This window comes from Chaetomium fimeti, assembly GCF_033439085.1.
Source record: "Chaetomium fimeti strain CBS 168.71 chromosome Unknown B0H64scaffold_8, whole genome shotgun sequence".
Classification (NCBI taxonomy): domain Eukaryota; kingdom Fungi; phylum Ascomycota; class Sordariomycetes; order Sordariales; family Chaetomiaceae; genus Chaetomium; species Chaetomium fimeti.
In genome coordinates this window covers 405,206-885,419 of record NW_026944336.1, presented here as the reverse complement: position 1 = coordinate 885,419, position 480,214 = coordinate 405,206, and the positions used below count along the sequence as shown (strand labels likewise).

General features: G+C 54.3%; 164 protein-coding genes and 4 non-coding genes across 168 annotated transcripts; 82 read left to right on the top strand and 86 right to left on the bottom strand.

The window, feature by feature from the left end:
- Positions 1-25,716: 25,716 nt before the first annotated feature.
- On the top strand, positions 25,717-25,908 carry B0H64DRAFT_329407 (uncharacterized protein; the record flags this gene model as incomplete). The annotated part of the gene is made up of 1 exon (XM_062800879.1): positions 25,717-25,908. A coding segment is annotated over one exon (192 nt), but the record flags the coding sequence as incomplete, so codon positions are not given.
- Positions 25,909-27,411: 1,503 nt separating this feature from the next.
- Positions 27,412-29,986, top strand: B0H64DRAFT_377535 (uncharacterized protein; the record flags this gene model as incomplete). Its single annotated transcript, XM_062802530.1, has 7 exons — positions 27,412-27,780; positions 27,883-28,183; positions 28,241-28,519; positions 28,644-28,826; positions 28,906-28,981; positions 29,079-29,580; positions 29,927-29,986. 7 exons carry the CDS (start codon positions 27,412-27,414, stop codon positions 29,984-29,986), a joined length of 1,770 nt encoding a protein of 589 aa, XP_062655490.1.
- A 609-nt stretch (positions 29,987-30,595) lies between these two features.
- Positions 30,596-32,044, bottom strand: B0H64DRAFT_377534 (uncharacterized protein; the record flags this gene model as incomplete). The annotated part of the gene is made up of 2 exons (XM_062802529.1): positions 30,596-31,795; positions 31,838-32,044. The coding sequence occupies 2 exons, from the start codon at positions 32,042-32,044 to the stop codon at positions 30,596-30,598; spliced, it is 1,407 nt and encodes a 468-aa protein (XP_062655489.1).
- A 1,345-nt stretch (positions 32,045-33,389) lies between these two features.
- Positions 33,390-35,503, top strand: B0H64DRAFT_408550 (uncharacterized protein). Its single transcript, XM_062804661.1, has one exon. The coding sequence runs from the start codon at positions 33,805-33,807 to the stop codon at positions 35,272-35,274; it is 1,470 nt and encodes a 489-aa protein (XP_062655488.1). The 5' UTR covers positions 33,390-33,804; the 3' UTR covers positions 35,275-35,503.
- B0H64DRAFT_408549 (uncharacterized protein) lies at positions 35,504-35,956 on the bottom strand. Its single transcript, XM_062804660.1, has one exon. It carries the CDS (start codon positions 35,734-35,736, stop codon positions 35,563-35,565), a length of 174 nt encoding a protein of 57 aa, XP_062655487.1. The 5' UTR covers positions 35,737-35,956; the 3' UTR covers positions 35,504-35,562.
- On the bottom strand, positions 35,504-38,656 carry B0H64DRAFT_366451 (uncharacterized protein). Its single transcript, XM_062801906.1, has 2 exons — positions 38,008-38,656; positions 35,504-37,952 (listed from the first exon to the last, which is right to left on the bottom strand). Exons 1-2 carry the CDS (start codon positions 38,428-38,430, stop codon positions 35,883-35,885), a joined length of 2,493 nt encoding a protein of 830 aa, XP_062655486.1. The 5' UTR covers positions 38,431-38,656; the 3' UTR covers positions 35,504-35,882.
- Positions 38,657-40,159: 1,503 nt separating this feature from the next.
- On the bottom strand, positions 40,160-41,705 carry B0H64DRAFT_329490 (uncharacterized protein; the record flags this gene model as incomplete). Its single annotated transcript, XM_062800884.1, has 3 exons — positions 40,160-41,014; positions 41,069-41,185; positions 41,295-41,705. 3 exons carry the CDS (start codon positions 41,703-41,705, stop codon positions 40,160-40,162), a joined length of 1,383 nt encoding a protein of 460 aa, XP_062655485.1.
- Positions 41,706-42,766: 1,061 nt separating this feature from the next.
- On the bottom strand, positions 42,767-48,289 carry B0H64DRAFT_468830 (uncharacterized protein; the record flags this gene model as incomplete). The annotated part of the gene is made up of 12 exons (XM_062807772.1): positions 42,767-43,543; positions 43,677-44,302; positions 44,375-44,432; positions 44,522-44,892; positions 44,956-45,072; positions 45,124-45,784; positions 45,844-46,243; positions 46,325-46,613; positions 46,702-47,338; positions 47,440-48,022; positions 48,159-48,241; positions 48,280-48,289. 12 exons carry the CDS (start codon positions 48,287-48,289, stop codon positions 43,020-43,022), a joined length of 4,359 nt encoding a protein of 1,452 aa, XP_062655484.1. The 3' UTR covers positions 42,767-43,019.
- A 1,282-nt stretch (positions 48,290-49,571) lies between these two features.
- Positions 49,572-51,207, bottom strand: B0H64DRAFT_478111 (glycoside hydrolase superfamily). Its single transcript, XM_062808236.1, has 4 exons — positions 50,968-51,207; positions 50,504-50,904; positions 49,936-50,396; positions 49,572-49,865 (listed from the first exon to the last, which is right to left on the bottom strand). The coding sequence occupies exons 1-4, from the start codon at positions 51,048-51,050 to the stop codon at positions 49,722-49,724; spliced, it is 1,089 nt and encodes a 362-aa protein (XP_062655483.1). The 5' UTR covers positions 51,051-51,207; the 3' UTR covers positions 49,572-49,721.
- A 2,517-nt stretch (positions 51,208-53,724) lies between these two features.
- B0H64DRAFT_243447 (SWIB/MDM2 domain-containing protein) lies at positions 53,725-54,958 on the bottom strand. Its single transcript, XM_062799882.1, has 4 exons — positions 54,800-54,958; positions 54,597-54,733; positions 54,030-54,524; positions 53,725-53,954 (listed from the first exon to the last, which is right to left on the bottom strand). Exons 1-4 carry the CDS (start codon positions 54,810-54,812, stop codon positions 53,769-53,771), a joined length of 831 nt encoding a protein of 276 aa, XP_062655482.1. The 5' UTR covers positions 54,813-54,958; the 3' UTR covers positions 53,725-53,768.
- Positions 54,959-56,345: 1,387 nt separating this feature from the next.
- Positions 56,346-57,809, top strand: B0H64DRAFT_408532 (uncharacterized protein). Its single transcript, XM_062804659.1, has one exon. The coding sequence runs from the start codon at positions 56,623-56,625 to the stop codon at positions 57,577-57,579; it is 957 nt and encodes a 318-aa protein (XP_062655481.1). The 5' UTR covers positions 56,346-56,622; the 3' UTR covers positions 57,580-57,809.
- On the bottom strand, positions 57,777-58,730 carry B0H64DRAFT_243442 (uncharacterized protein). Its single transcript, XM_062799881.1, has 2 exons — positions 58,387-58,730; positions 57,777-58,309 (listed from the first exon to the last, which is right to left on the bottom strand). The coding sequence occupies exons 1-2, from the start codon at positions 58,541-58,543 to the stop codon at positions 57,975-57,977; spliced, it is 492 nt and encodes a 163-aa protein (XP_062655480.1). The 5' UTR covers positions 58,544-58,730; the 3' UTR covers positions 57,777-57,974.
- A 257-nt stretch (positions 58,731-58,987) lies between these two features.
- On the top strand, positions 58,988-64,018 carry B0H64DRAFT_468823 (uncharacterized protein). The gene is made up of 3 exons (XM_062807771.1): positions 58,988-59,247; positions 59,309-59,514; positions 59,579-64,018. Exons 1-3 carry the CDS (start codon positions 59,090-59,092, stop codon positions 63,868-63,870), a joined length of 4,656 nt encoding a protein of 1,551 aa, XP_062655479.1. The 5' UTR covers positions 58,988-59,089; the 3' UTR covers positions 63,871-64,018.
- Positions 64,019-64,997: 979 nt separating this feature from the next.
- On the top strand, positions 64,998-66,194 carry B0H64DRAFT_329633 (kinase-like domain-containing protein; the record flags this gene model as incomplete). The annotated part of the gene is made up of 4 exons (XM_062800888.1): positions 64,998-65,155; positions 65,248-65,516; positions 65,570-65,793; positions 65,847-66,194. The coding sequence occupies 4 exons, from the start codon at positions 64,998-65,000 to the stop codon at positions 66,192-66,194; spliced, it is 999 nt and encodes a 332-aa protein (XP_062655478.1).
- Positions 66,180-67,604, bottom strand: B0H64DRAFT_243419 (glycosyl hydrolase). Its single transcript, XM_062799880.1, has one exon. It carries the CDS (start codon positions 67,393-67,395, stop codon positions 66,436-66,438), a length of 960 nt encoding a protein of 319 aa, XP_062655477.1. The 5' UTR covers positions 67,396-67,604; the 3' UTR covers positions 66,180-66,435.
- A 109-nt stretch (positions 67,605-67,713) lies between these two features.
- On the bottom strand, positions 67,714-69,265 carry B0H64DRAFT_435682 (BTB/POZ protein; the record flags this gene model as incomplete). Its single annotated transcript, XM_062806151.1, has 2 exons — positions 67,714-68,933; positions 69,257-69,265. 2 exons carry the CDS (start codon positions 69,263-69,265, stop codon positions 68,187-68,189), a joined length of 756 nt encoding a protein of 251 aa, XP_062655476.1. The 3' UTR covers positions 67,714-68,186.
- Positions 69,266-69,531: 266 nt separating this feature from the next.
- B0H64DRAFT_468800 (uncharacterized protein) lies at positions 69,532-71,414 on the bottom strand. The gene is made up of 2 exons (XM_062807770.1): positions 71,239-71,414; positions 69,532-71,163 (listed from the first exon to the last, which is right to left on the bottom strand). The coding sequence occupies exons 1-2, from the start codon at positions 71,380-71,382 to the stop codon at positions 69,763-69,765; spliced, it is 1,545 nt and encodes a 514-aa protein (XP_062655475.1). The 5' UTR covers positions 71,383-71,414; the 3' UTR covers positions 69,532-69,762.
- Positions 71,415-72,149: 735 nt separating this feature from the next.
- B0H64DRAFT_408521 (uncharacterized protein) lies at positions 72,150-73,239 on the bottom strand. The gene is made up of 3 exons (XM_062804658.1): positions 73,202-73,239; positions 72,678-73,126; positions 72,150-72,586 (listed from the first exon to the last, which is right to left on the bottom strand). The coding sequence occupies exons 2-3, from the start codon at positions 72,763-72,765 to the stop codon at positions 72,246-72,248; spliced, it is 429 nt and encodes a 142-aa protein (XP_062655474.1). The 5' UTR covers positions 72,766-73,126; positions 73,202-73,239; the 3' UTR covers positions 72,150-72,245.
- On the bottom strand, positions 73,170-74,288 carry B0H64DRAFT_408519 (uncharacterized protein). Its single transcript, XM_062804657.1, has 2 exons — positions 73,911-74,288; positions 73,170-73,815 (listed from the first exon to the last, which is right to left on the bottom strand). Exons 1-2 carry the CDS (start codon positions 74,170-74,172, stop codon positions 73,544-73,546), a joined length of 534 nt encoding a protein of 177 aa, XP_062655473.1. The 5' UTR covers positions 74,173-74,288; the 3' UTR covers positions 73,170-73,543.
- A 241-nt stretch (positions 74,289-74,529) lies between these two features.
- B0H64DRAFT_468792 (uncharacterized protein) lies at positions 74,530-75,316 on the bottom strand (the record flags this gene model as incomplete). The annotated part of the gene is made up of 2 exons (XM_062807769.1): positions 74,530-75,104; positions 75,232-75,316. 2 exons carry the CDS (start codon positions 75,314-75,316, stop codon positions 74,671-74,673), a joined length of 519 nt encoding a protein of 172 aa, XP_062655472.1. The 3' UTR covers positions 74,530-74,670.
- Positions 75,317-77,220: 1,904 nt separating this feature from the next.
- B0H64DRAFT_243377 (uncharacterized protein) lies at positions 77,221-77,930 on the bottom strand. The gene is made up of 2 exons (XM_062799879.1): positions 77,793-77,930; positions 77,221-77,694 (listed from the first exon to the last, which is right to left on the bottom strand). Exons 1-2 carry the CDS (start codon positions 77,878-77,880, stop codon positions 77,321-77,323), a joined length of 462 nt encoding a protein of 153 aa, XP_062655471.1. The 5' UTR covers positions 77,881-77,930; the 3' UTR covers positions 77,221-77,320.
- Positions 77,931-78,204: 274 nt separating this feature from the next.
- On the bottom strand, positions 78,205-79,834 carry B0H64DRAFT_445962 (uncharacterized protein; the record flags this gene model as incomplete). The annotated part of the gene is made up of 2 exons (XM_062806884.1): positions 78,205-78,548; positions 79,747-79,834. 2 exons carry the CDS (start codon positions 79,832-79,834, stop codon positions 78,205-78,207), a joined length of 432 nt encoding a protein of 143 aa, XP_062655470.1.
- A 1,481-nt stretch (positions 79,835-81,315) lies between these two features.
- B0H64DRAFT_243371 (uncharacterized protein) lies at positions 81,316-82,159 on the bottom strand. Its single transcript, XM_062799878.1, has 2 exons — positions 81,855-82,159; positions 81,316-81,750 (listed from the first exon to the last, which is right to left on the bottom strand). Exons 1-2 carry the CDS (start codon positions 81,934-81,936, stop codon positions 81,452-81,454), a joined length of 381 nt encoding a protein of 126 aa, XP_062655469.1. The 5' UTR covers positions 81,937-82,159; the 3' UTR covers positions 81,316-81,451.
- Positions 82,160-83,644: 1,485 nt separating this feature from the next.
- On the bottom strand, positions 83,645-84,765 carry B0H64DRAFT_445960 (uncharacterized protein; the record flags this gene model as incomplete). The annotated part of the gene is made up of 5 exons (XM_062806883.1): positions 83,645-83,821; positions 83,929-83,968; positions 84,054-84,197; positions 84,381-84,638; positions 84,710-84,765. The coding sequence occupies 5 exons, from the start codon at positions 84,763-84,765 to the stop codon at positions 83,645-83,647; spliced, it is 675 nt and encodes a 224-aa protein (XP_062655468.1).
- A 1,357-nt stretch (positions 84,766-86,122) lies between these two features.
- On the bottom strand, positions 86,123-86,677 carry B0H64DRAFT_329904 (glycoside hydrolase; the record flags this gene model as incomplete). The annotated part of the gene is made up of 1 exon (XM_062800901.1): positions 86,123-86,677. A coding segment is annotated over one exon (555 nt), but the record flags the coding sequence as incomplete, so codon positions are not given.
- A 1,582-nt stretch (positions 86,678-88,259) lies between these two features.
- B0H64DRAFT_408515 (chaperonin Cpn60/TCP-1 family) lies at positions 88,260-90,296 on the bottom strand. Its single transcript, XM_062804656.1, has 4 exons — positions 90,193-90,296; positions 89,971-90,125; positions 88,529-89,903; positions 88,260-88,465 (listed from the first exon to the last, which is right to left on the bottom strand). The coding sequence occupies exons 1-4, from the start codon at positions 90,193-90,195 to the stop codon at positions 88,409-88,411; spliced, it is 1,590 nt and encodes a 529-aa protein (XP_062655466.1). The 5' UTR covers positions 90,196-90,296; the 3' UTR covers positions 88,260-88,408.
- A 47-nt stretch (positions 90,297-90,343) lies between these two features.
- On the top strand, positions 90,344-93,481 carry B0H64DRAFT_408513 (eukaryotic translation initiation factor 3 subunit B). Its single transcript, XM_062804655.1, has 3 exons — positions 90,344-91,056; positions 91,126-92,665; positions 92,725-93,481. The coding sequence occupies exons 1-3, from the start codon at positions 90,785-90,787 to the stop codon at positions 93,163-93,165; spliced, it is 2,253 nt and encodes a 750-aa protein (XP_062655465.1). The 5' UTR covers positions 90,344-90,784; the 3' UTR covers positions 93,166-93,481.
- Positions 93,482-94,680: 1,199 nt separating this feature from the next.
- On the top strand, positions 94,681-96,793 carry B0H64DRAFT_366422 (uncharacterized protein; the record flags this gene model as incomplete). Its single annotated transcript, XM_062801905.1, has 3 exons — positions 94,681-94,950; positions 95,001-96,101; positions 96,158-96,793. The coding sequence occupies 3 exons, from the start codon at positions 94,681-94,683 to the stop codon at positions 96,791-96,793; spliced, it is 2,007 nt and encodes a 668-aa protein (XP_062655464.1).
- Positions 96,794-98,537: 1,744 nt separating this feature from the next.
- On the top strand, positions 98,538-100,324 carry B0H64DRAFT_243299 (delta-12 acyl-CoA desaturase). Its single transcript, XM_062799877.1, has 2 exons — positions 98,538-99,679; positions 99,744-100,324. Exons 1-2 carry the CDS (start codon positions 98,644-98,646, stop codon positions 100,154-100,156), a joined length of 1,449 nt encoding a protein of 482 aa, XP_062655463.1. The 5' UTR covers positions 98,538-98,643; the 3' UTR covers positions 100,157-100,324.
- Positions 100,325-100,900: 576 nt separating this feature from the next.
- B0H64DRAFT_243059 (uncharacterized protein) lies at positions 100,901-101,663 on the top strand. The gene is made up of 2 exons (XM_062799874.1): positions 100,901-101,383; positions 101,473-101,663. Exon 1 carries the CDS (start codon positions 100,939-100,941, stop codon positions 101,329-101,331), a length of 393 nt encoding a protein of 130 aa, XP_062655462.1. The 5' UTR covers positions 100,901-100,938; the 3' UTR covers positions 101,332-101,383; positions 101,473-101,663.
- B0H64DRAFT_243237 (CVNH domain-containing protein) lies at positions 101,477-102,442 on the bottom strand. Its single transcript, XM_062799876.1, has 3 exons — positions 102,257-102,442; positions 101,899-102,194; positions 101,477-101,836 (listed from the first exon to the last, which is right to left on the bottom strand). Exons 2-3 carry the CDS (start codon positions 102,135-102,137, stop codon positions 101,623-101,625), a joined length of 453 nt encoding a protein of 150 aa, XP_062655461.1. The 5' UTR covers positions 102,138-102,194; positions 102,257-102,442; the 3' UTR covers positions 101,477-101,622.
- A 449-nt stretch (positions 102,443-102,891) lies between these two features.
- On the top strand, positions 102,892-104,408 carry B0H64DRAFT_408502 (uncharacterized protein). The gene has a single exon (XM_062804654.1). It carries the CDS (start codon positions 103,333-103,335, stop codon positions 104,047-104,049), a length of 717 nt encoding a protein of 238 aa, XP_062655460.1. The 5' UTR covers positions 102,892-103,332; the 3' UTR covers positions 104,050-104,408.
- An 826-nt stretch (positions 104,409-105,234) lies between these two features.
- B0H64DRAFT_329531 (uncharacterized protein) lies at positions 105,235-107,531 on the top strand (the record flags this gene model as incomplete). Its single annotated transcript, XM_062800885.1, has 2 exons — positions 105,235-106,959; positions 107,016-107,531. 2 exons carry the CDS (start codon positions 105,235-105,237, stop codon positions 107,529-107,531), a joined length of 2,241 nt encoding a protein of 746 aa, XP_062655459.1.
- Positions 107,532-107,765: 234 nt separating this feature from the next.
- B0H64DRAFT_243043 (uncharacterized protein) lies at positions 107,766-108,717 on the top strand. The gene is made up of 2 exons (XM_062799873.1): positions 107,766-108,602; positions 108,662-108,717. The coding sequence occupies exon 1, from the start codon at positions 108,028-108,030 to the stop codon at positions 108,493-108,495; it is 468 nt and encodes a 155-aa protein (XP_062655458.1). The 5' UTR covers positions 107,766-108,027; the 3' UTR covers positions 108,496-108,602; positions 108,662-108,717.
- A 553-nt stretch (positions 108,718-109,270) lies between these two features.
- Positions 109,271-111,490, bottom strand: B0H64DRAFT_243065 (glycosyltransferase family 31 protein). Its single transcript, XM_062799875.1, has one exon. The coding sequence runs from the start codon at positions 111,298-111,300 to the stop codon at positions 109,723-109,725; it is 1,578 nt and encodes a 525-aa protein (XP_062655457.1). The 5' UTR covers positions 111,301-111,490; the 3' UTR covers positions 109,271-109,722.
- A 1,483-nt stretch (positions 111,491-112,973) lies between these two features.
- Positions 112,974-115,231, bottom strand: B0H64DRAFT_420152 (uncharacterized protein; the record flags this gene model as incomplete). Its single annotated transcript, XM_062805438.1, has 3 exons — positions 112,974-113,532; positions 113,580-114,098; positions 114,171-115,231. 3 exons carry the CDS (start codon positions 115,229-115,231, stop codon positions 112,974-112,976), a joined length of 2,139 nt encoding a protein of 712 aa, XP_062655456.1.
- A 721-nt stretch (positions 115,232-115,952) lies between these two features.
- On the bottom strand, positions 115,953-117,399 carry B0H64DRAFT_420151 (uncharacterized protein; the record flags this gene model as incomplete). Its single annotated transcript, XM_062805437.1, has 3 exons — positions 115,953-116,178; positions 116,731-116,905; positions 116,958-117,399. 3 exons carry the CDS (start codon positions 117,397-117,399, stop codon positions 115,953-115,955), a joined length of 843 nt encoding a protein of 280 aa, XP_062655455.1.
- A 1,293-nt stretch (positions 117,400-118,692) lies between these two features.
- B0H64DRAFT_435671 (glycosyl hydrolase family 76-domain-containing protein) lies at positions 118,693-121,068 on the top strand. Its single transcript, XM_062806150.1, has 3 exons — positions 118,693-119,201; positions 119,293-120,014; positions 120,134-121,068. The coding sequence occupies exons 1-3, from the start codon at positions 119,084-119,086 to the stop codon at positions 120,719-120,721; spliced, it is 1,428 nt and encodes a 475-aa protein (XP_062655454.1). The 5' UTR covers positions 118,693-119,083; the 3' UTR covers positions 120,722-121,068.
- An 851-nt stretch (positions 121,069-121,919) lies between these two features.
- On the bottom strand, positions 121,920-123,176 carry B0H64DRAFT_478093 (uncharacterized protein; the record flags this gene model as incomplete). Its single annotated transcript, XM_062808235.1, has 2 exons — positions 123,141-123,176; positions 121,920-123,036 (listed from the first exon to the last, which is right to left on the bottom strand). Exon 2 carries the CDS (start codon positions 122,973-122,975, stop codon positions 121,920-121,922), a length of 1,056 nt encoding a protein of 351 aa, XP_062655453.1. The 5' UTR covers positions 122,976-123,036; positions 123,141-123,176.
- A 992-nt stretch (positions 123,177-124,168) lies between these two features.
- Positions 124,169-125,187, top strand: B0H64DRAFT_408492 (uncharacterized protein). Its single transcript, XM_062804653.1, has 4 exons — positions 124,169-124,288; positions 124,376-124,483; positions 124,550-124,577; positions 124,643-125,187. The coding sequence occupies exons 1-4, from the start codon at positions 124,227-124,229 to the stop codon at positions 124,688-124,690; spliced, it is 246 nt and encodes an 81-aa protein (XP_062655452.1). The 5' UTR covers positions 124,169-124,226; the 3' UTR covers positions 124,691-125,187.
- Positions 125,188-129,227, top strand: B0H64DRAFT_348346 (N-acetyltransferase B complex non catalytic subunit-domain-containing protein). The gene is made up of 9 exons (XM_062801385.1): positions 125,188-125,601; positions 125,673-125,954; positions 126,016-126,102; positions 126,162-126,251; positions 126,309-126,649; positions 126,701-127,007; positions 127,059-127,905; positions 127,951-128,069; positions 128,118-129,227. Exons 1-9 carry the CDS (start codon positions 125,458-125,460, stop codon positions 129,024-129,026), a joined length of 3,126 nt encoding a protein of 1,041 aa, XP_062655451.1. The 5' UTR covers positions 125,188-125,457; the 3' UTR covers positions 129,027-129,227.
- A 266-nt stretch (positions 129,228-129,493) lies between these two features.
- On the bottom strand, positions 129,494-130,689 carry B0H64DRAFT_348344 (increased loss of mitochondrial DNA protein 1). Its single transcript, XM_062801384.1, has 3 exons — positions 130,171-130,689; positions 129,956-130,094; positions 129,494-129,884 (listed from the first exon to the last, which is right to left on the bottom strand). Exons 1-3 carry the CDS (start codon positions 130,306-130,308, stop codon positions 129,526-129,528), a joined length of 636 nt encoding a protein of 211 aa, XP_062655450.1. The 5' UTR covers positions 130,309-130,689; the 3' UTR covers positions 129,494-129,525.
- A 475-nt stretch (positions 130,690-131,164) lies between these two features.
- On the top strand, positions 131,165-132,756 carry B0H64DRAFT_468749 (terpenoid cyclases/protein prenyltransferase alpha-alpha toroid; the record flags this gene model as incomplete). The annotated part of the gene is made up of 3 exons (XM_062807768.1): positions 131,165-131,914; positions 131,975-132,020; positions 132,071-132,756. The coding sequence occupies 3 exons, from the start codon at positions 131,165-131,167 to the stop codon at positions 132,754-132,756; spliced, it is 1,482 nt and encodes a 493-aa protein (XP_062655449.1).
- Positions 132,757-132,830: 74 nt separating this feature from the next.
- B0H64DRAFT_445944 (uncharacterized protein) lies at positions 132,831-134,280 on the bottom strand (the record flags this gene model as incomplete). Its single annotated transcript, XM_062806882.1, has 2 exons — positions 132,831-133,021; positions 133,119-134,280. The coding sequence occupies 2 exons, from the start codon at positions 134,278-134,280 to the stop codon at positions 132,831-132,833; spliced, it is 1,353 nt and encodes a 450-aa protein (XP_062655448.1).
- Positions 134,281-134,516: 236 nt separating this feature from the next.
- Positions 134,517-136,434, bottom strand: B0H64DRAFT_408479 (Methylthioribose-1-phosphate isomerase). The gene is made up of 3 exons (XM_062804652.1): positions 136,105-136,434; positions 135,983-136,048; positions 134,517-135,895 (listed from the first exon to the last, which is right to left on the bottom strand). Exons 1-3 carry the CDS (start codon positions 136,244-136,246, stop codon positions 134,934-134,936), a joined length of 1,170 nt encoding a protein of 389 aa, XP_062655447.1. The 5' UTR covers positions 136,247-136,434; the 3' UTR covers positions 134,517-134,933.
- Positions 136,435-136,562: 128 nt separating this feature from the next.
- B0H64DRAFT_348331 (uncharacterized protein) lies at positions 136,563-141,788 on the top strand. Its single transcript, XM_062801383.1, has 2 exons — positions 136,563-136,707; positions 136,770-141,788. Exons 1-2 carry the CDS (start codon positions 136,674-136,676, stop codon positions 141,602-141,604), a joined length of 4,869 nt encoding a protein of 1,622 aa, XP_062655446.1. The 5' UTR covers positions 136,563-136,673; the 3' UTR covers positions 141,605-141,788.
- Positions 141,789-144,046: 2,258 nt separating this feature from the next.
- On the top strand, positions 144,047-146,213 carry B0H64DRAFT_330029 (uncharacterized protein; the record flags this gene model as incomplete). Its single annotated transcript, XM_062800910.1, has 3 exons — positions 144,047-144,969; positions 145,025-145,456; positions 145,556-146,213. The coding sequence occupies 3 exons, from the start codon at positions 144,047-144,049 to the stop codon at positions 146,211-146,213; spliced, it is 2,013 nt and encodes a 670-aa protein (XP_062655445.1).
- A 1,356-nt stretch (positions 146,214-147,569) lies between these two features.
- Positions 147,570-150,728, top strand: B0H64DRAFT_420141 (kinase-like domain-containing protein; the record flags this gene model as incomplete). Its single annotated transcript, XM_062805436.1, has 7 exons — positions 147,570-147,617; positions 147,682-147,710; positions 147,771-147,888; positions 147,945-148,092; positions 148,137-149,409; positions 149,495-150,467; positions 150,573-150,728. 7 exons carry the CDS (start codon positions 147,570-147,572, stop codon positions 150,726-150,728), a joined length of 2,745 nt encoding a protein of 914 aa, XP_062655444.1.
- A 1,203-nt stretch (positions 150,729-151,931) lies between these two features.
- B0H64DRAFT_242893 (uncharacterized protein) lies at positions 151,932-153,430 on the top strand. The gene is made up of 3 exons (XM_062799872.1): positions 151,932-152,084; positions 152,162-153,002; positions 153,056-153,430. Exons 1-3 carry the CDS (start codon positions 151,997-151,999, stop codon positions 153,249-153,251), a joined length of 1,125 nt encoding a protein of 374 aa, XP_062655443.1. The 5' UTR covers positions 151,932-151,996; the 3' UTR covers positions 153,252-153,430.
- A 179-nt stretch (positions 153,431-153,609) lies between these two features.
- B0H64DRAFT_468725 (CHAT domain-containing protein) lies at positions 153,610-157,318 on the bottom strand (the record flags this gene model as incomplete). The annotated part of the gene is made up of 2 exons (XM_062807767.1): positions 156,384-157,318; positions 153,610-156,325 (listed from the first exon to the last, which is right to left on the bottom strand). Exons 1-2 carry the CDS (start codon positions 157,250-157,252, stop codon positions 153,610-153,612), a joined length of 3,585 nt encoding a protein of 1,194 aa, XP_062655442.1. The 5' UTR covers positions 157,253-157,318.
- An 858-nt stretch (positions 157,319-158,176) lies between these two features.
- On the top strand, positions 158,177-159,167 carry B0H64DRAFT_408454 (uncharacterized protein). The gene is made up of 2 exons (XM_062804651.1): positions 158,177-158,498; positions 158,643-159,167. The coding sequence occupies exons 1-2, from the start codon at positions 158,384-158,386 to the stop codon at positions 158,930-158,932; spliced, it is 405 nt and encodes a 134-aa protein (XP_062655441.1). The 5' UTR covers positions 158,177-158,383; the 3' UTR covers positions 158,933-159,167.
- Positions 159,168-159,975: 808 nt separating this feature from the next.
- B0H64DRAFT_420138 (ERV/ALR sulfhydryl oxidase domain-containing protein) lies at positions 159,976-160,745 on the top strand (the record flags this gene model as incomplete). The annotated part of the gene is made up of 2 exons (XM_062805435.1): positions 159,976-160,229; positions 160,301-160,745. The coding sequence occupies 2 exons, from the start codon at positions 159,976-159,978 to the stop codon at positions 160,743-160,745; spliced, it is 699 nt and encodes a 232-aa protein (XP_062655440.1).
- A 305-nt stretch (positions 160,746-161,050) lies between these two features.
- Positions 161,051-162,335, top strand: B0H64DRAFT_242758 (nucleophile aminohydrolase). Its single transcript, XM_062799870.1, has 5 exons — positions 161,051-161,310; positions 161,388-161,433; positions 161,496-161,510; positions 161,576-161,851; positions 161,978-162,335. Exons 1-5 carry the CDS (start codon positions 161,277-161,279, stop codon positions 162,294-162,296), a joined length of 690 nt encoding a protein of 229 aa, XP_062655439.1. The 5' UTR covers positions 161,051-161,276; the 3' UTR covers positions 162,297-162,335.
- Positions 162,336-163,342: 1,007 nt separating this feature from the next.
- On the bottom strand, positions 163,343-164,448 carry B0H64DRAFT_242829 (uncharacterized protein). Its single transcript, XM_062799871.1, has one exon. It carries the CDS (start codon positions 164,332-164,334, stop codon positions 163,663-163,665), a length of 672 nt encoding a protein of 223 aa, XP_062655438.1. The 5' UTR covers positions 164,335-164,448; the 3' UTR covers positions 163,343-163,662.
- Positions 164,449-165,151: 703 nt separating this feature from the next.
- Positions 165,152-165,918, top strand: B0H64DRAFT_242749 (uncharacterized protein). Its single transcript, XM_062799869.1, has one exon. It carries the CDS (start codon positions 165,386-165,388, stop codon positions 165,791-165,793), a length of 408 nt encoding a protein of 135 aa, XP_062655437.1. The 5' UTR covers positions 165,152-165,385; the 3' UTR covers positions 165,794-165,918.
- Positions 165,919-166,042: 124 nt separating this feature from the next.
- On the top strand, positions 166,043-167,717 carry B0H64DRAFT_329723 (cyclin-domain-containing protein; the record flags this gene model as incomplete). Its single annotated transcript, XM_062800892.1, has 2 exons — positions 166,043-167,467; positions 167,547-167,717. The coding sequence occupies 2 exons, from the start codon at positions 166,043-166,045 to the stop codon at positions 167,715-167,717; spliced, it is 1,596 nt and encodes a 531-aa protein (XP_062655436.1).
- Positions 167,718-169,123: 1,406 nt separating this feature from the next.
- On the top strand, positions 169,124-171,778 carry B0H64DRAFT_366375 (P-loop containing nucleoside triphosphate hydrolase protein; the record flags this gene model as incomplete). Its single annotated transcript, XM_062801904.1, has 5 exons — positions 169,124-170,064; positions 170,124-170,456; positions 170,510-170,989; positions 171,151-171,309; positions 171,493-171,778. 5 exons carry the CDS (start codon positions 169,124-169,126, stop codon positions 171,776-171,778), a joined length of 2,199 nt encoding a protein of 732 aa, XP_062655435.1.
- A 919-nt stretch (positions 171,779-172,697) lies between these two features.
- On the top strand, positions 172,698-174,178 carry B0H64DRAFT_329754 (uncharacterized protein; the record flags this gene model as incomplete). Its single annotated transcript, XM_062800894.1, has 4 exons — positions 172,698-173,375; positions 173,435-173,460; positions 173,531-173,619; positions 173,754-174,178. 4 exons carry the CDS (start codon positions 172,698-172,700, stop codon positions 174,176-174,178), a joined length of 1,218 nt encoding a protein of 405 aa, XP_062655434.1.
- A 3,616-nt stretch (positions 174,179-177,794) lies between these two features.
- B0H64DRAFT_330003 (uncharacterized protein) lies at positions 177,795-179,994 on the top strand (the record flags this gene model as incomplete). Its single annotated transcript, XM_062800907.1, has 5 exons — positions 177,795-177,844; positions 177,906-177,992; positions 178,056-178,702; positions 178,762-178,854; positions 178,934-179,994. The coding sequence occupies 5 exons, from the start codon at positions 177,795-177,797 to the stop codon at positions 179,992-179,994; spliced, it is 1,938 nt and encodes a 645-aa protein (XP_062655433.1).
- Positions 179,995-180,176: 182 nt separating this feature from the next.
- On the top strand, positions 180,177-180,704 carry B0H64DRAFT_408435 (uncharacterized protein). Its single transcript, XM_062804650.1, has one exon. The coding sequence runs from the start codon at positions 180,207-180,209 to the stop codon at positions 180,663-180,665; it is 459 nt and encodes a 152-aa protein (XP_062655432.1). The 5' UTR covers positions 180,177-180,206; the 3' UTR covers positions 180,666-180,704.
- A 5,282-nt stretch (positions 180,705-185,986) lies between these two features.
- On the bottom strand, positions 185,987-190,955 carry B0H64DRAFT_366369 (ABC transporter CDR4). The gene is made up of 6 exons (XM_062801903.1): positions 189,880-190,955; positions 188,274-189,821; positions 187,260-188,201; positions 186,956-187,189; positions 186,642-186,871; positions 185,987-186,568 (listed from the first exon to the last, which is right to left on the bottom strand). Exons 1-6 carry the CDS (start codon positions 190,924-190,926, stop codon positions 186,148-186,150), a joined length of 4,422 nt encoding a protein of 1,473 aa, XP_062655431.1. The 5' UTR covers positions 190,927-190,955; the 3' UTR covers positions 185,987-186,147.
- A 402-nt stretch (positions 190,956-191,357) lies between these two features.
- On the top strand, positions 191,358-194,281 carry B0H64DRAFT_408427 (uncharacterized protein). Its single transcript, XM_062804649.1, has 7 exons — positions 191,358-191,582; positions 191,718-191,741; positions 191,789-191,901; positions 191,971-192,335; positions 192,407-192,717; positions 192,777-193,232; positions 193,302-194,281. The coding sequence occupies exons 1-7, from the start codon at positions 191,550-191,552 to the stop codon at positions 193,785-193,787; spliced, it is 1,788 nt and encodes a 595-aa protein (XP_062655430.1). The 5' UTR covers positions 191,358-191,549; the 3' UTR covers positions 193,788-194,281.
- A 9,155-nt stretch (positions 194,282-203,436) lies between these two features.
- Positions 203,437-205,260, bottom strand: B0H64DRAFT_242639 (uncharacterized protein). Its single transcript, XM_062799868.1, has 3 exons — positions 205,007-205,260; positions 204,820-204,947; positions 203,437-204,764 (listed from the first exon to the last, which is right to left on the bottom strand). The coding sequence occupies exons 1-3, from the start codon at positions 205,107-205,109 to the stop codon at positions 203,499-203,501; spliced, it is 1,497 nt and encodes a 498-aa protein (XP_062655429.1). The 5' UTR covers positions 205,110-205,260; the 3' UTR covers positions 203,437-203,498.
- A 635-nt stretch (positions 205,261-205,895) lies between these two features.
- B0H64DRAFT_445927 (uncharacterized protein) lies at positions 205,896-206,338 on the top strand (the record flags this gene model as incomplete). Its single annotated transcript, XM_062806881.1, has 2 exons — positions 205,896-205,911; positions 206,013-206,338. The coding sequence occupies 2 exons, from the start codon at positions 205,896-205,898 to the stop codon at positions 206,336-206,338; spliced, it is 342 nt and encodes a 113-aa protein (XP_062655428.1).
- A 640-nt stretch (positions 206,339-206,978) lies between these two features.
- On the bottom strand, positions 206,979-207,909 carry B0H64DRAFT_435649 (uncharacterized protein; the record flags this gene model as incomplete). Its single annotated transcript, XM_062806149.1, has 3 exons — positions 207,530-207,909; positions 207,053-207,472; positions 206,979-206,999 (listed from the first exon to the last, which is right to left on the bottom strand). Exons 1-3 carry the CDS (start codon positions 207,704-207,706, stop codon positions 206,979-206,981), a joined length of 618 nt encoding a protein of 205 aa, XP_062655427.1. The 5' UTR covers positions 207,707-207,909.
- A 1,543-nt stretch (positions 207,910-209,452) lies between these two features.
- B0H64DRAFT_377484 (uncharacterized protein) lies at positions 209,453-209,945 on the top strand (the record flags this gene model as incomplete). The annotated part of the gene is made up of 2 exons (XM_062802528.1): positions 209,453-209,540; positions 209,644-209,945. 2 exons carry the CDS (start codon positions 209,453-209,455, stop codon positions 209,943-209,945), a joined length of 390 nt encoding a protein of 129 aa, XP_062655426.1.
- Positions 209,946-212,776: 2,831 nt separating this feature from the next.
- B0H64DRAFT_445924 (family 61 endoglucanase) lies at positions 212,777-213,802 on the top strand (the record flags this gene model as incomplete). Its single annotated transcript, XM_062806880.1, has 5 exons — positions 212,777-212,914; positions 212,996-213,131; positions 213,186-213,384; positions 213,472-213,628; positions 213,713-213,802. 5 exons carry the CDS (start codon positions 212,777-212,779, stop codon positions 213,800-213,802), a joined length of 720 nt encoding a protein of 239 aa, XP_062655425.1.
- Positions 213,803-215,171: 1,369 nt separating this feature from the next.
- On the top strand, positions 215,172-216,002 carry B0H64DRAFT_445923 (BTB/POZ protein; the record flags this gene model as incomplete). The annotated part of the gene is made up of 3 exons (XM_062806879.1): positions 215,172-215,224; positions 215,285-215,411; positions 215,472-216,002. 3 exons carry the CDS (start codon positions 215,172-215,174, stop codon positions 216,000-216,002), a joined length of 711 nt encoding a protein of 236 aa, XP_062655424.1.
- Positions 216,003-217,236: 1,234 nt separating this feature from the next.
- B0H64DRAFT_408384 (uncharacterized protein) lies at positions 217,237-217,773 on the bottom strand. The gene has a single exon (XM_062804648.1). The coding sequence runs from the start codon at positions 217,629-217,631 to the stop codon at positions 217,293-217,295; it is 339 nt and encodes a 112-aa protein (XP_062655423.1). The 5' UTR covers positions 217,632-217,773; the 3' UTR covers positions 217,237-217,292.
- Positions 217,774-218,063: 290 nt separating this feature from the next.
- Positions 218,064-220,821, top strand: B0H64DRAFT_408383 (heterokaryon incompatibility protein-domain-containing protein). The gene is made up of 2 exons (XM_062804647.1): positions 218,064-220,588; positions 220,648-220,821. The coding sequence occupies exon 1, from the start codon at positions 218,179-218,181 to the stop codon at positions 220,402-220,404; it is 2,226 nt and encodes a 741-aa protein (XP_062655422.1). The 5' UTR covers positions 218,064-218,178; the 3' UTR covers positions 220,405-220,588; positions 220,648-220,821.
- Positions 220,822-221,587: 766 nt separating this feature from the next.
- Positions 221,588-223,200, bottom strand: B0H64DRAFT_366362 (uncharacterized protein; the record flags this gene model as incomplete). Its single annotated transcript, XM_062801902.1, has 6 exons — positions 221,588-221,669; positions 221,729-221,802; positions 221,872-222,780; positions 222,920-222,967; positions 223,031-223,075; positions 223,147-223,200. 6 exons carry the CDS (start codon positions 223,198-223,200, stop codon positions 221,588-221,590), a joined length of 1,212 nt encoding a protein of 403 aa, XP_062655421.1.
- A 715-nt stretch (positions 223,201-223,915) lies between these two features.
- B0H64DRAFT_408379 (uncharacterized protein) lies at positions 223,916-225,554 on the bottom strand. Its single transcript, XM_062804646.1, has 3 exons — positions 225,162-225,554; positions 224,523-225,100; positions 223,916-224,431 (listed from the first exon to the last, which is right to left on the bottom strand). Exons 1-3 carry the CDS (start codon positions 225,424-225,426, stop codon positions 224,093-224,095), a joined length of 1,182 nt encoding a protein of 393 aa, XP_062655420.1. The 5' UTR covers positions 225,427-225,554; the 3' UTR covers positions 223,916-224,092.
- A 107-nt stretch (positions 225,555-225,661) lies between these two features.
- B0H64DRAFT_426916 (uncharacterized protein) lies at positions 225,662-227,185 on the top strand (the record flags this gene model as incomplete). Its single annotated transcript, XM_062805752.1, has 2 exons — positions 225,662-226,448; positions 227,125-227,185. Exons 1-2 carry the CDS (start codon positions 225,919-225,921, stop codon positions 227,183-227,185), a joined length of 591 nt encoding a protein of 196 aa, XP_062655419.1. The 5' UTR covers positions 225,662-225,918.
- Positions 227,186-228,507: 1,322 nt separating this feature from the next.
- B0H64DRAFT_408377 (heterokaryon incompatibility protein-domain-containing protein) lies at positions 228,508-230,676 on the top strand. Its single transcript, XM_062804645.1, has one exon. It carries the CDS (start codon positions 228,702-228,704, stop codon positions 230,349-230,351), a length of 1,650 nt encoding a protein of 549 aa, XP_062655418.1. The 5' UTR covers positions 228,508-228,701; the 3' UTR covers positions 230,352-230,676.
- Positions 230,677-231,421: 745 nt separating this feature from the next.
- On the bottom strand, positions 231,422-233,197 carry B0H64DRAFT_408374 (uncharacterized protein). The gene is made up of 2 exons (XM_062804644.1): positions 232,753-233,197; positions 231,422-232,676 (listed from the first exon to the last, which is right to left on the bottom strand). The coding sequence occupies exons 1-2, from the start codon at positions 233,043-233,045 to the stop codon at positions 231,542-231,544; spliced, it is 1,428 nt and encodes a 475-aa protein (XP_062655417.1). The 5' UTR covers positions 233,046-233,197; the 3' UTR covers positions 231,422-231,541.
- Positions 233,198-234,263: 1,066 nt separating this feature from the next.
- On the top strand, positions 234,264-237,322 carry B0H64DRAFT_435642 (acyl transferase/acyl hydrolase/lysophospholipase; the record flags this gene model as incomplete). Its single annotated transcript, XM_062806148.1, has 2 exons — positions 234,264-234,960; positions 235,022-237,322. Exons 1-2 carry the CDS (start codon positions 234,721-234,723, stop codon positions 237,320-237,322), a joined length of 2,541 nt encoding a protein of 846 aa, XP_062655416.1. The 5' UTR covers positions 234,264-234,720.
- Positions 237,323-238,173: 851 nt separating this feature from the next.
- B0H64DRAFT_242521 (uncharacterized protein) lies at positions 238,174-241,313 on the bottom strand. The gene is made up of 9 exons (XM_062799867.1): positions 241,016-241,313; positions 240,481-240,966; positions 240,200-240,421; positions 239,485-240,122; positions 239,183-239,424; positions 239,091-239,108; positions 238,988-239,032; positions 238,854-238,895; positions 238,174-238,757 (listed from the first exon to the last, which is right to left on the bottom strand). Exons 1-9 carry the CDS (start codon positions 241,032-241,034, stop codon positions 238,568-238,570), a joined length of 1,902 nt encoding a protein of 633 aa, XP_062655415.1. The 5' UTR covers positions 241,035-241,313; the 3' UTR covers positions 238,174-238,567.
- A 40-nt stretch (positions 241,314-241,353) lies between these two features.
- Positions 241,354-243,055, top strand: B0H64DRAFT_408364 (uncharacterized protein). The gene is made up of 4 exons (XM_062804643.1): positions 241,354-241,607; positions 241,687-241,720; positions 241,830-242,035; positions 242,100-243,055. Exons 1-4 carry the CDS (start codon positions 241,543-241,545, stop codon positions 242,620-242,622), a joined length of 828 nt encoding a protein of 275 aa, XP_062655414.1. The 5' UTR covers positions 241,354-241,542; the 3' UTR covers positions 242,623-243,055.
- Positions 243,056-243,695: 640 nt separating this feature from the next.
- On the top strand, positions 243,696-245,435 carry B0H64DRAFT_468684 (uncharacterized protein; the record flags this gene model as incomplete). The annotated part of the gene is made up of 5 exons (XM_062807766.1): positions 243,696-243,822; positions 243,990-244,183; positions 244,389-244,454; positions 244,506-244,806; positions 244,894-245,435. 5 exons carry the CDS (start codon positions 243,696-243,698, stop codon positions 245,217-245,219), a joined length of 1,014 nt encoding a protein of 337 aa, XP_062655413.1. The 3' UTR covers positions 245,220-245,435.
- A 1,042-nt stretch (positions 245,436-246,477) lies between these two features.
- B0H64DRAFT_420129 (uncharacterized protein) lies at positions 246,478-248,307 on the top strand (the record flags this gene model as incomplete). The annotated part of the gene is made up of 5 exons (XM_062805434.1): positions 246,478-246,697; positions 246,749-247,093; positions 247,143-247,500; positions 247,562-247,869; positions 248,162-248,307. The coding sequence occupies 5 exons, from the start codon at positions 246,478-246,480 to the stop codon at positions 248,305-248,307; spliced, it is 1,377 nt and encodes a 458-aa protein (XP_062655412.1).
- A 2,873-nt stretch (positions 248,308-251,180) lies between these two features.
- B0H64DRAFT_468673 (uncharacterized protein) lies at positions 251,181-253,038 on the top strand (the record flags this gene model as incomplete). Its single annotated transcript, XM_062807765.1, has 3 exons — positions 251,181-251,583; positions 251,639-251,915; positions 251,976-253,038. 3 exons carry the CDS (start codon positions 251,181-251,183, stop codon positions 253,036-253,038), a joined length of 1,743 nt encoding a protein of 580 aa, XP_062655411.1.
- Positions 253,039-253,322: 284 nt separating this feature from the next.
- On the bottom strand, positions 253,323-254,545 carry B0H64DRAFT_408354 (kinetochore Sim4 complex subunit FTA2-domain-containing protein). The gene is made up of 2 exons (XM_062804642.1): positions 254,153-254,545; positions 253,323-254,076 (listed from the first exon to the last, which is right to left on the bottom strand). Exons 1-2 carry the CDS (start codon positions 254,369-254,371, stop codon positions 253,435-253,437), a joined length of 861 nt encoding a protein of 286 aa, XP_062655410.1. The 5' UTR covers positions 254,372-254,545; the 3' UTR covers positions 253,323-253,434.
- A 128-nt stretch (positions 254,546-254,673) lies between these two features.
- Positions 254,674-256,561, top strand: B0H64DRAFT_408351 (uncharacterized protein). Its single transcript, XM_062804641.1, has 2 exons — positions 254,674-255,648; positions 255,705-256,561. The coding sequence occupies exons 1-2, from the start codon at positions 254,937-254,939 to the stop codon at positions 256,151-256,153; spliced, it is 1,161 nt and encodes a 386-aa protein (XP_062655409.1). The 5' UTR covers positions 254,674-254,936; the 3' UTR covers positions 256,154-256,561.
- A 241-nt stretch (positions 256,562-256,802) lies between these two features.
- On the top strand, positions 256,803-256,902 carry B0H64DRAFT_t148. The gene has a single exon. It is a non-coding gene; the product is annotated as a tRNA-Val (tRNA).
- A 156-nt stretch (positions 256,903-257,058) lies between these two features.
- Positions 257,059-258,879, bottom strand: B0H64DRAFT_329690 (alkaline-phosphatase-like protein; the record flags this gene model as incomplete). Its single annotated transcript, XM_062800890.1, has 3 exons — positions 257,059-257,412; positions 257,484-258,655; positions 258,711-258,879. 3 exons carry the CDS (start codon positions 258,877-258,879, stop codon positions 257,059-257,061), a joined length of 1,695 nt encoding a protein of 564 aa, XP_062655408.1.
- Positions 258,880-259,858: 979 nt separating this feature from the next.
- Positions 259,859-262,368, top strand: B0H64DRAFT_445909 (major facilitator superfamily domain-containing protein; the record flags this gene model as incomplete). The annotated part of the gene is made up of 12 exons (XM_062806878.1): positions 259,859-260,120; positions 260,178-260,314; positions 260,368-260,441; positions 260,495-260,503; positions 260,559-260,656; positions 260,705-260,825; positions 260,877-261,270; positions 261,325-261,455; positions 261,545-261,667; positions 261,790-262,015; positions 262,127-262,232; positions 262,286-262,368. 12 exons carry the CDS (start codon positions 259,859-259,861, stop codon positions 262,366-262,368), a joined length of 1,764 nt encoding a protein of 587 aa, XP_062655407.1.
- A 1,172-nt stretch (positions 262,369-263,540) lies between these two features.
- On the top strand, positions 263,541-265,979 carry B0H64DRAFT_435636 (uncharacterized protein; the record flags this gene model as incomplete). Its single annotated transcript, XM_062806147.1, has 12 exons — positions 263,541-263,586; positions 263,764-263,907; positions 263,967-263,986; positions 264,151-264,227; positions 264,319-264,466; positions 264,522-264,543; positions 264,605-264,709; positions 264,769-264,897; positions 264,963-265,208; positions 265,295-265,370; positions 265,475-265,779; positions 265,933-265,979. 12 exons carry the CDS (start codon positions 263,541-263,543, stop codon positions 265,977-265,979), a joined length of 1,365 nt encoding a protein of 454 aa, XP_062655406.1.
- Positions 265,980-266,260: 281 nt separating this feature from the next.
- B0H64DRAFT_478059 (uncharacterized protein) lies at positions 266,261-267,645 on the bottom strand. The gene is made up of 3 exons (XM_062808234.1): positions 267,219-267,645; positions 266,863-267,152; positions 266,261-266,790 (listed from the first exon to the last, which is right to left on the bottom strand). Exons 1-3 carry the CDS (start codon positions 267,381-267,383, stop codon positions 266,277-266,279), a joined length of 969 nt encoding a protein of 322 aa, XP_062655405.1. The 5' UTR covers positions 267,384-267,645; the 3' UTR covers positions 266,261-266,276.
- A 259-nt stretch (positions 267,646-267,904) lies between these two features.
- B0H64DRAFT_242351 (sucrose-6-phosphate hydrolase) lies at positions 267,905-270,195 on the bottom strand. The gene has a single exon (XM_062799866.1). It carries the CDS (start codon positions 269,982-269,984, stop codon positions 267,939-267,941), a length of 2,046 nt encoding a protein of 681 aa, XP_062655404.1. The 5' UTR covers positions 269,985-270,195; the 3' UTR covers positions 267,905-267,938.
- A 1,420-nt stretch (positions 270,196-271,615) lies between these two features.
- Positions 271,616-273,793, top strand: B0H64DRAFT_468646 (high-affinity glucose transporter RGT2; the record flags this gene model as incomplete). Its single annotated transcript, XM_062807764.1, has 4 exons — positions 271,616-271,725; positions 271,803-272,128; positions 272,183-272,629; positions 272,766-273,793. 4 exons carry the CDS (start codon positions 271,616-271,618, stop codon positions 273,500-273,502), a joined length of 1,620 nt encoding a protein of 539 aa, XP_062655403.1. The 3' UTR covers positions 273,503-273,793.
- A 146-nt stretch (positions 273,794-273,939) lies between these two features.
- On the top strand, positions 273,940-274,271 carry B0H64DRAFT_408341 (uncharacterized protein). Its single transcript, XM_062804640.1, has one exon. The coding sequence runs from the start codon at positions 274,079-274,081 to the stop codon at positions 274,262-274,264; it is 186 nt and encodes a 61-aa protein (XP_062655402.1). The 5' UTR covers positions 273,940-274,078; the 3' UTR covers positions 274,265-274,271.
- An 83-nt stretch (positions 274,272-274,354) lies between these two features.
- B0H64DRAFT_408340 (uncharacterized protein) lies at positions 274,355-276,480 on the bottom strand. Its single transcript, XM_062804639.1, has one exon. The coding sequence runs from the start codon at positions 276,343-276,345 to the stop codon at positions 274,510-274,512; it is 1,836 nt and encodes a 611-aa protein (XP_062655401.1). The 5' UTR covers positions 276,346-276,480; the 3' UTR covers positions 274,355-274,509.
- A 98-nt stretch (positions 276,481-276,578) lies between these two features.
- Positions 276,579-280,632, top strand: B0H64DRAFT_408339 (uncharacterized protein). The gene is made up of 4 exons (XM_062804638.1): positions 276,579-277,591; positions 277,657-280,111; positions 280,190-280,215; positions 280,272-280,632. Exons 1-4 carry the CDS (start codon positions 276,696-276,698, stop codon positions 280,372-280,374), a joined length of 3,480 nt encoding a protein of 1,159 aa, XP_062655400.1. The 5' UTR covers positions 276,579-276,695; the 3' UTR covers positions 280,375-280,632.
- Positions 280,633-280,898: 266 nt separating this feature from the next.
- On the bottom strand, positions 280,899-285,166 carry B0H64DRAFT_435630 (uncharacterized protein). Its single transcript, XM_062806146.1, has 3 exons — positions 284,857-285,166; positions 281,552-284,500; positions 280,899-281,284 (listed from the first exon to the last, which is right to left on the bottom strand). The coding sequence occupies exons 1-3, from the start codon at positions 284,903-284,905 to the stop codon at positions 281,259-281,261; spliced, it is 3,024 nt and encodes a 1,007-aa protein (XP_062655399.1). The 5' UTR covers positions 284,906-285,166; the 3' UTR covers positions 280,899-281,258.
- A 949-nt stretch (positions 285,167-286,115) lies between these two features.
- B0H64DRAFT_242282 (thioredoxin-like protein) lies at positions 286,116-287,217 on the bottom strand. The gene is made up of 3 exons (XM_062799865.1): positions 287,065-287,217; positions 286,639-286,962; positions 286,116-286,576 (listed from the first exon to the last, which is right to left on the bottom strand). Exons 1-3 carry the CDS (start codon positions 287,088-287,090, stop codon positions 286,249-286,251), a joined length of 678 nt encoding a protein of 225 aa, XP_062655398.1. The 5' UTR covers positions 287,091-287,217; the 3' UTR covers positions 286,116-286,248.
- A 980-nt stretch (positions 287,218-288,197) lies between these two features.
- On the bottom strand, positions 288,198-290,447 carry B0H64DRAFT_242278 (uncharacterized protein). The gene is made up of 2 exons (XM_062799864.1): positions 289,543-290,447; positions 288,198-289,483 (listed from the first exon to the last, which is right to left on the bottom strand). Exons 1-2 carry the CDS (start codon positions 290,308-290,310, stop codon positions 288,332-288,334), a joined length of 1,920 nt encoding a protein of 639 aa, XP_062655397.1. The 5' UTR covers positions 290,311-290,447; the 3' UTR covers positions 288,198-288,331.
- Positions 290,448-291,951: 1,504 nt separating this feature from the next.
- On the top strand, positions 291,952-294,211 carry B0H64DRAFT_408325 (phosphatidylinositol-glycan biosynthesis class S protein). The gene is made up of 2 exons (XM_062804637.1): positions 291,952-292,385; positions 292,456-294,211. Exons 1-2 carry the CDS (start codon positions 292,113-292,115, stop codon positions 293,848-293,850), a joined length of 1,668 nt encoding a protein of 555 aa, XP_062655396.1. The 5' UTR covers positions 291,952-292,112; the 3' UTR covers positions 293,851-294,211.
- B0H64DRAFT_t149 lies at positions 294,073-294,165 on the top strand. The gene has a single exon. It is a non-coding gene; the product is annotated as a tRNA-Phe (tRNA).
- Positions 294,212-294,289: 78 nt separating the features above from the next.
- B0H64DRAFT_408324 (cytochrome P450) lies at positions 294,290-296,555 on the bottom strand. The gene is made up of 2 exons (XM_062804636.1): positions 296,098-296,555; positions 294,290-296,045 (listed from the first exon to the last, which is right to left on the bottom strand). Exons 1-2 carry the CDS (start codon positions 296,331-296,333, stop codon positions 294,524-294,526), a joined length of 1,758 nt encoding a protein of 585 aa, XP_062655395.1. The 5' UTR covers positions 296,334-296,555; the 3' UTR covers positions 294,290-294,523.
- A 15-nt stretch (positions 296,556-296,570) lies between these two features.
- On the bottom strand, positions 296,571-297,797 carry B0H64DRAFT_242242 (uncharacterized protein). Its single transcript, XM_062799863.1, has 3 exons — positions 297,510-297,797; positions 297,321-297,429; positions 296,571-297,117 (listed from the first exon to the last, which is right to left on the bottom strand). Exons 1-3 carry the CDS (start codon positions 297,613-297,615, stop codon positions 296,808-296,810), a joined length of 525 nt encoding a protein of 174 aa, XP_062655394.1. The 5' UTR covers positions 297,616-297,797; the 3' UTR covers positions 296,571-296,807.
- A 672-nt stretch (positions 297,798-298,469) lies between these two features.
- Positions 298,470-299,672, top strand: B0H64DRAFT_242228 (uncharacterized protein). The gene is made up of 2 exons (XM_062799862.1): positions 298,470-298,792; positions 298,878-299,672. Exons 1-2 carry the CDS (start codon positions 298,671-298,673, stop codon positions 299,521-299,523), a joined length of 768 nt encoding a protein of 255 aa, XP_062655393.1. The 5' UTR covers positions 298,470-298,670; the 3' UTR covers positions 299,524-299,672.
- B0H64DRAFT_408319 (uncharacterized protein) lies at positions 299,673-301,288 on the bottom strand. Its single transcript, XM_062804635.1, has 3 exons — positions 300,668-301,288; positions 300,231-300,618; positions 299,673-300,176 (listed from the first exon to the last, which is right to left on the bottom strand). Exons 1-3 carry the CDS (start codon positions 301,192-301,194, stop codon positions 299,892-299,894), a joined length of 1,200 nt encoding a protein of 399 aa, XP_062655392.1. The 5' UTR covers positions 301,195-301,288; the 3' UTR covers positions 299,673-299,891.
- Positions 301,289-301,802: 514 nt separating this feature from the next.
- Positions 301,803-303,230, top strand: B0H64DRAFT_468637 (uncharacterized protein; the record flags this gene model as incomplete). The annotated part of the gene is made up of 2 exons (XM_062807763.1): positions 301,803-302,906; positions 302,972-303,230. The coding sequence occupies exons 1-2, from the start codon at positions 301,957-301,959 to the stop codon at positions 303,228-303,230; spliced, it is 1,209 nt and encodes a 402-aa protein (XP_062655391.1). The 5' UTR covers positions 301,803-301,956.
- Positions 303,231-304,432: 1,202 nt separating this feature from the next.
- On the bottom strand, positions 304,433-305,633 carry B0H64DRAFT_242156 (uncharacterized protein). The gene is made up of 3 exons (XM_062799858.1): positions 305,406-305,633; positions 304,984-305,331; positions 304,433-304,914 (listed from the first exon to the last, which is right to left on the bottom strand). The coding sequence occupies exons 1-3, from the start codon at positions 305,495-305,497 to the stop codon at positions 304,641-304,643; spliced, it is 714 nt and encodes a 237-aa protein (XP_062655390.1). The 5' UTR covers positions 305,498-305,633; the 3' UTR covers positions 304,433-304,640.
- Positions 305,634-306,165: 532 nt separating this feature from the next.
- On the bottom strand, positions 306,166-307,416 carry B0H64DRAFT_242189 (uncharacterized protein). The gene is made up of 4 exons (XM_062799861.1): positions 307,407-307,416; positions 306,576-307,306; positions 306,459-306,522; positions 306,166-306,396 (listed from the first exon to the last, which is right to left on the bottom strand). The coding sequence occupies exons 2-4, from the start codon at positions 307,145-307,147 to the stop codon at positions 306,271-306,273; spliced, it is 762 nt and encodes a 253-aa protein (XP_062655389.1). The 5' UTR covers positions 307,148-307,306; positions 307,407-307,416; the 3' UTR covers positions 306,166-306,270.
- B0H64DRAFT_242167 (uncharacterized protein) lies at positions 307,260-308,234 on the bottom strand. The gene is made up of 2 exons (XM_062799859.1): positions 307,686-308,234; positions 307,260-307,604 (listed from the first exon to the last, which is right to left on the bottom strand). The coding sequence occupies exons 1-2, from the start codon at positions 308,152-308,154 to the stop codon at positions 307,372-307,374; spliced, it is 702 nt and encodes a 233-aa protein (XP_062655388.1). The 5' UTR covers positions 308,155-308,234; the 3' UTR covers positions 307,260-307,371.
- Positions 308,235-308,265: 31 nt separating this feature from the next.
- Positions 308,266-309,674, bottom strand: B0H64DRAFT_348236 (histidine phosphatase superfamily). Its single transcript, XM_062801382.1, has 3 exons — positions 309,522-309,674; positions 309,226-309,447; positions 308,266-309,100 (listed from the first exon to the last, which is right to left on the bottom strand). Exons 1-3 carry the CDS (start codon positions 309,618-309,620, stop codon positions 308,471-308,473), a joined length of 951 nt encoding a protein of 316 aa, XP_062655387.1. The 5' UTR covers positions 309,621-309,674; the 3' UTR covers positions 308,266-308,470.
- Positions 309,675-309,934: 260 nt separating this feature from the next.
- On the bottom strand, positions 309,935-311,249 carry B0H64DRAFT_408310 (kinase-like domain-containing protein). Its single transcript, XM_062804634.1, has 2 exons — positions 310,900-311,249; positions 309,935-310,829 (listed from the first exon to the last, which is right to left on the bottom strand). The coding sequence occupies exons 1-2, from the start codon at positions 311,129-311,131 to the stop codon at positions 310,189-310,191; spliced, it is 873 nt and encodes a 290-aa protein (XP_062655386.1). The 5' UTR covers positions 311,132-311,249; the 3' UTR covers positions 309,935-310,188.
- Positions 311,250-311,816: 567 nt separating this feature from the next.
- On the bottom strand, positions 311,817-313,192 carry B0H64DRAFT_242135 (uncharacterized protein). Its single transcript, XM_062799857.1, has 5 exons — positions 313,123-313,192; positions 312,895-312,976; positions 312,715-312,724; positions 312,342-312,660; positions 311,817-312,286 (listed from the first exon to the last, which is right to left on the bottom strand). Exons 2-5 carry the CDS (start codon positions 312,949-312,951, stop codon positions 312,010-312,012), a joined length of 663 nt encoding a protein of 220 aa, XP_062655385.1. The 5' UTR covers positions 312,952-312,976; positions 313,123-313,192; the 3' UTR covers positions 311,817-312,009.
- A 416-nt stretch (positions 313,193-313,608) lies between these two features.
- Positions 313,609-315,668, bottom strand: B0H64DRAFT_420096 (uncharacterized protein; the record flags this gene model as incomplete). The annotated part of the gene is made up of 7 exons (XM_062805433.1): positions 313,609-313,755; positions 313,805-314,011; positions 314,088-314,597; positions 314,663-314,715; positions 314,792-315,275; positions 315,434-315,551; positions 315,607-315,668. 7 exons carry the CDS (start codon positions 315,666-315,668, stop codon positions 313,609-313,611), a joined length of 1,581 nt encoding a protein of 526 aa, XP_062655384.1.
- A 653-nt stretch (positions 315,669-316,321) lies between these two features.
- Positions 316,322-317,569, top strand: B0H64DRAFT_408304 (uncharacterized protein). The gene is made up of 3 exons (XM_062804633.1): positions 316,322-316,673; positions 316,736-317,357; positions 317,454-317,569. The coding sequence occupies exons 1-2, from the start codon at positions 316,584-316,586 to the stop codon at positions 317,069-317,071; spliced, it is 426 nt and encodes a 141-aa protein (XP_062655383.1). The 5' UTR covers positions 316,322-316,583; the 3' UTR covers positions 317,072-317,357; positions 317,454-317,569.
- On the bottom strand, positions 317,268-317,750 carry B0H64DRAFT_445888 (ribosomal protein L36-domain-containing protein; the record flags this gene model as incomplete). The annotated part of the gene is made up of 2 exons (XM_062806877.1): positions 317,268-317,357; positions 317,454-317,750. The coding sequence occupies 2 exons, from the start codon at positions 317,748-317,750 to the stop codon at positions 317,268-317,270; spliced, it is 387 nt and encodes a 128-aa protein (XP_062655382.1).
- Positions 317,751-318,000: 250 nt separating this feature from the next.
- Positions 318,001-319,431, top strand: B0H64DRAFT_366299 (uncharacterized protein). Its single transcript, XM_062801901.1, has 2 exons — positions 318,001-318,489; positions 318,571-319,431. Exons 1-2 carry the CDS (start codon positions 318,216-318,218, stop codon positions 319,302-319,304), a joined length of 1,008 nt encoding a protein of 335 aa, XP_062655381.1. The 5' UTR covers positions 318,001-318,215; the 3' UTR covers positions 319,305-319,431.
- A 379-nt stretch (positions 319,432-319,810) lies between these two features.
- On the bottom strand, positions 319,811-319,884 carry B0H64DRAFT_t147. Its single transcript has one exon. It is a non-coding gene; the product is annotated as a tRNA-Asn (tRNA).
- Positions 319,885-320,287: 403 nt separating this feature from the next.
- Positions 320,288-322,379, bottom strand: B0H64DRAFT_242093 (uncharacterized protein). Its single transcript, XM_062799855.1, has 2 exons — positions 322,070-322,379; positions 320,288-322,019 (listed from the first exon to the last, which is right to left on the bottom strand). Exons 1-2 carry the CDS (start codon positions 322,292-322,294, stop codon positions 320,418-320,420), a joined length of 1,827 nt encoding a protein of 608 aa, XP_062655380.1. The 5' UTR covers positions 322,295-322,379; the 3' UTR covers positions 320,288-320,417.
- A 2,393-nt stretch (positions 322,380-324,772) lies between these two features.
- On the top strand, positions 324,773-326,391 carry B0H64DRAFT_242098 (uncharacterized protein). The gene is made up of 3 exons (XM_062799856.1): positions 324,773-325,070; positions 325,128-325,566; positions 325,619-326,391. The coding sequence occupies exons 1-3, from the start codon at positions 324,866-324,868 to the stop codon at positions 326,103-326,105; spliced, it is 1,131 nt and encodes a 376-aa protein (XP_062655379.1). The 5' UTR covers positions 324,773-324,865; the 3' UTR covers positions 326,106-326,391.
- Positions 326,392-328,137: 1,746 nt separating this feature from the next.
- On the bottom strand, positions 328,138-330,945 carry B0H64DRAFT_242059 (amidase signature domain-containing protein). Its single transcript, XM_062799854.1, has 10 exons — positions 330,362-330,945; positions 330,178-330,276; positions 330,073-330,117; positions 329,985-329,998; positions 329,825-329,927; positions 329,382-329,765; positions 329,194-329,320; positions 329,001-329,120; positions 328,733-328,924; positions 328,138-328,675 (listed from the first exon to the last, which is right to left on the bottom strand). The coding sequence occupies exons 1-10, from the start codon at positions 330,665-330,667 to the stop codon at positions 328,512-328,514; spliced, it is 1,554 nt and encodes a 517-aa protein (XP_062655378.1). The 5' UTR covers positions 330,668-330,945; the 3' UTR covers positions 328,138-328,511.
- Positions 330,946-330,959: 14 nt separating this feature from the next.
- Positions 330,960-332,932, bottom strand: B0H64DRAFT_408290 (uncharacterized protein). Its single transcript, XM_062804632.1, has one exon. The coding sequence runs from the start codon at positions 332,472-332,474 to the stop codon at positions 331,254-331,256; it is 1,221 nt and encodes a 406-aa protein (XP_062655377.1). The 5' UTR covers positions 332,475-332,932; the 3' UTR covers positions 330,960-331,253.
- Positions 332,933-333,032: 100 nt separating this feature from the next.
- B0H64DRAFT_468606 (WD40-repeat-containing domain protein) lies at positions 333,033-335,491 on the top strand (the record flags this gene model as incomplete). The annotated part of the gene is made up of 3 exons (XM_062807762.1): positions 333,033-334,186; positions 334,243-334,846; positions 334,908-335,491. Exons 1-3 carry the CDS (start codon positions 333,404-333,406, stop codon positions 335,489-335,491), a joined length of 1,971 nt encoding a protein of 656 aa, XP_062655376.1. The 5' UTR covers positions 333,033-333,403.
- A 541-nt stretch (positions 335,492-336,032) lies between these two features.
- B0H64DRAFT_241962 (uncharacterized protein) lies at positions 336,033-337,722 on the bottom strand. The gene is made up of 4 exons (XM_062799853.1): positions 337,455-337,722; positions 337,360-337,399; positions 336,763-337,142; positions 336,033-336,682 (listed from the first exon to the last, which is right to left on the bottom strand). The coding sequence occupies exons 1-4, from the start codon at positions 337,492-337,494 to the stop codon at positions 336,453-336,455; spliced, it is 690 nt and encodes a 229-aa protein (XP_062655375.1). The 5' UTR covers positions 337,495-337,722; the 3' UTR covers positions 336,033-336,452.
- On the bottom strand, positions 337,635-339,021 carry B0H64DRAFT_408284 (Translin family-domain-containing protein). Its single transcript, XM_062804631.1, has 3 exons — positions 338,764-339,021; positions 338,690-338,707; positions 337,635-338,623 (listed from the first exon to the last, which is right to left on the bottom strand). The coding sequence occupies exons 1-3, from the start codon at positions 338,955-338,957 to the stop codon at positions 337,909-337,911; spliced, it is 927 nt and encodes a 308-aa protein (XP_062655374.1). The 5' UTR covers positions 338,958-339,021; the 3' UTR covers positions 337,635-337,908.
- A 13-nt stretch (positions 339,022-339,034) lies between these two features.
- On the top strand, positions 339,035-341,000 carry B0H64DRAFT_366274 (PIG-M-domain-containing protein). The gene is made up of 3 exons (XM_062801900.1): positions 339,035-340,221; positions 340,293-340,587; positions 340,711-341,000. The coding sequence occupies exons 1-3, from the start codon at positions 339,416-339,418 to the stop codon at positions 340,981-340,983; spliced, it is 1,374 nt and encodes a 457-aa protein (XP_062655373.1). The 5' UTR covers positions 339,035-339,415; the 3' UTR covers positions 340,984-341,000.
- A 493-nt stretch (positions 341,001-341,493) lies between these two features.
- B0H64DRAFT_241900 (uncharacterized protein) lies at positions 341,494-343,557 on the bottom strand. Its single transcript, XM_062799852.1, has 2 exons — positions 341,896-343,557; positions 341,494-341,834 (listed from the first exon to the last, which is right to left on the bottom strand). The coding sequence occupies exons 1-2, from the start codon at positions 343,421-343,423 to the stop codon at positions 341,575-341,577; spliced, it is 1,788 nt and encodes a 595-aa protein (XP_062655372.1). The 5' UTR covers positions 343,424-343,557; the 3' UTR covers positions 341,494-341,574.
- Positions 343,558-344,079: 522 nt separating this feature from the next.
- Positions 344,080-345,501, bottom strand: B0H64DRAFT_241891 (uncharacterized protein). Its single transcript, XM_062799851.1, has 2 exons — positions 344,870-345,501; positions 344,080-344,809 (listed from the first exon to the last, which is right to left on the bottom strand). Exons 1-2 carry the CDS (start codon positions 345,229-345,231, stop codon positions 344,173-344,175), a joined length of 999 nt encoding a protein of 332 aa, XP_062655371.1. The 5' UTR covers positions 345,232-345,501; the 3' UTR covers positions 344,080-344,172.
- Positions 345,502-348,592: 3,091 nt separating this feature from the next.
- Positions 348,593-350,162, top strand: B0H64DRAFT_241883 (peptidase S8/S53 domain-containing protein). Its single transcript, XM_062799850.1, has 3 exons — positions 348,593-349,268; positions 349,340-349,493; positions 349,544-350,162. The coding sequence occupies exons 1-3, from the start codon at positions 348,684-348,686 to the stop codon at positions 350,062-350,064; spliced, it is 1,260 nt and encodes a 419-aa protein (XP_062655370.1). The 5' UTR covers positions 348,593-348,683; the 3' UTR covers positions 350,065-350,162.
- Positions 350,163-350,894: 732 nt separating this feature from the next.
- Positions 350,895-351,878, bottom strand: B0H64DRAFT_408271 (uncharacterized protein). The gene has a single exon (XM_062804630.1). It carries the CDS (start codon positions 351,528-351,530, stop codon positions 351,057-351,059), a length of 474 nt encoding a protein of 157 aa, XP_062655369.1. The 5' UTR covers positions 351,531-351,878; the 3' UTR covers positions 350,895-351,056.
- On the bottom strand, positions 351,483-353,398 carry B0H64DRAFT_241808 (isoprenoid synthase domain-containing protein). The gene is made up of 4 exons (XM_062799848.1): positions 353,185-353,398; positions 352,069-353,128; positions 351,858-352,010; positions 351,483-351,765 (listed from the first exon to the last, which is right to left on the bottom strand). Exons 1-4 carry the CDS (start codon positions 353,250-353,252, stop codon positions 351,643-351,645), a joined length of 1,404 nt encoding a protein of 467 aa, XP_062655368.1. The 5' UTR covers positions 353,253-353,398; the 3' UTR covers positions 351,483-351,642.
- Positions 353,399-354,489: 1,091 nt separating this feature from the next.
- Positions 354,490-355,891, top strand: B0H64DRAFT_241813 (uncharacterized protein). The gene is made up of 2 exons (XM_062799849.1): positions 354,490-355,088; positions 355,155-355,891. The coding sequence occupies exons 1-2, from the start codon at positions 354,633-354,635 to the stop codon at positions 355,602-355,604; spliced, it is 906 nt and encodes a 301-aa protein (XP_062655367.1). The 5' UTR covers positions 354,490-354,632; the 3' UTR covers positions 355,605-355,891.
- On the top strand, positions 355,817-358,076 carry B0H64DRAFT_408266 (X-domain of DnaJ-containing-domain-containing protein). The gene is made up of 3 exons (XM_062804629.1): positions 355,817-356,283; positions 356,372-357,663; positions 357,792-358,076. The coding sequence occupies exons 1-3, from the start codon at positions 356,178-356,180 to the stop codon at positions 358,023-358,025; spliced, it is 1,632 nt and encodes a 543-aa protein (XP_062655366.1). The 5' UTR covers positions 355,817-356,177; the 3' UTR covers positions 358,026-358,076.
- Positions 358,077-358,775: 699 nt separating this feature from the next.
- On the bottom strand, positions 358,776-361,598 carry B0H64DRAFT_408264 (uncharacterized protein). Its single transcript, XM_062804628.1, has one exon. The coding sequence runs from the start codon at positions 361,392-361,394 to the stop codon at positions 358,983-358,985; it is 2,412 nt and encodes an 803-aa protein (XP_062655365.1). The 5' UTR covers positions 361,395-361,598; the 3' UTR covers positions 358,776-358,982.
- A 621-nt stretch (positions 361,599-362,219) lies between these two features.
- B0H64DRAFT_308992 (uncharacterized protein) lies at positions 362,220-363,128 on the top strand (the record flags this gene model as incomplete). The annotated part of the gene is made up of 1 exon (XM_062800138.1): positions 362,220-363,128. A coding segment is annotated over one exon (909 nt), but the record flags the coding sequence as incomplete, so codon positions are not given.
- Positions 363,129-363,424: 296 nt separating this feature from the next.
- B0H64DRAFT_408260 (uncharacterized protein) lies at positions 363,425-366,418 on the bottom strand. Its single transcript, XM_062804627.1, has 5 exons — positions 366,242-366,418; positions 366,125-366,184; positions 365,975-366,057; positions 365,762-365,913; positions 363,425-365,709 (listed from the first exon to the last, which is right to left on the bottom strand). The coding sequence occupies exons 1-5, from the start codon at positions 366,270-366,272 to the stop codon at positions 363,492-363,494; spliced, it is 2,544 nt and encodes an 847-aa protein (XP_062655363.1). The 5' UTR covers positions 366,273-366,418; the 3' UTR covers positions 363,425-363,491.
- Positions 366,419-366,566: 148 nt separating this feature from the next.
- B0H64DRAFT_241725 (uncharacterized protein) lies at positions 366,567-369,229 on the bottom strand. The gene has a single exon (XM_062799847.1). It carries the CDS (start codon positions 368,791-368,793, stop codon positions 366,757-366,759), a length of 2,037 nt encoding a protein of 678 aa, XP_062655362.1. The 5' UTR covers positions 368,794-369,229; the 3' UTR covers positions 366,567-366,756.
- Positions 369,230-369,748: 519 nt separating this feature from the next.
- Positions 369,749-370,935, top strand: B0H64DRAFT_408255 (membrane-associating domain-containing protein). The gene is made up of 2 exons (XM_062804626.1): positions 369,749-370,256; positions 370,311-370,935. Exons 1-2 carry the CDS (start codon positions 370,181-370,183, stop codon positions 370,688-370,690), a joined length of 456 nt encoding a protein of 151 aa, XP_062655361.1. The 5' UTR covers positions 369,749-370,180; the 3' UTR covers positions 370,691-370,935.
- A 106-nt stretch (positions 370,936-371,041) lies between these two features.
- Positions 371,042-371,756, top strand: B0H64DRAFT_408251 (ribosomal protein S30). The gene is made up of 4 exons (XM_062804625.1): positions 371,042-371,298; positions 371,393-371,418; positions 371,514-371,621; positions 371,682-371,756. The coding sequence occupies exons 1-4, from the start codon at positions 371,265-371,267 to the stop codon at positions 371,703-371,705; spliced, it is 192 nt and encodes a 63-aa protein (XP_062655360.1). The 5' UTR covers positions 371,042-371,264; the 3' UTR covers positions 371,706-371,756.
- Positions 371,757-372,325: 569 nt separating this feature from the next.
- Positions 372,326-373,560, top strand: B0H64DRAFT_408247 (ribosomal protein S5, N-terminal domain-containing protein). The gene is made up of 3 exons (XM_062804624.1): positions 372,326-372,746; positions 372,821-373,078; positions 373,140-373,560. Exons 1-3 carry the CDS (start codon positions 372,453-372,455, stop codon positions 373,401-373,403), a joined length of 816 nt encoding a protein of 271 aa, XP_062655359.1. The 5' UTR covers positions 372,326-372,452; the 3' UTR covers positions 373,404-373,560.
- A 3,628-nt stretch (positions 373,561-377,188) lies between these two features.
- B0H64DRAFT_408236 (uncharacterized protein) lies at positions 377,189-378,457 on the top strand. The gene has a single exon (XM_062804623.1). The coding sequence runs from the start codon at positions 377,506-377,508 to the stop codon at positions 378,193-378,195; it is 690 nt and encodes a 229-aa protein (XP_062655358.1). The 5' UTR covers positions 377,189-377,505; the 3' UTR covers positions 378,196-378,457.
- Positions 378,458-378,786: 329 nt separating this feature from the next.
- B0H64DRAFT_408235 (uncharacterized protein) lies at positions 378,787-379,910 on the bottom strand. The gene has a single exon (XM_062804622.1). The coding sequence runs from the start codon at positions 379,500-379,502 to the stop codon at positions 379,014-379,016; it is 489 nt and encodes a 162-aa protein (XP_062655357.1). The 5' UTR covers positions 379,503-379,910; the 3' UTR covers positions 378,787-379,013.
- B0H64DRAFT_408233 (GPR1/FUN34/yaaH family-domain-containing protein) lies at positions 379,911-381,531 on the top strand. The gene is made up of 3 exons (XM_062804621.1): positions 379,911-380,399; positions 380,475-380,897; positions 381,138-381,531. The coding sequence occupies exons 1-3, from the start codon at positions 380,035-380,037 to the stop codon at positions 381,232-381,234; spliced, it is 885 nt and encodes a 294-aa protein (XP_062655356.1). The 5' UTR covers positions 379,911-380,034; the 3' UTR covers positions 381,235-381,531.
- Positions 381,532-382,616: 1,085 nt separating this feature from the next.
- On the bottom strand, positions 382,617-382,727 carry B0H64DRAFT_t146. Its single transcript has one exon. It is a non-coding gene; the product is annotated as a tRNA-Leu (tRNA).
- Positions 382,728-382,792: 65 nt separating this feature from the next.
- Positions 382,793-385,875, bottom strand: B0H64DRAFT_408230 (uncharacterized protein). Its single transcript, XM_062804620.1, has one exon. It carries the CDS (start codon positions 385,402-385,404, stop codon positions 383,011-383,013), a length of 2,394 nt encoding a protein of 797 aa, XP_062655355.1. The 5' UTR covers positions 385,405-385,875; the 3' UTR covers positions 382,793-383,010.
- Positions 385,876-386,239: 364 nt separating this feature from the next.
- Positions 386,240-389,476, top strand: B0H64DRAFT_241576 (type I 3-dehydroquinase-domain-containing protein). Its single transcript, XM_062799845.1, has 2 exons — positions 386,240-386,560; positions 386,669-389,476. Exons 1-2 carry the CDS (start codon positions 386,368-386,370, stop codon positions 389,203-389,205), a joined length of 2,730 nt encoding a protein of 909 aa, XP_062655354.1. The 5' UTR covers positions 386,240-386,367; the 3' UTR covers positions 389,206-389,476.
- Position 389,477: 1 nt separating this feature from the next.
- On the top strand, positions 389,478-391,742 carry B0H64DRAFT_241577 (general substrate transporter). Its single transcript, XM_062799846.1, has 2 exons — positions 389,478-390,763; positions 390,820-391,742. Exons 1-2 carry the CDS (start codon positions 389,869-389,871, stop codon positions 391,548-391,550), a joined length of 1,626 nt encoding a protein of 541 aa, XP_062655353.1. The 5' UTR covers positions 389,478-389,868; the 3' UTR covers positions 391,551-391,742.
- A 525-nt stretch (positions 391,743-392,267) lies between these two features.
- On the bottom strand, positions 392,268-393,396 carry B0H64DRAFT_420070 (uncharacterized protein; the record flags this gene model as incomplete). Its single annotated transcript, XM_062805432.1, has 3 exons — positions 392,268-392,363; positions 392,430-393,070; positions 393,150-393,396. The coding sequence occupies 3 exons, from the start codon at positions 393,394-393,396 to the stop codon at positions 392,268-392,270; spliced, it is 984 nt and encodes a 327-aa protein (XP_062655352.1).
- Positions 393,397-394,936: 1,540 nt separating this feature from the next.
- Positions 394,937-396,448, top strand: B0H64DRAFT_408224 (xylose isomerase-like protein). The gene has a single exon (XM_062804619.1). The coding sequence runs from the start codon at positions 395,142-395,144 to the stop codon at positions 396,216-396,218; it is 1,077 nt and encodes a 358-aa protein (XP_062655351.1). The 5' UTR covers positions 394,937-395,141; the 3' UTR covers positions 396,219-396,448.
- Positions 396,449-396,579: 131 nt separating this feature from the next.
- On the bottom strand, positions 396,580-397,098 carry B0H64DRAFT_366224 (Dehydroquinase; the record flags this gene model as incomplete). Its single annotated transcript, XM_062801898.1, has 1 exon — positions 396,580-397,098. One exon carries the CDS (start codon positions 397,096-397,098, stop codon positions 396,580-396,582), a length of 519 nt encoding a protein of 172 aa, XP_062655350.1.
- Positions 397,099-398,083: 985 nt separating this feature from the next.
- B0H64DRAFT_366222 (inositol monophosphatase) lies at positions 398,084-399,582 on the top strand (the record flags this gene model as incomplete). Its single annotated transcript, XM_062801897.1, has 6 exons — positions 398,084-398,264; positions 398,321-398,372; positions 398,451-398,906; positions 398,965-399,036; positions 399,097-399,228; positions 399,292-399,582. 6 exons carry the CDS (start codon positions 398,084-398,086, stop codon positions 399,398-399,400), a joined length of 1,002 nt encoding a protein of 333 aa, XP_062655349.1. The 3' UTR covers positions 399,401-399,582.
- B0H64DRAFT_348149 (WD repeat-containing protein JIP5) lies at positions 399,583-401,500 on the bottom strand. Its single transcript, XM_062801381.1, has 2 exons — positions 401,108-401,500; positions 399,583-401,039 (listed from the first exon to the last, which is right to left on the bottom strand). Exons 1-2 carry the CDS (start codon positions 401,346-401,348, stop codon positions 400,054-400,056), a joined length of 1,227 nt encoding a protein of 408 aa, XP_062655348.1. The 5' UTR covers positions 401,349-401,500; the 3' UTR covers positions 399,583-400,053.
- A 628-nt stretch (positions 401,501-402,128) lies between these two features.
- On the top strand, positions 402,129-403,445 carry B0H64DRAFT_420065 (glycoside hydrolase family 18 protein; the record flags this gene model as incomplete). Its single annotated transcript, XM_062805431.1, has 3 exons — positions 402,129-402,238; positions 402,311-402,622; positions 402,689-403,445. The coding sequence occupies 3 exons, from the start codon at positions 402,129-402,131 to the stop codon at positions 403,443-403,445; spliced, it is 1,179 nt and encodes a 392-aa protein (XP_062655347.1).
- A 775-nt stretch (positions 403,446-404,220) lies between these two features.
- B0H64DRAFT_408215 (uncharacterized protein) lies at positions 404,221-406,892 on the top strand. Its single transcript, XM_062804618.1, has 8 exons — positions 404,221-404,526; positions 404,596-404,797; positions 404,864-404,948; positions 405,022-405,148; positions 405,201-405,272; positions 405,342-405,731; positions 405,793-406,565; positions 406,631-406,892. Exons 1-8 carry the CDS (start codon positions 404,325-404,327, stop codon positions 406,676-406,678), a joined length of 1,899 nt encoding a protein of 632 aa, XP_062655346.1. The 5' UTR covers positions 404,221-404,324; the 3' UTR covers positions 406,679-406,892.
- Positions 406,893-407,285: 393 nt separating this feature from the next.
- On the top strand, positions 407,286-408,672 carry B0H64DRAFT_241468 (Alpha/Beta hydrolase protein). The gene has a single exon (XM_062799844.1). It carries the CDS (start codon positions 407,475-407,477, stop codon positions 408,348-408,350), a length of 876 nt encoding a protein of 291 aa, XP_062655345.1. The 5' UTR covers positions 407,286-407,474; the 3' UTR covers positions 408,351-408,672.
- On the bottom strand, positions 408,449-409,875 carry B0H64DRAFT_468586 (Rhodanese-like domain-containing protein; the record flags this gene model as incomplete). The annotated part of the gene is made up of 2 exons (XM_062807761.1): positions 408,449-408,843; positions 408,908-409,875. The coding sequence occupies 2 exons, from the start codon at positions 409,873-409,875 to the stop codon at positions 408,789-408,791; spliced, it is 1,023 nt and encodes a 340-aa protein (XP_062655344.1). The 3' UTR covers positions 408,449-408,788.
- Positions 409,876-410,318: 443 nt separating this feature from the next.
- B0H64DRAFT_408212 (anaphase-promoting complex subunit 11) lies at positions 410,319-411,300 on the top strand. Its single transcript, XM_062804617.1, has 4 exons — positions 410,319-410,570; positions 410,622-410,653; positions 410,711-410,774; positions 410,830-411,300. Exons 1-4 carry the CDS (start codon positions 410,429-410,431, stop codon positions 410,895-410,897), a joined length of 306 nt encoding a protein of 101 aa, XP_062655343.1. The 5' UTR covers positions 410,319-410,428; the 3' UTR covers positions 410,898-411,300.
- B0H64DRAFT_435584 (uncharacterized protein) lies at positions 411,288-412,936 on the top strand. Its single transcript, XM_062806145.1, has one exon. The coding sequence runs from the start codon at positions 411,612-411,614 to the stop codon at positions 412,605-412,607; it is 996 nt and encodes a 331-aa protein (XP_062655342.1). The 5' UTR covers positions 411,288-411,611; the 3' UTR covers positions 412,608-412,936.
- On the bottom strand, positions 412,933-415,119 carry B0H64DRAFT_241366 (t-SNARE). Its single transcript, XM_062799842.1, has 6 exons — positions 414,936-415,119; positions 414,816-414,859; positions 414,677-414,726; positions 414,542-414,610; positions 413,752-414,477; positions 412,933-413,691 (listed from the first exon to the last, which is right to left on the bottom strand). Exons 1-6 carry the CDS (start codon positions 414,939-414,941, stop codon positions 413,258-413,260), a joined length of 1,329 nt encoding a protein of 442 aa, XP_062655341.1. The 5' UTR covers positions 414,942-415,119; the 3' UTR covers positions 412,933-413,257.
- Positions 415,120-415,725: 606 nt separating this feature from the next.
- On the bottom strand, positions 415,726-417,468 carry B0H64DRAFT_408206 (MEMO1 family). The gene is made up of 2 exons (XM_062804616.1): positions 417,053-417,468; positions 415,726-416,990 (listed from the first exon to the last, which is right to left on the bottom strand). Exons 1-2 carry the CDS (start codon positions 417,205-417,207, stop codon positions 416,141-416,143), a joined length of 1,005 nt encoding a protein of 334 aa, XP_062655340.1. The 5' UTR covers positions 417,208-417,468; the 3' UTR covers positions 415,726-416,140.
- Positions 417,462-419,011, bottom strand: B0H64DRAFT_408203 (uncharacterized protein). Its single transcript, XM_062804615.1, has 2 exons — positions 418,341-419,011; positions 417,462-418,269 (listed from the first exon to the last, which is right to left on the bottom strand). Exons 1-2 carry the CDS (start codon positions 418,555-418,557, stop codon positions 417,785-417,787), a joined length of 702 nt encoding a protein of 233 aa, XP_062655339.1. The 5' UTR covers positions 418,558-419,011; the 3' UTR covers positions 417,462-417,784.
- On the top strand, positions 419,012-421,088 carry B0H64DRAFT_478004 (uncharacterized protein). Its single transcript, XM_062808233.1, has 2 exons — positions 419,012-419,262; positions 419,329-421,088. The coding sequence occupies exons 1-2, from the start codon at positions 419,107-419,109 to the stop codon at positions 421,048-421,050; spliced, it is 1,878 nt and encodes a 625-aa protein (XP_062655338.1). The 5' UTR covers positions 419,012-419,106; the 3' UTR covers positions 421,051-421,088.
- Positions 421,089-421,669: 581 nt separating this feature from the next.
- On the bottom strand, positions 421,670-422,295 carry B0H64DRAFT_241422 (uncharacterized protein). Its single transcript, XM_062799843.1, has one exon. The coding sequence runs from the start codon at positions 422,080-422,082 to the stop codon at positions 421,765-421,767; it is 318 nt and encodes a 105-aa protein (XP_062655337.1). The 5' UTR covers positions 422,083-422,295; the 3' UTR covers positions 421,670-421,764.
- Positions 422,296-422,849: 554 nt separating this feature from the next.
- On the bottom strand, positions 422,850-423,249 carry B0H64DRAFT_408199 (uncharacterized protein). The gene has a single exon (XM_062804614.1). The coding sequence runs from the start codon at positions 423,226-423,228 to the stop codon at positions 422,863-422,865; it is 366 nt and encodes a 121-aa protein (XP_062655336.1). The 5' UTR covers positions 423,229-423,249; the 3' UTR covers positions 422,850-422,862.
- Positions 423,250-423,838: 589 nt separating this feature from the next.
- Positions 423,839-425,114, bottom strand: B0H64DRAFT_241139 (uncharacterized protein). Its single transcript, XM_062799840.1, has 4 exons — positions 424,621-425,114; positions 424,462-424,519; positions 424,289-424,404; positions 423,839-424,211 (listed from the first exon to the last, which is right to left on the bottom strand). Exons 1-4 carry the CDS (start codon positions 424,802-424,804, stop codon positions 424,012-424,014), a joined length of 558 nt encoding a protein of 185 aa, XP_062655335.1. The 5' UTR covers positions 424,805-425,114; the 3' UTR covers positions 423,839-424,011.
- Positions 425,115-426,582: 1,468 nt separating this feature from the next.
- Positions 426,583-426,799, top strand: B0H64DRAFT_445847 (uncharacterized protein; the record flags this gene model as incomplete). The annotated part of the gene is made up of 2 exons (XM_062806876.1): positions 426,583-426,643; positions 426,705-426,799. The coding sequence occupies 2 exons, from the start codon at positions 426,583-426,585 to the stop codon at positions 426,797-426,799; spliced, it is 156 nt and encodes a 51-aa protein (XP_062655334.1).
- Positions 426,800-428,266: 1,467 nt separating this feature from the next.
- B0H64DRAFT_241294 (uncharacterized protein) lies at positions 428,267-429,253 on the top strand. The gene has a single exon (XM_062799841.1). It carries the CDS (start codon positions 428,484-428,486, stop codon positions 429,081-429,083), a length of 600 nt encoding a protein of 199 aa, XP_062655333.1. The 5' UTR covers positions 428,267-428,483; the 3' UTR covers positions 429,084-429,253.
- On the bottom strand, positions 429,095-430,240 carry B0H64DRAFT_329825 (nucleoside phosphorylase domain-containing protein; the record flags this gene model as incomplete). The annotated part of the gene is made up of 1 exon (XM_062800896.1): positions 429,095-430,240. The coding sequence occupies one exon, from the start codon at positions 430,238-430,240 to the stop codon at positions 429,095-429,097; it is 1,146 nt and encodes a 381-aa protein (XP_062655332.1).
- Positions 430,241-430,606: 366 nt separating this feature from the next.
- Positions 430,607-431,807, bottom strand: B0H64DRAFT_408192 (uncharacterized protein). The gene is made up of 3 exons (XM_062804613.1): positions 431,356-431,807; positions 431,197-431,252; positions 430,607-431,114 (listed from the first exon to the last, which is right to left on the bottom strand). The coding sequence occupies exons 1-3, from the start codon at positions 431,480-431,482 to the stop codon at positions 430,947-430,949; spliced, it is 351 nt and encodes a 116-aa protein (XP_062655331.1). The 5' UTR covers positions 431,483-431,807; the 3' UTR covers positions 430,607-430,946.
- A 245-nt stretch (positions 431,808-432,052) lies between these two features.
- On the top strand, positions 432,053-434,441 carry B0H64DRAFT_408188 (TLD-domain-containing protein). Its single transcript, XM_062804612.1, has 2 exons — positions 432,053-432,494; positions 432,576-434,441. Exons 1-2 carry the CDS (start codon positions 432,429-432,431, stop codon positions 434,385-434,387), a joined length of 1,878 nt encoding a protein of 625 aa, XP_062655330.1. The 5' UTR covers positions 432,053-432,428; the 3' UTR covers positions 434,388-434,441.
- A 72-nt stretch (positions 434,442-434,513) lies between these two features.
- B0H64DRAFT_468562 (altered inheritance of mitochondria protein 31, mitochondrial) lies at positions 434,514-435,414 on the bottom strand (the record flags this gene model as incomplete). The annotated part of the gene is made up of 2 exons (XM_062807760.1): positions 434,514-435,317; positions 435,359-435,414. The coding sequence occupies 2 exons, from the start codon at positions 435,412-435,414 to the stop codon at positions 434,660-434,662; spliced, it is 714 nt and encodes a 237-aa protein (XP_062655329.1). The 3' UTR covers positions 434,514-434,659.
- Positions 435,415-435,972: 558 nt separating this feature from the next.
- On the top strand, positions 435,973-437,923 carry B0H64DRAFT_330067 (threonine ammonia-lyase precursor; the record flags this gene model as incomplete). Its single annotated transcript, XM_062800912.1, has 2 exons — positions 435,973-436,242; positions 436,391-437,923. 2 exons carry the CDS (start codon positions 435,973-435,975, stop codon positions 437,921-437,923), a joined length of 1,803 nt encoding a protein of 600 aa, XP_062655328.1.
- Between the last annotated feature and the right edge of the window lie 42,291 nt (positions 437,924-480,214).

Sequence of the window (480,214 nt, the reverse complement as noted above, 5' to 3'; positions counted from 1 at the left end):
TCCTTCTATTAATACGAGTCCTCGTGGCATTTCTATTCAGCTGTGGGCATATAGGACGCTCGAGTGTGGCACAATCGCTTCTTCTTCCTTCGGTATTTCATAGATGAAATATCCCAGCAGCAAGCCGCAGGCTTACCTCGACGAGGCATGGCTTCACTTGGCTAGCTCGATGCTTTTACTTCACCTTACTTGATCTTATTCCGCCAAGGGGCACCTTAGTGTCACTCCCCAAAGCTGAGCTGAGTTTGGCTAGTGTGTCTCCTACTACAGCCATTCGGGTTTAGTACTTTGGACTGTTCAAGTTTAGGGCGTTAGACTACTATAGACGACAAATTTCACTCCAGGAACACCAAGTAGCCCTCGGATGGATGCCCCCCCAGATATACATTTCCCTATTTTTCTATTAGGGGTCACTGGGGGCTCAGGGGTAGGTATTATGGGCATATTAAGCAAGAATACTCCCTACCCTAAAAACCGGCAATCCCCTATATCTGTACAAATTCTACGTAGAGGCTGTCCTCCAATGAAAGTAAAAGCACCTAGGTAGAGGTCAAGTAGCCGTAGTGCCAGTTAGTCCTATCATTGGAGCTGGCCAAACCGTAGCCACGAGTCAACTCGGTCAGCCGACGGGCGCCCTATAGCGGCAGCTCAACTCGGCCTGCTTTTCTCAACAGTTGTTTTTTACAGCATCCCTCCAAAGGGAATAATTCAATCGCGCATACATACCTAGGTTTATCGCATCTTCCTAGGTAGCTAGGCTTTTGAACAGAAAAATTTCCTGGCTGCTCGGAAGAGTCGCAGAAGGTGCTGGCAGCTATGAAGATAAGAAACCGCAGCGTTGAACAAGCACGAAGACTAGAAACTACCTAGGTAGGTAGGTATCCCTGACAGCTGGTATCCTGTTGTGGAGATGGTGAAAAGTGAGGGCTTTCTCGAAAACGTCGTCTACCTACCTAGGTAATAATTGATGCGGCACACTTTGTACCCTTCTCGTTTCCTCCTCATTACCTACCGACTTACCTTACCTAATAATATGAGGCGGGCTCCTCGGACTGCCATACCGGTCCCGCGGGACTGTATCACATGACACCCCACCATATATAACCCCAACCCTGGCCGTTGCGCCTCTTTTTTTCCTTATCCAGATCCATCAATTTAATTGAATTCAATCCGCGCCGTTAAAATCTATCGCATTTGTATCGCGCAATTCCTTCAAAAACGCTGTTAAAATCTATTGTGACGAACCTGTCTCTGGACCCGTCCTGTTAGGGTTCAGTATCGGTCGAAGGTATTCTCTCAAGGGTGCTTAGGTTCGGTGCAGCCAAAGGGTGCACAACAAAGACTTGTCTCAACAGTAGGCTCTCGAGCTTGTAGCGAACTGTAGTTGTGATTGCTAACTGGAGAACTCCCAGAGCTCTCCAGAACGAGTGACTATATACTATCTAATTCCTAGGTACCTCTGTACCTGGATCTGCGTGATCCGTGGTGGGTCGTCAACAGATCCAGGAGGCCGAGCCCCTTGATCTGTTACCACTGCCGTGGTCTGTCCATAGATCATTGTAACCACCACAGATCTCCTTCTCATTGGTAGCTAGGCGTCCCGTCTTGATTGGCCCGGGACGCTGCCAGCGCGCCCCGCTGGCCGGCTGCATGTGACCATATCCGTGACATCTATTGTATTTACATCGCGTAATTCCTTCAAAAGCGCTGTTAAATTGCAGGCACGTATATACCTATAGTAAGTTGGGTAACCTATACCTACCTTCGTATACTTACAGTGTTATAGATGGCTTCCTTGTAAGTACCTGGTTATAATAATAATAATAATAACGATAAATACGAAGTGCCGCCGCTTTCGAACTCTCCTCTAGACTACCCGCTTCTTAACCACCAATATAACTCTCTCGATATGCTCGTCGGTGTGACGAACCTGTCTCTGGACCCGTCCTGTTAGGGTTCAGTATCGGTCGAAGGTATTCTCTCAAGGGTGCTTAGGTTCGGTGCAGCCAAAAGGTGCACAACAAAGACTTGTCTCAACAGTAGGCTCTCGATCTTGTAGCGAACTGTAGTTGTGATTGCTAACTGGAGAACTCCCAGAGCTCTCCAGAACGAGTGACTATATACTATCTAAGTCCATAGGTACCTTCGTACTTTTCCCTAGGAACATAGGGAACGGTAGCCGTTCCCTTCGTTCCTTATGGCACCTGAGGAACGGTAGTCGTTCCCTCCGTTCCTCTGCTGATTGGCCGGAGGCCCATTCTTAATGATTGGCTTGGGGCGCTTCCCGCGCAGCCCCCACATAGCCCTGCATGCGACCATGACCGTGACACGATGCCCCTCCTCCAGGTCTTGCGTCCCGAAAGACTTGCCAACCTCCCCATCCCTTAAGTAGCGCCAACAGCCCGAATCCCAGGTGGGTACTCTTCTTCCTTTACCCCCTTACCCTGCTGATCATCATGGGGAATCGCGTGGAGAAACCCACCAGGTCGTTGACCGCTGAAAAGAAAGCTGAACAACGCGACGCCCTTCTTGAAGCCATCCTCCGAAACGCCATCACCATGAAGCGTTCCTGTTCCTTCTGTGAATCTCGGGGTTACACGTGCAAGGCGTCTCCCTCCGACTCCGCGAGTTGTTATGAGTGCGTCTCTCACCATGAGCCTCACTGTGACGCTCAAGGCGTTACTCTGCAGCAACTGCGTCGTATCACTAGCCAGTACGATAAGTTGGACGCTGAAATGGAAGAAGCCGAGCGCCAACGGGCTGAACTGGACGCGAAGATAAATCGTCTTCGTCTCTCGAAGAAAAGGTGGTCTGAGAAGATGTCTCGTGCCTTATCCCGTGGTGTCACTACCATCGAGGATTTGGAAGAACTGGAGCGGCAGGAAACAGAAGAGTCGAAGCGACGAGAGGCTGAGAATGCTGCTGCTCAGTCAACAGTGGAGCCTGTTCCTGAGGAGGCTTTGTCCGACCCTTCCTGGGTTCCGAGGTTCGTGTTTGCCGTGTTGCGTGGCGTTGGTTCCTAACCGTTGCTTAGTGCTTCCTTCGCCGACTTCCCTGCCGACTTCGACTGGTCCTTGACGCCTCCTTTGGTCGATCCGGGTTCCTCTGGTGGAACTCCTGGAGTTTCTCGGGGCAGTTGAGATTCGTAGCTGGTTGCCATGAATTGTCTTCTGGACCAAAGTCCAGCCACTTGACCAAATACTCCAACTGTCCTTTCATGATGCGTGAGTCTAGGACTTCCTCAACGTCCCATTCCTCCTCTTCATCTTCTGCCTCGGCGTCCTTGTCGAGTCGTGCGCCCTTGGGCGCTGGTTCCAGAAGCGAGATGTGGAAAACGTTGGTCCGTAGTCGCATTGTCGAGGGTAACGCGAGTGCGTAATTGTTCTCCGAAATCTTTTTGTCGATTTTGAACGGCCCGATTTTGCGGAAGTCGAGCTTCCTGCTTGGTCGTTTTGTGCGAAGATTTCGAGAAATGAGGTAAACTTTGCCCCCCTCTTCTAGGCGAGGTCCCTCGAGCCTGTTTCTGTCGTAGAACTTCTTCATCCTGGTTCGTACGAACTCGAGTTCCTCCTTGAGCATCGCGTGCAGCGAGCTCATCTTGTCGGCTTTGACTGCCGCTCTGGGCACCGAAACCTCGGGCCCTTGTCGCAAATCTGCTTCGTAGCCGTAATTCGCGAAGAATGGCGTGACCTTCGTGGTCTCCGTGACGGTGGTGTTGTAGGCGAGTTGTGCCGTTGGCAACAGCTCGACCCAGTCATCCTGCTGGAAATTGACGTACAACCGTAGGTATTGCTCGACGACCTGGTTGAGTCGTTCCGTCTGTCCATCCGTCTGTGGGTGGTAAGCGGTTGAAAGCTTACTCTTCGTACCCAATCTTGTCATCAGAGCCTGCCAAAATTTTGATGCGAACTTGGTGTCCCTGTCTGTGATCCATTCCTCCGGCCATCCGTGGACCGAGGTGATGTTGCGGTAGATCACATCTGCGAGTTGTTCTGCCGACCATGTTTCCTTGTAAGGGAGGAAGTAGCTCCATTTGGTGAGTCTGTCCACCATTGTGAGGATGCTGTCGTATTCCACTCCCGTTACTGAGTCCTGGGAGACTGGTAGTTTGGTGACGAAGTCCATCGTCACCGAACTCCATGGTCGTTCTGCGACTGGCAATGGTTGCAACAGCCCATATGGTTTGTGTCGTCCTGGTTTGCTTCGTCCGCAGCGGTCGCACTCTGCTAGGACTGCTTCTGTCGCCTGTTTGATTCCTGGGAAGTCGTAGTTCTGCTTGACTTTCGCGATTGTCTTGCCGATTCCCATGTGTCCCCCGAGTCTTGACTCGTGGATCTTCTGAATGAGCTCCTTTTGGTCACCAAGCCTGACGTAGGCCTTGTCGTGGTACCAGAGCCTCGTCCCTTCAAGTCGCAACCCTGCGATCTTGGATTCTGGCTCTTCCTGCCATGCATCGCGCTTGTCGTCCGCGATGATTCCCTGGAAGTCTCGTTCCAGTCTTTGTTCTCTGAAGGTCGCACAGCATTCTACAAACGGTTGCAGAGGCCTGGCTTCGGGATCTTCCGACTGTTGCTGAAGTGCTGCGATCTCGTAGTCTTCAGTCGGTTGGGAAGCGTGCCGTAGCGATCCGTCTGTCTGTTGATGTAGCAATGGTGGTGAGACTTCGGATGTGTTGTCGTGGTGATCCGCTCTCCTACTCAAGGCGTCCGCTCGTGCGTTCTCTGAGCCTTTCTTGTAGTGGATCGTGAAGTTGAATTCGGACAGAAATTCTGCCCACCGAGTTTGTCGTCCGTTCAGCACCTTCGTGGTGGTGAAGTATCGTAAGTTCTTGTGGTCCGTGTACACCTGAACTTCGTGTGTCGTGCCGCTGAGGTATGGTCTCCATTCCTGGAATGCTTCAATGATTGCGAGAAGCTCCTTGTCGTGGATCGGGTAATTGAGCCTTGGTCCTTCGAGTTTCTTGGAGAAGAACGCAACTGGATGAAGCTTGCCGTCCTTGTCCCTCTGACCAAGTTGTCCTCCGATCGCGAAGTCCGAAGCATCAGCCTCGACTTCGAAAGGCGTGCTTGGATCGGGCAGCATGAGCACCGGGTCGGCGATGATGGCATCGCGGATCCGCTGGAAAGCCTGCTCGTGCTCCCGCTTCCACTGGAATGTGGCATCCTTCTTGGTAAGTTCGTGTAGAGGTCTCGCGATATCGCCAAAGTTCTTGATGAACATCCTGACAAAGTTGGCGAATCCGATAAACCCCCTAACCTCTGTGGCGTTTGTTGGTGTCGGCCACGTCCTGACAGCTTCCAGTTTCTCGGGTTCGATCTTGACCCATCCTGGAGAGATCTCGTAACCCAGAAACACTGTCTTCTTGACATGAAACTCGCTCTTGTCCTTGTTGACTGACAACTTGTGCTCGTGCAGTGCATTCAGCACCTGCTGCACATGTTTCTTGTGTTCTTCGAGTGTCTTGGAGTAGATGAGAATGTCATCCAAATAACAGACTGCAAATTTATCGAGGCAATGTCGAATTGCGTGGTCGATAGCGGCTTGAAACGTCGCTGGTGCGTTGGTCAACCCGAACGGCATGACGAGGTACTCGTAGTGCCCATAGGGTGTCCGAAAGGCCGTTTTCCATTCATCTCCTTCCTTGATGCGGATGTGGGCGTACGCTGTCGGAAGGTCGAGACGCGTGAAGTATTGTGCCCCTGACAGTTGATCTCGAAGCCTCGAGATCAGTGGCAGTGGGTAGCGGTTCTTCACCGTTTCGCCGTTCAACTGTCGGTAGTCCACACACATCCTGAGTTTCCCATCCTTCTTTGGAACGAAGAGGACTGGGTAGCCCGCTGGAGATGTCGATGGTCTGATGTGTCCTATCTCGAGGTTCTTTTCGAGATAGCTCCTCAACTCTGCATCTTGCTTCTCGTTGGTGTGGTACACCTTGAAAAATTTCAACTGGGCGCCTTCCTTGAGTTTGATCTCGTGATCCCAAGGTCCGTGGTCTGGTAGCCCTGCAAGATGTTTTGCCGTGAACGCCGGGTGTCCCTTGTAATCGTCTGGAATCTGTCCCGTTTTCGCGTTCTTCGCCGTACCTTCGTAGTACGCGAACTTGCTGTTTCCAGGCTCGATGCTTGCTGCTTCGAGTTCCCTGACTTCTTCTGCTGCCAGCTCGATGTTTGCCGCTTCGAGCTGATTGACCCATTGTTCGTGTTTGAGCATTCCGTGCTCGTCGACTGAGACGACGGCGATGGTTCGTTCCTCCCGTGTCTGCTTCTTTCGTCGTGTGCCGCTTCTTCCGGACTCCAGAGTGCGTGGTTCTGCACTGGCTGCTTCCTGCGGTGGGCCCGTAGAGGGGGTTTGTTCTGACCCGCTACTCTCCCGTGGCTCCTGTTCTGCGCGTTCTCCCATCGAGTTGGTCGGATGCTCCCGCTGTTCCCGCGGTCGCAGATGGCCATCTCCCTTCCAACTGATGTCTGGGTCGTAATCCTCATGCCATGGGCGTCCGAGAATCATGTCTTTCTTCGGTCCCATGTTCACGATGTCGAACACCACTTGGGTGGTTTTTCCTTCCACCTCAATGTCGAGTGGTTCTGTCTCTCGTCGTACCCATTGTGTGTCGAATGGTCCTTTGACGACGTGTGGTTGTTTCTTGATCCTCCATGGGATTCTGAGTTGATTCACAAATGTGGGCGCAATGAGGTCCATCTGCGCTCCTCCGTCCACTAACGCGAGGGCTTCGAATTTCCCCCATCGCGCTGTGATCCAGAGTCTGTTGTCTGGTTTGGTGCTTCGTACAGCAGCTACTTCGTGTTCGTCTGCTGGGAGGTCGTTGTAAGGCTTCTGCTTGCGCCAGTTCTTCCTGTACTGCGCAGCCTGTCTCCGTTGTTGTGGAGTTAGAGGTTTCCGGGCCCCTCGGAGGGCCCTGAGCCGTTTCCCAAGCTCTCGTGGTGTTTCAAGGCGTCCCTGTCCGCACCTTGGCTTGCGGCGTCAATCGTCTGGTGTTCTTGGAGCCATTGGGCCGCCCATGCCTCAACTGGGCGCCTCTCGTTCCTTCGGGACGCTCTCGTCCTCTGGTGTGGCTTCCTCTGGGATTGCTGTTCCATGTATCCCCAGATTTTCTCGTCGGCGTGTGGTAGGCAGTCTGCGCTTCGGCATTCGTTGACTCCTACGCCCGCCATACAGCGTCGGGGCCAGGCTGCCTTGGGTCTAACCCTCAGCCTGCCCTCGTGAGTGCGTTGGGTGTCCCACAACATGCCTGCGGGAGCGTCGCCGCTGTCGTATACCCATCTGATGGGTAGGGGTTGCATTCCTTTTTCTTCCCTCGTGGGCCAGAAACTGTTGCGAAATTTGTCCTGGAAGTGGTACCGACATTCGTGCGCGATGCACTGGAACCAGGGCAGGTAGATGTGACTTTCTTTTCGTGGGTTCACCCGCTCGTGGTCTTCTGGCAACAACTGGAATCCCTCCGTGTTGTTCTCGCCCCGGAAACCCCACCATTCAAGGTCGGAGGTTTGTCGCCCGGTGCGCACGATGTGCTGATGTCGAGTCCAGTATTCTTCCCAGTTCTGTTGTTTCCTTCCTTTCGCCGCATTCTGCTCCTGTGCGTAGTCGAAAAGTTGCTCGGGATATCGCACTCCGTTTTCGTATTCCTCCGCCTCTTCGGTGGGTCCATCCCACGGTGTGTGATGCGGAAGTGCCTGGCGGATGTCGTCCTGCAAGGCCTGTGCCTCTCTTAATGTCTTTTCGACGTGATCCCCGGCCCTGTTGTTGGCCTCGGTGATCTCTTGGACTCGTTCTCTGGCGAAATCGAGTTCCGCGCAAAGTTGTCCGTACTGGTCGTTTCTTTTTTGGAGAAGCTGCTCGAGCTCTTCTTTTTCTCTCGACAACTCCTCGATCTTTTGCCGCTGGCTTAGGATCCTTTGCTGCAGGAAAATGAGGTTCGGGCTGACTCCTCCTTCACCCTCGTGGGTTCGCCATTGCCCGTCCTCTTGCTGAACCAGGGTGATGCCCCAGTCCTCAGCGACTTGTCGGATGTGCCGCGGGGGAGCCAGTTCTCCCTCGTCGTCCGTTTCGATGAAAGCGTGATGGGCGGTGTCATTTCCCTCCTGGTGGTTGCTGCTCCTCAAGTCTTCTTGATCCGAGTCGGTGAGTTCATCGTCCTGCTCGATGACTCGGTCAATGTCGATTTCGAGGTCGTCCTGCGTGTAGCTGGCGGCTGCGACCTCCAGAAACCGGGTTCTTCTTCCGACCGTGTCTTGGTCGATGGTGGCAGCTTCCTTCCCTGGAACCGGTCTCCACTCTTTCTTGCTGCGGCAGTCACGTTTGAAGTGACCCTTCCTCCCGCAGTTGTAACAGGTGATGCCTGATTTGTCCTTGGCACCATCTCTCTTTCCTGCCCACTGTGCCTGGGCAGCGCTGACGTCCATGGGTCCCGAGTGCGTGCCGTATGACGTGCTCTGGTGCTGGCGTTTCTTTTTGTCGTTGGGCTTGTGGTAGCCTGGGGATCGCTGAATCTCGCTGCCCTTCTTCTGTTGTTTGCGGGCGAACTGTCGGTCGTCAATCTTGACAGCCATGGCGATGTACTCGTCGAGCGTGTCGGGTCGGCTCTCCTTGTAGAGCTCGTCCTTGACCTCCTCCTTCAGCCCTCCGTAGAACAGGTGCATCAGCCCCTCGTCGTCTATCTCTGCCTTCATGGAGTCTTGTCGGAAAATCGTGGCGTAGGCGGTGGCTGACCTAGTCTGCTTCAGCCGTCCTAGCCGTTCCTGGGCGTGCAACTTCTCGTCCTTGTCGCCGAACACCTTCTGAATCTCGTTCTCGAACTCGGAGTAGTTCTCGAAGACCTTTTTGGTGAAGGGTTTGTGGATTGCTCCGCCGAGGAAATCACTCAGTGTTCCCGTGAACCACTTGAGTGCCTTGTCCTTGAGTCGGGTGGCGGCGTATCTGGTCTTGGACTCCTCGGTGGCGAATTGGTGCGAGTTGTGGTCGAGGTAGTTCCGCATCGCCGTGATCCAACCTGGCAAGGCTTCCTGGTCGCCCCCGTACTTCTCGGGTTGCTCCAATTTGACCTTCGTCTTGGCCGGGTCCTTGGTGTGGACCTCGGTCGCCGCAAGTCGGGCTGCCAATGCCGCGTTGCTGGCCTTGGTCTTCGCAAGCTCTTCTTCAGTTTCGTCGAGTCGTTCGGTGACTCTCTGAAGCGCGGCCGTGATCTGGCCCGGCGTCGGTTGAGTTGCCATGTCGTTTTACCTTCGAGCCTGAACTGTAACAGATCAAAGGGAGTTAGCAACGTGTGACGAACCTGTCTCTGGACCCGTCCTGTTAGGGTTCAGTATCGGTCGAAGGTATTCTCTCAAGGGTGCTTAGGTTCGGTGCAGCCAAAAGGTGCACAACAAAGACTTGTCTCAACAGTAGGCTCTCGATCTTGTAGCGAACTGTAGTTGTGATTGCTAACTGGAGAACTCCCAGAGCTCTCCAGAACGAGTGACTATATACTATCTAAGTCCATAGGTACCTTCGTACTTTTCCCTAGGAACATAGGGAACGGTAGCCGTTCCCTTCGTTCCTTATGGCACCTGAGGAACGGTAGTCGTTCCCTCCGTTCCTCTGCTGATTGGCCGGAGGCCCATTCTTAATGATTGGCTTGGGGCGCTTCCCGCGCAGCCCCCACATAGCCCTGCATGCGACCATGACCGTGACAGTCGGCAACCTCTACGAATAGGGCGTGCAGGCCCGCTTTAACATCAGGAGGTTATATACCTATAATACTATTAAAGGCTTCGGCTATATAAGGGTAGACTTCTATTATATAAGGGACAAGATCTGGTATAGCGAATCTATTACCGGGTGTTCATCGTTAATAACTAAGACTAGCTGTCTATAGAAGGCTATAGCTAAGGCACTTACTTCTAATAGCCGGAAATAGACCTTAACGATTGGAGAGGATATCTATAACTATACCGTAGCCGAAGGTTGTAAAGATATCCCTTCCTTATACCGGTTTAAGCCAAAGTATATTGCCTTTATAGCTACCTATATTAACTACTCTACTATTATAAACCGATAGCTTGCTAAAGCTATTTACAATAAGTTCCCTAGTATTCTATTTACTAAGTAATAACTTAAGAACCTCCGATATTGCTAGTAACAGGCTATAGCTAATAGATATACCTTATTCTAGGGTACGATAAAGCTCCTCAACGAACAATATATTCTATATAAAGTACTCTGGTCAATAACAGATCCTAATAAGCCGGAAGGCTTAGTATAGATGGACGACTTCTGTAAGGAATAGTAGGTTCTAAATCTATAGGTTCAGATATACAACAATACTTACAAAATAAATAACAAAGGCTTCGCTCTATTTTAAGTTATCGGTATTAGAAGTTTAAATAAGATCTTCAGCTATACGTTTAGGCTTATCAACAACAAACAGTAAAAGGGTTTTAACTAGCTAATAGATCAAGTTAATGTATTATACTAGGAGATTATAGCTACTCCTTGTCACGGCGTGCACAAATGAACTTAGGACGAGCCTGAAGGTTGTACCCAATAACGAAAATACAACTAAAAGTAAAGAACTAAACTAAGTGCGGTTCCAGGGGAGAAACAGCGGCCTTTTATAGACGAGGGGACGGTCGGTTCCGGTCGGTCGCTGTTGCTGTTGCTTTCACAGGTTCCTGGATAGTTCCCAGATACAGAGCCCCTGTATCTAATCAACAAGGGACCTGTCTTGGTATTCAGTGAATGAAAGTGGATGCTTCAGAACCAAGCGTGCTGATTGGCGGATGTGTCGAGAGTGGATGCGCCAAAGGTGGATCCCCCGGTGCCGAGGGTGGGGCAGTGTATAAGTGGCTCATTACGTAACCAACCTTGTTGTGACTGCGCCGGGCCGTCACACTACCCCCCCCCAAAGAAAAGAGAGTCGTGTCCTCATGACTTGTACCTTCTTCGTGATCGTGTCGGTCCTTCCTTTGCCTGTGACTCCGGAAAGTCGTCTTCCGGGTGGTCTTCTTCATCTAGTTCCTCGAGGTGTGCCTTTTCCCATTGTGTTAGTCGTTTGGGAGGGCCTGCTGCCTCTGGGAACTCCTCGTGGAACTTCCGAACCACCGCTGGGGCGTTCTTAAAGTTTCTTGCTGGGTACCAGACCGGGTCGTCGTCAAAGGCGATCCATTTGGCCAGGTACTCCAGTTTCCCCCTTGTCAGTCGAGAGCCCATCAGTTTCTCTACTTGGTATTCCAGCTCCCCATCGATTTCCTCTGGTGGTAACGGGGTAGGGACTTGCCCCGGGAGCGGGTCGCTCGGAGCCTTCCTCAGTTTGTCGGGCGAGAAGACCGGGTGCATCTTCCAGGTGTCGGGCAGGTCTAGGAGATAGGAAGCTCCCTTCTTAGCTAAGATCTTAAACGGCCCTGAGACCGGAAAGTCCAGCTTGTCGCTCGGTCGATTCGTTTGCCAGTTTCCCTTCGTAACCATGACGTAGTCACCTGTCTTGAAGTCTTCCGGGCGTCTGTGCTTGTCAGCCTGTTTTTTCTGGGTGGCTTGGGTCTTTTCGAGGTGCTCTTTCGCTAGGAGGACGGCCTCCTGGATCCTGGAGGTCATCTTCACTGCGTCCTCTCTGCTGAGTGTTTCCGCTTCCGAAAGGGACTGTTGGGAACGGGCTTCCCAGTCGAATGACATTCGTGGTTGGTATCCGGTTTCCACTTCGAAGGGAGAAAGCCCTATAGACTCGTGCGGGAGGATGGCCTGGGCGAAGTCCATTGCAGGCAGGAGCTCGGCCCAGTTGTCCTGGTAGTGGTTGACAAAGGGCCTCAATCGCTGGTCGAGGTACTGGTTCATGATTTCGGTCTGTCCATCAGTCTGTGGGTGCTCGGAAGAGGAGAGCTTGATCTTGACTCCTAGCATTCGGCAGAACTCGTCCCAGAAGTGGGAGATGAATTGCGGGCCTCGGTCCGAGACCACCGAATCTGGAACCCCGTGGTTTCTCCAAACGTACTTGTAGTACATGCCTGCCATCTCTTTAGCGGTGGTTGTCTTGTAGCAGGGTAGGGAATAGGCTCTTTTGGTCAGTCGGTCTACTACCACAAAGACTTGGTCGTAGCCCTGCTTGTCTTCGGGCATGCTGTGAAAGTCCATCGTAACGTGCTGCCAGGGTCGGTTCGGGATGTCTAGGGGCTTCAGGAGCCCGGGTGTCTTGTCGCGCGGCTTGTGTGATCTCCTGCAGGTGAGGCAGTTGCGGACGAAAGTATCGATGTCCGAGAACATCTTTGGCCAGTAGTACCGTTGCCGAACGAGGGTCCGCATCTTGTTTCGGCCTGGGTGAGCAGTAGGGAGCTGCTCGTGGATCTCGGCCAACAGGTGGGTACGCAGGTTGTCCTCTCCTGCTACTACCAACCTTCCTCCCTTCAGGAGGAGTCCTTCTTGAATGGTCCAGTCAGTGTCATTGCCGGGCTTGCTTGCCATCTCTCGGAACGACTCGAGGCTCTCGGCTCCTCGATTCGCTTGCAGGATTTTGTCGATGAGGTCTACCCCCTGGGGACGTCCTTCAACGTCGTCGGTGTCGATGCTCCAGATCTTGCAGGCTTGGACGCTGATCGGAGGCTCCTGCGTGTTCAGGAGGTCTTGTTCTTGCTCGCTGATCTCCTGAAACTCTTTCAACACCTGTGGGTCTAACTTGTGAGCCGGCAAAAGGGTCTGTGTTCGGTAAGCGGCTTGGATCGCCTTCTGGGTGGTAAGGTCCTCCGTCTTCCTGGAAAGGCCGTCCGCTGCCGCGTTCATCTTGCCGGGCCGGTACTTGATCTCGAAGTTTAGGGGTGCTAGAAACTCCGACCAACCTGCTTGCCGGGCGTTTAGTAATCTTTTGGTCATAAAGTATTGGAGGGCGTGGTGGTCTGTCAAGACCTCGAACTTCTTCTGGATGCCCAGGAGCAGGGGATACCATTCCTCGCAGGCACGGACAATAGCGAGGAGTTCCTTGTCGTGGATGGGATAGTTGCCTTCCGGGCCGTTCATTGTCTTGGAGAAGTAGCAAACAGGTCTCCAAAGCTCGTCAACCTTCTGGGAGAGAACTCCCGCGATGACCCCGTCGGATGCGTCTGTCTCCAGGCGGGTCTCGCGCTCGATCTGGTAGTGGACAAGGAGTGGGGTCGTGGTCAGAGCCTTCTTCAGGTGGTCAAAGGCTTCCTGACAATCGTCGGTCCACTGGAAAGCTCGATCCTTCATTGTCAGCTTCTGTAGGGGTCTCGCAATGTTGCCGTATCGTTCCACAAAGCGGCGATAGAAGTTGCAGAACCCGAGGAAGGCCTGAACTCCTTTCACCGTCGCTGGGGTCTGCCAAGAGGTCACGGCTTCGATCTTCTGGGGGTCAACTCGGATGCCGTCGGTTCCCACGATGAATCCCAAAAACTTAGTCTCGGTGGTGTGAAATTCACACTTCTTGAGGTCTGCTTGTAGGCCAGCTCCTCGGAGCTTCTGGAGTACCTTTTTGACATGCTCCTGATGTTCTTCTTCGTTGTCCGAGTAGATGATGAGGTCGTCGATGTAAGCCGTCAGGAAATGGTCTAGAAACTCGAACACCTGTGAGTTGATAAAGCTCTGGAAGGTTGCCGGGCCGTTGCACAACCCAAACGGCATCACCTTATATTTGTACTGCCCGTAGCGGGTGCGGAAGGTGGTTAAGTCTTCGCTCTCTGGGTCCATTCGGATGCGGTGGAACGCCTGTCGGATGTCTAGCTTGGTGAAGATCTTGGCCTTTCCCAGCTGTCTCAGGGTATCGTCAATTAGCGGGAGGGGGTACCGATTCTTGGTTGTCAGCGCGTTCAGCTTCCGATAGTCCACACAAACCCTCCATGACCCGTCAGATTTCAATGCAAACAGTACCGGGGAGGCGAAGGGAGCCGAGGAGGGCTCGATGAATCCGCGCTCCAAGCAGTCTTTTAGATAGGCCTTCAGGGCTTCCAGCTGGGTCAGGGTGTGCCCGTACAGTGGACTGGTTGTCAAGCCCTGTTTGCTTTCCACCTCGATCTTGTGGTCCGCTTCTCGGTGTGGTGGTAGGTTGTCTGATTCCTTCTTCGAGAACACGTCGGCGTATTCTTCCAGGTAGGGATGCTTGCTTGCTGCCGCCTCCATCGCCCTCTGTGTATCTTCGTCTTCTCCCTCGAGGAGCCTTTTCTTGTGATCGATCACCTTCTGAATGGAGTTGATAGAGCTGATTCCCACTGATACGAAGCTGTGTTGGTGCCCCGGGTTCCTCTTCAGCATCGTAGACATGGCTACAGCGCTGATCATTACTGCGCGGGCAGCGGTCTCAAGGCCTTTCGTGTCTTCGTATTGGCTCCATTCCCACTGGAGCCCTTCTGCAACCGTTCGTTCCTTAGGGGGGTCAGCGCTGTAAGGTTCCCGCAGCGCCTTTGCCATCTTTTGTTCGTGCTTGTAATGGTGGTCCGTGCTTGTCGCTTTCTGCGCCCCCTTATGTCCTCCCCGACCAGGGTGCAGTGGGTCGCACGGGCCGGCGGGCTCGGTGCAGGGTAGCTGCTCGGTGCGGGGTAGGTCCAGGGTAGGCGGATCGGGTTTTTTCCTTTTCAAGAGGCTCAGGGTCCGCTGTTCCTGTTGTCGGCGGTCCTGTTTCTCGATCGCGCCGTCGCGCCGCTGCATATCCTGCTGGTGTGCCGGGTCGACAGGCTGCGCACGCAGTTTTTCGTAGGGAATCTCGATTACCCGGTGGTGGGTGTCACGTGACCTTTCGGGTGGCCAGACGAGTCGTCGGTGCCTTGCATCGGGAAGCACGCCGTGGATCGCCAGCCAAATTCGGCCCAGGATCATCTGCTGGCTTGGTCCGAGAGGGGTTTCGAGGATGGGCGCCGAGTATTCCATTCGGCCGTCAACCCAGAGGTTCGAGACCAGTGCTGAGGTGATCGGGGTGCCGGGGCGTCCGTGGTAGTCGGTTACGGGGATCGACCGCCCGAGGGGGACGCGGATGAGGTTTAGTTTCTTTATTATCTCGGTGGACACTGAGGGATCGATCGCGGTATAGAGGTCTGCTCCTGTATCAACCAACGCAGTTAAGGTAACTCCAATTCCATTGCTAGTTAGGGTGCAGGGGACGGTGAGGCTGTCCCCGCCTATCAGTTTCTGGAGGTCTACCTTGATTGTCGATAGTCGTACATCAAATCGCCCTGGTAGGGAGGCTTGTCCCAGGGCAGCTAGTTTTCCGCCTCTGGGGCCGGAGGAGTAGTCGGAGTAGGTGCTGCAGCGGGTGTCGGAGCTGTGGTGGGAGCTCCCGTACCGAGGCGCCGGATCTCTGCTGCCATTCGCTTCGTGCAGTCCCTGGACGAGTGGCCGACTTCCTTACAGTAGAAGCATTTGTTTTCGGCCATCAGCTGGTTCTTCTCCTCCTGGCTGAGGCGTGGAGTGGCGCCTCTGCCTCCAGCAGGGGCTGGGGTGCCTGAACCTTGTCGAGCCGGGGTGCCACCGCGAGCAGGAGCACCAGAGCCTGCTCTTGTGCCGCTAGTAGAAACCTTCTCCTTCTTCTTTGGGCGAGCGAAGTCTTGTTGCTCGTGTAGGAGGGCCATCTCCGCACCGAGATGCCGGAAGGCCTCGAAGTCGATCCCGGAGTTGATGTAATCCCGGGCGAGAGCGGTCTGCAGCTTGTAAGTTAGCCGCCGGTTAAACTCCTTCTTCCATTTTGACTTCGGCTCCTTGGCTTGAGTCGCGTAGAGGATGAACTTCGAAGCAAAGTCCTGGTACTTGTCGCTGCCAGACATCGTCAGTTGCTCCAGGCTCTGTTCGGCCTTCTGGATCTCCATTGTGTCCTTGAAGGTATCCTCCAGGTACTCAAAGACTTCTTGAACAGTGGTAAAACGGTCCTCGTTCGTCTCATCGATATAGGTCTGGAGGTGCTGGAGTGCTGTGCCCTTGACCAAGCCAGTGACGTAGGCGAATCGATGGTCTTCGGTAGGGAACCAGTCGGCGTTTCCGGAGAGCTTCCGGTTCATCTGGCCCCTCCAAACCCTAAGTGTCAGGTCGTCGTCCATCGTCAGAGGGTCCGGGTCCTTGATCTTTGCGCTCCGGTGCCGGGAGCCTTGAGTGTTGTGGTCGTCGTCTTCCACGCTGGCCTGGGGGTGATTCGGGTCGCTGCGTTGAGCTAGCTTCGACCGGAGCCCTCGGGCCTCCCTGCTAGCCGCAATTGCCTCCTCCTGGGCCTCGGCCAGCAGGGAGTTCAAGTGGTCGCGGGCCTCGATGAGGTCCAGGATCTGCTGTTCCTTTGCCGCGTCGGGGTTAGCCTCCAGCTCTCGAACCCGCTGTAAGGTCTGTCGGAACAGGAGCTGGTTATCGATCGATACCCGGTGGAGAGTCTGGGAAAGAGAGATCGCTGCATCCCGCTGTGCGAAGAGCCTATGGATTAGCAAGAGAGTACGGCCTAGGTCCAAGCGGACCCAGTGCTGGTTGATCTCGTCGAGTTCTCCGTCTGAATCGCAGAGCTGGAGAGGGGTCTGGTTAAGGAGGTTATCAGTCCTCTTAGCAAATTCCTTAACGATGTCCTCGCCTTCAAGGTCCTTCTGTGCGAGTCGGTTATAGAGGTCCGGGAGAGGGTAGCTGCCTATATGCCCGTCGACGTGGGCCATCGAATGCCTGCTGCTGAGAGTTAAACCAATCTGCCGGAAGAAAGCAATGGTGTCCGACTCATCGTCGGTTCGGTTATAGTTTCCCTCGAGGGGTTTAACCCGCTCCCGGACTACTGCCAGGGGGTTGCTGTCTGGATGCTCCTCGGAGCCGTTATCCTCAGGGTGCTTCCCCTTTGGATCCTTTGATGGGACTGCCATAGTCGAGTGTGCCTGAATAGGTCTTCTGTTGTGTTGCCCCGCGGGTCTTCTGTCGAGATCTTGATGGATGTTCTGTCGCCGTCGCCGGCCGGTGAAGTGACTTTTAGTTGTAGTGTCACGGCGTGCACAAATGAACTTAGGACGAGCCTGAAGGTTGTACCCAATAACGAAAATACAACTAAAAGTAAAGAACTAAACTAAGTGCGGTTCCAGGGGAGAAACAGCGGCCTTTTATAGACGAGGGGACGGTCGGTTCCGGTCGGTCGCTGTTGCTGTTGCTTTCACAGGTTCCTGGATAGTTCCCAGATACAGAGCCCCTGTATCTAATCAACAAGGGACCTGTCTTGGTATTCAGTGAATGAAAGTGGATGCTTCAGAACCAAGCGTGCTGATTGGCGGATGTGTCGAGAGTGGATGCGCCAAAGGTGGATCCCCCGGTGCCGAGGGTGGGGCAGTGTATAAGTGGCTCATTACGTAACCAACCTTGTTGTGACTGCGCCGGGCCGTCACACTCCTCTACTGGTTACTATTACCGACTTCGATACTGTAATAAGGTATACGATCGTATATATCTATCCAGATATAAAGCTATAGCTCTATATCTTCTACGTTAATAAGAATATTATCCTCTATATTAAGTATAAGTAGGATAAGCAGGCTGTAGCAATGGTTACTGTAGCTTAGCAATAACAATAAGAAGAAGAAGAAGAAGAAGAAGAAGAAGGCGCCTTATTGCAATAATAATCTACCAACAATGAGATCAACTTTGACGAGGATAACGATCGCGTTATCCAAAGGATCAACCGTATAGCGGTACAAGGCGAGGAGGTTAGCCCAATTCCAGAGACTATTGAATACTCGTATACTAGCTTATATAAGCTCTGGATCTATATACTATACACTAGTACAATCAACGATTTCAATATTATATAGGATGTGACGAACCTGTCTCTGGACCCGTCCTGTTAGGGTTCAGTATCGGTCGAAGGTATTCTCTCAAGGGTGCTTAGGTTCGGTGCAGCCAAAGGGTGCACAACAAAGATTTGTCTCAACAGTAGGCTCTCGAGCTTGTAGCGAACTGTAGTTGTGATTGCTAACTGGAGAACTCCCAGAGCTCTCCAGAACGAGTGACTATATACCTGTCTAATTCTTGAGTGCTCAGTGTGCTCAGTTCCTCTGAACACTGATCACACTGATCACTTAGAACGTCCTGTTCATCCTGATTGGTGATTGGGATCGCGGTGCTCACTGTGCTCAGTCTGCTTGGCGACTGAGCTCACTGATCACCCTGCTGCATCCCTGATTGGTTTGACTGGCCCGGGGCGTCCCGTGCCTTGGGCCCCACATGTTGGCATATCCGTGACACGATGCCCCTCCTCCAGGGCTGACGTCCCGTCGGCCGCATCCCCAGCCAACCTCCTGAAATAGCGCCAACAGTCCTCAATCCAATCTGGTTAGCAACTTCCTCCTTTTCCTTCCACACCATCCTTCATCATGACTGACGGCATAAGGAAACCGAAACGAAAACAAAAATCCAGCACTGAACGCCGTCGTACACGCGCGCGCATCTCCGAGCTCTTTGGTACCGAAATGGTGAAGTGTACTCGTTGCAAAGAAAAGAAACTTGCAACTTGTAAGGCGACCGACAATTCCGACGTCTGTGGTAATTGTCTGTCCGTTGGTAACCATTCGTGTGACGCATTCGGCTACCACGATTCCGCTGTCGAGCGTATGGTGATTGAGAAGCGCAATCTCGATCGTGAGGAGCAAGAGACTGCGGATGCGATCCGCACGCTGATGGCGAAAGCGGACCGCCTCCGTATCCAGCGTCGTGCTCTTGAGGACAGAGCGCTGGTGATGTTCAACCAGGAGGGGGAAGTGTTGGCGGAGCAAGAGCGCCGCGAGGTTTCTGGCGCGCAGCCGTCTTCGGGTGCTGCTGCTGTCCCCTCCTCCGGTCCCTTCTGGGATCAGGGGTGCGTCCTTCTTTCTTCCCCTTCTTTTTTTTTTTTTTTTTTTTGGTCCCCCGGTTGACCGTGTTTAGCTTTTCGGACGACCCCTTCCTCGCCGGGGTCGACTTATCTGCGGGGTTTCCTTTGGTCGATCCGGGTTCCTCTGGTGGAACTCCTGAAGTTTCTCGGGGCAGTTGAGATTTGTAGCTGGTTGCCATGAATTGTCTTCTGGGCCGAAGTCTAGCCACTTGACCAAATACTCCAACTGTCCTTTCGTGATGCGTGAATCTAGGACTTCCTCAACGTCCCACTCCTCCTCTTCGTCTTCTGCCTCAGCGTCCTTGTCGAGTCGTGCGTTCTTGGGTGCTGGTTCCAGAAGCGAGATGTGGAAAACGTTGGTCCGTAGTCGCATTGTCGAGGGTAACGCGAGTGCGTAATTGTTCTCCGAAATCTTTTTGTCGATCTTGAACGGTCCGATTTTGCGAAAATCGAGTTTCCTGCTTGGTCGCTTTGTGCGAAGATTTCGAGAAATGAGGTAAACTTTGCCCCCCTCTTCTAGGCGAGGTCCCTCGAGCCTGTTTCTGTCGTAGAACTTCTTCATCCTGGTTCGTACGAACTCGAGTTCCTCCTTGAGCATCGCGTGCAGCGAGCTCATTTTGTCGGCTTTGACTGCCGCTCTGGGCACCGAGACTTCGGGCCCTTGTCGCAAATCTGCTTCGTAGCCGTAATTCGCGAAGAATGGTGTGACCTTCGTGGTCTCCGTGACGGTGGTGTTGTAGGCGAGTTGTGCCGTTGGCAACAGCTCGACCCAATCATCCTGCTGGAAGTTGACGTACAACCGTAGGTATTGTTCAACGATCTGGTTGAGTCGTTCCGTCTGTCCGTCCGTTTGTGGGTGATAAGCAGTCGAAAGCTTACTCTTCGTACCCAGCTTCGTCATCAGAGCTTGCCAAAACTTTGATGCGAACTTCGTGTCTCTGTCTGTGATCCATTCTTCCGGCCATCCGTGGACCGAGGTGATGTTGCGATAGATCACGTCTGCGAGTTGTTCTGCTGACCATGTCTCCTTGTAAGGGAGGAAGTAACTCCATTTGGTGAGTCTGTCCACCATTGTGAGGATGCTGTCGTATTCCACTCCCGTTACTGAGTCCTTGGAGACTGGCAGTTTGGTGATGAAGTCCATCGTCACCGAGCTCCATGGTCGTTCTGCGACTGGCAATGGTTGCAACAGCCCATATGGTTTGTGTCGTCCTGGTTTGCTTCGTCCGCAGAGGTCGCACTCTGCTAGGACTGCTTCTGTCGCCTGCTTGATTCCTGGGAAGTCGTAATTCTGCTTGACTTTTGCAATTGTTTTGCTGATTCCCATGTGTCCTCCGAGTCTCGACTCGTGGATCTTTCGAATGAGCTCCTTTTGGTCACCAAGCCTGACGTAGGCCTTGTCGTGGTACCAGAGTCTCGTTCCATCAAGTCGCAATCCCGCGATCTTGGATTCTGGCTCTTCTTGCCATGCATCGCGCTCGCCGTCCGCGATGACTCCTTGGAAATCTTGTTCCAATCGTTGTTCCCTGAAGGCCGCACAGCATTCTACAAACGGTTGCAGAGGCCTAGCTTCGGGATCTTCCGACTGTCGCTGAAGTGCTGCGATCTCGTAGTCTTCAGTTGGTTGGGAAGCGTGCCGTAGCGATCCGTCTGTCTGTTGATGTAGCAATGGTGGTGAGGCTTCAGACGTGTTGTCGTGATGATCCGCTCGTCTACTCAAGGCGTCCGCTCGTGCGTTCTCTGAGCCTTTCTTGTAGTGGATCGTGAAATTGAATTCGGACAGAAATTCTGCCCACCGAGTTTGTCGTCCGTTCAGCACCTTCGTGGTGGTGAAGTATCGTAAGTTCTTGTGGTCCGTGTACACCTGGACTTCGTGTGTCGTGCCGCTGAGGTATGGTCTCCATTCCTGAAATGCTTCGATGATTGCGAGAAGCTCCTTGTCGTGGATCGGGTAGTTGAGCCTTGGTCCTTCGAGTTTCTTGGAGAAGAACGCAACTGGATGCAGCTTGCCGTCCTTGTCCCTCTGACCAAGTTGTCCTCCGATCGCGAAGTCCGAAGCATCAGCCTCGACTTCGAAAGGCGTGCTTGGATCGGGCAGCATGAGCACCGGGTCGGCGATGATCGCATCGCGGATCCGCTGGAAAGCCTGCTCGTGCTCCTGCTTCCACTGGAATGTGGCATCCTTCTTCGTGAGTTCGTGTAGAGGTCTCGCGATGTCGCCGAAGTTCTTGATGAACATCCGGACAAAGTTGGCGAATCCGATGAATCCTCTGACCTCTGTGGCGTTTGTTGGTGTCGGCCACGTCCTGACAGCTTCCAGTTTCTCGGGTTCGATCTTGACCCATCCTGGGGAGATTTCGTAACCCAGAAACACTGTCTTTTTGACATGAAACTCGCTCTTGTCCTTGTTGACTGACAACTTGTGCTCATGCAGTGCGTCCAGCACCTGCCGCACGTGTCTCTTGTGTTCTTCGAGTGTCTTGGAGTAGATGAGAATGTCATCCAAGTAACAGACTGCAAATTTATCGAGGCAATGTCGGATTGCGTGATCGATAGCGGCTTGAAACGTTGCTGGTGCGTTGGTCAACCCAAATGGCATAACGAGGTACTCATAGTGTCCGTAGGGTGTCCGAAAAGCCGTCTTCCATTCGTCTCCTTCCTTGATGCGGATGTGGGCGTACGCTGTCGGAAGATCGAGGCGCGTGAAGTATTGTGCCCCTGACAGTTGATCTCGGAGTCTCGAGATCAGTGGCAGTGGGTAGCGGTTCTTCACCGTCTCGTTGTTCAACTGTCGGTAGTCCACACACATCCTGAGCTTTCCATCCTTCTTTGGAACGAAGAGGACTGGGTAGCCCGCTGGAGATGTCGATGGTCTGATGTGTCCTATCTCGAGGTTCTTCTCGAGGTAGCTCCTCAACTCTGCATCTTGCTTCTCGTTGGTGTGATACACCTTGAAAAACTTCAACTGGGCGCCTTCCTTGAGTTTGATCTCGTGATCCCAAGGTCCGTGGTCTGGTAGCCCTGCAAGATGTTTTGCCGTGAACGCCGGGTGTCCTTTGTAATTGTCTGGGATCTGTCCCGTTTTCGCGTTCTTCGCCGTACCTTCGTAGTACGCGAACTTGTTGTTCCCAGGCTCGATGCTCGCTGCTTCGAGTTCCCTGACTTCTTCTGCTGCCAGCTCGATGCTTGTCGCTTCGAGCTGATTGACCCATTGTTCGTGTTTGAGCATTCCGTGCTCGTCGACTGAGACGACGGCGATGGTTCGTTCCTCCCGTGTCTGCTTCTTTCGTCGTGTGCCGCTTCTTCCGGATTCCAGAGTGCGTGGTTCTGCACTGGCTGCTTCCTGCGGTGGGCCCGTAGAGGGGGTCCGTCCTGACCCGCTGCTCTCCCGTGGCTCCTGTTCTGCGCGTTTTCCCATCGAGTCGGTCGGATGCTCCCGTTGTTCCCGCGGTCGCAGATGGCCATCTCCCTTCCAACTGATGTCTGGGTCGTAATCCTCATGCCATGGGCGTCCGAGAATCATGTCTTTCTTCGGCCCCATGTTCACGATGTCGAATACCACTTGGGTGGTTTTCCCTTCCACCTCGATGTCGAGTGGTTCTGTCTCTCGTCGTACCCATTGCGTGTCGAATGGTCCTTTGACGACGTGTGGTTGCTTCTTGATCCTCCATGGGATTCTGAGTTGATTCACAAATGTGGGCGAGATGAGATCCATCTGCGCTCCACCGTCCACTAACGCGAGGGCTTCGAATTTCCCCCATCGCGCTGTGATCCAGAGTCTATTGTCTGGTTTGGTGCTTCGTACAGCAGCTACTTCGTGTTCGTCTGCTGGGAGGTCGTTGTAAGGCTTCTGTCTGCGCCAGTTCTTCCTGTACTGCGCAGCCTGTCTCCGCTGTTGTGGAGTTAGAGATTTCCGGGCCCCTCGGAGGGCCCTGAGCCGTTTCCCAAGCTCTCGTGGTGTTTCAAGGCGTCCCTGTCCGCACCTTGGCTTGCGGCATCAATCGTCTGGTGTTCTTGGAGCCATTGGGCCACCCACGCCTCGGTTGGGCGCCTCTCGTTCCTTCGGGACGCTCTTGTCCTCTGGTGTGGCTTCCTCTGGGATTGCTGTTCCATATATCCCCAGATTTTCTCGTCGGCGTGTGATAGGCAGTCTGCGCTTCGGCATTCGTTGACTCCTACGCCCGTTAGACAGCGTCGGGGCCAGGCTGCCTTGGGTTTAACCCTCAGCCTGCCCTCGTGAGTGCGTTGTGTGTCCCACAACATGCTTGCGGGAGCGTCGCCGCTGTCGTATACCCATCTGATGGGTAGGGGTTGCATCCCCTTTTCTTCCCTCGTGGGCCAGAAACTGTTGCGAAATTTGTCCTGGAAATGGTACCGACATTCGTGCGCGATACACTGAAACCAGGGCAGGTAGATGTGGTTCTCTTTTCGTGGGTCCACCCGCTCGTGGTCTTCTGATAACAACTGGAATCCCTCCGTGTTGTTCTCGCCCCGGAAACCCCACCATTCGAGGTCGGAGGTTTGTCGCCCGGCGCGCACGATGTGCTGATGTCGCGTCCAGTATTCTTCCCAGCTCTGCTGTTTTCTTCCTTTCGCCGCATTCTGTTCCTGTGCGTAGTCGAAAAGTTGCTCGGGGTATCGTACTCCGTTTTCGTATCCTTCCGCCTCTTCGGTGGGTCCATCCCACGGTGTGTGGTGCGGAAGTGCCTGGCGGATGTCGTCCTGCAAGGCCTGTGCCTCTCTTAATGTCTTTTCGACGTGATCCCCGGCCCTGTTGTTGGCCTCGGTGATCTCTTGGACTCGTTCCCTGGCGAAATCGAGTTCCGCGCAAAGTCGTCCGTACTGGTCGTTCCTTCTCTGGAGAAGTTGCTCGAGTTCTTCTTTCTCTCTTGACAACTCCTCGATCCTTTGCCGTTGGCTTAGGACCTTCTGTTGCAGAAAAATGAGGTTCGGGCTGACTCCTCCTTCACCCTCGTGGGTTCGCCATTGCCCGTCCTCTTGCTGAACCAGGGCGATGCCCCAGTCCTCAGCGACTTGTCGGATGTGCCGCGGGGGAGCCAGTTCTCCCTCGTCATCCGTTTCGATGAAAGCATGGTGGGCGGTGTCGTTTCCCTCCTGATGGACGCTGCTCATCAGGTCTCCTTGATCCGAGTCGGTGAGTTCATCGTCCTGCTCGATGACTCGGTCAATGTCGATTTCGAGGTCGTCCTGCGTGTAGCTGGCGGCTGCGACCTCCAGAAACCGGGTTCTTCTTCCGACCGTGTCTTGGTCGATGGTGGCAGCTTCCTTCCCTGGAACCGGTCTCCACTCTTTCTTGCTGCGGCAGTCACGTTTGAAGTGACCCTTCCTCCCGCAGTTGTAACAGGTGATGCCTGATTTGTCCTTGGCACCATCTCTCTTTCCTGCCCACTGTGCCTGGGCAGCGCTGACGTCCATGGGTCCCGAGTGCGTGCCGTATGACGTGCTCTGGTGCTGGCGTTTCTTTTTGTCGTTGGGCTTGTGGTAGCCTGCGGATCGCTGAACCTCGCTGCCCTTCTTCTGTTGTTTGCGGGCGAACTGTCGGTCGTCAATCTTGACAGCCATGGCGATGTACTCGTCGAGCGTGTCAGGTCGGCTCTCCTTGTAGAGCTCGTCCTTGACCTCCTCCTTCAGTCCTCCGTAGAACAGGTGCATCAGCCCCTCGTCGTCTATCTCTGCCTTCATGGAGTCTTGTCGGAAAATCGTGGCGTAGGCGGTGGCTGACCTAGTCTGCTTCAGCCGTCCTAGCCGTTCCTGGGCGTGTAACTTCTCGTCCTTGTCACCGAACACCTTCTGAATCTCACTCTCGAACTCGGAGTAGTTCTCGAAGACCTTTTTGGTGAAGGGTTTGTGGATTGCTCCGCCGAGGAAATCACTCAGTGTTCCCGTGAACCACTTGAGGGCCTTGTCCTTGAGTCGGGTGGCGGCGTATCTGGTCTTGGATTCCTCAGTGGCGAACTGGTGCGAGTTGTGGTCGAGATAGTTCCGCATCTCCGTGATCCAACCTGGCAAGGCTTCCTGGTCGCCCCCGTATTTCTCGGGTTGCTCCAATTTGACCTTCGTCTTGGCCGGGTCCTTGGTGTGGACCTCGGTCGCCTCAAGTCGGGCTGCCAATGCCGCGTTGCTGGCCTTGGTCTTCGCAAGCTCTTCTTCAGTTTCATCGAGTCGTTCGGTGACTCTCTGAAGCGCGGCCGTGATCTGGCCCGGCGTCGGTTGAGTTGCCATGTCGTTTTACCTTCGAGCCTGAACTGTAACAGATCAAAGGGAGTTAGCAACGTGTGACGAACCTAAGCACCCTTGAGAGAACACCTTCGACCGATACTGAACCCTAACAGGACGGGTCCAGAGACAGGTTCGTCACATAGGAACAGCTTAAATCTTTCTTTGCTACCTAGCCTATAATTATCTAGTATCTAGAGGGGACTTATCTTTCTATTATTAAGGAGTAGGCAGCTTATTATACTAGCTATAATCTTAACTTCGGCTACTATACTATATCGCTAGTTAAGTCTATAAATCGGTATCTTAAAAGCTTCCTTATTAGAGGAAGTAGTACTGTTAAATAGGTTGTTAAATAGTTATTCGAGATAGTCCAGGCGATAGAGGAAGCTATTTACAAGGTACGTTAATACCAGAAAACCCACCTCCGACACAATTATCTTAGGAAACAGTAGCTCGGCGATACTCCTATTGTAATTTCGCGATATAGTATAGACTTAGTTAAAAGGGAGCACTCCTATATACTAGGAGCTTTACCGTTAATAACAGGGCACAATCCACCACCTCTCGTACCCTATACTAGCTGGTTTACTATGCAATTCGGTATCCTATATCGCTATAAGCTTCTTTAACGATATAAAGCTAAAGATCTTATACTTTAGAAGGCGGATTTCCATCTATATTAGTAGCTGGATAGATCTCTAGCTAACGAAGATTACTACTTACAGTATTACGAGTTTAACCGGGTTATACAGTTACATAGGAGACCACGCCACTCCCAGCCGTTTACCCCTGACCCACACGCGCCACAATCAACAGCCCCCATTTCAACGCAGGGTACGCAGGGCACGCAGGGCGCGCAGGGCACACAGGGCACGTAGGGCATACAGGGCATACAGGGCACTGCCCCAGCTATACCAGGTACCCAGCCTATACAGGTGACAGGATTGCAGCCATCTATATACTACAACCTATCCCAATAGGAGGGTATCGACCTTAAAGCGCTGGATGCCAATAAGGTTATTCCTAACAGCCAGCCAGCACCACAGGCCACATACGGGGGTAGGGGGGGCCGGGCAGGCCGGGCTACAATACGCAGCGCCGGGCGTGGGGGACAGGCAGCTACTACGCGCGGCGCCACCACGCGCGGTGCCGGCGGGCGCGGGGGGCGGGCTGGTCGGGGGGCCGGCGCAGGGCAGGGCGCGCAGGAGGCTTAGATAGAGTCACGTGTCTGAGAAAAAAACAAGATTCTGTAGATCTCAATTTTATTGCGTTTTTGAGCGATTCAGCGCCTCTCAGATTGATAGATTTGACTGCGTTGTTGATTGAATTCAATTGAATTGATGGATCTGATTGAAAAAAAGGGGGCGCGACGGCCAGGGTTGGGGTTATGTACGGGGTGTGGTCATGTGATATAGTCCCGCGGGACCGGTATGGCAGTCCGAGGAGCCCGCCTCAATAATATTCCGTTTCCCTGGTCTGTTTCCCGTATATTACAGTGTTACCCAACGTCGAGCGGTGAGTCGCCGCAAGGTGACTCCAACCAAGGCTTTGCTAATTTTATTCCCTTTTCTCTAACTACCTACCTAAACGCGTTACCAGTCCTCCACTGCACGTCTTGGCGAATCTTCAATTTCAAGGGCGCAGGGGGGCGGGAGTCGCCACAAGGCTGGGAATCTTTCTCACCCCTGACCCGCCAACAAACAACCTCGGTCCAAGCCAAGCGTTCCCTCTCGTGCGTCGTCGCGAAGATTCTCAGTCATCTTCGTTCGGGAGAGGAGATTTCTAAGCTAGACAAGGGACTTCCCTTCCACACAACAGTAAAAGGCGACTTGACTGTCGTTGCCTTTTACTTAGGTACCTCATTAACACTTTGGGGGATTCGGGGGCCAGGGGTCGGCCTGAACCGAACCAATTACCTATGGGAGTGGAGGTCGGGAGGTTCCTAATTAGCGTGAAACCGCGACGGCTCTCCCACGCCGTTGCGCCCAGTTGAGCGCGCGGACCGTGTACCGTGGTATTTGGCGTATGTACAGATTACCTCCCGCACGATTGCACCTTGCCTTGCATCGAAGCGAATGTGGTTAGACTCAAGCAGGCTGTGCGGCGCAGCGCGGCACATGAAGCCGAAATTCGACGGGGATGCAAATCGCGTCCCGGGTTGCCGAGGGAGGCACCCCTTTTTCACTTTCGTTATTCACCGACACCTGAGGTTAGGTACTTCGTAGGTAGGTACCTTACCTACCTAGGTACCTAACCATACTAGGTACCGACCACCGTACTATCAAAACTCACATGATCCTGCCTACCTAGGTAGGTAGTCCTGAAACCCGACGATATTCTCTCAGCACTCACCCGATGTGTCTCTTGCAAAATAATACGCTATGACTCTACCGCACCGCGACTACAGCTCAGTTGGGCAACTCGAAGCCAAAAGCATGGAGACGATTAACCTGAAGCGGCCCTGGACCTCTTCGCCCGCGCCCCGTCTCACAGGACCCGGCCGTCGCCTCTTCCGCCGCCAAATAGCCTGGCGTTTCCTGAACGTCGTCCTTTTCTGTGCCCTCCTGGTCGTCGTGCTCGACGTGTTCGGGCGGAAGGGTCCTCTTAGTCTGACGGAGAAGCGCGGCTTCAACACGCTGACCCTGCTATTCTCTGCCATCGTCAGTCTGTCGCTGGGCTCGTTGCTCAGCCTCCTGGGTTCTATGCTGCGCTGGCGCTTGTTGGCGTGGGAGAAGCACAGTCTGCGGGATGTAGGTTCACGTCGCTTTCTACCACGGCCCCGTTTTCACAGATGAGATGTCGTTGATACCTACCCGAGGTATGATTACCTACCTACTAACGCGTCTGGCAAGGTTGACCTAATTTTGGGAGCCACGAGTCCCACTGGGTCGCTCAAGCTGATTTGGCACCATGCCACGGATCGGAATGCGCGGTGGACGCGGACGACGTGGGCGGTGCTGCTCTATTTGCTCGTGAACGTGCTCGGCCGGTTCAGCATTGCCGCACTCGGTTTGGCGTACAATCTAAACGAGATACCCTACACCGAGTACCCAGTCATGGTTCCCGATTGGAGCTCTAAGCCGTGGTATCATGCGACGAATCGGACGGACCCGGACTATCCTTATGTTCCATTTAGACATCACCATACCATAAGTATACCGTCCCAATGGCACCGAAACCCCTTCATTCTTCAGCTAATAGCGTGAACAGGGAACTGGAACGCTTATGCAACGCTTGCGCTATCGGCCTTGCCTGCTGACTTTGACGTCGACGACCCGTCGTCATACAACACGAGGAATATCGGCGGAAAGGGTCTGGACAGGACGGTGAACGGAAGCCACGTCACCTACTCTTACGCGCTGAAGGAGTATCGTAACTCTGAGGAGCTGCCGCCCACGGATACAGTGCTGCGCAGCTCGGCGAGCTGTGTCGGGAGGTCCGTCATTGGAGATAACGTGTACGAACAGGGAAAGCGGATTGGGACATGGCGTAAGTACAAGCAGCAGTAATACCGCCACTCTCGACTGCCCCTTTCTGTCACTCCAGTAATGCCGTCAAGTTTGAATCCCGAATGTGGCTAACTAGCTCTTTCACCCGCATTGCCATCTTCCAGGGGTGAATGACAGGAATGTCCCTGATTCGAAAAACTCCATGTCCTTGGACGTAACTCGCGCTCTTTGTCTTGATCCTCTTAAGCCGTTGGACCTGTGGGGTGGCATCAACATGTGGACGGTATGGGAACCAGACGAGCGCTCCCCCGGCGCGAGCTACTCCCCCGGCGGCTGCTCTACATCATGTAAATGCCCCCTCACCCACCGTAGAATACGACATCTCTGGCACATCCGGAGCCTTGGACTGACTTTCTCCCCCCGCAGACTTCTTTCGAAAAGAAGAAAACCCGGGAAGCACCGAGTGCGACCCATCCAAGTCATGCTGCGCCACCTTCTACGAGTGCACGACCTGCGTGACGGACCAAACCGACCAACCCGTCCGCACCACCCCCCCTCTTCAACGGCCACCCACCCGGCGAATCCCTCGCCGGCGCCAGACTCCTCCTCTCCTTCGGCGGCCTGGACACGCTGCTCGCCCGCAGCGTCACCAACCAACCCGCCCCCCTCTTCTACAAACTCTACATCGAGTCCAACGGCGGCAAGGCCGCCGCCAAAACCGCCCGCACCCGCGTCGACTTCGTCGACTACCTCGCCTCCGCCCTCAACATAACCGGCTTCTACAACCCCACCACCCCGCTCCCCCTCCCCCTCGCCGACGAACTGCACGCCGCCCACCTCACCGCGCGCCTGCCCCTGCTAACCGTCATGGGCGCCGAGATGCAGCTCCCACGCGTCCCTAAACACGCCACCGCCCACCCCGCAGAGCGCCACCTCGTGCGCATAGCCCTGGATGTCAAATGGGCGGCCGTCGTGGCCGTCATGGGTGCGATCGTGCTCGGGCAGGCGGTGGTGGTGGGCGTGACGGTGGCGTGCTGTCGTGGCGTGATCTTGCATGAGCATGACAGTGTGCTGCCTGTGGCGCGGTTGTTGGGGGCGGTGGTGGGTTGGGGCGGGGGGGTGCGGAGTGTGGATACGGGGAGGGAGATGGCGGCGCGGGTTGGGGATGGGGTTGGAGGGGATAGGGATGGGGTTGGGGATGGGGTTGATGCTAAGGGGGGTGGGGTGATGAGGTATGGGACGAGGTGTTGTGGTGGGGGGGTGTATGAGGTGGCTTTGGGGGGTGATGGTGATGTGGAGGATGGGTTTCCGGAGGGGTGGTATCGATGATTACCACTGCCGACTTGAAATACATTTGGACTTTTGGGGGGGTGGTGGTTGAGGATGATCATAGACGCCTGTACCCGAATGATGGAGATAATGAACAAATCCCTGTCCAATTACCTAGGTAACCTCCTCTTTGTCGGTGAAGTTAGCACCACCGCTTTGCCTACGATTTATCTTATAAGGACCAGATACACAAGGTACCCACCGCTATGGGGTGGACTACTAGTAAGTGTCGCATGATAGATACATGGTGCGGTGTGAGACAGAGGAAACAGGATCCGGGTGCAAGAACAAATGGAATTACAAGCCTGACGTTAATTACATCCAACAAAGGCAACTTCAGTATCGGACGGCACGGCGCCGAGAGATTTCCAACGGTCTCAAAACCTATATAGCAAGGGTGTATAGGTATGTAGATAGGTACCAGCTAAGTTGGTACCTAGGTAACGGTGGGAGCTATCCCCTAAAAGAAGACCAGACATCCCAAGAACAATTGGTCACATCCTTGAATCGATTAAATCAGGCACACAAAATACCTAACAGATCATTGAGTAAGGTAGAATAGAACACGGAAGGTTGACAAAGGAATCAGGGAGCATTTACACACTTGGCTATTTATAATTTTCTAAAAGATAGGTAGTACCTTAGATGCCCTGCCTAGGTAGGTAGGTAGGTATCAAGGGAGGTACTTCCTCAAGTTGAGCTGCGACCCGGTTCTCTCCATAGTTGTGGGGTTCCAGGGCTAGGGGATATTGTGAGGTACCTAGGTGTAGACACTACCGGAAGCCAACTACCCCTGTTGGTTCTTCCTGGCCGGGCACTCTGTTGCGGTAGGTTCCGAGTGCCAACGGGCCGACGGGATACTAGTAGATCTCTCAAACATCAAACACTTGCAGGCAGTACGGGGATCATTGTGCCACCTGAGATGCTCCGCATCTAGACGAAGGTCACGAATCGCCAAGTCAGCGCATTCCGACATCTTTAAGATCGTGTATCCCTCATCATCCCAGCGGCCGACAAGCTCTAGATTAAGGGCGGAGTATCTAGTAGGGCATCTGTCATGGTCCTGGACCTCTTCCCCCTGCGTCCAGCGGTGGCGCCACTCTGCTTCAAAAGCCTCGAATTTCTTGTGGATGGCCTGGATGCACTCCGCAGGTCCCGGGACTGGCATCGACCCGGGGGGAGAGTGCACCCCAAGGGCATCGCCGATGGCGTGCAACAAGTCGCTGGCGCTGCTACGAACGTCCGTGGCCTTCTTCGGAATCACCACAGAGCTCTCGTCCACGCGGCGAGAGATATCCGTGGCCATTGTAACGTTGCAGGAGCCCCGATCAAGCGCGGCACCGCCGGAACGGGATCCGATTAGCTTTTCGATCAACCCCTTAACGTCAAACCTGGCCCGATTGGGGTGGTAGCCTCCCTCCGACTCGGAGCCGCTGTTAAGGTCCTCCAGCACCTGACGCAAAAAGTCCAGCGCGGACTGGATCGCCGCATGCCTGCTTTTTACCACCGTGCGGAGCAAGTTCCGAAGAGACAATGGCACTCCAATCCTGGGGCCGGCCTCGGCGACCGCGAGCAGGGCGTTCAGCTTCTGCTCCGAGATTTCCGAAATCAGCTTCCGGACGCTATACTCCAGCATTCCCAAGGCCGACAACTGACGGAGGATGTTCAGCCGCTGCAGCGTCCCGGCGTGGTCGTCCTCGCCGTCGTCGCTGGTATAATTGGGGAGCGGCCAGGACCGCCCCACCCAGATGGACGCAGTGGCAAAGAACAGATGCGGCACATCGTACTTCTCAGCCGTCGTCAGGATCCGCGAGCTGATTTCGGCCTGCCACAGATCCTCCGTATACCTCGGGATGAGCTCCTCTCGGCAGTGCATCACGGCGAACACGACCGCCATGGCGTGCGGGTGGTCGTCGGGCAGCGCCACCACCCACTTCTCGCCCTCGGCCGCGGGCTTCCGCTCCCGCCACGGCCCGGATATCAGGACCTCTTAGACGGGCGAGGTCTGCCGCATGGCTTCGGAAGAGACCCTGAAGCGGTAGACCCTCTTGTGGTTTGCCGGGTTGCCGTCGTCGTCGCTGCCGTCGTCGCCGCCGCCGACGTCGATCCAGAGGTCGCCCTCGTTATCGAGAACGAGAGGCTGACGAAAGACCACGTCCCAGTCGACATCGGGGTGGACCGTCGAGCCGACGGCATTGTAAGCCTCGAAGAGGTCGTGGAAGGTCGTCTCCTCCATATTGGGTGTAGGGGATATCGAAGGTAAGTTGGTGGTTTCTTGGCGATGGAGGTGAAGTCGGAGTTATTTGGAGTGCTGCAGTGATCGGTGTGATATGTCGAATGTATTTTGGTCTGCTGTACGACGGGAGTTCGAGGGCTTTTATACAAGGATTGTACGATGATTGTGGCAATTGTTTTGTCTTGTTGGGCAGGACATCCGGGCTGTGGCGGCCGGAACAATTGCGCTGTGCGGAGAATGGCACATGGTGTGGCATTGTTGTTGTTTGTTGTTCTTTGTGTAACTACCTAGCTACCTAAGTAAAGTATGACGCCCGGCCACTTTACCCAACAATGGATGATGAATGGCGGGGACCTACCTGAGATAATACACATTGCAGGGTTACTGGCATCGTGGCTGCGTCACAGGGTTGATGTCCCGTGCGTGTTTGGCGGTGACTGAATGGGGTGGATGGTAACCCTCGGGGCGCACTCGAACAACCGTTCGGCACGCTCCGTATAGAATTTACCGCTTTTTTTCTCGTTAAAGGCTCTGTGTCTGCTCAAAAAGGGCCAGAACTGGTAGCTCCGAGAACAAGAAACTCTATCTACCCTTTGAACAACAACGAAGGCTAGAAGCTGTCACGTTTGTAGGCAAGGCTCGCCGCAAGTCAAGTATACTTGAATAAATCAAGTCAAATTAAGTCAAATCGGCCACCCAGTCAAGTAAGTAAGACCCTCTACTTACTTGAGTTTACTTGAGTCAATTGAATTAGCCGCTATTCGCCACAGAAAGTGGCTGGCACCGCAATATGCCCCCAGCCTGTGCCCTGTGTAACCCCTATCCCTGACTTGTGCTACCTACAATCGAATTCGTTTATAGGGATATTCCTATCGCTACTTTCCCCAGCCTACTGAACCGAACCGACCGCGCTTCGGCAGATTGTAAGATCATTCGATTCAAATATATTTTTGAAAGAAGTTGGTAAATTTTAATAGCTATAAGTCAGAAAAGATTAGGGGTTAGGACTATATATAGGGGTAGAGACTTGACTTGATTCAACTTGAGTAAGTTCAAGTAAGTCAAATCCAGTCAAATATGAGCCAAGTTTGCCTTCATACTTGACTTACTTGACTTGTGGTAAGCCTTGTTTGTAGGGAGGTCGAAAACGCGAATCTTGACCTGCTCTCAATTCCTGACTCAGCGCAGCTTGGGTCACGTGTTGAGAACGTTTATGGAAGGAAAACGGTCTGGAATGGGTATCCGCTCAGTTTTATTGTTCCGTTTCCTAGCCTCGTTTCACATCTGATTCCGGCACTGCCTTGTGACTATCCTGACAAGTTACCCCAACGCGCTGCACATTATATTCCTCGCCAACCAAACGCGTTTCCGGCCCTACTCTATTCGTCTTGAGTGGCAAACTGGAAGGCGCAGCAGCTGAGTTGCCAACAGCACAACCCCACCTTTTCCATAGCGCAACCACCGGCATTAGTACATAAGGCCGAAGGACGAGGACACCCGGCTCGAGCATGACGGGGGCGCACGCCTGGTTGCGGCACGGCCTCTGATGACTGTCTGGTGCAAGTGCGCGATTTCCACATATTGCCAGATCCCGCTCCTATGTAACCCGGCGAGCGATTGAAACCCCACGTAGCGATTTCAAATTTGTCACCTCTTGTTAAGTTGTCACATCTTTCCGCCACACTGCGTCCCTTATATTGAGTGCGCTTGCAGATACCACCAGACCTTTTGTTGATTTTCTTCGTTTTACAAACATCACAATGTCCGGCGACATGGAGACGTGCATGATATTCGTCGACGACTCCAACGTCTGGATCGAGGCGCAAAAGTTCGCGGCGTCGGGCAACAGCCACATGCCCAAGTTGCAAGACAGCGACCGCGACCCGCGTCTCCGCATCGACATTGGAAAGTTGGTCGGGAGGCTCCTGCGCAACCGTACCCAGGGCGGATCGTTCCTCTACGGCTCCCGCCCACCACCCAATGACTCGGTGTGGAAGGCCTTCGAGAAGAAGAAGTTCGAGACCAGCATCTACGACCGCGCCTACAACGGCAAGGAAAAGGGGGTCGACAACGCCATGTCGGTCGAGATGACTGATAAAGCTACAGAGTTGCGGGTGGAGGCTAAGTACACGGCTCAGACGGCTGCTGAGAAGGACAAGACTACTTTTGTCGTCATTACGGGTGACCGCGACATGATGCCCGCCGTCGAGCGCGTGCTCAAGTGCAAGATCCGCGTCGAGCTGTGGGGCTGGAGGTCGGGCATTTCGCAGGCATACCTGGACCTGGCGGCCACTGACGGCCTACTATCGGTGTACCTGCTGGATTCAATATTCGAAGACATCTGCTTCACCGCGTACCGCTCCACGCGCAAGGTCCAGAGCGTTGTCGGTGGTAAGACGATGGTGCTCCGCAATGTCGACGAGAGCGGTGAGGAAGCTATCTGCGATCGGCTGCTCGAAACCAGGCAATTGTTCTGGAAGACGCGGTGGGACGGGGAGGCGGACCTGTGCATCGAGTTTCCCTACGTCGGCCAGATGGAAAGACTGATTCTCCGGGCCCGGCAGCTTCTACCTGACGTTACCATCCTGTCGTGGCCCGAGTATAGAGCCCGTTTCTACAACAAGGACCCCACGGAGGACGTGAAGACCGTCAATATGTATAAGCTATTGGATCCGGATTTTGTTGCGGAGGACGAGCAAGGTGGTGCTAAGATTGAAGAGCGGCTGCAGAATCCGACGTTCAAGAACGCGACTGAAAACGCCAGCGGCAACATAAGCGGCAACGCAAGCGGCAACACCAACAGCACTGGCAGCGGTTACAACAGTGGCAACGCCAGCGCCGACGCCAGTGGAAACATCAACAGTGCCAATGACCGAGACACCGGCGACGACAGCGACGGGGGCGGCTGGGAAACCGTGGTCAACAACACCGACGCGGGAAAGCGCCACCGCCGCGTTGTCGACCAGCAACAGGACTGCCCCTACGGCCTGCGGTGCAAGAAGCAGGACGACTGCGGCTACCGCCATAGCGCGCGGGAGCGGCACCTGTTCCAGCAGAACCCGAACCGGAACCTCGGCATGCGCAACACCCAGATGTGTCGGTACGCTGCAAACTGCTGGCGCGGGCGGGACTGCCTCTACGCACACAGCGAGGCCGAAGCGAGGTGTCTGGACTGTAAGCAGACGGGCCATTTCAGAGGCGACGCTGCCAAGTGTCTTTTGCAAACCTAAGCGTGCCGCCGGTGTGTATTAGGGGCCCGGTGTATGACGGTGCTTGACTTACCTTAGGCTTCAATCGTTTTGCCCATGTTGACCGACTTGGCCCTGTAACTTGGCGGAGGCACAGCAGAGCAACGGGATATTGCTACCTACATACAATTCTTGGATAGTCTTACCTATGAAATAAGTTCCATGTATTGTTTCACACCTTTCCTATAAGTGGACCCCAGTGTTAGCCGCGGCAGTACCGCCGGGATACCCCGACGATTGGAAGACGAATCGCCACTGACGCCGTGCACTTTAAGTGTAGGACAGACTTGTGGGATCTTTAGAGAGCGACCAATACCCAGAACGGGTGGTATAAACGCAGGAGGCCAGCGCAAACTGCTCGCTGACGGGGCCAGCTGGCGGCAACCCGATACTGCCAAAAGAATGAGACACCGTTTTGATTACATAAAAGTGTCTATCCCACATTTAATCCCCATATTTTCACCACCATGGGCCAAACTCGCTCATAATCTCATACTCATTCACATCCGACGCCACTAGCTTGATGCCCTCCCCACGCACCAACCTCATACCCCCTACGGTGACTTTCCCCAGGCTACCAAACCAGAGGCCTACCCCCACTGCACCAAAACCTGCTTCTTATTCTTCTTCTTCCCGCCACCCCCACCAGTACCAGCACCACCCCCTTGCGCCCCTTGCGCCCCATCACCCTCCTGTCCTCCCTCCGCATTCTGTCCATCACCACTCCCATTCCCTCCACCCCCCCCACCCCAACTAAACCCCGTCCCCTCCCCGGCCCTCGCAAACCCGAAATCCCGCCTCACCGCCCCGCGCCCATACCCAAACAGCGTCGTCTGCGGTTTCGGCGCCGCCGGCAGCGCAGGGAACGCGTCCTCCCCCGCCGTCCCCCTCCCACCACCACCGCCACCTCTCCTCCCCCCTCCATTACCACCACCACCACCTCCCCCCCCAGAAGAAAAAGAAACAGAAGAAACAGAAGGCGGCATCTGCCTTGGCAAAGCCGGCGCCGACCCCCCAATCCAACTCGGCTGCGGGCTGCTCGCCTGCCCCCCCTGCGCCCTCCCCGGCAAGGCAGGGAAAGCCGAAGCCGAAGCCAGCGACCGCGAGGGTGGGGAAATGACAGAGGAAGGGTTGGGCGTAGCCGGCGTAGAGGAAGAAGCTCCCGACGCGGCGGACATGACCGACCCGACGCTTCCGCGGCGGGTGCTATTCTTGAGCTTGAGCACGCGCGTGGAGTGGCGGAGGTGGGCTGCGGCGGCCTGGGCGGCGGCCTGGTTGTTGTTGTTGTTGTTGTTGTTACTGGGAGCGGTGTTGCGGCTGGCGGACGCGGCGGCGGCCCAGCCGGTGGTGGCGGTGGTCGCGCCGTGCATGCCGTCGAGGGAGGGCAGGGACGGGTAGTCCTCGTTGATGGCGCGCCAGTTGTGCCAGGCGCGGCGGAGGGCTTCGGCTTTCGTCTTGTCGTCGAAGAGGTCGGCGACCTCGCGGACGAGCGTGCCGAGCGCGGTGGAGGAGGTTTCCGAGAAGAGAGAGAAGAAGGCGGCGATGAGCTGCTCGGGCGTCATGGAGCCGCGGTTGTAGGTCGAGATGTGCGTGCGGAAGGTGGCCATCTTGGTGCTGTCGTTGCCGAGCAGGTTGGCGGCGCGCTCGATGACGGCGCCGTGCCGGGTGAGGCTGGCGCGCTGCTCCGGGGTGAGGGTGGAGAGGTCGGTGATGCTGAGGTTTTCCATGGCGTCGATGATGGGTTGGCCGGCCGGGATTCGGGATGGCGCCGCGTTGGGGGTTGCCCGCGAGGGGCCGGGTGCAGGTCGGGTTGGCCCCGTCTGGAGCGCCATCTGTCGCTGGAAAGCGAGTTCGTCTCGCCTCAGCGGCTGCGCCGAGCTGACAGGTAGAGGTTCCGCATTGGGATCTGGACCGCGCCGTCGCTGCTCCCTTACATTGCCACCTCCCCTCCTGTCCTGTTCGTACCTCTGCCTCAAGTCAAAGTTGGACAAGTCCACCGTCCTGGCGTCCCTTCCCTTGGCGAACGAGCCCCCATGCTCGCTAAGCTGGTGGGCCTTCAGGTCCATCTCGGACTCGAACACGACAAACTTCTTCTCGAGGCACTCGCGGTCCGCGCACATGAAGTGCTCCTTCTTGAAGTGGTCCTCGAGCGCCCTGTAGTCCTGGTAGTAGTGCGGCTGACGCGAGTCCCGGCGGTCACAAATAAAGCACCGCTCGTGTTTGTCCCGGCAGTGCTCGTACAACTTGTCGCTGTCGTAGAAGCGGGCGCCGCAGAAACCGCACAGCGGGTGTCCCCTAAAACCCGTCTGGTCGACGGCGCCGGGCTTGTCGTCGCCGTGGCGCATGTGCTCGGTGAGCTGCTTGTCGGCGAACATCTCGTGCTCGTGGGTGAACACCTGTTTGTTGCGGGTGCACAAGTCGCACATCTTCTTGTGGTGCTCGCTCTTGACGTGGCGGTGCAGGTCCTGCCAGCCGAGGCCGGCAAAGTCGCACTCGGCATCGGGGCAGTTGTAGCGGAGCAGCAGCACGGTATCGCCCACGATGTCCTCGCCGGCATACCGAATTCCGATGTTGTTGTCGGCGCTGGTGATCTCGGAGTCGGTGTACTCCTCGAAGCGCTTCTGTCCGTCATCGGTGAAGATAACAAACGGGGCGGGTGTCTAGGCAACCAGTCAGCGGTCTCCCCCTTCACACGGCTAGATATGAGTCGCTTACCCGACAATGAGGGCAGTCCTTGGTTTTATACAGCGCTCTCAGGCGCAGGGCGCACAAGTGGCACGTAATGTGGTTGCAGGGCGCGACCGAGTGGTGGATGATGGGATTGGCGCAGATGAAGCAGACCTCCACGTCCTCGTCGCCCCCCTCGTCCTGGGTGTCATTCTTAACCTTGAAGTTCGGGATCTTGCCTGCCTGTGGTGGCTTGGGCTCGTCGGCGTTGGGTTGTGATGGCGGTGGCGGGTTCTGTGTGTTGTGGTGTTGCCCCCCTCCTCCTCCCCCTCCTCGACCCCTCCCTCTGCCGCGTCCCTTCCCACGCCCGCGTCCTCTGCCTCGGTGGCCTTCACCTCGGGGCCCTGAAGGTGCGTGATCTGGGGCTCCGCCGCCGTCATGTGCTGGTTCAGCCGGTGCAGCCGAAGCCATGCTGGATCTGATGCTGTCGTTTGTAATTCTTTCGGAATAATGGGAGGGTTGTGAGGCTGTTCGTTTGCCTCTCGTTGGTCGCGGAATACTCGAATTCTTCGAGATCTTTGTACTCGAGGTCGTCGTACTCGAGGCCGTGGCTCGTTGGTAAGTCGACGAGGAGTGCGTGGGTGTTGGAAAGTGGAAAAGTTGTGAGATGGTGCCGTTTGCAGTTTGCAGCTCGAAGTTGTCGGGATGGTGGGGTATTTTTAATCAACGGGCGGCGGATTCGGCCACCACATGGGCTGCTATTTTTCCCGCGGTGATTGGCACCTCCAGCGCGTGAGTGGAGCCTGACCGCGGATCTAGCCGGGGCACGGCCGGGGTCTCGCCCAGGCCGCTCGCCGTGTGCGTCACACCTGGCATCCAGGCACCCCACATAATTGTTTCGGTGGAAGGAACTTGGAAGCAACAAATCGCAACAAATCCCGTTCAGCGACATGGTCTGAGTCAGCTTCAACTGCGCCCCCAACCCAGGCAGTGGTCATAGAGCGGCGTAAATATGGTGTCACTCTGAGTCGTGTTCACGAGTTTAACCAGGTTATATCGTTCCGTGCGAGACCATGGTGGCCGGATGGCTAAGCCATGGGGTGCGGTGAGGGGTCGCAACCTGTAAGGCGGCATTCATCATGCAATGGATTCTAGGATGGAAATCATATCTATCCATGCCAAGTTCCCGCCTTTCCTCCTGTTTCCTAACTCACTGAAAGAGGTGTGACGTCCTAGATAACTCTTGTCTCGTTTCTATTCTCGACCGTCTAAAACGTTAATCGAAAAAACCTTAGAAACCGAAAAGGGAATCATAGTGCTCTCCCTACGTACCTAGGTACGCTATGGCAATGTTTGATATAAAGTCTTACCCGCGTCAATGATGCCCAGTGTGAAACTTTCTATAAAGCTGCCGTAGGTCTCAAGTAATATCTGATAATAGCGTAGGTCTCGACATAGAGCACTCTTTAAGGTTCTCCTCTTCGGCTTCTAATCGCTAGGCCTTAGAGTAGAGATCGACCGTTTCCGTAGATTAGAAGACAATTTCTTCCGCGTAAGTAGACGGTGTATGGTAAAATCCGCCTCTCAGGTTCCGTCTCTTCCGGCCAGTCGTGCTTCTCTAACACGCGCCCTGCCAAAGCAACCGGGCCAGTAGGTTTGTTGGCGCCGCTGCTCGCCAAATGCGTTTTCGGTGGGACGGGGAGGGGCCTTCCGTTATCGCTTCGGGTCTGGGACTGGGTGTGGGCTGGCCTCAAGTGCCTGTTCCCTTGATTGCTTGGGCTTGCGACCTGTGCAAGTATCTACCACCAAACTGACAGAGCTCCTAGCCGACGTTAAATACGTGATTCCTGGTCTTCGTCTCCACGGCATTGTGCTAATAAAATAAGTAGGCAGACATATATGTCCTAATCACCAACCCGTCCTACTCCACTCCTCTTTGGGGTGATAGACATGCGGCGCAGACTGGCCCTCGAGGTCAGTGAGGGGCACGCTTGTCGACATCATCTGCTCTCCTTGGTGCTGGTAGGGCTCTGCCATCTGTGTCCACGACGTCGACATTTCCTTCGGGGGGCAAGGCCGGTCCACATTTCCGACGACTGGTTCTTCCATGACCTGGAATGGGTCCGGCCCGACAGTGCTGTATCGGTACGATGGCGGCATGTCCGAGTCTAGGCGCTGAAATCGGGACGGTGGGGGTGTGTCAGGACTCTCCCCCGTTCCCCCTGGCCATCGGCGTCAGTACGAGTCGAAACGACCTGGGAGGGAGGGCACTGCACTGCAGAGTTTGAAACTTACAAAGGAAGATGTAGCAAAACTCGGCCGCGACAGGGACCCAGGTGGCTAGGGCCAAGACCTGCCCAAAACTCCAGTCGTCCTGCGAGTCTGAGCTCCCGGCCCTGCTGAGGATCGTGTACCTCAGGCGAAGGAACTGGACGAGCATTGCCCACATCAGCCCGCAGAAAGCCCACGCAATGCCGAACCGCCAGACAGACTGCAACCTGCGGATCCAACGATTATCCGCCACTTTGGGAATGCCGAAACCCGTGGCGAAGAAGGCCGTGATCACCATCCACACGACTGGGAAAACGATGACACCTATCATGGCCCCCTCGGTGCCCTCCCAGTAGTCTGCGCCGCCACGTACGTCGCAGAGGAGGTCGTCCTGGACATCGTTATGAATGTTGTAGTCTGGATTTCCGCGCGGCGAGAGGAATGTCACGACGGTGCCAAGGATCCAAATCACAACTAAAAGAATCCGCCGCACCCACACCCAGTGCATGTCCCTTTCTGAGAGGCTCGCCTTCTCCGCGCCGGGGCTCTTCAAGGAGCAGAGCAACAGGATAGGCAGGACGGAGAAGACCGAGGCTCGGAACGAGAGAAGCATATCGTAGGTGGCGCTGCTGTGATAAGGTAAGTCGGACGTATCGGGGAGCGCCGCTTGGTTTCTCATGCCATGGGCGCAGAGGTAGAGGGAAGCGCAGAGCATGGCGAGGCTCATGAGAATGGCCGAAGATACGAAGGCGTCGAGTGAACCCCGGAAAGAGTCGAGCGCGCGCTGGGCAAGGGACAATCTTGCCAGTCGGGCGCGTATGCTGTTGGCGTTGCCTACACCGCCGGCATGCCCCTTGCCCTTCTCGGGCCGGAAATACCGCCGAATATGCCATGCCGTGAAGGCTGTCAAGTACATGGTTGATAGTGCGGCTTCGATGATGTACGAGGTGAAGACCTGGAGTCGGTAAAACCGTGTTAGACAATTGAAGGCTCTGTTGCGGCCCTCGCGGGTAGGTGCCCGTATGTATTATGAATGATGTCCGGTCGCTCCCGTCTCAACTTACGCCGATACCGGTCAAATCAGAATTTCCCTGGAAAGCCATACCCTGGCAGTACTCGTTGGTACAATAGTCGAGTGCCGGATGCTGCAACACATTTGTGAAGAACTCCCTGGTCAGGTTCCATGGGCCGTAGGCGATGGGGTTTATTTGATCGTAGCTGTTAAATATGTACCATTCCAAAATTTGGCTGTGGTACTCTTGAAGCGTCGTGTTTTCCGGGACGGTCGCGTTGGCTGGAAGTGCTGCGGTGAAGAGTTCGATGCTTGTTGTGAAGGCCGGGCCGATGGATTCATCTGGCTGCGCAGGGTTCGGCGTCAGGACTACCCCCAACCAGTTGCCCCAGATGTTGCAGTTGCTTGAAAAGTTCATCTGGTCCCATGGCGGGAATTGGACAAAGTTGACGCCGTCCGACATGACGGACGAGGGCTCTGGGTTCGCAGACACACTCCGGCCAGGACACGGATGTGAAGGGAGAAGACAAGGAAGAACCACCTATGGGCGCGGGACTTGGCAGCCTGAAAAGGAGTCGTTCAGACTGGACAAAGTTTTGAGCTTGCAGGGGAGGAGGAGGGTACCCGTACGTATGTATGTACGTACCTACACTTTGGCTGTTTGAAGAACTTGAGGCTGAAACTGAAACACTGGAACCTCTGTGCTATCACGCAATCACAGAGCTGAGCGGCTCCGCCGGAAGCAGTCAGACTTTAGCGCCATTTCCTCCCTCGGTACCTATGCTTGATTGGTGCTGATCCGAGGAGATCGAGGGTCTCGCACCTAATTATATATTTACACAACGGGAATGGCTCGGGCTGAAGAGGCACAGCCTGGTCAGTCTCTTCTCTTCCGCCGCTATTCCCGCCAAAATACACCACAAGAACGCCCTGGGTTCTGGGGACACGAAGCATGCAGCAGCTCCGTCGTCCGTACGTACTTCGTACATACAAGTAGGTACTGTACCTATCCTGCGGGGATACGCGGAGGCATGCCCAACGGTGATCATGGCTGCGAAGCAGCAAGCAAGCCTCTCGACCAGCTGGAACCCTCCTCATGAATCGGAAATATCAAGCTCTGGCGTTTCTCAGGGTTCATTATACCCGAGCAGGTGTGATCTTTTTATGGAGAAGAGTTGGTATGCGACACGGCGCTCGACTCGTTCTCACCGTGTGTGATGGTCTGGGATGCCACGAGAACCACGGGAAGCTTGTGGGAAGAGATTGTGTTGAAAAAGGGCAGTTAATAAAGCACAAGGTCAGAGACCCAAAAAGAAAGTGAATTACCAGGTCCAGATTCACGTTCTCGGCCTCCCCACGATAGTGACAACTTCTTGTCTTCGTTGTGGTTCTGAATGATTCAAAGGGGGCGGTTTCTTGTCATCATGGCTGCAGTGCCGGGTCTAGACCCTTTGAGCAGACAGCGGACTTTTATGGGCAACATAAACGCAATGCGGCATCACAATCCCAGTGTTAATCCTAGGACAGAATGTAGAAGGCCGCGTTTTCGAATGCTCGTTGTGTGACCATCTAGTAACATCCATGCATGTTTGTTAGTTGGACGTTTGGATGTGGTAGGAAACCTTCAATGTTGTTCTTCACTCTAAGACCCTACACCCCCTCTCACAGAAAGTATTCTTGCGCACCCAGGTCCCCTAGAATCACATCCCATATCCTCAGCAAATGTCCAAACGCTCATGACCCCCGAGCGTACAGTGTCGCACCCACCAAACTCTAATTACACCGGCGAGACCGGCGGGGAGCGGTCGAGGTCTCGGTACTCCAACTCGGGGTACCGCTCAAGCTCCGGGTATTCCCAGTCGATCGAGCTCTTGCTCTTGGGCAGAGAGAGGTCGCTTCTTCTGCGAGATGGCGTATTTGACACGGGCAAGGGGTGGATGGAGGCTCTCCGGCGACCGAGTTGGCTGGGCAACCGAGGAAATCCGCTGATGAGATGCCTTTCCTGCTTGGAACCGAACTCCAGGTAGATGCGCATCTGGGTCTGTTGTTTAACGTCAAAAGAGAGAACCTTTTCGAACCTTTGAGTCTCGGTGCTGATCATCCGCTCCAAATCTTTTGTTGTGATTTCTTCCGAGGACGCCGTCTCCTCCCCTTTGCCTGTCTCGGAGATACTGTCGAATTCGGTGACGAATGAAAGCGATTCTCCTTTCGACGACATCCTGAGCTCTTCCGTGACCTTTTTCAGGTGCATTCCCAGCTTTCCGATGTCTTCTGGGAACGTTATCTGAGAGAGAACCACCCCTAGCGAGCGGAAGAGTGTTTTGTTAGCTTCTATGCAGGCAGGCAGGGGAAGATTGGGAATTGGAACACTGTAATGAATCCCACGTCGGCTTTTGCGACCACAACCTGATGGCTTGAAAACGCCCACGCTTACCTTCGATGTGTACTTTCTCGTTAGCCAGATGGTTACCCGGTTTTGTGGTCTCAAAGTAAAATGATGCCGCAACCAACTGGCGGGCAACTCGCTCGATGTCACTGCGTGCCGTCTTCGCCGCCCAATCCTCCACATCCTCACGATAATCCTTCATTTTCTTCTTGTCATCGAGTTCTGGCAGCGGACCCGCGAGCCGAGGATTCAGTCGAACATACTTGAAACGGTCGTGTTCCTTGACGGAGCTTGCAAAAAAGTCGGTCCAGCTCTGTTCACAATTCAACGTCTTCTGCATATTTGCAGTGAGCAGGTCGAACCTCTGTTTCAAGTTGTTGAATGGCCTCATCGCCCAGGCAACATAAGCGCTTTTGGCGAGACTACTGGGGGCGCTCCCAATCCTCGGCTCCACGTCGTCCTTGTCCCTTCGCTCCAAGTCGTCTTCGTCGATTCCGGTGCCGAGCGAAAGGATAATGTCGGGCACCTCGGATTTGGGCCATAGCAGCCGCAGCTCTCGATCGGCAATCCTGATCGGATTGTTGTGGAAGATTGCACCATCAAGGTACACTTTTCGAGATGCTTCGTGGCGAAAGGGTTTGAAGTATCCAGGAGCCGCTGATGTCGCCCGCGCCCTGGAATAAGTTTGTTAGTGACCTAACCTGCTACAGTCTCGAGGATTACTCATGTCTAGAGTGCAGACTTACGCCTCCCAGACTTGGACTTCTTCCGAGATTCCTTCGGGTCGTTGGAAGTAGTAACCGGCTGAGTGGAACAGTTAGAGACCTTGGAGATAATAACGTGGACCCTGCTTTTAACCAGCAGAGCTACCTAATCCATGTGTTTGGACTTACCAAACTTGTTGGAATCGTTCAAGACTGGGGGATTATAATTCGATAATATGGTTGTGCCACTACGGTCTCCGTCTTCAGTGGCCGTCACGGCCACCTTTATGGGAGACCCGCAGCGACGACTCGGGGCGGCTTTCGTAGCGCTACCACCAAACAGGTAGAGGTCTTTGGGGAAGGCCTGCTGAAGTGCCGTTTTCAGCGGCTTCGTCTTATACCTAGATGACCGAATCATGTCGAAGACCGACAGGGGTCCACTGTGCCCGGTCAAGTGTGCCTTGGTGAAGGCCTCGTCGCAGAGCTGCTCGAACATTTTGATGCATTCATCGACAGTGTAGTCCATGCAGCTCAGCCCGAGCGCGATGAGGCCTCCCGTACTATTAACATCAGGGGTTAGTCGAGAATAGGGGGTGTTAAAGGTATCTGAGGCATCGACGAACCTAGTGCCGACAATGAGATCGAAGAAAGATCGGATAGGAATCTCGCCGCCGAGTGACTTTTGGATTTGCCGGAGGACCTCTAGTTCGGCTATCCCTCGAATGCCGCCCCTACGAGAACTGTTAGAAAACAAAGTCGACAGGCCCTCATTCCATTTCCAAGACACTTACCCGTCCAGGGACAGCACACGAGGCCCCGTGGAGGGCGGTTTCAGATAGAGCATGCAGCGATCCCAGCCGCCGGGGCATCCGACGGGGCATTTGGCGACTTCGACGGCCGTGTCTTCCCACCGGCCGGACTCTTCTAGGCAGTCCTTGCACAGGATATGGCCACAAGGAATCGGGTACTCGGCGGCCCCGGAAAGGCAATAGAGGCATGCCTTCTGGCTGCTGAAGATGCAGAGCCCTCCTTGCTGCATGTTCGAGGCCCCGATCTTGGTAAGGAAGTTGGGTATGATCCTCTTCTTGTGGATACGCGCCGCGATGCTCCGGTCCAGCGCGAGATGGCCTTGAGGATTTGCAATTGTGCCTTGACTGGTCCGGAAATGCGCAGTCGCCTCGTTATTTAGGAGCACGCGGAACTGTGATAGAAGCGCGCGCACACCCCTCTTGAAATCCTTCTTCAAGGCTTTCCCGTCAACGCTGGTCTCGTAGTCACCGAGACCCAGAACTCGACCGTCTTTCGACTGATGCCCCTTGGCATGTCCGAACCTAGTGTTCACACAGCGTCCTTTTGGCGACTCAAAATCGCAGGGCCAGTGCTTATCCAAGACCATCTGGACGGCCACATCAAGATACTTGGCGTAGCTTGCCAATAACTCGCCAGCATCACCTAAGAGCAATGAGAAAGGCTGTCAGCGAGGAAGATTAGACGAAGGCACTAGCACTCACCCTTGTGACGACTGCGAGCCGAGGCGAGCATGATGGATGAAGCCACCGTGTAGCTGATTTCGTATAATGCGGCTTCTGGAGTTTTGTCGCGCTCCGTACTCCTCTCCCTTTTAAAATTTAGAACATTAACGGCCAGCCTTTGAACGCTACCGCCGAAGCCAGCAGGGATTGGTGAGTTCCTAAAGGAAGCTTGGACGAAATCGAAAGGCGTAGAGAGATCGCTGGCGTAGTGAGAGAAGGCATCATGAAAATATGTCTGGAGCTCCTCAACGTCAAGTAGCATCCCAACCTGCCTTCTGGCTTGTCGAGCTTTCTCGCAGACGTTCAGAATAGAAGAGCGCAGCTGGGTGACTTGTGTCTGAGTGAGAATCGGTTTCGCATTTCCCGGCATTCGTATAATCTAGTGTAAATGGCACGTTGTAAGCTGAGACAACTCCGCAATAAGGCCATCCTTGGGCTGCCAAAGGAGAGGAAGCTATACCTGGACGGAGCTGTAGTAACAGAGAGCGAGGTCCTTGACAGTTTCGATACGCTTCTCCTCCCCACGCTGACGCCAGGCGTCGGCATATTTGGCAAGGGCCTTTCCGTCGAGCCGACCCAGCTCGCGAAAAACCTTTTCCGTGTTGGCGGAAACATCCCAGATCTGAGACTCAATATCCTCGGAGGAGTTGAGGACGAGGATGGCATGAGGCAGCAGGGTCTGGTTTGACGATGTGCAGATGGCCGCATCGGCCCATTCGATAAGGGCTTCGAGGGCTTTCTCGAAGGTTCTGATCAACTTAGTATGGTCCGATTAGGGGTGTGAGGGTGGGAAGAGAATAGCCTGGTTGCAGCTAGAAGAGATGATTAGTAACGTACCTGTGTGTCGAACCCCCGAGAACATAGACGATGGCATCAGAGAAGGGATACAAGAGCCTTGGGTAGAGCTCCTTGGCAATGAACTTGCGGCTCGAGTTCACTTCTTTGCCGTTGAACTCCATCTTGGGGCCGTCGGTCTCGCGCTTCTTTAGCCACATCAGTTGCCGTTCCGAGACAACTCGTGAGGAAGGCGTCTCGTCAGAGAACATGGTCTTGGCGGCTCTACCTCCCCACGTTCGCCATCGCTCGATCCTGGATTGGGTGGCTTGTGGCACGCCGCCCTCGAAGCCTTCGCAGTCGGCAAAAAGAATGGGCGTCTCGCTTTTGGCCATGTGTGTGTCCTCGTAAAGGTGGACGTCCTCGGACGTCGGCGTTACGCTGTCCATTTTGCCTGGTACGGGTGCCTCGACAGAGCGCGACTCGCCGCGGGCGATGCCGAAAATGATCAGAAACCTGATCAGCGTGCTCTTTCCAGCCCCTGTCTCGCCGACAAAAGATACCAGGCTCGGAGTTCTGTCGTCGCGCTTGCATGTGTATTCGTTGCAATCCTCTGGAGCGTTGAGCCTGATCAAGTCCCCAAGTCGGCCGTAGTCCAAAAGAGCAGGTACCTTTCCTGGGGTTAGGAACCGGTGAACGCCTAGTTTCCTGAATTAGCTAGTTCCCTATGCGGAATACTAAGTTATATGTATAGACCAAATAAATGCGTAGGTAACTTGGTAGTTAAATAATTATACCTACCAAACCATGACGATTTCTCGTCATCCCGGTGGAGCTCTCGTTGATCGCCGCTTGGCTCCAAGACGTCGCGAATCTTAGCCTCTAGTTCGGGGTCTACTTTGACGTGTTCGCTTGGGTTACGCTTCCTGAAATGGAGGGTTTGCTTCTCCCAACAATCGTCGCAATAGTAAGATTTGCATCCATGGCAATACCAAACGTCCACGTCATGACGCTGGCAATCCAGGCATTCCGGGGGGGGGCTAGCGTCACTGTCACTGTTCGGTTCCGCCTCGGACGGCCTAGCTGCAGACAAGTCGGAACCGGAGGCCACGTTGGTAGTTGGGTTGGAAATAGGGGTCACCTCGTGAGCATCGGACCAAAGTTCTATATCCGACCCAAGCCCCTCCTGAGCTAAGTCGGAGGTAGACCGCGATGCAGTCGATGCATTCTGCGGGGGAGGATCCGCCTTGCCGTCTTCCGATGCTATGACGGACACGTGGGGAGGCGAAGGGGCTCCCACGTCATGAAGCGGCTTAGAAGGTAAGCTATCGCATTCCTTCTGGAAGTCCGGACCCGGCGAAGTTGAAGTCGACTCTAGAGCTAGCTGCGAGTGCGATGAATGCTCAGTTGTAACAGGACTCATGGTTCTTGTAGCTGTCAGCCAAGTCGACTCGAGACTTACAGTCCCCCCAGCATAGGATGTAGGTTATTTGAGATGTTAAGAGGAAGGCCAAACGTACTTTGGTGGACCATCGTTCACGTCTTGATCTGACTTTCGGGATGAAGCCCCGGGGCTTCGCGGAGGACAGCTGGGAGAATCCCCCTTTTCCGAGCGACGCCCAAAGATTTTGCGAAGCTTACCGCTGCCCATGGTTGCGTTATTGAGAGTCAAGGGTGAGTATGGCGGTAACTACCGGCAACAAAGAAGTGCGGTTGTCCCTGGTTCAAGTTTGGACCGTGAAATGAAAGGCAAGACGATGGGGACCGGAGGAGGTGGGAACCAGGGCCTATTCAACAAGACCGGTGGGCCACAGGGAACTGAAGTACTGTACTCATACCGGGGAAGAAACCGTCGGCTTGTTCCCAATCATGCTTGCAACAGTATTCCTGAGTTGGGTACTGATCAAGTCGTTGCATTGGGCGCCAGACGGGTACCTTAGGTGCTGTTGCCCGCCACGAATTGTGTTGGGCTTATTTCGGATTCAAGTTCGGAACGAACATGAAAGGAGACCGCCATGCTGCAGCTCTCGACGGCCGAGAAAAGCAGGGTGATAGGCAAACGCGTGAATTGCTATGCCTCTGCCCCCCTGATGTCAGGGACCAAAGACCAAATTGGTAAAAACACACACAATGAAAAAAGAAAGAAAACATGAAGAGAAGGAGAGGAGAGAGTTCGTGCCACAGCCTCGTCAGGCCCCAGTCATACCCAGTTAGTCCACCCCCAGGGCGTAACTTCCCAAACAGTGGCCACCCCACCAGTCCTCCTTCCCATCACACCAGGCCGTGGACCATTTCTCATCCGATCCTGCAGAAAGTCTGGGTCAGGCAGTGGCTCCGTGTCCTTCAGGTAGCCATGCGTTTTTATCATTATATGGGACCAATCCTAGGCTTCGTTACTTGACCGAGGTTGATCCAATGTACCCTGCCGAGGATGATTGGTACCTAAGGTACCGAGGTGATTATTGAGCAAAGGTGAGAAAACCTGGCTAAATACTAAGCTGCGCCTGGGCCAAGGGGAGCAGTGTCGAATGAGCAACTTAGGCTGTACACGGGGGGTTGGGACGGGAGCTGAAGGGTTGCGGCTCAGAAAAAAAACAAGTTGGGAAATTTTGACGTAAGGGAAGGAACCATCAACACGCAACTTCTCTCGACAACGCTCATTTAATTGAAGCGCTCATTATCCGTTGAGAGCGATTGATCCTTTTCAAAATAAAGCCGTTCAGTCCGTAAGTCATAAACGCAAGGATTAAACGCCATTGAGTGGGCGACTTGGGACTTATATGGGACAAATTAACAAATTCCTCCCTCGGGCAGCGGGGAAAGTTTGACTCGCCCGATTTATGGATGATCTATCTTAGCGTAAGCCCCCCCTTGCCCGGATAAGAGGGGTACATACTTATATAAAGATAGAAATTACGCGTGCCTGGACAGGTCTCACAAAACTGGCCAAAGATTTACACCCTTCTTCACTTGGTACCCCCACTGCGCAACAGCGACCGTGCAAAATCGCAGCCTGAGCAAATTGACAACGACGGTACATATATACATGGTTTCTGACCTAGGTACTTTTAGGCAATTCCCCTCTACGCCTTCGAGCTGCCTCCGGCTGTAATTCCTTCCAAGAAAGAGGTGTAGGCCGCCTTCTTCTGGTAGTTGCTGTTCCAGAGCAGCGCGTCGCCCTCTCCCTGGAATGTGTTGGGAACCCACGAGTACCGGTCGGTGACGCCCTGGTGGGAGAGAAAGTTAGTGACAAGTCCCGAGTTTCCCAAGGGGTGTACTAATAAGATATGTACCTACCCAAATGGTCATGCCAACACAGCTCGGGACATTCAAGCAGGCCCGAGCAACGCGACCGTACGCATCAGCGAGCTGCTGCAGCTTCTGGGAGTTGGACGGGGTGCGCATGCGGATGTCGATCTCGGTCCAGGCGACGTCGACGCCCAGGTCGGCCGTGACCTTGAGCGCCGCCGTGAGGTCCTCCTCGGAGGGCGTGGGCGTCGACTGCGTGGGGGTGCTCTCCGTCGTCAGGTGGCCCTGGTACCCGACGCCGTCGATCCGCACGCCGTACTGCTGGCACAGCCGCACGATGCGCGCCGCGCCCTCGACCTTGGGGCCCAGGTACGCCAGGTTGTAGTCGTTGTAGTAGAGCTTGGCGGCCGGGTCGGCGGCGGCGGCGGCGCGGAAGGCGATCGGGATGTACGCCTCGCCGATCACGCGCAGGAAGACGTTGTCGCGGTAGGTGCCGTCCTCGTTGAGGGCTAGGAGGGTTAGCCAGGGTATGCGTCTCGAGAGAGAAAAAGGAAGGAAAGCAGAAAGAAGAAAGGAAGAGAAGGAGGGAAAAAGGGAAGGACCCTCTCCAACTCACCCTCGTTAACGACATCCCAGTGGTTGCACTGGCCGCGGTACCGCCCCATGACCTGGTTGATGTGGTTGGTCATGACCTGGATCAGCGTGGCGTTGTTGAAGCCGCTGTTGGAGACCCAGCCGGGCAGCTGCGAGTACCAGACGAGGGTGTGGCAGCGGACGTGCTTGCCGTTCTGCCGGGCCCAGTTCATGTGCTGGTCGGCGGCGCCAAAGTTGAACTGGCCGCGGTTGGGCTCGGTCGCGTCCCACTTCTGCGCGTTCTCGGGCGTGATGGACCCGAACTCGCTGCGGATGATGTTGGACTCCGACTGGTCGTTGCGCACCGTGAGCGAGGTTCCGATGTACTCGCGTCCCGCCGCCACCATGGCAGCGTTGAGCGTCTGAACCTGGCGGTGGAAGAGCCTGCGTAAGGACTAGGTGTCAGCTCTATAGTTGGTCCCGCCGCAGCGGGGGCTCGTTACTCACTCCTCTGCCTGGTGGTCAACGGGCACGGGGTTAGCGGCCGCGAAGCCGCCAAGGGCGAGGACGGCGGAAACAGAAAACTTCATTGTGGCTGCTGGAGACAATGCAATCTGACAACTGGGTGGGAGCACATCGTGGTTGTTTCGGGAGCACCACTCCCTGATACTTATACGGAATTGCCCTCGCCTCCCGATCCTCTCCCGGTCCTCCGGATTCTCACGAGCACTACAATGCGGGGAGACCATTCGGAGTCGCTTGAGATAGCACCGAGGAGTATCGTGAGACGGTGTTGCTATATTCGTGTACCAAGCGAGTGGGTGAATAATCTGGTTAAATCGGGTTCTGGAGCCCCCTGGCTTCACTGAGCCGCAGCCGCACCATACATAACCGGGCCCAAGCCCGCCCAAGCCGGGTAAACATGAATTCAGTGCCCTCAGGCCGACTGTGGGGAAGTATCTCGAAGTAATGTTCCGACCCTGTGGTTTATCCCGAGGTGCGATGGGGTGCTATGTGACCGGGAAGCCTTCTCCCGCTAGGGAAAATGAAATTAAGGCACATTTTCCCCGACCGATATGGGCTTGGCAGCTTATTGTTCGTCCTTCCGCTCCGTGGTCCGTTTTAAGCTGTTAACTAAAAGCCCCCAAAGAGTGGTTTTGTCACAAAGCGGTCGAGAGGGTAATATAGTTCCGGATTGCCGTTGGATCTCATGCCATGTAGGAACCAAATGGTTTCACGGTCGACAAGCAAAGGGAAAATATAGGAGATGCTCGACTGAACCGGCACGCGGTAGTCGGAGGAGGCCCATGCATTAATGGAGAGGGAATACGGACACCCACCGTCCTGAGCTTCGATTCAGCACTGCTACATGTCTACGTTTAGCTCCGATACTTGATGGTCCCCTCTCGGTCCGCTCTCCAGCCCTTTAAAGACATGAAGACGTTGTGCGAAGCCTTGTGCGAAGCCTGGATGTACACGGATGTGTTTACAACATTAAGGTGACGCTCAATTTAAGTGCGTATCCCTGCAAAGTGATCGCCCGGCTCGAGAGTGAATGGTGGTTGGCCCGGGTAGCCGGGATGGCCCGGGACCTGATCGCCGTCGTGGGGTCCTCTAACCCGGACTCAGAATAAACCGTTGCGGCAGACATGCATCACCACACCCACAATCCCGCCGATCCATTCTAGTCTGGTATCCCGATGCCGGCTTTCATCACCCCCTCCCTTTCCCTAAATAAGGTAGGGGCATATTGATAACCCCTTGACCAAACCCGCCCGCTCCCCTAGAACTGGTACACTCTGCTAGATCAACTGAGAGGTAAGACGGCGAGGCCGTTACAATATGAGAATTTCGGGGAGCTGTTGCAGGGCCATCGGTATGCAAGGCATCCGTGATCGGTTTTGCCGCCTGGCCATTTCCACCGGTACCGCCGGAGCCCCCAAGCCCATGCCGTCGTCCGCGGTCTTCAACACGCCATACCCATCATTCCCACACCTCATTGTGAACCGCCAGTCGGCAAGATTACGGGGGAGGCTAACACGGTTCGATCCGGCCACGGCCACAGACTGTCAAGGTCGTGGTGCGTGCGAGGCGAACATGTGAATGAGGTTTACCGGTTTCCGGAGCTGCGCGGGACAATAAAATGATCCTCATTCGCTAGCACAATGTAGCCGGACAAGATATTTGGAGACTAAGTTCCGGTGACATCGAGAGAAAAGAAGCCATCGGCCGACTGGTTCGGGCCCCCAGCCGTGAATAGGGGGGGATGGCGCGGCCCGGGTCAGCTATCTCAATGGGGGCGACGTGTGTTGAGAGATGATTCGTGTATGAATTCTAGTGTTTCACACGATCTCTAGCGGAGTTAGCGTGTGATGGAGTCACAGAGTCCGAGCCCTTAGGCGAAGATTGGAATTAGTATCGTACCAAGGGTATTTATTTTCTACGAGAACCTCAGCTTAACACATCTGAAACCGAATAGATAAACCACATCCGATGTAACCATTGTACCCAGACCTCCCTATCTCGGGGGGTATATGTGCACCGTCCCGGTACAAACGTGCCGAGCGACGAGCTTCCACCTCACAACACACCCACACCCACACCACCACCACCAACAATTGATATCTTCAAACTCTCTTTCACTTACGTACCTACCTCGCTCGGGCGTGAGTAAATACCTATGTACGCGCCTTCCCTGCCATCCGTCCGTCTGACCCTACTAATGCTTTTCCCCCATTTGCGCGCCGCGATCGCCCCCTCCCCATGAGTCGGAGCTCAAAAAAAGAAAAATGAAGAACCCAACCAACCCCTACACGATACAAAATAACCAGATGCTATGCCAAAAAAGGGGGCCCAATCAAATCAACCCACTTGTTCGCCCGCGCGCGGTGGTGTTCTAGCAGTTTTTGCTGTCCCTCCGCGTTTCTGCGTGTCCGTCCACCCGCGTTGGGCGCAAAAGAGCCGATTCCGCTGATGAGTTTATGCCGATGACCGAGATAAAAGGAAAGAAGGTGGGAAAAGTGCCGAGGTGCGTGTGGAACGTCGCCGGGGCATGTCCGCGCCGGTCTGTCCCCCCCCTCCCTACCGATGAGAGTCGGGTGGGGGCCGGTATCGCGGACTCAGAACAAGGCGGGGCAGTCGATCGCCCCAGGGGCCTAATGTGTGAGCAGAAGAGAAAGGAAAGGCATTACCGCGTCACCCCCTCTCCCCAAACCAAGTAGAGTAACCCCCCTAGACGCCGCGCACGCCGACCAAGTCTGCTCAAAAAACAGCAGCCGCAGCCGCAGCCGCAGCTCCCCCCTCACCCGTCAGTCCTCGACGGGGTAGAGCTGGTTCCCGAGCAGCTTGTTCATGGAGAACATGTTGATCTTATCCTGCTTGAAGACGGCGTGCAGCTTCTCGTCGCAGAGGATCTGGCGCTTGTCGCTGGGGTCTTGCAGCTCGTTGCCCTTGATGTAGTCCCAGAGCTTCTTGACTACTTGGGGGCGGGATAGCTAGATAGGGCACACAAACAGTGAGTTGGGTGGTGCGCCAAACAAAAAAACGATAACAAACGACGAAAAACATACCTGGCTCTCCCCGCAGACGTCGGCCAGCGGCTGGCTGAGGTTGAAGGGCTTCTGGAAGCCGCCGCCGGCCTTGCGCTTGGGTTTCCCGCTGGCGTCGGAGCCGTCGGCGTCGCTGTCGTCGTCGTCGGAGCGCACCCGCTTGGCGCTCTTCTTCTTGGCCGTCTTGGCCTTGGCCTTGACCTTGGGCTTGCCGGGCTTGGCCGTCCCGGCGCCGCGCGTCACCCGGCCGCGCGACAGCCTGTTCTCCTGCGCCTGGAGCTCGGCGGCCAGCCGGGCGTCGGCGTCCTCGCTCGAGCTCTCCCGCTTCTGCTTCTTGGTCGCTGGCGGCAGCGACACCTCGATCACGGCGTCGCCCGTCTCGTCGTCCGAGGGCGCGTGCCCGTTTGTGTCGTTAGTGTCGTTGGTCTCGTTGGTGCCGGACGTCGGGGTGGGCACCTGGGCGACGACGCCCGAGATGGCGTCGAAACGGGCCTCGATCAGCCGTTTGATGGCATCCTGTTGGGGGGGCGGGGGTGTCAATACGGTGGCTTGCCGGGGAGGGGGGGCATGACACGGCAAGGTACGAACCTTCTGGTCGCTGAGGTCCTTGTCGACAGCTTCCTCTAGACCCTGGCGGATCTTCTTGCGGGTCACCGTCTCGAGATCCGCCGAGGCAAGAACGCCATCGATGACGCGGGTGTAGGCTGCGCGCTCCTCGTCGGTCACTGTGGGGGGTTAGCGGGAGTCAAAAGAAAGATGCCGAGCCCATCGGACCACCCCGGGCCACATACAAGGGGCAGACATGTTTCCGGGGCGGTAGGGCGCATCAATTGCCGCCGGTTGGGTGCGTTTGTAGGAGCGCGACGAAGTGGCCTAGCGCGTTGTGGGAGTGCCAAGTGGTTCGATCGGATTCGCTGCGAGAGGGGGGAATTGAAACAAGCGATTGAAGGTTGGCGCCGGTGCAGCACTTGGTTAGGACCGGAGAGTTGTTCCAAAGTTGTGCAAACGGAGGTGGGCAGATGCGGGACAGAAGCGATTGACTGCCGCGAGCGTGTGTTCCCGGTTGCTTGGAGAGTACAAAGTGGAGCAATTGGGGTCAAGTCGTCAACTCGCTCGAACCCATCGGAGAAGACAGATTAAAATAGGGAGAAAAGAGGGCCGGGGAACAGGGCCTGATTTCGGGAGTCGTCGGTGAGGTGCGATTCCACAGGTCACGATTCGGCTTGCGGTTCTGCGGGAAAATTAAAGATTGAAGGAGTGACGTTTGGACCGGTGACCATAACCGTCGTGAAGTCACGTTGTGCAAGTTGGCGGCAACAGGCGGCTGCGGCTGCGGCTGCACACGATGAGGTGAGGTGAGGCGCGTGGCTGGAGGTGGGGAGCTTTTCGGCGATCCAGGTCCAATCAATTCCCCGAATCGACCGGCACTTCAAGCGGTGCCGCCTGGTGCCACAGCACGTGATTTCTACTTTTGGCTTGCGAACTCCGAACTGGATGCCCCACCATGGAGAACGTTCTCGGCAGGAGAGTTCCGAGTTCCGCTCTCCCGCAGCAGATCATGCCAGGCCACGCCACTCCCCGAACCCAAGTCTTGGTCCGCCCCCACGCCAAACGACATGCGGGAGCTCTGGAATTCGGTCGCTGATTTGCATTTAGCAATTGCAGGTGAAACCCGAACCTAGATTACACCTAAATTACAGATTACTTGATCGCTTGGACTTAACCTCTCTTTTTCGCAAACCACAATGTCATTGCGCTGTATTATTCAATCGCTGGCCCTTTGACAACCTGAGATGGCCAGAGCAACCAACATAGTCCACGCCCACAGCATGGACTTTTTTGAGGCTCGCTTTATTTCCGCAGGATCCAAGCGACGCGAGTTTTTGCATCCGAGCACCTGGCACACCGTCGCCCGGCAGGGCTTGAGTGGTTTTCCAAAGAAACCCCATGCGGGGTTCACACACCGGCACCAAGTTCCCCGCCCAATAGTGCAACCAGGATCTCCAACTGATGGTGTCTTTTCCCAGGGGCATGGATGCCTCGGCAGGGGTTTCGAGAAGGCGTATATAGTCCCGGCGCCATGTGCGAGGTTGGAAACTCGTCGAAAAGTCCGATCTAATTTACATGGCAGTTTAGACCTTGTGATCTTCATATCCGCCGAGCACTTTCACCCTTCCCATTAAGACCCCCATAACCCATTCCACCACCACCACCACCACAACTACCACCACCACCAACACCAACCGACACCACCAACAGCACCACCACCACCACCACCCCCACAATGCCAACCTCCCCCCCCACCTTCCCCCGCCTCCCCCCCTCCAACATCCACGTCCTGATAGTCGGCGCCGGCTTCGCGGGCCTCACCGCAGCCATAGAATGCGACCGCAAGGGCCACACGGTAACCCTCCTCGAAAAGTCCGCCGAGCTCCTCCCCCTCGGCGACATCATCAGCTTCGGCCAAAACTCGTCCCGCTTCTTTGCCCACTGGCCCGGCGTCAACGAGGCGCTGGACCCCCTCCTCCACAAGCACGACCAGTTCCGCTTCCACTCGTGGCGCGGCGAGCACGTCACCACGCAGTCGTTTGCGGAAGAGCATGCCGCGTGGGGGATGCGGGTGAATGGGCACCGCGGGGAGATCCATGGGGTGGTGCTGGCGCATGCGCGGGCAAGGGGGGTGGATGTGCGGTTGGGGGTGAATGTGGTAAGGTATTTTGAGGAGGAGGGGTTGGCGGGCGTGGAGACGGAGGATGGGCAGCGGTTGACGGCGGATGTGGTGCTGGCGGCGGAGGGGGTGCGGTCGAGAGGGAGGAAGCTGGTGTTGGGGTTTGAGGATCGGCCGCAGCCGAGCGGGTATGCCGTGTTTCGGACGTGGTTTGCGGCGGATGAGCTGTTGCGGAATGAGAAGACGAGGCATTTGGTGGAGAATGGGGATTCGCATACTGGGTGGATTGGGGAGGATGTGCATTTTTTGGCGGCAGCGATCAAGGGCGGGCGGGAGATGAGCTGGGTGTGCACGCACCGGGATGAGGGTAGTATTGAGGAGAGCTGGCAGTTCCCTGGCAAGATTGAGGATGTGTTGAAAGTGGTGAATGGGTGGGATCCCGTGGTGGTGGAGTTGGTCAAGCTGACGCCGCCCGAGCGGCTGTTCGACTACAAGCTCGTGTTCCGCGACCCGCTGCCGACCTTCATCTCGCCCAAGGCGAGGACCGCGCTAATCGGGGACGCCGCGCACCCGTTCCTGCCGACGTCAATCCAGGGGGCGAGCCAGGCGATGGAGGATGGTGTTGTGCTTGCCGCGTGTTTGGACAAGGCCGGCAAGGACAAGGTGCAGGAAGCCGTGCGGGTGTGGGAGCGCATCCGCTACGAGCGCGTGCACAAGATCCAGCAGACGGGTGTTGCCACGCGTGAGCAGTGGCACAAGGCCGATTGGGACGCTATCTGGAAGGACCCGGAGTCGATGCACCTCAAGAGGGAGGCGTGGATTTTGAACTTTGACGCCGAGGCTGACGCCTACGCTTCGTATGATGCTGTGAGGGATGAGCTGGAGAAGGGGCAAGCGAGTTGAGAGTTGGGGGGCATCATCTTGATTGCGGTGGTGTTATCTCGAGATACATCGGCATCGAAGGTATCATTTCCGGTAGCGTTAGAGACACAGGGGTGTAGGCACGGTGGAGACACCTACATGGGCCTGGCAGAAAGGCCATACAAATACCCAAGTTCGCGCAGAGAAGAGAAACTAGAAAGAATAACACGACTGCTGAACCTGTTGCCTCCAGGAGCTCCATGGTTCGAAGGCAGAACATTCATCTATTAGCAACAGCTATCGCGACAAGAGAAAACTACAAAGCCAGGTCCATATCCTTTAACATGCTTGTATTTTAACACCCACCATCCTACTTGGGGGTTGTGTGGACTGGCCGTTTGTCCATTTACCCCCTACTTCGTCAGGAGAATTCTGGCTCAAAGCCTGCTATTCCTGTGCATCTCAACATTCAAAGAGGTACAGGCCTTACTACCCCCCGTCCTCGACAGCTTCACTCCCCCCTCGACCTGGTGAGTCTTGCCCTGTGTAGTATTAAGGGTGGCCTCCGTCATGCTGTTGATTAGGGTTGTCCCTTGAGGCAGCTCGGGGGTTTTGAAGTTCTCCATCTCCTCGGACTGAAGTGAAACGGTCCTCGAGGGGGCTAGATGGACCGGCTCAGGCCTCTTAGGTGAAGGCCAGGACGCCTGGAATGTCAGGGTAGGCGCTGACAAAGTCCGAGTCATGCATGGCAGTGGGAAATCGCGTATTTGAACTAGGCACTTTATTAGCAAACCGTGGTAGAATAGCAGTTACGCAGAGGGGGCGGGGGGGGGGCTGAGAGTATTGTACCTTCGAGGTCGTGGACGTGGTTAGTTGAGCGTTCTCGAGACCGTCGGAGGCAATACCGGAAGGCAATGCATGTTGATGGGAGGGCGATTATGAGGCCTACAAGGGCAACTATCACTTCTTGTGAGAGAGACATTGGCATAATATAGTCGCTGCACATTACCACGTGGAGGTCCAAGGCTGAGTAAGTTTGGAAGAGGTGGACTACAGGTAATAATTATATCTGTCTTATATTTCTGCTGAATCTCGGCTTGCCTGACGCTGATATCGTGTTTCTACGGAGTAAACCGAGGCGAACAAGGACGCAACACAATCCCTCCCATTCCTGCCGCCTCGGTGGAGCGAGTACAAGTTTTGGTTCTGCAAGTAGCCAACCACTGCTCGCGAAGATGACCTTGCATCTTCAGGTTGTGGGAGTGGCCAATCGACGCGCGAACCACGCGGGTTGGCGGCTGTATGGTTGGCGCGTGCCGGAGCTGCTTGCCTGCGGGTGATGCAGGCCAAGGCCCAAACTTTCATATTGTGGTATTGTCCAATCAGCATCACATGGCTTTCTGAGGGTGTGTGAGGGCAGTCTCATAAACCCGTCCCGCCAGGCTGAATCTCCTCGCCCAACTTCAACCCTACCTAACCGTCTGGCGCACTTTGTTGAGGTTTCCCCATACATGCCTCTCGCCAGCGCGACCTACTAAACTAACTAATCGTCATGACCTCGCTGGAGCTCACTCCCCGACTTAAAAAGCGTCAGCTGAGGGACGGAGACTGGGAGCCCTTGAAAGACCTGGTGTATACCATGTACATCGTCAATGGCATGGAGCTTGACGAGGTACTTGTCGAGCTACAGCGTCAAGGTCTTGATGTAAAGTATGTTCTTCACCATTTGTCCGTACCTTAGTCTCCTGTTTGTCTAATGTCGCGACAATAGCAAAGGAAACCTCGAATCAAAGCTCAGGAACTGGGGCATCCGTAAGAAGCTTCAGCCCAACATCTGGCGCTACGTGGACCGTGTTATCCGCGACCGGAAGACTTCCTTCATGCGAAATACGGTTGTCATCCTCTCCGGCCGACGTATCCCCAAAGAGAAGATCAAAAGCGAGATCACCCGCCACAACCCTCCCACATGGAGCCGTTGTAAGTCCCTTGTAGATCTTGGTTACAGATTTCAGACTAAGACTAATGTCTAACCTTGCTGTAGTGATTCCCTCTCCTCCACCCGAAAACATCCCATTGTACCTCTGCACTCCGCGAGGCTCCTCGACGAGCTTGGTGACGAGCACGCCCGACGCAGTCCAGTACGGCTATCCCAAGGGTCTCCCTTGGTTTCAGTTCCTCGAGTGCGACTTCGGAGTTGTTCTAAGAGCCATGGAATTCCTGCCCAAGCTGCGGAAGACAGCTACTAGCCCCCTCCCCGAGCCCGAGGCTATTCGACAGTTGCTGCAGATCGTGCAACGGTCCGATGTCGTGGTTCTATCGAACACTGAAAAGTCAAGACTTCTTCCGCCAATCTTCGAACAAATCGTTCGGCGATGCCTAGGCATTACCATCAGATCTGAACATATGGCTATGCAGCTCCTCGCCCGGAAGAGCGTCGACCGGTTGGCCGCACAATTCGACATGGTTCTGCCGCAAGCATATCCCGACGAGAATCTCCGCAGAGCAACCACATTAGCAGGTGGCAGCGCAGCTGACATTCAGGTGGAATTGCTCAAGATCTTGCTGTTCCTCGTGTCGAACCGTCTGATCCTCAACAAGTACAATCAACTGGGAGGCCGCGACGAGCTCCCCGAGCTCGTCGAGCTCGACGACGCTCGACAACTTATCGCTCTCTGCCAATTTTCGGGCCTTTCGCGACTTCACACACTTCGAAAGCTAGTCAGCCGCTCTCATAGAAGCCTAACGATGACGGCCATTATCGACGCCTTGTTTAGGGCGGCTATCTTGACCGGAGCCGCCGGTTTTGTTCGCAACTTGCTGAAGGCAGATTGTCGACTTCGACCAGACAAAATGACCGACTTTCACGTGTTCTATGATAGGATTGGCAGGGACGGCTGTCCGCGGGATGGAACAGGACTCGAATTTGCCCTCGCAAAACACGACGAGAGTCTCGTCAAGGTTTTGGTTGATGCCGGAGCCGAACTCCCTTCTTCCGGGCCTCGCGGTTGGTCGCTGCTGGCTATGGTTATTTACGATGACTTCCCGAGCACCTTGATCCAGATGCTACGCCAAAGGGGTGCCGGTATTAACCAATTCCCTATTAACGAACACAGGCTTGAGCCTGTGCATGCCGCTTTCATGACAGGTAACCTCCATCTGATCGAAGGACTAGTGGCGGAGGGCGCGGATCTCAATCGCCGATATCGAGGCCTTTTGTTGACTTCGAACGGAGCTATTTTTGAGCATCCCTTTGCATCGAGCGATTACTTCCATGTCCTGGGACACGTCGACGACATGGGCTGTCTCGGTTTTGCCGCTTCGTTCCACAGCGCGACCATGACTACCGAATCCGAAAGACCAGGCCATCTGTGGGACAGTTTCGCCAAAGACCAAGACAAGGCATTGGAACTATGCAGGATGGTACACAGCAAATACCGTTTGCAGATGGACTTGTCGGACGACCGGATGACAGCCGACGCCATGATTTTTGCATCGGCGCGCGGATACATCAAAGTCATCGCGTTTCTTTACAACGAATTCTCCGCCAGCGTCAACGTCCCCAGCGGTTATTTGTCTCCTCTCTATGCGGCAGTAGGGTGGAAACAGGTCGAGGCTGCCCGACTTCTTCTCAGACTCGGAGCATATCCTTGTCCCCCCATGGCTTGCACTATTGCTACTCCCTACATTCACTATGACGGCACGGGTATGGCTGAGTGCCCAGCGCCGTCTCTTTTACAGCTCGCTACTGCACAGGGCTCTTGTGAACTCGTGGAACTCCTGATAGAACATGAAGGTGGCGCTGACGTTAACGAGGAACGAGAAATTGCGTTGAAAGGCAACAAGCTCCATTGGCCACCACGAGACAAGCCATCAAGACTGAACTACGCGGACATCAGACACAGTGGAGTCAGCGTCACCAGGGCCCGGCTGCAGCCCTTCCAGTTGGCAGTGCTTTCAAAGGAATGGGATGTTGGGCTTACGCTTTTACGTCACGGAGCAACCGCAACAGCCAACGATTTGTTTGATGTAGCGGTTGAAGGACAGTTGGTGTTGGTTGAACGGCTCCTGGACATGGGAATTGACCCGTCCAAGTCTGTCAAAAGTGGTATCACTGCCTACGAGGCCGCACTGTCCAACGGCCACGGAGTTGTTGCCGCGCGTCTTGCGACTGCGGGGGGCGGTGGTCCAATCGGAGATTTCGCATCACTATTCAGAATCCCGGACGTCGGATACATCAAGGCCCGTGTCCCACTGGGCCTTCTTAGAGAGCCGTGGAAGATCTGCCGGGATAGAGATCGGAGATCTTATCTTGAGAACGCAATTCTAAGCCGTGATAAGGAGGTCATCATGATGGCGCTCGGTCTGGACGCGGCGGTTTACGATTCGGCGGCTTTATGCGCCGAGGCGTTATCCCTGATGGAATCAGGCCAGGAGACTGCATCGCCACTTCTTATGGAGTTACTACGAAGACGCAACCTGGATCCCGACGGCATCCATGTGAACCCAGCCCTCGAGAATTACGCAGTGTCCATCGCTGCTTGGCACGCGTGTTCAAACATTCTTGTCGCTCTCCTAACGTTCCCGCCCCTAGGCCTCACACAGTCCCTGGCCACCTTGACACACCCGAGGGTTAAGCTCCGACAGAGCATGCTTAATTCGAAAACGTCCCCAACCGGATACGACCAGTGGTCGCACGAAGGCCCACGATTGAACAGCTCGAATAACTGGCATTTGTCACCGTTTCCAACGGTTTCACCGCTCCTGTTTGCAGTCGGAGGAAAGGCCAGCGAACAAGTGACGGAGATGTTACTCGAGGCAGGATACAAGCCGGACGGCTTCACTTTGCGTGCTGCTATCCTCCGAAACCTATCATTTCGTCTCATCGAGAGGATGCTCGAGAGTTGTGACGACGTTGACACGAAGTGTGCTATCGTGTCTTGGGATCTTCCTGAAGTACAAACACCGCTCTTCGCCGCCGTGCGCGTAGGACGAGCCGACATCGTCAAGGCCTTGCTTGCTCGCCATGCCGACATAAACGCTATACATGGAAAGGCTCGGTACACCGTCCTCCACTATGCCATCTGTGGTCAGAGGCTGCCCATCGTGGACTTGCTCCTCGATGCAGGCGCAGAGGTCAACGATCCGGCGCGGTCGAGGGCAAATGGCTTCGAAATCACCGCACTACAAGCGGCCGCTGGTAGAGGGCTCATCGGCTTGGTACAGCGCCTCATCACTTGTGGTGCCAACCTCAATGCCCGAAGACCCTACCCCAGCGGCTGTACAGCTCTCGAAGAAGCGGCGACACGGGGCCGCCTCGATACGGTTCACCTTCTCTTGGGAGCCGGGACCGACACGGAAGGTTACGGCCGCGTTCAGTTTGTGTGTGCCACCGCCCTTGCATCTAGCAGTGGATATAGCGCGGTCGTGGAGCTCCTCAAGTCGCATCGTGAATGGACCGAAGACGATTTCACAATTTGGAACCAGCTTTATCCGGGCACAAGGTGGATGATGGACCCCGATCGCTATCTGCGTTTTGTCCACCCGCTAGAGCTCTCCCCTGGAGAACTTGTGGTCGAGTTGGCGGAGACTCCGACTTACGCGACTTACCCGGCTGGTATTTGGGAAGTCAAGTGCTATGCTACGATGCCACGAGTATGTGACCAGATGGTAGCCCGTCTGGCCAAGGAGCGTGCCACGGAAGTCGCCCAGATGAGCCATGATACGACAATGGCCGTAACTGAAGAGGCCGCTCGGTTTGCAATGCAAGCTATTCGGAAGTGGTCGGAGCAATCAAGCATACCGCTACCGTGTTGGAGCCTATGGAACCTTGAACATGGCGCGGCGCAGCGCCCTGTGGAGGCCTGCAATGTCTGCGGACTAGAGGTTTGGTACTATTTTCCTTGCAGTCTACAGTCTCGCGCAGAGGAGGTCGCGGAGGTGGTAGCTCAAGCTCTGAGCCAGTGGTTGCCTTGTTCCAGTTGGCTTGACCAGACGAGCAACAATGGCGGCGACGTGTCGGAAGACCTCGGCATATCGCCCCCAATCGACACGGAAGCTTTTCAAGAGAGTCCAGAAGAGTACCCGACTTTTGGGTTCGATGAGTGGGACGACATGACCATCGACGATATTACCACCGACCACCACACCATCGACCACCACACCATCGACCACGGTCCCCCAGCCTCGTACGACAATACCCCAATGCCAAACAGCTGCGACGATGGCTTTCCCGGCGACGGTGGGGACGACTTCGAGGAAGAATGGAGGATTATACTCGCGGAAAATGGGATAAATCAGGAACCAGGTTCTGCTCCTATGGACTGCGGGCGGTAGCCATTTGTCGGGCTATATAGGTGACGATCAGGAAATTGAACTGAGAGTTTGCTTGTCAGGCCGTTCCTGCGAGACACAGGACGCCAGTTGCTGCTGCTTGCTCTCTATAATCATTTACGTAGTTGAACCATGATGCGGTCTTCGCACAAGGACCCGATAACTCGATCACTGAAGTGGCGGGTACGAAGACTGAGTTAGCCTTAGTATAGTTCGCAGGGAGAAATAGGGGTAGGTATTACAACACCCGACGGCAGCCCGAGGTAGCGACGGCAACTGTATTCTAATTAGCTCAAGAAGGTTTCCTTCGACTTTCACCAAAAAGTCAATTCCCGAGCTTAAAACAATAAAAGAAACAGGTATTATACTATTCCTTTAAACGTAGTCGATACCCTCTTCGAACAGGTATGGTCTTCGGACGCCACCAATCCCCGCCTAGCAGGATCAGGAGAAAGACCCATTGTAGGGCGCCACCGGCTTCTGTGAAAAAGGTATCCTAGGACTCGTTTTCCTTTCTACGTTAGTTTCTGTTTCTTCTCCTTTCTAGTTCGTTCCCTCCATTTTATTTCAATACTTCATTTTAGTTTCCTTTGTTTTCCTTTTTCTTCTTCTTTTTAGTGTCTTTTCCATTCTTTTGTTTCTTTTCCGTTTCCTTTTCCTTGTCCTTTTCTTTCCTTTTCTTGTCCTTTTCTTGTCTTTTTATTTTTATTTTTATTTTGTCCAGATATCAGTATTACAACAAGTAGAGTACCAGAGAGTCGACTATTTTTGGTGTACCAAGCGCACCTACAGCTCTCCCCCATCAACTGACATCACTCCCAACCTACCCCTCCCAAACCACCCTCGTAAAACCAACCATCCAAGGTATCTCGGCTGCCAGGGTGAGTAACTCTCGCTCCCTGCCCCGATCCAAATCCAATTGCAGCTCAATCTTCGCCATGACATCCCCATCGGTAGCACGGTCTGCGCATCTGCGATTACGTTCTTCCGTTGTTTATCGTCCCTATTCTCTCTCCTTTCTTTCGAGCAATCCTCGCTCTCAGTCACGTTGTTTTTCTGGCATCTCAGGGCAAGCTAGACAACCCCGTGTCTCTTCTACCGCTGCCAGGAATCAATCCTGCCTCTTCAGAATGAGGTCCACTGCGTCTCTACCCTCACCAGCGACAGCCCCGCAGCCTCTCACTAGAGGCACACAAGTCGCGTCCCCGTCTGGGAAATCCTACCTTATTGATGAGGCTATTTACGAACGACCAAAGGGAAACCAGCTCTATTGCGTGTACCACGCGAGGTAGGTTGAGGGGAGACGATTTTGATGCCTAGCCCTTAACCTCCATTCCCAACCCAGTATGATGGTTGGTGCTGATTGTTGCTTTACATCAGCCACGAGGGGAAGCAGTATATTCTCAAAGACATCCTGCCGGGTGACTTACAATACATCTTGGAACTACAGGAGCTCGTGAACGGCTCGGCCCACGTTCGAACGCTCGTCGACAGCATCCCCGACCGTCACATGTTTGCATACCCCTTTCTCGATCTGAACCTACAGCTGGTAGAAATGACAACCATCGCCCCTACCGTCAAGAAGCACATCCTAAAGGATGCTCTTACCGGCTTGGCTGATCTCCATGACAAGGGCATTTATCACACTGGTTGGTTGTCCACATGTTATGGTAGTGGCTTTTGGCCCCTGACATCCCGGCAGATATCAAACCACCCAACATCATGATGGACTTGTTCCAGCACAGCGATGGTGCCATAGCGTTCGGAAATGTGCAGATAATAGACTTGGAGGATGCTGTGGTACTGCCGCCCGGCTCCGCGGGCCTCGAAAAGCGCCTCTCTGGGAACCAGTTCTGGAGGAGCCCCGAAGCGTGGGCACGAGGAGTGCAACATACCCCAGCCGACATCTTCTCGTTCGGCATCACGGTACATTTTCGAGGCCTCCATTCGCTCCTAGGAAAGACTAACGAGTTGTGTAGGCTATATATATTTGGCTTAACCACATGGTCTTCTTCTCGGAAGAGGCAAACGCGGCCGAGGACGCGTCAACTATGATACTTCAACGCCATATGTCTCATTTTTCCTACGACGCCGATGACCTTGTTGGTTTCATCGAGTACTATGGAGGAGAGCAGGATGCTTTTATCGACCGTTGTACAGAACTCCTCGCCGTGTTCGACAACGAGGGCAACAAGAGGAAACCCTTTAGCATGTGGTATCCGATGGACCTCGAGTTCAAGGATCTCGTCGGCCGGATGACCTGCCTTGATCCCCGGCGGCGGATCACAGCCCGGGAGGCACTGCAGCACCCATGGTTCCGAGCCTGACTATGTGCCATATTCGGAGATTGGTACTACGTCCCGTAGCGTGCAGCCACCAAAGGATGTCTTGTTAGATAGAAATCTCCACTACCCGCAGCAATTTGGATCGACAAGCGAAGAAGTATATACGCGAGCTGACGTCTCCAAAGAAACAGTACAGTCTTGAAACCCCCTACCCCCATGTGCCAAAACCGCCCTCTGCCACCAGCTCACACACACTTGCCGACCCCCCCCTTAGAAACCCCTCTCAGTAGATAACCGGCCACCCATTCTCATACCTAATCAGATTAATCCCAATCTGCGCGGTCCCCGCATCATTATAATAATGATACACCAACACATCCCCATCCACATCCGTAAAAACAGCATTATGCCCCGGCCCATGCACCGCCCCATGGCTGGACATGACCTGCGACCCCCCGCCCTGCATCATCTGCCTCCCCTCCTTATCCACATACGGCCCGGTAACACTCGCCGACCGGCCCACCATAATCCGGTACGTGCTCGCCGCGCCCTGACAACACTTATCAAACGACACCCACAGATAATAGAAATCCCCATTCCGCGTAATAAACGGCGCCTCCACCGCGCCGCCCGCATCCGGCCTTGCCGCAATCGCCAACGGCACACCACTATCAGCCCGCTTCCCCGTCGCGGGGTCAATCGCCACCATCTTAATCCCCCCCCAAAACGACCCCAGCGACAGCCACCACCCGCCCTGCGCGTCAACGACCAGGTTGGGGTCGATGGCGTTCCACCCGGAGTCGGCAAACGACTCGATGACCAGCCCCTGGTCGGTCCAGGAGCCGGAGGCACCCGTGGGGCTGGTGGCGAGGAAGATGGCGGAGCGGCTGGAGCCGAACGACGAGGCGGAATAGTACAGGTAGTACTGGTTGTTGTGGAAGGAGAGGTCGGGCGCCCAGAGGTTGAGGGCGCCGCCGGTGTAGGGGGTCGTCCAGGGGGCGCCGTTGGGGAAGACGGGGCCGGCGTCTTGCCATTGCGTGCGGTCGGTCGAGGTCTTGAGTTGTACGTTGTCGCCCGTGTAGGCGGCGAGGTAGGTGCCGGCGGCGGTTTTGATTACGGTCGGGTCGTGGATGAAGGTGTCGCCGGAGACGGGGCCTGGGTTGATGTTTTGTCGCGGGCTGAGGACGCTGGCGGCGGTGGTGACGGCTAGTAGGCCGCCGAGGGCGATTTGTCGTAGGCCCATGTTGAGGTTTGGGTTAGGAGTTGGAAGTTGGATGTTCTCCGTTGCCTGGGGGAGGGGGTGGGGGAATGCTACAGCTGCGGTGACCTCAGTTTGGAGTGGTCATTGATCATCTGGGATTCTGACGTAGTCGTGGTGACGTCGTCTTATGTAGTGTACAGGTCATCTTCGCCCTTTGCTCAGCCTCGGTTGGCTGGCTGCCCAGCAATCTGAATCTCTCGCCCAACTGGAAGTATCCCCGTCTGGGCATTGGCATCTGCCCGGGCTATTATTGGGCGACGGCGCGGAACAGCCCGGTTTGCCCCTCAATCTCGCGGTCCACAAACACGAGACGGGGTGGGATTCGCAGCTTTACTTGATACATTCCAAGCTCGTGTGGTCGTGTGTGTTTGGGAGCTGTGAGAAAAGCTACCGAGAGTTGAAACAACCCTAGCCCCACGGACATGGCTTTCGGCTGCTTGCCGGGTACCAAGTGAGACTCGTTGTGGGGAAGTCTGCAGGAGACGGGGCTGTTGGACGCCTCGTGAGAGGACGACGGTCAGTTCCACTAAATTACCGTGCATGGTCCATAAGCGCGCCTCGGGATAATTGCTCAGGGGTCCAGGGGCAAAGCGGAGGCTGCGGAGCGGCTTGTCCCGTAATGTAAGGTAGTAATTAGTCGGGGGCACACTTTTCTATTCTCAGCTGGCAGCTCTTCTCTCTCTCAGCTGTTGATCGAGAGCAAGGTGTTTGATGATGTGGACAGCCCGCTCGGGATAATTACAAGACGTGACTAAACCCCGCCGAAGACCATTCTACTCCTCAGCCGCCCTCGACACGCAGACGTCAGCGTTGAAAGCCACCTCCCGCTTAATAACCAGAATGTGCAGGCTCAGCTCCTCCTCAAACTGATCCCCGTCATCACCGCGAGCGGACTCGCACCGGCGCCCACAGCCCGTCCGGTTGTCCCTATGTTCAGGGATCCCCCGCGGGCACAGATAAACCTTTCTCGTCGCCCACTGCGGGTGGTACTCGACCGTCTTGCCCGCGGCCGTCGTGACGGTCCGCCAGCGGGGGTCGTCCTCGTCGTACTCCTCTGCCTTGTACGTGACCTGCGCGGCCATCATGTAGTGTTTGTTGCTGAGCCACGCTTCGAGCTGCGGGATCTGGAAGTACCGCGCTTCTTCCAGCAGGGCGAGGTAGCGGTGGTGGTCGTGGCCCTGGGCGCCGTCGAAGAGCGGGAAGACGCCGCGGCGCAGGTAGGCCAAGATGTGTTGAAAGAGGTTTGGGTCGGCGTCGATGAAGTAAGACCCATCTTGGAGCGCGTTCTCCCAACGCCCGGAGAGGAGGGCCGCGAAGAAGCCGCTCTCTTCGGTGAGTGTAGCGCGGGCGGTGGTGAAGCGGCGTTCGCCGACCTGGAGATGGATCGGGGCTTCGCGTGCGGCGAGACCGGGGATCTCGGGGGAGGATGGTGCTTCGCTGGTGACGGATCTATTTTCCATGATGAAGACGAATGGACGGATGGTGTTTCCAAAGGTAGAGAGTTTAGGGCAAGAGTCAAACTGTCAACTGCGTTGTCAAAATGAAGTGCTGAAGTTTCCCGCAGCCTAGACGAAAGATGGCTATTGCTGGCTCCGTTTGCAACGCGCGGGAGGCTGCATACTGGCCCGGAAAAACTTATAGATAACACTACCAATGATGCTGGCTCAACAGCTCTTGAACTGTTAGTGTTCTGGGCCTTTTTCTGTCAAACAGAACCGGAAGGCGGTCAGCTGATGTTTTGGTAGGCCTGTCCAAGGCACAGGAGACAGTATCCTGCTCTGCCATCGATTCCTCGTCCTCTTACTCAGGTCCCTCGGTGTTCACATATTATCTACCCACGTACCTTAGGCATTGTGCAACCGGTCATATTACAAGGTCTTTATCCTATAAACATAAACAAATATACCTCCGTCACAGATGCGGCATGCCGTGACCATGCACACTTTGTAAACCACGCAGTGACTCTTTGACTCTCGCCACCTTTCTGGCTGGGCCATGCTCTGGCGTCGGTGTGTGAGGAGTATTATAACAACCACTGTGCGCCTGAACCCCATTCTATATCACATAAGTACAATACATAACTCCAACGCACCGCTCGCAAGCAGGGTGAAATAGTTTCTCATGCTGATCAATTAATTATGCTAATCCAGAGTTGGGACTTTTAGTAGCGAACCCCGACGACCATAATGGATTATCCACGCGATCTTTACAGGTTACCTAACATTATTCAGATGGTACCGCCGGTCCGCCGCCGTCATTGTCCTACTCGGTAGGGACTAGTTAGTGACTACCTTAGTTAGTGACTAGTGAATACTTGGGGAGCAGTTACCCGTCCGTACCAAATCGACCTTACAACTCCGGTACGCCCGGCCCTCCTTGCTGAGATAGCATGAAGTTGATCTTATCCAGCGAGACGTCAAAGCCATCAAAGAAGCCACGATCGAACTTGTGATCCCCATCATCACTGTGCAACTCCGACGTCGAATCCCGCAGAAAGCTGAGACTGGTACATCCCAGCTCCACCTCCCTCTCCCACGGCGACGGCGCGTCCATCCAGTTCTGATACCCTTCACACACCGCCAACCGCTTCACCCCCAACCTCTCCCCGCGCCGCAGCAAATCCTCCTTAAAATAGTGGTCCCCCGCCCGCCGCGCCTCACGCAGCATCAACCGATCCGGCGTCACCCTGCCCCCAGGACCCCCCATCTCCATCACCTCATCATACACATCCTTATACCCCGCCGCGATACACGCCCGCACGATCTGCGGCCGCATCACGGGCCTCACCACCGCCAGCTCGCGCAGCAGGCCCGCGGGCGGGAGCGCGGGCCGCCAGATCCAGTACGGCAGCTCGGCGTCGGGCACCGCGCCCGAGAAGACCGCCGCGTCGCGCACCCCGTCCATGATGCGCCGCGCGCGGATCGCCCGCCACAGCATGACGCGCTCGCGCTCGTGCAGGCCCAGGCCGTTGAGGAAGGCGGGCGTGCTGGCCAGCCACGCCGCCATGCCGCTGCTGGCGTGGCAGCCGCGCGCCAGGCAGACGACCTCGAAGCGCACGCCGTGCACGCGCGTGGCGGCCGGTTGGAGGTCGCGCCGCCGCAGCTGGGCGTACCGGTCGATGTTGCCTGTGGCGGCCGCGTGCAGGGTGAGGAGGGTTTTGTTCATGGAGGGGAGGTCGGGTTTGAGGGGGCATAGGAAGAGGGCGATGTCGTCGGGGCCGAGCAGGGCGGGCGGCGGGAAGGCGTCGGTCTCGCCGATGTGGTGGTCCTCGGTGATGTTGAAGAAGTGGTTGTCGGGATGGAAGGATTCGCAGTACTGCCGCCTGACGTCTAGGGTTGCGCGCACGGCGGTATCGGCGTTGAGGACGGCCGGCACGGGGGGGATTTGGATTTGGATGCCGGGTATGCCGTCGTCCATGACGCGGTACCGCGTCGGTGCGGCCATGATCTGCTGGTAGATCCTCTGGGCGCCGGCGTTGTCGCGGTTCTCCCGCGCCTCTTCGGCGATGGACACGTCTGGGAGGATCTTGAGCTCGGAGTACAGCTCGTCGTAGCCGGCGACGGCGCAAGCGCGGCCGATCTGGTAGCGCATCTTGGGGTAGCGCTCGAAGAGCGCCCTGTAGGTAGCTTCGTCGGCCAGGTCCGGGTACCAGATGCAGTAGGGGTAGTGGGCCTCGTCAGGCATAATCTCGATGGGTGGAATCGAGTTGCTCATGATCCGCCGCGCGTTGCGTGCGCGGTTAAAGACTTCCTGCCCCGGGAGGGAGACTAGCTCGTTTACCTCGCTCGAACGGGCAAGGCCGACGTGATGTCGGATACCACTCACGAGGGCGGCGCGGGCCACATCGTTTCCAAGGTTTAGAGGGACTTGTTCCCCGCGCAGGGCAGCCCGGCATGCGGCACCATCGTAAGGGGTGATCAGCAGACGCTGCGAGACGCTGGGGGCGTCTGGGACATGCGAGTACCGCATTTTGTTGTCGGTTGCCGAGGTCTAAGTTGAACGGGTGAAGAAAGGGGATCTCGGCGTCCTGACAGTTAGATTGGTACTGATTGACAAGAAGTCTGAAGGTGTTTCCAGGACGGGAAGGTAATGGGCGGGTGCTAAGTCGGGAGTGTGCAGAGAAAAGCTCGCTGCGACCGGGGGGTTTTAAGTACTTCTCTTTCAAAGATCACAGAAGGAGTAGGAGAGGTAGGCGTCGCCATGAAAGAGAACTGAATTGGACATGCCAGCTGTTCAGCACTCTTTGGTCTCAACTCTTCATTGAGGTTTAGCATTCACCTAAGTACTCCCTAATTATTCTTAGCCTCTCTAGGCTACCTAGGTACCTATATAAGGATTCCTGTGACCAGGCCGTGTCCGACCGTAGCCCATACTGCAAGTACGTACTCTATCCCGCAAACACATCTCCAACGTCTGCTACCGGTTATTGTTTCCCAGTCTCGCCATGTTCACCGCAACTAGCAACTAGCACACATAGGTAACGATTCGTTCCGTCGCGAAGTGCTTGGGTCCTCTAAGCGATGTCCTGCTACTACTGACAACTCCCGCGAGGTCCAGGTTGTGAAAAGCGACGAAGGCCAGTCGAGACGCCGACCAGACCCCCACACTCTCACCACCCTAAGTAAACTACCTAGACACCTAGACCACCTCCAATCCAAATCATTACCGTCGACCTTCAGGAGACTCCTAATAACCGTAGTTCTCCTTCCAGCTAACATCACCCAAGTTGCATAGAGCCAAGCAAAAAGCCCCGGGTTATAAAGCCAGGGGGTACCAGTGTAAGTACCTATATACACAAACTACTCCCATCACCCCGGAATCTAAACCCCCTCCTAATCAGCCTTAATGGCCCCGCCTTTACGCAACCCATCAAGCTGTTCCTTCAACTCGTGCACGCTGGCCTGGTGCGAAAGTCTAGGCACCATCCTCACCACCGGGACGCCCTTGATCGGGCCATGCTCCATACCATACTTGATGGCGGCAGCCGGCTCGTCGTAGACGGCCGGGGTGAGTACGATGGCACGGGGGTTCTTGCGGTCCGCTTCCGCGGCCTCCGGGTTGGTCCCGACGCCAAAGCCGTCGCGGTAGTCATCCAGGTTGCCCTCCAGCTTGCTCATATGGCGGGTAAAAATCTGGAATATGGCATTATCGGGATCGGTGAGGACATAGACCACTAGTTTTTAGAGTTCCCGTCGTGTGAGATGCTGGCCACGCTTGTTGGGAAAGGGTGGGGGTAATGGGGTATCTGGCGAGAGAGGATATACCTTCGAAGTTAGGGAGGAGCTCCCGTTGGATCATTCTGGCTGAGTGCTCCTCCGGTTCGACGAGGGCAATGGGGATCGGGGTAGTCATCTTGAGTAGAAATACAACTGGGTCAGGAAAGGTGTGCTTTGTGAAAGTGTGTTGGTAAGGAGGTGGTGGGGAGGGAGTCGGGAAGAGGGGACAAGGTAGGCCTCTTCCTTAAGATGGATAGCGCCGGAAGAGGGGTTACGCCATAACCACACCTCCTCTCTTCACACCTACCGATCCCAGTGACCCCCAGCGTGAGTGGATATACCTCCATGCGTCCACAATTCGGCTTGGTGCCGTTGGCCGACGGAGCTGGGCAGCAACGGGCTCAGCTAGCCACAGAGCTTGGCGGAGCGTATGTATGTACCAATGCCCAACGTCTGAGATTCGGTTATGGACGTCTGTGACTCTGGAGGTCCCGGCACTGTACTACAATATTAGCGCATATTTGCATGTGGAACTCTGAATGAATTGCAATGTCCAGTTGATAGGTACTAACCCGGTCACTTCCCTTCTGAGCCAGCACATCGAGTCATCGACCTGCTCCCGCGCTTGCCTCGGGAGATCTGTGTAACGTAGGTACTTGTGTGGACCAACCCTCTCCTATAGCACTTCTTTTTCCGGCCTACGCTAAACCAGTGGCCGAAGTGACGTGTTACATTACCGAGCAGAGAGGCACCGGCCACAGGAAGGTAAACCGTTAATGAATCCGCACTACACCAAGCCCAGACCCGAGCCAGACAAAACAAACCACCCTCTAATCAGGTCGCTAGCTAGGTATATAAACCGGAGTAAGCAGACACTGACCCGCAACCTCGTCCTCCACCCCCCAAACCCCTCCTCACCCGCGGGCAATCACCCCATCACCAATAAGCGCATCCAGCTGCCGGCGAATACAGCCCGCGACCAATCCCGCATCCGGCGTCGGTTCCTCCAGGTCGACCAGCACCGCCGGGACCTGCGGAAACATACCCGTAATAATGCTCTGAATCCCGAGGTCGTACCCGCCGTCGGTGCTCGGACAGATGAATATGGAGCGCGGCGCGCGGCGCTCGTCCGACGGGTCGCCGAGTTCGGCCCCGACCGCGTCAGCGTCGGGGCAGATGTTGGTTACTGTTGTGAATGCGCACCCGCCGCGTGAGATTTTCTGGTGATGCCGCCTATAGGGCGGGGGGGGGGTGCGGAGAAGGGGTATCTGGTGGACGTACCTTCGAGGTCGGGGAGGAGGTATTGTTGGATGGCTTTGGCGAGGTCGATGTTAGGTTCGACTAGGGCGATAGGGGTTGTGGTAGCCATGTTAGGTAACCATTTAAGGGGTGCTGGGCTCGGTATGGGTGTACTGCCGCAATGTTGGCAACCGGGTGTTGATGATGGGTGCTCGGCTTCTTCGTTTGCTCTCGGGGTGTGAGGGGTTAAGAGCAAGGAGAGAGGGGTCTGCAGCTCGGAGTCTGCCTCTGAGTGGACATACATAATACTGCCCTGTATAGGTATATTTTACTTTTCAGCTCTGGGCAGAACCGCGTAGTCGTGACGAGTGACCCAGGTACGAGACCCAGGTATGTACGAATAGTCGAGGTCTATAACCTGAACGGATCCGGCGGCTCTTGCGGGTGCGACGCTGGAATTGAGTCTGATCAAGACTCGGAGGCGAAACCTGGTAAACTCGGCGACTCCCGGACTCTGCCTGCGCCTTGGTAATGCGGACCAGAGGCCCAAAGTAATTTATTTCTCTACCTGCGCCAATCGAGTGATCAAGTCACTCAACTTATCTTCAAGCAGGGTCCGGGAGGCACCAGATGCATACGGTACTCTCATTGAAATCCAGACCAGACAACGAACTGCCATGCTCGAGTTGGAACGTACCATAGGTAGGTACTCTCGCTACCTTACCAAGGCACCTAGCTAGGTGGTACTGAGACCACCCACAAACCATCACCAATCCGGGCCAAACTACCTACCCTACCCGCCTTAAAACAAGCGCAGCCGCGACCACCAGCCCAACCCAGCCGGACGTCTCGCGCCCGCAGGCTCCTCCCGAACCGGCCTGCCGTCGTGGGAGAGCTTCCCGGCCTCGACGTGCGCATCCAGCAGCTCCCGCACCGTTTCCACAGCCGGCTCCGCATCATCGGGGGTGGCACCATCACCGTCCCCGGCCGGCGGGGCGAGGCACAGGATCAAGAAGTTGGGGTGGTATTTACCGACCTCGGCCTTGAACTCGCCGACGTCGGCGGCGTCGGCGCGGGCGCTGACAATGACGGCGCGCGGCGTCTTGCGCTCCTCCTCCGGTTTGGTCCCGTTGGTGCCGATGCCGAACGAGCTTACGGGGAAGTCCGTCGCGCCGCGGCAGGAGAAGTTGATCATGAACGCCAGCTGCCAGTCGATGGCGCTGTTGCTCTGTACCACTGTGGTGTTTTGTGTTGTTATGTGAGCTTTCGTGGTGCGGGAAGCTGCCGAGGTACCTACATGTAGGCAGGGCTGCCTGGGTGTTTGGGTGTTTGGGTGTTTGGGTGTTTGGGGGGCTGAGCGTACCGTCGTACTCGGGGAGGAGCTGCTCCTGGAAGCGTTTGGCGTCCGCGTATTCGAACCCGGCGAGGGCGAGAGCGATCGACGGCATTGGGAGGGGAGGAGGCAGCTTGTACGCGGGGAGCAACGAGATATACGGAACTTTGTGTGGTTGTCTTGTGTTGGCGGCGACGAGGTGAGGTAAGATGGATGCTAATATTAGCCCGAGTCCCCTCTTTCATATCTGTCGACCCTGGTAACGTGACTCTTAGCGGGCGGACCATGTCTGTGGGAGCTGGAGCCCCCTGGCCTCGTGTACAGACATACCTTACGTACAGGGCAACCGCCGACATCCTCTCCCGGCTCTCCCACATTGTAGGGCTAATTACATGCAGCTCCCCACGTGGTAGTTTCCTCTCCTCCACGTACAACACTACACAAATCTTTATCTGGACCCCTGGAGTAGAGGCTTAGGGCTGTCATACTCCCTGGAAGTGTATGGTTGGTTAACAAGTTGGTTTGAGTGGATGGGTGCTAGCTCGCACTTCTACATGCGAGGGAGTAATATAGGGTAATTGTGTCGCTGTTTTCAATATAGAGGGCGTGAGCGGAGGGGACATGCCAACTCTTCTTTTCCTTCCTACGCCCATGTTTCACCTTTTCACTCACTCTTGGCAGGACTTGACCACGGGGCGTGCCGGGTGAGCCTAGGTGGTCGAGGTCTGTCATGGACCCGGAGGCTCCCGCGGGTGCGGCGCTCGAGATCCGATTAAGAAACCCGTAACCTGGGCGAGGTCTGGACTCTCCGCCACGGTGTGTGGTCGGACACATCAACTCTTTTCTTCTTCCGGACTACACTAATCAACCGTTCAAAACACCGATAGGTCGAGGCAGGTCGGTACCGGCTGAGTGTACCGTGATTGGGGTCTCCGACTCCGGACTCCCCGCTACCGCTACCGAGACAAAGCCCGACGGGCCCCCGGGCGAAACAGTCTACTCTCACTACCTAGCTATCCAAGCCACCCTGACACCGAGCCCCAGCACCCTCTCATGTTACATAGCTGCATGCCTCTCGGTTCGGCTTAGTGTCGCTGCTCGATAGCTCCCGTCCTTGCGATCGCGACTCTCGTTGGCTACCTAAAGTACACGCTGACCGCGCATTCCACCGCCCACACCCCCCTCGCCCCCTTTTACCGAGCCTCGAGCCCCCCCCTTCTTGGCCCCATCATCCAGCCGCTCCCCAAGTCCCCTGACGGAAGCCACCAGATCCAGCGGGTCGTCTCGGTTGATATCCGTCCGGACCCACAGGATCACGACGCCCTCGCACGTAGTGGCGACGTCGCGGTAGACGTCGAGGGCGGCCTCGTCGGGGCCTGCCGGGGGATACCTGCCCTTGCAGGTCGGTTGGAGGCATGTCATGGCGAGACTGGCGTCGGGGCAGTTCCGTACTACTGTTGTACGGGGCACCATCTTTGTGTGGGATGCTGGTGGTGCGGCACGTTGTTGAAGGATAAAGCCATGGGGGGGGCATACTATCATACTTGGGATAGAATTGACTTTGGGGGAGGGCACAGAACTCGTCGTCTGAAACGAGGACGACGGGGATTGATGGAGCCATTCGGAATACAAGGGAGGTCGTCCGAGGGCGAGGCAGTGAGCTGTTACTTTGTAAGGGAATAGGGTACTTGAGGAAGTAAGTCACTAGCAAGATATAGGTATGGAAGAGGGCGTTGGTGGTAGCGGTCGGGTTGAGAACTAGGAGAAAGAAAAGGATTTAGCTATCTTATATAGAGTATAACGCGACGAGATACCATCACGTCACTACCCTCTATGTTTCTGCTTTATCCTGTTTATACGTTTTCCATAGCTACGTCCACATAACCCTACACCCCGAGTGGTTAGAGTACCTACCTATCTACACACAGCGTAGTTAGGTAGGTAGGAGTGTTTTACTTTCAGCTCTTGGTAGGGTGTGCGGTATGCCGCGTGACAGGGTGACCGAACGACTAGGGACATGGGCAGTGGAAGCGGGTGGGAAGTTGTGCTGCCGTTGAAATCCGCTACTCAACCGAGTCCCCAGGCACGAGGCGGACGGACCGGGCCGCTCTCTCGCTAGCTACATAACCAAGGTACCTAGGCAGCGGCGCGCGGGTTTACTCGGCTCCGAGAAGGCCCCGTTAGCAACTTGCTCATCCAGCGCCTGCCTAATTCTCAGTATGCGAGCCATGTCGTCGTGGGCGCCCAGCTGCCTGGGAATCGCGACGACGGCACCCCCGGCCTTGGACTGGAAGACTTGGTTCTGCATGGCGTTGAGGAAATCCTCGGTGAGTTCGGGCCTGAAGATGATGGCGCGCGGCGCCTTGCGCTCGCCGGGCTCGCGCTCCGCGTTGCTCCCGCAGCCCCAGATGTCATGATTTCCTTCCAAATCGCCGCCATAGGCCAAATCAAACTCCATCATCACGTTTCTACGGTTGTGGCAGACCTGTACCACTATTGCGTTGTCCCCTTAGTACCTATGGGATGCTCGTACCGCCAAGGGATGACAGGGGGGAAGGGAAGGCGGGGGGTGTCTTTGGTGGAGGACGTACCATCATACTCGGGCAGGAGGTGTTGTACGACGAGTTTGGCGAAGTTCTCATCCTCCTCGAAAAGCGTGACGGTAATTTGGGCAGACATATTGGGTAGGGAAGGGAAGTTGTTGTGGTTGGTATAGGCTATGTATTAGGTTATGGCTTGGTGTGATGGGGGATGAAGGCAGCCGCCGTACGAACCCCGCACTTAAATTAAGGTTGGAGAGGAGGTACGAAGGTAAGATCGGGTAGGAGTTGGCCGGGTGGAAGTAAGAGAAAAGAAGGGAGTTTAAGTGATAGTTTAGAGGGAGATAGAGTTCAATGGACCACCCTCCCGCTAGCTATATCAACCAGAGCAGACACCAGACACTGAGCCCAGCCTCCTCTTTAGGGTCCTGCAAGCCTGCAGCCCCTCGCGGTGGATACCCTTTTAGGTGGCCCTGACTCGGAGCCTTCGGTGTTGGACTTCGTTATCCAAGCTCTCCCGAACTCTTTCCACGAGAACCGTATCATCGCTAGTCTCCGGGCCATCATAGTACGCTTTCACGATCAAAATATTCGGGGAGATCATTGCAATGGATCTCACGGCCTCGTAGAGGCGACCATCGCCCATCTTACCAGCTATAACGAGGGCGCCCGTCACCTTGCGCTGGTCGTCTTCCGCCTCCGAGTTGCTACCGCAGCCGTAGATAGTACGGGGTTCAGACGGCGAGCCGCTCAAGCCGCGCATAAAGGCCGGAACTAAACTCTCGAACCTCTGGCAGACCTGTACCACTATTGCGTTGAGCCCTTAGCATGAGAGGCCCAGAAAAGAATGGGCCGGAAGGGGTGTCTGCGGTGCCGGACGTACCATCATACTCGGGCAGAAGGATTCTCCGGATGAGTCTTGCAAGCTCCTCATTTTCTTCAACGATGGGATGGGGATTGGGGCAGATATGTTGGGTAGGGAAAGGGGGTTGTGGTGGTTGGTATGGATGGTGCGGATAACGAGCTGGTGATGAATGGATTGATGTTTGCTTGCTTGGTGGGAGTGGGAGTTGGAATGGGGGGGAGGAACACGGCTCTCTTATGTACGGGAGATGGCATGAGAAGGGGGGGGCGTAGCGTTACGCCTCCTCTTTCCATTTATCGATATCGATGCCTGATCATCCGACTCTCGAGCAGATGACGGTTCTCCGCGGCAGAGCTGTGCCCAGCTGGCTCTCCCCATTCCTCTTCGCAAGTACATAGTCGGAGCAAGTAATGTCGATCGCGGATCCCGTCGGCCAGGCACTTGCCGCACTTGCCCCATCACACGTAACTAACGTGCAAATCGGTGAGACCTTGCGCCAATGAGGTGGTCAAGTCACTGACACGCATGGAAGCCGACCGGGTGCAGGACGGAATAGTCTAGAGGTAAGAAGTATTCAAGCTACCCAACCTCCTATGATACTGAGCTACAGGCTCTAGCAGCACTCTTCTCAGGGTAGGAAGAAGGGAGCTGGGGGGGACTTCATGTTTCCCTCTCCTCGCATCCGTCAATCCTGATAATCCCGACTCTTAGGCCTCTACACTGTCTCAGCGTATCACATATCTCTGCTGAATACCTGTTCTGTTCGACTTCGTGTCTTTGCTCAATGTAGCTGGGCTCAGCCAGCTCTCCCTTCTTGGCATGTGTGTACATAGACATATCCATGCAGAAGAGCGAGCGGGCCGTGTTGATCGCGGCCCTCTGTTGGCCGGGCGCTTACCACGCTTTCTCTGTAAAATGCAACGCGGTACCCCATCACAACTGACAGACATAATTCCTGGGTTCCGGACTCGGGAGTGGCAGAATGTGCCGTAAACATGGTAAATGTAAAGCTTGTTTCTGTTGTGGGGGGGGGGGGGCTCCCTCGTGTGAGATACTGGTGGTCCAGGTATGGCGGGGGAACTGTGGGGGAGGAAAGGGGGAGCGGGAAGAAAAAGGGGGGGGCTATAGTAGCGGACGCACCATCATACTCGGGGCTTAGTTGATGTTGGACAATGCTAGCAAAGGTCTGGTCTTCTTCGACGAGGACAATGGGGATCGCAGGGGCCATTTTAAGTTGTTGGAAGAGAGATTGTATTTGGTGTGAGTGTGCTTGTGTACTGGTGACGGCGTGGTGATTTAGATGTTCCCTTCATTTATAGGTACTGCGAAGGGGGAGGCGGGACTGTGGGAGGTAAATAGGGGGGCAGAGAGAGGGAGGGAAGGAGAGAGAAAGACCACGGGCTTTTATATATGGGAAGCGAGGGGACCGTATTCTGCTCGAGCTATACCCCGTTTGATCCGCGCCCTCTCTCTTTACATATCTCGACCCTGGCCATCTGTCTCTGCATGCAACTGCTGTCCGGATCAGTGGTGTTGTTCGACGGAGCTGGGAGGGCTCAGCAACTGACTTGCCCCTGTGGTTGGTAAATACCTACATAGAGCGGGCAACGTCGATCGTCGTCCCATAGTCCTCCCTATTGGCTGGGCGCTTTTTGGAATGTGAAATCCGGCCAAATTTGAAATACTTCGTACGTAACTCAGCTGGTTCTGGACTCGCCGAGCATATTCGCAGAGAGACTCCTGAACGTATTGTCCTTTCCGGTTTATAATACCACCCAGGTCATTAGAATCAAGCATGGCCCTCCATATTGCAAACAGCGATCGAGGATGTACCGACACCGACGTCTACGCTACAACAAGCGGAAGGACTAACCAATTCTTGTAACCCTGTTAGGTACCGTAAACCAACCTGAAGGTATGCACTAAGCCCACCTCCAAGTTGCTAACCTAGCTCGCAGCCAACCTGGACGTTGTTAGGGAGGCAAGAAACTCGCTTGTTCTGTTGCCGCTGGGAGAGAGCGGCCTTCTTGACGGTGTGAGAGGGGGAAACGCCCAGGTCCCCTCCTTTTTGCGTTTGTCGATCTTAGCGATCCAACTGTCGGAGTGGACGATGCATGCCTGCGCGCAAAATCCAATTCGGTTTAGACCGCCCCGGAAATGGTTAGACGGGCCCAGCGAGCTTCTGGTCTTAGCAAGAAGTGGCCAATATTGATCGTGGCTCTCGTTGGCGAGGCGCTTGCCGCGCTTTGTCTACAATTGGATGCAGTATGTAGGCACATGTACCTAGGAGTCGGTGGCGCCGATTAGAGTCGACGTACGGAACGAGGGAACTCCACCGGTCCCAGACCTGACTATACCTAAACACTGTAGGGACATGTGCTGTTTATAATTACCTACCTAGGTACTCTGCAAGGGGTAAATAGGTAAGGTAGTTGTGGACTCACACCCCATAGGTAAGGTAGTTAGGTAGGCAGGTAGCTCGGAGGAGGAGCACCGGACGAATACATTGTCATTGGAACCCCGGCTAGACAAACCCGGCCAGGGGTCCCACGCTTGAGTTGGAACGGCCTACTCTCGCTATCCAAGCTACCTTGGTTGCGGGCTCTCGCACCCTTCTCAGTTCCCGCCCGGCCCCGGTAATCCCATCACCAACAAGCTTATTTACCTGCTCGCGAATGCGGCCTACGGCAAGTGTCAGGCCGTCGGTAGTTAGGAGACTCAAGATGATATTCTCATTAAAGTTCGCGCCAGACCAAGGCTAGACTCGAGACGGAACGGTCTACTTTCAATCGCTACCTAGTGTCTAAGCTACCTTGATCCCGACCTCCAGCGCCCTTCTCCGTTCTCACTCGGGCTGAATTGCCCCCTCGTCAATCAAACGACGCACCTCCCCGCGAATCAAGTCTGCGACCAATCCCGCGGCCGGAGGTCCTGGGCGTGTTCTCACCGTCGGGACTCCGGCGACGTTGCCAATTCGAAGTTCGAGCCCGACTGGCATTCTGGCGTCGACGAGAACGGCCCGGGGGGGCCTGCGCTGGTCCGGAGGGAGGTCCGCGTTACTTCCGACCGGGCACCGGTGGCTGCCGGCAAACCCTGGCTGGAGCTCGGTGAGGGCCGTGTCGACGTCGATGCATACATGTACGACTGTTTGGCTGATGTAAGCTTCCGACGCTGCTACCCGTAGGGGGGGGGGGGGATGGGGGGGAGGGATAGGGAAAGCGGTATTTGATGCTGCATTGCCGACGTACCTTCGATCTCGGGCCGGAGCATTTCTTGGACCTCTCTAATGAGGTACTCCTCGCCATCGACCAGGGCGATGGGGAGCGTCATCTTCAGACTGAGCGTGAGGGATATTATACTGGGTATGGGCGTTTTCCGGTGGGTGCTCGCTTGATGCTTGCTTGTTCTTCCGGGGGTGAAAGGGGGGAAGAAGGGAGAAGCGGCGCTCTCTTATAGACAGCTTGACTGGGAGACGAGGGGTCGGGAGAAGAGGGGACGCGTCCCCCGACTCGGTCCAGTTCCGGTCTAGTGTTATTGCTCAACAGAGCTGAGCTCAGCTGGCTCATGATCCAATCGCGGCTCCCGCGGGGAGACCGTTTTGGTAAAGGGATATCAGCACTCCCCGGCCTGTACATATGCCGACGCCGTTAGCGAGCACGAATGGCGGGTACCCCGCGCCGAGTGGCCACGGTTCCGCAGCACTCCACCATCCCTGATCTAGATACGCCGTGGCCGTCGCCAATTCTCCGCGGAGAACACCAAGGAGCGTTGACTCGCCTACTTTCTAGCGTGTCTCAGCTGGAACCCCATTCTTCTCTTCAAGCTCGAGTGACTGGCTCTAAAAGAACGGGTAGGGAGTAAACTGTCGGTGGGATGCAACCGCAGCCGAAAACAACAAGTTACACGACAGCACCCTGCATAGCACCGCCATAATAGACCGACTCGGCCCCTCTTCTTCACCAAAGCAAAGTGGCGTTCTGGAACAGAGCTGAGCTCGGCTGCTCGAGACCACATCCCCGCAGAGCCGACGACATAACTAGGTAGTCCACAGGCACCTTTAGGCCTCGGCACGTTGGTTACCTTTTTGTGTTTTAGACGCGGCTGTCGCGGGTTGGTCGCTTTAATTTGGAGACGCGCTGGCTGGCACTGCATGATTCCGAGATTCCCACCGCATGATCCCCACTGTTCCTGTTCAGTCGGGTGGTACGAATGGACTCCGTCTAGTACCATAGGTAGTAACATAGTTGCTTCTTCCTTTTCCGATGCTGTGACAATGCAGGCCGTGCCGGATTCAGTCTCCTGCAGAAGTACATGCATACGATCTGATTGCAGCCCGGGGCGGATCACGTAATTCTAAGTGGTCGAAAACCGGAGTTGGGCTTCGTGGCGTCGTCAAGGTCTCGGGACTCTCAGCTGGGGGACGCGCACTGCTGACTGTCCCAGCCATGGGAGACGGCACTCCTCCATGCGGGCGCTTGGTCTACTGCGAAGACCCAGTGGTAGGTAGGTACCTAGTTAGTATCCACAAACTCATGCCCCAATAAAACACCCGCATTCCATGTTTCCGCTGTCCAGCAAGTGACGACGTGACAGATCCTGTTCGTTATCTTTCGCGTCACCGGATGAGAAGCCCTAAAACACCTTGTCAAATCTCCATAGTTCCCGGGGAATACCTGGTTCTAGTCGACCGAGGGCAAATGTCAGTTAAATAAGCGAGGAGGCGGAGGTTGTGTGAAACTGAAGATCAAGTTGCATCAGCAGTCCCATTCCCACAGCCCGCTTTGCTCCCGTCCAAGCTCCCAAAAAGAATCAACGCCTACCTCCATACCTCACTCCTCAATCTCTGGCAAAAGCCACCCACCCACGCCCACCCCAGCCAGGACTGGCCGCCGACAAAGCGACCACTCCAGGCACGACGCCGGCCCAAGTGTAGTGTAGGCGATGCAGAAGTGCCAGAAAGAAAGAAACAAAGGAACCGCCGCCCACCAAGTCAGCCCCACAGCAACGAACCAGCCAGCGACGGACCATCCCCCGGCGCTCACGTCCACATCTGGACATCTCCGTCGGCGTCGAGAGGCCTGAGCCCTTCCAGCGGCCGGGGGAGGTCCTTATCTTCCCCGTCCTCCTTCTCCGACCTGGCATCACGAAGGTTGAGCCCCCCCATCTGCCGCGGGAGGTCCTCGCCCTTGCCCTTGCCCTTGCCCTCGTTATCATCCTTGTCATCGTTGTCGTCGTCCTTTCCCCCCCCCCCCCCCCCCCCTCCTCCTCCTCCTCCTCCCCCTGGTCTGACTCGTCAATCTCGTAGTCCGCCGCCTCCCCCACCAGATGAGGGTAGACGTAGAACTCGAGGGACATCCAGTCCCTGCGCCATTTGGGAAGGGGCGGTCGTGAGCGAGCGGCACACAGTGCGAAGATGGCTTGGGGAAATAGGTCAGGTAGGTACTTACCAGCGACTCCCGGCGGCGTCGAGCAGGTCGTCGATGGCAAAGGCGAGGGCCGTCAGCTGATCCCTGCCGGCGTCCTTCTGCGCCTGTGGGGTCTGGCGCTCGTACTTGTTGCGGGCCTCGGCGATCTGGAAGATGAGCTCGGCCCTGTTTGTGGGGGGGAGTGTTAGTTGGGGGTAGGGGGGACGGGGGTTAGGGTGTTGAACTGGTCTATGGCCGAAGCGGAAGTTCTATAGCAGAAGGTCCAACTCGAAGGGGGGGGGGGGGGGGGAGAGAGGGGACGGCTAGGGGAAAAGGAAAAGCCAAACCCGCAGGCGTATGAGCACTCACCAGACTTCGGTGCCAATGGCCCGGGACACGGGAGAGAAGTCGGCCGAGCGCTCGAGGTACCCGATGATGCCCTCGCTGGGGCGGATGCCGGCCTCAACGTCGTTTGTCTTTTCGACCACGAGAGCCACCGCACCGACTATCAGCCTCTGGGCGTCCCGCTTCCTCAGCCTGGCCCTGTTGACCTCCATGAGGGCGCGCTGGACGACCGCGTCACGGCGGTCCGAGCGAAGGATACGTGGCGAGCCCTGCCCACGCCGCCTGCATAACGTGAGTGATTTGTTTTATAAAGGGGACATCCATCAGGGGTCGAACTGCTGCCTTGGGCTCACCAGAGGAAACCAGCCCACGGGAAATAGTCTACGAGAAAGACACCCGGGCCCGGCATTTTGTATATTGTCTTTTCTTTTCCGCGAGAAAGGAAAACGAGGGAAACGCGAGGAGGAAGGGCGGGAATGACCCAAGGTTTGTAAATTGAGGGGGGGGGGGGGATGCGAAGGCGAAAGCAATGCCACGACAAGTTGAGACACTTCACTTTGGAGGTTGCGGGAGTGGATGGAGCTGGGTTGGGGAGGCAAAGTTTCAGTTTTATAAGTGCCCAAGTGGTCATCAGAACTTTCAAGCTCGGGCTCGGAAGGGAGCGATTCATCGAGCGGAAATTGCCAACTTGGGATGCGTAGAGCCTACTACTGCGCGCATATTCGCTAGGTACCTACCTAGTCTGAACAATAAACTAGTTCCTATATTCCCTCATACTATTCTAAACACCTTGGTACCTACCTATTGTTCTAACGTCAAGTACCTAGTACGTAAGGTACCTTCTTTATCTTCCCTAAACACGGGATGGAAGAGGGCCGCTGCCACCTGCCACCAGCTATCCACTCCGTGACAACAATACCTTCCTGCCTACCTAGGTACCTACCCTTATTACCATACTTGCCGTACCTATTCTAAAATAACAACACAAATAGAGCTTGCTGGTCAAGTGGTCTCGACTGCCAGTTCATGGCAAGAGACAGTGGGTTCAACTCCCGCATCTTGCGCTACCCAGCTTTCTGGGCTGCCAGGCTTGTCATAGTATTAGACCGCATGGGTCTGTAGTTACCAAGTCTTAGTAGTAGACGACGTAACTGCATAAATGATGCTACACTCTATGAGAGCCTCGAGGGTCGGGGGAGCGGGTTCTGGGGGAGAGTGTTCTGGGGGGACCAGCAGCTCTATACTCTTCTTTTTCCACTTCCTTTCCTCATCATTTGGCTATAACGTATTCATACCTAGGTAGTCTCTTTATCTTCTCAAGTTAGGTACCTTGAAACTTTCCTCGGAATCCTACCTTTTACTCTGTCCCTCCTTTCTCCCCGAGGACGCCGAGCAGCGCCGATTCCTCCCCCAACTCGAACCTTCTCTTCCTTGAGGCCGGCCTGACTTGCTAGCCATAGCCTCTACGCTCCTCATTCCCAATCCGACTGCCTGTTCCCCCACGAAAAGTGAACCCCGTGAGCGGGAAGGCCGCACGCCTAGCTAGGTCCCAGCGACCTTTTTAGCAACGTCGATAGACAGAAAAGGTTTCAGTACAACGACAACTTGATGCAAGCTATTGTCCAGATCCTTCCCAAACCGCCGGCCCCGGGATCACCCATTCCGTCCTACTCGATGTCGGTTCTTCGTAAATACTGAGATGGAGTTCGGGTTCTAAATCGTGGTGTCAGCAAAAATGCTTCTGCCCAACCCTACCGCACGAACAGTCACTCACCATCCTCCTCCCAAACCCCCGGGATGGACGCCAGATACTCCTCCCCTGGTACCCCATCCCCAGAGCTCAGCACATGCAAGTGCGCGCATTCGGGGTAAAACTCGGGCGAAAAAGGCACGTGCAGCGCGATCAGCTCGTGTCTCAGGAGGTACGCGCCGCCCCTGAGCGTCTCGGGGATGGTCGCGCCCCACGTGAAGTTGTTAGCCATCAGCTGCTTCTGCGCCCACAGGCCCTCGCGCATGCTGCCCGACAGCAGGCCGGCCTGGTCGATCTTGAACCAGTGCCGCCCCGTGCCGTTGAACGACGAGCACGCCGCCGGCTCGGCCCCGCAGTATGCCATCCACACCACCACCGCCCCGATGTCGTGCGGCCAGCCCGGGTAGTAGGCTTTGATCTCGGCGCCTGCGTCGACTGTTGCGTACTCCTCCGCGTAGCTGCCTGGGTTGTTGCAGACGAGCGCAGGGGAGGTGATGTCGACGATGGGGCTGAAGTCGACCCAGTGCCGCTGGATCGAGCTCTGGCCGTCGGCGGGATAGTACGGGAAGAAACTGGTAGGGAGCGGTCAGTTGAGGTTCTCGCTAACATCGCCAGCCTGGCAATGACTGTTAAAGATTATACCCAGGGCGCCAATCCCCTGCGATTGAGTAATTCCACACGCCGCCATGCCCAGCAACTGTCGAGGAGAGCAAAGCTATAACCGCGGAGCGTAGGAGAAGAGCCATTTTAGGGGGTTAACCGAGGCTGTCCTTAGTGGGTAGAGTAAACGGCTAGCACCTAGAGCTAAGTCCTCAAGAAGTGACAAAAGCACGAACATTCCAACATCATAAGGGGGTTTAAGTAGGTAGTAATCTACCTCCGCAGAAAGCTCCGCGTTCTAAATGGAAGAAAATAAACTATGCATCCACACGCGTCGATCCCCGATTCACTGCAACCCAACCCGGTAGGACTCGTTTGATGTTACCCGGTTTGGGGGAGATGCAATATATCCCGTCTTGGTACGAGTAGCATGCTGAACTGAACCCTATGCCACGGCACCCATCTCCATCAGCACCTCAGTGTAACCGCCCAAGGATGACTCTCACAGCACACCACCATGTCTTGCAGAGAGGCAGTATGAAGAACCAAATGCCCAAATCCCGTCTCCAGACAATCCCCGAACTGCACAAGCAAAACCGAGGTGACAACGAATAATACAACACACACCAAGACGAGGCGTTCCGTGGCCAGGCTATTTAGGATAAAGTACCACAGCCCAGCTTCCTACCTATCCACGTTCCGATTGCAACGGCCCAGCGCCGTGTTGGGCGTCCGGTGAGTTTGTCGGCCCGCGGTTTCCGGGGCTGTGGCGCTGACCGTTTTCTCTGTTGCGTCCGTAAGCCGGCCAGTCACTCCTCCGCTTCCCTCGGTCGTCTCATGCTCGCGTGACGGACGCGGGAGATTCCGCGGACCAGAGCCAATAGAACATGTCGGGGTTTTCAACGCCATCGGGTGGTCATGGTATTACCCTTTTCGGATTGTTGTGCCACGAGTTCAAGGTCGATGTGGAAGAATGTGCGAGAAAAGGGGCGTATCGAGGTAAGGATAGGTACCTTAGGTAGTCTTAACACCAACTGGACCCTTCCCCCAACCCCAAATTTGCCATACCACTTCTTTCTCCCTCCCCCCCCCTCTCTCCCCTTTGATACCGCCGCTACCACCAAACCATAAAACCAGAACGCCCCCTCCCCCCTTACATACTGCCACACCACACACCAGCCCCCCAACACCTACCGTCCCAGCACGCACGGAACCACACCATCCCCAGACCCCTAGAGTCACCACCAACAAAAGCACCGAGCGGGCCAGCGCTGATAAACAGGCCGCTACCCACAGGAGCGAGGGAAGAAAACACACCGATGTCATAAGGTGCCCCAGTCGGACTGACACGGTTCTGGGGCGCACGACGACCGGGCGGATACAAGTCGAGCTCGACCGCACTAGGGATGGGGGGGGTTGGGGGCCTCATAAAACGGTTGGGGGAGAGAAGGCGGCCTAACGCAAGGTTCGGTGGTATAACGGCCTGGGGTCAAACAGAGGGTGCCTAGGTGGCTATGTGTAGATGGTGAGTGTCTGTCTATGCCCGGTAAGGGATCCGGAATGCGAAAAATGGGTGACAGTCGCTACAATATCGACACCCCAAATCAGTCACCGGATATCCCAGTAAATGGCTTCAGCAATGTATTGGGCCCGTCTATGGTACTCTACAGTGCAACACCTCGTCGCGGCAGCCACTCCCCGCTCACCTCTCCCGCCGCCTGGGAGCCGCTCTTATTATGTCATCCACACGGAGGAGGAGCTGCAGCCGGGTTAGCACACGCACAGTTCAACTACCGACCCGTCCGAGAGGAGGGAAACTTACCTCTGCAGCCTCGCTGGCCGAGTTGACCACGGCGCGCTTGAGCTTGTAGCTCTCGATGACGCCGAGGTCGCGCATGTCGGCGATGCCGCCGCCGGGGGTCATCAGGTCGAGGCCGTAGGTGGACATGCCGTCGTAGATGGCCTTGCGCAGGCGGGCGACGAGGTCGCCCGAGTCGAGGCCCGCGTTGTCGGCCAGGATGGTGGGCAGCTGGCGCAGCGCGTTGGCGAAGGCGGCGACGGCCGTCTGCTTCTTGCCCTCGACGCGCGTGGCCGCGCCCTCGACGGCCTTGGCCATGAGCATCTCGGCGCAACCGCCGCCGAGCGTGGTGCGCGGCTCCACCACCGTCTGCGACAACACGGCCAGCGCGTCGTGCAGGCTGCGCTCGGCCTCGTCCAGCAGCTGGTTGGTCGCGCCGCGGAGCACAATGGTGCATGCCTGGCCAGCGGCCACACCAGAGAACTTGATCAGCGTGTCCTCGCCGATCATGACCTCCTCGATTACATCGCACTGGCCGAGCTTAACCTGCTCCGGGTGGTCGAAGGTGGAGGCGATCTCGCCGCCGGTAACGAGGGCGAGCCGCTCGATGCCGTCGAAGTCGGCGTGCTCGATCGACATGATGCCGGCGTCGGTGAAGAGCTGCTCGGGCCAGTTGTAGATCAGCTGCCGGTTGATGAAGCAGTTGATACCGTGCGCCTTGATCTTCTCCACCTTGGCCTTCATCTTCTCGCGCTCGGCCCGCTCGAGTTCCGCCAGCTTGTTAGTCGAGCTGACCTTGAGCTGAGCTCCAAAGATCTTGACCTTGTCCGTGTCCATAGACGTGTTGGCAACGAGGATCTTGGCCTTCTCGAGCCGCTTCGGCTGGTTGACGCCAATCTTCTTGTCTAGGATGAAACCCTCGTCGAGGTACGACTCGCTGAGCTTGCCGCCGGCCTTCTTGATAATCTGGATGTTGCTGAGGTCCGACGAGCCTTTCAATCGCAGGACGGCGTCGACGGCTAGCAGGGAGAAGTGGTCCCGGTCCTGGGCGAGCACCTTGGAGCTGAGCGTGGTCCGGGCAATGGCTTGAAGGTCCTTCTTGAACGCATCCGGATTCTTGCTGTAGTCCACCGCTGACCCTTCCAGGGCCTTCAGCGCTGCTTGGCTAGCTATCCGGTACCCTTCGATAATAGTCTGGGGGTGAATCTTCTTGGCAACGAGCTGCTCGGCCTCGCGCAGGAGTTCTGCCGCGAGGACCGCAACAGATGTGGTCCCATCGCCGACTTCGTCGTCCTGAACCTTGGAGATGTTGACCAGTACCTTTGCCGCCGCGTTATCGAGAGCGATAGCTTTGAGGATTGTCGCACCATCGTTGGTGACCATGATCTCGCCGGTCGACCTGCCGCCCCTTGTCAGCCCCACAAACACCACCAAAACCAAACACCAGCCGAACCCAGACAACGTACCCTGACTGCAAGATCTTGTCCATGCCCTTCGGCCCGAGTGTGCTCTTCACCAGATCACCAACGGCAATAGCGCCGACGAAGGCCGCGAGGCGGGCATTCTCTCCCTTTTCCTGTGTCGTGCCCTCCTCGAAGATCTGGGTGGGGTTAAACGAAGACTGCAGCGTTTGTTAGCAATGGCCCAAAACATAAAAAATAATACAAAGAGAGATGGGTAAAACGCACCATGACGAAGACAGTGTCGGGTATCTAGAAAAACCGAAAGTCTTTGGGATGAGGTCCGCTAAAGTAACGGTCCAAGAATGGCGGGGAGGAGGGGCAGCTCGGGACCAGGCAGGCGCTGCTACAGGGCAACCGAAGCTGCTGGACTTTTTGCCCAAGCAAATGGCAAAATTTCGAAGAGCTTCTCACCGCCTTTCTACAGTTGGCCGCCACCTGAAACGGAACATGTCAGGCTCGCACTTTACACCGGGCAAGACAAAGAAGTTAATTCTCAAATATTGTAAAAAATATCGAGAGCATTGCTGCCTGCTCTTCGTATTCGATCATCCTTGGAAGTGACTCTGCATCTCAAATAATTCCCGATAAATCGTGTTAAAAGGACAACCGGGCAAGTCGCTTAACCAAGTGTGGGGCAATTTTTCCAAACTCCCATCTGGCTGAACCCCACCACGTTCTGCGCAGCGCACAAAATCTCGTCAATTATCCCGACGACGAAGATCCCCAGTCCCCGCGGCAGCACAACCCAACCACATCGGCAACCCATCCGTTTTCGCAGCAGATCCACGATACGGACTAGCCCGATTTATTGCCCAGCATGGCGCCGTCGTTCGACCACTTGCGCGATGAGGACCTCGATGAGGAGGATTTCGACATGGACGAGGTCGACATCTCAGATCTCCGCGAGAAATACGAAGTCCAGCTAGAGCAGGGCTATGACACATTTGTCGTCGTCGACGGCTTGCCCGCGGTTACCGAGGAGCAAAAACCGAAGCTCATCAAATTTTTACTAAAGAAACTCAACACGGTCGGGAGGGTCAGTGAGGATTCAGTCTACATGCCCATGGGCGATGACGGCTTGTCGCTGAGGTATGCCGCTTCTCGGTGGAAACGCGGGGTTCTCCAATCGTAAAATGGTCGTTATGCTGACCCCCATAGGTTTGCCTTTGTTGAATACTCGTCGCCCGCCGAGGCCGCCGCGGCCGTGCGGCAGCTCGACTTCACCCCGCTCGACAAGAAGCACACCCTGCGCGTCAACAAGCTCACCGATGTTGACCGGTATGGGCGGGAGGGCCGCATCGACGAGGAGTACACGGCGCCCAAGATCGAAGAGTTCCAGGAGAAGGAGCACCTCCGATCTTTCATGTCGGACCCGAGCGAGCGTGGCAGAGACCAGTTTGTCATGTTCAGGGGGGAGACGGTGGGCGTGTTCTGGAACAACGAGAAGGACCAACCAGAGAATATTGTCGACCGGCAACAATGGACCGAAACCTTCGTTCAGTGGTCGCCTCAGGGGACATATCTCACATCCGTCCACGCTCAGGGCGTGCTACTCTGGGGTGGCGCCTCATGGGCGAGGCTCAGGCGGTTCCCGCACCCCTTCGTCAACCTGGTCGCCTTCTCACCTAACGAAAAGTATATGGTCACCTGGTCAAACCGGCCCATCTCGATCCCCGACAGCGGACACTCCGCCCTATCGCTCGACGACGACGGCAAGAACTATGTCATCTGGGACCTCGAGACATCCAAGCCCCTGCGGTCGTTTGCCCAGCAGGACACACCAGCAACCGGCGATGATCCGGCCAAGAAGCCGGCCAAGTTCCCCTGGCCCGCGTTCAAGTGGTCCGCAGACGACAAGTACGTGGCAAGGCTGAACCAAGGCACCTCGATCTCCGTGTACGAGCTTCCCAAAATGAATCTCATGGACAAGACGGCGATCAAGATCGAGGGCGTCATGGACTTTGAGTGGGCGCCCGCCACCCCGCGCCGGGACGGCGTCAAGACATACGAACAGCTCTTCTGCTTCTGGACACCCGAGATCGGCAGCAACCCCGCGAGGGTCGGCCTGATGAGCATCCCCTCCAAGCAAATCGTTCGGTCGCTCAACCTATTCAGCGTGTCCGACGTCAAGCTCCACTGGCAATCTGATTCCTCCTATATCTGCGTCAAGGTTGATCGGCACTCCAAGTCCAAGAAATCCCAGGCGACAACGCTCGAGATATTCCGCGTCAAGGAAAAGGGCGTGCCCGTCGAGGTGGTCGACACCATCAAGGACACAGTCATTAACTTTGCCTGGGAGCCTAAGGGTGATCGGTTCGTCATTATCACCAACCCCGAACCGGCCGGCGCCGTTGCTGTCGCGCCCAAGACCTCGGTCGCCTTTTTCTGTCCTGAGAAGGCCAAGGGCAACGCGGTCGGCAACTTCAAGCACCTGCGGACACTCGACAAGAAGAACAGCAACGCCATCTACTGGTCACCAAAGGGCCGCTTCGTCGTCGTCGCCGCCATCGCCAACACCCAGAGCTCCGACCTCGATTTCTTCGACGTCGACTTTGAGGGCGAGAAGCCAGAGGGCGAGAAGGACCTCACGGCGAACCTGCAGCTGATGAACACATCGGAGCACTATGGCATGACCGACATCGAGTGGGACCCCTCGGGCCGCTACGTCGCCACCTGGGCGTCATCGTGGAAGCACGCGGTAAGTATCAGACCTCCCCCGGAATAAAACAACCACCATCCCACTAACCCGGCCCGCAGATGGAAAACGGCTACCACCTCTACGACTTCCGCGGCGAGCCGCTGCGCGAGGAGGCGATCGAGAAGTTCAAGCAGTGGTCGTGGCGGCCGCGGCCGGCGACGCTGCTGACCAAGGAGGAGCAGAAGCAGATCCGCAAGAACCTGCGCGAGTACTCGCGCGTCTTCGAGCAGGAGGACGCCGAGCGCATCAGCAGCGCCGACGTCGCCGTCGTCGACGCCCGCCGCCGCATGCTGCTCGAGTGGGTCGCCTGGCGCGAGAGCATGGACGAGGAGCTCGCCGAGGACCGCGCCGCCCTCGGCCTGCCCGAGGACCCCGTCGCCGAGCTCCTCCAGAAGAAGACCGCGGCTGCTGCTGCCCCTGCGGGCGAGGAGGTCGAGGAGCAGGTCGTCGAGGAGATCATGGAGGAGGTCCTCGAGGAGACGGAGGAGATTGTCAATTAGACTGCTGCCGCCGCTCCTGCTGCTGGTGCTGCTGTGTAACGTTGAGTTTGTGCCTCAGGTTAGGGCGGGAGCGCGTGAAATTCTATCCGTTTGTCCCGTCTGGGCAAATTTCTTCCTTCCTCTCTCTGTCGCGCTACGCCGGGTGCTTGTCCTGGATTCTTGGTGGATGCACAGTCCTCTGGAGCTGGGAAACGGGTTCGAGTGGGATCGGGACGGGGGCCATGGTGGGGTGGTTTGAGTTTGGGGTTGGGGTTGGGTTTGGGTTCGGGCCCCGGAGAATGAAGATGGTAGTTAACTAGTGGTGAGGGCATCAAAAGCTGGGATTCCATTATCTGCGGATGTTTACGCGGTTGGGTTTGTGGGAAGGGGGGTTGCATGCTAAGTCAAGTATGTAGGTCTTGGTGGGGGCAGCATGTTAATCAATGTCTGTTGGTCTGATTTGAGTGTGGTGAGCGTCAGGTGCGAATGGTCGTGAGGATGGGGTGTGAGAGGCCGTGAGAAGTGGATGTCGGGGTGGGTTGCCCTTGGGGCTGTGGGGTTGCAAACAGCCATGGGATGTATGTGTTCGACCTTGCGTAGCCTCATCCTGGGGATGGAGAGAACCTCAAAACCAATCGACTCGCTTTCGACGGTTTTTGCGGTTATGTCGCCAATTGTCCAGCTCCCACCTAGACTTACCAGACGAGAGAGGCCCCGGGATCACGAAACCTAACCGTTGTCACGTCCTGCTTGCGTGTTTGTTGCGGCGCGCCACGGTGCCAGAGACGCAGGCACCCGTGCGGGTTCAGATGACAGACCCTGAGACGTGTTGCTACCCGTCTCGTCCACGCCCCAAACTGCCATCTCAGGAGTGGGATGGGGTAAACGGGCGGTGTTCCAGTTGGGAGTCCGAAAGGGACTATATGTGCAGCAGTGTGTGTCTGGCGAGTATGTGTCGGGCGATTATGTCGAGTAGAAGAATAGCTCTACTCGTGTAAGCAGAGGAGCACTTAATTCCGGCACAGTTGCTTGGGATAACCGGGGCTATCGGCAATGACTCTGTGGTAGTTTACCACATCGAGTACAGTCCCACGGTATTTGTTCCTAGACGTGGGTTCTCGAGCACACAAACGGAAACGTTGCCAGGCAAGACGGATGGATTTTGCTATGGGTGGTGTAACACGGCAACCCTGGTACGGCATCGTGGGCGAGGAACCCCTGGTCTGAAGTCATCTCGACTTAAAGGCACGCCGTCCTCCTGGACAAACGCTGCAGACCCGTTTCTAAGTGGTATCCCGTTGGGCAGTCGCGTCGCGTCCTAAAATGCCATTCGCATCTTTCTCGTTGACAGTGCGAGGAACGTCGAGGGCTAGTTTGCCGTTAGGGCTCACAAATTCTGTTAGTTTTCCTACCGGCAACGGGAAGCTTTCCTTGCCAGACCCTTTCAACCCGTCACACAAAGGTGACACCTTCCTAGTTCCTCCCGCTGGCCCCAACCCCCCTTGTCAATTTGGATATGCGCCAGAGCCAGTAGGGATGCATCCAAGACTTGAACAATGTTGGGAGTTGAAGACCGCGGGAAAGAATATGCGTGATCTCGAAGCCGAGTATCGCGCGGCTCAAGTACCTTCCGGGTTCTCCAAAACGGAGCCTAAACATGGAGACCAGAAGACCTCCTACCACCCAGCATCGAGCTCTCCCCGAAAGGCAAAACCGCCAACTGATCCCGAAGCACTCAGGCTCGCGATAGAAGCAAACAGAGCAGCTGAGGCTGCGATCCGCAACGCCCCGAGGCGGTTTGACCAGGTCTGGGGTGAAACAGATCGGAGGTAGATATCCAACTGACCTCAAGACAGGATCCGAGATATCCCACCAATCCCCCTTTCCGGATGGTCGCCAATCCTCGGCTGGGCCGCCCACCAAACGGGCAACAAGACTCAATCGCTCCTGGTAACCATCCGCCGACGGGGCCGCGTAACTACCGACCGGGGAGGTGGCAGTCGAAGCATCAACAATACAATCACCACCAGCCAAACCAGCACCAGTTGAAACACCAGCAATCAAAACCCCAGCACCCAATACAGCAACGACCAAGACGACAGATGCCGAAACGGGGCCAGGCCACCAACCAGACGTCGCGCAAGCAGCAACCGGGGAACCACCAGTCCAAAAATAACCAGCCAGCAACCCGCCAAAGCCACCATCAGCAAGGCCATTCATCGACCAGCCATCTGTCAGATAGCCACCCCGCGGCACAAGGCCCCAATACCCAGGGCCGCAATAAAAACAAGAACCGGCCCTCAGAGAGCCACACCACATCATCACCTCGGCAGCCCCCTCCCGAAAAAAATCCGAACAAGCAGAGGCTCGGAGAGAGGAGACGCAGAGCCCAGACCCCGGCGGACCAGAAGTTGTCGGACCGAGACGAAGGCGGGCAGCCGGATCCGAACGTCAGGCATCCGCCGCAACTGAAAGAGGAGGAGTCCGATTCTGAGCGGCTGCCGTACCTGCCGGCGCGGTTCCAGCCCATCACCACCCGGGTCAGCCCAGAGACGCCTGCTGAGATTCGCACCGCAGAGACGCCTCGCCAGCGCGAGGACCTCCCGACCTCGACTTCCTTTGAAGATGGGCAATTTCCGCGCTCGCCCTCTCTCAAAAGCTATGCACTCGCAATCTCGACTCCCGCCGGACAATCCAGCCCGGCTGACCATACCCCGCAGACTCCTACGTCCGCTCCCCAACTCGAAGTGGACAAAATGCACGCGGCCCAGGCACCCGAAGAGACAAGCGCACTAGCGCGAGCGGTAGCGCTGGAGGTGACAGACAAACTCGAGGCCATGCAGCTCAGTATGGCCGAGCAGCTCCGAAAACACAACGAGCGGCAAAAGAAGCGGGTGATCAAGCTCAAGAAGCAAACCAAGGTGCTCGCGGGGAAGGTAAAGAAGCAAACCAAGATGGTGAGTCCGGTTCCGTCCCCGGGGTTTGGGGAAGCAGACACTAACACCACTCACAGCTGGAGCAGCAGCAGGCCTGGGTGGAGGCGCGGGGGCGAGCGGCGAGGAGGATGGAGGAGAGACCGCAGCCGAGCCGGGCGACGGAGGAGTGGGAGTACATCCACGCGCCGATCGTTGGGCACAGCGACGACTCGACTGATGAGACCTACGTCCTGTCCAGGGCCAGCATCCTCCGCGAGAAGGAGGACGAAGAAGAGGACGAAGAAGACGATGACGACGATGATGATGACGGCATCGAGGCTGACGTCGAGGACGTGCTTCCGTCCATTGAGGCCCAGTCCGTTGAGCCGTCGACTCCCCGCCGATGGAAGCGGGCGCGTGAGGCGGCGCAGCAGGGTCCCAGCCCGAGCCCGTCCATTGAGGCCCGGTCCGTTGAGCCGTCGACTCCCCGCCGATGGAAGCGGGCGCGTGAGGCGGCGCAGCAGGGTCCCAGCCCGAGCCCGGCCAAGAGGCGGCGTTTTGGCAAGGGGGAGAACCAGGAGACGCCTGTGGTGAACCTGGTGAACCAGGAGACGCCTGTGGTGAACCCTTATCTGGGACGCATCGCCCGCGAACAAGCTCGATCTCGGGCTTTCATGGCAGTAGCAGGGCTGTCGCGAGTGGGAACATGTCGCTGTTTTGATTTCGACGGGTAGAACGAAGACAGATTACGAGTAATTCACACAAGAATCATCATGGCCTTGCATTTTCGATGGATGGTGATGTTGGAAGAGGATACAACACGAAGCGAAGAAGCCAAGACCGGGGGTTGCTTTGCCAAGTTCCGGAAGCCCCGGGCTGCGGGAGGAACCGCAACCGATGACCAGGGGGAGACTTCGAGAATCCCTCCGGGGACCTCTCCGGAGAGCCCTCGGTGGTGGTTCGGAGCTTGCGTTTTGATTTTGGAGGCGGTGGCGGCGAGGCGGGATGAATCCGCTCTGGGAGAAATGCACAAATCCAACCTGCATCCGAAATCGCAGGGACCGAGGAGTGAAGAGCACGGTTGATCTCAACAAAACTGGCCGAGATTCTTAGCGCCCCAACAAAAGTTAGGACTCCACCTTTTCACAAGCCTGACAGAGTCTGGGCGTGTTGCATCTCCCTGATTCCCGATTGGCTTCCTTTGACGGATTGGATCTCAGGAACCGGTTGCATCAGGATCTTGATGCACAGCTGGCAGCTGAAAGAGGTTTTATGCAGAGCGAGAGCCGATTGAGACTCGGGCGGTCCGTGATTCGAGTTCTCAGCGCACCACATCACGGCCATCCCATGCAACTTCGAGTTTGCCATCAAACAGAAAATTGGCCGCTTCTCCAGTCTGGAGGAACCCCGCCCCCGCGGTTTGAGCGTGCCTTGCAGGGATTTGCAGGGTCCACTGCCGCCCACCCCCGGCTCTGCCCAAACGAACAACTTGGGTTGCAAAAGCGAAACTTCCATTTCGCCGCGCCAGTTCTCAAACTCCGCCTCTTCGTGATCGTTCCAGAACCAACGGGGGATCCTGCGGGATCGAGGGCTCGGCGGCCTCATCACTTCCATGTGTCCGCCGCCCGGCCTCCTCGCTTGTCTCTTTGGGCCTCCGTGCCCGCTCCAAAGTGGCTGACTGGCTGCTGCCAGGAGAAAATGCACGCAGTGACGATCTTCGATATCCAGCCAGCCCCCGGCTAGCTCGATCAAATGCCGCCAATCGGGTCGGCCTCGGCAAGACATTTTGTCGAGCCATGCCAGCTCAGCTCAAGCACGCACATTCACATGCCAGTCGGCTGCGGGCTCAGAACACAACTTGGACCATTCGACTTCGCCGCCTCCTCGCTCACAGTCGAGGCGGTGAACCGATTCGGTCATTCTTGGCGGTCTGGGATTTCGTGTGCGCGTCTCCCCAAGACCCTGCAGTCTGGCCACCTCAGTTTGAAAATGCTGCCCGTCGGGAGGAGAGACGGCGCCTTGTGTGGGGCCCGCCCGTGGCCAAACCGAGAGCGAAGCCTCCATGATCGAGGAAAGTTGGGAAATTTCGAAACGAGGCGACAAAGGTAACAAAGGCAAGTAACTATGAGAAGGACGTATTTTCCTTCGTTTGCTTTAAAACAGCAAGATTCTGGCCCCCTTTCGTGGTGGTGTTCCCGTGTGCTACCCAAGCGTTACCCGTTGTTGTGCAGGGTCTGAATTGCCCTTTCCGACGGCCCATACTTTTTTGTAAGTGCCCGCCATCTGTACGGTACGGGCCCATCCCAACAAATCGCTGGGAGTCGACCCACGGAAGCAGCAGCACCCACTCGAATTTTTCCAGTCCCTGCATCGGCGGAAGGGGCGTCCGACGTTCTTTTCTTCGCACTGACCCCCACACTTCTTCTCTCTTTTCCTCTCCGTGGTTGATCGCGGTTCCTCCTGACGGTCCTTGGTGTGTAACCTTGCTTCGATTTCCATCTTCGGGAAACACCCAGAGTCCTCGTCTTCTTTACACCACACGACGTGCTCCTGCTGGGCCAATCGACCATCCAACGTAACCACCATGGCGCCCACGACCGCCTCGAGCCTCCCGGCGGCCAACAAGCCGTTCCTGAGGCGGAACATGGCCTCCAACACCGACTCGGACTCAAGTGCCGTTGTCTCGCCGATGGACTCGCCGTCCGACTCGCCCCGCCACTCGCCCTCCTCTACTTCGCTGTCGTCGCTGGCCTCCGACGACGCCTCGGCCCCGACCAAGTACGGCAAGCTTGTTGACACATACGGGAACGAGTTCCAGGTCCCCGACTTCACCATCAAGGAGATCCGCGATGCCATTCCCAAGCACTGCTACGAGCGCTCGGCCGTTCGCAGTCTCGGGTATGTGGCACGCGACATGGTCTACCTCGCCACGACCTTTTATCTCTGGAACACATACGTGACGCCAGAGTTTATCCCATCCCAGCCTCTGCGTGTCGTCCTCTGGGGCGTGTACACCTTCCTCCAGGGACTCTTCGGCACTGGCCTCTGGGTCCTTGCCCACGAGTGCGGCCACGGCGCCTTCTCTCCCTCGCAGAAGCTCAACAACATCGTCGGTTGGGTCTTGCACTCGGCCCTCCTGGTGCCCTACTTCAGCTGGCAGCTCAGCCACAGCAAGCACCACAAGGCGACCGGAAACATGGACCGCGACATGGTGTTCGTCCCCCGCACCCGGGAGCAGCAAGCCAGCCGTATCGGCCGCCTCGTCCACGAGATCTCGGAGCTGACCGAGGAGACGCCCATCTACACCATGATCCACCTGCTTGGCCAGCAGCTCATCGGCTGGTGGAACTACCTCCTCACCAACGTGACGGGCCACGACAACCACGAGAGGCAGAGGGAGGGCCGCGGCAAGGGCAAGAAGAACGGCTGGGGCGGCAACGTTAACCACTTCGACCCGCGCAGCCCGCTGTACGAGAACCGTGACGCTTCGTACATTCTGCTCAGCGACCTGGGTCTGGCCATCACCATCTCGGCGCTCGTCTACCTCGGCAAGACCTTCGGCTGGTCCAACATGTTTGTGTGGTACTTCCTGCCCTACGTCTGGGTCAACCACTGGCTCGGTGAGTAATCTGTCCCCCCCCGGACCACCATGAAACACGACGTACTAACAGGGAGTCCCCGTAGTTGCCATCACGTACCTTCAGCACACCGACCCTTCGTTGCCCCACTACACCGACTCCGAGTGGAACTTTGTGCGCGGCGCCGCGGCCACCATCGATCGCGAGTTCGGCTTCATCGGCCGCCACCTGCTGCACGGCATCATCGAGACCCACGTGCTGCACCACTACGTCAGCTCGATTCCCTTCTACAACGCCGACGAGGCCACCGAAGCCATCAAGCCCATCATGGGCCAGCACTACCGCGCCGACACCCGCGAGGGCCCCGCCGGTTTCATCAAGGCCATCTGGAAGAGCGCCCGCTGGTGCCAGTGGGTCGAGCCCACCGAGGGCGCTGAGGGTCGCGCCAAGGGCGTCCTCTTCTTCCGCAACCAGAACGGTCTCGGCACCTCGCCCGCCAAGATTCCCGCTGCCCAGTAGAGGGTTATCCGGTTATTTGTGCCATGGTTTTCCCCTGATGAAGTGAATCGGACCTGCAGCGGCGCCATCCACATCCGCCGTCGCGCCCGGCCCGGGCCTTGGCTCTGGAGCTAGCCCCGCCGGGGCGTTGACTGACGACGGGTGATGGGGGGCTGGACTGCGTGTCCCGGAATATTTGTAATGACCTCCATAAAAGTTTTTGACTCTCTTAACCATCGGGGTGCTTGATTCGCGATAGACAAGATTTGTCGGTATCATATCGGGACGAGGCGAGAGGGGTGGCGTCGCGGGGTTAGATGGTAGAGAAAGAGCCTGAGCCTATGCGCTAATGAGACCATGGTTTTTGAAGGAGATGATCTGGGTGCGTGTTGTGGTGATTATTACGTCGAGGCATCTTTAAAGTGGGTATTCTGTGTTGCTGCAATATACTCGGCATCCCCCGAGGCCCTGTTTATCGCCCAGAACTCGCTCATCATTGTCGAGTCGATTGAGCATCCAAATGAAAGAGGGCGAGATGATGATGGATGGATGGACGTCAGCCAGCAAAGTAAGAGGCGGGATTTGTCTGACTGTTTGTTCTGGACGGCTGCCTTGGTTCCTCATCCCTGGTTGTCCGTTTCGGGCAACTCCCTCGTGTGGTCGCGTGCGGGGTGGAGGTGGTGAGGGGTGGCGACCTGACCGGGCTGGTCGGACTGGTCGGACCCGGGTCTGATTCGGTTCCATTTGCGTTGCTTTGTTGGTGAGCGGATAGGACCGGATTGGGTCGGTTTTGGGTTTGGGTGATGGGTTTTGGTTTGGTTTGGTTGATCGCTTTTTGTTTTATGGTTTGTGATGCTTTTGGGGGTTGTTCATCTGTTGCTTGCACCTGGCTGGCCGGCTTGAGTGAGGTGACTTTTACACAAATACTGGCCTGCTCGTGTCGAATCCTACGCAGGAGGCGAGCAAGCTCGTTTTTGACAATGGCATGTCTGTTAGTGCTAGTGGAGTCGGGTTGGCAGCAGCTTGCATGGGACGAAGCAGTCACAATCTGGCCTTGGACCATATTTTGGGTTACGAGAAATATCTCTTTCGTTCTAGGGAACTGGCTTGGTTTCGGTATGAGGTTCTTCGCCTCAGCTGCAACTTCCAAGCGGTTGGCAGGTGATAGAACCGAAGACCAGAAGCTGACTTCATGAAACCTCTAGCAACAAGCTTCCAGTTACACAGCAGCAGCGGAAGAGTTGTGAGGTATCAATTGATCAGATTTTTCGTGGTCATATCTAGTTTCCCCTAGACACCCACCAGCGCCTAGAAGCTAAACAGACTGCATTACCTAGGGACTCGACCGTCTCGAGATACCGCGCTTCAAGCCAGTGAGGTGGTCGTTGATACCTCCCACCAGCCCTCCTTCCCAGCGGATCCCGGGACACCACGCCGCATACAGCCCGATCATCTCCCAGTGCCTCGAGCCTAATCGTCCCTCGAGCCTAATCATCCCTCGAGCCGCGCGGCAGCGACGCCATGCCGCCCTCGCACCGGAGCGTTCCCCACTCGTTGGCGATGCCGTCGTCCAGGTTGAGCGTCGATTGCACGTACTTCCGGCTGCCCACCAGCGGCCGGCAGGAACAGGTAAGCTGGTGCTCGGTGCCGTCCTCCGGCGTGTCCAGAGTGCAGTTGGTGCAGTAGTTGGAGAATTTGCCGCTGGAGAGGCGTGTGTTAGTGTCTTAGTTTCGGGGTAGGTAGTTATGAGATGGCAAACTTACTACACCTCCCACTTCAGCTGGTTACTGACCTGATCCAAGCCAATGCACAGGTTCAGATCAAGCTCGTTCTCCGAATGGACGTCGGAGCCATCCTCGCCGGGGTGGCAGCAGGTGGCGCCGAGGAAGAAGTCGGGGACGAGGTCGATGCCAGTGCAGCTGCGCGAGAAGTTGGCGTACGGGTCGGCGGCGGCAGTGGTAAGCAAAGATGCCGCCGAAGCGAGCAGAATGAGGAAGCGCATCTTGTAAGGCTGGCTGAGAAGTGGGTGTTGAGTTGTTGTGATGTGAGGCGAGTCGGACTTTGGTGGTTAGTTGGATCACGAAGAGGAGGGTGGGCGAAGTCTTCACTAGTGATAAGTACCCAATTCCCATTCCCGGGTAATGACCATTGTAGAGGTGTCACGCTGGGCCCAGATAGACTGTTCCTTCCCGCTACAATCAATAACCTCTAGATAAATGAAGTGCCGGCCGTAACTCGGACACCCTCGGTGAGGGGCAACACCTGGGACCGAACTTACTAACCCAACAAACAAGCCAGTAACATGACAATCCGAACACAACGCTCGCCCGGGACCTTCTCTTTCCTTCCCGGTATGTCCACCACCTTTCCGGGATCAAGACCTGGTGTACAATGCTAGGATTTCGCAGAATCTCAATATGCTAACGGCAAGCCGCACCGTCTCACCGCAAACCTCATGCCACATGGCGTACTTCTTCTGCCTCGGTGTATCGAGAGCGTCGAAACAGGGCATGACGCAATGTACTCCGACCGGGTTGCGCCCGGGGGAATGCTACTCCGGACATGCTTCCAAGTTATTGTGGTGAGCTATGTAAAGAAACAACCAAAGATGGACTGGACATGCTGTCGATCCTGCACGAGCCACGCTTGATTGCAACCTTCTTTCTGCTTTTGGTATCAGGGAGTGATTGATGAGTGGGGAAATGCTCAACAAGTCCATGATCTGTCTCTTCTTGGCCAACTTGGATATCTTCAGGAAAGAAAAAAAAAAAAAAAAAAACCAGGCTTGTTTATTGAACGATCTGAAGGACGGATTCAGGGTGGGAGATGTGAACAAGGGGAGTCCGCTTCGCTTTACCAACGGGAATAAATACGGCGAAAGAGGACGCAAAAGAATGAAATGAAAAAGCGCGAGTCGCCTCATGAATAACTCGCCCACTCAGGTTATATCATGTATCAAAAGTGTGCTAGCCTCAAAACTCTCTGAACCTCGCAAATTGACAGCATCGTTTGATAAGTTGATGTTGTGATGTCTTCCACTCGCGCTGACCCACATGAAGCCTGGGGCGGCTGGATTGCCCCGATAGGGCTCTGCACGGGCCACTGCAGAGTCCGAAAAGGAGAGAAAAACCTTGAGGGTCCCTGCGAATTTTTGCAGTCCGGCTTGTTCCGCCCTGCAGTCAGCTCTTGGAGCATGAATGCAAAACAAATCGGCCCCGCTCAACTTCTGCAATCGAGATTGCCGGTGGCCCCTCTTCATTTCCTGCCCCTGCCAAGCTTGTGGCTTGGGCACCGAGACCGCCACTTTTCTCGAACTTCAAGGCATCCAAGGAAGGCCCGGGAAGCGCGAGACTAGGGGAAGTCAACAAGCGGTTGGAATTGAGACTGGTATTCGGCGCCGGGCCGAGCGACTAAACATAGACGCGCGGCGGTATCATTTTGGACACGGCTTGAGACATCACAAACGCAGCAAAGCGAGACCATCACAGATAACTAAACCAGCACTTTGCGATCGGACGCCACAACCAACGGGGGGCTGCTGCAAGTGCAGCGGCGTTGTGTTGTCCATGCAGGCTGACGCGCACGACGGGAGCGGCACCACACACCCACCACCCACACCGTCCCATCTTGGCATCGAAAGCCACACTTACCAGGTTGTTTCCACTGTTTCAACCACCAACCCGCGCCCTGTGTTGTGCGCTGGCAGTTGGCCCGTCGCTTGGCCAGGCAAGGCCGGGCGCCCGCGCGAAGGGTTTGCTGACGAGATGCGATGTCGAGAAGGAGAGGGCCTCGAGGCTGGTCTGGTCGGCGGAAACGGTTTCGCAATTCGAGTTGCCTGGTCAGCAGATGAAACTCGTCTCGACCAAATCTGTTGTGATGGTTTTTGCGGCCGTCCTGGCCGGCGAGCCTGGTGATTGACATCCAGTCCCCCAAGGCTGCGTGGGATTGTGGTGTGGAAGAACAGAACCGTGCCGTTGGTGCGCACCGCTGCGTTATCGTTCGTCGGCCAGAAATATCCAAAATGGGCTTCTCCACCGTCACCATGGATGCGATGTGCTGCCGATCCCTGTGATCCATCGGGGATGTTGACGACTCGATCAAGACCACATGGATCTCGGCCGCCAATGTGAGCAGAACCTTGCCGTCGATGCCGACCACCCGAACAGGGAGACCGGGAGAGAGGCCTCAAAGTTTGGTTCTGCCTGTCGTCGCCTTCTTATTTTGGGGAAGGAAGCTGTGCTCTGATATCACCATTCTGTCAAGTCAATTCGTGCCTTGATTTTTGAGTGTTTTCTTCCAGGTTGGGCTTGTGCTGGGGAAAAGGCTTCGATAGGTCCAGACTTGCAGCCAACCTCCACTCTGAATTTCCGTCCCGCGCTCCCACCCCCGCCCAGCTGTCAGTGGGCGCCCACTAGCGTCTTTCCGCCATTTGCTCCCTCTCTCGACTCGGTTTTTTCTTGTCGATTCTCGCAATCTTGGTCGCCATTACGCCTTTTCGTTCCCTTTCCTTGCACATAAAAAATCATCACCCTGTCGGCCGTCGCTCGTTTGCCGTTTCTCTCGCCAACTTTTAGGTCGCAAAGACGCCTAACACTTGTACATTCGCTACACCCACCGCAACTCGCCAACCCTCGTTCATCGGCGCTTGCATAACCAACGTTAATACCCCCGAAACCTCTCCGACACCAACTCGATAGCTCACGATTCAATCGCTTCGCACAACTTACAGCTTATTAATATCACCCTTCCTACCGCTCCCGCTGGCCGTTTCGTTTCGCCATCAGCACCGCCCTTGTTTGTCCACTCGGCCGCCGAATCCCTCGACCCAGCGGCATTGTGAGACACGCGCTCTGGCATCCAGGGGTTAGCCGCTCGCATTCCGTCTGATCATCTCGCCCTACCGATCATCCCGCCGCACCACACATCTGGGACACCTGCTGCCGCGTCGACTGCCGCTCCCCGGCCAGCTCTTCTCCACTTGAGCCCAGACGGAGAAACAACACCAAACAACCACACAGCAGATCCTCAGATCACCGGAGGCAGGGCCTTCTACAAATCACCCACGGCAATCCGAGTTTCGCAGGCCGTGTCATGCCAAGATGATGATCTACGAGAACTCGCTGAACGATACCGTCCCGTCCGGACCCAGCTCGCCGCCGGGCATGACGACATCGAAATCCTCCAAGTCGTCGTCGCTCAGCTCGCTTCCCTCGGACGACGACAGCGTACTCGGCGATGTCGCCCACTTCGAGGACATTGGGCTAGATGATGCCCAGGTCGACCCACGAGATGTTCCCGACAAGCACCGCAAAACCGCCCCGAACCCCTACAACGCGTCTTTCTCCGATCCCCGAACCGTGACAAAACGGCCCACGTCCGCCTCGACACCCCGACTACAGTACTCGCGCGAATCGTCGAGGACCCGCCAGAACCGCGAATCCGCCCCCGCGTCCAAGTCGCGGCCGACTCTACCAGCTTTGCAGAGCCAAATTCGGACCACCAATGGTCGCGTCGCGAGCCTAGGGCTCCTCCCAGAGCCCCACGCGAGCCCTCTTCCATTCCGCACCCTCGGACGCCAGCCCTCCCAGTCATCTCTCAGCAAGCGCCGGGTCCCGAGTCCCAGTCTCTCCCTCTCCCCGAAGGACCCAAGCACAGCGAGACCGCGGCGGGGTAGTTGGCAGGCGAACAGAGACCGCAGGACGTCGCTGGAACTAGAGTTGGAGTGCGATCAGGACGACGGAGACGACATCCCGGAAGGCCTGGTGCTCGACAACGTCCCCATCTCTCCGAGACCGCCATCGGAACGGTCTCACAGCCGGCCCCCGTCCAAGGCACCATCCCCAGAGCGCCCGACCAAGGAGCGGGTGCGCAGTGTCGGGAATGGTACGCCAGCGATTGCTGTGGCGCAGGGATCGCTTCGGTCGCCAACCTGGAAGTCGGAATCCGCGCTCTCGACGATGAGCTCGGCCGCTTCAAGTCGCGTCTCCAGCCCGGTCATGTCAAGGGCTAAGAGTTGGTCTGCCGCGCTGGCGGATTTGAACGCTGACGCCAAGTCCCTCACGGAAAGGTTGGAGGAACATGCCGAGCACTTGGAACACAAGATGCAGCAGCGGTCAAGCACCGGCTCGATGCCGCAGAGGAGGTCATCCGACCCGGAAGTGAAGCCGAGGGTGAAGTCGGCCATGGCCGAGCTGCCTCCCCTGCGCCGGTCAAATATCATGATCGACCCCCTGCCCATCTCCAAGGAAAAAGAGGCGGTCCTCTCGCGCACGCGCCCGTCGTGGCTGCCGCCCAAGGACCCCGCCGAGGAGCGCCGCCACCTGAAGGAGTACCAGAAGATGATGGCCCAGAGCATGGAAGCCGACCGCCGGCGCCAGGCCGCCAAACGCGCCCGCTCCGACTGCCGCGATGTGGCCGCCGACAGCTTAATGCAGATCTGGGAGCACGACATCCTTCCCCGCTGGAACGTCGCGATTCGCGAGCGTAGGACCCGCGACCTGTGGTGGCGCGGGATTGCGCCGCGCAGTCGAGGAGCCGTCTGGTCCCGCGCCATCGGGAACGACCTCGGCCTCACCAACACATCCTTCGAGGCCGCGCTGAGCCGTGCGCGCGAAGCCGAGAGGAAGGCGAAATCGGGACACGGAAGCGTCGAGGACATGCGCTCGGCCGCCTGGTTCGACGTCATCAACAAGGACGTCCGGGAGCGTACATGGCCGGACTTGCGCATCTTCCAGCCGGGGGCGCCGCTGCACCAGAGCCTGGTCGACGTCCTTAGCGCATATGCGATGTACCGCAGCGACATCGGATATGTGCCAGGTTGCAACGTGAGTTTCCACCAGCTCCTCTCTCTTCTTAATTACCCAAAGCTAACTCCCGCCAGACCATCGCAGCCCTCCTGCTCCTCAACCTCCCGACGCCAACCGACGCCTTCGTCGCGCTCGCAAACGTCCTCAACCGCCCGTTGCCACTCAGCTTCTACGCGTCGGACGCCGGCGCCAAGAACTCGGCCTACAACCTGGTGCTGCACACGCTGCTCCAGAAATCGCCCGCCCTGCACCAGCACCTCACCAAGCTCGCCGCAGACCGCGACCCGGACGCGTACCTGGAGCCCGTCTTCGCGGGCCTCTTCACGCGGCACCTCGCGCTGGACGAGGCCACGCGCATGTGGGACGTGTACGTGTTCGAGGGCGACCCGCTGCTGGTGCGCGCCGGCGTCGCCCTGCTGCTGCAGCGCGAGATGGCCCTCCTCGGCACGCGCTCCGTCGCCGACGTCCAGGCCGTGCTCGGCACGGTCTCCCCCGACGGCTCGTCCCCGCCCAAGAGCCCGCGCGTCGTGGGTGGGAACGGCGAGGACGACCGCTGGATGACGGCGCTGCGCGAGGCGGGCAAGGCTTGAGGCGCCGCACCCAGATTCGGACACGCACACGCACAGGTCACGCCACGCCATACACACGCCCGACGCCCACACTACCTTACGACACATAGACACTTTACTTGGACACATACATTTACAACACCGGGCGATACCGGACGTCGCGAGCGGGGGTTCCTTCTACTGTTTCAACCTGGCTGGCTACACTTGGTTTGGGTAGCCGCCCGGTTAGCCAGCCACCTCCCAGAGACTTTGGATTTCGGCTCTGGGATGGGAAACGGGGAGTGGGTACAGGCTCCGACCTGACCTGGCCCCCTCATTCCCTTTATCACTACGACTACCAACCTCCTTATTGGTTCATTCACCGCCGACCTCTTCCTCTCCTTTCTCTTTTTTCTTCACCCTTTCTTTTCCAGTTTTAACGGCATCTTACGTTACGTTATGGTTACGTACGTTATGGGTTTTACCTTCCTTCTTGTTGTTGCCTACCCTCTCTCACGAAGGGAAAAGGGGTGGAGTAATGCACCCGCTCGCCCACTCGCGCCTTGCTATGATGGGCTGGGCGGGGTTTTATTGTGTAGACTTAATATTCGATGGCGCCGCCTGGCGTGGCTGTTGGGGCGTGTGGAATTGGTGTGGTTTATTACTTATTTTTTGGGGTGTGGGGTGTGTGTGTGTATGTGCGTGTGTGTATGTGTGGAAGGGGCCGGGATGGGGGTGGATGGGAGTTGAAAGGGTTGTTGTATACATACGCCTTGGCTTGCTTGCTTGGGATTGTTGCCTACTTTGTTTTGATGGTTTGTGGTATATAGCGGAATTGATGAGTTCGAAGCGTGTGTTTTACCAATTTGTGGTTTTTACAGGGGCCGTTATGGTTCTGTTTATGACGGTGACTGTGACTCCCGGTCTTGCGGAGGGGAGTTTTGCGTGGGATAATGGTTCCTCTGGTGACATCCCCTCGAGTGTCGACATTTCCTCTACTTGGTAGTAACAACCAATTCCTCTGGCGAGGGCATCCCCCCTAGTGATAACGAGCCTCGAGTGGGAACGCCTTCTTCCAATGGCACCGCCCGCTTGGGCCGGCCGCTGCCGCAAGTGAGAAAAACACTTGACAACGGTGATCAGCAGCAAGATGAGGGAGTAACAATCTCCAGTAGCAACAACTTCTCGGCAATGGTTAGGAACACCATCGAGTAACAACAACAGCCAGTAACAGCCATTGCTCATACCACTCTCAGAAAGAACAATTGGCGTAACAACATCTTCCGATAACAGCATTGTGCGAGTAACGACATCGCGAGTAACAACAACTGTATCCAACCAACCGCAGTAACACTCACACGCAGTATGTAGCAACAACCTCTCCTTATGTATGTACAACTCCACCCTCTCTCAACCCACACGCAGTCCCAGTCCCATTCCCACATTCCCACATTCCACAACCCACAACAGCCCCATCTTATTCATCCCCGAGTCATCCCAACCCCATGGCCAACCAGCCATGCCATGCCCTCACGCGCCGATCATTACCGTCGCCCGGAAGCCCGGCACCATCCCCCCCCCCACACTCCACATCCCTTCTCTTTCTCACAACACCCCGCCGAGCCCGCCGAGCCCTGCCCAGCCCGCCAACCATGAAGATCACGGCGCGCTCATGGAACCCACAGCCTCGGACTCTGCACCTTGGGTCTCCCTTGGTTTTGGCGTCGTGTTACTCTAACTCGTGGGAACTTCTGGGGAACTGATGGGAAGGATGGAAGTCGTGTAACGAGCACGAATACAAATACGAGATAACACCGGCTTTGCCACCTAGTTCGTTAAAATCCCATGCTTATCCCCCCTCGGTTACTCGAACACAGATCTACATGGAATACGAATAATTGGATTGGAGAGAAAAAAACGTCCAAGAAAAAAGGTAAAAAGAAGCAAAGCAATGTCTTAAAAGATCCGACCGGCCGGCCCTTGGCTCCAGAACGCCCGCCCGCATTGACCACCGTCTAATTCATCCTCATCCCCATTTCCATTTCCACCCCTGAGTTCACATTTTAACTAGTTATTCCCTTCTTTCCTCCCTTATTAATATTGTCCTTCTCCCGCCAACAGCCAGCGCAAGGTAGCAACACCGTCCGATCAGCCGTCCCCACACCAGCCCGTCACCATCAGACCTCCCATACCAGCCCGTCACCATCAGACCTCCCATACCAACCCGTCACTATCAAACCTCCCACACCAACTCAACTACCTCATCCACCGGCTCGATGCCCTCCTCGTCACGCTTGGCACGGTGCACATACGCCTGGCGGAAGCGGTCGCCCTTCTCGGTGCCGCCATCGACACCCAGCAAGCGATAGCTCTTCTTCTGGTCGTCGCCCAGCCGGGGACGGAAGGGGCCGTACACGAAATCGTACCGGTTGTCTGCGTCCCTGAAGGTGCCCTCCATGCGGGTGAGGTCGAGCTGGTCGAGGCCCTCGCGGTAGACGGTGATGCTGTAGCCGTTGGCGAGGAGGGTGTCCTTGCCGAAGCCCCAGCGCTGCAGGAAGCAGTCACCGCAGAGGTGCGCGACGGCGGCCATCTCGACGACGGGAGCTTTGTACCACGACTTCCAGTGATGCAGACTCAGGGCGCGGCGGCCGCTTTCAAAGAAGCCCGACGGGTCGCCCCAGAAGTCGTGCTGGTATAGCCCGTCGACGAGGGTCAGCTTGGTGGCGGTGCGCTGGTATACGCAATCGCGCAGCATGCCGTCGCCTGTCTTGATCGTCGTCTCCCTGATGCAGTTTTCTAGCTCTGGCTCGAGCTGTTTGGCCAGCGGCATCGACAGGAAGGTGCCGGCGCCGCCAAACGCCATGAAGCCCCAGGACTTGACGCTGATCCAGTTGTCGGCTAGGGCGCCGAGCCAGAGCGGGCGGGTGTGGTCGTGCTCGTGAAGCCTGCGACTGAGGGGGTCGAGGGCGGGAAAGAAGGTGTCGTCGTCGAGTACGCCGAGCCACTGGGTCTGCGGGGACGAGACGTCGAGCATGTCGCGGATCAGAAGGAAGTGCAGTTGCTCAACGGCGGCGGGCCGGCGGAGCTCGTCGCCCTCTTTGTGGTTTTTGCGCGGCATGGATTCTTTGAGCTTCGGGGCGATGATGGTCGCGTTGATGCCGTGGTCGCGATACAGCTTCTCAAGCGCACGAAGGTCGTGCTTGGCGCCATCGTCGTCGGCGTCCGCGATGACGGCAACGAGCTGAGCGCCCGTGCCGGAGAGCCAGTGGGCGAAGGAGGGCAGCGACTTCTCGACGCGCTCGTAGTTGGATGCGATGCCGAAGGCGAGGTAGCCGTACTGGTCGGCGTGTGGCGGGAAGGGCCGCGGCACCTCGAGGGTGAGCGGTTCGCATGGAGGGGGGGTGAATTGGCCGCAGTCGGCCTTCATGTCGAGGGTGACCGGGTCGTTGATGAGGGGGTCCGCGATCTTGCCGACGGCATCACGGTTGACGTTGCCGTAGACGGGCTTGACGCAGCGGCGGCTGTAGATGACCTTCTCGCTCAGTCCGAGTTCCTTGCTGCGCAGGAACTTCCAATCATTGTCGCAGAAGTCGGCTCGCTGTGCGGCTGCCTGCGCGTCCAAGTCCGCTAGTTGTTGTGTCTTCGGTTCCTCAGGTTCGGGCTTATTTGTTACTGGGCGATCGACCAGATGTGGGAGGTTGAGGGATGTGCCGATGTGTAGGCGGTGGGCGGTCAGGAGGAGGACGCTCAACATCACAGCGATTAGGACAGCGAGATAAGCTCTCGCAGAGCATTGATGGGCGAGCATCATGACAACGGCATGTCGAGGAAACGGGTCTGGTCAGTAAGGTTCTCGCCCTGTGTGAGAGTGAGGCAGAGGGAGGTCGACTGGAGGCTGCCGAATAAAAGCACAAAGCGAGCGACGACAAAAACAAGGGCAGGCGATGAGCGCAGCCGTCAGTGGAAGTGAATCGGGTGTGGCCGCTGGGATGCCAGATGCTCAGAAAAATAAGTGGAAGGGATCGCCGGTAAATCTGCGACTGGAAACTTGGAACGGAAGGCACTTGCAGGTTTACAAACTTCACGGCGGGGGGGCGGGAAAGAACCAAGGACAGGGTCTGGCAGTGACTTCGCCTTCCCGACCTAACTCAGATAAGCGGTTGCATCCAGAGTACACACAACGGGAAGCACATGCGGCGCTTACCCTCCCGTGACAAACGTTGGACGGTGGACGGGCAAACGAGCCCCACGGAGATGCTGTGTTGCGCGTCTTGTTGCTCCTTCTTCCCCCACGACCCCGGAACGGCGAAAATGGGACACAATTGCGCCTGGCCAGAACCATTGAATCCTGCCTTGGTGGAGCCAACTGACAGGCGTCAAGTCTACCCGGTGTGCCGGTCTGGGTTAGCCCGAAATATGTCGCGGGGCGGATTCTTGCTCCCGGGCGCGAACGAGACCCTGGCGAGCTTGGTTGGACTCCCTTTCTTTTCACAGTGCACCGTACACAGTGATCCTTCAACCATCTCCTCTTGCTTGCAATACCCGGTTACCATCCTGCCCGAGCCAATCTTCCAATTCAGTGACAGTGCAGAGCACCAGCGTGTGAGGGGGGGTTGCTTCCATGCCACCAGCGAATGGGATGGGCCGAATACACAAAATATGTAAAACCTTAGCGCAACGTGGTGGCGCAGCGCCTCCCTTTCATCCTCTGAAGTTCTCGAAGGGGAATGATGCGATTTTTCAGGGGGCCATTAAGTGCCAAGCCGGCTACACCCACCTTTTTTAACGTCCCCCTCGTCCCGTTCTCCCCATTGTTGCCCTCTACCGAGACGAAGATGAACAAGAGTTTGGGGTGCAACCCTGACTTGAAACTTGCCATTCGACTCATGTCCGGGTTTCTGTTCGAATGAGGGGTAAATTGCTTGGAATCGAGGTACTTGTATTCGTACACTGTAACGAGACTGCGTAAATTAGCGACACCTTGCGCGACCAAACGGCCAAGGTGTCACTCGAGCCGCGGTGCATGACGTGTGTGTCTTATGAGACCCACATAACCTGTCTCACGGTGCGACAGAGCGGTATCCCGTCCTTCTAACGAGGAAGTCCGGAAGTCAGACATGGAAGACTCAGGAAAGACCCAACTCATGAGGTATGGACAAGTAACACATAACTAGTACAGTCTTGTGTACAGTCCTTTTGTACAATGTCCGCACGATGTCAATGAGCATGAAACTCCGATCGGCCTTCCCCACCAGCGATCGACTTCCAGGCTGGGCAATTCTGAGCCCCTGGAACCCGTTGCGGCAGGCACAAGCGCCCAATGATGACGCAGCCCCGAGCTGCTTCAGTTCTCCTGGATGAATATCACCCATCTTAGTAGCGGCTCTCGGTGTCGATCTTCCACGCCCAAAGCATCAGGTTAGGGCACCCCTTTTCACTGCTCAACATCCCAATGGCATCTCCACGGACCCAGGAACCGACAACTCAAAAATAGTTGGCCAAGTCGATGTGGCCATCCGTCTCCAGCAACGGAAAGAGGTTGAGGGCGCCAAAGGTCTGCTCGGCATCAGCATCCAGAGACCCCCCCATGAGCGAGAAGTCTGGCGTCCGTGGGAGGGTGTCGGTCAGGCCGAGGAAAGTCGACTCGAAATCGAAGTTGAAGCGCGGTTCCTCTTCGTCGGCGTTCCCCGAGCCAATTTTGTCTGACCTGCCGGCCCCTTTTGGGGGACTCCCGCTTTGCCAGCTCCCTGACGGTGCCCGGCCACGGTCGTTGCTCGCGCGTGGCGCCCGGGGAATGAGGCCGAACAGCTGGGACGAGCTCTCGGTTCTCTGCTGCCGCTCCTGTATCTCTCTCCGTTCGAGGTATTGTAGCGCAGTGCTGAGCAGGGACTTGGCGATGAGCGAGTACTGCATCGCGTGAGCGTCGGCCTGGGCAAAGTACTCGAGGGCAGCAATAGACGCCCGGCAATGCTTCTCGATAATACGGCCGAACCCTCCGAGCAGACCGACACCGAGCACAAGTGACGAGGCAAAGAGCCACGAGCTGGAGAGGATCAGTAGCTGGAGTAAGAACGGGTCGGGGTCACTCACATAATTACGGGAGCACGGCGCGTCATCAAGCCTCGCTCGATCAGGCTCTGGACCGGTTCCACCATGAGAATGGCCGCATCGATGCAGGCATCGGCCAGCTTCGACTTGCCGGTGAGGCCGGCACCGGCAAGGGAATTCCCCTCTGATAACCTCCGGTGCAGTTCCACCATGAGGAAGGGCCGTGAAACGAGAATTACGGCATAGTAGTACGAGGAAAGGATCTGGCAGGCGCCATTGGCCATCCCTGGCTGGTCCTCGGGCGACGTCCCGTCCACGACGTCCTTTAATCGGTGCAGCCAGCGGGTTGACCAGTCCCGCAGCTCGCGTGAGATGCCTTCGGTCAGCCGAGGTGAGATTTTGCGTCGTGAGTAGACTTCCATCACGATAGCCTCAATGACCAAGAAGATTTGGGCAGACGCGTTCAGCAGGTCAAACTTCTCGTGGCCAGCCTCGTCCTGTGCCCTGCACGGTACCGTGCAATCAACGTCCGACGTAGCGGGCGGACGGCCCATGGAGGTGCTGAGGAATAAGTCCACCACTCTCAGACTTTTCCAAAGGCAGTCTCTCTGCCGGTGCACGTCGGAGCCGAACCTAGCGTTCACGGCTGTCCGGTGGATGCCGATGGAATAGGCTGCTCGAGCAGCAATGCCAAAGAAGAGAAAAGCGCCGTTGAGTTGGCATGCGCCGAGTGAGTAAATGGTGATGAGGATGAACACTTGGACACTGGCAACCCCCACGTTGGCGCTGAGACTGGCGAAGGCAACGCTCCGGGCGTAGTCAAAGTACAGCTGGGCGGTGTGCTCGTCCGACTTCTGGCAGCCGATGGCGAGCACCAGGTAGTTCACCGCCGAGGGAACATCGACGGCCTTGTCACGCGGCTGGGCGTGTTCGGCCCAGGCGGCGATATCATCCGCCAGACGGGTGTTGTCGAACAAGTCGATGAGCCCGGCTGTCACGTCGAGGTAGGCAGACACCGTAGGCCCCGTAGGCAATTTGATCGGCGGCGGCTCACCTCCGTAGCTGCCAGATGTTCCGGGGCGCGAGTAGACATTCTCTAGGGCCGAGTAGCCACTGGTCTCGGGGGCGAAAGCATTGGCATCGACGCGCGTTGTCACAAGCCTCCGAACGGTCTGGAAAAAGGACAGGGGCGCGCAGTCGCCGATGAAGATGAGTTTGCCTTGGGCGTCACAAAGGAGGCGGGCCTCGCGAGGGACTTCGGTCTCTTCGTGTTCCTCAAGGGCGGCAAAAACGGTGTCCTGGGGTAATGGCTCTTCGGGGCCGGAGTGTAAGGCGGGTGCGGCTGGTGCAAGCGAGACGTTAGGGGAGGCAGCGCCAACAAGAGGTGCGGTGTGAGAGGGCGTCGGTATTGGCGTAGGATGGTGAGATGAGTGGTTCGAGTGCCGGTTTTGACGGTCGTGGTGTGCCGAAACAGAATGGGCTATCCTCGACGGGGAGGGCTGGTCCCGGTCCTGGGCGGCGACATCGTCAGAGCGGGGCCTCGGCCGGCGTCGCGGAGCGGTGTAACGGCAGCTGTCCGGCTGCCGCCGTCTTAAACAGTACGCGCATGGTTGTGCGCCACTGCATTTAATTTTTCGTAGCTTGCAGAGGTCGCAAGCGTTGGTTACGCGCGTCCGGATCGATCTGGTCTCCATTGGAAGAAGACTGAAAATGGAGTGTTCCAGCTTTAACTTGAGAAAAAGATGCTTGAGAGCGCAGGAACGGCTATGGCCGGCCCCACTTGCCACTGAATGCCCGATTGGGAAGGCGATATCCCGAGCAGGACCTCGGGTGCAACTCTTGCCTGCACTTTCTGGCCAAAAAAAACAAAATTGAAGGCAAATAAGAAATGAAGCAAAAATGGGATTTGAAAGAAGTCGAGCAAAACAATTTAAATAAAGATATCGAGTCAAAGCAATGTAAATTGGGTAATTACAGCCAGCTTCTGTGAGTTTCCGGATGGCTTTCCTTGCGTTCCTAGAGGAGAGTCGAGGTTTGGTCGCGTCTATACTTGGAGGAGTCCGGCGTTTTCTACCCATCGGTGTCGTTTGGAAGTCGGAACATAACCGGTTACACCCAAGTAACTTCACACGCTTCATGAATATTATTGAGTTTCTACATGATCTAACATCCAGTATCGGTCATCCTCCCTTAGTCTACACACACAAGCCACCTGGCTGTCCTTCCTGCATGATTCGCGATATACAATATATCGGGTACCTAGTATAACCCGTGTGGGAATCCCATGACACTGCCCAACAAGTTGCCGTCCCGCACAGTTGTCTCCCAGTCTCCAAACCCACAACCCGGCTTTCCAGGATAGCAAGCTTGCTCAGACCAACACCCGCCAACCACCCACAGCACCACAACACCAACTCAACCCAGCGTCTTGAACAAATCCCCCGCATACTGCACCGCCAGGCCGCCATACTTGGCCACCTCCTCCCGGGTCCCAGCGCGCTCCATATCCACGGTATAACTCCCCAAGCACCGCTCCAGCGTCTTGCGCGACTGCAGCATACTCCTGTTCACCTTCTCGCGGACCTCCCTGGCCGCAGCCGAACCACCACCTCCCTCCCCATCACCACTACCACCACCACCACTGCTACCACCACCCACCCCCTCCCCCAGCATACCCCCACCCCCACCAAACACGCGCACCTCCCCCGCCATGGCGCCCACATCCCCCGCCACCTTCACCAACGCATTAAACAGCATGGTGTGGCGCGCCGCCGCCCGCAGCCCGTCGCGGTCGAGCCGCTCGTGCAGGCGTGCGATGTCGGCGCGGAGAAGGGCGACCTCTTCCTGCGTGGCCGCGGCGGCGGCGGCGTGCTCTGTCTCTGTATTCTTCTCCTCCTCCTGCTGTTGCTGCTGCTGCTCCTTGTTGTGGGTGCGGAAGCGTTTGGTGGGGGTTGGGGTGAGCTGTGAGGAGAGGGCGCGGAGTTGTTTGTTGATTGATTTGAGGGTTTTGGTGCCTGATGGGAAGGTTGGGGCCGGTGAGGGGGTGGGGGGAGTGGCTGGGGAGCTGTCACTGTCGGTGATGGGAGGGGATTTGGTGGCGTTGTTGTTGTTGTTGTTGTTGTTGTTGTTGGGGGTTTCGGGGGATTCGGGTTGCTTGAAGGGCTGTGGGATTGCCGGGAGGGGGTTGGGATACGCCTTGAAGGTGTAGTCGCGGGTCGGGGTGAAGTTGCTGACGGGCGTGAGCTCCTTGTGTTCGTTGGCGGGCTTCTTCTTGCTAATCTTAATCTTGGAAGGGCCGGCGATGGCGGGAACCTCTGAGGTGCCTTTGTTGAAAGGGTACTGGTGCTTGGCCTCTGTTGCGCTCAGCCCTGGTCTTGCGGGTATTGTCCTCTATCTTGGGGCTGTCTTGGGCAGCGAGACACTCCGCGCTATTTTCCGTGTCTTTCGTAGCCTTGGCTTCGTTCTTCTTCACTTCTCTGTTCCTAGACTCGCTCTTCTTGAGGTTCTTCTCGACGTCGTTCTTTTTAAACACTTTTTTCTTGGGTTCACTCTTCTGCGAGTTCTCGGCAGACTTTGACGCATGGGCTTCAAGGATCCTCTCGAACGCAGACGGCATCGGAGGAATAATAGGAGTTTCCTTCCAGGCAGTGCCTGTGCCAGAGACGTTGTCGGAGCTCATCCGGTCCTTCTCATTGACGTTGCCATTCGACTCCTTGTCACCTTTAGGCTCCTTAAAGCGGTCCTTCCTGTTGGGCCTGACCCGCTTCGCGCGTTTCGCAGTCGGCGATTGCTGGAGCTCGTCGTCGAAGGTGCGCTTGGTCGGCCCGACATGGAGAGGAGAGGGAAAGGATTTAAAGTCCATGTTATGACCGTCTAAGATTGAACTCGAGTCAGAAACTGGTATGATTGGAACAAGCTGTGGTCATATGGATCAGGATAAAGTCGCTCAACTCACCTCCCAGTGTGGACTGATCTTGTCCCATTACTTGAGAAATTCAAAAGGGTAATGTCGTAGTTTGTGGTGAAGGGAAAAAGGCCGAACGGGGACGGGGGTTGAGTGCAATTTTTGTTTTACATCGATTCGATGCCAGTCTGGTCACGATGGAGTCGAGGACCCGAAAGAAGATGAAAGAAAAAAACAGTCGTGATGTTGAAAAACAGGGAGGTAAATAGAGAAAGTAATCCCAAGGGAAACGTGCAAGAAAAGTGCAAAACAAAGTCGCGACTTTGGCTGGCCGTGGTTGAGAAGGGAGCGGGGGAAGTTGTCAGAGTAGTACGTTTATTGTTTTTGCAGAAGATGTAAACAATCGTGGTGGGCTTAAGCGGAAAGAACTGAGAACCGTGGATCTCGGGGGGCATATGATGCCGGGTTTCCATCCCATCCCATTCCTGAGCCCAAGATCTCGCGTACTCCTTGACCATGGCCAAGTAAAGAAAAGGGGCTCTATCGACTGGCTCGCGGTTGTAATCCTAACAGAGATGCGAGTGCATTAACCACTAATTATTTTCAGGTCGCCCTCGGTCGAGTTGATTGTTGGCCCTTGAGCGGTTGGTCGCCTTTTACGAATATTTGTATGCAATTGGGCACATTCTGTGTAGTTCACCCCCTCTTCATGATATGAATAAGTTGGATCTATCATCTACTTAACATCGCCGCCAAAGGCGGTTCAAGCTGTTTACACTGGGAAGTCGGTCGGGGAGGCATTGGTATTTGACAGTAGTTATCTTGGTTTACTTGCAGCCGAATACCTAAAGAACTACCCGATCATGCTTGCTAAATGAAGCAGCTGCTTTGCTAAACAGCCACTTTTCGGGATGCCATGTCGATCCTCTCACGGTTGGTCCAACAAACAGAGGCTTGTCTTGTGTTGGTTCGCCGTTGAGAGTTGAAACGTGAAACATGGTCCCTTTTCGGACTGGCGGTTTTGTCAAAAGGCTTGTTTCATTGCCAAGGCGGCGCAGAATCCATTGGCCCATGAGTTGGCCCCGCCAGCGATACGAATTCACTAACCCTCTTTTGGAAGTCCCCGTATTACTGGGGCCACACGGGAGAGACGGGCCAACGAGGAGACTCGATTTCACGCGCTCCCCGCAGCACAGCCCCAGTCCCGTTCCTTCTCGGTCCCTGGAATTTTGGGACTGACCCTGCGCTGGACAGAGAATACACGAAGCGTGACCTGCATTTTCTGTAACATGGCCCCCAAGGTCCCTGTCAGGGGATTGCGAACCACCAGACTGGCGCCCTGGCCCTGACCAACAGCGCGGGAACAGGGCGGGCCTTACGTCAGTTCCGAGCAGAGACGAAAAAGAAGGGAAGCCGTTCTTCTGCCCACCTCACCTTCAACACGATCTGATGAACCCGAAAATCGAGTCCCTCGGGTCTACAGAGTAGTGCCTCGAGCTACGGCCACCTCACTTCCCCGTCGCAATCCCTCGATCGACCATCGCATTCACGACCCGAACGATCCGCCGAGTAACCGAATAAGCCCCCCCTCGCCAACCCGCCCAACAACAGCCGGTGTGTTCCGGCCGAGTTTGTAGACAAGATGAAGATGGGATGGACAATGGCGCCGAAAATTACAGCGTTGCTAGGCGCGCTGCTGCTTGTAGCGCCCGGCGCAAGCGCACAGGGAGGAAAACTGGAGGTCGACCTTGATTCATCATGTGAGTGAGCAGTCGTCGTCTTGTATTTTTTTTGACTCGACTATGCTCCGGAGGATCGCGAGGGACCGCTGCTGACACGCGAGCACCGCAGCCTCGATCAGGTCGGCCGCCAAGGTCGTTGCGGCCAACCTCATGAACTACTACAGCGGAGACGAGCCCGGCCAGACCCCCGGCATCCTCCCCGGGCCGCCGCCGGGGGGTCCGTACTACTGGTGGCAGGCCGGCGCCATGTGGGGCACCATCGTCGACTACTGGTTCTACACGGGCGACGACCAGTACAACGCCGAGGCATTGCGGTCCATGGTGTTCCAGGCCGAGGCCCCCGTCAACGCCTACATGCCGCGCAACTGGACCGCCTCACTGGGCAACGACGACCAGGGCTTCTGGGGCATGTCCGCCATGCTCGCCGCCGAGGTCAACTTCCCGAACCCCAAACCCGACCAGCCGCAGTGGCTCGCCCTCGCGCAGGCCGTCTTCAACACCCAGGTGGCCCGCTGGGAGACCCAGGACTGCGCCGGCGGTCTGCGGTGGCAGGTCGAGCACACCAACGGCGGCTACGACTACAAAAACACCATCGCCAACGGCGTGTTCCTCAACATCGCCTCGCGCCTGGCCCGCTACACGCGGAACGAGACGTACGCCCACTGGACCGAGAAGACGTGGGACTGGATCGAGGCCATGGGCTACATCACCGAGGACTACAACGTCCTGGACGGCGCCCACATCCCGTTCAACTGCACCGACCTGAACCCGGTCCAGTTCTCGGCCAACGCCGCCATTCTCATCCACGCCGCTGCCGTGATGTACAATTACGTTCGTCTCCCTTTTTGTCTTGCCCCTCTTTCTCTCCCTCTCCATTACCCTTCCCTCCCCCTTTCGTTCTCCCCAACCCCACCCCCCCCCTCCCCCAACCCAACTAACCCCCCTCCCAGACCGAAGGCGCCACCCGCACCAAATGGCAAGGCCGCGTCGCCGGCCTGCTCAACCGCACGGTCGAGCACTTCTTCCCGGAGGGCATCATGATCGAGCGCCCCTGCGAGCTGGAAGACCGAGTCCAATGCAACACCGACCAGCACTCCTTCAAGGGCTACATGCACCGCGCGCTCGCCACCGTCGCCGTCCTCGCCCCCTTCACCTACGCCGACGTCATGAAGACGCTGCGCTCCTCCACCGAAGGCTGCGTCACCTCCTGCCTCGCCGACGGCACCTGCGGCTTCCGCTGGAACACGGGCGAGTACGATAACGATGTGGCGGCCGGCCCCGCGGGCCAGCAGATGAGTGCGCTGGCGGCGCTGTCGACCCTGTTGATTGATCAGGGCCATGTGCTGAATGGCCCGCTGACGAACCAGACGGGTGGCACGAGCCAGGGGGATCCGAATGCCGGGCAGAAGTTCCAGGGCTTGTCGCCGCCGAGGGAGATTACTACGGGGGATAGGGCTGGGTCGGGGATTGTCACGGCGGTGGTGTTGGCGTCGTTTTTGGGGAGCGTGGCGTGGATGGGGATGTCGTGGTCGGAGTAGGCTGGGTACCTGCTTACCTAGGTTTGTGGGGGGTGGGTGGTTTGTTGTGTTGCGTGGTTACTGCTTGTAGGGTATGGGATGGGGATTGGGTGGTTGGATGTGTCGGCTTTTGTGTGTTGAGCGTTGATCAGCGAGCGATTGCACAGCGGCGCAAGGCAAAGCAGGTAATGCTCGGCTGGACGGGTTTCTTTTTCCTTTTGCTGTTGTATGGCGTTTGGGACAGACGTGTGCTTGGTATGTAGTACGAATATTGGCTTCGGGTTATATGTGGTTTTGGATTATTGTCGAGTTTACTTCGGTTCTGCACCAGTTCGAAATAAATCTGGGTATGTTGCCCGTCTTTTGGACTTGATGTGATCTGTTTCGTCAGAGGCCCTAGCAATATCTATCGCCGTCGTAGTTCGCGTTTTGTTTACTGTTCCATTTTGGTTAACTGTAGGTTGTTAGCATACGTCCTCTTAAGGGTTTCATGTCGACATGTAGTCACTGGTAGGTCTGTTGGTTGCTGACAACCACATAGCCTCGTGCTCTAAACTGTGCTCTGCGGGTATTACCCATCCATGCAATCCATGTCGGGCTGTGTGCGTTGGAAAAAGAGAGCGGCGTGTATCTGGCCAACGGGGACCCGAGCTTCTCTCTCCAAAACCACGAACACTCAGACAATGTGACCTGTTATCCGTCAACACCCGTCTTCTGGAGATATCTCGAGGCACTGGGTTAAGAGCACGGCACGTACCAAATGTAGAGTGATATCAGGCGAGTCAATTCCCAGTAAGTCCAGTCCTACATGATGTGCTATTCCTACATGATGCCCTAAAGAGACATGTTGTCCTAGTGAGACGTAATGTCCCAATCCTACATGATGCCCCGGCCAAGCAAAAAGTGAGTGCTTGACCGTATGGTTCTCCATCGACCTCACGAGTGCCTCGGCGGCGGAAAGACAAAACGCCTATGGCTTCTCCGACCAGAGCCAGACACCCATCGCCACCCCGACTGCTCGAACCATGAAATAGAGAACCAATCGTCGTCGCCCCCGATAACCAGAGGGCAACCATAGGCGCAAGAAAAGGGCCAGTATCTTCCAATATCCCCCCCCCCCCTCCCCGTCAATACCGAGCCTCCACCTTTCTCAACCAAGCCCGTACTTCCTGTTTCCATCCATAAACTCTCACTGCAGAGCGGGGGCGCTGCAACCCCCCTAGAGGGACGTGTCTGTCGAGGCGCGATCTTGGTTCTCGAGCTTCTCAATACGCTCGAGGAGCATTTCGATGGTCTCCCGGTCCGTGTCTGCCGAGGTTCGAAAGTGGTTCTCGCTGTACTCGAGGTCTTCGATGCGCGGGATCAGGTCGTTAATGGTCTCCAGCTCTGTCTCTAGCCTGGCGACCTCCTCGCTGAGCTCGGCCCTCTGCGCCCCAATGAAGTTCACGTTCCACCTCTTGTGCTTTTCGAGCTCTTCAATGCGCTCATTTTGGGCTGCCAGGTCGCGGCGGAGTGTCTCCAGGACGGTGGTGAAGGGGTCGTGCTTTGCCACCGTCTCGTTTTGGGTCGATCGCCTGAGGGCTGTCGCCGCCAGCTGAGCGAAATTATCGTAGTCGTCTTCTATGGACGGGAGGGTCGGTGCCTCCGCGGATTGGGATTGTGCGATGTCGTTGTTGGCCTTGCGGCCCTGCATTTTTGGACCAATTGGGGAAGAAGTCACACTCTCGTTCCTCTTTCGCTTTGAGGTGGTTGCCTTGGGTTCGACATGCTCAAGGGCGGGTGGACAGTTGGCGACTGGACTATCCTCTTGTTCCACGACCGGAGTGCTTCGATTGCCGATCGATGCAGGCTGATGAAGCGTAGATGCAAAAGCGATCCACTGGTCGGCCAGCCTCGCCGTCTCGTTGGGGCAGTCGCCAAAGGTGTGCCGATAAACGTGTCGGGCCCAGACGAACAGACGTGAAATTCGCTCGAGTTGTTCACCTTCGATGGGGGGACCTTTATATAATACCTGCACCCGCTCCCAAAACGGTGAGGTACAAGTAGCATAGAAGACCCGGCAGTCATGCATGACCTGAAACATCAAGGCCACATTGTCTGCCACGGCCTGGCTGTATTTTGGGGTCGAGAGGCGTTCGGAATTCCCAAGGGGGTAAAGTACGTGGATGATCGACTTGAACTCGTCGAGCGGCAGGCCACTAAAGTCGAAACCGTCTAGTTCCCAGAACGGCGAATCAGGCCACCGGCAGACCGATGGCATCGTGTTGGTCTCCATGGGGTCTGAACTAATTGAGCTGCGATTTGGTTGTTGGTCGCGGTGTTCTTGAAAGCTGAACCTGCAGCGCGGCAAGGGTGAGCAATCCGATTTTGAAGAGGCGATTGATGCAAACACGGAGAGAGAGCCGACCATCTGACGGGGATTGCTGTTCTCAATTCATACCTTGGATTTGTTTGGTTGAGGTTGAGCGTGTTGACGGTTGGTGGTTTGGAAGAGGGGAAGGTTGAGTAAAGCAGTGGGGGGCGAGACTTAAATTGAAATTCTCTAGTAATTGTGTGGCAAACGCTTCCGGAAGACGGTGGAAGCTCTGTGACTCGGGCGTGGAGGGCCAGCCGTGAACTGCAGCCCCCGGAACCGCGACTCGGGTGCATAGGGTTGACTCCTGGACACTCTGCAACTGAACAACTCACCTGCAGATGGGGGAACTTAGGGGACTTGAGCTGTGATCTCATTAACGGGGGCTCAGGTTCAGGATATTGGCTCTGGACGCATTGTGACTCGTGGATGCAGCACCCAATGGTGAAAGTTAAAGGGGGTGAACTAGGTGTGGCCCTAGCAACGAAGGCCTAGAGGGACAATGTTGACTTTGGTTACTCTGCAGCATAAAGACTCAATCAAAGACAGGAGTGACTTGGGCTCCCTCACGTTCGGGTGTGAAGGGGCACAACGTAGACTTGACGCTAATGCAGATAGAGACCATAAGTATGAGGGAGGCTCAACTCAGAGTGAGCTAGATCAGAGACATGGCTTCAGGAGAGGAGACGGCCACTTGAGCGTATTCAGACGAGTAACAATGCTGATATTAGATAAACTTCATTCATGCGTGACAGGCAGATCTCAGAAAGACAGGAGAACAAATGGTCAATGTTTTAATCATTTGTTTACCAGTGCTGGTTATTATCTAGATTTTAATCCTTTAGACTCCTCTGCTTTCTATTAGTCTTTCACAGGGAGGAGTGTTAAATGTGGCCCTTTCAAGGAGACTACAGATCTGTACTACCTAGAGCTCCCATATTGTTGGTGTGTTGACATGCCCCAGGGGTTCAGGGGCGCATGCAGGGGGTTGTCCAGGGGTTATGTGGACATCGTCCAGGTCGGATGGTCCGTGCGGATATTGTGGGTTCCTGCTGCTTGGCAGAATGAATGTTGCCCAGCCTTCAGCTGCATGGAACTTGCAAGCTGCAAGATGCCAAAGCACATCCATCCACCTCATGAACCATAGATGCAGACCAAATTAACACTGCAATCATGGCATCCACATCCAAAGACAGTGATCCCTGGAACCGGGAGACAAAGAGCAAATTTGAAGGGTGAGACTCACTTCCCACTGCTAATTAGGCTGCCCTTTGCGATCCCTCAATGCTGATATTTACCTTTCTTCTGGCGCCTGCCGATAGCAAAGACCGAAGCGAGTTCCTTGACCCATGCCAGGAGGCTGCTGCACGCAGTATCAGGTGTCTGAATCGCAATGGCGGCGACAGGTCACTCTGTTCGGATTACTTCCAGTGAGTTATGGCTTAGTGGTGGACATGGAGTTAAGATAATGACATGCTAACCATCGCACTCAACAGGGCGTATAGAGATTGCAAGAAGGCTTGGGTATGCTCCTTGGGTTGTCTCTGACTGATGCACACGAGGTCGCTAACTTGGTTGTTTCCTTCCAGATAGAGAAGAGGAAGAATGACAAGAAGGGTAGCTCCTTGTTCTCATAGATCCAAGAGCCTCACGGCCCGTTCGGCAACTTAGCGAACGAGACGACTGTTGTTGGGCTTGACTAGATGCCTTCTCTGGGATATCCAGGATTTGGTAGAGAGTTTGGTGAGGTGGTTTCCCAGCAACTATTTACCTGTGTGTACATAGAGGTCAAAGGGTGGCTCTACATACATGGTTTCGCTGTACATTACTTGTAACATTTCTCTTCCCCTCTGTCAATAAAATCGCGAAATCAAGAGGGCTTGAGCATGGAGGAAGGAGATTGGGGCATCACCTTCGCCCGACTGATCGGACACGCCGGACTCACCTTGTGGGAACCTCGGTGGAGGTGGGGTTGAGCGCACAGGCCACTTCGACCACCCCGCCAGAATCGCCGATTTGGAAGCCGCGACCTCCATCACCTGGACTGCTCGACCCGACACTTCTGCATTGCAAGCTCGGCCTAGGTAGGAGGCAGGTTGTGGCAGTCCGACCCGATCTCTCCGCTGGACCCACAGCTTCAAGAAAAAAACGAGAAAACACTAAAAACAGAAAAGAAAAAACTAAAAGCACCACACCCATCCATCTGCTGCTGTCCAGGATCCAGGATCAAGCCCCTGCCATTGCCATTGGCCCCTCTGCCCCTCCCCCACGTCGAGCTTCCCGTGCCGCTGTCGCTCGCTGCCTTGGGCTTGCACGGCTTGCACTACTTTTAGTACCTGCACACAGCTTATTAGACATTTTACACACGCATCCCACTGCCCAGTGCAGACCTGCTTTTCGCACCATGTCTTCATACAGATATGGCCGCCCGGCGCTGAAGAACAGCGTCGACGTGCAGCTGCAGACGGCCTTCAGCGATGGCAACTGGAATACCGTCATCCGTCTCGCTGCGAAGAGGGCTGCCACCCTCAAGGATCCCTATTATGAGGTGTGTGATACCAAAAATATCCCCGGCGAGCCGATATCGAGGTGGCTCATACTCACTCACTTCTCTCTCAGGCCATCAAGATGTGTGCCGAGTCTCAGCTCGACGGCACTGCTGAAAAGTGTGCCGTGCTGGTTGCCATAGATGATCTCGTCAAGAACAAGAAAACCCCGGATATCGACACCATCGAGCTTTACGAGTGGGCCTGCCGTGATTTCTTCGACTACGAGGTCGAGTACGCCGATAGCCTCGGACCCCTGAGGGCCCGCTGGGCCAAGGCCAACCCCGGCAGCCCCCTGGCCCTGCAGTGTGTCCAGGCCTGTCTGGAGAAGTGGGATCTCGTGAGCGCTCAGCAGGTGGGTGTACCGTGCATTGAGTACCACAGAGTCGGGTCACTGGGACTGACGTGTTTTGCAGATCGCCACGAGTCTGGACAAGGCGTACGCCAACACTGCCGATCGTCGGTACATGTTCTGGAACATCACCCTCACCTACCTTCTTTCAGTATGTTCCGCCACCGCCACCACCACCATCTATTGTACTGTTGAAGCTGACACAGACAGATCAGCCCCCAGTGTACCGATGCGAGCCGCAAGGTCTACAGCCTCTTGGCGGTTAGGCATCTCGAGAGGGCAGCAGACTTGACAGACAATGTACGTTGACCACCGAGCTACCATGCCACCAAATGTGTCTGACATGACGTTCCATAGTCCGCGAAGTTGGAGTCTACAGATAGGGGCCTTATTACGGAAGAAGAGGTCGGTCTTTACTACCGCGTCCTACACAGCCATGGGACCAAGGAAGAATACATCTCCCGGCTGAAGAGCCCCAAACTAGGGGCTATCAGCCAGCTCAAGGAAGGTCGCAAACTCCTCTTCTGCGAAGCACTCGATGCGCTTGAGGCGTGGGGCGAGTGGGATCTTATCTACAACTTATGCCGTGAGGCTCTGGAGCTCGGCTTAGAAGGAGGCACCTCTCCCTTTTTTGTCTGCGACTTGCAGACCTGGAGGAAATTTGCGTCGGCCGCCAGCAAGGTGGTAGACTCGGATAGGTAAGCAATCGTGATACGTCGGACGGTAGAACAGCTTACCGACACACACAGCGCGCTCGGCGAAGTACAAGCCATATTGAAGCGGTATATCGACATCAAGGACACAGCGAGCGCCATGTACAAGAAGAACCTCAGCTTAGCCTTGTTGGAGACCACATTCCGGCTGCCCGCAACTGCACTTAATCCCAACCACGACAACAACGGCTTGTCACCGAGAGTTGTCCAGATCGGCTTGTTTCTCGACCAGTACTTCGAGCGACTGTCTGCGTTTGACGATGTCAAGGGCTACGTGGCGGAGCTGGGCTTCGAGGAGATTAAGACTCTCATGGAGGATGTGCTACCAAAAATGCTCGATGAGGTAGGCCCTGGTTTTATTTGCTCATGGTGTGCGTGGCTAACCAAGTGACAGGATGCCGATAAGGCGCGGAAAGTTGTGCTCAACGCCCTGGTGTGCCGTCTCCGGTACCTCCTCTCCACCTGCCCACAAACCCTGTCCCCCCAGCCTGCCGCCGTCGAAGGCGAAACCCAAGACAAGCCCTTCCAGTGCCGGTTTTGCACCGAACCCACCGAGCTTCCGTGCGAGTCCTGCTTGAAGAAGCTCGTCGTCAATGCCTCGGACGCGTACAGACAGATTACTAGTGACAAGGAACTCGTGGATTCGATCCCCCGCTTGGATAAGGACCCGCGACTGGACCTGGCCCTTGTCATGGGCAATTCACTCTTGAAGCTGTCAGGGCTGCGGCCTCGGACTTCGGATGTCGGCCAGTCACTATGGCAATCCGTCGAACCCCGTTTGTTCCTGCAGGCAGTACTGCTGCTCGACACTCAGCTGAACGAGACTCCCGGGGACACCGAGCTGCGGTTGCTGCTTGTTCAGCTGTATCTCTTGCTCGGATGCGCCTCCTACGCCCACCGTCTCTGGACGCCGCTCGACGTCAAGCGGACCATCCAGGATGCGCTCAGCCCGCTGTTTTTCGATAGGATATCCACGCTCTCTCCTGGCTTGTTCCAGGGCGGCCGCCCGCTGATGGAGCCGTTGCGGGCCTTTTACAAGCACAACCTGAGTGACAAGTCTCCGGTGCGCATCTGGGATGCCTTCTCGGCGGGGAGCTACACTAGCATACTCGACATGATCAACCACGACAGCAGTTTGCGTAGGAGCTGTACTCTGATGATGACACTGGTGGAGGAGCGGCGGGCGATCCGGTGCTACGGCGGGAAGATTGACTGCGAGATTGAGCAGCACCCGCTTACTGGTGAGTTCTTCGCCCTCTTGGGCGTTTTACAGGCTGACAAGTTAGAAAACATCAATGACGACACGACACTGGTTAGCAAGACGGACTACGGGCCGTTCCCGAACCTCGAAAGCCTCCACGGGCCGCCGATCCACGAGTACCTCCGTCTCGGGCCCGGCCTCTCGGTAAGCCTTGCCCGCTTTTGTTCCATTTTACTCCTCTAACCCCAGCAGAACGAACGGTCCCAGCTGGCCTTCCTCTCGGAACAGTACCTCGACCTGCTGCTGTACAAGCCGCCCAAGGACTACAAGCCGGCCAAGCAAACCGAAGCCGCTCTCCGCGACCGCGAGTACACGCTCGAGACGCTCTCCCGCCTTAGCAACTCCCTCAGCGACTTCCTACACCAACCCTCCACAACCTCCCGCCTCACCCCCTCCGAAACGACATACTACAGCGTCTTCTCGCTCCTCTCCGCCGCCCTCCTAATCGCCCTCTCCACCCCGCGCTCCGACCCCCTCCCCAAAACCCTCTCCCTCCTCACCACCTCCATCAAATCCGCCCTCACCACCCTCCGCAGCACCTTCCCGTCCTCCCCCACCAACACCGCCACCCCCACAACCACAACCACAACCACCCCCACTCCCGTAACAACCACCGCCTACCCCGCCCTCACCTCCCTCCCCATTTTATCCTCCATCCGCGACACGGCCCTCGCGGTACGGCACAGCGCCGCCTTCGTCGCGGCGGCGCACGACCGCGAGCTGGCGCGCGACCGCAGCGGGCGGTCGGGCGTGCACCGCGACGCGCTGGCCGAGATGCGCGCGCTGGACGCGGCCGCGGGCAAGGCGCTGGGCGAGGCGCGCGGGTGCGTGTTGAGGCTGAAGGAGGCGCTGGGGGAGGCGGGGTGGATGGATCGGGTTTTGGAGGTTGTTTTTCCGGAGGAGGGGGATGTTCTTCCGGAGGGGGGGGAGGGTGGTGATAAGGGGGATGGGGGTGGGGGTGTGGGTGTGGGTGTGGGTGTGGTGGGCAAGGCGGTGGAGGAGGTTGTTGGGGGGAGGGCGGGCGCGGAGGAGTGGGCTGGGAAGGTGGTGGAGAGTTGGAGGGAGGGGGTTAAGGGGTGGGGGATGGTGAGGATGGAGTAGGACATGTGGTTATATGACCGGGTGGTTGGTTTGAGGTGGTACTGATGGACTTGGTAGTTGGCCTGGGTGGGATACTGATGGATGGTAGTTGGTTTAGGATGTGACGGGAGACACTGATCAGGGTGTGTTGAGGACGAAGTGCTGTATCAGAACGAGATCTCGGTGGCGGTGGGGAAAGGTTCTACGATGATAGAAGGGGGTACGGGGCGGAAGAGAAAATATGTAGATGGACGGGACTGGAAAATGGCAGGAAATGCAATACAATACACGCAATGCTGGCTGCTCAACTCTGCCCATCCAATGCCCTGCACATGCCCGCTATGCTGGTATCAATCATCCCGTCCGACCCGTCACATATTCCAAGAAGACGAAATGCCATCAATTGACGGCATCCACTAGAGGGCTCCCAAAGGAACCCCCCCAACCGTATTAAAAAGAACCATGAGAAACCCCCCATTCCCCGACCACAACCCCCTCTATATCTAGTGCTCAATCCTCCCTACTGATACACCGCCCCCGAACTCGAACTCCGCCGCCTCGCCCGCTTCGTCAGCAAATCCCGCCGCTCCTCCTGCAGCGTAACCCACACCCAGAACCAGCTCATGGTCTCGACAAACATGAAGGTAAAGAAAACGCGGTTCTTGAGCGCGTCGCCGCCCCAGGTCGAGGGCGCGTACCCCGGGTTGTTGGCCGCGCGGTGGACCGAGGGGTGCTGGAACCGGTTCGAGGAGGAGGAGGCCGAGCCCCCCGGGGTGGTGGAGGTGTTGTGGGGTTCGGCGGTGTAGAAGAGCGGGGAGGAGGCGGAGAAGAAGAAGGAGTAGACGGAGAGGAGGAAGGTTAGGGTTAGGCGGAGGGGGGCTGGTTTTGTTTGTGTGTGTTAGTGGTGTGTGGGTGGGTGGGTTATGGCAGGGAGGGAAGGGAGGGCGTACCTTGCATTCCCCAGTAGTGGATCAGGCAGATCTCGTCCGGGAGGGAGAGCGTCACGAGGTCGGTTATGCCGAGGAAGGCGAGGATGACGGCGAGGAAGCCTAGGGCGGGCGAGGACGTTTCGAAAGAGCGGGAGTTTGGCTGTGACGGGTTGGTGGTTAGTTGCTGATCGAGAACTCAGGGGTAGAGGAACGTATGGGTAAAAATTGGGACGTACTAGGCCCATAGACTCGCCGAGGAGCTGGACTATCGGTTGGTCGGCCACCGTCCCTGGGTTGGTGAGGAAGAAGAAGGCGAGGGTGATGTGGAAGAAGCAGAGGGAGGTGAGGATCGTTTTGGCGGATATGAGCGCCATGGTTGCGGTTGTTCGGGTTGTCGGGGTTGTTGTTGTGTAGAAATCAGGCGGTGGTTGACATTAGGTGCGACTTGGAGGTGCAAGTTCTAGTTGCGAAGAGAGAGAGGAGACGGGAGACAGCTCTCAGGAAGCCTGGGAGCTGAAATGCGGCAGCTGCGGCAGCGGCAGCGGCAGGGCGGCGAGGGATGGGATGGCGGTCGGGATACGGCGTGGTTCGTGAAAAAGGGACTGCAAGGTGGGACTCGAATGGAGGTTTCGGGGGTTCGGCTGGTCTATGTGTTCGCCGTGGTCATGGGGCTGGCATCCCACATCGAGTCCTGGTGACCTGAGGCAGAAGGGACCCGGCGTTGGTGTTTTCGACAGGTTCCTTCCTACTTTGTCCAAAGCACGCGCAAGCAGACGGGCTGGCCCGGGGTTCACATGGATGCCTTATCGATCACGGCCCGATAGGCAGGGTTGTGTGATTGGGTGCCCTGCATTTTCACTGGTGGTCCACCAGCCACGATCAATGCTTGTCCTGACGCCCAGTCTGTGGCTGGAGCTGCCTCACTGCAACGTCGGGACCGGGGTAGCATGGCGGGGCATTCCTGAGCTCCACCAGGTTAAGCTGATGAGCTCCTGACTTTCATGAAGCTGCCCGAAGGGTTGAATCTCACCTTCCCGCAAGAATGAGACAAAACTTAAACTTACATGTGACGCTGATGAGGTAACCAACTGGACCTGTAAAGAAATCAAACCTCAACCCCAATTCTCTCAGCGCACGACATTAAACACAACCACAATTCACAACCATCACCACAACTGCCCACCCTTACACGACCATAATCATAACCCCATCTACAGCTACACAACCACAATGGGCGACGACCCAGACCATCCCATGGAGCCCGAAGCCGAGCCCACGCTCGACATCGACCGGCACCTCAAATACTGGAAGATGTGCCTGCAAGCCCCGCTACCCAACCACTACCTCTCCAACGAAGGCGTGCGCATGACCCTCGCCTACTTCATCGTCAATTCCATCCGCATCCTCACCCCCGCCCCAACAGAAACCACACCTTCCACCTCACCAAACCCAAAACCCCCGTTACTCCCCCCCACCGAGCACCGCCGCCTCCGCCAATGGGTCCTCTCCCACCAGCAACCCGGCGGCGGTTTCGCGCCGTCATCCACCCTCCTCTCCCCGCCCACCACAACACCCAGCAGCGGCGGATCCGCAGCGTGGGAGGCCGAGACGGGCGCAAGCGAGGGCGGGACCACGGGAACAGCCGTGGCTAACCTGCCCGCGACGCTGTTCGCGCTGCAGCTGCTGGCGCTGCTGGCGGATGAGGGGGAGGAGGGGGCGGCGCGGGCGTTTGAGGGCGTGGATCGCGTGCAGACTTTGCGGTGGCTGCGGCGGTTGCAGAGGGGGGATGGGAGTTTTGGGGAGGGGGTGAGCTGGATGCCGGGGAAGGGGTGGTTTATTGGGGGCGGGTATGATATGCGGTATTGTTATATTGCGGTGGCGGTGCGGTGGATGTTGAGGGGGGATGTGACGGAGGGGGGGGAGGGGTGGGTGGAGGATTGGGATACGGTCGGGTTGGAGCGGTATATTTTGGGGAGTCAGGTGCGTTATTGTCATGGCATTTCTTAAGTTGTGGGTGTGTGGGTGAGGCTGACTTGGTAGACCTACGACGGCGGGTTTGCCGGCAGCTCGCAAGAGGAACCCCATGGTATGCGTCCCCTGCCTGTTTTTAGGCGGCTTGTCTACTAACTCTACCAGCCGGCTACGCCTACTGCGCCATCGCCGCGCTCTCTCTGCTGGACCGCCCCCTAACAAACAGCACCCCCTTTCACCCCAACAAAATCCTACACTCGGGCATCCGCAACATGCCCGCTCTCCTACACTGGCTCGCCTCGCGCCAGTTTGTCTACCTCGAACCACCACCCGGCAACCCCGACGACACCGAAGAAGAAGAAGACGAAGACAACTTCCTCCTCCCCGCGCGGCTCGCCGACCTCTCCCTCTCGCCCGCCGCCGAGCGGCACGTGGCGTGCAACGGGCGGTGCAACAAGGTGGCCGACACGTGCTACACGTGGTGGGTGGGCGCGGCGCTGGCGAACCTGGGGCGGCGCGAGCTGGTGGACTGGCCGGCGTCGCGGCGCTTCCTGCTCGACAAGATGGCCCACCGCATCGGCGGCTTCAGCAAGCACCCCGGCGGGCCGCCCGACGTGTACCACGGCTGTTTTGGCTTGGCTGCGCTGGCTGTTATGGGCGAGCCGGGGTTGGCGGAGTTTGATTGTGCGCTCGCCGTGCCGGTCGCTACGGTGCGGGTTATTGAGAAGGCGAGGGCCGCGTTGGTGGAGGCGGGCCGGGGGCAGGGCGCGGAGTTGGCGAAGGGGGCTGTTGATATGGGGCTGGCGATGAGGGGGGCGAAACCGGCGTGGTTGAGTACGGTAGGGTGGTGACTGGTAGGATTAAAGTATATCTATGGTCACTCAGCGCTGAATGGCTGTCTATTCGCTGTTGAATCAAAATGGTATCACGAAGCTTCCACCGCGTACTTGATCAGCCGCTTGTAACCCTCCACCGACTCCTCCAGATCCCCGATCGTCAACCCCTCGTCATCCCCATGCTCCACTAGGATACTGCCCGGCCCGTACAGGTAGCTGACATGCTCCCCCTCTAGATTCGGCACATCGGTCCCGTAGTTGGCGACCATCGTCTCGAACCCTGTCACGGTGGTTAGCTCTCACTCTTCCAAAACAAACATAATGCAACCCCCCCAAAAGCCCAACACCAAAACAAGTAAACTCAAAAAAAGACTCACCCTCAACTTCACACCGACACTCCACCGGCCCATACCCCCCCGTCAACTCCAACCCCAACCCCTCCCCCCCCTCAACCCCCGCCAACACATCCCTCATCCTCCCCTCCACAACCCCCCTCCCCGTCCTCCTCTCCCCCACGGCAATCCTCACCGCCAACCGCGCGCTCGCCTCCGCCGCAATCACATTCGCCGCCACCCCGCCCTCCAGCACCCCCACATTAACCGTCGTGTTCCCATACCTCTCACTCGACCCCAGATCGGCCGCCAACAACGCCTCCAGCGCGTGCACCAACCCGGCCGTCGCCGACCGCCCCAGCCAGGGATAACCCGAGTGGCCCGCCCGGCCCGTCGCGGTGAGCGTGCCCGTGGTGATGCCCTTGTGGCCGCAGGCGAGGCGGTTGTCGGTGGGCTCGCCGAAGACGGCGGCGTGGAACTGCGGGGTGGGGTTCGCGGGCGCGTCGTCCGAGGGCGGGTGGCCCGTGGTGAGAGTTTGTGAGAAGTGCTTCATGCCGTCGCCCGAGGTTTCTTCGCCGACGACGTAGAGGAGCACGATGCTTTCCGGGGGGATGGTGTTGGAGGTGAGGAGGAGGGTGGTGGCGGTGATTTGGGCGGCGACGCTGGCTTTGGCGTCGACGGAGCCGCGACCGGAGACGAGGGTGGTGGCGGGGAGGGTGGTGAAGTTGACGGGGTGGGAGGGCGGGATGGGGGTGTGGTCTAGCGCGTAGGGGAGGTAGGGCGGGACGACGTCGATGTGGGAGGTTATGAGGGTGCGGTTGTGCAGGGTGCGGCGGGCGTCGCGGCCGGGCCAGGCGAGCACGTTGTATCGCGGTTGGGGGTTCGGGTTCTCTGTGGTGGAGGTGGAGGGGAGGGGTTGGAGGGACACGGTGTAGTTGAGTTCAGTTAGGGCTTGTCCGAGGAGGAACGCTGCGTCGTTTTCGGTGCCACTGATGGAGGGGACGTCGACGAGGGCGCGGTGGAGGGAGAGGAGGGGGACGCGGTATGAAGGGACATCATCGTCGCTGGCGACACGGTCCAGACCGTTAAGGACATTGTCATGTTGATGGTGGGCGAGTGGGTGCTGTTCCGTGTCGGGATTGAGGAATGCGAAGGTTTGGGTGCCCAGTGTGCTGAGAAGCAACAAGGGCGGAGTTGTGAGCCTCATTTTGAGTCTTCTGCGGATCAATTGGGTTGGGGTTGAGGATGTGTAAGTGAGGTTGAGGATGAGGTTACAATGAAATGAGCTTCAATTGAGCACCTTTGCGGTGTGATGAGGTCATCCAAGCTGCAGCAAAGCCAAGCTCTTTGGCAGGGGTCGTTGTTTGAGTACGGAGGTTTAATAGCTGAGCCAAGAAATGATTTTGCCCAAGAGCAGGCGCGTACGGAGGGTTAATCAATCGGCCAGGAAATCGTTGATATTATCGTCAGGGGGCTACGGAGTTTCAAACAGCTATCAATCCTAAGAATTTAACTTTACGGTACTTCGCAATCCCTACCGTATACACCAACTCGAGGGTTTCCAATACCAGATGGCATCTCCCAACTTCAACATAGTTAAATCACCCGCTGTTCGGAATTTTCCCGTCGCGACGATTAGAGAGATGTGACAAAACCCATGCTTGCCTGAGTGATTCCTGACCGTCTTAATGATTCAGGCTCAACACGATATTGCTGTGCCTGGAGAGATTTGTCCGGAGCTGTTCAGCACGTCCTTCGCAGGTGAATCCGGCCCTCCAGCACTTGGAAACAGAGACATAATGCAGACCAATACGCGCGGTTGCAAATGAAGTGTCACAACTACGGAGTACCGCAACGTCCCTACCACCGCCACCTCTCCGGCAGCACCTGCTTAAAGTCAAACTTGCCGTCCCCCCCTTTCACCACCGCCCCCCTCTCAGTAACAATGGCGTCTATCAGGTCGTGCGGCGTCACATCAAACGCCGGATTCCACACGCCAATCCTCTGGTCCGCAATAGCCACCCTCGCAGTACGGCTAGTGTCAACACTCCCATCCGCATTCACCACCGCGCCCGTGATCTGCGTAAGCTCCTCAGCCTTGCGCTCCTCGATCTTAATCCCCGCCCCACTCTCCGTCTCAAGATCAATACTAGTCGTCGGGGCAGCCACCACAAACTTGACACCGTGGTGGCGGGCCAGCACGGCCAGCGCATAAGTGCCGATCTTGTTGGCCGTGTCGCCGTTGCGGACGACGCGGTCGGCGCCGACCACCACCGCGCCGATGTTCATGCGCTCCCGGTGCAGCGCGAACAGCGCCGCCGCCATGCTGTCTGTCACCAGCGTCGCGGGGATGCCCTCGAAGACCAGCTCGAACGCCGTCAGCCGGCTGCCTTGGTTGTAGGGTCTCGTCTCGGTGCAGTAGGCGTGCTTGAGGAGTTGCTGGGAGTGTAGGCTGCGGATGATGCCCAGCGCCGTGCCGTGGCCTGAGGTTGCGAGCGAACCTGTGTTGCAGTGCGTGAGGACTGACAGTGGCCGGTTGGGGGAGGCGTTGTACTGCTGTTGCAGCCAGGCGGCGCCGTGGGACCCGATGGACCGGTTGTTCTCGAGGTCTTTGGCGAGAAGTCTCTCAGCGGCCTCGGTGTACGCGTTCAGGACGACCTCCTTAGCTTTGGGCGGGGGGAGGGCGTCGTCATTGGCATCACGCGCGACCGCCTTGAGGAGGTCGATGGCATTGGAGAGGTCGACGGCGGTTGGGCGACTGTCCTTAAGGTAGTCGAGGCGGGATTTGATGTAGTCGATGGTTTCATCTCCTGTTGTTTTGTCTGATATGGGTTGTCAGAGGTTGGCTCAGGTTTGCTAAGGCCGGCTTCGTATGGTATTTTGCGCCATGCTCAGTCAGGGTCACTCACAACAGGCCCCGTTATGCAACTCAACCGCAAGAGCGAGAGCAGCAACAAGAGCGATGGCGGGTGCGCCTGCAAATACAGTCAGAACCAAAATAGTCGCCGATCGTCCATGTGTGTAAACTCACCTCTAACCCTCATCGACCGGATGCAGTCAAAGGCCTGCTCGGCGGTCGACACCTCATCGTAGTGGTGTTCGTGGGGTAGTCGCAGCTGGTCGAGCACTAACAACTTGCCCCGCGAATACTTGATCGCTTCGAGAGTTGCCATGACTGGGAACTTAATTATTTGTCAGAAGATTAGGTTGAAACGAACAAAAAAGTAAACCGAAAAGGCCAAGGGGAGATCTCAAAGATTAACAAACTCTCTCCTTCTTTGTACCCGACAGAGAAAGGCTGTTGCAAAATAAAAATGTCTCTTCGGTCCCTGAGATCGCGACATGCCCCGCCACTGACGGGATCTATGGTGGGGTCGCTGCCAGGGGCAAAGGCGTCCCGCATCTGGCACGTGGGGTTGCAGGCAGCATGCTAGGGGTCCGCATCGTCCCGTAGGCGGTGAGTGCATGTACGCACCTTTCGGGCACCATCCATGGATGTGCCATCTGCCATTCCCAATATTGTCATTCGCTGGCTCTATTTCCATCAACAGCTCGAACGGCTTCGACGAGGTCATGCCATAGACCACCGCGCTGTTCAGCATGGAACAGCCATTTTCGTCATCCAAAGTGACAGGTATTGCATTGTCCCTTTTAATGAACCCCCATCCGTTCCAATTAACACTCCCCGTCTCTTAGTCGAGTACTTCGATCCCTACGATGTCTACAAGCTTCTTGCGCCAGGGCTGATCCCTCGACTCCCGCTGCGCGACCTCAACTGGCAGTCCCACGCAGGCCCGCTACGCTCGATTAGCACCCTCCACGCCGAACTCGTTCCCGCCGGCGTCGACTACTCCGGCATCTTCACTCCCCTCGCTTCTCCAAACCCCCCAACACCGGGTACGACCGAGACCGCCCCGACCAAGAGTGACGATGGCTTTCAGACAGCAACCGTCGGCGGGCGGACGGGGTCGACAGAGCAGCAGGGAGGTGCGACAGCCGGGACACTACACCCGCCGGCAGGGGGGGCCACCAAGGAGCGGCGCCACCAGATCCCCGGCTTGCGCAGGACGCCGTACCTCAAAGTTCTGCTGCTGAGATGCGACGACAATGACACGTACAAGTCGACCACCAGGGCCGAGATACGCGAGTGGATCAAGACGAACACGACGGGCACCCAGGGGAAGACGGGCAGTGCCGAGAACCACGACGCTTGCGAATGGCTCATCATCCACGTCGTGCTCCCAAACTCGACGGCCGCCACGCAGCCCCGCATCTCCGGCAAAGCACCGGACTCGGGCTCCGATGCGAAGACCGCATCCCGGTGGCGTGGAGGGTCGAGCACCCTCCTGGAGAAGCTGCGCGCCGACTTCAACGGCTCCACCAAGGGCGCCCCTGACCGGATACGGCAGATCCGCATTGGCATCAACGACGTGCCGTATAACATGCTGCCGCGCGTTGTCCCGGCTGTGCCCACGGGATACACCGAGAACGAGCAAGACGCCGACAATGCGTGGGCCGACCTGATTGCCAAGTTCAAGGAGCTCATCCTATCGAGCTTCGACCGCCGCGTCACCCAGTATGAGGAGGACATTAAAGAGAGGGATGCCCAGAGGAGCCTTCCGGGTTGGAACTTTTGCACCTTTTTCATCCTCAAGGAAGGCTTGGCCCGTGGCTTCGAGAGCGTCGGCCTGGTCGAGGACGCTTTGGTCATGTACGACGAGCTGAGTCTCGGGTTGGACAACATCATGCAGGCGCAGGCGGCCGGGGGCGCTGCCGAGGCACACGGCGGTGCCCTGCTCACCTACACCGAGGACCTGAAGGAACTCGCGCAGAAGGCCATGGCCGAGATCGCCGGCGGACATCTCGAGTTCGACGAGAGTGAGGCCGTCGATCTTCAGTCCAAGGAGAAGAAGCGGGTCGAGAACGACAGCATTCCCATTAGCTCAACCAAAAAGTTGTACCGGGACCTGATCTTGGCGAACAATGTCTCGCTCCTCGATTTCAGGTGCTACATATTCTCCCGTCAAATTGCCGTGCTTCTCCGGCTGGCCAATGCGTGGTCGTCTCGGGAGGAGCTTCTGGCCAAGCTGAAGGAGCAACAAGAGTTGGTCCCCAAGGGAGTTGCTCCGAGGGCGCCCGCGCCGAAGGTGACTGAGGAGTCCGAGAACCTTTCGCATCTAGCTGAAATTTGCAAACGAACGCTCGAGTTTGTCCCCGCCGTGTCAGCAGTCATGAGGGCGGACATCGTAGCCGCGATGGCGTCCGCTAAAAAGGCCGAGGGAGGCGAGGCCGAACCCCAAGTCTCCCTCGACCCTCTTCTATCAGAGGTCATCGACAACATGGTCGCCTCGTTTGCCTTCTCCATTGCCCAGCAAATCCTCGCTCAGACATCCACCAAGGCGCTCCCCATCCCGCCGTCTACCCTCGGCACGCCCGAGCATACCGAGCAAAAGGCCGCGATACCGGAGCCGAAAACGATGATGCACCCCGCAAGAAGCTCGTCGCTGCACAGCCAAGGCTCTCAACTCCCGCCGCGCAGCCCGGTCGGCTTCCCTGGCGCCACCCGTCCCGAGGACGCGCTTCCCCCTCCCTATCTCAAGTCCGGTCTCGAGGAGCTCGCGGCCCAGAGAGCTGAGCTCTGCGCTCTGTCCAGAAACATCCTCGAGGAGTGCGGCAAAAAGAGGGGCTGGACTAACGGCTGGGCTGCTGTCCCTACCGTGGGCGAGACCGACATCGCCGACATGGATGAGGTCAGTTTGGACGACGACCAGGCCGAGCCGAAGGAGAAGGCGCCCGAGAGGCTGCAAACCTCGGTGGCCGGCGTGGACAACACGCTCCTGCGGGCGGCCCTGGACAACAAGGACGACTTCTACCGCCTGTACGAGACGCTGATTGATAAGGCACTGCGTCACTACACGGTGGCCAACCACATACACTCCGTCCAGGCCAGCATGGCCGACCTCGCTGTCCTCAAGTTCCACCTGGCCGAGTTCAACGAGGCCGCCTTCTACTTCTACCGCGTCATCCCCTTCTACGGCGAGAGCGGGTGGAGCCTCCTCGAGCTGTCCATGCTCGTCATGTACGCGCGCTGTTTGAAGGAGCTCAAGAGGCTGGACGACTACGTCAACAAGGCGCTGCGGCAGCTGTTGTGCAAGGCGGCCGCCGCGGAGCGAGACAAGCGGCAGCAAAAGTCAAAGTTCCGCCTCGGTCTCGAGTCCGCCACGCAGTATCCCGAAACCTCGGCCATATCCGGCTTCCTCGCCGATCTGCTGGACGTGTCGACATCGCTCGACAAAGACGTCAGGGTCCCGTTGACGAGCCTGTTCTGTGACTTGGGCCTTGATGGTCCCCCGTTCTATGACGAGGGCCAGGATAGCTTCTCCTTGTTTTTTGATCTCCATAGTTTATTGGTGGACGAATTCGAGGCCAGCTCGGTCAGTTTGCGCATCTCGAGTCCCACCGGGGGGAACAAGGAGATCTGGCTGCAGACCAAGGGCTCCGTCACCATCCGGCCCGGCCCGAACAAGGTCAAGGTCCAGAGCACCGTCATGATGGAGGGGGCTTTTGAGGTGGATCAGGTCCGCCTGACCAGCAACAAAGTGCTGTTTCATTACGAGCGGGACATTTACCAGCCGACGGATAAGGCCTCGGCGGGTCTGAAGAACCCACGCGTTAACTTATACCAGCGGGCAAGCTGCCTTGATGTACAGCTGTTGGCGGCCGAGGAGCTGCAGCTGGATAAGAAGAAGTCACTGGACCTCGAGGTGTCTACCGGGTGGAACGAGATCACATCCTGCGAGGTCAAGATTAAGTCTGCCACTGGCGGGTTGCGGATGGTCATGAGCGAGGCCGAGGTCATTGGGTCGCCGCAGCCAACAAACTCGCAGGGCGGCGCATTCACGTTTGGCGCCATGGAAGCGAACAGCTCCGTCAAGATCCGGTTTCCGTTCACCGTGGAGCACGACGTGCTCGACGTGGCCGTCCGAGCGGAGGTTACATACACAACCGAGAAGGGCAGCTTCACCTTCTTCAAGGCATCGTCGGTGCCTATCTCGCTCGCGCTCGAGGTCAACGTGCAGGATATCTTCAAGCACGAGGCCCTCTTCTCGAGGTTCGCCGTGTCGACTGCCAGTGACAGCCCGCTGCGGCTGCTCAAGAGCGAGCTGATCGGGTCCGACCTATTCGAGTCCCACTTTGGACAGCCGTCGAGCCATCCCGTCATGGTGTTCCCAAAACAACCGGCCAGCCTCCTGTACAAGATCACCCGCAAGCCCGGGTCAAAGCTCGACCCCAAGGCCAAGAAGACCCTCTACCTCAAGCTGCACTACAGCGTCATCCAAGACGAGATCGCCGCGCTCTTCTCCCAAGCTCTCATCACCGCCCTCGCAACCACCCCCCTCAAAGAATTCTCCAAGGTCCTCATCTCCACCGTCCTCCGCAGCGTCCGCGAGGGGCTCTCCGCCTATGACCTCGAGAAAGCCACCCTCCTCGGCGAGCTGCCCACGACCTTCCTGTCCGCCATCCCCTGGGAGAAACACCTCCCCAGCCTGGGGCCTACCCAACACCACCCCACCCCCCAAAAGACCACCCCCACCCTGCCAGCCTTCCTCCGCGCCTGGCTGCGCACCCACCCCACCCTCCCCCTCCCCCTCACAACAACAACAACAACAACAACAACACCCCAGCCCCCGAATCTCGCCTCTGCCACCACAATCCTCATCCCCGTCGACATCCCCCCCGTCTCGGTCGTCCACACAGCCGACATCCGCCTCCACCGCCCCCTACCCTCCCTCACAGCATCCACCACCCACCACGACGGCGATGACAATGATGAGGATGGAGGGGGCTGTCCCACGGTGTTGCTCAACCAGCTCCTGCCCGCGACGCTGCATCTGAAATGGACGCGGTTGTGGGATACTGATACCCCCGCCGTCGTGGGTGGGGGGGAGCAGGCGGTGGCGGCGAGGGATCGGGATCTGGAGTTTGTGTATGAGATTGTGGCGGGGGCGGAGACGTGGCTTGTGGGGGGAAGGAGGAAGGGGCATTTTGTTATTCCGGCTGTGGGGTCTTCTTCTTCTTTTGCTGCTGCTGGTGGTGGTTCTTCTGATGGGGGTGATGGTGATGGTGGGGGTGGGGATGGGGATGGTGGTCAAGGTGGCGGGGTGGGAATGAGCTCGACGGTGGAGACGGAGGCGGAGATTCCGGTTGTGTTGGTGCCGTTGCGGGAGGGGTATTTGCCGTTTCCGGGTGTGGAGATTCGGGAGGTTGGTGGTGAGGGGGGTAGTGGGGGGGTTGGGGATAAGAGTCCTGATGGCGGGCGTGATGGGGTGAGGGATGGGAGTGGGAGTGGGAGTGGCGGTGGGTATGGGCAGTGTGAGACGGATTTTAGGAATTTGGGCGAGACGGTGTGTGTGGTGGCTGATCGGGGGAAGGTCACTGTTAGCTTGGACGCTAGTGGTGTGTCTGGGGGGCCGCTGGTGTTGGAGTGTGAGGGGTGGGCGGCGGCCGAACAGGGGAGGGTTATAGCGTGATTTTGGGCGAGGTACCATAACCGCCGTACATAGGCTGGGAAGATGACCGTGTTGTGGGTTCTGAGGGGGAGGGATGAGTGTAGTTATTGAGGCGCACCCGGGAGATGGATACCGGTAGGGTACATATTGAAGCAGGCAGACCAATAGGCTATTTTACTCTGATATAGTGCCTCTTTCGTGTGGACTCTATTCCAAAATTTCCAAGTCGTGGTGGTGATCCCGTACTCTCCACAAGTTCGGTGTCTGCAACTCTCGAGTTATATAAACAGACAGTGAAAGCTCACCAACCAGCGCGCTAAAGGGAACCAGTCAGCCACAAAACCCGTGGTGCCTTTCTTTCTGCCAGGCCATACTCCTTTCTCCCACCCTCGACTTCAAAACTGGGCCTCCGCTCTCCCACACACCCCTTATGTCACACACATTCCCCTCCCTCCCACTCATCTCCAACCAACAACCACTACCACTCCGACGTTCCTCAGCATCCCGGAATAAGGCCCTCCAATACCTATCTCATTCCCATCGACGTTTAATCTTTTCCAATGGGGCGTTCTCCTCGGTGGGTACCGACAACACTCGCAGCAGAGACCGAACGTCCTCTTCACTCGCCGCAATCACCAGGCGGTCACTGGATGACCATCATCGTACCCACCGCACGCCATTCACGGTGATATATTGAGCGTATTTAGCGCATTGCTTTGGTGGCCAGCTCATCCAGGTGTCGGAAATCGCCTTAACAGGCGGTCAACATCCAAGCAGGCGGCCCGCGGCCGGTGCGTTTCCACAGAGGCTATCCAGACCGCCACCACAAGCTCCACGAGGTTTTGGCCAAGCCTCTGATGATTCGGCCAGCCATTGGGTAGGGTTTCAAGATTTGATTCTGGACATGACCGGGCCCCTGAGGCGAGGCGTCGGAGGTTTGGATCCTGCTCAAGTCACCTAGTTTCTGAAGAACGAGGTGGCAGTCAGCCACCAGCTTCGAAAGAGCGCGGAGGGTGTCTTGCTCTCAAGAATGCAGCTCGCGCCGCCCGGCCCGGCCAGCAACGCAACCCAGAAGAATACGCCGCAAGGAGTCGGCATGGGAGGCCAAGAGTTAGCCTTCGAAGCCAGGGGTCTTTGTGGTGCAGGCCTGGTGATGCGAGGGCCGAGACTCCGTCGTGCATCCTTCCAGCACCCGTCCGCGGCGGGTTGGGCAGCCCATGCCTTCTGGAGGTTCGGATAACCCGCGGCGGCTTGGGCAGCGTGTGACTTCTTCAGGTTCGGATAACCCGCAGCGGCATTGGCAGCTTGCGCCTTCTGAAGGTTCGGATGACCCGCGGCGTCCCTAGGAACATTTAGTGAACAACCGAATCCTGATGCTTCGGCCAAGGGGGTGTGAGAATTCAGGAGTTGCTACGGGCCCAGAAAAGGCAGTGCTGGATACATTTGATACAAATAGGGACTTCAATGCTTCTGTTTGGGAATGATTATAGTTATGTTTCCGGCGCATTACTACAACGCTTGCCGTCCAAAAGGGAATATGTGTAGGCCTCGGGCTGACGATCCGCTGATGTGGCAAAGAACATCCCATGTTCGAACCTAAGAGAACCGCTCACAGCAATAGGTAAGGTACTTTACCTAAGGTACGGTAGTGTCGGAATTCACGACTGACTGCTAATGTTTCAGGGATTTTAGTGCCACAAGACGGGCAGGCACCACCCGGCGGAATCCAACAACATGGAAAGCACGTTGGAATACCTTAACACCTTCCTGCCTCGAACCTGTCCACACTGCCTTCATTTTTGCATCTCGGAGATAACGGCTCCGGCATCACGACCTGGGACCTTCCTTGCAAGCCCGACAATAAGAGCTCCGCCACGACAGTGTTCTCTGCTCTCCCCCAACCCCTATCAAAAAATATGTCGTTGACAGAGTTCATGCCAAGGCCGGAGCCAAATCCGAACAAGCCTTCCGCGTGACGTCACATTCGGCCGCCGTCAGCCGCGAATGCAACGCGGGCAGAGCAATTGAGTTTCCTCTTCTGAGTTCAATTCTCGTACAGATTATGTCCGTGGTATTGCCTGCAGCCAGCAAGCAGCGGGCGGCAGCGCGGCAATTGCGGCTGTAACTCCTTGCCGACAGCACAGTTCTCTCCCGATTGAACACCGTCTGTCTGGATGGTTTCGGGTCGGTGACATTTCGCGGTCCGAGATTCTGCTTGAGACTGGGAGCTGCGCGTCCACTTTATTCAAGGACGACTCCGGCAGATCCCCCTGGGCCGACCCATTGTACCCGCCGGAGACGACTCGGTACATCTTGGCATCGTCCGGTCTCCATATCGCCCTGAGCTCCAGAGGAAATAACTACCGAGACCCACGTTTGTTATTTTTCATTTGGCCGATCTCTTGCTTGCGCATTCTCCAGGGCCTCACCAACCCGAGGCCTCACCACGAGTCCCTCGTCAAGATGCCGAACGGAGGCCCGGCCACGGCGGACACCTCCGATACGGGCCACCCTCCAGCAAACGGTTCCGCTCATCCCAACTCGGATTGCAATGGCGAAACTCAGGAGAGTAAAGAGGCGCCCCGCCGCGACAGCAAGCATCTCCGCCCCGCGCGAACCAGCGAGCTTCGCGACAAGCTCAAGGAGAAGAAGGTGAAGCTCCGCGACAGAAAGGAGCAGCTCAAGAGGATGTCCAAACCGCCCGGCGGCTTCGACTCTACTCCACTACCGGACGCTCCCCAGGGATATACCGTCAAGTTCACCTTCCACCGCGCCTACAACCTGCCGGTTGCCGACCTCCACCTCAGGTCGTCGGACCCCTTCATCCACGCCACCCTGACGGCATCCGTCCCCAAGCGCCACAAGGAAGACCCGTCCCTCACCCGCCGCACCCGGACGATACGGCGCACCACCGAGCCGGTCTGGGACGAGGACTGGGTCGTGGCCAACGTGCCCGCGTCGGGCTTCTCGCTCAAGTGCCGCCTCTACGACGAGGACTGGCCGGACCACGACGACCGCCTCGGAAACGTCACCATCCGGATCCCCCACGTCGATGAGAACTGGGACGGTCTCGGCCCGGACGGCTGCGTGTACCAGGTCAAGAAGCGCTCCGGCAGCAAGCGCGCCTACCTCTTCCACGCCGCAACCGCAGCCGTGTGTTGGGATCACAGTATGACCCCGCGGTTACACATTAGCATTCGGGTACTGGGCAAGTCGGACCCGCCACATGCCCAGATGTACACCGTGGGGCCGACCACCTGGGTGAAGCACTACAGTCCCATGATTGGGCGGTTGGCGGGCGTCAGGGTGAATCGGGACGAGGAAGAGGACGCGGCGTCGCATGATGGTGAGGTTGAGAGTGACCAACGGCGGACGAAGAAATACGAGTATGTCTTCTTCTCGTGGAGTCGAACAGGGAGTCAAATACTAACGGTAGCCCAGCTTCCAAGCCAACGAGATTCAGCTCTCGGGCCCCGTCCCGCCGGAGCTCTACCACCGCTACGTCGAGTTCCGCCCCATCATCGGCCGCATGTTCTCGTCGAGCGGCCTGCGCGGGCGCATCCTGAACAAGGTGCTCCACAAGCAGCACAGCCGCATCTACAACTTCGACTCGGGCACCGAGTACGGCTCGTTCCCGCCCTGCAGTGAAGAGGCGTCCCTCCAGTTCCTGCGGATGGCCCACTTTGACGAGGGCGGCCGCATCTTTACGTACGTTCTGACTCTTGACGGCATGATGCGCTTCACCGAGACGGGCAAAGAGTTCGGCATCGACATGCTGAGCAAGCATACCATGCACTCGGACGTGGCGACCTACATTGCGTGTTCTGGGGAGTTTTTTATCCGCCGGCTCGCCCACCCGGTCGACGGCCACGAGTCTGCGCCGTCTTCCAGCAAACAGGCCTCAGCGCTATCCAACAACCACGACTCGGAGCCATCTTCCAGCAACCACACCTCCTCTGGGCCACCCACCAGCGCCCCTACCTCCCCCGACCCATCCCCCAACTCCCCCAACCCAACACCTAGCACTGACTCCCCCAACCCATCATCCCCCGACCCAACATCCCCCAACCCATCATCCCCCGACCCAACATCCCCCACCACCACCCCGCCAACCCACCCCCCGCACTCCCCCCCAGGCGGCCCGCCCTCCTCCCCGCCCCCACCCCAACCCCACCTCTACCGCCTCACAATCGACAACGACTCCGGCACCTACCGCCCAGACCAATCCGTGCTCCCCCACCTGCAAGCCTTCCTCGCCCGCAACCTTCCCGGAATCGACGTCGTCACCATGCACTGCGCCGACGAGCGGCTGGCTGAGATGAAGAAGGGGCAGGTGGAGGTGAAGAAACGGGAGGGGGGTGGGGTGAGGATGGTTATGAGGCGGAGTTTGAGTAGTAGTAGTAGTAGTGGGAGTGGGGGGAGTTTTAGTAGTGATGAGAGTCGGTTGGGGAGGATGGATTTGGAGTGGGGGGATGATGATCGAGAGGGGGGGGGTGGTGTTGAAGGGGGTGGTGGTGGTGGTGGGGGGGAGAGGGTGTGGAGGAGTCGGAGGGAGAGGGCGTTTGAGGTGCTGGGGGAGCCGCGGAAGTGGAGGGTGCTTTTGGATAAAAGGGGTGGAGGGAAGAAATGATGGGGTTGATGGGGTGGGTGATGCGGGAAAGGGGAGGGGATGGAGGGAGTGATGTGGGAACCGGGAGGAGATGATGTATGGTGTGAGAAGGGGGTTTAATGGGAGGAGGGGTGGATGAAGAAGACGGTTGTGTTGTGGGAGAAGGGGAGAGGGAGAGAGAAAAGAGGCGAGGGGGAGGAGGGATAAGGGGCGTGGCCTGAGTTAGAAGAAGAGAAAGGGAGGTTCCTTGGTCCGGTGTTTTGGTTGTGGAATGGGACTTCAAAGAGGGAGGAGGGCATTTTTCTTGGTTTTGTTTACCTTCATGATGGAGAGGTTCCATGTTTGTTGAACTCTGATACCCCAAGGAGCCGAAGTTACAACTGGGAGATCCTCGTCTTGACTTTCTTAAGACAGATATTAATCGACATAAAACCACGAATCAATGCGGTTGTTGGCTTAATAAATTGCCTCTCTGCCAGCCCCATATCACCAACACCGATTAAGCATCACGATAGTTACGAATACAACACAAGAACGTGCACCAAGCTGCAGCATCTTGACTCAAGAACCCCCAAAACAACAGCCCCGTGCCTGGGACGACCCACTACCAGGGTGCCACGGACCACCCGATCAAACCTCGGCGATCTGGGCCCCTGAGCTTGGCGCCTTCTGCTTCTGGAAGGATGGCCATGAACTCGGGCCCGCGGAAGCAACACCCAGAGAACTTCTTTAACGGTTTCCGTTTCGTTTACTACCGTTAATGCCCGTGGACCTGCAGGCTAGCCCGCATTACGGAATCTCCAACTGTCAAACGCACTCCCCAAATCACAACTCCTGACTGCTGCTGACGGCGCCGAGAAGACGCTAAATCCGGGGCAACCCCACTGTGGATCCAATCTGCAAACCCACTGGCGCCGACTGGACCGTGGTCCGCGACAACAATCTTGGAGCTCCTGCCTGACCTGTTTCCACAATCGCGTCTCCAGCTTCGTCAAACTGAACCCCGAATGCGCCATCGTCTGAGTCTCCCGTAATTCCCATTCAATTTGGGCATTTTGTGGCCAACGCCAAAAGAACAACAGCACTGGACATTTCAAAGCCCTCGAGAACTTCGAACTTCAACGATCCATCCTCACGCTGCGCCGCGATTAAATTATTCTCCCCTGAGTCCAGCCAGTTCGACTCGGCTTTCCACCCTCCGAGCTCGCTCCCCGTTCCACATCGATTCCGTCTCCGCCACCCCTGATGACTTGGCCGAGCGCAATTGTCGATTGACTACGGCCCAAAAAGAGGGCACCTCGAGATCACCAGCTCGACAGCAGCCGCCCCGAGACCCCCGCGGATGAAGACAGGGCCCCGTCCCGCCGCGGAGGAGGGATGCAGTCGACAAAGGTGAAAGCCGAGGCCCTTGGGCGCAAGGCCAAGGTATGTTTTGTGTTTCGGCGGGATATCTAGTTGTGCTTGAGCGCTGACCGTCCTGCACATTTAGCTCGCCCATTCGTACCAAGAGCTCCTCGAGTAAGAAACCGACCGGTGCTGGAACTTCCTGCCCTTCGCGGCCGCTAACCGCCCCCGTAGCGAATTCTCGAACAAGGACCTCAAGTCGGTCGGAAACTATACCCTCGGCCGCCTGATTGGGAAAGGGTCGTTTGGCAAGGTGTACCTGGCCACCCACAAACTTACAAACGGGTCCAAGGTGCGCCTGAGATGTCCCTCGCCGGCGGTGTCATACTAATTGCTAACCTATGCTAGGTCGTCCTCAAATCGGCCAACAAGGACGACTCGAACCTCGCCCGAGAGATCCACCACCACCGCCAGTTCGTCCACCCGCACATCGCCCGCCTGTACGAGGTCATCGTGACGGAATCATTGGTCTGGCTGGCCCTGGAGTACTGTTCAGGTATGTGCCATCTAGTATATGCAGTCCAATCCTAACCCTCCCAGGCGACGAGCTGTACAACTACCTCCTCCAGCACGGTAAGCTCCCCGTCGAGAAAGTCCAAAAGACCTTCACCCAGCTCGTCGGCGCCGTTTGCTACGTCCACCGGCAGTCATGCGTCCACCGCGACCTGAAACTTGAGAATATCCTCCTCGATAAGCACGAGAACGTTAAGCTCTGCGACTTTGGCTTCACGCGGGAATACGAGGGGAAAGCCAACTATCTGCAGACTTTCTGCGGGACAATATGCTACTCGGCCCCGGAGATGCTCAAGGGCGAAAAGTATGCCGGCGAAAAGGTGGATGTGTGGAGTCTAGGCGTCATTCTCTACGCCCTGCTCTGCGGAGAGCTGCCGTTCGACGAAGACGATGACGGCGTCACGAGGAACAAGATTCTCAACGACGAACCCAAGTACCCCGACCACATCCCCCCGGACGCCCTGTCTCTGCTAAAGAGCCTGCTCTCGAAACGCCCGCTGCTCCGCCCCACCCTCCCCGACATCCTAGCGCACCCGTTCCTCGCCGAGCACGCGCCCCAGCAGCAGGAGATCCTTAAGCTCGAGCGCCCTGAGCCGTTCTCGACGCCGCTAGAGAAGGAGACGCTGCACCGGATGCGAAGCGCCGGCGTCGATATTGATTCGGTCGTCGACAGCGTTCTAGCGCAAAAGTGCAACGTCCTGGCTGGTTGGTGGACGCTCCTGATCGAAAAGGAGGAGCGCAAGCAAAAGAGGAGGGAGAGGAAGCGAAAGGAGAGGGAGCTGGAGAACCGGACCTCGAGGCGCTTCTCGCAGGCCTCCAGCCGGCTTAACGCGTTGGCGACCGTCGAGGAATCGTTTGTGAAGCTCTCAGACGCCCCGCTGCCGAGAACTCGTGGCAGGTCAGAAAGGCGGAGTGGTTACTACCCTACCTTGACCATCCCGGATATGCCTGACCTGTCGGACATGGTCAAGCTCGCGAACGGGAATATGAGCCCTGACAGCGAAGCGCCGCCACCACCCATCGACAAGGACTCAATACGATCTGTCAGTTCGTCCAGGCATCGCAAGCCGCTGCCCCCGCCGAAGGAGGGAGTGCTGCGGAGCGCACGGTCGCGGGGCTCAACGCTGCATCTCGTGACGACAAGCGATGTGCTCGATGCCAACGGCGGTTCACAAGCCGGTGACTCAAAGAAGGTCAAGAAACGGCCGTCACACGCCATCATTGCGACCTGGAAGAACTGGACCCACTGGCTGTTCGAGAACACGCGACGGCACAAGAACAACAACAAACGCGGGAGCCAGTCGACGCCGAACCTTCTAGCTAAGCCCGGGATCGGAAAGGATGGCAAGCCCAAGGAGAACAGCCCGCGCCCGCAGACGAGCAAGTACCCCCGCCAGCGGCTTAGTATCAACCCCCCAAACCGTCAGCCTCCCCAAAGGGGTCGTCGCCAACGGCTACGCCGCCCGGGGCGCGTCCTCAACCGCCGGCGGGTCCTCGCGCCCACCCATCTCCCCGGGCCTCACCACCCCGCCCATACCGGGCCACAGCACGCGCCTGCACACATCCGGCTCCTACAAGCGACACTCGCTCTCCCCCTCCCCACTGACACCGCGCTCCACCGTGCGCCGCTCCTCGGGCCCGACCGGCCTGCGCGGCCGCAAGTCCACCTCCTCCTCCGTCTCCTCCGTCCGCTCCCTCCACCACACCCACCACCACTCCCACTCCAAGGCCTCCTCCACCTCCTCCAACGGCTCCGTGTCAACCTCGGTGTCCAAGACCCCCATGCAAGCTACCCGCTCCCCGCACCACTCCGTCAAAGTCCTCCCTGCCACGCCCACCGCGGGTACGTTTCCGGGGTTTCCGAGCAATATCCGCCTTGTGCGTGATCGTGCGGGGCCGCCGTTGAGTATTTTTAATGAGGGTCTTCCGAGTGGATCTGGGAGTGCGGGTGGTGGAGGGGGAATGGTGCCAACGCCGGGGAGCCCGAATCCGTTTACTGGTGGCGGGGCTGCGGGTGGCGGTGGGGGCGGGGTGATGTTTGCGAAGAGGAAGAGGAATTTGTTTAAGGGGCCGATGTTGAGTCTTGCGAGTGGTGGTGGTGGGGGGCATGGGCATGTGAGGGAGAGTAAGAGTGCGGGGGGTGGGGGGGTTGGTGGTGGTGGGGGTGGTTTGGGAGGGAGTGGTGGGTCGGGGCATTCGAGGAGTGCGAGTGCGAGTGGGTTGGGGAGGAGGAGTGGGGAGATTACGATTCAGGAGGAGGATGAGGAGGAGGCTGCGGAGGGGGGGATGGGTGGTGGAAGTGGTGGTATGGGTATGAGTGGTGGAGGTGGAGGTGGGTTTGGGGGTGTTGGAATGGGCGTGGGTGTTGGGATGGGAGTTGGCATGGGAGTGGGAATGGGTAGCATGGGGATGGGCAGTATGGGGACTGGCAGTCTGGGGATGGGCATGGATGGGGTCGATGAGGATGATGAATTCGAAGAGGTCGAGTCGTTCAGTCCCATTGTGAAGGGCCCCGGGGAGATTGTCGAGGAGAAGATATATGAGGAAGGTGAGGAAGGGGATGAGCCGGAGGGGTTGCAGCCTGCTGCGACTATTAAGGCTGCCGTGGGGGGGAGCTGATGTGTGGTGTGGGCTGTGGAGCCTGTTGGGAGAGTTGATGGGGGTGGTTTGCTGCGGCAGACTACCTGTTGAGGTTATTGAGGAGGGAAGCTGTTAACGGTCTGTCGTTTGGGGTTGGCTGGGGTGATAGACGGTGATGTTGGGCCCAAACCCTGGTGAAATATGGTTTGGTTTCCCTTCAGCCCGGGGTTGGAGACGAGCGGATGGATGCATACCCACGCGTTGTTGGTGTACCCAGACGGGATGTTCTTTTTTTGTTGTTTCTCTGCTGGGGGCTTTTCTTCTGATATTTATTGCACATGTATTGCCTAGGGATACCACTTTTTGAACTGCTGCGGCCTGTTGGGGCCTGCTGTTGTATTTGAGCTTGAGCTTGGGCGTACTAGTAGTTAGAGAGGGGGTGTAGATAAATGTGTTGGGTTATGGGAGTGTGTTGTGTTTTAATAACGGTGGTGTGGTGGTGTGTGTTGTGTTGTATTGTGTGGCGACGGCGTGGAGAGGTGGTCTGCGTGGTTAGCTGTGATTAAGTCTTAGTTCGGGGATAGTTAGATCCAGGGGAAGGGGGACGAACCCAAGCTGTTGAGTCCCGAGTTGTGCTGTTTTGCGAGATCACGAGCTGTTGCGGCCGGTTGCGAGTGGTTGGACATTTCAGCCCGAGAAGTTGTTTATTCACCAAGTCAACTGATTCCGCGCCACCACACATAACCAACGAATGTTCTTAACCATGGGAGTCATGCTGAGATAGCGCCCATGTACATTCCGTTGAGCGCCGTCTTTCGGGTGGGTGACAATTGGTGATGGGCGTGATTGGGCAGACATTGTCCTGCTTCCGGAAAAGAGGCTACCTTACCTAGCTAGATTCGGATATGTGAACTTCCTTGAGGCTTCTCAACGTGGGCTCCTACTGTCAGGATGTGCTGGTTATGGAATTCGTGGTTGGTTGCATGTGCCACATCGGTTGTTCGTCAAAGAAGGCTCCGTGATCTCCCGGGCAAGGCAGTAGTAGTATGTACACAGTTCGAGTAGGGGTGTTGTTCATCGGACATTGTCCACCTCGATAGTAAACAGTGTACTCTATCATCACCTGACGCTCCGAGTAGTTCCGCGTTGAGAGAGCCGTTCGTTTACATTTAAGACCAGGCTGCTTGCTACTCCCCGACTCTTCACCCAGCGACAACTTCCTTACAATTTCTCTTCTTTTGCCTTGCATTTACCGAAACAGACTTTACGATCAGGAAAGTCAAGCAAGCATTCGACACTTGGACACCATGGTCTGGGTGAAGTCACTACGGGTACAATCGCCCTTCCGAACGCCGAGCAGGTTGGTACATAATGCCGTCCAACAGATCGGAAATCGTAAGTGTTCTCCGCTAGCTCTACTAATTCTCCCCCTACTAGATATTCCAACAGGCTAACGAGTCTTATTTCTTCAGGGCCTCCGTCTGTCTTCGAAATTCGCAGCTCACCAAACAAGGGCCTAGGGGTCTTTGCGACCAAGGAAATCCCACGTGATGGTCTTATTATGCGTGATCCGCTCGTTTTCCGGATCGAGCACGGCGAAGACCCCGTCCAACGATACCTCAGATTCACCATGCTCCCAGGGACGACGCAGCGGGCCATCCTTGGACTCGCGGCGCGGCAAAACGCTAAGGAGTCTCTTGCGGTAGCTAAGAAAGTCCGAGTCGCATTGGGGGAAAATGACTGGGATTTAGTCACCAAGATCAGGCACTTCCTCTTCGAAGACAAAAAGCTCGCCGACGACATCGCCAAGGTCGTGCACCTGGAAGATGTCATCACTACAAACGCCCACGGTATCTACCCTGACAATAATTCGGTCGGAGGCCTGTTCCTGAATGCCGCTCGCATCAACCATTCGTGTATCCCGAACGCCGAACCAAAGCTTAGCACCGACGATGAGGATAAAGTGCTGCGTGCCAACCGCGACATCGAGGCTGGCGAGGAGATCACGGCTTCCTACATCGTGCATATCCAACCTCGCAAGGCCCGACAGAAATTGCTCTCGCTGGACGGGTGGGACTTCACTTGCAAGTGTCCAGCATGCGATACCAGCCACCCATTCAGCCACTCTCACGAACAACGCCTTCAGGCTTTCGACCGACTCTGCCTAGACTCGGACATGGACGGGAAAAACGTTGACCTGAAGCATGGTGGAGCATGGTCATACGCGGCGCTCGAGCAAGCGGCAGACAAAACCCAAGGACGGATTGAGCTGCTCGATGGGCACCATTCCCTGCGGAACTTCTCTCGTCAGCTGTATGTAAACCGGGGATTCAATGTGGATTGACTAGTATGCTAACGATGTGTAGATACCTAAGGGCGTTCGGTATCGCTATCGCGAAGTATAGGATGAGGCGCTTGAGGTCAGACCTTGAGGATACTATCAAATGCTTAGAGGTGGTTATCGAGTCAGACAAAGACTGGTACGGCGAGAATCACATTATCACACGGCACCATAAAGAACACTACGACAGGCTGCAGAGAGGCGAGATGTCGGGAGTATGAATGCTGGAGGGCTACCCGGTGAGGAATTACAGGAATACCCGCTACGAGTGGAGGGAGCAGCGAGACGCTTAAGAATCCATCATGTAAGGGGGAAGAGGTCACGATCAGATTGTTGTAGGCGTTGGTGGTAACTTACACCATCCAATACGGCCGGCTTTGAGCCGGGAAATATAGCGATTAGCACTAGATCATCTCCGTACTCTCTTGATTTTATCAACTTGCCTCTGAAATACCCACTAACCTAGCTCCGGGCATCAGGCCGGAGCGGGTTAAGCTGATTCAGGATGTTCCGGTGGAATACATGTACCGTGGTCACCTAGGAATGTACGAGTTCAAAGCCGATCCACCCTTCAAAGTCTCAGACACCGAAATGAACAAACGGAGCCCACATCTTCGGACCATACCCCGTCTCCCTACGCAACTGTGTAACAGCATGCGAAAGGGCCTCCGCAACGACGGCATCTCTCCTGCGCTCCTTCGCCGCCTCGCCATTCAAGTACGTATAGAAGTGCTTGGTGACGCGGCAGCAGGCGTCGTCTTGGGCCCGCCACAGCGTGCCGACGACGTGGGCGAACCCGGCCGCCTGGAAGCCCGCGGCCAGGTGCAGCCCTTCGTCGGCGAGCGCCATGGCCCGGGTCTCGGCCGTCGAGCACGCCGACAGCACGGCTAGCCAGAAGCGCGACTCGCCACCTGCCTCGAACGCGGCGCGGGAAACATCCTTCAGCCTCAGCCTGTCCTCGACCACCCTGCGCTCTGCCTTGTTCTTCGTGGTGGCGGTGGTGAATGTGCCCTCCTTTTGCAGCATCAACCGGCTCTCGGACGGGTACACGGGGTCCGAGAAACCGTGGCACGCGAAGTGCACAATGTCGGAAGCCACGAATCTGTCAAGCACCTGGGCAGCGGTGGGGTGCCGAAGCTCCTCGATGAGGTACTGGTCTTTGCATGCCTCTCGCAACGCCGCGCTCTCGGCATCAACGCCGGGTAGGTCCCTCTGACCGACAGTGGTCGGCATCGTCACGAGCAGGATGGACTCTGGCGGACTGGTACTCCCAGCAGTTGCTGCCCGTGGTGCTTCCGTAGGTAGCGTCAACTCTCCCCTTGTTCTCGTCGCATCTCCGACAGGTTCGTCCTTGACATGATCTGACCCTGACCCTGACTCATTTGTGCTGCCCGGGACCGAGGTAACATCCCTTTCTCTCGACGGAGTAACCACTCTGTCATCTCGGTCGACGTGTGGGCACCTCGACAGGCGCAAGGCACGAGACCGTGAGTATGCGAGGGCTTTGAGGGTGGGGGTGTAGGATGACACGACCCTCAGCGCGTTGTTGGTTGAGCCCTCGTCGAAGTCGAGACCAGCGGCGTGGAAGGGCAGCGAGCTGGCGCCACCGCAGCCGATCCACCAGACACGCGGGGGCCCCCTCTCGGGCCGGCCGCCGTCGAGGCATCCCATCCTCTCAAGCTCTTCGAGCACAGGCTTCACGCAGTCGGTCCAGAGACTCGAAAACCTCTCCATGTCGGAATCGGCTTGCGGGGGATCTGCGCCGTCGATGTCCCGGGCGGTGGGCGGACCTTGTCTGGGATCTGGATGGACCCCTCGAGAATGATGGGCCGCATTGTCGCGGAGTGGATCTCGCAGTTCGATTGCCTTCACGGTTTCGGAGGTGATGAGAATGGCGTGTCGACCGATCTCCGTCATGTTCACCATCACGACCGGGCCCGCGCTTGCGAGTGCCTTCCAGTCGCCCGGCGCGAGTGGCATCCGGAATCTCTCGTGTCCTTCCAACTGCCGAATCTCCTCAATGCAGAGATCAAGCTCTTGCGCGGCTCGCCTCTGCTCCTTAGCCAGCTCGGCGGCAATCCCGTCCCGCAATCCGCTGGCCACCTGCACTTGGAGGGTCTCCTCCCACTCCTCGGCAGGGTGCACGGGGAGTGCCGAGTTGCGGTAGGCTTCAACCTGGTCGGCAGACCCTGTCGCGGCGAGGGACGCGTAACGATGGGCAAGTTCTGGGCGAACCTTTCTCAACGCTGACAGGTCCGCCGCGTCGTCCATGGCGTAGCCGAGAATGACGCCACGGCCCAGCTCGAGCTGCTGTACGGCCTTTTCCACCTCGTTGGAGAGGAGGCTCAGCGAAGCCGTCTTCGAGGCGAAGTCCGGAATCCGCATCATGGCGTGCTGCTGATCTTCTTTGCATGTGTAGCGAAGACACGCGAGAGGAAGAAGCTTCATTGCCTCGTCGGCCAGCGCGCTGGCTTCGTGAGTTCTCCCTTGAACGACGAGAATCTCAATGGCGCGTTGAGCGTAGCCGATTCGATCGCTGGGAGTGCCAAGTTCGTTGGCCGCGGCGGATTTGAACATCGCCACGGCTTCCTCTCGGTCCCGGTCGCTGTCCTGCTTGTCCTTGTCACTTGTCGCCTCCGACCTCTTAATTAACGCTGCAGCAAGGTGGCCGAGATGACGAACCCTGGCGCTTGAGCTGTCAGGGACCCGAGATGCTGCCGCTTTGAGATGGTTGATAGCTTCGTTCAGGGTCGCTTCTGATCGATCTCTTTTGTAGAGGCCTAGCAATCTCCCTCCGAGGCTGGCCTCGGCATCTGCGTGCATCGGATTGGTTTCTAGAATGAGATTGACTGCCTTCCTTGCCGCTTCTATGGCTGAGTCGAGGTGCGATACTTGCCCCGTTTCTCTGTATTGGCAGTGATGCAGCCACCCCAGGTTAATCCAAACGAGTCCCCGGGCAGGGTCTTGTGCCGATGTGTCTCGCTTGATCTCGTTTGCGACTTCCAGGGCCTCCTCGCGGATAGAAGTCTCGGGAATCCTCACATATTTAGCACACATAGCCGAGAGTTGTATGCTGAGGGCCGACAAACGGGCGGCAACCCCAACTGGAGCCAGACGGACGGCTCTCTTTGCGAACCATGCCGCCTCCTCGGCGTCAGACAACTGCCTTTCTCGCGCGTTACGTACGAGATACAATTCTGCAAGCGCACTGAAAATGTCGACGAGGGACAGACTGTCTGCACCAGCCAGGACCCGGGCTTCCTGCCCCGCCTGGAGAGCCTCATCCATGTCCTTGCTACCCCCCGTCTCTTGTATAACTGCTTCCAAGCGCGACGCAGAGGCTCAGGAGACACCCGATGCGAACGGTGATTGGCTGTGCTCTCAGCGCAACCGCCTGGCGAGCGATCTCGACAGCGCTTTTGAGATCGGAGGGATCGTGGGAGTGCTCGTATTTGCTGTGGTGATAGCCGCTGAGCATGCTCAGGGCTTGGGCACGAGTGTCGTTGTCGTCACGGCAGGTATCACAAACCGCCGTCCCCTCCTTGATGGCCTCATCGATGAGGGGCAGAGACCAGTCCCTCTCAAAGCGTCTTCGATGAATCTCGGCAACCCTACTCCGGAGTGAGGCCCGTTGAGCAACGTCGTCGGTTAAACGTAGCGCCGCCTGACACAAGTAGAGCGCTTCGTATAGGTCCCGCGGGCGTTTCTTTTCTGCATAGCGATGCTCAAGCGCGGTCGCGGTTTGCTCCAGAGCTTCTGTTCTTAGAGCCTGCCAATCTTCACCTCCAGGTCCGGTCGATATCCCGAGGAGCTCCCTTGAAACGTCCAGGCTCTGGTCGAGATATAGCCCGTATTTCCCAGTGTTTTCGTACAACCTGAGCAACATTTCCGGGAGCCGGTACAAGAGTACGGTGCGGCTGCCGGGGTTGTCCGTCGTTAGATCCAAGCCCTCGTTACAGCATGCGACCGCGAACTTAACGTATCGATCTAAATCAGGGCGAAACCCCTCGTCCTTGTACGTTTCGAACAACCTGTATCCCATACAGTACAGCAAGGAAGAAACTGCCCGACCTTTTGCTTTGCCCTCCGCAAATTGCCGTACCCGTATCCCCATCTCTGTGTCGTCGACATCCTGAATGTCATATCCGTCCATTTTGTGCACAAGCTCCGCGGTAACTTGATCGATGATCTCAATCAGCATCGAGCTTTCCAGCGCAGCCATCTTGTTCAGGACGGAGTGCAGCGGTGACCAGGGGCCAGTGATTGTGTGTCAGCGGTGACCGCGTTGGCGGAGTTTGAGGAACCAACAGAGAAACAAATGAGACTACCTCTAGGTATGGTGACCAAGTCTAGGCCTAGGCGCAGCTGCTCGGCAAGCTCAGTGCTCACATTTATTCACCAGGTCCGGTAGTGAAGCACCATGCAGAGACGACTCAGAAAACGCGGAGTTGGAAATGCGAAGATTTACACCATCGGTGCTGAACGGGTACACCGGACAGGGCCTTCAAAATCCGTGAAGAATAGAGCCTCGTGAGGGGTCTTGTTTGGATGTGACCTTCTCTGCGGCCTTGGTTGCATTCTGGAACAAAAAAGGCAAACACCTCACAAGGATAAATCTGGGCTTGGGGACCGAGCAGCCATGCCGGGCGGGGGGGACGCGGCCGCCCCTCTGCAGCCCGATTCATGCATTCGGCCTTGTACATACACCCACACGGAAAACGCCCGGCTTTGGGGACGGGTCGTTTGTGCTGGTCACGACGCGGCTCCTGGGCGTTGGCATGAACAAACTGTCCCTACAAAACCAAGCCGCGGAGGAAGTGGAATGGCCTGTGTGAAAGTAGGTGGTAGGAACGTTATAGATCTTGGACTTTGGGTGCTGCACAGCGAATGAACCCATGGGCCAGCACCGTCAGCTCTGAGCTTAACTACCTTTGCCAATGATCTTCGATACCGGCACGTTACATCATTTCATACTGCTAACTCGAATCCAACGAAAAGGGTTGTCCATTCTCATATTCGGCACATGGTTGTGGCTTGTTGCCGACCGTCCGGCTCATCGGCTGGCCAACCCCTATCCGTCCAAAACCGGGAACTTGACTTACACCATGACGTCGTATTTCCGCCACCCACCGTAAACAGCCACACCACCACACTAGCGGCCCCTGTTGACTCGTTTATGTAGAAACTTGTATCATAGGATAGATAGACTGGGTTAAGAATAAATAGGGAGCCATGTCCGTTAATCGAAATCATATGGAGTCCCGTCCCACCTCAAGTCCCCCTCAATCACCAGATATTTGGGACCTGCCCCTGTTACTACGTAGTTATCTTAACACACCTAGATTCAACCACAATGGAGTGGGCCAAAGACCAGTACAACAAACAATACGAGAGCTGGGTCCCCTGGCTGGAGGACATATACCTGCGCTACTTTACCCGCGACAACAAGGCGAGCTACACGACGCGGGGTTAGTCCGAGTCCTCCCTTACTCCTATCCCACCCCCATCCCACCTCAAACACCCCCCTCACATCCCATCCGCCCTTCACCATCACCACCGCCACCACAACACCCAACCCGCAATCACTAACCCACCCCCTTACCACTCCGTAGAAAACCTCGCCAAAACCAAACTCACCTCCAACCCCCAAGCCGACGCCCTCCAAGACAATGTCAACGACCTAGTCGCAAACCAAGTCGGACAGGACGGGCTGGCACGACCTGTCGGTGACCTAGTCTCGAAGGAGGGGCTTAACCGGGCGGAGAGGCAGGGGAAGGATGAACGGGGCGGGTACGTGCCGAGGGAGGTGGCTGAGGGGGGGGAGGGGGTTGTTGAGGGTGTTGCTGGGGCTGGGAAGGGGGTTGGTGAGGGAGTGGGGAAGGTTATTGGGTTGGGGAGGTGATTTATGAGTCTTTCTTGGGCGGGGGGGTATTGGGTAGGTTCCAAGTTGAGAGGCTCTCGGGTTGATGGTTTATACATGGTCCTGCTTATGCAGAATGGACGCTCGTACCACGTTTGATTATGTTGCTTTTATCAGTTATTTTGTTCATTCCTGTTTTCAGATTAGTATAACCTCAAACATATATGGCCGGATAACTTTCATAACATGGGCATAGCAAATCACTTGAATTGTTCAATGTTGGGCTTGACTGAAGCAGAGAAACCGAAAGCTCACTGCGCTGTTCCCCGCTGGACAAATCCCGAACCAAAGAGTTCAACTTGCTCCTAGGAATGTGACCTCTCTTGGGTGCGTCGAACTTGGCCGTGTCGCGGTGTTTCGGCAAGAAACAATTGCAAAGACTATCACAGCTGCCCGGCGACTAAAAAAAGAATCATCAAATGAGACTGGGAATTCGATGGGAAAGTTCAAGGTTGATATCCACAATCATTTCACTCAGCTCAGGGGCTAATAACATAATAATCACAACGTTGGCATGAGAACGAGCCGAGTCTTGAAGAAGATGGTAGTAGGTAAGGTAGTTCTTCGCAATAATTGTTGTTTGAAACAAAGGTCGATATTAAAAACTCTCTTATCTGGACCGCGCCTGGATTCCAGCTTGAAGGCCACACCTTCCATTGCCTGAGATGGTCGGTCTTCAAGGTGCTTGGTGGCAGGCACGGCCAAGGCAGACAGACCCCTGCGAGTCTGATGCGGACCCAGACGTCGAATTGCCTGCCGAGAGACAACCCCACCAGCCCCTGCCGCGCTCCCGCAACCCCTGCGCTCGGCCACGCAGTGTCGCAGAACATTTGACGACTCTCATGCGATTTACCTTCGACTTTGCAACTTTCTGTCCCTCTCTCTCGCAGTCATTCCTTTACAATCATTTTCTTGGTTTGTTAATACTTTCCCGGCGCATTGTACCGGCGCCCCCACACATCCCGTTACATTCGCGTTTCAGTACTTTATCGGCTTGCGCGAACGCAGCGCCGGAAAACCGGGCGATGGCGCGGCGACAGCATCTGACGCTGACCCTGCTGGCCGTCATGCTCTTCCTGAGCCTGACGTACTTCATGGCCGGCAGATCGAGCGTCGAATACAGCCCGAAGACGAGACTCGAGGATGCGGCCCTCCCCACAGACCCCGACAGCAACGACAGCAACGACAGCGCAGGCGACGGCTTCTCGGCCACCGACATCTCCGACCGCATTCTCCAAGGCGGCTCGATCGCGCCCAAGCTGGGGAACGCCACGGCCAAGTAAGCGAACCCCTTCACTCCACCCTGCCTTACCCCCCACGACGTACAAAAATTAACAACCTCCCCCGCAGAGCCGAACTAGGCCGCGCCTCCTGGAAGCTCCTGCACACGATGATGGCGCGCTTCCCGGAAACCCCCACCCCCGACGACAGCCTGGCGCTCGAGACGTACATGCGGCTGTTCGCGCGGCTGTACCCGTGCGGGGAGTGCGCGGCGCACTTCCAGAAGCTGCTGCGCAAGTACCCGCCGCAGACGAGCGGGCGCAACGCGGCGGCCGGGTGGGCGTGCTTTGTGCATAATGAGGTCAATAAAAGGTTGAAGAAGGAGGAGTTTGATTGTAATAAGATTGGGGACTTTTATGACTGTGGGTGTGGGGATGAGGGGGGGAAGAAGGAGGATGGGGGCAAGAAGGAGGAGGCAGGGGGGGAGGGTGGGGAGGCGGCGAAGGGGGATGAGTTGAAGGGGCGGGAGGGGGTTACGGTTGAGAAGGAGGAGGGCTTGACGAGGGGTGGGTGAAGAGAAGGTGTGTTGGTGTTGCATAGATGGAATGGCGTTTGGGGGGTTTTGGGTGTTCACATTGGTTACCATCTTGTATCTCGGTCGTGCTGCTTCAGCATTTCATGGGTTCCACAGGGGCATGCCAGCACTGGGAAGGCTGCTTCACGCCGTGACGGATGCATAAGCCGTATTTACGGTAGCGTCGACGGTAATCTCAAGATTCTCGCCGCTGCAGACATACATATTCCAGGCCTTGTCTCTTCAATTGCATTAAAAACGGTTGATTTGTCTCAGCTTTAAATTCAAGGCGCATAACTGATTGCGATAAGATAAGACCGCGGGGCGTCAGCTCTCACGTGACGCGCCTCAGCCAGGCAAGGCGCACGCGTGTGTGGGAGCTGCCTTGAGCTGGAGCTCCAAGCTCGCCAACAACGACAACCCACCATACCCTACGATCCCCAAACTGCGACCCCCAGAATAACCCGCGACCACGACGCTTTTCTTGTCCGGCCGACCGAATCACCTACAATACCTAAAACCACAAAAAACATGGAGTTCGGCAACTCGGGCTCCCTGAGGGAAGGTATGCAACCAACCCCCGCCGTCCCTCGCTGCTCCACCTTGATGTCCCGCCAGTGACCTAACCATTGCCTGGTGCAGATGGCATCCATCTCGACATGGACCGGTTGAAGAAGGGTGAGGTCAAGTAAGTCATGCTCATCCCAACCCATCCCCCGCCCACACAACACATTGCTAACCCCCCTCCAGCCTAGGTACCTCGATGTAAGTCCGAACCCCACGGGCACCCCTCGAGCCCAGCGCACCGACCCTAACAACAACAACCACAGCATGGCGGTGACATTCAAAGACGGGGTGATCCTCGGGGCGGACTCGCGCACAACAACGGGCGCGTACATTGCGAACCGGGTAACCGACAAGCTGACGCAGGTGCACGACACCATCTGGTGCTGCCGCTCGGGCTCCGCCGCCGACACACAGGCCGTCGCCGACATCGTCAAGTACCAGCTCGAGCTGTTCGCCATGACCAACGGCAAGCCGCCCACCACCCAGACCGCCGGCGCCATCTTCCAGGAGCTGTGCTACGCCAACAAGGACCGGTTGACGTGAGTACACCACCAAAACAAATATACACATGGTTATGGGGGGCGGGGTTGCGGGAGTGTGTGGACCAGGGGGTGGTTGGTTGTTTTGTTTTAGCCTGGGACGGCGCTAACACGATACCAACACAGGGCGGGCCTGATCATCGCGGGCTGGGACGAGCGGCACGGCGGGCAGGTGTACAGCATCCCGCTGGGCGGGTCGCTGCACAAGCAGCCGTACTCGATCGGCGGGTCGGGCTCGACGTACATCTACGGCTTCTGCGACGCCAACTGGCGCGAGGGCATGGAGGAGGCCGACGCCGTCGGCTTCGTCAAGGACGCGCTCAAGGAGGCCATCAAGTGGGACGGCAGCTCGGGTGGTGTCATTCGCATGGTGGTGCTGACGGCTAAGGGCGCTGATAGGCACCTGTACTTGCCGGACACGGATTACAGGGTGCGGCATGAGTGAGGCGTGGGAAGGGTTGGTTTGGGGAATGGTACATGACGAGTCCAGACCGAGCGGCTGGGCGTTGTACAACAAACAATATCATCCGTTCGGGTCCACACCTTTGATCTTGGGGATCGTGCATATGTCACAACACGGGCGGTTGCGGGAGAGCGAACCTGAAATCCGTGGCCATGGGTGGTTGAGGTTCTGCTGCATCTGCATACCGGTTGGACAGCCATTACCGGAGTTGCGCTGCGATTCTACGATGAGACATGACACATGGAGGTCTCTTCTTTTCATGCCCATGATTGAGGCGTGCCTGAGTCCTGGAACCCATTTCCTTCCTTGAACTAGAAACACCCCTCACCTCGGTTGACTCCACGCGAGGTTAGAGAGATCATGACGGTTTCCTACCACACTTACAGCGTTGTTACTCACCACCACCACGACGAAGCGCAGTCGATGTGAGAGCGCATGATGACGTCGTGTGGGGGTTCAATACTGAGCAGCAATTCCCCCGCCCCTACCTTACAGATCACGGATTCCGGTCTCTTATCCCGGGTTGGATGCTTGCCAGCCTCTTTGTTGCGGTTCAAGTCCGTGACCCCGCCCCCCCCCCCCCCCCGCGCCCCAATATGAAACCACTACAATATCACAATCGTTCTGGCTGAAGGAGCTCAATGAGGAGAACGGGTGGTTTGGTCCTGCGTCAAGCTTATGATGACATCCGCGTCCGACGCCTGGCATGTCCCTTCATCCCGTCCATGCATTGTATGGGCGCGTGTCTCCTGCTGGTGCTGTCCGTGTTGGGGTTGACGGTGGTTTGAAGGTCATGTTTGCCGTAGCAGTCATCGTTTCGGATGGGGATGCTCGGGCAGGGCGGTGGTGCCAGAGCAGAGAGCAGTGTTGAGAAATAAGCAAGGATGGGTGGCAGGCACAGCGCGGTCTATTAGAAGGCGAGAGGGCTTCATGCGCGGGTGTGGCCAGTCTGGAGTGGTGGAGGATATTCTCGGGGCGGTTACGATGCTCGGGAATTGCGCGCCTTCGCTCGAGAACGGTCAAGGGTAGTTAAGGTTCATCGGTTTCGCCGTCGCCACGTGCTGGAACATTGCAACACGGGTCGATATCCGAGCTGCGGGCCTCTCCCATCGGTGAAGCTGAGATGGTGTTTTACCCCTGAGGCCATGGCCATTGGAAAGTCGTTGTAACCGCTCGTGATGCGCTGAGTGGTCGCGACCATGATTCTTGGATTCTCGAGGCGGTCATCAATGTGTTGTAGTTCTTTCGACGGCACGTGGACTGTTTCAAGCTGCGTCATCAAAGACCCACGTTCGAGAGTAATTGGCGAATGTTCTATTGTATTCATTATTCAGGTGAAGCTGTCTTGTCAGAATCTCTGACAAGCCCCTGCCATATTCAAGCAACGCTTGCGAACGGACAGGGCACTGACTGCAGTGACTGCATCCGCAGGACTGGAACCGCATCTCATCGAGCAGGTCCAAGGAGGGGCAGAATGTCGGTGAGGGACCAACCCCCGCTCGCTCCCGCCGACACCCCTCCCCCCGTGGCCCCCTCGCGCCACCAGATTGGCTGCACCCGAGGGGAAAGTTCGATGCCTTTGGGCTCGAATCCCTTGTTGGCTGGCTTTCGGGTTTTTGCGCAGGAGACCGAGAGAGGGTTTTTCAAACACTGGCCGCAAGCTGGGTCGCGCGACTGCCTCTGCATGACATGAGAGAGGAGTTAGTACAGCACACGAGGAAGGCCTTGCATGCGGGACACGCGCGCGAAGGCAGCAGGCAAACGCGGCTTCCCGACCTTCCCGGTCCCGGCTTGGTTCTATTGGCGAGATTGCCTCTACGGCCGGTGAGTTGAGGCGAGGTGTCCCAGGGCGCCGAGAATAGATGACCTTATTATAGGAGGCTGTCACCTCATCCAGTGTGGTCGAGCCGCGCGATGCCGTGCTCTGAAGCGCGATGGATGTGGATGCTCGCGGCTGGAACCCCACTGATGAGCTGAGGTGGGGGAAGACAACCGCCGCTGGTCGCAGTGGGCCCGCCATTCCCGATCAACCACTCCACTTTCTGTTATCAGTTACGGCGGGCAAGGGCCCGAACTGCTTGTATGGGAGTACTCGAGCGGCATTTATGGTTTTAGTAGGAGTTTGATATCCCAGACCATCCTTGGAAATACTCTTGAAAGGCAGGCAACCGGAATCGGCCGAGTCGTCCTGAAAGCGGGCCGTTCCAGGGTTCTTGGCTGCGCTTGTTAGTTGTACCCAGGTACCGAGTCGAAGTGGCAAGCCGGCGGCTCCTTCCAGGCCCAAAGGCGGCAAGGCCAGGCTTTGGCCACCCCCTGTTCGGCTTACCCACACGTGGCGGGGGATCGGGAGACGCTGCACTGAGAGACCGACCACGGCGCCAGGGCCAAGGGTCGTCATCTGTGCAGTTCCACTGAACTGACCAGACGTTATCGCAGGCCTGCTCTCAGCTCGGCCACGCCGTATTTCTTCTTTCGAACCTCGACCTTGATTTTGAACTTTTATCCCTTTGCTCCTCCTTTGGCTTCCGTCTGCCTTTGGCTTCCCCGTTTGGATTTTGGCCTGGGCTGGACCGGAGAGTGCATGTCGTTCGCAACAAAACATCGAACATCGCTCGGTTGTCTCGACCTCCAGCCCTGTGGCCGTTCCTTGGCATTGCTTCGCTTCACCCGCCCTCCCCTCGTTCTCTTACAATAATATCATCGTTTCGGGCCGCCCCCATTCTTGTTCCTGGGAAGGCTGTTATATCAAGTTGCTCTCTTTCGAGTTGAACTGCCCTTGAGTCTCTCTTGCCGCCTACGACTGCGTTGTGGCCCGACCGCGCGTCATTCATCGACATCTGTTTCAGGTTCCACGACTCGCCCCTTCGCTGATCGTCGCCCTCGCCTCACTCGCCCATATATACATACAACCCTCCGGCATCTTCCTTCGAAGTCGAGACAGAAGCCGACCCCGGACCTTCAGAAGAGCAATACCAGTCCCGTACCTTGGGTAAGTTGCCGTCACATTTCTCGTTTGTATTTCCATCTCGTACTCGCCGGGTGACGTCGTGGGCCGACCCTGTCCCACCTCCATGCCGGACTCGGCCTCGGTTTTGTTTTGTTTGCTGTTGCAGCCTTTGTGGTCTTGTGGTCGCTGCGCCGGCTTCAGTGGCGTTACTTCCCGAGTCAAATCCAACCACGGTTTGCGAGCCGAGACACCATCACCACCAACCCAATCGTGCGTTTCCTGCGCCGCCTACCCTCCTACCCTACCCAGTCTGCGCGGCGACGAGACTCCTGTCTTGGGTGGCTTGCTATTTGCTTGCTTGGGGTTTCTGGCGGATGTCACCAATGACAGCATTCCATGCACGCCGCGTGTAGTGCCGCTCGCAGCCAACGCTGCCAACGTTGCCGCATTCCCTCGTTTACCTAACCCCTTTTCCCCTTATCTTATTTTGGCTTGGAACATGCCGGCGGCCGTTTGCCATCTCCCAACTTGACCCGGACCTCATCTTCTTCATGGGGCCTGTTGCTGCACGGAGTTTGTGTCGCTGAGTGCACCGGACCAGTCCCGGCTCATTCTCGCCCTGGACCCAGTATTATTTGGCCAGCCAGAAAATCCCGTGCTAATTCTCCGCTATCTGCGACACAGCCACTTTCCCGCCGAGGCCCTCGTCCTGCCGCCCGCCGCCCGATAACATCATCCCCTTCGTCGGCAAAACGCCACGGAGCCCGACCACCACAACAGCATGGCTACCATCATAGGGGACGTCTTTGCTGATTCCCCATCGCGCTTTCATGGTATGATCGGAGGGCATTCCCACGATATCCATTATCAGACCCGGTCTGCGAGCGGATCTCGCGACCGCGAAGCCCAGCCCCACCATACGTCACGCCCGACAGAGAGCCCCCGGAGGCCCTCGACCTCGTTATCCGGCGCGCCGAACCGCACACCGAGCCGACGGCGTAGGGACGAACAAGCACAGGAGAAGAGCACATCAAGGCAACCAAACGCGCGACTGCCCTCGCCCCCACCCTCGTCGTCATCCTCTCAACCATCCTCCGGCGGCACACAACCACAGCAGGAAATACCTCGAGATGGCACCCAGGACCCCACCCCCGGGTCGTTCTCGGCCTCGAACTCGAGCGCTTCGTCGGCGAGTACCGCCCCAACGGTAATAGCGCCGCCTTCCAGGTCCATCCCCTCCCCCGATTCCGATAGTGGTCCGCGCTGGACCTCGGCGCATCCCGAAGCGACCGGGTCCATCCCCCCAACCCTCGACAACCCGCCCGAATCACCAATACAGACGCAGACCACGATCCGAGTCCGCGACCTCGCGCACATACAGAGCTTGGCAAGAGCTGACATGCTCACCGGCACGGGGCCGGGGATCGTAAACGACCCACCACTACAGCAAATGAAGTACGAGATCAGCGGCATGCCCATCGGCGACATCATCGAAATGGTGGCCGCGCTGCTGACCAAGATCACAACGACCAACGACCTCCAGCACGACGCACTCAACCGCAACGCGCACCACCTCCGGCAGGCCCAGGCGCAGGCGAGGGGCGAGGAGGGGGCCGGCGACGGGAGCATGACCCCGCTCAGCAGCAGCGTCCTAGCCTTCCACGGCAAGAACGTGCCCGCCATCACCATCCTCAGCTACCTCAGCCGCATCCACAAATACTGCCCGACGACGTACGAGGTCTTCCTCAGCCTGCTAGTCTACTTTGACCGCATGACAGAGCGCGTAAACGACATGGTCATGAAGAGCGAGGAAGGGCGGCGCGCGCAGCTTGAGACACAGCAGCCGCAGCCGCCACCACTACAGCAACCGCGCGTCTCCACCGACGCCGACAAGGACACGGTCATGCGCGACCACGACGACGACTCGAGCGACGCGACCGAGACGGACTCGGAGCTGGCAGACTCTACAGACGGAGACGAGATCCCGACCAGCGCGGCAGCAGCAGCGGGGGCAGGGGCGGGGAGGAAACCGCCCGCCGCCAACCCCGCCGCCACCACCACCACCACCACGGGCGCATCCCAGCCCCAGCAGGCGACCTACTTTGTCGTCGACAGCTTCAACATCCACCGCCTCATCATCGCCGGCGTCACTTGTGCGAGCAAGTTCTTCTCCGATGTCTTTTACACCAACTCGCGCTATGCAAAGGTATGCCCCCCTTCCTCTCTCTATCTTTACCCTTCCCTCGGTATGTATGGTGTGATACTAACACGATGATATAATATAGGTCGGTGGCCTCCCCCTGCCGGAACTCAACCATCTCGAGCTGCAGTTCCTGCTTTTGAATGACTTTCGGTTGGCTGTGCCGGTTGAGGACTTGGAGGCTTATGCTACTATGCTGGTTGAGTTTTATGCGCGCGAGGTGGTTGCGCAGCGGACGAGGCCTGGGTCGGATTGAGCGTCGGGTTGGATTGGTTGAGGGGGGATGGGTTGAGCTGATTCTTGGGGGATGCCAGATGGGCTGGATGGGCCAGGCTAGAGGGTATGGCTGCGCTCGGATGCTCTGACATGGGATGTGAGGTGATGGCATGGGATGGGGGATGGTTAATTCAGATGAACATGCGGTTGATGACACGGGGGTGGTGGTTGTGGTTCTGATGTAACAGCGCAGGTTAGGGGATGGGGGGCGATTTCATACGGGAGGCCAGGCCGGCTTTTCCCTTGTTTGGACTACCTAGTATCGGGGGACACTGCGGTTGGGGTTGACGGTCGGGGTTGGCGGTCGGCGGGTGTGCATGACATGACAGACAGACAAACAGACAGACGCGGGGCGTTTTTGCGTGATGAAACCCTACTAGAGCGGCGGTTCTTGAGTTGACTTGGTTACCTACTTATTTTACCTACTTTAAAATGGCGGTGGTCGTGCTGGTTTGCCTTGCTTTTGGCTGCCTTAAGTTAACCTTAGGTTGACGGTTGTTAGCTGGTTGCTGGTTACCTATGGTCGCGGGCTCATACCTCCGACGTTTGTTTTTACCTCTCTACCTATCTGTTGTGGTGCCCCTTCCACAAGCCACCAATTAAAGCTTGGTTGTTATCTCTGTTCAAAAGACCAACCAGCCCAGAGTCTGTGAGCCACAACTTATCGCCCCAGAATTCTATTAGTGCGTATAATGTGCCTGTGAAGTGTCTTTGGTCTACGTAGTGGGCGAGACGATGCCACATCACAGTACCCTGCTACAACTCACCCTGTATGTACAATATCTGGTGAGGTGCTGTGGCTAGGTGTTGGCGCGAGGTGTTGTGGCGAACTAACCACATTGTCACCATGTTCGGGATCATGAACAGGTAATTGCCGACTTGGGACAGAGAGTGGAAAACATGAAGGTAATATGATGGACTTGAGGCTTTATGTTTCTGATAGCACCTCATCACACTACATGTGTTAGTCTGGTTCACCGGCGGGGGCTTGGGGTAACGAACGTGAGAACAGCTGAGAACTTTTGAGGCGTGGTTCTCCTGTTGTGAAGACGTGAGAACGTCGGTGTTGTTTCTTGGTCATTTACTTGTTCATCGCGAATAAACCTTAGAACAGCGCGGATGATCCCCGATTAAATGTCTCTGCAAGCCAACTGTCAGTCGGATCACACAAACTCTGAGCGGTGGAGGGAATATGGAGCGAACATGGAAAGACATCCGGAATCGTCTCGAGGGCTTTAAAAACGTACCGAAATTCCAGAAACCCGGACCAAGAGATGGGCCAACATCCTGCGACATTCTGCCACATTCTAGTCAAAATTGACATCAGCCTCACGACTTCTCACCGACATTCTCTCTGACGCATTGTCGATGCAACATCTGCCAACGATGGCATCACAGTCTCTACGCCATCACACCATCCCCTATCCCCAGAACCCCGACTTTTATGGGAGGGATGACATACTCCAAGCTATAGCTTCTGCCTTCGAGAGGCAAGCTACTAGCATATCATCGGTCGCGCTATGGGGTGCTGCTGGTATTGGGAAAACGCAAATCGCGCTCGAGGTTGCCCACAAACACTGGGCAGACGGAGGACGAGCCATCCTGTGGATTGCGAGCGAGACCTCTGCCGAGACTACCAAATCCTTCTACGATGCGGCGCGGGAGCTACAGTTGGAGGGTTATTCTAAGAATGCCCCGGCTACGAACCGAAAGCTGGTGCTCCAGTGGCTCCAAAACACAGATATCCCATGGCTCCTCGTTCTCGACGGTGTTGAGGATCAAGACCAATTGGTCGGAAGCTGGCCTACGGTTGGTCGTGGAAGGATTCTGGTAACTTATCGGGGCCAACTGCTTGCCGAGTCTGGGCCGGCCGCAACATTACTCGAGGTCCCTGCTTTTACGATTACCCAAAGCACCGAGTTAATACTTCGGATTCTGGACGAGGATCCGGCGATGGCGGACGAGGTGAAGGCAACAAACGAGCTGTCAGCAAAGCTCGGCGGGCTCCCGCTTGCCGTTGACGCCATAGCCAAACAGATCAAGACCTCACGCCAGTTTAGGTCAGTTGCCGAGTACCTGCCATACTTTGAGCAAAATGAGAGTTCGGCTCTGAAGTCACCGAGGCGTTGGACTAGTAACTTCTGGTACTTAAAGAACCTGGACGGCCTGTGGCAGTCAGACTTTGACAAATTGGATGAGAATGCCTCCAGACTGTTGGGTATACTCTGTTTCATGAGTCCCGAATCCATTCCGATGTTTTTATTTCAGGATAACGATCGGTTTCGATGGCATCCTTCAGAAAACACAGCAGTAACGGACCTGGGAATGTCAGTACAATCTCCCAAACTATTTGAGTGTGGTAATTAAGCTAACTGATCACCAATAGCTTCGATGCTGCCGACTATCTTCTCGTCTGCTCACTAGTCCGAATTAACACCAAGACGGGCTTCATTGCGGTGCACCGTCTCATACAGGAAAGCTACTTCTCCCAGATGACAGCAGAATCCCAGCGTGAGGCATTCCATGGAGCCCTCATTCTGCTACGAGCCCATTTTCCGCGGCAACAGGGCTCGAAACACTTGTGGGTAGATCGGGATAGCTGTGACACTTTGCACCCGCACGTCATGGCATTCAACGAGCGATACAAGTCTATGAAAGCTCCTGACAACTTCTCGACTGAAATGTCACAATACACCGAACTCATTCAAGACCACGCATGGTAAGCGACAGAAACTTGCCGTTTCGAATTGGTCTGTGTTAACAGCCCCTTAGGTACATGGTCGAAATCCAACACTTCCGCCAAGCGGAGGACTCGCTCTTGTCCCTCCTGGCCACCACTGACAAGAACTCCCTTCCCGCCGCTAGAATCCACCGCAGTCTCATTGGTCTATATGAGAGGACAGGACGCAGCAACAAGGCGTGCGCCGCTGCTACAAGGGAATTTGCCATTCTACGGAAGCATCTTCCAGACAGGGATGCAGATATGGCCAACGCCCACAGCAATATCGGCTACACCTTGGTCTCGGCATACAAGGCATCCGAGGCCATTGCCCATCTCAACACAGCAGTAGCCATAGCGAAGTCGCACCCCAAGCCGGTGTGTTACCAAGACTACAATATTGATCGGTTCCTGCGGAATAGGGGCCGCTGCAAGCAGCAACTCGGCCAGCTTGACGAGGCTCTACAGGACTTTCTCGAGGCCGAGTACTACCAGGCCAAGATCTACGGGCCTGGCGATCATTATGACGGAGAGTAAGTGACAGCCCCCGCTATACCAACCTCCCAACCCCCTCTCCACAGTTGAATCGCATCACTTTCCCCTATCACCCTATCACTTCTCAACCTCCCCCGCCCCCCCCTTTTAAGCCATCTACTACTACACACAGCTAACCCCCACCTCCCTCCCCTCCCAGAACAAAATACGAGCGCGCCAAGATCGCCGCACAGCAGGGCGACCTCGAGACCGCCGCAAAACTCGGCCGCAAAGCCCACAAGCTGCTTGCCGCCGGCAAACCGACACACGCGAGCGTCGCCGCGGCGCTGTACCACCGCGCCCGTATCGCGATGCTCCAGTGTGGCGCTAACAATAATGGCAACGACGACGACGACGATAATGATGATGATGACAACGACGACCATGACGACGGCAATGATGAGGATAATGATGATGATGAGGATGGTGATGAGGATGATGATGGTAGTGACGATGATATGAACGACACCAACGCCAACAACCACAACAACAGAAGCAGCAGCAACAACAACAACAAAACGGCCCTAAAGCACCTCCAAGACGCGGTGGCCATCTGCCGGCGCAACGAGGCGCACGGCGGCAACCCGGGCGAGGCCGCGCGGGTGCAGTGGCGCATGTCGCTGGTGTTTGAGCGCATGGACATGGCTGAGGAGGCCGGGTTGTTGAGGGCGGAGGCGGAGGAGGCGAGGTGGGAGTTGTTGGCGACGGGGGATTATGCTGTTGTTGGGGATGATGGGGCGGATGAGGAGGCGGAGTGGGATGCGTTGGTTGGGTTGCTTTATCGGTGATGGGATGTGATGTGATGCGTGGGTGGGTGTGGGATGGGGTTGGATACCTACCGACCTACCTACCGTACCTAGGTACCTAACCTAGGTTTTTGGCCCGGCATATCAGGTCCGTTTTGGCCATAGCTTGTTCCCCTTTGTTTTGACTGAGCGTTAGGGAGTGAGTTTCGCAATACATTGGGAGCTGGTTCTGCCGAACATGGATGATGGCTGGTCTCATGAATCTTCTCAATATCGAGGTTTCGAGTGTACGAGGCAACGTCAAGGCGTTGGCGCGGCATTATTGGCACTGGTTAGGCAAAAACCTTCTTCGAGGAGCAACACCTGATACCATGATAGTTTTCACGACCTTGAACAAGTCCGCGAATGGACGTGGGGCATTGAGTGAGGCGATGAGCGAGTTGGGCTAGATAAATCGCGGCCGTTATAGGAGGTAGGTTGCGGAGATTGTAAGCCGGTAGGGAAAGTTATGTGTATGTCGGGTGTTGAGCGACAAAAGCCGAAGCTATTCAGGTTAGGATCTGTACATACCAGTTGTGGGTCTCGCAACGCATGAGTGGTTCCGTCTGGGCGTATGCTTAGCATCCTTTGGGGCCGTCTTGTTGACGATTTACCCGCGGGCGGCCATGGTTTGTCAGGGCAGGTCAGGTTGGCATTCGTGGCATTGCACAATGATCCCCGGCCAAGTTCCTTGGCCCCCGCTGCTTGTTTGATGCTTCGGGTCTCTGCGAGTGTCGATCAGCGGGACTTCTAATATAGACTCGACATGTGTTCTTGGGTCCGGCGCGGTGCCCCGAAACGTGTCTGGTTAAGATCAGAGGCTCGCTTTCCAACTCGTGATATGTGGTCTTTGGCGCTCTGTTCTTAGGATGCTAGATTTTGCACTTTACAATTTATTCTAGTCCACACGAAATCAAACATGATGCCTCGAAATTCTAAACACCACCGGGCTCTAGGGCTTGTGACTGTGCTACCACTTTTGTTCCAAGCGGTCTTAGGTCATGGCTCACTTCATGAACACCTCGCCTCAGTCCCGCTTACCCTGAGATCCGTCTCCCTTGACGTGGCATGCCCGTTGCCCGTGGACGACAATGCGGTGCAGAGCTCGCCGTGGACACACCCACCACAATGCGAGCACACAACTGACGGCACTGCAAAGTACTGCGCTTACACCAACTCTCACCACGGCCCCCGCGGATGGAGCATCATCACCACCCCGGAAACCGCGGCAAATAGCGCCTCGTTTCTGACCCAGCAGCTGAATACAACGAGCTCGCGTGATGCGCCGTATAAGATGGTCGACATTCCCGGCAAGGGCAAGGGTCTCGTTGCTACCAGACCGATCAAACGGCATGAGGAAATCCTCCTCGAACACGCGAGCATGTTGGTCGACCTCGCGTTCACGGTAAAAGTCAAGGCCACACTGGGCTACCGGCTCTTGCACGCGGCCGTCGACCGGTTGTCAGACCCGGACAGTGTTCGGGAACTCGGCCAGACCAACGGGCTTGCGAAGGACAAGGTGGAGAATATCCTGAGGACCAATGCCTTCCACACGCCCATGGATGGGGTGCCGCACATTGCGCTGTATCCGACGGTTTCGGTGGGTGATCTTGATGTGTTGGTAACTTATAAGTTAATAAGAGACTGACTTGTGGATAGAGACTCAACCACGCCTGTAACCCAAAGTGAGTTTACGGCACTGGGGGAGGCGCTGCTTACGTACCTCTCAGAAGAACCCGACTGACACATCGCCAGTTCATACACCCGACCCATGCCCGAAACGCTCCAAATCAGCATCCTCGCCGCAAGAGACATTGCCGCCGGGGAGGAGATCACCCACAGCTGTAAGCCCACATTCCCATTGCAGTCCGAACCCCCCAGAGTAGCCAGCCCCTTAACCCCCCCCCCAAAAGAAAAGAAAAACAATCCCCCAACAATCCCCAACACAACACACCCCCACTAACCACCTCCCAACCAGACCTCCCCCTCGGCCTCCCCCACCCCGAACGCACCCAAAAGCTGCACCGCCAATGGGGCTTCACCTGCACCTGCGCCCTCTGCAGCGCCCCCGCCGCCTCAATCGCCGCCTCGGACGCCCGCCGGCGCGAAATCGTCCGCCTCCGCGACGAAGCCGTCAAGGCCTTCCAGGCGGGGCGGCCGTACGCGGCGCTGCGGCTGACGCGGCAGACGGCGGGGCTGCTGGAGGCGGCGGGGGATGAGTTGCGGCCGTTGCTGGGGGAGCAGTATGAGAATATGGCGAGGGTGTATTTTGTGCTGGGGGAGAGGGGGGAGATGGAGAGGTATGGGAGGATGGCGTTGGAGGTGGTGGAGGGGGTGGTGAGGGAGGGGGAGCTGGAGGGGATGTGGAGGAGGTTTGAGGCGGAGGAGGGGGGGCGGTATTAGATTGAAGGGGGGGTGGATGGGTTGGGTTGGTGGGAGTTGGAGTTTGAGGTGTAGTTAGAGGTGAAGTGTGAGTTGGGAATGCTTAGGGAGGGGAGGTACCTAGGGAGGACCGATCTGGGGTTAAACAGATATCGAAAGTGAGTATTGTTGGTATCAAACATAACTAGGATGGGACGTAGGTTTACCGCCCTTGGGGCGAGAAATTGTCATTTAAACTCAATCTCTTTCATTGATGGGAATCTTCTGAGTTCTTAGGCTTGACCGCTACGTTACCAACGCAAGGCTCGGGCCGTATATTGGCACCCTTCCGCAGATATTGGGAGGAGCCAGCGGCCCATCATCATTCACCTCACATGATAGGAATCTTTTCTATAACTATCCATGGTAGCCAAACCAGTCCAACTGTCTGCACCAGCCAGGCCCTAATTCAACGTTCCTTACCCGTATATCTACCCAGGTATTTAGCTTAGCAAGATCGCTCGTTCATCTGATGTTTCGTTCTCTTGTTATTTCGACGACTACTGCTGTCAGTCTCAACTGGTTGCGCTCTCCTGTTTACACGTCCACGGTCCACTCCGTACACGAAGCTCTCATCGCAACGCCCTACCACATAGGCAAAGAAGCAGAGGATGCGAACGGCCACGACGGCCACGACGGCGTGCCTGCGCCCCCCCCACCAGGCTTAGCCAACGAGGCCGTAGTACGGCTAGAACCCATACCGACATGGGGATTGTCAGTGATCCTCGCTTGTTATGGCACCATGGCACAAGGCTCACAAGACTGCTGGACACATAACTGACTTTCAGAACGACGTTGGTACTTGCTGCCCTCTCGTGAGTTGCGCTCGTGTAGTGGCATAGATTCGCACCCGGTCACCCAAGGCTCCAACACATCCGCTCGCCGCTCCCTTGTCGTCACTAACATGGTTATGATGTGTACAATACTATATGTCTGCCCTGTCCCTTCTCTACCCCTACCCACCGACTTCCTTGGTCTACTCGTGTAAGTACTACAGACAACACACATTGACGCTGAGTACTAGGTGCGTAATATGTACCGGATTCATCATGATGTTAACTATTATCAACGTGCCATTACGCCCCGAGCTCATTCACTTATACACCGCGGTTTAGTCCAGACTTTTCCTACCCCCCAGATGGGCACCATGGCGGTTGGGTCCGGCTTGGGTAGCGCGGTAACGCGGCCTCGGCCAAGCGCAACAACACGTGGTGGACCCAGAGCGTTTCGGGTATCCTCATGGTCGTCGGGACCGCGCTCCTCTCGACCCTGGCAGACACATCCCCGGAGCCGAAGCAGTGGGGTTTCCAGGTGATCCTCGGCGGAAGCCTGGGGGTTGGCTCCAAGTTTAGCTGGACACCATGATTCAGGACAGGCTCGAGGACGTTCTAACCCCGGAGGAGCTGAGTGACTTTTACGCGTCACATGTCGCCATTTACACCTTGCTGCTCCTCCAGCAACTGCAGACAAGGGGTGTATATAAACTCGTTCGGTATCGGCATGCGTGCGTCGGTATTTTCTCCCTGGCGCTCATCGCGGTCCTCTGAATCCTCTCCACGTACTAGCGCGGTCCACCTACCGTTAATCGCTTGGATGACCTTGCGGAGGTCTACTTGTATGCCAGGTCGACAACGGCACCTGCAACTGGCGCGTGACATTGTACCCAGATAAAATTGTTCGTTTTGCCGATACCTCATTGCCAGTCGGTGAAGGGCTAGAGCGCGGCACGACAGCGGCGCATTCGCCAGGAGCGTCAAACCGTCGCAACGGAATCCTTCAGGTATGCGGGGTTGATCCTTCGCCGACGGCCCCGCTAAACCCCAACATTTGCAACATCTCATGTGGGGTGAGAGATGCCCAATGGAATTGGTGTTTTGGGAAGAATTTGATGCGCAATGGAAAATCCGACGGACCTGTGACCAGAACCAGAAATGGTTCCCTTCATTATTCCCCTTGGCAGTGTCTGATTCTTTCACCGAGCCCATCTTGATGCCTGGATTCGCAGATCAGGAAGGGCGATTCTGACGAGGCTCTGCAGGAGCTCTGGGGCAATGCGGAGAAACATGGGAAGTTGGGGAAAGTCTGGGGGGTTGGAGATTTGGTCAACAATGCCGGCACTGTGCCTGCACCGTGCAGATACAGTATGTCAATTCATGTTGCAGCACGAAAGCCTCGAACCATTCCCAAGGAACATCGATTGAGCTCTTTCCACACCTTGCCATCTTCGAATTCTGGAGTCGGACCGGAAAAGCCAACCTCCATGTTTTTTTTTTCTTCCCCGTCGATTGCTCGAGGCAGGCTTGACCGATTCGATTCACATAAGCGCCAACGGCAGCTTTCGGCAGTGGCGTGTCTTCATACCGTGTAGGACCGATATTATCTCCACAACTCAAATTCCACCCATCCGAGCACTCCACAGCTCGTCGGCGCCCTCTCAGTTTGAAGGCGTTTTCTACGTCAGCCAAGTGACGGCCAAGTGGCCGCCAAGTGACCGCCCAGCGTTCGAAACCGACGGCCAAGAACCACGCAGCAACGATTTTCGTCCCGAGTGTCGAAAGGCGGTGCAGAGTGTTTGGACCGAAGTTTGTTGTGAAAGCGCTGGTCGAGCTTGTCCCAGCGACGACAACGGGCGACGGGAGTTCAAGAGTCTAGACGCGTCGAAAGTTAAAAGAGCCCAATGATCGACAAGTCAGAACCATATCTCCGGGACACGATAAATTGAGGGCGCCCCACAGAGGTCTGCTGCCGACGACGGCCACGCGAGCACCTCCCCGCAACCGCACGGCCCGTCTCCAGCAGCACACGACGACGAGAGTAACGTTGTAGTGTAGTGGAGGATCTCCAGTGCGAGCTTTGCAGGGTGTGATAGCGCACTTCGGACTGCACTTCTGACTTGATACCTCTCGGCACAGATCCCTGGGCGGCGGAACCGGCCGCCAACCAACCTTGGTTTAACCCCGGAATTAGAGGACCCTGGCTCGGTCGAGCCACTCGAAGTGTCTCCATGGCTTTTGAACACGGCATCGATACTTGTTCGCCCGCGATGCTTCCACAACAAACACCCCAATTTACAATACACCGCATAGCTCTCGAAAGCCCGATGATAGGGCGTTGTTACGCACTTACAATCAACAAAATCGAGTGCGATTTGACCAAGTTCTGGTCGTTGCGATTTTGTATCATGACATGTTCCCCCTTTGTTGCCCAGGCCGAGCCCAGATGATTTTGCTGCAACTCCCACTTGGCAGCCCGTTAATCACTTTCACCTGCCTCTTCCGGGCGAGTTTGGTGGACCTGCTTCGAGGGAGACCGCTGGGGAACGCTCACTCACCGCGCTCCACGTTAACGGTCGACGGGATGATGGCCACTGCGACGGCCACACATGTGGTAGTGTTGCCCGCGTTACATGCAGCGCCCAGGAGTCTTCTTAACCCGGGCCGGACCCAGCACCACGGATGTCTTGACTCTCCCTCATCTCTCCCTCCGCGGATGAAAGTCCGTCTATGGTCAACCCTTTTGAGTGACAGACTCAGCATCACCACTTCCCTCTTGGTTCACCTGCCGCCGCGCAGGAAGAACAGCCTCCTTTCCCGCCACCATGGCCGACAGCGGGAGCTCGGACGGCATCCGGGGGAGCAATGATCAGTCGTACGGACCGCTGCCTGGAACCCAAAATATACCCCAGCTGGCTAACACCGCCTTGCAGCAGCGACCCTAAGGGTGTCTCCGGTGCCCCTCTCGAGAAGGGCGTCTCTAACACCGAACATGTTGATCTCAACCGGAACCTCGAAGCCAAGTGAGCCAATCCAGTCAGCCATGGACGAGAGTTGCTAGACTAATACGGAACTCCCGTATTTAGGATCAAGAACCCCTTGGAGGGCATTCCGCGAGATGAGCTCATGAACCGGGTCCAGGTCTTCGCTCAAGAAAAGGGCCTAACCGAGCATGTTGATATCCTACGCAAGGGCGCCCTCGTGGCACAGGACCCCAGCAATTACGAGAACATTGACGGCGCCGAGGCTCTGGACGATGAAGAAAAGGCGGCCCTCGTCAAGGAGGTCGAGCACAAGTGGCGCCTCCCGCCGAAGCTCTTCCTCACCATCATCACCTGTTCCATCGGCGCCGCAGTCCAGGGTTGGGACCAGACCGGCACCAACGGCGCCAACATCTTCTTTCCGGAATTCTATGGCCTCGGCTCCGATTCCACGCACGACACTATCTTGGTTGGTCTCCTGAACGCCGGCCCCTACATCGGTTCCGCCTTCATCGGCTGCTGGCTCTCCGACCCCGTCAACAACCTCTGGGGACGTCGCGGTGTCATCTTCTTCTCGGCTCACTTCTGCATCTGGCCTGTCATCGGTTCCGCATTCTGCCAGACCTGGCCACAGCAGCTGGCCTGTCGGCTTCTCATGGGCATAGGGATGGGTATCAAGGCGTCGACCGTGCCCATCTACGCCGCCGAGAACTCGCCCGCAGCTATCCGCGGTGCCCTCGTCATGTCTTGGCGTGAGTCTTTGAAATACGGGTTGGAGCTGAAGTTTGGGTAGTCAGCTAACGAGTTACAGAAATGTGGACCGCCTTCGGTATCTTCCTCGGAACCGCCTTTAACCTCGCCGTCTGGAACGCGGGACACAATCTCAACTGGAGGCTGATGCTAGGTGAGTCCTTTCCATCCACACCCTCCCCAGCTTGCTACGATTATTTCCATCGGACACTTTCTAACACTATCTGCAACAGGCGCCCCTTTTATCCCCGCCGTCCCGCTGCTCATCCTCATCTACATGTGCCCGGAGTCCCCCCGTTGGTACATGAAGAAGGACCGGTACGCCGAAGCCTGGGTATCCATGGCCAAGCTCCGCAACCACCCGCTCCAAGTCGCGCGCGACATCTTCTACATCCACTCCCAGCTCGAGCTCGAGATCCAGCTCCTCCGCAACAGCAGCTACCACCAGCGCTTCGTAGAGCTCTTCACCATCCCGCGCGTGCGGCGCGCCACCCTAGCCGCCTTCACCGTCATGATCGCGCAGCAGATGTGCGGCATCAACATCATCGCCTTCTACTCGACCACCGTGTTCCGCGAGAACGGCTCGAGCGAGTTCGAGGCCCTGCTCGCCTCCTTCGGCTTCGGCCTCATCAACTGGCTCTTCTCCTTCCCGGCCTTCTGGACCATCGACACCTTCGGCCGCCGCTCCCTGCTGCTCTTCACCTTCCCCCAGATGGTCTGGACCCTGCTCGCGGCCGGCCTGTGCACCCTCATGGAGGCCGGCACCGCGCGCACGGCGCTGGTCGCGCTTTTCGTCTACCTGTTTGCTGTGTTCTACTCCCCCGGCGAGGGGCCCGTGCCGTTTACGTACAGCGCCGAGGTGTTTCCGCTGTCGCACCGCGAGATCGGGATGGGGTTTGCGGTCGCGACGTGTCTGTTCTGGGCGGCTGTGCTGGGCATGACGTTTCCCTTCCTGCTCAAGGAGGCCAGTGTGGTGGGCGCGTTTGGCGTGTATGCTGGGTTTAACCTGGTCGCGCTGGTCATGATCTTCTTTTGGGTGCCCGAGACCAAGCAGCGCACGCTCGAGGAGCTGGATTATGTCTTTGCTGTGCCGACTGGTCGGTTTGGGGCTTATCAGCTGACTGAGGCGCTGCCGTGGTTTGTGAAGCGCTGGGTGTTTTGGCAGCGCAAGGCGGAGCTGCGCCCGCTGTACCAGTTTGATGAGCAGAAGAAGAAGGCGGCGGTTAAGGGGGAGGAGAAGGTTGTTGTTGATGCGGTCGAGGCGGACGCTTCGGACAAGAAGGAGGGGCTGTGATGGGGAGTTTTGGGAGGTAATTTGGATTGGTGACGAATCGGAGGGGGTTGAATTAGTAGTTGGCCGCGCTTAGGTCGTCCGGGCCGCTGCGAGCAAAGTTGATGTTTTGGTTTCATTTCTACGGGCCCCAAACGTGGTTTCGGATTATTAGGAGTAATTGATGATACCGTTTTCATACCCGTCTTGTGTGCCAAACTCCATAAGTGTCGCTCATGAAGTGTGATAATACCGCCCCGCTACTCTGCCTCAGACACATTGCGGCCCCTGCGACCCCTGCGACCGGCTTGTCTTCCCGACGATTTGCCCCTTTTGCTGCCACCGCGGACCGAACTGTCGGCAGGTGGAGTTCGAGATCTTGCTTGATGATTGAAACGGTAGGGAACGCGTTTGCGCTCAGTTTTTACCTCTCCGTTTCAGTTCCGTTTTCCGACTTTGGCTGTGGTGGTGCGAAGCTAATAGTTACCAACGACAAGACGAGAGACACGATGGCCGATTCGGAGCATGTTATGGGTACGAAGCTATGTGGAGGCCGAGCAAATTCCAGTGCCGTCGGCAGACCTCACTGCAGCATAGATCCGACTCCCAGACTGGGTCGTGCTGGTGGTGTCAGTCTACGTAGAGGGTGGCAACGACGAAGCACTGGAAGTGGTAATGAGAGCTCGACCGGCTGATTAGGAGGTTCCGAAACGGAACGGGAAATAGGACGGACATCATTCTGGCGGGCGATTTCAACCCCCACGACCAGCTCTGGGGTGGAGACGACGTGTCACCACTGAGGCAAGGCGAAGGAGACCGTATCATCAACCTCATGGACGAACACTCCCTTTGCAGCCTCCTCCCAAGAGGCACGAAGATATGGCAGTTGGGATACGCAGGAAGCACGATCGACCTGGTACTGGCCTCAACGGAATTAACAGAACAACTACTCAAGTGCCGGATCCACCCCTGTGACCATGGATCCGACCACAGAGCGATCGAGACGACATTCGATATCGTAGTAGAAGACCACCAAACTGAGACGAGATTTCTCTTCAAGAATGCGCCCTGGGCAGAAATCAGGACCAGGGTGGCAGCGAACCTCGAGCATACCCCCCAGGGCGGCAGCGTCCAGCAGCAAACGGACCGGCTCATGACGGCGGTAACCGAAGCGGTGTTCGGCCTGACGCCCAAAGAAGCCATCACCATACGCCAAGCGGTGGTGCACAACAGACCTGACACGACTCCGCCAGGCCTATATATTCTGGAGAAACCAGGCGAGAGCTCGACGCAGGATGAGGTAAACGTTACCAGAACTCGAACAGCGAGCTAGGAATGCGGCTAAGGGGTACTATAACGCTATCCGCAGACAGAAAAGCTCACACTGGAACGACTTCTTAGCCGACGACACCAACATCTGGCAAGCAACGAAGTACCTGCAAACGGGCAGCGGCACGATAGGCGACAAGGTGCCCGCGCTTACCCGACCTGACGGCTCTGTCACGGAAGGCAAGGAAGAACAAGTATAAACGCTACTAGCCACCTTTTTCCCACCGCTACTAGAGAGAATCGAAGATAAGGGATAACGTCCTTAGCGGGTACCAGTACAAATGCCGGACTTGACAATGGAAGAGGTGGAGCAGAGGGTCTTGTCCGCTAAACTGTGGAAGGTACCCGGGGAAGACGGTCTACCGGCAATGATATAGAAACAACTCTGGCCAGTTGTTAAAGATAGAGTGCTCCATTTGTTTCAGACTTCACTTCGAGACGGCGATATCCCGAGCCAATGGAGGAACGCCAAGATCATTCCACTGAAGAAGCCAGGGAAGAGCGACTATACGCTGGCCAAGTCCTGGAGACCTATCTCCCTGCTCTTTACGCTTCGTAAGATACTGGAAGCGGTTATTGCGGAACGCCTATCCTATACTGTGGAGACCTTTGGTCTTCTCCCTGGGAACCACTTCGGAGCTAGGAAAAGACGCTCAACCGAGCAGGCTCTCCTACTACTTTAAGAATAGATCTATAAGGCATGGAGAGCTAGGAAGGTGCTCAGCCTGATCAGCTTCGACGTGAAGGGTGTATACACCGGAGCCTTCAAGGACAGGCTGCTCCAGAGACTTAGAGCAAGATGTATACCAGACGCTGTAGTCAGATGGATCGAGGCCTTCTACTCCAGGTGTATAGCGACCATCGCGGTAAACGGGTTTACATCCGAACGACAAGAGTTACCCCAAGCGGGACTGCTGTAGGGGTCGCCGCTATCCCCAATACTGTTACTCTTCTTCAACGCAGACCTAGTATAGTAGAAGATCGACGCGAATAGAGGCTCCATTACCTTCGTTAACGACTATACAGCCTGGGTTACGGGTCCATCAGCAGAGGCAAATCGCGCAGACATCCAGGCTATTATTAACAGAGCCCTGGACCGGGAAAGGCGAAGCGGTATACAGTTTGAAAGCGATAAGACGGCCAGCATATACTTCACGAGGAACAAAAAGCGATCTTCGGAATAACCGTTCTCTGTTAAAGGCGATACAGTCAAGCCGATTGAGAGTATAAGGATCCTAGGTATAGTGATAGATCGCGAACTCCGATACCAGCAGCATATAGCCAGGACGGCAGCCAAAGGTCTAGCAGCCGCTTTAGCCCTGAAGAGGCTGAAGATACTTTCCCCGCGAACAACGAGACAGCTATTTGTTGCGATAGTAGCCCCTGTTATAGACTACGCTACCAACGTTTGGAGGTATACGTACGGGGAGAGGCACTGAGCTGGCTGAACAGGGCGTAGAAGATCGGGGCCCTGTCCATTACAGGAGCCTTTCGAACCGCGGCAACAGCCGTGGTGGAAGCTAAAGCGAGCATCCACCCCGTACGAGAACGATACGCCCAGGCGGCAGCCAATCTGTAGATCAACATCCACACGCTACCCGGAACGTATCCCCTTACTATGAAGAAAGTCCGGACCACCATACGATTCGTATCTCCGCCACAGAAAATTGCCCGCGTGGCCGAAGGGGTACGAGTTGACCGGATGGAGATAATCCAGGAATACGCCATTCCGCCCTGGGTACCTCGCCTATAACCGACGCTCGACGCGGATCGATGGAAGGCGGCCGAGATGGTTAACAAAATTTCAGGAATCGTGATCGCAACCAGCTTATCCGTAAAGAAGGGTATTGTTGGTATAGGCGGCCTTACACGGGATACTCTCTTCAATAGGACTAGCGAGACTGTGATAAGCTATACTGGTGCTCTTGGGATAAGGGAAGAGCAGAACCTATATACAGTAGAGCTAGCAGCTATCGTAATAGCTCTGGAGAAGCTACTGGCTCGCATCTGCTACAGGTACATTACTATAGTCACTAGGAACCAGTTAGCGCTGGCAGCAGTTGGATAGCCGCGGCAGCATTGAATCCGGCCAAAGCATCATACAGCAAATATACGACTCAGCCAAGCTACACCGATAAAGAGGGAACTCGGTCAACTTCCTGTAGATACTAGCGGAGATTGACTTCGCGCTGGTATCTGATACCAAGGCAGCAGCCCAGAGGGTGTTGAAGCAAGGACGCACACCCGACTCCTAAACGCCTCAGGCCAAGTCTACCGCGATAAGGCTGGCAATGGAAAGACAACGGGTGATAAGAGTTCTACCTGAAGGCGTGGGCAAGTTCTCAAAGGCCATAGACGCGGTACTACCAGGCAAGCACACGCGCGATCTCTATAACAAGCTGAAGCGAAGGGAGGCCTGTGTATTAGCGCAGCTCCGAACCGGAATGGCGAGACTGAACGGCTTTTTAAGCAGGATTGGGGCGGTCGAGTCAAACCTTTGTACCTATGGACAAGCGAGGGAATCAGTGGAACACTTTCTTTTCCGATGCGTGAGATGGACAACTCTGAGGGATGATATACTGCAATACACAGTGGCAAGACGAGGAAGCCTCTCGTTCTATCTGGGAGGGAAAGCGCCATCGGATACAAGGCATTGGTCACCCGATATGAAGGCAGTCCGGGCAACGATCAAATACGCAATGACAATAGGAAGGCTGGAGCTGAATGAGGAGGAGAGACTAGACCAGTCACAGTAACGTTAGAAGAAGCCGACACTCAACACCACGAGCCTCAACCACGAGCCTCAACCACGAGCCTTAACCAGTAGGTCCCGCTTTAGCCGCTGAAGATAGGACGCTGAACACTTGGAGAAAGTAGCCTCCAAGCTGATCTGCTAACAATAACCAAGGTAAGAGGTAAATGGTACAGCGAGAAAGAAGGAAGGAGTAGGGGGCTTGCACGAGTTAAAGGCAAAACGATTTGATCCGGATGTAGTTAGCGTGCTAAGGCTCCGGGCGAAATAGATTCCATCCATCCATCCATTCTAACACTTGATATGCGCCAGTGGGACTGACTGGTCGTGCTTTGGGCGATGACAACCTAGCAATGTACAACTAACTACATAGGTAGCTATCAACAACTAACTAGGTAGTTATAGGTGCTTATTTCTAGGTGTCTGGGAAATAGAAGGTTGCCCGCCCACATGATGTGGTGTCGTTCGCTTGCCTAGTGCCCTCGTGGATGCGCGCAACGCTTGCAACACACGCTCAATTCACCAGACGAAACTTCCCGCGATCCAACCCAACGTACGGAGATAATGCTGGTGTTTGGAAATGCCGATGGGATCGGAGTCTGGCGCGTTCGAATGTGCGCCCTGTGTTGGCGGCGCTTCGGACGTTTCCGTTCTTGCCCCCCTTCTTGCCCCCGCCCGCGTTCGCGTTCCCGCCCCGCCCTCTGTGGAGAGAAAGGAGGCCTACCGGGGCGTAGACTACGCCGCGTAGTAATCGTTACATTCGGGCTGTCATCAATTAATCCGCCGCCGAGAATGGGGAACCGAAGACAAGATCTAGGGACGCCTTTCGGCACCCAAGCAGGTAGATACGTCTGTAACCCTTGGTATAGCCAGCGAGCGTATTAATAAGGTAAAGACGTCGCTGCCGTCCTCTTCTCACATATAACGGAACACTACTATCAAAGAGCTCTCTCATCGCAAGTAGAGCGGCCTATCCCCCGGGGTACTGATCCAGCTTCCAATAAGCGGATCAATGATGCCTCACGAAAATGACCTTGGGGGAGACACGACTAATGAACACTTCATGGACATAGATACGTGCGGTGTCGATCTTTTGGCCGACCCATCGCCCCTACCTATTCCTCCCTGTCTACTCAGATGAAGCTGAGATGGTGATGTACGCAGTCTCCCACATATCGCGGTAGTTATCTCTTTTTCCCACGCTAATTATGCTATAGCCGAGACACTACGTTAAACGGACAGTCAACCAAACTTTGGCGCTAGTTGCGACCAAGATTCTCCAGAGGGGTCCCCTCGGGTACCTGCATTTCCGGGTGCAATGACTCTAGCGTACAAAGTACTACACCATGTAGTAATAACATGTCAACTCCTTTTCCTTACTGGGAATCATGCCACTCTATAGGCTGCTAGCTCTGGAAGCTGTCATTTTGTTGCGATATCAATACCTCAGACTTTAGATAAGGCGGCACTTACTACTTCAAAATCAAGCGTTACTCGTCAGCCATCAGTTGTGACTTGATCAGGACTCGGAGCGACTGAAGTCAAACCCCCTGCCTAAACGGCCGTTCCGTATCAGGTCGAACATAGTAACACGGTGTGCCCATTTGTCATGTGCCACAACCGTTGATTAGCACGGTCATACACCCGAGTGTACCAGCTCGGTTCTCCTGGTTATCATCCCCATCTACTCCTTGCGCCGGTTTGCAGCTGTCACACGTGAGAGTTGCTGAAGTAGTATTGCATGCCCAGCGTCAATATGTCTAGGGCGAGAAACTCTCAGGTCCAGACCAAATATTACCTTCGTGTGTTGCGCGAAGTAGAGTTACAAAGGTTCGCCGGGGAGTTGTATTGAAAAGTACCTACTACGTGTACCCGTAGGTGGACGCCATATATGCACCCCGTACACGCGAGAGGTGTAGTTAACCAGAACTGGACGCCAGTGGGAGCTCAGCTGAGAAGCGTCTTATTTTGGGTCCTTGCTAATAATCACAAATATATATGAAAAGAAATCTAGTCTAGTTTACGTTCCAACTATGGATCCAATGAAATGGAATGAGTGACATGAACCCCAATATCCTACCTGGGCAAAGCAGGAATCATTTCTTGCTGCTCGCCCGCCGCTGCTTCGGCACACGCATCAGCCAGTAGAACCCAACCGCCGCAGCAATATTAAACACGCAGTACGCCCACACCAAACCAAAGTCGCGCCACCGGTTGTCAAAGCTCAGGTTCTTGCTCGCCAGGAAAGCGTTCGACTCAGACATGGGGCAGTAGGTGCAGCTGCTCGTGTCGTTGTTCCCGGCGACATAGCCCCCGTGTTCGGCGATGTACGGTGCAATGTACTCGCCGCAGGACTGGCCGGCGGGCGCGTCAAACTGAAACAGCTCCCTGGGCAGGCAGTAGACCGGCGCGTCGGCGAGGGCCGTGGCGAGGAAGCCTTCCACGACGTAGGTTAGGGGGTTGACGCGGTACATGAATATCCAGAATCCGGGGAGTTCCTTGGGGCCGGCGAGGACGCTGTGCGGATGGGGGTTAGTACCTAGGTAGATAGCGGGGGCGGAGGTGGCTGAGAGGACGGGATACTACTCACCCAGCGAATGCAAACATCAGGACAAAGAAGAGGTTGCTGATCCCTCCTGCCACCTCGGCAGTGTCGATTCCGGCAATCATCATGTTGCCGAACGTGCCCGAGAAGACGAAGAAGGCCCAGACATGGAGGAAGATGGTGATGCCGCGCGAGTGGACTGCGTCCGTGTGTTGTGCGTTGCGATAGAGGCCCATGGGGTAGTACCAGAAGAGGAAGGAAAAGACCGCCATGATCTGTAGGCCGGTTGTCAGCTTCCATGTCGTTCATGTCGAGCATGATGAGAAAGGGGGAGAAGGCCCGGAGCCTGCGTAACATACCGAGTTCCAGGCCATTTCGACGGTTATGGTGCCGAAGAGGAACGCAACCCACGAGTAGGCCTTTGCGGGCCTCTCTCGTGCCTCGTAGAGCGTGCGCTGGCTGACGAACATGGGCATTGCCTGCTCGATGATTTTACCGAATATGACGAGGAAGATGTAGACACCCAGCATCTGGTTGAACAGGCCACGCCCCGTGTTCTCAGCATTGACTTGTGACAAGCCGATGAAAAGAGCCTGCAATGCCATGTTAGCTGGGGGAAGGGGGGGGGTCAACAAGACGAATGTAAAAGCATTGGGGACTCACTGAGCCTGCCGTCAACACCGCTTTCGAGAAGATGTAGCTCGGCGTTCTCCAGTACTGCTGGAAAACGCGCTTAGTAACCAGCGCAACCTGCGTGGGAAGACCAGCGGCGAATTCGCTACGATCCGTTGGGTCCGTTGACTTTGGCGTGGTGTCGGCCTTCTTACTAGAGAGGCGGGCAAGCTCCTTCTGAACCTCTTGGTACTCGGGGCTGGCTCTCCAAACAGCCGGCCAGTCCGTACCGGTGTTTTTGGCGTTTGGCGTGGCGCCAATGACTTCCAGCATGTACTCGGCCGGGTTCATACCAGGCTTCAAATCGGGTGCGCCGTTGCGCCGGAAATAGTCGACAAGAACCGAGGAACCCGGTCCCACCTCGCCAAAGTAGACAGTGCGGCCACCCTTTGCCAGGAGGAGCAAACGATCGAACCTCTGGAACAGAGCTGCGGACGGTTGATGAATGGTACATAGGATGGCTTGGCCGTTCTTGGTGAGCTTCTCCATCAGATTGCAGATCGACCAGGAGGTTTGGCTATCCAGGCCAGATGTCGGTTCATCAAGGAACAAAAGGAGTTCCGGGCGTGCCGCGAGCTCGACCCCGATGGTCAGACGTTTCCGTTGTTCCACATTGAGACCCTCGCCCAGGGAGCCAACAACAGCGTCGGCGCAGTCTTCAAGGTCGACAAGCTTGATGACTTCCTCGACGTAATCGAGCTTCTCCTGCCGGGTATAGCGAGTAGATTGTCGTAGTAGAGCGCTGAAGGACAGCGCCTCGCGTACTGTTGCTGTGTGAAGATGAAGGTCCTGCTGAGTAGCGTATCCGGTCTTTCTCTGGAACGTCGAATCCCTAGGAAGACCGTCGACAAGTGCGTGCCCCGTTACAACGCCCATCGTGATCCGGCACGCCAAGGCGTCGAGAAGCGTGGTCTTGCCGGCTCCAGAGACCCCCTAGGATGAATGTCAGTTAAGGTATCAGAGCAGGAGAGAGAGGGGGCGGGAAAAGAGAGGAGAAAAACCAACCATGAGAGCTGTCAACGTCCCCGGCTTCACCCAGCCGTCGACGTGGTCCAAAATCGTACGCGACTCCCCCTTAATGTCCACTTGGTAACAGATGTCTTGCCAGTGGAAGACGGACGTCTGCTTTGCAATGTTCTGGACCTCGCCGTCCGAGTCCTGTTTCTGCTCCTTATCAGAGATGTACTGACGTCCTGCTGCTGCCATCTCTTCATCGCGACCGGCCTTGGCTTGCTTTTTGAGGACTTTCCGGGGAAAGATGAGAACCTCCCCCTTGGACTGTTCCGAAGTGATCAGGTCGGTTGCCGCGAGGTGGCAAATCAGGAAGAAGACGGTAAGGGCAATGACAATGCCAAAGTTTCGCCAGCGGTGGGCGTTGACGAAATCGTACGTGATGCGAAGGTGCTCAGCGCCATCGACGAAGGCCTCCCCTTTGACCGACCCTTCAACGGAACAAACTCTGGCGGTCATGGGAAGGGCGTCGGCTGCGTACTCTGGCCCGCTCGGCACGAAGTTGGCGCAGGGGAACTGGCGGCCGACGAATTCGTTGAGCGTGAGGCTCTCCTGGATATAGAAGACAGGGTTGATCCAGCGCAGCCAGCCGATCCAGCCGTCGAGGTAGGCCTGAGGGATGGCGAAGCCGCTGTATAGCACGACTCCGAGCAGGATGACTGCACCGGGTGCTAGTGCCTGTGACACGGTTTTTGTGACGGACCCGAGAAAGCGGAATAATGCCGACATGGAGATGATGGTGACGGTAGTGAGAAGGTAGAAGAAGAAGAATGGCCCAGGTTCTCGGCGCAGATTGCACATAAAGTACAAGGTAACATTGACGAAGGTAGAGTTGGCGAGCTTGTAAGGCAGGTCCATGACCATGGAAGAAACGGCCTCTATGCTGGGATGGTACAGAGCGTACCGTCGGTGCTTCTCGACGATTTTCCGCTTTTCGTAGAGGGTAAGTACCTCGAGCATGCTGCCCAGCCCATTGATGAGGATAGTGAAGAAAATGAGAAGGTTGCGGTTGTCGATGCTCGAGGAGTCTGCAGGCATGTTGTAAAAGATACTCGAGATGATGATTGCCTCGAAGAAGTTGGTGGCGAGCATGGTGATGGTCATCCACGGGTCGCTGAGCAAGAGCCTGTAGCTCCTCCAGAGGGTGAGGGCGAACTGGCCGGCGAACGACAGTGTGTAGGGGGACCCGGTCCGCTGTGAGCCGGATTTCTGTGCTGACCGAGCGATACGGAACTGGTCTGATTGGGGGCCACCAATGGGAAACCGGCGTTCGAAGTCGTCGATGTCGTTGACGAGGATCCTGCGATGCTCACTTTCCTTCCATGCCCGAGCAAACTCGTCGGCGCTCCGGGGCGGCGTCTTGCCCTTCCATCCAGGACGGATGATCCGCTCCGATGGGCTTGTCATGGATGTCAAGAAGTCGGGGCTCGTCTGCTGTTCGGGGCATTGGAAGCCCAGTCCCTCAAAATATGCCTTCGCATCCGACGTCTTGCCAAAGAAGATCTGGCGGCCTTCATAGAGAACGATGACCTTGTCGAACAACTATTTACCCGCCGCTGTTAGCTTAAGATGACGACCGGGGAGAGAGGAATGAGCTCACGTCGTATGCTTCCTGGGGAGCCTGGTAGATGGCCACGAGAACGGTATTGCCGAAGACCCCTGATTGGAGTCGCAGAGTCCGGCAGAACTCGATGGCATTCGCCGAGTCCAAGCCACGGGTGCTGTTATCCCAGCACTGCCACGGAGAGTAGCTGAGAACCGCCTCGGCGATGCTAACGCGCTTGCGCTCGCCGCCACTGACGCCTCGAATGTAGTCGTTTCCGATCCGCGTATTCTTGGTGTGGGCGATGCCGAGCATGGCCATGACGACGTCGCGGATATGCTCTGCGTACTCGTGCTTGTGCTGCATGAGGCTTCTGGGGCACCGGGCGCGCGCGGCAAAGTAGAGCGTTTCGCCAACCGTGAGCTTGGGGAAATGGTGGTCAACCTCGGCCGTGTAGATGGCTTCGCCCTTGTAGCTGGTGCGGATGTCCTCCGCCGTCAGCCCCTGGTAGTTGAGCGTGTAGTCTTTGCCGACCCGGAAACCAAACGCCTCGCCAGCGACCGTCTTGAGGAAAGTAGAGCAGCCGGAACCGGGCGGGCCCAGAACACAGAGCATCTCGCCGCTGTTTACGACGCCCTCAAGGTCCTGTAAGATGTCCACGCGCTGGGGTTGATGCTTTCCGAGGAGACGGGCCGCAAGGTCCATGGCGCCGTAGAAGAGCCCTCCGACGGTCTTCTGGTAGTTGACCACCTCTGACCTGCCGAAGACGTTGAGATTCCGGAAAGCCAACCCTGCCGTGTTCGGTGGTGTGCCGCCAAGGGCCTGCATCTGCGTGTTGTAGAAGACTTTCGTCCATGCTTTGGAGTCGAAGTCCGGGCTCTTCGGATCCAGCCTGCTGTCGGAGGGCTCTGGGAGAATAGTGGCGCTGCCTCGGGCAAGAGATGAAGAGGTGATGCGCCGGGCGAGTTCGTTAATCTGCTCATCCGCGGATTCCTCGACCGCAGTGGTATGAGAGGAGGCTTCGGTGCCACCATGGCCCGGGTGGTCTTCTGATGGTATGAGATCCGGGCGTTCGTGACCGTGGAGCAGCACTTGGGCTTGCATTGCGACGACTGGCCAGGCGTCCCAGGCAGCAAAGATAGGTGGTAAGCTGGAAGAAGTGAGGGAAGTATCATGCACACCATCTCAACCTTTAGTGACAATGAAGGGGGTGCTGTCCCCTTTATTATCTTTTTCAGATGCCAAGCGCACAGAGCGGCACGCGCCGGTGGGTTACGGACCAAAGGCATAGTTGTTGACTTGTATGTTGTTAGTGCAGGACGGCGACCGAAGTTGCGATGGGGCCTACCGGAATTCGGCGGCACGCTCCATCGGTGCCCCTTTGGCGGTTCCAGACTCAACATGCCACGGAATGCGCGGGTTGCGGATGGGGGCGATGGGTGGGATGCCGGACTTACACCCCGCCTTAGTGAACGTCCGAAAGTGCGAAAGTGCGAGATAAAGAGGGTCCATTCATTTGATCGTCATCATCCCAGCCTAGCACATGGCGATGACACTCGAAATCCCGTTGCCAAGGACCCGGAATCAACCAGAAGGCAATTTGCAACACAGCAGGGAGTTTAAAATATGAATTGCCTCCGCCCGACGTGTCTCGCCGCTCCCCACCTCCAACGCTCGATGAGTCCGAAACTCCGAAAGTGCGGTCGAAATTAGGGGCACTTTTTTCAATGGATAAACCAACCCCCAAAGGCGCTATTTCGGTATGTGGCAATGCCGTTCGGGTTCCAAGTGTCCCAGCTCAATCTCCAGGACACCGCGATGACCGAAGCTGGCTCCTTGAACCCGCAAAGCATAGAAAGAAGCGTGTTGGTTGACCCCTAGTGCACGCACATTAGTGTTCGAACTGCCGGCATCGAAAAGTACGTGCTTCTCATGCCATTTCCGCGGTCTTCTCTGACTGCCGTAGACGCGCTGCAACCGCTCCCTCCCGCGCTGCGAACGATGCGCCTCCTGCGGGCTAAGCTGTGTGTATCCTGAGAGACGCCCGAGGGGGAAGAGGAAGGGGAGGAAGCCAGCCGTGTAAGATCTGTTCTGACCGACTAATACTATCCCTCCATCTACGACCCGTGTTGACAAGACTCGATCCAGACCAGATCACAGTAGTACTCTCGCCCTCATTCTAGAAAGGCTTCAGCGCGTCGAGGCGCAGTCCTCAGTGCGAGAGGCATCACTAGGCTCAACTACTCCCACCGCAAATCACTCCTCCAGTCCAGCTTCGGCAACACTCCAGTGTCAGCCATGCGGGTCTTCGGGAGAGATCAGAACTCCCATCTTGGTCGAGCCTCTAGAGCCTCGAAACGCCTGTAGTCCTTCGACGCTTGATGCCACGTCGATGCTTAGCTCCGCCATGTGTGATGTTCAGCGGCTGAGAAAGAAGCGGATCGCCGGGCCTAAAGAGCTTGTTACCGAGGGGATCAACATCACGCCCGATACGGCAAGGTCGTGGGTCAAGAGTTCGTCTACCCCCAATCCATGGAACCCTACGATGCGTCAGATACATAGACGGGGTACTCACATCCAACAGACTACTTCACCAAAATGAGTCCCAAGATCTTCCCGTCACTGAAAGATCCGAAGCTCATTGACGAGAAACTCATGTACTTTATGCCGGATCTCATCACCATGGACCACGTCCAGGTCGATGCCTGTATCCTCGTCATCTACTATTGCATTCTGTGGCAAGGATGTTTTCGACTCGATGACAGTAGCAGCTCGTTCAGCACCCGCGATCCGCAAATCATTCGGCAGATCTTGATATGCTGCCTTCGAGCCGTTTCTGTGTGGCAAAGAGAGGCAACCGGCTCCATCACGGACTTTATTGCCGCCATGTTCATGGTTCGTCCCGCTCAAGCACGAGGCACGAAAGAGCACAGGCTGACTCACCCCGTCCCTAGACACAAACCGCGGCAGAGAATCTTGATTATGGCCTCAGCTGGGAGATGCACAAGCATGCCTGCATGTATGCCCAGGGTCTGCACCTTCATAGTCTCGACGGAGACGGCGCCCTAGGTGCTTCCGGCGTGGCCACGAGCGACGAGGGCCGCGTGAACATGTGGAACCTCGTCCAGCTCGATCTCTTTCACCGCCTCATCAACAATAAGCCGCCCGCCTTTCCATTTGATCTGAACAAATGGCGCGTCAATCTGCCGTGCCTCGCCTTTGACTCTGCGCCAGGTCGAGATGAGGCTGTACCGGCCATGGCGTTCCTCGCCAGGAGCCGGATCACTCTCGTCCTCATCAGCTTCTTTCAGGCTCTCGAGACACTCAACAACGACGGCGGTGGCGATGCCTTGAGCACCATCCAACCGCTATGCATGCAAGTTGAACAGGTCTTTGAGGAATGGAGAATCGTAAGTGGCCCAAACCCGTTCCCTGGTCCAGCTACTACCAACCGTCCATGTCCTGACAGTGATGGGCAGGAGGAATGGCTCGGGTCCTCCCACAGCGACAGTCTCAACGAATGGTCCATATCCGAACTCGCCCTCTCCGGCTACACCTGCGTTCTCTTCATGCTGGGCAGGGCGACCTTGCTCGGCCGAAACGAAGGCCAGCCGCCGCTGGACAGTAGCGATATGATCCCGAAAAGCGACCTCTCCATGAGAGCGGCTCGAAAGGTCGTCGACATTGTGTACCACATGGTGCACGTTGCGCGACTGCCCGGGCCGGAATCCCTGTCCTGCGCTCTCGGGACGTACCGGGCGTACGTCGCGTATGCGCACCTGGCGAGTGGTTTGGCAAGTGACCCGGATGCCGTCACTGCCCCTGACAATCTGTTACGTTTGAAGCAGTTCGCTGAGTGCGTGCAGAGCGTGGCGGGGAGCGAGAGGGAGTTTATGCCGTTGGCTAGGGCTCTCGAGGCTGTGTATAACAGCGTGGAGACAATGGTACCTCGTGTGTGGCCTTGAGGAGAAAATGGCTTACTCGACGGATTCCTCCTTTTGTATTGCTTTATCCATGGGCCACGTTCAACGGTCACGCAAAAAGGGTTGCGAGTCCCGTGTTACGAATCGAGGACTGCTGCTTGTACTAGTATTTCAAACTTCGCTCTAAGAACCTGTCTTGATATCCAAAACGGAAGAGCCCGGCTATCATTTCCTTATCTGCGAGGCCGAACTCGGCTTTCACAGCCACGCGACTGGGTTCCATCAGAGCGCCGTCAACGAGCTCGATGTGGCGGGTTGTCATGATTATCAGATGGCCATCCCCTGCACTGTCGATGGTATCGACGAGCGCGGACAGAGAGGCGGTTCCTTCGCGTGGCTGTGAATTGGCGTTTTCGACATCTTCCAAGTCGATAATGGATCGGGGGGGGGACCCGGGCGAACAAGGTCTTCAGGTTGACGGGCAGGCAGACAATGTAGATATTCAGGACTTCGAAGATGGTAGGGACGGAAACCGCCGGTACCCAGTTGAAGGACCGTGTGGTGGAACGACACCCTCGTAAGTAGCGTAGCGGGTATATCATCAGCACGCTGGTACAGAGCTGTAAGAATGACGACAATGTCTGCTGCTGTTGCCTCGACCTTCGTGTACGACGAGCCCATCTCCAACCGGAGTGTTGGGGTCAGTGTCTGGATAACCCACTAGCCAGGCACTAGTTGGTAAAGCATACCAATAGTAGAAGCGTAGAATGGGACGAGGGGAGGCGTAGAGGAAGTATCCTCAATGACATGCAAGGTGGTCCAAGTTCTGTACAAGGGGAGGGAAGTGATGGAGTTATTTCAGCCGCACATACCCTAACAATTGAATAGGCGGGTCCCTCGCGTTTCTCGCCTTCTTGCTCTCACTTCAGCACAAGCCGGCTGGCCTTCTGGGCTTGATCATTCCTTCGTAGCGCGGCCCGCTAAACACGGAGGACGTTGAAATCGGCCGCTACGATGAGCCTCTACCAAACCTCAATGATGCTATAAGTAGAGTTGACCGTACGGACCATAGCGCGCTCCTTAGGCCCTAGCACGATACGTTCCTTGTAGGAGCTTTCTATATATTCGTGTAGAAACGTCCGGACCGGCCCCAGAACGTTTGGGTTGATAGTTCCCGGGCGAAGTCTACCTAGAAGCGGCAGGAGTTAAACCTACTATAGCTTCACTTAGTTAATATTAGTTTTAAAGTATAATAGTGAGCCGTATGTATCCGGGGAGCGCTATACCTATCTATTATATATTCTTTCTTTCTAGTAAGTTTATAGAAACTTTAAGAGATAATAGAAATTAGTAATATATTAATACATTTGTTTAGGCTTTATATCGAGATTCGTTTGGGTTAAAGAAGCCTGCGAAGGAGGGGGAGAAGATATACTCGGACCCGGCTACCTATATTCTATCGCGCTCCACCTTTATATCCGAGTCCGGAGCAATAAAGGGCTTCTCGTTACCCTCCTCCTCGATAGCACTGACCGTGTAAGCCTGGAGTCGCGTATTGACACTTTCCTGGTCCACCTTGGAGAAGTACGACTACCGTTGTACCGTTATAGTGAGTTGTGACGAACCTGTCTCTGGACCCGTCCTGTTAGGGTTCAGTATCGGTCGAAGGTATTCTCTCAAGGGTGCTTAGGTTCGGTGCAGCCAAAGGGTGCACAACAAAGACTTGTCTCAACAGTAGGCTCTCGAGCTTGTAGCGAACTGTAGTTGTGATTGCTAACTGGAGAACTCCCAGAGCTCTCCAGAACGAGTGACTATATACTATCTAAGTCTTGAGGTATCTCCGTACCTTGCTCTGTATGCTCCGTGCCAGAGCACCCAGAGCGTCGTGCTCTCCCTGCTCTGTGCCAGAGCACCCAGAGCGTAGCGTGCTCTGTCGTGCCAAGAGCAGAGCACCCAGCTGGCCGCCGGTGATTGGCTCGGGGCGGCCCGCGCCCCGTGGTGGCATGTCTCCAGCACGCCCCTCGTTGGCTGTTCGTGACACGATGCCCCTCCCTGTTGGTCTTCGTCCCGAAGACCACGCGCTTCTTTCCGTCCCCGAAATAGATCCAACAATTTCCTACTCTGTCCGTGGTGAGTCTTCTCCTTCACCTTCTTTTCGTCATGTCGCGCGTTCGCAAGCGCAACAGTACTGACCGCCGTCATGATCAGGTCGCCTGTGCCGACGCATTTGGCTCCGTCATGTCTACTTGCTCGTACTGCCGTAAAAAGAAATTAACCTGCACCGCGGCGGACAACGCTTCCAAGTGTCGCCCGTGTCTTGCTGCGAACCGCACTCGTTGTGACGTTCACGGGGCAGATCGTGAGTCCCCCCTTGCCTCGTCAAGTGTCTTCTAACATGGTAGTGCGTGTCTTCATCGAACGGAAACGTCAACTGGACAGTGAGCGCCAAGCGACCCTGAGCAAGCTCCTCCGCTTGGAGCGACAGTCCCGCGCCCTTGAGGAAGAGGCCTTGGAGGCGTTCCGTCGCGAGTCGGAGCTTCTGGACGAGGAGGAGGAGAAAGAGCGACGGGACGCTGAGTCATCCCGGGCGGTGGCCTCCTCGGTTCCCGTCCTGTCCCCTGACGGCACTTCCCTGGTGCCCTCCTGGCCGCAAGGGTCCGCCCTTCCTGTCGACTCTTTTCCTAGCGCCTCATCCGACGATTTCCTCGCCGGGTTTGACTTGTCCGTGGGGTTTCCTTTGGTCGATCCGGGTTCCTCTGGTGGAACTCCTGAAGTTTCTCGGGGCAGTTGAGATTCGTAGCTGGTTGCCATGAATTGTCTTCTGGGCCAAAATCCAGCCATTTAACCAAATACTCCAACTGTCCTTTCGTGATGCGTGAGTCTAGGACTTCCTCAACGTCCCATTCTTTTTCTTCGTCCTCCGCCTCGGCGTCCTTGTCGAGTCGCGCGTTCTCCGGCGCTGGTTCTAGAAGTGAGATGTGGAAAACGTTGGTCCGTAGTCGCATTGTCGAGGGCAACGCGAGAGCGTAATTGTTCTCCGAAATCTTTTTGTCGATCTTGAACGGTCCGACTTTGCGAAAGTCGAGCTTCCTGCTTGGTCGCTTCGTGCGAAGATTTCGAGAAATGAGGTAGACTTTGCCCCCCTCTTCTAGGCGAGGTCCCTCGAGCCTGTTTCTGTCGTAGAACTTCTTCATCCGTGTTCGTACGAATTCGAGTTCTTCCTTGAGCATCGCGTGCAGCGAGCTCATTTTGTCGGCTTTGACTGCCGCTCTGGGCACCGAAACCTCGGGCCCTTGTCGCAAATCTGCTTCGTAGCCGAAATTCGCGAAGAATGGCGTAACCTTGGTGGTCTCCGTGACGGTGGTGTTGTAGGCGAGTTGCGCTGTCGGCAGCAGCTCGACCCAGTCATCCTGCTGGAAATTGACGTACAACCGTAGGTATTGTTCGACGACCTGGTTGAGTCGTTCCGTCTGTCCATCCGTCTGTGGGTGGTAAGCGGTTGAAAGCTTACTCTTCGTACCCAATCTTGTCATCAGAGCTTGCCAAAACTTTGATGCGAACTTGGTGTCTCTGTCCGTGATCCATTCCTCTGGCCATCCGTGGACCGAGGTTATGTTGCGATAGATCACGTCTGCGAGTTGTTCTGCTGACCATGTTTCCTTGTAAGGGAGGAAGTAACTCCACTTGGTGAGTCTGTCCACCATCGTGAGGATGCTGTCGTATTCCACTCCCGTTACTGAGTCCTTGGATATCGGCAGCTTGGTGATGAAGTCCATCGTCACCGAGCTCCATGGTCGTTCTGCAACTGGCAATGGCTGTAGTAGCCCGTACGGCTTGTGTCGTCCTGGTTTGCTTCGCTTGCAGAGGTCGCATTCCGCCCGGACCCCTTCTGCCGTCTGCTTGATTCCTGGGAAGTCGTAGTTCTGCTTGACTTTCGCAATTGTCTTGCCAATTCCCATGTGTCCTCCGAGTCTTGACTCGTGGATCTTTCGAATGAGCTCCTTTTGGTCACCAGGCCTGACGTAGGCCTTGTCGTGGTACCAGAGTCTCGTCCCTTCAAGTCGCAATCCTGCAATCTTGGATTCTGGCTCTTCTTGCCATGCATCGCGCTGATCGTCCGCGATGATCCCTTGGAAGTCTCGTTCCAATCTTTGTTCTCTGAAGGCCGCACAGCATTCTACAAACGGTTGCAGAGGCCTGGCTTCGGGATCTTCCGACTGTTGCTGAAGTGCTGCGATCTCGTAGTCTTCAGTCGGTTGGGAAGCGTGCCGTAGCGATCCGTCTGTCTGTTGATGTAGCAATGGTGGTGAGGCTTCAGACGTGTTGTCGTGATGATCCGCTCTCCTACTCAAGGCATCTGCTCGTGCGTTCTCTGAGCCTTTCTTGTAGTGGATCGTGAAGTTGAATTCGGACAGAAATTCTGCCCACCGAGTCTGTCGTCCGTTCAGCACCTTGGTGGTGGTGAAGTATCGTAAGTTCTTGTGGTCCGTGTACACCTGGACTTCGTGTGTCGTGCCGCTGAGGTATGGTCTCCATTCCTGAAATGCTTCAATGATTGCGAGAAGCTCCTTGTCGTGGATCGGGTAGTTGAGCCTTGGTCCTTCGAGTTTCTTGGAGAAGAACGCAACTGGATGAAGCTTGCCGTCCTTGTCCCTCTGACCAAGTTGTCCTCCGATCGCGAAGTCCGAAGCATCAGCCTCGACTTCGAAAGGTGTGCTTGGATCAGGCAGCATGAGCACCGGGTCGGCGATGATCGCATCGCGGATCCGCTGGAAAGCCTGCTCGTGCTCCTGCTTCCACTGGAATGTGGCATCCTTTTTGGTAAGTTCGTGCAGAGGTCTCGCGAAGTCGCCAAAATTCTTGATGAACATTCTGACGAAGTTGGCGAATCCGATAAATCCTCTGACCTCCGTGGCGTTCGTCGGTGTCGGCCACGTCTTGACAGCTTCCAGTTTCTCGGGTTCGATCTTGACCCATCCCGGGGAGATTTCGTAACCCAGAAACACTGTTTTCTTGACATGAAACTCGCTCTTGTCCTTGTTGACTGACAATTTGTGCTCGTGCAGTGCGTCCAGCACCTGCCGCACGTGTCTCTTGTGTTCTTCGAGTGTCTTGGAGTAGATGAGAATGTCATCCAAGTAACAGACTGCAAATTTATCGAGGCAATGTCGAATTGCGTGGTCGATAGCGGCTTGAAATGTCGCTGGTGCGTTGGTCAACCCGAACGGCATGACGAGGGTACTCGTAGTGCCCGTAGGGTGTCCGAAAAGCCGTCTTCCATTCGTCTCCTTCCTTGATGCGGATGTGGGCGTACGCTGTTGGAAGGTCGAGTCGTGTGAAGTGTTGTGCTCCTGACAGCTGATCTCGAAGCCTCGAAATCAGTGGCAGCGGGTATCGGTTCTTCACCGTCTCGTTGTTCAACTGTCGGTAGTCCACACACATCCTGAGCTTCCCATCTTTCTTTGGAACGAAGAGGACTGGGTAGCCTGCTGGAGATGTCGATGGTCTGATGTGTCCTATCTCGAGATTCTTTTCGAGATAACTCCTCAACTCTGCATCTTGCTTCTCGTTGGTGTGGTACACCTTGAAAAACTTCAACTGGGCTCCTTCCTTGAGTTTGATCTCGTGATCCCAAGGTCCGTGGTCTGGTAGCCCTGCAAGATGTTTTGCCGTGAACGCCGGGTGCCCCTTGTAGTCGTCTGGGATCTGTCCCGTTTTCGCGTTCTTCGCCGTACCTTCGTAGTATGCGAACTTGCTGTTCCCGGGCTCGATGCTTGCTGCTTCGAGTCCCCTGACTTCTTCAGCTGCCAGCTCGATGCTTGCCGCTTCGAGCTGATTGACCCATTGTTCGTGTTTGAGCATTCCGTGCTCGTCGACTGAGACGACGGCGATGGTTCGTTCCTCCCGTGTCTGCTTCTTTCGTCGTGTGCCGCTTCTTCCGGACTCCAGAGTGCGTGGTTCTGCACTGGCTGCTTCCTGCGGTGGGCCCGTAGAGGGGGTTCGTTCTGACCCGCTGCTCTCCCGTGGCTCCTGTTCTGCGCGTTCTCCCATCAAGTTGGTCGGATGCTCCCGCTGTTCCCGCGGTCGCAGATGGCCATCTCCCTTCCAACTGATGTCTGGGTCGTATTCCTCATGCCATGGGCGTCCGAGAATCATGTCTTTCTTCGGCCCCATGTTTACGATGTCGAACACCACTTGGGTGGTTTTTCCTTCCACCTCAATGTCGAGTGGTTCTGTCTCTCGTCGTACCCATTGTGTGTCGAATGGTCCCTTGACGACGTGTGGTTGCTTCTTGATCCTCCATGGGATTCTGAGTTGATTCACAAATGTGGGCGCAATGAGATCCATCTGCGCTCCTCCATCCACTAACGCGAGGGCTTCGATCTTCCCCCATCGCGCTGTGATCCAGAGCCTGTTGTCTGGCTTGGTGCTTCGTACAGCAGCTACTTCGTGTTCGTCTGCTGGGAGGTCGTTGTAAGGCTTCTGCTTGCGCCAGTTCTTCCTGTACTGCGCAGCCTGTCTCCGTTGTTGTGGAGTTAGAGATTTCCGGGCCCCTCGGAGGGCCCTGAGCCGTTTCCCAAGCTCGCGTAGTACTTCAAGGCGTCCCTGTCCGCACCTTGGCTTGCGGCATCAATCGTCTGGTGTTCTTGGAGCCATTGGGCCGCCCATGCCTCAACTGGGCGCCTCTCGTTCCTTCGGGATGCTCTCGTCCTCTGGTGTGGCTTCCTCTGGGATTGCTGTTCCATGTATCCCCAGATCTTCTCGTCGGCGTGTGATAGGCAGTCTGCGCTTCGGCATTCGTCGACTCCTACGCCTGTCATACAGCGTCGAGGCCAGGCTGCCTTGGGTTTAACCCTCAGCCTGCCCTCGTGAGTGCGTTGGGTGTCCCACAACATGCTTGCGGGAGCGTCGCCGCTGTCGTATACCCATCTGATGGGTAGGGGTTGCATTCCTTTTTCTTCCCTCGTGGGCCAGAAACTGTTGCGAAATTTGTCCTGGAAGTGGTACCGACATTCGTGCGCGATGCACTGGAACCAGGGCAGGTAGATGTGACTTTCTTTTCGTGGGTTCACCCGCTCGTGGTCTTCTGGCAACAACTGGAATCCCTCCGTGTTGTTCTCGCCCCGGAAACCCCACCATTCAAGGTCGGAGGTTTGTCGTCCGGCGCGCACGATGTGCTGATGTCGCGTCCAGTATTCTTCCCAGCTCTGCTGTTTTCTTCCTTTCGCCGCATTCTGTTCCTGTGCGTAGTCGAAAAGTTGCTCGGGGTATCGTACTCCGTTTTCGTATCCTTCCGCCTCTTCGGTGGGTCCATCCCACGGTGTGTGGTGCGGAAGTGCCTGGCGGATGTCGTCCTGCAAGGCCTGTGCCTCTCTTAATGTCTTTTCGACGTGATCCCCGGCCCTGTTGTTGGCCTCGGTGATCTCTTGGACTCGTTCCCTGGCGAAATCGAGTTCCGCGCAAAGTCGTCCGTACTGGTCGTTCCTTCTCTGGAGAAGTTGCTCGAGTTCTTCTTTCTCTCTTGACAACTCCTCGATCCTTTGCCGTTGGCTTAGGACCTTCTGTTGCAGAAAAATGAGGTTCGGGCTGACTCCTCCTTCACCCTCGTGGGTTCGCCATTGCCCGTCCTCTTGCTGAACCAGGGTGATGCCCCAGTCCTCAGCGACTTGTCGGATGTACCGCGGGGGAGCCAGTTCTCCCTCGTCATCCGTTTCGATGAAAGCGTGATGGGCGGTGTCATTTCCCTCCTGGTGGTTGCTGCTCATCAAGTCTTCTTGATCCGAGTCGGTGAGTTCATCGTCCTGCTCGATGACTCGGTCAATGTCGATTTCGAGGTCGTCCTGCGTGTAGCTGGCGGCTGCGACCTCCAGAAACCGGGTTCTTCTTCCGACCGTGTTTTGGTCGATGGTGGCAGCTTCCTTCCCTGGAACCGGTCTCCACTCTTTCTTGCTGCGGCAGTCTCGTTTGAAGTGCCCCTTCTTGCCGCAATTGTAACAAGTGATGCCTGATTTGTCCTTGGCACCATCTCTCTTTCCTGCCCATTGTGCCTGGGCAGCGCTGACGTCCATGGGTCCCGAGTGCGTGCCGTATGACGTGCTCTGGTGCTGGCGTTTCTTTTTGTCGTTGGGCTTGTGGTAGCCTGCGGATCGCTGAATCTCGCTGCCCTTCTTCTGTTGTTTGCGGGCGAACTGTCGGTCGTCAATTTTGACAGCCATGGCGATGTACTCGTCGAGCGTGTCAGGTCGGCTCTCCTTGTAGAGCTCGTCCTTGACCTCCTCCTTCAGTCCTCCGTAGAACAGGTGCATCAGCCCCTCGTCGTCTATTTCTGCCTTCATGGAGTCTTGTCGGAAAATCGTGGCGTAGGCGGTGGCTGACCTAGTCTGCTTCAGCCGTCCTAGCCGTTCCTGGGCGTGTAACTTCTCGTCCTTGTCACCGAACACCTTCTGAATCTCACTCTCGAACTCGGAGTAGTTCTCGAAGACCTTTTTGGTGAAGGGTTTGTGGATTGCTCCGCCGAGGAAATCACTCAGTGTTCCCGTGAACCACTTGAGGGCCTTGTCCTTGAGTCGGGTGGCGGCGTATCTGGTCTTGGATTCCTCAGTGGCGAACTGGTGCGAGTTGTGGTCGAGATAGTTCCGCATCTCCGTGATCCAACCTGGCAAGGCTTCCTGGTCGCCCCCGTACTTCTCGGGTTGCTCCAATTTGACCTTCGTCTTGGCCGGGTCCTTGGTGTGGACCTCGGTCGCCGCAAGTCGGGCTGCCAATGCCGCGTTGCTGGCCTTGGTCTTCGCAAGCTCTTCTTCAGTTTCATCGAGTCGTTCGGTGACTCTCTGAAGCGCGGCCGTGATCTGGCCCGGCGTCGGTTGAGTTGCCATGTCGTTTTACCTTCGAGCCTGAACTGTAACAGATCAAAGGGAGTTAGCAACGTGTGACGAACCTGTCTCTGGACCCGTCCTGTTAGGGTTCAGTATCGGTCGAAGGTATTCTCTCAAGGGTGCTTAGGTTCGGTGCAGCCAAAGGGTGCACAACAAAGACTTGTCTCAACAGTAGGCTCTCGAGCTTGTAGCGAACTGTAGTTGTGATTGCTAACTGGAGAACTCCCAGAGCTCTCCAGAACGAGTGACTATATACTATCTAAGTCTTGAGGTATCTCCGTACCTTGCTCTGTATGCTCCGTGCCAGAGCACCCAGAGCGTCGTGCTCTCCCTGCTCTGTGCCAGAGCACCCAGAGCGTAGCGTGCTCTGTCGTGCCAAGAGCAGAGCACCCAGCTGGCCGCCGGTGATTGGCTCGGGGCGGCCCGCGCCCCGTGGTGGCATGTCTCCAGCACGCCCCTCGTTGGCTGTTCGTGACATGAGTTGAGAAGTGTTTTAGGAGTAGGAATAACAACGAGAAGGTGAGGAGGAAGGGAGTTCTAGGGTTTAGGGGGGAGAGGAGGGAGCCACAATAGTATAAGCGAGCCTAGCCAAGGCCAGCAAGGCCAGTACCGAGGCTCGAGGGTTGGGCGTAGTTGGTTCGCGTCCCCGAGCCGGGAACGGGATCCTAGCACCGAAAACGCGCCGTCATCGCGAATGCGCGGGGTATAAGCTGAGGGATTTAATGGGGTGTGAACGAAGTAGAATGAGCGACGGCTTCCAGCCTCCGTCGCCGGCGCCGTTTATAGTCGTTACAGAGCCGGCCCTACTCCTGGAACGCGAATAGGTTCTCGGCCAGCAAAACTTCGGGCGAGGTGTTGGCCCGTGCTTGCTGAGTCATCAATTACAGTTGTACGAAAAGCAAGATTTTGCGTCCTCGGAAGCCGTCTTCCTACTCTCCTCCGACAGCGCATCCAAAGAGGACCGGATCTCGTCCAACCGTCTCCCCTTCCCCCAATCAATGATATTGCGGACGTACTTGCGAAATTGAATGTGATGGTCCGGGTCGTGGAGCAGGAAGTTCTTGACATTCGCCATATGATACGCGAGCTCGTCATGTTTCCAGGTGATACAGAGCCGGGCTTCAGAACCACTCATGGCGATGCTGAAGGTGGCACTATCGATCGCACTGATTTCTTTGTTGTCGCACTCCGCGAGCCGGCGGTTAAGGCGATCGGCAATGTTGACGCATGATGCAGATCCGCCTAGGCATTGATTCGTTGCCACCCAGAAACTCCCAGCACCAGACGGACCGTCGCCTTTAAACTCGATGACGAAGAACGGATAAACCAGACCTTGGCTGTTTGCGATCATCTCCGATCCCAGGAAAATGAGCTGGGTTTGCTGTTGGGGAAAGGCGGCCTGGCGGTTATATCCATAGAGCATATCGGGGACTGGATTGCTGACTTTGTAGTTGGATCCGGAATTGGGAACAGTGTCTCTGGCCATTGGCTGCCTGTCACTCCGGCGCAACACGTCTGTGGGATGACACCTCGGGAATATGCTATGCTTGCAGTATTCTTCGACTTCCGACTCTCCGCCTTGCGTCCAGAGCGCATCCAGATCAACATCTTGCGCCACGTCTTGGGTCGAAAGACCGGGGGAGTCCCGGTCCGTACCGACAAACCGAACAATGTCGGCGATATGATCTGGCAATTGTTCCCAGCGTGGGAGCAGGTAGATGTTGTTTGCCGCAAGGTTGACATCTCGGTATACCGGCTTCTCGACCAGACCCTCCACAGAGGAGCGGTGGGAGACATTTGATGGTGCGGCCGACCCCGTCTGTAGAGTTCCCGGGTTTGAACGAGGCGCAGCAGAGGCCGGCGTGGACGGAAGTACGAAGCCGTCGAGATCCCGAATTGTAGCCATCTCCGGTGCCGATCGAGTGAGCTGCTTCGGAATGGGCTCGCCTAAACGGTGAAGCTGGGTATCTGACCTGCAGTATCTCGTTCGGCCTGGCTCAACAGATTCGAGCCAGTCCAAAATGTGAGTATAGGTAGACTCGCGGGACCTCGGATGGGTAAGGGAATTGGGGTTGCCGAAGTCTTCCGGAAAGGAGGCGTGTGGTTGGCGGGGAGTCGTCGGCTTTGGCTGTTGCAGTGCTGTCTACGCTCTCGCGGTCAGTCTCGTCGACTCGCACGCAAGGCGGTGGCCTCCATACCTTGTTTGCCTGCCCATGCATTAATCGGATTCTCTTCACCAGCGATGGATTGTTGTGAGAACAAGTTTTAAAGGGCCTCTTCACTGGTTCCGGGGTCGCCTCGTGAGGTCGGTCTTTACTCAGTGTTTCTGCACCGCACGAATTAAGCGATTGTCGCCTTCCCAAGAGGTTGCTAATGAGTGCGTACCTGCACTTTTCCCTGTCGCGGCGTTGAGCAGTTTCCCCTGTAAGGCCTTGGAGGGCTCCGAACGGGAGTGGCGATGCCGGGCCTTGGATATTCTTCCGTCCATCGCACCGAATCTCTTGTCACGAAAAGATTCTTTGATGGCAGTTGCGGGGCATCGAGACCGGGGAGGTTGTTTTGATGATCAGGTGTCGGTTTTTTTTCGTTGGGACCGTGGGCGTGTTGGGCGCGTGGAGAATGACGCTGCAAAGTTGGAAACAATGAAATTTCGAGATCCCACGCTCGGACCCTGCACTGATTCCCGGCGCCACTGTTTGGTTTGTTCAACTTCTGATCTTAACGAACAGCGAATGTGGGATGGCTAGGGTGAGTGGTGCCGCCTCTGCCTCTCTAGGGACCCAGACTGGTGTTTGGAATCAACCGTAGCAGTTTTCGGGTTAGCGGTCTGATTTCAGTATTATCCTTCAAAAATGCTCTCCGTGCTTCATGCTCGGGCTGTCACCCACTCATCCTTGCCCGATTCTGAGACTGGCGAGCTGTGTTGTGTTATTCAGCCCATGGTCCCAAAAAGGCAAGAACATCAATCGCGAGACTGGACTGAGTACCTAGTACCCTTGGCGGCCTCGTCAGTTTCTTGGGCTGATTTGCTCTAGCGCCTTGCCCGAGTAAACCAGGATAAGCATTCAACATGGAAGCTGAGGCTGGGGGCCAAGACAGTTGAGAAAGTGTTTTGGTGTCTTTGGCTTTTATGATGTTTTAGCGTAACGGAGAGGGCTTCGATTTGGGAGATTACGAGTAGAGACCGTGAATGGGGCCCTGAATATGAAGCTGAGCTGTGTCGAGGTTGACTCGTAAATGTAGGTAGTCGTCCTGGGCGGTCTTCCGGTCGATCATGGATTCCGGAGGAAGTATAAGTTAGCCCCCGCACCAACATCACCACCCACATCCCCAACTTGAACACCACTATCCTCTTTTTAACCACCAACCCCCTCCTCAACCACACCGTCAGCGCCACGCCCCCCTTCCTCACCCACCCCATCACCAACCTCAACATCACCCTCACCCACCCCCTTCTTTGTTGCCCGCGACTGGGTGAAGAAGTACTTCGTCAAGGCCAATCCCACGTTCGACCTTTCCAGCCTGAACTCAAGCACACTGCGCAAGTTGTTCGCTGAATCCGTAGACAAGTTCGCCAGTGTGATCGCCTCCTCGGACCCAGACCTCTCCGGCTTCCGCAACCCCGGCGGCAAGCTGTTGGTCTGGCACGGCGGGGCCGACGGCCAAGACGCGTTTTGCCGGGAAGCTATGCCGCTATCCGTTGGTCGCGAGGTATGATGGCCGGGGGGTCCGAGCGTGGCGGAGAGTTATCGATGCGCGAAGGGCTTTGGCCGTGTTTGTTCGTAGGCTCTGGGGGGGGTGTCAGGGGTAAAGGGTTGGACGAGAACACAGTGTTGCCATGTTATGTGGTCTATGTAGTCTGTGTAATGGTAGTCTAACTCAAGTTATTTTGGACTGTGAAAACTTTCCCAGATACCCTCATTCCTCACGTATTACAAGCCGACACCAACCTCAAAGCTGGGTGAACATCAAATCCAAGTACCGTAGTCACACCCACCCGCACCGCTCAAACCGCCTTCACCACCCCCTCCTTGGCCAACAACGGCTCCCCCTTCCCCCCCCCCCCTTCTCCCCCCTCATCAACAACATCCTCACCACCACACACCCACACGCGACCGCCGCAACCCCCACCCCTCCCCAACTGACCACAAAAAACCTCCTCCCCATCTCCGCCTCCAACACCCTCCCCTCCGGCAACGACTCCTCCACCCACCCCAAAGCGCGCACAAAAAGCCCCCCCATCATCCTCTCAAACCCCACCGCCACGCACCCATACGCCACCACCGCCACATACATCCACAACCTCGCCGCATCCCACTCCCCCCCCGGCAACAGCGCCACCTCCTCCGCCGTCCCCTTAGGGAGCGGACACATCCGCCTGTTCCAGCGCCACCAGCACTGGCAGCGCATCTGGCCAGGCCACCAACGCACGCAGGCCTCGAGGCGGAAGACGTAGAGTATGACCAGGATGCTGAGGAAGTGGATGACGGGGGCGAGGTAGGCCGGGTGGCCGTGCAGTTCGAAGCGGTAGGGCATGATGTGGTTGAGGGCGGTCCAGAAGGGGGAGGTGCATTTTGTGGTGGTGGCGTCGTTGTCGTCGGGGGTGGGGTTGTGGTTGTGGTTGGGGTTGGGGGATAGGCAGTTGGTTTCGGAAGGGTCCAGGGAGAGGGTGGTGGGGAGGGATTGGATTAGGATGAAGGGGTCGAGGGTGTTGGAGGGGCCGGATTGGAGGATGCCGCTGGTGAGGTCGGGGTTGGGGGAGGTCGGGTAGGACCAGGTGAAGGCGTTGGGGAAGAATTGGAGGTGGATGAGGTAGGAGGAGTGGGTGTCCGAGGGGATGATGCCGTTGAACTAGGGGTTTGGTTAGGCGGGGGTTAGAAGTTGGAAGGAGGGTTGTGAATGCCCTACCGAGACGATAGAAAGTGAACTGAGGCCGATGAGGCGCGAGCCGGCGGGGCCGTTGACTTGGAAGGTCCCCGCGACGAGCATAACCACATGGATGATGAGCGGGATGAAGGTTAGGGCTATTGCTATGTTCAAAAGGCGGCCGGCGATGGCCGCCCGAAGGGACTGTGGTTGGCCCATGGTGAGGGCAAGTGTGGTGAGTTGACGAATTGATGTTTAAGGTGGGGAGGTCGGATCTGAGTGCCTGGGCAGAAGCTTATTTTGTCTGTCCACCGTCACAACACGTGGTTTCAGAATTAGCCCTGGCCTAATCCATCCCTGGAATGCGAATTACGAGGTGACCCCGCGGGGAAATTGCCTTGTGAAACGAATCCTGCTGCCTGCAGACCCACTACAACTCCTGAGTGAAGTGAAAGGGGCTGAGTCGGAGTGAAGGACCGGGTAAATTCAGTGGTAATCAGGGGTTGACAGCAGCCTCCAGAGAGACAACTACACAGGGAAATCGTCAACACAAGCATGTTTGGTCTAAACACTGTAAGACAGCACCGTCGTGGTAACGGTGCTCGCTATAAGTAATGAGACGTTAGGGACTTGGGCCATGAAGAAGATGCGAGCGTCGACATTGATTGAAGCTGTTACAAGGAGGGTATTGGCCCCTGATGGTTCACAGTATTCGGGTGATTTTGTCTGAACCCCTAACTACTATACCTTTGACTGTTCTCCGAATTCCCTAGAAAATTGCGGGGTGTGGATAGTGCTTGGATGCACATAGTAAGTTGTAGTATAGTAAAAACAGACTTTTGAGGCGTGAAAAGCATGTTTGCTGGAACATGGTTGTGGGAATATCGTAGGTACTCTTGCGTGTAGAGCCCCGGCTCACCCGCTCAGCTAATACTACATATAGTGACCTATATAGCGGGCGTAGCCCCCTGGGTAGCTGTTGCGATTGCCATCTAGATGACCGAGTCTTCGCGATATTCGAATTCCCCGAAGGGTCGCCGAGCTGAGACCCAATGGCACCACCGAGCCCAACGCCATCGTGCAGGTTTCGACCACTCAACATTAGGTCGGCTCCGAGCTGCAGCGCGATCGACAAGCAAAAGAGGGGGAAAACAGGGAGAGAATGTGGCTAGCCATTTCATGACGCAACGTACATGCACATGCACAAACATGGTAGGTATATAGACATCGGGCAATTCTCTGTCGGCTGCCAGACCCCGATTCACAAACTAGGTAGGTACCTAGGTACCTATCCTCAAACCACACACGCCTCCATCGGAAGGCGGGTCTTGGTGAAGCTTTTCCAAGCACCCCCCTCCCACCTCTAACTCCTCATACATGGCTGACAACGGATTCCCATCGTTGTCAACGATGAGATATCCCCCATTGGCACCTAGCTCCGCAAGCTCCTATCCCAGTTCCATGGTCGATCCCCCTCCCTCTTCCATCTTTATTTCATCCACCCCTCGTTTTTCCATCTACTACCCTTCCCACAGTAACTAACGACACGCCGATCCCTAGCGGTAAAGCAAACCGGGTTGAGTTGAGTAAAAGTCACAGTCAAAAAAGCACAGTCGCCTCCCCCGCGAGAGCCGCGATCGGGACGAGGAGCCCACTAGGCTCAGCTATGCCGGGCGACGGCACTAAGCCAAAATGGAGGTGCATGCATCCAGTTGCATGACGAGCTCGGCCACTCAGAGTCGGATCATCCGACATTCAGAATCGAGACATGTAAGAGGAGGAAAGGGGACGTGTCCACCCTTCTCACGCTGCTGCCTATAAGAGAGCTACACCCTCTCTCGCTTTTCAACCCCGTTCGCATCCCGAAGGACAAGCGACCATTAAAGGGCTTATCCGTCCACCCGCACTAGATCGTTAGTATCACACTTATACCGAGCATACCACCCCTTTCAGCTTCACCTCACGATGGCCGCTCCGATTCCTATCGCCCTCGTCCAAAGCAACGAGGACTTCGCTAGATATTTCGTAGAAGCGCTCCGCCCCGAATTCGAAGGTATGTCTACGAGTTATCCCCCCCCCCCCCCCCGTCTTGCCCCCGTCATCCCCCTACAGACAGCAGTACGAGAAATCTCACACGAGCCGGACAACCAAACCAGTGGTACACGTGTGCCTCAGCGCCGAGGCGGCCGTGGCCGAGCTCGGTATCCCTACGCCCCTTTGCCCCCCCCACGAGTTCCCCGCCGGCGGCAACGCGCTTGTGCCCCCGCCCTGGCGTAAGGCACCGCGCGCCGTCGTCGTCGGCCTGGACATCGAGCCCGGAACCGAAGATGCCATCGAGGCCGCCATCCAGCCTGAGACGGCCGATGTCCCGGTGGTGCGGGCCCCGGGTCGTGACGCCGACGACATTCGCGACGTGCTGCGGAGGTTTGTTGCGGACGGCACCATTACCGTAGAGTGAAGGGCGCTGGAGCTTGTTGGGGATCGAGGTAGATTGGATGGCGAGGGTAGACCGTAGACCGTTCCGCCGTGGGTACGGCTGGGCTTTAGTTTAGCAGGCATTCCAATGACAGCTATTGGTGTTTGAAACTGAAATATGCACGCTTCCTGTCTTGGCTCTTTGCCATTGGGAGACTTTTGGCAGTCATGAGATATTGCAGGATATCTAGGTAGATTAGGATGTCGAGTACTTGTACTATGGACCTCCTGACTGTAAGTACCGTGACCTGCCCCCGCGGGTACTTCGTCAAGGGCCGTCCAAGGAAATGTATAATCCAACCGGTATTCACAACTTGCGTATATCTCTTTTCATCGAAGCGCCCTACCCACGACGGCTGCGAGCGGCATTGTCAAAACACATGAGCTGGCTATGCGCAGCTCGCGAGAGCTCTGCCGAACCTGCAGATGTCGTCACCAAGACCCACAGAGGTGAAAAAAAGAAATACGTTAAGGGGCTTCACCGACTCCGATGTTCCATCTTGTACATAGAGAGAGAAAATAGGGAGAAACCGCGGCAAGCGCCCCGCCAATGGGAGCTATGATCGACAGTGCAGCTGCAGCCAGGACCGAGAGCCAGCTGAGCATGCCATCGGTACTTATCGAGCGCATATCTAGCAACGACACTAGCCGAGCTGTCCGTAAAGTTATGTCGGGATGTGACATTGCTCGCCCGAGGTGGTTACGTGGAAGATCGAGAATCGCGAACGCGGTGCCACATAGGCCCCTACCACTGCTGTGTCGTACCCTTGGTGTGAGATGCCGGTGCCCCCCTCTCCAACCCCCCCCCCCTAGTCGGAGAATAGATCGGGAACGGGTGCCGATCGGACATGCCGTCGTAGTGGTGCGACAGCTCTAGCTAGAGGAATCTAGCGAAATCCACGTCGGTTTCAACGGGTGAGATGGGGATTAGGACAGACATTGGGAGGAGAAGGCAGGACGGGGTGAGACCATGAGATGGATATTCGTCTGTGCCTCCGATACCTGTGGGGAGTAGGAAAGGGGGGAAGGACAACCCTTTCTACCCCGGAAGAGGGCGGTGCGTCACGTCTCCTCGTTTCACATTTGTTCATCCTCGACCTTGGCCTAGCTCTCAGTGGGCGATGTGGACGGCCCTGGCGAGCTCTCCGGTATCAGCAGCAACTCGCAGGTCCCCCCTACGGACAGCTAGGCGCCGCGCGCTGTCATCATCGGTGCCAGCATTGCCGATCGCCACGCCAACACCCTGCAGACCGACCTCGAGCAAGCGGGCCCCAATGTCCTGCTCGTGAGGCTCATGCCGGAAGAAGAGTCCCCGTCTCCAATCCTTGGCCCGGCATATACGGCAGCGTCTGGGTGAGTTTGTCGAGAGCGGCGCGCTCAAGGCCTAGTAGACGGGCGCTTTGGGTTTGGCGAGGGGTTATTATTTGTACCTAGGTATCTTACAGAGGTATCGAGGCACAGTGTGGTGGTCCGTTCCGGCTCGGGCCTGGGGCTTACTTGGTAGTGTAGATTCCCAAGGCGGCATATTCTTGGCTTATTTTGCAACTTGAAGCTCCCTACCTAACTCGGGGTAACTTGGCAGGTATAAGTCGGACAAGAAATCCGGCCCGGACTCCACACACCGAGGGTACAGGCAGTATACATGTAGGTTATAAGTCCAGAGCATGGAGTTCCCTTGATCGCATGAGAAATGAACGATAAAGCTTGCCACCGAGAGCTGAAAGTAAAACGATGTCCTGAGCCTTGGATCAGATACTCTATCACTCAAGGGCGGGTTGTGCAAGCTCTTGCAGCGGGGATTCCGGAGCATTGCGAATTCATTCCCAAACCAGCAATCGCCAAGGGTGGATGAGCAAATCTCCCAGGAATGATTGGTGGGATTCCGCATGTCCTAGAGAGAGTCCCATTGCAACGGTTCACTAACACCAGAGGTGGAAGGGAGAGAGTGACCGTCTTGGTCCGGGATATCCAGAGATCGCTTGGGCTGTCGTCGGTCGTTGAGAATGGAAGAGATGGACATGTCTTTCTTCGCCCATCAATGCTTTTCTGCGATGCAGTGATTCAGTTGCGGGTAAACCCTCCGCGGATCCTACCGTACCTAGGTACTCTTTGAGTCTAGAGAGTTAGTTGATAATGCTTCGACGGGGCCTTTTGTAATCTGAGAAGGCACCCCGGCGAAATAAGAACAGGCAGAGCAAAGTCACCCGGCCCTTACTGGATAGTGTCGGCCCCTCTCTGCCCAGTGCTCCCCTAAGCCCATTTAAGTTATGACCTGCCGATCCCGTAACCCGTAGGTCCCGGAGTCGCTTCCGAATCTTGTTCAACCCTTTTCCAAGTACACCGCAAACGATCCATTGCTCCGGAATTAATATTTCCACGACTACCATGCCACACCCGACTTTGAAAGGCTCCCTACCTAAGGCAACTCCCCACATGGGTTGAATGTGTTTCTCCGAACATCCTTTTCGACGTCTGTTGCTATGAGGAGGTCGCCGGGCGCTTCAGGAGTTTGAGCCCGCAGATCTCAAGCCGAGCTTGTTCTCCAAGGCAAAGTCGCCCTAAAGTAACGGCCACACTCAGAAAGGGCTTGGCAATTCCCATTTCACCATGCTGCACCCCATCTGCTCTTACATGGATGGAGCGCGCCGAGCCTAAGGGTATTAATACATACGTTCCGGCCTGCTTGTAGTCCAGTGCTCTGACCAGGACTGCATCTCTTTACAGAGCACTCTACAGTGTCTCCGAATCTTGTTGTTTCATTCTGACAATCAGCTCATCATCATGAAGCTTCCCGTTTTGTTTCTATCGTTGCCCATGTCGGTATCCGCGCACGGCTATGTGCAGCAGATCTGGCTCGGCGATAACCTCGTGGAAGCTTGGAATCCCTACAAGGATCCTCAGAAAAGCCCCCCAGTCAACAAGATCACCAGAAAGTTCAAAGACAACGGGCCAGTGACAGATGGCCTCTTCGAAGCAAGACTCCCTCATCCCTCGCCGGCTCTTCTGCCCTCTTAGCTAACGTAAACCCACAAGACCTCCGACGCCATCACCTGCAATATTGGTCGTGACGGAGTCAACAACGCCCCCGTCGAGGCGACGGCAAGTGTAGCCGCAGGCAGCGCTGTGAAATTCATGTGGACGGATTGGCAGAGCGATCATCCTGGCCCGAGTATGCCCTCTTTTCGATGAAGATGAATAGGCACTAGGGCTGACCACGGTCAAGTAATGACTTACCTCGCCAGCTGCCAGGGGAAATGCAGCCAGTTCTCTGGAAGTACCGGTGATGTCTGGGTCAAGATTCACCAGGCGGGGTACGATGCCGGGGAACCGGTCCCGTGGGCGAGCAAGAGGCTCCCGACCCAGAACAGCACATGGGAGGTCACGCTACCCTCCACGATTGCTCCCGGAGAGTACATTCTGCGGTACGCGTCGACCCCCTGCCTACTTGGGATATCGTCATTCCTTTTGCATTTCACGTACGCTAACCCCGTGCCGTCTGCTCTTCACAGACACGAGATTCTGGGCCTCCAGAGGACCAACACGAGGGGCGACCTTGCCCAGTTCTACCCTAGCTGCCATCAGATCACGGTTGTAGGCGATGGGGCGACCGAGTTGCCAGCTGGAATCGCGCTCCCCGGCGCGTATCGGGCTGATGATACCGAATCCGTTAGTACCTGAGTTACCCCGGCAGTCATAGAATGACTTGGGGGGCGCGACTGGAGCAGCACAAGACGCTAACCGCCTGAGCAGATCTTCTTGGAATATAGGGATGTTTCAGCAACGAACCCTTACACACCCCCAGGCGGGCCAGTCTGGGGCGACAACGGGTGGGAAGAGTAAAGGAAAGTCGCGCGCCGACGGCGGGGAAGGACGGAGGCTGGGAGCACCTGTACAAGGACCTGCTTACATGTGTAGCCTGCTTTAACATTGAGCTCTCCCGTCGATATATGGAATGAAAACATGAATGACGCGTTCGTATGTCATCGGTCTGGTTCCGCTCTGTAGAACATGATATACGCTACATGTACACGAGCAGCTAGCGCCCGATTTGGTTTTGCTGCTTTATGCGCGCGGCTATGCGACTCGGCTTAAATACGCCTCACAAGTATTGTGCATGAACTTATTCCATCCTTTTGGACATTTCTTTGTGGGAGACTCTAAGGACTCTATTACCCTAGGTAGCCAGAGTTTCAGGGTCAAGTATGGCGAAGAATTAGCGGCATCTGAGGGATGTTTACCTTGGCAGTGAACCAATCCTGGCCACGTAGGGTGAAATCTGGCAGTTGGAATCCCTGGCTCATCTTATTGGCGGAGAAATTAATGTCCCTCCGAGAACACACACCGCGAAGCCCACGATGCTGTATGAATTGGGATGGGATGTGTAAAAGTCTGTGGAATGGCCCCTATCCGTTCTCCAATAGTCTTAAAGCGCCCTTGGCTTGAGATGGTGGGTAGGTCCCCGACGAGATTTACGCTCTGCCCGACAATATCAGGGTGAGGTTGATGGCAATGCTATGCATACTACACTATAGACTTGGAGTTAGATCGGGTATATTGTTAAAGTAACTGTGATGTAGAGCTATACTAGACCTCTTTTTATTGCCTTGTCCTCTTTCTGTGTTTCTAATTTCATCTTTTCCCCTTATTTCTCCTGTTCTTCTGTTTTTGAGAGAGAGTATACTGGTGGAAGGGGAGCGGCATATTAAGGAGGGTAGCGGGTCGAGCTAGTTAAGTACCTAGGTAGGTAGCTAAAGCGCCTTAGCCGCCCGTATAGCTTGCCTAGCTCTCCCTAGCTCGCGCAATTAACTGCGTAGGGTGAGCGAGGCTGGCTCACCCGCTCCACTTGACGACCGGAGCCTAGGGGGCCATATACACGTAGGTAAACTGTTCAGGTGGAAATACTGTTCCAAACTGAACAGTACGTTCTGTGGGGTTCAGCTCAGTTTCAGGCCGAACATGCTAACAGGTTTACGTTGTGGCGCCCCGTCCCTACCTACCACCTGGGTGCCCCTCTGTAGGTACTCTTAATTTATATAAATCCATGCCACCTTCATCGATATGTAGTTGAACCTTTTATTTCGCAACCTACCTCTCATCTACTCATATACCACCTAGGACCGCCTTATTCTGTTCTCGAGCTACTACAAACTCTTCGCGGATGCGACTCGGCGACTGCCTACCACAGACCACCTAGCAATACCTCACCGACATGGCGCTGATGTCCCCCCAGCCCAACGACGAGCTCTTGAGCTCACTTGACAAGTATGACCATTCGTGCCACTCTCTGCCTTTTACGCGTTTCTTACACAAGTTACGGAACAGCCTCTTCGGGGACAAAGCCTATTCCGACTTGACAGTCACCTGCCGGGGTGACGAATACAAAGTCCACAAAGCCATTATCTGCCCGCGCTCGCCCTTCTTCGCATCGGCATGCAATGGCCCTTTCCAGGTTCGTAGTAACGTTCCAGTCCCCCCACAAAGACGATAAGCGAAGCTAACGTAGCGCAAGGAGGCGAGAACCGGCATCATCGACCTTCCGGATGACGATCCCCAGGCCGTGAAGCTGATGATCCGATATTTTTATTACCTCGATTACCCACAACAGCCGGAAGCCCAAGATAAGGGTCCAGGAACTCCGAACAAGGTCAGCACGAAAACAAACTTCCCGATGCCGGCAATGGCCGCGGGAGCGAAAAAGAGCGGCCCAAAGAAGAAGGTGGGATACTCCCCCCAACCAAACTTGACCGTTCACGCCAGGGTGTATGCTCTGGCGGAGAAATACGACATCAAGGGGTTGAAGACGCTATCGCTCGGAAAGTTCGAGATAGAGGCAGACCTTCACTGGGACAGCGATGACTTCATGTGCGCCGTTGAGGAGGTGTACACCTCCACGGTAGATGAAGATCGGGGCATGAGGGATGCGGTGGTCGAGGCCGTTTACAACAATGCCGGCGTCCTCGAGAAGGAGTCGATGCAGAATCTGGTCAAACGCCTGCCTTTGTGTTTTGACCTCATGATGAGGTTCCGTGGCTGGCTTTAGCGTTGGGCAGCAAGGGAGACGCGGGAAGACATGAGGTAGCTGGAGGGGACGGTGGATCGTGTCCTGGGCCTAGACGAAAGTTGATGAATGCTACCTAGAATTGATCCCGATTGGACCATGTGTTTAAGCTCGGCCTCGTCGGGTGGCTGAAAGCGTTAATAATTAGGCAATACATTCAGCGATGGTTAGTGATTCCCTAGTTTGGCGGTGCTGGCAACTGATTAGAGAGAATACATCTCCACCAACTTGTTAGTTTCGAAAACTACGCCCTTGATTAACGGCCTCTATCATGCCCCAACGCAAACACTCTAACCCCATTTAAACCTAACCAATGCCAATGCCCAACGCCAGCACACACAGACCAAATTATAAACAAAGTCAAGAACTCGCTGTTCTGGCCGCCGAATTTGGCTGGCGCGTTATCGCCGTCTTTAGCGCTCGACAGTGCGGGGTCCTGGTCTCTCAAATGTACCCTGTACTTTCCAAACACCCAGCCTTGGCGACCCCGAGTTCATTGGCCCTGGTCCGGGCTTCGTTTTCCGCAATCCTGAATCCGGGCGCTTGTTAGTCCCACGACAGTCACTTCTAGCGCCTACAGTCAGTAGTTAAAATGGTACGCTTGTACGCTCCTATCACCAGTCTTCCCCTCGTTTCGCGTCTTATAACTACCTCTCTCTAATTATACGTAGAGAGGAACTCCTCAAGATTGTCAAGCTGGTCGCAGACAAATTTATATCGATCCTTTACCACTTCTTTTGTTAAAGGAATTCGCTTCGTTGCACTCCATTTGTGCATGTTATAGTGGCGGAGACAACGGCGTATCGTCGAGTACGAGACGGGCGTCCCTGTGACATGGAGGAGTGTCTTTTTAGCAACCTTCCTGTTCCGTTTAATTGTCACGGATATGCCAACATGTGGGGCCCAAGGCACGGGACGCCCCGGGCCAGTCAAACCAATCAGGGATGCAGCAGGGTGATCAGTGAGCTCAGTCGCCAAGCAGACTGAGCACAGTGAGCACCGCGATCCCAATCACCAATCAGGATGAACAGAACGTTCTAAGTGATCAGTGTGATCAGTGTTCAGAGGAACTGAGCACACTGAGCACTCAAGAATTAGACAGGTATATAGTCACTCGTTCTGGAGAGCTCTGGGAGTTCTCCAGTTAGCAATCACAACTACAGTTCGCTACAAGCTCGAGAGCCTACTGTTGAGACAAGTCTTTGTTGTGCACCCTTTGGCTGCACCGAACCTAAGCACCCTTGAGAGAATACCTTCGACCGATACTGAACCCTAACAGGACGGGTCCAGAGACAGGTTCGTCACATTAATGAGAGTTAGGATATACAGCTCCTCTCTCCGCGTAAGTACCTCAGGACGCCCACTCCGAGGTCTGGAGTGGAAAGATTCGTGAGTTTCGAAGTGTTGAACTGCGCCTTGGACGGCCTTCTTTGACACGCGAAAGAGCTCCCCAACCTCACGCTGAGTCCGGCCGGTGGCAATGAGTGTACAAATGGTTGCACGAAGCTCTGGCGATAATTCCTGGTTCGGCTGCCTTCTGGAGGCCATTTTGGCTGCGAAATCAGCTAAATCTAGCGTCATGGCGAGGAATGGTAGCAGGTCAAATATCATGGTAGTCAACGCGGTCGCGTCGCGTGCTTAAATTGGGTGGGGGTTTGGATCCAGACTTTTGGACCCACACTGTACTACTAACAGGGTATAAAAGGTACTTTATGTAAGGTGCTAGCCCTGTGGCAGCTGCACACAGGCGCACGATGTTCTATTGTTTTAAGTTAAGAAAAAGAGGAATTTTACGGGATTGTGCGACAGGCCCTCCCTTAGTACATACTGACTCCACATGATCCGGTGCGGGTCCGGTCCGGGGCGGAGCGGAGCCGTCCTATGCATGGCTGACCTCAGTGACGTGGCATGTCCGCCAATGTTCCCATTATTATGTAGCTAATCACATAGCCGGACTCGGCAGAGCTGAACTTCTTGAGTCGCACCGCAGTTTTCCGTGGGTAGGGGATTCCCGGGACTGTATGTACCCCTCACACCAGGCCCCTTTGCTTTTCACCCTCAACACCTTTTACGAGTCTGTAAACCGGATCGAACTCTTCACACCTCTCGCTGACCCCCCAACTCTCCCCAACTCGTCCCCGCGAGAAAATGCGAGAAAATGCGACTCCTGAACACGGAGACACTCGAGGTGGAGGATGGCTTTTTCGAAAAGAACACGCCTCCTTACGCCATCCTGTCGCACACATGGGGCAACGAGGAAGTCATTCTCCAAGACCTCGATGATCGCCTAGCCGCAATGCGAAAAGCCGGATACAGAAAGGTTGAGGGAACATGCCGCCTAGCGCTGAAGGAGGGCTTCCGATACGTCTGGATCGACACTTGCTGCATCGACAAGCTGAGCAGTGCCGAGCTCTCGGAAGCCATTAACTCCATGTTTCGCTGGTACCAGACTGCCGCCGCCTGCTACGTCTACCTCTCCGACGTAGATTCCGGTCTTGCCGACGACAACTTCCCCTCGCAATTTCGCAAGAGCAAATGGTTCACACGAGGGTGGACTCTACAGGAGCTGATTGCGCCGCGCCAACTGACATTCCATGCGTCTGACTGGAGCTACTTGTCCCACAGAGCTGGCCTCTCCCATTCCATATCCGACATTACCGGCATCAATCAAAAGTTCCTAGACGGTAGTAGGCAGGCTGAAGGCAGAATTCAGTCTCTCCTGGCGCAAGCGAGTGTCGCTGAACGAATGAGCTGGGCGTCGGCACGACAGACAACCCGCGTTGAAGACATCGCCTACAGTCTCCTCGGTATTTTCGGTGTCAATATGCCGCTGCTCTACGGCGAAGGCGAGAACGCATTCCTCCGCCTCCAGCACACCATTGCCGGACAATCCAGTGACCAAACGCTGTTCGCATGGCGCCGTGAACACCCCGACCCGGACAACAGGATCAGTGGAATCTTTGCCGCTTCACCTAACGCTTTTGCAAACTCTGCGGATCTCGTCCCTTTTGACGACGGGGGTAATATTGCACCGTTCTCCATCACGAACCACGGTCTGCACATCACCATCCCAATCCGAAACGGCACCGCACTTCTCCAGTGTCGACACCGCGACGACATTACCACCATCAGAACCATAGCGCTCCGCCAGCTCCGTGGGAAGGTATACGCGCGTGTCGACACAGATCTTCTTGGCAGCATCAGCTATAAGGCCTGGGAATGGTGGTGGAACAAGACGGTGTATGTCATTGCCGTTGGCAGCATCCCGGAGCGGCCCGAGGATGGATTCGTTATCCGACGGCTCCCGGATGGCTTCGACAGTTCCGGATTTTGTGTCGGCAGAATGATCCCTTTTCGAAATCGACTCTCGTGGGAGCTAGGAGACGGAGAAACGTTCGAGGACGCCATCATCTTGAAGCAGAGGGGATTCGAGGCCCATCTTACACTTTGTGCTTGGAGGGAGTCGCGGCCAGCCCTTGATGGACGTGATCGAAAAACTCTGGCCAGCTATTACTTCACCACAAAGACGAGAACGGTTCCAAAATCCGTCAAGAATACCGGGGTGGGCGAGCGTTTATCGGCGGTGGCGTACCACCCCAAGGGTATGCTTTATGCCGACATCACGCAGCAAAAGGCCCTGGGGCAAACCATTTGCTTTGTTGACATTATTCTCACTACAACTCTTGTCTCCACCGCCAGGGTTCGTCTATCTACAGCAATAAATCGAGGATACCATCGAGCCTCTGTTTGGGCAGCTGGCGTAATGTCTATGGCATTTTCGGTTTCCCCTGTCGTGGTTGCCGATCGGATGACGACGGTTCATGACTCCCTTCTCAAAACCTTGACGAATCTCTGGATTCCTTGGGCCATTTTCAGCGTGCTTTTTTGGTCGATTCTTCGCTTGTCGTTGTTGATCAATCCAGACAACAACGCCTATATATCTTTACCAATGCGGATACCTTTCGACCAAAGGCGCATAGGTCTAACCGTCATGTATCAATTCCCACTTCTAGCACTTAGGGTTTGGTATGTTTACATCCAAGATGCGTACCAACCCTTTTATTCCAGAACCCTGGGCGTGAAGGTATCCAAGACGCCCATGTTACTCGCGTTCATTTTCCCCCTAAAAGAATGGATTCATCTCTGTATAGTTTTCTCCTTTTCCTTCCTCCTGCAAGCTTTCATTCCGTTGTGGGTGTTGGGATCACCGTTGATCATCATTTCAGGAGGCCTGTTGTCTTTCATAATTCTTCTCTTCCCTTTCTTGTGGGTTATGTCGTTGATGGAGAGTTTCATGAGGCATTCCATCATTGCTAGAGATTTGACTGGCGGGACTATTGTGGCCAGCAAATTGGAAAACTCGCGCTCAAAATACAGGCACTAATTATTCTAGTCTGGGGCTCTGGGGCCCTGTTTCGTAACAGGCAAGTTAAGCGGCAATTACTCGACTACTGTAGAGAATCCCAACGACAATATAGGGGCCCTTGAAAATTGCATTTACGCTATAGCAGAAAATGTACGAACATATGGAGCAAATGCTGAGGGCCGAGAGTGCCCCTCAACCTCAGGTTAGTGCTTAAGATGGGGAGTTGCTGAAGTTGCGGGAGATGCTTACAATGCAGTCAAGTCGGCACCAATACCGAAGGCGAACCCGCCTGGCCCTAGTGAGCGTAGTAGACTTACAGCTCGCTGGCGTAAAAGCAAGTTGTCTGAGCCCACTTTCGTCGGCATCACCGTGCGTGAGGGTACATTCTAGTCCTGTAAGTCCGGGTATTGACCGTCGCTAGAGTGCGCTCGTCGCCAGTGTTATCGGTGCTGCATTCTCCTGGCAAGACTTGACCGAGCTTCACTGGGCGACAAACGGACTGTGGAATGGTAGCCTGTTGATGGTTCTCACCGCCATCTGCCTAGCAACCCAGCAGAGGGTAGCTACATGTTCGAGACATCAGGGGGCTACAAGGAACTCGAGGCTGGAATTGGGCGCGTTCACCAACCGAGAGTGCTTCCTATCATGGGTGTAATGCCGCAGACACCATAACCAACGGACGGCCATTTCGTACCCGTCAAGGAGCTTATAGAGCTCTTCGGTATATTTGGCCATTTATAGCGAGGAATCCGGTGTACCGAAAAGGAAGTATAGAGGAATAGAACTAATGAAGTTGTAGTTGTTTGAAGTGTTTGGGTTGGGGTGCCTACAAGCAGGGGTGGTTCCGACTTAAAGTTAGGTACCTACCTACCTTAGGTACCGAGGTGTACAGTAAAAGCTATATCGTTGTCATATAGCCCGTGCTGATACCAGTGCCATCTCAGTTACGGCGTAGGCCGATGTATAAAAGCCATTGTGCGTGTGAGAGCTTGCTTGGACTTGGAGAAAACGCCGAATCCTTATTATTAGGATATCTTAGAGTGGTTACCAAAACTGGCAATGACAAAACCGCGCCTTTGATTACCTAGGTACATGAGGTAAGGACCTCTATCGTACCTCAACCCACACACTCGGACTGAACCTATCTGAATCTACCTAGGTACCTAATGTCAATACCCAATCCCCGCCCACAAGGACTAAATCACAGGTGATAATCCTGTGGACTCTTGGCCGTGACGCCTCGAATCGTCCAGACCCTTTCGATGTTCATATCCTCGCGGCCGCTATTTCGAGTTCTATTAGCTGACCCACGAAACAACTAGATCGGCTAGGGGCCACTTACTCATCCTTGAGCTCTATGTACGGCTCAGTCTCCCCGGCGGCAATGTTGGGGTTCCGGAAGATAACGTTGCGCGTCTGTGGCAAGAAAACAGCCCGGTTAGCATAGCTCCGAACAAGACAACAAAAGAGGAGTCAGTCACTCACCAGCCCCAACGTCAGATGGATCCCCGCGGGCGTCAGGCTCATCTCCTCGGCCGCCTCACGTCCAGCCACCATGCTCGCGATATTCTTCGCCGCCACCGCCGCCTGCACCATGCCCGGCTTCGCGGCCTTGTGCGCGCCGGAGTCCGCAATATCCCCCACCGCAAAGAGGTGCGGATACCGCCCATCCGCGAACTGCATCGTCGGCCGCACGCGTACAAACTCATTCTGCGGGTTAACCACACTCCCCAGCTCATCCGCCCCCTCCAAACCCGCCACAAACCCCGTATTCGGCGTCTGCCCCGTCGCAGGAATCACCAAATCCCCCGTCACCACCCGCCCATCCTGCAGCCCTACCTCCACCTTCTCCCCATCACCACCTCCCCCAAAGACCGACGGCCACCCCCCCTCCGGCACGACCGCCCTACTCCCGCTAACAACCTCCACCCCCAACTCCTCAAACCTCCCCCTCACCAACGCACTCAACTTCCCATGATACCCCTTCATCAACCTCTCCCGCGAATGCACCAGCACCACCCTCTTCCCCGGAAACCCCTCCTTCACATCACACGCCATCTGCACGCCCACGGCACCCCCGCCTACAATTACCACCTCCCGCGCCGCCTCAACCCCCTTCTGATACCGCCTCAGAAACTCCACCGAAGAGACCTTGTCGTCGGTCGGCATGGTGCCTGGTGGGGAGAGGTGTGTGCCGGTGGCTACGATGAGGTAGTCGAAGGGGAGGGTATGGGAGCCGTGCCATGCGCGGTCGAGGGTTAGGCTGTGGGGGTGGAGGGTGAGGGCGCGGGCGTGGAGCAGGAGGTGGTGAGTGGGATTGGGGGAGGTGGTGAAGGTGGAGGTGTAGGGGATGAAGGCTTTGTGGGCGTGGGAGGGCGTCGTGGCGAAACGGGGCTGCGGGTTGGTGGTGGTGGTTAGTTTAGGTTGGTTTTGGGAGGGGAGGGGGGGATGGCTACATGTATGGGATGGGTATGGGATGGGTATGGGGTGAGTATGGGAAAGTATGTCGTGGAGGGCAGAAAGGGTGGCTTACAAAGGCGAAGAGGTGGTGAAAGTGGCTGTGGGGTTCGACGAGGACGACCTATTGGGGTACGTCAGATGGGTTGGGTTGAACTGGTGTTGTGAGGGGCGGACTGGGACTTACACGGTGGGTTGCGGGAAGGAGGTTGGCGAGTTCCCTGGCTGCACTCTGCGGTGTGGCATGTTAGTTACCGCATACCGGGCATTCAGATTCCACACCGAGGAGCCATGGCAACGCACCAGTCCGACATACGAGCCACCGACCACCACAACATTTCGAAGCGCCGTAGCCATATTATTTGAGTTTTAACTTTGTGGAGTGATCCGCGGATTTTCCGGGAGTTCGAGTTCACGAAGGCTTAATAGTTTGAGAATGTGCAAGGGTGTAAACCAGGGTGGATGTTATTTAGAAAAGGTACGCTTGCGGCTTGAGTTTAAAGAACAACAACGCAAGTCAAGGTTTTGTTGAACAGTATGTGCGGCCGAAACACACTTATACCGCGGAGCCCGGGGATCGGCTTATCAGATCCTCGCATCATCCGAGAAACGCTGAGACAGGAAGATTGTTGCCCCTCGGGGTTCGGCGCTACCGGTGGGTCGCTGAGCCGAGTGGAGAACCGGGTCCGACACGCGGCACCGCAGGGCAGGGTTAAGGTTGAGCCTCCAGCTGCCGGAGTTACGAATCGGAGTTGGAAGGGCATTTGGACTTGCCATGCTGTACGTACCTACTAAGCTTGCATTTTGAGGTTTTCTTTGGGGTTGATATTGACCTTAAACCGTCCACCGGCCGTCACTGTAATCCGTCTTTACGGATTCCAAAATATCTTGTTAGGTACATAGTACCTAGGGAGTTACAATAATTCCCTGGAAGAGTAATCTACACGACATGTTAGTGGAAGCAACCTCGAAGTTCTTGATGTTCGACACAAGGGCCAAGTTCAGCCCGTCACTTCCATCCAACAAACGCTAATAATGTTGAAAAACGTGAAAATAACTCGGAGATACGAAGTACTCTCAGCATGTTCGTTTATCAACATAATCCTTCTTTTGTTGTTTTCTTTTTACCTCCGAAAACGAGAATATGTCGGTTTCAACTCCCCCGGGCCATCCGCACCGAAAAAAGCGTCAATGTCAAAACAAATACCGATGTCACCCTGACCAATAACCATGTAATTCACATTTGACCTCATCCTCCATCCGCCCTCAAATACTCACACGCAGCGTTCCCCCATCTCACACCCCCCTTATACACCCACATGCCCGGCGCATTGCCCGCCTTCAAACCCTCGATGGCGTCCGCTAACTCCGGCCCGAGTCCCTCGCGCCTGATCTCATCCAGCGAGTACATGTACGTTTTGAAGCTGAACAAGACGGCCCGCGTCTCAGGCAACCGCGTCAAGGCCTGCAGCTCAACTCGGAATCTCGCCTTGTCAACATCAATCCCCGCTTCCTCCTCAATATCCTCGCCCGCGTACACATGATTCCCGCTCGGCGCATAGAGCCGCGAATGGGCCTGGACTGACCACTGCACAAACCACCCGTTAGCAAAATAGGGGTAACAAAAAAGGAGCAAACCCAACCGATAACAATAATAGAAAAAAGGGAGGAAAACGCACATTAACCCTCTTCACACACCTCCCCACCTCCAAACGCCCAAAATACCTCTCCATACTCGCCCCAATCTTCTCATACCCCGGCACCGGCCCATGGATCTCGGCCAGCACTTTGCCCAGCTTCTCGGACGGATCAAACCCCGCCGGGTGGCAGCACACGAACGCCACCGCGCGGTGTGCACCGCCCTCCCCCTCGGGCTTGTCTGTGTCCCGGTCTGGCAGCAGCAGGAACAGATCATCCTCGACCGTCTCGCCCAGGATTTGCAGCATCTCGGCTGCGGTGGATGGTGGTGGGGAGAGTGGTGAGCTGCGGCCGGTGGCGCGGTTGTGGAAGAGGGTTTGCGGGGACGGGGAGGAGTAGGATGTGGGTGAGTGGGAGAGGTGGAACATGGTTGGGTATCGTGCTGGTAGGTAGGTGCCTAGGAGGTAGGTGTAGAGTTCGCGGACGGGGGCGTGGCCGGATGGGGCTGCGCCGAAGACGGCGGATTTGTAGTCGGCGATGAGGGTGCGGCGGCGGATGACACGCTCGAGGTAGTTTTTGTCGATGAGGATGAGGTCGGAGGGGCGGCTGGTTTGGAGGGCTAGGGGTGGTAAGCGTGTTAATATCTTGGCGCTATTATTTTAAATGAGGTGACTACCTACCCATGGTGATGTTGTAGGTTGGTTTGAAGGGTCTCAGTTTCAGTGGCGGTGTGGTCCTCCAGTCGAAGTCGGGGAGGGTCTCGATGGCGGAGTCATGACCGAGGGCATTGCCTTTCTCACCTGGTTCATCTTTCGCACGGAGAGCTTTTGAATCGGCACTGCCTACCCGTTCGGAGGCCGGTGAGGGCGGAGACCGGATATGTCGACGGGCGATTGTTCCCGCTAGGATCGACACAACCAAGACAAGCACGAAGAAAAATGCCATTGTGAACAGAGCGAGAAAGGTTGATACCTGGGCACTTGGAACCTTAGATCTTCAACTCATGGTTGAATGGGATCAATGAAACCCATTCTCCGCCTCGTCGATAAAACCCCAACGACCCCAATTTGGAGTCTTTGGACTCCGACTTTGGATGAACACAACGTCAATACCTCCGCATCCAATGAACCGGCGACTAACGGCTCCTCCGGACCGCTCGGCGGAGTACTGGCCCAATAACAACCGGTTAGCTGCGCCCCCCCCCGCCTGCAGGCCACGCCGTCGTCACGCGCCAACTTATCAATTCGAGGAACGTCAGCTTCGTCGTCTCACTTGAGTCATCTCAACTTCACAACTTCATTCCATTACTTTGACCATCACAACTTGGCGAACTCACTACCAACTCAACATTCAACATCTCCAATCCGGCATCGCCAATCCACCCATCCCATAACCAATCCCAACTCAACTAGGCAACCAACCGACCAACCCACCAAAATGACGAAGCTCACCCTCCAAGACCTGGACCCATCCCCCCCCTCCACCACGGGCACCAACACCAGCACCAACAAAGAACAGCTCACCTTCCTCGAGCCCATCCCCTCCTACGAAGAATCCATCGCCGCGCCACGGCCCAACGCCATCCAAATCCTCGGCGCGACCTTCGGCGGCGTAGTCGTGACCCCCGAAATCCAAAAACTCGTCGGCGACACCGACCGCCTCGCCCTCGACCTGCGCACCCTCAACGCCACCCTCGGCCCGGACCCCGCGCCCGGCAAAGTCAAGGTCCTGACCATCCTCTACCGCTTCGACGACGACCTCCCGCAAACCGACGCCCGCCTCTTGCTGGTATCCGAGGACGCGGGCCCCGCCTCCCGCATCATCCGCATCGACCGCCACATGACGGGGCAGCAGCAGCAGCAAGAGCGGGCGGGCCTGCGGGCGGGCGGGCAGCGGTATTTTCATGGCGTGTTGGAAAGGCCGTGGCGGGCGGGCGCCAGCGGGCAGGTGGATATCTTGGCCGTGGTGTTTGGGCCGAAGCGGGTGGAGGAGCCGGCGACGCTGTCGGTGCTGGCGAATCATTTTGAGGGGCGCTGGGGCCAGGTGCGCATGACGAATGGGTTCTTTGGGAAGGATCCGTGGCCGTATAAAGTGAAGTCGTGGACTGTGTATTTTCGGTTTGTGGGGTCTCAGCGTGTGCAGGTGGTGACGGGGTGGGAGGATGGCGCGTTGGAGATACCGTGGAGTCGGCATGTGTGAGGGTTGGTGTGGAGGGGGTTTAATTCTAAGATTTGGGTGGTGGATTTGCTCGGCCGTTTTATGCGGTGGATGTAGCGTATAGTTTGTTTTAACCAAGGAGCCTGTCATTCCCGTGCATGCTTTCATAGACAAATAATAATCTGTCGAGGTAAATGAAGGGACAAGCGGCTTTGATAAACGCCAATATACCTACCTGGTAGGAACTCGCGCCCATATGTAGGTACCCACCAGGGGAGATACTACCTAACATAGATACCGGAGATGAATGCAATAGCGTGGGGCGTGTCACGATACCAGTCATGCTGTAGCGCTCACAAACTATCTCGGACCTCTTCAGAGGAGATTGGATTTGTTTTACGGAAGGCGTGAGTGAATTCGGGGTGGATGTTGAGTTCTATATGTTTGCTGGAGTGCCGCATGCCTGGTACTACTTACCTACCTTAGGTACCCAACTTGCATTCTGGCTCTCAGCTTTTCGACAGATCCCATGGTAGACCACTTGTAGTGCAGTGATAAGAGTGTGAACCTAGGTACCTGGTGGATGTGTGGCCTTTTCCCTCACGGCGGTTGACGTCTGTCATATTGCCCGTCCGATTTAGCTTGGCTGTGAATGCGTCTTTGGAGATGGACGGCCGCCGTTCCTCGAACGGGAGGATTATCTCGAAGGGTTTTGATTGTGCGCCGGCTACGCGCTTCCACAGACGACACAGACACAAGACACGAGAACCCGACAGTTTCTTTCCCCCGTTTTCCTCTCCTATACCACAAACTGAGTCAAAATATGCCGTGCTTGCGAGCTGGTTGTACGTGCACCTCCTTGGCAGGAGAGTGTGCCATAAATGCGCACCAGACGGCAATCCGCACTGCGGGAAGATTGGAGTGCAAGGAGACGCCACGGCCCTTGAAAGTAACAGCTGCCAAAGGGTGGTGCCCCCATGAGGCGGACTTGTGGCCAATGGTGCGCCTTCCGGGTGATACGTGTTTGGACGCTTGTGACACCCTTTTCACCGCTTCGTGAGGGGCTTTCCCACTCGCCATAGGGCCCGGGGGGGTTGGAGGATACAGTCGCTTGCAAATCTCCTTTCACCCCCAATGCAGAGAGGAAAAGTTTTGAAGCACGGCACAAATCCACTTTAGACGCAGATACCGAAGTTTCATTCATCATCGGCCTTGCGAGGCATTGTTCGGTTCGTATGAAGGGATTATATAATTTAGCTTTTGTTGCCATACAGGCCTACCTAGTTTCCGGGCATACTTGACTCTCTCTTGTATGCAGAGGCACTATTATGGAGAAGGGGCATTTCGTGAGCGCAAAGCGGATGGTTTGTGGAGCACAAATTGTGAAAGCAAGCTCATCGGTAGTACTAGGCTTTGACGAGCGAGGAGGCTGATGAGGTAGTTATTCCACTTGCCGCAGTGCAATACGCCTTGCCGCAGTTCAAAGGCTTAGACAGCTGCAGAAGTCGAGGCACATTAGAGTGGCACCAAATCACTTGATTCCATTCCAACAAAGCAGGGGCCAGAAGCCATCTGGCGTGATGGTCCAGACGACACATGTTGAGGACCCAGAAGGTCGCAAGGGGATATAGAACCGATAAGAGACCTAGGTACCTAGTATCCGTATAGCGTTGGTGGCTGAAGCGAAATGCACTTCCTAAGCCACCGAGTTTCAAAACTGTTGTCCATCAACACAGGCTTGTTTCAGCTGGTGCGGGCGACTTTGCCTGTAATTGGTTGGTTTCGTGCCAGGCAGTGTTCCAGTGCTTGGGTGGCCGAGCCGAGGCAGATTCTTTGGCAAACATGAAGGCTCTCACAATTGCCGATAGTGTTCCATTGTACATGATACTAGACTGTACAGTACTACTAATAATTTGATGATAAGTGCTACTGGACACCCAGAGGCAAGCTGCAGCGTGTAATGTCGTCTCACCAGAGCACGCATGTCTTTCCAGTCACTGTCCTGTTCTGCCTTTGGATTGCGGATCACCTTCTAGCAAACATCGCCATCAACTCTGTGCTCAATGGCTACCACCACGTACCCGTACTCGCCGCTTGTCCTCGGGCCGAATTCTATCCGACTCTTACACATTCAGAAGGGGTGGGGCCCCGACGATGTTGTTTGCCAGCTCTTCGAATCGTTCCCAGACCAAGGAAGGGGCCCTGCTTACAAGGCTCTGTCCTACACCTGGGGTGGTCTTCAGCACAGGTTCCAAGGGGGGGAGCCTCGTGTCCTCATCGACGGATATCATATCAAGATGAAAGAGAATCTCTATACGGCCCTGCGACAGATACGGTGTCACGACCGTGACGTGACGCTCTGGGTTGACGCTATTTGCATCAATCAAGAAGATAAAGCGGAGAAGGGTCATCAGGTCAGCCAGATGGGCAACGTATATAAGGGTGCTGAGGAAGTACTTATCTGGCTGGGTCTGAGTAACGAAGATATCGACTCTCTTCTCAAATCTATCAGCTGCATTGACGCTAAAGCAATAGAGGCCCAGGCTCTAAGCAGTACCGAGGATTGGAGGAGTCTCTGCCGTCGGTTTTTCGACCAGCGGCTATTGGGCCTAGGACCGCCAACTCAATCAAAAACGACCCAAGCTCTTGCAAATCTTCTCGCCAGACCGTGGTTCACAAGGGTCTGGGTTCTCCAAGAAGTCGCCAACGCTCGAACAGCTCGGATTATGTGCGGGTCGAGGTCGTGTCCGGCACGGACATTTGCCCTTATACCCTCATTCATGGGACTGGATATCAACGAACACACTCGGGCAGTCCTCGATATCATGCCGCGAGTTCGCCAGAATACGTGGTGGTCTTCGAAACGGTATCTTCAGTTCCTCCTTAACAAGTTCGCGAAAAGTCAGGCGTGCATGCCGCGGGACAAGATCTACGCATTACTTGGTATGTCCGAGGATGCGTGCGACCCTAAAAGGTTCCACCCCTGCTACTTGAAAAGCAACGGCGAGGTCTTTAGAGATACGGCGTCCTTCCTGTTATTTGGAGAGATACTTGACTCAAGCTTTTCACTCCCAGAGTTTGCCTTGGCCGACCTGTCACTCCCAATAATCCAGCTGGCCGAAAAAACACTTAGCTGGGCTCTTGGGCAAAGCGGGCTGCAACCAGACTCAGTACGGAAAACAGCAGAACTTCTCATTCGCCGTCTCAATGAGGGTCAACTTAAAACAGCCGATATGCTGTTGACTCTTGTAGAACGGCACGCGCCTCTTCAACTTGACAAAGTGCGGGATATCTTCCGCCAGGGACAGGTTGAACTTGGCGTCAACTTCGAAGACACAGGGGCTACGTTGACGATCGCTTCGAAACACGACTCTCTCATCGCTCCGGTCAGCCTCGCCTTTTCGCGGGAGGTTTCCCCGTCGAGGGATTCAAGGTCGATGCCCCCACCCCCATTCAAAGACGACGAGAACATGTTAGAGACTATCACCCAACTGGAACAGGCCGGGTCGTCGAATGAGGAGCTTCTACGGGCCCATGTATGGGCAGGCCATACGGATATCGTGCGCAGATACTTGGGCATGGGTGTTGATGTGGACGGAGCAGACAGCAACGGCTTCACAGCCCTCCATTTTGCCAGCCGGCGAGGGTATGAAGAGATTGTAGCCCTGCTACTGCAAAAGGGGGCCGACGTAAACCGGAAGGCTAGGTTTTGACGGAGTTTTTTCTTTCACATTTTTCCTAGTTTGTTTTTCTGTCTCCCCTTCTGCGGCATGATCACGTGCCCTCCTCAACTCAAAGGTCCATACTTCAACCTCGCTGAGCAGATGGTTATCGCAAGAACGACCAACCCAAGACCTTCGCCTCACTTGCACCATACTTGAGAGCACTTGACTCGCAGTGACGTTGGAACTCTCCATATCTCCCATGCAGTCTTTGGCCCCATCCGTCCAGACGGCGGCATTCTCTTATTTGGTATGCCTGTCCGCAATGACCCATCAGAAGCCTGCGCCTCCCTTTCTTTTCTCTTTGGGACGACTGCGCTGCTCGAGTTGTTGAGTTCGTGGTAGGTAGGATCGTGTCGATTTTATTGTGAGACCGTTAGCTCCGCTTCAGTATTTCTGGAGCCGAAAAACGTAAGACGCATCCGTAGGGTCGGACAATTTACATGGGAGGTAAAATGTTAGAAGTCCAACAGCCATAAATCCACGGCATCGCGTTTAGTTAGGGACACTTGCAGAGGATGATAGAGAGCACTGCGGCAACTGCTTGATTGACTGAAGGATGTTATGTCTCTGTCCCTGCTCAATTTCCCAGGCCTTGGGAATAACTGCAGTGCTGAGCTTCTCTGACCGCCTCCTCCCTATGCAGAGCTACTTGATGTTGGTAAAATAATGGAACGACGCATTACCCATTATTAGGACCGACTTCGGCTCCTGCCGTCTGCCGTAATAACAGAGTAGCTGCTGGATTAAATCCTCGAAGACCGCGCCGTCCATTAACCCCTGAAACACGCGTTAAAGGACGACGCCGTTTTGCGCATATGCAGGCAGGATCTGATACCTCTGGTCACGATGTAGCCAGGCAAGCTAGACCAGCCCACCGACTTGCGAGCTCTACTCATGGTAGAGGTCGTCAAAGGGATACCGAATTCGTCGGTAAGAAAGACGACCATCTTATCCTGATACTGGTCAGGTTTCTCGTAGAGGTGCTCGAGAAGGGTACTGAGCATAGGATCGTTTTACCTCCCCCCCCCCCCCCCCCCCCCCTCTCTCACCCCCCACGACCTGGTTTAGAGACGCCTTCGTGGTTCCAAATCATCAAGGTTCGGTGGGGTATTTTGGACGGAGCGCGTGGTGCAGCAGGGAACGCTAGCTAGGAAGGTTACCTGCTTCCAGTACTGTATTTAACTAAGTTTGCCGTCTAAAAGCGATGTCCCAAATGTGCCTACAGCGTCCCGCAAAGTTGAGGCCACATTGCCCTGTGCCCAGAAATGGTTCGCACTCGAGACCTCGTGGGCTCGGAATTTGGAGTCCGGGATAGCCTCTAGCCGAGATGCCCAGTCCCGCAATTTCCGGACAGGCACGAAGCCATCGCGGTCGCCGTAGACGGCCAGAGTGGCGTTATGCACCAGCTTATCTTCTACCTCGGCCGGAATTGCACCATCGTGGACATCGGACTCTAAAGGGTCAGAGTGGGCGGCCCCGTGCTTGCCCCTCGCCGAGAATCGTGCCCACGCCCCAGACATGCTCGGTAACGGTGGAAGAGACATCGTTGCCAGATTCGTAACGATACCCTGCAACGGCGAAACGAGCAGGTACGCTGGCCTAAGTGTGGTTCGGCCAGCTAGCGGGGGTAGATGATCGGGGGCTCGAACACGTTCGGAGTCTCCATCTGAATCTTGTGGTGTGTGGCTGCGCCCGCTATGCGACCGCCTATGCCCCTTTTTGGTCCTGGCCATGAGTTCAGCGACGCCATGCCGTATGGCATCCTCAAACTCTGTCGACCGAGAACGACGCGGCTCCTGGCTCCTGCGACTTTCCTCATCCCCACCGACCCGCAAACCAACATGCTTCCGCGGAGACCTCGGCCTGAGATGGTCGGCGGCGGCTTCCCTCGCACTAGCCAGCACAGTATTTTGCATCTCTGCCAAATGCTGTGCGCGGAGTCGGATCTCGGCGGCGGATGTGCCGCACTCTGGGGCGGTGAACAAGCCGAGTACCGTTTCGAGGGGCGGGAGCTGGGATGTGACCATGGCGCCATACGAATAGCCCCCGAGCAAAAGAATCGGTCCTGTTGGTTGGGAGGGCGGCTCTGGCGGTGTTGGCGTTGGCGGTCGGATGTGGATCGGTGATGTCACCTCTCCGTCCGCACTTGATCCTCGATCATGTTGGCCCATACCCCCAAATCTGCCCTGCGCATCCCCTCTGAAGGGGTCTAGGAAGTGCACGTAGTGGGACACAAACCCGACGACCGACATGTAGTCAGCCTGCTCCGCCTTGGCCGTCCACGACGTCCTCCCAGCAGAGCCATGAGCGCCTCTAACGGTGCGGGTATCAGCGGACAGCTGTACGATGGCGATCTGGCAAACATTGCGAGGTAAGGAAAGGCCCGAACCTGAAATTGAAGGTGCCAACGAGGAAGCCCAAGTGTAGTAGAGTCCCGGCCACGATATCGACAATAGGATCGTCGTAGCAGCCGCCGAGGGGCGCGTACGGATGTGCTATGATGGCAGCATGCTTCCGCCAGGTTGGGGCATCGGTCAGAGCGGCCAGCGAGCGCGGATGGTATATGCGACAATTAATTGGGAGCCCGTCGTGAAGACTCGGCACGGTAAAGGTTAAACTCGGTGTCGGGAGCATGGGTTGCATGGTCAGCGGCGGATATTCAAGATCTAGATCTGTAGCCATATTTGCAACCGTATTTGTTCCTTCCTACCAGGTATTTAAGAACGAATTGCTGCCCGAAGGCGGCGAGCAAACCGTCACCGCAGGATCGTGAGACGCATGTGAAGGGTCACGATTAAGGAAGGGACGCGTATGCCCTCAAAAATTCATTGGTGGTTGCCAGCAGAGGTTGCTCGAGCCTTCCAACTCTTGGCGGCGTGCGCAGGCTGGTGGGACCCTGAGCCGCCGGCCAACCAATCACCAGCCGTACCATGCGAAACTCGCTCGATTGCATCCTTTTTCGGCCTCCGCGACTCTCGCAGTTTTATGGGTTGCATCTTGCGGCTTCCCCATTCTCTATCTCGGCCCAACACGGCATCCCCTATGCTCATTGCATTCAAGTTCACTTTTCTCCGTTTTCCCTGACTCCCACGTTCCATACTACCTTATTCTTCCTACACTAACAAGCTAACCCTTTGCGGTGTGGCCCGCCAGGACAACAGTTCCGGTGTCGGAAATCATGAAATCGGTCAAGGTCAGGTCGGTGCTAAAAGACGATTTTGTGTGCCGTGGATCTCGATGGCTTTTTGAGATCGTGTCAGTTACGAGCCGGAGGATGGCTGATCCCTTACCTAGGTGCCCGGAAATCGCAACCTGTTAGGTGATATTTCGGACGAAGGAGATTCGGAAACGACTGAAATCTCTTGAGAGCCGGAGCATCACACCCGATTCAGCACACCAAAGGATCCTGCCAGATCAGAGGCATATCCTTCGACTAGATTCTCGTGGATTCGGTCTCTCAAGTCACTCGCGACATCATGGCGGTCCTCTCTGAGTGCCGTGACTTCGTTTCATGACGCAAATGGCTTGCAGTTCACCCATTGACGGGTCGGCCTGCGCGCTGACAGAGGGCCCTTGAAGACTATTTTGCGTCTGTTCAACGGTGGCGTTGTGGCGCTCCTTCATCCTTCAAAATCATCCAGGGGCTTGAAGGTCAGCATTCCTTGACAATCTGGTAAACCGAGCAGGCAAGATCTTTCGCCCATGACTCGTAGTCTCCCAGGTCGCCGCTGCAAAAGCTCCGATGCTGCAACCTGCAGTTGTAACAGGCTCTCTGTCATTGGGCGGTGATGCTGACCCGCTGAACCCCGGGTTCCTCTCCCCCACCAAATGCTGCCGCCAAGTTACCAATCAGGGGCACCCGGCACTCCTCCTTCCCCACGATTTCTTTGTGCCTGTCACCGCTCCGAGATCCATGGTGGGGTGCCCCACGCTCCCCATTTCCCACTTCGGTTGGGGTCACTGCGGCTTGATTTCGTCAGGTGGCCTTTTTTGAGGTGGGTTGCTGATCAGGACACCAAGTCAGAAGGAGTCGGGAATTCCCAAGTTTCATCCGTTCCTCTGTCGTCCTTTCCTCTTCTTTCCACTGTCCAATCCAGCCGAAGTCAAGTTCTGAACAGCGCACCAAAACGGATTGGCTGCCAACCTCCAATCCGACACGCTTGCTCGCATGCGAAAGAACGATACGCGATAGAGAACCGCGGCTCCCCAGTTCTGGCCGAGCCCTCCCCTCACCCCGAAAAGACCCCGACGTCTCGAATCCTCTCTCGCAGCCTCCAACAACTTTTGCGACTTGGGTAACTCGGCAGCATAGGAGGAGGGCTATCACTCCCCCGCTCCCTCATGACTATCGTTCGTTATGCCCGACCTCCTCGTCCATGGGTCGCCCCGCACACCAGCCGATGTCCCACCTCTCCAAAATGTCAAGATCGGGAGGAGAAGGCAGACCCGCGGCCATGGTCTGTTCCAGGTGACGCGGCTCATCCAGACAGCCAGCAATCTCGCTCTCTCATTGCGAGATGGCCTGACCGCGTCGGACCGCGAGGAGAAGAGGTGGAAGGAGGAGCGGAAACAGATACTCGCGGCGCGCATGGGAGAGGTGAGCAACACATGGATAGCCCGTTCACCCCTCTAGCCAACCGCTGACAAGTTGACTCCAGGCCCGCACGTTGAAGGACTGGGAAGAAGCCGCCGCTGAGCTTGACCAACTCGAGGGTAACGACGAATGGAAACTGGATGACACGAGCACCGAGTCCGACTACCACCCCGAGTTGATCCAGGCCAAACTAGACGCCCTCGACACCGCCCGGACCAACTGCGATATCAGCACCATGATGTATCTCATCAGGACCGAATTGTCGCGCGACACTGGCGGCATGGGGAATATGGAACTCTACCGCCACTCCTACATCGGGACCAAGGTTTTGATCGAGCGGTATGTCGACTCGGCCCTTGAGACCATTGATGCGCTGGTCGAGAAAACCGCCTCTGGGTTTGACAGGGACCCAAGAGAACTGTTGGAGGGGATGGTCTACGCCAGACAGAGCTTTGGCCGGAGCGCTTTGCTCTTGAGCGGCGGCGCCACATTTGGGATGGCGCATATTGGCGTCCTCAAAACCCTTTACCGCGAACGGTTGCTCCCGCGCATCATCTCGGGCGCATCTGCGGGGTCCATCGTCTGCGCAGTTCTATGCACACGCAAGGACGAGGAGGTGCCCGAGCTGATCGGATCATTTCCGTTCGGCGACCTGGGCGTGTTCGAGGGAAAGGACGAATCCTTCTCGGATCATCTCCGTAACCTCCTGACCAAGGGTAGCTGGTCCGACATCTCGAACCTGACCAGAGTGATGCGAGCATGGCTCGGCGAGGTGACCTTCAAGGAGGCTTATAACCGAACGCGCCGGATTTGCAACATCTGCGTGTCGTCTGCTTCCATTTACGACGTCCCGCGGCTTCTCAACTACATCACCGCACCCAACGTGTTGATCTGGTCGGCTGTCGCCGCCTCCTGCTCCGTCCCCATGGTCTTCCAGGGCCACCCCTTACTGATGAAGCATCCGGAGAGCGGGGAGCATTCCCCCTGGACGCCTACGCCGCAACAGTTCATCGACGGTTCTGTCGACAACGACCTCCCGATGACGCGCCTCGCCGAGATGTTCAACGTGAACCACTTCATCGTCTCGCAGGTCAACCCGCACGTCGTTCCCTTCCTCCCAAAGGATGAGCACGTCGTCCCGGGGCAGCTGACACAGAGCAGAGCGGCTCCGGACCGCCGGCAGTGGATTTACAACGTGACGTCCCTTGCCAAGGAGGAGGGGCTGCATCGCATGCATTTCCTCGCCGAGATGGGTGTCTTCCCCAACCTTCTCACCAAACTTCTCTCTGTCGTGAGCCAGAAGTACTCGGGCGACATCAACATCCTCCCAGAGATCGCGCTGAGCGACCTCCCGCTCATGCTCAAGAACCCCACGTCCGACTTCATGCTCCGCAACTGCCTGACCGGCGAGCGTGCCACCTGGCCCAAGCTGAGCCGCATCCGCGACCGCCTCGCCATCGAACTCGCCCTGGACCAGGCCGTCCACGCCCTGCGCGCCCGCGTCGTCTTCAGCCAGAGCCAGGTCAACCTCCGCCGCGCCATGGGCGTGCACCAACCCATGCCCTTCCGGCATCCCCCGGCCGGCGCCAGCCCCGGCGGCCTCACCACGCTCGGCGAGCTGAGCCCGTCGTCCGGCGGGGTCTGTGTCGTCCAGCCCCCCAGCTCCGGCGAGGGCACGCCCTCGGATGGCGTCACGTTCGGCCGGCGCCGCGGGTCTGGCGCCAGCATCCAGCTCGTCGCTGCCAGGCATAACAAGAAGCCCTTTTTCCCGGACCCCGAGGACGACCAGTCGGACGACGACGAGCGGCTCGAGCTCAGGGTCCGCTCGGCCCGCGCCAGGGGCTGGGTCCGTGGCACCGGGGCTGTCAGTCCCGCTGGCGTGCAGCCGCCGCGCCTGAGGCGCAATGCCAAAAGTCAGAGCTACATGCGTGATGGCAAACCGGCCGCGGAGTTCTATGCCCGAGAGGAGTTCCGACCCTTTGTCGGCGGCCTGTCGCTGTGGCCGGCGGCGCTGCAGACTGGGGAGTCCTCCGAGCAGACCCCCGCCGAAGCCGCAGGCGATGACGACGACGAAGCTGCCAACACCACCACCGCCACCCCCACCACCACCGCGGCCGAAGAGGAGGACGGGACGAGCAGCAGCCCGTCTGGAGACGCGTATACTGCTAGTGGTGGTGGTGTGCTGGGCACGCCGACGGTGGACAGTGATGGTGGGGGGCACACTTCGGAGGGCGTGCAGAGTGATGCGGACCCATATGCGGCTGGGGCGGCGGGGCAGCATGGCGCGGGGTCCGGGTCGGGGTCGGGGTCGGGGTCGGGGAGGAGGGAGGTGCTGTCCAAGTTGAGGTATTCTTCGCAGTTGTGAGGTGGGATGGGAACAAGGGGGTGGAGTTTGGAGATGGGGGGTTGGGTGTGCTTTTTTAAAGGGTAGAGGGGAGCATCCTTGGTGGGCGGTTGTGGTTTATTGGTGTGGTCCGTCGGTCTTGTGGTCGGTTGGGTTAGAGGTGGGAGGTCAATTAGGTGTGATCGGGTTAGAGGGGGAAGATCACGGTGTCGAGTGAGAGGGTGGCGTTTTGAAACGGTGGTTGTTTGGCATCCATTCTTTTGGGGGGAGCATGGTTTGGTTTATAGCATTGTGGTAGTTCGGTACATAAATACTACCTAGTAATACATCGTAGGTTTAAATCATGCCGGCGTATGATGGAGGTTAGCATGCACCGTATTCGCCCTCGACTTACCGGAAATGGACGCCCGCGATCCAGGGAGGCGTTTTATCCCGTCAAAGCTAGACGATGGATAAACAATGTGGAATTATTCCGTTGTTAACGCTCACTCTTGGAAATTGCTTTGTTGGGTTACGCCCGTATTCAGCCTGGGGCGTTGAGCAAGTTTCTCAGCATCTTTTTTCCAACGCGCAAACATCTAGACCCCTTGTTGATCTATGTATGAACCCCAGTAGACCCAGTAGGGTACCGATCTGCGTAGGTATTCTCTTCGCGGAAGCTGAGTAACGGCGAGCACGGAAAGGGGCCATTCCTTGCGCCTGTCATGAGCCTCGAAGACAAGAAGCGAGGGCCGGCACCTAGCAACCCCCCTCGCGAACATCATGTCACTAAACACAATAACCCAGAGGTCGATGTCTGTGGAAGGAGGTACGTACATTTACTACTAGTTTCTTTATACGTGAGAGGCCTGACGAGCATTTTATACAACGCCTGCTTGTTGGCGCTCTGTGACAACTTTTCGTTCCTTTCAACGTGTAAGTTTGATTGTGAATGCTAGCTTGCTTGCTGGGGCGGTGAGGGTGTTAACGATGTTCGAGGATTGCGCTCGTTGTTGTAGCTCGAGCTAGTAGTCCTAGTAGGGGGAAATGGGGTAGGTTGGTCCGTCAGGTACCTCCCAGGAGGCGACCCGGTTCCGGCCGTAAAATAAACCGAGAAAGGTTGGATGAGGGAAGAAACAAACGGCGATGCACCAAGGTACCTTACCTCACAACCCTTTCGCTGTTGGGTACATAGCTACAATAATACTGTGACGTGAAACGCAGACCTGTGGCACCTAAACCCCTCCCTCCCTACTGTATCCAGGAGTAGCACCGAGGACAAAAGACTCAGGCCATTCCGAAGCCAACGTTCTCAACCTTGGGTGCCTTCGGTTTCTTCCGGACATTGGTGTCAAACCAAACCCGAAAAGACCGACCGGTTTCGATGATAAATTCCTTCGCCATCCCCCACATGTCTTTCCCAAACATCCACGCAATCAACCCGACCGCGACGGGCATCGAAACTGCCCAGAAGATCCTTGGCAATGAAATTATCAATGTAAGCAAGCATCTCATATCTTGCAGCCGTAGTTACGAATTCCTGATATGACGTTGAAAAAAAAAAAGCACTCACCAAAAGAGCTCGCTACCAGCTGCAAAATTGCCCCCCATGGAACTGGTCATCGAATTAGCTTGTGCTGTAGGTAGTGGCGCTGAATGTGTAACTTTCTTAGGCGGGCGGTGACAAAAAGCAATGCATAAACGTACAAGATGGCAGCGATGAGGCTGACAGGAACGAAAACCGATGCCATTCTAGACGAAAGCAGGTGAGTTCAAGCCGAGAGTCCGACGGAAGCCCGTTGGTACGAACTTGGTAATTTGGCCGACGCTGGTTACCGTGTTAGTTGTAAGTCTCTCTCCAACCTCGGTTGGGATATGTGTGTGGGCGGCTCGGATACGCACAAATTTGCCTGGGCGGTTGCAGCCGATGCTTGACACGCAGCGACTGTCTGGAGGTAGCTCTCCGTTGTCCTCCTGATCATCTCATCGGCGTAGTCTGCCGTTAGTTCCAGGTTTTTCCATTCCGTCAGTTCAAGTTCCGCCTGGCGTTCCCAGTTGAGTTCAAGTTCCCTCTGGCGTTCCTGGGTGAGTTCAAGTTCCCTCCGGCGCCGATTCGAGTCGATCTCATGTCTAGTGCTAACGATCTAGTTCCAAATTAGTATCTTCCAATTTCCCTCAAACAAGTACGATATAATAGTCCTTACTGAGCGCGGATAAAAGTCACCCGAGTTCAAGATATTCTCAACGGTTCTGATGTTGAGTTTTAGCCTGTACCGCAGAAGCTCCAGCTCCTCACGCTTCTTCCACAGCCGTGTGAATCGACGCCCCTCCCACTTGAGATTCCAGGCGCGGTGATCGAAATCTTTGAAGTTGAAGGCGGCAATATCTCGCAGATCGAGCTCGAGTGCCGACACGAGCTTGAGGCGGTAGGCGTCGCCAAACATTTGTTGCATCTCCACGGCTGTCTTGGCCATGACCATATGGCAGCAGAGCCTTCCTACATCCCCGACTTCTACTTCCCCGGCCAAGGTCTCGAAGTAGCCAAATGATGGTTCGGTCTCGCGAAGGGTATGTTTCTCTCCTAGGGGTGTCAAGCTCTCCCCCAGGAGGCTCACAATATCGTCAAACATGGATACCCCTTTCAGTCGCTTCGGCTTTCCCCCCACACTCTGCGTAAGTTTTGGGAGGGTCGGAATTGACGCTTTCGCTGGTGTGTACCGTTCCCAGTTCCTCCAGCGGGTTCGAGCCTTTGTCCCGGAACCGTCATTTTCAGTCTCCCAGTTCTCAAAGTATATTGCCCGGTTGATATCGCTGTCGAGTGGGGGGTCTACCAGTATCACAGCTATGTCTTCTGTTAGCAGGAATCCCAACGAACCTTATCCAGTAGGTAGTTAGGCTACTTCGTCCCAACGCACCCACCTTCCCAGGGTTTCCCAGAGCTAGCTGGTTCCGCTCCCCAAAAGCTAACTAGCTGCTGGCTCACGGCCGGTTGAGGCGCCATCCTATCTTCTTCAGGTTGTCGAGATTTCCGCCCCCCCGAACTGCTTGTATCGTACCCATCCGGGCGGTCGTCCTTGGGCTCGTCTTGGCCGAATGAGATAGTTCTGTAAGCGGATCCGGCCAGGCGGTGAAATTCGGGAGCTAGCGACGAGTGTCAGTGTCCAAGGATGATGATGTTTTGTAGAGGGTCGAAGACATACTTTCGCTAGGATTTGAAAGTTTGGCGTCGTGAAGCTGGGTGTACGACAGTACACAGTGGTATCGCGGGTCTTGTGCCAATGGTGGGCGGGCCGCGCCACGGTTGTGTAGGGTAGGATTTGCCCAGTGGCGAGCAAAAAAGTCGAAAGGAATGCGTGGGAATATGTCGCAGAGGGCATCGATCCACGCGCGCCCGAGGTCTTCGAGGATGATGACTCTACCTGCAGTATCTGTGTCGGTGCGATCGTCATGGTATCTTCTGCTGGACCACCAATCCAAGAGGTCTTTCGGGCTACAGGGCTCACCCAACCTATTCGAGTCGTAGGTGACGAAGTTTTTGAGTCCTTTGGTGCCAGAATATTGCCCAACTTCAAATGCTGCCACCCGTCCCCAGCCTCGCTCCTCGAGAGGTGGCAACAACGTCGGCGGCCTATCACCCTGGAGTACCCTGTCCCGTTTCTTGCCAGGTCCGTTCGGAGCTATGACTCCTGTCTGGGCTCTCAATGACTCGCAAAACAGACGCTCGAAGGAACCCACCGGCAAGTCCGTCTCCCATTCTTCCAGCCGTTCTTGGAAATTACTATGCCAGTCGTGTTCTTCCATAATTACCGGTAGTTGACGGGTTGAAGTCGTCTACAGTGTTGATTGAGTTGGCCCAGCTTTGGATATCCAGGCAGGTGCCACGGTGCCTCCTGCGATTCCGTCCGGCCGCGCAGTTCGGAGCGGGGTATGCATGATGAGGCTTCGAGGATGGCCATTTGATTCGACCGGGAAGACGGGCGATGATCGGAAGGGGTGTGCCTCAGGCAATCGTGCCTGCCTCGAACAAAATGACGGGGTGCTTTCCGTTGCAGCGATTCCAAATCGACATCTGTTGCCGGTTCTGAAAAATTCGCGTGGATTTGTGTCCGTTGCTTGCTACCTTAACTACCTACCTCACCTTACTTGGGTAGTCGGCCCAAGTTATCGTTCAACTGGCCCCAGCAACCCGCCGCCCCTAGCTCCCCATTCCCGAACTGCTCATACTCAGTCTGTGAAAAACAACCCCAAGTACCTAGGTAGTTATGGACTACGCGCAAACCATGGACGCAGCGCAACCGGGCTCAAGCCCAGGCGTTGGGACAATTTTGTAGGTCGAGTTATGTGTTGCCACTGCTTTTGTGGCGCTCATTCGGCTAATAATGGCGACCAAATACAATAACCACTAGGATAATCGAGAGATTTAGTGGTGGTCAGACTCAGGTAAGTCCTTAGGTACTACTAGTTGCCATGAGTGCGCTGTTGGAGTGCTTCCTTTTACTCCGGCTGTTGAAGCGACCAACCACTGACGACGACGGCGGCACTTCTACAGTTTTTCAAAGAAGTAACTCAGGAAGTCAAAACCGGCTCTAACGAGAGGACGATAACATACCCTGATGGAAAATCTATCGTTTTGAGAGGCTTGCAGCAGTTCGGGCCGGCCACGTCGCTCGGGTCGGCGCAGCCACCGTCCGGTGTTACGACCAGTATTGTAGAGGGCCACAGTCAGACTCTAAGGGTCATCAAGTCTGCGATTGAGTTAGTTGCCCCCTCCCCTAATCTCGACTACAAGCCTCTACGGGACTAACTGACAGTCGGGCAGCCAGGTGAGGAGGGATGGTAGCAGTATCCGCGGGATCATCTACCTGCATCGCTGCGACCATACTTCATGGAATAAAACGGACAACTTCAAGTCTGACATGATACGGCTCATTTTGGGGAATGGGAAGACAGACCAACAGGTGAAGATGCGTTGGTACCCTAACACCACCCATCCTGCGCTTGATGACGACCGACAATCAACACTGGAAGAATGGAAACGCATCGTCGCCGATTACAACGGCGGCGCCCTCGACACTCCCATTTCGAAAGAATCGCTGAGGCTCCTACTCGAGCAGGGCGATTCAATCACGTTGGCTTTGACCGAGGAACTCGCCAAGGAAAAAGAGCTTCGGAAGACGGAGGCTGGTAGGAGGGTGTTGAGGGAGCTGGACACGTCGATTCAGGAACTTGAACGGCTGATCAAGGAGTCCAAGAAAATGTATCCGCTAGTCGAGATGCTCAAGGGGTACAAAAAGCGACTCAAGAAAGCGAAGAGCGACTTCAAGAAAGTAAAAGCGCGCTAGCTATCTAGGATGCCGGACTTTAGGTTGATATCGACAAGTGCGAAGTTGAAGTAAATGGTTTTAAGTACCTCGGTTTTATAGTTGACGCTGGGAAGGGAGTCTGAGTCGACCTAGAAAAGATCAAAGCCGCTGAGTCGTGGGAGCACTCAAAGACCATCACATCAGGGGGCGGGGTTTCGTGGCTGTATCGTGGTTGCCAACTACTACTAGGAATCCGTCCTAAACTTCTCGATAGTGGCAACAAGGCGCTGCCAGTCCAAGCTCCTCCCGTGGTCTAACCAAAGGATGACGCACCACGAGTAATTCGAGTCGTGTGGGTAAATGCCACATGCGCTCTCAGCAACTGGGAAAATACATGGACCCTTGATGAACGGGCGAGACATAAGTATTCCATAGATGGTAAAAATTTAGTTCAACGCGTAATTATGGTTTGTTTGTTGGGCCCGGTGGCGTGACACTTCCGTCAGGGGCTCTACGTAGTTCAAAAGGTACTAAAACTCCATCGTCAACAGCGCCGCAACGATTCAAAATGGGAATGTTTTGTGGTATTTTGTATCATAAGAATCATTCCAATGAAGACCTCCATTGTGTTGCTGGGAAGGACTTTCTTGCCGTAGATCAAGTATGGGTTATGGACCTCAGCATCGAGCTCAACTTCCCAGCCCAGTCTTGTAACCGATACACTCATGATTTTGAAAGTATCTCCTAACCGATTAGCTCCCAGCTAAATTCCTCGCTTCGTTGAAACATCCATGTTTGAGGAAGGCCGAGCATCCAGCCCTGTCAAAAAAAGGTTAACGAAGACCTGACCAACGAGGAGGTGCAGAACCCGGTTATATTTACCCAGGGGTTCAGCTGAAGTAAGCTTGGTAATATGCTTACACTACTTGTTGAGGCCGCTTCGGACATGATTCGGATAAATGTACCTTTAATGCTAATTACTGCATCTTAAAACTGACTACCGACAATTCAGCTTGAAAACAGGAGCAGAGGAGGTATTTCACAAGCCAAACCAGTATTTTCTTTTGGCTTCATCAGCAAACAACCTTGAACTAGTAAGGAAGCCCGCAAACATGGCCGAGAAACAGGACCAACCCACCCCCACCCAGTTCACCCCGCGTTTCCGCACCGACATCTACCCTTACATCTACCCATCCAAGTTCAGAGGCTCGCTCCAGGGAAAGGTCGCCATCATCACCGGTACGGACCTCCTCCCGTACCCCTCACATCCCCCATCCTTCCCACCCCCACCCCCAAGGCCAAACCCAAACCCAAACCCATACCCCCTCCCAGGTCACAATACACCACACACCCCGAACCCCATACCCACCCCAACACATCACTAACAACCCCCTCCCCCTAACCAGGCGCCGCCGGCGCAATCGGCCAAGCCCTCGCCGAGTCCTTCGCCGTCGCCGGCGCCAACCTGGTGCTGACCTACAACCGCACGCCGCCGCCCGCCGAGCTGGGTGAGAAGTGTCTGAAGTTTGGGGCGTCTGCGGTTGAGTTTGTGCAATGTGATGTTGCCGCGCTGGAGGGGTGCGAGGGGTTGGTGGGGAAGGTGCGCTTTTTTGTTTTTTTGTGTCTTTTTGTTGTTGGGTGGGGGGTGGTTGGTGTGGAAGGGGTTCTTGTGGAGGGGGTTGTTGAGATGACGGTGGAGAGGGGGTTGTTGGGTTATGGGGTGCTGCGTTGAGGGCTGTTGGCGAAGGGGTTTGAAGTGCAGATAGAAGGTTGGGCATGGGGAGATGCGCTGACATTGTTGCTAGACACTCGAGCTTCATGGGAAGGTCGATATCCTCGTCAATAACGCCGGCGCCAATGGGCTAGGACCGGTACGTATCAGGGTTATCCGGCGGCTGCACATTCCACGCTAACAAAACCAGATGTACGCCCAAGAACCCCGCGACTTCATCCATGACATGGCCGTCAACTTCCATGGACCCTACTACCTGATGCGGTTCCTGCTCCCGCACTTCCGCGAGCAGCGCAGCGGGTGCGTACTCAACATCGCGTCGCGTGCCGGCACTGTCACCATCCCGTACAGCACGAGCTACTGCGCTAGCAAGGCGGCCCTGATCAGCCTGACGGCGTGCACGCAGCGCGAGATGGACATCGAGGGGCTCGATGATGTGCACCTCTACTCGTTGCACCCCGGAGGCATCAAGAGTGCCATGACGTTGAAGAGTACGTTGCCCACATCTTCCTCCTATCCCCCCTGCCCCCTCTTCACACCCACAACATAAAACAAGACCGCTAACCACACGCCCACAGAATACGCACAAGACTCCGTCGCGGCACTGCCGCCCCAGGCGCACGCCTTCTTCGCCAACACGCTCGACATCTACAACGACTCGCCGTACCTCAACGGCATGGTGTGTGTGGCGCTGGCAACAGGCGTGGGCAAGCGCGCCCTGCGCGGCAAGTACTTTGACGTCGGGCAGGACCTCGAGGATGTGCTCGCGCAGGAGGACGCGCTGCGCGCCGACCCCGACTTGTACGGCCTGCATACCAGCTTCTTGGGGGACTTGACGAATGCTGGTATGCCGGCTGGGGGATATCATGCGGAGGAGGTCAAGTTTGAGTTTCCAGGGTTTTGAACTGGGGTTGGAGGTCGGGGTGTGTGGTTGGGTTGAGGGTTGACGGCGAACCAACGAGGAAGTGCCCCCTAGGGGTTGTGGCATCGGAGCGAGAGGTATTGAACGCACACGTTTATCCGAACAGATAGACAAACACCGATTGCCAGTTCCCCGGTTCACACAAGGTGTAGATATTAAGGATACATGCAGTTCTGTCCCTTGACGGCATTTCCACCCGCGTGGGTGATGCAGGAAAGTCTTGTCAGCCAAGATCCTGAATGAGTTCTTGAAATCTGAAGAAGAGTGTCACAGGGTAAACCGGTGCAGGACTGACGTAAACGACGTATCCCGCCTACTGGAGCACAACATAACCTTGAATCAGCTTCTCACGAGAAGCAGTCCAACAGTGCGGTGCGTTGAAAACAAAGTGCTGAACCGAGGCTTAAACATCTCAGGCTCGTCAAAGCTTGTAGTGACAACAAAATGGTGCATCCCAACCCAACTCACCGCCAAAACCCATCACCGGGAAATCTATCCACCCGTGAACAGCTCGGCAAGAGGCAGGAGAGAACCGGCTGTCCTCGGGCCATGCATCCCTGCTCACTGATGATCTGATAAGATGAGCCTGCATCAAAGCGGGTCTGCTGTGGAGATAGAGGAGCGGGGGTTCGCGACATGGGCAGTGGATGGGTCACAACGACTCCCTCCGGTTGGCTCTCGCATGCGCCAAACTTTGGCATGTGGATGACACAAGACTCGACATGAGGGATGGAATCCCCACTGAGCCGATGCCGGCTTGAGGTCGCGTACGATGGTGGAAAATGTGGTGGCAGTGCAAAATGTGCTGAAGGAACTCGGGGCATTGACTGGCGGCGACTGCCCACTGCCTTCCCAACATTGGCGGATGGTGGAGTCGCTCCTGCCCAGTCGGTCCGCGAAGGAAGGGCCAAGAGAAGGGTTTTGAGAATTAAGACCGCACGAGAAGGGAGGGATGTGGGGTTTGCTGTTAATGTTCTCGGAGCCGTCGCGCTTCGGTCGGTTCCAGTTCCCGCCTCGAAACATCGAATAAAACGGGGTGCTGGCCAAATCTGGGCAGCCCTTCCCCATCTTCCCATTGTGCCCCCTTCCCCCCTTTCCCCGATCTCCCCTCATGCTACCTTCCCGCCGCTTTCTCAAGCAACTCACTAGCACTTCCAAGGCTAAATTCGGCCAACCACTGACATCTCCGTCTCGGCGTCGACACTTCAACACCACCTCGTCATCATTCCTACCAGTCACTATGGGCTCTCTACCAGGACTTGAGATTACGCAACCGTTTAAGGTCCTTGTGGCCGGAGGGTCATACGGCGGTCTCTCGGCCGCACTCAACCTTCAAGATCTCTGCCTCGGTTTGGCACCGCGGTGTGCCCCGAAGCCTGCCGAGGGCCAGGAGGTTGAAGCGGTCGAGGCATCACCATTTGCCGTCGATATCACTGTAGTCGACGAGCGGGATGGTTACTGTGTGTTATTCCAGATATAAGTGAGTGTACACACTGGTTAACATTTCCCAGACCACCTCATCGGCTCGCCTCTGGCGCTGGCGTCCGAGGCACATGCCGAGAAGTTCTGGGTCAAGTACGACGACATCCCCGGGCTGCGATCGCCCAACCTCCGCGTGCTTCACGGGTCTGTCAAGTCGGTCGACCCGGAGCGCAAGGTAGCAACCTACCTCGCACACGGCAGCACTGAGGAGCCCGAACAGCTGCAGTACGACTACTTTGTCGCCGCATCCGGGTTGAGGAGGGTCTGGCCTGTAGTGCCCCAGTCGCTGCGCAGGAAGCAGTACCTATTTGAGGCGGGCGACCACATCCGCGCTGCCACAGCCGCAAGGCACGGCGTGGTTGTTGTCGGCGGCGGTATGTTGCCCCAAATCTCCCCTTAAACACGTGCGACTAACGACCCCAGGCGCCGTCGGTATCGAAATGGCCGCCGAGCTCAAGGTGATGCAGCCACAGCTTAACGTCACTCTCGTCCACTCCCGTGACAAGCTGCTCTCCTCGGAACCGCTACCCGCCGAAGTTGGAGAGCGCAGTTTGGAGTTGCTGCGGGAAGCGAATGTCACTGTGCTCATGTCCCACCGCCTCGACCGCACCGAGGAGATCAAGGACGATACTGGCAAGGATTGTCTCAAGTTGCATTTCACCAACGGTCACACCTTGCTCGCCGATCAGGTCTCCCTTGCTGTATCGCGGAGCGTCCCATCAACGACATACCTCCCCGACAACGTCCTTGACGAGGAGCGCTACGTCAAGATCCAGTCCAGGTACTTCCTCCCCCCTTCCAGTCTTAACACTGCACCATACTAACCCCCAACCCCCATCTAGCCTCGCCTTCCCCGCCGACACGCCCAATTCCCCCTCCCACTTTGCCATCGGTGACCTGGTCAAGTGGTCCGGCATCAAGCGCTGCGGCGGCGCCATGCACATGGGCTACTTCGCGGCCAACAACATCCACCAGCACATGCAGAGGCAGACTCTCGAAAAAGAGCCCAAGCTGCTGACGCTGGACGAGATCCCGCCCATGATTGGGCTTGCGGTAGGCAAGAAGGCCGTGGCGTACTGGCCTGAGGGTGGCGTGACGTCAGGGGATGACGTGATGAAGACGTTCTTTGGGGATGATCTTGGGTTTGAGAGTGAGTATTTCGCCTCGGTTTCCGGTTGAGGGGTGGTGGGCTAACATTGAACAGTTTGCTGGAACCATCTTGGACTTGGGGGGAAGAAGGCGGAGTGAAGTACTGCATGGCGGGGCGTTAAAAGCGGATTCGTTTGGGATGTATCTGGGTAGTTTGGGATTTGGATGTCACTCAGTTTCTTGATACGGGTAAAATGGTTTGCGTAAATACGTGCAAAGAAATTGGTATAGAGACATTGAAGGGATATTTGAAAGCTGCATCCACGTTCCACATCCAACTGTTGTTTCCAGAGATCTTACTCCCCCACAACCGTGCTTCCAAACAACTCCCCACCACCGCACTAGGTACATACATACACAACCCCCCTACAACTTCGGCACCAACCCGACCCCCGTCCCACCCATAACCTTCTCATTCTCATCCAGCGGACACAGCTGAAAGAACCTCTCGCGCGAGCAGCTCACCAGCGCCGACCGCTTATGCGGCAGATCGATGAACTTGTCGAGCCCGAACCCGTGCATCAGGTCGTACATGAGCACCGAGCTGTTGGTGTACTTGGGCTCGCCCACCACGCGGCCCGTGCGCGGCTCGTCCAGGAACAGGTAGTGCATCAGGCTCGACCACCACGCGGACACGCGGTGGGGGCCGCGGAAGCGCACGTCCCCGACGAGACTGTGTCGGCCCCGGTCGTAGTCGGCGGAGGGGTAGTACGCGCCGATGCGGTCTTCCTGTTTGTGGGGGGTGGGGGGTTAGTTGGGTGATCGAGGTCGGCGCGACTGCTGCTGCTGCTGCTGAGGGGGGTTGGGGGTGGTGAAGGGGAGGAAAAAGGGGGAGGAAACCTAAGTGGGGAGGGGGGAAAAGGAAAAGGGGGCGACATACCTTTGCCCAATAAACCTCAAAATACGCAAACGGCGTGTCATCGAACCTCGCCAACAGCGTCAGCTGATGCGGATCCTCATGCGCACGCCTCAAATACTCCGTATGCTGCTCGCGCGTGCCCGTCTCGTTCCAGCCCTGCGACACGCGCGGGTCGTTCTGCCAGGCGTGGAATAGGTCGACGTGCGACGCGTCCGTCCAGTCCAGCGCCGCCATGCTGAACGTCTCGCCCAGGTGCGGGATCCACCGGCTGTACACCACGCTCCCCGCCGCCGGCTTCGCCCGCCGTCGCGGGTGCCAGCATAGGGCGGTTGCCGCCGCGTCCGTCATGACGTACTCGGGGGGTGGGAGCGGGTAGGCGGACAGGTCTGGGTCTTGGGTTTCGGGTGCCCAGGCGGGTCGTGCGCCGAACGGTGAGCCCGCGCCTTGCCAGAAGGCGCTGCGCGAGATGAGCAGTTCGGTGGCGGTCGCGGGGTGGTCGATGGCGAGGCCGAGCGCCTTGAGCTGCTGGGCGAGGCGGGCTGCGCCGGGGCCCTGGGAGTCTAGCCGGAAGGCTTCCTCGGCCGGGCGCACGGTGAAGACGGCGTAGGTGATGAGCCAGAGCTGGCCGACGGTTGGGGTTTGGGAGCTGCCTGTCCAGTTGACCGTCACTGCGGGGTTGCGGCGCGCCCTCGCCCACGGTGTGTTGTTGGAGTCGCTGGGGCGGTCACTGGATTTGAGGTCTTGCGGTTCGGAGAAAGACATGGCGGCATGGTGAAGGGGATCTGAGGGCTGCTTGGTGCCAGGCTCGGGCTCGTCGAGAGTGAGCTGGTAGGCGCTGCCATCGTTGGTTTTCTTGAGGAAGTACGGCGTGAGATAGGGATGCGGGAGCCTCACAATTGGCTGTGAAGAGGCCGCGTAGGTTGCGAATTGCTGTGGTGTTTTGGTTGGTGACGCCATCTTGGTAGGCTAATGTTGGGACAATGATGATGAGGTTCAATTTGGATAATTTGGGAGCTTGCAATGGGAACTGGAACACACCCGGAGACTACAATTCATCACATGTTCGGCAGCACAAATGGCCGGTTCCAGAAAACGCACCACGGCGTTGGTATCCAATATTGGCAATATCCGCATCTGCACCTCCTCGGTAATGGTTGGAAGGGGGCCGCTGGCCAGGCGAGCCAGGTTCCTGGGCCATGCCGGCGGCAGAAATCGGTTCCATTGCTCCGTCTTGTTGTTGGGCCCGCGTCGTGTTTCCAGACAGAGGGCCGAAACGTCCAACCAATGAAATGCGCGGTAGGGGGTTCGCATGGATGCCGGGATCCGGATCTGATAACTTTACTGGGACGCCAGCAAGCGGATCAGATAAGTTGCCCGGCAGTTCCTTGGCACCGACCTCGGAGATCGACAGGGGCAGCGTGGGTTCACCACCCGTGGGAATCCCGGGAGTCGTCAAACTGTCTTTTCTTTTGGACGGCATGTGAACTGTGGTATGGTAACCTGCTGTCTAGTACAGATTTGAGAATCGGATTCAGCCAGAAGCATGAACAGTAAGACATCAGTCCTGCCATTATGGTGTCCGGGACGAACAAGAGTAATTCCCGGAGCAACGACTTTCAGCTTCAGAGAAGGCAGTGTGGGACGGACTTGGCATGAATAATGTTATCAGATCTTGAGGGAAGAATGATTCGCCACTGGCAATGGACCCTCTGCGGCATTTTACTAGGGCAGAAAGGGTCCCACTGTCCACATCGCACCACTTCCCAGCATTTTCTTGTTATCAGATCGTGGAAGGTGCGACGGACCCCGCTGTCGATGGGAACCTGCAAGAAAAATTTGACCTTTTCTCCGGTTATCGTGGGGAGGGCCCCAATCTCGCTCCACCACACGCTGCTAGTCCCGGTTCTGACTTTTGAGCCGAGGGACAATGTCGCGGCGTCGCCTTCCACGGCAGCCCACAATCACGCGGACCAGTCCTGACCCAAGAAGCGAGGCCCTCCATGCCGAAATGGAGGTTGAATAAGCGAGGATGGGTCGCCTTTGGAAGACGAGAAGCCACCGGAACCTGGCTCCCGAGCCAATGAATCGTGGTGAGTGGTCCGAGATAACGGGGGGCTGCCTGGACGCATCTAATCAGATTAGATCGAGCTCGGCGCGCTCATGTGCAGGGCCGGAAAGGGATAGCCCTAGGTACCTCGAGAGTTCGGGTCCGCTGGCGCTAGACGGGTCCGGTCGGTTGGGTGGCATCACATCCCGTCCGAGTCCTCTATCTTCCGCTCGGCTCCGACCCTGTGGTCGAGTCTTGGATCCTGCAATGCGCTCACACAAGCCGCAAATCCTCCCGAACAGACGGCTCCTTTCTCGTGTAACGATTAGAACAACGGAATATCGCGGTATCTAGCTTGATTGAATTGTGCAAAAGACAGGACGCTCAGCTTCCGCCTTCACTCGTCATGTCGGTTCAAGTCCCCTTCCACAACCCCGTCGAGGACCTCGTTCTCCCCGAACCTCAGAGACCATCACTCCTCTTTGGCCCAACAGATCCGCCCCTGGTCGATCTGACACTCGGCGAACTACTCAACCTTCAATGCCTCCATCACGGCACGCGAGAAGGACTGGTGATCCCGTGGACCGGCGCGAGATGGACTTACAACGAGCTCAACCACCGCAGCCGGCTGCTGGCGGCCGCCCTGCTAGAAATGGGTATTGGCGTAGGCGACAGAGTGGGCATCATGGCGGGTAATTGCGAGCAGTACGCCGCCGTCTTCTTTGCCGCGACGAGGATAGGCGCCATCTTAGTAATTCTCAACAACACATACACCCCGACCGAGGCGCAGTACGGTCTCGACTTTTCCGGTATGCTTTTCACATATCCCTGCTTGACTGTTCCGGAAACTCACTATCACGGCAGAATGCAAGGTCTTCTTCACAACTAAACGCATAGCGCGGCTCGACCAAGGGCCGCTGCTCACCCAGCTTTCGGCGAGAGCAACGGGACCAAAGGTTGTGATCCTCCGGGGCGACTCGGACGGGTACACCACGTTCAAAGACCTACTGTCACAAGGCTCTCGGGTCGATCCCGACCTCCTCCACGACGCCGAGTCCAGGGTGCTCCCCCACTTGGTCTGCAATCTCCAGTTCACCAGCGGCACCACCGGCCTACCAAAAGCCGCCATGCTCACCCACCAGTAAGTCTCCGCCCCACGACCCCAAACCCCCTCGACTGCCCACTGACCCCTCCACCCCAGCAACATCGTCAACAACGCGCGCTTCATCGGCGACCGCATGCGCCTCTCCCCCGCCGACACACTCTGCTGTCCACCCCCCCTCTTCCACTGCTTCGGCCTAGTGCTCGGCCTGCTCTCCGTGCTAACCCACGGCGCCAAGATCGTCTACCCAGCCGAAGTCTTCGACGCCCCCGCCACCCTCCGCGCCCTGCTCACCGAGCACTGCACCGCCCTGCACGGCGTGCCCGCCATGTTCGACAGCCTTTTGGCTCTGCCGCAGGCAAAGCGGCTGCGCGCGTCTGATCTCAGATTGCGTACCGGGATTATTGCGGGCGCGCCGGTGCCGCGGTATCTGATGGAGCAGCTGGTGGCGCGGCTGGGCATGGCCGAGTTCACGTCGAGCTACGGGCTGACGGAGGCGTCGCCGACGTGTTTTAATGCGTTTACCGACGATCCGATCGCCACGCGGTTGGCGACGGTGGGGACGCTGATGCCGCATGCGAGGGCGAAGATTGTGGATAGGGATGGGAGGGTGGTGCCGGTCGGGGTGCGGGGGGAGTTGTGTATTGGCGGGTATCAATTGCAGGCGGGGTATTGGAATAATTCGGAGAAGACGGGGGAGGTGATGGTGAGGGATGAGAGTGGTGTTCTGTGGTTGCATACGGGGGATGAGGCGGTTTTTGATGGGCGTGGGTATTGTTCGATTACGGGGCGGTTTAAGGATATTATTATTAGGGGCGGGGAGAATATCTACCCGCTGGAGATTGAGGAAAGGTTGGTGGCGCACCCGGCTGTGGGTATGGCGGTGGTGGTTGGGCTGAAGGATGCGCATTATGGGGAGGTCGTCGGCGCGTTTCTGGAGGTGGATGCCGGTCATGGGCAGCAGCAGCGGCCGGGTGTGGATGAGGTTAGGGAGTGGGTTAGGCGGAAGCTGGGCAAGCACAAGGCGCCGACGCATGTGTTTTGGTTGGGGGTGGATGGTGTGCCGGCTACGGTGCCCCTAACTGGTAGTGGTAAGGTGCGCAAGTTTGAGATGGCACAGCTGGGGAACAAGTTGTTGGAGGGGTCGACGGCGAAGCTTTAGGAGTTGCAGGCCTACAAGACTCGCCTAGTGTCAGGTCGACGTGAGCGATGGCGTGGAGTTGATTACAAGCAGAAAAGGGTGGCGGGACTCCTTGAATATATGGTTGGGTGGTAGTCTACTCTGTAAGCACACGGCATAAACAATAAAATACATCGGCATGCTATGTATCTCGGTAACTTTCACCGGAGAGATGGATATTTTGAGAATCCTAGCTTTCATGGTTGTGTGTGGAGAAAGACTGAGGTGTTGGCCGACAGTGGCGGCTTCGGAGGCCATGGACTACAGCGTATTACCATGTACTACATTTACCAGTCATCAACAAGGGTGTATAGCATAATTACCATGTATACAAGGCATATTTCCGGCTCCAACATCTTAGGTAGGAACATAACGCAATTAGTACTTTGACCAAGACCGCAGCTTTGAACAATACTCCATATTGGGCATGGCCCTGACCGTGGTAACCAACCCTTCTTCGACAACCATCTCATCAAACATCACCAAATCTTCCAACTTCAAATCCCTCAGCCCCACTTCATCCAACGCCTTCATGATACAGTGCGGCTCCGTACTAGACAAGCCGAAGTCGACAATCTTCCCCGCTTTGAAGTTGTCAGTCCGGACGTCACTAACGTAAATGCCGAGCTTGTTTAGCGCGCGTATATCGCGAAGGATCTCGCGGAGGTTTCCAACGTTGACTCCTGCGTCTCCTGGTACGAAGTCCTTAATGATCGCTCGGGCGCGACCGTTTTCTTGATTAACGCGGAGTAACTCATCGTCCACAGCATCTTCATCCAGATCGACTCCTTGGTCTCGAAGAATTTGCATATCTCGCTCTTGTAGGAACAGGTATCCATGGCATGGGACCGCGACCTCCCGCTTTCCTCGCCGGTTTCCCTGGGCCTGCTTGATCCTTCCGTAGGCACGGCACTCGGCATAGAAAGGATCGGTGTGGAAAATAACATCCGAGAGAGGCACCGAGTTGTCTAGTAAGTTGCCCCAGTAGTAGTCGGTAGTTGAGGGATCAAAGAATTTGAACTAGAGCGGTTCAGCCTCTCGTTACCTTTACTATTCAAAGTACCTCAGTTATTAGGAAGTGTATGGAGAGGCTTACCACTTTGAGGGCGTAGAGTTGAGACTGGATTCTCACTTTGAAGACACAACCTTCTGCCCCGGACTCGTTTGCACGGTCTGCATCAAGCCTCTCTAGCCACTCTATTGGCGCTTTTTGGTGTTTAAAGGGGTGTAGCTTTGGGCCGCCACAAGGAGGGAGCGGTATTAATGGATGACGGGCTCTTCCATTTCGGCTCTTCCGAGTCCGCTTTCCAGCCATTGCTCCCCAGTAATCCCCTCCCGGGCTGCAGTCGAGGGCGAACAAGTGCAGAAATGACTCACTCACGATGGAATGAGCATGTTGTGCGTAATTTTAGGGACGCTCGCCTTCAACTTTCACATCCCTTATCTACCTGCTTGCCAGTATTCACTAGTTTGGCCCGGCTCAACCACACCAACATCATCCGCCCGCATCACGCGCATGAAAGTGAGGGGCTGCAGCCAACCGCCAGCATAGATGCGGTTACACTGCGCAGCCAAAGCTGCAAGTTGGCACATAGTCCAGAATTATGCCTAATTTACAATTCGTGAAGGAGAATTGTGTGGGTGCTCTTGTGTTGGAGTGTGGGTAGGCAGCTGAAGGAAGGCTTTGGCTACCTACCTTAGGTACATGTACCCAGGTATATAAGCCGACGGGCTTCGTACGGCTCGAAACTTGAAAGTCGAACCCGTTTAATCCATTCTCATAGAAGTAGGTGACTTTATTTCTTTCTCCTCAAAACTTCGGAGATCATCCGAATCCTGGAGTCCCTAACAGCAAGGTTCTCTCACCCCGGGATATCACTATGGATGGAGAGGCGAAAGCAGAATCAATCTTCGAGTTTCTCACCGCTCGGAATCCCGATATACATTATCAAACGCCACACAGCAAGTCACTGACCACTGTCCGAAATTCTCTTTATCCGAGGCAATTGAAGACCTGGGATGAGTTCAGCTTCTCTACCCTGGAGACCGTGTACGGAAGACGTCTCATCGATGAAGCCCGGAAGGGCCGGTCGTCTCTGGCCTACCCTTCAGTCTTGGCCACAATCGATGATGTCGTTCATGACGAGCCTACGACAACACACGCGCTTACGGTCTGGAACCACAGAATCGTGGCGACATCTCTACAGGCTGTCCAAGGAACGCTTCATCCATCTATATGGGTGCCACGCAGACGAAAAGGACAGCACGAAACCGACAAAAAGACGACCAAAGAATCAACTCGGTTGGAGCCCGATGCGGGCGCTGTGTCGATCTGCCAGAACTGCTGCTCAGAAACCGAGAGACTTCCCAAGGATTACAAGGTAGCGTCCAAGTGGCGGAGCTCGGCCATTTTCGGTGGATGGATGACAGGCAAAGCTGGGAAATGGACACCAGGTCAGGCGAGTAAACCTGAGGCCAAGCCAATCCGCCAGGTTTACACCTATTGTGTTAAATTCGGGTGCCGGTATGGCTGCATCATCACGACTCAGGAGGCTTTTATCTTCCGCATCAAGCTTCGAACTGAGGTGTCAGGTGCGGCCGTTTCCATGCTTGGAATAATTTCTCACAAACAAGTTGACACAATCTAGTTGCCGATGCCAACGGGGATTCCAGTAGGGATGAAGCCGCACTAAGACAAGCCCTCTCAACAAATGGATTGATGGAATACGTGTCCATCCCATGGGAGAATCACAGACAAGGCAGTTCTAATGAATACAGAGCTCTGACAGTGAACCTAGCCTTATGGTTTGTCCACATCCTGGCCGGAAACGCTCACGAGGTTGACTGGAACTACCCCAACCTCTGGGAGGAACATCTCGCCACAGGAGTCTGCACCACCAACGATGCATCTGAGAACTCTGAGCCCGAAACCGACCGTGAAGATTCGGAACCGCCACAAGCACGGCGGTCGTTCAAATTGGGCTCTTATTCTAAGAAGCGGAGGAGAGACAGTGGTGTCAGCGATGATCCGCACTACTCCTTCGCCGCAGTATTTGAGTCGTTTACCACCCAGGTACCCCTTCTATCCCTCCAATAAGACGCCACAAGCACCAAGACTAAAGCTGACTCTACCCAATGCAGTCGACAGAGCAGCTAACGGAAGAGAACACACCGAGCTGTGACGGCGACGCTCTCGAGACCAGTAGGGGGACGGATGATACCAGGCGGGTTGGGAGGGGGTGTGACGTGTCGTGTCCAGAGCTGATCAGGGCACCAAAGAGACTTCGTAACGGAAAGGTCTTACGAGCACAGGTCTGAAACTAATATCATGCCTGGCGGTCACGATCAATTCTCGGCTGCTTCTAGCCACCTTTCATACCAATGAAATGCCTGCAGACTGCGATAGCTGATTGCTAGCTCCTCAATGTCCATCTGCATGGACCGTTTAGGTTCTGGAGCGGTCTAGTAGTTCGATTAGGGGCGGAATTATACGTTGCCCCTTTCATATGCATTTTGAGCAGACCCTAAATGATGTGCAGTGTTTTACTGTTAACACTACACTGCTAATTAGTGCCTTGTTCGAACCTGGGACTTCTTTTTGCCCGTCATAGTGTTCTCCAACGGAGATTGTCACTCTTAGTTACCCTTTACTTAATACCATCAAGGCTACCTTATGTTGGGGCGGAGGACGCCGCTTGTCAGCGTGCCTGATAGGAGCAAGCTGCAGGTGGTGGACCAATAACAACGGTCGGCTGGTGTAGTGGTTATCACGTCTCGTTCACAAAGTTGGACTCAACTGGAGTAATTCCACCGAGAAGGTGCCAGGTTCGATCCCTGGGTCGATCATTCCTTTTGCTATCTCCTACCCTGAGGCCGTCCCGGCTCTTTTTGTCTTGGCCACCGCAAACATCTGGAACCTTTCCATATTGTGACATACGACACGTGTGAATGAAGCGTTGGAGATCGTCGTTTAATTTTCAACTTCGCTCGCTATGTACTGTCTTACACCCACTCACTCCACCTCACCCCTTGTCGGTATGCCAACCCGTCCGTCTCAAACTGTGGCCCCTCGGCGTCTAAAAGATAGCCCATCTCGCAGCGGTTAAAGCTGACCTTCTGCTGCTGCTCCTCGTAAAAGACATCGAAGCGGCTGCTCAGGGCTCCGTGTAAGTTCTGGACGTTACCCGCCGGGTGTAGGGCATGCCACGGCCTCACACACGTCTGACCCTTGCATGACTTGAGCACGAACAGCAGCGCGTCAAGTCGGGCAATGACCTTTTCGAACGGCACGCCGATGAGCGTGGCGGGACGTTTGGCAGTGCTGTGGAGGAGGTTGTTGAGTTGGTAAGGATCCGTCTAAGTCAACGAGTTAGTTCAAGTCTCTCCTCTCTCCATATCCATCTCAGCAGAATAGGGATAGGACATACCTTGAGATCATACAACTCATGCTCGTTGCTACACCAAACCGAGTAATAAAGGTTATACTCCTCCCCGATCACCCTCAGCGCCTTGTACGTGTTATTCACCACCAACCGCTGCCCATCATCACCCGCCAGCTTAAACTTCCCCTCGGACGCCGCAATCCCCCAGAACTCCACCGTGACATGCTCATGCCTCGTCCCCACCGCCGCCTTCAACTCCCCCTTCGTCAACGGAATCCCCTCCCCATCAAACTCCGGCACCACCCCCCCTTTCACCACCCCCTCAACATCCACCCCCGCAATCCCCAAAACCGTCGGCGCCAAATCCACATGCGCCGTCACCACCTCGGCCACCTCCCCCCGCGGCACCCCCGGCCCCCTCACAATCAACGGGATGTTAATATCCTCCTCAAACCCGCACTCCTTCCCCGGCTGCAATCTATGCTGCCCAATATGGAACCCATTATCCGTCGTATAAAACACGAACGTCTCCTCCAGCACGCCCAACCTCTCCAACCTTTCCACCACCTGCTCCACCAGCTCATCCACCGACTGCAGCGTCCTCAACCGCTGCCGATAATAATGATCGTTGAACTCCACATTCTCCTTGCCCTGGTGCCGCAGCCCGCGCACCCAGCTCGCGCCGGAGGCGGACCCCGCCGGGTTGAAGTGCGGGGTGCGCGGGACGGTGACGTTGGCGAAGAGGTGGGCGTGGCGCGCGGCTGGGATCGGCGGGGTAAAGGAGATGAGATCATCGATGGAGTCGTTGGGGTTGGAGGGTAAGGGGCGGGTGAGGGCGTCCTTGGAGATGTGCACGTTGCTGTGGGGCGCGACGGGCGCGATGCCGAGGAAGAAGGGCCGGTTGCGGTTGGGCGGGGTGGTGGCGTCGTCGAGGAAGGAGAGGGCTTTTTGGGTGAGCACGTCGACCGAGTGCTGGTTGGGGTAGCTGATGGGCGGGTTGCGGTTGCGTTGGAAGGTCGCGTTGAGGTACATGTAGGTGTAGGGGTCGAGGAGGAAGTCGGAGCCGTTCCACCCGGCGGCGTAGGGGGTGTGGTAGTTGTCGACTGTGTGTGCGTTGAATAGCTTGCCCGTATAGTACGTGTCGTACCCGGCTTGCTGCAGCCATAGTGGCAGGTAGGCGTCGTTGAGCCCCTGCTTCACGAACTTGGGGTAGCCGCCTGTGTCCGTGGTTAGCGTTTGTCTGTCCTATTTCTTGGGGCAAGTGGAGGTTACCATGGGGCGGGTTCACGTCGGTGACGTTGGTGTTGTGTGCCAGCTTGCCGGTCCATAGAGAGACTCTGGAGGGGCAGCAGATGGCCGTGGTGCAGTAGTGGCGCTTGTAGAAAGTGCCCTTATCTGTGAGGTGCTTCTTGACCAACGGCATATAGTCCAGCGACTGCATGTGCAAGTCCTGGTCATCGGTCAGGATGAACACAATGTTTGGCTTCTTACCCTGAGGGCTGGGTCCCCAGGAGTCGCTCAGGCCCAGCGGCTGCTGGCCATTCCCGCTCCCTAGGGCGACGGGTAGACATAAGCCCGCCGTGAGGGCCACGCCTGAGAAACGCATGGTAATCAATATGAGAGAGGGGATAATTATGAGGATATGGTGAGACAGCCGAAGACGACTATCGCGAACAATTCCCAAGACTTCAAGTGAAGTGGCTCTTGGTCATTGTTATCTCTCGACGGAATCCAAGCTATACCCGAACCATGGTACGCGGTGGGTTGCCGAGTCCCTTTGTTGGTGATGGCGTTATTATTCCTGGCAATTGCATCGATCCGCGGCCCCCCTGAACCCCGTTTTGTATCTCAACCCCCACATGGGCGGGCTCTCCATATGATCCTACGAGAAGAGTTGCGTTACCGCTTTCCACATTCTCGTTGTTTCACCAGGCAGAAAAGTCGCGTATAACAATTCTCGTACAACGGGCGGTGTGCCCATTCCTCCTATAAGATCATCTGTAAATCTGTAGATCAATCCGAGACTGAACAATCGGAACGCCGAGAACAGCGCTTTTGCGACAACTCCGACAGGAATCATGTCGTGGCACCGCAATTGCGCTAGTTGGGTAATTCGGACAGCTGAGTGGGGGGATAAGACGCTCAGGGGTTACGACATTGGCTTGTGAATGTCGTGATCGGCTGAGACAGGATCAAAACGGGGATAAGCCACGTTCGGGAAAAGCGGCGATTCGGGGTGCCGAGAGGCCGATGCATATTGGAAATCGAATTTCTCTTTCATGAAAACGTGCAAGTTGAGTCAAACGAGATAGTCGGTTCGTCGTGTTCCGGTAAAGACCGAGATCGGTCCACGCAAGTCCTCCCAAAACTCCATTTGTGGCGTTTGTAAATTCCGAGTACTCATATTCCAGATAGCCATTATGGTTCAGCACTTGAACACAACAGGCGATCAGCCTTCAGAGCAGTCACCGCTGCTGGGCAAAGCCGTCGACGCGAACGGGCATGGGACCGTGTCTGTCTCGGCAGCCGAAGTTCCGGCCCAACGGTCACTCGCAGGCAATGGAACCAACGGATCAATCCTGAAAGCCGGTACCGACGATGAAGAGAGCCAGGGAGAAGGAGAAACTGAGGAGGGGATAGACAGGAGCCATGTAGCCCGGATTATTTCGGTGTTGCTTATCGGTATGTCTCAGGGCTGACCCGAACAACTCAAAGTAATGAGAGCTAATGCCAGTAAAGGCATCTTTGTCGCACACGCCGACGGCTCGATCCTGCTAGCAACGCACCCTATCATCGCGTCGGAGTTCAACGACTTGGAGAACTCGAGCTGGCTCATCACTGGTTTCGCCCTCGCGGGGGCTGCCACACAGACACTAGTAAGCCTCTTGGGCCTTGAGAAACTGTCAGTACTGACCAGAGTTTTGTCAAGTACGGGAAATTAAGTGACATATACGGCCGAAAGAGTCTGGTGATCACCGCATATGTTATCTTTGTTGTTGGCTGGTGAGTATCCTCCAGGTTCAGCTTTGAATGCGATCCTAACTGCCTGTCAACAGTGCCATCGTGTAAGTCTGCTTGAATTCGAGACAACCTATACTTGCATGTATTAATGACAGACAGCGGCATGGGCCAAACCATGTGGCAAGTCATCCTCGGTCGAGTCATCTCGGGCGCGGGGGCATCTGGAATGGCCGGACTAGTCTCTATTCTAATCACAGGTAAAGTCTGACTACCACCAAGGGGGGCTCAAAAGCTGACTAGTGTAGACCTCCTCCCGATCAGAGAGGTCGCCCAATGGCGTGCGTATGTTAATCTGGTTGCTACTCTGGGCCGGAGCATCGGAGGTCCCCTAGGCGGATGGCTAGTCGATGTCATCGGCTGGCGATGGTTAGTTGTACCGATTCTCAAACCCATGAGGACACTAACCGAATTTTCCAGGTCCTTTTTCGGCCAAATCCCACCCGTCATACTCGCCATTATCCTCGTTACTGTCTCTCTCCCTAGTCCCCCCCCAGGCGTTGAGCCCTCTGATACTATCAACAACACAGCCACCCAGAAGAGCAAGCTCAGCCGCGTCGACTTCAAGGGCTCCGTGCTCTTTGCCCTGGCCATCCTTGCGCTTCTTCTGCCTATCGAGCTTGGAGGTGTTAAGCTCCCATGGTCTCATCCTGCCATCATTGCTCTTTTCGCCTTCAGTCCCGTGCTGCTGTTTATTTTTGTGGCGGTAGAGAAACGGCAGGCGGAACCGATTTTACCCCTCGAGATTTTCCACCGCCGAGATGCCGTCTTGTCATTTGCCATACTGGGACTGCAGATTGCAGCCCAACTCGGGGTGCGTACCAGTCAGGGTGTGAGATAGGTGTGATAGAGGCTGACACTGTGCTAGCTTATGTTCTCGGTGCCTCTTTACTTCCAGATCACGACCCGCGCGTCTAACACGGTTTCCGGGGCGCATCTTGTGCCTGCTGTGGTTGGTAATGCTCTCGGGGGGTTGATATCTGGGCTACTCATCAAGAGGTGAGTACGGGGGATGAATCATTTAGCTGAATAAGGGGGCCGCCGGGTGCAAATTCGACGAAGCCAGAATATGTAACTAACCCTTCCAGGTCCGGCCGTTACAAGACCCTGATCATCATAGCCGTTGCGCTCTCCTCGTTCAGCTATCTATTGCTCATGCTCCGCTGGCACGGCAACACCAACTTCTGGGAGTCTCTCTACATTTTCCCAAGGTGTGTATTGCCACCCCTTTTTCTCGACCCCTTTTCCCTCTTCCATCCCCTCCCTCATATTCCTCCCCACCCCCACAAACCCCCACAAGATAACGCCCACTAACCACCTCCCCCCCTTCCAGCGGTTTCGGCACCGGCGTCGCCCAATCCGCCGTCTTCGTCTCGCTCCAAGCCGTCGTCGCCGACCCATCCCACCTCGCACCCGCCATCTCCTTCATGTACCTCATCAGCACTGTCGCGCTGACCATCGGCCTGCCGCTCTCCAACGCCGTCATGCAGACCGTGCTGCGCCGGGTGCTGAGGGGGAGGCTGCTTGGGTTGGGGGTGGGAGCTGGGGAGGTTGCGAAGGTGAGTTTCTCCATTTTCTCTTTTCCTGTCTCTCTTTTTGGTGGTTGTTAGTGTTTGTCGTTGGCTGTGTGAGGCGTGAGGGCGACTGGTTGACTAACTTTGGCTGGGTAGATCATTGAGAGCACGGTGTCTGACGTTGACTTTGTGGACCGGGTTACGGGGAGTGTACGGGAAGCCGTGGTGAGCTCGTATGTTGATGGGCTGTGGTGGAGCCATGGTAAGTTATCTGTTTTATCTGACCGCATACCGCCTCCCTAAAACACTCCGTAGGCGTGTCGTTCTTGTTCTCCGCCACGGCCTTCGTGTTGGCCCTCTTCATCCGCCAGCGACGTCTCGATGGCCCGAGGGCTTAGGGTGGTCTAGCATGGTGGAAGCGGACAACATTCTCAAACGGGTACCGGTATCGCAATACCGGGCAGCACGGAGGGGGCGGTGGTAAAAGTCAACAGGTCTGGGGGTGCTCGAGCGCCGGTGGTGGTCTGGAACGCGAGAGGCGGCGGGCTGTATCTTCAAGGTGTACGGTAAACAAAGGGGTGTGTTTACTTGGGCCCAGGCAGTTATCTATACCTCACACATCGTGAGGGTGACCACGTTCGCCGACAAATGTCTTGCGCACTCCCCTCCTAAACATTCCGTTTATCCGGGACATTTCCCTCTGGTTCGAGTTCCCCCTCCTTGCACTCTCCAAAATCTATTTTCCCAACAACACGGTATAATTGCGAGATGATACAAGGGATATTGGGCGCGGTCATCACAACGTACATAGAGGCAAGGAGCGAGCTTGCCCTCCGTTTCATATCTCTCGAGCTCGGGAGCTCGACACTCGACACTCACGTTCCCCATGGCTGTCGAAGCGGCAGGTGGGGGAGGATCTACACACCTCTCGGTTATCAATTGCCTGGTTGGAAAACCTTGAACGGTATACTTTGCGAGGCTTTGGGGGCGGCACGTGGGCGGTCGGCGGCCGAAAGGATATCCACAGGCAGGTTTGCTATGCGGTTGATCTCTGAGTGTGGGTTGCATGCCACATAGGTAACCATTCCTACCTACCCTTTCTTTTATTAAACCGAGCCCGAATGACGTGGCGAGACACATTTGGGGGAGGTTCGCAAAAGGAGCTACAGAACAGACCTGAGGACATTCCCCCCATCATTTCCAGGTTGATGCGGTGATCGCCGCAGGGCCGTATCCCAGCAGACAGTGCGCTCGTAGTGCTTGATGGGCGAACAAAACAGTCGAGGTCTAATGATGGATCGTGACCTTGACGCTATCGAACCTCTGTAGCCAACACCACAAGGGACATATTAATAACTTGTGCACATCACCATGACCTTTGGCCACAACCTGGGCTCGAACTGGGGAGACCAAAGTAGAATAAACCCCACAAGGCTATGATGTGTGATTTCGAGATCGGCGGGTCAGTCACGTCAGGAATATCGGAAGAGGAACACCTGATTGGGCCTTGTCACGGTGCGGTTGCAACCGCCGGCGACGATCCGGGCCATGCTGACCCGACACCGCCACCATGGGCATGGATCCGCCGCCTCGTCGCCTTGCGGAGTCAAGGTTGTGTACACATAAAGCCGGGGGATTCCAGTTAGACGATCATAGAATTGAAGTTCCCCCTTTTGATGTTAACCGTTGCGAGGATATTAATATTAAACCATTGCACTCTCAGGTACACGTCATAGTCACAATGAGGTCCATTAGGAGTTGGGCACATATGCCTATTCTTTATCACTTCATAGCTTCTACCTCAGCCCAACTCGAGCCGAATGATCTCTCGATGCCCATGGTCACGGAGAACGAGCGGGGACTATTGGGAGCCTCAACGGATGCGGGGAGCCTGATCGTAGACCGACAGGGGCAGCGGTGCGAAAATCCAGGATGGGGTAGGTGTTCAAGAGAGCTTCATAGCGGAAAGAAGCCTTTGCTGAGAATTCCACCACAGTAATCGTCTGCCCGGACCGCGTCCGTCCATGTGCGCCACCCGGGGCGACGTGTTGCGGACCATCGTACTACTACTTCCCCGAAACGCATCAATGTTGTCCTGGAGGGAACGGGGTTTGCCCTCTCGGAAATGCATGCTGCGGTAGAATTTGTTGCAACACCGGGGCGATCTGCACCGGAAACAGATGCGCCTGGCCACCTTCTATGACTTCTGGCGCCGCCACCCAAACGAGTACGAGGACGAGTACGAGGACGAGTGCTAGTACGCTCAGGTCGACATCTACGGGCACCACAGCGTTAACAAGCACAATTATATCGACAAGGACAACCGAGATTACTAGTAGTGCGACTAGTATTGTCAGTTCCGAGCCGGAGGAACCGGAACCCTGCACCGACGACGTCGATTCGGACGCGACTCTGCCGACCATGACGATGCCGTACAAGGAAAAGTACACGACCCCTCCGGGTTCCGATAGGCAACTCTGCCTAGACAACAGAGAGGTACGTTGATTGAAATGCTGCTAGGCCGGCTGGAGGAATGCTGACGTGTCTGTAGCTGATGAACAGCATGTGCAAAGGTACATACCTTAGCTACATGAACAAGGTATTTTACATATAAACTAACGCTTCGGTCATTAGGGATTACGGAAGCGCGGAAATGCATCTCGACCAGAATGAAGCTCACATATCGGCCCGACCTATTCAGTACAAACAGACCGAAAATGTGCCCCGACGGTTTCTGTGGTGAGTGCCTCCGCCAACGCCGCTCTTAATGAAGCCCGGTTCGGCTAAGACACGTACAGACGAGGCGAATGTGCCATGCCCCCCGGGCGACTCATCGGGACCGTGTAACCCTTACGCCCACTTTGTAGACATCCCGAGCGGAAGAGCGGGCGTTAAGTGGACCCAGACCTGTGACGAATTCCCCTTTGGTTAGTCAACTGTTGCTCCCCTTTATTCTTAGGGGATGAAATGCTGACAACAGTGCCTCCTCCAGCGAGGTCTCTCCAGGGCGGCGAGGGCACGGCCATCTGCATTCCCGGGTGGCAAAACTCATTCCAGGGGTTCAACCTCATGAGGCTGAGACGGGATGTCGGAGAACGCAACGACTATGTCGTCGAGCTCACAGGCTGGGACTGCGAGACAGGCAGGCCGACCGAGGGGTCTGCCCAAAACTGCGGGCTGGACGCTGCGTCAGCCGTCAAGAGGGACGACGACCTCGGCGGCGAGAGCCTAACCCAAGGCATGTCTTCCGCACAACCAATACCAAAACCCCGCCACACCCAACCCCAAATCCAATATGGTACGCTAACCAACCGGCTCCCACAGACGATTTCTTCAGCGACATGACCCCAGCCGGAGAAAACGCCCTGATGATGTTCCTCGGCGACGTGAACCCAGGCTCGTAAGCACCCCCTCCCCAATCCCTTTTCCCCTCCCCCCCTTTTCCCTTCCCTCTTCACCCTCCCCCTCACCCCTCCACCCAACAAACCTAACAAACACAAACAGATACACCTTCCACCTAACCCTCCGCACCGGCACCCTCACATCCCTCCACGCCATCTCCGGCGACGGCACCGAAATCGAGACCTCTGTCACCGGCGGCAGCACCGAAGGCACCAGCCTCCAAGCCAGCCCCGCCAACCCCTACACCATCACCCTCCGCGTGACAGAGCTCGCGTATGACGTGTCGCTGTGGGCGCTGACGATGGAGGAGCGCGTGGAGGTGGGGTATAATCTGACGTATGCGGCTGCGGGAACGTCGGGGGCGGGGCCGGGGCGCGTCCAGTTTGTTGGGGGTGGACTTGGAGGGGGTGGGTGGGGGATGGTAGTTACGGGGATGGTTGGGGGGATGTTGTTGGCGTGAAGGGGGGTATAATGGGCGCGTGGCGAGGCTGGAATTAATGTAAGGGTGGATTGGAGGGATGGTGAGTGGGAAATCATCTCGTTTTGAGAACGTACCTTAGGTATTCCGAGCCGGGCGCCCCTTTTGGAGTTGGGGTTGAGTCTTTGAGATTGTTAAATCCACTCACCGAGTGCGTAATTTGGCCTCTCTATATTAGCTGTCTTTGTCAACAGGCTTTTCCGTTGCTTTCATCCTTAGGTACGCAGAGGATGTGGATTGAGTTTAAGATCACAGAGCATCTCACGAACCCCAGAGCACGACGAGCTCGTGAACTACTGCAATTATCCTCTCAACGACTTCTGAGAGGTAATCGCTACTATGGAGACTGTACAATTGCTCCTACGCATATGCAATCACTGCCGGCGGACTACGAACCTGCACTCGAAAATGAGATAATCCCCACGCTCATGTGCGCGCTATATTTTCTACATGGATGACAGCTGGAGACGGAGAACAAATACCACCATCCTCCAACTCGATAGCTGATTTCCTGGAATTCGCGTCCATCATGGCTGGCTTTCCATCAGCCTTTCCGTCATATTGCCACGGCCACTTGTGTTCTCTCTGAGGAATACCGCCCCGTTCCGAATCTGTGTCGCCCAGAACATCGAAGGGAAGGATCTGAGATCTTCGATGGTGACTGAGTTTGTCCAAGGCCGACTTGAAGTCGTCGAGGATAATGCTATCGGTAAAGCATTTGAAGACGAAAGCAAATTTCCAGAACGGGTTGATGACGCCTATTGGGATGACCGGGGTTACGGACAAGAGGTCGACGACGATGCTGATAAAGCTTAAAGCCATGCAAAGAAACAGGATGCCGAAACGGGGACACACTCGGACAATCTCGATGAAGCCAAGCTCGTAGCGGAACATGATGTTCCAGAAGAGATTGACAATGGTAAATATCCACCATGGATCCCTAGCCGTCGGCATATCAGCAGACCGCAAGATGAGAAACCACTTTACGTAGGTATAGAACAGCGTTGCATACCTGAAAACGGCTTCGTACGGTCGTGTCGCAGCAAAGAGATGGTTGTCTTTGCCGTTGAAGTAGGCAAAGTTCGCATAGATCTCGAGGACCCAATACGGCTGAACGAGGGCGACACTGCCAATATAGATGAGGTTGCCTCTGCGCCCCAGAAATGGCCTGCTCTTCATCCACGCGATGACATTGTGGAGTGACCAGGACGTGACGAGCGGGATGACGGTGGACGAGAGAAACCAGCCCCAGGCTGGAGGGTCGAAAAAGATGAAGAAGCCATTCGGGAGCGCGAGGACAAGCTGCGAGGCCATCGTCAGCATGGGACTACAATCATGACCTGGTTGGAATTCCAAGGGGTCACTGACCTCAAGCAAGATAAGCTTGTGGAGTAGGACTCCTCGCCGCATATTTGCAAGGGTAATTCCACACATGATTATCAAGGCACCGACCATGAAGCCCTGTGACCATGCTTCAAGAGTCAGTTTGACCGCGACTGATGGTTTCGTCTGACCGGCTGTTGGGTCTCCCATTTTGACGGCTTGGGTGGTGTCTGGGTGAGATGGAGCAGAATCATTGAGTGTCACAAATCCACCCGGAGTCCTGTGAGGACATGGAACGAGGCGAGCAAGGCCGGGGTTTTTCTACTTCCATGGCTGTTGCATATTGCAGTTCCCAAGGGCGGGGTTCCCCAAGGAAGTGATTAAGTAGGTTAGTGTCTGACCCCAGACTTGACATTTCTGGGGTTCTGGGGTAGCTCTGGACAAAGTGTGAGGGTGGGTAGGTGGCGTGGGTGGGTAGTAGTGAACATGCAAGGGGGGGAGGGGGGGTGTGCATACGGCGTGCGGAGTTGGCACTGAAGCAGGGTGCGGAGGATTGATCCTTTTTTGGTAAGCCCGAGCCCAACGGACCACACTTGCAGGCTTGTTCATCCGCATCAGAGAAAAGATATTTCATATTTCATCAATGACCAAGTCTCCAACCAGGATACATGCGCTAGATACGGATTCTCGGCTATGAAACGGTCCCCTAACTACAAGAATTTGGCTAGTACCCCCAAGAGAGTTGGCCGACATCTCGAATTGCGCTTAGCACCAGCTCGAACCGAGGGGCGTGACCGAGACGGCGCTCAAGGCCACAGTTCCCTGGTTCCCAACGACGCTAATGCCTGTCGATTCCTGATATCGAGGCCAAACCGTCGCCGACATGACAGTACCGTCTCCAGCAAAAACCTCCAAAGCCGAGCGGTCGAGGAAAATGTCCAATGTCAACTTGTTGTCTGCTGGCTTAGCGAGGACCGCCTCCCACGTTCCTGCCTGGCCATAGCCAGCATTGGTGGTATCCAAGGTCAGGGTTTGGTTTCCGGTATGGTAGGTGAGGAGCGTGGACTCTGCCTGAGATTGGAACAGGGATAGCGTCAAGGAGGAGGCGCTCGTCTCGCCGAGATCGACAGTGAGCTTTAGCCTCGCCGTGTTGGTGTTGCCAATGTCAACGGCCTCATCGCTGACTTGGAGCGGGCCCAACTGTCTGGCGGGACCGCTTGCGAGGCTGTCGAGCTCCGCGATGGGACGGCTACCCAAGCCGCCGTCGGCCCTGAGGAACAGCTCCCGAGTGATGGATTGCTGTCCGGCCCAGCCGTTGGCGCGGCTCGGCCACTTGGTGGTTGGCCAGTTCGCCATCCAGGAGATGGCTAGGTCGCGTCCGGACTCGTCCTTGTACCACTGCATCGCATAGCTCGCCGGGCCGGCATCGACGAGGCCACGCTTCTCGCTCACGAAGACGGACCCGTTGTAAGTCCCCGTCTCGTAAACTCCCAACGCCTTGGAACCATAAAAGAGCACCCATTTGTCGCCAAGCGGGAAGAAGTTGGGGCATTCCCAAAGCGCATCGGTGCCTTCCTCTCCGGTGTACAGGACGCCGACGTGGGACCAGGAAAACGGGTCAGACGCTGGGGCATGGTACAGCTGAACCTGGCCCCGTTCCCCGTTGGACGCACCAATCACCAACTTTGTAGAGTTGTCTGTCGGGTCATGGAAGACTTTGGGATCACGGAAGAATGCAGGGGCTCCCGCTGGAGGGGCGGGAATGACGGGGTTCTGAGGGGACAGCGTAAAGTTGACGCCGTCGCTGCTGCTGGCGACGATGACGTTTTCTTGAACTGCGTCGGGGTGGGCTCTCGTGTCGAAATAGTCGGTCAAGACGAGATGCAACTCGTCTCCATGGATCATGGCACTGCCGGTGAAGCGTCCAGACTCATCGCCAGGCTCTGCCGGCTTCGGAGTGAGGGCGACAGGAAGCTCGCGCCAGTGGACCGCATCAGGGCTCTCGGCATGGGACCAGTACATCGGGCCCCAGAAGGGAGCGGCCGGGTAATACTGGCTGAAGAGGTGGTGACGACCTTTCCACTGCACAAGCCCGGCCGGGTCGTTGATCCATCCTTGGTACTGCGTGTAGTGGTACTGCGGGCGCAGCGGGTCCTCGGCGAAGAGTGAGCATGCTGGCTGATCGTGCGCCGGCGGTTGGTTTGCTTGACCGATGGGCTGGAAGGTCAGCCCTGGTCCGTTGCCAAGAGCAGCATCACCGAGGCGGAGGTCGTCGAAGTTGATATGGCCCCAGGACTCCTTCGTGCTGTTGTCGTGGATGACAACGTGGACCTCTTGGCCAGACCATTTCCCGGTATCCCAGACAATGCGGATGAGGGCCTCGTCATTGGTCCCCGTCTGCTTTAAAAGCAACTGGCCGTCACGGTCCCTGACGAGGCCAACGTAAAGATTGTCTGGATCATATCCCCCGCCGATGAGGAAGCTCAGAGCAGAGTTTGCCCGGAACGAGCTTGATCTGAGCTCGCCCACGGCCGACTCTCCGTCCTGGGCGGTGCCCAAAATGAAGTGCTTCTGGTCTTGGTAAAAGGGGCCGCCCCAGTACGAGGCCAGATCGGTAACGGAGCGGTCTCCAAAGGCATTGCCATGAACGACTTGCCAGCCTTGAAGATTGCCCGTCTCGAAGCCAGGGTTGAGGGGCTCCTCGGGTCGGCGCTTTGGCTGTTCTGGAAGCGGATTGGCAAATGCCTTGGAGGCTGTCAAGATGGCCAACCCAAGCTTGATGAGCTTGAAGTCGTGGGACGAGATCGCCATGTCGGGTGTCTTCTTCAGTGTCTGGTTGGGTTCTGGGTTTTGATGCTCTGGAGCTCAATGTTCATCTTGTTATCTTGCTTTTCGAGGGGGAAAGAAGTGCCTTTTTATGCCTTTCATCGACCTCAATGGGTCCACGGGCATGCCGTGAAGGGTCTTATTGCTGTTTCGGTCTTGACCATGGTCTCCATCCCCAATCGATTCTCCACCAGTCTGTTGCCATCGCTTTGCTCCGACGATCAGTGCACGTATCCACGGTGTTCGATGGGATGACCCATATGTGTACTTGGCACTGGCGTCAAAGAGTCGCTCTCGATGTTGGAGGACTCGGGAGGAGTATTCAATCAACTCGACTTTGCTACGCCCACCCCCAAACACAACCAAGAAAGATGCCGACCCCAGCAGTGCCGGACCGGATGTCCCATTTAGGTCAAAGACTCGATGTTGTCATACCTAATTAACAAGTTTTCCGGCCGTCGTTCTCGCTTGGTGTGCTGCGGTATTTTCGGACGAAGGAACCTCGGTACTTCACCCCTGGAGACAATACCACGCGAATCTACCAAGTAAGCGCTCCGTGCGGCTGCCCTTCGAGGAACTCTGCATCCTTCTGCAGGTTGAGGACGAGCAAAGGACCTGGAAGCTCCCCTGTCTTCCCCCCATTCTCCCCACACCCTCCCCCGCTCTCCCCCGCTCTCCCCCGCCTCTCGCGTGACATGCATGCACTCGTGTCGACTCACGGCCTGAGATGCCAAAAGAAGACAACGGCCCGGCATCTGCACCTCATCGATGTTTGGTACGCTAGTGCTCGAACGGCACAAGCTACTGCATGGAAGGCTTCGAGAACTGCATGGAAGCCTTGGAAAGCTTCGAGAAGTGCAACCATTGCAAGGGACGACCGGCTGGCACCATCCTCTTCTGTGGGCAAGCGGATGATCGCAGGTCGGATCACAGGTCGTCATTGGTTACCCGAAAACACCATCGAGCGCTACGGGATGGCCGATGTGTATATACTACCACGGAATGCCCGATATATTGGACCTCGCATGAGATGGTGGGGACATTCTGGAGATTCTGGGAGTCAATAATGGCCACATGTGCGGCAACAGCACGCGAAGGGGGCGAATGCGGCTGTCGTGGTCTCGCTGTTTGGAACACATTGACGAGGATTGCGCAGTCATGGAATCCTCATTGGACGCTCCATCGACGGCGGTATCCAGTCCAGCGCTGATCGTGTCCCGGTCCTGGCCATGGCGAAATGGACCGCGATGGGGGAACGCGAGGTTGGTTGAAGGCAAGTACACCCGAGGAAGATCCGCTGGCTATCTCACGGTTCTCACCACGGTGTCGCAATGGGAGGATGTTCCACCACGAGAGGACATACTTCCGGGGGTGGAGTAATCCGTTGTTGACAATGACAACTCTTCGGTCACGCCGGATGGATCAGTAGTTTCCCAACAAGATGAGATGTTATGGCTCTGGAGTTCTGGGGATAAAAGGGGCAGTCCCGCTGCCTCCCGTAGACACAAATCTCCAAGTTGCTCCAACCACATCCTCCAAGCCTTCGTCTTTCTCTCCAAGCGTCTTGTTACCACTGTTGACATCCGTTGACAACTCTCTCAAACCATCTTGACGCGATGGCCGTGCTCAAGAGCCTGGCCCTAGCCAGGCCCGAGAACGTGGCAGGCAAGACATGGCCTGCCATCGCCGTGGGTCTCTTTGTGGCCTTTGGCGGTGTTCTCTTCGGGTGCGTTCAATAATACGTGTGAGATGGGTGCGAGAAGTCCAGTCCATCCGAGCTAACTAACACTTGTACACTTTTAGATATGACACCGGCACCATCAGCGGGGTGCTGGCTATGCCCTACTGGCAGCGGCTTTTCAGTACGGGCCACATTGATGCCCAAGGAAACCCCAATGTCACTGCCTCCCAGGAGTCCGCCATTGTCTCCATCCTCTCGGCCGGCACCTTCTTCGGTGCCCTTTGCTCCCCTTTCCTGGCCGACTATCTTGGTCGTCGTCTGGGCTTGATGGTCTCCACGTGGGTGTTCAATCTGGGCGTCGTCCTGCACACGGTTGCAACGGCCATCCCGATGTTCCTAGCGGGCCGCTTCTTTGCTGGTTTCGGTGTCGGCTTGATATCTGCACAGAGTTAGTTCATTCAATGCGCCGTGTGATCACTTATGCTGACATTGGTTGCTCCAGTCCCGCTATACCAATCCGAAACCGCTCCCAAATGGATCCGCGGCCTCATCGTCGGCACCTATCAATGGGCCATCACCATCGGCCTGCTCCTCGCGGCCCTTGTCAACAACGCTACTGGGCAACGGGACGATACCGGGTCATACCGTATCCCCATTGGTATTCAGTTGGCATGGTCACTTATCTTGTTCTTTGGCATGATGGTCCTTCCCGAAACGCCTCGGTTCTTGATCAAGAAAGACAAGGCGGAAAAGGCGGCTCTTTCGCTTAGCCGGCTTCGACGCCTCCCAGTCGGCCATGAAGCCATTGCAGCCGAGTTGGCAGAAGTCCAAGCCACGCATGAATATGAGATGACCATGGGACAAGGTTCCTATCTCGATTGCTTCAGACCACCGATGCTGAAGAGACAGCTCACGGGCATGGGAGTACAAGCGCTCCAGCAGCTCTCAGGTAGGGTAATCCCTTTTAATTCCCACTTCCCCCAAACAGGCACCGGCTTCAGTCTCACTCCTCAAGCTCGAACCGTTGTCTTCAGGTGGCCTGGACTCTGGACAAGATAAACTGACTGGCTGGCTCTCTTTTGCAGGTATCAACTTCATCTTCTACTACGGGACCAAGTACTTCCAAAACTCGGGCGTCTCCAGCGGCTTTACCGTCTCCATGATCACATCAGCCATCAACGTAGCCTCCACCATCCCCGGCCTATACGCCGTCGACAAATGGGGCCGCCGCCCGCTCCTCCTCTTCGGCGCCATCGGCATGTGCGTCTCCCAGCTGATCGTCGCCGTCTGCGGCACCGTGTCCACGGGCCAGCACGCCAACGGCGAGATCTTCGTGACCAGCCTCGCCGGGCAGCAGGCCGCCGTGGCATTCGTCTGCATCTACATCTTCTTCTTCGCCTCCACCTGGGGCCCGCTCGCCTGGGTCGTCACGGGCGAGATCTACCCGCTCAAGACGCGCGCCAAGTCCCTCAGCATCACCACCGCCACCAACTGGCTGCTGAACTGGGCCATTGCCTACGCGACGCCCTACCTGGTCAACTACGGAGACGGGTACGCTAATCTGCAGTCCAAGATCTTCTTTGTGTGGTTCGGCGCCTGCTTTCTCTGCATCCTGTTCGTCTGGCTCATGATCTACGAGACCAAGGGCCTCAGTCTGGAGCAGGTCGATCAGCTGTACGATGAGGTCAGCGATGCGCGGAAGTCGGCGCAATGGAAGCCTACGCTTGCTTGGGAGCATGGGAAGAAGGGAAACTTGGCGTCTGAGCACGAAGAAGCCGTGGTTCAAGACGGTTCCTTGCCCGTGGAGGAAAAGGTGAACTGAGACGGTTGTGCCTGGAGCCGCGACGGAGCCGTTGGCCACTTCGCCGTTCCCTTTCAGGGGTTGGGCTTAGTCGGGGGTTGCCGAGGCCGCTGCAAGGCTCAGTCCGTTACGGTGGGTGGGCATTGGTAGCAGATGGGGGTATCTGGACTGGCAAATTGGTTTGGTGAGAAACCGAATTGCGGTTGGTAGCTGTCCCCTTTTGTATCGTTGTCGTGGTTGGGGTTCTGACCCTGGGGTGGAGGGTTGTCCGCTCTTATTCTAGACATTTATTTCCATAAATATAGAAGAAGCTGGGTCCGGATTGGATCGATTAGGTACTAGCTATTCAAGGTGTTGTTTAACGACACTCCTTCGCTAATACGTCTCCAATGATGCTAGCCTGGCTACGCCCCGAGTTGCTTTCCCCATTCTCAGCCGTTTCTTTACGGATGTCATCTGCGATGACTTGGCTTATCTTGGAACACAGCCCTGGTGCTTCATGCCACTCTGGATACATGGAGGATTTGCTCAGCCGTCCGAACCACTCGTGAGGAGACTGAGCTTGGTAAAAACGCCGGGGAAGACGGGCAAGAATTCATGGTTTATGTTCGGAACCCGGCCAACGTGGAGAATTGTGCTCCAGACAAGGCGGTCAGACAGGACCTAATCGAAATCGCCAACATCAGAATCAGCGTCGAGGTCCTCCCCTGTGGACAGAAGGTGAAGACGGAGGCGGGAGACGGCATCAGGGTCTTGTACGGGGCCTGCATGGGGGCGGCGTGAACGACCGTCCCCAAGTACCATTTAAGACCCGGCACCGTAATCCGCGTCTTGCGTGTTTTACTTTATCGCCCTTACGACCAAAGGATATTGTGAAAAGAAGGGAGGTCCCTGGTATCCTTAATGAGTTCAAGGGGTATGGTCACCCGGTGTTTCCGAACATCCCTTTTCTCAGTCTCTATCTCGCCTGTCGCTATCTATTACTGAACAGCCCCCTTGTATCAATACCCACATCCCCCTGCATCCCGTCATGCGTTCTCGAGGTCCTTCTCAAGAAGCGCAATGACTCCCGAGTAAAACTCGCGGCAATAGTCCTCATTCTCAAACCCCCGCCCCGGCTTAGATACATGTAGCTCACCCTGCAAACACCTTGAGACAGCACTCCTGTAGTTCTCGCTCGGAAAAGTAGCCTTTTCCAGCGCCCGTTGTGCCGTAATGTAGTCGGAGAGAACGTTCCCGACGGCGCCGGGAGCCTGCTCCCCCGGTGCCCGAAACGACTTCATCGTGTCTTCTAGAAAGAGTTCCAGCAACAGATACCCTAGCGACAAAAGAGCTGGATTGCGCTTCGAAGTGACGACTTCGGAGGTTTGGTCCGTAACCGTGTTAGGGGAAGGGTCAGCGAGTCGTCGGACCAGAATGGGATCGCCACATGAGATGGCAATCTCTCCTTTGTTGTCAACAAAAAAGTGGATATCGCGGCTGGTGAGGGTTTCGGTGTTCGAGAGCCAGGGACTGCCGTGGAGCTGGACCACGCTTGACGCGATGATGACCGCCATCTGTAGGCGGTCACGACAAGAGAGGTAAGGGGATCGCTCGCCTGTTTCCTCGAGGATGCTTCGTAGGGAGACGGTGGTTAAGCGGGAGCTGACTGCTGAGTTTGGGGGGGTTGGATATACAGCGTATTTCCGGGAGGCGTCGACGATGATGCCGTAAGGTTGTTCCGTGTTCGTTGTTGGGTCTCTGAGACAGCTCGCTGGGGTCCGGATTGCCTGGAGATCCCCGCACAGGGTCAAGGTTGGCTCGGCTGTTGGTGCTCTTATTGGCAACCTATGGATGTGATTTTTCTCGAGGAGGGTGCCGGTGGCGGTACAAAGAAGGGTGCCCGTTGCTGTTCCAAGGGTGCTGGTACTCGCTGTGGTTTCTACGAGTGTGCTGGTTGTGCTTCTCGGGGCAAATTGGGAAGCAGTAAAGCTAACGCTCTTCTTCCCCTTGAACCTGTTCAAAGCCGACGGGGCCTTGTTGCTCAATGGTGCTCTGGTGGCAAGAGGTGCCTCAAGGGGAGGTGGTTGTGCCGTACTTTGCTCCGTCACCGTCTTAAGCGCCATCATCTCCCGCCATAATGCCTCCTTGTCCGCAGCCTCAGGGTTGCACGAAACAGCGACCCGAAACTCAAGATGTCGCGTGATGTCGTCCTCGCTGTCCAGTGGGGCGATGACGGCCTTGCGAGTTTCTAACCTGAGACCAACATCATGACAGCAGTGGCAGGTTGTCAGACTGGACTGGATGGCTCTGTACAGGCTCTTGGATAGGTTTTGAAGAATGACGAGGAACCTGCCGTAGGACCGCACCCGGCGTGAAGGTTCCAGCTCGATGCTCTGACTTGTAAGGGTCACGAGGTTCGCAACGTTGTCCTTGAGCTCAGTGAGGGTCTCCGTGTAGTTTGTGCGCTTCAATGCGAACACGCCTCTTTTCAGCAGCGATGCCTGTCGTTCTCGTTGAGCCGTGATCTTGGCTGCCAGGTCGTCAACGGAGGCCGAAATGCTCTGGATGGCCGTCTCGAAGCTCTCATACGAGTCCTTGTCCCATAGGCGGCCTCGAATCCTTTTTTCTGTGTCTTCATCTCGCCACAGATCCCCCAGTGGCTCGCTGATCATGAGCTGGATTTGCGACGGGGGGACAAGTCCGTCGAGCAATTTTTCGCAGACATTTTGGAGCTTGACCCGTTCGGTCTTGAGGTTGCGGGTGAGGCTCTGTAACTGCTGATCGTATCTTCGGGTAGACAGACTCTGGCGGACATGTTCGATGGCTGGAATCAGGAGGGGAAGAGAGCCGAGGATGATACCCGCGATTTCAAAGCCTGACATGGTGGAAGGAGACCAGTTCCAAGACTTTAAGTTGTTACGAGAAGGTCTCGAACAGCTTCTCTTCTGGTGACTCTTGTCTGTTTCTGAGACGCCGCCGTTTCGCCTGGCACTCGAAAGAAGAGGGGTTTTGCGGCTGAGTTGGACGAGTGAGGCGGCCCGCTTCCTACTTGATTCGTCAGACGACATGCGGCCTTTGCTGCAGTGATCACCTCGACGAACCCCGCAGCTGATCCCCGAGCCAGTATCTTCTTCTTAGGTCCGGATTGTGTACCCTGATAATATCCAGGGCCAACTCCCCCCCCGTGCATGTCAATGAATTATATTCTCTTGGCCTGGGCACACCAACTACCATGGAGGAAACCATTGCAGTCCATGTGTCCCGCTCCCTTGCCGCCTTTCGGGGGCTTTTTGAGCCAACGAGGGTGCTCAACTTCCCGGAGCCGTGGATCCAGCGCAAAATCCAGGATGAACAAACGAAGTTCAAGGTGTGGGCTGGCAACATAGGCGCACACAAGACTGGCACCGGATCCCTGGACTACCGGCTCAGAGATGCCTCCCCGATAAAAGACCAAGTCATAGAACTCCTGGGGGAACTGTGCGATCTACTGAGTCAGGCCATCGCAATCGCCAGTGGAGAGAAGACGCCATGGGATCAGCTCGACGATGAAGAAGATGTCGAAGATGACGATACGGATTCGCCGACCACAGAACTGGGTCAGATTGCCACCGAGGGCGTGGCGGATGTTGTCGATTGTCTGCTCCGCCTCAGCATGACCATCAGAAACCCAGCACCGCACGACCGCTTCATCACGTACCATTTAGCTGACACGTCTTACTTTGAGCCCTTTGATATACAGCATGTCCAGGCGAAGTTCTCATCGGTTGAGCCGTGGCTTGCGGAGAGACTGGGCAAGGCGACCTCAAGGAGACGGCAATACTTCCGATATCGAGAATCTCACCATGTCAAGCTGTCACAAGGAGTCGACGATCCGGATCCGACCCCGAAGGAATGCAATGATACGATTGCGTCTTCGATTCCCACCCATTTGAAGGACAAGGGCAAGCAGCCGACCATTCTAGAAGATGACCGTTCCGACGCCGGAGCGTCTCAAACCTCATATGCTACCTCCGCTGCCGACGAAGGGGCGCTGCGGGTCCCGCCCTTGCCGGAGGTGGCCCATGAGGGACCCTTCCAATGCCCCTTTTGCTATGTCATAATCGTGGCCACAGACAGAGCTGCATGGAAGTAAGTCACCAAAGACACGAGTTTCACCCATGGCCCTCGCAGCTAATGTAGTATGAAACATTAAGAAAACATGTCTACTCCGATCTTCGTCCGTACATCTGTCTCGAAAAGGAGTGCACGGCTTCCAACGCCGAACAAGAGTTCTCGCGACGGCACGAATGGATGAACCACGTCCAGCAGAACCATTGGAACACCTACCCGTGCTTGTTCGGCTGCACCTCCATCTTCAGCTCCCCTTCGCGGTTCAAAGACCACCTTGCCAACGCCCATCCAGACTCCGTCTCACAAGGCGGCGCCGATGCTCTGGTCAAGCTCGCAGCCCAACCACTAGACATCAAAGAGGGAATCCCCTGCCCCATCTGCGGTGACGCCGAAATCTTGACATCCGCTAACCAATACCGGCGGCACGTGGGCCGACATCAGGAGCAGCTGTCGTTATTTGCTTTGCCCAAAAGTGCTACGGATGAAGACGGGGAAATCGAATCAGACGACACTGCTGACGGCAGGAGTCTTGATCTTTCTTTTACACGAGGGGAACCTGCCTCCGAAGGCGAGGCGGTTGAAGCCGCCTCGTCCAATGGTTCCAGTAACGGGGTATCTCGCCAATCCTTTAGTCCCAGATACACCCAGTCAGGCAGCTGGGCATTGGAAGGCAATGAGGATGCAGGTGATGAAGCCCTACGCCGTGATCGCTCTCGGCTGGACCTGGAGGAAGACGAGATCGAGATAACGGTCCGAGACCGCGAGAGACCTCCGTCTCTGCCAGATGGGGATAAGACCAGAATGTCCGAACCCCTGGATGACACTCTACCGGATGAGATTGACGGGAACGGTCGTAAAGGCAAACAGGCAGAGCAGATCTCTTCTGGCACCGGCGACGACGAGCGGCACGGCGCGACTCGATCTCGCGTCGATCAATCTCCCAAGCCAAACCGCAGCCGCTCAGATTCGGAAGAGTTGTCGGATCTGGACGAAGAAGAAAGATTTATCCTCGGAGACGTTAATGGCCACACCGAGCGTGATTTTCAAGAGTTTATACGACCGATTCGTGCGGAACGGAGGGGCGAACGATCGACCTTTGGCGAAATCAACGAGGAGGATCACGAGATGATGGGGCGGATAATTGAGGGAGAAGCCATAGAGGCTGTTAAACCTATCGCTAAGAGGAATGCTGAGGCGGACAATCAAGAGAAGGAACCGTTACCCCGAGGTCCGTCACGGTTGGAAACGAACATGGATGAGATCGGAAGAGATGAGTCAACAGAGAGGTCAGAGGGGGGACTGGACCCGGCGGCCCCAAAGCCCAGCCGGGAGGAGAGGTATGCTAAGCCCAGAGACCCTCGTTTTCGCGGGCTCGAGAAACTTCTTCTTCACGTCGAGCGCCAGGAGAAGTGGTCCGCTGAAGACAAGGCGCGCAAGTGGCCTCACACAATCGAGGAGGTTAATCGTGAGATCGAGGAAATCCAACGCCGCGCCAAGCTGGAGATCCCGTGGCTTGCTGAACTGGACGCGGGCAAGCGGCCTCTCACGGAGGAGCGTTCTGAACCCGGTCCGTCGAGCAGCAAGATCGACCAAAGAAAAAGATATAACCTCGGAGACGTCAACAGCAGCGACGACACTACGGACCTAGACGAGAATGAGTATCAGGAATATCTTCACAAGCGGCGTGAGGAACGGAGGCAAAAACGAATGGCCTCAGGCAGCGTCAACGAGCGCGCCTTTGTCGAATCCGAAGAGGAGGATAACGAGACGGCGGGGCGGACAATCGGGGGAGAAGGCAGAGAGTTTGTTAAGCCTATCTCTAAGGGGAATTCTGAGACGGACAACCGGGGGAAGGAGCCGCCACGCCCAGATGTGCCACGGTTGGAAGCGAGTAGGTATAAAACCAAAAGCTACAAGCCGACAGAGAGGCTTGAGAGGGAGAAGAGGGGGGGAGAAGGGCTACGCCGTGCGCATTTAGACTCGGAGCAAATTACAGAGAATGATGATTTGGGGCAGAGACTCGAGAAGGACAGGCAAACGGATGACAAGTTACGCCACGCTGGAGCGGGGGCGCGAACAAAGTGGTTCCTTGGAGGGCGTGAGGTAACACAGGAGCTTGGAAAGCCGGAGGACCAGGAAAAGGAAGAGGAGCTTCGTAGGAGGTTCCATGGGGCCGCGAAACAAGCCATATCGGCACTCCGAGGAGGAAATGGCGATGAGATTGAACAAGGAGAGGGACAGGGCGCAAAGGAACACAGCCGTGAGGGTTTGGATTCGGCATATATTAGACTAGCAGGGAAGGCCGTGGAGCAGCACAGGCGAGAGAGTGACGAGGGAGAGGAGAGAGAGGAGGGGGAGGCGTTGGCTGGGTACGAATCCCCGAGCGAAGACGTAGTGCAACTGGGCAGTCCGAACATGGACGAACTGATGGGGGCCGTCAGGGACGCAGATGAACGCCAACGGCAACAGGGACTAATGGAGGTCAACACGACACCCAAAGCGCCGCTCCACATCTGCAAGATTTGTAGCCCACCCAAGGTATTAATCCTCGCATACTCTTCAGGTCTTCCTTTTCCTGGTTTTGCGTCGCATTTAGGTACTAATCAATGGTTATAGGCGTTCACTCGAGGCGACCATCTAAGGTAAACAGTTATCGCTAAATGGCTTTGAGCATGGTAGCTGACGAGTCTCTCTTTAGACGCCATCAGCTAAGTCATGGTATCCCGCCGTTCACATGCGAGTGGTGTGACAAGAGCTTCCATCGAACCGATTTACTCGAGCGGCATCGAGAGAGACAGTAGGTGGAATATACATATATATTCGTCTATTGCGGCATGGTCCTCGGACAACCTTTACTAACAAAATCTCAGCTCTTTGTGGCCAGGCCTAAAACCCTCACAGCAACGCCCGCAGCCTTCCACGGCAACATCCGCCAGGGGGGACGAGGACACGAAGGGGGCTGACGAGTCAGCCGGCGACCTGCCCCTATCGGCCGGATATCTGGTGGGGGTGGGCGGACCACATACGAAAGAGGCGTCGGATGGAGACCTGCCTTACTCGCAAGTCAATTCTTAAACCTCAAAGCTCGCGTGTCACTGACTCAAAGCCATCAGATTCGGTTAATGGCGCCGTCGGTCGAGCTGTTGTACATATATACAATCCATACGTCATGGTTGAGCGAAACGGTCCCGGGGAAACTGGGTTTGTGACAGGCATGGGGTTGAGGTTGAGGAGACCTGTGTTGGTCGTTCTCGTGCCACACAGAGGACAGAATCGATACATAACGTCCCCCCCAGGGAAATGAATGGTGATCCTTTGCTCTACTCAGCACGCACAAGGATGTGAAGTGTGAACTGTTTCCCTATATTCAACATCTTTCAACGTCTTCCAACAACGTCAACATATCCAACATATCCAACATCTCCTATCATTTCCAACTGATATGCAACAACACAAAAGCCCGATATCCAACTACCATATGCATATGCCCAACCCAACCCACCCACACATGACCGTGTTCATCCCATCATTCCCAGCAAAAACACACCCACTTCTACAAACACAACAAAGCCCCCCTCTACAAACATACAAAACATCTCCCACACCCAAGAAGCAGATAACCATAGGTACAGTACCATACCCAACTCAATTCACCACCACCAGAGAGGCTCTAACCATAACCCCCTTAACGAAGCTTAGGAAGCTCAAAAGCTGAAGAAGCTCACTCCCCTCACGAAGCACCAATCCCCAACCCGACCCTCCCCGACCCATACTGCCCCCCACCCCCAACGCCCCCTCCTACACCACCCTGCTGTCCACCCCCACTCCCACCAGCACTCACCCCCCCACCCCCCGCCCCCCCTCCCCTCTCCCGCATCCTCCTCCCCTCCATCAACCCCCTCAACCCCCTCTTCTGCAGCCCAATCACACTACTCAGATCCCCTGCCCACACCTCCCTGCCCGTCCCACCACGCTCACTGTCCCCGACCTCAGACGTGCTCCACTCGCTCCCGCTGACACTCGTCGTAGCGCTCAGCTCGTCACTACTCGGCGGCGCGCCAGGCACGGCCGTGCTGATGGATAGGCCGCCGCTGCGGGGACCACCACCGCCGGCGTCCGAGCTGGCGACGCTGCTGGCGCCGCCGTTGGTGTGTTGGTTTTGTTGGGAGTTACCGGTGTCCATGGTGTAGCCGGCGAGGGCGTCGAGGGCGCTGGTGGCGAGGGGGAAGAAGTTGGGGTTGAGGGTGCCGTCGATGCCGCGACCGCCGCCGGCCGCCATGGCGGTGGCGTTGAAGACGGCGGCGGCGTTGCGGCTGTCGAGGAGCCCGTGTAGGCGCTCGATGACGGCTTCGAGGAGACCGTCGACGCGGTAGGGGCAGGCGATCTGGAGGAGGCTGCAGAGGATCTGCGGGGTGCAGAGCGGCGAGGAGGGCGACGGGAGGGTGGAGGTGTAGAGAAAGTGTAAGAGGGCTTGGAGGGTGAGATAGGTGTGCGGGAGGTAGAGGCACCGTGGCCGGCTGTTTGGCGGGAGGGTTCGTGGTGTGGGGGCCGTGTTGATGGCGGCGGGGTCGACCGGTCCTGGCGACGTGCTGGCGTTTCCACCCCTGCTCATGCCACCCGTCGAATACAGGGTGCTGCCGCTCATAGAGCTCATGTTCCCCGGGGTGATGGTGAGGTTGGAGCTCCGGATCGAGTTGCTGGGTGCGGACACCGAATTTGACCGCAGGGTCGCTGCATCACTGCCGTCCTGCGTTGCCGTGCCCTCTCTAAGCAGCTGGACAAAGTATGGACCCCATCTCCTCGCCACGATTCTCGAGTTGATTGGTATCCGCTCGCCACCGATGCAGAGAATATCCATGTCCGCGAGTTCTCTCAACGCGAGGGCCTTCTCGCCCAGCTCTTCGGCAGCGCGGTTATGAGTCCTGCCGCCGGCGGTGAAACCGGCTTTGCGGGCCAGACTCAAACCGGGCCCAGTATAGGGGCTGCTGGCGCTAACAAAGCCACTCATAGGGGCCACCTTCCGGGGGTTGTCATAGAAGCCAAAGGCCTCCAGCTCGACCATGCAGACATTGCTGAAGTTGATCCTGCGATGATTATAGTCATCCACGAGGCTCCGCTTCCTGTTGCCTAGCACGACGAACGTGTTTCGCCTGTTCCACAGCACGCCGCGGTTCCAGCTACCCTGGCTGAAGACAGCGCCGCCAGCATCAATGCGGCTCCAGGTCAGGGTTCGCAAATCCAGCGCCCAGAGGGCATATTCCTGTTTTGACGATGTGAGATAGGTGCCGCTGACGACAAAATGCGTGTCGATGACTCCGCCGTTGGGGAACCGCAATCCTGGCGGGCTGTATGTGCCGCTCATGGCTCGTTCGCTCAGGTGGCCATCGGGTGATCTGATCTGCAACTCCAGTTTGACGTCCAAAAAGTTGTAATTGCTATAAATAAGCATGCTGGATCCAGGCTCTCTCGCCTCCTGGCTAATTCCACCGACCTCGTGTCGTGTGCCGCCCGGGAATGCCTTGCCGAGTTTCGAGGTAACGGAAGGAGGGAGTGGCGCCACAACGCTGCGATAGGCACCGCAGCTCTTGCCTAGTGCCTGTGTTGAGACCCATTTCAAGCTGCGCAGGTTGAAGACACTGATCTGCTCAATGTAGTGATTCGACGCATCCTGTCCGCCGACCACGATCATCTCACTGCCGCCAGAGCCGTCGATATTAATCCCGATCCGCCCTTCGTTCGCGCTGCCAGTAGAGGGGTTGTGTTGTAATGCCGAAAGAGGGGCCCTGTGCGAGACGAATGCTGCCGAGGATGGGAGGATGCACGCGCAATGCGCGTAGCGACCTTGTGGAGCGTCTTGTGTCGGGATAAAGGTCCATTTCTTAGTCGGCACGTCATAAATGTAGATATCTGACATGACGGTGACCTCGGGTTGCTGGTCTTGTGGTATGTTTTTCTGGTTCGTTGTCGGCGACATCCCGCCGTAGCAAACAAGTTTCGTATCGCCAAGTGCGCACATGGAATGGAAGTATCGTGGCGGGGGGATGTCGCCCGAAGTCTCCAGTTTCGTCCAGTGTCGGCGAATCAAGTCGAGCTCGTATAGATCCGCGGTCAAGGGCGCTGGCCTGCTCCTGGATAATATCCTTCCTCCAAACACGTACAACTTGTCTCCCACGATAGTGGTCGTGGCTCCAACGAGCGGGTGTGGTTCTTTCCCTGTTGTCCTGTGCACGTTGCACATCAACCCGGACAAATGTGCCGACGGAGTTGCGGTTCCGACAGCAGGACCCCCGGTTTGGGTTCTCGACTGACCCAGATTAGGCGACGGTCCAGCTGATAACGGGCCAGTGCTCTTCGGCGTCAAATTGTCCTTCCGGTCATCTTGTCCGTCGTGTCGGGACGAGCTCGCCAGGCTGCTCTGGCTACTGTTCATGCTCGAGTCGTGACCGTGGCCGGCCTGCCCTCGGGCATACAACCCGCCACCCATATCCATGGACGATGCCGACTCCATGGTGTCGAGTCGGCTGTCCTCTTCGTCGGTTTCGGTGTCGAGAATCGTAGCCAAACTTGACTGCTGGGGGGCCAGAGGAGTCAAGGGGCTGGCTGGAGAAAGCTGCGGCGGTGGTCGTTCGGGTAGTGGCTTTGCGAGACTATCCTGCAGGCTTAGGCTCCGTGCATGTTGTGGCAGAGGCGTGCGAGTGCCTCTGGAGAGGAGAGGGGCGGAGATCGGGGAGCTCTCGAGCGAGGAGGGCACGTGCGACTCGGGGGGTCGGCGCAGGGAAAGCTTGGGTGGTCTTCCGGGCGCGATCCTCTTGATGCCACGGAAGGCTGAGGATAGGATATCGGAGGATGACTTGGAGGCTAGTCGATCTTCAGACTCCGAGTCGGAGCGGCGGCCAAAGTAGTCGTCGAACCCGGCCTGTTGCGGGCCTGATTCCCCGGGGGTTAGCCTAAAGCCCGACATACTCGACGTGTGTAGTAGTCTGCTACACGGCAAAAACCGGCAGAGCGAGCCAGGACACAAAAAAGAGAGAAAATGTTTTGGTGTCTCGGAGGTAGGGTAAAGCGGGAAAAGTCCGGCGCGGCCGACTGGTTGTGCCGGGACTGAAAAGTGAAGCCGAAAGCAAGGAACGCAAGAAAGGAAAGAAACAGTGACGCGCAACGTGGCAGAGCAAGGTACGGGAAGAAAGAGAAGTTCCAGAAGCCAGTTTTTGGGATGGTCGCACGGAGGCACAGCCGGGAGGGAGGTCGGACGCAACCGTCAGCCCAGCACGGTGGCTCCTCACCCTGGCGGACTGGACCGGGGCGGGCCAGGCATGCGCCGGGGAGGTCCATGGTTGCGGCTCCCTCCGGCGCCTGGGGCTCTCCCGAATCGCGGAATATCCACCCAGCGATCTTTGTCAAATGGGGCAGAGGAGGTGGTAACGGGGTAGAGTGACAATAGGGAAATTCGCGAAGTGTGTAAGCGAGGGCAGGGGGCAAGATTCTTGCCCGCACAAAAAGGCATGGCGACCGGGGTGAGGATGATTCGGAAGAGTGCCGCGGGGAGGGTGGGCGTCGGCGAGGAGATCTGGGGAAGGGGGGAGGAAGAGCCTGAAGGTGCGCGCATACCTGATAAGGTGTTTCGCCAATCAATTCCAGGTTCGTCCTGGAAATCCGAAGTAGGCAGATCGTCCCGGAACAAGAAAAGATGGTGAGAGGACAGGAAGACGGGAAGTCTCTCGTGGTCCGTTCACAGGTAGGCTGGTCAAAGTGCGAAAGTGCGCCGCACGGACGACCTTTCGGGGTGAGCGAGCGGGAGAAAGGGGGGTCGCGTCAGTCGAGAAATGAATGAGTGGACTCGCGGATGAAGCTCGCAAGAGGCCCGGCCGAAACCGTGAAAATCTGGTAGCCGGGGGCGTCGAGGGACACGGACAGTCGAGGAGTTGAACAGTCCGAAGATGCGAGATGCTGAAAGGAGGTTGCGAGGAAGCAACCAGCCACGAAAGAACCACGCTGACTCGCTGATAGAACAGGACCGCACGAGGCTTTCCGTTCTCTTGGGAGGAATGTGGGGTTGGGTTGGAAGAAGGGATCCGGCTAGCGCTGGTGCAGAGGTGCGCCTGCTCTCTTTGGGCGCCTGGCTGGTGGGGTGGAGCACGGATCAATTATTGGCTCGGCGCCCTGACTCGAAACAACGACCTGGATTGGCGGCAGGCGCACCCGAAACAAAAACCCACAAGAATGGACACCCATCTCCGACCAGGACGACAATTCCCCTGTCTGCCCGGAGATGAGAGAAGGTAAGAATTGGGCCCCTGTTGTTTTAACTATCTCGACGTTTCAACGGAAGGAATACCACCGACCGGCGGAAGCAAGCGACGACGCTAAGCATACGGGAGGTCGGCAAGCCACGTGGGAGAGACGGGGGTAGCCAGCCACCGAAGTGTCAAAAGGAAAGTCTTTGGGAGAAGATCGTCAATTTCTTGTTGCTAGCCCAACGGCGAGGCGAGAAAAAACCCTTGCGCGCCAACGCTTTCCAAGCATCCGCTATCGTAGTTTACTCAGATGGCAGAAACCGGAGCCATATCCACATCCACGGGGGTAGGTATTCCACCCGGAGTGCGGTATTCCTCGAGCTGTAACTAGCATGACCGTCCTATCATCCCTCCTCCGTCATAACCGTCACCGCCCATTGCTTAAGCGTCCTTGGGCAGCGGGGTGAAGCGCAGGTACGGCTTGACGACGCGCATGTTGGGGAACAGGGTGGTGGCCTGCTCGCCCTTGATGGTAGGGTGGACGATAACATCGTCACCGGGTACCCAGTTGATCGGGGTGGTGACCTTGTGCTTGTCGCCGGTCTGGAGCGAGTCGATGACGCGCAGGATCTCGGCGCTGTTGCGGCCCGTGGACGCCGGGTACGACAGGATGGTGCGGATGGTCTTCTTGGGGTCGATGAAGAAGACGGAGCGGATCGTGAAGGCAATGCCCTTCTCATCCACGTTGGTAGTGTCTTGGTAGTCAATCCTGGGACGCCGTGTCAGCATGTAAAGGGGCCAAGAAGCGCGCTCAACTAATCCAAAACTCACATGTCGTAGAGGTAGGCAATCTTGCGCTCCTTGTCGGCGAGGATGGGGAAGCTGACGAGCGAGCCAGTCACCTCGTCAATGTCCTTGATCCAGCCCTCGTGGCTGCCGAGGGTGTTGGCGGAGAGACCGATCAGCTTGACGCCGCGCTTCTTGAACTCGGGCTCGAGACGGGCCATCTCGCCGAGCTCGGTGGTGCACACGGGGGTGTAGTCCTCGGGGTGGGAGAACAGGATGACCCAGTTGTCGCCAATGAACTCATGGAAGTCGATGGGGCCCTGGGTGGTCTCGGCCTGGAAGTTGGGGGCAGTCGAGCCCAGACGGAGGCTATAAGGCGCATGTTAGCAACGAGTTGTGGCACAACTTGCGGTCCGACGCGGGGTGGTTCGTCGTGTTCGCGAGAGAGAAACAGCGAATAGAGGAACGTACGGTGCTGCTTGACGCTCGGAGGCCATCTTGTCTGTTTTTAGGGGTATCAAAGTTGTATTGGTGGCTGGGTATCACAGAATAGATTGGAAATGCAAGCAATTGCGGGATGGTAAGAGCGGGAAGCGACTTGGGATGAGGTATTATGGATTTGGGAGAGAAGGTACACAGGTAGGTGAGGGGCAGCAGCAGATTTAAAAGCTCAACCTCCCTCCTACCCTCGGCGATCTGTCCCCACGAGTTCCCAAAGAATTCCAGCCGCTTGCATTAATAAACCAACCTGTCACTCCTTGGCCTCATCCGTCGTTCCCCTGCACACAATGGCCGACCAGTCGCCGACCTGGTCAGCCCCGAAGCCCAAAGAAGCTCTTTGGTGACGTTCCCGGCGCCGCAACGCGGGGCAGTTGACCCCTCCATCACCTTGCCGTGGGGCACCGCTGCCCCTCAGCGCCCCTGATTGGGATTGGCGTCCCATTGCGCGATCAATGACGTGTCTCATTGGCCAGGCACCATCATGTCATTTGCCGCGCGCTGGCGCAACCCGCTGGCTCTCGAGGCTGGGCATCTGGTGGGGGTTGCCGAGTGGGCTCGTGAATGCAAGACAACTCGACGGGGAGCCTCAGAAGCTTATCCGGCGACGCGCTTCTTGTAAACGGCGGGCCTGCAGCGGATACGGGTTCTTATTTTAACGTCGGGCAGTTAGGAGGTACCTTTTTGCGCAGTGAGAACCTTGATGGGTATTGGATGCGCCGGTTGCGCCCGAGAGCGGCCGCTTCCGGATCCGAGCAGCGGAGGGTCTAACAGGATGTCTTCGGCTTAAAACGATCAGACATCATGAACAGACATCTGATACTCGCAAGACCCGTCTGTTGACCTTTGAAGTCAAACACTGCGTTTTGACATCACATATCGTCCAGATACGGGAGCTTGCCATATCCATGAATCTTCTCCCGTGCAACAAAATACCTACCGGTACCTAGGTAGGTGTTTGACGCGCCGTTGATCCGATTCCGGAGCCTTCTTGGGGCGTTAAACGACTAGGGGTGATTGGCAACCCTCCATCACGGCACGATCGACGGTGAACTTCTCCGAGGGAGATCAACAAGTAGGAGTACCCGATGGGACGACTGGTCTAGAGATTGATGGTCTTGATATGCTCTCTAAACATACCACTATTTGCTATTTATAAGGCATGCGACGCGCCAAAAGTATCGGCAACGCATCGTCACGATGCATTTCATCGGGGAAGATAGACCTCCAGTAGCCGCCCTCAGAGCTTGACCTTCCCGCCCTGCAGAGCCTTCCAGTCGGCGGCCCCAAACCTGACATACGAATCGCCCCGCAGCCAAAAGATATCATCTGACCCCGTCTTGCCCGGATCAACACCCTCACTCCGCAAGCCCGTCTTCTGCTGCTTGTTCGTGCCCGTCGCCTGCAGGGTCTCACCCTTGACAACCCGCAAAAACAGCGGCAGCGCATACTTGGGCAACCCCGCACGCACATGCGCCGCGAGCGTCTTGAGCGTCTCCTCGCTAGGCACGGCCCCACCACCAGGAGGCGCAGGTCGAAACGCAACCGCAGCGCAGCCGGCACGGCCCTCATGGCCGGGCACCTCCACCCCGTAAACATTAGCCTCGGCCACGGCCGGGTGGGTGCCGACCACCAGCGCGACCTCAGCCGTCGAGACGTTCTCGCTCTTCCAGCGGAAGGTGTCGCCGATGCGGTCGTTGAAGTAGACGCGGTTCTGCGCGTCCCAGCGCACGACGTCGCCCGTGCGGAACCAGGCGTCGCCCGCAGCAAACACGTCCCGCATGATCTTCTTGCCCGTCGCCTCCCGGTCGCCGTAGTACCCCTGGAACCGCGACTCGACGTCGGCTGGTGGGAGTCGGAAGAGCAGCTCACCGGGTTCGCCGGTCGGGCTGCGGTGGCAGAACCCCGTGCGCGCGTCGCGGTAAGGGAGCTCCGTGTCATGGTCGACGGCCACGATGGCGACGCTGCGGCCGAGTACGAGGTTGTAGAGGGTGCCGCTGCGCCCGATGGCGCCCATGCTGTAGTCGTTGCGGCTGAGGTTCCAGGTCGCGAAGCTGCCCTCGGTCGCGCCGTAGAACTCGGCGATGGTGTCGATGCCGAAGCGCTCCTTGAACTGGTTCCACACGTCGGGCCGGAGGCCGTTGCCGAACGCCACGCGCACGTTGTGCTGGCGGTCGAGGTTGGCGCCCGTCTTCGGGTCGGTGCGGGGTGGTGCCGATAGCAGGTACCGGCACGTCTCGCCGACGTATTGGATGATGTTGGCGCGGTGCTTGCGCACGTCGTCCCAGAACCCGCTGGTCGAGAACTTGCGGCTCATGGCGAAGGTGCCGCCGACGGAGATGGTGTGCGCGAAGCCGAGCAGCATTGCTGTGCTGTGGTAGAGCGGCATTGCCTGTGGTGTTCCAGTTAGACCGGGAAAAGTTAAAAAGAGCGACAGCGGGGTGGACTCACCGTGTAGAACACATCATTCTTGCTCGTCCCGATCCAGCGGGATGTGAAGCCACCGACTACTGAGATCTTAGACCACGACACGATCGCAGCCTTGGGCAGCCCGGTAGTCCCGCTCGTAAAGATGAGGATACCCATGCTATCGCCGGTGGCGTCGGCCCGCAGCTCATCGGGAGGCCGGGTCGGCTCATGCGACAGCATCTGGCCCTCGAGTTCCGGCGTGACAACCTCGAACGTCACTTGGTCCAGCTCCGACCGGACATCCTCCCCGACATTCCCGGCCACCACGGGATCGATGAGAACGAGGCTGGCTGTCGCCTTCTTCACGCAATGCGCCAGGGGTTTGCCTGTCAGGTTGTAGTTGATGAGCGCAGGCACCGCACCTAGCGACCAGAGCGCAAAGACGAGAAAGAGGAGAGTGTCGGTGTTCTGGAAGTCCAACGCCACCATATCCCCCTTCTTGATTCCTCGTCGCTCCTTCAGCCAGTTGGCATAGCGCAACACGGTATCGTACCCCTGTGCATAGGTATAAGTCTTGTCCTCGAAGCGCAAAAAGGCGCGGTTGGCGGAAGACTTGGTGGTGGCCAAGTCCTCGAGGCGATAGAAGAAGTTGAGTCGTCCTCGATTTGTCCACCAGCCCACTCGAGCGAGGGTTGGGAGAAGGGAACCCAGGAGGGCAACGTCGTAGGAAACAAGGGCCTTGGCGTTGATATATGCTGCCACCCCAGCCAAGGCTGAAGCAGCAACGGGAAGAGGTACAGGCACTATCATGTTAACCGGGGTTTTCTCGAAAAGGGAGCATGGGTAGGTCCCCGGTCACTTACGGGACATTGTCGAGCAGTCCAGCCAGGTCTGGCGCTCTTATTAACTAGTGTAGATGCGAAATAAAAGAAAGGCTCCGCCCGCACTCTGGGGCACGACTTATGGGTATCAAAGAAATGGCGTCTATAGGAGAGGTCGGGAGAGAACGGATTGGATGGGGAGAATGGAGAATGGGAGTCCTCGGATCTGGGGAATGGTTTTTGACCGCGGCAGTTCCTGGCATTTTATTTGAACCCATCGGGGACAGGGCCGTGAGACAACACCAGTGAACAGGGATCATGACTGGAGAACGCCATCATCGTTCCGAATTGGGGTAATGAATAGCGGGCATAGGCAGCGCTAGATTGGAATAAAGAATTGCGGAATCCGAAACTCACGCAGCCTCCCACGGCTTCTACCAACGACACTTGTTCGTTGTTCTGGGCACTTGCAGGCTTGCAGCTGAACGGGATGCAGCACAGGCTGCGTAAGGCGGTGTTGTGCCTCGGCTCAGTGAGTTGCAGATGCAGGGTTTAGGTAAGGTAGCATACCGTCCCAAGCCAAACATGACGACAACATGCAATGAGCGCAGCTACTATTCGGACGGAGTGCTGTACTATTCGGACGGAGTAACTAGGCCGAGTTAGGCAAAGCGCACCAAAAATTTGCAGCACAGCTCCTGAGTCGGCCTTACGGCCACCAAATTCTCAATCTATCTCCCGACTATCGTTCAATTATACAAGTATGAAGAACGCGATTCAACCTGAACTGGCCTCCCTTCCTCGCCCTATTTGCCAGCCCTGTACCTGCGCGCCCTGTAGGGGTATCGAATCGAGGTGGTTAGTTGGCCGCGCAAATCCGACGTGTTGATTGAAAAAACGCGTTGAAAAAGGGCCAGGCGCGACTCGAGCGATCGGGAGCGACTCAGCGCCAGTCTCACGGGCAGGACGGGCAGGGCACGCTGTATAGGCTGGGTAGAAGGCGGCCCGAGCTAATCCGCCGGGTTGAAAAGGCCCTCTATACCGGGTGTAGGTGGCGATAGCTTTAATTGAGGCTGTCGCCGACGTGTGTTGCGGGATTGATTCTGTTGAATTTGTGGTGGTGCGAGGCCGACTTAGGAACCACGTGACAAAGTTTGGGTGCGCTTAACCTGTTTCGGCCTAGTTACTCCGTCCGAATAGTACAGCACTCCGTCCGAATAGTAGCTCCGGCAATGAGCGGCGGTCTCGGGCAGGGTCCGATTCCGACTTGGCGGGCACGCGGGGGCACATCACAAAATCGGAGTCGCTTGTTGGCAGCTGATTGCGAACTCCGTCCTCGCAGAAAAGGCGACGACTGGGTTGTTTCCAACTGGTTTCCATCGGAGTGCGTCTTTGTTGATTAGCATATGTCTTGTCGCTCGATCGTGTAAATGCGGCTCTGCCGTCAGTCGTTGGAAATGCTGGAAAGGGAATCCGAGAATCCATGACCAACACAGCAGCGATTGTTGCAGGGGCTTGGCTTCCAGCTTGACCTCGGGACTTGCCAACAGCGAAGTGATAGGCGTCATGTGAAGCCGACAGAAGCAAAGCAGTGGAAAGCAGTGGACTTTGTTGTTATCGGTCGGGGTTTCTCAAGTCGGTTTGTTATCTCCACGTGCCACGCTAGTCTGGCTCTGGCACTGCCCTGCAGGTCGTTTCTTGGCAGCAGCACCCAGGGGCACTGAGTGAAGCGTGTTCGGCGCGACCCGAGTGTCGAGTGTCGATGGATAGGCAACCCGCTTCCCCATCGCCATGTCGATTCAACAGCCGCCGGACAATGGCGCGGGGCATTTCGAAAGCCCAGCCGTCACTTCAGATTCGGTGACTGCCAACTCCAAAGATGGAGCGCAAGTCAAAAAGCAGCCACCGCCCGAGAAGGCGTCCGACGTACGGCGACGGAGCCACATCATCCTCTCTTTTTGGCTGATCATACTGCTGCTCGGATTGCCAATATGGTGGAAGACAACCACCATTTACCGTGCCGACCTCCCTCTTCAGGAGATGCTGGATTGGTCTGACGGCAAGGTACGCATTCTCTCCACGTTGGTGTTGGGAATAACCCGTAGAGTGGCCAGATGCTAACTACTTGTTCTAGGCATGTCGACCCGTCTTCCCCCTCCGCATCTCCATCCAAGCCAATTCGCTCCAAGAGCAGGAGGCCCAGAACCTCCTCCGCCTCACCCAGCACGCTCTCGACGACCTCAATGACTTCTCCGGCCACCACTTGCGGCTGCAGCTAGCCCCACCGTCAGCGACTGAGCATCACAACCGCGAGAGCGTCTTGACCATCCGGCTAGTCCCGGGGGACGCGACCACGGCCAAGTTCGATCCCCACGAGCCAATCCTCGACATCACATATCCGTCGAACGCGATTCCGTCGCCGACCTCCTCCTCTTCTCCCCTCGCCACGTATGTAGCCGGCCAGCTGCGGTCGACGTTCGCCGAGGAGCAGGCCACCATCTCGTACCTGCTATCGACCAACTCGATCCCTTCGGACCATCGTCCACAAGGGCTCTCGTCAGACATCTCCGACTCGCTTTCCAAGCGTACGAGCCGATCGTTAAAATACGCGCCGACATACCACCTCACCTTCTCGCTCTTTACAAGTGGGCCGCTGCCGAGCAGCTGGGATATTGACGGGGCAATCGGCGAGTATATGAAGCCTGTGCTCGATGTGCTCTCGCCGATCCACAACTTTACCATCGACACGCAAGTGCAGCTCTATGCGACGCCGGGCGTTCAAAACCAGGTGCTCAACAAGGAGGATCTCTCTTCATTTATCAACGCTGCCGAGTGGCCGCTCTCGCCGTCTATCGGAGGCGCACCCACGGTTAACTTTATCGTCTTCGTCGGGGATCAAACAATTGCAGCACCGGCGCAAAGCTCGGAGGAAGATGGCGCGCCCGAGCCCTCGTCCCACTCGTGGATGATGCCGCAATGGGGCACCGTCTACCTGCTCCCCCTCCCCAACGACACCAGCCACCTCTCGGTCGAGGCACTCAAGCAACCCCTCCTCACCTTCACCTCGCACCTCCTCTCACTCACCGGCACCCCACAATCCGGCTCCCTCCCCCTGCGCCTCTCAACCCTGTCGCGCATCCGCTCCGCCGACCTCCTCCTGCGGGCCTCGTCGACGCTCGGCTCCCTCGCGCGCCTCTCGCTCGCGCTCCCGTCCATCTCCATCCCCAGCCGCGTCGCCGACGGCGTCTCCAAGACGATGCACCACCTGCGGCTGGCGTGCGAGACGCTGGGCGGGCCCGAGGGCCTCGCCCACGCGCGCATCGCCGAGGCCGAGGCCGAGCGCGCGTTCTTCGAGAAGAGCATGGTCGGGCAGCTGTATTTCCCGGATGAGCACAAGATTGCGGTGTACTTGCCGCTGCTGGGGCCGGTCGCGGTGCCGTTGGTTATGGGCCTGTTGAATGAGTTGAAGGCGTGGGTGAAGCGGAGGAAGGAGGCGGCGGCGGTGGGGAGGGGGAAGAAGATGGAGTAGAGCAGAAGAGGGGGGGGGGGGGTTGGTAGATTGGCGTTGGGTTTCCGGTATGCTTTATTTGTGTTAGAGCAATAAATACATGGTAATTCTGTTAGACTTGTGTGGCTGTTGGATATTGGTGTTGGTTGTCGTCGTTGGCTGCCGGGTTGAGGTTCGGGTGAGTCACCTCCGTTTCCTGGTTCATACTCGCTTGGGGACAACCGCATATCCAACAATCAAGCTGCGGGTTTAGCTCAGTTGGGAGAGCGTCAGACTGAAGTAAAACTTCGGGAACTACAAATCTGAAGGTCATGTGTTCGATCCACATAAACCGCACACTTCTCTTTTTTCCATCCGATATTTTTGCTCTCAGGCACACAGGTTTCGTCTGGTGGGGTGGGGGTACGCCAAGGCAGACCCACAATGCGGGGGTGGGGCGTCTTTCTTGTGCTCTCGCTGAGGAATGACAGCAATTGCGAAAGATCAATGGATCAATGAGTGTGGCCCGTGATGGTGCTCTTGTCTTCGGGTTTTTTGAACAATGCACTCCGAGCTTCCTTACTCTCCAAATGGGATTGCGTTCTCCTCTCTCCCACGCAACCAAACCATACATGTTTATATTTGTTAATTATCCCATTACAAGATCCTAGCACACTATTTATTGCCTTCGCGAACCACACACATATTAAAAGCTCTACCATCTTTTCCGTCTCCGTATTCTCGCAGGCAGTTTCCGATCCGGACCCATGGCACCCGTCGGGAACTTCTTCATATCCGGCTTCGCTTGCCTTGCCGACACAGGATCGACCAGCTCAATCTCGAACTCCTTCATCATGGCGGCTACCGCAAACAGCAGCTCCTGCTTGGCCAGGTGTCGCCCTGGGCAGATCCTGGTCCCGCCGCCGTAAGGGTAGAAGTAGCCTTGCAAGACAGAAGTGTGACTGATGGGCTTCGCTGTCTTGTCGTCCTGGACGGTCTTCTCCGCGGCCTTGGGAGGTGGAGAATAAATCACTTCGTCCGACTTGCGCACCGGGCCGCTCGCAGGGTCGTCCGGGTACTCGAGGAACCGCTCGGCCCAGTACGAGTCGAGGGGATGCTCTGGTTTCCCATCACGACCGATGCGCCCCTGGTTCCAGAAGTTGGGGTCGTGCGCGCCAAACCAGACGATCGACAGCAGCAGCGAGTCCTTCGGCATGTTCCATCCGCGGAGCTTAAAGTCGTCCGTTACGGGGTTGCGGGCAGACGTAGTGGCGGCCGAGAAGCGCAGCGATTCGAGGTAGACGCCGTTCAGCAACGGCTTGCTGCCCAGCGCCGGCAGGTCGAATGCATCCTTGCCCTCGTCGAAGCACTCGGCCAGCTCAGCCGTGACCCGCTTTGTGAGGTTCTCCGACAGCAGCACGTTCAACAGCGCCCACCCCGTCACGGGGATCACGTTGGCGGTGGACGCCCACAAAAGCCCAAGATCCATAGCAACGCTACCGTCCAACGAAAAGCCGGCATTGTCAAACGTCTCGGCGCGGGCACGCATCAGACGGCTGCCCCAGACGGGCTCGTAGTCGACGCCCGCGAGCGCCGGGTCGCGGTAGTCGCGCGTCGCGCGCGCGTGCTCGCACCACTTGCGGATCGACGCCAGCGCCCGGTCGCGCGCCGCGTACGCCCGCGGGGCCAGCCACCGGGGCGTCCGTCGGAGGCAGGTCAGCATTTGCGTGTCAAACTCCCAAAAGTCGCGCGTGAAGTCCGGGCAAAGCTCGAACAGGCGCTCCCCGAGCAGGCCCTGGCACGTCGCGTGGAACATCTCGTTGCGCATAAAGGTGTACAGATCCGGCAGCTCGGTCCAGTGGTCGCCGATCGCGACGGCGGGCGCGCGCAGGCGGGCGGCGAAGTTGGTCGTGAAGCGGCTCACCATGGCGTCGAGGGGCGGGCCGCTGAGCACGGCGGCGAGGTCGCGGTGCTGGTTGTAGAATACGCGGCGGGCCGGGTCCATGTGCTCCCAGCCGTCGAGCGGCTTGGCCGTGTCGCCGGAGCCGTCGCGCTCGAAGACGGCCACGTCGGCCGGGCTCATCCCGAACTGGTCGCGCATCGCCACCACGATGATCGGCTTCATCGACAGCTCCCGCGCCGCCCGGAACATGGCCTGCACCGCTTCGCCGGGTGGTATGTAATACATGTTTTCGAGTCCCACCTTGAGCCGGAACGGCACGCCGCCAAAGCGCCGTCTGGGTGGTGTGAGCGTTGCATTTAGATACTTGGAGGCAGTGGTTTACTTACAGCGTCTTGGTGAGGAACCCCTCCGTGTCGTAGGCGAACTGGAACGTGTTGGCCACCCCCGGCACGGCATATGGCACCGTCAGGGGATCGCCGCTACCGCGAACATGCCTGCTCCAGTACGCGCTAAGTGATGTCATGGCGTAGGTGAAAATGAGCGGCAGCAGCAGGGCGGCGGCCGTGAAGGCGGCGCGCCCGCCGAATAGCGCCTCCAGCGAGGCCAGCGACTCCAGCGCCATGTTGGGGTGGTGCGTGTTTGCAGAGGGTTTGTGACACGGCCGGGAAAGAAAATCGAAGGTGGAGTGAACTTTCAGCTGCGCCGCGCGTGCTCGTTGGCGCGTCGTTCCCAGCAAAGATCGCCATGCGGTTAGCGCGGCAGTGCCAGCTGTCAGCGTGCAGAGGTTGAGGTAACACGGAATATTTAGGGTATAATAGTGAAACGAATACGAAAAAGAACACTGAAAAGACAAGAGAAAGAAAATGCCAAAAGATTACTGGCCATAACCATCGTCGCAATACCAATTACCAACCCCGCCATCCTATGTACTCCCGCTCCCAAATACGAGCCTCGAATCCTTCCCCTTAGGTTCCCACTCATCCTTTCCCCCCAGCCTTCACACCCTTTTATCGCCCTCTATGTAGATTAATCCCCATTCCCACACTCACCACAACAACAACAACAACACCAACAAAAAGTGACCCACCCCCAAATTTCACACCCCCCTCCCCCCCTGGCCTTGCATCAACCTCTCCCCTTCCTCACCCGCACCACCACCACCACCACCACCACCACCGTGGCCACCCGCCCCCGTCTCAACAACCATCCTCCCCTGCGGCTGGTACCGCTCCATCACGACGCCGGCACCCTGGCCGCGGTCGCCGCGCTCCAGCCGCGCACGCACTTCCTCGTCGTGCTGCAACACGGCGCAGGCAAAGCAGCAGCAGGATACGAGGCAGTCGTTGTTGGAGGTGCCGGGGATGGCGTAGCGGGTGCGGATTTCGGCGCGTTGGGTTTTGAGTTTGCTGTACATACAGGCGTTAGAGATGGGGTTTGGGTTGGTGGGTTGGTGGGGGGGAGGATGGATTCTGGGGGATGGATTTTGGGGGATGGGTGTGGGTTGTGTGTGTGTTGTTGGGGGTGGGCCGAGGGTGGTTGGTGATGAGGTTGGAAGAAGGATTGGGAGGGTTGCAGAGGGATCAACGGGAGGACAGAGAATGAGGCCTACATGGCATATGACCCAATGCAGAAATCGCGGCCGAACTCGATGCAGTCACGGCTGTTCTTCTCGACGGGCACCGATGGGTCGCGCAGGAGCTGCTCCGTCTCGGCATACGCTGGCGTGTGGTCAGTTTAGAGTTCTTGAGCCAAGGAGGCCCATGCAGGTCATCCATCAACAGATAGGGTGGGTGCGTACAGGTACAGGGCCAGCATATGGCCTTCCACAGGGGTCCGCAAGGCGAGCACCGGAAGAGGGGGCTCTTCCATGAGCTGGTGAAGGCCTGCTCCTGTTTATGCTCCATGGCTGTGATGTGACTGAGTGTTGCAGTGGTGACGGTTTAGTCTGGATAGGTAGAATAGGTTGGCCGGTAAGAGTATAAAACGATTTGAAACTTTGGAATTCTCAACTAATAAATCTCAAGATGGCTGGGTCAGAGACGACATGGAGAAAACATGTGAAAAGTACTGAAAAAAATGAATCATGATGGCTCAGGTTTAAGTACATGCACGAATGATGCCCAAACCACATGCATGCAGGACCCACGAATTTCGAATTTCGAGACCGAATCGGGGCAAAACTCGACAGTTTGGAATCAACGGCCTGGATCTCCACCAATGCTGCGGCTTTCGTCTCTCTGCTGACAGGATCAGCGAGCCGCCAAGCATCCAATTGGCATGCAATTGGCATGCAACCGCAGGCTCGGGAGACACAGCCCACTCAACGCCAGCCCTGTGAGCCTGTCAGAGTGCCATCCTTCTAGATATGGACAATACGGCCGCTGGGAGACAGCCGCAAATGCAAGGCTTCTCGCCAATGTGCCAAGACATACCGTGCTGCAGTGCTCTGGGGTCGGGCAATGGCTGCATTGCGAACCGCTCCGGCTGCATCCATGGGCCCGGGCCGCACACCATCTCTACCAAACAGATCGGCAGTCTGCCCTCCTGGATGCCTAGCCCAGCCACAAACCGCAAATCACTCGGTAGGGGGGTACCGATGGTTTCAGAAAGCCAAGAATACAGTATACTCCGTCAACGACGATATCACCACCTTCTTCTCCAAACCTCAGTCCACCGCTCCACCCGCCATAACCTACCCAACACCCTGGTCGGCGGCAACCAAATCATCCCCGTCGCCGTACATACAAGGCCGCTGCTCATACACGGTCTACGCCGGCCCCAACTTCAACCACATCGTCCAATTCCGCCCGCAGTCCCTCCATCCCGGCGCCAAGACCACCACCCTCGTCCCGGACGTGTGACGTGTCCTTCAAGCAAACCCTCGGCCACGACTTGACTAGGTACCTTACCCACCACTCAGGCTACGTGACTGGCCGAAAACCGCTGCTCGTTCGATATCATGGCCACCCCCATCCAGGTCCAGGGCATCAGCCACCTGGAATTCCTCTTCACCCACGGCTTCCCAGAGAACTCGCCCGCCAACAAGGCCTGGCGCAAGAACCTCGTCCAGGACATGGCAAGGTCTGTCCGTGGCTCGGTCGTTTCCCGACTGTTGTCTGTGCGCTCCCGTGTGCCAATGGACGCTGATCTAGCTTGGTGTATCTAGGCTTTTTGCGCGAACGTGGAAGGCGCCGCAGGCGGTTGGCCAAGCCGCGCGTGAGCGCATGGCGAAGAGATTTGAAAAGGAGTTGCGGGCTTTGTTGAGCGCTTTGCCTGAGAGGTTTCACGCGGTCATTTGTGGTGTGCTCGCGGCCCTGCCGAGGATTTTGACACTTCCGATGGTTTTGTTGCATAACGACCTGAGTGGGTTTAATATCATGGTGGAGGAGGAAGAGTGCCGTTTGGTTGGTGTCATTGACTGGGCGGCGGCGGCGGAGATTGGGCCGTTCGGGATGAACCTCCATTCGGCGCAGGACCTGATGAGCAAGGTGCACTTGGAGGACGGCCGGATTAGGTATGAGGATTATGATGACTTGGAGCGCTCGTTCTGGGAGACATTGAGCGATGAGGTTGGCGGGCTGAGCGACGGCACTATCAAGGCTATCAAGGCGGCAAGGGTCCTGGGGTTGCTGCGGTCTTGCGGCTTTACCAGCCAGCTCGCGAATATGCCGGATCGGATGCCGATCAGGGATGATGACGGTGGGAGGTCCAACATAATGATACTTGACGGGCTGCTGGTGAACCCAGCTACCCGGTTTGAGGAGTTGAATGAATGGCTCGACAAAGAATGGAGAGGCAAGGGCCCGGGTTGAGCTAAAAAGGGGCGAGCTGCATGGTACTAGCTAGCTTCGATGAGCGTAGCCTTGAGGTTGCCCACAATCTCCAGTTGAGGGGGAGGTTTGCCTGTACTAAAGACCTTGTGGTTCCCGGGAGTCATCTTTCGTACCGCTGTATTTCAGGCGTCTAGCTTGCTTAATATTGACAATTAAAGAGTTGGCGGTCTTGCGCCTGGAGACATATTTTGCTACACATGGAAACGCCACTATCTTCTATAACATGATGATCAGTCACCAGCACTGACCATGAGGCAGGCAACGGTATGGTCGTGTGATAACCTGACAGGCTTTTTGTACAAGTATCTGAGGTGATTCATTGTTCTCGGTTCTGAGTTGATGTCAACCTATCCAGCACGGTTACTGTCGTGCATGCGTCGGTAATAAGCGACCATCCTGCCGGGTCTTGGACCCTGACCTCGCGCATCAGCGGGCACTCGGAGCAGGGAACTTATTTGCTCCACCACCTCTTCTGGTTCGGTCAGAGAAACGAGCCAACACGAAACTAGGATCGGAGAACATGGCGAAAACAGCGAGGGCTTCTGAAGATTGTCGAGAAATCCTGAGGGAATGGAAGCCTTGTATACGTGGAGAACCTGGGCTCTTGCACCGGGGACGGCCAGTACTTGAACCTGCGGGTTTGATTAGCGAAATCAAGATGCTTAGTCCGGATGCGGGGAGAATACGTTGAAGAAAGCGGCCTCATGCGAGGACGCCTCTGTTTCTTTAGAACTGGCAGATTGGGCCTGCGCATCCACTGCACGCCCGCCCGCTGTCTGATGACTCCGCAATTGCTGCTCTTGAGCCAGGGCAATTAGAGCAGCCACAATGTACGGGTCTGCTGCTTTGGGTCGGGGCTGGAGGGAGCGCAGCTTCTTCTGTCTGAGGGTCGCAACAGGGACACTGTGTCGCCGGCCGACTCGACAGCAAACATGTTTCTCGCGGAGTGCATCTATTGTCTCAAGGTTGAGGTAGGCGAGAAAGGGAGCTGTTGAGCCAGCGGAGAAAATGCCCTCGGTTTTGACCTTGGCAACAACATGTCCGCCGTAACGGAAGGGTAGGGTTGAATGGGATCTCGGCTCTGTTAGTAGCGGCAACAACAAAGGGACTCGTGTGAACATACCCAAGCGGGTGGATATTGCAAGCTCCAAGGAAGTCCTTGATAGCCAGCTTCCACCACGACGCTATCGCCGGCCCCCGTAGCCCAGCCGCGGCCAATATCCGGTCTTGGTACTGCTGGGTTTGCTGCTGAGTTGCGCTCTCCTTCTCTGCATCGCGCTGCCCCTGTCTAGTTGTATGCATCCTCTTGAAGGCAAACCGACACCCTAAAAGCCGTGGTTGTTTCGACGTCCAGACAATGGGCGGGACGTACAGGCGAGAGCGGCATTGCTCACGGATAATGGCTTGGATTGACCCAGGCTGGGGCGCTGGGGGAGCAGTGTGAAGAGGAGGAGCGAGATGTGGTTGCTGTGAGCCTGGGGCCTCGGACGATGGAAACGGTGACTCCGGTTGATGATGGGTCGATGCTGGCAGAGCGACCTCGGGTTTCGGTGTCGAAGATGGCGTCGGCGGAAATGTTGCCGTAACCGCAGAGCCCTCAGAATGCTCCCATTCGCAACCGGGCGGTTTTTCGAGTAAAGAGACGGCCATCTTGGTACGAGCGAAAAGCCCAGCGGCCCCGTTGCTGGGAAGCTAGGTAGGAAAGGAGGAATCAATCAGACGTGCATTATTTTGGTTGTTTTGGAGGCAAACTTACAATACACAATACTCGACTGCGTGAAGTGAATCCAAAACACCGAATGCGCGCCACATTCCGCCCCACTTTAACCAAGCACAATCAAGGCCCGCCCGCCTACCTAATCGGGCAATCACTTCCATCTCAGAGTCCCTCCCCAATTGTTACCTAAACCAACAGAAAGAACGAGCCATTAGTTGGTACCTAGTATCACACAGTGAGCTTGTTCTCGATTCACTTCCCAGAATTCGGGCCTTGCCTGTCCAGTTGTTGCCTAAATCAACGGGAAACAAACACATGACAATATCACCGGGAGTGATCTTTTCATTTCCTCGTTCCCATAAAGTTACCATTACTTTCCGACTTCTACACATCTGTGGGGTACACGATCCAGTGATAAACATCGACCAAGAAAGCTCGACTGTAGGAACGAAACAAACGCCATTGGGAAGGGGAAAGAAACTGTATGTCCTTTATTTACTTTTTCTTTACCCAATTTCTTTCCTTCTTACTCGATTCCTTCTCTTCTACTCGATTTCCTTCTTTTTTCTTCTACAGAATTTCCTTTTCTTTTCTTTTCTTCTACTCAATTTCCTTTTTGTTTACTTCTTTTGCTCGTCTTCTTTCATTGCAGACCGGTTCGTTAACACCGAGTGCAAAAACACGAAACAACTAAAATGGCGCCAAAGATCTACTCAGCGCAGACGCCCGCAGATCTCGCAGCATTGACTGACGAGCAAAGCGGTCTACTTGCGCAGCTCGACACGCAAGAGCTAAAAAGCTCGGCGAGCCGGTGGTCCAACCGGCATTTAATCGCTTACCGACTCCTAACAAGCCCAGAGACAACCGTCTTGGAGGCTTTCAAGACTGATCATGAAAACCAATGCCCGGTTTGTAGGCCGGGCGAGTCAGGCTGCCTTCAGAAGCTCAACCCTGATAAAACGAAAGCCATTACGGAGAAAGACAACCCCCACGACTTTACCCGGGTTACCGAGTGCGAACTCATGGAACTTCCGGACGGCTTCTTCTGGATTGCGCTGGCGCGGACGTGTCGGACGGAACTGCTCGACGAGGTGAGGGTGCAGCCTCAGCGCGAGAGAAAACCCGTTGAGAAGGAGGGCTTCGTAAACTCTAGCACCGCCATTGATGGCCCTTCATCTCCCGTGGTGAGCTCAGGATCCGAGTTCGAGGACAGCATTGTCAGTGCCGATAATCTCGGCGAGGATGAACATGAGGAGCTACGGAGCAAGCCCGAGGATGCAACAGTGAATCTCATTTCCTGCTTCCTTCGGTACGCTCTGAGTGGTTGCCTCCTCCAAGACCGAAAGGGGCGTAGGGAGGTACAACCGCGCACAGATCGCCTGAAGGCAAAGGCCCGTATTTCTGGAGTCAAGGACATCGCCGCCGAAGACGACGGGGGTATCTGCGTGGCGCAGCGGCGGCTGAACGGATGGGGAACACAGCACCCGTATCTGGCGTTGGTTGAGGCCAAACGTGCGTTCAAGTACATCCACTTTGACGATCAGACCGGAAAGTCCAAACCAATTGTGTCAAACGAGACGCTGGCCCAGTACCTTGGCGAAGCCGTCATTACATGGAAAGCCAACCGCAATCTCCTGGCACAAGAGTAAGTCTCCCATTATTTCCTTTCTATGCAGCGATTGACCGAGCCGCCCCCCTCTCCCGCCATAGTGTTTTTCTCATTGCGGCAACCAACGTTTACGTGCGCTTTGTCCACTTTCGTTTTGGCTCGGATTACGAACAGTACGTTGACGCTACGAATGTGGAAGTCCAGAGAGCTCTTGTCGACGATCCGGCCCGCGACACATGCGTCCACATGCAAGCGACAAAGTGGTTCAACCTCGCGTCAGCCAGAGGGAGGCGTGGCGCGCTTTGTCACGTCCTAGCCCTGTTGAGGTGGCATCAAGCCCACGGTGTGCTGGTTGACTGAATCGGGACATTGACCATCCTATGCGAGACGAGAACCAAACCTTAACTATAACTCTAGGCATGCGGAAAAGTCTATCCTAAACCCAAATAAACGATAAACTTTTATTTTCTATGTCTTTATTCCTGTCTTTCACGCTATTTGGTTCTTCTTTATCTTATCTTCCTTTCTTTTTTCTTTTCTTTTTTCCTTTCCTTTCCTTTCCTTTCTTTGTTTTTCTTTACTTTACTTTCTTTTGCTCACTTTGTTTCTTTCTTTTTTCATTTTTTGTTTTCTTTTAGTGTTCACCCTTTTCTTTTGGCTAGAGCGGTGGGTTGTCGGGAAATCCTGGGGTTTACCTGCTTCCCCGAAGCCGACGCCCAACAGGATAGCACTAAGTTTAGGCGCTTCTACGATGTCCACCCAAGTCAAGCATGACTTGTGTCCTTGGAACCCAAGATGGCGGTAATCTTGGTGTTCTTCAGGCGCGCAAAACCGTACTGTAAAGTCTACTCGGGGAGGAACGGTGTTCTTCAGGTTAGGTTGGCGCGGTATAGCTTGGCCTCCTGCTCGGAATCGTCAGAAATCTCGACCGTGATCGGGTGGTTCACGAATTCCTAGTTCGTGTTCCACCGCTGGAGGGGGGAGACCCCTTTATGCCCCTGGGGTTCCTGTACGAGTAGTGGTGGGGCTCATTGAGCCTGGGGAATTGGTGCTCGTCGGTCGCCTTGAATACCGGGATAGGGAGGCGGAGCTGCCTCCATGTCTCGAGGACGGAGACATTCATCTTCCGGAAATTGAAATAACCCTCTGAGGGTTGGTTGGGGCCGGGCCACTCATCCTCCTCCTCCCGCTCTTTAGGTTATGGGCTTCCGGCGGCTCAAGGTCTACGCGACGGGGCAAACCGATCGGCGATGGCGGCAAGCTCTGTTTCCTTTACAGCGTCTGGACGCTGTGCCCGCTCTAACAAACAGGATAATTCCTCCTGCCATCCTACCTGGAACGTTGTTTGCAGGTAACGCGAGTAGGGAAAGAGGTTGCTTGGTATGCGACAGGATCGTCTATCTGAGCTGAACGAAGTTGCCTGAAGAAAGTTATCTAGCTAAGATGGGGTTCTTCTGTGAGGAGAGGGGGTACTTATTTAAGTCCCACGAGGTCTAGCAAACGATCGAATATGAACAGGCTGTCTAACTTATGTACATATGTAGAGTGGGAACTGTATTTGGGAGCACGGCTATTGCTAATGGGCAACAATATAACATTCAGGACTCAGCTTGCGACCAATGTGATCGCCTTTCCTCACCGCTGACATGGCCGGTAACTTCCCAAAATGCCATAAAACCTAGTATATCTGGCTCCCACCGGCTGCTTACCATATCTTGAAAAGTCACACCCTATCGGGGACACGAACCACTAACCCCACGCCGGACATCCTCAGGGGGTTTCAGAGCGCAGCTCTGTCGAGCCCCCCTCCTCAAACCTCGAGCGAACCGGCTTGCTCAGAATCAGGTAGTCCGGGGTGAACAGCTTGCCATAGCGTAGCGTCCTCGGAACTGGTGAGATGTCGTCCGTCTCAAAGCCCAGTCTTGTGTAGAAATTCAGCCCGCGCTGGTTCGCCAGGAAGCACGTCAGCATGACTTTTGTGATGGGTGGTAGGTTGGCGGCAATAGTCGTGTGGAAGCCCATCAGCAGTGAGCCTAGCCCGGTTCTGTCGTCTCGGTTAGCTTAAGCCCTATGAATTTCCTCGCGCTGTGGTAGGGCTGACGGGGCACGTTACCCCTGAAGCGATGGCTGGAGATGGATCTCGTAGCAGTAGATGACGGGTTGGCCTTCTTCGTAGGTCGGCATGAGTGAAGTAAACCCCCCCAGAGCTGCTGTGTCCTTCTCCTTGACTAGGATGTAGCGTAGTCCGGGCGATTTCATCTCGATCATTTTCTTCCTCGCGTTCCACCCGGCGGTTGAGTTTTCGTAGTCGACGCGGCTTGTTTGCTCTATCAACTGGAAGCAAGCCATGAAATCGCGCTCCGAGAGACTCTCGATCCGCACCAAGTCGACGGTGTACTCGGTTCCTGTCTTTGGGTGTGTCCAAGTTGTTGTCCATGGCTGCGTGTCAGGGGGGGGATTGCTGGAGGTGAAGGATACGTGTTAGCTAACAGCAATACATCCCCTAGCCTACGCCACTGCGCATTCCAGACTCACTCTGGTGGTAAATAGTCAGCAATAAACTCCTTGTCGGTCTTGCGGTTGGCAACTTCCAACGGGCTTGTTGGTGCCCTTTGGCGTTTCGGCATATTTTGTTACCCGATCGACAGTTTGACCACTCAAGCGGTGCTCAAGAGGAGGGACTAGATTTCGGAAATGGGAGTCTGGGGCTTATCCGGAGAGTCAATAATTTGAGTCGGACTGCTTTAGTGCTCATAAATACATCTCATACACTGGCTGTTCTGTTACCGTACTTGAGATATGAGAAGTGTGAGGTATGTACGAAGGAGAGTCTTTCGCTTTTTAAGTTCCACTGCTCGCCAACAGCCCGCTGCCCGTTGCGGGGTCCCACCGGCCCCGCATGCCCCCTCACAGCCAAACAACCTCGACACTTCCCCTAAGCTTCCCTGGGTTCGACATATGCCCACATCCATCCGACTATATTCTATCAATGTACTCAACCTCAATTCCGCCCACGCCCGACAGATCCCACGGCAGTTCCTCAGCCGTGTATAGCCAATTCCCCGGTGGTATATCTAAGGTGGCTCCTTCCTTAGCGGTGCAAGGCGGGTATCCACGAGCCGGGATATATTCGCTCACAACAACGAGCCCTCTCTCTTCGGCTCACGATCTTGAGCGGCTTATTTGTTGAAGCCGTTCCTTCCTCTAAGCTGGAGAGTAACCGCTCTAGTGGGCAAGGGCGGTTATCTACCGGCTCGGGGGAAGGAGCGGGCCGTGGATCGAGCCGATCAGGGGCTCTAAGCCGGCAACGTACCGTTAGCCTCCGGCTCACTCGCCTGGAGCTGCTTTTTTTCCTTAAACCGGGACAAATTCGCTCAAGGCGTAAGCCGTCAATGGTTTTTCAGTCTCGGCATGGGGCGGTAAGGTCGTGAAGGACGACCATGTCACCAAACCTCTTCAAGCGGACAACCGCTGTTTTCGAGCTCCTTGTTTCGCTGAATCCGAGTTCGTCCACGCGCACACCTATCTATTCCCTAGTGAGTCACAGAACACCTAGGTGGTAGTCAACGGATAAGACGGCGGCTTTACCGAGCGAGCAGCGAACGACAAGATATCCTTTGGGTTTGACTCGGTTACGACCCCTAACCAGTGGCTACCGAAAAGTAAGTCTCTCCATCCTGGGCCGTTTAGCGTGTGTCAGCCTACTCCTTTGGGGCCTTAACCTCGGCCAGAGGGCGTGGACGAAGGGGAGCCGGGGAGCTGAGCTCGGATGGCTGCGGGGAGGAACCGGGTCGGTCCGGCCGGGAGTCGGCGTGCTGTTGTAGAGCTGACGAGGCAGGTATCTGGCCGAGACGGGAGTGCGCCTCGGTGCCGGGGATGCACTGACTGATGATGCACGCCAACCGTTCGAACAGCACCCGTAGTTGACCATCGTTGAGTACTCGCACCAGGATGGGGGTTCGCCCAAGCAGATCCCTAAGCTCAAGCAGATCCGTGAGCTCAAGCAGATCCGTGAGATTGGCGACGTCTTCGCTCATGCCGGCATTGCCATCAGTCCCGCGCCCGTTTGGCCCATTGGGTGCAAAGCCCAATGGCTCCGCCGCTGCATTATGCTGGGGGCAACACCGCGGTAAAAATTGGGACAGGAACTCGTTGGTGACCTGGTTGTCGCTTGTTCCCTCCATCTTCGAAGGTGGACGAGCTGGGAGAATGCTGACGCCGACGAAAGAGAAGGGGGGCCGGCGGGGGCGGAACAGACATGGAGAGCGAGCGGACATGACTCGTTGAGTGCTTAGGCACCCAGACTGCTAGGGCTTTCTCCTGCTTTGGGCTGCCTGCAGCTTGTGATCAACAGGAACTGCGGAGGTTCCTATTGGGCGTCTGCGCCAGACGTCCGTTTCTCGGTCAATAGGGGAGAGGGGTTCGATGTTGGCATGCTGTACCTCAGGGCTCTGTTCTCGCAGGCTTCTCAACCACACAACTATCCGAGCTCTCCTTGTCTCTAATGGGGCATGATAGTGCGCTGGCGTAACATACTGATGATGGGACCATGAAGCGTGTCAACTTGACCAACAGCTTCAAAGCCAAATTTGGAATAGAGCTTCACTCCGGCTGGCGACGCCAGGACATAGCCATACCGGTCATGGCGATCGATGTCTTCGCAAATGCGGCGCATTAGCATCGAGCCGAGTCCATGGCGTTGGTAGTCTGGAGAAATGGACATGATCGTTATTCCTGATATGTTCGATACTCGAGTTAGCAAAAGGGATCATCAATCCCAAGGGTACCTAAGGTAGGGAGGCTAGAGTAACGTACGGCATACGTTTGCAAGATGCCCAATGACCCTGTGCCGCTCTTCCCTCAAGACTGATGACACTTCTAACCAAGGGGATACGTCTAGCACACCAGGGAGCCAGTCCTCTTTTTCTCTCTCGTTGCCGGCGTTCCTACTTTTGTATGAATCGGCTTCTGCTTCCGGACCTCGTTCCACAACCCATCCGGCCAAGCCGACAACGGTTCCATCATTGTGGCATATTTTCCGAAGCTGCGTTCGACCGTCCATGATGGCATCCTTGATACCATCGGCATGCCATCGAATAATCTCGTCGTTCTGTTGCTCTGAGAACTCGGCGCCCGGACGACGAGGGAACATCAGACGGAAGAGTGGTCCGCTTTCCGATGCTGGAGCATCAACGGTCCGCGCGAGGTGGTCCACATCGGTTATAAAGACTGGCGCAATGACGAATGCGGAGAGGTAATCGGAGGGAGACATGGCCATTACCATGAAAAGTATGTCGAGATGAAAGGAGGTGGCTGATGTGGCCGAAGAGTCGACGACGCTGGCGCATCAAGCGGGGTTGTGAGTTCATCCCGCTCCGATAGGGTGCCGAGTTATGCATGTAATCATGGGTATGTATCTTACCTACATACTGAACTAAGACGGCGTGTGAGTAGGTACCTAGGTAGGTAGGGATTCAAGATTCCATCTGATTCCCCTGATCTCAGACCATCTACAACCAGGACTTCTATTTCCACCACTGCTATATCCCCCAAGATGCGTTCCCATACTGCAACGCCGTGGAAAAAGCCCCCATGGTCTCTCACGGTTGGGCAACCGCCGCATCATCAACAACCTCCCCCTTGATCAAAACCGGCACAATAGTCCCCGGCGCAACCTTCCGCCCCGGATGACCAAGCACTTCATACAGCGCCCTAATACTCCCCGAATGCGCCGTGACCGAAACGATCTGCTCCCCATCCCCACCCCCAGCGCCCGCAAACAACTCATCCAAAAACGCCCTCATCCTCACCGCATGCTCCTCCAACGTCTCCCTCACATCCGCCCGCCACAGCTCATCCTCCTCCGTCAGCCCCTCCTCCACCACAAACAACGGATGACTCTCCCTTATCCAACTCCTCGTCCTCCGCCGATCACACGTATGCACCCCCAACCTCTCCCGAATCATCTCCTTCACCACCGGCCTAAACGGCGGAACCGGCACCTCACCCGCCCCCGGGGGCAGCGCTAGCGTAGCGAAAGCCAACTCGCACGTCTCGAGGCAGCGCGCGTGCGGACTGCAGTAGTGGCTGCGCGCGAGCGGCAGTCTGGCCGTGACGGCCGCGTCGGCCCAGAAGGTCGCCATGGCGCGGGCTTGCGCAATGCCGGTGGCCGTGAGGTGTGCGTCGGCCCAGGTGGTGTGGCCGTCGCCTTCTAGCTTGGCCCAGTGGGACTGTTGGGTGGGGAGGGGGTGGGGGGTTAGTGACTTGGTGACTTGGAGTGGTTGGGAAAAAGGGGAGGGGCGGGGGGGTTGGGTTTGGGTGTGTGGTAGGTAAGGTCTGGTAGGTGTGTACATACCTCCCACGCGGGGGTTCCGACCTCCCGCTCCTTGACGTTGTGGTAGCCCTCTCCGTGGCGGGCAGCATACAGGAGTTTGTACACTGTCTTGCCGCCGCCGGTTTTGTTCAGGTGGCCGAGGTAATGTGCGAAGCGTTCCCAGCCGTGCTTCTCGCGCTGGGGATCGAATGCCTCGTCGGTTTCGTAGACCTGGTCGATCAAGCCCAGCCCTGGGAGAGTGACCTGCCACTTTTGTTAATAACGAATGGCTGGTGTAAAACTCGGGAAGGTGGGGGCTGGAACGGAGTGGTGCTCACGGCTTCAAGGCCCGGACCTGCGGATGATGTGGGCTGCGCGTCATTCTTGAAATACCCGGTAACGGCGGAATATCTCAACTTGGGTGCGTGTGACGCCATGTTTCTTTATATCTTGGGTAGTAGTAATGTATGTCCCTATATGATGGACGATCTTGGAAGTGGTGAAAAAGGGACGAATCTAAAGAGGGGTTGAAGTGACCCCTTATTGGCCCACTCGTGAAGCGAACGGTTCCCGAGCGTCTGGCATTAACCTTGGACCCTTCAGGGGCCGTCGTCTGAAGCCAGCCCGGGCCGTGTCGAGTTATCCAGGGGTTTCCACAGATTAACTGCTGCTGCGCATGGCCTCAGCCACTGGTAGATGTCTTCGATGGTTGCGTATTCGATCACATTGGTGCATTGAAGATACTACCAAATGATCCCAAATCTGTCAATTATCCAAACTGATCAGCGGGTGTTGTAACTAGCTCCTGGATCATAGGCCACCGTCACCTTCCCAAACCAACCACTAACAGTTGTATCCCACGCGCCACTTGCATTATGAACCCAGAGTCGCCCCTCCAGGTCCCTTGCCGCCGACGTTCCCGACGACCCATCTCCTCTCTCAAAGAGCCTGCCCTCAAGCTCAGTCTCCCAAGCCAAAGGGACAGGCTGATATTCCCATCGATTGCTATCGATCATATCCAAAGGGGCCTGCCCTAAGCCAGATGACCTCCTCGGCAGCCTGCTCCTTCGGGTACTTTTGGATCCCTTCCTCCTTGTCAATGGCCGCATAATACTCCGCCCACTGCCGCCGGGGTGCGTAGTGTATCTTGATATACTCCCAGTACTCCGGGTACCAACCGCCAAACTCCCAGTCGATGATGCCCGTGATCTTGCCCGCCTTGGGATCAACGATAATGTTGTGCGGGGCCAAGTCTGCGTGCGAATACCGAACCCGGTACGCCTCGGGCTTTGCGTGCACTTCCATGACGGCCGGTTCGTGGACCCAGTCCTCGAGCGGCTCCCCGAAGCGGACGTATGTGTGGAAATCAGCGACCGTGGGGAAAGGGCCCCATACATAAGAGCCGAGGCTGTGGTCATATCCAGGCCCTTGGGTCGTACCGCCAATGGTAGGTCCTTGTGAAGTTGGGGCTTGAGTTGGCTGGGTAAGTCGGTGCATTTGAGCAAGGTACCCTGACAGGTCGGATACAACAGATTGGACCTGGACGGGGTTCATTGTGTGGAGGGCGTGGGAAAATAACGTCCCCTGGACTCGCGTCATAAGAATATGGGCTGACCCGTCGGGCTGTAGCTCGTAGATATCGAGTACTAGTAATTAGAGGAGGTGAAGTTAGCCTAGACACTAAATTAAAATCGAGATACCTGAATCGGTGCCTACTCTTAGGTACTGGGATAGTGGTATTCGCCCGTACAAATTCCATAGAGGCCATTTCGTTTGCTGGGGCGTTCATCTTGAGGATTCTACCAAATGGCAGCACAATAACCTTGCCACGATGCAACGGCTTAATGAGCGCGATGCGTAGCTTGATCCATGTGGGTAGCGGCTTTGGTAGCGGCTTTGGTAGCGGCGTTAGTTTGTGGCCAGGTTGTTCCGCTGTGATGGGCTGCATTTTGAGCCCGAGAGTCGAAAAATAAAGAAGCTGACGACTATACCTAGGCCGAACTGGGTGGGAAAGTCTCCTAGGGAAAAGGTTGGAAACCCAAGGTAGGTAGTTTGTCGGAGGAAACCCGGAAGGCGACGGAGCGAGGCTCTACCATCAGCCGGCACCCCCCGCTCTTCACGTCAGCCAGGGTCACCAGGCACGGCCACACAGGTGGCAGCTACGCGCACCGTGCATGATGCAGCCTTTGTCGCACGCTGCCCGGAAACGCCAACAGCCAACAGCCCAACAACGGCCGGGAGAGGCGGTGGTGTCGGATCATTCGCCCTTGCCCTCGGCTGTACGCCTCTCTACCGGTTTATCCTTTCGACCAGTTTCAGATCATCTATCGGCCTTGTGAGGAATCTAAGTCCCGGACCGGCTAATGGACAGCGGCCGGCCCCTGGAGTACAGTCTAGCCCGGAGGCGGGAGCTAGAAAGGGAAGAGGACTAGATAGCTAGGGGCCTAGTGACGTGCCTATCCTATCTTTTATAATCTGAACCTTGCGGGCATATCGGCGTAGGAAATAATAATAACAGTATAATTAACAAACGATTCCGTTACCTATCATTACAGTTAACTTGCTATTCATTTCATCACACGCGGTTGTAACCTTGCGAGGGCTACGTCGCATCGCCTCACAGAATAGCAAACCGCCCCCCTCACTCAACAGCCCTACGCACATTCTCCGCCCGGGCCTTCAACGCCCCAACTCTCTTCAGCGCCTCCTGCAACTCATCCCTATCCGCAGCCCGCAGACCATCGTCCCGTTGCGCTCGCGAGTCGGAGGCTAACGCAAATCCGATATCCCGCATGATATTGCCATGGAGCTGCGTCAATATCCCCTTCAAAATCGCCCGCCGATTCTCAAGAAGCACGTCCATGCGCGCCTGGAGGGCGATGGCAGCGCTGGGGAAGAGGACTCCGTCGCCGATCCGGCCTTCAACGACGTTTCTCTGATTCGCCTTCTTTCCGGTTCCTGGTGTGTGGTTAGGGTGGTTGTGAGTGCCCAGACAGGGGTGGGCGTCATACCATATATCTTGCTGGCGGTTCGGTACGCGGGGATCATGGCATCTAGGATGAAGGACCCGGGGCCGGACTCGGATAGGTAGCGCCGGAGGATGCTGGGTTTACGGGGATTAGAAGATTCGGTCAGGGGCTGCAATGGGAGAAACTCACGTCACTTCGTGGGCGAATTCCTCCTTGGCTCGAGTCACTGCGTATTTGCAACCCTCGAGTCTTGGGCGGAACCCGCTTAACAGTTGATGGCGGATCTGTTGAGCCATGGGTGCATTCGAGAAGGCGTACTCAACCGCGTCAAACTGCTCTTCGATGGCGGCCAGGAGAGTGTTGAAGAGGGCGTCGATCTCCTCGATGACAATCTCCCACTGGTAGGCCAGCTCCATTCGCATCTTCCAGATTATCTGGGCATTCCAGTCGGCAGTGAGCAATCTTGTGCTGTATTTTCCATTGTTGCCACACCAGGCCGAGTATTGTGCTAAACACCCAAGGTTAGCATCAGAAGGACAGACACGGCCATGATGGACCATACTATAGTGCCACTGTAAAATTGTCAGCCTTGCTCCTCGAGCCAAATTGAACTTGCCTCATACCTTCCCCCATTTCTGGGCCTCCGAGTTTGCCTCTTTCTCCCACTCCGTGTGCCGGCCATCTAAGGTTGAGAGTTGTAAGCGAAACGGCAGCCCCCTCGGGTTCCGCCATCTGGACATACCTGTGATGCTGAGAATATTTTCGGCAAAACACGACCGGAAATCGTCCACCAGCTCATCAACGACCGCAACGAACCCGCTCTCCTAGAGAATATCGGTGAGCACGCTGCGTGGAGGGATAATAAGCGGCAAATAGAAGCCCCAAGACTGGTAGCCAAGGCATGCACAAGGAAAACAGGACCACTCGCCCTCCAACACCAAAAAGAAAAAAGGAAACAGAAAGCACTCACCGCCCCCTCCGCAACCTCCCACGCCTCCCTACAACCACCACCACCACCCACCTCCCCCCTTCCCCTTCCCCTACCCACCCCACCATCCCCATCACCATCACCAACCCTCCCCCCAACCCAAAGCCCAACCGACCCCACCAACCCAGCGACCCTCCCCCTCAAGAAATGCCTCGCCTCCCTCAACTGCGCATCCGCCGTGATGGCATAGCAGAAGCGGCGCAGCGCCGGCACCCCGCTATCCGCCTTGCGTGCCGCGGCCGACTTGGCATACCACCGGTTGGAGACGCAGAAGACGTCGAGACGGCCGCCGGCGCGGGATGCGTAGGCGGCTTGCAGGCGGGTGGTGACGTGCGTGTTTCGGGCGGTGATGAGGAGGGTTTCGCGTCTGTGGACATTGGAGAAAGGGGGTGGTTAGTTGGGGGTTGGTTTTGGGGGGGGGTTGATGGGGGCGGGGAGAAAGGGGGTGGGGAAAAGGGGGAGGGGGGGTTACTTTTGCTTGAGGGCCTTCTTGAGCGGCCTGTTGTCTGCTGCTTTGGCGTCGTCGATTTGGGCGTCGAGGGTTTGCATGACGGCGGCGGAGATGTGTTTACCGGGTCCGCAGAACTCGCGTCTTGCGGCTGGCATATCGATGTCCTGGAAACAGAGTCAGGGTTGGTTCAGGGGTGGAAAAGGTTTGTCCTACCTCGGCCCCGGTGCACACTACCGCGATCTTCAAGCTGCTCGCCCCGGTCTCCTCCCACTCCAGGGGCACGTGGCGCGATAGGACCGAAAATAGCGACGACTTCAGGGAGGCATCTGTGATGGCCCGCGAGATCTTGGCCACGATAAGGATGTGGTTGCACCGGAGCAGATAATCGTGTGTCGCGCGCACCCGGGCAAGGTTCGTATCCTGCAGGCCTAGATATCCGGTCAGTCTCGGTCAATCCTGAAAAGCGGGTGTCCCTACCAGGCAGATCGGTCAGGACAACGCCCGTCTTGAGCACCTGCGCGTTCAGGTAAACGCGAATGATCTTTGTGAACGGCCAATACCGGTCCTGCATGAAGACGGACGTCTGCTCGACGCATTCCTCTGCGGTATTCGCGGTCGACCGCCAGAATCCGTCGGCAGCCCCGCCGGGCCACTCAATCTCGCGCGACCACGCGACCAGCCGCGCCGTGACGCTTTCCAGCGCGCCGTCGGACTGATCCTGCAGCATTTCCTCCGTGAAACCTGAGTGATGGCCAAACGCGGCCTCCAAGGCTGACCAGGCTTGGTCCGACTCCCGCTGGCACCGGGGGTAGTCCGTTCCCGAGGGGCCTTCAGCGACAATCCTCGGGAGGTACAGCTGGCGATAATTCCACACTAGCTCGCCGATGACATCTTCGATGGCTTGTGCGGACAAATGCTCGACCTCGATCGTGATGGGCGCGGTATGCTCGCGGGTTTTCTGCCTGTATTCCGTGACCACGGACGTGCATGCCGAGCCGATATCTCCCTGGAGTAGTTGGTGAGAAGGGCTGGGGTTTAAATGGGACGAACAACAAGAAGCTAAACACATACGGTTTTGGCAATCCCAGGGAAGTCCAGCAGGGAATTGATGAGACTGCTCTTCCCTGCCCAAGGTCAGCACGCATTCGAGTTTAGTTTAGCTGCGCCAATGGGGGCAACACAGTCTGGTTAAGAACATGCCTTCGCCCGAGTCACCCAGCACAGCGATCGTTTTGGTATCCGACCCTTCAAAGGCGGACAGCTGATAGGCTTCGTCCAAGAGCTTCTTCAAGTCTGCATCGTCCCGCACATGGTCACCCAATCTCTCCAGCTCCCGGAGTGTGTCCTTTGCAATCTCCAGTCCTTCCCGAAGCGACGACTGGAACTGGGCCGTGAAGAACTCGTGTGCCGGGACTCCCTCGCTACGAACATCATATGAAGGCGGATTCTCGCTCTCGATCGAAAGAATGGAGAGGTCAGAGGTGCGACTCTGGTGTCGAGAGTGAGGGCGAAGGACGACGGCAGAGCTCTCAGCCGGCTGGGGAGACGGTTCACGAGAAGGTAAGGGCGTCACGTTATGGAGAATGCGTAGGGAAAAGTCTGGGGGCTGCTGCTGGTCCGAGGTAGAGGCGGCCGACAGCACAAAGCCGTTCCGGGGAGCTTCCGGGGGCTGTTCCGGCTCGCCCTTTTCTTCGGCAGCCCGGGAAGGCAAGAGTAGACCTAGAAAAGGAGATGGCGCCGTGGCGGCGGGAATGTGGGGCTCAGTCGCCGGCAGCGAGTCTCGAAGTTCCCCCGCCCGGTCAAAAGCGGATGGCGAAGCTCCAATCCAGCCATCTGCAAAACTGAAGGAGAAGCCTGAAAGATCTTGAGAGTGAGAGCGCGGGCTGGCTGGTCGTGCTCCGGGCGTCCTTGGACGGGATCGGGCAAAGGGCGAGAGGCGTCGATCAGAACTAGCTGGGGACTGCCGCGGCAGAGAGGTATTGGGAGTCATGCCTCTGGCATTTGTGGAATCGTACTCTGGGCCAGTAGCTCCGTGGAAGCGGAAGGTTGGGGTGTGAGGCCTAGAGGAGCCGGACATTGTAACGGTGCGTTATGCGATGTCGAGCGCCTTCTATGGGGGATGGAGACAGGATCATGGGAGTTTCGGTGTTCCGAGGCTCACAGATGTGGTGCCTCATGGTCAGACCTTTTCTTTAAATATTCCCAAATCGTCTGCGGTAAAGCGGCACCTAGCGGGTGGCCCGGTGTGTCGGCCTTGCTGCGCTCTGCTCTGTCCATCTTGAAACAGTTAACTAGCGCGCGGCTGTGCCACCACCATACCACACACCACGTAGATGGGGGAACCATGGAGATGGTAAGGCACGGCTCAGCACCTGAGTACTTGGAGATACACCGCGACCACGGCCCGCTGCCCACTCATCAACCCAGATTCCAGAGACGGGCCGACAGGGTAATGTGACGCAGAGATCGTATCAAGAATTGAACCCCAAGCTCGTTGGGACATTTCATGAAATCCATGGTATTGACCACGCGAGGGTTGAGCTGTTTCGTCGGGAGGCTGATGCTTGCCTCAATGCAACCCCTCCATGCGATTTTTATGCAGTTGGTTCGGGCCATCACGTTCAGGCCACGACACAGCCTGGTGCCGCCCTGGTCTTTAGTGTGGCCAGCGACTGGAGAGTGAAGGATGCATAAACGAAGATGATCGCCGGTAACTAAACTTGGGCTTTCTGTCTTCAATGACCGATTTCCACTTTTGCAAATTTTGGGAGAAAAGTGATTCCTTGTTAAAGTTCAACGTTTAGTTGAAGAAGGAGCGAGGCTGTGGGATGTCGTTGGAAGGTGGGCCTGCCAAGCATGACGTCTGGCAGCTGCAAGCACGGTCTTGCCAGCCGAAATTTCAATTTTGGACATGAACTGAACATCGCGCGTTTCACTTTCTGCAAGGCGAGGCCTCATTGTTTCTCATCCGTTTCTCTCAGACCTGCAATTGATGCGCGCCCTCGCTGCCTCGTGGCGGTCCCTTCGCACATATGCGACAGACCGGAAGTCCCGACTTGGCCCGGCACTGAGTCTGGACCACGTAAGACTGCAGAAATGCAATAAATTACATCGAGTGAATGCCGTTCCTAACACGCCGCCCAGTTCCTCCAACGAACGCGGGTACTCTCTTTCTATCGGCACATAATCCGGAGCACGCGCCGGATCTCAGACCCCAAGACCCGCGCAGAGACTCGCAAGTTTGCAAGGGACGAGTTTGAGCGACACCGCGGAGTCACGGATCTCGTCAGTTCGCCAGTTCCCGACTACGCACCAGGACCGGTACTGACTTGGAAAAGGGCCATATCCGGTATCTCTTGTCGACAGGCAAGACCGAGTGGGATAGCATGGAGAGGTACATTGACCGCCTGTGAAACAAGATCCGATCCAACCGCCCGGCCTCAGCTGGCATTTCTGTTTCCCGTGACCCCTAACCTGTGACCCGTTGTCTATTCGTGCCGCAACCGCATGTCCCTATCCGGCGAGCGGCCCTGTTGAGAGCAGACGACCACCAAATGGGCCGAGTTTCATGCCATATAATTCCCATTGGTGTGGTGTATGCCCCCCTCCGTTCTATCGTACAGAACCCGGCTTCAACTGGTATCAAAACAATCCCCGTCGCGAGACCACCACCGCTCTATCCCTGACGCTGCTTGTGCCTCGGGTTTGCCGGGCACACGATGTAGAGGTAGCCGTTGTGCCGCTTGTTTGCCTTGCGCCGGACGACCTGCAAAACATCCAACCGTCAGTCCCCCTTCCTGGCATACACACACACACTCCCAGACACAAAACCAAAGCTCCCATCCCAAAATCATCCACTCACCTTGCAATGCTCACAGCGCTTCTTGATCGCGCTGCGCACCTTCATACCGCGCACCTGCTGGGTCTGGAACACCGCCACGCCGCGCTGCACCGCGGGGGCCGCCACCGCACCGCTGACCGCCGCCGTCGTCGTCGTCGTCCTGCTAGCCGGGCCTGTGAGGGCAACTTGCGAGAGGCATCTTGTCTGCACCGCGGGGATCGTCTTGGGCTGGGTCGAGAGCGAGAGGGCGCGGAGCGAGGACGCCAGCGACTTGCTCGCGGACGCGGTCGTCCGCACCGTTTGGAGGAGGCTCGTCATGGTGGGGGCGGTTTGAATGGAGGGTCGGCGGGGTGTGTTGGTGTGGTTTGGGCGCTTGCTGGTTCGTCGCCGTCGTCGCCGTCGTCCGAGACAGGAATTGAAGATGTGCTGGGATGGGTGGGGCCTGCGGGCAAGGGTCTAGATTGCTTGGCATGGTCACGTGTTGTCAGGGTCCGCAGCGCCGGGAGGTGACCCTAACCCTGATTCTCTCAACGCAGTTCGTTGACTAACACATTGAGACAGGCAATGACGACAACTTGGGAAGTTATTGGGGAAGTCCGAACGGGTTGGCAATAGTCGCGTACTTAAGGTAGTTAGTATCCTGGAGAAAAAAACAAACGTTCACCCTTCCACCATCACTCCCAACCCCAACCACAGTCCCACCACAACCACCACCACAAGTCCACAACCACAACTAACTACGGGTCCCAACAACCCCAACCATCCCCGCCATTCACAATCGCAATGCCACCCCCCCTCCTAACCCTCGAAGAGCATTTCTTCGCCACCCCCATCCCCCCCGGCCTCGAGGCCCAGTACTCCGAGCAGCTGCAGCACATCCCCGACCTCCTCGCCAAGCTGACCGACCTCGGCGCCCGCCGCCTCCGCGACATGGACGCCGGCGGCATCGCCCTGCAGGTCGTCAGCCACGCGCCCGGGCTGGCCGAGTACGGGGCTGCCGTGTGCCGGGACGCGAATGACCAGCTTGCGGAGGCTGTTGCGGCGGAGCGGGGGCGTGGTGGTGGTGGTGGTGGTGGTGCTTCTTCTTCTGCGGCTGCTGCGGATGGGGATGGGGATGGTGGGAAAGGGGAGGAAAGAGGTGGGCGCTTCGCGGGGTTTGCAGTCTTGCCGATGGGGGAGCCGGCCGAGGCGGCGGCAGAGCTGCGGCGCGCGGTAAAGGAGCTGGGGTTTGTGGGCGCGCTGGTGGATAATCACTGCCGCGGTCGGTTCTATGATGGGGAGGAGTATGATGTGTGGTGGGAAGCAGTCGAGGAGCTGGATGTGCCCCTGTATCTGCATCCGACGTGGGCGACCGAGGAGATGATGGGGAGGTATCGGGGGAATTTTAGCGAGGCGGCTGCGGTGAGCATGGCGTCGAGCGGGTTTGGCTGGCACAGTGATACGGGACTGCACGTCTTGCGGTTGTTTGCGTCGGGGCTGTTTGACAGGCGGCCGGGGCTGAAGATTATTATTGGGCATATGGGGGAGATGATCCCGTTCATGCTGCAGCGGATCGAGCGGTTGAGCCAGAGATCATGGGGCACGTTTCAACGGGATTTTAGGACTGTGTATGAGGAGAATGTCTGGATCACGACAAGCGGGAACTGGAGTTTGGATCCGCTGCGATGTATCCTGGCCAATACTAGGCTGGATCATATCCTGTACAGCGTCGACTATCCGTTCTGGTCGAACGAGTCCGGGCTGGAGTGGGTTCAGGAACTGGAAAAGAGTGGCCTTGTGGATGAGGAACAGCTCAAGGCGATTGCCTATGGGAATGCCGAGAAGCTGCTCGGTGTCAAGCTGCCGGGAAATTGCTCTGGTCTGTCGGGTTAGTTATTATTAGGACTAAGGACTCTCCATGCTTACTCAACCTATCAACCTCAGACAGTCCAGGGAGTCAAGATATGAATGCCGTCCAGGTCACGGAGGCTGCAAGGAAGAATAAATAGCATTCGGCTGGAGACAATCTCGTGTCATTGAAGGCGGTTCGATCCAAGCCCTTTCCAAAGGATCCCCTTCAGTTGTAGAGTCGCCACTTCAGAGAGCAAGACCGCCACATAAAGGTTTAGGAATAGTTTAATTGACACAGCTCAACTTCCTTTAGCGAGGGTACGCAATACAATGTATTGATAATCAATAGGAAATAAGTAGTTGAATAATAGATATGTGATAATACACAACGTTGAATTGGCACTGATAAAAGATTACCCAACCTATCGCCTACAACTCTCTCCAAGGGCGAATACAGCTTTGTTTCACTGCGCCTTTTAAACAGTTTAGAGCAAAAACATACCGAGTCACCCCAAAAGGGGAATATAGAAAAAATAATGTTGTCAATCCTCCTCCGGGAAGGCTCGAACTTCCAACCTCCTGATTAACAGTCAGACGCGCTAGCCAATTGCGCCACAGAGGACAACTTCGAGTTGAAGTGCAAGCACTTTTTATTTGCCTTTAACAAGGGGTCAGTTACAACTCCGGGTAGAATCTTAATGGGTTTCTCAAAACAAACAAAAAGGGGTTTAGGTTGTCGAGGAGAAAAAGACAGGTCTCTTAACTCAATATCACTCGACATGGCGGAAAATAGAGTAAAAGAGCATTATATTTTCTTAGTGGCTAATAAACTTGGTAAAACTATAATCTATCTAATATTATCAATATAAATACGAACCTTTAAACGGGAACCTAAACCTGACTACACCTTGTTATTCTTTACATTAGTTTATTCAACCTAGAGTAACTCCTAGAATCAGATCGTCGAGTCGGAAATAAGAGGTTCAGTCACGGGTAGGTGGTTTCGTAAAGCTTGCCAAAATAGCACTCAATTGTAATAGAAGTTATAACTTAGGTGCTTTCAGGCCGGACCGTAACTCTCGCCAAAAACATTAGCACTAAGTCTACGCCCATCAACCCCCAACCCATGATATTACACCCCCCTCACGCCCCTAACTAAGCCTTCTTACGATCCTCCTTGATGAAATCCGCAGCCCTCTCCGCAACAGCATACACCACACTCTGAATATTGCCGACCGGCTCGAGCGGCAACACGCTAGCATCAACAACACGCAGCCCCTTCGTCCCATACACGCGCAGACGCTCGTCGACGACGCCGCCCTGGTCGCGCGGGCGCATGGCGCAGCTGCCGGCGACGTGGAAGACGGAGATCTGGCGGCGGCGCACGATCTCGCGGGCCGTTTCGAGGTCGTCGGCCTTGAGCGCCGGCTGGCGCTTGCCGCCGTCCTTGAGGACTTGGCCGAACGGCGTGGCGGGGTCGACGATGCGCTCGACGAACTGCACGCCGCGCGCGAGCAGCTCCATGTCGAGCGGGTTGGAGTTGTACTTGGGGTCCCACTCCGGCGCGGCCTTGACGTCGGCGCTGGTGATGTGCACGCTGCCGCGCGAGAAGGGCTGGTTGACGATGGTCATGATGGTAATATAGTTCTCCGGGAGAACGGGGGTGATATAGTGCGCCATGCTGGTCGGGCGGTCGGGGATGTCGACCTGGCTGGGGAAGAGGAGGTATTGGAAGGTGGCCTGGGTGGGGGACTCGACCAGCTTGCGGATGACTTTGCCTTCTGGGGTGGTAAAGCTTGGTGCGTGCTCGTCGAGGAAGCCCGCCTTGGCTTCGGCCGGGACAACGCCCGAGCCGTCAACGAGCGGCGAGTAGGCGACACTGATGATGCTCTGGCCTAGCGGCCCGGCACCACCCGTCTGGTACATGCCGACCAGGGCTTGGAGGACGTTGGGGTCGCGCAGGACGTCGCCCGAGGGCACGCCGTCGGCGACCTCGAAGCTCTGGCAGACGATGGGATGATCTTGGACGTGCTCACCAACGTTGGCGTTGTCAACGACTACGGGGATGCCGTGCTTGCCGAGCAGGTCGCGGCCACCGATGCCCGAGAGCTCGAGGATTTGAGGTGACTGCAGCGCACCAGCCGCCAAAATAACTTCTGTGCTGGCCGAGACTTGCTTCTTCTGGCCGTCCTTGGTGATGATCTCGACGCCCGTGGCAACGGCGTCCTCACCGCTCGTCGTGTCAAAGATGATCTTGTTTACCACAGTTTCGGTGAGGACGACGAGGTTCGGCCGCTTGGCGACCTCGGGGGTATAGTATCCGGTGGCAGCGTAGCTTCTCGTGTTGGTGGCCGGGTCGATGCTCGCTTGGTTTTGGAAGGCACCCAGCGCTCCGCCGTCGCGGGGATCGGCCGCGATTTCGAGGCCAAGGTCGGCAAAGGTTTTCAGCCACGCCTTGTTCGTTACGCCATAACCCTCGCTGAACGAGACGTGGATGGGCCCGTCACCCTTGGCCAAGCCCTCGTTGAGGTAAGTCAAGCCAAGGAGGTCCCGGGCGGACTGAGGTGGCGTGTGAACCGTCGCAAACTTGCGAAAGTACGGGACCAAGGCGTCATAATTCCAGCTCGGGTTGCCCAGGGCAGCCCAGGAATCGATGTTGGCCTTAGATGGGTAGAGCAGCATCAAGAAGTTAAGGCCGGAACTGCCACCGAGCATCTTGCCCCGAGACTGGTTAATAAGCCGGTTGTTGAGGGTTGGCTGCGCAATGTGTTAGCCGTCGTCCGTGGGGGTCGATGGGGGCCGCATACCTGTGGAGTAGAGGAAAAATTCCAATCGTACTCCTCCTTGCCGTACAAGGCGGCAACCAAGCCCGGTGTAAGGACTAAAGGGTCGGCGGTGCGGTCTGCACCGGCCTCGACGACGAGAACTCGGACATCGCTGTCCTCGGTGAGGCGGTTGGCGACAACTAGACCGGCGGTGCCGCCGCCGACGACAATGTAGTCGAACGGCTGGCTGAGGTCAACAGAAGCCATAATTCGAGAGCTCGCTGCTGCAACTGGTGGGGCAATGTTGTGGTATGGACGTCGTGTTGTGGTACCGCGGTACAGAATACAAGACTAGTCTGGTATTCAGGGCGGATGATCGAGTGAGCGAACCGGGTTTTGGTGGTTGTGATTTCACGATGAAGTGTTCGATGTCGTACTCAAACAGGGGCTCGTTTCATTGCAGGAGACAAGAGTGCGGCCGAGAGACGGGAACCGGGAAACTTATCTCGGCGGAGAATTGCGCCTTGAGGGAGACAAACAAACAACCCCCCTCTGTCCCCTTCCAACACCGTCACAGCGCTTGCTGTCCCGAGGGAGGAGATAACCCCCGAACCCCTCATTGTTGGTTGTGTGATGAACCGAGAAGGGTTAGACGTTGGCTTCTGTGGTGCCATCACCCCGCCCAACAGCCACAAACTCGAGCAATCGCTGGAGTCCGACCGATGGCGATCATCTCCACTCGGCGTGGAATTGGCGCGGCGCCTCCGCTGGCTGCAGGTGCTCGCCGAGCCGCAAGCGCGGTCCTGAAGAAACTAGCCGTAACTGGTAATCCCCAGTGCCGTTCGTCTGGACAGAGCTCGTCTAGACGTGAAGAGGTCTCACCTCTAATGCGCGTGATCCAGCACAATACTGCAGCAGCGGGGGAAGCAGCTGCAATCACATCACCTTACCCAAGGGAGAGATCGTTCTCAAGGCCCGATGGATCGCGGGGCGGGATCAAACCAGTCGCGCGAGTTTGAGGGAAAGAGCCGGTGGGGTCGACTGGTGCTAGCCCAATGAACTGTTGTCGGGGTTCCTGCCTCGAACCCGCCTCGCGCCCGCCTCAAGCGTGCGTCGTCCCTGCCTGCACGGGCTGTCCTGTGCCTCCAGCCTGACTGCCCGAGCTGAATGCTGCCGATGGTGTGATGGTGCCGCCTCTGGAGAGGACGCAACTCCCGTCGGTGTGCAGGCTGCGGGTGGGTTCCGCACCACTCCCTGTTCCTTGTTCCTTCCTCCCGGGCAACGACCGCACACCGAGAGCACGAAAAGAAGCAAGAGCAACCCATCCATTTGTTCATGATTCCACGGCGTGTCCGGCAAATTATCCATGGAGAAAAGGGGGAGTTCAACGGGGGTCTGCGTCCCCACAGATCAGGGTATGGCCAGTAAAATTCCCGGGTTCCCCCGTTCGGCTTCGCGGCAAAATCCCTCGAACGCCCCAAAAGCGGCTTGGAGGTCCCCCACAGTCCGACAGGGAACCCGGCCTCGCTTCGGGCGTTTGCCGCATGGAGTTCAACGGCGACACGTGTGTGAGTGGACCAGGCCACAAAAACGAGCCTCTCGGGTTCCTTTCACGCTTTCCCACAGTGTGACACACTGAGAAAACCGTCGAAGATAAAAAAGATCGGTCAAACTGACCTGCGAGATGAGACGGGTTCGTCCGAACATGGGGTTTCGTTGATCCCCGGCACAAACCAGCCACCTACACTAATTAACTAACTCGTCTCCCATTATGAGCACGTCCGTTCTCCTTGCTGACATGATTTGTATTCTTGCGCAGATCCTCAATAGTTCGCGGGAGAGCGAGCTCCCCTGTGTTTTTTTTGGTCTCGGGCTTTCTCTGGAGTTTTCCCTCATCCCAGCCCGGGGCAAGAATAAGCTATCTACGCTAAGGTAACGCGAACCAGGATTGTGCAGCCGAGGTGCCGAGCTAGCAGGCTGTGTGAGGCATTCACCCCCGACCGAAAAGTGTGCTGCAACCCACCTCCATGGGCCTGATTTCCTCGAGCCCGCCCGATCGACGAGCCACCGAGCCTTGCGAGCTCACGAGCTGAGACGAGCCGCCTCCACGCCACAATTATATCTGTGTAACTGCCAGTGGTCAGTTCAATATGGAGCCGGCACAACTCCCTCGCCGCTGTGGCCACCTGCCTTTTTTTTTTTTTTTTTCTTTGCTTTTCCGGCACTCGGAATACTACACAGTACACTATCGACAACTTGGTGGACCGCAGAAACGGCGTGATTTCAAACCAGGGTCACTTCAACCCCCTGTCCCCGTCTTGAACGTTCTCCAGGTATCCTCCGTGGGTATCTCCGTCCCGCTGAGCCAGACCCTTCTTCTTCAGTTGCAAGCGTTGTGACGATCTACCACCTTGCTTCTTTTCCTGTCGGTTCCATTTCGCTGGGTCTGGCCCCTTGTTTGATCCTGAGGAATCTCTTGCCCGGGAACTGGGCCGCGGTCCGGAAAGTGCTCTTTTATGTACATATGTGCCCCCCAGCCCCTGACGCACCGTGACGGCAAAGCAGCCAATTATCCCATGCTGCCATACCGGTCTCTCTTTGATGGGAATGCCGCGGAAGGCCATGCGGATACATATCAACAGCCCTGCCATCACCCCGTTTCTCGTCCCATCGCCAACCCTCGCTTCAGGAATTCAACAACAGCGGTCCAACACAGCATATGACGGATCGGATTCGACCTGTTCTTGCCGCCGTGACTCCATCGACAGTCGCATAATCAGCAACAGCCGAAAAGAGTCGGTCGGTCGGCACCGCTGACGAAGACTATCATAACACGCAATGCTCGACTACGTCGAATTCCCGGTGTTGCCCATCGTCAGGGCGCATCTCATCATCAACTCCGTTATTGCCGGGTTAGCGGTGCTGGTTGTGACACTGCGTCTCGCCTCCCGCTTCACCTCCGGAGCCGGACTCTGGTGGGATGACTACCTCATCATATTTGCCTTGCCCCAGGGCCTCGGCATGCTCATCATCCAGGGACTATGTGAGTATTCCACTACGCTTTCGAAGGCGTAGTTCGGAAGTTAATATAGTGTTCCAGGGTCACCAATGGGAATTGGCTTCAACGTGACCGAAACGATGCCGAATCTGCCACACATCCTCAAGTTGCTGGTGTCGTACGAGCTCATCTACGCAACCTCGATCAGCACCATTAAACTCAGCATCTTGCTCTTCTACCTCCGCGTCTTTGTCAACCGAGGCTTGCGTATGGCCACTATAGCCTCTCTCATCTTCGTCTCGGTTTGGAGCATCGGCAATTTCCTCCAGGTCTTCCTCATCTGCCGACCCTTCGCTAAGACATACACTCCTCTGATGCCGGGCACGTGCGGCGACCAGGTGGCCTCTTTCATTGCTATTGGTGCCTTCAACATCATCACCGATGTCATTATCCTGACGCTCCCGCTGCCCACTGTCTGGTCGCTCAAGATGTCGACGCCGGCAAAGCTTGGCCTAACGGGCGTGTTCCTCGTCGGTCTCATGTAAGTATCTCGACCCACGTTTTGAGAATCACACTTGCTGACGTCCCCTCAGCGTTAGCGTTATCGGCGTCATCCGTATTGTCACCCTGACGCAACTCGACTTGATGAACCTCACGGGAACCATGATCTGGGCCGACTTCTGGTCCGCCACCGAGCCGAACCTGGCCATCCTGTGCGTCAGTCTGCCCATGCTGGGCTCGCTCTGGTCACGGTGCGTTGCCACGCGCCGGGGAAACTCCAAGCTCGCCTACCACTCTTCCGAGAGCGGCACACACGGTAGCGCTTTCAGCAAGCTGAAGAACCAAAGCGCCACCGACACCCAAATCCCGCTCGAGAGCATCTACGCCGCCAACCAGACGGTACATTACCGGTCGGCCGCTACCACCGACACCCCGGGGGCAGACCGGGAGGCGGGGACATTCACCGACAAGGACAAGGACAGCGGCTCCGAGGTGGCCTTGACGGAGCAGCCACCCTACCAAACGGACCCGAAGACGGGCATCAGGGTGCAGACGAAGTGGTCCATCTCGCACGACTAAACCAGCGCTGGGTCGCAGCCCCTGTACCAGTAACATAGTAACGTTCTCTTTTAATGCTCGGCCGTGTTCTTTTTCGTTTTTGCTTTCACAAACGCGGGTCGGATATCTAGTACATGCGATTACGGCATGGGAGTCTTGGGGGTTTTGAAAACGGGTCACAGTGCGGCGGCTCGCCGGCTGTGTGTTATCAAAAAGGGGTTTTCTTTTTTGTTTTTTTTGGGCACGATGAAACACGATAGACAAGATACCTACCTTACAGTTCAACACAGAGAAGCAATTGCTGCATCCTGCGAGTTCCACGTCGGGAAGGTCCCACGGCACCGATGACAGAAAGCATTCAAGCATGGTGGGGGTGGGGGTCAAAAGTCTTCTTTTTTTGGTTTTTTGCGGCCGCTTGGAGCAAGTTCTCCCGGAAGTGCCATGCAGATGCAGGAAACCCCTCGGTGACGTTCCCTGGTGACGTTCCCTTTTATCCCGCCCGCAAGCCATCTCATGCACGGCATGGAGCCGCGGACGGTTCCGATTCGTCTGCGCCGCCGCCGCACGCTGGGATTCAACGGTGACGCCACCTCGGACCCTTGAATGACCCGCCGTTGGATCAAAAACCCCCATGCCATTACCAAGTATGTTTCGAAGAGGAACCTCCAAAAGCCACCATTGTGACTGTCTTCCCTTGGCCTCGGTTGGTTGAAAGAACGGTGCCGATTCCCAAGCGACATTGATCACGAACGGTGCTGCATGTGAAGGAAGAGCCGGATAAATCAGAAAGGAAAAGATAGTCGATCCCCAGGATAAGGTTGACCCGACGGGCACCCCCGGCGAGCACTTTGACATCAACCCCTGACTTGATACACCAGCTTTTCCGCATTGACGGGCTTCATCCAGTCTTACGTTCTCTCGTTGCCGTGCATCCATCACCCCAGAACCGAGCAATGCACACCCGCCGTCCACCACCTGGCCGACATAGCCCGCCGGGCATCAAGTGAATGGGATTCGCCTCCAACTTCCCGCCGCCGCAAACCTTCTCGCCTCCTCCGATGCCGGGACCGTGAACCCCTAATATTGGATTGCGACTCCCAATCCTTTCCATGGGTAGCTCTCCCTCGGCGGCAGCCCACGCACCGCCCTCTCTCGACCGGACAATGGCCATCCTCCCGCCTTCCTTCAGAGCTCTCGCCACCCGCTTCACCGTGTCCCCTCGAAAGTTCAATCATACGCGGCGTCGACGCCGTCCCCGCCGGCTAGCTAGCAGACTTGCTCCGGCCAGTGGGCATCGGGATAGTTCACCAGCCAGTCATACCCATACGGCAGTCCCTTTAACATCACCCACCACCCCCGACTTGCCGCACCAACAAGCACCAGCCGTTTCCCACCCGCCTCACACCTCCGCCTGACCAGCTGCGTGGCGTGCATCCCCACCGATTGAAGTCGACGCGCCGTAGACAAAAACCCGCAGCGTCCCCTGCTCCTCTCCACGCACCGAACCCTCCCTTTCATAAACCCCCTCCCCATCCCCCCCAGCATTCCCCCCCAGCATTCCCCCCCAGCATTCCCCCCCCAGCATTCGCGCCACCCACCCCAATCGCCCCGTCCCAAAAGAACAGCCTGCGCCGCCGTCAACCCACACAAACTCACTCCCACCACCCGCTCCGGCGCCATCCCCTCCACCAATCAAACCCCCACCTCCCGGCCTGTCGCCTGTCGCGCCCAGCGGGTGGGCTGTGTAGAGGGCGTCCACGGGGGCTGAGGGCGATAGCTTTGATGCGGGTGAGCAGGTCGGTGGGTAGTTGGGGGGTTGGGGTTGGGGGTTAGTTTGGGAGAGGGTTGTGGTTTGGGAGAGGGTTGCGGTTTGGAGGGGAGTGTTGAGGAGGAGGGCGTCACGGTGCGTTTTGGGGGCGTGGGCATTTTGGTTGATTGTTTGTCGGTTGGTTGGTTCGTTGGTTTGGGGGCTGGCGGTGGTGGGAAGGTAAGTTTATGCTATGTAGTAGTTGACGTCCGAGGTAAGAGTGTAAAATCGTACTATAGAAGAGGTTGGGTCATGTGGGTGGGTGGTTGAGGACCTAGTGAGTGCCAGCTCTAGAACCCAGAAACGCCCTTTAGATGATTTGATGGGGGCTGCCTCGAGTTGAACGCATCAGTAACATCCGACGTAGTTCAGAGTTAGTGAGGGATGCCACTTGTTGGGTTATATGGGTTCGTGCGGTAACTAATTAAGGCAGCTAATCTTTGCTATTTATCCCCCCAGTCATCAATGATTTTGAATTCCCAGTGGGTCGCTGGCGCCGGACCGGAAACGATAAGCTGGTTGGAGCTATGACACTGTGATTGTATAACCCCTTGAATACCTAAGTGAACTTATTTATCTCAGATCCAAGGCCAATGCATAACCAGGCTGATGACAGCTGCTTAAACTAAAGCTGGCGGCGGCTTGCGACCCGGGAATGTCGCCTCCCACGCACTCATGACCTTAACCAGGAGATCATCACGGCCCCGTCCCGCGATAGCTGAGACCCCAAACGGCCGTCCATTGTAATCCAAGTAGGACAACGGCATTGCGCAAAGAGGGTATCCTTCCGCACCAGTTAGCTTCACCTTGTATTAAATCCAACACTGTCGAAAATACTCACCTCCGGCTGCGGCCATGGACGTGAGGCCGCTGTCCGTCGGACCGAGAACGACGTCGACGCCGTATGTGTCAAGAACACGCTCTACCCCGCGGTCTCTCGCTACATGACGGAGATGCTGTAAGTGCCGTTCATACACTTCTGGCGATATGGTATGGTTCTGTGAGTCGATGAAGCGGTCCTGCCTTGGATGATCTGGTCGCAATGTGAGCTTTGGCACTTCGAGCATAGGTAGGATATGGCATCCTGAAGGAGACTAGGAATTTCATACGTGGCGGAAGCTCCTTGTCGGCGTGCTTGAGGTTGTAGTTTATCACATCCAACAGAGACCGCACCTCGCTTTCCTCGAAGTTGGCAAGGTAAGTGTTGAGGTTTCTTTTCAGGTCAACCACTGCAGTGCCCAACATGTTAGTTGCTGCAGCCCCTCATGGGACCAGATAAAGGGGGCCCCTAGATTGACGCACTCATCACTATGCCCTCGCTACTCTCTCCGTCGAGTGCGAGTTCGTCGACAGAGACAAGGTCGACGTTGTTGACGAACATCTTCGCCTTGGACTTGATGACGTCGTATGCCCGACGAATCTCTCGGTTCTATTGATGTTAGTGCCTACAGTTACCAAATATTACGAAAGATTGCGGGATCACCACATACGATCTGAGCCTCCGCCCCTTCAACAGGCTTCACCCAATCCTCAGGGAACTTCCACTCCTCCGGATCGAGAACAGCAACCGAGATATCCGACCAAGAGCCAGTCAGGCTCGCAGTGAATGACTCGGAGCGCGGTCCCGCAGCGAGAACATCCAACAAAGCCGCCAGGTCGTGAACCGACTTCGTCATCGGCCCTGCCGTGTCGAAATGGTGCGATATGGGCATGATGCCCTCTTGTGAGACAAGACCAATCGTCGGCTTGATCGTGTACAGAGCGGCTCTGCCAGCAGGGCAGACAAGTGACGCGTCCGTTTCGGTGCCGATCGCGAGGGGCGCGTACCCGGCAGATACTCCTACCGCGGAGCCGGAGGACGATCCGGAGGGACTCTGGTGTACTGTTAGTTAGCTTGCGTGGCATGCCAAACCAGGAGACGCCAGTAACCTACCGAGTGGCCGTCCTTAGAATCAGTCGGGTCGACACCGCCCACGATGTACGCTGACTGGACCTGTCCGCCGACCGCCGACCAGCCGCTTGGCATATCCGATCCGCTGCTATATGTCAGAAAACGTGGTAGCCGTATCGGGGCCGCCTCTTCGGATTGTTACCGAGAATTGCAGAACTCCTGAGGAGCTGTTAGTGAGTGAACGGAGTATCTGTATGAGGACTCCAGATGTTTAATGGATAGTTTCTTACGCTCAAGTTAGTCTTGCCCAGGATGATAAGCCCCGCGGGGATGAGCTAGAGACTCTATGTTAACCAGTCGATGGGCTCATCCGTGGCGCGGTTGGTTTATCCTACCCGGTCAATGATTTTGGCATCCTTTCGAGCCTTGGAGCTCAGCAGAGCAAAGCTTCCGGCAGTTGTCGGGAGTCCTAAGGTTGGGGTATCGACAACATCCTACGAATGTCAGCGAATGCCTAGACATGGCGAGGTCGTTTAAGGAGCGGTGCAGTCCTCGACAATCGACTCGGGGCATCCAAACCTTGACAAGAATCGGGATTCCATGCAGTGGCCCTCGCACTATCCCGTCCGCCCGTTCCCGGTCGAGCGAGCTAGCAGTTTCTTCCAGAATCCGGATTGGCGTCGTCTTGATCATGGCATGAAGGTGGCCATCATGTTTCTGGATCTGAGTGAGGCACTTCCTGGCAAGGTCTAGGCTTGTGAACTCTCCATCCGCCAACCGTGACTGTAAGCCTTTGGCGTCAATGGTGAGGAGGTCAACGGCCGCAATACCCCCTGTGGTCGCAGGAGGGCACGCGGGGCCGGGCAAGGAAACAAACTGGCTCATGATTCATTCGTTCGTTAGAGCTCTATATGCAACCCCGATGCCCTAGAGCTAAGTGTGCTCGATTTAGGAGAAGGCCAAAGACGAATGCTGGGCTGGGAAGGGGACGTTTCTGCACAAACCAATGGTTATATTTGGGTGGGTAGTAATGGGGAGAAAGTTTGATGCCCAAGTTTCTAAGGGAGAGCGCCCTAAAGTTGCGTGGAAAGTGCAGGCGTTGATGGCGGGAAGTTCGGGTATCAAAGCAAGAGCGGAGTGCAGTGCGGTTTGGGCGAGGCACGATGAGACAAGTCGGGCAGCGGCCACAGAAGGTTTTCGGGTTGTTTATTGGCTGCACACACTGCAGCATTATCAGTATGTAACCACGCTGAATATCCACATGCTGATGCTGTCTTATACCTTGAAGTAAGGCACTATTTGCTGTTCCTGTGTTGTGCACTAGCCGAGCTTCTCCGTTATTCTGCCCCCACAGCCAGATATACGACAAAGCAGAAGATTTGATAACCACTGCTCTGCACTTAAATCTTCAAATAACTCCAGCTGAGAATAGTTTGATTCCCAAAATACAACCACCACCCCTCCCCCGTAATCATATTTTGGTCCCACCCCTAGCCGCCCTCTGCTGCCGGATCGCAGTGCTACTGATCTTGGCCGCAAAATTCTCCGTCTTGGTGGGCTCATCCTCGACCTCCTCAGCATCCAGCACATCAACCTCAAAGACCTCAAGCGCATGCCAGCCTTTCTCAGCACGCTTCTCGTTCACAGCCTGTCCTCCCGACCGCGTCTCGGCAGACACCACCAAAGCCTGGATATCCTCGACGGTGATGGTCGGCCCGAAGGCGTCCTGGATCCGCACGCAGTGGACTTGGATCGTGCCGTCCCGGAACGTCGCTGTGAAATCGCCGTCCTTCTCTTCAATTTGCGGCGGTGTGCCGTCCTTCCATCCCCGTGGCGAAAGCTCGAGCAGCTGTGCCAGAAAGAAGATGACGTTTCGCGCCCGCTCCTCCCAGGTCTGGACAAACTCGGCAAACTTCTTGTTCCGCAACATCTCGTCCCCCGTGATGCCAATGATGTACCGGCACGGCGGAACAGGATCACCCCTCCGCGGGACCTGGAGCAGCAGCGCGGCGGCCGTGAGCAGGAGTTTATGTCCCGGGTGCAGGTAATCAAACGTCCCTCCCAGACACACCGCCGGGTAGGTCGACGTCTGTGGCGCCACGCTCGCCGGGTCGCTCTTTGCGACATTCAATACCAGCCCCCCCTCCACCGGCACTAGTTGTGACTGAAGCAGGCTCTGCCGCCCCTCGGCAAACTTGAGATAGGCCTGCGACACCTGGAATCCAAGCTCGCTCCTAACGCTAAAGATGAAGTTCCAGGGGAAGTAGGCCGAGGCAAAGGTGGCCATGTCGACGATGGTGGTGTTGTTGGGCTCGATGGCAGGACGGAAGTCGGTTGGGTAGTGCTTGTTGCGGTCATCGTCGATCAAGACGACGGTCGAGTCGACCGAGTTCGGTCCGCCGTTTACTTCGGTATTGATCGAGAGCTGGGCGCAGAGGACTGAGATGAGGCCGTAGATGCCGGCAACAAGCGTCTGGGCGTCGGGCCATGAGAGGGTTTTGGATCGGAGAAATTGGCCTTGGAGTACGGGGCAGACGACTGCGACGGTGAGTTTGGCGGCACCGGTTGGGCGCCTCACCTTTTCGAGTGCGGATTTAAGAGATGGTCGGTAGGCAGCGCTGAGGGAGTCGCGGGTGAGTGGATCGGGAGGGTAGGGGAGTATCAGAAGCGATGGGCGATCGTCTTGCCCCATGATGTGACGGTCTGGGTAGGTAAGAGAAGAGTTAGGGGGGATGAAGAATAGCGGGATGAGGTCGATGAGATGAGATGGCCGAAGAATGTCGTGATGTAATAAGTGAGGTGGAAAAATATACGGCCGATATTCTTGGCAGTTGATGAATCAAGAGGTGGATTTTGCTTCCAATATAAGCTGCGAGATGTGAGATGAAAATCGAGTGTGTTGCTGCTGGGACCTAAGCTGCCCGAGCCCGAATATACACCTCGGGTGGAAGGGTGGGGTTTATTTCGGATGGATTATGAGATGGCGGCCGGATCAGGTCTTCGTGGCGAGTTGAAATGAAAACAAGGCTTGATCTGAACAAGAATAACTCTGCGTATTATAATTAAATATCCACTTGTGTCAACGAAGTAAATCAGGCAGTCATCGTGATGTCGAGATGCGCTCTTGGTAAGGTCCTGGGATGGTTGCGGGGCATTGCTGGGGAGAACGGCGACCCACCGTCAAAAGATCAGCCAATAATGACCGACTGCCCGGCCCCGCACTGAGAAGCGCCTGTGGCGGCGGCTGCCCATCCTGCCATCCCCCAGCCGCAAGGAACAGTGGGGGGGAGACATTGGGTTTCGAAGACGGACCCATTTGGAGCTCACTTCACTTCTATGCTTTCGCGCACACTTCCTCGCGGTTTCACCCACATAACCGCCATTGCTGCTACTGGGCTTCCGTGCCCGCCAGCTCATCTCCTGTGGCTGGACCCGGCGATTGCTTTTTCGCATTGCCCTGCCGGCCATTGAACGACCCACACCGAGCCACACACCGAGTGCCCCTGGCAAACACCCCGCGCTCGATTCTCAATCCTCACTCCTCGACCTACATCGCTCGTCTTCACGATCCTGATTCGGGACCTGCCCACTTCATCCCGGCCCGTCGACAGTCTCGCTCAAATGAACCAACAATCGCAGTACCAGCCGCAGCGGCGGACAGGCACCTTCTCGTCTCAGCACGATGAGATGCACATGGCGTCGCAAGGCATCCCAGGTCACCAAAGCCACCAAAGCCACCAGAGCCACCAGAGCCAAGGCCAGAACCAGCAGATGTCCCCCCGCGACTACTCGACCGGTGCCCCCCACATCAAGCTCGAGCAGGTCTCCCCGAGTCTCCCCCAAATGCAAGGCTACCAGGGCTCCGGTACCGTACCGAACGTGCTCCAACCCGGCGCGTCTGGCACCCGACCACCCACACTTCCCTCCAACGCCGCCCCTACGCTTCCCAGCATGCAGCAGTCGGATTACCAGTCGCATCAGAGCCAAACACAGGGCAAGCACAACTCGATGAGCCTGTCGCATAGCTACTCTCGCTCGAGCCCCTCTGCGCACTACGAGGCTGGCGGGACGGGCTATCACCCATACACCCCGACCACCCCTGGCGGCACAGCTGCCTCATCGCAGTTTATGTCTCCTACCGAACCGAAATACAACCCAGCGAGTTCGCGCAACATCTCCAATACCCCTCTTGGGCTCGCCGATATCCGACCCCGCGCCGACTCGAGCCTATCCGACGGTTTGCCCGGGACGCCTGGGTACGAACTGGCAAGCACGCAGTCGCGAACCAGCAATTACATGGCTCCATGGGCGCTCTATGCTTTCGACTGGTGTAAATGGGCTCCCCAGGCCAACAGTGCCGGCAAGCTCGCCATTGGCAGCTACTTGGAAGACGGTCATAACTTTGTAAGTGTCTCTCCAATGCTGTCGTTTTCGACACTACGCTAACCGCATACACCCAGATACAAATCCTCGACGCCCAGCTTACTACTACGCCGTCCGATGTTTACGTTCCCGGGGGACCTAAATGGTCTATGGACTTTACAAGGATTGCTGAGGCCACTCACTCATACCCCGTCACCCGCTTACTCTGGGAACCGCCCTCGTCGCAGAAGCAATCTACCGACTTGCTTGCTACCTCTGGAGACCACCTCCGGCTCTGGTCCCTTCCATCTGATACCCAGCAGGGCACTCCTGGCTCCTCCATAACATCGAGAAACGGCCGCGATGCACCCGTCACGAAACTCACCCCGCTGGCTCTCTTGTCCAACTCCAAGACGCCCGACCACACCGCGCCGTTGACCTCGCTCGACTGGAACACGGTCAACCCGAGCCTGATCATCACCTCGAGCATAGACACGACATGTACCATCTGGGACATCCCGTCCCTGACCGCCAAGACCCAGCTGATCGCCCACGACAAGGAGGTCTACGACGTCCGGTTCTGCGCCCAGAGCACCGACGTGTTCGTCAGCTGCGGCCAAGACGGCAGCGTCCGTATGTTTGACCTGCGCAGCCTCGAGCACAGCACCATCATCTACGAGCCGACAGGCAAAGATGACCGAGGTAATTGCTCCCTTTTCCCCCTCCCAAACACCCCCCCCCTTTCTAACCCTAACAACCCCAGACTCCAACGGCGGCCGCATGAGCCCGACCCTCGCCCAGCAAACCCTCTCCCACCCGCCCCCGCTCCTACGCCTCGCGACCTCGCCGCACGACCACCACCTGCTGGCGACCTTCGCGGCCGACTCCAACGTGATCCGCATCCTGGACGTGCGCCAGCCGGGGCAGGCCCTGCTCGAGCTGCGCGGCCACTCGGGCGCCCTCAACTGCGTCGAGTGGTCCCCGCTCCGCCGCGGCACCCTCGCCTCCGGCGCCGACGACTGCCAGGTCCTCGTCTGGGACCTCATGAACCACGCCACCCAGTCGGTCGGCCCTACTACGGTGGCGGCGGCGGCGCCGACGGTGCCGAATGGTGCTGCGGGGGCTGGCCCGGGGGCGGCTGCTGGTGGTGGTGGTGCGCAGGCGGCTGCTGCTGCGGCTGCTGCGGCTGCGGCGGCGAGTGGGGATAATGTGCGTAGTCCGGTTAGTAGTTGGCAGTGTGAGTATGAGGTGGGGAATGTGGGGTGGGTGCCGCATCTGGCGGGGGGCGAGTATGGTGAGTGGTTGGGCGTGAGTGCGGGGCGGGGGGTTTGGGGGGTAAGGCTGTGATTGCCTGATGGGGGGTTTGGGGTGGTGGGGGAAATGGGGGGGAGGGGGAGGTGAGAGGGGTGGGGATGAGAGAGGGAGAGGTGAGAGACGGGGAGGTGAATGGCAGAGGGAGAGGTGAATGACAGAGGGAGCGTTGGATTGAGTTACGAGCGATAGAAGGGTGGTCCAATGAAAGCGAGAGTGGGAAGGTGGATGAGCCATGACGATCGATGTATGGGACCTGAATGGGCTGATGATAACGTACGTACAAGATGAGGGCGCGGAGGCGTTTTGTCTGATTAGCAGAGCAACCGGGAGGGGGGACAAGGAGAGGAGGAACATGGCATGGCATGCATATCCCCTACTTTGCGTTCCGTATCTACTTCTCTAGCCGCTACGGGGGGCAGGGGGTGTGGGGAGTATCACGCAGAGTGTGGCGTTGGCATTTGGGACACAGAGAAAGGGGGGAAATCTTTTGGTTCAGAACTGCGCCTGCTGCTGGGTGAGATGTTTCTGCGTGCTTCTCTTCCTGGTGTCCGTTCGAATGGTGCCATGCCTGTGGATCGTCTGGTTTGTGTTTGTGGAGAGGGGAATAGTTCCATGTTACCTAGATAATGCGTGGCGGTGAACGACGAAAGGTTGCGATTAAATATCGTCGAAGTCACCAGCATGAGAACGAGCGTATACAGGAATGTTACTGCGCCCCCCCTCGGCGGAAGAGACGACTCATGCATGAGGCGCCTGGATAGGCGCGCGAGTTAGAACCAAGCCAATGGGTCCCGGCATATGGGCAACCAAGACACATGATAGTTCCTCGCCTACACTCAGTCACACATATGCGGAACGGTACGCAAATCAACTGATATGTACCGTCATTGCATACACCCACAGTTACATCACATCACATTCCTCGTATCAAACACTGACCAGCCACATCGTTACTCATTATGTTTCGTATCTAGGCATCACCCATCTACACAACTTAGAGCTTCTGCATGGCGACGACGTCGACGGACTGGACGTAGTCCTCGAACTCGGTGATCTCCTCGCCGAGCTCGTCGGTCGAGACCTTGTCGTCCTCGACGACCAGGTTGATCTGCAGCTTCTTGATACCGAAGCCGACGGCAATCAGCTGCGAGGCACCCCAGACCAGACCGTCCTTCTCAATGCCGCGGACGGCGGCCTCGAGGGCAACCATGTCGGTCTCGTCATCTGCGGTGGTTATCGGGTCAGCATCCGTACTCTGTATTACCGGCAGCGCAAAACCGCGCGCGGGGAGAAAAACAACGTACCCCAGGGCTTGACGTCCATGGTGACGATCGACTTAGCGGCAGGCTTGACCTTGCCCTCCTTCTTCTTGCGGTACTCGGCCAGGCGCTCCTCGCGGACGCGGATGGTCTCGGCGTCCTCCTCCTCGTCGCTGCCGAAGAGATCGACGTCCTCGTCCTCCTCCTCCTCGGCGGCGGGGGCCTTGGCGGGGTTCAGGGTGACCTCGGCGACCTCGGGCCCGTAGACAGTGTAGGGCTTGCTGGCGTCGCCGGGCAGCGTCGGGAACTCGTCCTCGTACGACGCGATGTGCTTGTACCAGCGCGCCGCGTTGGGGTACTTGGCCGCGTCGGGCGCCGCGCTCAGGGCCTTGAAGGTGACGGCGTCAGCCTGCGAGGCCGAGTAGCTAACGCGGAAACGAGGGTCAGCTCGGATGCGCCATTGAAGGTTGTAGACAGAACAATGCAGAGGCAGATGCCGAAGAAGGGTTCAGAGGTGCACAGAGTGCTGGGTGTGTAATCATGCGCAGGTCTTGAGGCTGCTCAGCAACACGGACCATGGGGATCATCAGGAGGGGCATCGGCAGGGCGCAGGTTTGGGAAGGGAATTGGGAGGATACATACCCGGCAATGTAGGAGCGGGTAAGGAGCCAGTTGTTGAGCACTGCGCATTGCTGTTAGTGACAATCGTGGTGCGCCTGGTTTGAGAGGCAACCTACCGGCAAGGCCGGCGTCGGTGAGGATATCGGTGAAACCCATTTTGAATTGTTGAGTTGCGACGAGGTCGAATGGACTGGAGAGACGAGCTGGTTGTGGTGGTCGATAGCTGCCCGGGAGATGGCGGGGTAAGAAAAGATTTTGGTGTTTAAAAGTGAGTGGGCTGCCCCGCACCTCCCTGCAGCCTAAGGCAGAAATTGCATGGTGGGGGTACGTGGTGGGGCGTCACGGCGTACAGTCACTCTCATGAGAAGGGGAGGAATGGAGAATGAGATAAGACCAAGAAAGAAGGGTCTGTCACATGTGGTTATTTTCCGGCTATTTGGGTTGGAATAGCACAATGGCATCCATAATATTAGCTATCATGGACTAGGTCGTGAGACAGTGCGGCACGTACTCAACAGAGTAGTTGTCAAACTCACAAAGCAACCGAGACTCTCACCATCAGTCCCGCCATCAATCCAACTCATCCCCTTGGCCCTGGTCCCCCGAGCTCAAGTCAGGGACCCAGCCCTTCGGCCGCTCACTCCCACGAATAATCCGATCATAACCCAACCGCTCAACCTTCTGCACTGATTGCCTCGTGACCTCGAGCTTCTTCTCCCACTGAAACCGGTTGCCAGACCCCACGGGCAGCATCTCAAACAAGGTCCCGAGTTCGTGCATGTCTTGAACAATGGTGCGCGGCTCATCATCACCACCCTCTCCGCCCTGCCCACCAGCCATAGTCCCCGACAACGCAGTCGACGTAGTAGCAAAACGCATCATCTCGCCCGTGAGGTCGAACACGCCATAGAGATAGTCGTCCTGGGTGAGGGAGACTGTGGGGGGCTCAGCAGTCGGTGGGGCTGGCTTTCCGGTGGCGGTGGTGCCTGCCGTGTCGCTGGCGTCGGCCATGACCTCGTCCTCTGAGACTGCGCCCTTCCGGGTCAGTTCCTCAATGATCGGGTCGAGCTCCGTGTGGCTGATGAGCGATTGTGTCCTGAGGTAGTGTGCAAACGTCAGGGCCTCGACAAGCTCCTCGAGGCACATCAGTGAGCGCGAGTATCGGTAGCGGTTGATGCCCTGGATCTCGGGGGCAATGGTGGCGAGGAGCTTGGAGATCTCTGCTAGGCGGGAATCCATCTCGGACTGGATGTTGGCTGGGAGCTGGTCCTCGATCTTTCGGACACTAGTGAGGTGTGAGCCACAAACTCTTAAACCGCTATGGTCAGCGAAGCGAGTAAGGCTGTCATACCGTTGTAGTGAGAAGATGCTATATCGTGTTAGCACCCGGCCTGGAATGGTACTAGGGACCCAATAACGGCTCACATCTTCTTGCTCAATGCCGTGATATCCCGGGATGCCTTGACGATACGCTCTCGGCGGTCATGATGCTCATCAAGCTCATTGCGCAAACCCTCAAACATGGGTGTGTACTCATTTCTCACGACCTGCTTCGGGGCAGGCTTCGGTCCATCCCGCCGCTTTGCATTTCCACTCCAGTCGCGCTTGAAGCCGGACATGTTGCAAGGCAGGGCTTGTTGGTCGATGGTGTCGAGGGGTGGTGTTTGGGTGTGTATTTTGACGTCAGTGGATGATTGGCTGGGCAGGGGTATTGAGCGGACAGTGGAGGCTAAATTATTTAGGGGCTTCCACTCACCGAGCAGGGGTTCGCATTGTCTCATCAACAACTGGAACAACAAGCTTCAAAACACGTCAACCTTAAAAAAGTGCCCAATAAGGAACGGGGGTGTTCCGGTGAGAATCCAAAGTCAATGGCAAAGTAAAAAATAAAAATAAAAATAAGTACGGGCGTTGAATCAAAGCTTGAAGCCTCACACCCAGCGGATGCTACGTGGTTCTGGGAAGGACACGGTGAGCGAGAAGATTCGAAGTTGTGAGGCCGGGTTGGGGTAAAACTCTGGAATAGGGATCTGTTCACCCCATTGTCGAGACTGAATCGGCAGCCTGTGGGAAAAAAATGGCGAGACCTACGGCGAAGCCGGGGAAGGCATCGCCCTCGTCATCAGCGACACCCCCAACACCCTCACTCCTCGCCTCCTTCTTCCACCGCTCCGCTCCGCTCTACGTCTCGGCAGCCCTCCTTCGCGTGGTATTCCTCCTTTACGGCCTCTGGCAGGATGCCAATTCGCCTGTCAAGTACACCGACATCGACTATCTCGTCTTCACCGATGCCGCCCGCTTCGTCGCCCGTGGCCAAAGCCCCTACGAGCGGGAGACATACCGCTACACGCCCATCCTAGCCTGGCTGTTGCTGCCCACCACCCAGACGACAGGCAACCCGATGGTAGATGCCGCGTTGTTTAGCTCGGGCAAGGTGCTGTTTGCTGCCGCGGACCTGGTGGCTGGGTGGCTGCTGGAGCGCGTGCTAGCAAAATCCATGGACGGCGCCTCGGCGAGGAAATTTGCAGCTATCTGGCTGCTGAATCCCATGGTAGCTACCATCAGCACGCGAGGGAGCTCGGAGGGCTTGCTGGGAGTGCTGGTTATGGCGCTGCTGTCGGCAGTGATGTCGAGACGGATCACGCTGGCCGGCCTGCTGCTTGGATTCAGCGTGCACTTCAAGATCTACCCCTTCATCTACGCGCCGGCGATCGTCTGGTGGATGGACGCGGATAGGATGAGCAAGACGCAACCTAGCAAGCAACCCGCAAAGCAACCCTCCCTCCTCAGCAAGCTCCTAGCCTTCGTCACCCCGGCCAGACTCCAACTCGCCGTCACCAGCCTCGCAACCTTCCTCGCCCTCAACTTCGCCATGTACACCCTGTAAGCACGCCCCTTCGCTCCATTCCCATCCCACCCCAATTAACTAACCCCTCATCCCCTGGGGACAATAGCTACGGCCCCCCCTTCCTCAACCACACCTACCTGCACCACATCACGCGCATCGACCACCGCCACAACTTCAGCCCCTACAACACGCAGCTCTACCTCGCCTCCTCGCCCTCCGCAGGACTGGGACAGGTGGACACAACCGCCCCAACGCTACGCATCGAATCCATCGCCTTCCTCCCGCAGCTCCTCCTCGCCTGCGTGCTCATCCCCCTCGCGACCGCCAAGCGCGACCTGCCGGCGGCCATGCTCGCGCAGACGTTTGCCTTTGTCGCCTTCAACAAGGTCTGCACCAGCCAGGTACGTCTTCCCCTCTTTCGTCACCTCCCTCACCCCCCCCGGGGGCCTCAAACCTTTGGGGGGGCTGGCCTTATCCCCTCACCATGAATGACAGGCGTTAACAAACAACCTCCCCGGGCACAGTATTTCCTCTGGTACATGGTCCTCCTCCCGCTCTACCTCCCCCGCTCCTCCTTCCTGCGCAACAAGCGGCTCGGGACGGCGGCGCTGGCGCTGTGGGTGCTGGCACAGGGCGCGTGGTTGCAGCAGGGGTATCTGCTGGAGTTCCTTGGGGAGAGCGCCTTCCTTCCCGGGCTGTGGGTCGCGTCGCTGGGGTTCTTTCTGGTGAATTGTTGGGTTTTGGGGGTTATTATTGGGGATGTGGGTGAGTGGTCTAGGTCTGGAGTGGTGGTTTAGAGAGATTAGAGTGGTGGATGGGTGGGCGTGAAGGGAGGTGTTGGTGGTGTGTATGATAGATGGTTGGGCAGGATACGTATGGAAATACCGTTGACTTTATTTGATCTGTTTTTTTTTTATATGGCACACTCGGCTGGTGCTCGGTCTATCACCGACGCACCGCTAAACAGCATCAGGCCATGGCACGATATCAAGCAATATACCTCCCTTCCGACTCACTGCCCGGCAACTGTCCCGAAACACCACCCCCAGGCTTTCCCAATGCACGCCTCACACAACTCCGTAGGTTGCCCATCATCCCTGGCCCAGCCCCCAAAATGTCACAAAACCCCAGCACAAAAGATAGCCTCCCCCTTCCCTCCTCCCGAAAATGACAAGCAGATGCAAAATTCCCCGGTCGGCTCGCCTTCGCAAAGGATCGGGCCCTGAACGCCTTTGTCTAGTATTACTTCCCGTCCGACCGTGAAACGCACAACAAAAGAAAATAGCGGTGATTATAGCCCTTAGTGATGTCCTGTTAAATCCATCGAGCGTGTATTGGATGGATACCGATAGTCCCGATAAACACGAGGTTGCCGCTCGTTTCGAACCTCATGGGGCCCCGGCGCTGAGCAGCGCATAGTTGGACAACTTGAGAGAAATCGTCCGAGAGCTGGACGTCGGAAACTCCGGGTTGAACGTCATCCGGCCGTCTTTCCGGTACCCAACCTCGCCGAAGGATTCGGATAGCTCCTCGAAGCGGGCGCTGGGTTGGGCGCGGTTCATCTCGGCGATGATAGCGTCGCTCCAGACGCCCGAGCACCGCCCGTTACGTAGGAGGAAATGTGGGTTGAGCGGTGGGAATGGCGAGTCTGCGTTGACATGTTAGGTTGACCATTAGTTAGCTAGCATAAAAGGGGATGAGCGACTTACCTAGATCCACGTAGCGGATCCTAAGATACTCGACCGATTTGAGTCGTCCCAGAGCCCGAATGCCCGCGATGACCAGCTCCTCGAACGCGTTGATGAAATTCATATCTGTAATGCCGGATCCAGACTCGTTCCAGTGCGCCACCTGCCGGCAGCAATTCTTCACAGTAAGGTCAATCGACTTCAGGCGCGCGTTCCTCGGGTCCTTGCTCTTGGACATGAGATCAATAAAAAATTGCTTGCAGACCCTGCCCGTGTATGAGATGTGCTCGAGCGACGGGGACGCAGCGCCGGTAGCCAGTCGTGAACAGAAATGTACCCTGCTCGATACCTTGAGAATATAAGGAGGAAACGACAACTCGCGGCGGTAATCCCCTTCGATGCACAGATCAAGACTCGTGAGGCGCATGGGTTTCGCGAGGATGCTGGCCATGGTGAGGTAGCTCTTGGACTTGGGCTTGCTGTACGAGCCGTGCCATTCCTGCAGGTTGGGCAACGCCGACATGATGTTCTGGAAGTCATCTTCCTCCCTTATCAAGTTCCACTGCCCCTTGGAGATGAGAGTTCGGACGGAATGTACCTTGGGCATTACCCGCACACTCTGCTCGCCGGAATTTCGAATCCAATGTCTCACTTTAGGCGCCTTCTTCCGTTCGCCCCCCTCCAACGTCAAGACGCAGACCTCCGGGAGAGATTCTGCCACGAAATAGAAAGCCTCCTCCAGGGAGCAGTTATCCATTGGCAACACATAAGAAGCGGTCGTCAGTCCATCCGGGGTCACCGTCGGAAGGGTGTTTGCGTTGGATAGCGCCAATGGCCTGTGTTTGGGGTGGAACACGGGGAACCATATCTCGACATGTTTGACATAAGATCGCAGATGCGGGCGAGCTGAGAAGTAGGCCATGGAGCTTCTCAGAGACTCAATGGATGCCTTCAGCTTGATGTGCCGGTACAGTCGCTCCTGGATCAATATCCTCCACGCCCCGCTTACAAGCGACAGTTCAGACAGTTCTTTCCGCCGTGGATGACGTAGTGCGGTTCCCCAGCGCGTTATAGAACTTTTGGAGGTGGCCGAAACCCGGAATCCAAACAGGTGGTCGAGGATACATTCGTGGATTTCGGTAGGGAGGTCATTGAGGCCGGTGTTGGCGGTCGTTCCAGTCGAAGGTGGTGGGGGCAAGCCGGTAGCGTCCGAGGTATTCGAACCCAACAATCGATTTGTTGGACAGCTGCTACAGCGAAGCTCCGTACTGCGCGGCTCAGGCTGTGGGAATGGCGTGCTGCTCGGCCGGGTGGGAGGTATGAATTCCTGCATGCGCTCCGGGTCGAGCGGCGGATTTGGCCCCGGCGACACGGGGTTTGATGCCGCCATCATTATCGAGGCGAGTTCAACGGTCGCATTGCCTTCATCTTCTTGGTGTATTGATTGGGCCCTCGTCGCTCTGGGGACTTGAGTATCGATTGTAAGGGGGTCGGCATGGTTACCGCCGTGGTCGAGGGAGAATGAGGTCGGTCCACAATGCGAATCCATGTTTCCTCCCAATGAATATCTATCGTTTTTAATCGTTTGGCGGTTCTTGGAATACCATGGCAGGGCAGTCGCGCTCTCGATCTAAAGGTTGGTCGGCTCGATGCGGGAGGACACAGAGCCGGGGTGCGTCGGGGAGTGAAGGGAAACAGGGCGGCGCAGGTGCGGGTTGGTCGGGTATTTCCCCCTCCACTGGGTTAATTGGCGTCGCAGAAGGCTGTCGGCGCCCTCCTGAAGTCCCGCGCAATGATTTGGTGGGAGGGCGAGGCTTTCTAAAACTCTGTTCTTATTTGTGTTGCAAGCGCAGGCAGTTGGTTTAAATGGTCGCGTGGATGCCCGGGGCGCGGGGTCCGGGGCGTTTGGCCCAGCGGCCCAGACCGTGCTGCGCCCAACACACAACAGCACCCGAGCCTGCACCCTCGGAAACCTGCCCTCAAAACATCGTCCCAGAGTTCACAATAGGCAACTTGTCCAGCTGAATACGAGAATGGGTATCTATTTCCAATTCCAACTAACACCCAATCACCCAAGAACACCGATAATGTGCATACAAAGACCGCCACCATCAAAGCCTCGAGATGCACTGATCATTTTCCGTGACATTTGTCACCCCAAACCAATCGATCGCCATGCAAAAACGTTAAATATTCACAAGAAGCCCCACTTTCATCCACTTTCACCCACTTTCATCCACTTTCACCCACTTTCACCCCCAACACAGGCTGACGGAATATTTGAGACATCTTCCAACGTCACACCCAACCGGCCCGTGCATTAGTCGGAAGTTCCACCGGCGTCATGGCGTGGTCATCGGCACGGTAGGTCGACGTGTCATAAGCAGCCGGTCCTCTCGAGGACATTTCCGACAAGCTCTGTCCGAACAGCTCTGCGCGGACTCGTTCGTGCGCTTCCATCTCCGGTTTCCCGTCGAATGACGCCCCGTCGCTGGTGCCGGAAGACGAAGAGCGCGCGTTGGCGTTTGCGTTCTTGTTCCGCCGTATGAGCCAGACCCCGGCGAGGGCGAATCCGCAGACGAGTGCGAGGCAGCCAGCCACCCCGCCGATGATGGCCCCTGTGTTGTTGGCGGGGCCGGAGCTGTTGGACCCTGCGTCGGGACCTGCCGCCGGCCCTGATGTTTGGCTGCCCGATGGTGGTTCGGTACTTCTCGGGGTGCTGGACTGATTTGATCCTCCTGTTGTTGCTGCATCGGGGCCCGTGGTGGTTGTCGTCGGCGCCGATGTTGTCAAATCCTCCAGTGGCGGGTCTGTTGTAAAGCCCTTATAAAAGTTTTCGCTCTGATCATCGGCGCAGGCGTAGTTCGTCACTGGATCTACTGCCGCTTTTTCGATGGTCAGGTAAGCCGTCGAGCAGAATTGGTTGGTCCGGGTGCTGAACGACAAGGAATTAGTGCTCCGCCGAAGACTTTTCAAACCATGCGGTTGCACTCACCAGCTAAGGGTAGACAAGGTTCCATCAGTAAACCCGCATCCATCGGGGCAGAGAAGGTTATCGACACAGCTCTCCACCATACATTCCCGCGCGTCGGCAATCGTGACCGGACAAGGCGCCCACACCTGGCCATAGATCCGAAAGTCGAAACCGAAATCAGCCGTCCGAGATTTTCGAGGGTCCCCGCTCAGATATATGGTGTTAAGCCTCGAGCTGAGGACGGCTATCCCAAATGATCGCGGGTCCAGCGTTGCCGTCGTGACATTAGAATGGGGTTCCTGCCACCGGGACAGCACCAACGCCGCTGTCTCTCCGAGGCCACCGAGAACAAGAAGCAACCCGGCAACAGTAAACAAAACCATGATATGCGCGGGGAACGGACCGGACCCGCGGGCATGTAACGGCAACCAGCAGCGACGGCGTTCAACGGCGGTGGTGATTGTGCTGCTGACTCAACCACAAGACAGAGGAAAAGAGAAAGGATGAGTCGGCCTGGCGGACATGGTGAGACAGTCAAAAAGCCACGCAGGTTTCTATTATAAGACGGCACCTCAGCATTCCCCTCATGTTGGTTCTTCATGGAACAAAGATAGCTCGGCATCGTTTAACCCTTTGCTGTGGACGCGGCGAACTGCCAATTGCAGCTCTGGATTTCATCCCGCGCGCTTGATGATTGAGGCCGGCCCACCATTTACCCCTGGTGAACGAATCACCATTCTCCCATCATGTCCAGGACTGGCGCTTACTCGGATGTAACATGATTCGAGCTTCCGTTCGGTGGCTTGCGCTGGGGCTGAAATCGACACGAGAGCCTGTGGCTTGTGATCTTTGATGACCGTGTGTTTACATAAGAGGGAGCTGCCGGAGTGTGTGGGCGAACATGAAGGCTAGGGAGAATCACTATGCTTCGTGGTTTGCTGAGAACTATCGTGGAGTTCCTCGTTGCAATAACTAAATATATACGGACTGTCCGAACTATTCCAGAGCTCACTTTCCAAACCAAAACATGTTTTGAACCATCGACACAAGACGGGATAAGCTCGCCATCCTCTCGTCCGTCCGTTTTTTATCACAACTTGCTTCCGGACCGGCGGTTGTGGAGCTCTGCCGGTGACCTCGGCCGGCTTCCGGCGTCGGCTCCACATAAGCAGCGTCGGCGCAGTCGCCGAAACTCCAGACCGCAACGGAAGAGGGCAAGGATAAGATACCTTCGGCAGGCATTTCCAGTCTCTTCTCCCTTCCTCACTGCTTCACTACTATGTACATAGTTACCCCCCCCCCCCGCCACCCGGCGTGCTATTGCCCCGAAGTCAGCTGTGGTTGAACCTCCCGTCCCGCATCTTATTCCCATACAGCTCCGGCACTTTTGTGTGGGCTGTGGGCGAAGGACGGGACGCATTCCCGAACCTGGAAGGCATGATCCGTGATTGATCCGTGATCGATCCGATAATTCCAATAATTCTAGGCATCACCAAACCACCGTCCAATGAGTGTTGCAGGTGGGAAGAAACCACGGGTTGGTGTTTGGTTTCCAGGAGCTGTCGGGGTTCGAATTCCTGATGGTTGCAACGCTCAAGCTCTCGCCAGCACTGCCGAGAAGCATGATTGGACGATCTCTGTTCAGCTTGAATGAGGATGATCTGAGCCGCAGTGCTCGCTTGGCATCTCTCGTCTCACAGCGTGACAGCGCCCCATCGTGGTGCTCTGGCGGTTGCCGATTGCGTGCAGAGAGCAACGATCTGGGCTCAACGGGGAAGGTGACCCTTAGGAGCCACTGGCAAATCTCCGACATAGTGGTAGCACTCGGGAGCATCAAAACTTGGCACTCGGCAGCTGACTGGGGTCGGGTAAGAAAAACCAAGTGTTTCAGATGCCCGAACCCCACAGTGCAGCAGGGCATCTTGGGGTTGAAACTGTCAGAGAGGCAACCCCGCAGAGAGAGAGTCCTTCCTATTTGGCTGCTTCAATCATGGTGCGATGGCAGCAACCCCTGATCGTGTTTGCAACCTCATACCCCGTAAACACAACAGCACCAAACAGGTCGCTTGGCACCCGATGAGCGACAGATGTTTCCGAGCTTCTATCCCGGGAAGGTCGACGCGATGAAATCCCGCCGAGGTGCTGAGGTGTTCAGCCAGTACGATGTGGATTTGGGAGTTGCTCAAGATTGCAATCGGCGAAGAAGGTTGCAACTGCCCACTTTCGCTGTCATGCGGGGGGGCTGCGCCGTGCCACCCCCACACATCGGATATGATGGCGAGGGAGTTCAGGTACCATGTGGCTCTGCACTGCTCTTTGTCTCGCTCAACGTGGGAGATGAGACATGTTAAGGCTGACCCCGAAGTTATCTGCGCTCACCTATCAGAAGCTAACCGACCACAAATGCACCCGAGTCCAGCAACCCCCCAGCACCTCGCTTGTCTCAGAACCGAGAACCCTGCAAAGTTCTGGAATTTCGTGTGTGCATCTGCCGGGACTCCCAATGCCACTCACGGGACCCAGCGACGCGCCTTCACGCCTCTAACGGTTTCTTTGGGACCGGACCCTGGCAGCGAAGATTGAATGGCCAACTTTTGATGTTGGACAGAGCCAACAATGAGCCTCAGGAGATCACACCGCCAGGCAAGGACAATCGTCGATTGGGCCACGCATTGTTCGGCGCCTGATTGCGAGGGGCTCAACGGCCCGCCGTAAATATCCAATGATGGTTTTGCATCGGCAGTCCACCGTCAACTCATCGACTGGTCCCCGACCTCGGCAAATACCGCCACGCCCTGTCTTGTCTGCCTTTGAAAGATCTTTGGCTCGGTCACTCGCATAAGGAAGGCGCTGCGGCGGATTTACCATGCAATGACAGGCCGTCAGCCGCCAGCCCGCCTTCCGCCGGCGCATCAAAGGCGATCTCTCATGCGCGACGGGTTATTATTGTATTTGTCGTTCGTGCCGCAACCGCCACTCGGCGGCCAGGACTCCGAGGGCGCGGTGGCAACCGACCCTGCGTTCCTGCGCCTGGAGGAGCGAGGATCACGGAGCACGCCACAAGAGCCGGCCCCGCGGTGCAAGTTCACGGTGTATTTTGGGTTCTGGCGAGAGAAGCTTGGCTTACTGTGTCAACGGTGCGGTGGCTTCCCCCATCCCCCATGCATCGCGGAGCCGCGATGCCACATTCCCAGAATGGAAACCAGCCGAACTCTGCGTCTCGAATAGCTCGCAGTGTTTGAAATCAATGAGGGTTTCCTCGCATGCAACTTGTCGAAACCTCCAAGCAGAGCCCGACTGGAGGAAATCGACCTTCGCGGACCAGGATCCCCCGTTTGACTTGGCATCCACTATCCAGGGGCGAGTCCCCTTTCGACAACCCCCTGCTTCTCTGTAACCCCCCCTCGACGTTGTACACGCACCACAACACCGAAGGGCCGTGGTGCTTGGGATCTTCGTCCAAGGAGGGATCCTCCATGGGGCCACCAAGATCATGCGTCCCTCTTCAGTTAAATAGCAGCCGGTCTGCCGCTTCTAATGGAGCATTGCCCTCTTCATTAAGCCGTTTGTCATTTGTTGATTCTCTTTCCTGCATCCGTTCCCTCTTTTCTACGGGTCAAGGCTCTCCACACTTCGATCCTCTTTCTTGTTGATCTTCCCTTCGGTGCTGCGCATCTTTTTTTTTTTATAAGTGACTCCTCGTCCCCCCAGGATCACCATATCTACCGGGCTTTCTCGCTTCTCTCCTTCAGCTTAGCCCGACCTCTAAGCCTTCACCCCTTCTCCGTCACTCCTTCACCATCACCCTCGAAGATCAAGAACCTCCACCGCAACCATGGCTGGCAAACTCCTCCTTTGCGTCACCCTTGCCCTCTCGGCGTTGGGAGTCTCCGGTGTCCCGACTACCAAGACGGAGTTCCTCGGTGTGCCCATCTCCAACCCTGGCATCCTCAACGCCATCCCGAACAGGTACATTGTTGTGTACAACAACACCTTCAACGATGATGACATCGACGTCCACGAGAAGAGCGTCATTCAGACAATAGCTAAGCGCAACGTCGCCAAGCGCTCCATGACCGGAAAGCTCCTATCCACCACCGTCGACACTTACAAGATCGGCAAGTGGCGCGCCATGGCCCTGGACGCCGACGACCTGATGATCAATGACATTTTCTCCGCCAAGGAGGTCAGCTACATTGAGCAGGACGCCCGCATCAGCATCAACGCCCGCGCCGTTCAGGGGCGGACCACCACCGGCCTGGCTCGCCTCAGCCACTCCGACGCTGGCGCCAGGACCTACGTCTTCGATGACAGCGCTGGCGAGGGCATCACCGCGTTTGTTGTGGACACCGGCATCCGGGTTACCCACCAGGAGTTTGAGGGCCGCGCTACCTTTGCCGCCAACTTCATTGACGATGTGGTATGTTGACACCTCAAACCTGCTGTGCTTCTTTTGTGTTCGGAGATCAAGTTCGCTCACACGTTCCCCAGGACGATGATGAGCAAGGCCACGGCAGCCACGTTGCGGGTACCATTGGTGGCAAGACGTTCGGTGTGGCCAAGAAGGCCAACCTCGTCGGTGTCAAGGTTCTGGGTGCTGATGGTTCAGGCTCGAACTCTGGTGTCCTTGCTGGCATGCAGTTCGGTAAGGCACCCTCTCTCTTTTTTGTGGAGGTTTTATGCTAACTAGCAAAGTCGCCGAAAACGCCACTGCCATGGGCCTTAGCGGCAAGGCTGTCATGAACATGTCCCTCGGCGGCGGAGCTAGCCGGGCCATCAACGCTGCCATCAACAGCATCGAAGCGGCCGGTGTCGTCCCCGTCGTGGCCGCCGGCAACGAGGCTCAGGACACCGCGAACACCTCCCCCGGTTCCGCCGAGGCCGCCATCACTGTCGGCGCCATCGACCAGACCACCGACGCAATCGCCGAGTTCTCCAACTTCGGTGAGCTCGTCGACATCTTCGCCCCCGGCGTCGAGGTGCTCAGCGTCGGCATCCAGTCCGACAACTCCTCCAAGTCCCTGAGCGGCACCAGCATGGCCTCGCCCCACGTCGCCGGTCTCGCCGCCTACCTGATGGCCCTCGAGGGCATCACCGGCGTGCAGGCCGTCGGCGACCGCATCAAGGAGCTTGCGCAGGGCACGGGCGCTCGCGTCAGGGGCGGCCCGAGGGACACCACCACCCTCATCGCCAACAACGGCGCCGATGCGCTGTAGGGGCCTTCCTACATATCTACCTAATTGGCCGTTCATTTCTGGCAGCAGGTTCTGTATATATAACCAACACATTTTAGAAGCGAGGCGGGTTGGGCGCATGCTTGGGAGCTGTACATATCAGGCCCATGGTTTATAAGAGGCGGCGTGTTTTTTTCTTTTGGCTCTCAGCGGAACGGGTGGCACCTTGGACATGGAATGATGTATTTGCATTATCATGATCTTGAAAGTAAACAAACAAAATACATTCACAACCAACACCTAACATGTGCAATGACCCTCACCTTCACGACCGGTTCCACACTGCACGAACCCCCCCCAAACGCACCACGCTCCAGCAAGGGACTGACACTTGACCCGTCGCAATTCACTCGCCTGCGTCGCGATTAACAGTGTAACCTGCATCGGGTTAGGGAAAAACACAGAAAGTCCCGTTCCCAGCGTTTCAGGCAGGTCCGAGTTTCAGACCCGGCCCGTCAGACAAAAGCACGGCACCAAGACACGTGGATCCCGCCGCGCCGTCGCGACAAGCGCCCGCCCAACGCCACCGCAAGCGCAAAAAAAGCAGCTAGGCAAATTGCAGCTGCAGAAGCGCATGCCCAGAGGGCGAGGTAAAACATCTGGGCAGGTACCTACACAGTCTATCTTCTGGGCGGGGAAAGAGGGATTGGGAGAGGTGGAAGGGAAGGGGCGGGATCTGGAACGCGCAAGCCGCCGCCGTCTCAGGTTCGCTGACAGATGCCAAGCCGAAACGGCTCGGGTGCCAAGGAGAAACATGCTACCTTTCTCCGACTCGTCGGGCATGAATCAGCGGAGAGCAATCGGGGGAAATATCACAGAAGATAGTTACTGGTAGTATTCCAAAACGTAGCTCCCTAGGTAAGGTAAGTGTTTATCCCGGGCCCTGCAGACACGCAAGCAAGCAAAGAAAGCCCAAACAAGCGCGTCTCACCAATTGACCAACCAAACCGCCCGCGACACAACAAACACGATACCTACCTGACTCTCTTGTAGCAGAGGATGAAAATGACATGACATGTCCGCAGTCCACCCCCAGCAGGCCGTCCCATCAAGAAGAAAGGGAAGACAGACCCGGCCGAGGGCGTGCCCGGATTCCAGGCTACTTGCAAAAGGGGTTTCATATCAGCACATCTTCGGCACAACCACAGCCATCGAGCCCGATCAGCCCCCGAGAGGGAGAAACGTGCGGCTGAATTGCAATTTGACATCCGTGCTTTGTCTTCCTTGGTCTTGGACATGATAGCCAAGCAGCAGCCAACCAAGCCGGTTAGCTGAGGGTCAGTAAACGCCGAACGGGAAGAAGGGGGGATGCTGGAAACAAGAGACCAAAAAAGGCACGCGTGTATTATGTCAGTATTAGATGCTCGCTTTCCCAGCCCAGATCCCCATTCACGCGCCAGATCCCGCGCCAACCGCCAGCTCGCTCGTAGGAATCGTTGTGTGTACATGACCACCGGTATCGAAGGGTATGTGTCATTAGGAAAAGGTATATAGAAACGTGAACCCAAACATCTCGTTTCGCCCCCGAACCTGTCCCGTCAGTAAATAGTCTTCGCCATCTCAGAGCTCGTCGCGGCCCAGGATGGGAGTCGCCGTCGGCTTCCGCATGCTGTCGCCGAGGATTTCGTCGAGGCGGAGGAAAAATTTGTCCATGTGGGCGCCCATGAACCATGCAAGTCCGACCTGCGACGGGGGTTAGCAAAATGGACGTCGGCTCCACAGCGGGGCGGAGAAACTGCTGTTCCGTAGGCAAGGGCCCGGGGGTGTTTCCATACCATCATAAGCCCGATGAGGATCAGAGTCGCCAGCACAGCCGATACCAGCATGAACGCCTCGCCCTTGTCCATGGACGGCTGCGCTTGAGGCTGCGCTGCCTCGATCTTCTTGGGATCTTGGGTAGGGAAGATGGACTCGATGAATTGTTCGATCTGGTGGTTTTGTTAGCCGACCGAACTTGACGATGCACCCGACACCAAAACTACGTACCTTGCCGCACTGGGTGCTGATAGCCAAGAAGTTGGGGTCCCTCGGGTCGTTCTTCTTGTGTATCCTCCTCACGTACTTCCGGAACACGTCGCACACGATGCGCAGGTTCTGCGTCGACTCGATCATGAGCTGGCAAGCGTCGCCCTTGGTGATCTTGACATTCCTCTCGAACACGGCCGGGTTGCGGAATACGAGCTCCAAGGTTGCCATGGCCATGCTCTGGGGGATAGCGACGAAGTTGAACACGCTCTGGTCCCGGATGCCGGCCATGTAGAACAGGCACTCGTCGGCATGCTTCAGCGCGTTCAGCACCATGTGGGAGCTGCACTGGAGCGCCTTCTCGCGGTTCTCGGGCGCGAACATGTCATCCCAGTTGTCGACGTACTGGCTCCAGATCTCCTTGGGCCAGAAGCGCCGCTTGTCAACCCAGTCCTCGTGCACATCACGGATGATGTTGGTCTTCTGTAGCATCTGCCCCATGCTCTCCGTGAGGTCGGCGCGCACGAGCAGCTGCGGGTTGGCAAGCTCGCTCTCGACGAACAACCGTGTCAGGCCCTCGCCGACCAGTCCGGCGACGTAGTGGCAGTACAGCTCGTACTCCTCGATGGTGTTGACCCCGTTGATGTTGTGCTCGGCGTTGACGGCGTAGTCGGCCATGCCGTTGCCCATCTTGATGGTGATGTCCTTGATAATCTCAAAGTAGGGCTTCTTGACCTTCTTCAGCTCAGTAATGACATTGTCGAAGCCCACGAGGAGATCGCGGTCCTTCTCGTTGGGCCCGTTCTTGTCAAATGTCCACCCGTCCTGTTCCATGTTTACGTGGAAGTTCCGCAGTAGGGGCTCCTTCTCCTTGATGTCGATTGTCATGTCATCCTCAATGGTGTCTAGGCCACGGAGTACCAGGTAAAAGAGGCAGATGGGCATCAACAGTTCGGGGTTCAGCTCCTTGATGACGGCGGCGAATGACCGCGAGGTCAGGTCGAGGTATTCGAAGCATTTCTTCTCCGTCTCTGTCTCATCCTCGGTATCGCGCCTGTGGACGGGCTCGTGCCATACCTTCCTGCAGAGTGAATCAGTAAAACGGATCTAGATGGGTTTTGAAGCAGCAGAGCGTACCATTGGATAATGGACCGAAGCTGGTTCGGGTGGACGAGGTAATAGAAGGCTTTCTGAGCGACGCCCATTTTCGATCTTTCCGTTCAGGTCTGAGAAGGGGAGTCTGTTGTCGGTGAGACACGGGACGGTGATTTGGGTTGATTAAAAAATGTGTTTGTCAAAATGGCCCAGCTCCCGAGATGGCGCGTCCGTAAACTCGTCGTCGTCGTCGTTATAGCTCGTACTGACTCGTGACTGATGACCTTCGCGTCTGGAAAGAAAAGGACACGCGCCAGAGGATCCAACGATGATGGAAGTTGCGGAGAAGACACACCTACCCCAAAGGAAAGGGATCGAGGCTCCACAGAAATTGTCTGCTCCATCAGCCTGGACGGAAAAATGGACAGGTCCCTGACCCCAACGTGTGGCGGCCCCACTGTTTCCCGGGCCGGCCACCGATTCCGTCTCCCATTCGCCAATTCCCTGTGGCCAAAGCTTCTCTCGCATGGAAGACCTGGCCGTGTGCTTCTTGACATTTTCCTGTATTCATGTCCCATCTCCCAAACGCCTCGTTACCCGGCCAATATTGGAGCCTTGCCAGACGAGTCGCCGTCTTGGTGTCTTACGCAAACACGATAAAAAAGTCTATCTGCCTGCGCATTCCGTGTGGTAATCAAAATCTCGGGGGCGGACCAGGGGATCCAACTCCGTCCCCGGTTGGTTCTTCAGGATCAAGAGGTGTGTGGTTGGGTGTGGTGGGGCTTGCAGATTCCCCGGATTGACGGGAGCATCGTGCCGGGAGGATTGATGGCGCGTGACAAAAGAGACAATTTTTGCGGCCGCATTCGAATCTGGCGTAGATTCAACTCAAAGTCTGAGATCAGGTCAAGAGCAGGAAAATTATCCGTGAGGTACGGGTTGGCCACGAGGCGACTCGCGGGTGAGACATGCATTTCGACACTGACGAACAGCTCCCCAAGCTGCATTGCATCGTACCCCGCGATTGATCCCCACCAACGTACCACAGTATCCCGATCTGGGAACGACGGAACTGGCCAGCGCCGTTGCATTCATCAAACGACAGCTGGCTGGCCGTTTCATGCTCGGCTCCCCAGTGTGATGTCTGGGCTCGTATGGCATGGAGCATGGCCAATCTGCTCGGCCTTCTTATTACCACGGTAGCCCCGACTGTGATGGGTGTCATTTGACAAACGGGCGCCACCTTGACGCGCCCAAGTCACATATTTCGGTTATTCAAGCCGTTTTCTCGCCATGATTTCGGTGGGGTTTGCCGTTCTCTCTGTTGTTGCTCGCGGGTTCCATCGTTTGCAAACGATCTTCATCAAAGACCCATCTTATTCTTAACTGTGGCGGATACCACTGGCCAAGCCAAGATCACTGGCCAAGCCAAGATCACAGTGTCCCAGATTCGAAAAAGAAGCCAGAACATCAATCCTTCACGTTGGAATATGGCGGCACCGAACGGGGCAAACGGGACCCAGCGGCACCGCTTCCTAATTTGGGGTGGTGATGGTTGGGTTGCGGGACATCTCAAGACCCTACTAGAGAAGCAGGGCAAGGAAGCACATGCGACGACCGTTCGGATGGAAAACCGCGAGGCCGTCATTCAGGAACTCGACCGTATCCGGCCAACCCACGTCCTTAACGCAGCGGGCTGCACTGGGCGCCCCAACGTCGACTGGTGCGAGGACAACAGGGAGGCCACCATCAGATCCAACGTCATCGGCACGCTGAATCTGGCCGACTGCTGTCTCCTTCAGGGCATCCACTGTACCGTCTTCGCCACCGGGTGCATCTACCAGTACGACGAGACGCATCCTTGGGACGGGCCGGGCTTCCTCGAGACCGACCCAGCCAACTTTGCCGGCAGTTTCTATTCCATGACCAAGGCGCATGTTGAAGAGGTAACCGTTCCCCGGCCACGCTCTGGGGTGATCATACTAACAGGCGACTGTTCGGGCGCTGGGTAGATCATCAAGCATTACAACAACTGCCTGATTCTGCGATTGCGCATGCCGGTCTCGGACGACCTGCACCCGCGGAATTTCGTGACCAAGATCTCCAAGTACGAGCACGTGGTGGACATTCCAAACAGCAACACGATCTTGACGGATTTGCTCCCGGCGTCAATCCTACTGGCTGAGAACGGCGAGGTGGGAGTCTACAACTTCACGAACCCTGGGGCAATCTCGCACAACGAGGTGCTCGCCTTGTTCCGCGATATCGTGCGCCCGTCGTATACGTGGAAGAACTTTAGTCTCGAGCAGCAGGCCAAAGTCATCAAGGCCGGCCGCAGCAACTGCAAGCTGGATACTACCAAGCTGGTATCAAAGCTGAAGGAATATGGTTACGAGCTCCCCGAGGTCCATGAGGCTTACCGAAGGTGCTTTGAGCGAATGAAGGCTGCAGGGATCCAGTAGATAAGATGAATCCAAGACTCAACAACGAGGCTATAATGTTCCGTGTATGTCCGATCAGATGTTAATCAATCGCGTTGACATCGAGCCACGCTCCATCCAGTATGGACATACCTGTATTCGTGGTTGACAGGTCTCGGAAACAAAGACGGACTTCGGCATGAAGCGACCCCGCTGACACCCCCACTGACGACTCGCCCACCACAGCCCACCACCACAGACCGGAGTTTTCCGTGGCTGAGATACGTAATTTGGCTTGGTTCCTGCCTGGCTTTTGCACCCACTTTCGTCAGTCTCTCGGCGCAATAATAATACTTATTTGGTAGTCAAACAGGACGAGTGGCTTTTGTTGACATCTACGCAATCTGCTTACTTGCTGTGACTCTCTTCTCGAGCAAACAGCCATTTCGCAACCACCTCGCAACCACTTCGCAGCCCCTCTCTGCGGGAAAACACACCAGTTTACCGCACTTGGAACCCAGCGCATTTTAGGCGAACCCGACGCCGCAGACACTTACCCCGTGGAGATTTAACCACCACCGACACCTCTCGGGCGCGTCATATTCCTTAGCCGCCATGGTAGTCGATACAGCATACTACGACATCCTGGGCGTCCAGCCGACGGCCACCGAGCTCGATATCAAGAAGGCCTACCGCAAGCTCGCCATTATACACCACCCCGGTAAGTGGGCGCGCGTCCTTCTCGCCGTCGCTGCCCACCGGCTCCCCTCCCTCTCCGACTCCAAAACTGACCGGCCCCTCCGTCTCAGACAAGAACCCGAATGATCCCACCGCCCACGCCAAGTTCCAGGAAATCGGCGAAGCCTATCAAGTGCTATCCAACGATGACCTGCGAAAAGCCTACGACAAGTTTGGCAAGGAGTCGGCTCGCCCCTCCGAGGGCTTCGTCGACCCGGCCGAATTCTTCACAAGTATCTTCGGCGGCGAGGCGTTTATGAATTGGATCGGCGAGATCAGCCTCATGAAGGACCTGACCGCCACCATGGACATTACCATGACCGCTGCCGAAGAGGAAGAGCAAGAGGCGGCCGCCGCAGCAGCAGCCGCCGCGGCAGCCGGAGGGACACAAGAAACAGCGGGCCAATCATCCGAAGACGACGAGTTCCCCGACACAGAAAAGGCGAAGCGGGAGAGCATGAAGGCTACCGAGGCCGGCTACGCCGCTGAGTCATCGAGCGAGAAGAAGAAACCCATACCGACCGTCGTGGTCGACGACGAGAAGATGGCCGAGCAGAACGACGCCCCACCCCCTTACAGCAAAGAGGCCTCTCCGGGCCCCAGTTCCAGGGCGACAACGCCGCTCGGCGGTCGCACCCAGATCCCCATCCGACCCGCCATCATGGACCGGCCGTCCGACGACGCCGCGGGCGATGACTCGGCGTCGCACGACGGGAAGCGCAAGGACAAGAAGTCCAAATCAGGCATGTCCAAGGAGCAAAGGGAGAAACTGGCAGCCTACGAGAAAGAGCGCGCCAGGATCCGGCAGGAGCGCGTCGACATGCTGGCGCAGAAGCTGCTGGACCGGCTGTCGGTGTGGACGGAGACGGACAGGGGCAAGGACGTGACGGCGGCGTTCCAGGAGAAGACGCGGCTCGAGGTGGAGGAGCTCAAGATGGAGTCGTTCGGCATCGACATCCTGCACGCGATCGGGGCCACCTACGTCAGCAAGGCGACGGCGCTGCTGCGCAGCCAGAAGTTCTTCGGCATGGGCGGCTTCCTCAGCCGCATGAAGGACAAGGGCACGCTGGTCAAGGACACGTGGAACACCATCAGCAGCGCCATCGACGCCCAGCAGACCATGGAGGAGATGGCCCGCCTCGAGGAGCAGGGCGGCGACGACTGGACCGACGAGAAGAAGTCCGAGTACGAGCGCCGCGTCACCGGCAAGATCCTGACCGCCGCCTGGCGCGGGAGCAGGTTCGAGATCCAGAGCGTCCTGCGCGACGTGTGCGACGCCGTCCTCAACGACAAGAAGGTCCCGCTAGGCAAACGCCTCGAGCGCGCCGAGGGACTCGTCCTAGTCGGCCAGATCTGCGCGAACGTAAGCAAATCCCCCAACTCCCAACCCTTCCCCCAACTCCCAACCCTTCCCCCCCCCCCCCCACCCCCAAAATCACTCCTCCCACCCCCATCCCACACCCTCACGCAACTAACTCTCCAAAAAAACAGGCCAAGCGCAGCCCCGAAGAAGAGGGCGATTACATGGCCTTCGAGCAGCTCGTCGCCGAGGCCGCCATGAAGAAGGAGAAGGAGTCTAAGAAGAAGGGCAAGGACAAGAAGGACGACAGCGGCAAGAAGGACGCTGCCGGCCCCGGCCCCAGCCCCGGCGACAAGGCCTGGCAGGACGCGGCGGCGGCCGCCGCGGGCGACGTGCCTAATGTGCCGAAGGGGTCTTCATCATAGGTTGAAAAGGGGGGAGGGGGGCAAGATGGAAATGTGTGGATGGAGGGTTGGGGGGTGATTGATACCTTGTTGTTATTGGTGATGGTCATGGTGATGGTGATGGTGGCAGTGGGGTGGGGGTTAGATTGGAAGGGGAGATGGTGAAGACGGGGGGATGTTGCTTCCGCGACGTTAGATACACCGGACCGGGCTGCTGCGGCCGCAAAAACCTCTCATGCTCACACGGCTGCTTACATATACCTCTCTCCTAATGAGACATAGAGTCTGATTCTTTAGCGTCTGGCGTTTTGTTATTGGGGGCAGCAGGTTACAGCATGGGGAGTGCCCTTCTCATGGGTACAAAGGGCACTCCGCAGGTAGGTAGGTAGCGTTTACAGAATCACCACAAAATCACCTCTCGCTATCTCGAAATCCACTGCCGGGGTATCAAAGTAATAGTATTATGAAAAGCCCAAATACCGGGATGCAATCGATCCTAAACCAAAAACGCGGCTTCCGCTACGGGCAGAGGCTCCTGTGCCTGTGCCCGGGGTCCTATCTTTTATGCCTGGGTATCTCGTGGTACAATATAGTCCGACAAAAAGAGAAAGCTGCTGGCTGGGCGGGCAGGTCCCGGTAGAGAAAAGTAGACAAGTGTGTGTGCTACAGCCTGACCTGACCGAGCCATTTCGAGAGGCAGTGGGCAGGTAGGTAGCTGTATCCGGCAAGAAGATGATGCAAGTGTCGACGCGGGTGAACCTCAGATAGCCCCCCCGAGAAGGATTGCGCATGTGTCCCGGCCCCGTCGTATGTTTGTTTCCGCGCAATGCAAGGTAGAAAGCAACAACGCCACCCCCTACTCCTGCCTGTTCCCAATGCCAGCGCCGGACTTGAGAGATTAAGGAAAATGACATGACGAAGGAAATGTTCCGTGAGTGGTGAGTGACGCCATCGCGCGTGCGTGGGTAGTCAGCCAGTTTATCGGCTGCTCGGTGTCTCTCTTCTCCCTTCTTCCCCGCCATCCCTGGGCATTTCGATCCCGCTATCCCTATCCTGCGGGTCTTTGCTCCATGTGGTTGTTGCGTGGTCGCCCACAAGGGACTCTTCATCTACGAGGGACTCTTCGTCCACCCGGGACTCTTCGTCCAGTGAGTCTATCGCGTAAATCGTGTCTTCGCCCAGGATGTGGTCCTCGGCTTCCTCGTCGCTCCGCTCCCGACGCTCCACCTCTTCCGGGGCGAGGACTCTTCCCCCCAGCTCGACATCGCTAGCCCGGACCTGGTATTCAAGCGCGCGCTTGCCCTCTTTGATCAACTCCTCCGTCCATCCGAGACACCGCTTGAGGCTTTGGTTGATTTTCTGGCTGTCCACAATCAGCTGCTGGTGCTTGGACAGGTCCACTTCAAGGCGCCGCTCGTCTCTCCGCCGCTTCTCGTGACGCAGCTCGGTCGCACCCGGGCTCATCTCCCCCTCGGCCTCCGAACCCGACATGTCGTCCTCTTCCTCTTCTTCCTCTAGCTCATCGGGCTTGTCCAACTCGGCATCCTCGGCCTCAATCTCGCTCGCTTCCTCGCTCAGGTCGTCCAGATTTATACCGGCTCTCGCTAGGCCGCCTCCTTCTACGGTCGAGTCCGAGGGGATTCGACTCCCCATGGAGCCCATGCTCAACCGCCCTGATCTGGACAGCCGCTGGTAGCTCCGCAGCTCGGCCGTCTGTTTCCTCAATTGTCGCTCCAGTGTGCGGTTGATGGCCTCGAGGCTGGCGTTTGTGATCTGGAGGTCCTGCACCTTACGCTCCCGCCGTGCGTTGGCAACGAGCTCTGTCGGTTGGCCATCCTGCGGCGACTTTGTCGGGCTGTTGAGGGACTCGGGTTGATCCTCCTCTGCCTCGGCGAAATCTTCTGCCGCCTGGAGCAGCGACGCAAACCCGCTCGCGGTTGAAGTGCTTGGCAACGCCGGCTCAGGGTTCGGTGAGAGTAGAGGAGACGTGCTCCTAGAGGACGGAAGAGACGGAAGGGGGTTGTGGATGGAGGCACGCTTTGCAGTGCTGGGCAGCTCGATGCTAGTAGCACTTTTTGAGTAACTATGCGACTTCGGCCGTGATGGGCGATCGAGATTCACTCTTCCTTGGCTGAGCTGAGTGCTGATCTGAGGGCTCACTGCCGCGACGGGTGATCGGGGAGAGATAATGCCCGAGTTTCCAGTCTTCGGTACGGTCTGTTGTGGCGATTTAATAGGGGATAGAGCCCTCGGAACGTTCCCCCGCCCGCCGCTCGGTACCCTAGTTGCCGTCGAGACAGTGGAACCTGGCGACTTCCTTATCGCCGGTCCGATTTTCGCTGGAGGTTGTAGCCCAGGCTTCCCGTTGGCATAAATGAACTTGCTCGCCAAGCTGTCTTGGGGTGTGGGAGACGTCACCGGCGGGGAGAACGGTCTGGGAACGCCAGCCTGCCGTTCCGGTAAGGTATTCCCGTTTGCGTAGAAGAAGGTCGTAGACTTTTGCTGCTGAGGAGCAGACGGCTTCACAGCTGTCGTCTGCGGCGCCGGTTTTGGGGCATCGGAGGCGTAAAAGAACTTCGAGTCTCGATCTTGTCGTGTCCCACCGCCAACTTCGGAAGCGGGACTGAACGTCACCACCGGTCTCCTGTGCGCGTCCTCTGCCCCTGAAACGCCCAGGCCCGCCCGTGTCTCCAAGGGATCTTGTCGATCCGGGTTTGGCGTGCCATTTGGGGTGCTGCTAGCACTGTCGACGCGACTCTGTCTTGCACCGGATCGTGGAGTGACGTTGTTGCCGAGAAAAGCGGAAACGGGGGATGTTAATTCATCTCGGTCACGGGGGTTGTTGCCATTAACATTCAGGGTTGATTCGGCGGTGGAGCGCCGTTTGAGCGGTGTCGTAAGTGTTGGGGCCTGTTGTTGGGGGGCGGCTGCTCGTGTCGCAATTTTCGGGGTCAAGGGCGGTTTGTTTACGGCGCGTCCAACCGTGGGCTGCCGATGGCCCGCGACGGATGGCCGCTCAGATGGTGGCATCCTGACCGTGGTCGGGAGTGGTTTTGGTGTGCCGGTTCCTGGTTTCACAATCCGTACCGCCGGCGTGGCATTTTCGTTTCGAGCTCGCAGAGGATGGCGGGACCCGAGTCGCGTGTTTCCGGTCGCGGTCGCGGTAGCGGTAGCAGTGGCGGGTGGTGGGCAAGCGGTTGCTGTTGTTGTGATCCGGGCCGTTCTTTTGCCCGCGGCAGTGGTGCTCGTGGTTAAAATCCCCGCAGATGGTTTCTTCCTGAGGGTGTTCGGCGGTGATAGAGTAGGATTGCCCGTTGCGGCAGCAGTTTGGTAAGGTGCGGAGCGTTTCGTTGCACCTGGTTTGAGGGTTGCCGAAGATGGCGGTGACATTCTGTCGGGAGATCAATCTGGGGAATTGGGGAATTCCACCAGAGAGGTGCGAGTTGTTTAGGCCGCACCCTGTGATTCCGTTTCGGGCCGCCACCGCAACTGTGACTGGCCGATAACACCCACAACAATTCCAACAGAGCGGATACAATGGGGTTTACCGCTCTTTTTACTCGAACACTCGGTCATAGATAGGTAAGGTGGATAAAATAGATGTTTGATGCAGCTTCGATAAGAGAGAGCATTTCACCGTTTCGTCCGAGCTACCTATGAGAGCCCAATTCCTGGGCAAATGAACCCGGCTCCCCGGGTCCAGACCAGAGTCAACAAGGGCGAAACAAACTATCGGCTCATTCCCGCCATTCATGGTTCATCCGAATTGATTGTTTACCTCATGCGCCAACTGACGACCCCACCATGCCCGGGGAGAGTCCACCGCACCTGGCCAGCCAACTGTCCATCCAGCCGGGGCTCCCCGGTGCTGTTCCTTGCTTCCCGAGCCGTGAATAACTTTATGCCGCCCCGCCTGGTCAATATTCAACATTGATATTCGAGAATCGCAATCTCCTCAAACGAAACAAACGCGACGCGCCGGTCGTGTTCGCAGCCTCCTATTCAGACCGAAATTTGACTGAAAACCTACCATTTCTTGGCGGAAACAAGAAGAGAAACCGCCCTCTTCCGGTCAGGTGGACTATTCCTGCACAGCCGAGTGGTTGTTCCTCTGGCGCCCCGCTGATCCACTCCCCGCGCGTGGGTTCCATGCCCTGATCCAACCACGGATAACGTGCAACATCCAACAATCGACATCTCCCGATCGCGCCCGAGATGGCGTTATTGGGCATCTCACTCATCCTTGCATCAGTCGTGCTGTTCTGCATGCGGAGACCAGCCTGGTTTTCGTCCCTCTTCGGGGGTCCGTCACCACCCCCGATAGAGCCGGCGCCTCCCGAGACCAAGTCAACCGACACCCCTCCGGACGCCGATACGATCGCGAGCGACGAACCAAGCCATGCCACCAACGGTGCCAACGGAAAGGCCGCGGTGGCCCGGACCACCATTCCTCCCCCGCCGGTGATCCAGCACACGGCTCCCGAACCCGACACAAGCCGCCGCTCCTCCGATGACGAACAGACGACCCCCAAAGCCTCCGCAACCACCCTCACAACCCCCGTCCCGGCGCTCGCCCTCTCCGCGCCGGAGCCAGCCCCCACAACCTCCCGACCGAACGGCCTGAACCCACCCGCCCGAGCGCCAGCATCCGCCTCAACCCTAATGCCCCCTCCCCCACGCCCCCCAACCCTCCGCCCCCCCTCCTCCGGCCTCACCAGCACCACTTCCTCCTCCCTCGCCCCGCCACGCGGCCGCCCCCTCCCCGTCCCAGCGCGAGGACCAGGCTGTTCCACCCTCGCGCCGCCCCCCACACACAACAGCAAGCCCGACAAGCCCTCGCGCGCCGTGATCCTCACGCCCGGCCACTCCCCGCTGGACTGGGCGCGGCTGTCGGGGGACCCGTCGGCCGACCTGCGCGGGCTGCCGGCGGGTTCCCCTTACCTGCGCGTGACCCCCTCCATGCTCAAGCGCATGACGGGCCGGCGCGGCAAGGACGCGTGGACGGTGCTGGGCGGGCGCGTGTACAACATGACGCCGTACCTGCCGTTCCACCCGGGCGGCGAGCCCGAGCTGCTGCGGGCGGCGGCGCGGGATGGGACCAGGTTATTTGGGGAGATCCATCCGTGGGTGAACTATGAGGGCATGTTGGCGGCGTGTTTGGTGGGGATTTATGTGGCTGAGGAGGAGGAGGTGGAGGGGGGAAAGGGTGGGGCGGGGGATATGGAGGCGATGGATTAATTGACGAGGAACGGGTGGGCGGTGGATGGGAGGTTGGCTAGAGATGTTTGTGTCTCTGTCCATGTGTGTATGACGACCGTGTCTAGATAGATTCCCTCGCTGGGTTGTACACTAGACTTGGATCTACAAGATACCCGATAGAGGCGGCTCAGAGGAGCAATGTACAAATTTCATGTCATCATTCTTATATTAACTGCACAATCTCTGAGCAATCGCAGGTGGAAAGCAAAAGCATCCTCCTCACCAGCACTACCTCCGCCTCCCAAACCGGAACTTGAGCTCATCGTCACTGTCATCGCTATCATCATCGCTCGGCGGCTTGAACCCCCTCCGCGGCTTCTTAGCTGCCCGATCCTTATTCGAGTCCGCCGGCGCAGACCGTTTGTTGGACGACGACGACGCCACCTGGCTCTGGGACTGCGTCTGCGTTTGTGTCTGCGACCGGCCACGCTGCGAGTTCGCCTTCTCCGCCGCCTTGGCCGCCCGGCTCCTAGACGGTTCCGACTCCGGCACAAAACTCTCCTCCGGCGGCGGTACCACCACACTGAGCTCGCTAGGCTCCTCCTCGTCGCTGCTGTCGATGGCCACGACGGTCCGCCGCACAGCAGGCCTCGGCTTCACCACCTCCTTTTCCTTGCCCTTGGCCAGGCTATCAGACTGGCCGTGCGACGGCGGCGGCTGCTGGGTCTGGGTCTGGGTCTGCGACTCGCGCTGGCTATCCTTCCTGCGCCGCCCGCCCTCCTCGTCCTCCAGCCAGTAATCGTCGCCGATGCCGTACTCCTTGGGTTTGACTTCCTCCAGCGAGATGATGATGCGCGGCGCCTGGCGCCCACCGGCCTCGCCCTGCTTGCGGAACCGCTTGAAATTCTTGCGTCCGTTCCACCGCGGGTCCCACCGGCCGTCAACAATGTCCTGGTCTCGAGTGCGCCCGCTCGTGCCGGCCTCGGGGAAGCGGACCTCGCACTCTTCGATGATGTGCAACGACCGGATCGCTGCGTAATCGATCCCGTCGTCGGGCAGCTCCTCAAGGTCCTTGCGTTTAGCAGCTGCTAGAGCCTCGGCCTCCTCTCGTTGCCGCCGCGCGAGTTCGAGGATGCCGTCTTCCTCCTTAATCTTCTTGCCCCTGCCCCTTGCGGTCTGACCCTTCTTTGGCTTTTCCTCTGGTGACTCTGGAATCATCTCAACGTCCTCGTCTGGCTTCGGGGTCGGTTCGGGCTCGGGGGACAGAGGAACGGCAGCTTGCCCGGACTCGATGCGTCGGCGTTTGGCTGCCGCTGCTGTCGGGGCAATCTCATCCATCAACGCACTGACGTCGTGCTCCGGGAGTGGTGATAGCGCACGCTTACGCCGTGTTTGTCGAGTGGCCCGGGTAGCGGGAGGCTCTTCCTCCACAGGGAGACTGGCCTCCTGGTGTTGAGAGACAAACAGGCTATCTTGAGATGCGGCGGCCGCTTGTGGCGGCCCGGGGAGTTCCACCGGAGGAGTCTCTTCCACAGGCTCCTCCGCATCGTCAAAATCGAAACCTTTGAAGCGACTCCGGCCAGCCCGCCGACCCCGTGCTTTTCGCGGGGCGGGGTCCTGTTCCACGGCGGCTTCCTCGGAAGATTGCGGCTGATCCGCAGGCTGGTCAACCTCCATGCGATCTTCCACATCACCATTATGCTCTTGTACCCCTGATCCCGCGGGCGCCGGTTGGCTAGCTTCTTCCAGGGGACGGCGGAGCATGGAGGCATCGCAAGCAAGGATGGCCTCGAGAAACTCACGCTGGTCGATGGGTCGATGATCTAGCCGTTGAGCGACAGAAGTCAAGAACTGGGTGAACCATTCATAGTCTTCCGTCTTCGGCGTATATCGAACAACAACCACGCCCCTGCCCTCACTGCCATCCTCAAAAGACCCCAACCCCTTTTCGCCGGCAACGCCCTTGACATATCGGATGAAGTCGTCAATGTCCGTTTTCCCAGGGATGACCTCCTTGAGCAAAGCTTTGCCTTTCCCAGCAGTAATGGCGGGGAACAGGTTCTCGTACTGCTTTGGTTCGTAAAAGACAAACGTGTATCCATCAAACACTTCTTGGCGCCGTTCGTCGGGGGAGTATGATTCGGACGGCCGTTCTACGGGTTCCTCGCCGCGCGGGGGCAAATGGTCGATGGCGTTCGGCCAGGCGGTTTCAACATCCTCTTCCAAAGCACTAGGCGTGCCCTCTTCTGCACCTTCTGGAACGGTGGCTGCGTCGACAATCGCGTTGATGAAGCTATCGGCAACGATGTATTTGCCGTTTAGTAGCGCCTGCAGCCCTTTTGAGGTGTTGCGCTTCTTGGAGACAACGTAGGTGGTGTCAATCCCGTAGTCGGCGGAGTATTTTATGTCGAGCTGCTCCAGACTGTCGCGGAGTCTTGTCCAGGGGTCCGCGCGTAGCTCCTTTGCCGTGAAGGAGAAGCTGAGGACGACCGGGTTCCATCCTATGCTTCAAACCAGAAGTCAGCCAGGGGCGTCGTGACTGGGCACGAATATCTCACCGGAGAAGCTTTGAGCACATTCCCAATTTCACCTCGTTTACATCTTCGGATAATGTTTGTTTTTGTCCTCGGATCTGGACGCCGTTCAGGAGTGTCCCCTTTTTCGAATCGAGGTCTTCAATCGTGACGGTGGATCGCGAGCGGAGGTTACGCTGGAGAGGACCACGTTAGCGGCCATCGCACGATGCAGGCATATACTATCGCGCAACATACACCACCCCCCTCGGGTACATTGTCGACATGAATCGTAATGTGTTTTCTCGAGATGGTTTTGTCCGAGATGGCCAGTTGCCCCGCTAAATATTGGAGGTCAGAATTGGGTCCTCCGAGCGTTCCGTAGCGGCCAAACGGGATGAAACATGCCTTCGGCGACTGTGCGACCAAACAGATAGGTTTTCCCAGGGCGCAACCAAAGTGACCGGCCTATTCTCGTCAATTGCCGCCTTCGCGCACAGTAGCTCTTGGAAAGGTCCAACGCACCCTCGAACAAATCACTGTCAAGCACCCACATAGCTCCTGTCTTGGACGAATCTACCGTGGAAAGACTTAGATGAGCCGAAGCAACCGTGGTGTGGAATGCCTCGAGGACGTGCGCATGCTGTGTATGGTGGCGATATCCAGGCGCGATGTGGAGAAAGTGCGGGAGTTCGCGAACTTCGATCGGCCGTTCAAACACGTCATGGGCGCGACAACACGTGCCCAATCAATTCAAGGGGGGTTTCGTAAGTTACAACAGCGGTTACCGTAACGTACCAAATTCTCGTCAGGGGTTCATGATTTCATCATTGCTCTCAGACGGCACCTGGCTTTACACAGTACGTAAATCAAGCTCTTGCACTCGTTCATAAATGAGGAGTTTAAAGTTGTTTTAAACCAGTTCCCCGATACATTTCTGTACAAAACCTCGGGGTACGATTTCAAACCTCTGCCATTTAACACAGATTCGGCCTACGCCAGCGACCAACATCGATGCAATAGTAACCACGCGGCGCTCATCACAGCCTCGGGTCCATAAAGGATAGCTCTGCCAGATGCTCCTTCCAGGCTCCGAGAGGATCCTCAATCCCTCTCCGTGCCAGGGTGCCCGCATCCTGCTTGACACCATACAAATACGGCTTCTCATCGGCATAGCAAGCAGTTTCCTGCTCCTCAGGCAAAGTGCCGTTAAGCATGTACGCCTTTGCAATCCCATCGGTACAGCTAGAGGTATCCCTCGACGAGTGGCCATAACCGTGGTGGGCGATCAGCCGCGCGTTCTCGCCCATCTCCTGCAGCAGCCGGCGGCCGTTGCGGAGCGGGGTGGCCGGGTCGTACGTCTCGGCGATGAGCAGCACCGGGTTGCTGAGCGTGTGGTTCAGGTCGCCGCGGTACACGCCGACCGGCTCGGGCCAGTACTGCGAGAAGTGGCGGCAGGGGAGCGTGACGTAGAACCGCGAGTTGCCCGCCACCCAGGACTGCGCCGTCATGTTCCCCCACAGCGACAGCCACCAGTCCAGGTCGTCGGGGCCGGGGGCGTCGTACGCGTCCGCGCAGATGACGAGGTAGCCCAGCTCCTGGTCTGAGGGCTGGACGGGGGTGGGCGAACATGCCGTCGCCGGGTCGTAAAACCACCACCCACTCTCGACGGCCGCTACCGCGAGCGTCGCGTTGCCGTCCTCCAGCTCGTACAAAACCTGGGCCATCGCAGGCCAGCTTTGAGCGTTATACAGCGCCCCGTAAATGCTGTTGACCATGGAAGAGTATGTCACCAGCGAAGGCCCAGTGGTCGGGAGGTATGCCGGGATCGGGCGGTCAGCGAGGGACGCCATCAGAGCGTCCATGCGCGCTTCAAGGGTCGGCAGGGTGACGGGTTTGCCCTCCTTCGGCTTCGCAAGCGCGCAGTACTCGGGCCCGGCATTGACGCACTCGCCCAGGAACCCGTCGTGCCAGGCGTCCGTGGTATTGTCCAGCGCAGTCCACCCGAACCCACCCCGCAGGCGATGATCTCGGACATACTCGGTGCCGTCGAGGATCAAACGGCCGACACTGTCCGGAAACATCGAGGCATACGTCTGCCCGATGCCCGTGCCGTAGCTGACCAGATACCCCGTCAACTCGTCCTCTCCGAGCGCTATCCGGATCTGCTCCAGGTCCCGGGCCACCATCCCGGTGCCGAGGAAGCGGGGAATATCGCCGAGCTGTTCCCAGCAGGAGCGCATCATGGCGGCGTTAAAAGCGTCAACGGTCTCGAGCTGGCCCCTAGGAGAACCGGATACCGCATAGTGAACCGCCGTGAGGAGGCTCCAACGGTCCCGGGTAGCGTCCTGGGGAAAACAGGCGACAGCGGGGAGCGAGGCGTTCACTCCGCGCGGGTCCCAGCCCAGGACATCGAACTTGCTGTCGCTGAACCGGGCCGTGACGTTCGGGGCCGCGGTCCACGCGTAAGAGGTCCCGCTTCCGCCGGGTCCGCCGGGTTCGATGACGATCGTCCTCTCCGTCTTCTTGCCGGCCGACGAGGTGGCCGGCTCGCCCACGCGTGCCAGACCCGAGACCTGGAATTTGGTCACGGCAAGGCGAACGATTCGACTCTCTGTCTCGTTGGTGTAATCCAGCGGGACTTCCAGGTAACCGCACAGGAAGATCCCACGCCCGGCATATGGGTCCCCTCCCGCGGTGCCATTCTCTCGCTCTTGGGCGGGACCCCAGCTCCAGTGGGCAGGATTGGGGTCGAACCGAGAAGCCCAGGTTTGCTCGGCGTTGCTGTCCTCCAATGGTGGTGGCAGAGTGGCTGGGGTGCAAGGCAAGAAGTGGAATGGGTCATCGGCCAGCGGGAATTTGCCGTACGGAGAGTCCTTGTCTCCCGACTCTCTGCTGTTAAGGACGAAACGTTTGACTGCGCTGGAAGCCGAGTTGAGGCTCTGGGCTGGGGTCAGCTGAGGGAAGGTGGCGAGCAGGACCAACGCCGAAAGAGCGGCTCCCGTCATGAGCCAGCCGCGTGGTTTTCCACGCGCCGGCTGTCGTGGGTAACTTGCTAACTCCGGAATCTTGCCCATTGCCGCTGTTGTTGCTGTCGTTGCTGTTGACGAAGAGGAGGAGGACAGGTCCGGACGGAAATAGAGCCGGGTAGAGCTGCGTTTTAACGAGCCACGCAACGGATGGCCGCCAAGGTCCTCCGCATCCCTTCCTGCCTTTCATGGTAAAGTTAAATTCATCCTTCGGGGTCCTTCGGACCGAATCTGAGGATCTGACATTATTAAGAAGAAAGTGGAGGTTGAAAACAATGGGGGCTGTAGTTGGACGACATCGTATACCAACTCTATCAACAGATCACGGCTTGGATCCCCAAAACACAGTCGTACGAAACCTCAACTGGAACCATGTCCTTGATAGCAACGAACGGCACATATTGATTGCCTTCCTCTCGCGAAATACCGTTGCGAGGTTGCACAACTGTTGACATCGACAGAGGTCAGGGCGCTATCCGCCCGCCTTCCCAAAGGAACAGGCTAATTTGGTTGCGTTTAGGCTTCAGCACGATATCGCAAGCTTCCGAAAAGGGAACTTGAAGCCAAGCACCCGGCTGCCGTTCTGCTATTTCCGGAGGATCCCAGTCGAAAACAATCCACCAGTTGAGCCAGGCACAACCGAATTGCGTGTCGTTGTTTTGCGGATCAGGCATGGCCTCAACGACTCGGCACGGGTCGAGAAGGCACCGAAGGTGAGACACGCCCCTCAATGTCCCAAATAATACTTTGGTGATTGGACGGGCGACGTGGTACAAGGCACTCACGGCTGTTCTTAACCGTACCCAACCGACGGCAGTTCACCGCTGTCTAAATCAAATCGTCCCATCATGTTCACGCTAGGGAATGGATTTAGATGCTCTCTGTGTTACCTAGGTACTAGGTACAATGTACCTCGAGTTTTAAAAATCGGCTGAACCTGAGAGCTTGGCAGGGTCGTGTGGCTTTATCTTCGTCGCTCGCAGCTGCATGACCCCACCACGGTAGTGGCGGCATGATCGAATGACGTCAGATCCGTTCGTCTTTTCATCCCGTACCCTTCGGACACGGACATAGTAGCAAGTGGGATATTCCCCTGGTTTGCAAGCTTTTCCATCCAAGCCCAGCATCGAGCTCCTCGGACGAGTTCGTGTCCCACTCAAATCGTGGCTGGTGGCCCGAGGCCGGCACTTCGTTGCTGGCACCACGTCATCCCCCACCCTTGGCTTCGCGCCTAGCAAGCAATGCGCCCCCAAGACTGACGACGAGCAACCGAGACATATCCGGTTTATAAAGCTTGGACAGACTGGTAGAACTGCTCTTATCTTAGGCCTTTTTCTTTCCCATTCACTTTGGACTCGACACACCACACTCTACATCACCAACTTGGCGCCCAACAAAGAAAAGCTTGGATTAAATAAACCCGCCAACCATCAAAATGGAACGCTTTGTGCCTATTGCCCATGGAGTCGCGGCTCTCTTCGCCGTGATTGAGTTAGGCCTAACAGCCTATGGTATGTTCACACCAACCTCCATCGTCAACCCTCTCAACCCTAACCATGCTCTAGTCGTGACCCCCAAGTACTACTATTATTTCTTGCCAGCCGTCGTGTCCTTCATGCTATTCAACTCGATCTGGTCCCTGCTGGTGCTCGCCTACCTCTTCGTTACGCCGATCTACTTTCCCCGCATCTTCCACGGCGTCGTGGCGCTGGCCCTCGAATGGATCACCATGATCTTCTGGTTCGGCGGCTCCGTCGGCCTTGCCGCACACTTTGGCACCCCGAGATGCGAGGGCAACACGTACTGCGGCTCTGCCCAGGCCGCGATCGCGTTCGGCTTTTTCCTCTGGGTCCTTTTCGCCTTCCTCGTTTTCGTCGATACCATGGCGTTCTTGCGCGGCCGAGGACAATCCACCGCTCAGCCCAAGCCTTCCGTTGTCGTATAGTGTGGTAGATATAGGGGGCCGTTGGATTGAAGGACGGGAAATGCAGGGTATTTGGGAGGCGCAGTATTGCAGGATGACCTTGGGTAATTTGAAGGAAGGCGGGGGAGGCAAGAAGGAAGCGGTTATTGTGGAAGATCGAAAGACTGGCGACACACGTAATGACTCTGAGATACCCTTTCATAATGGCGATGGCTTTAATACTGTTTCAAGAAGCTTTTATCAATTATTACCGAGACTTACAGATACCTATGGTTTTGATGCTGGAAACTGGACTCATGTTCTGCTGTGGAAACGATCACAGATAACCCTCCCATACATAACCCTGAAAGCCGGGTGTAAGTGGCGGCTCGGTGTCGAGTCATCGGTGAGGGTACAGTGCCAATATCCGACTTACGGTGTAATTACTGTGTAAGGCGAAGGCGCAAGACACGGATTACAAAACCGACCAACAAGGCCCACCTCTCGCGCTTCCACCAGCAATCGACAATCAACGCTCTCGAACCTCAACGCTACATCGCTTCTATCGCGCAACAAACCCCGACCCGTTCGCAAACTACGAAACCGCATACTCAAAATGGGCAAAGTTCACGGTTCCCTTGCCCGTGCCGGTAACCAGCCCCAAACCCCCAAATCCCCGGCGCATCCGCCGCCACAATCCCCCCCCGGTTTGACGAGAACGAGATTGCTGACAAGAGCGCGCAGGCAAGGTCAAGTCGCAGACCCCCAAGGTACGGCACCACCCACCCCACGCCGACGCATCCCGAACCATGGCCCCCCGAATCATCACGCCGCCGCTAACACATCATCGTCCCCCCATCTCTAGGTCGAGACCCAGGAGAAGTCCAAGACGCCCAAGGGCCGCGCCCACAAGCGCGAGATCTACACTCGCCGCTTCGTCAACGTGGCTGTTACCGTCGGTGGGAAGCGCAAGGTAAGAGGATGTGGTGGCGGGTTGATGGGGGGATGTGCTGGGCTGACTGGTGCGGTGTAGATGAACGCGAACCCGACTGCTTAGATGAGGAGAGGAGATGGGGATGAAGGGGATAGGGGGGTGGTTATGAGGTTGGGGGGGTTGGGGGGATATGGTGAATTGCCCAACGGCGTTTGGACTCGGCCGGCTGTCTGGTGTGGGGAGATGGAAAGCCGTGGTTAGGTCGCATGGTCTGGCGGTTCTTTCCGGCCTGTATTTTCGGGCGAGTAGGCGTTCAGGTCGCGGGATGATATCATGCTTGTTGGGCGAGCTATTGCTGGATACCAAGTTGACGTGATTTATGGTCTATCTTGTGCAAATGTCAGGTGTTGATTGTGCTGGCTACTTACCGACTTCGTTAGAGCGGGATGCAGGTTCTTCGGGCGTTGCTGTGCATATAACCTCGGTTAGCGATTCGAAAAGTTCGACCATTTGTTCTGAGCCGTCCAAATTTCTAGGGTCGCAGCCAGCTCACGAGTAAACAGTTGATCTACACGGTATGGCCGTCCCCGGTATGCTGGGCTTCGTGATTCCCCTCCCTCACCTCGGTGTACCGGTGAGTTTGCTCAGCTTAGTGGGTCCTGCCGGCCATTTGCCCCACAAGCAATCGAGCTCAGCAAATTGCAGCCTGGAATTCAAGGCTCCACAAAACTTTTAGGGTTGGTGCTTGGCACACGAGAATTTCCTAGCAAAAAGCTTCCCCCACTCTCAAAACGTCGAACCGATCAAGTGCTCGACCGAGTCCCACGACGACAAACCGATTTCCGTTCAACGACATCGACAATCGCAAAAATGGCTGATCGGGGAACTGGTGCCCGCGGCGGCGGCTTTGCTTCTCGCGGCGGTGATCGTGGTGGCGACCGTGGTCGCGGTGGTGACCGTGGCCGTGGCCGTGGTGGTCGCCGTGGTGGGCGTCGGGGCGGCAAGAACGAGGAGAAGGAGTGGCAGCCCGTCACCAAGCTCGGCCGTCTCGTCAAGGCCGGCAAGATCAAGAGCATGGAGGAGATCTACCTGCACTCGCTCCCTATCAAGGAGTACCAGATTGTCGACTTCTTCCTGCCCAAGCTCAAGGATGAGGTCATGAAGGTGCGCACGACGATACACTGGTCGACCGATTCGCATGCAGCAGATTTCTAACGTACGATTTTTACCCGAAACAGATCAAGCCCGTCCAGAAGCAGACCCGTGCCGGTCAGCGCACCCGGTTCAAGGCCATCGTCATCATTGGCGACTCCGAGGGCCACGTCGGTCTCGGTATCAAGACCTCCAAGGAAGTCGCGACTGCCATCCGCGCCGCTATCATCATCGCTAAGCTCAGCGTCATCCCCGTGAGGCGTGGTTACTGGGGCGCCAACCTCGGTCTCCCCCACTCTCTCCCCACCAAGGAGAGCGGCAAGTGCGGTTCCGTCACTGTCCGCGTAAGTGTCCCAGGATGTATGAGGTTCTTGGCTCCATGAGTGCTAATTGGGTCTTTCTCAGCTTATCCCTGCTCCCCGCGGTACCTCTCTCGTCGCTTCTCCCGCTGTGAAGCGTCTCCTCCAGCTTGCCGGTGTTGAGGATGCCTACACCTCGTCGTCCGGTTCGACCAAGACTCTCGAGAACACCCTCAAGGCGACCTTCGCGGCCGTCTCCCACACATACGGCTTCCTTACGCCCAACTTGTGGAAGGAGACCAAGCTCATCAGGAGCCCTCTGGAGGAGTTTGCCGACACCCTCCGGGACGGCAAGCGGTACGCTCAGTAGAGTGCTGGACGAGGGTGATGCTCGGTCAGCGGGGAAATGTGCTTCGGGGCGTCTGTGGGTTTTGACTTTGCATGGGCTCCGGCAATGGCATAGGATGAGGCTATCGAAAATTTAACGCGATCGGCCTAAATCAATTTTACGATTTACCAACGACGCTTCCTGGTGCCTCTGCTTCGTGTGAGACTCTTGCCTGACACTGCTCGGGTCCTGCTTGGGCCCTATGAAACAAAAGCCCAATCTCCGCGCCCTTCCTGTCTCCACTTGAGCCTTTGCTATTCTGACGCGAGTGGGCATGTTTGCTTTCAGATCGCCATTCGAGATTTTGTCTCGACGGCGCCATCTGTCAAATAACCTTCCCCTTGTTGCTGTCTCGGACTGCCCACAAACGCTGGTCGATCTTGAGGTCCCGAATGTTAGAGAAAGCAGTGTGTTCGTGCTGTTGAAAGGGTTCTCCGAGCCTCGCCGCCCAAAGCTACACACGCGAGAGGACTATCCCACCATTCCAGTCGCTATATGCCCCAGTCACTCCTTCACTAACCCCAGGCCACTCACAGGTTGACCATGTCTGCACCCACGTGTAACGGCACCGTAATTGTCTTCCTCTCGTGCCCCTTCAGTTTTTTCTCAGCCCGCGTGAGCAGGGAGAACCCAGTTACAATACCGGTACACGTTATACGTTGCCCGCCCTCTCCCGTCTAACTTTAGGACACTCCTACCATTAAGTAAGCGCAGACACATGGATGGCCTATCCCCTTCGGTACCTACCACTCTCTCGAGGCCCTCGATCGTTGGTAGTTCAGACCGCCATGTTGCTGCGGCTCACCACGTTCTCCCTCTATCGCCGACTTGAGGGGCTAGGTATCCTCGTTTGGTAGCGCTTGTGTGTGTGTGTGTGTGTGTGTGTGTGCGTTCGCGGGTATCTCCTCGTTTCGAGCTTGCTTGTAGTTAGTTAATCGTTATAAGTACACAGTTACTCCGGGGTTCCCTTTCACCATACCCCAGCCATCGAGCTTTCTCTTTGGTCTCGTATTCAAGCCAGGTCGAGTAGTTATCGGAGGCTGGACGTAGTCGATGATCTTTGTGTGGTTCCGGATCCCTGGGTTGGGAGGGGATAGAGGCACAGTTGGCGTATCAGATATCGAGACCTCCGCGTTCGGGAGGTTGCTCTTTTGTCCATGGTTGGTCTCCGTCGAAGCTTATTGCCCCTCGTAGCCTGTTCCGTTATATGGTTTGTGCTCGCGGCTCTGTAGTTATTTGGTCCTTATTGCCCAACTCCTAGGCTCGACCCTAGCACGTCTAAGTACGCAGGTCGGTGTTGCTGCTAGTCTCCCTCCTTCCATTGAGTGATCCAAGGGTTAAAGAGACATCTAGCTTCAAAAGACCAGTGTCACACCACTGCCTGCCTCGCGTGTCTCACGAAGGACGGCCCGCGCCATCCCGGTCCGTGGTCCGAACTCGCCGAGATTTCCCCGACTGTTCTCTTGCTCGTGGTGGCGATGCGGAGCTGGGCGAGGGAATCCGTGCTCATGTTGAGGCCACAGTAGGAAGAATGGGAAGGAGGAATCTCATGATGCCTGGTGCCATGGGGTTGCGAGGATGGAGAGAAGCCTCCGAGGCCTCTCCTCGCCCCTCGCGTGCATCCACAGGTGGGTGCTCACGGCCGGGTTGGCAACAAGTTGCGGGAATTGTTCGATGTCCCGGGTAGGGCTGAACAATGTACGTAATGGCTATCCCCATGGTTGGATGTTTCGCCCCTCTCCTTGAGATCTCCGCGGAGGCCCCGAGCCGGGTTCCTGTCTCAGTCACGATGCCACTGTCGTGGTATTGGGTCCCGTCCCCTGGCATGCCCGCCGTCGCCTGCCACGGTACGCACCAAGGCAGGGAGTACGACACCGGGACGGCCCGCCTGCTGCTAGGATCGGCAGCGACTGCCGGAGGGTCGCGTGACATCAACGACGATGGTGTTCTACTACCTTGTGGAATAACTATATATATGTTCCTCCACGCCGAAGTCCTTTATACCTGGGCACGTGGCAATCTCTACATCCTCGACTTCTGCCTGGAGCTCCCGGCCTCAACGACCCCATCCGGTCGCCGTACCCGGTATTGCCCCTGAGCTGGCCACGGCGGAGCAACACTGGCACTTCCGCTTTGTCGGCGTCACATCTCCAGCGATGATTTCTCAACAGGGGATTATAGGACCAGGGGATGACGCACGCCGTACGGAGTGGTTGTAGTTTTGCCTCCCCGTCCCATGCACTGGCTGCAAAACCCAACCTTCAAATGTCCTCGACTCCGGTGTTGAAGCCAGGCCAAGACAAGCAGTTCAGGGGCTCAATGGTCAACAACCTTGGCGTCGTCGCTGCCCAGCAACCGTAGGGACTTGGCTGCTTCTGCAAAGGCTTCCAAGCCTTGTCAAGATCGTGCTTGGCTTGCTGACAACCCCGATCTTGCTTACTGTGTAGCTTGGGCGGACGGTCCTTCTGGAACACGTTCATGGTGCTTTGTTCTTCGTTACTGGCTTCATGGCTTTTCTATCCAGCTTCGAGGCGATCTCCTCGCTGAGAAACATGGTGTTCATCTGCGGGGACTTTCGCCCGACCACACTCTACTACGATGGAGCGGGAGGTGTTTTGGGCTCAGTAGTCCTGGGGGGTGTTGCGATTATGCTTCTGTGCCGGCGCCCAACTTCCCCAGTTTGTGAAACGCGCAGCTTGCGATGTGAACGCAGAACTACCAGCCCTCGAGCGAATCACGCGGACGATGAGGTCGCTGTTACGTTGGCAGGAGTGGGAGGCCGTTGGGAGGCACTTCGGGGATTATTTACCCATGCTCGAGCCACGGCACGATATTGATCAGTATGGAGGAGGGGCGTGAGAATACCAGGCATTCCGAAGCTGGGAGCAGTTCCAACCAAGCACGTTTTTGCCGCTGCGGTCAGATGTGTAATTCCCCTTGGCAGACGTTTCCACTGCTAAGCTTTGTTAGCATAGCGGCAGTTGTCCTGCATGAGTTATTGGGATGAGCCACGTCATGCTCTCCTGGCGCTGGGGAATGGCGACAGTCGGTGATCGACCCGGAGCCATCGGGGGAGCGGGACTGGGACTTCATGATCAACAGTCAGACCGATGAAAGTAAGAAGGGGTCACGGGGGTGTATCGACGGGCCAAGTCGCAGGTTCAAGTTACCAGTCCCAAGTGTCCAGTCGAGCCAGTTCGCAAAAAGTGGGTGAATGTAACCACACCTGACAAGTGTTCCAATTTCGAGATGTCTTCGTTCAGTCTCGTTGGATGGGCCATCGCGCAGGAGACAACATCAAGTTATTTGCTGTCGCATGCTGTTGGAGGGTGGCAGTCTTTGGTGTTTCGTTGGTTGTGGTGTCATGGCATCATGGAACTGAACCAACCCATGCTCCTGAGGACGCATATTCGGCCATTTGCAGAAGGTTCCAGCTCGATCATTTCCACCTCCCGGCTGAGCCGACTTCCCCGTCATGCCCGTCCCAGAGAACGGCCGCCTTGAAGCATCCAAAAGCAGTTTCAAAATTACGTCGCATGGCGGTTCGGCTTGGTTAAACTGGAGGGTGTCATCGCGTCCAATGTGACAAGCTGGGGAGGGCAAAGCGCGGCGGAAAACCTACCCATTGGGATGGAAATCTCACACCTTGTCATTGCCCGACTTTAACCAAGCGAATTGGAAGAAATCAGTGGTCTTCCTCGCATGGAAGCGCAAAAGCCGTGAGTGAGTTTGCTGAGTTGGAAGTTTAAACAGCGAACGGGGTCCGACAATTGTACGAAGTACCCAAATATCCTCTCACTACGCAGAGCCCATCCTGCTCGATGAGATGACAGTTCTCTCTTGGGAAAGTCGCGATGTACCGACTTCGTGATTCATGCGCGACAAGGGAGTCTCAAGCGCCGGACGACCCCCAACGCTTCCTCATGTGGAGCGAGAGACCGTTGCCCGCAGTCGTGGGGGAGCTGAGATCGGGCCACCGTCACACTCCGGTTCGTAATAATGCAGCTTTACGTATTGCATACCACCCGACTTGCAGGGGAGGGAGAGTTCCCGCTTTGCTAACAGCACCCCCGGAACCGCGGAGATGTCTCGAGGAAACTTTTGGCAATTGTTGGTTCGCCGAGGACCGAAATTCGGGGCTTCCCCATCTTTCTCCAACTTCTTGATTATTTTGTTGGGCACAGTGCGCTTCGCGCACGAAGTCCCTTCTTTGCATTTTCCCCAGCGAGGAAGGAAAAGAAGGCAACTGGAGCTCTCACTTCGAGGCAGATTGTCTCGTCTCCCAACACTTTCCTTTCCCCATAGTTTTTGTGAGACCGAATCGATTACTAAGCTTTGCTTGGCCTCTCTGGTTTGGTCACGGCCGGTGGTTGAACGAGCAGAAAAAATGGGCGGTGATCATCGCTCTTGTTCGGCCATTCCCACCTCACCCCCAGAAACTTCAAAAGAAAAACTGGACGGTGACTCCTCATTAGGAAGGTGCGACGGCCCGCTGGTCAGACAAAGTTGGCCCAAACCCCTTTCCGCTGCCATTGTGGTTGTTCTGCGGGTCCGGTCCCGCACTGGACCATCAGTCCAGAACCGAAGACGCCCGGCACTCGGTGTTGTGTGCCCCGATCCGGGGAAGCGAACCCCATTTCATCGTCACCTGCCCAGCGATGAGCGTCATCACGAATCCTCATATGTATATCTTTGCTGTCGTTGCTCTGTTGTTGGCCTCGGCACGATCGCCGCTCCGGTTGCCCGCGGCCGGCGGGGTCTTAAAACTTTTTGATGCGGCGGACGTACGCCGAGCCGGCAGTCAGGACGGGAGTCAATGGCAAGCAATTGGCAAGCTGTCTTGGTGCTGCTTGGCGACCATGAGGCACCACGCCTTGCTGCGAAACTGCAGCGTGGCGGCCGCCCAATGAACTTCTGGGCGATGATGCCGATCTTACCGCCTTGGCACCAAGCCCGTTAGCGCGCCTTGGAAGGTTCGATGACAGACGTCAAACATGCGGTTGTTGTCCTTCAACATGATCGCGAAACCGTCGCTCAAGAAAAACGAAAGAACGGCAGTTCGCGCCAGCCCTGCCAGTGCCCCAAAAGATATAGAGATATTCTCTGTCAGGGGTCTCCGCCCGATGCCACAAGCACAGCTCCGACCGCAATTACTTTGTAACCCACCCAAACCTGGATGTTACCTCCACACTGCAGCTTTGTGGAACAACGACCACAATTCATCCAAGGTTTGCAGACCCCCCGTGAGGAACTTGCGTTAGACAAATCGGGATAGCTCCCGAGACACACAGTTCGGATGGGCCCTCGCAACAGGTAACTGGCCGATGAAAAGGTTCAACAACCCCCGTCGTTCGAAACGCCCATGTGGTGGGCTGGCTGTCCAAGCAAAACGGGGTGGAAACGGGGATGGCGCTTCATCAATACCCGTGTTTCCATTGAGCCGGTGCCGGGGGCCCTTTTCGCGTTTACCCCAGACATTGCTTGACGATCACCCCAAATTCTCGCGTCATCTGGGGATTCCACAAACTGGAGAGTACAGGCAATTGGAGCTCTTTCTTGGCTCTATCAAGGTTGCGGAGACCATTTCTTTTCTCATGGTGGTTGTGGAAACCCACGACCAGGGAGAGTTCGTTCGGAGCAAGATGTTTCCACGTTGCTCTCCCGCACCTTGTCAAAACTGGCTGCAAAAAAACGGCACGAACAACCATGAATCGCCGGCGTCTCTGGGGGCCAAAGGTTCCTTCCCTCCGAACCGGAAGACCCCAGGTTTCTGGAGAGGGTTGGAGAAGGCGTCGGGGCAAAGCGTTTTCTCCACCTCTGAGGGATCGGGGGCGGAGATTCCCTCGCGTTAGCGTGGAAGGACAGCTCCCGTTTTGTCAGCACGCCGGCAGTACAGGGCACCTCCATGCCCTTCGAGAACTTGGTCCCTGACGCTGCCCCAGTGTTCCGCATTCTCATCCGATGAACAACGAGGGCTCTCCTGCCCTGCTTGTCCCCGCGGGCTCCAGTCGAAACGGCCATTCGGAACAACATGTACAGGGAAGCTGCCTGCGCCGCAGAGCACCAACGGATTCGGTACATCCCCCGAGGTCCCGAACCGCCAAGTGGCTGTCAGAGATGGTTCGGAGGGCACGACGGTGCACATCAACCCCGCTGCAATATCCCGCCCGGCCGTGGCAGACCCTGGGGTTGCGAACCTTCGAATATCCATCTGTCCGGAAATATGCACCTCGACCCTATCACAGACCGCTCCAGACTGACACGGGCTGGGTGGACAGGGGTAGGGAGATAGACCCTGGACTCCTCGACCCGCTCATCCTGTCAATGGCGTGCCGCCTGATTTGACGATCCCCAAGCGATCGTTGTTGCCCTCTCTGCACGGCAACCCCAGCACCAACCGGCCGTTGTGTATCGTCGGGCTCCCCTTCCGTATATGAAGGTCGTCACCCCTCGCCCGCTGTCCTGCTCCGGTGTTGTCCCCTTGGTTCCTTTCCACCCCGTGGCTACTCTCCTCCTACCTACCGCACATACACGTGGTTTGGTATCAAGCACAACAGAGCTAAATATTTAATTATATTTTTCGAGGGTCCAATTCATCCGGTACGGGAACACAATGGCCGACACAGTGCAGACGACGGCGGCCGAGAAGGATCTCGGCCAAACGACGGGTGCTGCGACTCATAATGGCGTCAACCCGGTGCACCGCGGCTACGACCCCCGGAACCCGATGGCCAACATCCACACCGACGACCAGGCCCGGCTACCCGCCTTCGGTGGTGAGTTCCAGCCCGGTCTCTACCGGTCGGTCGAGGCGCGCAAGTTCGCCAACCCGGCGCCGCTCGGCCTCTGCGCTTTCGCCCTCACGACTTTCGTGCTCTCGGCTATCAACATGAACGCGCGTGACATCTCTGCGCCCAACGTCGCCGTCCCTCTCGCTTTTGGCTATGGCGGTCTTGTCCAGCTTCTAGCCGGCATGTGGTAAGTCGAAGACGCGCCAGAAAGACGCGCAAATCGACACGCGTTAGCCGGACGTTATCTAACAAACGTGTCCAGGGAAATGGCTGTCGGCAACACCTTCGGTGCTACCGCGCTCTCATCCTACGGCGGTTTCTGGATCGCCTACGCCATCTTGTTGACTCCCCACTGGAACATCACGGGCCCCGGTGGGCCGTACAGGAACGAGGCGACCGAGGCCATCGACCCCAACATGGCTGACTCGGCAGTCGGTCTCTTCCTGACGGGCTGGTTCATCTTCACCACGATCCTGCTGCTGTGCACGCTGCGCTCGACCGTCATGTTCTTCATGCTCTTCTTCACCCTCGACCTCGCCTTCCTCATGCTTGCCTGCGGCCACTACGCCATCGACAACGGCGTCCCCGACGTCGCCAAGAGGCTCACCCAGGCTGGTGGCGGCTTTGGCATGCTTGCAGCGTTTTTGGCTTGGTACAATGCCTTTGCTGGTATTGCCGACAGCAGGTATGTTGCTCCTGATTCTTTTCCTACTTTTTTTTTTTTACTCGCCTCACGGAGACCGTCATCGGCACGAGCTGTGGTCCGTCTCATCAAGCCTTCCCGGCGATCCCTGCATAAGGGCCAAGCCCAGCCAGCCATGGCGCGCCACTGCCGTCACCCAAGAAAACGCCCAGCATTTGCCCTGTTTTGAGCCGCACCTGAAGCATTGGATCGATCGGCTGACGCAATTGGTCTTTTCAACAGCAACTCGTTCTTCCTCATCCCCGTCTTCCACTTCCCGTGGTCCGAGAAGGGTCGCGAGGCCAGGCTCGCCAAGACGGCCAGCCGCACTGCTGCTTAGACGGCCTGAGACCGGTGTGCTTTTGGTTTACTGTTCGGGACGTTGATTTTTGGCTTGGATTGCGTGTGTTTTTTTTTGTGTGAGCGGGATCCGCAACCACTCATCAAACTGCGTACCCCGTGAAGGAGGCGACATATGGTCCATGCATACCCCGTATCGCTCTTCTTTCGACGCGGCGCAATTGTGGGGTGCGGATCTGGGAAACCAGCATCGTGGAGTGGATCAAATGCGAGAGATATCCGCTGTAATTTTATTATACCAACAAAAGAGAGACGGGCTTGTGGTTTCCCCCCGCGCGCTGTGGACCATCGACCGTGACATCGAGCTGGGATCTCAGTTCTGGACCCTTGCCTCGGTGTGTTTCTCTCCACGTTTCCACTCTGCAACAACGCCTTCCCCGGCTTCTGAGATGAAGGGCCAGGCGCCGCGCAACTGCCGTCGCATGGATCGTCGCATGCCAGTGGAGGCCTGGTTCCAGTGGTGGAGAGCAACCACCTCCTTTTTTCGCAGTTCCGCCTTGCGCCTCAAATTCTATTTTTCTCTTGCGGGGGAGGTGGGCTCCGCGGGCTGCGTCAGACGTCAGAAGAGCAACTCCGCCCTTGGCGCACGTGTGGCCAAGCTCCAAGCATCAGACGAACCGCCGTGCCGCCGTCTCGCGGCATCATCTGAGCACTTTGGCCAACACGATCGGGATTTGTGCGTTGTGGACGTGTAACCGACGATCGTGTCGTACCGATCGATACTCAGCTTCACACCTGCCGCGTCCCGTGAGACTAACAGACGGCTAGCAACAGCGGGGATTTAGTTATTGGCACCCGGCGAGCATGTTATGTGTTGGAAACCTGCCCGATCGCCCAGTTCGCACACCCGAGGGAGGACGGATCGTTGTCCCACCAGTCACCTAGGTAGGTCGTCATGCCGCCATCGATCGTGTGAACTGTGTCACTAAACGTGCAATCTCATCATCGACAAACTCTCGTCCTCCGTTATGTTCCGCAGCAACATTCCCAACCACCTGAGCCCGTTATAATACAATACTTTCTTCTATCCGCCGTCACACAGCGCCGTTCTTCCGTCCCAGAACATCAGGGGGTAAGATCAGTCAGACATGGCGGTAAACACGGGGCTTGCCAGCTTGTAACGGCTGGGCTGAGAAAACCGTTTTACCAGCCTCTCCGTTCAAGCTCGTAAACCTGGTAGGGCAAATCCCGAGCGAACCGTTCGAGAAGTCGAAGAGACAACCTCTCCAGCCCCGGATAACCGCATGGTAACTTCGATGATATGGAAAAAGACACCTCGTCCGCCAAGAGAGGCGCCCCACCAACCACCAAGTGGTGCCCCCTCGAGCAAAAAGTCAAGTTTACCCACGAGGGAAAAAGTTATGACAAGAGTGGGATTCGAACCCACGCCCTTTCGGACCACGGAATCTTTGGGTAGATTGGGATTAAGGGTAAACCTTAACGTGGCGCCTTAGACCGCTCGGCCATCTTGCCTGTTTGCTTGTTGAAAGGTGCAGTGTTAATTGACTACATCTGTGCACCTCACCCCCACAACTCACCACGCAAACACCACACAACCATACCACCCCTCTTCGGACCCACCACAGAATTTTGATGAGTGAGAGCTGTTGTCGCATTTTGACGACACATTACTATCACCAATAAAGCTCCAAAAAGCCCAACTAAAACCATCTTCAATGCAACAATGCACAACAAAATTAGCTTCTTAAAAAAAAATAAGCTACAAACATCCAAGTTATCTAGGTAACTCGTGTACTTATGCCCCTCCAAACCCGCGCGTCAAAATCTCCGTGATATCGCACCCCGGCGCAAATCCAAGGTTGGTCATAAACTGCGAGTCGACATCCACCGCATCAGCGTATTCAATCGCCGCAAGGTCGTCCAGCAGCGCATCCACGTCAGGACTGGGCCCGAGCCCCGCGGAAGGGATGAGAGGGTACGACGGCGCAAGATCACGGTGCGTTGAAGCTGCTGCCGCCGCCGTTGTGGATATCCCCGGCATCGTGGCCATGGTGGGTCCGGAGTGGTGGGTGTGTATGTCGCTGCTGCCCTGGGGCATTGGTATCGACGAGTTGGGGAATGCGTTTTGGTAGAGCCCCATGTTTGTGTTTAAGAATGAGCCGTATCCCCTGTTACGGGGGTCTGGCTGCCGGTGGTGGCTTGCGGTAGGGGCATTGTAGAGGAGCGGCATGGAGGGGTCTGGGTAGTTCATCAGAGGGTTGCTTGGGGCGGAAGAGCGAGCTGAATTCGGGGACTCCAGCGGATCTTGCGTAGTTCGAGAGAAGGAGTTGTGCTGTGTGCCGCGAACGCTCGAAGGCCCCCTACCCGCAGGCTGCCTAGAGGAAAAGCTCGTGACCAGACGCTGCGACAATTCTCGGTTCCGTTCGCCGCAACGGAGGGCGTATTCCTCGTTTGCAAGTGATGCGATACACGTGGAAAGAAAAGACGGCGTGCTGGACCGCCCGAATTGCCGCTGGTATTGATCCAATGTGACCTGGAGCAAGAGCAAAGGCGTCTCCGCATGGGGTTCAGCAAGAGCGCGAGCCCAGAGATAGGTCGCCCGGACCAAATAGGGCGTTGGAACCGAGATGGTCCCACAGTCTGGCGAGACGACAAAGTTGCTAATGGGCAGATTTGGGTCTATCGCCTGCTGCAGTTGCGTGGCGAACGCGCTCGGCGCCCCTCGCGGCATCGATCCCTGCCTCCTCATCGTTCTCTCTTCTGCGACAACTTTGACTATGGCGTAAAGTTGGTTAAAGGTGCTTAGGCGGAACGCAGGGCTTCGGGACGAACTGGAACCCCCGTTTCCGAGCCCGAAACCGTCGCATGGCGTCCACGGTTCCCACTGATCGGGTCCGGTCTCGGAAACCAGTGGCAAGGCATTGAGGTCTTCAGCCCTCAAATGCGGTGGTCCGCTGCATCGGACCGAAAGAATCGTGTCGACCAGGAAACAAGACATCAGGGCCAGCCCTATGCTCTGCCCGTCTTGATCTTGAGCGCCATGCTGGATAGTATCGGGGTCGAGGAGAATGCGGGTAGCAGAACCAATCAACAATCCAGCACTGGTCAGCTTATCGTGTGCCATATTAACCAAGCTGAGCAGCAGGAAGGCACGAGCATGGTGGGTTTGAAACGGCCCGTGCTCTGATGGGAGAAGACCTCGGGCAATATCATAAACGTCGCTTGGGGAAAGTTCAGGCGGGTGGGTGTATGGTGACGCAGAGGGCTTGGAGCTGCCAGCATCCTGGGAGGATGCCAATGCCAAAGCTGCCCATAGAACGGAATGGACCCCTAATGAATCGTCCCTTGGGTCAATCGTGAGACCGTCGTCTGGGTAGGCATATGAAGCCTGGAATAAGTCCTGCTTTTGGAGAATGGGTAACCAAGAATGGGTATAAGAAAAATATACGTCCAGTAAGCGCCAGTGGTTGGCGGGGAGCTGAAGACGCCCCGGCGCCGGTTGGAGGGGTTGAGACGTGTTGTTCGCTGGCGTCTGGCCGGGCCGTTCGGCGCCCGGTGGGCATTGCCCAAAACTCATTCCCCTGGATCTCGGGGTGCCCTGGGTGGCGGATTCGGCGTCTGGCACAACCATATCAGGCTCGCCGCGTGCTCGAGCTGCGTCGCCTTCCGTATCGGTTGCATCTGCCGACGGAGAGAGTGCGCCCCTGCCAGGCGAGAGCGCCGTTTCTCCAGAGAGGATGCGGTCTATCCTTCTGTGGACCCTACTTTTCCTCCACCTTTTTTGCAGACGGTCCGCCCCGCCGGGATCTCTTCCTGTCAGGAGTGGGAGCCCTTGGTCACCCTCTTGAGCGAGGAGAGCGTTGAGAGTCTCCTCGCTGCCAGGCGCCTTCTCAAAGACCCAGCCGAGGGCGAGCTCAAGGGTGCGAATGTAGCCAGTCTGGACGCCCCTCTTTTTAGGGCTCACCTCGTAGGTACATGGCCTGCTTTGCGATATGCAAGGCTGACATTGAGGCTGTTTGCCATCGCATCTCTCCCGTGCCGCACGGCACTGGTCGCAGGCCCTTGACACCCTCTGCCGTTTGGCGGGAGCGGGCTGAGCTGCAGGCACCAAGACCTCGGGCCGGGGAGGGGCAACGCTATTTGAATTGTTGGGAGTTTCGATTTCGGGCACCCTCCGCTTCGGTGGCATCGCAAAGGGCGTAGGTGCGCCTAAGGGCTGACGCTGAAAGAATCGCACCAACACCGAGCTCGCCGAAGTACCATATCGGTCGGCTCAAAACCATACTCGTTGCGCACCACCGCCACCACCCTGGCGTTCTTCGGGTTCGGAAGAACACAGTGCCGCTAAACCAGTTTCCCTCTTAGATCTGGTCAAGAAAGATGGAACCTGGGGTCGGGGGCTGCGGAGAAGTTCTGGGGAAGTGGCTCAGTGCTTTGAATGGACCCGTGTGGTACGAATACCGTATGTTGTTCGGTTGCAGTCGCGGCTGTGGTCGGGCAGTCGGTGTGCCGACCGCCAAGGCCACGCGTTTCGGTGCGACTGAGAATACTGCGCGACCTGGAACCGGATTTCTCAGATCAAGCTCCTTGAATGGAAGACAACTGCGCCTGCGCTGCCAAGTTTGTCCCAACCATGCCTCGCGATGAGGCTTGTTCATCGGTGGAGGATGGAGGTTGCAAGAGGGGGGAAAGCAATTAAACGAGTGGGCCTTTGCGGGGTGAACATTCATCCCCGCATTCCCCACCTCCAGCTGTCTCCGGAGTGCTCAGGGCTGCTCAGGGCTGTCAAACTCCCTCTTCGCCCTGGCAGCCCACCCTCCACAATCTCGGGCAGGAGTGTCGAACGGCATTCTAACATTCTGTATCGCATTTGGGCACACATTCCCCTTCCGGTGAAACTCTTGACCGTTGCGGAACCGTACCCTCCCTTGCGCACATCCCTTCGATCATCGATTGGGTCGATTGGATCGTTTGGCCGCCGCCTACTTCCGCCGTTGGCAGTTGACTCCAGGACTTGGCCTTCTCGGGTCCGGGCGACAGACACCCAGCCCTACCTCCATTCCATACCGCCCGTCCACATTAGGTACTTCAGGTCGTTGTAAATGTTTCCCGTGTACTTAGCGACTGGCGTGGCTCTATCGCTGGCAGGATCATGACCTCACCCGCCGCTACCGGCGTGAAGCGCTCCTACGCCGCGATGGCCTTCGACTGGGACGGTCAGTCCCAAACCCCCACCGCCGAACCACGCCCGAGGTCCCGGCCTTTCTCCCCCGAGAGCAGGGACCCTGTCTACCCCGCGCCGCTCCATCCAGCGCCGACATTTTCGGCCGGACCATCCCCCGGAGGTAAGCCGTCCTGGAATCCCTCCGGCATTCACCGTGCCGTACCATCCCGTACCACCTCCGCCCCCCCTTCCCTCCCTTCGACCAGGCGTCTCGACTAATGCTTCCTAGCCTACCGGTCGGCATACCAGGCCCCGGCGCGCAAGAGCTCCAACCCAAAAGCCGCTAGCTACGATGCAGACACGTCTATCATCATCGCCGGTATCCGGGGTGCCGGCAAGACAACACTGGCAGTTATAGCCTCCTCTGCTATGAACCGGAAAGTTGTTGATCTCGAAATGGCCTTTCGCGAGGTTACCGGCTTCTCCAGTCCGGCCTACAAGAAAGCGCACGGTGGTGCTGCTTGCCAGTCCCGCGAACTCGCCATCCTGTACGAGGTCCTAGGAAGGCATGGCAAAAATGCCGTCATTGTCTGCTCGTGGATCGAGAGAGATATCCAGTCGGCCCTAGAGCGGCTGGAGAAGACTCACCCTGTCATATACGTTCTTCGTGACCCCAAGGCCATCCAGAGCCACCTAAGGATTGAAACCCTTCAGAAAGCCCGGGACATTTTGGGTGCAAGCAGCACCTTCTTTAGAAACTGCACGCGTTACGAGTTCTTCAACGTCTCGGAGGATAGCAGCATGCCCGATGAATTCACAAACGAACGCCTTCCCTCGCCTTCGGCGGACCTTGACCGACCGACCGCACCATATCTCACGCTTAAGCGGGCTGAGAGACACTTTCTCAAGTTTCTCTCCCTGATTCTCCCGAGCGGCTCCATCCCTTTCAACGAATCAGCCTTCCCGCTAGCACGCGTTCCTGCAGAAGCAAGACGGTTTACCTACGCTATTTCCGTGCCGCTCTCCTCGTTCGTTCGCGGCGACCTCGACATTCAGGAGTTCGAAATTGGAGCCGATGCCATAGAAATCATTGTCGACGATCTCATCACCGACTACGCTAGCCAGTTGCGGTCATCAACCGATGTACCGTCCCACCGCGCCAGTGAAATCAGCCGTGTCGTGGCACAATTCCGGCGGGATACCGTCATTCCCATCTTCTTTCATGTGGCGTTCCCCGAAGCAGCGCTCTCAAACGAATATTGGCGATCTCTTTACATATCATACATCCGGCACGGGCTACGTCTTGCACCCGAGTACATCACCGTTGATTTGAGGCTAGAGAGTCACATACTTTCAAGCATCATCAGTGCCAAGGGGACCTGCAAAGTTGTGGGCAACCTCCAGCTGGAGGACACGGATTCTCCCCTCTGGGACGCGCCGTTTTGGCGGTCGCACTATGAAAAGGCACAAGGAAGCGGTTGTGGCCTCACAAGGTTCACAAAAAGGGCGGTTAACACCGCTGATAATCTGGATGTGCGCCTCGTCCACCACGCCGCGGAGTCAACCCCAGGCCCAAAGCTGCCGCTCATTGCCTACAGCACGGGGATACTGGGTCGGACTTCGGCGTGTTTCAATCAGGTTCTCACGCCAGTTCTGCCAGAAGGCTTGCAAAAGGAGCCCCCCCGGACAGCATCCGAGGCCGCCATGGCGCTGCGCCCGTCTCTCACGGCCCGGGAGGCAACACAGGCTCTGTACTCATCATTTTACTACCATCCGATGAGGCTCTACGTCTTCGGTGCCAATGTGAGCTACAGTCTGTCCCCGGCCATGCACAATGCTGCTCTCAAGGCTTGTGGCATTCCTCACCAGTACGAACCTCACTCTACGAGCAACATCGGAAGCCTACAAGAGCTCGTCAACGATCCTCACTTCGCCGGCGCCTCCGTGGGGCTTCCTTTCAAGGTCGAGATTATCAGTTTGACGCATTCCCTAAGCCGACATGCCAAGGCAATCGGCGCGGTGAACACACTAATTCCCGTGCGGTACCTTAATCCTGACGGTAGCATCCCCGACGACGCAATATTGTCCAATCGGGGCGATCTAGCTGGCCCGGTGAAGGCGCTCTACGGGGAGAACACGGATTGGATTGGCATTCGAGCCTGCATCCGTCGTGGCCTCTCCCCGGCTAATGCCGTGCGACCGAGCAGTTCAGGGCTCGTCGTCGGGGCCGGTGGGATGGCGAGGGCCGCCGTTTATGCGATGTTGCAGCTCGGAGTCAAGCACATACTCATCTTTAACCGGACGCTCGCCAACACCGAGAAGCTCGTCTCTCACTTCGAGACATTGCTGACCCGCAACGGGCTCCCGTTATTTAGCTCCAGTGCTGGGTCCAAAGAAAGGACAAGATTCCACATCATTCGGTCTCGCGACGATCCCTGGCCAGAGGGCTACAAGCGTCCCACCATGATCGTCTCGTGCATTCCGACGCATGGTGTTGGGGGAAGTCCGGCACCAGAATTCACAGTCCCGGCACAGTGGCTCGAAAGCCCCACGGGCGGTGTCGTCCTAGAGCTTGAATATAAGACGCTCAACAGCCCCCTGCTGGAACAGGTTCGGAAGGAGGCTCATAGGGGTTGGGTGGCGATGGATGGGTTGGATTTGCTTCCTGAGCAAGGCTTTGCCCAGTTTGAGCTTTTCACCGGGCGCCGAGCGCCACGCCGTGTAATGAGACGGGAAGTCTTCAGGGCATACCCTGACGACCATGGGCGTTCCAACTTTGCGCAACTAGAGCCGCGGCTTAACAACATAACCACACAAGAATCTTGAAAGACTTGGCATCTGCAGCCTTTGAACGATTCCAAAGATCCCAGTAGTTGAGTGCTTGGTTACCCAACCGCACGGCGAAGCCGACGCACCCATCTGTCCAAAAATAGGTACGACGGCCGACCGGTGCGAGTCTTTTCGGCATCTCCGCCGTGGTCGGCTGACGTTGACTCCGGCAGAGCATTCATCCCAAATGCCGGCATCTCTGCCCGTCGCGCTTCCCGAAGGTGGGGTTCCCCAGGATAGGGGTAGCAGCCGTTACCTGTGCAACTTACGGGGAGCGCCGATCGACAAAACTAGCTTTCCGAAAACTATGATTCGCTGTGCCGAATTTCATCCCATCTTCTCCATCACTTGCAGTCCGCCGTGTGGGTTCAACTCCACGGTTCAACATTTTTCATGCGGAGGCTGGCTTGGCCCTTCACAAGACCCATGCGACAACCTCGTGGAGAGGTGGGCTCCGAGTGTTTGGTACTGCGCTGGGACTTGCTGGGGGTTAGCCGAGCTCCATGATACCCTTCGTGTCATACCTATATAAAACTGAGTAACCTGGGGTTCACCGACACAACCCCAGTTACCCCAGACTGAACCACCTTGCTTTCCCCGTGGGGTACCATCTGACTCTTCTCCATTGGACGGGAAAACCTCATCGTTCACAGAGCCTCGATGACGCTCCTCGAGCTCAAGGAGGACCGGCCGACGCCCAAGGCCGTCTACAACTGGCGAGTCTATGCCTGCGCCGCCGTCGCTTCCTTCGCGTCATGCATGATCGGCTACGACTCGGCATTCATCGGCACCACCCTCGCTCTCCCCTCATTCACCGCCGAGTTTGACTTTGCCTCGTACGACAAGGACGCCCTCGCTCTGCTCCAGGCCAACATCGTCTCGGTCTACCAAGCAGGGGCCTTCTTCGGCAGCCTCTTCGCCTATGTCACCAGCCACTTCCTCGGCCGGCGCAAGTCGCTGTTCGTCTTTGCTGCCGTCTTCCTCGTCGGCGCCGGCATCATGCTGGCGGCGAGCGCCGAGAAGGGGCTGGGACCGATCCTCGCCGGCCGGGTCCTGGCTGGCATCGGTGTCGGCGGCGCATCCAACATGGTGCCCATCTACATCTCCGAGCTGGCCCCCCCTGCCGTCCGTGGCCGCCTAGTCGGCATCTACGAGCTGGGCTGGCAGATTGGCGGACTGGTTGGGTTTTGGATCAACTACGGCGTCAACACGACGCTCGCTCCCACCCGGTCTCAATGGCTCATCCCGTTTGCTGTTCAGCTTATCCCCGGCGGGCTGTTGTTCATCGGCGTCTTCTGGATCAAGGAGTCCCCGAGGTGGCTGTTCGCCAACGGTCGAAGGGAGGAGGCCATGAAGATCCTGTGCTGGATCCGGAACCTCGAGCCCACCGACCAGTACATCCTTGAGGAGGTTCAGTACATCGACCGGGACATCGAGCGGTTCGAGAGAGAAGTCGGAAAGGGCTTTTGGAAGCCGTTCCTCGCGCTCAAGCAGAGCAAGGTCCAGTGGCGCTTCTTCCTTGGTGGCATGCTCTTTCTCCTCCAGAATGCTAGTGGTAAGTGGTAACCCCCGGCTTTCTATTGAGAATGGTGTGACTGATGCTCTCGACAGGTATCAACTCGATCAATTATTACAGCCCAACTGTCTTCCGGAGCATCGGTATCACGGGCACCAACACCGGGTTCTTGACAACGGGCCTCTTTGGTGTTGTCAAGACCGTCCTAACAATCATCTGGCTGCTCTGGCTCGTGGACCACGTGGGACGTCGCCGCATGCTCTTCGTCGGCGCCGCGGGCGGCTCTCTGTGCATGTGGTTCATTGGGGCCTACATCAAGATCGCGGACCCGTCGTCCAACCAAGACGGCGGCGGCGGCGGCATGTCGAGCGGCGGGATCGCGGCCGTCTTCTTCTTCTACCTCTGGACGGCTTTCTACACGCCGTCGTGGAACGGCACGCCGTGGGTGGTCAACTCGGAGATGTTCGACCAGAACACGCGCTCGCTGGGCCAGGCGTCGGCGTCGGCCAACAACTGGTTCTGGAACTTCATCATCTCGCGCTTCACCCCGCAGATGTTCCTCAAGATGGAGTACGGCGTCTACTTCTTCTTTGCCTCGCTCATGTTGTTCTCGATCGTCTTTGTCTTTTATCTCATTCCTGAGACCAAGTCTATCCCGCTCGAGTCTATGGACCGTCTGTTTGAGATTAGGCCTGTGCGCAAGGCCAACAAGCAGCTTATGGAGGAGCTTGGGCACCACGGTGCGGGTGTGTTGGGTGAGGACGCGTCGTTGTCTGCGGATGAGAAGGCGAAGCAGGGCCATTTGGAGAAGACGGAGAGCGCTTAGGCTTGAGCAGGTCCGGTGCGTTCATGGGGCTTCCGGGTGGCATCTGGGGAGCACGGTTGTGTAGCTTAGTTGCTGGTTTGGGTTATTTGCGAGAGTGGCTGTTTCAATAATGCCGTGGATAGTAGCGCGCGCTTGGGTCAATCTATATCTAGTTTAGAACTGATCTAATTCTGACAAACTTTGTCCTGCCTACTCTCATGGCTCGTCTTCAAAACATAGATCATAACCGAGCACACGAGTGGGAAGCAAAGGAGGGCCGTATCATCAGATTCGATGGTGCACCACCCGAGTCCAGGCACCTTCTAACTATAACAGCTTATAAATCTCATGTTTTCAAGCTCTCGAGTACAATAAGTGCAAGGCCGTCGTTCATTCCGGTCTGTTACTGCTGTTTTAACCAAGACGAACGTAAAGTGTTCTCTGTTTCTCTCCCACCCGTGGCGAATTTATCTTTTCCACGATTACTAGATTGGATTGCGGCCGATAATCACCACATCAGGAATCCAGGGACTCATTTGAGACAAAAAAGCCCTTGTCCGGCAAAAGTTACAACCCTTGGAATCTGCGGTTTCCGTGGGTTATCCAAGTCTGGCCAGAAGCAGTGTCCAAGGGTGAAAGGACACAAGGTGGCCACCAGCAACAGTAATAATATCACGATTAGGTCTCTCTATTACGCAGCACGCTGCGGTATCGCTAGTAAACAATAGGGTATAACATCTAAATCTTAGAAATCTGGGCTAGCCTAGCCGCAATCGCCGTCTTGACCTGCGCAACAGGGAGCTCGCTCGTATTCCGGCCAGTCCAGTACTTGTCCTGTTTACACAAACCCAGTTAGCAATCTTGCAACAAACAATGCCACACTCAGAGTGATCAACCCACCTGCTCAATGCCCTGCCAGATGAGCGCCTCCGTCCCCAGAATGACCTGCCACCCCTCAGCCTCAGCCAACGCACCTAGCGCCGTGTACGGCGAGGGATTGTAGCACATTTCCAGGATAGCGCCCTTCCTCTGCTTGCGCAGCATGACCTCCGTAATCCTCCGCAGCGCCTTCTCCCCCTCCGACACGGGCGGGAAATCCGGAATACACGCCACAATCGCACCCGGAGCCTCCAGCGCCTCGGCCTGCTCAACGGTCTCGACATGCACCAACCGGGCGCCGTACGCGCGCTGGGTGCACTCGGCAACGACGGCATCGACCTCGGCGGCGTCGCGGCTCGCGACGTAGATGCACGTCGCACCCAGCCACTTGTGCAGGGCGTAGACGGCGGAGCGCGCCGCGCCGCCCCCGCCGATCACCATGGCCGGGCGGCCCGCGTAGAGGGACCGGTCGGGAATGTTCTGCACGAACGACTCGCGGATCCCGATCACGTCCGTGTTGGCGCCGCAGAGCAGGCGGGGCCCGCCTCCCGGTCGTGGCCGTAGGAAGAGCGTGTTGCAGGCGCCGACGTCCCGGCATTCTTCGGTTAGCTCGTCGAGGTGTGGGATGATGGCTACTTTGTGCGGCATGGTGACGGAGGCGCCTGGGTTTGGTTAGTACTGAGCAGCAAGATGGGCGACAGTGTAGAGAGGTCTGTCCGGGGAGAAGGATGGTTGACATACCGTAAAACTTGGGGTGCCGTATCAACCGAAGGAAGAGGTCCATGTCTGTTGAATCGAGGCGGATCTGTTCCCAGTTCAGGCCGAGGCCCTTGTAGACGACGTCATGTAAGAGGGGGGACATGGACGCTGTGAGCTTCTGGCCGAACAGGAAGCCATGCTTGTCCAGCTGGTCGATGTGGGACCTGAGATGCAGCAACGAGGGCTGTTCCTGCTGCATTGTGACTGTGGTTGTAGTTGTGGTCGACATGGTAGGTAAGTCGGTTGGTATACCTAGGTTGGTAGTGATGGTAGGGCGGTTGTGTCCTCGGCGGGGAGGTCTAACATGTACCATGTAAACTGATGAGGTGGTAGGATGAACACGGGCTGCAGTTACATGTAAATCGGAAACGTGGCTGCAGGAGGATGGAAGGTGGTCGAGGTTATCTTTGTCTGTTCTTTCATCGAATGACCCTGCAACTCTCAACGATACCTACACTATCTAAACCCCACGGACGGTGCCTCGGCCTCGGACTCTGACTCTGGAAAGTGGTGGGGCTGCTGGAGACAAAACCCAGCAGGGCGGAAAGCCATTCAACCTGCTCGGCCTGCGAGCCAAGGACGAATGCAACGTGGAACAAGATGCATCCATCCTGCAAACTCGGATGCAGCTGCGGCAACCCGGGCGGAAGGAGCTGTGCAGCATGCTGTGTTGTGCCTGCAGTCGGTACCTGTACCCTCGTGACCTGGCATCCTGTCAGACGTGCAAAGATAAGAGCATTGGAAGGGGAAGATTACGAATCGAAATCCAAAAAGCCCCCCTGTCAGGCTGTCGCCATGCAATGCACGCACCCGAAATGTTTGCGTACCTGAACCCCTGGTTAAATATTCATCCAGCGGCTATTGGCTGAGAAGGAGCCCACAAATTGACGCCTCTTCTCCACTCCATCCATCTCACCCCACTCTGAAACATCCCATCGAGCCCATCTTTTGTGGCTGCACCTTCCTCCTCTTCAATGATAAACCTCAAAACCTCCCGGGTGTGAAAAGACAAACGTCATTATAAGGGGAAGAAGCATCATCCTCCCCTCTTCTACTGATTCTTCTGCCGATTATTCTCCCCCCCAGGCCCGTACTCTCGCTTATCTTCGGCCTCTGTCGCTAATCTGAGATGCCGCGTGCTCGGCTTACACGGTGCTTGCCGCAATTGGTGACTTCTTTCCCAGACCGCGTTTGTACACCGCTAAACGCCGCTGTCCTTTTGCCACAGGGGACGAGAAAGTTTCAAGGATTCCCAGGCAAGAAAGGAGCGGTGATGCCCTGCATTATTGCTTCACCTCATGGCCGCGCTCTTGCCTGCCCTATGCGCTGGTTAACAACTTCTTGGCCCAAAACCTCGAAGCAAAAATGAGTCGAAACAACAGGACGAGAACTCTGTACCAGGGGTGTATATCACAGGTAGGCAAGCAAGACCATGATGATCACAGCCCTTTTCGTGGTATATGGCGGCGCTTCTATACCAGTGGCCAGCCCTAACCAGCTGTGAATGGCAAGATACTTGGTCAGGACCGTAAATCCGAAGAAGCCAACCAACTGCTACGCGCTCATCAAGGAACAGAAAAGGAAATTTAGGTTGTGGTGTTGACTCCCACACCGTGAGTTGTCGGGCTCCCCACACTTCGCTCTCCGGTATTACCTTCCAGTCTTGTGTTGGGCTTGCCAGGTCCAAGTGCCTTCCCTTTCATCCCATCAATTTTTACCTATATAAGTCCAGCCCGGACTCCTAACCTCCTCGACATTTTTCACACGCTCCTAAATCTGCCTCACAGACCATCTCAATGAAAAATCTTTTCCTCCCAGACCTAAGGAACTTCCAGCGTTAGAACATTATATCCATTATTCTCCCACATTCCTCAACACACCCCAGCGCACCCACCTTCTCCTTGCGATTGGGGCACGCCTAGGCCGTTTCCTCTTGTTCTCTACCCCCCCTATCTCGCTCCCGAGTAGCCTACCATGGCGTGCAAACTCGCCATCACCTCCATGTCCCTTGGCCGGTGCTATGCCGGTCATTCATTCGTTGCCAAGCTAGACGCCGCCCAAAAGTACGGGTACCAGGGGATCGAACTCTTCCACGAAGACCTCGCCGACGTTGCTAAGGGCTTCGATACCATGCCCCTCTATGGCCCGACACGCAAAGCCGAGCTCGCTGCCGCTCGCCATATTCTGCGTCTGTGCAAGGACCGAGGTATCGAGATCCTCTGCCTTCAGCCCTTCAGCCACTACGACGGACTTCTCGACCGTGAGGAGCACAAAGATCGGTTGGACCAGCTGAAGTTCTGGTTCACTCTCGCCCGCGAGCTTGAGACCGATATCATCCAGATCCCTGCCAACTTCCTTCCCGCCGAACGAGTGACTGAAGACCTCGACTTGATCGTCTCGGACCTGCGCGAGGTCGCTGACATGGGCCTGGCCATGGACCCCCCTATCCGTTTCGCCTACGAAAGCCTCTGCTGGAGCACCCGCGTCGACACGTGGGAGCTCTGCTGGGAGGTCGTGCTGCGCGTCGACCGTCCCAACTTCGGCATGTGCCTCGACACCTTCAACATTGCCGGCCGTATCTACGCCGACCCGGCCGCTTCCTCGGGCAAGACCGAAGACGCCGAGGACGCAGTCCGCGAGTCCATCGCTTCCATGGTGCGCCAAGTTGACGTCAACAAGGTGTTCTACGTCCAGGTCGTCGACGCCGAGCGCCTCAGCGAGCCGCTGGTCCCTGGCCATCCCTTCTACAACGCCGACCAGCCGGCCCGCATGAGCTGGTCTCGCAACTGCAGATTGTTCTACGGCGAGGAGGACCGCGGCGCCTACCTTCCCGTCGCCGAGATCGCCGAGGCCTTCTTCCACGGTCTCGGATTCAAGGGCTGGGTCAGCCTGGAGTTGTTCAACCGCCGCATGGCTGACGAGGGCTCCGACGTGCCCGAGGAGCTCGCTAAGAGGGGCGCCATCTCCTGGCGCAAGCTCCAGGATGATATGATGCTGACGGTCAAGCCCAAGCCGAAGCCTGATGTGAACCGGGTGTTTGCGTCGCTGTAGACGGTAATGCATCTCCTTCGTTTGTGTCGGCGTTGGCGTTCTGGGACTGGGGATTGGCAGGATGGGCCGTGGCGGACCACTATAGATGAGGGTTGGTAAACTGGGATTCCTAGAATGGACAGGCTTAGAATAGTATCTAATACCGAGAGCAACCTCGGACAGCGACAGCGTTTCTGTTTTCTCGTTAAATCTCTGTATACCTACAACAATAGAATAATCCACTCCCTCCCTTCACCTGTTTATCCCCTCCCATCTTTCACGCCATTTCCGTTATATCCCCTCCACCCCCCGTTCCATCCCCCCCCTCCCATAAGCTCCCTTCCCCCCCCCTCCCATAAGCTCCCTTCCCCCCCCCCCGTCTCTACACATCCTCAACCCCCCCCTTCCCTCCCTCCCCCCTCTCCCGCAAATACCCCACCGCAAACTCCACCGCCGCCCGGTACCCAAACACCCCCATCCCGCAAACCACCGCCACCGCCTTGTCGCTCAGATAGCTGTGCCGCCGGAACTCTTCCCGCCCGTGCACGTTGCTCACATGCACCTCTACAAACGGCGTCCCCGTCCCCAGCAATGCGTCCCGCAGGCCGACGCTGGTGTGTGTGAGGGCGCCGGGGTTGATGATGATCATTGAGGCTTTTGGTTCCTCCTCTTCTTTTTTGGTGGGGTTGAGGGGGCCATGGCCGGCCGCGGCGTGGATGCGGTCGATGATGGCACCTTCGTGGTTGGATTGGAATGTGCTGAGGGTGGCGCCGAGGGAGGTGGCTTGGGCGCGGGCTTGGGACTCCACGTCGGTGAGGGTGGTGTGCCCGTAGATGTGGGGTTCGCGCGTGCCGAGGAGGTTGAGGTTGGGGCCGTTGATTAGGAGGATGTGGGGGGCCATTTTTGGTGTGGGTGTGATTCTGGGGGGGGGGTGGTTGTTGTGATGGTGGTGGTGATGTTTGTGTTTATTGTAAAAGGGGCTGGGTAAGGGGCTTTCTGGTCAGGCGTGTATACAAAGAATTATCTCAACACAGGGAGAGAGGATGGAAATAAGTGGATTGTGACTTTTAACGGACGAACTGTGTTTACTCTTATGTTTTACCTTTGCGACGATGAACACATCTAATCTGAGATGCTAGCCTGGTGTCAACATGTCCCAATCCCCGGTTTCGCCCGCTCCTGTTGGCGTTTCCCTCGCTGCTAGTTTACTCGCATACCCAGTGGCCCTTCAGCTGATGAAAACCGCCAGAATCCTTCTCCAGAACAATTCCCCATAATAACGGCCGGAACTCACTAAGCCCGGGAAGTATTCACCCGCAGTCAAACGGCCGTATTCCGGGTTACATCCCGCAAGGAGCCGGCCCCACTCCGCTCGCCACTCCCGGATGAAGACTCTCCCGGCGGATACCGGTTCGCGAGGACCTCGGAATAAGTGATCAACACTGCTAAGCTCCTAAGAAACCGGAACTTGGGCACGGCTAGAGTTGTGCCTATGACGAGTCTCAAAATAGTCGTAAAAAGATACATTATGCTTGGTACTCCACACGATGTCTCTCGCCTCCTTGCTCATGCACGCGGGCACGGGACACTGCGTGTCTCGCCGATCCGGGGAAGCGGGTCAAGAGGCACACCCCGGACTGAACGTGGCCTCTAGGATCCGGGAAAGACGGAACATGTCCGCCGCCGAGCTCGGCTTCCCGCGGCTCTCTGTCGCGGAGTCACGGCGAGGTTTACTTCCGGCCGGCCTGGTCTCCGTTCGCGTATGTTCTCTAGGGGAGATGACTTCTGTCCCTGTCGGTGGAAATACTTTCTTGCTCTCAGATAGCTGGTCAACCACGAAAGTCAAAGTGTAACACACTCCAGCAACCCAATTGGTGACAGTAAACATGCATGCAAACCACCTTACAGAAGCGGAGCTAGACGAGATCTACGCCTTCGCCGTACAACTTGGCAAGGATGCTGGCAAGCTGCTCCTCGAGGCCGCCCAGTCGAGATTCAACGGCGAGAACAGGCAGGAAGTTGTCGAGAAGGACAGTTCGGTAGACATCGTAACGAAAACCGATGAAGGTGAGCCATAAATTTCCCATGTGAGTAACACCCCAAGGTACTAACACTCTGTGCAGACGTAGAGGCCTTCATCAAGACATCCATCCACGACAAATACCCCAACCATGCGTATGCCCCCCCCCCCCCCCCCCCCCCCCCCTCTTCCCAACTCAAGCAACCACCCACCACTAACAACCCACCCCCCAGCTTCGTCGGCGAAGAGACCTACTCCAAAGGCACCTCGCGCGCCTACCTCATCAACCCCACCACCCCGACCTGGTGCGTCGACCCGCTCGACGGCACCGTCAACTACACGCACCTGGTCCCCATGTTCTGCGTCTCCATCGCGCTAGTCGCCCAGGGCCAGCCCACCATCGGCGTGATCTGCGCGCCGCTGCTGGGCCAGCTGTTCACGGCGTGCCGGGGCCGCGGCGCCTGGCTCAACGAGACGCAGCGGCTGCCGCTCATTCGTAATCCAGTGCCGCCCATGCCGGCGGACGCGCCGCGCGGGTGTGTCTTTGCGTGCGAGTGGGGGAAGGATAGGAAGGATCGGGTGGATGGGAATCTGTATCGTAAGGTGGAGAGTTTTGTGAATATGGCGGCCGAGGTGGGGGGGAGGGGTGGGAAGGGTGGGATGGTGCATGGTGTGAGGAGTTTGGGCAGGTATGTTACGGCCGTTGCTCGTTTTTGGGCGCTGTTCCGCTGACGGTGGGACGACAAGCGCAACACTCGATCTTGCATACACGGCAATGGGGGCGTTCGATATTTGGTGGGAGGGAGGGTGTTGGGAATGGTAAGATGAGGCCGCCGGAAAGGGATCGAAAGCCCGGGTGGATGCTAATGCTGTCTCAAGGGATGTCGCCGCTGGTATCGCAATCCTCCAAGAAGCCGGCGGACTAGTAACGACTGCGAATCCGCCTGAAGATCCCGCAACTGCGCGGATAGAGGACGTGGGGTTGGGAAGTCGCCTATACTTGGCCATCCGGTAAGTAACTTCTTCCGTCTCTCCCTTACCTCGTTACCGAGCACGGTTCTTACTCCGCCGTAGTCCCGCAGGGCCCTCAGCTACCGAGTCGGGGAGAAAAGGTCAAGAGAGAACTGTCCGAGAAGTATGGCGGCGTGTAAGAGAACTCGACTACACCAGGCCGGCCGCTTGAGGTGCTGCGAGGAGAAAACAAGCCCGATGCCTTGTATGCTGAACCCTGAGAAAAAGATGAGACAATACCAGAGGGTGTGCGATTGGAGAGGCATGTGCCAGCTGAAAGTAATGAAACCAAGTCCGGGTTCAGTGTCACTCGCAGCAAATGAGCAGCTCACAGTGTCCGGAGACGAGTGGCTGATAACGAGAATAATGAACTCCATATTCAGGGCGCTACCTGGGCCGTTTGGCCGGTTTTATACAAGTCAAAAAGGAGGCATCTTTCTGATAGAACTGGTATCGTCAAGCGAGGTTGTGAAGGTCACATGAGGCCCTTCGTCGGCCCTCGCGCCTCCACTCCTGTAACAGGATTTCGGGTAACCGCCACACAAGGCCTGCTTAACCGAGGAGTTGGTTGGTCGGAGGTGCAACAGGGCTCAGACTCCTATCAACTCCAGGCCCTCACAAACTCGAGCATGCCAGAAACTGAAACTTAGCCGAGGTTGCAATTCACCGCACCAGAGCGGAGAGCTTGGATGAGGCCCGGGTAATAATAACTGTGCAGAGATGTGTCAGTTGCGATCCGCAGTCTATCTTAGACGGGCTGGAGTCGCGTGGCACCGACAGGCCATCAGTAATACAAGCCGTTGTACGGGGAGTGCAAACGGCGACTTAATCCAACCCGGGGAAGGCCACACTCCTTCCGGGGATGCCCTTGCCCTTCTTCCGCTTCTTCTTCGACTGCTTCTTGGGACGCTCATTATCGCTGTCGCTGTCGTCCTCGGAGTCGTCATCGCTATCCGCAGCCCTTTTGATCGCGGTGGGCTCCTGCTCCGCTTCCTCGTCTTCGTGGGCGTCGATCCCCGACTCGGCCCAGACCTTGACCGTCCTCCCGCCACCACTAATCAAGCGGTTCTGGTAGTCAAAGTCCAGAGCCGCAACACCCTCAATCTCGTCATGCTTGAAAACAGCCTGCACCTCGCGCTGCTTCAGGTCCACGACGGCCATGCTGCCGTCGCCCACGCCGACAACCACCTTCTTTCCCCACCCGAGCTCGTCGGGCACGCGCACAATGGCGTCCAGGCTGTCACCGTCCCTCTTGTTCTTCCCTGCCGCGATGTAGATACGCTCCTGCTGGTCGTCCCACGTGCCGCGGTCCCAAAGCGTCAGGATCCCGCCGCCGGTGCCGACAGCCACGACGGCGTTGTTGCGCATGCGCTTGGGCCCCAGGCCCGTCGGGATGATGGTGGAGCATAGCAGCTCGTCCTCTTGGTCTTCCGAGGTCGCGACTATCCCGGCACGGAGGTCCGTGACGGCCAATGTGGTCCCCCCCGTCGATACCCATTGCTTGGAAAAACCAGAGGTGCTCTCGGCCGAGGCCGGTAGCGGCGTGATGCTCGAGACGTAGTCGGCATGCGGCACATGCTTGCGCACCGGTTTCGGGTTCAGGCTGCCATTCTCGCGGAGATCGAAGATGTAGAGGCCGCCCGAGTCGGTGCCGAGGAGGAGGGTCTGGGGGGAGAGGGCGTGGAGGATGGCGGGGCAATCGGTTGTGCTCGTGGCGCTGTTGCGGGGGGGTAGGCCGATCTTGGAAACGACGATGCCGGTTTCGGGGGAGAAATGCTTGACAACCGAGTCGGTGCCGGCGGAGTAGAGGGCTAATGCAATCATGGTCAATCGCGTATCCTCATCAATGCCATATGAGAACCCCAATTCCCCTACTCACCTTCTCCGTCATGGCTATAAGCCAAGTAGCGGCAACTCCCCTTGTGTCTATGAGTATTCCACACGCTCTTGATCAGACCCTTGCCGCTGTTTGAGCTACTGCCATCATCGTCCTCGCTCGGTAACTGGAAACTCTCGACACGGCCGTTGGACAAGCCGACAGTGAGGAGCGGCTTGGACGGGTGCAGCACCTGGGTGAACAGGTCCGCCGACAGCGGGAGGGTGCAGAGGTTCTCCAGCATGGCGAAGGAGCTGGCTGGTGCAAAAAAGTAGCAAGTCTGTAATCTCAGCTCATACCGTCCCTTTCCAATTCCACAATTGATATAAGCGATCAAAAGGTTTAGGGCGCAGGGTTGCCAGGCGTTGTTGAGGACTCGGAACTCGAACTGCCCGCCAGCCGCCAAAAATTTCGAAGCACTTATCTTGGGCAGTCCCAATTTGTACTAGTGTGTCACCAGAGTCGATCCGATGCCCTTCAAGGTTTGACGCAGCTCAAGTCCCTTGCTCTCTCCTGGAACAGCACGAGGATCGATGTAAAATCGGTTGTGAGCTGTTCAGGCTGAGAACAAGTCGCTATAGATAGAATAAAATCACTAGAATATTGAAGCTTAAAGCAAATCTCTCAATACTTTATTGGAGATGGAAAGAACGACGAGTCGATTGTGGAGAACATCGATTGCCTATTAGGGATTAGGCGTGATTCACTTTCGAGGTTCGCGGGGGAAAGATCGCAGGTGGTTCCTGACAAGACACGGCACTCACTCAATCGATTTCATTATCGCTTCACAGTCCTTGATTGAGATTACGACTGGGCGGCGAGCGTCGTGGGTTCGTAACCTTGGGATCTCGACGGAGGCACAACAACAATTCAATATAGCACAACAACCGAAGCAAACTGCGCTTCATCTCACACGCCGAGTTCCCCTTCGTTGTTCCTTGAGTGTCCATTGGCTGTTTTGTCCGACACAACAATCCCATCCGCATCCATCCTGAGGAATACCCCAAGCTACTTGACCACGCAGATGGCGCCAATGCGATTACTCTGGCCATACTTATTCCTTTTCTCCTCGCTCACCATGGCGGTAAACCTGACGGCGAAGCGACACCTGCGATGTATTATGTACTTTACGGGGTACTATCCGCTCCTCACCCCGCAGATATCATCACCCTAAGCTCAGCCGCTGACCTTCTCGTCCGAGGACAGCCAACACCCAGTCGCACCTCCGATAGACCAGCTTCATCATGTGACTCACGTCGCCGTGGCCTTCATGAGTCCGGGTATATTCAACGAGCACGGAAGAACTGACTGGCCGTTGTTCACCACCGTTGATGATGTCCGGGCCAAGTTCCCCGAGCATACCAAAGTGCAGGTGGCCATTGGTGGCTGGGGCGACACAGATGGCTTCTCTACTGCCGCATTGAACGATGAAACTCGTAAGACGTTTGCCGAAAACGTAGCTAAAATGGTCACGGCGACGGGGGCTGATGGCATCGATGTTGATTGGGAATACCCTGGGTAAGCCTTGCTCCAGCCCAGACCTCGAGCGACCACACAAAATCCATGGTATTGATACAGCCGCAGCGGTAACGGCGAAGACTACAAGCAGGTGCCCAACTCGGCCAAAGCCTGGGAGATCGACGCCTACCCGCTCCTGCTCGCAGAGCTCCGTGCCGCTCTCGGCCCAAACAAACTCATATCAGCTGCCGTGCCCGGCCTGACGCGGGACATGCTCGCCTTCACCCGCGAGACGGTGCCCCAGATCATGCGCCACCTGGATTTCTTGAACGTCATGACTTACGATCTCATGAACCGCCGCGACACCGTGACCAAGCATCACACGGGCGTCACCCTAAGCCTCGAGGCCATCGACGCCTACATCTCCGCCGGCGCCACACCCCAGAAGCTCAACTTGGGCTTCGCCTTCTACACCAAGTACTTTAAGACGGAGCACGACGCTTGCACGGGCCCATCGCCGGTGGGTTGCCCGACCCTGCAGCTCGAGAACCCAGAGACCGGGGCAGATCTCGGCCGCAGCGGTGGCTTCTCGTGGCATGATACGGTGCCCGAGGAGGTGGCCGAGTCGTTTGCCAGAGCGCGCGAGCACGGTGTGTATGACGACCAGCAGGGCGGGTTTTATTACTGGGATGCTAAGGACGACCTCTGGTGGACGTTTGATAACCCGGATGCCATCAAGCGCAAGTTCCCGCTGATCATGGCCAAGAGGCGGTTGGGAGGTGTGTTTGCGTGGGGGTTGGGTGAGGATGCACCCTCGTTCGATCACTTCACGGCACTTAGTGAAGGGTTGAGCGGGCACTTGAAGGGGAGGGACGAGTTGTGATGGTGAGGCAGCGTTGACTTCCAGTTCGAGCTCGACTCGGCACTGGAGTAACGGGTTTTTGAGGCATGACATTGGTGTGTAAATTCCGAGACCAAACTTCTCATCAACCTTGATATCAGGAAACCTCCTCGCTTACCGAGCTGTCCTCTATCAATTACCTGTCAGGGCTGCGCGCATTCCGGTCCAACTCTTCTTGAGTGGTGGAGACAACCAACGAACCTTCGCCTGGCGGCCGAACCTTGGGGCAGTCGTGGGTTCACTCACGCCACGTCGACCTCGCCGCCCCCGCCCTCTAGTACTATTTCGACATCGACGGTCAGCTGAGGGGTTGAACGTGCTGAATATGGCGCGGTGCTTCTCGTGTTTCTCGAAGGAAAGCTTGCTGCCCTGCAGCCTCCACTCCCATGCGAGGTGCCTTGGAATTGACCAGTCGGCTTACTTCCCCATCCTGTCAGGGACACTTGCTCTCGTTGCCCGAACCAGACATCCAGGGTTGCCATGCGTTTTCGATGCTTGGCACGAGTCCCGAGCCAATTCGGGCGTCCATCTCCGACGAAAGAAAAGCCCGGGCTGGAGGGGATGAAGCAAAAGTCTCTGCCGAGGCGCTTTGGAGCATGGGTCGGAGGTCAGGGTACGTCCGGAAAGATGCAACGCTGCAATCCCATCACCCGCGTAAGCGGTTGAGGCACTGCACCATGCTGCAGAACCACATGCAAGAGACTGGGGAAAGACGGGTCGTTGGTTTGGTTTAAAAATGTCCGAGAAGGGGGGGGGGGGTTCACGGTAATGGAACGCCAGAGAATAATATTGTTACTACTCCTCCCGTTTCAACAAGCTGAGCGGGAGCATTCAGGTCACCGAGAATTTACATAGTGTAAAATGCGGTCTTCGCGTTACATCCTGGGAGCTCTGCTCCCTCTCGTCCCCCTTTGCGCGGCCGCTCCCGCCGAGTCGGCCAAAGTACCCAAGCACGCTACCGTCGTCGATCACCGTACCGTTGCCTCCAACTATACCTTCATCATCGCCGGCGGAGGCATTGCGGGGCTCACGCTTGCGGACCGCCTGACCGAGGATCCGAACGGTATGCTGACAGCTCGTGAGGTGTCGACTGTGCTCTATCCAGATGGCTAACCCACCATTCATGTTGCAGTGAGCGTGCTGGTCATTGAGGCCGGCCCCTTGGACCAAGGCCAGGATGGCATCCTCGTGCCCGGCGCCTATGCACCGTACCTCTACTTCTGGCCCGGTCTCACCAGTGTCCCCCAGGAAGGTCTCAACAACAGGGCCGTCACAGGGATTGCCGCCCAGGTGGCGGGAGGTGGCAGCACCATCAACGCCATGGTGTATTTGAGGTTCGTTAAGCAGCCAGTTAAGCGCTGATCGTGATGAGTTATCAGATACTGACCAACCTGGTGTAGGGGTGACGCGGACGACTATGACGCCTGGGGTGCGCTCGGTAATTCTGGCTGGAGCTGGGATAACATGCTGCCTTACTTCAAGAAGGTCTTGTGCATCCCCTGCGAGACGCTTAAGGCTGTCGAGGGACGGGTGCTAACATCATGTGCTGGTAACATAGGCCGAAACCTTTACCGCACCAGACGCTGCATTTGCTGCTGCAGGAAACATCTCGTGGGATGCCGCGGTCCGGGGCGACTCTGGGCCGGTACAGTATTCGTACCCAAACTATTTCTACCCTGGGAGTGGTGAGTAGCCGGAGCGTGATATACCACGAAACCGAATACTGACCATTTCCAGCAAACTGGTGGAACGCCGCCGGCGAGGTTGGACTCCCTCCGGCCAAAGATCCTCTGTCTGGAAACAAGCAAGGTAAGTTGGGGACCTCAGCGGCTACCAGTTCACGTTGTGAAAAATATTGACCACGTCGATATTTAACAGGCGTTTTCTGGATACCCTCGGCTCTCGAGGCTAGCACGATGACCAGATTTCACGCGAGGCGGAGCCATTATGACAGAGTCAAGGACACCCGGCCTAACTACCACCTTCTCACCTCTAATGTGGTAGCCAAGGTTTTGTTCAACGGAAAGAAGGCTATCGGCGTGAGCTATTTGCCGACAACGACCGACGACACGACCGCCCCCACAAACGCGTATGCAGCCAACGAAGTCATCCTGACTGCTGGAGGTTTCGGCACACCCAAGATTCTCCAGCTATCCGGTATTGGTCCGAAGAAGCTACTCAAGAAGTTCAACATCCCTCTTGTTCAGGACCTTCCTGGTGTTGGGCAGAACTTGCAAGACCAGCCTACTTTATCCATCCCGTATACCTGCAAGTCAACTCAGCCTTGTTTACTCCAACCAGCCAAAACTAACGACCAACTCGCCTCTAGTCACTGCTAACACAATCCCCAACTACGGTTCCCTTCTCACGAACACTACTTTCAACGCCGAGCAGCGCGCCTTGTACGACTCATCTCTACCGAGCGCTTACACCATGGTTAGCAGTCTGAGCAGTAACATAGGCACTGTCTCTCTCCAACGAGCGACAGCATCCTACCAGCAGATCATCGCCGCAGCCAAGGCACACAACCCGGCTGACTCGCTCCCCGCGGACGTCGACGCCACCGTATTGGAGGGCTACAAGGCGCAGCGCGAGGCGCTCCTGAAGCAGTTCGCCAGCGCCAACGTCGGAGTCGGGACCCTCCACTGGGGCACCGCCGACGCAGCCCTGGTGTACCATCTCAAGCCCCTCAGCCGCGGCGCGGTCAACATCAACTCGACGGACCCGCGCGCGAACCCGCTCATCGATTTCCGCACCGCCACCGACCCGACCGATCTGCAGGTGTACACGGCGCTGTTCCGCAAGAACCGCGAGCTGTTCGCGGCGCCTTCCATGCAAGTGCTCGGCCCGACCGAGGCGGCACCTTTCGGCGCAGAGGTGACCACAGACGAACAGATCGCAGCTGTCATGCGCGAGCTGGTCAACCCGTCCAACGCCCACCAGTGCTGCACGGCTGCGATGATGCCCAAGGAGCTGGGCGGTGTTGTTTCGAGTGAGCAGAAGGTGTATGGTGTTCAGGGGCTTCGTGTGGCCGACATCAGCGTCTGGCCCTTTCAGCTTTCTGGTGCCCCCATGGGCACGATATACGCGTCTGCGGAGAGGGTGAGATTTCCCCCATGACTGGTTTTCTGTGAGATTGAGTGTGGGCTAACAGGCTCTCTTCCTAGCTAGCCGATATGATCAAGAAGGAGTACTGCCTGGCTGACGCCTGCTGAGTTTGTGTGCTGGCTTGTGGGCTGCCATCCGTGGGGCGAGTTATATCTCGAGCACCGCATAGTATCTTGAGAAGCAAATGGCTCTAATTAGTCGTAATGGAGTGAAGCTGCACCACAAGGGGGGATTGTTCATGGTACCCCTAACCCCCTTTTTTGGGACAACCTCCAACTCACCCAGAAAAAGTTGAGTAAACAAAAATAATACAATCCCATCTTGCGAAAAGTAGTGCGCCCGTATGTGGAATCATCTATTACAATTCAGTTAGTCATGTCGCACGTAGGTTAGGTGGTGGTGACATGGCTTGGCCGCAAAAGGGCGCACCTCGTTCAGTAATCAACCACATCCCCATTCCTTCACAGGCCAATTGCGGCTCGATGAAGGGTTGATCCGGCAGAGGGTGGATTAGTCACTTAACTCTTCAGCCGCCGAAGCCAGCAGCCGTAGGATCACGCAAAGCGGATCATCTACCACTTGGGAGTATTTGGAATACATCGCAGGTCAACCGCAGGGCGCGACATGCGAATCCTTCCATGGGCATTGCACGGGATGAAGCGGGCCAGTGTCTCGCCTCTACGGCAGGGTGGCTACAAACAGCGAAGCAGTGACGTCCATAGCAGGCAACTTGAAGGGGTATATAGCATATAAGAAGTCGATAGCCAACCCTGAATAAAAGCTCCAGAACAGCGATCATCCTCCAGCATATACACACAAGAGCAGCTTCGCAAACGCAGCACACAACTTCGAGCAAATCGAACCCCTCCAACCAACAACCCAACCCCCCTCAACCCAAACACCATGGCCGCCACCCAAATCGCAACCGTCAAGGCCGACGGCGTCGACGTCTTCTACCGCAGCGCCGGCCCAGCCAACGCACCCACAGTCGTGCTACTCCACGGCTTCCCATCATCCTCGCACATGTTCCGCAACCTGATCCCGCTACTCGCGACCCGCTACCGCGTCATCGCCCCCGACCTCCCGGGCTTCGGCTTCACCACGGTCCCCGCCTCGCGCAACTACACCTACACCTTCGCCAGCCTCACACAGACCTTCACCGCCTTCACCGACGCGCTCTCCCTGACACGCTTCGCAGTGTACATCTTCGACTACGGCGCGCCCACGGGATTCCGCTTCGCGCTGGAGCGACCGGACGCAGTAGCGGCGATCGTGTCGCAGAACGGCAACGCCTACGCCGAGGGGCTGGGCCAGCCGTTCTGGGCGCCGCTGGAGAAGCTATGGGCGAGCGGGGCGGCGGCGGACCGCGAGGCGCTGCGGCCGTTGCTGGAGCTGGGCCCCACGCAGTGGCAGTACCAGGACGGGTCGCCGCGGCCGGAGGCCATCGCGCCCGAGGCGTTTTACCTCGATCAGGCGCTGATGGATCGGCCGGGGAACAAGGATATTCAGCTTGACTTGTTCCAGGACTATGGTTCGAATGTCAAGCTGTACCCGCAGTTTCAGGAGTATCTGCGGATGTCGGGCGTGCCCGTCCTGACTGCGTGGGGGAAGGCCGATACGATTTTTGTTGCCCCCGGCGCCGAGGCGTTCAAGAGGGATGTGAAGAAGCTGGAGACGCGCTGGTTGGATGCCGGTCATTTCGCCCTAGAGACCAATGAGCAGCAGGTGGCGGAGTGGATGTTTGAGTTCTTTGATAAGTACGGAGTGTTTTCCGCTTGAGCTGGACGTATGGGTAGAGAAAATTAAAAGGGGGATGGGTGCTGGCAAGGGCATTCAGCTGGGGACAGGAGGCTTCCACTTGGGATTTTCGTTGTTGAACTCGGCCATAAATGAAATTGGAATAGTAGTCCCGTTGCAAAACCAATATCACGCGCGCAACGCATTCCGCCTATGCTTGCTTGACGCACACAGTCTCCATGCTCCTCCCATCCAAACGCCCCGAACACCGTCCAATGCAACAGCTCCTCCGGTTCGTCCTTGGAAGTGCCGCGTCGAGGCTGCTAGCCGTGGAATGTCTCATCGGTAGCAGGCAGCGAGCGGCTTCACAAGTCGTAAAAGTATTTGTTGTTGTTTGTAATCGTACATATAAAGTAGAGTGGCGTGTGGAATTCGGGATGGCGCATGTCCCACCGTGGGTATAGTTGTTTCACATCAACCCTACTCCTCGGATAGAATGAGTGAATCAGAGGGCTTAACTCGTTGCGCCCATTCCCTAAAGATCATTGTCAGCCATGTTCACGCCCTGGCGCTATCTGGGATTTGGACATTGTACTCACGTCCAACTGCCGTCATACACCTTTCTCTTCTCCGGTGACCCAAACTTGGCCTCATTCAATGCCGTCTCAACGACACAAGCTGTGACGCCAGTCCCACAGCTAGAAATGATGGGCTTCTCTGGGTTGACTCCCTTCTTCACAAATACCTCCTTCAGCTTATTTGCAGGAAGAAACGCCTTGGTCGTAGGGTCAAGGACTGCATCAAAGGGGATGTTGATTGATCCGGGTAGGTGGCCAGAGGACAATCCGGGCCTCGGCTCTGGCGCCTTTCCAGACCAGCGCCCATAGGGCCTGGCATCCAAGACTTGCACACCCTCGGAGCCTTCCTTGTTGTAGTCCTGGGCAACTTCACGAACCTCCTCGAAGTGCGCAACCTTGTCCTCGTCCATCTCTGGGATCGGATATGTCCCACACTCCACCGTCCACACATTGCCTGACTCGATTGGGAGACCCTGCTCAACCCATAACCTGAAGTTGTTGAGGACGTGCACCTTGGGGTGGCCGAAGACTTTCATGGTCCACCCGACACGGGGCGCGCTGAATATGCCCAGCTCCTGACTGTCGTAGACCACAACGGTGTCCTCGTGGCGGATGCCCAGCTCGCTCATGGCCTCGGCAAAGCTTTTTGAGCTGGGCAGCATGTGGGGGTATGGGCTGCGCTTGTCGATCACCTTGTCGAGGTCGAAGAATCTCGCCTTTGGGATGCGTTTCTCCCGAAACACCTGAATCCCAGTGCGGCCCTCCGGATCGTTGGGGAGAAACCACGAGGCGCAGAGCGGGATTACGCGGGGCTCGGACGAAATGGGCGACGGCGGGCTCTTCTTCAGGGCGTCTGCGAGCTCTTGTGGGGAGACGAGGTAGTTGGAAAAGGACCGGCGAGTCTCGAACGTCATAGCTGTGAGACCTCGGGCGGAAATCCCCCGAGATAGCGACGCCTGCAGCGGGCGAAAGGCTGCGAAAGAAGGCATGGCAAAATTCGAGCCCTTGCGCTTCTTCGCTTCTGTACAGATTACTCTGGCGCTTTGGCGTTCTTGGCTGGCCCGAGAACAACTTATCTGAGACCTCGATTGACTCACTGTCGTGGTCCAATTGATGCACCGCCGTGTGGTTTGAGGCGAAACAAATCCTGGGAATTAGTAACGGCCTCGACTCAGCGCGGGGTACTGGCTATGGTCGACCGTCTTTGTCCATCGAGTTACAGCAGCCAAAGGCCGGTTGGTGTGGTGGTGAGGGGGGCAATTGCGATGATGGAAGAAGAAATCCCGGCAGGCCCGTGGAGCTTGGGCCACCGAGCATTTATTTCACCATGGCTGGCGAAAGGCACGCCAAGCCTTGCGGGTTCCTTCCCTCTGGTCTGGTCTCTTATCTCCCGCTTTCGTGCTCCGTACTTCGTGCAGCTTCCTGCTCTGGCGTTTCACGACTGTAACCACAACAATGCAACTTGAGACGATCTATGAGTAGACGAAATACTATTAAGCAATCGCGCAGTTTGCTTGAGCATCTCCCGCATCGGCCTCCAAAATGAAAGTCACGATCAAGAAGTGGAATGCCGTCGCGACCTGGCGGTGGGATATTCCCGAAGACGATGTCTGCGGTATCTGCCAAGTCCACTTCGATGGGACATGCCCGACATGTAAATACCCCGGCGACGATTGCCCCCTCTGTAAGTGCCCACCACTCGATATGTTAATCCATAACCTAACCATCTCTCCAGTATCGGGAAAGTGCGGGCACAATTTTCACATGGTTTGTCAACGCCTTCCAATGGTACTACAGGCCAACCCCCCAACTCATATATTCCAGCACTGCATTCTTGAGTGGATAAAACAAGACTCGGCCAAAGGCCAATGTCCTATGTGCCGGCAGAGTAAGCCCTTACTATCCCACTTATAAGACAACACGCTAAAGCCGTGGCGCTCTAGGATTTGAATGGACCGAGCAACCAAACGAGACCTCGATAGACACCATTCCAGATGCCGCTGAAGCTTAACTACCTACCTGAGCCCTCTGGCCCTGGAATAACATCCATCTAGACTACAGCTCCTAGCTCCGCTTACCGGGAGCGCGTTTGGGACAACCATGAATACATGTTGTATGATTGTTGATGTTGACGACCCAGTCCCCTGTATGGTACCAATAATGCGCGAGCGGGAGAAGGGGAGTTCAAGGCAATATGCGCAAGGGAGAGGAAACCCTGCATTTCGGATAACATAACACAGTAGGTTAAGACCGTTTCCCGCAGAGAACCTAGCAACTTCTCCGAGCTCGAGATACTGTGTACTTTGTTCGTGGTTGCCGGGTGTACCCGCCACGGTCCTGTGTGTAAGCGATAAGATAAGCTTTTGCCGCGTGGGCATCCCTGCACAGACAACAGGCGGCAGCTGTCTTGGAGAGCTCATGCCGACGGCAACCTTTCGCATTGACTTCACCTTTCAACTACGGTTTTGCTCTTGCAAGGCTAACTGCGCTCGTTCCTTTCTCCAATCCCCACCATCCCGTGTTCAATAATCACCAACACCGAATTGCATCGCAAGACAGAATATGCTGGCCCCGAGCAGTGGCCTCACTCTGTTCCATGTGTCCCCCACCATCACCAACTCTGATTTCAACATTTGCTCCGTCATCAAAACCCAGGGTTTGACATCTACCGCCCACAAGCCGGTCATCACTACCAAGGCCACCCTTACAACCCAATAAACCAGCCATGCCCGGCCCCGATTCCGATCGCCCCGCCTCCCGGGGAAACCACACTTCGCCGGCCCCGCCGAGCCCGCGCCCATCAGTAGCCAGCCGAGCCAGCGGGTCAAGCTTGCGCCGAGAACAAGAACGACAAGAAGCGCCACCAGTCCACCCCCGACCAACTTCCGCGGTATACTCGCGCCCCCACACACCACACCCACCCGCCGCTGCGCCCGCCGAGGAGCCCGCGCGCGCGCCATCTCCCCCGGCTCCACCAAAACCAACCCAGCAACAGCAGCAGCAGCAGCAGCCCTTCTCCCCAGTCTTCGCCCTCCTCAGCTCCACCTCCCACGCCACGAACCGCCAAACAATCCACCACCCCACAGTGCACTACATCTTCGCCGACGACGACCCCGAGCGACTAACAGCCGCGCTGGCGCACCACCACGGGGCGGCCGCCGCAGCCTACGACGATGACAACAGCAACGGCAGCGTGCCCGACCGCGGCGTGCTTCTGGACCTGGAACCGTCGACCAGCGGCGCCGGCTACGAGGTGGCGTGGGCCAGCAGCCTGACGGCGGACTGGGCCGCGACGTCGGCGCGCGTGAGCCGCATGGAGGAGGGCGGCGGCGGCGGCGGCGGCGGCGCGCCCGTGCCGGGGCTCGGCGGGAATTTGGTGCTCAAGATTGAGGGTGTTAGCTTGGAGCCGAGTGCTGCTGCTACTCCTAGTGCTGCTAGCGGGCCGTTTGGTAAGGCGTCGTCTACGTCTGAGGCGGAGATGCAGTCCTCTGGTGGGAGTGTGGGGCGGGGGAGGCCCGCGGCGGCGCCCGAGGAGTATGCCGACCTGCTGCAGGACTTTGAGAAGCGGATGGTGACGCTGCGGAAGGTGGTGGAGGCCGGCGCGGCGAGGCAGCGGGCGCTGGGTGGCGCCGGTGGCGGGCAGCTTCCAGCGGGGATACCGAGGGATGTCGTGCCTGCTGGGTCTCGGCCTCAGACGGGTGGTGATGGTGCGCAGAGTTGACAGGGAGGTAACTGATTGTTCACCCGGTTATCCTTTTGGCTTGTTGATACGAATTTGGGGCGTTTAGGCCTTTTTATCGTGGTGGGATAGGAGAGCCCTTGCTTGGGATCATCTCAGGCCGGATAGGCGTTCATGTTAGTGCCCTTTATTCCTCTTCTTCCCCTCTGTACCATGTGTTCAGGCACATATTTGGATTTAGCAGCCTGGTGTTGGGAGAGAAACAGGCGAATTCGGATAATTACAACAATGGGACACACATCTTTCCTCACTGGATCTTAACTCGGTGGCAAGGCTAAGGAGTGTGTAGAAGACAATGCAAATTCTATTACAACGCCCTAACACATCAAATGAGGGTAATCCGAAAGCTATCACTCCCAAGTCCATCCAACGCCTTGATATCTTGAACAACGGCACGCCATGCTGATATATACGCCTGGAAGAGGACAAAACAAGACCGAGATACGCACCAACCAAGCTCGAAATGCTCGACTGGTATAAAAACCTCCCCATCCAAAAGAGAACCCCCCTTCCGCCCCCAACCCAGAAGGTGCCAGATCGACGGAACGGAATGTGCTAAAACCAGCAGCCACATCCCGTATGCCCCGACGGTGCCATCCACGACGAACTGCCAAGATGAAACCGCAAGTCCTTCAGTCGTCAGACCCGGTAGGATCGGCGCCTTGCCAGTCAACAACAAACCGCTTCTTAGCCAAAGCCTCAACGTCCTGGTTGGCCGCTACCCCCGCGCGGCGTGCCCTGCTGGCGAGTCGCCTGGGGAAACGCGGGACAACATCAGGAGAGATCTTGACCGCGCGGCCCGTGTTCATTTGTAGGTCTTCTAGGAGGTTCCGTCGGAACGGGCTGCGCCTCTGGGTGGCGGTGTTATCTCCGGTGGTCTCGCCGGTGGTGCCCGTGCCGGTGTTGGTGCCGGTGTTGTCGCCAGTGGTGCCGCCAGTGCCAGTGTTGTCACCGTTGTTGTTATTGCTGTTGTCAGTGGTACCGCCTCCGCCACCGCCGCCGTTTGCCGCGCGGTTGACTAGAATATAGGCGACCACAGCGACGACGATAATGACGACAATCACAACTAAAATCACCAGTTAGAAAAGGCGTTTGATGTGACTCCCTCCCTCCAGTAGCGACGTACCGCAGATACCCAAGCACCACCACTTCTTCTTGCGTGTTGCCCTTGCCGTTGTGGTGGCTACCCCGAGATTGGTGTTCGCAGCGTCCATTTGTTGATTGGTATCCACAATTTGCTCATCGACCGTCGCAATCGTCACCTCCTGCTTGTGCAAGAGTTCCTGCGTCTCGCTGAGGATCTCCAAGAGCTCGATCAACTGCTGCTCGATCTGCTTCATCTTCTGGTTGCGTTCCTTGTGAGCGCCAAGGGTACGGTTTGCGTTCTCGGCACGGTTGCCCATGACGGCTTGCGCGAAGACCTGCGTATCGCTGTTTACAATCGTCGTGATCTCGTCTTCGGTGGCATCAGGGTGTGCGATCCGGGCCAGGCGCTTCGATCGCTCCTCGATCTCTTTGCGGGATACTACCTCGAGCTCTTGGAATTTCTGGATTGCTCGCCTGACGTCGCGATCGGTCTTGTTAACCTGGGAAACATTTCGCCGATCGCGGCAGTCCGGGTTGGACTTGATAGCCCTAACGCGATCCGTCAAGCCCTTATACTGGTCCATCATCGACTGAGTCAGATTATCGAGGTCCCGCCTGGTGTTTGAACCGCCTGACGTGTCCGCATCGTCGAGATACCGTTTCTGGAGTCCGCTAAGTGCCCCTAGCTTGTTCTCGAGCTCTTGGGCTTGATTCTGGATGTCGATACATTCGTCAAGGATCGAATTCTGGCCCTGTGCCCTTGGGGCTGCAGATTGTCGACGTTAGGTTCACTGTCTAGCGCGTACTGTAGTTGACAGGCACCAACTTACATCCGTAACCCTGTTGGCCCATCTGGGGCGAACCTCCCGAGTTGAAAGAGGACATCTCATGGTTTCCGGCTGCTCGTGGGGCTGCGGTTAGCTTACCCTCAACCCAGAGAGATATGATCGTCACCAGTCACTCACCTCCGTATTGCAAAGCATTCCGGTCGTCGAAGGGATCCGCACCGTAACCCCTAGAGCACCCATATTAGTGGACTGCCATAGCCAACCACGCACCCCGCTCTTTGGAGGGTGGGCGAAAATGATCGGACGCATCTCGTACCTGCAGCCGCCGCCATTGCCGCCATAGGGATTATATCCGCCGTACTGGGGGAGGCAGTCAGTCACAATCCTCTCTCCTACCATGTCCGGTGTTGATTCGGGTTTGCTGGGACACACTCACACTCATTTTGAGCGAGGTAAGCGGGAGAGGTAAGCGCAGAAGCGCCGGAGAATTGGACGTGTGGAATTGGGTGCAACGAGGGCGCTAAAGTAGTCGGCTGTCTCGCAGGATGACGCTATTCGGTATGTAGTCGAATATCCCAAGCCCAAAAAGAAACAAAAAAAAAAAAACGGCGAGGGGAATCTCGGGAGCGAAAAGCAAAAAGGAACTGGTTCGTCGAGAAAATGCAAATGGAGGGTGCGCCTCAGTAAATGAACGCGCTGGGGTTCTCAGGAGGTCGCATCCCAAACAAGGTTAGGGCCCTGTGGCGCGGTCAGCATTGGACCCGACCTTTTTCTGCCAACGACAGCCAACAAGCAGATGCACAGCTGGCAAACATCGAGTATGCAGCACGGGTGGGTGGTCCAACATGGATGGGGGGCTAACTAAGAGGCCGTTTTGGCCATCTGTTCACCCACAATCCCGAAGGAATGCAACGGCGCGATCTCTTTTCTCATAATTCAGACGGACAATGCGCATTCCCAATCATGGCCGAGACCAAAGAGAAACACCGGCGGGGTCTGTCTCGTCGGTGGATCATGGCTGTCGATTGGCCATGGTTCTTCAGCTCGCTGGAGCTGCAGCAGAAAGGCTGGCGCTTGGCTGGTTACAAGACCCCCGTTGACCTTGGCGGGGAACGGCTGGGGCCAGTGCGGGCCAGGCCAGCAACAAAAACCGTTTCAGAACGAGGATCGTCAGGCACGTCCACTGGGCCAGATGTCGAGTGCGACAAAGGCTGTTTGAACGCAGATGGCGGCAAAAAACAGTCTAAATTAGAGCTCTTTTTCTTACTTTGTGTCTCCTTGCCGGATACGTCTAAAAATGCCGAACAAAAGGGTCTCCGATGACGTGCAGGGCCTCGGGAGTTAAGCTTTCCACCGCTTTGTCCAGGATTGGTAGGATTGGGTGTGCTTCCCGAATCCCAAAATCCGCCCCAGTTTTCAGCTCGAGTCGGTAATTCCAGCCCGAGGCCACCGTCACGAATCTGTAACAATGTATCGTGTCCCAGGCCTGGTTCACCTCTGACGAAACCGGAGCCTTTCTGGAGACCACGGGCCGGCAAAAGTCTTTCGTTTCTCTCCCGCCGAAAATATGAATACATGCGGTTCTCAGTCCTCGCTGTCAATGCGATCGCCACATCGGGCGTGCCTCTCCCGTCGGGCACATTAGACGACCGCGTAGGCCGATGCATAGCTCACACTAGAATCCCCCTCCTTCCTTACCAAGTTGCTCCTCTGGTACTGGACAAAACTGAACTTGCCGTTCTTCTCCGCCAGTTCTTCCTCTTTCGCGACCACTTCCAGGGCGGCTAGCATGACACCGATGGGATGTCGCCCACAGACGGTATTTTGGGTCTGTCGGATAACCTTGGAGAACTCGCTGTGCGAACCAGACTCGACCGCATCCATGGCCATCTGGTCCAACGCCTTGATGACCTCGTGGATCGCCGGACGTTCGGGATCCTCGGCCGCCTGGCTCCAATCTGGAGTGGCTCGCAAGACACCGTGGTTCTTGTCCAAGTCGCAAATCACTCCGTCGCGAAATTTCGGCCGGTAGCTAAAGCGAGGGCCCCAATGACAGAAATCAGACGAAATAATCCAGGCACTTTCGGGATCTTTCAGGTACTTCGAGAAGAGCTGGCCCCAAAACTTCTCCTCCTCCTCGGAAAGGTTGCCAACGAGTATGGGAATAATGCGCGGGTGATCCGTGTTACCAAAGGTCTGTTCGATTCTCTTCCACAGGTACGGCATATGCATCTCAAGGGAATGCTCGTCCACTTCGCCGCGGGGTGGCATGTCGGCGAACAGGCCGGTCTGCCGCAGCTCGGACGTTGTGGCGTCGTCCACAACGAGGTCCCCGAAGGGAGTTTCGTACTTGTCGAACGTCGTGAGAGCGCATCCGCGAAGGTAGTAGGTGTGGGAAGGTCCAAGGACGAAGACCCGTTTCGCCGATCTCAGATCGAGGGTCTTGTAAGCCCAGGCCGCGCAAGGCCCAGAGTAAGAGTACCCAGCGTGGCTATCCCGTAATATCTATCAGTAGATCATCCAATGCATAAAAATACTGTATGATCAACTTACGGGGCAATTATCACTCTAGCATTGTTGATCGGAAGCTCTGCGCCGTCTAAAGTTGCAGGAACTCGGTCCAAGAAGTCCTCGAGTTCCCTGTTGAGCTCCTTTGGGTTACCTTTATACCAAGAGCCGGCGTGACTAGCCTCCCGTGATTCTTCCATTTTAGCTGTACCTTGGCGTCACAGGTAAGGGGAGTTTCGTATCTATTAATTGTCAATAGAAGTAACGGCGCCGTTTAGTCCGGATGTTGAAGAAGATGGGTCTCGGAGTTCAAAGCAGATGGGAGAGGTCCGGGAGGTGCAGCTGAGGCGGGGTTCCCAGCACACCCACCCGGCTGCCCAGCACGCCTACGTTGCCCCGCACACTGGAGAGCTCCGCGTCAGTCCCATGGAATTTCGGGTAGGGACGCATCATCGTTCGCTCTCTCACCCTACATTTCTATCAAAGCACATGTGGGAAGTATCGCCTTGAATCCTCGTAATGACGTTGGATGACAGCAAGAAACAGCCCTTGAAAGGCACCACAATACTGAGACGGGAGTTACCTAACTATTTAACTCAAAACACCCATTCCCACGCCCATGCTTAATTAAGCTCGATCATTAACGCCAAACACCGATCCATCAAAGACCAACCCGCATCCAAGCCAATCCAACCACCTGGTATCTCGTGTATTCACAACACCCCACGTCCACACGCAAGCCAGATCAGGCATACGTCAATCTGCAACACCCCACACCTAACTCCTAAACCACCCACTCCCGCCGGCCCTGCCCCTCGGCTCAACACAAGCTAAACAACGCCGATTCTCGCCAAGGTTGCTGATAGAGCAGCTAAAGCAAACGGCTTTCCCACACGCGCCGCACATCTGATCCTCAGGGTTAAACCCATAACTGTCCACGTCCATCATGACATCACCATCGTCGGCCCCCGCCAGCCCCATCCCACAATCCTCGCAGTTCGTCGACGTGCTCCGGGGCGCAAGGGCCGGCGACGGAGGCGACACGGCCGACGATGACGGCGAGGATGCTAGCGAGCTCGCTGACGTTGATGGCCCGGGCAAGTTCCAGAAGCTATGCAGAGACCGCTGTTGGTTGGTGTGGTAGGGTTGCGCGGGAAGTTGTAGGGACCCGTCGGCGCTCGCCATCTTGGGAGACTCCGGCGCTGCGTCATGGCGTTCGTGTGGTCGGCGCTGGGCGGAGAAGAGGACGTCTAGCGTGTGTTCTGGAAGCGAGGAATCCGAGTCAGCGGCTGCAATTGGGGCGAGTGGGGTTGGTTGAGCTGGCCAAACTTACGGTGCACCTCTGTTTCTGATGGCCTGTTGTCACGAAAGCGCTTCATCGTACGGCTGGGCAAATGTGAGGGCGTGGACAGTCGTGGGGCAAAGAACCCGCGTCTGGCTGTGTCCATCGCCGACACGACGTCAAAGTTGAAGCAGTTGTTGCCCAGCTGGTCCGTCGACGAGAAGACAGATCCGAGCTCGGAGTCCGATCTCTTGCGCTTGACGACCATCTTGGATCAAATATCGAACTAACAACGTAGGCCCCACGGTAATGATAACTGGGGGGAGGCGACGAATCGGTAACCTAACAGTTGAACCGGCCACAGTGATGTCAATTGATGATACGAAGGACCTATTATGGAGGTCTGATGATGTCGCAAAAGACTCGTGATGTAACTAGCTTGATTGGCTTAACGATATTGATGAGGACCAGGACGAAGTTGAGGGGATGAGCTAGCGGATGGAGGGGAGACCGCGACGCATCCGAGACGCGAAACACCTAAAGTGTTGGTCTGTGCATCTCGCGTAGAGTGGCACAGGGGGGTTCGGCTTGGCATCCTCGTGATTTGGCGTTGTCAGCGTGGAACCCAGGAACGCGAGGAAACCGCGTCTCCTTGTTGTCTCTTTAGGTTCATTAAATTAACGAGACTTGGGATCCCCGCCTGTTCATCGGGGAACCTCAACGTCATACCTGCGAGTGATGCAGGGCGCTCTGCTGTCATGACCCCCAACCCCATCCGTCGATCACGACTCGGAATACGCGCAAACAAGTCCCGGAAATGACATCCGAGGCGCAACCACCACAAGACGACCAGCTTCCCCCAGAGGGCGAGAAGCAGATCAGTAACTCGTCGACCGAACATGCATCGCTCAAGTACTCATTGTTGGGCCCGTCGCTGACAAAGGCCGGCCAGGGCTCAGTTGACCAGTCCAAGGCATGCTCACCCAACGCCGTTCAACACCGACCCTGCCGCTAACCGAGTGTATCCCCTTTGTCATAGGTCTCTGAGATTATCTACAATGCTTCCAAGGGCTCCAAATTCTTCAACCACGAGGAGACAAGGGACAAGTCTCTCACCGCGAAGATTGAAGCCATCCTCGCCAAGAAGAGCCATCTCGAAACGCTGGATCTCACCCGCGAGCTCCGGGCAGCCGACAACCTGCTTGCTCAGCTCGAGCTCTCCCGCGATCTGACGCAGCACATCGTGCACATTGACTGCGATGCTTTTTATGCCGCCGTAGAGCAGCTAGACCGGCCCGAGCTGAAGGAGCTCCCCTTTGCCGTGGGCGGCGGTGTCCTGACCACGTGCAACTATGTCGCCCGCAAGTTTGGATGCCGCAGCGGTATGGCTGGCTTCGTAGCTAAAAAGCTGTGCCCCGAGTTGATTCTTCTCCCACTCAACTTTGACAAGTACAACGCAAAGGCAGCTGAGGTGCGCGAGGTTTTGGCAGAGTACGACCCGCGGTTCGAGAGTGCCAGCATTGATGAGGCATATCTCAACATTACCGAGTATTGCGTCGAGCACGACATGGATCCGGCCGATGTGGTCTCACAGCTAAGGAACGAGGTACACGAAAAGACACACATCACCGTCTCAGCAGGCATCGCCGCGAACGCCCGGCTGGCCAAGATCTGCTCCAACATGAACAAGCCTAACGGGCAATTCGTCCTGCCGCGTGATCGGGCTGCTATCATGGCGTTTATGCGCGATCTCTCATGTCGTCAAGTGAACGGCATTGGACGGGTGCTGGAGCGCGAACTAGCATCCGTAGGCGTGAAGACCTGCGGTGACATCTACGCCCAAAGACAATACCTGGACCGGCTTTTTGGCCAAAAAACATACGAGTTCCTTCTCCGCTGCCATCTCGGCCTAGGACGGACCAATATCCAGCCCGCCGAGGACTACGAACGCAAGAGCGTCGGCACGGAGAGGACATTCCGTGACATGGGCGACCCTGTCCAACTGCGCGAAAAGCTGAGACGGATAGCCGAAGAACTGGAGTCGGACATGCGAAAGGCTGAATGCAAGGGGCGTACACTCTGCCTAAAAGTCAAGCTGCACTCGTTCGAGGTCCTCACCCGCCAGGTCGTGCCTCCAAAAGCAGTATGCCTGGCGGATGACCTGTACAACTACTCGTTGCCTATGCTAGCGAAGCTAGAGCAGGAGATTCCCGGCATGAAACTACGGTTGATGGGGCTACGGTGTACGCAACTCGTGAGCACGAAGAAGCCAGACACGAGGGCCTTCTTTGGGTTGAGGCCACAGAGGCCCAAATCCGCCGGGTCAGCGGAGGATGGTAGCGCCGGAACCATACGAGCCGGTGGTGAAGATGAATGGGAACAATGGCCTCAAGAAGAGGTTAACAACCCAACCTCCAATGGAGACCCGGTGGCGACCGGTCCTCATCGAAGACACGGGAAAGAGATTGTATCCAACCCTACGAAAGACCAGAATCCGGCAGTCGAGGAGGAGGAGCTGTGGGACTGCCCCGTTTGTGCCCGGCCGCAGCCTGCGGACGAACGCCAGTTCAACGAGCATATCGATTTGTGTCTATCGCGGCAAACCATCCGAGACACCGTCCAACAGGATTCAGCTGCGCAACAACAGCAACGGCGGCAGTCCGGACAAGCCACGCCAGAGACGCAGAAGGTCAGGGATAAGAAAAGGGGGCGGGCACCAGCACCGGCAGATCCTAGGCAAAAGCGCCTCTGTTTCGGTTAACCATACGTTGATGGCAGTTCTCTGCTGGATATCAGAGCTATAATGATTTTATGGCATAATGACATAACCTTTCCATCGGATCCGGTATTAAATCCGCCGTTTTATGGTCCCAGATCCCCTTCTTTACCGTGCTTTCCCCAAACCATAACGCCGTTCTAGCCCAACCATACTTTTACACCTTGTCTAATCAAGCCCCGGGTCTATTTCTATGCTCCATGACCTGGGCAGTCGAGTACCAGTCTACCACCAACGCCTCGCTATCCGGAGCACCGGCGGCCGTCATGAGCAAGATCATAACGCTATACACTGCCGCTCACCTCTTACCCGGCCAACAACGCCCATCTACCCATCAACACTAGCCCTCCACATCGCCATACTCCGCCTAATCCATTAGTCTTCCTCCTCGCGGTGCAGCTCCTCGCGCGGCAAGCGCACGGCGCGGTCCAGCGCAACAGGAAGGCCGCGGTGGCGGCCACGCACCATGACAACGCACAGCAGCAGCTTAGCGGCCGGGTGCCGCGCGCTGCTGAAAGCTGAACGCGCCGTCCACGCCGTCCGCGCCGTCCGCCGCCGCCGCCACCCCCACCACGCTCATGTCCCACGCACCCGTACGCCGATACCACCTCGAAGATGACGTTAAACACGCTGAAGTGGGCCGGGTCGGTGAGGAATTGCGGCGTGTTAATTTTTACGGTGATGAGCATGGACTGGCCACTAGATGTCGTGTGCTAGTTGGCCGCGGATTTGCTGCGTGGTGAAGTTGATGGGGAGTGTCTGGGTCTTGGTTGGGGGGTGGGGCGCTGGCCCTGACGCCGTGTAACGTGAACGCCGCTCCGAGGTCTGCCTGAGGGCGGCGAACACGCTACTGCTACTGTGATGGCGGCGGCGGTTCCGGGTCGAATCGGCGGTAGCTTTCTTGGGGTCTGCCGCGGGGATTTCGTCCTCGGCGGAGGTGCCGAGCGAGCGTTCCTCGTATAAAATTGGAGTGCCGCATGGTGACTGACGACCGGGTACACCGAGATGTACATGCATCGTGACGACATACAGGACCTGCAGCCCGATGTGGAGCGACGAGATGGGCACGGCGTAGGACCCCGCTGAGCACACGGCTAGGCATATGTGTGGTTAGCATGCTTCGCGTACGGAAGAGCATGGGGGTTGGGTTTACCTAAAGCCTGAAACAGCCCGTCAAGCGCACGACGGCTAGGCGGTATGTACTACATCGCCGGGTTGACGAGCTTGAAAAGCGTGAAGCCGACCCAATCGATGGAGCTGAGGAGGATGAGCATGAAGACGAGCCACCAGGTGGGGCGGGCAGCAGCTGAGGTTCGTGTACACACGGTAGGGGCGGCGGATAATGAACCTGAGGGTGTCCTTTAACCCCGTGGCCTCGTCGTCCTTGTTGGACAAGGCGAGCAGCTCCCGAAACGACCAGATGATGAGCCTCAGGAAAACCGGATGATCCAGGCTCCCAGCGCAAGGCAGCCGAGGAGCTGCCAGAAAACTAAGTACAAAGGCACGGTGATAGAGAGCACTCCGAGGGCCTGGTATTCACAGCCGCCCAACACTCGCGCTCCTCGCCGGTTAGGCCGTAAAACCGAGAGTCCCTCCTGCCCGGTTTGTTGGCGAGAAGCTGGTGCATACTGAACTCGTCCTTCTAGTGGTGCCTCGCATCTCCCTCCCGGCCATGGTTTCCGAGTTGGTTGGTTCTTCCGGGGGCCGTGCTGGGCGGCGGTAGAATCCGTGTCGTTAGGGCTGGAAGTGTCAACCAGGGCGATGTGGTCGGGACTGGGTAATCTCTCCCGCGGCGCCTCAGCGTGGGTGGCAGGGGCGGCTACATCGGTACTGGCGTGGGTATCTGGAGCAGCCTTCCTCGTTTCTGAACACGCCCCCCTTGTGAAACCACACCGCCTTGCGGTGAGGTTGTAATCGAGGCCTCCCGAAACGACAGGAACTGTCGAAGCCTCGGCGGACTGCTGGCCCCTCCAACTGGTTTGCCCTACGCGTGCGCCCGGCGCGGACAATGTTCTGGAACCTCTGTTCGAAGGCGTGCTTCCGCGCCACGACGGTCCATATGGGGACGCATATCGAACTGCCAAAAATGTGAAGGAACAGCAACACCTGCTGCCATGTCGTCATCTGGCTCAGGTTGACCGTGTTGGGCCCGGATCCCGTCATGACACTGACCGACCAGGAACAAGCTATCAGTGTAGCTGATGCTCCAGGCTGTCTAAACTCGCTGGGAGACGAGCTTTCAGACACATAATAAAACATGAGATGAGTTAGCCGAGTCTAGACTGCCTGTTGGGGTGTGCCTCCGCCGGGTCCCTATTGTGCATAGCAACAACGAGGACTAGATAGGCGATATCGTCTATGTATATGTGCGGTGTTGACTACATATCCCTAGATGGCTCAGTAAGTCGCATGTGCCCCCACGCTGACAAGCGTTTCCATGATGGTAGAAAACAACACCCGAGCAGGCTGATCTTCCAGACCGGCCCCCTCCCCTCGAGATGCCGACATATTGGCTCTCCCAGACCTGTCCCACATCCTCCTGTCGCACCTGACCAACAACAGCTTCGGCTCTCTTTAATGGTGTTCCCCAGATCGACCTAGACTCATCCGTGTCCACGTGCAACAGCGTAAATCAGCCGTGGTTTTGTCTCTGCCTCTGCCTTCCTTCACGAGGGAGCTGCGTAACTCGAGGATGCTAAACTAGCGATTTGGCACAAGTAAATAGCGGGTTTAACGACGAGCGGGACCGAGAAGCGGGAGACTAAGGAGCAAGGTCTAGTGGGGGCGTGGTCGGCGGATGGATTCCTAACAGCAGTTGCTCAAGACTCTCTATCAACAGTTGCGGCAACACCACGGTCGCCTCTTGCGCAATCCAGTCGAATCACATCAGATTGCCGCACCATGCGACAAATCCGTGGTACCCTTCGCAACCAAAGCTAAAATAGCTTAGAGTTCGTTGTGCTCCTGAACGTCATCGGTATCGGCCACCACCGTCTTCACCGCCTCGGCGGCTTCGCTCACGGCACTCGCAACCTTCTCGGCCACTTTCTCGGTCGCTGAAGACGCCGGGCTGTCGGTAGCGGACTTGGTGGCAATCGATTCGGGCTGGGGGACGCCCTCAATGCCCATCATCTCGGTCTCGAAGACTGGTTGGTGGGGAGAGATTAGTAAAATGAAGGCAAACGGGAAGGGGCCAAAGTGGGCGGGAAAGAAGAGGTCGTACCCAGAGTAGATCCGGCAGGAATGGGGCCAATGTTCCGATCTCCGTAGCCGTAGCTTGGCCCGATAGTCAAGGTCCGTTTCTCGCCGATGCACATGTCGAGCAAGCCCTCATCCCAGCTACGTCCTGTCAGCGCACGCCCCCAAAGTACCAAATCGTTCGGTTGGGAATGTTACCCTTTGATCACCATCCCAGACCCCAATCTGAAGCTGAAGGGTGTCCCACGGTCATAGCCTGGCACGGGCGATACTCGTCAGCCTCAATTCGGGATCGGCAGCCCCAAGTAGGGTGGTACCTAAGGGGGGCGGCGCAGGGCTCGGGCACAGCAGACTTACTCGCATCGAATTTCTTGCCATTGGACTGGAGGGTTCCGCTGTAATGGACATTGATGGTGTCGCCCTTCTGGGTCTTCCGCTCGCACTCGACCGGGAGCGTAACGTCGATCTTCAAGTCGTCCGAAGCCAGGGCGCCAACGGCAGCCGAGGCGAGCAGGGACAGGGACAAAAGGAGGTGTTGCATCTTGAAGAAAACTGAGGCGAACGGCAAGGCGAGTTGGACAGATTGGGGCGGGTTCGGTGGCGGAAGCTTGGTAAAATTGGTTTTGTTGAAGAGCAGCAATCGACACAGTATGTAGTTTGGAGAGATGGGCAGCGGCAGGCCAGATCATCCAGAAGCCAGGGTCAAGACCAGGAGCAATGGAACCTCACGCCCAGCCATGGTGGAGTCGGTCCGCTCAATCGCTGATGAAATGCATGGGCCACACAGCGTTTCCAGCCGCGCTAGTGTCGTTTGCTTCTGTCCGCTGCCAGTGTTTCACAACCGCATGCCCAAAGCAGGTACACATGGAACTGCCCGCCAAGCCTGCCTGTGGTGGATGCTGCTCACATGCGCAGAGCAACCTTACCTGGAAACCTGGAACGCAACAGATATCGCTGCCCGAGGAAGGGAAGAAAAAAAACCGAATTGGGCAGCATTACAGAATCGTCGTGTGACTTTCAGAGGCAAATTCCCTAGGTAGTTTAGTCGGTAACTACCTTTTTGGCCTGGAGAAAGCGGATATACGCCCAGGTACCTACCTGTCTGTACGAACACCTTGTGCCCGCCAAGCTTTAGGCACATTACTCGCCCAAGAAGTGAACGGGTGGGACCTGACGGGGATTGGCTTCGCATGCCCGGCATTGGCAAGTCACCAAGTCGGGCCAAGGTGAAGAAGGTCAGTCGCAACAAAAACAACGACAGTTGTGATTTTATCCGTCACATCGGTTTCGGTGGTTGTCAGGTCGTCCTGAGGCGACGGGGCCATTGCAGCCTAGATATCAGGGATCATTCGATGAGTCAACGTTCCCAGCCACACAAAAAGAAAGGTTTAGGTTCAAACAACACAGTCTGGGTTCTTGACTTTAAGGCAACAGCAGGCAGAATGCTCATCTTTCGCCAACCCAGATTGCGCGGCCAAATCAAACGTCCCAATCGAGGTTGTCTGTCACCAAGCACTTCGGCGGGTTCCGATGAGCCCTGCTCTCTGCCCCCCCGTCCTCACCGAATTGGTCTTTCGCGCCTCGCCAGACCAAGAGGCTGTGCCGACAAGTCACCTGTTACGACGAAAGATGCCTTCTTTTTTTTTGCCACAAGTTATACCATCCGCGCCGGGTTTTGATGCCCCCAGCCCAATGTACTACTCGCTACCCGAAGAAGGGGAACGGGGCGCAGACAAGTTGTCGTTGGGGGTTTGGTGTTGATTGGAGTTCTCAACGTTCAACGACCTGGAACCTCCCCGGCCCCTTCAACCTACGTCTTGCACGGCCCCACGGAAAATGGTGCCCCTTGGAAGTTCGAGACTGCTCACCTAGGATATTGAGTCATTCTATCTCTCCACTTTGACGTTCCCGAGCCAGATTGGCGACGAAAGGTACAAGGCACCAGCAGCCTTGGTGTGTGCCTAAGGAACCACCGAGCATCGCCCCTGCTCGCCCCAACAATCTCTTGATGATGCGCGCCCCAAGTTCATCAAGCATTGTACACACACTAGCATAGTCTCAAAGTAGTATTTATATCATGATCTCTTCTCTCTGTGTTCTCGCAATGTTGTCCTCTTTCCGCATCCGCCATCACAACATCGTCTCCGCAGTAAACCAACCACCACCTGCACCATCGTCCATCACTTGACACAAGTCACTTCTTTACCCAAACGGGAAATGCCTTCGTCGTTTACCTCCAGTGGCGTTTCTAGCCGCTCCTCAACCCGCTTGGCCCCCAAGATAACCACATCTTCGTCGTACGGCTCGAGGACTTCCACAATGGACTATCCGGCCAGCCCCCGGACCGTCACCGAGACCAAATACCGCTCCGGCGCCGCAGGTGAGCACCTCCGCTCCCCGAATACCGCCCTCTTTTTGCTATGCAACTAACAAGTCCACAGACAACTTCTACAAATCCGTCAAGACTGTCCCGAGCTCCCGCGGCGGCGCCGGCACTGTGCTTATCCAGCACAACCCCCCCAGCACCCAGAAGTAGACCCCGGGTCTGGCTGGGCTGTCTCGCCTGCAACATGAGCGGCGCGCTGTACTTCATTCGGCATTTTCCTATCTCTGGAGTTGGTTTGGCTGTCTGTTAAGCATTTACGGGTACACGGGATCACCAGCGGGCTTGTTCCATGGAGCAGGCACGCCCCCAGCAATGGGTAAAAGTGGTCGGCGGTTGGGATATTTGTGTTTTGGGGTTAGTTTGGGGTTCAACGGCAGTATTCGGATACATTTTCTTAGTTGTAGTATGCGCGTGGCCTAACACATGCCCCCATCAAAAGGCGTCAATAACAATACTGGTTGACAACAACAGTGAGATAACCTCGTGGCATGTCGTGAAGTCCGTCCCACCGCGTCGGATATTCAAGATTGGTAGATCGAACCCCACTGTTACAATCGCGGTGGTTCATGCATTCCATGCATGTCTGGTGCAGTGCAATGTCGGAGGATATCCCCGCCCTGGTTGATTGGAGGACGGGAGTGTACTTCGTCTGGAGGAGGGGAGGTGAGGGGTTGTCAACAGGAGACGACCAATTCGCAAGAGGGGTAAGCAAGAACGACCCCGCCTGAATACCGACAGTTGGTGGCTCGAAGCCACCATCATCCAGAAACCCGAGCACGTCGAGTTCTCGCCTTCGCTCGTACACCAGTCGTTTCTCGTTCCATGTCGATTACCGCCAATAAAATGGGAGCCATCACCATTCGTGAAGGAGGCGGGTCAAGGGGAGTCGGGCTTTATCCTTATCATCCCAGTCCAGGTCGACGTCGTGCCGCTTCGAGCCCCCGGTCGTGCGCACCACCTAGGCATCATGCGGCACTCATGCTCTTCGCTAACCGACTCGAGCAACATGACTACAGTTGTAAATCCATCGCTCCTAGCTTCCGACCAATCCCTGACGGCCCACAACCCCGACCCGGGGGCTTGATGCAAGAATCCGTGTTTCTTCTGAAGCATTCTCCAGCGATCGAGCGCAACGCCTCGCCGACAATACCGTTACCAGCCCCAAGTCTGAATATCATCGCTGCCGCCGAGTACACTCGCCATAGGATGGTTTCGGTGCTGCCAACCTGGCTCAGCAACTCCAAGGCGGTGTTGGAATACATATAGGTCGTGTTTAGAAACAGTCTCGCCCACCAAGGGGAGTCATGCGGGTACGGGTCGACCCTGACAGCGGCAAAGAGCAGCCGAACGAGAGAGTCAAGGCCGCCCCGAGCCGTGTGTGAAAGAGCTTTCTGTTGCATGGCATGGGTGCGTGCGGCGTCGACATTTGTCCATGCGAGGAGGAGCTTGACGATATCTTCGTACCCTGCCCCCGGCGGCGTATGACAGTTGTCCTTCAGGTCGGCGATGATACCCTCAGCCTCCAACAGCAACCTGACCACGGCAGTGTGTGGCCTTCCACCGCAGCTGTCAGTAGCGGTGCCATTTTCCACGGATCCCTCAGGTTCACGCGAACTTTCTTGGTGTCAAAACGAAAAGAAGATTGGCGAGTACGGCGCCCGAAGGCAGCACTGCTACCACCCGTTGGTTGCCCTGCGTGATCGTGTGTATTGATAGAGATCCCCCCTCACCACCCTTTGGAAATCGTTCGGGCCCGTCTCAAATTAGCCTCATCATAGTGTTTGCGTGTCTAGCGAAAGCTCCGTGTGATAGTGCCGCGTGCCCATGTGCATCTATGGAGCCGACTGCGCAGTCCACACCACTGATTAGCACTAGTTTGACAACCCCTTGGTGCCCTCCACCACCGCAGGATAAAGCCGCCGCCCCTGACAGTCTCACACGGAGACGTCGACTTCTTCAGTTTGAAGCCATATCTCAACCATCCTCCCATGCCCCCCAACCGTGGCATAGCTCCTACACTGCTATCGTCTTGGAACCTTTCCCAGGACATTGTTCACTTGTCTGCCAGCGGCGAAGAGAATCAAGATCGTCTTTCTGGCGCCGGGTATGCCGGGACAGAACAGGGTCTGCCTGCTACCGTCTCTCTGTGTCTGAAACCTGGAGGCTCGAGGAGCGACCGGCAAGTACCGGCACCTCGTGGACAAAAAAGCCGAACTCCATGCTCATATATCGACCATGGAAACTTCGAGTCCTCGACTGTGAGAACAAAACGAAAGCCACCATAAAGCCGAAAGAAACCGCATTTACTCCATTACTGTTCTTTTTCCCTCTTTCGTTTCTTGCTTTCCTTTCGAGTTCGGCTTTCTTTTGGCCAGAGGCTGCCCGGCTATTGCCGCTGAAGATAGGCGTGATGCTGAGGGCGATGGTAAAATGAAGTTACCCAATCTAGGAGTTCGCGGTTGGTTTCATTGTCGGCTTGGGCCTGGGCGGCCGTTTTGACCACAGCGCCGTCATCGCCGACTGAAGTGAGCAAATGGAACAATAATTGTTAGCATTCATCTCTCTCCATCTTTTAGTTACTGCCTCAACGGAAAGCCACTGACCAGCTAAAAACCGGTCGATAAACCCATCCTGAGCCTCGACCCCGAGAGGCGAAACGCGCAGGAGGAGGTCCTTCGCATATACAGCCGCAGCCAAAGCGGCGTAGGGCTGCCATACTTTGTTCTTGTGAGAGTCAGAATAGTCACATATGCCACGGATGACGAGGCAGTCAAATATGTTCATCAGGCCAGCGGCTTCCATCTCAAAGCAGAGAACCCCCTTTTCTTTCGAGAATCGGTCGCGGACAAGGGCATCCTTCATCAGCTGGTTGGACGATGCGATGAGACCGTAGTGGATCGCCGGGCTGCTCTCGTCCTGGGCCCGCAGGCGTCGGTCGACAAGATTTGACTTGTCGGCGGCGCAGTGCTCGGCGCAGTTCACGTCGTCCTTCGTTGGGTGGACGACGTGGCTCTTGAAGAGCAGGTCTTGGCCTGGCCGCCGAAAGAGCCTTTCCAGCTGTGGTTTTCCCTTGATTATCCCGGTTATGTCATCGTCGACACTGTGACCGTTGACCAGATGCTCGGCCTCCATATCCGCCACGGCCGCTTCCAGGATTTGGGGAGGTGGGTTTAGATACCCAGTCGTAAGAAATTCTTGGCCCTGGATAGTCGTCCCATAATCGAACTGAAACACACCGGTGCCGTTGCCATCCTGGCGGCTCACAACGATGTCCCCCAGACGAATGTCGTTCTCGCGACTCGGAGCACCGCCGCCAATGCCAACCATCAGACCAAATCTGATACTCGGGAACGTGTTCAACATGTTCGTCGCAGCAGCAGTCGCAGTGGATATTCCGTATTCGCCTTTGGGTAGGATACAGATGACAACGTTGTGGTCCCCAATCTCCCCCAAAAGGTATGTATTGCTGTCTCTCCGGTGGGGGTTGTAGTCAAGCCGGTCGTGTACCTTGTCGAGCACGACATGGGCAGCAGCCCGCTCGATAGGCAAGGCGCTCACCCAGCCGACGGTGTAGTCGTTTCGTTCCGGCATGATGAGATATGAGGGAGGTGCGGCGGTGGCGGCGGTTAGATTGATAGAGAGCTTTCTGTGAGAAAAGGAGTCGAAGTCACGGCGGAAAAGGTTCGAAGGGTAAGCTGGCAAGAACCACCATACCTACTCGATGATGAGCCTTGTTTATGTAGGTCTCCTGTGTGAACCATAAGCGCCAGCGTCGTGCGGCTAAGAGTGAGTGTTCTTTTCGTATCCCAGTCCGACGCTCACCTTAGCGCCCAAGAGTCCAACGGGGGGCTGCAATTTGGAGTCTTTGCGCTCGCATTGCATTAGTTAGCGCTTGTCTCAGCCGCTCGCTAACCCCTGCTCGCGCGAGGCGTGGGAGATGGGTGAGAAAATCCACAGATAGCTGCTAATGGTAATCTGTCTATGAAGATATTGCGTCCCCATGCACGAGTCGCTGACTGGTTTGTAGCGACAGCCAATCAGCCACATGCCTTTTGGGGTTGTGTACATACAAGGCCCTTTTTGTGGTCTGCATTGAGCATCATGAGGCTTGAAGGGAAACGTCTTATCGTGTTATAGATGGAGGATGTCCTGGTAACCAACGCATTTAGAAGCGTGCGATCTCGGTAGCTGAGCAGGTACTGGTACGATATCAGGGAACCTAAACCCAAAAGTCCCATGTGTACTTCATTCGGGAAACCTTCCGAAAAACAACATCCCCTGTGCGACGGTATGCTTCTTAAGCGCCGCCTTCCCGCTTGGCGTATTCCTCCTCGATTGCCTCGGCATATTTATCATCCGGCGAGCGTGGGTCGTCATGAAGAACGCCGTCTTTCAGCAGCGCCTCCGGGGAGGGCCGATGAGCAATCTTCTCGTTCAGCGAGTCGGCCCGCATGTGCCTCTCAAGCTGCGCGTACCACAACCGGGTCAGTGGAATCTGGCCTACAGCGCTGACAAGAAGGGGTGGCGAGTTCGAGCCTGTTACTCACATCTTTCTGGTGCGCCTGGAGGCCTGGGGCGGCTGTTGACGCAGGGAGGATGTTCTCTGTGTGGCGCGGAGGGTCGCAGGGTCAGCCTCGCGCACCCAATGTCGATAACAGCACCCAATGTCGATAACTAGACGATGGCAATGACGACATGCTACATACTCTTAACAAGCTCCTGACGATCCGGTCGGTGGCTCAAGTGGAACTCGAGTGAGTTCTTCCGCGCCGGGTTGGGTCGGCTGGGTGAGATAGGGGTCTCGTCGACGGGCTTAATGGTTTCGTCCGCCATGATGCAATTAATGCTTCAAGTCTCTGGTATGGATTGTCGGCTGGGCAATAGCGGGGTATTGGGGGATGGTGAAATGCGAGCGAAGTCGTGAAGCCGGGCGGAAAGAGAGGAGGCGAGCGGGGCGGGTATCAAGGCTTCTTTGTATTTGGGCAGGAAGTAAGGTACTTGTCGACCGGGCAGCACCTCCTCCTTGTTCGACATGATGCATCTGCAAGCTCCCTAGTGTAAAGGGCGGTAACAGGCGATAGGTTGGATCACCCCACCCTTCGACGCACACGGCAACCATGGCCCGGCAACAGTGACGCAGCTTGGGCTGAGATGATGGCTGGGACCCTTGCAACTTGCCCCGCATTCCACTTACACCCAGAAGGAACCCTCCACACCTCGTTGCCAGCCGAGCCGTGATGATACGTCAGGCTCGCCAGGTTGACGGATGCGGCACGGAACGGCTTTTTACTTGCAGGTCGCTGGCCCGCCCTGTGGAAACATGTCTTGCGCGCGCCTGTCGTTTTCTTCATTCTTCAGAAACCACCGGTAGCGCATTAATTTCGACGGCCAGCCTGGCAGAACGGCCGGCCGAGACCATATATATACTTGTGCTCTAGTTACTGTGTAGGTCTACTTTGTTCGTGGATGCCAGGATATTGCATGTCCAGAGTGACCGCATCCAAATAAATACCTACTAGCTGTGGTGGTTCTGGCTCTGGATTGTGTTGGGTGGGGCCGCCTCTGCCGCAACCAAGCGCAGAGCTGGAACCAACCTGGTCCTCTTCCACCTTCTGTTGTGCCTGCATTCCCAAACATGCTCACTGACGTTGAGCTTTTTCTCCCATGATTAAAACTCGCAACACCACAGAAATGATCTAGTCCAGCCGGCTACGCTCAAAGTGAACGAATTGTGCCCTGTCCCACGCTCAATGCCTCCAGGCCGGTCCTCATATCCACCATGGGGCAAGCGCTATCGAATGAGGATTCCGCTCCTCGCTCCCACGACGAGCTAACAAAGGAACTGGTGAGCGCTCCATTTGCAATCCGCGCTACTTGTTCTCGCGACCGCCAACTAGGGTCTCACCGTTATGTCATCTCTGTCTAGGCCAACAAGTTTGCGGAAAAGTGTTTTACCCCTCTTGAGCTGTATTCTCTCAAGGATGTCTTCAACAGCCTCGCCGACCGTGAACACGAGGTCCGCTACCTAAAAGAGGGCACCATCGCACGATATCTCGAGGTTCCCGATGCCCTCGACGTGATCCCTGTGCTTTTTCAGATGGTGTCCTACCTCGGCGCGTTCCCCTTCCTCCAGGAAGCCCCTGCTGTCCTGGGCCTGGAACAGATGGTTATGGTCGTCACGATTCTAACAGAGAGATATCGGAGGGTCCTAACCAACGGTGCTGCAAACCGGAGGAAACTGCTATTCAGAAGCCTGGCAGTCTATGACCGCAAGCTCTCCGAGTCGCAACCGGATGAACGCGCCAAGTCAAGCGTGGAGACTGATCGGTCCGGAACTAGTCGGCATGGGAACGGAGCTCCTATTGCGGCATCGCCCTCGGGTTTTGCCATTGATGAGCCTGGGGATGATGAGGACCCGGGGCTCGACGACGATGATGAGTTGGTCCTTGCGGCGTTCGACTCGTTGGACTACATCAGCGCGTTAAAGCAAGGGGGGCTTCCTGTCACCCACGGCGCCATGATACCGGCGGATAACTTTCGAAAACTTATCATGCTTCTCCTCTTAGTAGCACCTCTAGGCCCACAGGAGAGTCTATCGTCGTACTCGACTCGGCTATCCGGTGACGAACTGGAAAACCTACGAAAAACAGCAGGCTGCGTGTTTGCGGCCTTTGGCAACAGTGAGCAGGTGCCCGGCATCAAGTTTCTACGTTTCAACACAATCGTTCCAGCATCTATGCCGTTTATATTCGACGGTCTCAATGCCCTATTCGAGCACTTCTTGTTTTCCAAGAACCTGGACTTCCACCGTCGTGTCGGCGGCCAGGACCAGCCCGCCAACCCACCACAGGAGCCGGTCCAACCATTACTGGAAAACACCGGGTCAATCATGAACCTGAACGTTCTATCTCAGATCTCCTTTTTTATCCCAGGCTCGTCGCTATTTCGCAGGCTCCGTCTCTTGTACTCTGGCGATGAAGACGGTTTTAGCATGGGGAGTTTCGAATCGAAGGTCTTTAACTGGAGAGCGCCAACCATCCTGCTCGTGAGCGGGACCCGCCTTCCGGACGAGGCGCTCCATGAACACTCGGGGCCTGCTTCAGCGTTCCTTTCGACCCTGCCCTCACAACGTTTTCCGCCCGGAAACAAGTCTGGAGGTAAACACCAGAGGTTGACGTTTGGAGTGTACTTGGACCAGACCTGGAAACATACACATCGAGAGTGCTTCGGCAGCGAAGATAGCATTATGTTTCAACTTGAGCCGGTCCATGACGTATTCCGCGCGTCCACGATGAACAAGGACTACGCATCATTCACAAAACCATCAGGCTCCGCGCCATTGGGCGGGATATCATTCGGCTGTCCGCCGCCACAACCCACCCAGGCATACCGTCGTTCCAACATTATGTCACTGGGACCAGTCTCGCTCGCGCTTGAGGATAGCTTTGAGTTCGGATGTTTCACACACAACTACACATCGCAAGGTGGGGCGTTCCAGACGAGTGTGGCGAGGAAGTTCGATTTCCAAGAGCGCTTCGAGATCTCGAGCATTGAAGTATGGGGCTGCGGCGGAGACGAAGAGGCCAAGCACCAGGCCGAGCGTTGGGCGTGGGAGGCCAGGGAAGCGGAGGCGAGGAGGAAGATTAATCTCGGCACCGGTGACATCGAGGCTGATCGGGCCTTATTGGAGATGGCTGGGCTGGTCGGGGCAAATAGGAGCGGGGGCAGCATGGCCTAAATGGAGCAATCATGCGCGGTGGCAAGTACGTCGGGGTCCGAGAGCGTCCAAGGGATCGGTTCGTTGTAGTATTATATTTGATGTGCACTTTCCAGGCGGAAACAACTGATATACTACCTTCGTTACCCTTCTCGAAAGGGCGGAAAAGCGAACTAAGAAGCTGTGATTCCGTAGACCCGAACGCCGAATTTGTTTGATATATTACACATTTTATGCACACTGCGGCGTACACTTACACGCCGAAGGGTCGTGATGTCTCGGCCTGTATCCGATCAGCTCGAGCTCGAGGAGTTGGGCTTCTGGTCTTTTGTGTCCTTGGCTGGAGCTTCCGGCGTCTTGCTTGAACCACCGAACCAACCCCCGAGGAACCCAGAACTACCAGACTTCTTCTCGCTATCGGCTGGTTGGCCAGGGGCTTCGGTCTTCTCTGTGCCCGCTTTCTCGCCCTTGCCAGCCTTCTCCTTGAAAGCGGCTCTCGCTTGTGCCGCGATCCCCTCGGACCCAGTTTCGGTGCGCGCCGTGCGTTCTGAGGCCCGCTTCCGTTTCTTGTCCATCATCTCCTGGAGCGCCTTCTCTTCCTCATCGCGTGCCTCCAGCTCTTTGATCCATTTTTGACGCTTCTCCTCGGCCGCCTGCTGCTGCTCCAGTTTCAAGAGCTCCTTCCGCTTGCTGCGGTCCTCGGCGTAGTACATGCCGCCGCCGACCATGGCCAGCACCGTGAAACCCTGCGCCGCGACACGGGCTCGGAACATGCGCTGAACTTTGTGGTGGTCACCGCGGCGCATCGCTCGCCAGGCATTCGTGAACGCGGCGATGGTGAGTATGCAACCGATCGGAACCAATGGCTCCTCCTTGAGCTTCCGGAACACCTTCTGAGACGAAGATTCGTTGTAGAAATCCCTGCGCGAGCCCCATGTGAGCCCTTGTATACTCGCGGCCGAACAGGAAGGAGAGCGTGCTAGCTGGCTTACTCATTGCCGTCAAAGGAAGACGGCAGCGGCCGCCCGGATATCGGTCGGTCGGACATGTTGGAACTTCGCCGGGTCTCGGTATCCTATCGGATGGTAGTGTGTGGGATGGGATGGTCGTGGAATTCGCGACCTTGATCAATTCAGCAAGCCCGGATTTCCACGGCTCCCGGCTCACCTGCGATTGTGGGGGCGAAGGGAACGCACAGGCCACTTCCCAAACCACTGCCCGCTCTCAGAAACCCACGAAGAACCTAGAAAGTGCACCATCAGACGACAATTGTTGAGAAATGAATGCATGGAGTAGCCCACCTCCATATATTCCTAAACCAGCACAAATCCAAACTATATTGTACCGAGATAGACCTGTCCCAGGCGCGCCAATGCCGTATACATCCATCCAGCGATTAAGAGCACCATCATGTGCCCCGCCAACATTCCCCGCGACCCAAGGGAGAAAAGGCAGGCCAAGGCGAATAGCCAAGGAAATGATGCACAGTCCCCACTAAAATTATCTCCCAACTTGAAAGATTGCCGAAAACGGAGCTTGTACTCTCTCCTAAAACACCAACAATTAAAACCTTGAAAGACAAGAGAGTTGAGGGTGCGATCGGATCATGGCTTCTTCAGATACCGCTGTCCCCGTCACAAACGGGGTGGTGGAAGAGATCGCAGCCGACAATGGCACCGGTAGCACTACCCAGACGACGCAAACCCCAACACAAACACCTTCTCACAGCGATGGGCCCCTGGCCAGGACACCCTCCCTGAGCAGTTTCTCGCTCACCGAATATAGCGCAAAGCCAATGCCTTCATCCGAGAGCAGAAATTCGCACATAAAGAACATTGTCCCCGACGAGTTTCTTTTGCCCAATGGCAACCCCGATGTGAGTCACTCAGACCCTCCTCCGCCGCCCACACCACCGCGAGGCCTGCCAGCCACGCATCGCCATTGCCCAGTCCACCGAACCACCAAGGCCGTCATGGCTATACCAGGGTGCTCTCCATTCGACGTGTGACTGAAACGGGTTCCAGTACTTGCGCCTCATCATCACCTCATACCCCCGGGTCAGGGAGGTATGCAACGAAATCCCGCTGGTCCACGCGGTCAACCTTAGCAACCGCCTAGAATGTAAGGTGCTGCTGAAGCGTGAGGATGAGCAGCCCGTGTTCAGCTTCAAGCTGCGGGGCGCTTACAACAAGATGGCCCATCTGGACCGCGCCGAGTCGTGGAAGGGGGTGGTGTGCTGCAGCGCCGGCAACCATGCCCAGGGGGTGGCGTACTCTGCCAGGAAGCTGAAGATACCCGCTACCATCGTGATGCCCAAGGGCACGCCCAGCATCAAGCATCTCAACGTTTCGAGAATGGGGGGTCATGTTGTGCTCCACGGGGGTGACTTCGACGAGGCCAAGGAGGAGTGCGCCCGGCGGGAAAAGCAGGGCGGCCTGATCAACATCCCGCCCTTTGACGACCCGTACGTCATCGCCGGCCAAGGTACCATCGGCATGGAGATCCTCTCCCAGACGAACCTCCAGAAGCTCCGCGCTATCTTTTGCTGTGTGGGCGGCGGCGGCCTCATTGCCGGTGTCGGTGTCTATGTGAAGCGCATTGCGCCGCACGTCAAGATCATCGGCGTGGAGACCTACGATGCGGACGCCATGACCCAGTCTCTCGCGAAGGGTGAGCGCGTCCTTCTGAAGGACGTCGGTCTATTTGCAGATGGAGCGGCGGTCAAGACCGTGGGCGAGGAGACCTTCCGCATTTGCCAGGAAGTGGTAGACGAGATGGTTCGAGTGACGACGGATGAGGCGTGCGCGGCAATTAAGGACATGTTTGAGGACACTCGGTCTGTTGTCGAGCCCGCCGGCGCGTTGGCCATTGCGGGACTGAAGAAGTGGGTAACAGCCAACCCGTCTGGCGATCCGTCAAGGTCCGTTGTCGCCATCACGTCCGGCGCAAACATGAACTTCGATCGTCTGGGTTTTGTCGCTGCCCGTGCCACTTACGGCGAGGGGAGGGAGGCGCTCCTGGCAGCTAAGATCCCAGAGAGCCCCGGCGCGTTCGCCGAGCTTATCAACGCCGTCATGCCCCATTCCGTGACTGAGTTTAGCTACCGGTACGCCAACGAAAACGAGGCCAACGTGCTGGTTGGTATCTCGCTCACCGCGCCGGGGAGCCAGCGCGCCCAGGAACTGCAGAGCATCATCAACCGCATCAAGCAGTCGGGAACCATGGACGTGACGGACTTGTCCGGGGACGAGCTCGCGAAGAGCCATCTCCGGTACATGGTGGGCGGCCAGTCCAGCGTTCCGAACGAACGGCTCTACATGTTCCGCTTCCCCGAGCGGCCCGGCGCCCTTGAGAGATTCCTGCAGACCCTGCGACCAAAATACAACATCAGCCTGTTCCAGTACCGGAACTACGGTGGGGACATTGGCCAGGTGCTGACAGGCATCTTGTGTCCAGACGACGAGGTATGCGAATTGCAGCAGTTCTTGAAGGAGATTGGGTACCCGTGGGAGGACTGCACGGACTCTGCAGTATTTAAAACCTTCTTACGGGCGTAGTTCGAGGGGAAGTAAAATAGAATAGAGTATCAAGAAGATCTATGAGTCCTCTCTCCGCAGTGTAGGAATTAGTGTATTGTCATTGTGCTTAGATCTCGTCTAGGGGGAAAACAGATATTAACGAAGTAGAGCTAGCGCTCTAATTGCACAGATCGTTGAAGAATATGTTAGCAGAGGGGGTAGGTAGAGTGTCAGCTGTATATTTAGTAAAATATTATAGGTATAGATAGGGGTTCCTAACTAGGAACTGAACTCTCTGAGAAACTGCTGAAGAGGATAGTTATATATATATAGGAGCTATATAACTAAGGCGATTCACTAGTAAAGCCAGACTTAATTCCTAGCTAGAACCTCTTGTCTAGACTTATATATTAGGTCTAGAGAATAACTAGAACTAATCTTTAGAGAACTTATAACGAACCTATCTCTAGACCCGTCCTATTAGGGTTCAGTATCGGTTGAAGGTATTCTCTTAAGGGTATTTAGGTTCGGTATAGCTAAAGGGTATATAATAAAGACTTATCTTAATAGTAGGCTCTCGAACTTATAGCAAACTATAGTTATAATTGCTAACTGGAGAACTCCCAGAGCTCTCTAGAACGAGTAACTATATACTATCTATATCCTTAGGTACCTCTATACCTAGATCGAAGAATATTCTTATAATCCTATAACCTGTTCTAGGTTATTAGATTATTCCTTAATCTAATAATCTACTCCTAATTAGTTATTTCTAGATTATAGCTAGAGCTTATAATCTAGCTCCTATTAGAGGAGGTTATTCCTTGTTAATTAACCTAGAGTACTGCTAATATACTCTACTAGGTAATCTATATATAACTATACCTATAATATATATAATATTTCTTCTCTATATTTTCTATTCTAGAAGATTTACTAACCTTTCTATTCTTAAATAGTATTAATAGCCTATCTCTAGGTATATAGCCCTTTCCCTCTTTCTGTTATATATATCGGCTAATATTATATTATCTTATATAAGAAAAATAATATCGAAATCTATTACTCTCTACTTTAAAACTATTGATTATAATTAGCTCCTAGCAATAATATTCGATTCTTCAGTAAAATATCCTTACTCTTACTATAAGGACTATAAACTCCCCTATAAAGCCTCCCCTTCTAATTTAAGCCGATATTTTAAATATATTACCTATAATCAATTATTATATAACATATAGGGTATAAATATAAAATATTTATATAAGATTATATCTAACTTTTATTACTTAGAAACTAAAATAGAAGAAGTAGAGGATAAGTTAGCTATAATAGCTATAAAGGTTAAATACCTATATTAGCAGAAGTAAAAGTAGTTAGAGAAGATAATTTATATTATCTTTTATAGGGTTATCTTGGTTAAAGAGCTAGAAGAGTTGGAATAATAGAAGATAGAGAAGGCGAGGAGATAACAGGCAGAGAGGACTATAGCCTAGGCTACTATCCCGCCGATAATAGACCTAGTTCCCGACTAGTTACTCCTTAACTCTTTCTAGATCTAGAGGTTTATAATCTATATCTTCTTCCCTTACCGATTCTTAATATATTACCTAGTTCTTCCTTTATTAACTTCCCTACTAGGTTTAACTAATCTTTAATATCTCTTTTAATTAATCTAGGTTCCTCTAGTAGAACTTTTAAAGTTTCTTAAAATAGTTAAGATTTACAGCTAGTTACTATAAATCATCTTCTAGTTTAAAGTCTAGCCATTTTTAACTAAATACTCTAACTATCCTTTTATAATATATAAGTTTAGAACTTCTTTAATATTCTATTCCTCCTCTTTATCTTCTACTTTAATATCCTTATTAAGTTATATACCTTTAGATATTAGTTCTAGACGTAAGATATAGAAAGTATTAGTCTATAATTATATTATTAAGGGTAATATAAATATATAATTATTCTCCGAAATCTTCCTATCGATCTTAAATAGCCCGATTTTATAAAAGTTAAACTTTCTATTTAATCGCTTTATATAAAGATTTCAAGAAATAAGGTAAACTTTACACCCCTCTTCTAGACAAGGTTCCTTAAGCCTATTTCTAGTGTAGAACTTCTTTATTTATATTTATATAAATTTAAATTCTTCCTTAAATATTATATATAGTAAGTTTATTTTATTAGCTTTAACTATTACTCTAGGTATTGACACCTTAGACACCTTATTATAAATCTATTTTATAGCCGAAATTTATAACAAATAATATAACCCTAATAATCTCTATAATAGTAGTATTATAGGCAAGTTATACTATTAGTAATAGCTTAATCCAATTATCTTATTAAAAGTTAATATATAACTATAGATATTATTTAATAACCTAGTTAAGTTATTCTATCTATCTATCTATCTATGGATAATAAGCGGTTAAAAGCTTACTCTTTATATTTAGTTTTATTATCAGAACTTACTAAAAGTTTAATATAAATTTAATATCTCTATCTATAATCTATTCCTCCGGCTATATAAAAACCGAGGTAATATTATAATAGATTATATCTATAAGTTATTCTACTAACTATATCTCTTTATAAAAGAGGAAGTAACTCTACTTAGTAAGTCTATCTACTATTATAAGATACTGTTATATTCTACTCCCGTTATTAAATCCTTAGATATTAATAGTTTAGTAATAAAGTCTATTGTTACTGAGTGAGCTCTATAGTTATTCTATAACTGGTAATAGCTATAGTAGTCTATATAGCTTATACCGTTCTAGTTTATTTCGCTTAGAGAGGTTATATTCTGCCCGGACCTCTTTTACTATCTATTTAATTCTTAGAAAGTTATAATTCTACTTAACTTTCGTAATTATCTTACTAATTCCTATATATCCTCCGAATCTTAACTTATAGACTTTTTTTAAATAAATTCCTTTTAGTTACCAAATCTAATATAGGCCTTATTATAGTATTAGAGCCTTATTTCTTTAAATTGTAACGCTATAATCTTAGATTCTAGCTCTTCTTACTATATATTATATTTATTATCTGTAATAATCTCTTAGAAGTCTCGTTCCAGTTATTATTCCTTAAAAGGTATATAATATTCTATAAACAGTTATAGAGGCCTATCTCTAGAATCTTCTAACTATTACTAAAGTAATATAATCTTATAGTCTTGAGTTAGAAAATATATTATAGAGATCTATCTATCTATTAATATAGTAATAGTAGTAAAACTTTAGATATATTATTATAGTAATCTACTCTCCTATTTAAGGTATCTGCTTATATATTCTCTAAAGCTTTTTTATAGTAGATTATAAAGTTAAATTCAGATAGAAATTCTATCTATTAAATCTATTATCTATTTAATACCTTAATAGTAATAAAGTATTATAAATTCTTATAATCTATATATACCTAGACTTTATATATATTATACTACTAAGATATAGTCTCTATTTCTAAAATACTTTGATAATTATAAGAAGCTCCTTATTATAGATTAGGTAGTTAAGCTTTAATCCTTTAAATTTCTTAGAGAAGAATATAACTGAATGAAGCATACCGTTATTATCCTTCTAACCAAGCTATCCTCTAATCGCAAAGTCCGAAGTATTAGCCTCGACTTTAAAAGGTATATTTAGATTAGAGAGTATAAGTACTGGGTCAGTGATAATCGTATCACAGATCTGTTAGAAAGTCTACTTATACTTCTGCTTTTACTGGAATATAGTATCCTTTTTAGTAACTTTATATAAAGTTTTACAAAGTTATTAAAATTCTTAATAGATACTTTAATAAAGTTAGCGAATCTAATAAATCCTCTAACCTCTATAGCGTTTATTGGTATCGGCTATATTTTAATAGCTTCTAGTTTCTCAGGTTCGATTTTAACCTATCCTAGAGAGACTTTATAACCTAGAAATACTATCTTCTTAATATAAAACTTACTTTTATCCTTATTAACTAATAACTTATATTTATATAGTATATTTAGTATCTATTATATATATTTCTTATATTCTTCAAATATTTTAGAGTAGATAAGAATATTATTTAAGTAATAGATTATAAGTTTATCGAGATAATATTAGATTATATAAAATTAATAGCAGTTTAAAACGTTACTGGTATATTAGTTAACCTAAATAGTATAATAAGGTATTTATAGTATCTATAGAATATCCGAAAAGCTATCTTGTATTTATCTCCTTTAATATAGATATAGGTATATATTGTTAGAAGGTTAAATTATATAAAGTATTATACTTCTAATAGCTAATCTCAAAGCCTTGAAATTAGAGGCAGTAGGTATTGGTTCTTTACCATTTCGTTGTTTAACTATCGGTAATCTATATATATTCTAAGCTTTCTATTCTTTTTTAAAATAAAGAGGATTAGGTAGCCTGCTAGAGATATTAATAATCTAATATATTCTATCTCGAAGTTCTTTTTAAGATAGCTCCTTAACTCTATATCTTACTTCTTATTGGTATAATATACCTTAAAAAACTTTAATTAGGCCCCTTCCTTAAATTTAATTTCATAATCCTAAGGTCTATAGTCTGGTAGCCCTATAAGATGTTTTACTGTAAATACCAGATACCCCTTATAGTTATCTAGGATCTGCCCTATCTTTATACTGTTTACTATATCTTTATAATATATAAACTTATTATTTCTAGGTTTAATATTTACTACTTTAAGTTCCCTAACTTCTTTTACTATTAGCTTAATATTTACTATTTTAAGCTAATTAACCTATTATTTATATTTGAATATTCTATATTTATTAACTGAAACGATAGTAATAGGTTATTCCTTCTATATCTACTCTCTTTATTATATATTATATCTTCTAGATTTTAGAGTATATTCTTCTATACTAGCTGCTTCCTATAATAGGCCTGGAGAGGGGGTCTGCTCTAACCTACTATTTATCTATGGCTCCTATTCTATATATTCTCCTATTACATTAGTTAGATATTCCCGCTATTCCTATAGTAATAGATAGCTATCTCCCTTCTAACTAATATCTAGGTTATAATCCTTATATTACAGATATCCGAAAATTATATCTTTCTTTAGCCCTATATCTCTAATATTAAATAGTCCTTTAATAATATATAGTTACTTCTTAATCTTCTATAAGATTCTAAATACGGAAAAAGCGCCTCTATATGACTAAAACACCAGTACAGAGCCGTACAAGCCGCAAAAACGTAAACCGACGATAGAATCGTTTTCGCAAGAGCTAATTACCCCTAGGAACGATGCTGTATAATGGTGCATACAGCGGCATTGCAGCGGAACCGATAGTGGTTAATAGAGGTATAGGTAGGTTTATATCGAGCCGCTACTATACCCTCGCTAACCTCAGCGATAAGCCGCTAACTGTACCGTATAACAACGATAATACCGCTATAATTCAGATATAGGCGGGAGAAGATATCTATAAAGAGAAGGTTAGATAATTTATAGTTAAAGTAATAAAAATAAATAACTTTATAGAGGTTATTAAGGATTAAAATAAATAGGTTTATAAGATTTTTATAATAGTAGTTACTGTTAGATTGTTAAAGATCTCTGGTACTAAGCTAATATATATAATAAAGAATAATTTTAAAGAGGTTAAATAGATATTCTAGGATATTTCGGAGAAGGGAAGAGTTAGGGTAGGGCTTTAGGCCCGGTAGTTCTATATAGATATTATAGATAGCTATAGTGTTATTAATATAGGTTATAGCGGTTAGCTAGCTATAGGATTACCGATAGTTTAGAAATATATATTAGTAAGGTTTATAAAGTAGATTATAGTTTATATCTAGAATATCTCTATTAACCTCGATAAATAAACAGTTAAAGAGATAGTTTAAATAATTAATATAGCTATAGCTAGGACTAGTATAAAGGCTATATAGAGGCTTCCTAGTAGCGATATTATAGTTATATTTAAAGAGAGAGAGTAGGACTAATATATAGAAAACTAAGGATAGGCTATAAAAGTATTTAGGCTAGAGATAATAATTACCTTTAGTATAATCTTAATTATTATATAGGGGATCCTATAGGTAAGTATCGATAGAACTGATATAGAGATACTAAAGAACTAGCTATCTGCTATAAATATAGATATAAAGACTATAAAGGCTAAACCCTATAGAAGGAGGTAAATAGAGAATATCTAGTCTAGAAAACTATTATTTAAAGTTCTTTTACTAGATTATATAAACTACTTTACTAATAGACCTCTCTTTTAAAAGGGGGGAATATACTACTATAAGCTCTATAAACCTATAGTAAATATACTATAATATTTTACCTACTATTAATTCAACTACTTTATAGAAATCTATAAAAATAGAAAGATTTATAGAAGATATAGCGGTAATAGATATAAAAGGCTAAGATTTAAGAAGGATATATATCTAATAAATATAAACCTAGGTCTTATCTATTATAAACCCTATAAAGATTAAGAGAGAGGCTACTTTATCTTTTTAAAGGATTATCTATAAATATTTAGATAGTAGAAAAGGGCCTCTAAAGCCTACTATAAAAGGCCCTAGTCCTTTATAGCTATATAGAGGGAGAAGACTAGAGAGGCAATAAAGTAAGATATTAAAGTTAAAGCCCCCCCCCCTCTAGTAGTAGCTATAGCTATACCGCTATAAAATAAAGGATCTAGCTAGGAGTTAGGCTATAGAGGGTTTATAGAGGTCTGGCCGAAGAGAAGTAGCTGGAATAGGAGAGGTACTATATTAAGTATCTAAGGGAGACCTTTTAGATACCCCCTAAAGTAGAGACCCTAATATAGAGGCTTCTCAGTAGTAGCAATATTTAATAGGACTTTAGAGGTTTATAGACCTGCTATAGATAATAGAAATTTAACTAGTTTAATAGCTATAGATACTGCTACCTTCTAATAAAAGAGTAGAGGATTTTCTATTAGAATATTGTAAAATTATATAAGAGGATAAAAGATATAGTAGAGTAGGAGAAATACTATAATATCCTAGTAATCTAGGAGCTTAGGATAGGGTTAAATAGAGGTCTATACTATCCGATGGGTTATAGATACTAGATAGTAATAAGTATAGGTAAAGGAAAGGTATTAATATATATTAGTAAAGAGTATATTAAAGAGAGCTAGAAGTTTAAAAGAAGGGATAACTAGATAGTAGTAACTTTCTATAGTAGAACTAAAAAGATATTAATAATATAGTTGGTATATTTACTAGATTAAAAGTCTAGAGAGTTATATAACTAGTAGGAAATACCTTTTAAGGAATTTATAGAGAGGTAACTATAAGGTTATAATATAGTTATAAAAGATATAATCCTCTACTATCTAATATAAGATATAGAGGGTAAAAGAAATTAAGAAATAGATCTATTCTATAATCTAATAGATTCATAAAGGCTTAAACTCTTAATATTATAAGGTAAGGTTACTTACTATAATAATATAATAAAGGAAGAGTAAGATAATACTATTAACTATATATAGGGTATATAAACTATTATAGTAGAGTATTAGAAAGTAGGTAACCTATACTTTAGAGGATCGGATTATATCCTATAATAGATTTTAGTCTATAGAAAGAGATAGAGAGGAAAGTATAGTAAGATTACTAAAGGCTAGAGCTAGGAACTAATAAACGGAAAATAGATTAGAGAGCTTATAGTAATAAGAATAATAGTTTTAGAGGAGGTTTATAGTAAGGGGGAGGTAGAGCCTCTCTTTAATAAACTAATTATAGAATTAATAGAAATAGTAAATAAAGTAGTTCTATAGAGGAAATATAGCTATAGGAGATAGGTTATCTAGTAGAATAGCGAGGTTAAGGCGGCTATATAGAGGTTTAGGAGAGGCTACTGAGATTAGAGGATAGTATAGATATAGTAGTATTATAAGCAACTTAAAAAGGTTAGAAAAGTATAGAGATCTGCTATTAGATAATTATAGATAGAGTACTAGAGATAGCATATCTATAAAGTATCGGCTAACCTTTAAAAGCTATAGACTATTAAAGGATAGGTAAGGCTCTATAGCTATATTACTATAATACTATTAAAGATCCCCCCTCTAATATAAGAGAATAGAAATATTATAACAATATATAGAGAGAAATCCAAAGTTTTTATTAATAGATTCTTTATTAATATTATATTAAAAGAGGATCTAGAACTATAAATATATAGTAGCGGACCTAATAGAGAGTATAAGTTCCTATATTAAGGAGTTACTAGTAAGGAAATAGAGAGGATACTAGCTCGGATAGTAAATAATAAGGTATTTAAAGATAACTAGATTTTAAATAGGTTTCTAAAAGTATATAGTAAACCCCTCTATAAAGTATTAACGGTCTTTATAAGGGTAAACCTTATATATAATACCTTTCTATAGCAGTTCCGAAAGGAGAGAGTAATAGTATTTAGAAAGCTAGGTAAGATTAAAGAGTAGTAGCGGATAATAGAGGTTTAGAGGCTAATCTCCCTTTTAAATAGTATTAGAAAGGTTGTTAAAATAGTAATTGCTAAACGACTCTCCTAGAAGGTAGAGAAATAAGGCTAGCTCTTTAAAGGGTAGATAGAGAACTATAGCAGATATTCTATAAACTTTATAATAAGGGTGGTTATAGATGTTATATATAAGGTCTAGAGGTATAAGGTAAATACCTCTCTCCTCTAACTAGACTTTAAAGGGGCCTTTAACTATATCTACTATAGCTAGTTTATAAAGACCTTTATAGAGATAAAACTCCTATAATAGACCCTCTAATAGATTAACTTATTTATAATAGGGAGGTTAGTAATACTTTAGTTTAATAGTATTTCTTTAAAAAGATATAAAGTAACTGTTAAAGTATTATAAAGGTTCCCTCTTTTATCGATCCTCTTCCTTCTATTTATCTCTATATTCTATAAGATATTTAAAAGTATAAGGGAGGCTATAGTTATTAAGTTTATAGACAATACCAATATACTAGTAGTAGCAGAGATAATAGAGAGGATCTATAGTATTTTAACCGAAGTATAGTAATACTATATAGAATAGGTAGTAGAGAGAGGGATAGAATTTAAACTAGTAAAGAGTAAGCTAATCTACTTTACCTAGATAAGGCTATTAATAATAAGAACCCTAGTAATAGAGGGGATAGAGCTTAGCCTAGTTAAGGATATAAAGTTCTTAAAGATTTAATTTAATAAAAAGCTATAGTATTATATATACCTTATTATAGTTAAGAAGAAGATAAAGATCTAGACCTATACCCTAATAAGGCTTATAATAAGGATATAGAGATATATATTTATAAAGGTAAGGAAGATCTATTTAAAGTTAATATATAGTATTATTATATATAGAACTTTAATCTTCTATACTCTAGCTAGGATAGAAGAACCTCTATAGAGGGTTATAAAGAAGCTTATAAAGATCCAGTTAGAATATCTCCGGATAGTAGTAGGGGCCTATAAGGCTATATCTATCCGGAATCTTAAAACCGAGATCTATTATCTACCGATTAACCTCTATCTTAATAAAAGGCTCCTAACCTTTAAGGACTATATATAGATATCGAAGAAAGTAAAGCTAATCTACTAGATCCTAGCTACTATTATAGCAATATTAAGGAAGAGGTATAGAGGTAGGAGGAGGAGGCCCTAGTAGAGGGTAGGTAAAGTAATAGAGGCTTTAGTAAAGAAGGGGTCTAATAAGTAGAAAAGAAGATAGATACTGGAATAAACCCCTCTTAAATTAAGGCTAGAGGAGAGGATATCGGAACTAGAGGAGGGTAAAGTAGTACCGAACTATAGGAAGCAACTTAAAGGCTAGATAGAGGAGATAATAAAGAGGGAGTAGATAGGATATTAGGAAGAAGAAGTAGCTAGAACTGCTGCTAGAAACCTACTAAGAGCCTTTAAACTAGCCGATATAACTATATAGTTTAATATATCGGTAATAAACTGCTATAAGTTAAAGGATTTAGAATAGAGTCTCTTAAAGGTAAAGAGTAGTTTCTTTATATAGGTAAGGATTGGGAAGATTGGATTAAAGGTATTTCTCTTTTTATAGAAGGTCCCAGATATAGTAATACTACTATACTACTATAGAGAGGTTAGAGAAACGTTTAGATACCTAGTTCTAGACTATAGTAAGGCTATAGAGAGGTTCTAGCTATAGCCTAATAACTATAAAAAGCTATTAGAATAGCTGGATATTACTAATAAAGTAGGCCGAATATTTAGATATATATTAGACTTTAGTTAACTTAATAAAATCTAATTAGTATTAGAGCTAGAGAGAGAAGTAGTAGAGGAGAGTATAGGTAATATCAATATAAAGTAATAGAGGAGTATTAGAAGATAAAAACTATATTTATAGATAATAATATAGTAAGAGGAAATATCTTATTTAACTGGGATTCCCTACTATAGGGCTGTAAAGGGCCTATAATAGGGAGCTCTAATATTAACCTATGTATATATACTACCCCCTCTATCCCTCTCTCTATATTTACTCCTTATTCTTCTCTTTAATACCTACCTTAATACCCTCCTCTTTAGCCTCTACTATACTATCCTTATAGGCCTACTTCTAGAAGAGAAGGATATCCTTATTATCCTTCTGTTCTAGAGATATACTATTTAGATAGGTACTAAAGGTATTTTTAGTATAGGTCTTTATAAAGTTATCTAGGCCGGAACCCTAGATTAGATATATCTAGAAGTTGGTTAGTAGAGATATTATAGAGGATTAGAAGAGAGTTAGTGGAGAACCTATTTAGGCTATAATCCTAGGGATAAGATAGATAAGCTTCTTATTAGCGGCTTTAGCTATAGTAAGCTCCTATATTAAAGAGCTGAAAATTATATCGAACTTATTAAGTTAGTTGAGAATAGGCTATAGATTAACTATAATAGTACTATTTAAAGAAGTAGATAAGGGAGTAGCAGAATTAATAGAACTGGTAATAGTATTTACTTTATTTAGAGAATACTACTATAGATAGTTCTCTATAGAGGTACTAAGGACTATAGAAAAGGTAATATCTAGGCTGAAGAACTAGAGATATATAGTACCTATAGTAAGAGGATCCTTATTATATATAATATACTAGTACTAGATAGTATAGGTATATAAGAATATAGAGTAGTAGGTATAAAAGTATTCTATAGAGGGGATATAGAGGTTCTTCTTCGATAGAGTATTATATACCTCTTTCCGGGCCTCGATACTATTAATAAGAGTTAGAAAGGTAAAAAGCTTATATATTTATAGGCTAAATATAGCGAAGGTATTAGAGAGGTATACTTTAGTCTTCTAACCTTTATAATATAAATTATAGAAGTAGATAGTAGAGATCTGGTTATCTATGGTAGGTTAGTAGTAGTACTATAATAGGCCTATAAAGTGAGATTAGGGCTTATATTTAATTATATATATATATAGAATAGCTACTTCGATAATATATTTAATATCCTCTATATTATTAGAGGGAGGGTATTATTTAAATAAACCGATATTATAGTATAGGTAGGTAATATTATAGAAAATATTAGAAATAGTTAGTAGCGATACTGTAACTACTCTCTAAAGCATTTACTTACTAATATAGTTATTAATATTATAGAACTAGATTACTTTTTCAAACTTATCGGTCTAAACCGGCTTATTATAGCCTATAGATAGGGTAGGGCCGATATATAGAGCAGCTATAGTAATATCGCTAAAAGTTTATTATAGACTACTATAGAGCTATTATAGTTAATAGAGGGGGGGGGTAGAGAGAGGGGGATATTTACTAAATTAGTTATCAGTTATAATAGGGAAAGAAGGAAAAAAGGAAAGAAGGGAGGAAGGTAGAATATATACTACTCCCCCCCCCCCCCCCCCCCTTTATAAGAACCTTAAGGGCTAGTTATATAATAGGAACCTACTCTTTGTCTCTCTCCTTACTATTTCCTTCTATTTTCATTTAATTATTACTTTAACCTCGAAGGGTAGGTAAGCCCTTTCGAGGAGGTGGCACCACAATATAGCGGCAGAGCTGCAGCGGAGATATAGGGGTTTTCATCCAGCTTCAGCACAGTTTTTCCCACCGATACACTTATTGAACGACCGTATATACTTAGTACTGAGCGTAATAAGAGTAATAATAATATAAGATTCTAAATTAATTTATAAATATAGGTAAGATAAAATCTATCTATACTCTACTATCTATTAATATAAGGGCTTCGATCTTCCTCTATTATACTATAATCTAGAGCCTATTATCCGGTTTAATACTTTATATAGTAGCTACTTTATATTTATCTACTAGGAGGTTGTTATAAGGCTTCTATTTATACTAGTTCTTCCTATACTATATAGCCTATCTCTATTATTATAGGGTTAGAGGTTTCTAGACCTTTTAGAAGGCCCTGAGCCGTTTCCTAAGTTCTTATAGTATTTTAAGATATCCCTATCTATACCTTAGCTTATAGTGTTAATTGTCTAATATTCTTAAAGCTATTAGGCCACTTATACCTTAACTAGATACCTCTTATTCCTTTAGGATACTCTTATCCTCTAGTATAGCTTACTCTAGAATTACTATTCTATATATCCCTAGATTTTCTTATTAGTATATAATAGATAGTCTATACTTCGCTATTTGTTAACTCCTATACCTATTGTATAGTATTAGGGCTAGGCTACCTTAGGCTTAACCTTTAGCCTACCTTTATAAATATATTAAATATCCTATAATATATCTATAGAAGTATTGCTACTATTATATATCTATTTAATAGGTAGAGGTTATCTCCTCTTTTTCTCTCTTATAGGCTAGAAGCTATTATAAAACCTATTCTAGAAATACTATCGATATTTATATATAATATATTAGAACTAGGGTAGATAGATATAGCTCTCCTTTTATAGGTCTACCTACTTATAGTCCTCTAGTAATAACTAGAGTCCTTTTATATTATTTTTACTGTAGAAACCCTACTATTTAAGGTTAGAGATATATTATCTAATATATATAATATACTAGTATCAGGTCTAATATTCTTCCTAACTCTACTATTTCCTTCCTTTTATTATATACTATTTCTATATATAGTTAAAACGTTATTTAGAATATTATACTCTATTCTTATATTCTTTAGCTAGTTCTATTAATCTATCTTATAAAGTATAGTCTAGGAATACTTATTTAATATTATCCTATAGTATTTATACTTCCTCTAATATTCTCCTAATATAGTTTCTAGCCCTTTAGTTAACCTCGGTAATCTCTTAAACTTATTCCTTTATAAATTCGAGCTCTGTATAGAGTTATCTATATTAGTTATTCCTTTTCTAAAGTAGTTACTTAAGTTTTTCTTTCTCTCTCAACAACTCTTCGATCCTTTACTACTAGTTTAGAACCCTCTACTATATAAAGATAAGGTTCAGGCTAGCTCCTCCTTCTCCTTTATAGGTTTACTACTATTTATCCTCCTATTAAACTAGAGTAATACCCTAATATTTAGCAACTTATTAGACATATTATAGGGGAGCTAGTTCTCCTTTATTATCTGTTTCGATAACAGTATAATAGGTAGTATTATTTCCTTTTTAGTAGTTGCTATTTATTAAATCTTTTTAATTTAAGTTAGTAAGTTTATTATTTTATTTAATAATTTAGTTAATATCAATTTTAAGGTTATTCTATATATAGCTAGCAGCTATAATCTCTAGAAATCAGGTTCTTCTTCTAACTATATTTTAGTTAATGATAGCGGCTTTCTTCCTTAGAACCAGCCTCTACTCTTTCTTACTATAGTAGTTACATTTAAAGTAACCCTTCCGCCTATACTTATAACAGGTAATACCTAATTTATCTTTAATACTATCCTTCCTTTCTATCTATTATATTTAGATAATATTAATATTTATAGGTTCTAAGTAAGTATTATATAATATATTCTAATATTTGTATTTCTTTTTATTGTTAGGCTTATAGTATTTTATAGATTGTTAAATCTTATTACCTTTCTTCTATTATTTATAGATAAACTATTAGTTATTAATTTTGATAGTTATAGTAATATATTTATTAAATATATTAGATTAGCCCTCCTTATAGAGCTTATCTTTAACCTCCTCTTTTAGTCCTCTATAGAATAGGTATATTAGCCTCTTATTATGTATCTCTACTTTTATAGAATCTTATTAGAAGATTATAGTATAGGCAGTAGCTAATTTAATCTGTTTTAGCTATCCTAGCCGGTCTTAGGTATATAACTTCTTGTCTTTATTACTGAATATCTTCTAAATCTTATTCTCGAATTTAGAGTAGTTTTCGAAGACCTTTTTAGTAAAGGGTTTATAGATTGCTCTACTAAGGAAATTACTTAGTATTTCTATAAACTATTTAAAGGCTTTATCCTTAAATTAGGTAGTGGTATATCTGGTTTTAGATTCCTTAGTAATAAACTGGTATAAGTTATAGTTAAGATAGTTATATATCTCTATAATCTAACCTAATAAGGCTTTCTAGTTACCTCTATACTCTTGAAATTGCTTTAATTTAACCTTTACTTTAGCCAGATCCTTAGTATAGACGTTAGTTATTATTAGTTAGGCTTCTAATACTATATTATTAGTTTTAGTCTTTATAAGCTTCTCTTTAGCTTTACTAAATTAGTTACTAACTTTCTAAAGTATAGCTATAATCTAGCCTAGCATTAGGTAAGTTACTATATCATTTTACCTTTAAACCTAAACTATAATAGATTAAAGAAAGTTAGTAATATATAATAAACCGATATCTAAACCTATCCTATTAGGGTTTAATATCGGTTAAAGGTATTCTTTTAAAGATATTTAGGTTTAATATAGCTAAAGGGTATATAATAAAGACTTATCTTAATAATAGACCTTCGAGCTTATAGTAAACTATAGTTATAATTATTAATTAGAAAACTCCTAGAGCTTTCTAGAACGAGTAACTATATACTATCTATATTCTTAGATACCTCTATACCTAGATCGAAGAACATTCTTATAATCCTACAATCTATCCTAGATTATTAGATCGTTCCTCGATCCAATGATCCACTCCTGATTGGTCACTCCTGGATTGCGGCCAGAGCTTACAATCCAGCTCCTATTAGAGGAGGCTATTCCTTACTTCTAGCTATTTCATAGAGCTTAGGATTTACTAATATATCCTCTTTAGTAATTACTTTAGTACCTTCTAGGTTACTATTATCTTTAGGCTTCTCTATATATTATTAGGTTAGTAACCTAAATTAGTCTCCTTTATATAGAGGTAGGGTAATTTCTTATTAGAGAATAACCTACTCTAATAATATCTAAATCTTAATATTAAATAGTTTTCTTATTTTATATGTCTCTTATAATCTCTAGCTATAGAGAAGGTATAAAGTAATGTTACCTAGAGCTATCTAAATAACCTTAATCTATGAATTAAATACCTAAAGCCTAAGTATATTCTTTAGTTATCTTTTACCAAGGTTTAGTTAGTGGTATATTGGTTCTAACTAAGTATATATAGAAACTATAAGTTCTAATATTCTAGAAGTAAAGGTAAGTAAACTTAAATAATTTAAATCTTATATTATTAATTATATAATTATATATGATATTTAAGTACATTTAGTTTTAGCTAAATAAGTTTATTTGAATATTTAATATTTATAATAACTGTTACTTTTATATAAGTTATATAACCTATTTAACTATTATATTCTAAACATAGGTAAAAGTAGGCTCTAACTATCTAAGTATATATTATAATTAACTAACACAATTTAGTTTATATTTCTGTTAATATAATAGAATATTAATAATCTAAAACTATTTCTTTCTAATATCTTATTAAATCTTTATCTTTAAGTTTTAGAACCTTTTAATATTTAAAGGGTATAGGTAATTAACTAAGGAAAGAAGAAAAAATAATCTTAGTACTAAAACTAGAGATAAGTGAAAGTGAGTTATAATAATCCTTTAATTAAGCTATTAATAACTAATAATTTAGCTTTTAATATTATAGAGAAAGATAATAATATAATATTAAAGGCAACTATAATAAATGGCCTTTATACTTATAAAAGAGCTACTTTATTTATTATTTAATATATAATTAACCTAGTAATATCTTTAGGCTAATTATATCTACTAGCTTATATTATATATAAATAAAGTATACTAAACCCTTTTCTAAGCTAAAAGGCCGAAATAATCCTATGCTGCCTTTATCTAGAACTGTTGTAATTTGTGCACCTAAATTACTACTTAAATTTAAATTATATTAATTATAAAACAATTTGATTAAATAACTTAACGATATTATAAGCTAATCTAGATAATTATTTAAATACCTATAATATCTAGTAAGTTAGAAAAGGATACTAGAAAGGAGGCTACCCTTTCTCTTATAATTACTATAACCTAGTAAGTTTAAGGGCCTAGTAAAGGTAAGTAAAGGGGTTTTAAAAACATATAGTAGGAAAAGGTTAATAGTCCTAGAGAAGCAGAAAGGAAGAGAGAAAGAGGCTTTAAAGACTTTACATATATATATTCTTTTTTATACTCTATCCTACAAATATAACTTATTGCTACTCCCTTTAAATATTAGATAACAAAAAGGTCTAAGCGGTTGTCTAATCTTATATAGAAATCTAATGTTCTTTACATTTATTCTATATATTAATATATTATATTAGATTATACTCTTATATAATTTTCCTTAGCTAAAGCTATATAAAGCAAGTAATATTATAGAAAGAAACCTATTATTTATATTATTATAATAGAACTGGCCTTCAATTCTAGATACCTATTAACAATAAATTCTCTACTTCTCTCTCTTACCTTCTTTATTTCTATTCCTTACTAAACTTATTCTCCTAATTAATAAAGAGTAAACCTCTTCTGTTTTACTTCATTATCAAATCAACTATGCTTCTACTTGAGAATCTAGAGTATTACAGTTAATTATATATTATATCTATTAGAGCTACATTTTATTATTTAATTCCTTAACTTATTTAATACCTTTAGTTAGGTTATTATAATATTTTAATCTATTTACATTATAAAAATATATTTTTATAATCTGTTGCTCTCTAATAGTCTTTATAATATAGAGGAAGCATAGTTTATAGAACTTAGTATTCTATTTATCTATTTCCTTTAATTCTAATTAAAGGTTATAAATAAGTCTTATATTAGTAGTAGGAGGTCTTTGATAATCTTAATAGCTTAGTAACCCTATTTAAGGAGGCTAGGTTCCTAAAGGTCTATATTAATAACTTAGAGGCCTCAAAGGATATACTAACTAGAAGGCTATATTATAACCCATTATTATCTTATAATATAATATATCTTTTAGATATTATCTTAATAAGCTTTATAATTACTATACCTACAGTATTTATTATTACCTTACTTATCTAGATTATTAGTAATAGATACATTCCCTTTCTAGCTCTACTGTCCCTAGGTAATAGGAGTTAACTATAGAGTAGAAACACTTCCCTTTATAAATACTAGGATAAATAGTAAAAGCTACTTAAATAGATATATAGACTACCTATTATTAATATACTTAATACCTTTCTATAGATATTTTCTTTCGGCCTATCTTTAATAGATAATTATATTATTAAAGAGATATACTTCTAATAATGTAACTAGAGATCTAGTAAGCTTTACTTATATTATTTATAATATATATTAATTCCTATATTCTATGATATTAACTAGTTCTAGTAAAGTTTAAAGATTATAATAAATGAGGATTAAATTATTGTTAAGTAGAGGGAGACCTATCTATCTTTAGAAATCGAGGTACAGTCTAGTTTATAGCCAATTATAATAAAGCTTATATTCTAGCTCTAGAAACGCGGTAGTTTCTAAGTTTATATAAGCTTACCTATCTTAAACCTATTTAAATTTACATTAGATAGTTAATCTATAAATTATATAGATAATACTCTGTGAATAGCTTCTACTTCGTATATTGTTAACTTTATACATTACCTTTAAGAAATATATATTCTAGTATACTTTATATCTATAAGCTTATTAAGAATAGCTTATTTTAAACTTATCTTCCTAGTTAAGGTATTTTACTTCTAGGTCTTATAGTTTAGTTTATATTCGCTTTAAGCTAGACTTAACTTTGTTAAGCTAAAGTAATTTCTTAATTCCATTAGATAGATTATAAGGTATATAGTATATATATAAAGAGTATATATTATAACATTTCTAATAGATAAAACCTTATTACTATTTTTCCTAATATAATATAATATATAACATAGCTTATAATATTTAAGCTATATAGGTTATAGAATAAGCTTATACTAGTATTTCTAATATCATTATAATATAATACTATAACTAGGTAAGCTTTTAATAGCTATCATAGCTCTTTCTAACTCAATCTATAACTATTTATTTTATTGTTCTAGGTTACTCCTTTAACTTTTATAAATATAACTATTTCTATTATTATTTCTAGGTCCTACTTTACATTCATTATAACCTTATATAGAATTAAAGAAGTTATAATTAGGTATATAGTAAAGCTTAGCAATTTTGAGAGGAAGAGATAGATAGAGTTCTAGTTAATAACTTACTATATTTAAATATTATTTTTAATTGGACTAATGATATTATCATTATAGGGTATAGAAAAGGGGCCTTTACAAATGAAGTTACAAATATCTTATAGTTCTTTCTAAAATAGAGGATATAGAGGATAATTAAATACTATATTCTATCTACTTTCCTAGTTATACAAATTAGTATAGGATTAACTATATTTATATTATTTATTTTAAATATATATATATATAGGTATATAGTTAAGCTTTGGTTATTTACTATTATATATTAAGTAACTAATTATAATTGTTTTAGATAGCTTTAATATAGTATATATATACCTCTATAGGTTATAGAAACTTAGATATTAATATAATAGTAATTAGCTATAAGTATATTATAGAGGTAGCCTGAACCTTCTATTCTAGAAAGTAAGATATAGTAATTCACCTAAAGAGGTAGTAAAAATAATACTAGGTAAAGATTATTAACGAGTTTAATACTATTTAATATATAGATATAAAGATAGTTAAGCATTATATTCTACATAGACTATATTAGAGTACTATAGATATATGCTATAATATAGTAAATAGTAGTATAGCTATAATTCCTTTCTGTTAAACTATATAGAGAATATTTAACCATCTATAATTTAAGTAGGTTTATTATACATTACCTTATATATATAGCGTATATTAAACTACTTGTTTCGATTACATAGTGCTAAGTTTAATAAGGGAGGTATACTTAGATAAACTATATTATAAATATATATTTCAATATATACTTAATACATAGTGTAATAAGAGTAATAATAATATATATCTAGACCTCTATATTTATAACATAGTACATAGATAACTATTCTAGTTTTCTTATTATAGTATAATATCTACTTAAGAACATTTTAATATTCCAAGCTTATTAGTAAGGCTATATATATAAGCTAATAATTTATAATAAACTTTCTCTTAAGGCATATAAGAGATAGTAGGTAGCTTAGTATTTAAAGCTAAAGCCTATTAATATTTTAGAACAGCCTAATGCCACCCCCGGCAGGCCAGCCCCATTTCTACTAATCTTTAAGAGGACGTTCCTTACTTTTAAAATATAACTTTTCATCTCTCCTTAACCTTACAATTACAAATACTACTGTAAAGAACAACTATTACCTGAAATTGCGATACTAAAATTGTTATTTAATCCTAGCCTAGATAGGCTTACTATACTTTAGAGGAGAGAAGTAGTATACTAAATAGGCTCAACTTAGAGAGGGCTCTACATAGAATTATCTATTTCGAAGACTGTTTTAAATCGATGTATTAGACTCTATTATATCTTTATTAAAATGATTATACATCGACTATTTAATAATATACTACTTAAATACCTATTTAGATAAGGCTCAATCTATTATAAGATATAGAGAGTTCCTAGCTATTGTAAGGTAAGGACATTGTTCTATTAGCAGTTAGTATATCCTTCCTTTATATATCTTTAAAATTAATAAAGATATTACTTTATTATAATTATAAGTAAGCTAATTATAATATTACTTTATAATACCTTTATTACTTTAGTTACTCTATAGCTAGCTGGATAGATATAAAATACTACTTTCTAATTCCAAATAGCTATTATAGTTATAGATTATTTAGCTTTATCTAATATAATACTAATATTAACATTATATCACTCTCTACCTTCTATAACAATAAGTATATATTCTATACATAGCTAGCTTAAAGTATATAAACTGGATATTAAGGTACTATTTTACTGTAGGTTATAGTAAAGGGTAAGTTTATCTAGAAACATCTTAAAAGTATTTTATATTATAGATATAGTACTCTAGGTATATATAGATCTAATTAGTAATGTTAGTATGTATACCCTTATAGTTATAGTACTATATAATATACTGGTAGGTAGTATCCTACCTTTAATATTCTATTTTATTATAATAGGTATTAAAAATATCTCCGGTCTTATTTAGTATCTATAATTTGCTAGCCCTTTTCTACTTTATTATAAAGGAATAATAGATAGCTATATTTATAGAGATATTTAAATACTTCCCTCTTAGACTAGTAATAGTACTCTAGTTCGATACATATAGGGTCGGCAATTATTATAATATACTTAGCGATTTCCTATAAGTACTTTAAATACCTCTTTTTAAGAAGTAGCTAGAGGTTCTAGGCTAGTATTAAGATTCTAATAGTATAGATTGAAATATCTACCTAGTTATTAATATCTTCCTTAATAGCTTTCTCTCTGTAATTAGATAAGTCTAGGGGTTTTTATAAATAAATCTTAACTATAGAGGTCTTTAAGCTAGGGATATACTTAATCTCAAAGTTAAACTACTAGATCTATATAATATATCTTAACTTAGAGGCTTATAATATAGATATTATCTAGGTAAATATAATAGTATTCTAGGATAAGGTTATAAAAGATCTATATTTAGTTTACTAGCACTATACTACTGAAATTATACCTTGTATAGGTAGAATATATATCTAAAAGAGGCTAATTAGTATTAGGAAGGTTATTAGGTTATAGCCTTTAGAGTATAGGTTAACTTAGTTCTATTCTAAGAATAAATTAAGGAAGGAGATAATATTATAGCCTTTAAAGTCTTTATTAAGTTCTTTAACAGCTAGTAACATATATATATCTTAAATTATAACTATATTAACATTTTAGATATCGTTAATCTGATAGAGACTACTATCCTTTTTATATATTAGGAACTAATTATTATAGTAGCTATTATAGGCTTCCTCTATAATCCTATACTATTAATAACCTTTATAATAGGAGTGTAATAACTTTTAAAAGTAGAGGTTTTATAATTAGAATATATTTAATCTACTATATATTATAGGATACAATTTAGATCTCCTATAGTAGTACTACCTTTAAACAGATATAGCTATACTTAGTAAACTCCTAAGCTAAGGCTACTTCCTAGTTATAAAGGATATAGGTAAATAGCTCTCTCTCCTTTTCAGTAAGATCCTTTTTAACTATATTAAATAGTACTTCGAGCCTTTTATTTATAAGGTATAAACTACATTCTATATATTAGAGAATCTAAATACTATAAGCCTATTCTACTTAAACCTAAATTATATATTTTTCTTAGCTTTAGTTAATACCTTTACTCTCTATATCTAGTCTCCTTTAGAAATCGACCTATTTAATAGTATCAAGTCTTTAAACTAGACTATATTAACTACTATCTTCTATATTATATTAGTCTAAAGTTTTTAATAGTAAGAGAAGTATTTAGTTAAATATAATCCTTTTATAATCTGCTAGTAGAGAGAGATATTGAGTAAGATAAGTAAGTGGGCTTTAGAGAATAAGCTCTTTCTATTTAGATAGAGGTTTGTGTTTTTAGTCTTTATTTAGCTTAGATCTTTTCTAGAGGGCTATTTTAATAAGGTCATTATAAAGTAATAGTAAGGTTTACTCTACTATTAACTTAAAAAGGTCCCCCTCCTTATTTTAATTGAGACCATTAATAGGAATATTACTTTCTTTTAAGTATATTTAATTAGAAACCCTTTTAATAGTATTAACTAACCCCTAGATGATATATATATAGCTATTAAGCTATAATAGTTATATAGTCTACTTTAATATATTCTTAGAGATAATATAAGTATAAATAATCTTCTTATTTATGGTAATATTTAATATAATCAGATACCCCTTTTCAAAATTCAAAGTTAGGTTAGTATTATATATTATAGAAGAATAGTATTCCCAAAATACCTTTATAAGCTCCTATATTATTAGGTACTATAAAGAAATAGGATGAAATTACTCCTTAGTTAATAACAAATTTTAATTTACATTTCTTCTAAAAATAGTATTAATCTATATATACCTTTAGAGATAACCTATATCTCCAAGAGGGGTAGCTAGTATTTATATATAAATCTAGTAGATATAATATTATACTTAGAGCTAGAGTCTAGTAATATAAACTCCTTATCTACTATATCCAAATATAGCTAATAATAAAATATTAGTACTAGGTAGAATTGAGTAATTATATCTATAATATTAACCCTCTAGATAAATATTAGAGCATAGATTAGTTATTAAAGCTAGCTCTCCTCTTTTTTATCTAAAGATTAGCTTATATCTTTAGTAGTCTACCCATCTTTAACTATTACCTATATATACTTCTCCTAGATAGTACTCTATACTATATAATATTTGCTATTAGAGCTTAGACTAAATATTGCTAGGACTATTATTATCTCTATCTATTTAAAGGAGTTAGTACCTCTTATTATGTTAAAGTTATTTGTTAAATATACTAAGTTATAGATTTATCTATAGGTTTATCATTTAAAATATTAGTAACTAAAGTTATTAAACACTTCTAATCAATTACCTTATAGCTACTTTAGATCTAACAGATAGTTATAATAAGGTATTTAGTATAAATAGGTAAGATATAGATTAAATCCTTAAATATAAAGGCTAGCCTTATGGCTAAATTCTTTTAGATAGCTTTATTAATATAGGCTACTATACCCTTTTTAACATAGTCTCCCTCTTAAGGCTAGGGTAGTAATAGGTTCTCAGTTATATTAGAATATATCTAGCTAGATAGTAGAGGTACTAAGTTCTTTAAGATCTAAACTAAGATACTATTTAGGAATATAATATCTAAACTTACCTCTATAGGCTTAAAATCCATTAAATACATTTATTATATAGTATAAGCCTCTATAGTATATATTGCTATTTTATAAATTATTCCTTCTATATTTCTCGATTTAATAGTAGCTAATTTAGCTTTAGCTAGCTACTTAGGCTCTTCCTACTTTAGTATAGCTCTAACTATATAGGATCTACTATACCTATAATTAGTATAGGTATTAACTTTATAGCTCTTAAGGTACTAAGTATCTATTAAGAGTAAGCTAGTTAATATTTATCTAGAATATCTTTAGATAGTATAGTATTTATAGTACTTTAAGCTACTTCTTATTCTAGATAAGTTCTAAGTTCGAGAGGTAGTCTTAGTTATAGCTACCTCTTAAAATCTAAAAGTACTACACTCTTATAAACTAGCTAATTATCTAGATTTAGAAACTATAAAGTATAGGTAAATATAATATATATAGCTATATATATAAAATACTTATAATATACTATACTAGTTTAACCGAATTATTGTTTTAGAATTATAAACTCGGTCTATATAGTCTAGGTAATGGTTGCTATACTCTACTATAGAGAATAAACTATTATATTTATCTAATTAAACTAATATATAGTTTTCATTAAAATATCTATACTTACTATAATAGTAAGAGTTTATTACTTATATAGAACTAGTTTAATCATTAATTACTAGTAGCTAGGGAATAGAAGTAAGTCTCTAAGTAAGATTTATAGTTACCCTTGTACCCTTAATACCTACTACCTCCTCATAATTAATTATATTATCTATCTCTTTATATAAATCTATAATTAGTATCTATAATCTAGCAAATAGATACACCTACTTGGAACTTCTATACCTATTAGTTAAGGATATACTCTAGGTATTACTAGATATTAATATAGAGTTCCTAAGAATATATCTACTAGGTTATTAACCAATAGTTATATAGTAGTATTACTCTTATTAGAGGGTACTATAGGTTAGAAGTATCTTTCCTTTCTATTATATTCGATCGATAAGTCTAGGGTCTTAATATATATTATTTTAAAGGATAACGTTCAATTAACAGAGGGTTTATAGGGTATTAATATGTTCGAACTACCTTTAAGGAATATAGAACTAATATTAAAACCCTTATAGAAACTACGTTAAATAAAGGGTTGGAACTTCTTGAATTCTATTACTCTAAGTTTAATATTATTATAGATATAAGTATATAAATCTGCCTAAACTACATCTAGTAAGTATATCTAGATCTTTTAAATTTTAAATATAAGTCTTATAGGATTCTATAATATCTACCTTTAGAATATAGGTAATTAAATCCTTAACCTTCTCCAGGTATAGGAAGATAATATCAGTATAGGCTAGGAGAACCTAGTTAATAAAGTAGTTGAATTTACTATTATTACTAAACTACTCTAAGTTATACCAATATACTTTAAGAGCCTTTAAGAAGTTATTTTAAGTATTTTGGTTATACTTATTGAATTATTGGATAATATAGTACTGTATAGAGTTATACTAGGTACTTATCGGTTTAACCTCTATACTTAAGCTCTCTTGAACTAATAACCCTATAATTATACTATTTACTATATATTATATATTTATATTAATAGAGTTCAAGATAACTATATTAAGGAAACTATTTATTTATATATCTTAATATAGTCCTATTAAACTTAATTTATAAGGAGTTAAAATATCTTATATCCGTTATTGAAATCTATAAGGTACTCTTTTCTTTAATTATAGTTATTAAATTCTGATATAGACTATTTTCTATCTTAACTAACTTATAAAATCGAAGAACTTACTTACTAATATAATTATTAGTATTCTTAAATTAGATCTCTTTGTTAAGCTTACTAGCTATAGTAGGCTAATTATAGATTAGAGATAGGATTAGCAATATAGGAGATAGTAATAATAGGATTATAGAGGTAATTATTATAGACTATTATAGAGGTTAATTAGAGCTATAGGGTAGAGGAATATTTATTAGATTAATTATTAATTATAATAGGAAAGGAAAGTAGGAAGGAAAGGAAAGTAAGGGGTAGAATATATAATATATGCCCTCTCTGCTATCCTACCTAGGATCCTAGAAGTTATATTATAGAGCCTTATTCGTTCTCTCTATTTTCTTCATTATTTTTATTTTCATTAGTTTATTATTTAAATCTCAAAGGGTAGATAAGCCCCTTTTGAGGAGATGATACTATAGGGTAGTAGCGAAGCTATAGTGGAGATATAGGGGTTTTCGTCTAGCTTTAGTATAGCCTTTCCTACTAGTTTACTTATTAAAGGATTATATATACTTAGTACTAAGGGTAATAATAATAATAATAATAATAATAATAATAATAATAATAATAATAATAATAATAATAATAATAATAATAATAATAATAATAATAATAATAATAATAATAATAATAATAATACTAATATACTACTAATCTTTATAAAGGGTAAGCTCTATATATAGAATATTATTATAATGGTTTCTAAGTAGGAAGGTAGTAGTATTTAGTAAGTTTAGTATAATTAAGGAATAGTAGTAAATAATAGAGGCCTAGAGGTTAATCTCCCTTAATAATATTATAGAGGTTATAGTTCTAAAATATATTTTAGAATATAGAGTAATAGAGCTAGCTCTCTAAAAGGTAGATAGAAGGTTATAGTAGGTATTTACTAAACTTTAGAATAAGGGTAGTAGTTATAGAGATAATAAGGTAAATATCTGCCTTTTCTAGCTATTCTTTAAGGGAACCTTTAACTATATCTATAATAGGTAGTTTATATATACCCTTCTAGAGCTAATGTAGGAGATACCCTCCCTAAATAGGTAAGGTATTTAAATACTACTAATATCAAACTATCTATATAGTAATCCAACTTTCTTTTAAATCTTTGTTAATTTTATTGTTTTTAAGCCTCTGAGCACCTCTAGCAATGGCTAAGCAATACATTCAAGCTGCGATCGCTACATTCTACACAAAGGAAGTACCTACACTACAATTCGATAGGCTATAACAATCTTTAGCATCCCACTTATAACACTTGCTAACTATATCGCTAGGTGTTACAAATGCAACTATATATTGAAATGGTTTATATAATAACTATTGTTAGCTAAAGAAGATACTGTTGTTAAAGCTATATATTCATTAGATATATAGAGACAGCTAATATTTATTCCTTTACTTTATAATCTAATAACTTAGCTATTAATTATAAAGGGGAATGATAAGCCTCTTAGGTAATACTAGTATAAAATCAAAGGTATATTAATCTAGGGTATTAGGTTAAGTTAGAAAGGATATTATAGATTATTTAATTATCTTTAAATGATTTAATCTATTTCGCATAACTCTGTTAAAATATAGTATTACCAATAACGATATCTATAATATAGATAGAAAAGTATATATTAAAGGCCTTAGAGATAACTATAAAGTTATTATTTTATATATTAATTATATAGTTATAAGGTCTTCTTTATTATAGTTTAGTAACTATAACTAGGGTTCGATTATCGAGTATATCTTAGTCTGTAGGTTTATTCTACTACTATTTATTATTTTAAAGGCTAGTATATCCTTCCTTTATAGATCTTTAAAAGTATTAATAAATATATTATTATTCAAGTTAGTAATAATGGCTAAACTAACTATAATATTAACTTTACTTAAATTCAACACTTTAATTACTATATAGCTTGCTATGTATATAGAAGAATATTACCTTCTAATTCTCAATAGCTATTCCAATTATATATTACCTAGTTTATATAATATTATACTAATAATACTATTATACCTCTCTACCTTCTAGTATATTCTACCTACATTCTATAGTCTCTAGATATAGGTATCTGTAGCCTACTAGCTAAGTAGTATTAATAATTTATTAGTGAGGTTACTCTATTTATATATAGTATAGTCTAGATTAAGAAGTATAAATTCCTATTAATATATCTATATATATATTAATAATATCGAAAAGTCTCTCTAATATATAGTAGAGAACTGCCTTGGTTCCGTTTAAACCTATAAAGATCCCTAACTAGTATTAGCTAAAACCAACCCCCTTTATAGGGCCCTTCTAATTACTGTAGCAGACTAGGAGCTTATTTAATAGAGGTTTAATAGCTAGAAAAAGGCTATTAGGAAGTATTATAGCAATATATATATCTTAACTATTAAGGCTATTTAACAATTAGTAGCTAAAAGGGAGGAAGAATAAGTTAAACTAGCCTAGGAGAAGACCTATAAAGCTTCCAGATAGCAGGTTATTACATTTGTAAAGATTGTATAGAGAGAGATATATTCTGATAATACTATCTTTAAATAGCTATAGGAAGGTTATAGTAGGTTTAGTATACCAGGAATAGCCTTTCTTTTACTCTTTATATTATAATACTAATATCTATTTAATTTAACTATATAGCTAGCATTTTATAGTGATCTTAGTGATGTTAGTAATGGTAGTATAGGTGTATTTTAACACTGTAAAACGGGAGATCTGTTGTATACAAATACTATACCTATTCGAAGAGAGTATCTACTACATTAAGGCTTTTACTACTATTACTATTGTTACTAGAATGTTAGTAATGGTAGTATAGGTGTATTTTAACACTGTAAAACGGGAGATCTGTTGTATACAAATACTATACCTATTCGAAGAGAGTATCTACTACATTAAGGCTTTTACTACTATTACTATTGTTACTAGAATATTATAAATATTTTATATATAGGTTTAAAGGTCTTTTACTTTAATATTAAAGATCTTAGTTATAATAGTTATATACCTTTTAACTACTTTATACTACTTCTTTAAGTAATGTTTATTTTTTTCGTTTCTATATACGAGCCATTATGTTATTACTATTCTATTTAAAGTTTAAATTTATTTAAGAACCGGGAAGGAATAAAAGTATTATATTTATTAAATTCCTAATAACAATAGCAAGCTAGTAAATATTACTTTAAATTAAAGGTTAAGCTAATATAATATAGTATCTACCTATATTTATATTATTATATAATTATTATTATATAGATTCTTTATAGTTAAATACTTTAAAATAGTTAACCTTTCCTTTAAATATATACTATAATCTATACCTAACTTAAACTATATTAAATAACTTGCTTTATACTTTATTATTAGTATTAATAATATTAATATAACCTTCTTTAGTTCTTTAATATCCTAATTAAGCGAATCTTAATCTTTCCTAAATAGCTCTATATACTTTATATATCCAGTCTCTAAATACACTCGATTATATAATTAAACAATTTAGTTAAGTTGTTTTATAGGAATTATTCTAGCGCTATACTCATTACAAGCTACTTTAAAGTATATCTAAAAAAGAGTTTAGATAGGCGATTATCTAACTATGTAGGATAAATAAGTTATAATGATTTCATCTAATATCTTATTAATTAACTAGGTTTAAGCAATCTAAGTTATGAAAGAGTTAAAGGCTAGAGAGTCTTAACATTACTAGTATTATTAAAATGTAGATAATATAGCTATAGGGAAATACCCTAAGCCCACACCAAACACACTATATATATATAAAGCCTAATATATATCTATATACTGTTTTCTTAGTTGGGAATAACCTTTCTTAAATCTATATAGATAATACTATTATATATCTATTCTTCTATTCTAAAAAGATATTTAAAGTATTAGCCTTATCTATAAGTAATATACTAGTTTAACTAGTTTCGAACTTTATTTAGCCTATAGTTATAGTAGTTATAAACGTTTCTATTACTATTTATTTATAAACTATAATATACGTAATAAATATAGATAAAAGAAGTTACTATTATATATAAGTATCTATAGTAATAAGCCTTATCAATATAATATACTATATAAAGATATAGAATAAGTATAAGAATTATACTATAATGTATAAACTTACAGCTTAATACTATAAGTATGTAACTAATAATATATAGATAGCTCTATCAAACTAATATATAATAAATAGCTAAATGTAACAGCGATTAGCTAGATAGTATTAAAGCATATAACATAAGACTATAAGAAACTAACCTAAGCCTATATTATATATACTGTATATATATATATAAAGCTCTACTATATATTGTTTTATTTGTTTAGAATACATTTCTTTAAACATTTATAAATATAGATAATATTATTACCTACTCAATCTTCTATTCTCTAGCTTACTTTCATTCTATACACCTATACTATATAAAATAACTATGTATATAGAAGTTAGTATTGAAGTTTATATACTGCTTATATTATTAATTACATCTATAGAAAGAGAACTAATTTATAGAAGTACTTATATTATATAAATATAGTAAATATTAATTTATTTCGTTTAATTAATATACTGTTAAGGGTCTCTAACTAGGAACTAAACTTTTTAAAGAATTACTAAAGAAGAGTCTTATAACTATTTTCTCTTACTCTTTCCTATAGAGTTGCTAGCTCTTTCGGGGTAATTACTTCCTATATACTTTCCTATAAATATATCTTCTTCCTTCTAAACTATAATGTTTTCTTCCTTTCTCAATCTTTAACTTCTTCTATCAGTTATAGTTTATATCTTTTTCACAACTATATTACTATATTATCTCCTTCTATTTAGCTATTATTATATACATCTATTATAGACATTCCTTACCTTTATATATTATATATATATTATATATATAGTACTCTTAATCTAGTAAATAAAAACTATAGTTCTCTATTATCTATTTAGTATTAGTTAAAGGTAAAAAGAGAAAGTACCTCTATATAACTAAAATGCTAGTACAGAGCTATACAAGCTGTAAAAGCACAAACCGATAATAGAATCGTTTTCACAGAGGCCGATTACCCCCAGAAACAATGCTATATAATAATGCAAGCAGTAGCGCTATAGCAGAACCGATAGTAGTTAATAGAGGTATAATGTAGTTGATACCCTCCTTGAATAGGTATAGTATTTATATACTACAAATCTCCTGTTTTACAGGGGTAAAATGCACCCACACCACTATCACTAACATCACTAAGATTACTACAAAATGCCAGCTATATAGTTAAATTAAATAGATATTAATATTATAATAAACAGAGTAAAAGAGAGGCTATTCCCAGTATACCAAACCCACTAAAACCCTCCTACAGCTATTCAAAGATAGTACTATTAAACTATATCTCCCTCTATACAATCTTTATAAAGGTAATAACTCCTTGCCTAGAGGCTTTATAGGCCTTCTCCTAGGCCAGTTTAACTTCTTCTTTCTCTCTGTCAGCTACCAATTATTAAATGGCTTTAATAGTTAAGATATATATATTGCTATAATACTTACTAGTAGCCTTCTTCCGGCCGTTAAACCTCTATTAAATAAGCTTCTAGTTTAATATATTAAGGGTTATTATATTAGCCTCTAACTGTAAAACCTTCTTCTTAACAGAGCTAGTAATAACTATCTCGGTTAAACTATTAATAAGGTTATTAATTTCGGTAGAGATAGTTAGCTATAGTAACTAGAAAGGCTCTATTAAGGGGGTTAGTTTTAGCTAATACCAGTTAAGGATCTTTATAGGTTTAACTAGAACTAAGCTAGCCTCCTACTATATATTAGAGAGCTTTTTCAATATTACTTAATATATATATAAATATATTAATAGGAAGTTATAGTTATTAATCTAGATTATACTATATATAAATAGGGTACTTTTACTAATAAACTAGTAATAGTATTTAGAGAGGATAGTATAGTTAGCTAACATTATATCTAGTTACCTCTAATTATTAGTTTAAATCTAGCTTCCCTTAATCGTTTTTTATAAAGGCCTTACCCTACCTTTATATAGACAGTTATTAGCCCACCTTATATATACAGTATAAAACCTTATACTAGCTTAGCTTAGCTATAAAGAGGGAGATACTTTCTATACCTCTTGCTATATCTAATAGCTATAGGGCTCCTCTATATATCTTATATATATAATGTAAAAGACCTTATACTATCTGGTACTTTGTTATTGTACCTGCTAGAGGCTACGATATAGCCTCTATACCAATAATACGATATAATATTATAATAAAGGGAGAGGGAGAAGAAGGGAGAGGGGGTATAAAGTTCGGTGAGTAGATGGAAGGTGTAAAGTAGGGTGGGTAGATATAGGGGTTTTCAGCCAACCTAGTACTGAGATCGGCTTTAAAGCTGCTTATAGCTAAGGAACAGCTTTTCCTACTAGTATACTTAGTAAAGGACCACATATACTTAGTACCGAGTATAATAAGAATATTATTATTATTAATAATATTATTTAGCTAGTTATTACAGATATAGCTGCCTATAGCCAGCTAGTAGGGTATGCTGGTAGTACCCCGAGCCAATTATTAAGGAAGGTATATAGCTAATGGGACAGTAGCTCTCATTACTTATAAAGGACTATATTAAGAGAATGAGCAGGTGCTTATTCTGCTTACCACAGACACTGTAAGCACTCTGAGCACTATATGCTTAGAATGCTTAACAATAGGGCACACCTTAAGTACTAGGAATCTAGCTAGTATATAGTTATTTGTTCTAGAGAGCTCTAGGAGTTCTCTAGTTAGCAATTACAACTATAGTTTGCTATAAGCTTAGGAGCCTACTATTGAGACAGGTCTTTATTATATACCTTTTGGCTATACTGAATCTAGCACCTTTATTTACCTTCAATCCGACTAAACCCTTTTAGAGCTGGGTCTAGGAGAGATTTGTTATACTAGTAGGCTAAAGATATCTATATCTAGAGCTAGAGAATATAAGTAGAATATAATAGAAGATAGAGGGGTATAACATTATTATCGGTAAAATATTATATTATACTAGGTAATATATAACTGGAATAGCTATTAAGAATTAGGAGGTAGTATCTTCTATATACCTAGCTAGTTATATAGTAATTAAAGTATTAAATCTAATTAAAGATAATATTATAGTTAGTCCAGCTATTATTACTAACTTAAATAATAATTGTGACGAACCTGTCTCTGGACCCGTCCTGTTAGGGTTCAGTATCGGTCGAAGGTATTCTCTCAAGGGTGCTTAGGTTCGGTGCAGCCAAAGGGTGCACAACAAAGACTTGTCTCAACAGTAGGCTCTCGAGCTTGTAGCGAACTGTAGTTGTGATTGCTAACTGGAGAACTCCCAGAGCTCTCCAGAACGAGTGACTATATACTGCTATCTAACGTGTTGATCCCTCTGCTCCCTATGCTCCCGAGGAGCGATGGGAGCGTCGTGAGCAGTGAGTGCGGCGAGTGCTCCCCGTGCTCCCTTCCTCGAGAGGGAGCGTCGGGAGCGCTTTCACTTGTCGCAACGATTGGCCGTTGGACCCTTAAATGATTGGCCGGGACGTCCCGCATCCCGCAGGCCAAGACCGCGTTGGGCCTAATCCGTGACAATAATATTCTTATTAATACCTTTAGAGGTTTATAAAGGAAGGATATACTAGCCTTTAAAGATAATAAATAATAGTAGAAGAAACCTATAGACCGAGATATATTCGATAATTAAGACTTAGTTACAGTTATTAAACTATAATATAGAAGGCTTTATAGCTATATAATTAATATATAGAATAATAACTTTATAGTTATTTCCAAAGCCTTTAATATATCCTTTTTCATCTATATTATTATCAGTAACACTATATTTTGATAGGGTTATTTAAAATAGATTAAACTATCTAGAGACAGTTATATAATCTATAGTATCCTTTCTAGCTTAGTCTAATATCCTAGATCAATATACCTTTAAATCAGGATAGTGTTTAAGGAAGTTCTTATACTAGCATTACCTAAGAGGCTAATTATCCCCCTTTACAATCAATAGTTAGGTCGCTAGATTATAAAGCAAAGGAATAGATATCGGCTATCTCTATATATCCAATTAATATACAGCTTTAATAACAGTATCTTCTTTAGCTAGCAATAGTTGTTATATAAACTGTTTCAATATATAGTTAGATTCGTAGCACCTAGCAATACAGTTAGCAAGGGTTGTAAGCAGGATGCTAAAGGTTGTTGCGGCTTGTCGAATTATAGGCACTTCCTTTGTGTGGAATGTGGCGATTGGGGCGTGAATGTGTTGCTCAGCTATTGCTAGAGGTGCTCAGAGGCTCGACAACAACAAAATTAACGAAGATTTAAAGGAAAGTTGGAAAAGGAAGCAGTTAGCAATGCTATTAGTCTCCTAACTTGCACCTAAATTACTATAGGGATAGTTGGATATTGGTAGTATTTAAAGACCTTACCTGTTCGAAGAGGGTATCTACTATATTAAACTACTTTACTAGTAAACCTCTCTTCTAGAATAAAGATATATACTACTATAAGCTCTATAAATATATAGTAAATATACTATAATACTTTACCTACTACTAATTTAGCTACTAGATAGGGATCAATAAGAATAGAAAGATCTATAGAAGATATAGTAGTAATAGATATAAAGGAGTACGATTTAGAGAAGATATATATCTAATAAATATAAACCTAGACCTTATCTATTATAAGCCTAATAAAGATTAAAGGAGAGGTTACTTTACTTTCTTAGAGGACTATCTAAAAGTATTTATATAATAGGAAAGAGCTTTAAGGGCCTACTACTAAAAGTCTTTAGTCCTTTATATCTATATAGAAGAAGGAGGTTAGAGAGGTAATAGAATAAGATATTAAGGTTAAAGCCCCCCCCCCCCCTGTCACGGCCACTGAGCTGGAAGCACAGGAGTGGGGCGCGGGGCGCCCCGGACCAATCATTAACATGACCAAGGAGCAGTGTGCTCAGTGCGCTCAGCGACTGAGCAGGGGGAGCAGTGTGCTCAGTGTGCTCAGCGACTGAGCAGGGTGAGCAGTGTGCTCAGTGTGCTCAGCAACTGAGCAGACTAAGCACCCAGAAATTAGATAGTATATAGTCACTCGTTCTGGAGAGCTCTGGGAGTTCTCCAGTTAGCAATCACAACTACAGTTCGCTACAAGCTCGAGAGCCTACTGTTGAGACAAGTCTTTGTTGTGCACCCTTTGGCTGCACCGAACCTAAGCACCCTTGAGAGAATACCTTCGACCGATACTGAACCCTAACAGGACGGGTCCAGAGACAGGTTCGTCACACCCCCCCCCCCCCCACCTCTAGTAGTAGCTACTACTATACTATTATAATATAAATAACTAAGCTAGGGGTTAGGCTATAGAGGGTCTATTAAGGTCTGGTTAAAGATAAGTAGCTAGAATAGGAGAGATCTTATATTAAATATATAGCAGAGACTGTTTAGATACCCCCTTAAATAGAGGCCTTAATATAGAGGCTTCTCAATTATAGTAATATTTAATAAAGCCCTAGAGGTTTATATATCTATTATAGATGGTGGGGATTTAACTACTATTATAATAATAGCTATAGATATTACCTTCTTTTAATAAGAGAGTAGAGGATTCTCTACTAGAATATTATAAAGTTATATAAGAGGATAAGAGATATAATAGAGTAGGAGGAATACTATAATATTATAGTAATATAAGAGTTTAGAATAGAGTTAAATAGAGGTTTATACTATCTAATAGGTTATAGATATTAGATAGTAACGAATATAGATAAAGAGAAGGTATTATAAAGGAAAGTTAATAGTTTAAAATAGAGGATAATTAAATAGTAGTAATCTTTTATAATAGAATTAAAGAGGTATTAATAATATAGTTAATATACTCTTTAAGCTAAAGGTTTAAAGAGTTATATTACTAATAGGAAATACCTTTTAAAGGATTTATAGAGAGGTAGCTATAAAGCTATAATATAATTATAAGGGATATAAACCTCTACTATCCGATATAGAATATAGAAGGTAGGATAAGCTAAAAAGGAAATATACTCTATAATCTAATAGACTTTTAAAGACTTGAACTAGTAATACTATAGGGTAAAGTTACTTACTATAATAATATAATAAGGGAGGAGTAATATGGTACTATCAACTATATATAGGTTATATATACTACTATAGTAAAGTATTGGGGAATATATAACCTATATATTAAAGGATTAGATTATATCTTATAATAAATGTCGATTTATAATAGAAGGTAGAGGAGGAAGTATAAGAAAACTACTAAAGGCTGGAACTAAGGATTAATAAGTAGAGGATATATTAGAGAAGTTATAGTAGTAAAGATTACTATTCTAGAGAAGGTCTGCTATAAGGAGAAGGTAGAGCCTCTTTCTAATAAACTAATTATAGAATTAATGGAAGTAGTAAATAAAGCTGTTCTATAGGGGAAGTATAACTATAGAGGATAAGCTATCTAGTAGAATAGTAGATATTTAATAGACTTTATAATGAATAGTATATATAAAGTCTTAAGGTATAAAGTAAATATCTCCTTCTTTTAACTAGCCTTTAAAAGAGCTTTTAACTATATTTAGTATAGCTAGTTTATAAAGACATTTATAGAGTTAGAACTTCTATAGTAGACTTTTAAACGGATTAATTTATTTATAGTAGAGAAGTTAGTAAAGCTCTATTTTAATAGTGCCCTTTTAGAGACGTATAAAGTAACTATAGAGGTTCTATAAAGGTCCCCTCTCTCGCTAATCCTCTTCTTTCTTTTTATCACTATACTCTATAACATTATCTACAGGGTTGTTGGTTATACACCCACTTTGGCCGCTTTCGGACAACCTCAATCTCTACCAATTTCAACCTTATAAGTAACCTCCTGAACTTCGACACTTTTAATCACAACTATCTCTAAACCTATTTGTTTTCCTTCGTCTTAACCTTTTTAAATACCTCTAACAGTAGCGATTACGATAACCCACTAAATAGCTGGGAAAGCTGAAAACAAATGGTATATTCGGCTCCCTGTTAAACCAATCCGCGCCGGTAAGGTTCCCAGTATCCGGCAAGCCGCTATTTGTTTCGATATCTCTTGAAGTACCTTATAGAATCGCTATTTAAACCAATATTCATATCCTACAATCGCCTACTAAGATCAACAGCGCCTTTTACCTACCGAGGAAGACTCTATTATTAAGGCTATCTATTAACTCGATATATAGGGATAGCTAATAACTATTAACACTATCTATAACCTTATTACCTAGCTGTTATTTATAAAGTGTAGTAAAAGGCTATTTATTAGGCTAGTATTGGCTATAGAACTTTCTTAATATATATAAAGATCTATATATTTACTGGTACTATAAAGTACTGGTTTAAACTATTCTAAATAATCTAGTTAAAGTATACTATTCCCGATAATAATATCTATAATATAGATAAGAAAGGGTATATAAAAGGTATTAGGTATAGCTAGAAGATTATTATTCTATAGTATAAAGTAGAGACCTTTATTACCTAGCTAGGTAATTATAAATAGGTTTCGATTATCGAATATATTTCAGCTAGCTGTTATATCTTATCACTATATATCATCTTTTACGGCTAATATATTATTTGTTTATAGATATCTAATAATATCGATAAGAATATTATTATCTAAGTTAATATAAATGGCTAGACCAATAATAAGATTATATTAATATAGATCCGGCACTTTAATAGCTATATAATACTATAGTATAGGGACTAGGTAAATACCGCCTCCTAATCCTTAACAACTATAGGAGCTACATTTCTCTAACATTTATAGAATACTATACTAATAATAATATTATACCTCTCTACCTCCTACTATATATAACCTATAAGCTTTAACTATTAGATATAGGTGTTTTCAGCCTATTAGTAAATAATTACTATAGTTAGATTAATAAAAGTATCCTATTTAGCTCTATTCGGATTAGTAATAACCAATTTCTAGTCTACTATTAATGTGACGAACCTGTCTCTAGACCCGTCCTGTTAGGGTTCAGTATCGGTCGAAGGTATTCTCTCAAGGGTGCTTAGGTTCGGTGCAGCCAAAGGGTGCACAACAAAGACTTGTCTCAACAGTAGGCTCTCGAGCTTGTAGCGAACTGTAGTTGTGATTGCTAACTGGAGAACTCCCAGAGCTCTCCAGAACGAGTGACTATATACTGCTATCTAACGTGTTGATCCCTCTGCTCCCTATGCTCCCGAGGAGCGATGGGAGCGTCGTGAGCAGTGAGTGCGGCGAGTGCTCCCCGTGCTCCCTTCCTCGAGAGGGAGCGTCGGGAGCGCTTTCACTTGTCGCAACGATTGGCCGTTGGACCCTTAAATGATTGGCCGGGACGTCCCGCATCCCGCAGGCCAAGACCGCGTTGGGCCTAATCCGTGACACGATGCCCCTCCTCCGCGGTCGACGTCCCGACGACCTTATTCCCTTCCGTGGTTTTTGTCATAAGGAGCCGGCTAGTCCTCCTCCCTTCGTCCTGGGGTGGGTGTCTCCCTTCTTTCTGCGCCTCTACCCATCATGCCTCCTAACCGTGTGCGAAAGAAACGATCGCAGAAATCCAGTACTGATCGCCGCCGCGATCGCGCATCCGCCCGAGACGAGTTTGCCGTTGAAATGGCCCGTTGTTCTCGTTGCAAAGAAAAGAACATTCCTGATTGCCGCGTGCCTCCTGAGGACGACGTCTGCACCGCATGCGCCAAGGTGCACAATAACAATTGTGACTCCTTCGGTTACGATAGTTCCGCCTTCCAACGCTTGGTCCTGCAGAAACGTCAACTGGACAAGGAGCGTCAAGAGGCCGATCAGGCCCTAGGCGCCGCCCTCGCGCGGGTTGACCGCTTGCGCCGTCAACACCAGTCCTTGGAGGATCAGGCACGCCGGATGTTTGACCAGGAGGGGAGGGTGCTGGAGGAGCAAGAGCGCCGCGAGGCTGCCGTCGCGCAGCCGTCTTCGAGTGCCGTTGTCGCTTCTCCCCTGGGTCCTTCCTGGGGTCAAAGGTGTGCCCCCTCTCTCTCCTGCTTCTTCTCGTCCTCGTGCTGACTATGCTAGTTTCTTTTCGGACGACCCCTTCCTCGCTGGGGTCGACTTGTCTGCGGGGTTTCCCTTGGTCGATCCGGGTTCCTCTGGTGGAACTCCTGAAGTTTCTCGGGGCAGTTGAGATTTGTAGCTGGTTGCCATGAATTGTCTTCTGGGCCAAAGTCCAGCCATTTGACCAAATACTCCAACTGTCCTTTCGTGATGCGTGAATCTAGGACTTCCTCAACGTCCCATTCCTCCTCTTCGTCTTCTGCCTCGGCGTCCTTGTCGAGTCGTGCGCCCTTGGGCGCTGGTTCCAGAAGTGAGATGTGGAAAACGTTGGTCCGTAGTCGCATTGTCGAGGGTAACGCGAGAGCGTAATTGTTCTCCGAAATCTTTTTGTCGATCTTGAACGGTCCGACTTTGCGAAAGTCGAGCTTCCTGCTTGGTCGCTTCGTGCGAAGATTTCGAGAAATGAGGTAGACTTTGCCCCCCTCCTCTAGGCGAGGTCCCTCGAGCCTGTTTCTGTCGTAGAACTTCTTCATCCGTGTTCGTACGAATTCGAGTTCTTCCTTGAGCATCGCGTGCAGCGAGCTCATTTTGTCGGCTTTGACTGCCGCTCTGGGCACCGAAACCTCGGGCCCTTGTCGCAAATCTGCTTCGTAGCCGAAATTCGCGAAGAATGGTGTGACCTTCGTGGTCTCCGTGACGGTGGTGTTGTAGGCGAGTTGTGCCGTTGGCAACAGCTCGACCCAATCATCCTGCTGGAAGTTGACGTACAACCGTAGGTATTGTTCAACGATCTGGTTGAGTCGTTCCGTCTGTCCGTCTGTCTGTGGGTGGTAAGCAGTTGAAAGCTTACTTTTCGTACCCAGTCTCGCCATCAGAGCTTGCCAAAACTTTGATGCGAACTTCGTGTCTCTGTCCGTGATCCACTCCTCCGGCCATCCGTGGACCGAGGTGATGTTGCGGTAGATCACATCTGCGAGTTGTTCTGCCGACCATGTTTCCTTGTAAGGGAGGAAGTAGCTCCACTTGGTGAGTCTGTCCACCATTGTGAGGATGCTGTCGTATTCCACTCCCGTTACCGAGTCCTTGGAGACTGGCAGTTTGGTGATGAAGTCCATCGTCACCGAACTCCATGGTCGTTCTGCGACTGGCAGTGGCTGCAATAGCCCGTACGGCTTGTGTCGTCCTGGTTTGCTTCGTTTGCAGAGGTCGCATTCCGCCAGGACCCCTTCTGCCGTCTGCTTGATTCCTGGGAAGTCGTAGTTCTGCTTGACTTTCGCAATTGTCTTGCCAATTCCCATGTGTCCTCCGAGTCTTGACTCGTGGATCTTTCGAATGAGCTCCTTTTGGTCACCAAGCCTGACGTAGGCCTTGTCGTGGTACCAGAGTCTCGTCCCTTCAAGTCGCAACCCTGCGATCTTGGATTCTGGCTCTTCCTGCCATGCATCGCGCTTGTCGTCCGCGATGATTCCCTGGAAGTCTCGTTCCAGTCTCTGTTCTCTGAAGGCCGCACAGCATTCTACAAACGGTTGCAGAGGCCTGGCTTCGGGATCTTCCGACTGTTGCTGAAGTGCTGCGATCTCGTAGTCTTCAGTCGGTTGGGAAGCGTGCCGTAGCGATCCGTCTGTCTGTTGATGTAGCAATGGTGGTGAGGCTTCAGACGCGTTGTCGTGGTGATCCGCTCTCCTACTCAAGGCATCCGCTCGTGCGTTTTCTGAGCCTTTCTTGTAGTGGATCGTGAAGTTGAATTCGGACAGAAATTCTGCCCACCGAGTTTGTCGTCCGTTCAGCACCTTCGTGGTGGTGAAGTATCGTAAGTTCTTGTGGTCCGTGTACACCTGAACTTCGTGTGTCGTGCCGCTGAGGTATGGTCTCCATTCCTGGAATGCTTCAATGATTGCGAGAAGCTCCTTGTCGTGGATCGGGTAGTTAAGCCTTGGTCCTTCGAGTTTCTTGGAGAAGAACGCAACTGGGTGAAGCTTGCCGTCCTTGTCCCTCTGACCAAGTTGTCCTCCGATCGCGAAGTCCGAAGCATCAGCCTCGACTTCGAAAGGTGTGCTTGGATCAGGCAGCATGAGCACCGGGTCGGCGATGATCGCATCGCGGATCCGCTGGAAAGCCTGCTCGTGCTCCTGCTTCCACTGGAATGTGGCATCCTTTTTGGTAAGTTCGTGCAGAGGTCTCGCGAAGTCGCCAAAATTCTTGATGAACATTCTGACGAAGTTGGCGAATCCGATAAATCCTCTGACCTCCGTGGCGTTCGTCGGTGTCGGCCACGTCTTGACAGCTTCCAGTTTCTCGGGTTCGATCTTGACCCATCCCGGGGAGATTTCGTAACCCAGAAACACTGTTTTCTTGACATGAAACTCGCTCTTGTCCTTGTTGACTGACAATTTGTGCTCGTGCAGTGCGTCCAGCACCTGCCGCACGTGTCTCTTGTGTTCTTCGAGTGTCTTGGAGTAGATGAGAATGTCATCCAAGTAACAGACTGCAAATTTATCGAGGCAATGTCGAATTGCGTGGTCGATAGCGGCTTGAAATGTCGCTGGTGCGTTGGTCAACCCGAACGGCATGACGAGGTACTCGTAGTGCCCGTAGGGTGTCCGAAAAGCCGTCTTCCATTCGTCTCCTTCCTTGATGCGGATGTGGGCGTACGCTGTTGGAAGGTCGAGTCGTGTGAAGTGTTGTGCTCCTGACAGCTGATCTCGAAGCCTCGAAATCAGTGGCAGCGGGTATCGGTTCTTCACCGTCTCGTTGTTCAACTGTCGGTAGTCCACACACATCCTGAGCTTCCCATCTTTCTTTGGAACGAAGAGGACTGGGTAGCCTGCTGGAGATGTCGATGGTCTGATGTGTCCTATCTCGAGATTCTTTTCGAGATAACTCCTCAACTCTGCATCTTGCTTCTCGTTGGTGTGGTACACCTTGAAAAACTTCAACTGGGCTCCTTCCTTGAGTTTGATCTCGTGATCCCAAGGTCCGTGGTCTGGTAGCCCTGCAAGATGTTTTGCCGTGAACGCCGGGTGCCCCTTGTAGTCGTCTGGGATCTGCCCCGTCTTTGCGTTCTTCGCTGTACCCTCGTAGTACGCGAACTTGTTGTTCCCAGGCTCGACGCTCGCTGCTTCGAGTTCCCTGACTTCTTCTGCTGCCAGCTCGATGCTTGCCGCTTCGAGCTGATTGACCCATTGTTCGTGTTTGAGCATTCCGTGCTCGTCGACTGAGACGACGGCGATGGTTCGTTCCTCCCGTGCCTGCTTCTTTCGTCGTGTGCCGCTTCTTCCGGACTCCAGAGTGCGTGGTTCTGCACTGGCTGCTTCCTGCGGTGGGCCCGTAGAGGGGGTTCGTTCTGACCCGCTGCTCTTCCGTGGCTCCTGTTCTGCGCGTTCTCCCATCAAGCTGGTCGGATGCTCCCGTTGTTTCCGCGGTCGCAGATGGCCATCTCCCTTCCAGCTGATGTCTGGGTCGTAATCCTCATGCCATGGGCGTCCGAGAATCATGTCTTTCTTCGGCCCCATGTTCACGATGTCGAATACCACTTGGGTGGTTTTCCCTTCCACCTCAATGTCGAGTGGTTCTGTCTCTCGTCGTACCCATTGTGTGTCGAATGGTCCTTTGACGACGTGTGGTTGCTTCTTGATCCTCCATGGGATTCTGAGTTGATTCACAAATGCGGGCGAGATGAGATCCATCTGCGCTCCTCCATCCACTAACGCGAGGGCTTCGATCTTCCCCCATCGCGCTGTGATCCAGAGCCTGTTGTCTGGCTTGGTGCTTCGTACAGCAGCTACTTCGTGTTCGTCTGCTGGGAGGTCGTTGTAAGGCTTGTGCTTGCGCCAGTTCTTCCTGTACTGTGCGGCCTGTCTCCGTTGTTGTGGAGTTAGAGATTTCCGGGCCCCCCGAAGGGCCCTGAGCCGTTTCCCAAGCTCTCGTGGTGTTTCAAGGCGTCCCTGTCCGCACCTTGGCTTGCGGCATCGATCGTCTGGTGTTCTTGGAGCCATTGGGCCGCCCATGCCTCAACTGGGCGCCTCTCGTTCCTTCGGG

Excerpts from the sequence above, each read along its gene's own strand:
- B0H64DRAFT_408354 (XM_062804642.1), bottom strand. The coding sequence starts at position 254,371 with ATGGCTGGAAAGCGGACTCGGAAGAGCCGAAATGGAAGAGCCCGTCAT. Across the intron at positions 254,077-254,152 it reads AACTCTACGCCCTCAAAGTG|TTCAAATTCTTTGATCCCTC; the intron begins GTAAGCCTCTCC and ends GAACCGCTCTAG.
- B0H64DRAFT_242749 (XM_062799869.1), top strand. The coding sequence starts at position 165,386 with ATGCCGGACTCGGCCTCGGTTTTGTTTTGTTTGCTGTTGCAGCCTTTG.
- B0H64DRAFT_241891 (XM_062799851.1), bottom strand. The coding sequence starts at position 345,231 with ATGGTTTTGTTTACTGTTGCCGGGTTGCTTCTTGTTCTCGGTGGCCTC. Across the intron at positions 344,810-344,869 it reads ACCTTGTCTACCCTTAGCTG|CACCCGGACCAACCAATTCT; the intron begins GTGAGTGCAACC and ends CTTGTCGTTCAG.
- B0H64DRAFT_242189 (XM_062799861.1), bottom strand. The coding sequence starts at position 307,147 with ATGTCCGCTCGCTCTCCATGTCTGTTCCGCCCCCGCCGGCCCCCCTTC. Across the intron at positions 306,523-306,575 it reads GAGGTTAAGGCCCCAAAGGA|CCACTGGTTAGGGGTCGTAA; the intron begins GTAGGCTGACAC and ends ACTTTTCGGTAG. Across the intron at positions 306,397-306,458 it reads TGTCGTTCGCTGCTCGCTCG|ATAGGTGTGCGCGTGGACGA; the intron begins GTAAAGCCGCCG and ends ACTAGGGAATAG.
- B0H64DRAFT_408188 (XM_062804612.1), top strand. The coding sequence starts at position 432,429 with ATGGGGCAAGCGCTATCGAATGAGGATTCCGCTCCTCGCTCCCACGAC. Across the intron at positions 432,495-432,575 it reads ACGAGCTAACAAAGGAACTG|GCCAACAAGTTTGCGGAAAA; the intron begins GTGAGCGCTCCA and ends ATCTCTGTCTAG.
- B0H64DRAFT_242156 (XM_062799858.1), bottom strand. The coding sequence starts at position 305,497 with ATGCCGAAACGCCAAAGGGCACCAACAAGCCCGTTGGAAGTTGCCAAC. Across the intron at positions 305,332-305,405 it reads GCTGACTATTTACCACCAGA|CAATCCCCCCCCTGACACGC; the intron begins GTGAGTCTGGAA and ends CTTCACCTCCAG. Across the intron at positions 304,915-304,983 it reads CTCCAGCCATCGCTTCAGGG|AACCGGGCTAGGCTCACTGC; the intron begins GTAACGTGCCCC and ends CCGAGACGACAG.
- B0H64DRAFT_242351 (XM_062799866.1), bottom strand. The coding sequence starts at position 269,984 with ATGGCGATCTCGTCCCACGACTTCAAGCTCATCAAGCTTGGGTTGGCC.
- B0H64DRAFT_242228 (XM_062799862.1), top strand. The coding sequence starts at position 298,671 with ATGGCCACCCCCATCCAGGTCCAGGGCATCAGCCACCTGGAATTCCTC. Across the intron at positions 298,793-298,877 it reads CTCGTCCAGGACATGGCAAG|GCTTTTTGCGCGAACGTGGA; the intron begins GTCTGTCCGTGG and ends TGGTGTATCTAG.
- B0H64DRAFT_242135 (XM_062799857.1), bottom strand. The coding sequence starts at position 312,951 with ATGAGCTGGTGGACGATTTCCGGTCGTGTTTTGCCGAAAATATTCTCA. Across the intron at positions 312,287-312,341 it reads GAATTCGCCCACGAAGTGAC|CATCCTCCGGCGCTACCTAT; the intron begins GTGAGTTTCTCC and ends CCGTAAACCCAG.
- B0H64DRAFT_408271 (XM_062804630.1), bottom strand. The coding sequence starts at position 351,530 with ATGTACACACAACGATTCCTACGAGCGAGCTGGCGGTTGGCGCGGGAT.
- B0H64DRAFT_348236 (XM_062801382.1), bottom strand. The coding sequence starts at position 309,620 with ATGGCGTCACACGCACCCAAGTTGAGATATTCCGCCGTTACCGGGTAT. Across the intron at positions 309,448-309,521 it reads CAGGTCCGGGCCTTGAAGCC|GTCACTCTCCCAGGGCTGGG; the intron begins GTGAGCACCACT and ends CAAAAGTGGCAG. Across the intron at positions 309,101-309,225 it reads TCGGAACCCCCGCGTGGGAG|TCCCACTGGGCCAAGCTAGA; the intron begins GTATGTACACAC and ends CCCACCCAACAG.
- B0H64DRAFT_408304 (XM_062804633.1), top strand. The coding sequence starts at position 316,584 with ATGCGCGCCCTCGCTGCCTCGTGGCGGTCCCTTCGCACATATGCGACA. Across the intron at positions 316,674-316,735 it reads CGGCACTGAGTCTGGACCAC|TTCCTCCAACGAACGCGGGT; the intron begins GTAAGACTGCAG and ends CACGCCGCCCAG.
- B0H64DRAFT_366274 (XM_062801900.1), top strand. The coding sequence starts at position 339,416 with ATGGCGAGACCTACGGCGAAGCCGGGGAAGGCATCGCCCTCGTCATCA. Across the intron at positions 340,222-340,292 it reads AACTTCGCCATGTACACCCT|CTACGGCCCCCCCTTCCTCA; the intron begins GTAAGCACGCCC and ends TGGGGACAATAG. Across the intron at positions 340,588-340,710 it reads ACAAGGTCTGCACCAGCCAG|TATTTCCTCTGGTACATGGT; the intron begins GTACGTCTTCCC and ends CCCCGGGCACAG.
- B0H64DRAFT_408384 (XM_062804648.1), bottom strand. The coding sequence starts at position 217,631 with ATGATATTTGACCTGCTACCATTCCTCGCCATGACGCTAGATTTAGCT.
- B0H64DRAFT_408340 (XM_062804639.1), bottom strand. The coding sequence starts at position 276,345 with ATGTCAGGCTTTGAAATCGCGGGTATCATCCTCGGCTCTCTTCCCCTC.
- B0H64DRAFT_408502 (XM_062804654.1), top strand. The coding sequence starts at position 103,333 with ATGCAAAACAAATCGGCCCCGCTCAACTTCTGCAATCGAGATTGCCGG.
- B0H64DRAFT_408206 (XM_062804616.1), bottom strand. The coding sequence starts at position 417,207 with ATGGAAGAATCACGGGAGGCTAGTCACGCCGGCTCTTGGTATAAAGGT. Across the intron at positions 416,991-417,052 it reads GCTAGAGTGATAATTGCCCC|CCACGCTGGGTACTCTTACT; the intron begins GTAAGTTGATCA and ends ATTACGGGATAG.
- B0H64DRAFT_408513 (XM_062804655.1), top strand. The coding sequence starts at position 90,785 with ATGGCGCCGTCGTTCGACCACTTGCGCGATGAGGACCTCGATGAGGAG. Across the intron at positions 91,057-91,125 it reads GATGACGGCTTGTCGCTGAG|GTTTGCCTTTGTTGAATACT; the intron begins GTATGCCGCTTC and ends TGACCCCCATAG. Across the intron at positions 92,666-92,724 it reads CGTCATCGTGGAAGCACGCG|ATGGAAAACGGCTACCACCT; the intron begins GTAAGTATCAGA and ends CCCGGCCCGCAG.
- B0H64DRAFT_408427 (XM_062804649.1), top strand. The coding sequence starts at position 191,550 with ATGGATAAACCAACCCCCAAAGGCGCTATTTCG. Across the intron at positions 191,583-191,717 it reads CCCCCAAAGGCGCTATTTCG|TGTTCGAACTGCCGGCATCG; the intron begins GTATGTGGCAAT and ends CACGCACATTAG. Across the intron at positions 192,718-192,776 it reads TTATTGCCGCCATGTTCATG|ACACAAACCGCGGCAGAGAA; the intron begins GTTCGTCCCGCT and ends CCCCGTCCCTAG.
- B0H64DRAFT_408351 (XM_062804641.1), top strand. The coding sequence starts at position 254,937 with ATGGATGGAGAGGCGAAAGCAGAATCAATCTTCGAGTTTCTCACCGCT. Across the intron at positions 255,649-255,704 it reads GCTTCGAACTGAGGTGTCAG|TTGCCGATGCCAACGGGGAT; the intron begins GTGCGGCCGTTT and ends GACACAATCTAG.
- B0H64DRAFT_242059 (XM_062799854.1), bottom strand. The coding sequence starts at position 330,667 with ATGAGCCAGTTTGTTTCCTTGCCCGGCCCCGCGTGCCCTCCTGCGACC. Across the intron at positions 329,766-329,824 it reads ATTCTAAGGACGGCCACTCG|AGTCCCTCCGGATCGTCCTC; the intron begins GTAGGTTACTGG and ends ACAGTACACCAG. Across the intron at positions 328,676-328,732 it reads GTCCATGGCCGCAGCCGGAG|GATACCCTCTTTGCGCAATG; the intron begins GTGAGTATTTTC and ends CTGGTGCGGAAG.
- B0H64DRAFT_366369 (XM_062801903.1), bottom strand. The coding sequence starts at position 190,926 with ATGCAAGCCCAAGTGCTGCTCCACGGTCACGAACGCCCGGATCTCATA. Across the intron at positions 189,822-189,879 it reads CTCCCCAGGAAGCATACGAC|TTGTTCGACAAGGTCATCGT; the intron begins GTGAGCTCATTC and ends GCGGGTAAATAG. Across the intron at positions 186,569-186,641 it reads CTGATGTTTGCATTCGCTGG|CGTCCTCGCCGGCCCCAAGG; the intron begins GTGAGTAGTATC and ends CCATCCGCACAG.
- B0H64DRAFT_243442 (XM_062799881.1), bottom strand. The coding sequence starts at position 58,543 with ATGTGCAGCGACTATATTATGCCAATGTCTCTCTCACAAGAAGTGATA. Across the intron at positions 58,310-58,386 it reads CCACGTCCACGACCTCGAAG|TTCAAATACGCGATTTCCCA; the intron begins GTACAATACTCT and ends TAAAGTGCCTAG.
- B0H64DRAFT_241577 (XM_062799846.1), top strand. The coding sequence starts at position 389,869 with ATGACGCTCCTCGAGCTCAAGGAGGACCGGCCGACGCCCAAGGCCGTC. Across the intron at positions 390,764-390,819 it reads TCTCCTCCAGAATGCTAGTG|GTATCAACTCGATCAATTAT; the intron begins GTAAGTGGTAAC and ends TGCTCTCGACAG.
- B0H64DRAFT_408235 (XM_062804622.1), bottom strand. The coding sequence starts at position 379,502 with ATGTACCGAATCCGTTGGTGCTCTGCGGCGCAGGCAGCTTCCCTGTAC.
- B0H64DRAFT_408290 (XM_062804632.1), bottom strand. The coding sequence starts at position 332,474 with ATGGGGCAAGACGATCGCCCATCGCTTCTGATACTCCCCTACCCTCCC.
- B0H64DRAFT_435671 (XM_062806150.1), top strand. The coding sequence starts at position 119,084 with ATGAAGATGGGATGGACAATGGCGCCGAAAATTACAGCGTTGCTAGGC. Across the intron at positions 119,202-119,292 it reads GGTCGACCTTGATTCATCAT|CCTCGATCAGGTCGGCCGCC; the intron begins GTGAGTGAGCAG and ends CGAGCACCGCAG. Across the intron at positions 120,015-120,133 it reads CTGCCGTGATGTACAATTAC|ACCGAAGGCGCCACCCGCAC; the intron begins GTTCGTCTCCCT and ends CCCCCCTCCCAG.
- B0H64DRAFT_408319 (XM_062804635.1), bottom strand. The coding sequence starts at position 301,194 with ATGGCCGTCTCTTTACTCGAAAAACCGCCCGGTTGCGAATGGGAGCAT. Across the intron at positions 300,619-300,667 it reads TGCAATATCCACCCGCTTGG|ATCCCATTCAACCCTACCCT; the intron begins GTATGTTCACAC and ends AACAGAGCCGAG. Across the intron at positions 300,177-300,230 it reads ATGAGGCCGCTTTCTTCAAC|GTTCAAGTACTGGCCGTCCC; the intron begins GTATTCTCCCCG and ends TCAAACCCGCAG.
- B0H64DRAFT_243299 (XM_062799877.1), top strand. The coding sequence starts at position 98,644 with ATGGCGCCCACGACCGCCTCGAGCCTCCCGGCGGCCAACAAGCCGTTC. Across the intron at positions 99,680-99,743 it reads CTGGGTCAACCACTGGCTCG|TTGCCATCACGTACCTTCAG; the intron begins GTGAGTAATCTG and ends GAGTCCCCGTAG.
- B0H64DRAFT_435630 (XM_062806146.1), bottom strand. The coding sequence starts at position 284,905 with ATGGACCTCCCCGGCGCATGCCTGGCCCGCCCCGGTCCAGTCCGCCAG. Across the intron at positions 284,501-284,856 it reads CCCCGGTCCAGTCCGCCAGG|GCCCGCAACAGGCCGGGTTC; the intron begins GTGAGGAGCCAC and ends CCGGGGAATCAG. Across the intron at positions 281,285-281,551 it reads CACGTCTGAGGTCGGGGACA|CTTTTGAGCTTCCTAAGCTT; the intron begins GTGAGCGTGGTG and ends GAGCTTCTTCAG.
- B0H64DRAFT_243065 (XM_062799875.1), bottom strand. The coding sequence starts at position 111,300 with ATGATGCTCGCCCATCAATGCTCTGCGAGAGCTTATCTCGCTGTCCTA.
- B0H64DRAFT_408479 (XM_062804652.1), bottom strand. The coding sequence starts at position 136,246 with ATGGCAACTCTCGAAGCGATCAAGTATTCGCGGGGCAAGTTGTTAGTG. Across the intron at positions 136,049-136,104 it reads CCGGTCGATGAGGGTTAGAG|GCGCACCCGCCATCGCTCTT; the intron begins GTGAGTTTACAC and ends CTGTATTTGCAG. Across the intron at positions 135,896-135,982 it reads GTTGCATAACGGGGCCTGTT|ACAAAACAACAGGAGATGAA; the intron begins GTGAGTGACCCT and ends AACCCATATCAG.
- B0H64DRAFT_408515 (XM_062804656.1), bottom strand. Across the intron at positions 89,904-89,970 it reads GACAAGATCTTGCAGTCAGG|GTCGACCGGCGAGATCATGG; the intron begins GTACGTTGTCTG and ends AAGGGGCGGCAG. Across the intron at positions 88,466-88,528 it reads CGGCCAGCGAGGCTGCAGAG|CTCCTCCTCCGTGTGGATGA; the intron begins GTAAGTTTCCCT and ends ACCCGGCTGCAG.
- B0H64DRAFT_348346 (XM_062801385.1), top strand. The coding sequence starts at position 125,458 with ATGTCTTCATACAGATATGGCCGCCCGGCGCTGAAGAACAGCGTCGAC. Across the intron at positions 126,103-126,161 it reads CCCTCACCTACCTTCTTTCA|ATCAGCCCCCAGTGTACCGA; the intron begins GTATGTTCCGCC and ends TGACACAGACAG. Across the intron at positions 126,650-126,700 it reads AAGGTGGTAGACTCGGATAG|CGCGCTCGGCGAAGTACAAG; the intron begins GTAAGCAATCGT and ends CGACACACACAG.
- B0H64DRAFT_241883 (XM_062799850.1), top strand. The coding sequence starts at position 348,684 with ATGGCTGGCAAACTCCTCCTTTGCGTCACCCTTGCCCTCTCGGCGTTG. Across the intron at positions 349,269-349,339 it reads CCAACTTCATTGACGATGTG|GACGATGATGAGCAAGGCCA; the intron begins GTATGTTGACAC and ends CACGTTCCCCAG. Across the intron at positions 349,494-349,543 it reads CCTTGCTGGCATGCAGTTCG|TCGCCGAAAACGCCACTGCC; the intron begins GTAAGGCACCCT and ends TAACTAGCAAAG.
- B0H64DRAFT_241725 (XM_062799847.1), bottom strand. The coding sequence starts at position 368,793 with ATGGGCAAGATTCCGGAGTTAGCAAGTTACCCACGACAGCCGGCGCGT.
- B0H64DRAFT_408374 (XM_062804644.1), bottom strand. The coding sequence starts at position 233,045 with ATGGCTACAGATCTAGATCTTGAATATCCGCCGCTGACCATGCAACCC. Across the intron at positions 232,677-232,752 it reads GTTGGCACCTTCAATTTCAG|AGGCGCTCATGGCTCTGCTG; the intron begins GTTCGGGCCTTT and ends CCGCACCGTTAG.
- B0H64DRAFT_478059 (XM_062808234.1), bottom strand. The coding sequence starts at position 267,383 with ATGGGAGACCCAACAGCCGGTCAGACGAAACCATCAGTCGCGGTCAAA. Across the intron at positions 267,153-267,218 it reads ACAAGCTTATCTTGCTTGAG|CTTGTCCTCGCGCTCCCGAA; the intron begins GTCAGTGACCCC and ends ATGGCCTCGCAG. Across the intron at positions 266,791-266,862 it reads CCGTACGAAGCCGTTTTCAG|GGATCCATGGTGGATATTTA; the intron begins GTATGCAACGCT and ends GCCGACGGCTAG.
- B0H64DRAFT_408310 (XM_062804634.1), bottom strand. The coding sequence starts at position 311,131 with ATGCAGCCCATCACAGCGGAACAACCTGGCCACAAACTAACGCCGCTA. Across the intron at positions 310,830-310,899 it reads CACTATCCCAGTACCTAAGA|TACTCGATATCTACGAGCTA; the intron begins GTAGGCACCGAT and ends TCTAATTACTAG.
- B0H64DRAFT_408233 (XM_062804621.1), top strand. The coding sequence starts at position 380,035 with ATGGCCGACACAGTGCAGACGACGGCGGCCGAGAAGGATCTCGGCCAA. Across the intron at positions 380,400-380,474 it reads CAGCTTCTAGCCGGCATGTG|GGAAATGGCTGTCGGCAACA; the intron begins GTAAGTCGAAGA and ends AAACGTGTCCAG. Across the intron at positions 380,898-381,137 it reads GCTGGTATTGCCGACAGCAG|CAACTCGTTCTTCCTCATCC; the intron begins GTATGTTGCTCC and ends TCTTTTCAACAG.
- B0H64DRAFT_468800 (XM_062807770.1), bottom strand. The coding sequence starts at position 71,382 with ATGCGGTACTCGCATGTCCCAGACGCCCCCAGCGTCTCGCAGCGTCTG. Across the intron at positions 71,164-71,238 it reads ATGTGGCCCGCGCCGCCCTC|GAAGTCTTTAACCGCGCACG; the intron begins GTGAGTGGTATC and ends CTCCCGGGGCAG.
- B0H64DRAFT_408379 (XM_062804646.1), bottom strand. The coding sequence starts at position 225,426 with ATGGCATTTTTCTTCGTGCTTGTCTTGGTTGTGTCGATCCTAGCGGGA. Across the intron at positions 225,101-225,161 it reads AACCTACAACATCACCATGG|CCCTCCAAACCAGCCGCCCC; the intron begins GTAGGTAGTCAC and ends TACCACCCCTAG. Across the intron at positions 224,432-224,522 it reads GGTGTGTGAAGAGGGTTAAT|TGGTCAGTCCAGGCCCATTC; the intron begins GTGCGTTTTCCT and ends TGGTTTGTGCAG.
- B0H64DRAFT_408549 (XM_062804660.1), bottom strand. The coding sequence starts at position 35,736 with ATGTGGGATAGACACTTTTATGTAATCAAAACGGTGTCTCATTCTTTT.
- B0H64DRAFT_408377 (XM_062804645.1), top strand. The coding sequence starts at position 228,702 with ATGGCTACCACCACGTACCCGTACTCGCCGCTTGTCCTCGGGCCGAAT.
- B0H64DRAFT_242758 (XM_062799870.1), top strand. The coding sequence starts at position 161,277 with ATGGAGTTCGGCAACTCGGGCTCCCTGAGGGAAG. Across the intron at positions 161,311-161,387 it reads CTCGGGCTCCCTGAGGGAAG|ATGGCATCCATCTCGACATG; the intron begins GTATGCAACCAA and ends TGCCTGGTGCAG. Across the intron at positions 161,852-161,977 it reads GCCAACAAGGACCGGTTGAC|GGCGGGCCTGATCATCGCGG; the intron begins GTGAGTACACCA and ends ATACCAACACAG.
- B0H64DRAFT_241962 (XM_062799853.1), bottom strand. The coding sequence starts at position 337,494 with ATGGGTTTCACCGATATCCTCACCGACGCCGGCCTTGCCG. Across the intron at positions 337,143-337,359 it reads ACCCGCTCCTACATTGCCGG|CTACTCGGCCTCGCAGGCTG; the intron begins GTATGTATCCTC and ends TTTCCGCGTTAG. Across the intron at positions 336,683-336,762 it reads CATGGACGTCAAGCCCTGGG|ATGACGAGACCGACATGGTT; the intron begins GTACGTTGTTTT and ends TAACCACCGCAG.
- B0H64DRAFT_408383 (XM_062804647.1), top strand. The coding sequence starts at position 218,179 with ATGCGACTCCTGAACACGGAGACACTCGAGGTGGAGGATGGCTTTTTC.
- B0H64DRAFT_478111 (XM_062808236.1), bottom strand. The coding sequence starts at position 51,050 with ATGAAGTTTTCTGTTTCCGCCGTCCTCGCCCTTGGCGGCTTCGCGGCC. Across the intron at positions 50,905-50,967 it reads GTTGACCACCAGGCAGAGGA|GCTCTTCCACCGCCAGGTTC; the intron begins GTGAGTAACGAG and ends GTCCTTACGCAG. Across the intron at positions 49,866-49,935 it reads GTGTTGGCATGACCATTTGG|GGCGTCACCGACCGGTACTC; the intron begins GTAGGTACATAT and ends CTCTCCCACCAG.
- B0H64DRAFT_243371 (XM_062799878.1), bottom strand. The coding sequence starts at position 81,936 with ATGACGCTCCCCATCGCCCTGGTCGATGGCGAGGAGTACCTCATTAGA. Across the intron at positions 81,751-81,854 it reads GCTCCGGCCCGAGATCGAAG|TCGTACATGTATGCATCGAC; the intron begins GTACGTCGGCAA and ends TCAGCCAAACAG.
- B0H64DRAFT_408236 (XM_062804623.1), top strand. The coding sequence starts at position 377,506 with ATGTCTCGAGGAAACTTTTGGCAATTGTTGGTTCGCCGAGGACCGAAA.
- B0H64DRAFT_243419 (XM_062799880.1), bottom strand. The coding sequence starts at position 67,395 with ATGGGCCTACGACAAATCGCCCTCGGCGGCCTACTAGCCGTCACCACC.
- B0H64DRAFT_241813 (XM_062799849.1), top strand. The coding sequence starts at position 354,633 with ATGGCGGCACCGAACGGGGCAAACGGGACCCAGCGGCACCGCTTCCTA. Across the intron at positions 355,089-355,154 it reads CCAAGGCGCATGTTGAAGAG|ATCATCAAGCATTACAACAA; the intron begins GTAACCGTTCCC and ends GGCGCTGGGTAG.
- B0H64DRAFT_348149 (XM_062801381.1), bottom strand. The coding sequence starts at position 401,348 with ATGCTGGAGAACCTCTGCACCCTCCCGCTGTCGGCGGACCTGTTCACC. Across the intron at positions 401,040-401,107 it reads TTATAGCCATGACGGAGAAG|CCCTCTACTCCGCCGGCACC; the intron begins GTGAGTAGGGGA and ends TGATTGCATTAG.
- B0H64DRAFT_408284 (XM_062804631.1), bottom strand. The coding sequence starts at position 338,957 with ATGTCCGGCTTCAAGCGCGACTGGAGTGGAAATGCAAAGCGGCGGGAT.
- B0H64DRAFT_408521 (XM_062804658.1), bottom strand. The coding sequence starts at position 72,765 with ATGACTACCCCGATCCCCATTGCCCTCGTCGAACCGGAGGAGCACTCA. Across the intron at positions 72,587-72,677 it reads GCTCCTCCCTAACTTCGAAG|TGGTCTATGTCCTCACCGAT; the intron begins GTATATCCTCTC and ends TCTAAAAACTAG.
- B0H64DRAFT_408435 (XM_062804650.1), top strand. The coding sequence starts at position 180,207 with ATGAAGTGTGATAATACCGCCCCGCTACTCTGCCTCAGACACATTGCG.
- B0H64DRAFT_241900 (XM_062799852.1), bottom strand. The coding sequence starts at position 343,423 with ATGGATTCGCATTGTGGACCGACCTCATTCTCCCTCGACCACGGCGGT. Across the intron at positions 341,835-341,895 it reads GATCCGCTACGTGGATCTAG|ACTCGCCATTCCCACCGCTC; the intron begins GTAAGTCGCTCA and ends ATGTCAACGCAG.
- B0H64DRAFT_408230 (XM_062804620.1), bottom strand. The coding sequence starts at position 385,404 with ATGCCACCGAAGCGGAGGGTGCCCGAAATCGAAACTCCCAACAATTCA.
- B0H64DRAFT_242098 (XM_062799856.1), top strand. The coding sequence starts at position 324,866 with ATGCTCGACTACGTCGAATTCCCGGTGTTGCCCATCGTCAGGGCGCAT. Across the intron at positions 325,071-325,127 it reads GCTCATCATCCAGGGACTAT|GGTCACCAATGGGAATTGGC; the intron begins GTGAGTATTCCA and ends ATAGTGTTCCAG. Across the intron at positions 325,567-325,618 it reads GTGTTCCTCGTCGGTCTCAT|CGTTAGCGTTATCGGCGTCA; the intron begins GTAAGTATCTCG and ends ACGTCCCCTCAG.
- B0H64DRAFT_243059 (XM_062799874.1), top strand. The coding sequence starts at position 100,939 with ATGGGTTTTGGTTTGGTTTGGTTGATCGCTTTTTGTTTTATGGTTTGT.
- B0H64DRAFT_408264 (XM_062804628.1), bottom strand. The coding sequence starts at position 361,394 with ATGTCACCGCCATCTTCGGCAACCCTCAAACCAGGTGCAACGAAACGC.
- B0H64DRAFT_408550 (XM_062804661.1), top strand. The coding sequence starts at position 33,805 with ATGTCCGGCGACATGGAGACGTGCATGATATTCGTCGACGACTCCAAC.
- B0H64DRAFT_408492 (XM_062804653.1), top strand. The coding sequence starts at position 124,227 with ATGGCATCCACATCCAAAGACAGTGATCCCTGGAACCGGGAGACAAAG. Across the intron at positions 124,289-124,375 it reads ACAAAGAGCAAATTTGAAGG|CAAAGACCGAAGCGAGTTCC; the intron begins GTGAGACTCACT and ends GCCTGCCGATAG. Across the intron at positions 124,578-124,642 it reads GAGATTGCAAGAAGGCTTGG|ATAGAGAAGAGGAAGAATGA; the intron begins GTATGCTCCTTG and ends GTTTCCTTCCAG.
- B0H64DRAFT_408519 (XM_062804657.1), bottom strand. The coding sequence starts at position 74,172 with ATGTATGTCCACTCAGAGGCAGACTCCGAGCTGCAGACCCCTCTCTCC. Across the intron at positions 73,816-73,910 it reads CCTCCTCCCCGACCTCGAAG|TAACCAACATCTGCCCCGAC; the intron begins GTACGTCCACCA and ends CATTCACAACAG.
- B0H64DRAFT_243237 (XM_062799876.1), bottom strand. The coding sequence starts at position 102,137 with ATGCGCTTCCTCATTCTGCTCGCTTCGGCGGCATCTTTGCTTACCACT. Across the intron at positions 101,837-101,898 it reads CAGCTGAAGTGGGAGGTGTA|CGGCAAATTCTCCAACTACT; the intron begins GTAAGTTTGCCA and ends ACGCCTCTCCAG.
- B0H64DRAFT_478004 (XM_062808233.1), top strand. The coding sequence starts at position 419,107 with ATGACATCCGAGGCGCAACCACCACAAGACGACCAGCTTCCCCCAGAG. Across the intron at positions 419,263-419,328 it reads GCTCAGTTGACCAGTCCAAG|GTCTCTGAGATTATCTACAA; the intron begins GCATGCTCACCC and ends CCTTTGTCATAG.
- B0H64DRAFT_243043 (XM_062799873.1), top strand. The coding sequence starts at position 108,028 with ATGCACCCGCTCGCCCACTCGCGCCTTGCTATGATGGGCTGGGCGGGG.
- B0H64DRAFT_408247 (XM_062804624.1), top strand. The coding sequence starts at position 372,453 with ATGGCTGATCGGGGAACTGGTGCCCGCGGCGGCGGCTTTGCTTCTCGC. Across the intron at positions 372,747-372,820 it reads TCAAGGATGAGGTCATGAAG|ATCAAGCCCGTCCAGAAGCA; the intron begins GTGCGCACGACG and ends TACCCGAAACAG. Across the intron at positions 373,079-373,139 it reads GCGGTTCCGTCACTGTCCGC|CTTATCCCTGCTCCCCGCGG; the intron begins GTAAGTGTCCCA and ends GGTCTTTCTCAG.
- B0H64DRAFT_241808 (XM_062799848.1), bottom strand. The coding sequence starts at position 353,252 with ATGGGCGTCGCTCAGAAAGCCTTCTATTACCTCGTCCACCCGAACCAG. Across the intron at positions 353,129-353,184 it reads CTTCGGTCCATTATCCAATG|GAAGGTATGGCACGAGCCCG; the intron begins GTACGCTCTGCT and ends TTCACTCTGCAG. Across the intron at positions 352,011-352,068 it reads TCAGCACCCAGTGCGGCAAG|ATCGAACAATTCATCGAGTC; the intron begins GTACGTAGTTTT and ends CAAAACCACCAG.
- B0H64DRAFT_408454 (XM_062804651.1), top strand. The coding sequence starts at position 158,384 with ATGGAGTGGGCCAAAGACCAGTACAACAAACAATACGAGAGCTGGGTC. Across the intron at positions 158,499-158,642 it reads GGCGAGCTACACGACGCGGG|AAAACCTCGCCAAAACCAAA; the intron begins GTTAGTCCGAGT and ends ACCACTCCGTAG.
- B0H64DRAFT_408324 (XM_062804636.1), bottom strand. The coding sequence starts at position 296,333 with ATGGCGCTGGAGTCGCTGGCCTCGCTGGAGGCGCTATTCGGCGGGCGC. Across the intron at positions 296,046-296,097 it reads GGGTTCCTCACCAAGACGCT|ACGGCGCTTTGGCGGCGTGC; the intron begins GTAAGTAAACCA and ends CACACCACCCAG.
- B0H64DRAFT_348331 (XM_062801383.1), top strand. The coding sequence starts at position 136,674 with ATGGAACAGCCATTTTCGTCATCCAAAGTGACAG. Across the intron at positions 136,708-136,769 it reads TTCGTCATCCAAAGTGACAG|TCGAGTACTTCGATCCCTAC; the intron begins GTATTGCATTGT and ends CCCGTCTCTTAG.
- B0H64DRAFT_242893 (XM_062799872.1), top strand. The coding sequence starts at position 151,997 with ATGGTCTGGGTGAAGTCACTACGGGTACAATCGCCCTTCCGAACGCCG. Across the intron at positions 152,085-152,161 it reads CGTCCAACAGATCGGAAATC|GGCCTCCGTCTGTCTTCGAA; the intron begins GTAAGTGTTCTC and ends TTATTTCTTCAG. Across the intron at positions 153,003-153,055 it reads CGGAACTTCTCTCGTCAGCT|ATACCTAAGGGCGTTCGGTA; the intron begins GTATGTAAACCG and ends AACGATGTGTAG.
- B0H64DRAFT_408215 (XM_062804618.1), top strand. The coding sequence starts at position 404,325 with ATGCGGTCTTCGCGTTACATCCTGGGAGCTCTGCTCCCTCTCGTCCCC. Across the intron at positions 404,949-405,021 it reads TGCTGCCTTACTTCAAGAAG|GCCGAAACCTTTACCGCACC; the intron begins GTCTTGTGCATC and ends CTGGTAACATAG. Across the intron at positions 405,273-405,341 it reads TCTGTCTGGAAACAAGCAAG|GCGTTTTCTGGATACCCTCG; the intron begins GTAAGTTGGGGA and ends GATATTTAACAG.
- B0H64DRAFT_241422 (XM_062799843.1), bottom strand. The coding sequence starts at position 422,082 with ATGCATGTACATCTCGGTGTACCCGGTCGTCAGTCACCATGCGGCACT.
- B0H64DRAFT_242242 (XM_062799863.1), bottom strand. The coding sequence starts at position 297,615 with ATGGAGCATAAACAGGAGCAGGCCTTCACCAGCTCATGGAAGAGCCCC. Across the intron at positions 297,430-297,509 it reads CATATGCTGGCCCTGTACCT|CGTATGCCGAGACGGAGCAG; the intron begins GTACGCACCCAC and ends ACCACACGCCAG. Across the intron at positions 297,118-297,320 it reads TGCATTGGGTCATATGCCAT|CAAACTCAAAACCCAACGCG; the intron begins GTAGGCCTCATT and ends CTGTATGTACAG.
- B0H64DRAFT_408364 (XM_062804643.1), top strand. The coding sequence starts at position 241,543 with ATGGACTACGCGCAAACCATGGACGCAGCGCAACCGGGCTCAAGCCCA. Across the intron at positions 241,608-241,686 it reads CCAGGCGTTGGGACAATTTT|GATAATCGAGAGATTTAGTG; the intron begins GTAGGTCGAGTT and ends AATAACCACTAG. Across the intron at positions 242,036-242,099 it reads GTCATCAAGTCTGCGATTGA|CCAGGTGAGGAGGGATGGTA; the intron begins GTTAGTTGCCCC and ends ACAGTCGGGCAG.
- B0H64DRAFT_468823 (XM_062807771.1), top strand. The coding sequence starts at position 59,090 with ATGACCTCGCTGGAGCTCACTCCCCGACTTAAAAAGCGTCAGCTGAGG. Across the intron at positions 59,248-59,308 it reads CGTCAAGGTCTTGATGTAAA|CAAAGGAAACCTCGAATCAA; the intron begins GTATGTTCTTCA and ends TCGCGACAATAG. Across the intron at positions 59,515-59,578 it reads CCCTCCCACATGGAGCCGTT|TGATTCCCTCTCCTCCACCC; the intron begins GTAAGTCCCTTG and ends ACCTTGCTGTAG.
- B0H64DRAFT_241366 (XM_062799842.1), bottom strand. Across the intron at positions 414,727-414,815 it reads GGCAATGGCGGCGGCTGCAG|GGGTTACGGTGCGGATCCCT; the intron begins GTACGAGATGCG and ends TGGGTGCTCTAG. Across the intron at positions 414,478-414,541 it reads GGGCCAACAGGGTTACGGAT|CCCCAAGGGCACAGGGCCAG; the intron begins GTAAGTTGGTGC and ends GACAATCTGCAG.
- B0H64DRAFT_242093 (XM_062799855.1), bottom strand. The coding sequence starts at position 322,294 with ATGGCTTCTGTTGACCTCAGCCAGCCGTTCGACTACATTGTCGTCGGC. Across the intron at positions 322,020-322,069 it reads ATTTTTCCTCTACTCCACAG|CCAACCCTCAACAACCGGCT; the intron begins GTATGCGGCCCC and ends CACATTGCGCAG.
- B0H64DRAFT_242282 (XM_062799865.1), bottom strand. The coding sequence starts at position 287,090 with ATGGCCTCCGAGCGTCAAGCAGCACC. Across the intron at positions 286,963-287,064 it reads TCCGAGCGTCAAGCAGCACC|CCTCCGTCTGGGCTCGACTG; the intron begins GTACGTTCCTCT and ends TGCGCCTTATAG. Across the intron at positions 286,577-286,638 it reads ATTGCCTACCTCTACGACAT|GATTGACTACCAAGACACTA; the intron begins GTGAGTTTTGGA and ends ACGGCGTCCCAG.
- B0H64DRAFT_241139 (XM_062799840.1), bottom strand. The coding sequence starts at position 424,804 with ATGCAACACCTCCTTTTGTCCCTGTCCCTGCTCGCCTCGGCTGCCGTT. Across the intron at positions 424,520-424,620 it reads TGGCAAGAAATTCGATGCGA|GCTATGACCGTGGGACACCC; the intron begins GTAAGTCTGCTG and ends CGCCCGTGCCAG. Across the intron at positions 424,212-424,288 it reads TCCTGCCGGATCTACTCTGG|TCTTCGAGACCGAGATGATG; the intron begins GTACGACCTCTT and ends CCCACCAACCAG.
- B0H64DRAFT_408260 (XM_062804627.1), bottom strand. The coding sequence starts at position 366,272 with ATGTGGGTGCTTGACAGTGATTTGTTCGAGG. Across the intron at positions 366,058-366,124 it reads TGGTCGCACAGTCGCCGAAG|CGGGGCAACTGGCCATCTCG; the intron begins GCATGTTTCATC and ends TCCAATATTTAG. Across the intron at positions 365,914-365,974 it reads ATGTACCCGAGGGGGGTGGT|CGTAACCTCCGCTCGCGATC; the intron begins GTATGTTGCGCG and ends GGTCCTCTCCAG.
- B0H64DRAFT_408192 (XM_062804613.1), bottom strand. The coding sequence starts at position 431,482 with ATGGCGGACGAAACCATTAAGCCCGTCGACGAGACCCCTATCTCACCC. Across the intron at positions 431,253-431,355 it reads TCGTCAGGAGCTTGTTAAGA|AGAACATCCTCCCTGCGTCA; the intron begins GTATGTAGCATG and ends CGCGCCACACAG. Across the intron at positions 431,115-431,196 it reads TCCAGGCGCACCAGAAAGAT|CTTGAGAGGCACATGCGGGC; the intron begins GTGAGTAACAGG and ends TGGTACGCGCAG.
- B0H64DRAFT_408339 (XM_062804638.1), top strand. The coding sequence starts at position 276,696 with ATGGAGGAAACCATTGCAGTCCATGTGTCCCGCTCCCTTGCCGCCTTT. Across the intron at positions 277,592-277,656 it reads ACAGACAGAGCTGCATGGAA|AAAACATGTCTACTCCGATC; the intron begins GTAAGTCACCAA and ends TGAAACATTAAG. Across the intron at positions 280,216-280,271 it reads ACTCGAGGCGACCATCTAAG|ACGCCATCAGCTAAGTCATG; the intron begins GTAAACAGTTAT and ends GTCTCTCTTTAG.
- B0H64DRAFT_408266 (XM_062804629.1), top strand. The coding sequence starts at position 356,178 with ATGGTAGTCGATACAGCATACTACGACATCCTGGGCGTCCAGCCGACG. Across the intron at positions 356,284-356,371 it reads CGCCATTATACACCACCCCG|ACAAGAACCCGAATGATCCC; the intron begins GTAAGTGGGCGC and ends CCTCCGTCTCAG. Across the intron at positions 357,664-357,791 it reads TCGGCCAGATCTGCGCGAAC|GCCAAGCGCAGCCCCGAAGA; the intron begins GTAAGCAAATCC and ends CCAAAAAAACAG.
- B0H64DRAFT_242521 (XM_062799867.1), bottom strand. Across the intron at positions 240,422-240,480 it reads ACTTTCAAATCCTAGCGAAA|CTCCCGAATTTCACCGCCTG; the intron begins GTATGTCTTCGA and ends ACTCGTCGCTAG. Across the intron at positions 238,758-238,853 it reads GCTGGTAGCGAGCTCTTTTG|GATCTTCTGGGCAGTTTCGA; the intron begins GTGAGTGCTTTT and ends TTCATTGCCAAG.
- B0H64DRAFT_348344 (XM_062801384.1), bottom strand. The coding sequence starts at position 130,308 with ATGGCGCTCATATCCGCCAAAACGATCCTCACCTCCCTCTGCTTCTTC. Across the intron at positions 130,095-130,170 it reads TCGGCGAGTCTATGGGCCTA|CCAAACTCCCGCTCTTTCGA; the intron begins GTACGTCCCAAT and ends AACCCGTCACAG. Across the intron at positions 129,885-129,955 it reads CCACTACTGGGGAATGCAAG|CCCCCCTCCGCCTAACCCTA; the intron begins GTACGCCCTCCC and ends AAACAAAACCAG.
- B0H64DRAFT_408212 (XM_062804617.1), top strand. The coding sequence starts at position 410,429 with ATGAAAGTCACGATCAAGAAGTGGAATGCCGTCGCGACCTGGCGGTGG. Across the intron at positions 410,571-410,621 it reads CGGCGACGATTGCCCCCTCT|TATCGGGAAAGTGCGGGCAC; the intron begins GTAAGTGCCCAC and ends CCATCTCTCCAG. Across the intron at positions 410,775-410,829 it reads ATGTCCTATGTGCCGGCAGA|GATTTGAATGGACCGAGCAA; the intron begins GTAAGCCCTTAC and ends GTGGCGCTCTAG.
- B0H64DRAFT_366299 (XM_062801901.1), top strand. The coding sequence starts at position 318,216 with ATGCCACCCCCCCTCCTAACCCTCGAAGAGCATTTCTTCGCCACCCCC. Across the intron at positions 318,490-318,570 it reads TGCGGCGGAGCGGGGGCGTG|GTGGGCGCTTCGCGGGGTTT; the intron begins GTGGTGGTGGTG and ends GGGAGGAAAGAG.
- B0H64DRAFT_241294 (XM_062799841.1), top strand. The coding sequence starts at position 428,484 with ATGGAGCCGACTGCGCAGTCCACACCACTGATTAGCACTAGTTTGACA.
- B0H64DRAFT_243377 (XM_062799879.1), bottom strand. The coding sequence starts at position 77,880 with ATGTCTGCCCAAATTACCGTCACGCTTTTCGAGGAGGATGAGAACTTC. Across the intron at positions 77,695-77,792 it reads CCTCCTGCCCGAGTATGATG|TGGTACAGGTCTGCCACAAC; the intron begins GTACGTCCTCCA and ends ACAACGCAATAG.
- B0H64DRAFT_242639 (XM_062799868.1), bottom strand. The coding sequence starts at position 205,109 with ATGGACGGAAGAATATCCAAGGCCCGGCATCGCCACTCCCGTTCGGAG. Across the intron at positions 204,948-205,006 it reads CGCGACAGGGAAAAGTGCAG|AAACACTGAGTAAAGACCGA; the intron begins GTACGCACTCAT and ends CGTGCGGTGCAG. Across the intron at positions 204,765-204,819 it reads TGCATGGGCAGGCAAACAAG|ACAGCACTGCAACAGCCAAA; the intron begins GTATGGAGGCCA and ends GCGAGAGCGTAG.
- B0H64DRAFT_241468 (XM_062799844.1), top strand. The coding sequence starts at position 407,475 with ATGGCCGCCACCCAAATCGCAACCGTCAAGGCCGACGGCGTCGACGTC.
- B0H64DRAFT_408255 (XM_062804626.1), top strand. The coding sequence starts at position 370,181 with ATGGAACGCTTTGTGCCTATTGCCCATGGAGTCGCGGCTCTCTTCGCC. Across the intron at positions 370,257-370,310 it reads GTTAGGCCTAACAGCCTATG|TCGTGACCCCCAAGTACTAC; the intron begins GTATGTTCACAC and ends ACCATGCTCTAG.
- B0H64DRAFT_242829 (XM_062799871.1), bottom strand. The coding sequence starts at position 164,334 with ATGGCGGGCCCACTGCGACCAGCGGCGGTTGTCTTCCCCCACCTCAGC.
- B0H64DRAFT_408203 (XM_062804615.1), bottom strand. The coding sequence starts at position 418,557 with ATGGTCGTCAAGCGCAAGAGATCGGACTCCGAGCTCGGATCTGTCTTC. Across the intron at positions 418,270-418,340 it reads ATCAGAAACAGAGGTGCACC|AACACACGCTAGACGTCCTC; the intron begins GTAAGTTTGGCC and ends CCTCGCTTCCAG.
- B0H64DRAFT_242167 (XM_062799859.1), bottom strand. The coding sequence starts at position 308,154 with ATGGTAATGGCCATGTCTCCCTCCGATTACCTCTCCGCATTCGTCATT. Across the intron at positions 307,605-307,685 it reads GCATCTTGCAAACGTATGCC|GAATAACGATCATGTCCATT; the intron begins GTACGTTACTCT and ends CGAACATATCAG.
- B0H64DRAFT_408251 (XM_062804625.1), top strand. The coding sequence starts at position 371,265 with ATGGGCAAAGTTCACGGTTCCCTTGCCCGTGCCG. Across the intron at positions 371,299-371,392 it reads CGGTTCCCTTGCCCGTGCCG|GCAAGGTCAAGTCGCAGACC; the intron begins GTAACCAGCCCC and ends AAGAGCGCGCAG. Across the intron at positions 371,419-371,513 it reads TCAAGTCGCAGACCCCCAAG|GTCGAGACCCAGGAGAAGTC; the intron begins GTACGGCACCAC and ends CCCCATCTCTAG.
- B0H64DRAFT_435584 (XM_062806145.1), top strand. The coding sequence starts at position 411,612 with ATGCCCGGCCCCGATTCCGATCGCCCCGCCTCCCGGGGAAACCACACT.
- B0H64DRAFT_243447 (XM_062799882.1), bottom strand. Across the intron at positions 54,525-54,596 it reads AGGACCTCAGCGACCAGAAG|GATGCCATCAAACGGCTGAT; the intron begins GTTCGTACCTTG and ends CCCCCCCAACAG. Across the intron at positions 53,955-54,029 it reads ACGTCTGCGGGGAGAGCCAG|CTATCCCGCCCCCAAGTAGT; the intron begins GTATGTTTTTCG and ends TGCCCTATCTAG.
- B0H64DRAFT_408325 (XM_062804637.1), top strand. The coding sequence starts at position 292,113 with ATGTCGATTCAACAGCCGCCGGACAATGGCGCGGGGCATTTCGAAAGC. Across the intron at positions 292,386-292,455 it reads TGGATTGGTCTGACGGCAAG|GCATGTCGACCCGTCTTCCC; the intron begins GTACGCATTCTC and ends TACTTGTTCTAG.
- B0H64DRAFT_242278 (XM_062799864.1), bottom strand. The coding sequence starts at position 290,310 with ATGATAGTGCCTGTACCTCTTCCCGTTGCTGCTTCAGCCTTGGCTGGG. Across the intron at positions 289,484-289,542 it reads AGAATGATGTGTTCTACACG|GCAATGCCGCTCTACCACAG; the intron begins GTGAGTCCACCC and ends GGAACACCACAG.
- B0H64DRAFT_408224 (XM_062804619.1), top strand. The coding sequence starts at position 395,142 with ATGGCGTGCAAACTCGCCATCACCTCCATGTCCCTTGGCCGGTGCTAT.
- B0H64DRAFT_408532 (XM_062804659.1), top strand. The coding sequence starts at position 56,623 with ATGCGGGTGAATGGGCACCGCGGGGAGATCCATGGGGTGGTGCTGGCG.
- B0H64DRAFT_408199 (XM_062804614.1), bottom strand. The coding sequence starts at position 423,228 with ATGACGGGATCCGGGCCCAACACGGTCAACCTGAGCCAGATGACGACA.
- B0H64DRAFT_366451 (XM_062801906.1), bottom strand. The coding sequence starts at position 38,430 with ATGGCTTCGGCTGCACCGGCTGAACCAGCACATGACGGCGGCGGAGCC. Across the intron at positions 37,953-38,007 it reads AGGACTGCCCTCATTGTCGG|ACACCCGCCCCGTTTGTTAT; the intron begins GTAAGCGACTCA and ends CTGGTTGCCTAG.
- B0H64DRAFT_241576 (XM_062799845.1), top strand. The coding sequence starts at position 386,368 with ATGACCTCACCCGCCGCTACCGGCGTGAAGCGCTCCTACGCCGCGATG. Across the intron at positions 386,561-386,668 it reads GGCCGGACCATCCCCCGGAG|CCTACCGGTCGGCATACCAG; the intron begins GTAAGCCGTCCT and ends AATGCTTCCTAG.
- B0H64DRAFT_408341 (XM_062804640.1), top strand. The coding sequence starts at position 274,079 with ATGGTTTATGTTCGGAACCCGGCCAACGTGGAGAATTGTGCTCCAGAC.